The 455,398-nt window shown below is 37.5% G+C and overlaps 5 protein-coding genes across 18 annotated transcripts; 3 read left to right on the top strand and 2 right to left on the bottom strand.

Moving 5' to 3' along the window:
• Positions 1-721: 721 nt before the first annotated feature.
• Positions 722-18,405, top strand: CHDH (choline dehydrogenase). 3 transcript variants are annotated; one of them, XM_087954778.1, is made up of 9 exons: positions 1,014-1,173; positions 2,523-2,619; positions 3,343-4,138; positions 8,628-8,779; positions 10,843-10,972; positions 11,326-11,460; positions 12,480-12,622; positions 13,135-13,237; positions 17,042-18,405. In XM_087954778.1, exons 3-9 carry the CDS (start codon positions 3,394-3,396, stop codon positions 17,458-17,460), a joined length of 1,827 nt encoding a protein of 608 aa, XP_087810904.1. In that variant the 5' UTR covers positions 1,014-1,173; positions 2,523-2,619; positions 3,343-3,393; the 3' UTR covers positions 17,461-18,405. The 3 variants fall into 3 exon arrangements, with proteins under 3 accessions (XP_026533189.2, XP_087810904.1, XP_087810903.1); XM_026677404.2 differs by lacking the exon at positions 2,523-2,619 and having other exon boundaries at positions 722-1,173; XM_087954777.1 differs by lacking the exons at positions 1,014-1,173; positions 2,523-2,619 and adding an exon at positions 1,579-1,650.
• Positions 18,406-19,845: 1,440 nt separating this feature from the next.
• Positions 19,846-269,118, bottom strand: CACNA1D (calcium voltage-gated channel subunit alpha1 D). 8 transcript variants are annotated; one of them, XM_087954784.1, is made up of 50 exons: positions 268,664-269,118; positions 261,180-261,498; positions 257,287-257,392; positions 169,835-169,974; positions 168,449-168,591; positions 165,949-166,101; positions 164,456-164,652; positions 153,929-154,032; positions 137,886-138,055; positions 129,132-129,216; positions 127,431-127,457; positions 121,176-121,336; positions 118,686-118,911; positions 118,338-118,545; positions 114,978-115,098; positions 112,428-112,542; positions 110,467-110,536; positions 109,816-109,882; positions 108,243-108,390; positions 107,640-107,769; positions 106,022-106,081; positions 104,896-105,002; positions 103,004-103,091; positions 102,053-102,160; positions 101,829-101,881; positions 100,306-100,452; positions 99,662-99,863; positions 99,125-99,283; positions 96,303-96,413; positions 95,167-95,196; positions 93,107-93,190; positions 92,703-92,786; positions 82,270-82,308; positions 81,731-81,859; positions 79,772-79,837; positions 77,057-77,148; positions 68,729-68,888; positions 67,231-67,358; positions 67,022-67,118; positions 65,679-65,781; positions 63,784-63,885; positions 58,949-59,079; positions 42,718-42,831; positions 38,548-38,927; positions 37,212-37,238; positions 35,782-35,931; positions 32,604-32,767; positions 25,508-25,629; positions 23,171-23,479; positions 19,846-22,062 (listed from the first exon to the last, which is right to left on the bottom strand). In XM_087954784.1, exons 1-50 carry the CDS (start codon positions 268,713-268,715, stop codon positions 21,769-21,771), a joined length of 6,582 nt encoding a protein of 2,193 aa, XP_087810910.1. In that variant the 5' UTR covers positions 268,716-269,118; the 3' UTR covers positions 19,846-21,768. The 8 variants fall into 8 exon arrangements, with proteins under 8 accessions (XP_087810910.1, XP_087810909.1, XP_087810907.1 ...); XM_087954783.1 differs by lacking the exon at positions 95,167-95,196 and having other exon boundaries at positions 37,212-37,241; XM_087954781.1 differs by lacking the exons at positions 93,107-93,190; positions 95,167-95,196.
• Positions 269,119-321,939: 52,821 nt separating this feature from the next.
• On the top strand, positions 321,940-366,005 carry DCP1A (decapping mRNA 1A). Of its 2 annotated transcripts, none has more exons than XM_026677394.2 (10): positions 321,940-322,248; positions 329,625-329,665; positions 330,086-330,213; positions 336,818-336,884; positions 341,769-341,892; positions 348,967-349,077; positions 350,823-351,575; positions 351,984-352,049; positions 352,937-353,152; positions 359,214-362,129. In XM_026677394.2, exons 1-10 carry the CDS (start codon positions 322,114-322,116, stop codon positions 359,292-359,294), a joined length of 1,722 nt encoding a protein of 573 aa, XP_026533179.2. In that variant the 5' UTR covers positions 321,940-322,113; the 3' UTR covers positions 359,295-362,129. The 2 variants fall into 2 exon arrangements, with proteins under 2 accessions (XP_026533179.2, XP_026533172.2); XM_026677387.2 differs by lacking the exon at positions 359,214-362,129 and adding an exon at positions 365,370-366,005 and having other exon boundaries at positions 322,041-322,248.
• An 853-nt stretch (positions 366,006-366,858) lies between these two features.
• TKT (transketolase) lies at positions 366,859-400,490 on the top strand. Of its 2 annotated transcripts, none has more exons than XM_026677376.2 (14): positions 366,859-367,092; positions 371,843-371,960; positions 372,589-372,702; positions 375,034-375,131; positions 382,816-383,007; positions 384,089-384,207; positions 386,310-386,503; positions 388,285-388,449; positions 390,614-390,770; positions 392,885-393,015; positions 397,070-397,153; positions 397,540-397,633; positions 399,226-399,348; positions 400,158-400,490. In XM_026677376.2, the coding sequence occupies exons 1-14, from the start codon at positions 366,986-366,988 to the stop codon at positions 400,343-400,345; spliced, it is 1,884 nt and encodes a 627-aa protein (XP_026533161.2). In that variant the 5' UTR covers positions 366,859-366,985; the 3' UTR covers positions 400,346-400,490. The 2 variants fall into 2 exon arrangements, 1 of the variants encoding a protein (XP_026533161.2); XR_015747514.1 differs by having other exon boundaries at positions 366,881-367,092; positions 392,885-393,126; positions 395,478-397,153.
• A 2,430-nt stretch (positions 400,491-402,920) lies between these two features.
• On the bottom strand, positions 402,921-421,295 carry TMEM40 (transmembrane protein 40). Of its 3 annotated transcripts, XM_026677352.2 has the most exons (11): positions 421,125-421,295; positions 413,382-413,434; positions 412,649-412,704; positions 411,169-411,261; positions 408,431-408,466; positions 406,773-406,805; positions 405,879-405,947; positions 404,731-404,802; positions 404,573-404,647; positions 404,328-404,390; positions 402,921-403,247 (listed from the first exon to the last, which is right to left on the bottom strand). In XM_026677352.2, exons 3-11 carry the CDS (start codon positions 412,695-412,697, stop codon positions 403,228-403,230), a joined length of 510 nt encoding a protein of 169 aa, XP_026533137.2. In that variant the 5' UTR covers positions 412,698-412,704; positions 413,382-413,434; positions 421,125-421,295; the 3' UTR covers positions 402,921-403,227. The 3 variants fall into 3 exon arrangements, with proteins under 3 accessions (XP_026533137.2, XP_026533152.1, XP_087810914.1); XM_026677367.2 differs by lacking the exon at positions 412,649-412,704 and having other exon boundaries at positions 421,125-421,289; XM_087954788.1 differs by lacking the exon at positions 406,773-406,805 and having other exon boundaries at positions 421,125-421,262.
• Between the last annotated feature and the right edge of the window lie 34,103 nt (positions 421,296-455,398).

Genomic DNA, 455,398 nt, shown 5'->3' on the forward strand with positions numbered 1-455,398 from the left:
GATGGAAAGTGTAAGCGGGAAAAGCCCAAGATCTTAGGGAAAAGGAATGGTCAATAGGTGCTATACTGTCCTTCTTCCTCTACAATCACCTAAATACACAATAAAACAGCAAAGTGCTTGTTCTTGTTGTAGGTTGTTGCTGGCATAAATGGCAAAACACTATCTTAAAACCTAGGTAGATAAGGATGACTTAAGCCTGGCTCACTCATGGGTGGTACATTGCAGAATAAGGAAGCTGCCTGGGTACATTTGTACCGTGGCTAGATAATAAGTTGGCTTTTTGACAAGATAAAGCAGCAAGAAAAGGATTTTGACAAGCAGTATTTTCACTCTATATTTTCTTAGCTTTCACTCTATTTCCAATTATCAGTTTTATACATGCACTGATTAACTAAGACTAAACTTTTCTGCTAAACATTAAAAAAAAGTATTCTTTTGTGTAGTTAGATGGGGGAGGGAACCTTTGAAGTAGGGAAGGGGTCAGTATCCTTCCACACCAGGATAGATAAGAAACAGATATAAGTTGTCAAAAAACAAATAAGTTTTTTTTAAAAAGTCAAGACACAAAGAATTAAGTTGTATGGAATTACTAAAATTTATTTATTTATTGAACGTATTACTCTTGTAAAAGAGTATGGAGAACTGTAGCATGGAGAGGGGAAGGAGAACAACTTGAAAGAAGCCTTTGCTTTCAGCTGGAAAATCTTTCATTTTGATCCAGGTGAGGAACGACGTGGAGAAAAAAAACCGCTATATATTCAAGCCGCTTCTCTGCAACCGACCTGCTGTCAGACTCGGGAGGCCTTACTGTTGCGAGCGATCACACCCCCTCGGAGGGCTGGCCCGCCTAGGAATGTCACCCCGCACCTTTCTCCGCACACTCCGTCCGGGAACTAAAAAGTGGGAGGAGAGGAACAAGACGCCTCCACCTAACTAATTTGGAGGGTCCTGGCAGTCCAACCCCCGCAGGAGCCCGCCTCCTTCTAGTGCCTGCCCGGTTGCTCTTTGGACTGGGCATATGCCCGACATCAGAGCCGAAAGTCGGCGCTCGAAAGTTTCCGCTCCTCCTCACGGCCGCACGAGGAGCCAGGTTCGTGGGAGTTTTGCGAGAGGAATGAAGCGAAGCTCCAGGACTCCCGGGAGACGCAGCGGCGCGCGCCAAGCTTAGCCCGTGTGAGTGGGTGAAGCAGCACGTGGTGGATGGGCGGGGGACGTTGATTTTATGAGGCAGAGTTGTGATGGGGGGGGGGGGGGGAGAGAGAGAGAGAATGCTCGGCACGACGGAGTGGGTTGGGTTGCCAGAGAAACGCGACCTCTGTTGTCTCCGCCCCCGCCACGCCACGCCTCCCGCTTCAAAGTCAGTAACCCGAGCTGGAGCTTTCCGCGGAATTCAGCCGGCCTTGAAAAAGAAGCCGCTCTTCTTCTTGTGCAACGGGTACAAATCCCTCCCTCCACTGATTGAGGGAAAGGCAGGGCCAGCTTTATAATGGATATATATATGAACTTCTAGTTTGCCCGGTGCCAACAGAAATATCAGAATACGTGGCAAAGCGAATAGTATATATAATGTACGCTATGTTTCTTAGCCCGTGGAAACGGGAGCCTTTTGCCCTAGGGCTGAGCGAAGGAGGGTGGGCGATGTGAAAGAAGGTACCATCCTTTTGATTTCTGTGAAATCTTTAACCACGAATCCAAAGCTGTGTCATATTCGCGCCACCCTCGCCCCTTTTCCTTTCCTTTGTCGAAAATCAATGAAAACTACCGTATTGTTTTGCATGAAATTAATCTCGGTTCTGCATTTCATGAAATGGAACTTTAAGCAGGACTTTAAACGTGCATGGTCAGTGTTTGAAACTTCACTATTTAAAGGGGAGTGAAATCTCAGAAGAAGTGCACCTTACTGTGTTGGATGTTGGACAAGGTATATATAGTGAGAGACAGGTTTAAATTCCCCCTTGATCAAGGAGATCATTCTCACACTATTAATTCACCCCACGGGTTGGCAAGAAGATAACATGAGGGGATACAGCATACCTTCTGCCTTGTGAGCTCAGGGCGGTAAATAAAAAAAAAAAAAAACAGCTTCTGGCTCAAGGTGGAAAACCTACACAAAACCTACTGCTTTGCGTAGCCTGAGGACTAGGATCATTGCGTGGAGTGACCTTTCTCCAAAGTCATATGGACATTTGAATCCATATTGGATTTAATTTGATTTAATGCATGTTTCTGAATACATATCAGGAGGATCAGTGCCCAAAAAGCGGGGGTAGGAGAAGAAAGGGGGCATGCATAAGCGCACCAACGTGCCTACAGTCCCTGTCTTATTGTTTCTTTTATTTTTTTTATTTTTCTTATATGTATCCATGTATTCATAACTATGTTTTTTACTTATACCTATTATCTTGTAAGCAATTGACAAAAATAAATAAATAAATGAAAATAAAAAAGTGGGATGGTTTAAAAGTGGATGGGGAAAAAAACACGAAATACCTAAATCAAACTTAGTTTTGTCTTTTTGGAAGAACTCATACCAACCTACCTTGGACATTTCCATTCCCCTGATACCCCACAGTTCTCCAGAAGGTCTATAAAAAGAGAAAAACAACTATTGAATAAGAGGTAATGTTGAAAGTGGTTTTGCTTTTGAGAAATACAAAGTAATAGATGAGTTTTGTCACAATTTGATGAAATGTGAGTGAGGAACTACAAAGTATTTTGTTTAACAATCCATTAAGTGAGAAAATTTTTCAGTGGCAGTAAAAGTTTCAAAATAACATGTGCACTAACCTAACAGTTTTCCCCCGAAAGCCATCACTTTGGTAAACAAATAATTCCCTCAACCCTGTCCAACTATTACAAAGTCTGCACTACTATTACTTTTAAATTTTCTCATCACTCCTCATCACCCATCCCCTCCCACTTGTGACTGTATGACCGTAACTTTGTCACTTGTATACTTACGATTTATATTGACTGTTTCCGAGTATGACTGATGGCTTATTGTACCCTATGACTATCATTAAGTGTCATACCTTATGATTCTCGAGTCCTGACGAATGTATCTTTTCTTTTATGTATACTGAGAGTATTTACACCAAGACAAATTCCTTGTGTGTCCAATCACATTTGACCAGTAAAGTATTCTATTCTTTTCCAACCATTAAAAGAAATTCAAATTTTATGTCTTTTATCCTGCCTCTCCCAATATTTCAATTTTTGTGGTTAAAATGTATGATTTAAGCCATTTTAAATGATACAGTGACTTAAATACAGTTTTATATCGTACATTACTATATTCTTTTTGTGTTACATTTCATTTTATTAACATTTTTCCCTTTTTAGGTCAGAATATTTGGACCCATATTGACTACATCTGAAATAACATAGGAAATAATGTCTTTCTTAATCAAAGGTGCTCAAAAGCATGGCTTTATTTGTCAAACCCACAAAGAATTATTCAAAAGATGTATATTGAAGAGTTCAAAAGCTTTTAATGGACAAAAGATGAGATCTTCACAACCATCCTCTCCAGTTAATTCTAAAAATATGGACTCTTTCAATTATATAATAGTTGGAGCTGGGTCTGCAGGATGTGTTTTAGCCAACCGATTGACTGAAGATCCTCACAACACTGTGAAGCTACTTGAAGCAGGTCCAAAAGATACTGTTTTAGGTAGCAAACAATTATTGTGGAAGATTCATATGCCTGCTGCTTTAACTTACAATCTCTGTGATGAGAAATATAACTGGTACTACCATACAACACCTCAAAAACACATGGATAATCGGATCCTGTATTGGCCGAGAGGACGAGTCTGGGGTGGTTCCTCATCCCTCAATGCCATGGTGTACATTCGAGGCCATGCAGAAGATTATAACAGGTGGAGCAAAGAAGGGGCTGTTGGATGGGACTATGAGTTCTGTTTGCCGTATTTTAAGAAAGCACAAACTCATGAGTTGGGAGCTGATCTTTATCGAGGAGGGGACGGCCCACTTCATGTGTCAAGGGGAAAAACAAAAAACCCTCTTCATTGTGCATTCCTGGATGCAGCTCAGCAAGCTGGGTACCCTTTCACAGACGATATGAACGGTTTTCAACAAGAAGGCTTTGGCTGGATGGATATGACCATATATAAAGGTTAGCTTTGACATGTTCAATTTAGAAGCCATATTCTGCAGTAGCCATGCACACTAGTCATTGTAAATTCTTACAATGGCTTGGAAACTTTTTCATAATAAAAAAAAGCCCATAATTGCTGATGTTTTCTTTTAAGGGCCTAATAACGTGTGTTGAGAAAGAGTTTGGACTAGACCAGAGGTGTGAAACTTTGGGGGAGGGACAAGGGCTACTCCTGGTATTTGAGTGGAATATTGAGGGCTGTATATCAAACCTAAATTTCATTTAATTTTTAAATTTAAATTACATTAGGTAATTGAACTAACACTCCCAAAATATTTAATAATACAAATAATCCTCAATTTACAATGACAATTGAGACCAGAATTTCTGTTGCTAAGCAAGTTGGTTGTTAAATGAATCACACTCAATTTCACAACCTTTTTTTGTGCTATTGTTGTGAAGTGAATCACTGCCGTTGCATATTTATATATATATCATATTTAGAGATGGCCTATTGCCATCATAGAATGACTCCAAGTCAGGGGTCTTCAAACTTCACAGCTTTAAGGCTGGTGGACTTCAACTCCCAGGATTCCTCCTCCAGTCATGTTAGCTCAGGAATTCTGGGAGTTGAAGTCCACAAGTCTTAAACTTGCCAAGTTTGAAGATCCTTGCTCTAAGTGAGTAGATGGTCATTAAGCAAATACAGCTTCCCCCATTGACTTTGCTTGTGGAAGCCAGCAAGGAAAGTTGCAAATTGCGATTACATGGTTGTGGGACACAGAAATGGTTGTATTAAATATATATATGCCATTTGCCAAGCATCTAATTTTAACCACGTAATTGTGGGGATGCTGAGACGGGGGTGTGAAGACCAGTTGCAAGTCAATCTTTTCAGTGCCATTGTAACTTTGAATGACCCAAAAACAAATATTGTGAATCGAGGACTATCCGTATTAAGATTTTGTAAATAATTTTATTTAACAGAAAAATGAGAAACTTTCTAAATTTAATTATTAGAGTGTGAATTTATCAGTGAAAATTCAACACAGCGACTGATATATTTATTCCTGGTCTGAGGGTTGATAGCATCAGCCACAGTTCCTCCTCAGCATATATTGTTTTGGACTATTAAAGTAGCAGCTTCCAGAGAAATGTGTCAAAACAGGCAACAGGACAGAGGTGATGTTGTGATGCAAGCCTGTCCCTTTATAAACGCATGTGTGACATTGACATATATACAAAAGGAGTACTGTGTGCATCCTAAAGCTATTTCCCCATTTTTGCCTGTTTTGACACTTTCCGCAGAAGCTGCTCTATTCAAGTTAACTCTTCATTTCAAAGTACAACTGTGAATTAAATAAATTAATTATAGCATAAACCTTATACCAAGTAACAATGGATTTTAAATATTCATTATAGAAGAATTGACTTTGTAGGATACATCATAAAATTAATGTTTCTGATAAGTATATCTGTCTTGTAAAATGCTCTGGACAAAAATCAAAGTTGAAGTATTCCTCCTACCAGCATAGTGCCTATACATATGCCTAACAAAATTTCCACAAGGAAATGCTTAATCTTGATAAATCAATATGAACATGGGATTAAATTAACTTATTTATGTTTTCAGTTTATATAGTTTTTATTTTTTATTGTAAGCCGCCCAGAATTAGCCTGAGGTAAGTTGAGTGGCCTATCCATTTTATAAATAAATAAATTATAAATTCATAGCCAGTATTAACTTTATTCATTTGCTGGTTCACTGGAAATGTTTATTTTGGCTGACAGCTCAGTTTCTTTCCACGTTAATTACACAGTAGAGCACAACTGAATGATAGCACATTAACCATCTGGTTTTCGTTTTACTTGTTTCATTTTTAAAGGTTGTGTGGAAAGGTAGATACTTCTTTTGCCAAGGCAAGAGGTTTGGCATACAAATCCAGAACTGTGACTTAAAACTGTTTTTGCTTGATCCTTAGATAATTGTAATTGTCCACAGTGCAGCTGTTAAAATTGAAATAGATGCTAGAATATAGCAACAATGTAGATTTAGGGCCAGTACTGCGGGCCAGACTTAAAGATTTTATAGGCATTTGACACTCATTTTTTATGGGAAAAGTTAAACAAAATTATAACAGTCTGTCACACCTGCCACAAACTTAAACCTCTAAATAGAAACAACCCTTGGCTCAATTTGTTGAGAAAGGTATAGTTTTATTAGAAATCAAGTGCACTGCAATAGTGCATAGCCAGAATTGTGCGAATAGCACGCCAAAATCCCTAAGTTCCACTTTTTCCCACCCGTAGCTATGTCCAGTCACTGCTCCCCCAATGACCAATCAGGCTCAAGCAAGATGTTTTCAGAATGGTCACTTCCAAGGTAGGTTGGTACATAGCTGTGATTTTTTTTCCCAGCCAGGTGACCCTGAAACACTGTTTTGGGGAGATAAAGCAAGCAGTGTTGGAGGAGGAATGCAACAGTTACTCTCACTTTCACCAAGCAGCCTTTACTTTCACTTTCCCCAAACATTCCCCCCCTCCCGCCCCCCATCCATATAGTCATGGCAGACTGTCACCGCATGGTATCGAAGCACAAGAGAGCATGAGGTGGCAGCTGACACAGTCCCTTATGCATTTGGACTGATTTTAAGACCACTGTAATCACTTTGGTAGATTTTTTGCTGAGAGCTGAATGGGTTGAGTGCCCTACTCTCTTGAAACCTCTTGCTGGCATTTAATTCCATGCTATCCTTATGGACTCTCCAATAGAGTTGAACTTTAGTGGCATTATTCAAGGTGATTCCAGACTTTCTCAGTGTAAAAGCCAAAGGGAGATCGTTTAGTACAAGCAATATGGTGTTCTATATGGCTCTGTCTGGGCCTTTTTCATTTATTTAATATTCTGTATGAATTGCTAGGAGGAATTCATCCAGAATTTTAGAAAGAGGCATCATCAGTATCACATCTGATACTGTATAGTAATCTGAGTGCAAGGAACGTCTAGATGTGCTCAAACATCTTCCTCAATATCAAGTTAGAGAAGTAAATGGAATCTAAATCAAGGCAATATTAAACCAGTCAATCAACTGAAGAGGTAGATTGAAATTTGGGGGTTGTATTGGTTTTGTATGCCCTGGTTTGAAGTTCAATGTTACCGGAGAAGAAGCTTCACAAAATTAGGTTAACAACGCTTAATGCCTTTTTGGCAATGTTGTTACAGTGAGCTCTGGGGCTTAGGTCTTTTGAAATGAGTACCCCTAGGTCCTGGACAGAGTGAGGGCTGTCTATGAGGTTGTATCCTCCCAGTTTGTATTTAGTGTTCTGATTTTTGTTGCCAATGTGTAAGACAGAGCATTTGTTGGTTGAGATTTGGAGTTGCCAATTGTTTGACCATTCTGACACATAGTCAAGGTCGCTTTATAGGACAGCAGCATTGTCAGTGATGTTAAATAGTTTTACGTCATCAGCGAAGAGGACACAGTTGCTTTTAATATGATCGCAAAGGTCATTTATGTAAATTAGAAAGGGAGTGGGTTCTAGAACTCTGCCTTGGGGGACACCGCTGTTAACTAGAGCTGGGTTTGATAGGGCATTCCTTATTTTGACTACTTGTTGCCTATTTGACAGGAATGCAGCTATCCATTTGTGTAGTGATCCAGAAATGCCGTAAGAGCAGTTTTAACAGTAGTTTGTCATGTACTACTGAATCAAAGGCTTTGCAGAAGTCTATGTAAATTGTGTCTATTGCTTTACTCTGGTCGAGTTGTGTAGTCCAAATGTTTTTGCAGTGTAGGAGTTGTAGATTACAGGACAAAGTTTTCCTGAAACCAAACTGTTAGAGAGTAGGTTGTTTGTCTCCAAGTGGAGGGTAATGGATTAGTTGATGATTGATTCCATGACTTTGCAGGTGACACAACATAATGAAATTGGTCTGTCATTTTCAACTAGGCTGGGGTCTCCCTTTTTGAAGATAGGAATGACTGTGGCTAATGACCATAGGTCGAACAAAGTGCTAGATCTAAAAGATATCTCGTAGATTGTGCTTAGTAGTTCAGCTATGGCAGTGGAAAGCTTTTTTAAGAAGTAGGCACATAATCCATCAGGGCCAATAGATAGAGACGGTTTTAGTTTGTGTAGTGCCTTTTCAATGTTATCTTCTGTAAAATCGATATGTAGTAGATCATTGCAATTAGCTGTGGTACGATTAGGAAATGTGGGGCATGAGCCATTGCTGTTGACAAAGACTGAAATATTGTTTTAGCATTTTTGTCTTTTTAAAACAAATATGCATTATTGCTCTGCCTTGATGAATGTTGTTGTGGACTACAGTAATTACTTTTAAAAATGTTAATATACAATCACAGTAGAACAGATAAAATTATTTTGGTATTTATTTTATTCATTAAAAATTTAAAACCAGATTTTCCCAGAGCAGTTTACCATACTGAGATATCATACATTATATGTGTTGGTTACTGTTACAATAAAAACATGTATTTTGTAGGCAAAAGATGGAATACAGCTAGTGCGTATCTTCGTCCTGCTTTATCGCGTCCAAACCTGTCTGCAGAAGTCAGTACACTTGTTACAAAAGTTTTATTTAAGGGGACCAAAGCAATTGGTATTGAGTATATTAAAAATGGAGAAAAGAAAAAGGTAAGGATGTACAGTATTCTTTCTTTCATTCTGAAAAGAAAATCAACTGGCAATCAACTTGTACTAACTTTTCATTTCTGGCTCTACAATTGGAGTTGTAGTAAAGCTTCTTTTCTTGTTGAAATAAGAGCAAAATACAACTGACACCTCAAATCCATGTCACATATTAATCTCAATAAAGCACTGCAGTAACCTGATCAAAATATAATGGGTACCACTCCATTCTGCAGATGGGGTTAATTTCAGTTTCCCATTTATGTTGGCTTTTGAGTTAATAGAGTTTCCCCCTCCCCGCCCATAACTTCTAGAAATGAAATCCATACTGGTTTGAAAATAGGTATTTCTTTCATTGAGGGTCCTATCATTCTAATATTTTAGAGAGAGAGAGAGAGAGAAATCTGTATTTACTAAGTTCTAATACTTTCCTTCAAACGTCTGAATAATTTTTTAAATACTTCTTGTGACATGTGAACCAAACTAGAGCATATGAGAAGGAGGAACCAAAAGCAAGGAAAAAATTAAGAATAGAAACAAAAACAATTAGCCATTGTAAGAATCACAACAAAATTTACTGCTATTTAATGGACTCATAAACCAGATGACAAAGAACAAATACTATGGTAACCAGCATAACTCTACCAATAGCACTTAGACTTATATACTGCTTCACAGTGCTTTACAGCCTTCTAACCGGTTTACAGTATCAGGATATTGCCCCCAATAATCTGGGTTCTCATTTTACATTGGAAGGATGGAAGGATGGGTCATCTTTGAGCCCATCAGCATCAAACTCCAGACTGAGGGCAGAGTTTGCATTCTAATCATTGAGCCACCAGGACTCTGTAGCTTAGTAAATGCAATTACATGATCAACAGATTTGACAATTTTAATGAATCTTCAGGGTTTTTTCCTTTGATAATTGACATTTTGCTATCTTGAACTGCCCTACTGTTTTGAATGCCCTTTCACTACATTAAGTTGGAGCTTTCATAGATACTTTATGTTTTGAGTTATTTTATTTAGTGATATCAGCAACTCTGGATGCAATTCTTTCACCTCTGGGTCCAGCTCATTTATTAATAAGTTCAAATGCAACAATTCCAGGCTTAAAATGAGAAAATCTTAATAGTAACTTCTTGTCAATTGTAAACATAGTTTATTCCTGCTCTTTCTTTAAATAAAAAAGGGAGCTCATAAGACAAATTGTTTTCCTATGCTATAATTGCAGTAGTATAAAATGTAGTGTGAAAGTTTTTGAAGAATGCATTACATTGTTAAAATTGTACTATGGAATTAGCCACACTATAAATGGATAAGTCTAGCTAAATCTTTCAGTGCTATATTGTTTTCAGCTGCACTGTTCCTTGTAGACCACTATTGTTATTTCAGTGTTTAGCTAGAACTGTAATAAAATACACTAAAACTTAATTATTGTAAACTTTAAATTAGAAATGATAGCAGATGTCTGAAGGAAAAGCGATCATCTTTTTGGAATAACTCTTTTTCAGAGAAATAAAGGGTATCATTAGTCATTTGCAGATTTGTGCTGCCAGATGACTATTCAATAGAAGAATGCGAGAAGCCAGTATTTTTTTTTTATCTTCAGAATGTTAATTCTTTTGGGTTGATGATATATGATACAATTATTCTTTTGATTGATGATACAAAGCAAACATTTACTTTAATGGGATTATTTGAGTAATGGGGGATACATTTTAGGGGGGAAAGAGGCATTTGAAAGGAGAACAATACATTAGTTGTTTGCACTAATAAAAGCCTTTGATTCAGTATTACATTTTGAAGAATAATTTATGTTAACAAGGAGAAAAATTTAGCAAATAAGTTTGGATGGAGAGGAAATATTAGCATTGCTTAAGAGGAAAGTTTACTTAAAAATATACAATAGAGCATATTTTAATAATTTCAAACTTTTGAAATTACAAAACTTCTAGATATAACACAAAGAGTATGAAAACTGCGGGCTACAAATCAATAACATTATTTTGTATTGACTTTATTCTATCAAAATTTAGTCTGCTTACATTGCTATTATTTTATTTCAGGTTTTTGCTAGTAAGGAAGTTATTTTAAGTGGTGGCGCCATAAATTCTCCACAGTTGCTTATGCTATCTGGAGTTGGGAATGCAGATGATCTTAAAAAATTAGGAATCCCTGTTGTCTGCCATCTTTCAGGTGTGTATGATAGATTCAGTATAGCTCCATGTAAGGTTGTGTTGGATTTGAAAGTAAAAGGTGTTTGTGATGTTCACATAGCCTCTGCCAAGAACTCCTTAAGTCAGCAGTGTCTTGTCTTAGGGTGATATGAATTCCCTTCTTAGTAGTTACATAATCCCAGGAAAGGCCAATTTCATTTACAGAGTTGCAGACAAGTGCTGTGTAGGCACCCGCGGGCATTTGAAAGGCCTTTCTGCTTTTGAAACCAAAAGCTGTGCTGCATTTTCCCAATTCCACATACTGTATTTATAAGTATAGTTGTAAATATTTGTAGTGTATATATATTAGACATTTCTTGTCATTTCTACTAGGAGTTGGCCAGAATCTCCAAGATCATTTGGAAGTGTACATACAGCATATGTGCACTCAACCTGTGACACTGTATAAATCACAAAAGCCTCTTCAGATGATCAAAATTGGTCTTGAATGGTTCTGGAAATCCACAGGTATGATTTAGAATTATATATCTTGTTCTGTTCTCATTTGCTAGACATATAAAATCAGGTTTTAAAATAAAGCTTTAATGAACATGTCCATTCATAATCCTTTTTTCTTGTAGATGATTCATTTGACACATTTTCATTCCAGATAAGGAAATCAAGGGTTTTTCAGAATTTCAGACTCCGTTTACAAGTAGCTTTGTTTCATTGGATTTTGTTAAAAAATGCATAGTTGTTAAATCTCTTGTAACAAACAGGAAGTTCTTGTTTCTAGAAATTCTTTAGAATTCTAAGATTTGTTGCAGCAAGACTAAGAATGGTTAGAATAGAAGCACAAATAGCTATTGTTACTGTTTTATAACAACACTGGTTTTCTTGTGTGCTGATCAATAACTCTTAATACAGTACTGTCGCTATTCCATGTTAATAACTTAACATTTTCAAGTGCAATAATTTTATGACAGCTATGGCAATTTAAAATAAATTAATATGAATGTATTATATATTTTAAAAATATTTTAAAATCATCAAATAATATATAAAAGCAATTATATCTGATTACAAAGTACATTTCATGTTATAAGTTCTAAGGTGAAAAGAAAACCTGTTTGAACTGTGAATGCTTTCATGATAAATGAGACATGCTCTTTATTTCATAAGGTATAATATGATTTGAGTTTGTTTTGAATTAACATATGTGACTCTTAACACTCTTGCTTCGTAAACCATATTTTGTGCTATCATGTTATTTATGACCAAGGCCACTGTGGCTTGTTCAACAAATTATGGCTTACAAGATGCATCATCTAACAAGTAACAGTCCCAAAAGCAGGTGATAACTATGCCCTGTGAACTAGACTCCAACCACAAAGGTGATGAGACTCAGACACAACTTTTACTGTGTATGATGAATGTTTAAAACAGAGTGTAATATAAAATACAGGGAATGTAAAATGATTTTTTGAAATCCTCATGCTTCCATTTTCATTAATTATGTATCTGGTGTTTGGTGTTCCATCTTTCAGGAGAAGGAGCCACTGCCCATTTAGAGACTGGTGGATTTATAAGAAGTCGTCCAGGCATTTTTCACCCAGATATCCAGTTCCACTTCCTCCCTTCTCAAGTGATTGACCATGGGCGAGTTGCTTCACAGTTGGAAGCTTATCAGGTGAGTAGTAATACCAATTACTACATACAATGCCCACTGGATAGAAATATTTTCCTGGAATGTATTTGTTCATTAGTTTGTATAATTAAAGAACCATATTGTACTTTTGGAAATAATTCCCAATCCCTTTGTTGGTGGGACAAAGGCTTAACCAGAGATGACGTAGGTTCTCTTTCAATAAGTATACAATGTAATTCATCCTATAACTCTAAGAAGACATCTTCCCATTGTAAAGGGTTTTGTGAATCTCTTGTGTTTGTTAATCAATATTAAACAAACTACCCTCATTTGAATATAAGAGCTCCAAATTAATACAAGATGTGATTTTGACTTCAAAGCCACTGTGTAATGAAAGACATAGAAACCAAGCTTTGAAACCTGGAATAATTGTCTGAATCAACCATGCAGTGTCTCAATAACCCACGAAACCCCAAATTTCTATGAATCCCATTAGTTATTCTATAATGAACCCCTAAATGCCATATAACACGGATCTTTTTGGATTGTTACAGGTCCATATTGGCCCTATGCGAAGTACCAGTGTAGGAAAGCTGAAGCTGAAGAGTTCAGACCCTACTGAGCATCCAATCCTTGAGCCTAATTATTTGTCAACAGGTAAATGCAGAATTATCTATATTCTAGTCTTAGTTTTTTTCCAGCTTGGAAATTAAGCTCACCTTCTATAGTTACCCCCACAATATAGACAATTACACCTTCTATAGACAATGGCATAGTGCAGTGGTTCCCAAAGTGGGTGGTACCGCCCCCTGGGGGCAGTGGGATGCCTTAGGGGGGTGCTGAGAGGCAAGGGGGCTGGCAGGGGGGTGCTAAGAGGCAGCAGGGGGGCACTGGAGGTGAGCAGCAGAGCACAATTCAGGGGTGAGAAAAAATCCTGCCGCCGCCGCGTTCGAGGCAAGGTCCTGTAGGATCATCCCATTGACTTGCATGCTTTGGTGCAAGGAGCTCTGCCCCGAACGCAGCGTTGGGAATCAGAAAGCAAAGCCAGAGTGGCTTTGGTCTCCTTTTCAAACATCCCGCTGCCACATTCCACCCCATTGAGCCCCTTGCACGGGAGGCACCTGCCCAAGCAAGTCCGAATGGAGCGGTGCACAAAGTCAATGGGGTGAGCCTGAGAGAGGGAGGGAGGGAGGGAGGGAGGGGGAGAGAGAGAGAGAGAGAGAGAGAGAGAGGGAAGAAGAGAAAGAGAAAAGGGAAAGAAAGAAAAAGGGACAAAGAAAGGGGGGATGGAAGGAAGGGACAGAAAGAAAAAGAAATAAAGAAGGAGGGAGGGAGAAGAAAGATAATGAGATATCTATTCTAGTCCATTCACCTGTTTCAGCAGGGTTAGAAGGGAATGTGTGTGTGTGTGTGTTCTCGTAATTTACCAATGCATTTTAGTTTTGCCTTCTTCAGAATTGGCACTGTAATACATTGGGGAAAAGTAATTTTTTAGGGTGGAGATCTGGTCCAGTGGATCCTGTTTAAAGCCTCAACAAAATGTGAGATCTTCCTGATAGTCTTGGCCATGTTTCGTCCATAAAACCTTTAATTAATAGAAGCCAAAGATGTTTCAATGTGCTGGCAAAGATGCTGGCAAAGATGTTTCAATGTGGAAAAGGGCCTCTTAACTAGGCCTCATTTCAATCTGATGCATTAGGTCTCTCTCTTTCTCTCTCTCCCTCTCTCCCCCTCCCCCTTCCATCCCTCCATGCCCCCCCTTTCTTTGTCCTTTTTTCTTTCCCTTTTCTCTTTTCTTCCTTCTCTCTTTCTCTCTCTTCTCTCTCTCTCTTTCCCTCTCCCAGGTTCACCCCATTGATTTGGTGCACCACTCCGCTCGAACTTGCTTGGGCAGGTCCTTCCAGTGCAGCGGGCTCAATGGGGTGGACCTGTGGGACCGGCACCTAGAACGCGGCAGTGCCGGCATGTTTGAAAAGTAGAGCAAAGCCACAGGTTGGTAATTTTTGCTGCAAAGAATCACAAAAGCTTCTGGGTTGTGCACAAGAAGGGACACACATGTCAATGCAATTCAGCAACATAAAATAAAGAAATACAAATAAAACAAATCAAGAAGAATCGGCAAAGCATCTCTGATTAGATTTTATTCACTACTAGAATCTACTCAGAGATGCTTTGTCAATTCTAGTCCAATGACCTGCTCCAGCAGGGTTGGAAGGGAGTATGTGTATATGTGTGTGCATGGCTGTCAAAACTCCAAAAACAGGTCAAGTAGTTCCGGGGAGGCCAGTCAAAAATTAGAACACTTGCTAAGCAACCAGCCATTAAGTGAGGACCACTTGTATTTGGTTTGCCAGTCACCAAACCACGCCCACCCAGTCACGTGACCAGCAAGCCATGCCACCAGTCACATGACCAGCAAGCCACGCCCACCCAATCACGTTACCAGCAAACCACACCCTCAAATTAGGCCACACCCACATAAATTTGAATCACGCCCCTGGGTGGGGGGCATTGAGGATGAGTTTGTAGCACCAAGGGGGCAATGGACTGAAAAAGTTTGGGCATAGTGCACTGGTAGTCTTATTTTGATGGCATTTCCTATTTCTTTGTATCTCCCATCAGTCCCGAACTTTGTCAAACATGTAATAGTGACTGTATTATCTAGTAAAGGTTATCCTTTGCCATGTGTAAAATGAGTCCAAGTACTGTTTTCCCATTATATCTAAGTCTCCTGTTCTCTAAAAGTTTGTCAGGATTGTCAGACACAGTAATTCATCGAATAGTATCCAGAAAGTGAGGCTTGTTTTTTGCTGCACCTGCCCTGGGGCATACAGATAGTCCTTGTTCAGCAACTCATTTAGGGACAGCTTGCAATTACAGCAGTGATGAAAAAGTAACTTCACCTCCAGTCCTCACATTTACAAGCTTTTTATATGATTGTAAAGCAAAGGAAACCTCAAATAAGATCATAAGCACAATCACAGTTTGACTTAACGACCGCTTCGCTTAATGAGTACATTGCTGATACCAATAAAGGAATTTCTCAAGGACTACCTGTAGCATCTCTCCAGAGATTCATACAGCCCTACCATTTTAAGTGCCTTAAAAACGTGACTCTTCCCACCTACTTTGACTTACTATAAGGATCAGACCTCTTTTAAGATGGGGAAGGGGCTCAGGAGCAACCGGGCAGAGTTTCTCCTCTTAACTAGCCAGAACCTGAAGCAAATTTTTATTCTTGGATTCAGATTTTCATTTGTTCGGGGTTGAAATGCCAGTTATCGCAGTTTGGAAAGAAACAAATCAAGGACCAGGGGTTTTTAGCTCTGTTTTCATTAATGAAGAAATATGTTCTCTGTTTAGATCATGATTAATCAGGATTGCTAAGGCAGTGCACTTTGATGTGTTTGTTCAATCTTACTGAGCAATTTGGAAAAATGCTGGCTTATTTAATGTCCAAACAAGGTCAGAGACTTCATTATGCTGGAGTTTTCAGACATTCCAGTTTAACTGGATTTCCTTATGCAAAAAGTTGCATACTTAAGGCCAGCATCTCCTTTGTGCATAGAGGTCTAAGTACACATGTGAGGAACCCCAATTTGTTTCTATGGAAGAAAAAAATGCACATCACAAGGCTGGGCATCTGAAATTGTTATGTTGAGCCATTATGACTTTAAGTCTTGCAGATTTTTTAAAAATAAACATTTTATGGCACATACTTTTGTGGATTGTAATCCATCAAGTTGCATAAAATAAACTCTATCACTGTCTGCATCTTCTTCATTTCATTTCACGTCATGCTTTAAAATTTAATAATTATTTCCTTTAACGGGGATCATTCGCAAAACATTTATTGCAGAAATCCTTGCATAGCTGAGCTAATGAACAAAGATGGGATGATTAAAAGCTGTTGTCTACTCAAGGAAATAGAACTGAACCTTTTAATTATATTACAATAAAGCTATCCTTATAGGCTTTTGTGTAGTTGTTGCCATTCTGAATTTCATTTCTTATTATCCTATTGTTGATACGCCAGTGGTAGGGATGGGGGGATGTACTTGTGTGTGTGTGTTTGTGTGTGTGTAAATTTACATCAGAATGATATACATTTGAAATAATGTTGGTTATTTTTGCTACAACAAATCATTAGGACTTCCTTTTGGGAATAAAGAATTACCTGGATGAAGGATTAAATATCCAAAGAGCTATTTCAAAATTGCTATTCTGCTAAATGTTCTGTACAGGAAACCAATTTTCCTCATTTTATATTCAAAATGTTCTCTTTCTTTTATGGTGAATTGATACTAAAATACAAAAGCAACCTTACCTGCCTTTCCTGTATCTTAGGATGTGTCATTTTTACACTGAATTGTTGTCTGAAAAGAAAAGAAAGTAGCATTAATATTCATGTTGGTTGTACACAGAATCATTGTGACTTTGTTTTCTTTTCTTTTTTAACAGAAATAGATGTCTGGGAGTTTCGCCAGTGTGTGAAATTAGCTAGGGAGATCTTTGCTCAGAAAGCATTTGAAGAATTCCGTGGACCTGAGATTCAACCAGGGGAACATATTCAGTCTGACAAAGAAATAGATGCTTTCATAAGACAAAAATCCGATAGTGCCTATCACCCTTCGTGCACTTGCAAAATGGGACAGAATTCTGATCCTATGGCTGTGGTTAATCCTGAGACCAAAGTTATAGGCACAGAAAATTTAAGAGTAGTTGATGCCTCAATAATGCCCAGTATTGTTAGCGGGAATTTAAATGCCCCAACCATCATGATAGCAGAGAAGGCTGCTGATATTATCTTGGGATTACCACCACTTCAAGACAAAAATGTTCCTGTATATAAACCCAAAACTCTGGAAACTCAGCGTTAACTTTTTGCTATGCCTCCATATGAGAAGTTTGGCCTACTTTTCCTGTAGAAACATGTATAAAGTGTAGCGTCACATGATATGTTTTTTCTATACCATTAAATCAAATCTACTTTCAATGTCAAGAAAAAAGATGTACAATAGAAATGATGCTTTACTTCAGCTAATATTGGTTAATAATAGATGATTGGAAGCATCTGATTAACTTCAGAATTGTTATAAATAAACATTTGATGGTATGCGCAGTAAATTTTTGCCATAGAATGGCAGTCAGATTCTGTACATTAGAACAAAACAGTGGAAGAAAAAATAACAAAAATAGAATGTAGTTTATGGCTTTTGATTTGATGGGCTAATTCATTTCATATTTTGATTGGAAACATCTGATTAACCACAGAATTGTTATAGACATTTGATGGTATGTGCAGTAAATTTTTACCACAGAATTGAAATCAGATTCTGTACATTAGTACAAAACAGTGGAAGGAAAAATAAATTTCATATTTTGCTTATTTTCCACATCCAGTCTAAAGATAAGAGAAAATAGAAATGTATTTTTTTCTAGTATACAAGGCAGCATTTAATCCCAGAATGAAATAAAATTGTCATTCTAAATAGTTGAAGCAGAATTATTTTCAAGTTAGACCTCTTGTGCATTAGGGTCATTTTTTTTTCCAATTGTCAATAAAGAATAGAAAAGGATGGAAGTCATACTAAAGTGTTGCAATGATTTTAGTAGAAATAATCACGATTAAATTATGCTGCTTGTGCTTTGCAAAAATATTTTATTTCTGGAATAAAAAATTCTAATTTAGTTATTATGTTTAGCCTCAGGTTTTTTTATTTTGTTTTGCTCTCTTTTACTATAGGCATTACTATAATTTATTTTGTCTTGTTTAGATACATTAAGAGAGTAATAAATGCCTTGTATTGAATTGATCTCATTAAGCAAGATCGTTTGCATCCTTAATTGAAAACTACGGGAGGTTGACTTTAATCAACAGAACAACTGAGAAATGTTCTGTTAAAACTGGCTAATCAGCTAACCCATAGGAGGATGGATTTAGTAGTGAACTAACTCAGTCACACAGAAGGTTAAACTAATCAATGAGTTGTATTATAGGAACTTCTAAACTACATTTTTGTGTGCATAGGCCTCCAGAAAAAGAGAGAAAGAGCAATAAGATGGAATAAGATGGTTAGGTAGACTGAGACTGAAGGATTCTAATATGCAACTACCTACATGCATCAGGGCAAATATTATTTAAGAAGAGCTCATGGTTGTCCTGATCCAATGGAGGCATGAAAATTGAAATACTCCAGCATAAACAGCTGAGCGGATTCAAAATCCAACTCTGCAATTTCAGGAAGAGATTAGCCACGCAGCCTGGCAAGTGATAAACAAGCATGATTCCCTATTTGTTTCTACAGCCTGATCTCCACACAGATACAGTACCGGGACATATCACCTTCGAGTGTCTTTGATTACCATCAAGGTTTCTATGAGTATCACAACCATCCTCCTCCTTCCCTTTCCTTAGAGTCATGAATAGTGAAGAACTCAGAATCTTGGAGAGCCTGTCTCTAAAAGGTCAGTTCACACAGCCAGGTTTCAGTAATGTGCACCAGCTTAGTTGTCCATCCACTGCCAGAATTTGAATGGCAAGCTCCAAGGACCAAACTGCCTCTCTCCCTTTCCATAATGTATAGCCTCCTTGACTTGACCTGAAACTACTACACTTCTCTTTTTCCTTTCCCCTCCAGTTACCTACATGCCATCCTCCCTGCCTGGGGCAAGCGACTAGGGCAAGTGAGCAACCGGGTAACCGGGTTGGGGGCGTGGCCAGCCAGGGGTCACCACCGGTTCGGTGACCTACACCAAATCACCGCTACCGGTTCGCCCGAGGCGGTGCGAACCAGTTGAATACTACCTCTGCACCACAAGACCTTCACTTAACACACCCACACCTGACCCATCACAAGACCCTGGTCTGATATGACCCTCACCTGATGTGATCACCATCACAGGACCTACTGACTATATAAAGCCCTTATAAACAGAACACTGACATCCCTTAAAGTCTGCTGAAGATGTTACCCAGCCTGATAATGAAAAGTTCAGAAACCAACCCACAAGCTCAGAGAACGAACCTCCACCCTCACCCTATACATTGCCCAGATTCACTAGTGAGATTTTCAGGCCAGCTTTCATTGAGGCATCAAACACTTTTTGGCTGTCAATTCTGGAAAAATGAATTAATGCCTGCAGAATCCCATAGTTCAGACACAGAACAATGGGGCCAAAAGAAATCACCAATCTTTAGAATTGCATATGTTGGTAAAAAGAGACAAAATATAATAACTTTATTACACAATTTTATTCTCAGTAACATTTTGCATTTATTTTCATATAAAATGATGTAGGTCAAGAAATGATGTACAAACCTTTAAATTCTCTCCTGACATTTGAAAGAAGAGGTTTGTAAGGTATTCATAGCAAATTGTCACTGTGTACAAAAATGTTTATATTAATCTTAGCTGTGTATGTCACACTTTTGAAACGTGACAATTGCTACCTATTTTGTTAATACAGATAACCCTGATAAAGTTGCTTGGCAGAACAAGTTCATTTATCCAATGTTAATAAAATAAACTTTTTATATTTATTGATCTCTAAAATCATATTATCTTCAGTATCGGGATTTTACTGCATCACAAACAACATTGAAGCCCTCCTTTGATTGCATAAAAACAAATCCTGAAACATCACATGTAGAACATCAAAAAGTTTGTCAACCATGCCATATTCTCACCAGTTTAGGAATGTTTTGGTTATGTAGATCATCATCACCACCATCATCATCATCATCATCATACATTCCACGTCAAGCCGTGTAATTTGTTAACTATCCATCTTGTAAATTATATCTATGTAGGAAATCTCTACCAAGAAGAATGCTCACGGTAGTTCGATCCTATGCATCTTCATTAAGAAATCGCATTCTATACAATAGGGCTTTCTATCAGGAAAATGTAGGATTGGAACTTCAATCCGTGTTTATTTCAAAGTAATTGAAAGAATTGCCAAACGGATAGAATTTTTGATTATTCTTGTTTCTAGCTGTTATTGCAAGAGTTGTCGTAGAGATAAATAAATCTACAGTTTGTTTTCTGTCAAAAAGACAGCAGATTCCAAATAGCTTTCCAAATACAAGATTGTAATTGCTCATTTTCTATATCTTAACATTGTAAAGTGAATCCAATTGATTGAAAATATTTTATAAAATCTCTGTTGCATCAAGGTTTTTTTTAAATCTTTACTTCAAAAACATTTTATAATGAAGGTGGCTCTATTTAAATATTTAATTCTATAGTGCTATACAGTCCAAGTAAAAATACTTCTATTTAGAATTCAGTGAAGAATTACAATAATGAGGCTCCATAAATATTGCTGCGGTTCAATTACGGTACAATAATTACAAAATATAGAACATCTCTTTACAAATACAAATTATGGTAGATTAGAATTTATTCACAATAATCTCTGCTATATAGTTTTTAACAAACTGTCCTATCTAACTCTACTTTAACCTGGTTGTAAGTGCATTAGTAAAAATGCAAATATTCCAGTGTATTTTGCCCTTGATATGATAGTCATAAAACAGACTATTTTTTAATGATATTTTGCGATGTAAACTGCTGTTACATATGAGAAAAACGCTTTCACCAGCGGATGAAACAATCTCTTGCAAAAAAGAGTTTGATAAAATGTATTAAGGAACTTTTTCAAAAAAATAATAATAAGCAAATTTTAAAATAATATATCTAAGTGGATATGCTGAATGCAGTGGATTTCTGATATGCTTTGTGATCAGAGGTAATGACATCTTTGATTGTCATCACCACAGCCTTCTGAAGACCTTGTGAAAAGTGCCAATCGTTTTTCCACTGAGAATTGTGAACACCCTGGAAGGCAGTAGAACACAATTGGAAGACAACAATCTTTCCACTTTCTCTGTTTTTGTTTTAACACAAACGGGTTAGAATCTTCTTGGTTCTAAAGATCCGCCTTCATTCCCTGATGAGCTCGTGACTCTGTAGCAAAGGCCTTAAAGAAATCATTCGAATCCTGATTCATCATACTGGAAACACGTACTAATAAATAAAAGTATGGCTTCCTCACAACATGACAATATCATCACTCATGCAAAACTTGATTCCTTATTGATTCCAACTAGTGCCTAGCATCATAGAACTATGAGGCACTTCTGTTTGTTTAAAATCAAACTTATTTTCCCTCCTCACTAAATACTATAAGGTTGTAATGCATATCATTTCATCAGATAAGTCCTCTTCATATTTTCCAGTATCCGGCTCTTCATCACTAAAGCCAGGACCAAATTCTTGAAGTTCATAATCTTGTCTATTTAAAATAGGGAACATGTCACCATTAGTTCCATTGCTAATGTCTCCATTGAGAAGGTGGCTCGCAGCACTTTCCATCTCATCAATAGTCATGTCACAAGCATCTGCAATCTCATGTTTTGTTGCAGAAACAAACTTTGGGTCCCTTGCATAGTGTCCTAATCCTTCAGATATAAGCACCTGAAAAGGTAACCACATAAACATTGGATTAGCATTATGTTATCAAAAGCAATGGTGCAGAACAGCAGAAGCTTATAGAGCAAGCCTGGATCTATTGCTGAAGAGATTCTCAAAAGAAGGCAACTAAAGCGGTTATTAGATGAAAGCTTAGAAACCTTCAATATTTTCCAACTCCGTTTTGTTTTTTTATAATCTAGCAAGGAATTTGATACCACTGATCAATATTTGCTAGGCAATCAATTACTTGACATAGATCCAAAGGTTATTGATACATGGAAGTAGGTGTTCATGCATGTGTAGAATGTATCTGAATGCTCTGAACATTTGCTTTGAACCTCCCACATCCATTTTTTTTGGCTACACATTTAGAACACAATGTTTAAAAAAGTATATCTGCTATTTTCAGAGCTAAAATTCAAATGACTGCCGTCAACTAGGGCATACAGAATTGCCAATAGTAGCCATTTGCTTACTAGACAGATTATGTCTTTGTATTTTGAAACTTGAGGACTGGAAAAACTATTATCAAAATGCACAAATGTCATAGGATCATATTTAATGCTTACATATATTATACAGTACAAGCATCTTATGTTCAGTGAAATATTAAAGCATTCTCTTTGGGTTAATAAAAACAAACAAATTCAGATCTAAGGTAACTTGGTAAATGACACTATCTTAACCTCTGTACTTCTGGATAAAAATGAAATAGAAGAATAAATTTTCTTTACTCTGTCTGGAAAAGAATATAAGAAAAACAAATGCATAATTTGAGCTGTGGTGGCACAGTGGTTAGAATGCAGTATTGCAGGCTAATTGTGCTGACTGCCAGCTACAAGCAGTTTGGTAGTTCGATCCTGACTGGCTCAAGGTAAATTCAGACTTCTATCATTCCGAGGTGGGTAAAAAGAGGACTCAGATTGTTGGGGACAATATGCTGACTCTGTAACCCGCTTAGGGCTATAATGCACTGTGAAGCTATATATAAGTCTAAGGGCTATTTTTTACAATGTAATATGAGAAAACAAAATATTTATAAGGTCAGATAATACTCCATTTTCAGAGGTTATTTCATGACCACCTCAGAACAAAGGTCTGAAACACTTACCGCTTCTACCAAACTGTCGGCACTTCTCTGCTTGTCACTATACTTATGCCTAAAATCACTTGGTACAGTCAAATTCGCTGGTGTAAATGTCCGATATGCAATATCAGGGTCATCGGTATACCAGGAGCTCCTATGCAAAGACGGCAAGCTACCATTCATATATTCTGTAGAATCAGGTTGATCAACTTGTATAAGAGGTGTATAATAAAGGATGCGATCCCGGTTAGGTGGTGTAGCCCAGGAACGTGTTGAGCGACTCGGAGAATGCCTATGTACTTTAGTGGCATCCAGACCTGCAACTGCCATGACCTGAGGAAGAGATGAAATGTTCATACCATTCCAAGCTTATAGAGGCAGTGTTTCCTTAAGTATTAGCTGTGAGAAGTCACCAAGCTGCCCCTGCCATTCCAAGTTGCTAGGGTTTTAAAAACTGAAATGAAAGGAGGGCAAGGGATAAAGGGACAACAAAATATCTCCCCTCCTTAATGTATTCATACAGGAAACTTTCATTTATTTCTCTTCTCTGGTTCATAATAAAGCATATTTAAACATGTATTATTAGCAGCTGTTTGTAGATTTGGAAAACTATTTTGGATTTTGGATTAGCATTGGATGTTTCCTGTATTAGGGTACTGGCCTCAAAATCCATTATTTGCTTTTCTGCCCACATGCCCATATGTAACACCATTAATGTGTGCCAGAGACTCTCAAATGAAGTGTCCTAAAATTTTGTTGTTTACCATGGAAGATTAATTGACTTCTCTCTGCTTTCTTGTTTCATGAGAAATAATGGTAAATTATATTCAGAATTGATTAAGGTTTTATATGCACCTTCCATTTAATTATATGAATGTTTATGAATACTGCTTGATGCACACAGAAAGACACAGGTATGTAGATACATAATACATTTCCATCACAATATCTATATGTGAGAATTATTCTATCTTTGTTCTCTGACATCTCCAGGGTGGGGTTTTATGTATAATATTTCAAAATATATTTTTGTAACTCAATTAAACTCATCATAAGCAATTTTTAATATGATGGCTTCTTTCCAGATGTTTTTTTTAATGGATGTTTGATTTAGGAAAGATAAACAGAATCAGACTGTATTTGCTGTTAGTGATTCTGCCCAGATAAAATCTAGCTGGAATACCCAGATTTTTTTCAGTGTTGTTGGTGATGAAATTGTTTTACAACTCAAGTAAAGACCATTTAGTTTCTCAGCTTGTTTCACAGATATCAATACTCAGAACCTGACAAATTTGACAAATAAGGGAAAGTTCTCCTTCTCTTTCTTTGGAGATTTCCCTTATTTTAAAATATGGACAAGGGGTAACCTATCACCTGATTATTTTTAATACTTCTGATGTAGGGAACCTCGGCTGTCAATTCCAGGCAGCCACTATTCTGTGTCCGACATAGAGATGGGGGCAGGGCCATCTGAGAGTTATGTGCTGACTCTGGAGCCTCCAGAATCTGACATCAGTGAGGCAGAGGAACAGGGGGAGCCTCTTCCCAGTGTGTGCGTGGGCAGAGCTGCCAAAAGGCAAGGACAGTTAAGACAAAAGGGGGACTCGGGAGTAAGGCTTGGCCTCTCCCATAAGACATAAAGGAGGAGCAAAGGGACATAAGCCTTTGCAGGAAGCAACTTTGTTCGTTTTGGTTGGTTTAAACTCTGAAGCTCCGTGTTGACTTTGTGCTTCATTTGGACTTGTACAACTAATTGGCAATTTAGTCATTGGCAGCATTTCAAGGGAGATAAAGGTGGGTGCTTATCTTATCTTGAAAGACTGTGGCAGACTTCTGTTGGACTATTCATAAACTGTTTGGGACTCATTACGGACTGTGAATGTATATAATTCACAGCTGTTGATATTTAAAAAAAAGTTTTTGGGGAACAGCGTATGATTGTTACTGTCTCAGGAAGCCTTGGTCAGAACAAAGCAGTCTGGTAAGTCCCGATGGCCTTCCTGCACTCATGCCTTGCCACAGCAGACTTGTGTTTGTGCCATCCCTGGCCTTCTTATGCTCATATGTAGCCTGCTCTGGGTCTTGCGAGCCATTCCCTCCAATAGTATCTCCTTCCTACTGCACTCCCATACTCCTTACCTGGAACTCCTACTGCTTCCCATGCATCTTGCTGTCACAATGACAAGCAGGACTGCCAGTATTACCATCATGAAACAATGCGGTGATTTGACCCTGGACTTTTCAACCACATTGCTTAGTGACACTGGTCCCAATTGTTATCATAAACTTAGGACTAGCTGTATCTGCAAGTTTCAAAACAGAGTTACAAAGCTATGCAGCCAAAGTTAAGCTTTCACTTACCTGCTGTTGCATTAAATGCAGAGGTAAAGCAGTGTGTTGATGAAAGGTAGGGGAAGGTGGCAATTCATCATGACTGCTCTGCCTGCGGAGGCATTCAAAATTAAAGGAAGAGCGGCGATTGGCTGAAATATGAAAAGGTGGAATGGGTTGTTACTGCTTTCTAGAGCTGTCATAGGAGCAGTTGGGTTAATATGTTAAGGTGGAGTTCAAACTGAAGAAGCTTCTTAGATGAGAAGCTAAACTTTTTCAAGGGAAAAAAACCCAAGAAAGTCCAATTGCTTTTTGAAAAGCATATTTGGGACAACCATAACCTTGATGATAAAGACATCCTGACCCACTGCTTTGCTTTACTGGTGACAAGATGACAGTCCAAGAGGAGCAGAGTCTAAGTTTGTTTTGTTAATACTTGTATGGATGTGTGAGAGATTAATTATTGGTACGAATGGAGTTGTTTACCTTCCAGAAGGCTCTTGCTCTGAAGCTCACTCTGAGTTTCCTAGCACTAATTTGTGCTACTGAAATATGGCCATCTTACTACTGTATTTCAGCAGTTTAATTTTGTTCTGGTCGGGGAGCGGCCTTGGAAAGGTTAAGACAAGGGAAGGAAAGAGAATGGTTTGGCTCTCAGAGACATTTTAGAGCATTCCTATTTCCATCCTTAATTTTGTAGATGGGCAGGCAGATAGAAGAAAGCAAGCAAGATCATGCCATCAGCCATCCAGCCACCAACTTCCAATCTGTGAAGTACTGGAGTATTGGGGAGCACAATGAGATGCTATATTAATTATTACATACATCAGAGGTAAAACCTATACAATTATGAAAGCACAAGAAGTAGCTATTTTTTCCTGGGCCTCTTACTTGCCTTCACAGGAACTTCCTTTATCAGGAAGTTTCAACTCTATTTGCCCTCACAACTTAGGTTATGAGGAAGTTTCAATTTTTAATCTCACCTTGTAGAAGACAACATTACTACTTCCAGATCTCTATCTAAGACAAATCAGATCATCTTGCTAAAGAGTGTTAATTTCTAAGAAATGCTTGTGTCTTTACTGAAAATCAAAAGTGATGTAGAAATGAGTGATGTAAGACTGAGTAAAATATGGGTCATGTTAAATCGTGGGAATAAGACTCAGGACACCAGCATAGTAACCAGTTGTCTTTATTTCATTCTAGGACTGAGCGCCAAAGAAACTGCGGCAGCCCTTTTACAGTCGGGCTGCTCATGGCTGTGTCCAGTGACAGCTCTTCAATTTTCCCGCCGCCACGGACCGACCAATTGCAGGTAAGTATGTTAATACATAACACCCCTCCCCACCTGGTCCGGTCCAACCAATCTGGGCCTCGCCTACCGTACGTAATCACATAGGTAGGCGGGGCTTTTATGGTTTCGACTGGACCTGCGCAGCTCAGTCACGGTTTGGCCTCTGGACTGTTCGGATGGATCTGTTGTTCCTCCCGTCCTTCTTCTTGGAACCTCCTGGAAGGTTGAGTCAGTCATTCCGCTCCCGCCAGGAATTTCCTGGCCGGTTGAGTTGGTTTGGCCGCTTCCGCCAGGGGCCACTTTCCCGCTAACCTTCTAGACTTGTTCCTGTCTCCACGATCTGCCTTCTTCCCTGGTCTCAGGTACGTGCTTGCATTTTCCGACCGGGGCTAATGTTAGTGGTGGTTGTTGTGTGTTTGTAGTTGTTAGGGTTTCTTCTGTTGTTCTTCTTGCTCATGGAGGGTCTCTCCCTCCCTCTCTACTTGTGTTTTGTCTGTTTAAGGGGTCTCCCCCCTCCCCTATGGTTATGTTTGAGGGGTCACCCCCCCTTTTCCATGGGTCGGTCTGTGTCTCCCCTCGTAGCTCTAGATCTGAGCTGGTCTATGTGTCTCTTCCAGCTCCTACTGTCCACAGTGTCTACCCTGTACGAACAGGGCCCGGTTGTTTGGGTTACCTTTGCTGGTATCCACAATGGTTTTCCCGTAAGGTTTTTTACGTATACTGGGTCCCCTGTTTGAAATGTGCGGCAGTTACTGGAAGAGTCTGCTGGTTTTTCTGGACTATATGGGGTGCAGTCTGTCTAGGTGTGATCTTAGCTTCCTCCCCATTAGTAACTCTGCTGGACCTTTATTTGTTGCTGCACTGGGTGTTATGTGCTGTATGCTTAGTAGCCTATCTATCTTTTCTTGTGTTTCCCCTGGCCCTAGCTTTTGTAATGTTTCCTTTGTGTAACATACCATGCGTTCATCGCCGGATGTCCCAGTGCTGTCAGTGCATGCCTTATCCCGTGTTGTGCTAAAAATCCCTTGAATGTTGTTGCTGTGAATTGTGGCTCATTGTCGGATACAATTAAATCCGGCAATCCATGTGTTGCAAAAAGTTTCCTGAGCTGTCTAATGACAGCTTCTGTCGTGGTGGAGTGCATGATGTTTACCTCTAGCAATTTGGAGTAAGCATCTACGACTATTAGAAACGTGTATCCTTTGGTTAGGCCTGCAAAATCAATGTGTAATCTTGACCATGGTCCCCTTGGTGTTTCCCATTCATGTTTTGGTGCTATGGGGGGTGTTGGCCTAGATTCCTGGCAGCGCTTACACGTTGCCACCCAGTCCCCTATTTCCTTATCCATCCCTAGCCACCATACATAACTCCTTGCCAGGGATTTCATTTTTATAATACCCGGGTGTCCCTCATGTAGCATTTCTAGTATGCTTTTCCTTAAAACGTCTGGTATGACCACCTGATCCCCCCATAGTACGCACCCCTTCAGCATTGAGAGTTCTGTTTGTTCCGGAACGGTTTGGTGGTCTCATCGATCTCAGTCTCTGGCCATCCTTTTCCTACCCAATTTAAAATTCGCACCAGGGTTTTGTCTCTAGTTGTTTCCCTAGCGATGTCTGCTGCTGTTATGGGTAGGTTTTCTAATGTTTCTAGAGGGTCAATGGAGGGTCAATGTGGTTGGTGCTGGGTTGTCTTCTATGTCAGGTAGAGGGCAATGGCTAAGCGCATCAGCATGATTTATGTCCTTTCCAGGTCGGTATGTTAATTTGTAGTTGTAGGCAGCCAAGAATTTCGACCACCACGTCATTCGGGGTGACAGTATGTTAGGTGTAGCTTTGTTTCCTATGATGATGCCCAGGAGTGGTTTGTGATCTGTGACTAGGGTGACAGTTCTCCCATAGATATATTCGTGGAACCGCTTGATTCCAGTGACAGCAGCCAATGCTTCTTTGTCTAGTTGCCTGTAGTTCCGCTCCGGCTTTGACAGAGTTTTTGAATAGAATGCTATGGGTGCTTCTTTCCCATCTGGTAATATGTGGCTGAGGATAGTGCCGATGCCGAAAGGTGATGCATCGCAGGTTAGGGTTATTGGGAGTGTTTTGCTGTATTGTATTAGTACACGGTCTGATGTGATCAAGTTTTTTATTTACTGGAGTGCCGTTTCTTCCCATTGCCCCCAGGCCCAGGTTGCTTTCTTGTCAAGCAATCTGTGTAGTGGTTCCACAATGGTTGCTTTCTGTGGTAGGAATATATTATAAAAGTTAATGAGTCTTAAGAAAGCTTGCAGATCAGTCTTATTCGCGGGTCTGGGGGCTTCCTTGATTGCTCTGACTTTATTTTCTGTGGGGTGGATTCCTTCGCTGTCTATAAGGTATCCTAGGAATTCAACTTTGCTGGCGGCTAATTGGCACTTCTTCTTTTTTACTTTTAGTCCCGCCTCCTTGAATTTACTTAGGACTTCCTTTAGGCGGTCCCGCATTGTTCTTTGTCCTTGGCTGATACAAGGACATCGTCAAAGTATGGCACCACCCCTTTTATCCCTTGCAATAGACGTTCCATTAAGCTCTGGAACACCCCTGGGGCGACGCTGATGCCAAATTGTAATCTGTTACATTTAAATGCCCCCCTGTGCGTTATGATTGTCTGGGCTTCTGCTGTTTTGGGGTCAACGGGTAATTGTTGGTAGGCCTGTGCGAGGTCTAGTTTCGCAAAGATTTCCCCCCCAAGGGAATGTAATAGATGCTGTACCACTGGGACAGGGTATGCGCTTTGTTGGAGCGTGTGGTTAAGGGTTGCTTTGTAATCTCCGCAGATGCACACAGACCCATCTAGTTTAATTGGCATAACAATTGGGGTTTCCCACTTTGCGTGGTCAATTGGCTCTAGAACCCCTTGTGTGATGAGTTTATCCAATTGCTCATTGATCTTTGGTTTGAGCATGAAAGGAACCCTCCTCGCATATAACCTTATAGGGACTATGGTTGGGTTTAGATTAAAGGAAATTGGGGACCCCTGGTATTTGCCCAGCTCTCCGTCGAACACGTCTCGGAATTCTTCCATCAGGTCTTCTTCCCACTCTGTCTTGGTGATACTGTTTTATCCCTGTGACTTCAATTCCCAATGGTGCAAACCATTCGAGTCCCAGTAAGCTTGGTCGATTCCGGTCGACTATGGTTAATGGGAGGACTGGTGTATTTTTTGAATGTTACCTTGAATTGCCCGGTGCCCACTACGGGTATTTTGTTTCCCTGGTAGTCTTTCAGCATCAGTGTTTGTCTTTCGAGTCCTTCCTGGTTCATATCTGGTATTAGTCTTTTTATAGTGTCCCATGATACCATTGATAAATATGAGTTGGAATCCACTTCCATCCAACAAGGTTGGCCCTCTATGGTGACCTGGACATATACTTTCCTGGCATTTGTCGTGTTTCAGTGTCCGATGGTCACCGTCTGATGTGTTTCATCTCTTCCGTTGCTCATCTCTTTTCCTCGCCTGTTTCGGTTGTCTTGGTTCCTGTTTGTTTCTCTCTCTCTCGGGGAGGAGGGTGTTCCATCTTTGTCTATGGCCGTAGTTTTTTCTGGCTCGGCATGCCCTAGCAATATGTCCCTGCTGTTCACAATGTTTTCAGGTTGTATCTAGAAAACGGCACTCGGAACGTGGATGGTTCCCCTCGCAGTCGGCACAACCAAATTCCTTCCTTTTTCCATTCCGGTCCCTTCTGCCATTTTCTGAATGGAGTTGGTTTACCCCTTCACCTTCCTCTTCATCTTCTGATGTGGACTCGATGTCCTTGTGGTGGGTTATGGTGGTGTTTTTTGGGGTTTCTGGTGGCACTTTATTCATTTTCCGCATGGCGGCCACCGATTTCTGCATTGCTTCTGCTGTGGTAGCCTCTTCTATTGCATCTTTGAGTATTATTTTGGGTTTTGTTAATAATCAGCCTTGTAGTGTAAGATCTCTCAGTCCCAGGACCACTCGGTCTCTCATGGCCTCATCCATGTTTAGGAACTCGCATGACCCAGCGATGTCCCTCAGAATTGCAACAAAATTGCCGATGCTCTCACCTTCTTTTTGGTCATGCCGATAAAATTCGTGTCATTTGATGAGGCAGGAAATGGTTGGTGTGTAGTGAGCCCTCAGTATTCTTTCCAGGTCTGGTCAGGCCATCATTTTCACATCAGTGGGTGCCGCTAACACTTTGGCCATCTTGAATATGGCGGGACTGCAATGTGTAAGGAAGACGGCTTACTTCCTGTGTTCGGATATGTTATTGAGGTCGCTCCCTTTGAGGAACATGAGAAATCAGTCAATGTACAATTCCCAGTCTTCGGTTGCTGGATCGAACAGTGCAGGTGGCGTGTTGTTTCCAGCCATTTCATCTCAACGAGTTGCCGGTGTTCGTTGGTCGCCACATGCTCGCTGGTTCCCTTTGTCTCAAGATCCCACCTTCGTCGCCAGTGTTAAATCGCGGGAATAAGACTCAGGACACCAGCATAGTAACCAGTCGCCTTTACTTCATTCTAGGACTGAGCACCAAAGAGACCACGGCAGCCCTTTTACAGTCGGACTGCTCGTGGCTGTGTCCAGTGATGGCTCTTCAATTTTACTGCCACCACGGACCGACCAATTGCAGGTAAGCATGTTAATACATAACAGGTCAGGCTTCTATGAAAATCAGATTTCTAATCATTATTGTTTTGCAACATTTGTGTTTCATAAGGATCACTTACATACTTTCCTCTCTCCCCTCCTTTTTCTTAATCTGTAAGGGAGAACTAAAAGTTTTCTCTCAAACTTTGAAGAATGAGCTTTGTGCTCATGTGGTCCCGAGGGTTTCTGGCCTAGAAACCAGGAAGTTGTAAATTGTAGACCCTGCTTAGGAATGAAAGCCATCTGAATGACTTTAGGCCAATCTCTCTCTGTCTCTGTCTCATCCCAACCTGCTTCACAGGGTTATTGTTGTGTCTTAAGCATTATTTTATAAATGTCCATTTGAATAGTACATTGGTTAGCAGGCTGTGCAGCAATGTGGTAGCATGCTGACTGGAGAATTCTGGGAATTGAAGTCCACACATCTGAAAGTTGCTGAGGTTGGGAAAACCTGCTATAGAACATGCACGAATGTGAATGTAGCACCTGTATCCAGCACCTTTTTAGCAGCTACAATTTTTTTCCAGATAAGGCTTGGCTCCTTATAGATATTGCAGAGAAGTGCCAGTATCACACCATGGCACAGCCTTATATCTTACAATGTTATTTTGTTATTATGAATATGTATTTTTCCCAAGTTAAAATTAATTTCAATATTTATTGTGGGGGTTGTGCATTTTTAGTTATTAAGTTCTCTAATTTTTCAAAAAGGCTTCTCGGTTGAGATGTGCTATTTTGTTAAACAAAATTAAATATTAAATTGCAGGCATCTGAATTAATTAAAATATGCATCAACTCTAATTTTGGCTGTTGGAGAAAATTAAGGACATATTTCCAGTAGCGTGGGGAACGGCAACTATTGTAAGCAATCCAAATATAAAGATAAAGTAATCCACAATTATTGATCATGTTGTTATTCTGTGAATGAACTCATTCTGCTATTATAGTTGTGTATGAAATCCAACAGTGTTCCTCAGCTATAAAAAGGAGACATGAGAAGCTACAAGAAGCACCCCCCCCCAAAAAAGAAACCCCTCTCCTAGCTTCCTTTCCCTTGGGTCACTGGGATCTCCCCTTTGTATGACACAAATCAAATAAAGTTGAGATCATAGGCAGAGAATACACATGGGTGTAACAGTAAAGCAAACACATCCATGAAGCCAGCTTTTGTAGTGAACTCACATGCAGGTGTTGGAGGTAGCAGCCGTCTCCTAGGAGATCTTTTGGAATCATAATACACGGGTGAGTCATCTTCCTCAAAAAAACCATGTGGGTGATGATAACCCTTTGGCCGTTCAAAATCTAAATCATTACAGTGATATGTGCTATGGTAGTCATGAGAATGCCTAAAGGTAAAGAAACAGATAATTGGTAGTGATCACCATAGAAAACTGAGGGATCCCAAAATTCCTAACTTGCCTAAAATTATAAAGTCTTCCCCCCCGCCCCAAAGAAAAACAAAACACTGAAATAATTTTTAAGAAGGAAAAGAGTAATAGTAAATAGCCTCCTCGGTCAGGTTCCAGAATTGCCCACCAATCTGGGTCAGGAATGCACAAACTGAATTTCTAAATCTTGTACTCCAATATATCTGGACAGCATTAAATTGATTTACAGTAATCAACTCATTCTCCAGCAAATTTATTTTGGAGCTATGTTTATATTTCACAGTCAATTTTCTATTTTTAAATATAAATGAGAGGATCTTAGAGAAGCATAATGGTGGGGGGAATGCACTTTGGTAAATACTTTGGAGTGGTCTTGCTCTTTTTTCCATCCTGCAATTTTGTAACCAGCACTTGTTGCAAGAACTTCCTTCTCTTTACAAGAAACCTCAGTTCCAAGCATCCTATTTTTCTAAAGCAGTGATCCCCAACCTTTTTGACGCCGCGGCCCGGTACCGGCATCAGCTGGGTGCCGCGGCCCGGTACCGGCATCAACTGGGCGGCGCCATCTTTTTTGACGAAAAAGATGGCGCGCCAGTGCTTCCGGTGAGCTTTTTGGGTAGAAATGGCTTTCTACCTGGAAAAGCTCACCGAGCGCTATGCGCGCCATCTTTTTTGATGAAAAAGTGCTTCCGGTGAGCTTTCTACCCAGAAAAGCTCACCGGAAGCACTTTTTACCAAAAAGATGGCGGCGCCCAGCAACCAGCAGCCCGGTAAGACTTGTTCCGCGGACCGGTACCAGTCCGCGGACCGGCGGTTGGGGACCCCTGTTCTAAAGTACAGAACTCATACAACTCACAGGAGATTTGACAGGCCACTTTTTAAAACAGCACACAAATGGGGAAATTGTATTGATCAGTGATTAATAAGGAAAGAGAGAAAATGGCACTGTTAAGTCTGATGAAACAATCTACTGAAGAATATGGATCAGTTAGATCCCAAGCATAACCAAAACATGGGAATTTGGTGGGACATTGATAACTTGGTGGGAATCAAATTACACCATGGTTGCAGCATTTTGTTATTTGAAATGAAAATTATTCTCAACAATTTGTCACTAAAGAGTAAAACCAAGTTAAGACAGAGTTTGATAGCCCAGTATTAAGAGTAGCTTAAACATCTCTAATATTATAGATGTCTAAAATTGTAAAAATAAAAAATCCAGCAACGTCTAGCAACAGTAATTGCATGAATAATCAATTATTTTGTATAATCTACTATGAAATATAAAATTTAGCATAAGATTTCTTTGCTGATCCATTATTTCCATTTTTCCTTTCTCACCCAATTCCTTCCTATTTGATATAGAATTCTTTTATGGTTCATTGCACAATCAACCAGATGTTTAGCCTGGATTTCACCTATTATGCACCTATTAAGTCCTTCCCAAGACTTGGGATAGGTAGGTATTGTTAAAGAATCACAGGATGTAAACTGTTCCAAATAAAGTGCCATTTGCAATTGATTGATGGTGATTTTGTCCTTGCTGATAATGCCTATTACCATTGGTACTACCTTTGCTTACTTTTGAAACAGTTGTTCTATTTCTATTTGCAGAACTTTGTATTTCATTATTTTGTCCGGCTCTTTCTCTTCTATTCTACTGTATCCAGGTATTGCTATGTCCACAATCCAGAATCTTTTTGGTCTTTCTTATCAATAGTTGTTAAGTTGGGGTGTTATGTGGCAAGTGCTTGTCTGCTTGAATTCTAAAGTCCCAGAGCACTTTAGCTTCTTCATTTTGTACTATTATGTCTATTTTATTCCACCGGTTCTTGCTTGCAGGAAAATCGTATTTCTTGAAGATATTCCAAGGAACTATTGTTGCTACCTTGTCATACTATTGTTTGTAGTCAATCTTCATGATCTTCTTGAAGCATCTTACTAGGTGGTCCACAGTTTCTTCAGCTTCTTTGCAGAGGTAGCATTTACTGTCTCTTCTTGTCAATTATAGCTTTGTATGCATTTGTTCTTAAGGCCTGGGCTTGTGAAGCCAAAATTAGCTCCTCTATTTCTTTTGTCAACTTTCCTGCTTTTAGTATTGCTAGGTCTTCTTGTTATCAGCTTTGCTTTTTTTTTTTTTAATGTACTGGACCCGTAATACTCTGTTTTTGTCATGTCCCTTTTCTATTCTTCTATTATCTGTTCACAATGATGTGAAGTCACAGCTGCTAATTATTTTGATGGTGTTTTCCTTCATACACCTCAAGTTCTTCCCAAGAACCTGAGATGTGGTAGTGTATCCAGCATAGTATAAGTATGTGTGGATCCAAGCATTGTGGCCTTTTACAATTGACAGATGGAAATATTATCTAAGGGTGGTTTTTTTTTGTTATTATTATTCACACAAATCTATCACGACTCTGGGCAGCTTACAAAATATAACAGCAAAGGCAATAAAATGCAGCATGGTAAAATTCACACACATTAACTATTGTAAAGCTAAAGCTTATGCTCACATGCATAGAATTTAGTGACACTTCTGAGTAGATTTATAAATGAGAGGAGAAGGACTGAAGTTCCTCCAGGCCCCCAGATGCTATTTGTTTCATCACATGGAGGATAATGGAAACCATTGTTCTTTATATCCTCTTAGAAACAGCAGGTCTTTTAGGGTCCTCCTTTCCCCATCATGCAGAAAGGAACTGTCAGGATCTACTCCTGAATCTTGTCAGTCTTCTGCCTTTCTTTTCAAGGAAGGTAGGTAAAGCATGAAACAAACAACCCTATTGAGGGAGTCCTCTCAGGAGTTCCAGCAGAGGTGAGGAGGAACTGGGGCAGGGGGAGGCGGGAAGAGGTGGGACCCACTCAAGGCATTTACAAACTGAATAAGCTATCCTGAGATGTTACAGAAAGATCTCATCTCTGATGTACAAGAGCTGCTACATTATTTTTTTAATGGAACTGAAACTTACCAGTTTTCTGGCAACATACTGTCTTCTTCATAATACTCATCACCACTAAAATATTCCTGATCATCTAGATAGCAATCATCATTATAATAATCTCTAATTTCATGATCTTGTCGACAAATTGTAGGTAAATGTCTGTCACCCGATTCTGACCTACAGTTAGAACAGAGATATATTTTTATCACTTTTTATATAAAAAACACTTATGTAAATCCTTCCCTCTCTATCTTTTCCCAAATCCAATTAGCAAGAACTGAAACAGTAATAAAATAAAAGGATTTAAAAGAACAAAAGTAAGGTTGAAAAAAATACCAAAAACATACTTAGGTTGTCCTCAACTTACAACCACAATTGGGATCAGGATTTCTACTGCTAAGCAAGGCAGTTGCTAAGTGAGTCATTCCCATTTTATGGCGTTTTTGTCAGGTTATTAAACAAATCACTGCAACTGAATCATGTGTCATTAATCCAATCCAGCTTCCTCCATTGATTTTGCTTGTTGGAAGCTGTCTAGGAAGGTTACAAATGATGATCACGTGATCCTATGAGGCTGCAATTGTTAATACAGGACAGTTACTAAGTGCCCGAATTTTGTCATGTGACTGTGGCAATGCTGTGGCAGTTGTAAGTGTGAGGAATGATTGTGAGTCACTTTTTTTCAGTGTCCTTGTTATTTCAAATGATCACAAAGTGAATGGTTATAAATTGAGACTACCTGTAGTAAAGGTCAACAGAGCATATAATATAATCAAGTAAACTTTACTACACTTCCTATAGACTGAATGCCTTCCTCAAAGAAAATATTCAACCACTGATAAGGAATAATTAATCAGTGGAACGATTTGCCTCCAGAAGTTATGGATGCTCCACACTGGAAGTTTTTAAGAAGAGATGTGATAACCATTTTTCTGAAATGGCCTGAGCAGGGGGTTGGACTAGAAGACCTCCAAGGTCCCTTCCAACTGTTATTCCATAAAATCAGCTTGCATACCTGGCCTCCTCAGGTTGAGGAATTATACCACTGAGACATAAGAGAAACCTGTCACAGTGGTACCACTCCTTTCTAACTGAACACCTCATAAAAATGTGGTTAAATCCAGTTCTGGTATTTTGATAAGGTCAATCGCTAGTCTTGTAATTCTAGTCCTAATATTGTGCATCAGGATACATCCCCAACTACAGCCAAGCCAAGGTGTATATACAGCTGTGCAGGACTGCATGAAAATCTCCATGCATATTGCTCAATGTTCATGCTCAGCATATGGGCCAAAGCTATGTTCATATCATACGCTATGCTGAAGGACATAGACCTCAGTTTCATGCTTCAGCATCATCTGCAAAGATAATGACTGAAAAAGGCTTATATGATTCATTTCAATGAGTTTTATTGAAGCATAAAGTGCTGTTTTCCATATGACCTTATATATACTTACCTAATGTAAGTTTCATAATAACGAGCTCTACTAGAAAAAAAGAATATGGAGAAAAAAATAAAATGAATTTTAATGAAATGATGAGAAAGTAACTGTTATATTGTATTTATCAATGGATACATTTGTATTTACCCAAACTTTCCCACAGGATTTAATTCACAAATTATTTCAAATTTCACTTACTCTCCTGCCTCACTTCAATATGTCTGAGCGACTCCAGATACTGGAAGACTTTTTGAATGAAAGTGTTACCTCCATTTTTTTTTTTTTAAAGAGGGCCACTTGGGGAAAAAGATTCTAAGGAATTCCTTGTTTCTTGATTAAAGAGAAGGCATTGAATATACTGTTCCTTGGCAGCCTTTTCAGTGTCCGGGTTTTTGGTGTGTGTGTGTGTGAGAGAGAGAGAGAGAGAGAGAGAGAGATCAGCTGTATTGAGAAGAGAACGTTTCCTGTGTTCTCATTTTATTTACAACATATTTTACGCTTAATGGTAAGCAATGAAAAATATTTTTAAAACTCATTTCTAAACTCCATAGCTATTTGCATATTCTTGGTTCAAAATTGGATTAGCTCATTTCAAAATTGTCCAAAGCAGAAAAGTGCGTCAAAAAAAAAAAAGTGCAAAAGTGGAAGGTGTGTGGAAGAGGGGTAGTCTTATACGGCAAGTATATAACAAACTCTATATTTTGAGTGGAAATGTTGGGGGTCGCTTATACGCCCAGTCGTCTTATACGCGGCAAATACGGTACTATGATGAAAGAAAGGAGAAACAATTTGTCTTAACTGATTTTGGCGTGTCCTCTTTAGACCACTTTCTACTGTAATTATTCAACTATTAATGTTGTTGAATTTATCTGATTATATTAATTTGATCAATAAAGAGCTAGTTTGGTCTAGTGGTTGAGGCACCAGGCTAGAAACTGGAGGACCAGGCGTTCCAATCCCTCCTTAGCCTGAAAGCCATTGGGTGAATTTGGGCCAACTCACCTCACAGGGTTGTTGTTGAGGTGAAAACAGGAAGGAGGAGTATTAGGTATGTTTGCTGCCTTGTTTATAAAAAATAATAAGGGCAGGATCTCAATAAAATAAATAAGTAAATCACATGGCCCAAAGAATGATAGTAGTTGATTAAAACAAAAAAGCCATACCCTGGTTTGCAAGCTACAACTTAATCACACAGATCAATGGAGTTATGTTAAAATTAAACTAGACAATGAATAAATTAGACAATCAAATATAACAGTTCAAGGTTTTTAAAAAAAGTAACACGAGGATTGGCATTTTCAACCAAATGTAACATTTTAGTTTACATTTATAAAAATATATTGGTATTTACCTCTTTTTGGATGAACATCTACGTTCCCGGTGATCTTTTCTGGAGTATGATTGGCTCCCACTTTCTGACATATGTTCATGACTTCCAGTGCTTGCATGTTTTCTGTTTACCATCTTGGACATGTTGGCATTATTGAGGTTAGCATTTGTGGAGTTGGGAACTTGCTTCCCTACTGAATTGTGGTTGTGATGGCTATGATGATTATGGAATAAAGAGTTTCCTGTTGGTGGATGCACATTTTTCTCAGTCGTGTCCACCATACACGAAACCAGTGGCCTTTGCACATGCAGGGGGCGATGGGTAGTATTGATCTGTTGAAATGAATCCCTTGTATCAGTGCTAACATGATTGATATGGTTTCCAAACAGGGCACCATTTCTCTGAAATATAAAAAGTGATAATTAATAACATAATATTAATTTCACATGCATATCCTGTGTGGGTTCACTTGGCATCCTCAGATCAGTCATGTTGCCATAATACCACAATAACCTCTTCTAAATAGTCTTCACAGCAATTATATCACACTGCAGTTGAAAATGTGCCCAGATTCACATGCCTACAATTAACAGCTAAGCAAACTGTATTACCTACCTCTCCCCAAAAGTGTTTGTAAGCTGTATTTTAAAGACCATGGTGCTTGTTATGATTTGTTGTTACAATTATATGATAGTCATTCCACAACTACAGTGACATGACTGACAATCTTGGGAGTTCTGTGATTTTGTTCTCCAGACAATGAAGAGAAAGTTATCCTTAATTCCATCTTGCAATTGTGTGGCTCTAGCTGACTATCCATGTACAGAGATATGGCTAAGTATAGTATAGGTGGTACCTGGCTCAATAGTAGTAACTGTGAGAGGGATCTTGGAGTCCTAGTGGACAATCATTTAAATATGAGCCAGCAGTGTGCAGCAGCTGCCAAAAATGCCAACACAGTTCTAGACTGCATTAACAGAGAGATAGAATCAAGATCACATGAAATGTTAATACCACTTTTTAATGCCTTGGTAAGGCCACACTTGAAATATTGCATCCAGTTTTGGTTGCCACAACGTAAAAAAAATGTTGAGATTCTAGAAAGAGTGCAGAGAAGAGCAACAAAGATGATTAGGGGACTGGAGGCTAAAACGTATGAAGGATTGCTGGAACTGAGTATGTCTAGGAGTGACATGCTAGTACTGTTCCAATATTTAAGGAGCTGCCACAAAGAAGAGGGAGTCAAGCTATTCTTCAAAGCACCTGAAAGCAGGACAAGATACAATGGATGAAAACCAATCAAAGGTTTTTAAGAAGAGATTGGATAACCATTTGTCTGAAATGGTATAAGATCTCCTCCCTGAGCAGGGGGTTGGCCTAGAACAGTGGTCGCCAACCAGTGGGCCGGGGACCACTCGTGGTCCACAAGAAAATTTTGGTGGTCCTCAGAGAAATGCCACCCCCAAAGCAACCCCCCCAAAGCAATTAATTCAGGCTGCGCGGGAACACAAGGCTGCACCACCCACATGGCCTGTGGGAACACAAGGTTTGCGTCGCTTACATTGTGAACAACATGAGGGAGTGAGGGGAGGGGGGAAAGGGCGGAGGGGGGAACTTCCCCAGCCCCCCCCCCCACCATGCACTTGCTTGGCCACCAGGCTGCTTCTTTCTGCTTCTGTTTTTGGCTGCACACAAGGAAAGCAGCAAAAGTCTTTCTTTCTCTCCCCCAAACTCTGCCAAAAATGAGCTTTTGGGACTCTACAAGGCATCCTGCTCCAAGAGGCTGTGCCATTCTGGTGGAGTTTGGGGGAGAGAAAAACTTCCGCTGCTTCTGCTGCTTTCCTTGCATGAAGCCAAAATTTACTCTCTCTCTCCCTCCCTCCCTCCCTCCCCCTGAGAACAGAGCTGGAGGCAGTATCCTGTGATCCCAAATAAAGAATGATCAATCGGTAGGAAAACAGGGTGGGGAATTTTCCTGCAGACTTTTGGGGGGATTTTCCCAGGGTCTCTGGTTTGCTGGATTTAAAATTATGAGTTTGGTGGTCCCTGAGGTCCAAAAGGTTGGTGACCCCTGACCTAGAAGACCTCCAAGGTCCCTTCCAACTCTGTTATTCTATTATATTCTGTTAAGTATCTGACTTCCCCATTAGAAGAAATTTTATGAGTTTTTACAAGTGGTTTTACACATTACCAAGAAATTAAAAGTGAAATTTCTTGGAATCTAATCTAAAGAAGACAGATACAATGATAACTAGCAGGAGGAAACAACCTTGAAGGTCTTAGTCCTGATTGGTTTTAACAGTCATGCTCTATTCTCAGTTAAATGGCAAGAATAATTTCTGTTCAGTTGTCAGAATAGCCCAGCATTTGCAGCTGACTAATAGTTCTAAGGAAGGACAATTTCCAGTGCCCCCAAATCCACTGATTACAACAACTATGGAGATGCTCAGTCATCCAAGTCATGATTATCCCAAAGGTGCTTTGGGACAACTATGACTGAGAATCTCCATAGACATTTAGTTGTGCACTTTGGGATGAACACTCAAATGGTGCGGGAGTATGAATGGATTTCCAGAAAAAATGCAGACTACAGGAACCATTTGTGCTTCAGATTGAGATACAAGCACTGAGGACACAGATGCAGGCATCCTGAGGACACAGATAAACCTCCAAGTGGCCTCAATGACTCTCTGAAAGAATGCAAATGACTGTCTGCAAGGAATACAAATCCTTCCATTTCCCACCATCCAGTCAGAGCTGAAGGAGCTACCTGGATGAGAAGTGAAACGGCTTCAAATAAAAGCAAGAAAGTCTAGGAAAAAACACCTTTGGGAGATTGATTACAACAGTAGACACACTAGTGATACTGGAAGTTGTTCTTCCCTAGGAATAGAGCAAGGTTATTGGGATGGTCTGCATCTAGCCAAAACTTCTTTCTTGCTATTCTCATACTCACTCAGACACCCTAAGCAAATATTTCATTCTAGGAATAGGTAAATAGAATTTGACAGTAGAAATTTTCATAGGAAAATGTTGTCATATGGGGAAGAAGGGGCTTTTAAGCTGACATCAGAAGTGGAGTCTTTAAAAAAGAGGGAAAGAATTGGAAAAAGGATTTTGACGGAGAGAGGTGTAATGGCTGATAACCAAGATGGAACCAGATAGTGATTGTTGCGGAAAATTGGGCTTGTAAAATTTGTTGAAATATTGGCTTGTGCACCTATATTGCAACTGGTAGTGTTATAGTGCTGAAGTCTTGTTGGGTCAAGGATAAATTTGGAGAAGAAGAAGGTTATTGCAGAGAGTTGTTGGGTGAGATCCAGATGATTCACTGAAGACTAAAAAAGGATAATGTGCAATGAGACTTTTTCTACCTAATACAGATGTAGGGTTGAAGAGAGATGGAAGTGATCAGCAGCCAGAGCTGAAGGAAGAAGAAAGAATGAACGCAGCCCATGTTCAATCTGTCAGTTCAACATTATAGCTTGAAAATATATGCAGATAAGAGCAAATGTAGGCTACAATTTTGAATACAGAAACAGGTTGTAGTCCATCTTTTAAATCTCAAGATGTTGCAGGCTGGCAGAAAGAGAACAGAAATGGCCTTTCTCTTAACTTGATAAGAAATGTGGTTAAATCAAAAGTAGTTTGTTTACTTTGGTGTGCTTTTTGAATAAATGGTAAAACATCCAAAATAATTTGATGTGCCTGTCTCAAGAACTCACAGAAGCCTTGTGACAGTCATTGGCTTATAAACATCATCATCTCTGCATGATGCTCAGTTGCCATGTGGAAGATGTCATAAGCATGGTAATGGATCGATTTAGCTGGCAGCCCTTTGAGCAAAACAGAACAGAGCATATGCCCAATCTTCTGACACATTTGCAAAGGGAACACCAAAAGTTCAGAAGTAGCTTGCCTTCACTAGCTTTGATAGTATGGGGATTACTGCTTCCGTGTTCCATATCTATTTCCTTTGTGACATTATTTCCTACTGGTGACCATGATTGGTAACTAAAGGAATTCTTTTGTCAAAAAATAGAAGACTGTCTCAAACCTGAGCTTATAATGGGATAACTTGGAAATGAATGGAATGCACTGATTACTTTGTGTGGAAAATTCTTGCATTTGCTTAGGAAAGAAAAAAAGTCTATTTTATAAACTGAAGACATCTATCATACAGCCATTTACTTTATATACTTCTTCCTCCTCATGGTGATTTTGTTCTGGTTCATCCTCTTGCAAATCACAGGAGATAGCTCGGCGAATTTCAGGTCCAATATCATGAAGTGTTCTAAGCCCAGCCTAAATATGTAAAATATAACCAACGTGTATTAGAAATGCCAAATATTTTTCTTTTAGATTAACCATTTAAAGGATTTATGCCAAGAGTGTCTTGCAAACAAATGGGACTGGCATGCAACTTAATTGTTTCCATTCCAGTCCAAGAATATGCAAACATTTCCAAATACATATTTCTACTTTTCTGGATTAAAACTCCTTACTTCTAGATTCGTAAACATACCAGAAAAGAGGCAAATCAGAATTTTTCTAGTAAAAAGAGAAGCCTTTTGTTTAGAGCTAGCGTCATATTTTTACTTTAAAAAAAACCTTCAACGAGTAAAAAAAATATGGTCACTGGCGTTCTGGCTTTATTTCTTCCTCTTTGGGGACAGGGGAGTTTTATAATCAAAATGGTTGTATTAGCTTTGCGCATGTATTACCATTGTGATTTTTACAAAAGAAAGACAGTAAGCCTACAAAGATAATGCTGCTGAAATATATCCTGACACCAATTTCTAGTGGTATACTCTTATGTTGGATGATTGCATATCGCCCCCACATGACCATCTCTGCTTTTAATATAGTATAACTAGACTAGCATGGGATCAATCATGGACATTGCATCATGCTAGTAAAATCTAACAACGCAAGCCTTACAAACCAGTATTAAGTTAAATTTTTTTAAAAATTGGAAGACTTCTCAATTTCAGCTAAGAAATAGCATCTCCCACATTAATTTGGAATCCCAAACTGAGAATTTGAGAAAAATATATCAAAGAAGGCAATTTCTGTATTGTACAAGGAAAATTTCATGGATGCAGTCACCATATGTAAATTTCAACTTAAGGGAATCCTCACTTATTTTTTAAACCCACAAATGTATTATACTATGCCTATTCTACTATATGTTTTATTAGGCATTCCAAAACAAAATGTGAAAATGACAGGATGCACGTGCTTCTCAATTCTACTCTCACTAGCCACATATGTTATGTGTTAGCTGGTACCATCTACAAGACAAGTATAACCCTGTTTGATTCTACTTGATTACACTATTTCATAGGGTTGTCAGAATCTAGGTTTCCTACCAGTTGAAGCATCAAAAACATGATTGTAAACACATTTACAGTCCTCATGGAATTCTTTCTTATAACAGCTCATACATACATGTTCATACCTACTCATCCTGCAAAAGAAATTGCTTAGAACTTATGTGATTGCTTAAAAAGTAAATTTCACCCAATTGCTGAATTTTTAGAGGAATTATAAAATATTTTTATAACAGGTTTATCAATAACAGTAAGAAGCAATGATCATAAATGTTTCTTGCATAATAAAATATGATCAAGTAATCATACAGCATCAGACCATGCTTCTTATTACAGAGGAAGTCTACAATATAGGAAATGTATTTAAATTTCTGTACTCAATATTTCAGCTTCATGCATAACTTCAAAAATATATCCATCACTTCAAGTTTAACTCTGATTCAATTCTCCCCAGATACATGGGATTTGGCCTTCAACTCCAAATTCATTCTACAAAGGGGCAGGGAAGACTGGAAATAAACGAATAAACCAATTCTAAAGCAAGAGTCAAAGGTTGGAGAAAAACGATCCAAGCTAAATGAGTTGTAGATTATGCATCCAAAATAGAACCATTTTCAACTTTCAAAGAGTTCATCTTAATTTGATAGCCATAAATACTTTATCAGATCAGGAATATCTTTCTGGTAGGTTGTTCTGCGACACACAAGATTATAACTTAAAAGTGACATGATAATTCAGTGCAGCTGTGCTTTGGAAATATATTGATACCAACTATTTATGATGACATTAATCATTAATACAGCCACATTCCCACAGCAAAACTTCTGAAACACAACTATTGTTTTCCTTTTGAAAAAATAAAATACAAAAATAAATACATTTGTCCTTTTAAATTTCTACAGAGAACTAAATAGCTTTCATAGATAAAATGCATTTCATTATTACCAAGTGCCATGTTTATGTGATATATTGATAATAAGAAACCATATCACACATACAGCTTTACAAGAATTATATTTAAACCCTAATGCAAACAAAGTTATTAGAATGATAAAATCTAAATTTAAGATGTCTGAAATCAGGTTTAATTACTGCCAACTCATTTCCTCCTCTTTCTGTATAAACATTTACATCTAGATAGGTGATACTCGTTAAGGTACCTACAATAAAAGCTAATTAACTCTCATATTTTTACATACAAATATAGATGACTGAACTTATCTCTACAATAAATTCTAAATAACAGAAAGGATCTACATTGGAAATTGTACTTAATGAATAACAATGAAATTTGAGCTGTCAGGTGTCATGGCTCAACTCAAACAATAATCACAGGGGAAATGCAACTTTCAAAATTTAAATAATAAACCTCATCAAAACATTAATAATCAATAACTGGAGGAAATGCACGTAATATTTAATCCCAATGTCAGTGAATATTCAGGATTCTTCCACTTTTTCATTAAAATAAATGTTGCTTGGTTGACTTTAAAAAAATACTATTGTTTGTAAATTTTGTGAAAACAAACTAGAAACCAATCAACCAACTGCTGATATAAGACCTTACAACAAATAGAAATACCTTAAATAAGAGAATGCTATCCTAATACTTTTGATTTCACTTACCTGGTTTGGTTTATACCATTAAAAAGTTTCTTTACAAAAAATCGCTACTAATAAAATACTGCATAATGCAGTATTAAACCAGTTAAGACACCCGCAATTCTGGACCACACACACAATCAAAACATTAAAACGTGGGGCACCTACACTATAGCAGTGGGTGTAAGAGACGTAGTAGTCAAGTCCAGACTCCACTGTAGCATTCGATTTCACAGAGTCCATCCTATCTCAGTGCCCAGAAGCTGTGTTCCCTTCACATTCCTTACACAAAGAGATCTGTGTTCTATTATTAAACCCTGTTATGCTGAGCTTGATGTGAGCCCAGTATGAACATTGCAGGCCAATGAAGTAAAAGCACAATGACGTACAACCCCATTTGCTTTTAATAACCATTGAAAACCTCTTTGGAATGTCATCATTATATGTTATTACTCTTATGGTAGCTAATTGAAGGTCATAGATACTGCACAAAAATAGCAAAGCTTTGTTAAATAGAATTGCACTCGATATTTTACAAACTGTGATGTCTTTATCATTTATTTTAGTCTGCAATCAGCCAGGTGTATTAATTTGTATGCATTTTCTATGGCAGGGTCTATTAATGTACACCTGTCACAAGCACTGCCCATTCATTTATGCACTGCTAAATGCTAATTTGGAAAATGCTATTATGAATGTTTATTACACCAGCTTGCTTTTTAAATAAGATAAGGAACGGAAACAGCTGAGAAAAAATTAATGAGGATAGATAACACTGCAAGCCTAATTTACATCTTTGAAAATATTTTTCCCAACTCAAACATTGGACCACAATTTCCTTTTACCCAGGAAATGGCCTAATTGATTGGGATTGACAGGAACAACATGGCTGATGGCTACCAGGTTACGAAAACAAATAAATCTATCATTAAATTAAAGCAAAAGATTGTCAAACTTCTTAGCTACAGGATAATTAATTTTGATGTGAAGTTGTGGGTGGTATCACAAAGTGGCTTTATGGCAAATACAGAACTCCCTCTTTAGGAAAACATGCTGGTGAGAGATCTTTTGTCTCTCCCTCAAATGGGGTTTCTTATCTCCAATTTATCATTGCCCTTTCCTAACCAATTCTTCCAAGCAACATCCTGCATTTTGGAAAGTAAAGGGAGGTTACTTGGTAAGTCTTGAGATGTTGCTTGCAACTTTCATTTGGACAATGATTAATAGTTTTTTTTTTATTTAATGCACTTCCTGTATGCTCTTTAGATTACAGGTTTTTGTAAATCAGTGGTTTGGAGAGAATCTTGAACAATATATCAAAGATCAAAGATCCTATCAATGTTATTTTTACATTAATTTCTTCTGTATTTTCCTGGCTTCTGTTGAAATGCAGTAATATTTTAAGATGAGTTTCTTCAAAAATACCTTTTCACACTATATACCATTAGGCATCATGAGTATACTGAAGGATATGTTATTAAATAAATCATAATAATTCAAGAACACCTCCCCGTATTTCTGGGAATTTCCCCAATTTCTCTCAAGTGCTTTCTTGAGAAAATCTACTTCCTACTAGATTAGATCTCTCTGTGTAGATCTGAGTGCTTCTCTTTTCACAGTGGCTGTATTTTTTTTTTGATGGTTCTGTAGTTTTAAAATACAAAACAGACAAAACCTAATATAATCTACAAAAAACAAAAGAATTAAACAATAAAAAGTAGAAAGTGCAGAAAAAATAGAAAAAATATAGCAAAGAAAAAGGATGACTTCTCTCTTCATCACAAGTTTAAGCAATTTTAACAACTAATCACTTCTCTTAAAGTACAACAATTTCTTCATCCCTTATTTCATCTCTTACCTAGTCATTCAGTTCTAATCAGGATTACAAGAAGTAACATCTATTTCAATTAAATAAACCCATTTTGATTAAATAAACCATTTTATATTCCTCCCTTTTACTTTTAGCAATCTTGATCCCTTCAAATGATTTCCTAGAGCTTTTTTTTTTACTATTTTTGTTGCTTTTCACAAAATCTTTCAGATTTTCAAATCTTTCCTTTATAAATCCAATTTAAGTGAATTATCCAAGTCATTCTTTCTGTTGCTATTTGTATATCCCTGTTAATTATTACATCAGCCAGTTTCACTTGTATGTAGCACCTTTTTCTACATCTTTCTCATAGCCTGTCATTTTAAAATCCATTTTCAGATCAGTCTGTCTTATTTAGTAACTTGTTCCTGTTCTTTAGAACATAGTGTATTTATAAGAGTGCACACTTTTAAGTTTTACTTCTGAGTCCATTGTTCAAAAATATCCTTTATCACATTTTATGTTAAGGTATTTTGCTCCATTCTATGTTAATAAGTTAAGTGTAAATGTTTTTCTCCTTTAATTGTAATCTTTATTTCCTTCTAGCACCCTCTAATGTCCAATATTCAAATTCCCATCTTATCATGTTTTCTTTTAGAATTCAAAACAACATCATTTTCCCTTGGGAACAATTCTTATAGTTATTTTCCAAATCTTCTTTGAAATCCACCTGGACCCTTAGACCATTTATAAATTTCCAAAATCATGTTCTAATTACCCTTTTGTTTTTTATTCCAAAAATATTTTTTTTAAATATGAAGCTTACCCAGGGGTGGGATTCAACCTGTGTTACTACCGGCTCGGTGACTATGTTTTGCACTGCGCGTGCATGTAATAAACATTAAGCTGTGCCACCCAAACAGCTGATAAGCGCTGCGCGCAAGTGCGTTGCATTTGAAACACCACTTTACTGCTTTTTCAAGCTCAGCTGTGCCACGCAAAGCAGCTGAGGTTGAAACAGCAGGAAATAAAGGACAGGTAAGAGCCCAGGCAGGCAGGTGGACCAAACAGCAGCAGACACAGAACCGGTTTGGTGTCTGCTACTCTTCAGAGCTTACCGGTTCTATAGAGCCAGGCAGAACCAATAGCATCCCACCCCTGAGCTTACCTAAGTTATTTTACTGATTAAAAGAAACTCACCCAGTGCATATTAATGCTTTCTGATCGAAAGGTTCTTAATAGTTGAAAAATAGTTAAAAAGCAAGAGAGCATTGAAATATATAATCCATATACAAATCATTTCAGCAGAAAAATCACATTCAATCCTAAAAAGTATAAACAGGACGATCTTTTCCACAATATGCAGGAATGTTTTAGATTAAAAAATAACTGTAACCTTTTCCAGGCTCATGCAATTGCTTTCTCATCCTTGCATATATTTAGAACCACAATCCTGGAAGATGTGGCTACTTTGATGAGGTCTTTGAAAACATTTTCACATATATGAAACATACTTTTGAACGACATGCCCTAATCAACAGTTGTCAGAGTATATTCATGAACGGGAATAGAGCTTGTAACAAGGTCAGCCAATGAATAGGCATAGCAACTAAGTCAGCCAATGAGGACTGTTTTGGAAACTGGAACTAGAAGTAGCCTAGGCTGGAAACTGAAACTAAAAGTAGTTTAAGCTCTGCAACTTTGTTGAGCTCTGAGTCTGTCTATTGAAGATGAAACTAACTTGCTTACTTGCTAAAAACTGGAGCTCTGCTCTGAACTTGCAACATGTTTTTGTTTGAGTTTGCTCCATGTTGGAGAAATGTACAACTGGTTTGTAAAATCTACTTATGTTTATAAAGTTGTAAAATGAAGCATCAGCCATCTCTGTTTATTTTTCTGGCGCAGAATTATCGCTGCAAAACTCTCAATAACAATGTAGTTCTAACTATCTAAATATGTCAAAACATGCTAATCCTACTGAGCAGCAGGAAAATTCTTCCTCCTCCTCTTCTTTTTCCAAAGTGTCTGCTGAGAATTTTGCTTTTTGTTTTGTACAATGAAATATTTATAATTGTAAATATGCATATAAAGAATACAGTGCATGTATGTGGGATATTCCTCAAAATCAATCCCCATAGGCCAATTACACTATTTTAATTTTTTTATAGAGAAAATGTTACTCTACTTAAGAATGTTTGAAGATCATGCCTCAAAAAGTACATTAGTATATTGGTGTAGTATCTTTCACGGCAGTATCTGTTAGGCCGAGTGGGGCTTCAGGATTTAATGATGGTGACCTAGACGAGATTCCCTGTGGCTGGTATCTTCAGAGGCAAAGTAGTCTGCTTTGTAGATCACAAATAACTGAACAAGGGCTGACGGGGGAGAGGGCTCCTGGCTTTATATTCAGGTGTCTTGATTGTGATTGGTCTTTAGACAAGATATTTCAAATTGGTGCAGGTTGGTGAGGTTGCTGATCTTTTGTTTCTGATCCTAATTAGTTGTTTTGGTGTTGGTTCCTAATTGATCAGGCATGATCAAGGTATTTCTATGAAGATGCTTTAAAACACTAGATTCAATTCAGGTCCAAGCCTGCAGGCCTGTGTAGCTGAAGTTTAGGAGAGCTCCCAGAATTAGCAACCAATCATTTTTGGCTCTGAAAGAGGTAGTCCTTCCCCAGGCAAAGCTAGTATGCAAATTGGCATTTCTCTAAAATCTTAGCCATAGCTGGAAGCCATAGCCGGAAGGATCCTTGCACAACTTAATTTTGTACACAATTGTGTCCATGGATAGACTGGAAGGTACATTCACTCATGCTTTGGCCATTTCTCATTTGGACTATTGTAATATGCGCTGCCTTAAAGACTATTCAGAAGTTGCAGATGGCTCAGAAGGTAGTTATGGGGGTGCCTCAATTCATCCATGTAACCTCTATATTTTGTTGCATTAGATTTAAGTGTTGGAAAGGATCTTAACAATTGCCTAGTATTATATCCCACCTGATGCTGTAATCCATACTACAATAGTACCTTGAAAGTTGATTATCCAGCATCTAAACACCACCAGCAAAGGAGAATTTGCTATCTATTGAAGCAGTCTATTCAACTATTCCACTCCTCTTAACATTAAGACATTGTTCCTGATGTCTATTGAAAAATTAATTCTTTGTAATTGAAACACTTTTTCTCATCTTCTGGAAAACTGAAGAACTCTGCTACATTTTCTACAGACATTCTTTCAGAGTACTTGAATACAAGTACATTGTTTTTCCACATTCTTCTCTTCTGCAGGCTAAAGATCGCCAGTGCCTCTAATTTTTCCTCATATGTTTTTTCTTACAGGTTCCTTATCTCTGTTGTTCTCTGTTCCAATTTAGCAATGTGTTTTCAAAAATGAGATATCAACAACTAGACACATATTCTAAGATAAGAGCTGATCATGACAGTGAAAGAATGACTTCTCTTGATCCTGATACCATACTTTTGTTGATGCAAAACTGCATGTGCTTTTGTAGCTCATATTCAACTTGTGATCCAGCAAGAAACTTAAATTCTTTGTGCAGTCTGGTTCCCTAATCCTCCAAAATTCTACATACATGCATTTCTACTTTTGTATCATTGTATAAATTAATCTTGTTGGTTTCTGCCTATTATTTCAGTTTGTCAAAATCTGCCTCAATGTGGACATTGCCTAAAGGTCAGTGGTGGGATGCTACTGGTTCTGCCCGGCTCTATAGAACCAGTTCTGTGTCTGCTGCTGTTTGGTCCCCCCACCCACCCGGGCTGTTACCTGACCTTTATTTCCTGCTTTTTCAACCTCAGCTACCGTATTTGCCGGCGTATAAGGCGACTTTTTGCCCTAAAAACATGCCTCCAAGTGGGGGTCGTCTTATACGCCGGCTCATCATTGTCACTCGGTGCAAGAAGCGACGGGCGGAGCTCCGCAACTTGCGAAGCCCCTTCAAGCCCAGCAAGTCTCTTCCTCCTCCTCCTCCCACCCACCCACCCACCCTCCGCCCGGCTCGGGCGCTGCGAGGCCAATCTGGAGGTGGGGTGGGGGTGGAGCGGGAGGGTCTCTGGCGGGCCGCCGCCCAGCCAGCCCCGAGCCGCGTAATGGCCCGGGGAGTGGGGGGGAGAAGGTGGTGGGGGTGGACTGTGGCGCCCCTCCTTCTGGGCAGCGGGGCGGGGCGGCAATTTGCTCCTCCGCTTCTCCCTCCCTCTTTGAAAGACCGGGAGGGCTGTGCTTGGGGCGGGGGGTGTCCTCAGGAAGTTCCTGATGGGACCCCGCTGGGCAGGGCCACCCGGCTCCCGAGCTGCTTTCCAGGGTCCCCTTGGGAAGAAAAGGGTCCGGTGGGCGGTGGAAGAAGGCGGCGCCCTCCTCCCGCCCCCTGTCCCGTCCCGTCCCTCCTCTTGTCCCCTCCTCCCCTCCCCGCTTAAGAGAAAAGATCTGCCTCCCCTGCACCGAGCTTCCACCCGGCGCCGCGTCTCCCGGCCAGCGCGCTGCGACTTGGGAACCGGCCAAGCGACTTTAAAACCGAGCGGAGGCCAGAGATAGCCGAATTACCCTCCACACCACACACACACACACACACAGAGAGAGAGAGAGAGAGAGAGAGAGAGTTGGCAGCTGTCCATCCCCACCCTTGGAGTCCCGATGGCACGCACGCGGGGCTGTCACAAAGAAAGGGAGAGGAATTGAGTGCCAGCCTGAGAAAGGCGAAGCTGCCTCTCTAAAGCATTTTGGTGGCTTTGTAAGTTTGGGGGAAAGGGGTTGGGGGTGTCAATCAAGAATTATATCCAGAATACCCCAAGTGTTACAACTTACCGTATTTGCCGGCGTATGAGACGACTTTTTGCCTTGAAAAGCATGCCTCCAAGTGGGGGTCGTCTTATACTGCGAGTATATAACAAAAACTATATTTTGAGTGGAAATGTTGGGGCTCGTCTTATACGCCCAGTCGTCTTATACGCCGGCAAATACGGTACTTTGTGCGGGACAGCTGAGGTTGAAAAAGCAGTAAAAAAGCAGTTTTTCAAACGCTGCACAGCCACGCGCAGCGCTTATCAGCTGTCCGGGCGGCACAGCTTAAGGTGTATTACACACTCGCGCAAAACGTAATCACTGGACTGGTAGTAACACCAGCTGAATCCCACCCCTGCTAAAGGTGTTTGCTATATTCTCAACTGCAACATTTTTAATCATATTCTTGGTATGTCCCCCCAATATGGGGCCATTGAGATCCATTCACTGGGCATAACTTTTAAACCAACTTCTATCCATCAAATGGCAGCATAACTCAACTCACTTATTGTCATCTTGTATACTAGAACCTCCTAACAGACTTTGTCTCAAATTATCATACCCTAGACATATGTATTTCTTTTACATATAATATTACTTCTCTCGTTTTGTCTGGGCTATTTCTTTTCATCAAGTTATCATAGATAACAACCAGGTTTCACCAATAACTATAAATGATATTTTCTTTCCAGCCTTAGATTTCTCATTCTGCCTGTTTCTTCTCCATATTTTGTGCTTTTGTAGACACAGGAATATTTAGAATCTGAACTATTCCTTGCTATATTTGTCTTCATGTTCTACTTGCCCGCCCACCCTTGGATGATTTCCATTTCTTATACTTGGCATTATGCTATTTTCCAAGTTTTCTTTTCCTTCTGCTATAGAATTCAGTTTAAATCCCTCTGAATCCATTTTGCAAAAAGCTTCCAAATGCATTGTTTTCAGTTCTCTTGAAGTATCTCCCATTGCATTGCTTACCAGAATTATTTCATCTTGAGAACAATTATAATCAAAGATTCTATGTTCTGAGAGATTAGATGGTATTATTTCTCAGTGAGTTCTCCCTGTGAATTTGTAGCATGCAAAGATGTTATCTTCAGGGGACAAAAAACTAAACATGGCACAATTCCCTTCATCTCTAGGTTCCATTCTTGCATCAAATCATAAAGCATCTTCCAAGCCTTTCTATCTTTTATATTAAACAGTTTATATTAAAACTTTCTTCATCATAATCCATTAATTTTTGATACTGTGTTATAACTTCACTGAATTGGTCCAAATAAATCCATCACTTGTTTTAATGTTATCTCTGAGGATATTCAATTAAATCTAACTGATAAGTACAATGTAGAAATTAGACAAAATATTATCTTAACTTTGGCCTTCTTATAATCAGCTTTAGTTTGAAAAGAGAATTTGTGATTCATAATTATCCTTCCAAATTGAGCAACTGACTTTGATTCACATAAAGTAATTAATCTTCAAAAATTCTCTGAACCATTGATTAAATATTATGGCACAAAGCTGAAGGATAGTTTGCAGCCTGATAACATTACAATATAAAAACAAATCTGACATAAGTAAAGGAGTAGAGAAGAAATGTATGACAGAAATAGTGAAGAATTTGCACTAATGATGTTACCAAGGTTGGATAATGAAACATCTGCAAGAAAACAAACAAGCTCAGAGATCACCAAGGACCCCTCAGAAACAATGAAAGCAGAAAAGGAAAAAAGAGTAAACGATTCAATTCAAATGTATTTCATACTACCTGAACCAACCACCCAGATAAATCAACTGATTTTTACAAATCATATTAAATGAAATTGATAAAGAAAAATTAGGTTCTTGCTAGGCTTCTTTGTGTTTTCACTGGTTTCATATATGATAGTAATCTGGAAGAAGTTATTTGTGCTATAAGGGAATGCAACAAAAATTATGATTTTTTAAAAATACCAATGTTTCCTTCAGTATTACTTTAGATTAGAATCTTTTTAAAAATAATCTCAGTTTTGCGCTTTTAAAGGTGATGCCTGATGTTTACAATAAACTATTTTGACAAGGTTTCAGACAGGATGCTGTGGTCAAAGAATATTCAGCAAGCTCCTGAACAAAGTGCAGTTGTATATCACAAAGAAAACTCAGACAGTTTCAGCAACCTTACTTCCTTCTCCCTTCAATGTTGTTATGAAATGTTTGATCAGTAGTCAAGGCAATGAACAACATAGAAGTGGATGAAATATCAACTAGCTTATGATTCACCTTCAGAAAAAACAAATATACATAAAAAATGAAATATTTGTTCATTGTATGTCATGCGATACTGGTGTTTTTTTAAAAATCACACCCAGTGCCAACTTTTAGTACAAATCAACAAATATTTGTTTCTGAAACATAACGAATCTCTATACTGCAACCAAAAAAAATCTGAATGTTTTCTTTCTTTGTGACCTAAACATCCAAGCAATGTACAATCCAGCTAAAATATTATAATGTCATAAAAGCAGTCTTTGTTTTAAATGAAAAACAAAACTCTAATACCACAAGGAAAAATAGTCATTTTATCTAGAAAAAAAAAATAGCTACCTAGAAAAGATGGCTAATAGAAAAAAAAAAGCACCACTTTAGCACATGCTAGAGATATTGATTAATCACTGGTACCACTGTCCAAGACTCAACTATAGATTTTTCAATATGATCTGCTGAAGAAGCCTTGTTCACTATTATGTGACTAATAGAATAGAATTCTTTATTGGCCAAGTGTGATTGGACACACAAGGAATTTCTTTTGGTGCAAATGTTTTCAGTGTTCATAAAAAGAAAAAAATACATTCGTCAAGAATTATAGGTATAACACTTTATAGTAGTTGAAGATTACAAATAAGCAGTCAAATACTAGGAAACATAATAAGCAATCAAATCAAATCAAATTATACTTTCCTCAGTTGGACTCAGCTGATGTACACTCGGTACCCTTTGGCCTCATAGGGGTATTTCTATATATTCTACTGCACTGAGAATTTTGTCTTTTAAACTGCCATCACCAGAACATCTTGCAATTGTTGTGGTTATCAAGTAAAGAAATTTCAGTATCAACAACTATTTGTTCTGAGATCCAATGTTCTATTTGGATTAGGATGCCATTTATAAATACTAGTTGTTAGGAAATGACAGCAGAAAATTTCTCTCATCTTTCCATTTTTTTTTTTTGAGCACCCAGAAACAATTAGTTGGCCACTGAGTCATGGCTTGATCTAGCAGGGAGCTGTTCTTAAGCTCTTAACTGCTACCACCTGTTATTCTAGCCAATAGAAGATTTAAAACGGAAAATATCCAATATTAACTTTTACAATTTGGCAATTAGCCATACAGTCAGAATAGGAAAGTAAGACTTAATACCACTTCACCTGTCCAGATGGTCTTCAATTCAAGAGCTATTATGAAGGAAGAAATACAGGTCCTATTTTAATGAATATCCATTTCTAGAGCATTATGTACAAATAATTATGTAATAAGCGAGGGATCCTTCAGGTCCAACAAAATCTTTTCACATCCTAGCAATGCTGCTTCAGAAAAGAAAATTCAGTCTTTATCATGCCAAAATTCTTTAAATAACTCATAGTTCAGCTAATTAAATATATATATATAATCCCCTAAATGACTGAATATTCTTTAGAAAAATATTTATCAAAGAAAAAGCAGGGGATAGTTGAATCATCAGATCTCCAGTTCTGAAGCATATGTCCCGGCTGTGCTATTTTCATCACACCAATTGGCTCATATAATTTAGACCCATCTCCAGAATGATACATTTAATAAAAGAAATAGATTGATACAACAAAAATAGTCCCTGACAAAAATTGCATCCGAACATATCAACATGTGTGCAGGCCTGCCCTTTATTGAACTTACATTCCTGATCTTTCTGCAGTATGCAAAAATATCAGAAAGAGACTTAGTCATCTGAATGGTTATGACCATTTCAACAAATGTTATAGTGGAAGGAGATAGTGAATCTGCACTAAATAGTGCAAATGTGGCTTTATGTATTACATATGGGTAGGGTCACAGTTTCAGTTTTTTAGATTTTTAGTTAAGAGGTTTTTTTAAAAAAAAAAACATCTAAACCTACTTAGGGCTTCTATAATTCACAAGTGTTTATTGCCTCAAAATAGAGGGAAAATAATATTAATCTTCATCAATAATAATCAGGAGGTACAGGAACCACAAAAATAGGGTTACATTTAATTTGGAATTGTAGGTTCCCATGCCACAAAATCAGAGTTAATTGAAAATGTGGCTTTGAACAACCATCTTTAAACCTGTATTATGTCCAACCCAATATTCTCTAGGTTACTAGATACTGGCCACTATAAGTCTAATTCACGCTACCAACATTTGATTGCCTGATGTACCTTACAGATTCAGTGGTTTCCAGCAGGCATTGGGGAGTTTCCCAGAAACTTGATGAACAGTTCTGCTGGGCATCTAATGAAACTCTGGAATTTGTAGACAACAAAAGTGTTTGACAAGATCACCTCTGAATGGCCTATCACTAAATAATGAACTGGGGAAGGGGGAGGAAAGGGGAAGGTTTCCTTGGTTTACTGAGAAGCTCCAGGAGATGAAATATCAGAAGAGCCACCTGGAGCAATACTGTCAAAAAGACAAAGAATGAATATGATTCATTGCTTGCCAGTGACAAACAATGAATATGATTAAGCACAGATGCAAATAAAGTTTTTTTTTTTTGTCAATCCAGCAGTGGTAATATGAAGGTATCCCCCTTTTGGGGGATAGTGAGTGAGAACTTCCCCTGGGCCATTGCAACTTTTTGTGATGAACTATGTAGGGGGAAAAAAATGTATCTTTGTTTGTTCAATTACAGGCCAGCTGGGCAGAACTATTGGGATGATAGAAGTGAGATCTTCCAAAAAAATGGGATTTATTGTGAAATTAGTTCTACAGCCATCTACTTGCTGATCAATGGAAACATGCTGTATGTTGTACGAGGCACATTAGCATTTGGTAGTGTTCCAGTTCTGGACTTTGCCAGTGTGGGATATTAAAGAAGCAGGAACCCAGAAGCAGCTTTTTGTGATTATAGAGATATCTTGAGAGTATATAATTTGAAGAAGAAGGGAGCTGAATCTTTTTGCTTGCTCAATTCTCTTCAACTTCAACCATAAAAAGTTGCCCCCCTCCCCCAATTCTGCATTTGCTTTTGAGACCACAAAACTGAAGAGTTGCATGTGGACTGCAGTTCATATACCTATGACACTCATAGATGTTCTCTGTATTCCTACTAACAGTTTTGCCTCATGCTTCCATCTTTGGCTACTGGCTGGACTGGTAGTTCATCCCTTAACAATGAACTAGTATCTGCCAACTTCTTTAAGGATTGCAAGCTATCTTATGAACTTCAGGGCAAGCTTCCTAACACAATCTGATATTTCACTGTTAGCTCCTGGGATTTGCTTCTTGAGGAGGTGTGATGACCCAGGGTGGGATACAAAACAAATACAGTCACAGAAAACAGGTGAAGCCCCTTTTATTCCTTCACTTTGCTTCCAAGCTCCGAATATCCTTGATGGAAGACAAAAAACTCCCACACAAACAGTTACAAGAAAGAAGAAAAAAGCAACACAAACCAGGCAAGATAAGGGCTGGAGGACGTGCACAGATAATAGAACACACACTGGGAAGGATGCTAAACTCAGAGAGGAACCATAAACTCGGGATATTTCCACACTTTGTTTCCAGCGCTCGCCTGTACGCATGTCCATTCTCTTATTCAGTTGTCACAGCTGCAGCCCATGAAGAGGATCAAGGCTCTCTCCTCCCGAGTAGACCACATGTCTCCCTTATCCTCTCCTCTCTGCGTGCCCTAGGATGGAGAGGGGATGGGCCTGGGTCCTCCTCTGACTGCTCAGATGGCCTCTGTCCTTCCCAGCCTCCTCCACAACCTCCAGAGCCACACTTCCACTCCCTGTCGGCTGTTCCTCCTCTCCCTCAGAGTCAGACTCCACCAGGGGCATGACAGGAGGCTTCCTCATTTTGCCCAAGGATAGGGCCATCTCTGCTTCTGCACCTTGAACCAAAGCTTTACCTCCTTTGCCAAACAATGCTTCACAAGGACCTCTCTTTATGTCCTTATCTTTCAGCAAATGGGAATGGGATAAGTGCAGGCCAGCTTTTTCAACTGGATGATCATGCCCATAGACTTCACATGTTGGTGAAGAGATATGTGTAAACAGAAAACCCCTTGCTCAGATTTATTAATGCTTCTATACAACCATACTCATCTGTTCTTAGAACATACAGCATTATTATGTCCATGTGGATTTGATTAGTAGGATGCTTTCTTTCAACATCTTATAGTGTAGCGATTATATTGCTGTTTAGGAAGGAGTGCAGATGAAAACAAGAAGCATGGTAATACCATAAACATTCACAGTATTTGGAAGTGTCTGTTTTCTCTTAAGGGACACTTCAAACTTCTTTATTCCTTTTGTCAATTTAGATTTCTGGTTCTTCTGAGATCTTCATGTATGCAGAAGAAAGTTAATATAAAAAGGTTACTTATATACCACTTAAATTCATGTGGAACCTGACTCTCATACATGATGTTGTGGAGATTGGCATCTTAAAAATGTAAAACCTACCTTCATCCTATCTGCTGCGGCTTCTATAAATATTCTTCACTTACCTTTCAACCCACAGAAAAATAAGATTATTCCTCTTAATGTTGAAAGGCCCCAGGCATCATTACAAAGAACAGTCCTTGTAGCATTGCTGACTGCATCTACAGCCATTTACCTGTGGTTATTAATAAACTTTCAAGATGGTTAGTTAAAGTGAAGGAAAACAAAGTCACCTGTAATGCAACGGTGGTGTTCTTTGCAGGGTATTTTCCCACCAGTCCTTGTTCTTTCCGTTTCTTGAATTTCCTAAAGTAGTCCTGTATCAGAAAGGTGGCATAGAACTTCCCCACGGTTACCTCATCATCTAAATGAACAGACCAGAGAGATGTCTCCCACCTCAGCGCATTTCATTAAAAGCCAATATATACTCTATCCAAGTGAGAAAAAAATGTGATTGGTGCTCTGTGCGTTAGGATTCTGGCTTATAACAAGGCAACCTGAATCTAGCATAAAGCAATGTTTAACAGGTAAACTAGGCTAAGCAGTAGAAGCAGATAAGTGAACTATGTCTTATGAAAGGAAAATAAATTATTTTATTAGAATTCAAAGAGGAAGCAGTTCTTTCAAGAGGCTGATAGTCATGGACCGGAAATACTTTCATCTGTTTGAACCAAATTACTACAATAAGAGCATCCTGGGAAATTCACAGGTTTATTTGGACTTGGTCCTTTTAAAGGAGGGATGTGCAACTTTTTAGGCAACAGCTACATGCTGGAGATGGTAAAATTTAAATTTAATTAAATAGCTAAATTGACAATTTCCCCTCCATGTCAAAAAATTGTAATTTCACTATCAAAATTTTATGGGGATTACATGTAGCTCTGACATTATTGATAAAAGGAACTTATTTTTATAACAAATTCAAATATGTCCAGTTATTGTTATTCACCTAACTTTCTAAACTATTGAGGTGCTAGGTAGGTTTTCTCTTAGTGAAAATACTCAGCCGATTATACTCATAGAAAATAAAGTGACAGGTATCAGAAATCAGGCTTTGAAGCAAATGCTACTATCTTAAATTAATGTCCTTAGACTGGAAGCTTTGCTTCATGGGGTCTTTAGGAAGATTTGACAATGGAATACGAAATAATTTTGGCAGATGTTATTTTCCAATAACTGGTTATGGTGAATAGCATTATGACCATTAAAAGATATTACTTATGAGCGCTCATTTCAGGAACAAGTTAACTTTTACACTTGGCTCACAGTGAGATTCCCATTGCTGTACTCTTATTTCTCTCTGATAAGTTCCAAATCTCCTTTGATGGACTTCCACACTTGGTGGTGATTTGAAGATACAAAAGGGGCAGTTTTTCTGAAAACTGTGAAGAGTTTCTTTGGGTTACTAATGTTATAATTTAATATTTTGTTTTGCTACCATATCTGATTCTGATTTCAGAAAATAGATATTTTAAAAAATTCATCCATGTTACTTTTTACGTATGAACAATTACAAAGAATTTCACTGCAAAATGGTCTTAAATGCCTTCCCAAAATAATGTTATTATTCTGGTTAGATTAACAGTAATACTTATAGAGCAAGTCCATATCTGATAACATATTTTATATTATACTCCATTAGAAGAATGAGAAGAACAAAATTTAAGATTTAAAGTTGCTTGGTTGGGAGTCCAGTCTGTTCCATGCTGTCTCTTAAATAGCATTGTTGAGCTTGATATTATTATGTGAAAAAAATGTCTTTTGAAAAGGTCCTCATCAACCTCCATTTGTGACAGTGGAAGCTTAGAAGTCCTAGCAATTCAAAGTCAGGTAATTTTTTTCTTTAAATCATCATGGTTATTTAACTATATTTGAAAAGGATAAGAGCACTTAATGTGTAATCTATCTTGGAAACTATTTTCTTAAAATGAATCTCATTGAAACTACACCTGAATTCACTTCTGCTTTGAACCACTAAAATGTCCACAAAATGGTTGCACTGAATGTTCCCCTGTCCATATAAACAGAATCCTTCTGAATTTAGTGCAGTGGAATATCATGCAATAGTGACATGCATTTTGAGCCTACAGAAAAAGGAAAATGGAATGATAAGAATTTGATTCTTTGATTAGGCCAACTGCCTGTTTGCTCTGTCTTGATCGGAGATGCCTATATTAATCTAATATGTCGAAGGAGACATCAACTGACAAAGAACACACCTTAAGGACTACCTCTGAATAAAAGACAGTGCTAAAACTTGGATGCCATAAAAGTAATAAAAGAAATGAAATCTGCACACAGATCTGATATTTGTAGTGTTTAAGGTACCAGATTAGAAAGCAGGAGACTGTGAATTTAAGTCTCACCTTAGCCATGAAAGTGACTTTGGGCCAGTCATTCTCTGCCCAACCAATCTGACAGGGTTGCTCTTGTGGGGAAAATGGAAAGAAGGCATGTTGGTTATGTTTGCTGCTTTGAGTTATTAGTAGAAATAATAAAGGTGAGATAAAATTAAAAATATTTATTAATTAAGATAATTATGAGCTTATTATAAAGCTCAAAAGTTCTCAAACTATTAATTTTAATAAGAGAATGCTATTTAAAATGGATTTCAGAAGACTAAGAAATAAACTAAATGGGACAAAATACTTTGTATGCTATAATAGACAAACATGGCTTAAGCTGGCCTATGAGAATACACAAATGTTTTTTTCTGATGTATAAGCATGTTTGAAAGTGGATATTCACAAATCCATATGTCCACATTCACCTGCCTTTGCTTGCAATTTCTTGCTTGTAGTAGAACAGCAGAATATGCAAAGGGGAGAGACGTAGGGCCTATTTCATAGACCAAACATGGACCCTTTCTTAGTTTCTTAATTTGGGCACAGTATACACTGCTAGGTATCTGAAGGGGAACAGCTAGGAAGAAGTGGGCATAGAAGAAACAGAGCTGAATTAGGGAATGAATTTCAACAAAACAAGTATGGAAGAAAAAAGAGAATATTAGATAGGTGTCAGTGTGCTTGGAAAAGAGTTAAGAATAGGGGCATTAAAAGAAACCTTGGAATAAAACAGACAAATTCTAGTGGGATTTTTTCCTATTATCGTTCATTTTGAATCACATTTTTTGCAATGTAACTTGACATTTGATATTCCAATCACTTTTCGTCTCTTTCACGATATTAATACATTAAGAAAATTAGTGGATTTAATGCTAATAGTGTCTAAAAATATCTAATACCTTCTTATATTAATATTTCTTATTCTGTAAACTCTGCTTATTGAGAGATGGTGAAATGCTGTAACATTTAGTCTGTTTAGGTCTTGTCTGAGAGAGGTAATGCATATTGAAACTAATGAAATAATGTGACCTAACTTAACATAGATTAAAAGCTTTGGCCTGTCCAACGTACAGTATATCCTACATTCATCTATTTTCTTGATCTGATCTGAAATATAAACCAATATAATTCAGAAAGTTTTCTTCAAATTATGATGTTGCTTAAACTGAAGCTATATAATCTTGAACTTATTTCAGGCTTGTGAGAATCTGCAGGCTTACTTTTCTATAGGTTTGTTTTTATTTCATATTCCCGGATTATTATGATGCCCTTTCCTTTTTCATGTTGCCTATACTCTATAAAGATTTCCTTCTGCTTGTGAATTGAGTGTTGCATCAAAATTTGGCGGTCTTCCGTTTCCTGCATTTTAATGACAACTTTTGTGCCTTTGCTTTAGGCAGGTTCTTGTCACAATACACTGAGATTATCATTTTGTACAGAGTGATGCAATTGTGCTGAACTCTCCAACTCCACTTTAAAGGCGGCCTACATGTTGTGTTAGGTCTGAATCGCATACTCGGTAAAAGGCTCTTCATGCTCAGTTTAGACAGCCAGGGCTTACTATTCTGAAGCATGTCTCTGCCTTTCAATAAAAAGAGGGGAATGAAGCTGGCCAGAGGCAACACTGATTCCATGCCACCGCCCTAAAACAGAATTGCTTCAGAATATTCTGAAAAGACTGATAGTTGAAAGGAATAGAGGCTGCAGAAAAAGCTCAAGCACATTGTTACAACAAAAGCAAACTCATCTAGGCCATGCAAGAAATCAGCTGTGCATCTAGAAAAAAGCAGAAGGGGACAGAGAAATGTCATTTTAAATGTGCAGTATCTGTTCTCTGGACAGTTGGCATTGTCCCATCCCATCCTGAATCTGAGTTGTCAGTTGCCAGGGGCTTCTTCTGGGCTGGCTGAAAAGTAGGACAGCTAAACATACTCTCTCTCTCTCTCTCTCAATACTAAGGAGGTCATCTTTGGAGAGAGGACAGAATTTAGTACCTTCAGCAGTAAGTCATTTTTTAAACCTAAATCAGAGTGATCTTGAACGGCACAATAATACTAAAGAAGTATAGTAAAGTATAAACATTTTAGAAGATGAACTCCAATAGCTGCAGTCTCTTGGATGTCTGACAGCAGCCTCAGATGTTTTCTAACTATGCAAGAGATCCTGCACTTTTAAAATGAAAACAGCAAATCAGAACATCAACACTTTATCACTGTTTCTATCAACAAATATATTACATCCGTATATAATTAATATATACATTTTCATTTAACTTAGATGCATAATTTCATTTAAATCAATCATAACTTTCCTAGTTACTAACAGCGGATTTTTTTACTCTGTATTTCTTAATAAAATTACTCTTGATTAACTATTTTGTTAAATATTGGAGGCAATTTACCTTACATAATCATTTTGTGTTGAAGGAAAATAAATGAAAAAATGGCTCACAAATTTTAGACTAAATTCCAAATTTAAATGCATTAATGAATATAATAAAGGCTTCTTGATTATTATTCTGAAGCCTATAAATTGAAAGGTTTATGTATAAAGGAAGTTTAAATTCTTTATTTCAGAATGCTATTTTATATATTTTACTGTAAATTAGTATCTAAAACTTTACTATCTTGTCATTTATGGTAGTTAATATTAGCATTCTGTTATAGTATTTTTCTGTGTTTTGTATTTAGAATATAGAAGCTATGGGAAGTCATGTTACTAACCACCAGCAGGAGGAACAACTTGGTCCAGGAGCTTCATACTAGTTTTCTTCCAGATTTTCTTTATGACTGCCCTGAGTTCTTCGTTTGCTTGCTCTAGATTTCCTGAGGAGAGTGGGAAGGAAGGAAGGAAGGAAGGAAGGAAGGAAGGAAGGAAGGAAGGAAGGAAGGAAGGAAGGAAGGAAGGAAGGAAGGAAGGAAGGAAGGAAGGAAGGAAGGAAGGAAGGAAGGAAGGAAGGAAGGAAGGAAGGAAGGACATATATTATTAACCTGTAACTAAAGAGCAAAATATCAGTATCTCTGCACATGGTTTGGATCTCTACAACTAAGCCAAAGTTAAATGAAGTTTCCACAAAAGGTCAATAACTTTGACACTAGCTTTCTCTGCTTTGCCTTAGGGACAACATCACATAGTCAAATATGACTGCCTTAAGATTCAAGAGGCAGAGATTCAAGAGAAGCTCTATCATTTCCAGTAGCTTTGTAATATTCTCCTGCAGCAAGTCTGGCCAATTGGATTAATAGATTTTGAAGTGGCTCCTATTTGGCTTGGACTGTTTCAGGAACACCTCCTCATAGCTGCTGTTTTTTCAGCAAGGGAAGAGAATGACTAGAGCAGGGGTCTTCAAACTTGACAGCTTTAAGACTTGTGGACTTCAACTCCCAGAATTCCTCCTCCGGTTATGTTAGCTCAGGAATTCTGGGAATTTAAATCCATAAGTCATAAGTTTGAAGACCCTTGGACTAGAGAAACAAACACAGTGGCCACCAGGATACATTTGAGAAGCTCACAAGCCTGAATTGGAGGGTGATAGCTGGCTTCACAGATCCTTCAGCAATCAGCACAGAAGGAATAGTGGCTAAGATCCAGAAGGAAACTGACAGACACCAACATTAGTACTGCTGACAGCCATTTCAATGAACAAGTATCATAAACAAGGAAGACTTTACATTAAATGCCACCATTGTAAAACACATTTATACAGTGGTGGGATTCAAATATTGTTGCCATCGGTTCGGTGGGTGTGGTTTGGTGGGCATGCTTTGCGCGCATGCATACACTTTGCGTGCATGCACATGCCAAACACACACTTTGCATAGGCGCATTCTACCTCGCTTCCTGCAAGCCTACATGATCTCCCGGTCACTTCAGCAGCTGCTGCGTGGCACTATTCTGTGCCGCGCAAAGCAGCTGCGCTTCAAATTCAGCAGGTAAAGGTGAGTATGTAAGTCTGGGCAGGCGGGCAGGCCCAACAGCAGAGCCATTAGAGCAGGGGAGATAACTGGTTCGGTCTCCGCTGCTCATCGCTCCTACCAGCTCTTCAGAACTGGGCAGAACCGGTCAAATACCACCACTGCATTTATATCTTATCGGAATTCAAAAAAAAATCATCTGATGTATTGGCCATACACAAAATTTTATCTCCTGATAGTAAATTCCCTGAATGTTCTGAAACAGCTGTCAAAAGGAAAACAATGGTTATGAATAATTGGTCCTCTAGTCTGCAGACACCAAATTGAAGCAAATGTGCAAAATAAAGAAGCTACTGATAGTGATGAATTTCATATTTGATAAAATATATTTTCTGACTGCATGTTACTTTGTCAGCAACAATGAGTTCCTTTCTACTATATACAATTTTTGAGCAAGGCCAAGTTCAAATTGCAACTGATTCCTACCACCTATCCTATTTCTCAGTAAAGGAAGCTATTGTCCCACAAAAAACTGAGATTTTGGGCTACAAACATAGCTACAATACTTTTACAGAGAACCATTACGTTCAACCTTTTAAATTTACAAAATCTCCAGGGTGGCCACCACATATATCAAAGATCAGTACTAATTATTTGATAAGGAGAAATAAAGAATGATTAAAATATTTATTGTAGGTTCCTACCTTCAGTTTTGATCTTCAAGGCTGTTCTTACTAAAGCAAATAGAGTAGCATTAAACATAACTGTTCCATCACTGTTTAGGGGCATGTTCATGGCTACCAACCGCTGCAAATATTTAAAAAGGAAATAGACACAAAGAAGGTTTAGAATGTGTTTATCAAATGTTTAAAGTATATGTCCAGGAAATTAATCTAAAATGCATTGGAGGACATATCATAGTCAAGAGTTTATTATTATTCATAGATGTCATGAGCTAAATACTACAGGGATGTCTTACAAAATAGAGGAAATTCTGCCTGACACAAGAGTTCCATAAGTAAGCGTGTTTGTAATTAACACATAAAAACAATTCATACCAAACATACTTTATACATTAATGGAAGAAGATAAATATTTGGGATGAGCATACCATAATTACTATAAAGATTCATTTCTTTTTATTTGATAGTTTCATAGTTGTTTAGTTCTCTCATAAAATCAGTGGAAAATATTTATAGCTGAGGAAGAATAAAAAGTAATTTCTGTAGATATTGATTCTAGATATCTTTGAAATTTTCATTGTTCTGAAATGAGACCTTTTTTTTAAATAGCTTATAAGTATTTTATTTACCAAAGAAAATAAGATGATTCTTTCCATCATGCTCTCATGGGTAATTCAAAGGCATTTGCTAATCTCAATTAATAGTAGAATGCTAGTTTCACGCTATGATTCAATTGCTTGCTACTTCTTTAGTATAAATGTTAAGCTATGTCTAGGCATTACCACAACACTACTGATCTGCTGAAGATAGTATGATGTTTGTATATACAACTTCACTATAAATTTGGAAATGTCCGCACAACCAGAAGCTACTGTGCTTTTCCTGCTTATATTCTACATTGATAGGCAACAGTTTTTGATCAAAGGACCTCAGCTGGCCTTTTAGTTCTAGTTGGAAGTTACATGAGTCATATGAGCCAGCAATCTCAAGAGCAAAATCCATTTTATGTATTTTTTTAAAAACTAAGAACCACCTATTTTCTTGCTTTAATTAGGGGGAGCTTTTTATGTATATGGGACTTCTTTACCTCCTTTCATAACTCTGAATTTAGGCAATTTATAAAAATCTTGACTATTGAATGAATTCTCCAAAACTTTCTTTTATTACCAGCCAAATACTACTCCGTATCAATGTACCAAAACTAAGGAAAGATGTGGCATTATTTTTGTAATAATATCCAACAGAGCTAGTGAAAAAGCTAATAATTAACACTGGAGAATTAGGTGCAGTAAATATACAGACATCTCTTCTCTAGAAAAGTGCATTACGTAGAGGTTTTCAAAGAATCAATGACCTTAGCCTACCTTGCATGCTACCCTGTGAGGACATAACTTCCCAAAACCAAGGGGAGGCTGGATGCGTCGCAATAAAGTAACAACATCAAGGTGTTTTATTCTTCCTCTATAAAAAAGATTTTTTAAAAATTAAATAGCTCCAGCTGACTTAAATTAGGCATTGTTTTGCTTTTAACCTCCTTTAATGGCGATATATTGTAGTCATGAGTGTAACTTACTTTGCTTCAGGATCGTATTCTGACCATATTCTTTTAAATTCATCCAGATGATGTGGACCAAGGATAGACCAATCACGCGTCAGATAATCAAAATTGTCCATGATGACAGCCACAAAAAGATTGATAATCTTAAAAACAATAGAAGACAATATTACCATATAGCTCAGGTAGCAATCAGAAAGAACACTTTGAAAGTTTTGTTTATTTGTTTATTAAATTAAATTGTTTATGAAACAATGAAATAAATATATCTTTTTAAAAAAATTGTGCCAGTGAATCAATCTTGACTCCTGGTGACTGCCTGGAACAAGCCCTTATAGCTTTATTGGCAAGAGTTTGGAAGTGGTTTGCCATTGTCTGCTTCCTATCTTCATCCTAGGGATGAGAAAGAGCAATTGGCCAAAGGTCATCCAACTGGTTTGTGCCTATGGAGGACTAGAACTTACAGTCCTGGTTTCTATCCTGAAGTCCTAACCACTACACCAAATTGGCTCTCCATATTTTACTTATGCCTTAGATCAGGGGTGTCACTGGATTTCTTCAAGGGCCAGATCAGCATTGTAGTTCTCGTCTACGGGCTGGTGGAGTGTGTGTGTGTCAGTCAACAGAATGATGTCAGTCAATAGAAGGAGGTCAATGCTCCATTATGGATTGCTACAAGACTTGATCTTCTTGCCACTACCATGCAAAGCCACTAAGCTAGATCATCTGCTGGCATGAGTTGAGGTTTCAATGTGCTGATGGTATCCAATCCAATTATATCTCTACCATGTAAGTGATATGATGGAAGTCCTATTCAGTGTCTGGAAGCTATGTTGGTCCAGAAATGGGATTTCACTAAAATCTATCAAGACAGAATTCTGAGTCCAAAAATAGTTCATATTTGATTCTGGATAAGATGCTGTTTCTACAAATAGAGCTGTCCCACAACTTGGGAATCCTCTTGCACTCATGATTCTTGACTGAATAACAAGAATAGACTATAGGCATGAATGCCTTTCTATAACCATCATTATATTGATTATTTTGCTTCAGTTGTTATCTTTTCTGGATAAGAGGCTTTCCTCTTAGTCATTCATAACCTTAGCACCCTGCAGATGGATTACTGAAGGGTTCTACATGAGACTGTTCCCTCCTTTGGAACACACATCTTACCCTTCAAATATTTATAACCCCCTCTTCTTCCTATGTTTTTGGAAAGCCATAAAATCCATGCCCTTCAGAAAGCCTTTTGAGGAAAAATAAGAGCATGTTATCTTGAATAGGGATACACTGTACTGATGGATAATTGAATTAGCTCAATTTTGGTTTTCATCTGATATTAATACTGCAGGCATACAAAGCCTTTGAAAGGAGAGCACCACATAAGTAACAGCAAATAAGGAAAGTATAAACTAAACTAAACATAACATATACTTTGTGAATTAATAGAATTAATCTTCAGTACATTTGACTGTTCAAATTTTAGCCATTCAAAAATTTTACTTTCTAGACTCACCAAAAAAGCACATAACATATAGAAACTGATGAAATAAATAATAGCAAAATTGCTTCCACATGTGTATTCTTCTCCAGGGTTATAATCAGACTCTGGATCACAACGTTTTCCTGGCATGCAAGCTAGCATGATGTCTTGCCAAGCCTCTCCTGTAGCACACCTTTAATATGGAACAAAGGAAGATAAAATAAGACAAATAATATTGTTTCTTCTAGCATAACATTACTATTATTGTTTCCTAATAATGGTCCCAGACAATGTGAGTGCGGGCACAGTAAAGAGATATCATGCTATGTTGTTTATTTAAAATATATATTAAATCTTTATGTCTGTTCCCATTAAAATCTTGAAAGTATAAGAACATTGATTTTTTCAGTATTAATGTACTATCCTGGTTTTTTTTTTTAGTAATTATTCTCAATGGTTGCCTTATGACGTAGTGTAATAGGAGTTCTATATGTTTTTGTATTCCTGAGCAGCTTGTTTATGTAGTGTCTAGAGCCCACATGAATTTAGGGGTTAAATGAATAAGCAGCCCAGAAACACAAAAATATACAGAACTCCTATTACTATATATCATTAGGCAACCATTGAGAATGGCACAATTAACGCAGGAGGTATCCTAGTTCTCCTTTCCTCTTATACTTCAGAGAGTCAGGGTGGAACCAAGTTGCATCTCTTCCTAATCCTTCCTTTTTTCACAAGCTTAAAACATGTTTTTTCACATGATGTAGCCACCTCTGAACAGTTTCTCCAAGATCATTTCTGTTGCTCCCCACTAAATTTGTTCCATCCCTTCTATTAAATAATGCCATCTTGTTAGACCAAGGACCAACTGTGCCTTTCGGTTATGGCACCTAACCTATGAAGCAGGCTTCCTCATGCATCCTGCTCACCCTCCTGGTCTGTGAAGTCTTGATTTCACAAGACTGTGAAGTCTTGATTTCCACCCTCCCCAGATATTGACGAAAAAACATAACTTTCCAGGCAGTTAGATAAACCCAATGTAAGTGTGGTTTGTGTTGTTGAGTCTGATACTTTAGTATATATACCACTTGACTATATGAATGTTGTTTTTTATTTGATCTATAGATGTTTTATTCTATTGCTTTTGTTGATTCTTACACAAGGCAGACAGCCATTTTTAAAATAAAAAAAAATAGACAAAACCAATTTTAAGAGAGTATTATCTATGGGCATCTGGGACAAACCATGTTGTTGAAAAAAATGATGAAACGTGAATATTTGTATCCCAACATTGAGCGCAGATAACGTAAGTCACATGGTTTTGTTGTGTTGTAAAAATACAGGTTTCATCATTTGCTTTCCTGTACCACTGCAGCCAGTCCCCCACAATCTACATACCTTGGTAGACAAATTCTCCTCCATGCTGCATCGAGAGCCCAGGATGGATTGACTCCTTCCTATGACGTCATTTAGCTGAGTCTGTACTAAGATATAAAAGCCAGCCCCCCCCCCGGGAGAGACCCCAGCATTTGACTCAGCTCCTTTCAGTCAGTAGCTGTGTCTCTGAAAGCGTTCTGTTAGATAGCACTCACCAGCGATCTTCAGTACTTTTTTTCCTCGCTTCAAGCAGCTCCCAGGGATCTGGGCAGCTGCTCTTCCAGGAGAGCAGGGCTCTCTCTCCTGCAACGTTGGGAGCAGCGTTACCAGAGCTCTGTGCAGGCAAGCTGGGCAGCGTCTGTAGACCTCCCCCACGCCTGCAGTTTGGAGCGATCATATAAACGATCAGCAAACTGATAAGAGCACAAGCCAGCTGATCGTGTGGCTGGATGCTGCATTTTTCCCTTGCTGACTTCGCTCGGGGCTCTGTATAGCCTAAGGAGCGATTCTTTGATCTTGGAGCCTGTTTCCTCTCGTCAGCGGCCATCTTGGATTGAAGCCTTCCACCATGAGGTAAGTGGCCATTTTGTAAGCCCGGGAGCCATTTATACCCTAAGGGACTTAATAGAAAAAATTCTAAACAGCTTCTTTCCAACGGAAGAGCCTTTATTCTACAAATGGAGCAATATATGGCTCAGGCAGAGCTTTCCCCCCAGTGGAACAGTCTCTTAAGCCCAATAAGAGAAAAAGATGTAGGCAACGCACCCAATCAGTCCAGAGGGAGGTGGCTGCTAAAATCAAAGCTAAGGCTCTAGCCCCTAAGAAGGCAACTCAGGCTGAATTGAGGGCAGAGAAGCGCAGACATGCAGCTCTAGAGAGGCAGTTCAACAGAACTATTCAACAGAAGGGAGTGCAACTACAGCATGTTTCAGGTGACACTCGTGGGCCCCAGCCAAGCCCTCCCAGGGGAGGAGAAATTATCTATGAGCCTTTCCATCCTCCATCCTGGTCTCCTGAGGCTCTTGCAGTACAATCAGATGCTCAGGATCTAAGCAGATCTGGGCCTTATTTCCAACAGGCTTCTGGGCCCTATGCTCCTCCCCCTCCCTCCAGGCCTGTAGCCACCTTCACTCCCACAGCAGCAGGCCTTCAGCCTTCTGCCTCTACCTTTGAGCATAGACCAGGGGATATCCAAGATGTTGTCTCATTGGCCATTAGGCAGGGATTGGCTGAAGGCTTCAAGCCAATTCTTCAACCTCTGGAAAGGGTTCAGGCCCTTTTCCTTTCTCAATCTATAAGTTCCTTGCCTCGTTGCCCTGATTTACACAGGCCTTAGGACCTCAGGGTCCATTCTTCTCTACCAGAATGGGAGGAGGTTGATGAGGAAGGACGGCCTTCACCATCTGAACACAGTTACTCTTCTCATTAAGAGTGTGAAGAGGGCGAGATTTTTGACCAAAATCTTTCAGAGGAAGAGGATTCTCGCCCAGAGCAGACATCCTCTGCATTGGTCTTCAAACCTACTCTCTTCAGGCCATTACTCAGCAAGGCCTTAGTCACTGCCAAGCTGTCGCCAGAGGAAGTGGCTCCAGAGCCACAAGGAAATCCCTCTAGCCAAGGGGATTCGCTCTTCTCCAAGCCTGTAGTGCATGCAGAGATTTTGCCTTCTCCCACTTTGTTCCTGGACATGGTCAAAGAACAGTGTGCTTCTCCTTCGGTAGGTCCTCGCCCATCTTCTCTGGATAAGCATTTCTACAATGTCAGCACAGCTCTGGACAATGCCCTGGCAGTGCCTTCTGTTGACATTCCGGTTCTGGCCTCATTCTCATCTTCTGGCACTCCCATGGAGCCAGAAGATATCCTGAAACTGGATGATAAACGCTCTGAACAGACCCTCAAGCACAATCACCAGGCCGCTGCTTGGGCTGTTAAGGCTTCAACAGCAGCATCTTTTTTCACAAGGGCATCCATATGGTGGCTGCGCCAACTCCAGAATAGATTGCCTGCTTCTTACCTTCGGTCTCACCAAGACCTTAATAAGCGGCGGAATTCACTGCGGATGCCACTCTCAATTCCGCCAAATTTGCATCCAAGGCCATGGCATCTTCTGTAGCAGCAAGAAGACTTTTATGGCTCCGAAATTGGCAGGCGGAGTCACGCCGAAAATGGAAGCTGGCTTCAGTTCCATTCACAGGTGATAAGCTTTTTGGTGATGCTCTGGAACCTTATCTCATTGAAACCAGAGATAAATGTAAAATTCTCTCTTCCTCTGGGAAGAAAGCCGACTATTGCCCTGCTCCTTATCGCCCTCCTGCCTTCCGAGTAGAGACCTCATCTCGCTTCCCCTGCTCTCAGAGGCTGTACTCCCAATGCCAAGACCAACGGGTGGAAGCATCTGGCAGGCAACAACCTTCTACTGGTAAACGACCCTTTCGGGGGGGAGGGGGCATTCCTTCCGTCGTTCTAAGTAATCCCTTGTTCTCCCCACCCATTGGAGGTCGCCTAGCCTTCTTTGCCTCCAAATGGGAGGAGTCAACGATGGACGCCTGGGTGCTCAGCACTATTAGGCCAGGTTTACAATTGGACTTCCTAACGCCACCCCTTAAATTTTTTTTGATCTGCCCTGTCTCTCGGGACATTTCAAGGCAAGCTCTCATGAATCAAGCCATTCAGCACCTTCTTGAAATCAGGTCTATTCAACCTGTTCCCCCCTCTCAACAGGGATGTGGGCTTGACTCTCGCCTTTTCATCGTTCCCAAAGCCTCACGGGGGTGGCAAGCCATCCTTGATCTTAAATTTCTCAACCAATTTGTAAAATACAGGCGATTTAAAATGCAGGCTCTGCATTCTATTTTAGAGAGCGTTCGGGAGGGCAACCTCCTCTCTTCCATTGATCTCACTGAGGCTTACCTCCACATCCCAATTTGGCCTCATCATCACCAATTTCTCCGTTTCTGTTATCAGAATACCCATTACCATTATCGAGCATTTCCCTTCGGCCTCTCATCGGCTCCAAGGGTCTTCACAAAGGTTCTGGAAGCATTGATGGCATCTCTGCGTTCTATTCCAGTGAGGATCCAATGCTACTTGGACGACATTTTGATTCTGTCCTCTTCCATCCATGCGGCCCATCGGGATCTGCAAATTACCCTGTCAGATCTCCAGAGCCACGGATTTTCCATCAACACCAAAAAGAGCCAGCTCTCTCCCACAACCAAATTGCAACACGTGGGAGCAGTCATCGATACCATGTCATGCCAGGTTTTCCTGTCCGTGGAAAGAGCTCGTGGAAAGAGCCTTGCAGAGATCATCAGCCAGATCCAGCAACATCAAATTGTCCCCCTGTCGCTGCTGTCCAAACTTCTGGGGAAGATGGTCTCCTGTATTGGCATTGTCCCATGGGCTCGGCTCCACTCCCGACCCCTCCGATGGTTCCTGCTTCCCTACCAATGAGCAGGAACCAGCCACTCATCCATCAAGGTCCCACTCCTACCACAAATCTGGAGATCTCTCAATTGGTGGCATTCCCCGTCAATCTGGAGTGGACTCCTGTTCAGGGACCCAGACAAGCTAGTGATAACCACCGATGCCAGCCTCCTGGGTTGGGGCTTCCATATGTAGGATCAGATAGCTCAGGGTGTTTGGTCCAGATCAGAGCAGAACCTTCCCATAAATTGGCTAGAGCTCAGAACCATTTTTCTGGCTCTCAAGCATTTCAGGCAATCAGTGACCGGCTCTCATGTTCTAGTCCTTATGGACAACATGGCTGCAAAGGCTCATGTCAACTGGCAAGGGAAGACGAGGTCCAAAGCCCTCATGAGATTGGCTCTACGGTTGGGGTTATGGGCAGAGAAACACCTGTTGTCGATCTAGGCGGACCACATCTCTGGGGTCGACAAATCCCAGGCTGACTGGCTCAGCAGGAGCCTAGTCGACCAGGCAGAATGGTCCATTCCTCCATCTCTATTCAGGGACCTTTCCTTCAGATTCGGAACACCGGAGGTGGATCTTTTCTCCACTCCTCAAAACGCCCAAGTCACCAGATTCTTCACCAGGTTTCCTTGCCAGGGAGCGGAGGGGACCAATGCTCTTCGGTGCAGATGGCCCAAGGGTCTCCTCTACGCCTTTCCCCCGCTTCCCATCATTCCGGCAGTAATTCAGAAGATGTTGGAGGAATGTGCGGAGCTCCTCCTCCTGGCACCCTATTGGCCAAGGAGGCCCTGGTTTGTGGACTTGGTCAACCTATTGGTGGCTTTTCCTTGGAGGATCCCAGCCCATCTAATCTCCCTTCACCAGGGGGCCCTGCTCCACCCAGAGCCCCAGTGGTTCAAGCTGACCATGTGGCATTTGAGCGGCAGCGGCTAGAGGAGGCTGATCTTCCAGAAAGGGTCATCCTCACTATCCTGGCATCTCACAAACCTTCTACAAGGTGCATCTATGATGCCACCTGGAAGGCTTTTTCCTGATGGTGCCTCAGGGAGAGTCTTTCTCCTGCTTCAGCCCAGTTGGTAGAAGTTCTTAGCTTCCTTCAGCATGGGCTGGAGAAAGGTTTGGCCTCCAACACCTTATGCAGGCAGGTTGTGGCCCTCTCCTTGGTCCTTTCATGAGGTTCGCTTCCTTCCTTATCTCATCACCCTTCAGTCAGGAGGTTTTTGAAAGGGGCTTCCAACCTGCACCCTCTGGTGGTTCACAGGATCCTTCCTGGGACCTTCATATGGTCCTTAATGCCCTTACAAAGCCCCCCTTTGAACCCCTTAGAACAGTGTGTCTCTGTTTCCTGACTCTGAAGGTAGTGTTCCTTGTTGCCATCACTTCTGCCAGGAGGGTTTCCGAGCTTGCTGCTCTTTCCATCAGACAGGACCTTTGTTCCTTTCACAATGATAGGGTTGTTCTTCGTCTGGACCCCTCATTTATTCTGAAGGTTAACACCTGGTTTCACAGGTCCCAGGACATTGTTTTGCCTGACTTCTGTCCTTTCCCGCACCATGACTTAGAGCGGCAGTGCCACACGTTAGACGTAAGAAGGGCTCTTAGAATATACATTAAGCGCACTTCCTCCTTCAGGAAGTCGGAAGCCATATTTGTTTCCTTTTTCCCTTCTCACTTGGGGCACAAGGCCTCTTCTCCTACTATTACCAGGTGTTTCAGGTCTTGCATTGAGCAGGCCTACAAAGTTGCGGCCCTTCCGGTTCCCCGAGGTCTGATGGCGCACTCTACCAGAAGCGCGGCCACTTCTCCTGCCTGGGCAACCCAAGAATTCTTTGAGGAGATTTGTCATGCGGCCATGTGGACATCCCCATCTCCTTTCTTCAGACACTACCATCTGGATGCCTTTGCCTCAGCAACTGCAGCCTTCGGCAGACGGGTGCTTCAACAAGTGGTTCCACAGTCGCTGTGATGAGCCAGACGAGGACCCACCCGTGGACAGGCAAGCTTTGGTATGTCCCATCCTGGGCTCTTGATGCAGCATGGAGGAGAATGGGCATTGGTAGAAGTTACCATGAATGCCCTTTCTATCTATGCTGCAAGAGAACCCAGCCCCTCCCTTGATTTGTCTGGAGAGGGTAAGACATATTTCTGTGTTTATTTTGGGCTTTCAGAGACACCTTTCAGTCTGTCAAGTATCATCAAAGCTGGGGTCTCTCCTGGGGGCTGGCTTTTATATCTTAGTACAGACTCAGCTAAATGACGTCATAGGAAGGAGTCAACCCATCCTGGGCTCTCTTGCAGCATAGATAGAAAGGGCGTTCATGGTAACTTCCACCAATGCCCACTGTCACCAAATTTTCTTAGTCTGAACTTTAGTCTGCTGCTTAACTAGCTTATACTATATATTTTCTAATTGTATGGTGCTACCTCGGCACTTTCTGTTCCCTGGATGGGGCTTTCCTTCTGCTTTTCCTATGAATTTCCCATTTTTTAATTTATTGTTGATACTTCTTGTAACCCCATTGGACAGGACAGGGAGACAGCAGCTATTGAATGTATACTTTTAACACAGACTTACCTAACTGTACTGTAGTGTTATTTGGGGCAGTCACTGAGGACAATATATGTAGACAGTACATGATTAGGCGACCTAAATTGCCTTTTATTTTTCATATGTAATGTCTACTCATGTTCAATTACACATTCTCGTATCAGTCTTTGGCAATCAACATTTTAATTGGAAGTCACTGCAGGTTATCTCCTGCAGTCCTTTCTCTTTTTCTGTTAGCTACTGATGACCACAGAAAGCATATCTACTCATGAAGTGGCTCTTTCTGCATTCTGAAAAGTATTGAATGGGACAGCTGTTTCAGGCTGTTTACAATATGGTAGAAGTTAAAGTGAATATTTTCATTTCTTTTTAAGTAAAACATCGAAGGTCTGAAAAATGGTAAAAATCATTTTTTTAAAAAATCACCAAATAATAGAGAACAAGCAAGAAGCTGCATTTCCTGCATTCTAGCTTCTTCACTGTCATTTTTAATTCATTGGCAGGCTAAATATATGTGGAATACTCAGAAATTCCTGCAAAAGTATCATAATGATTCACCTGATGTCCCATTAGATTAGATTAAGGTACGTTAAATATTTTACTTGTTTTTGACCTATATATTATATGTACTGTTGAAGGAACAGAAGATTAATTTCGTATGCTAACAAAGAGTTTTTTCACAACCTACCACAAAATCTTTCCACATATTTTTGAACTCTTTTTTTTCTTCCTAGAGTTTTCCCACAAATTCAGGGTATCCTTTTTTCAGGTCAACCAAGGACTGATCCATTTGATTGCAACAGGAATTGGTCAACTGGTTTATTGCCCTAGCCTGATGTTGTGGGCTGAGAAAGAAAATGACTGGCCCAAAATCACCTAGCCAGCTTTCATGCCTAAAGTGGGACTAGAACACACAATCTCCTGGTTTCTAACCTAGTGTCTTAACCACCAGACCAAAATGGATTCTTATGAACTTTATGCCAGTAAGAACAAATAAATTCTACCGGAAGAGAAGAAGCACCGCTTGGGGGAAGGTTTGAAAGTTGTTGTTCCTGTTAATTTGATTGCCATCTTTCAGAGCAACTTTGCCAAATACCTGAAAGAGAAGTAACAGTTCATTCATGGTAACCTTTTGCAATTTTAATAAACCCCACAGTTGGGTTTCTGCAGTATTGAATCAGATGCTTGTAATACGAAACCTTTTTTTTATTTTTGAACTCCAATAATTATTATTATTATTTACTGGCACATTGTTCCTTAGCCATAATTGTCAGATTTACAAAACAGGTTGGTAGTAAACTTCAGCTCTCCTGGTGTTTAATCTCTTATTCTGGATTATTTTACCTGATAAAATAATTAGGTAAAATAGTTATCGGTTTGGATAACTTAGAACTCCGTCATTTGTGGTCAAACCTAGATATTGCATACAAAATTATATGTAGTAATGTTTTACCCGTAAATGACTTTTTCTGTTTTAATCACAATAATATGTGCACGAACAACCGCTTTAAACTCAATGTAAGTTTCAAACTTGACTGTAAAAAATATGATTTCTGTAATAGAGTTGTCAAAGTCTGGAATGCCCTGCCTGATTCAGTTGTCTCAGCTACAAATTTTCAGAGTTTCAGTCACAAATTGACAAGTGGACCTTACTTCATACTTAAGTGGTCCATTAGAGGGGGGCCTGCATAAGTGCACTAACGAACCTATCATTCCTGTCATTGTATTTTTATTCTCTTATTATTCTCATTTTTGTTTGACAAATTCCAATAAATAAATAAACAAATAAATGACTTTTAGATATGAATCAATTGGATGAAATTCTATTACAGACAAAAATGCCTTTATATAGATCAGTATTCCAGTTAAAACTAGTTTTTTTTTCTTCCCGTCTTTCTTAGTTAACTGATGTTTGGGCAGCTTAAACATATTTATCTAATTCTCTAACATCCAGAACACTGTTTGCCATTTTGCCATATTTGGCCCTTGCATCATCTCCATCTCTATTGTCTTGTCCTCATCTATGTCATTCATTTCTTCTTCTGGTTGTGGGTGGCTGGAGGGTCTTTGCTTGTATTTCAGTTTAGATGAGGCAGTCAGGGAACAGCTTAAGGTGTTATACTCAGAATGTGGTTGCTTCTCTAATATGATGATTCTTGACTCTTTACAAATGTATCTTTTCTTTTATGTACACTGAAAGCATTTGCACCAAGACAAATTCCTTGTGTGTCCAATCACACTTGGCCAATAAAGAATTCTATTCTATTCTATGTTGTTCCTCAAGATGCTGAGTTTGGACACTATAGGGCTGGTTTTGTTTCTTTCATCCTTCTGTCAACCAATTGGCTTATTAGCAAGAAGCTAAAAATTAAACTTTAATTGTTTGCTGCTAACCGTGTAAATGAATAACTTGAAAATTAATTATTCAATTGATGAGAGCATGAAGCGCATGGAGTAGTCACCAGACAATTGACGGAGGCTTTTCACTGGATTGAGTATGTTCCTTTGGGTTGGAATTTCAATCTTCACATGGGATTTTGCATATTAACAACATAGATAGCAGCACAACACAGACCTATTCTGGTGCACAGTATCAGGGTCATTAGGTAGACCAGACCATAAAATCAGCTTCACATAATAACTACTTATATTTAGATTGACTTATAAAAGAATCATGAAAGTCTGATTGGGCTGTATCTCCACCTCCTTATAGTTTATAGAGAATTAAGAAGGAATCTGCTTGAACCAATTTTAAATGTTATTTGGACATTCTAAACTTAAATCTTTGGCCAAATTCATGCAGATCTTTATCAAGGGTTATCTTTCTGACTCTCTACGTTGGTGGGCATGCATTGTGTATGCAACAAGATTTTAGAATGGCATGATTTTCTGATGGTAGCAAAACAGATATTGAGTTGTGGCATATACTTGGAAGAAATATCCCTAAAAATGATTGGTGGAGCATCTTTGTGCTATGACAAACAGGCCCAGAGCAAGACTGAGTGAAAGAAAGTAGTACAGTTGTAAGAAGTGGAAAAGGAAACTGAAAGAAACTGGAGAAAAAGTAATGGAAAATAAAACAGTGGGCAGAAATTTGCAACCCGCCAAGCAGCCTTTGGGATTGAATTTACAGCTTTTATACATTCTCATGTGCTTTGTTTTCCCCAACCGCGAATTAAAAGGGCCAAATACTTTAGCACTTTGTTAAGGAGCAGCTAGTTTAACCCTTCAAAATGTTTATTATATTTATCGGCAACTTTTCTAATTCTATAATATTTAAAGAAAGATCCTGTTTATATTTAGTTCTGCTGTTTTCAATCCTAATTCCTAATATGTATTTTTTCTGTTGCACTGCTACCATGCTAATGATCACTAACTATTTCATTGGTTTATCTATCACTATATCAATTGCCATGTTATGGCTTCTTTGCAAGCTTTTACTATATAGAATAAGGTGTTGCAATACACAAACCTCATTTCCCATCTGTGAATGAGTTAAATAGCATTGACTGCAGTTCAGTCCAGGGATTAAAAAAAAAATCCTTTAACTGCTAAGTTTGGCCAAGAGTCTTAATGAAAGTGTTGGCAGCAAATTAGCACATTCTCTATATACAGTAGGTACTCTAACACAGTTTGACAAGAGACTGTCAATATGCCATCCCTTAATAACTGGCTTACATCATGTACTTCCTCATCAGGAAATAATTTGTTTTTATTACCTGCATTCCAATAACTGCATAGATGAAAAACAACATAGCTATCAGAAGGGCAACATATGGTAGAGCCTAAAATGAAAAGAAGTTTAAAAATAATAACTTGCACCTATTTTTGAAGCTATTATGCATGGACTATACATTTTTCTGTTTTTAATTTCTACTCATCAGAAATAAATAAAAATTGGCAGGATTGGCAGAGAAATACAGTTAATTAAAATGCTATCTACACATGAAAGTATGTTGTACTAAATTACGCTAATGTGTTGACTTCAATGTTGCTTGCTGTTTCAGGGTGGTGACTCTACATAAAGGTGAGTCTTATTTTATTTTATTTTAAATGTTATTTTAAAATAACGTATACAGGTAATCCTTGACTTACAACAGTTCATTTAGTGACCATTCATAGTTATTACAGTACTGAAAAAAGTGGCTTATGACTGTTTTTCACAGTTACAACCTTTGCAGCATCCCCATGGTCATGTGATCAAAATTCAAGTGCTTGGCAACTGGTTCATAGTTATGACCGTTGCTGTGTCCCAGGGTCATATGATCATTTTTTGCAAACTTCTGACAAGCAAAGTCAATGGGGAAGCCAAATTCACTTAACAACCATATTGCTAACCTAACTGCAGCGATTTACTTAATTGTGACAAGAAATGTCATAAAATGGAGTAAAACTCCCTTAACAAATCCTCACTTAACAACATAACTTTTAGGCTCAATTGTGGTTGTAAGTCAAGGACTATCTGTACAGGATTAGACTTTATGATTAATAAATGCTTTTGAAACTAGTACACCACAATTTCTAATAATTTCAATTAGTAATTTCCATCCTGTTGAACAATTAAGAAATATGATGGCATATTTCTGAATCAAGAATTAGCATGGTTGGAGTAACGGTAATGGTTACGAACCAGGTTATTATCCTTGTAATCATGGGCACACAGAAAATATGCTTCACCAATTTCTTGTAAAAATATTTAATCAGAACTGCAAAGAATTGGGCACAATTTAAGTGCTATGCAGATTATTATATTATTCAGATCAGAGGTGGTATTCAGCAGGTTCTGACCAGTTCTGGAGAACCGGTAGCGGAAATTTTGAGTAGTTCGGAGACCCGGCAAACACCAACTCTGACTGGAGATTTTACAGTATCCTTTCCCCTGCCACACCCACCAAGCCACGCCCACAGAACTGTGAGTAAAAAAATATGAATCTCACCACTGATTCAGATCTATACTCATTATCATATCTTTGTTGGTATGGGGCCAAATACCTATGGAACTGTCTTCATCCCATCACCTCAGCTCATCCCACCCAACCAGGCAGGAAGGGTGTGTTACAGATCCCATCATTTAAAGAATTCTTATTGGTGGATTCTAGCTGTTGCCCCCACCCTGTGGAATATTATTCTGCAGAGGTGAGACTTACCCCAACTTTCCTAGTATGCCAAACAGGAGTTAAGACATGGCTCTGCAGCCTTACATGATGAGCCCAGGGGAATATGCAGTCATGGGGTCAGCCAATTATCCCCTGAAAGCCCTCTCTTCCCCTTTTAACTAATTTTAATATCTTGTCTCCTCTTAAATATTTAAAATGTTTTTAACTTTTATATATACTGTTTTATATTTTAACATTTTATTGTATACCACCACCCTGTATACCACCATCCTCAGACACACAAGGGAGCTGGGCAGTACATAAATGTAAAAAATAACTAAAAATAAATAAAATAATGTAAATATATATTCCAATCAATATGTATGCATACTCATGCGGACATACACACAAAAATACACACATACAAATGTATACACACAACAGAGAGACACAGAGATATTGAACATCCTGATAATACACATCACCATTGTTTATACTGAATTTCACTCTGGCTCACCGTGCAATACCTAATACATTGCATTTTGGCTCGAAAAAAGCAATTATTTTAAATGTTACACATACCTGAAATGACTTAATAAATGTCCACAATAAAGTTCGGATTCCTTCTCCCCTGCTGAGGAGCTTCACTAATCGCATAACTCGGAACAGACGGAAAAATGTGATGGAGATTCTAGCACTGTCTTCACTGTTCTATAGGGTATTATACAGAAATCAAATCATGTTAAAAAGCAGAATACAGAACAATTCAGGAAAAAGAAAAACAATAACAAATGCAAAGGTGAAAGAAGTAAGGTTGGAATATGTGTCTTTAGGTCCTTTTCCATTTTATAATTATGAGGTGACAGGAAAAAAATTACATGCTGGTACACAAAATCTGTACAAATGCTTCACTCATCACATGCATTTCCATGCTTTCCACATTGTTAATAGGGTCAAGTTGAATTTGCCTGTGGTACTCTTTGATAGGTACATTGACAACAAAATCAATCACTGCATACATTTTTATAGGACAAATACAGAAAAACCAGTGGAGGAAAGAATAATAAAAAGAATAAACTTGAAGTAGAGGTACAATCACTGGGGTTAGTTTGCTATCTTACCCCAGATTCATCAGTTGTGACAGTTTCACTTGGCTTTGGCTTTAAAAAATTAAGAACATTATATATTAAAATCAAAGTAAAGATGCTGAAAAATAATTCTACTTGATGATACTGTGAAGAGGGGAAAAAAGAATTCAAATTAAAGTTTCATAATATGATGCTGATTAAGAAAAAAAATCCTTTTGACCAATGCCTTCATTAGTCATTTACGTTACTAACAGAACTGTGCAAAATGTTATGTTCCACACTGTAGTAAAATACACTTTGTTATTATTAAATTATCTGACCATAGTTGACTATTATGATAGGCTTTCCTTTAAATCATCCTTCCCCCAAATGATGTCTTCCATATCTGTTGGAACACAGCCTCTCAATTTCTTATCACATTTGTGTAATTTGCAGAATCCCAACACATCTGCAAACCATCAGGTAAGGGAAAGCTCTACTGATCCACTAGTCTTCAATTTGTGGGTAGTTATCCTAACTGAGTTGGGAGCTGATGGTATAGAAGTAACAATATCACAATTTTTAAGGTGAGAAATTGTAAAGAGAGAAACAGAGAAAGTGAAACAGAAAAGAATGGTGCCTCTCTATATAAATTATTGTCCTTTTTACTATAAAACTCAGAGGTATTTGAAACTTGTTTTGTGTTGTTTTGGTTATCATAATGCTTCATAACAGCATAGGATTTGACGAAGGGCTATTATTCACTGGTGGAGATTCCATAGAATGGTGAACTTACAAGTAAGGGATATGGTCTAAGATGAATACTTGGCATTCTGTAAAGTTATCAACACTGTGTTGGTAACTTTAAAGGCACATCTGAATTTAGATGGATAATAATTCATGATTTATAAAAAATTGTCCTTCAGTTTCATCATTATTCTAATTTTCTCATAGTACAGAGATCTAAATTCTTATCAACTTCAGAGAAGTCCCTGTTTTACAGTCTATCACTGCCTTTCCTGCCTTTGCACTCTCTAGATATGATGGAACTGCAAACCTTCAAATTTAGTCCAGGTAAATTCTGAAGATGGAGAAAGTTAATCTATACTATCCTACAAGAACATTTTTCGAGTGCAGTATAAGTTGTTCTATGTTCACCAGCAAATTAAATGAAGAAAATAAAAACTGAATGGAAAGTTCCAGTGACAATCTGTTAATAACTTTGTTTCTTAAGAAACAATATGGAACTGAGAAATTTTGAAAAGTCTCAGATTTTAATAATTTGGTGATTGTATTTTTAAAGGGAAGAGAAACCACAAATGCAACAACAAGGGAGCAAGAAATACAGCTCCTGTAAGAATGTTTGCATGTATTATTAAATGAGTATTGGTCAAGAAATCATTATGAAGTATAGGCAGCATATTGCCATAGTACGTGCAGATGTACTGCTGGCAGTAACATTCTGTGATGATAAGGCTAATAGCATTTACTATCCATGGGGGCTTTCCACTCTCTGTGGAATTCAAATTACCACCTGATTGGGAACAACTGAGATAAAAGGTTGCTTTAACATCCTGAACATTTGATTGGTTCCTGGGGACAGCAGAAGAGTACTGGGTTATTGATGTCATTGACTTGATTTTAAAAAAAGCTTTTCTCACATTCTTAGGATAAAGAGTGCATTGTTGCTTTACCATTACTTGAGTGCAAATGTGATTTTCTTGCTCTGAGAGACATAAATACATACAGAGCACAGATCGAGTTAATTGCAATGGTAATAAAGATAAAAGTCAAGAGATAGTGAGAGAAATTCCCAAATCCTTGCTTCATATGGCCAGTCATCTGAATATAAACTGTAATAGCAATTAAGTTACAACTGGGTCTACTCATATTAGAAAATACCCCCAAATATTTTCTGACATTTAACAATATAATATTTGATGTATGTTCTTTGCTCAAATAAGAGGCAATACTCTCATACCCAGGAGAATATGCTAATTAATACTGGCTAATGTGCATAAGGTACAGATTCCTAATATTTAGAATTGCTAAGAAAATGGACTATTTGGTCCTTACTTTATTAAAACATTTTACCAAAAGCAGTTAGATCACTTTGTAATCTGGCTATCATGTCCCCTCCAGGGAACCACAGACCACAAGTTGAGAACTGCTCCTTTAAAGGACTAAATGTGCCTGAAGTATGAGGACAAAAGAAGAGCTCTAACCTGGATTTTATTTGAATGTCTAAATATGTCTCCCAGGATTCTTTCACAACATTTTTTTCATTTTCATTTTGCATTATATTATGTATATTAACATCTCAGTCTACAGTTTTGGAAGTCAATATGCTGAATATGCTGAAAAGTCCTTTTATGTGGATTTTAAGAATCTTTGTAAACCTATCTTTAGAAATGAAACAAATATGACACATCTCTTATCTTGTCTAGGCAAAAGTCACAAGAAATAAAATAAGGAGGAATGACTTGTGATTACAAGTAATGATTACTTACTTGCTATGTATCATTCATTTCTTCCCCTTTAAACTATAGTCTGTTACTATTACCAAGCATCAACCATCTCCGGCGATGAAATACTTGACATTTCCCGCATTGACCGAGAGCTTAAAAATAGAGACGGCTCTGTGGCCCCACGCTTGTGCAGGATCATTTGCAAAAATGAATCAAGCAAACGTAAACTCATTTACACTATAAACTCACTCGCCAAAACCAACACCAACCACAAAAACCTCCGTTGCCGCCCTGACTTAACCATACAGCAACGTGCCCGCTCCCGTGCACTCCGCATCGAACTCAAAACCCGTCTAGACAATGGAGAGAAGGACCTGTACATTGACTACCATGCTGACTGCATCAAAAGTAAGACACGCAACCCAATACCCAACTTTTACCCTCAACCACTACCCTACCTCAACCACCTACCACCACCCACCATCACCCAAAACTACCCACCACCCACCATCACCCAAGACTAGGCACGCACGCCCCAACTACCTCAATCCCAACTGCTGCCGGACTTAAATGCAAACTACTCAATGCAAGAAGCCTCGTGAATAAAATACCTGAATTTCTCATCCTCTTAAATATGGCTAACTTCGACATTATATTTGTCTGTGAAACATGGCTCAATGCATCTCTCCCCGACTCCATTACCACAGTAAGAGACTATCATGTTTACCGATCAGATCGTGAAAATCGTCGAGGAGGTGGTGTTGCTATATTCTATAAAAATCCTTACATCTAAAAATATCCAAGTTACCCAGGAGCTTGCCCTTCCTGAAACCATCATCTGTGAACTATCCTTAAATATCACAATTCGATTCTTACTATGTTACAGAGCACCTGATTATGACATCGAACATATAAACAAGCTAAATACACTACTAACATGGGCTACATCCTGCCCATACCCTTTTATCTTTCTTGGAGATTTCAATCTACCTCATATTGACTGGACCCTAAATAATTGTACAACTGAAATCATACACACAACCTTCTTCAATGCTATTACAAATCTAGGTCTTGAACAACTAGTAACCAACAACACTAGACTGAACAACTGCCTCGATCTCATCTTCTGCAATAGTTTGAATTTAATTTACCGAATACAAACCAAAGAACCCTTTTCCAGTAGTGATCACAATATGATTGACTTTTGCCTCAACATACGTCACGCAAAAATCACCACAACGATGTCATCCCTAGTTGTAACTTCAAAAAGGCAATTATGATCTTATAGATAACGATCTCTCATCCCTCGATTGGCAATCTCTATTCACTGGATGCAATACTGTTGAAGATCATTACAACATATTTTTACTTGAAGTCAAAAGAGTCATCAAACTATATGTTCCAACAACAACTCCAAAAAAAAAAAAAAAAAAGCAGATTACCCATATCAATAAGGAAACTTCAATCCAAAAAGAGATCACTCTGGCGGAAAAACAAATCTGGTCACGTTGCTAATTTCAAAAACCGATATAAAAATTTATGCCACCAGATAAAGACCGAATGCACCAATTACCACATTAAACAAGAGGAAAACCTTCTAAGCACCAATTCCACCCGTGCTTTTTACAATTTTGTAAACAACAAACTAAAAGACTCAAGGTCCATCCCTCCCTTGATAGGACCTGATGGTAAAGACTGCAGCGACGACACCATTAAAGCCAACATCTTTAACACATTCTTCGGCTCAGTGTTTGTAAACAGTAATGGATCATGCCCAATGTTTCCTAGCCGTACCACAGACAACAATAATGATCTAATACATATCGATTTTACAGTAGACAATGTTGAAAAAGCACTACGCAACCTAAAACCATCTCTATCTATTGGACCGGATGGAATATGTGCCTACTTCTTAAGAAAACTATCCGCTGCCATAGCCAAACCTCTAAGCATAATCTTTGAAAGATCTTTCAGAACCAGCTCCTTGCCCAACCTATGGTTACAAGCCACAGTCATTCCCATCTTCAAAAAGGGAGACCCAAGCCTAGTTGAAAATTACAGACCAATCTCCTTATGCTGCGTCACCTGTAAAGTCATGGAATCAATTATTAACCAATCCATCATCCTCCATTTAGAGACAAACAACCTACTCTCCAATAAACAATTTGGTTTCAGAAAAAAACTATCCTGTAATCTGCAACTCTTACACTGCAAAAACATATGGACTACTCAACTCGATCAGGGCAAAGCAATAGACGCAATCTACATAGACTTCTGCAAAGCCTTTGATTCAGTGGTACATGACAAACTACTCCTAAAAATAAAATCTGATGGTATCTCTGGACAACTGAATAACTGGATAGAAGCATTCCTGTCAAACAGACAACAAATGGTCAAAATTGGGAACGCCCTATCAAATCCAGTACCTGTCAATAGTGGTGTTCCCCAAGGCAGTGTTCTAGGACCAACTCTCTTCATAATCTACATAAACGACCTTTGTGATCATATCAAGAGCAATTGCGTTCTCTTCGCTGATGATGTAAAGCTGTTCAATACCACAGACAATACTACTACCCTTCAAAAAGATCTAGACTATGTATCTGAATGGTCTAACATATGGCAACTCCAAATCTCAACAAATAAATGCTCTGTCTTACATATTGGTAAAAAAAATCAGAAAATAAAATACAAACTGAATAGTCAAGATCTTGTTGATGACCCAAGCTCTGTAAAGGACCTGGGAATACTCACCTCTAATGATCTAAGTGCTAGAGCTCACTGCAACTACATAGCCAAAAAGGCATTAAGAGTTGTTAACCTAATCCTACGTTGCTTTTTCTCTGGTAATATCTCACTACTAACCAGAGCATACAAAACATTTGCTAGACCAATACTCGAATACAGTTCATCAGTCTGGAATCCTTATCACGTATGTGATATTAACACAATTGAGAAAGTCCAGAAGTATTTCACAAGAAGAGTTCTCCACTCTTCTACCCGTTATAGAATACCTTACGCCACCAGACTCGAAATTCTAAAACTAGAAAACCTCGAATTACGCCGTCTTCGGTCCGACTTAAGCATGGTATATAAAATCATACATTGCAATGTCCTACCTGTCAATGAATACTTCAGCTTTAACCATAACAACACAAGAGCACACAACAGATACAAACTCAAAGTAAACCGCACCAAACTTGATTGCAGGAAATACGACTTCAGCAATAGAGTGGTCAATGTCTGGAATACTCTACCCGACTCTGTAGTCTCTTCCCCAAACCCCAAAAACTTTAACCTTAGACTGTCTACTATTGACCTCACCCCTTTCCTAAGAGGTCTGTAGGGGGCGTGCATAAGCACACCAACGTGCCTACCGTCCCTGTCCTATTGTTTCTCTTATTCTTTTATTTTTCTTATATGTACCCATTTCATATATTCACAACTATGTATACACTTGTACTTATTATCTTGTAAACAATTGACAAATCAAATAAATAAATAAATAAATAAATATTGGGGAGAGTAGTGTGATATCACAAATACGTTATTTATTTATCAGGGGTATAAGTGCTATTATCTAATCTCCACATTTGGCTTTACAGATAACTGATATCAGTTTGAGTTCTAATGAAATGGCTTATATCTGTTGACACTGCTAATGCTGCATCCTGTTTTCACAAGATAGCTATAGCTGCCAAAAGGTAATGAGTTTACTAAAAATAATTTTAGAATTTTTTAAGCTGCTAGATTTATAGATGACATTTTTAACACCACTGGATTACAAGGTATATACTTTTATTTGGGTGGGTGGACGGACGGAAAAACAGACAATGATAGATAGATAGATGATAGATAAAAGATAGATGATATGCATATAGGTAAACATTCATCTTTTAAAAAATCAAAATATATAAAAATCCTCTTCTCCAATCTTGTGTCTTATTTTACTTTTGATTGCATGTATCTATTTGTAGCTTCTGTTTTCCGTTTCATACCTGGTTTAATTTAAAGTTTTTGTAGTTTCTTTGAATACATCATTTATTTTTCTGAGCTCATAGCCATCTTTGGAATAAGGAGTGCAGGCACATATGAAAAATATGAAGAAGGCAGTTCAAGCATGTAACCAAAACACTCTTCTTTATTCTGTAAGTTGTGAATGCAATGCATGTTTTACAGGGGACAAGATTTCCTGCCATTTTAAAACCCTGCCTGAATGCACTCGGGGGAGAAAGTTGGGATATAAATTAAATACATAATCACAAAATAATTTTGAAAAGTGGCACAAAATAGTTAAAAGCTAAATAAATCTAGTGTAGAACTGTCTCAAAATATAGCTGATATACTTGAAAGGCCTCAACAGAGAATGGCACACCTAGTGGAATCACTGATTCCAGAATTTAACTTCTTTAACTCCTAAATTTCAGATGAAATCTACCTTCCTGTAATTGTGGCCCATGAGATCTCTCGTCATGTGCTCAACGCAGAAGACAACATTGGGAACAAATATAAAGCTTTAGTTTTTTAAAGATATCATTATTCCTTGATGTTCCACATTGTTCAGACTGCATGCTGAATAAAGTTTTTATCATTACATTTTAGGAACGACACACGTAAAGTGGAAGATGTCCAAAAGAAAGAAATCAAGGATGGTAAGGAACCTAGGAGGAAATATAATCAAAGGGTTGCCATATAGAAAACAGGTCTATGCTTTTTTGGAACAACAGTCATGCACCCTGAAATACCATCACCCAACGGTAACCAAGGAAGAAAGAGAAATAAGATACAGTAGAAGAGGATGCTTCTGGATCCTGATCACATGATATGCATACTTTGGGACTGTGGTTACTTGCGATCCCATGTAAGGGAAAAGACTGATTTTATTAGCAATGAAGAGCTTTCCTTTTGTTCTTACTTGACAAGAATCATATCTCACAGCAAACATCCTTCCATGCTTCATGAAGGGTTGATAATCCATCATTCAAAGTAAATACCATTGAATACATAAATATGAATCTACTTTCTTCCATATCACCTTGATTTTAAAGTTTGTTTTGTTGAAGCAGACAGTGCAGACAACTCATGAACATGCTCTTAAAATAACCATCCAAACTATTTCTTAGCCTGACATGTTAATATTACCATAAGTTCTTATAAAAATAAGTATGTCCATAGTGAATTTTCCAAAACACTTGACTTCTTTTTCCCAAGTGGGAAGGCTAGCTAATTGCTAATACTAGTTTTGGAAATCTGGCACAAAAACCACAGCTATTTGACTGTCTAATAATAAAACAGAGACAATATAAAATATATTTTCTAATTGTTTATTATACTTTTCAACTTCGGAACATAAATTTCACAAAAAAACTCACCACAGTAAGCCTGTAGTATATAATCCAGCATGAATCATTTAGATCAGTGTTTCTCAACCTTGACACTTTAAATCTTGTGAATGTCAACTTCCAGAATACCCCAGTCAGCTATGCTATGAATTCTGGGAGTTGAAGTCCACAGGTATTAAAGTCACCAAGGTTGAGAAACACCGATTTAGATAACTAGAGCTAGCTCTTAAAAATAAAACGAATATGAAAACTAGTGTCAGAGCCATTAGCTAGACCAGAGCAGGAAATCAACTCCACAAGAAGGCTAAAAATACTTTTAGTGAGATTGGCTATAATAATCAAATCTTGCAAATCTGATTGTGCTGTACCTTCTCTTCTTCTTTATCATTTAATAAGTTAGGGAGGCTTCTATCTGAGAGGCTTCTGAATCTTATTTGGCTGTTGTGGACTTTTAAAAAGTTTCAGCTCTTTCTGCCTATGTACCCTTTTCACACATCTCAGGCAAAGTCATTTCTTTATAGCCAGTCAACAAAAGCTCATTATTGCTTGATAAATTAAATCAAAGAAGCAATTGCCCCAAATAAACATGAGGCATATGTCCTTAATAGATCAATGACACAAAACCACTTTGCTTAGCAACCATAATTAAACCGGAAACTATGATCACTTAACGGCCACCATCACTAAGTGGAAAATCATGTGTTTGTGACTGGCTTAAGGCCTTCCCATTTGTAAACCACCATGATCATTAAGCAAAATATCACATGACTTCCTCCTTATCTAGTAACTCTTTTGTTGTAAACCAGTTGCAAAGAGCCCAAGTGACAGTCACATAGCTATGGGACGCAGCAATGCTCATAAATGTGAGGAATGGTCACTAAGCAATTTTTTTCATCAATGTGACTTTGAACATTTGCTAAATAAGGCAGTCAGTGAATGAGGGCTACCTGTACTTTTTCCCCATCTTATGTTCCAATGAAATCAGGGAAGAACCTGCCTGAATTATTTTGAATAATACCTTGCTTCCCAGAACTTGAGGAAATTTTCAGCCCTCTTTGTTTATACAATGGTTCTTGCCCATTTCCTTCAAGGTCATCATTAGGTCAGTATATTTTAGAGAAGCTATAATAAGGTGAAATAAAAACCTCTTTGTTTGCCAGCTTTTGTACAGACACAGTTTTTTTTTAAATGTAAGCATACTTCTTAAGGACAATTGAGAGTAATATTTGAAGGATTTATATCAATGGTCTGCATGCCAAATCACAATAACTCTTCAATATATTCCATCAGTTCTGCACCAAAACCTGAATCTCTTGTCTGACTATCTCTTTTAAGAGCAGGATACAAAACTTCAGGAATTTTGAGTTTAATATTGGATTAATTTGAACCAATCACAATATTTCAGTAACATTTCTATTTACAGTATGACAATAAAATAATGAAAGAAAGGCTATTCCCACAATTCTGATTTTTTTGAGAAAAAACATTGTGATAAAAATATAATACATAAATTGTAGAAACAGACTATGAAATACAGACATGTACAACACTAAGTTCAGAAACAAATGGCAAATCTTCTTGTGTCAAGAAGCAAGCAGAAGAAGAAGAAAAAAAGAAATCAAACTTCACAAGATGATCTATTATTGTTCAACAAACCAGCTAGTTTATTTGTACAAATCAGATGCCATATTAGCATGTCTCCAAATCCAGATATAGTCAAGTGCTCTGAATTCACTAAAGGAAATTTCAGGTACTATTGGATTAAGGATGAAGCAAGATGAAAGTAAATAGCTTATCCAAAATTGTATCTATACCAAGACCATTCCTGGTACACAAACTTAATATTGTGAATTTCTCAATTCACAGTTATATTTTACAATTAGATCAAAAAGGTATTATAACAGAGTAGTTAAGAAAGGTGTGTGTGTGTGTGTGTGTGTGTGTGTGTGTGTGTACTCCAATACATACGTTATAAGTAATTTGGAGCTTGCTGAATATTCCCTTCCCCTGGAGAAATGTTATTGAGAGATTATAAATAATTAGATATAATTTATAACATAAAAACAATCTATCCTGAAAAGCTTACAACTGAGCTCTACACTCTAATTGTAAGCAAGGTCTCCTATATCAATAAAATGTATTATTCTAATTATAAAATGTTTTCACTGAATTGGTAAGGCCATTTATAAAATATGATTATTAAAATTTGGATAATATATACTTTATCAATTTTTTTCTGTTTGCAATACAACCTAATTTTCTTCGCTTTCTTCCACCTTTATCCCCAGTCCCAAATATAGCTCTCTGCTAATGATGCAGATATCTCATGGATAGCAAAGTGAATCAGGCCTATGCAGCTTGTGAGGTCACTCATTGTGCTTGAGGAAACTCATGTTGTGCAGTTGTGACCATGTGGTCTTTTGAATGTGATATCTCAATTTCTATTAGAAATCTTTGTCATAGGAACGTGTGACTAGAATTCATGATTCCTCTTTTACTTTTGGGGACACAGTCTACAGACATTATTGTACGAATAATAGAACTCCAGTTTCCATACAAGGTATAAAAATCCATCTCTTAATAGAAGGCGAAAGGATGTATGACTCTTCCAACTACTCTTTTCTACCCTGATGCTAAATGATCAGCCATTACTTTGTATGGGGAGAATAGGGTTACTTACATTAACTTCGGTTATAGCAATATCAACGACGCTACCAACAACAATTAAGGCATCAAAAGTGTTCCATGCATCAGTGAAATAGTGCTGTTAGGACAAGCATTCAGTAGCACGAGAAAACAGAAACAGAAAAGAAAGAGAAGAAAAGGACAGTGTTATAACACAGAAACACAATGTACCAGTACTGCATCTTTCCATCTCAAATCTGAGAAAACGGGAAGCAAACTAGGAATTATGTCTGTCCTGCATTTGGAGTTAAGAAAATATCCAAAGTTCTGTGACTTGTCCAAATAACACAATAAAAGGGGGGAAGGGAAAACAGAGATAAAGAAAGACCAGGGGGAAGGAGAAAGAGAGAGAAAAAAACAGCACAGTGGGATTGCGGGTGTTTGCTGGGAAATACTCACATCGGCTTCACTGAGAACGATGTCTACTATGCTGCCAAGAACGACGAGGGAGTCAAACGAGTTCCAGGCATCACTAAAATAGCCCTGAACAGAGCAGGCAGGGTGCAAATGTTTGTAATTACATATAAAATGTCAGAATATTTGCATACTTCTGTTTAACTTTTTCATAAACAGAAATTACATCAAACAAAAAATTTGTGGCCTCATGAGAAGAGAATAAACAATATTGCCTACTGAAGGAAAGGCTTATATGTGACATGACACCACTGCCATATGCCGACAGAGTTCTGCAGCAGATGGTTTATGTTGTAAATATGGACATAGGGTACTGGCAGCATGAGCAAAGAATATCTGCGCTCCACACTGTTCCAAGGACAATTCAGAGGAGAATATTAAAATCTAAATATGATTTCATGCTTCTATTTGGTTTACTTCTGCAAACTAATATGTTGCAACACCAAACATAAAGAAGTGTCCCTTAACCTGTGTGTAGAGTTATGTTTTAAGCAGAATCACTCCAAATCTCACCATGTAGATAGGAAAACAAGAAAATGGTTTACACAGTGCCAGACTATTTCCCATCAGAGTGTATTTTTTTAAAAACTTGGCTGTGTTCGCATAGCATGCTTAACTCATCAATGGTAGGGTTAATGATTAGTATGTTGTGAGAACACCTATACTCAGCCTTAAGATAGAAAGGGGTAGTTTTAACATAAAATAGAGCTAGAATAGTTGGAGTTTGCCAACAGTTTCAAAGACAATTTTTTGGTAGGTGAGCTTCCTACAAAGATGGCTGCATTTTGGGTAGAAATGGTTTAAGTCAGTTATGTGATATGAACTAATACCTTGACTAATAGTTTTGAAAGGTTTCAAAACAATGGTGGGATTCAAAAAGTTTTACCACCAGTTCGGTTGGCGTGGCTTGGTGAATGTGCGCACGAAATGTGCACTTTGCGCAGGCGCAGAGGCATTGTGCAGGCACAGAGGCGTTCCAACTCACCTCCTGCAAGCCTGCACTTCAGTTGCTTCAGCAGCTGCCATGCAGAACTCTGCTGTGCCAGGCAAAGCAGCTGCACTTCAAAAGCAGAGGATAAAGGTGAGTACGGGAGCCCAGGTGGGCAGGTGAGTCCAACAGCAGAACCAGCAGAGAGAACCAGTTCAATCTCTGCTGCTCATCGCTGCTACCAGCTCAGCAGAACTGGGCTGAACCAGTAGAATACCACCACTGTTTCAAAAGGAAAATTCTCCAGATCTATTCAAAAGGGCTAAGGATTAAACCACAGATCTTCTGCCTAAAAGCAAGTATTCTAGCACTAAACTATGATCCTTCTGATGTTGTGTATGATTAATAATGCCCAAAATGAATTAAAAATTGAACAAAGTCAGTTTGACATACAATATCAGAAATTTTGAGAATAACTGTGATACTAATGGGCAACACACAGATCCAGTGGCTGTTTTAATCAGCTAATATGACTCTTTTTAAAAATAAAATTATCTCTCCAATTCCAACATGCAGTTAGTGCTCTTTGAGTCCTGAACATAGGAAATAAATAAAAAATAAGCCAGCAGAACTGATATTTCCAAATAAGAAATAAACCAAATCTTTGCTGTCTCAATAACAGGTGCTTCACGACTGTATTGTTTGATCAGCACATTTCAGGAGAAAAGCCAGATGGATGTAAACAAAGTTGGGTCATGAGAAGGTTGGAGTCACAAATGAGGAGTACCTCAGACAAAGTATGGGCACTCCAAAATGCTTGCCAATCCTTAACCAGAGAATGCTTGAATGAGCCCGTCTTACTAAGTCACTATAAGATTATTGGAATTTTAAACTGCATGTCACATATTAAACACTTAAAGTACACCTTTCCCATGCTCAATATTGTTTTCAGCAATGTGTAGGGGCAAAGCAAGCAAATACAAATAAGAACACAACTGAAAGAAATCGAGATGATTCCGGAAAAAGGAAAAATGCAATATATGGACAAGTCACAGCAAATAAACTCACACATCTCATAACCTTCATCACTCCAATAACTGAAGATGAAATTACTTACTAGGTTTCTTTTCTTTTTTGGCACACAAATCTGATATAAAATAGCAAGGGAAAATAATTCCATATTTGGTTACAGAATGCTTGGTTTTCATGACCTCATGAACTTTGCAAATTTATGATATTCAGGTTTTTTTTTAAATTGGAAAACAAGTAGTGGGATGGCTTGTAGCATAAAGCATGATATTGTCCCCCACTCCCTCATTGGTAAGTTGCAGGGCTAAACCCCCCTAGACTTCTGTGAACTGAGTATGCCCATCTGGAAAAGAATTCCTAAGTTAAAGCAGCTACTGACAAAGTTGAGATTCTTGGCTCAACAGACATTCTGATTCCAAAGGTGGCCTTATATGGAAGAGACTGTCTTCTAATGGAGGTTCATCTCCATTCAGCATGTTGATATTGGAGGACCAGATTTTCATCAGTTTTTAGAGATGACATGGTTTCACTCCTAGTTCAAAGTATAATTGACTACATGATGAATAATTGACATGATTTATGCATCTACAAAGCCTGGGATTATATTGGATCCATAACCAAAATAAAAATCTGATAATGGCTTATATCCAAATTGTTATATGAATAACAACTGAGAATGTTAAACTACTGATTTAATAAGTCATATTAAATTTCTGGAGTCCTTTGCTTTTTTGCAAACTGTTCATAAGCTAACAGTGCTTCCAAATGTGTCAGTGCCCACCTACAAACATATGCCTGTTCTATTTGCCCAAATTATATATTAAAAAATCTCTAAAATATTTGTGGGATAAGGACACTATTTTGTGTTATGCTACTACAATGGTTAAACATGCCTTGACATTGACATTCAATATGTTTGGGAGTGTAATATATGTTCAGAATTATCAGAAAAAAAGTGGATTTATAACATTAATATATTACTTATTTATATATTATCAGCAACACATTTTTTAAAAAAAATGTTTCTTCATTTTATTTCCTGCAGTTGCATAAACACTGTTATCAGATTTAAGATTTCTGGTGAAGATACTGTTTTTCTCATGATTAACCATGAAAAACTCACATTTACCTACTTATGTGTGCTGATCTAAGCAAAAAACACTTGTAAATTAAAAAGAAGCAACTAAAACAGAGATGCTAATTAAACCCTACATAATCTCTTACCTTCGGTTTAAATGCAATGAGTTTCAAAACCATTTCAACAGTAAACACTGCAGTAAACACCATATTCAGAATATCCATTGCATCATTAAAAAGTTTAGACTGTCCATAGTGCTATGAATAAAACAGATGAGAAAAATATTAATATAACTAAATATTTTTTCAGGCAATCAAAATAAACACATCTCTAACACTCTAACACAAATCTTATACTAAAAAGATTAAATATGTTATTCTGTGTTGTTAATATTTCACAAGGACAAGTTTGGAAAGTGCAGCAGAAAGGCTAAAAACCAGGAGATCGTGAGTTGCAGTCCTTCCTTAGGCACATTAGCCAGCTGTGTTACTTTGGACCAGTTATTCTCTCTCAGCCCAATCCACCTCACAGGGTTGTTGTTGTAGGAAAAATAGGAGGAGGTAATTGTATTAGCTATGTTTGCCACCTTGAATTATTTATAAAAATAATAAAAGTGGGATTAAATATAAATAAATAATTAAAAACAAACATATGCTAGTCTCTTATTGCCCAGCTACAAATAGCATTCATTTGTTGGCGCTTTCTAAATTTACTATGAAATTTATTATGATACTGATATCGAAAAAAAATATTGTTCCCTATAACAAGACATTATTTCTCCCAATATTAGGAAATAATTGGTCTCAACATTTATTAAGTCACCCTTATCTTTATCTTAAAATATCATTTTTTCCTAAACCCAATTGTTCTTTACCTCCAGCTCCTTTAAGAAAATCAATCACTACTGATATTAAATATGATAATCCAATTAAGTTTGCTCTTAAACAAGATTTGTAAGCAATTCTCGAAAGCTAGCTTAATAGTAAATCATGATTTCTTTTAATCAAATCATGTTATTTGTTAAAGAAACCACAATGCCTAGATTTACATCTCAATTGTTTAAAAATCATAACGACTACCTTTGCAAAAAAGCACCAAACGAAAAAACTAAATGAATAACATCATGACTTGGCATAGCATGTAAATTCAGGTAAAACCAGTAAAAAGGAACTGACTAGCTTTGACCAGAATTAAACTGGAAGCTGGCAATTCAGCAATTGGCTGAATTCATATATTGTGCTAAAATGCAATTTCTTTTCATTTTGGCTTGCAGAATAAGCCGGTGTGGCTTGATCCATAAGCAATGGTTCACAAACCACAGTGGGTGGGTTCATTGATGCCCGTAGCAAGCCAAGATGAGACAAAATTGCTAAAGTGTGCATTGTGACATCACAATGTAAGCACTACCTTTTCATACGATTGTAAGAATCGTAAGATTGTAGACAAGTGCAAGTAGTCTTTGACTTACAATCACTATTGTGCCCAACATTTCTGTTGCTAAATGAGACAGCTGCTAAGTGAGTTTTGCCCCATTTTATGACCTTTCTTGCCACAGTTGTTAAGTGAATCATTGCAGTTGTTTAGTTAGTAACATACTTGTTAAGTAAATTTGGCTTCCCTACTTGTCAGAAGGTTGTAAAAGGGGATCATGTGAGCCCATGACACTGTTGCTGTCATGAGTCAACTAGCCAAGTGTCTGAATTTTGATCATGTGACCATGGAGATGCTGTAATAGTCATAAGTGTGAAAATGGCCATAAGTCACCTTTTCAGTGGTGTTATAACATTGAGCAGTCACTAAATGAAATATTGTAAGTCGAGGATTACCGGTATACAAAAGTATGGATTTGGGATTATGTCACTGTGATATTCGTTTCAGTGCTCTGTCCCCTTGTTCACTGATAGATAAGTTCACAGAACATTCTAACACTAAAGCAAATATGATGGCTTAATATGAAATATGAACCCGGACAGAGAATCTCACTGTAATGGTTAAGCATTTTTTCAAGGACTGGTTGAAGGGAAAAAGCACACAACTAAATGCCTGCTTCAAATACAAGGATTAAATATATACAACTACTGTTACATAGGGAAATTTAGAAAGTCCTCATTACTCAGGCTTGTAATTTTGTTACCATATTTTTTGTGAAAATAGCTTCAGTTAAATGTCCAATCCTGAATTCTAGTGAATGAAAGCAAGAAAGTTTTATTGGAAGTATTTTTGTTTTTTAAATCCCTTATAGAACAGACTTTTTGAACAATTATAGGGAGACCTGGAGAATTTGATGACAATTATAAATGTGGCCAAAAGTATTGGTGCTTCTCCCTTTTTCCAATTTGCTGTGAAACAAGTTGAAGCTGATACAAGTAAATGATATACACCTCTTTTTATTCCACAGTCCGTAGCTGTGCTTTTGATGAGTGACTTAAAATATTCTTGTAGCAATAGCAATAGCACTTAGACTTATATATCGCTCCATTACAGCCCTCTCTAAGCAGTTTTACAGTGTCAGCATATTGTCCCCAACAAACTGGATCCTCATTTTAACGATCTCGGAAGGGTGGAAGGCTGAGTCAACCTTGAGCCAGTGAGAATCAAACTGCCGAACTGTTGGCAGCTAGCAGTCAGCAGAAGTAGCCTGCAGTACTGCATTCTAACCACTGCACCACTCTTGTAAATAATAAACTAGAATTAAAAATAATTTTCTTAAGATTTTAATAAAAAAGTAATAATTCCAAAACTACAGATGAAATCCACTGTTGCATGTGAGGGTACTTTCTGATCCTTTTGTCTGTGCCATCTTGCAGAATTCCTAAATCTGTAGGAAATGCTAACCACATGCAGGATAATTCTAAATAAACAGGTATAGATGATGATTCTAAACAAAGTGAGAGAAACAAACTAATTGTAAAATAAAATGGCCATACCCAATTTTCTTAGGTAAAGTGGCACCTTGTTTCATTCCTACCTGCATAGCCAAGCAAAGGGTGTTGAGCATGATGAGGACAAACATGATATATTCAAAGACAGTAGAGTTCACCATATACCAGAATTTGTACTGGTAGGGATTTTTTGGAATGTATCGACGCAGCGGCCGGGCTTTCAAAGCATATTCTACACACTGACGCTGAAAATAGTAGAAATACCAACATCATAAACAGGAATCTTAGTCCAGAACTATCTGTCTGTGATTGAAGTTTTTATTTCAGAAACAAATCCATTAGAGTTCCATTGTAAAACAGTTCCATTGTATCAATGGTTACATCCCATAGGCAGAGCCAGAAGGAAAGATCTATTCCAAACATATAGTAGAACTAGATTGTGGTCACAATGTACCGTAATTGTTAAATTCAATGCTTAAAACTAGCTCTTGGATCTGTAGCTCAAAATTTGCTTTGTGATGGCAAGGAAGGAAACATCAGAATTCTGAAAATCATTATGTATTAGATTATAATATTAAAATAGATTATTAGATTTTAATATTAAAATAAAATAGCTTTATTACCTGATTTTTATCAAGTTCACAGTTTTTGTATTCTTGTTCTCCCTGTTCTTGGAATGTGACAATGACGAAGCCAACAAATATGTTCATCATGAAGAAAGCAATAATAATGATATAGATGATGAAAAAAATAGAGATTTCCACTCTGTAATTGTAGATCGGTCCTACATTCTCTCCATTTGAATCTATGGCTTTATAAAGAAGCCTGCATATTAAAGACAAATGAACAATGGATTCTAGCTTCATGAAAAAAAGGCAATTTCTAATTCTGGTTTAAATTTTCAAAGGAATCTTTTGAAAGGAAGGCCCTTTTCTAGTCAAGGGACAAGAGAGCAAGAGGCCTCTTGCTAAAGGTCCCCTTGTACGATTCAAAGCATATTATTTGCAAGGTAAACTGTCGTCCTGGTGGTAGTATCAACAATGGAAATGTGAAGGACTAGTAAATCTTGTAATAATATTTACAGTCTGTTTAAAATGTAGAAGATGTTCATATCCCCTGCTCCATTAGCTCTGTAACATATTGTACCTATAAAATGGTACGTGTTCATTACATCATTATTTCTAAAAGTCCCAGTCATAGTCTTCCCCAAAAGAAAAGGCCAGTCAAAACAAAACAAAACAAACTCTTTTGTAAATGGTACACTTACGCAGGCCAGCCCTCAAAAGTAGAAACAGTAAAAAGAGCCATCATAGCAGTAAGGACATTATCAAAGTTGAAATCGCTGTTCTGCCATTGTCTCTCTCTCACCATTGGACTGTCCATATCTCCATCTTTATAAACAATAAATATTCCCCTATTGATATGAATTGAAAAAAAAAATCAAATAGTTACTACTGACAATTATTTTAAAATTTCTTTCTATGTTTCTTGAAGGGCACATACGGCAATCCTTTGCAAGTTTTAGTAACCCTAATTAACAATGGGGAATCTTATAGCTCACTGAAATATTTCTACCTTTGTTGGTATTTCTATTGTATTTATATGACTAGCACTGATGATGTTACCTAGTTTGGGTAATGAAATGTCTGCAAGAAAACAAGAAAGCTCAGAGAGCAGCAAGGACCTCCTCATTTCAACCTTGAGTTACAAACATTCTCCTTTCTTGGTATTGTATTTACAGTCCAGTTTTCTTCCAAAAACACACTTGGATATCTCTCCTGATTTTATCAACAAGTGTCTGGAGTAGACCATAGAATTATAGGGCTGGAAGGGAGTGATACATCTCTGGTGACAAGCTTTTCCATTGACTGTTCTCACTGTAAGAAAATTTCTCTTTATTTCTAGGTTGGATGTCTCTTTAATAAGCTTTCACCCAGTACTTCTTGTCCTGTTTGCTGATGCTTTGGAGAATGAGGCAATCCCCCTTTTTTGTGATAGCCCCTGAAATATTGGAAGACTGTTATCATGTCCCTCCTAATCCTTCTCTTTGATAGGCTGAACTCTTTCAACTGTTCATCATATAATTTAGCCTCCAGACCCTTTACATCTTTGTTGCTCTTTTCTGCACATATTCCAAGACCTTTTTGTATCATGGTGACCAGAAATGTATACAGTAGTACAAGTGTGGACTTACTAAAGAAGTATAAAGCAGTATTATCACTTCCTGTGATCTTGCTGCTATCCTCTACTGATGCAGCCCAGGACTGCATTGGCTGTTTTGGTGGTTGCAGCTCAAGTAGTGGTCCATTAGGACACCTAGATCTCACAGTTACTACTATTGAACCAGGAACCACCTATTATGTACCTATGCATTTGGTTTTTCTTGCCTAAATGCAGGATCTTTCTCATCACTGAACTATATCTTGTTGGATAGGGCACAATGCACAAGTCTATCAAGATCTTTTTGAATCTAGAATCTATCTTCCAATAGTTAGATTCAGTCCGGCTTGTTGTTATCTGCAAATTTGATGACTTCCCCTTCTATCCCCTCATCTAGATCATTTATGAAGATGTTGAAGAATACTGAGCTCAAGAAGAGAACCTTGGGATACTGCACTGCATGTACATGTAATTCAGTTACCTCTGGGGTCTACCAGGTACTTGAAGCTTTATATTCCATCCAAAGTCTGAACCTTAGGAACTATATTGCTTCTCAGCAACATTTGGAGACCCAAAAGCTTCCCATTTTTTTTGTTATTCTAAAAAATGCAGATAGGAAAATATTCTTACTGGCAGTCCACAGGATTTTGCTTTGCTTCATCTGTGCATCGATAGAATTTTCCCTGTGTATAAAAAAAGCATAGCAATAGAATCTAGAGTAACATTCCTATTTCAAAAATGTTGAAGTATCTCCACAGAACTTCACCAAGCCTGATGAGGAATGATTTACAAGACCAATTTTTATCTATTATTTGGTTTTACTAAGCTCTGGATTTTTTATCCCTTGTTCTTACCTTAAAGAGCTGGACACCAATACATGCAAACATGAACTGGAGTAGAGTTGTAACGATCATTATATTACCGATAGTTCGAATGGCAACAAAGACACATTGAACAACATGCTGTAGAGAAAGAAAGAAAGAAAGAAAGAAAGAAAGAAAGAAAGAAAGAAAGAAAGAAAGAAAGAAAGAAAGAAAGAAAGAAAGAAAGAAAGAAAGAAAGAAAGAAAGAAAGAAAGAAAGAAAGTCAGTTCAATTTTCATTTGGTATGTGATCACTATGGTTAATAAAGTAGTACTTCATTTTTAAGATATCAATAAAAGGTTTCATCTGATATTTTAAATTATATCTTACTATTTCTATACTCAGAATGGGGACACAATAGAAAAAAGACATCTTACATTCCACAAATTCATTCTCACTATTAAGCAATCATAAATAGCATATAACAAAGCTAATCGTGAAATATTAAATATATCTAAAACAAACTCTATTGAACTTGAACTCAACAAGGCTTATTTATTCCCAAGGAATATGATTAGGACCTCAAACTTTCATTTCTAGAAGATAGGAAAGAAAGCTTCATTCCCAGGTAGTCTCAACATGTCTTTTAGATAAGCTAGGATCGTGAATTAAAGATCAAGAAACGGGATGAGGTAATGGGTGTACAATCAAACCACTATTGGAATTCAGAAATGAGAGTTACAAAGCAATCTAGATGAAAGAGAAAATACAGGAATACACCCCAAAGCCTATTGGTTAAAAATATTTGGAAAAAAAGAGCAAGGCATCATTAAAACCAATTGAGAAATATGAAGCTCAAAATGATACAGACAGAACATGATCTAAAAGTCCTCAAAACATTCTTAAGGTAATCTCTGTTGAGGCAATTGACATATTAGGCTATTATTATAGTTTTATTTATAAACAGCATATAAACTTTTCAAAGAAAATTCAGATGGAAACCTTAAGTCCTTTTGCTCTGTTAATAGCCCGTAATGGTCTTAAGACTCTTAAAACTCTCAGAATCTTCACAACTGATATAGCACTTGATCTAGATGAAAAGTACAACAAATAATACATTAGCTTGACATGACTTAATGCTACTCAATTAATATGATACAGTTAAGTAATACTCATGCATATAGCAGCCCTTTAATTCTAAAATTATTTGTTTCCAGGAAAAAATACTGATAGGGTCGTCCCCCCGTTGTTTTACATCTCTTTGATGCAAAAGAATCTCTTGGAATGGATAACACCTTAATAAACCATTCCTTAATGCTTAATTCCTAAATAAAATGAATAAAATAAGGCATAGGCAGCATACAATTGGTCCCACCCAGTTTTTAATAGCTATACAATTTGTTTTTTCTTCCAAACTTAAAAAAACAACACCAAAATTTTCCCCCATTTTTGCTATTTACTGTATTTAGGTAATATATATATAGAAAATAATAAAATTATTTGCATTTTTATCTCTGAGTCTAGATGACTTACAATAATAATAAAAAAAACACAACAATACAGGTAGTCCTTGACTTAACAACCACAATGGTGTACAAAATTTCCACTGCTAAGCGAGACAATTGTTAAAGGAAATTTGCCCAATTTCATGACCTTTCTTGCCAAAGTTGTTAAGTGAATCACTGCAGCTGATAATAATATGGTTTTTAACTGAATCTGGCTTCTCACTGACTTTGCTTGTCAGAAGGTCGCAAAAGGTGCTTGCATGACCCTGGGACACTGCATCCATCATAAACAATAACCAGTTGCCAAGCATCTGAATTTTGATCACATGGCCACAGCATCGCAAGTATGAAAAACAGCCATAAGTGTTTTGAATAATCACTAAACCAACTGTTGTAAGTTGAGGACTACCTGTATTAATCCCTTTTTGGTCTGTTCTTTTACAGTTGTAATCATCCCTTCTATTAGTCTCTCCTGTTTGTCTCTCTCAAAGGAGTTCCACAATAAAACTTTAATTAAAATGTTAATAATAAAATAAATATAACCCCTAAATGACAACACATTGTGAAATATAATACAGGCAATATATCCAGTATAATTGAATATATGTGATCCGATATAGAAAACCTGGTTGAACCAGCCTAAGCATCACATGCTAACATGGGATGGTGATAGAAAATACACAGAAGCTTAGTTAATCCCATCCTTACTTTCAAAATACCACAAACATATTTGCATTAGAACTGAGAATTGGGTGCCCTTGTGGCATCCCAGCCAAAATCTGTCCTACTGATCAGTTCTGCCCATAACAATACAAAGGAATGCTGTGATGTCTATGTTTTCTCTGTCTTATTAAAAAAATATTATTGGAAACTCTGGCTTAACCAAACCCATCCCGGGTGGTGGAAATTAGGATCTAGTATCAATAGGCCCATGAACTAATGACCATACCAAAGACAATATTGTAATTTGAAATATCAAATGGGGAAATAGTAAAGAACATCAATTAATGAATGACATGAAAGAAGAATATGTTGTCTGTTTGTGACATTAAGAATAGGGAATCATGTAACAGGATTTAATGCAAGTGATGAATACATGCATGAAATTGAAGCTGTAGGTTTGATTATAGAAAGGTAGGCTAAAATATTGGTCAGAAAATCTGGATTCATCTAGATTGTAATAATTTGTAAGTTATTGAAATAGAATTCTAGGTATTGCAAAATACCTATTACTTCTTCTTCTCAAAATACAGAGAAAGGGAAGCCATCAAGGTTGATACAGGATACTAAGCCCACAAGATATGACCATTTCCGTACAACGGAGAAATAGTACTGTTTATATTCAAGTCATAAATGAATACAGTAAAAAACAAAATGAGTAATACTTACTGAATGCCAAATGACACAAGGGAAACACCTACTACCAACAAATCTAGCAAGTTAAAATAATTCCGGCAGAAAGACCCTTTATGAAGGAAGGCTCCAAACACGGTCAGCTGAAAACATAACAGTTACAGTCTGAATCATTTTACAAGATTTCTGCAGGTGATGTATACTACTTTCTATATTATTCAGAAAAAAGGGCTCCCTCTGTTAAGATTAGAAATCTTGATCTAATACTACATCACAGCATTTTCACTCAAACTTTACTCAATTACTCAATAAAATTAAATACTAACGTCTTAAAAACAATCATATGTTCGCTATCAACAGCTTTCATGCTTACATAATGCACCTGCTAAGCATTTTAGTGTTAGGTGTATATATCGAACGGGTTTCTTAGAACACGGTAACACAACTTGTATTTCACCCCAGAAAAAGTTATAGTTTTAAACTATATTATATTGTAACTATGATAATCTTAATAGAAGAGAAAACTGAAAATGTATCATGAATAATCATATCATAGCTATTTTTTTTCTTTTGGTCCTATCCATGTTTTTTGCAGAGATATTCCTCAAAGGCCAACTGTGCCCTCAAAGGCCAACTGCAAAAAGGAGATATTCCTCAAAGGCCAACTGCAAAAAGGTTATACATTTCTGTAGTAAAATATGGAAAAACACTGTTATACTTTGGAAAAATATAGTGATATATGTTCTTGCAAAGCATAATAATGCTTTGGAAGAACATAGTGATATACTCTTTTAGCTCTATGTAAATCTAATTCACAAAAAGTATTGAAAAATAGCATGTTCCTCCTCTGAAAATTTAAGTTCTTTTATGATCTTTCTTTTTTTAAAAAAAGAGAGAGAAAAGGAAGGAGGGAAATCCATCACAGAATGAGATGTTTTCCTTCTTCTACCAGATTTTAAAAACAAAAGGGTTAAAATAAACTGCCAAATTGATGCGATGATAAAAAGGAACTTCTACATGCACCAAAGGTTTGAAAAGTATATTAAAACATTAGTAAAAAGTATCCTACCTACATAAGTATATGGAAGGTAAACAAAAAGTAACAGACTTTATTGCTAAAGTTGTGTTTGAGTTAACAAGGATCAATTAATAATTTAAATACCTTTAAAAGGATTTCCACAGTAAAGATGGCTGTGAAAGCATAGTCAAAGTAACCAAGTATCTGCAAAGCATAACATGCCACAGTGAGACATTTAATTATAAGTGCTCATGTTAAAATTTACAATTTTGGATATATATTCCTGTATACAACTTTCAAGTCTACTATATGCCTGGGATTTCCTTATGGTGTCTAAGTTAATGTCCAACTTCCAAATGCTATTCAAAATCAAGCCTACTTAACTTGTTTTTAAAGATCAGTCACATTCACACACACACAACATGAAGAAAACTACTTTTACTTCCTAGGATCAAAATGTATACAACTACCGTAGATATCTTCATGATTACTTGAAATAAAATTATATAATTTTACATGGATGGAATTATTTTCATTTTTTCAATGTTGAGGATGCTTTCCGTTCTCCTTGGTATACATATCTAGTATTGCTATGGTGACTTTTTTAAAGAAAGTGTTTTTGAAATCATACCATAGGAAAGATCTTACCATTTGTGGGCATGCTTAAAGTGAAAGTGGGTAACTGTAGTGATATTGTGACATTGCCAAACAATTATTAAATGATTTTAAGAAACTGGAGAAATAAGCACCTTCAGTTACTACTTAAATCTCCCTTGAGTGGAATTCAAATCTGTTGAATACATAGATACATCCTTTTTATTTTCCAGGCAGATATAGTTTGTCATGATATTTTGTAAGTTCCTAGCCTAGTACATACAGTCCAAGAACTAATGAGGTTGACTCTTTTTTCAATATTCCATAATTGCTTATTCTACAAATATAGAAAAGATAAACTTTATCCATGTAAATTTCTTGCCTCTGCCTTTAAGGTAGAAACAATCATTGAAACAATACAGTGTCAACTTGGAAACGAATTGGTCCTGTCGCAGCCGTTTTCTCAGTTTCTCAGCTTGACACACTTTTTTTTTGGGGAGAGATCTTGGAATGTCAGACCAGACATCAACAACTTACTGTCTTGTGGGAACCAAGGTCGTCCCAACAGGTGCTGGCCAGAGACTGCAAGGAGATGCCAGAACACTTAATTGGACAATGCGACTTGTGACAAGGAGGGAGGGACCCATCTATTCTTTAATTATACTGAAAGCATGGGAATTAGCCAGGGCTGGTTTTGTTTGTCAACTGTGCTGAAATGATGTACTCAATAAAGCAGTTAGCTTCTTTGAGAAGCTAAAAGTCTCAAGAGTTGCTGGATTGGTTGGATTCGTTATTCAGAGTCTTGAGATACAGTCTCAGTAAATCTAAATGTAATTTGAAACATACACACACACACACACACACACAAAACACTCACCAAGAAGGCACAGCTAATTCACAAATGATAGACGGGCTATATATTGGATTATATATGCCATCATACCGTGGGAGATGGAAAGAATATTAATTTAAATAATGTAAACCTACATTTCTGGAAATTTCAACTTCTTAAAACAATAACCAGAACTGATCCTGCATAACTCACAGGATCAACTAAGTTCAGCTAGATGGTGCCATCTCCTGAGATGTTCATGGACTAGTCTACTTTGAAAGACACAATTATAAAGATCATACATACAGATAGTTTGTAAAATCTAATTTTTCTTACATTATTTCGAAAAGAATGACTGCGAATAGGGTCTTCAGCTGCAAGGGAAGCACTGCTGAGCATGATGAAGACAAGAATGAGGTTGGTAAAAATATGGTGATTGATTAATCTATGACAGCCCACTCGAATCCTGAAAAACAAGAAAAGAAAATGGAATATTATGTTACGACCAACAGGTTAATTACTCATAAATTATAAACAAAGGCAAAAAATGCTCATCTGAATATCACTAAAATGGAAATCGGTTACTTTATTAACTGTGTTGATAATTCAGCAAAACTTTAAATGTATTAGAATACTGCATATATTCTATTGAAAAGCTATTATACGTTGGATAGTACAGTATTAAAACACAATTTGCAACATTCTCCATTTAAAGTATTCTTGTTAGACAATGTATCATTTGGCATATTTAAAAAACAAATGTTTCCCAACACTGGTAGGAGTTTGATTTGAAAACAAATTCCATGTTTAAAAAAATATTTAATTATATGTTCAATCTTGCGCTAGATAAATCAGCAGAAGCTTTAGTTGTCATATGTCCTTATCATTTTATTTGGGGAAAAAATAGTTTCAAGGGATATGTTTTAAAAGATTATTTACGGGTTTGTACTGCTGAAAATAAAGAAGGAGCTGCCTTCAGGAATTGGTGTCATCTTCTCCTTCATATTAAGTTCAGATATTCTTCGGGGTCGGGGACCTGCAGGTACTTCAGGCTCTTCTTCTTCCTCCTCTTCTTCCTCTTCACCTACTTTATAGTGAAACTTTATTTATTACAAAGTAAGTTAAAACATAATTCTGAGAAAATTCCATACTCAAAATAGCCAGCAAGATAAATTAAATATAAATATATATGTAAATATTAAATGAAAGAACATTTCTGAACTTCTCAACAGTATAATACCATTTACACTGTCATGCTGAAAAAAAATGTGAGATTAGCTCTATAGCTTCTCTATAGTTTCTGGCTGACAGCAGTGCTTTTAGGCTACCTGTTTCTTTCTTGTTCTGAGTTTAAAATTAGTTAATTCTTTATTATAGTAACTGAACAGGGTTCAACAGGTTAAGAAAGAAATTAAACAATTTCTATTTCAAGTAAGATGAAAAACAAACATAAAATTCCACCTATATCATCAAAGTCATGAAAACAATGTATAAACAATTTCAGAATTTTTTTTCACATTGGGGTAATTGAGTCATATTGGTCTGACAGGAGTAGATGTGCCTGAAATCAATCATAACTGATTGGGAACTTCACCAAATATAGTGTTAAGAAACAGTGGTGAATGGAGAAACAGAAGTATAATAGATTCAGTGGGTCCTTTTCCACAAGGGCACAATCTTAGCTCATCAGGAACTTTTTTATTTGCTCTTAAAATAGCTGTTGGAAAGGCACTAAAACATGCTAATATCAGCACTCTTTGAAGTTTAGGGATGGTAATGTATTTAAACATCTTGTTGGGTCTGAATGACAATTTGCAATCTATTCATTGGTAAAACCATTAAGTTGTAAAAAGGTAAAAAAATGCCTCCTAATCATTGGTAAATTCTCAGCAGATGCCATTGCAACTCTAGCCCTTATATTATATTTTTCTTCTTTAATTAAAATGTGCCAGAAGTATATTTTAGTTGTTTAGCCTTTTGTTTCTGAATCCAACAAGAGGAAAGGTCTTGCTGTGGGGAAGAAGAAATTATTTCAGGAATAACTTTGAGGGTGTTTGTGACTGTATATTTTTTCATCCAATTTAAAGGTATGCAGAAGACATTAGATTGATTATAAAGATTATGTAAACCAAGGATTATTAGTGTTAGAATATCTTTAGTCCCTTTTTCATTTCCCCAGCCCCCAAAAAGCCATTTTGAAAAGTCAAGGACTCTTCAGAATAGTATGGGACCATAATGGAGAAGGGAAATAATTGCACCATTCGAATGGACACAGTTTGCATTTCATAGAGTGAAAATGCATAGCCTCAGGATAATATTTATATGTATGTGGGTGTAGATGTGTTTATACATACATTAGATTTACAATTCAAATTACACAATCTTGCAATTCAGCACTGTTATATACTTTATGAAAATGGTTTTATTAATTGTGTTAATGAATTTAGAGTTTTTTGCATCATGGCACATTTGACACAAGTCTTTCTGCCAATGTACAGAAGTGAGCTGGTACCTGGGATATCACAAGGTGGATATGGATCTTTGTCTTCTTCTTCTTCTCCATATTCATTGATTGTAACCTCAAGTAACAGAAAAGTAAACATTTCAAAAAGACGAAAGTAGCAGAGTAAACTGGTATAACTTGCTAATTTCAGCCCATTTCTTCATCTGTTTCTTTCATTTGGAAATGCCCAATGTTACAATTTTTTAAATCAAGAATTCTGGCTGAATAAGTAAATTAATGAAATTAATATTAAGCCAGAATATCTGGCAGAATCCATACTATGTCAAATAGATAATCTAATATCTCTTATCATTAACTCAAGCAGTTGGTTGTTTTTTTCCAAACCAAACCCTTTCACTTAATTATTGTTAAGACAGATGGCATCTTGTGAATATCTGGCAGACTATTACTATAAAGCTCAGAGGACACCAAGGACTTTGATTACTATAAAGTCAGGATGTAAATGGGAATCAAATCTTCATCTAGATATGCATTAAGAAGAAATTAGGGGCAGCTATTACATATATCCATTCTACTCTCTAGACTTATTACAAGGAGATCCAATAAAAATGAGTCAATGCAGAGGACAAGTATTAGCTGGGTATCTGTGTATTTCTGAGTTGAAGATTTCCCTATAAAGGGGGAGCAGATCTTAAGTACCTTAGTATCCTTGGCCTTCTTTGGTTCACCCTCTGATTTGTCACCCTTTTTAGCATCCAAACTCTCTTTTCTACAAGGACCATAAAAACAAAACCATGGGGAAATTTATAAAAGATCCAGAGTCATTGTCAATTAATGATTGCAATAAAACTGGAAACATATTATTTACAGAAGTAAAATAGAGACAGAATAAATTTTTTTCTATAACCTTATTTTATTTTGCATTATGTTAAATAATATTGCACAATTTATTATTTGCTAGGAGGGTGTTCAATAAAACATTCAGAGATGTATTCATAACTTAAATATTATAATGTGTAAAATAATGCTTGTTCCTATTTTACTATGTGTATACAGTTCATAATAACAATTATACCATTAATATGTTGCACCAAAAGATATAGAGAGTGAAGGCAAATGCAAACCTTATTGTCATGCATAGAAGATTACACTTTCTCCTTTATTTATTTTATTTATATCCCACCTTTATTATTTTTATAAACAACTCAAGATGGCAAACACATCTAATATTAATCAGCATCTTTTAATGATCCCATGATCCCTTGTGGGGTGGAGTCTGGGCAACTGAATGGAGCTGAGTGATTACTGGCCAGATGCCTTTCCTGTTGCCAATGTGGAGTTATATTCAGCAGATATATTCTCATCATGGTCAGAGAGAGAAATATCTGCCTCTACCTAGGATTGAACAGCCTCCTGATTATGAAGCGAGAGCTCCACCTCTAGGCCATCGCACCACTCAAACCAGGCGTAGGATTCAACCGGTGTTGCTACCAGTTCAGTGACGTTTTGCGCATGTGTATAAAACAACCTTAAGCTGTGCTACCCAGACAGCTGAAAAGCGCTGCGCACAGGTGCGCAGCATTTGAAAAGCCTCTTTTCCCCTGCTTTCCCTGTGCCACGCAAAGCAGCTGAGGTTGAAAAAGCAGGAAATAAAGGACAGGTAAGCGCCCGGGCGGGCAGGTGGGTCAAACAGCAGCAAACACAGAACCGGTTCGGTGTCTACTGCTCTTCAGAGCTACCGGCTCTATAGATCCGGGCAGAAATGGTAGCATCCCATCCCTGACTCAAACATATCTAATACTAATAAAGGAGAATATTTGTAGCTCAGGATTGAAATTGCAGGGGGTGGGTGGGTTCCCTTGATGTTTCCTGAGCTTGATTGTTTTATGTATTAGGTATTATCATTAGTGCTAGCACCTCTAGCACTGATTATGTTACTTAGTTTGGGTAATGAAATGCCTGAAAGAAAGCAACCAAGGTCAAAAAGCACCAAGGACCTCTTATATCTAATATTTCTTCTTCCTCCTATTTTCCCCAGAACAACCCTGTGAGATGAGTTGGGCTGAGAAAGAGTGGCTGGCCCAAGGTCACCAACCAGCGTTCATGGTTAAGGCAGGACTAGACCTCCCACTTTCTAGACTGGTGCCTTAACCACTAGACCAAACTGGCTCTTAATACTCTTGATGGGAAAGCATAATGATCCAGGTGGCTAGCACCTCTTTCAAACTACATAACAGACTACACCCACCCTGATTCTAAATTGCTGAGCAGCTTCCCCTTTTTGTTCTTAAAATCCCATTCTTCTTCCAGATGGATGGATAAATGGATGCATGGACGATGAGGCAATCTCTGAACACAAAATTGTAGCAACATTATTTGTAGTTTGTGCCTCATTTTTAAAGCCATTCACACCTTGAAGATTTGCACATATGGATGAATTTGGGTAGAGATTATTTGATAGAAAGCATGGAGCAAGACCTTTTCTATGCCTATATGTTTTGCAAATAACATAATAATAATAATAAATTCCTTGCATATACAGTGTACTTTGCACCAGTTTTCTACCGTACTTATACTATCCAAATCTTCTCTTTCAAAAGAATGAAAAGAGAAAATGAAAACTACAAAAATGTGCGTATCTTGTGTGATTTTCTCTGTACCTGGCACTCTTTTTTCTCTCCTTTTCTTCTGCTTCTTCTTTCTGAGCTGTGTTCAGACTTTCAGCATCTGCCAGGTTATCAACCGCAATAGCCAAGAATACATTTAACAGGATATCTAATTGAAATCATTTTAAGGATACTAAATAGTCAATGCAAGTTCTCCCATTGACTTGAAAGTTCCTTGCACAAACCAGAATAAAAGGACATTTCTGTTTTATTTTTATTTATTCCCCTTAGTCAAGTTTTTGTTAACCAATTGTTCATGATTAATTTTCCCATGTTCTTCTTTTGTTGTATTTGTGTTTTGGTCTGTGACCGCAAATAAAGTATTATTATTATTTATTATGATAGAAGAGACGTACAAATATAAAACTCTACAAAATTCAGAAAACAGTTGTTGATTTTGATCCCAATTTGTTGTTCTGATACATTCTTTTTTTCCCCCAGTAGCTTTTCTTCCCTGACATGGAAACATCCCATCAAATTCACAAAATACCGCTTACGGTGCCTTTTGTTCTTCAGCCTTTTCATCTTCTATTTTGAATGATGTCATCAACAACATCCAAATATCAGTTTCTTGCATTTCTTGGACCCTTAATCTATTTACTCTACCTTCATACATTTATTCTGAAATTTTTACATTTGTTTCACATTTTTTTTCTATTCCTCTGAATTTACTTATCCTCTGAATGGGCTGAACTGTAGTGTAGCTTTCCAATTTTGAGCCCTGAATAAGCAGAGCAGGGACACTCATGGAGATTAGTACTCAGTGGGATCTAAAAGGATCTTGCTGAGAGCACAGGGTTAAAATCAGACTTTACTCCCACAGGTGAGTCCTGGGCAGGGTAAGCTTGGGAACATAAGCTTTGTATGGGGAGGAAATAGGAGCAGTAGAGATAGGCATGTGCTTTGAAGTCCACTAGCAGTTTCAGTAGTATTTCATCTTAATTCATATTATTGCTGTTAAAATTGTTTTAAGTTGTATATTTATTCATTGCTTGAACAAAAGATAGTAATTTACTGCAGAGACTTATCTATCTGATTGCTTGCCTACATATGGCTCAGTGGACTAATTACAATAATACTAGAACATGGCTTTACCTAGACAAGAATATAAAATACATGGTTTTAGCTGCACTGGCAGAAGAATAAAGAACAACCACTGTATTAACTGAATGATTTACTAGAAACAATCAACAATTTATTCCTCTATTGTTGCAAACCCAGTAGAGGTGGAACTAATGAACAAGCCACTTCCTCTCAGTTACTGAATTGAGTACCATTACTGTGTGTGAAGCAACACTGTGAGTAACATCCTATACTTTAGGAACAAAAGGGAAAAAGAGGTGATTTTTCATTCATTTCTGATAATCTCAAAATCTAAAGCATATCTGATGATCTCAGCTGGTGGTGTGTGATTTTTCCTCCATTAAGAAAAATGTGGGTATAAGGGTTCCTTTCCTTTCTGTCCACTGGCCCATGAGGGAGAGTTTTAAGTTTCACTCCCTCTCCCTACCTATCTCTCTCTCTCTCTCTCTCTCTCTCTAACACAATGTCCTACCTGTCAATGAATACTTCACCTTCAACCATAACAATACAAGAGCACACAATAGATACAAACTCAAGGTAAACCACACCAAACTTGATTGCAGGAAATATTACTTCAGCAACAGAGTGGTCAATGTCTGGAATACTCCACCTGACTCTGGTTTCTTCCCCAAACCTCAAAAACTTTAACTGTCTACTATTGACCTCACCCCTTTCCTAAGAGGTCTGTAGGGGGCGTGCATAAGCGCACCAACATGCCTACCTGTCCTAGTGTTTCTTTTTATTTTTCTTATATGTATCTATTTCATGTATTCATAACTATGTTTATACTTATACCTGTTATCTTGTAATTGCTTGACTAAATAAAAAAAAAAAACAAGGGTCTTCAAACTGGACAGCTTTAAGACTTGTGGACTTCAGCTCCCCGAATTCCTCCTCCAGTCATGTTAGCTCAGGAATTCGGGGAGTTGAAGTCCACAAGCCTTAAACTTGCCAAGTTTGAAGACCCTTCCTCTAACATATTTCACTTAATTAGGCCTAAGTTATGGCCATTATATAGCCAAAACAGAAATATTCATTTGCTTTTTTCATGTTGCAGAATTTATTTTTTTAATAAAATGTGAAAAGCATGCTTGGGAGCTATGGCTTTAGCTTATTTCTTCTTCCTGGATCTACAATTCATAAGAAGGGAAATACAATACTGTATTGTAAGAGAAAAACTGTTGTTGATCCATTTGGAATATAGCACACTGGGACTTTTTAAAAAATTCCCATGTTCCTTCTTCTAAACCTTTAAGAACTTTAACCAGTGCTTAATTATAAATGACTGATAAGAAGACAAGAATGTCTTCTTCACATGTTAATTTGAGAAGGAAGGATGAGAAGACATCTGGAATTAGAACATGGAAGACAGACTGGCAGACCGACAGGCACATTCATGCCCTTTCAATGTCCCTTCCATGACTTGGGAGGATGGCTGCAGTTTTTAGAGTGAAAGGATACAGTTACCACAGATGAAGAGGATGATGAAATAAATACAGACTACCATTCCTGATGAAGATGGGCCTCCATATGCCATAATGCCATCATACATAACAGCATTCCAGTCTTCACCTGTTAGAATCTAAAAAATGAATTCTTTATTACTGAATTAGTACATATCATTAAAAAAAAATTAATAGCTCCTTTCACACCAGAGGAAGACAAATCAGTAAAACCCTTATATAATTACATTTTAATTATTTTATAAGATTGATGACTAGTTATTTCTGAATGCATTATTTCATTCTTCTGCAAAATAAGGCATACTTTTGTTTGATTACCATTAAATACTCTGGAATACTCCAAGAAAAATGACTTTGTTAATGGAGGTAAATATTTCAAATGGTTTATCTCAGATTAATATTGACAGCAGTAGGTGAACATCCAACTGAGTTTATGGGGAAGAATAAATGTTAAACTGGAGTTACAGACTGTAACTCCAAGATTGCTAAATATTCTTAAATATACATATTTTCTATATATTGCTATACATTACAACTGTGAGAATTTCAATTTTCCACTATTGGTCTTTAATTTTGACTTCTTATTCTTTGTGGACTTTTAAGTGATCATCTCAAAAACCACAAAGAAATATTACAAAATTATTACATCCAGTTATATCCTGACTGGGATTTGGTCCTATTTTTCTTATAGATTGATTAGGTGTTTTTTTTTAAATTAAACCTTGCAAAACATACCATGTGTGATGTTGGAAGGAAACATTAATTTCAAGTCATTGTTTTCAGAAGGTTGACAAAATGCTCTAGCAATATCTGAAATATTTAAAATTATTATTATTTATAAATTCAGATATCCTAGAAATAGAGGTTGTATTTACTAAATGTTACTTAACTTTTTTTTTGCATAGCTTCTTAAAAAAATATGGACATTTGGGGCTATTTCTATGACACTGTATTTCCTACCATGATGAATTCCAACAGTTATATATATATTCACTTTCTTGTACAAATGGGAGACATCAACCTAGCGTTTCTGACATTTATTTAATTCAGTCTTTTCCAAGTCTTCTGTCATCCAGGCATAGAGAGCTTCAATTCATATAATTCCTAATCTACATTTTGAAATAGCAAAGTAGATAATTATAGAAATTGATCCAAAATAAATCCAACCTAAAATAGAAAACCAACGTAACAAATCTTAAGCCTTTAAAACTCCCTGCATAAATTATCTCAGCAGTTTTTACAGCAAGCCTGGAAATTGGGTTTATTTTGCTAATAATTGTTCCATAATAGTAAAGTTATTAAACCAGGATATTCCACAGGACCTGGCCACAGCCAGAACCCCAAGAAACATTCCCAGATCCCTTTTCCTTATTTTTTAAAAAAAGTTATTTGTGAGATTTTGAAATCCTGAAATATTTTGTCATTGTCTTTGTGTAAGATCACTCAAGATCACTCAAAGCCAACCTAGGCTAAGATTAGTGTGTGATGGATTAAGTGAATGAGGACCAGAAAAACCTAAGTGCAACTACATTCTCTACTATGAAACTTACAAGATCCTTTTGGGTCAGTCACAGTCTCAGTGTACCCTTCCCAGAGAGTTACTATGGTAAAAAATGATGGAGGGAATGCTGTGTGCATTGCATGGAAGAAAGCAGACTTTTAAAGGAGGGGGGGCTTTGAATAGCTCTGGCTGGTATGCCGATTGTGATATAACCTTGACCAGGATGCTTTGGCAACATTTACACTGGTTAGATTAATGTAATGTGCTCTACGTGGATCTGCTTTTGGAGATGACCTGGAATCTGCAAACTAATATAAATGCCGAAGCAAGATTGCTGAGGAGCTATCCTGTAGTCCTGTATAGAATAGTATCTATTTTGACGTTAATGCATTGGTTACCCTTAGGCTTCTGTGACCAATTCAAACGTTGGTCATTACTGTTAAGACTTTTCATAGTGCAGCACTGAGTTGCAAAAGTCAAGTTGAATCTTGAATTGTGGCTGATTTTAACTACAGTGTGGTTTCTTTAAGTAAGTCATCTAATTAAATTACAGTTTGGAGTTATCTTGCTCCAGTGACTAACAGACTAACAAGACTAACAATTATATATCTGGCTAAATATAATGAAGTTTTTAATCCTTTCATTGTGAAGAGCTGAAATATGAGAGTCTCCATTATCATTATGTCCCAAAGCAATTGCCCTTGGCAAGAAAGCTAATTTTTAAATTGGATTAAAATAATGGCACATTAAATTTGATTATGTGCTATCAAATTGTTTTCAATTCATATCAACCATCTAGGTAGATTTTCCATTCCTAACTTGTTCTTTCATACACCCATCAACACTATAACTGAGTCCATTAAATAAAACTGTGAATGTGCTGATTAAACTGAGCATATTAGGAACCTTTATACAATATTTCTATTGTAATAAGTAGCCTACTAAAAGAGCTCACGATCCTGAATTCTAAAGAATTGGTCCTTCAAGATTGATTAGGAAAATTAACACTATATTGTTTTCAAATGTTTCATTTAGGTTCAGTATGATAATTTTTACTTGTTTTCTCCAATAATTCATAGCATTTTTTCCTGTTATGGTTTGTTTTGTCTGTGGAAGCTAAAGTAATAAGCATGGGTGTTTCCACTGATTTTATCTATGTGGTGACAATCCTTTGAAATACATTAGGCTAAGAATTACTGGCCTGAAGTTATCTAATGAACTTTGGGATCAAATAAGGTCTGAAACTCCTTAAACCTGGTCCAGTTCCTTATCTATAATACTAAACAGGTTGTCAATGTAGATACTAATGTACATATGTGAATTTAGGGGAGAAAACAAGAAGTGAGGGAACATGCTTGTGGAACATTGAAGGCAAAAATGGACAGGCCTAGATTTTACTCAAAGTAAACAAATTAAGCAACCTTTTTTCATATGAAAAAAAAGAAAAGAATGTTTAAGCTCAAGCTCTGGATCATAAATAAGAGTAACTTACCAAAGTACAGATTTAAAATGTGCACAATATAAACAATTGTAAAAAGCAATTAACCATAACAGAAGAATTTTGCAATAACTGTTTTGTTAGCTGTATTTGGATGAACGAAGACAACTTAATATTAATGATGTTAACATAAAAGCTATGCTGCATAGAGAGATTGAATACGTGATATGAACAAATGGTACAAAATGATGCAAAAATTACCAAAGATTGACTTTTAATGAGCAAAATGCTATTTAACATAAACCAAAGGAACTATTGTTGTGATATGTGACTTTTATTTTTAGGAGACAGGATTACTTAAACAGTGTTGTTGTTCACAGATTTTAAAAAAATGTTTTATAGTGGGTGAATAAAGTTACCTGGAATACAGTTAAAAGGGCTTGTGGGAAATTATCGAAGGTGCTCCGTTTTGTTTGAGTTTCATCAAAATTAAATTTGCCTCCAAACAGCTGCATTCCAAGCAATGAGAAGATTATGATGAAGAGGAAAAGCAGAAGCAACAGTGAAGCAATGGACTTCATTGAGTTTAACAAGGATGCTACCAAGTTGCTCAGGGATGTCCAGTGCCTACAAATTAAAATGTGTGTGTTAACAGAAAAAAAACCCGTAAAAGAACAGTGCATGATGAAATATTACAAAAGAGCAGCGGGTCATACAAGGGTCAGTAAAACTCAGCACTAAGAAAAGTAAGAATAAGTTTCTCTTACCTGGTGACTTTAAAAATACGGAGGAGACGGACACAGCGGAACACTGAAATTCCAAGAGGCGACATAATTTGCAGCTCTACCAGGATGGTTTCAACAATGCCGCCACAGACCACAAAGCAGTCAAAACGATTAAAAAGGGACACAAAGTAAGACTGCAGCCCAAGACTGTACATTTTTACTAACATTTCGCAGGTGAATAAAGCCAGAAGGACTTTGTTTGCAATATCTGGGGGTGGAAATATGCAAGAAATTAAATCAATTGATGAGTTTCAGGTTCAGTTTTATGTCTTATATCTAATACGAGCAATGAATTTTTTCCTATTTCACCCTCTTTGGACAAAGATTCCAAATTAAGATGAATAACCAATACATGAAATAATAATGGAGGCATTTGGGCCATTATATGGTATAGTTATGTTTTCTTCTTACAATGCATTGAATATTAACTTTCAATATGGACATGATTTTAGCAACCAAAGATTAGATAGCAATATGTACAATTCCTAAAATTACAGCCTACTTGGGCAACAACGATCTAAACAGACCCAAAGGACAGAACTGATCAGGATGGTTCATAAAGAAGAGCTCTGCAAATTGACTGGAACTGCTCCTTGTAAACCAGAATCTCGCTCATGATTATAAGAAAGTATTTACCCTGGTTCAGACTCTGACTCAGTACTAGACCAAAGAAATCTTTTTGACACTCATAACAAATGTCAACCATCAAACTACTTGACTAGACTAGACTAGACCACTAGACCAGTAGTCACCAATCTACAGCTTTTGGCCCAAATCTGCCACACTGCCTGCTTTTGTACAAATTAAGAGTGGGAAGAGTAGATTGCCCATTCTCTGCCAGACCAAGCCTCAGCAGAGCTCCTAGTCAGAAGGTATTGTGGCAGAAGCATTCTGGATGGCAGTAGCAGGAGATCAGTAGTCTCCTTGCTGGCACACCAACACCGTCCAAGGCCATTGCACTCTTTGGCCTGCAGTCTGCCTCCATGGCTATAGAGGCAGAGATGGAGCACAATTTTTCCCTTTATGGAAGAAAAGTTTGCCTACTCATGTATTAGACTATGATTAAATTGGTATTAATCTACAGTAAAATCTCAGTAGAATTTGGCTAAGTTCAGCTATGGAAGTGGACAACCATTTGCCCACTTCCATAGCTGGGAAGTGATGCTGTTGAAAATGATGCTGTTGAAAATGATACTGTTGAAAAAAAACCTCAAAATTGATGTGGTCTAATTTCTTAGGATTTTAAGGAGAAAACAAGCTTAATACAAATTATTAACAAAAAGGAAGTTGTCCCACTATCTCTAACTTTTGGCTCCTCAGTACAAAATGGTGTAAATCTCTTTACTATATTAGTACTAATACATATTATTGTTATTGTTGATTGCACAGTCGGCCATATGTTTAGACTGGATTTGGCACTTTTATCCAATTATCTTGGTTGATTATATACTCAATTAGATGTTTACACTGGGTTTGGCATTTTTATTGACCTATCAAGTCCTTCCCATGGACATGAGTTAAGCAGATGGTGTTGTTTGTTGGTGTTAAAGGTATTGTCACAGGATTATGCTGTTTCAAGTAAAGCTGCCTTGTTGTTAAATCTTGGATGTTAAGTGACACACACTTGCTTGTTTGAATTCTAAAGTCCCAGAGGGATTTAGCTTCTTTATTTTCTATTACTGTGCTTATTTTGTGATCCCACCAGTTCTTTCTTGCAGACGATCCAATAAAATATTGTTGCTATCTTTCATGCTGTTGTTTGTAATATATCTGTGTGATCTCCTTGCATTCGCTAACTAGGTGGGCCACTGTTTCTTCGGCTTCATTGAAGAGGCAGCATTTGCTATCTTCTCGATTCTGGCTTTGTATGCATTTGTTCTTAAGCTTAGACTTAATCAGTCAGATTAGCTCATCTCTTTCTTCTACTTTGGTGCTCTTAGCAATTGCCAGGTCTTGTTATCTGCTTTTCCTGATAGTTTTTATATGTCCTATGCCATGTATTACTTTGTCTTGCCATGTCTTGTTTCTACTCTTTATTTGGTCTTTCTTATAGGCCAATTTGGTCTCTCTAGTATTCAGTAAGTCTTCAGTGCATCTTCTTCACTATCTTTCATATAGTCTTCCAAAGCCTTTTTTTCTTTTATTATTAGATTTATATCATATCTTTTTACAACTCATTATTAAGTATAGAGTGCTGTCATCCCCCATTTTCCCACAACATCTGTTAAGGCTGAGAGAGTTTCTGGCCCAAGATTACCCAAATAGTTTTCATGTCTCAGGGAAGACTAGAACTTACAGTCTCCCAGTTCCCATTCGAGCATCTTACCCACTACACCACATTGGCTCATGTCATCTCACTGGTATTTATCGTAATATCGAACAACATAGACTAAATGCAAGATATAGAAAGAGAAGAGTGAAAATGTTTTTCATTGATTATAATAAGAAACAAGAAAAATAGTTTCATTTTACCTTGTATTTCTGTTAGCCAGTCAGGCTGATTATAATGCTCAGATGAGATAGTTAATGTGTTTAGGAAGACCAGGACAATGACTAACCAATAAAAAGAAACAGATTTTACAGCAGCTCTGCATCGTCTTCGACTGAAACGGTTCCATCGACGCCAGCGTCGGCTAAAATGACAGCATTATAGTGCAGAAACATTAAAATATAGAATAAAATTAGATGATGAATTCCAAATTTTAAACATAGTCCCATTATTTTGATGCTATTATGACACCTACTTTCATTCACAGTAGATGACGGAAAAGGTAGGTTTGTAAACTGAGAAGGATCTATAAGTTCTTAATACAAGTCAGGAGTCAGCACCGTGATTTGGTTGGATTTTTGTCCCCATAAGCAGTACATCCTGGCTGGACCAAAGAATCCTCTAAGTATTAAAGCAGCAACAGTAGCAGCAATTGAAAGGGTTACCTGAAGGCTGAAAAGACTGATCTTGGCTGTCTGTGTACTAAAGTAGATGCCAACTACTTCACTTGATTGGTGATCCCAGAGAAAGTGCTGTCCATACATGAACATTGACATGCAAACCAGTGACAAACTTTGAGGGAACTGCACAAGTCTTCTTGTGAACATGACTGCTGTAATGCCTTGATGGCAAGGCTTTGCTTCTGGCAACAGGTTTTATGTACCCCCTTTGAATGCTAGGCAGGGGAACAAACACTAAAGTCTCTGAGCTTATATTTGCTTAAAGTCAGAACTATGTTGCAAACTGCCTCTAAAAATGAATGGCCAGTTAATGCAGATTATAACATTGCAGTTTAATATCTGGCAGTTTCAGACACATACACAACCTGTGTATGTATACACAATCTGACAGTTTCATTCAGGAAATTTCTAAATGGTTTTCAGAGATAACTTACATAAAGCCTATTGAAATAATCCATGAGCAACTGTTGACCAATCAGCATAGGGCAGTTTTGCACTCCTTTATTGTGCCAGCTCCATAAAATGTTTGGAGAAGAGGAACATTTTTTAAAATATACATCTTTTCCACATCCTCAACTAGAAATCCTATCATCTATTATGTTTGGGATCCTGCATATGCCACAGTAGGGATGAATTCCACTATCAACCAGAGATATTTTTGGGGCAGAAGATACACTATATCTGAGTGTGTCTATTGATATTTTTTCTCATAAAAATTATGTAAGCGAGAATGAATTTTAAAGTAGTTTGATTACATTTATGAACTGATTCATGCGTGGTTGAACTAAGGAAGACTAACCCAATTGACACTGTCAAATATTCTAAACAGGTTTTACCTGCTTCTCTGACATCATAATTCTCTATAGTTTTTCAATGTATTTTATGCATTTGTTTTTTAATTAGCTACATATATATTGATTCAATTACAAGACAGCCAGTACAGACAGTGTGAGACCTGAGTAGCAGCAACAATATTGACCTTCAAGCTTCATATAAATTTCTTTTATTTATAGCATTTTATTTCATTTTTCTATTTTAAAAATATCAAACTGATTTGATAATTATAGCAAATGTAGTTTGACATAGAATAAACACAGGAGAATCAATAATACAACCTTGAATTTAAAAATAATCTTTCAGGCAGCTGATGAAATCAAGGGAAATCCTATGTTTTGAAATTTCTGGCAGACGTCCTCCCAGGAGACGCCTACCTCACCCCTATTCTATCCAGTATTTATTACCCAAATACTGGGTAGAATAAAGGTAACCCTATCCCATGCCTATACCACACCTACCTTATTGAGGTAACCCTATAGAGCAGTGGTCGCCAGCCACTGGGCCAGGGACCACTGGTGGTCTGTGAGAAAATTTTGGTGGTCCGCAGAGAAATGTCACTCCCAAAGCACCCCCAAAGCAATTAATCCAGGCTGCGCGGGAACACAAGGCTGCTCCGCCCACATGGCTCACGGGAACACAAGGCTTGCATCGCTTGCATTGGATTTCCTACACCCATTCATATTCCAAATTAAAAAACTAACGATTCAAGATAGCTAAACATAAGAGACTGTTGACCTAGTTCAGCTGTAGTTAACTAAGCAGTCACATTTACTTAAAAGGGGATTAAGTTGTTCATATGAATCAGGACACTAGAATATCAGTGACAGAAACATTTGTGAATGGATCTCGTTCATAAGAGCAGAACGAGAACCCAGAAGCAGAAGAGATGAATTGGAACTACAGGAATAGAATGTTAGCAAACTTAGATAAAAAAAGAAAGAAGCTCTAACAAATGTAAAGGCAAGTAGGCCAGGCCTTAAGAATTAAGAAGGAATTGGGATTTTCAGAAAAGATTATTCAGTTCTGAGAAAGAGAAGCATGAGAAACAAACTCAAATTAGCCCCATCTTGAAGATGGAACAGAGAGAATCTCTAACAGGCTTTCAAGATTCAGCAACAAACAGCATTCATAGAGCCCCTGCTGGTTCTTTGAGGTGGAGCTGGCCTACACAGATTCACTGATTTGCAAAGCAAGAGGCCTAATCCTCTCTTGAAGAGCAGCTGCAATCAGGGGGTGAGAGGAAAAACAAATGAAGAATCATGGAAGGGCATCTTTTTGGCACAAGTTTCATCATGCAAGATGAAACATGTCTCCATTTACTGCCCCCTTTATCCAAACATAGAGCATTTCTTTCTCTCTGGAAGAATATTTGCTTTAAATTGGGTGAGAATAACTCTTGTCACAAAGCAAAAACACCCTCATTATGTATTAAGGCCATGAGTGAAATCAACAGAATAAAAGCAACAGTTTGCGCAAATCAAGTACATGAAGTACTCCTGACACATATTTCTATGGTCTTTTTAGAGTTGCCACTCTGACCATGAACAAAACCATGGAGGACTTTGAATTAAGCATAATTCTTGGAAATCAGTAAAGGCTGAAAGTCTGCAGAGAACTAACTGATCAAATTTCAGAGCGAGCATTGGATATATGGAGAGATCTGTTGCTTACATCCAGAAAATATCACATCTTGTGACTACAGCCAGGGGTAAACAACTTTGTGTTCTTCAGTTACTTAGGATTGCAAGTCTCATAATCACAGGCTACTGAGCATAATGGCTGGGGCTTGTAGGATCTGTGGTCAAAAATATAAGGACACTTGGTTTGCTCTTTTGAATACCAGTCTCAAACTGAAAGTGAAATGTATCTGGTTATCAGTGTAGCTTTAGCCATAGTTTAACTACTTCTGTTATCAATATATCCATTTCTGAGTCCAGGGAGGGAAATAAAAAATCCTATCAGGGCAAATTCGAAGCCCAATTAAAGTAGTATTGAGAGTTTGAATTTTAAGATCAAGTTTTAAAGTTTAACTTGGACAAAGTAATTAATGCAGAATTTTGGGAAGATTTAAGAAAAGAATTATATCTATGTCAATGCATATTGTATGTATGCTTGCGTGTATTGGGAAAAATACTAGTGCTTGTTTTAGAATTTTTCAGGTTTTAATGTGAATAAAGACAAAGTTAAGAAATAAAGCAAGATGTACAGTATTGTAAATATGACTGATATTTTATTGTGCTTGTAAATATTTGCTCAAAGAAAAGGAGAAAATAACTTTACTAATGACAGAAGTCATCAATAAAACATGGAATAATACTTGAATGCATCTTTTAAGAAAATCAAACTATTTGGCTCTTGTTTCTGACCTATTATTGCAAAGCTGCCTCTTTGAAATGGTATACAATGTTCATTTTATATTTATAAAATATAGTATTATTAATTCCACTTATCAACTGCCATACACAAACGTCTTCATAAATCATTATTTTAGCAAAAAAAATTGTATATAAGTTGAGTGAAAAGGCTAAATCATGTGTGTCAAACATTCAGTTGTCTTCTGGTAGAAAATAAAATAAAAATGTCCAGCAAAGGCTTCTTTCAAGAATTTTTCATGAAGGATATTGAAAAATATAGCCATTCCCACTAAAACACAAGAATTCTGGATGCAAATCTTCCATATGTTATGTTTCTACTGTATGTCAATCAGTGCCTACAGAGATGAGATCTGTATTTTTGGTAAGAAGAATGAATATTCATCCAGATTTTGAAAACAACTACCAAATTACATTTGGAAACAATGGCAGAAAAACTACAAGCCACTATTGAAAAGGAACAGATCAGTGGTGGGATTCAAATTTTTTTACTACCGGTTCTGTGGGTGTGGCTTGGTGGGCATGGCATAGCTTGGTGGGCACGGCATGGCTTGGTGGGCGTAGCTTGGTGGGCATGGCAGGGGAAGGATACTGTAAAATCTCCATTCCCAACCCACTCCAGGGGAAGGATACTGTAAAATCTCCATTCTCTTCCCCCTCACTAACTGTTTTCTAGCTCCTTTCTCCTGTGCAGGGCAACAAAAGAAGACCCAGCCAATCAGCTGGGACTTGGGGGGCAGAGAATAGATGGGAGCAGGACCAGTCAGAGGTGGTATTTGCCGGTTCTTCAAACTACTCAAAATTTCTGCTACCGGTTCTCCAGAACTGGTCAGAACCTGCTGAATACCACCTCTGGAACAGATGATATAAGTAAGGGATCAAGAGAGGAACAGTTGTTTCCAATCAAGGAAAGACACCTCATTTAAAATATGCCATTGTTTTTATCTTCAGCTTTTCACCAAGGTTGATTGGATGATATTCCAACATAAATTCTTGTCATATCAACATGAAGATACATTCTGCAGGAATTTCATTACTCTTTTCCTCATTGCATAAGCTTAGATGTCAGAATCCACTAAACTTTTAGTACTTCTAATTAAACCAAAGTTTTCTTTCCATCTCCCAGCCCTTTTTCTTTCTCTTTGTCAGCAGATAGTTTGAATATTTGTAGTTTGCCAGTTTAAGAGAGTAAATATTTTTGGAGGTAATTCCCTTCCTATGAAATTAATGAGGATATATTTATTTTATTTATTAATTTTGTCTGTTATGTTTAATTTCCATTATTGCAGATCCCTTGTTTTATCTGTCCTTTTGTGATAAGAAATGAGACATTCTGATATAAACAACTATTGGCAAAATAATAGAATTAAGCAATCCTTAAGACAATCCAGTAAGCTGCCAAGGGTTGAAGTCAAAGTAAGATTTTTAAAAAAGCAGGCTCAAAAAAAATCTCTACAGCCATCATATCAAATTCTTCAGCAAATATATCTAAACTAAAAAAAGATGTTTATGGATTAGGCATTCCAGAGACAATCAGAATTCCCTTCTCCAAACAGTGTGATTATTTCTTGATAGAATCTATTTTTATATAGAGCTTTTATGAACAGTGTACAGCTTAGTAAGCTAATTAGCAAGAGTTCTTGCCTCTTAAGATGCATTATACACATCATGATATTAATCATCTGCCATCCTAAAACTTAAAGAAACACAGAACAGCAGGATTTGTGAGAGACACATAAATTGTCTTCTACCACTGCCATTGTCAATGAAATAACCAGCACAGCACTTTCAAGTTAAGGCTTATGTTGGCATCTTAAGAGGATATTGTTAATCACTTATGCAATTAGGGCATGGCGCTGAGGTTCCCCAGTTCCTATCTCCTCTGGATACTCACACGCCCCTGCCCCATGTATAACATCATTCGATTCTTGTTCTGGGTGGCATTTTTCTGCCCGAAGGAAACCCTCATTATCTGTTGGATGATGGCTTTGATCCAAGCTACACCTTAAATGTAATCTGATGTAACAATAAACTGCTGGAACTCTCCCTTTTAAGAAAAGCAACACTGTCAAGAACAAGCAGGGAATTTGAAGATGTATAATCTTTTTCCTGCATGCCAATTCCTCTGCAAATGGCTCTGCTACCTCTCTGCTACCTTTTTGTGCCCCCCGGTGCATTTCAAATGCACAGATGTCTTCAGAAAATCATATTGTCAATCATGTGATAAGCAAAACTGAGAAATTAATTTGGAATAGAAAAATCACTGAGTAAGAAAACAATTACTCTCCTTCATTTGTTTATTTTTTTTCCCCAGAAAAGAGGGTTACATGGAATAGTTACCGTATTTTGCAGTTCAGTCTTTCTTTAAAAAGAAAGAAGCATATTCTATAGCTATTATAACAGCACAGTTGAAAGAGTAAAATATGATGATGTGGGTAGTCCTTTTATATTTACTGACACAATCTTAAAAATCAGTCATATTCACCTATAATATTTACAGATAATCAGCACAGAATTATGATGTATAGCAGGAAATATAGCAGAAAAGTGAGAGAGAAAGAATACTGACCTGAACTTGGATTTTGAGATAATTTGACTAAAAGGAAAGGAAAACACATTTTAAAGAAAATATAAAACAAGAGTGTACACATCTCATTTCACCTTGAAATCTGAATTGGAATTATTTAAATATTGGATGTCTGTTAGATATGGACATGTATATACAATGACACAATAACTGTTAATGGAAATTAGATTTTTGTATTTTTTGTTTTTAAATATATTTTTTTTAAAAAAAAAGATATGGACATATTCAACCAGTGTAAACTGTATAACAAGGGCCTTTCTTAACTGCTCTTAATAAACCACTTATAATTAACTATGTTTTACAGTTATACCCAATCTAGAAAGAGATTTTAATTAAACTACTGGAATAGAAATAACTTCATAATCCTAATCTGGCACTCTTTCAAAAAGAATTGAAAAACTGCTTCTTTGCAATAAGCCTACAGTATAGGCCACAGAAGAGAATTTTATCAACCCTGTCTAATGGATCTAGAGAGCTGAGTGTGGATTTTAAATAGTAATTTTAACATGAACTTCCAAAGTTTAAATCACACAAACTTGCCAACCTATCATAGTTGCGGAGTTGTAATGTACTTATTGGGAGCTTATTACAGGGCTGAATTTGGAGTAGGTCTAATCAATAGGTACCAATTCATGGTAATAATATTCATATTTCTGTGCAATTTCTATCAGCTTAGACAGAGTTCCCCAGGCTTTCTAGCTTTGTGGACCAGTGGGGTGGGGAGAAGGGATGATTCTGCGTGAGGGGTGGGCATATGCGCCCACCACTCATGCAAATGGAGTGCACATGCTCACCCACTGCTCGTGCAAGTGGGGATGCATGCACACTTGTTGCTGTTCCATGGCCCAATTCTGAATGGTTCGTGGCCTGGTAGTGGAACATGGCTGGGGGTTAGGGACCCCTGAGCTAGGACACTCTACAAATTGTTATATATAAATTAAATACAGTAGGATACAAATGCTAGCCTTTAAAACTCTAGTCTGTTATATGATGTATGTATGCAGGGGTGGGATTCTTCAGGTTCGCACCTATTCTCTAGAACCGGTTATTAACATTCTAAGCAGGTCGGAGAACCGGTTGTTGGAAGAAACTACTGGCCTAATCCTGTAAGGAAGGCAGGAAGGAAACATTCTGGTGTTGCTTACAGAAACTGCCTTTCCATTAACCCTTATTACATTCTTGGCAGGACTAGACTTCCTGTCTCAGGAACTTCTCTGGAGTTTTTTTCCCCTCCTTTGCTGGTACTTTGCTTGTATGGAGTGACCATTCAAAGTTACAATGGCACTGAAAAAAGTGACTTATAACCATTTTTCACACTTACGACTGTTGCAGAATCCCCACAGTCATGAGAGGCCAGGCGAGGAGATGTGTGCTCAATGTGAGTGATGCTGAGTTGGCCACACCCAGCCAGTCACATGACCACCAAGCCACGCCCACCAACTAAGCCACATCCACAGAACCAGTTGTTAAAAAATTTAAATCCCACCCCTGTATGTATGTATGTTTCAGAGAACTCTTTCTTACAATTTGCAATAAATAAAGCAGTAATCATGATTAATGTAATCATCTACGTTAAGACTTACAATCAAATAAAAGTGAAACTTTCTTTCAGAAAACTTGGTCCAGTCCAGTCCTCCAGTGAGTGTAAGCTAAAAGCTTTCAAGAGTTCCATCATATACTCACCACAAATTTCCACAGCATGTGTTCTCTCCTTCAGCAGCCACATTTTCAGTATTTACTGACTCAGTCTCGCTTGCTTGCATGCTTGCTGTTGCAAAATAATGAAAATATAACTAGATTTGTTATTGAAAAACAACATATGAAAGTGTCTCAAATGTCTCTAAAATATTATTTTTATTTTACAAATGGTCTCTCCTTTAACAATCTGTAGTGGAATCAATGCAAAGAATGAATGGATCTCACCTAAAAGATACATAGTTCAGGATTCTAAGCCAAGAAAATCCTAGCGTACGAGCAGAAAAGCACAAATACAACACAGAATTTTATTATCCTAGGCACTATCAATAGTGCAAAATTATTCTTCTGCAAGGTATATATACAGTCTTCTGCAAAATAACATTTTCCCCAATGCTTGCATTAATATGATGAGAGCTATGAGTCTTCAAATATGGTTGCAACACTTGGAACAACTTCTTATTGACCTCTTCTCAGTTACTTACTTCTGGGTTATAAGAAGTTAGTCCTGCCTCTGCTTTCAGCTCACAGAGCATTCTGTCTCTTCATTTTAGCAATGTGGGATCAATGACACTGGTCTACCCTACAGATATGTTGTTGTTCCTCAAGTATAAACTCCAGTTAATTAATCCATGGATAGATGGACCATGGCATATAATCTGAATCTATCCTGAATGTACTGCCTTTAACCATCTTAAAATATGTGGGCTGACACAAGCAAAAATATTTTCAATTGCTAGCACAAATATACTAATACAGCTCTTGAAAGTCAACTCATAACTATGTTTGGTGCACATGTCAATCCAGATAAAAGGATTTATCTTTGCATCAAGAATATAAATGCACTTTCTTGCCTGTCCACAAAGATAGGCTGTCATCTAAAGGAGAGCAAGCAGTAAATTAACTTTTAAATTACAGCAAAAAGTGCCATTTGGATTTCTACTTTATGCCTTAGCAAATTTTGCCAAGCTTTTATTATCTTGGTCCTTGTTTAAAGTAAACCATCTCCTCACATGTCATTGTTTCTGGAAGATTTGCCCTTGTGGGATACTTTGAAGAACAGCTAGATTAAAAACGCATCATTCACAGTTTGGTCCAAGCTGCAAAATTTATGAATCACTAAATTGAAGGCTGCCAGCCAGCTACACAGTGATCTGCCAAGTTTAGGACTCCTTCCTTTTTTCGAAAATCAAACAGAATAGGAAGGTCAAGAGATTACTGAAGTTTTTCTGGGACATATTTTATAACCAGGCATGGTTCAAAAATTATATACCGGTATGTGGACCAAAATCTCATGAGTTAGGACTCATGAGACTTGAAGGAGAAAACTCAGTGCTCCATACCACTTCTACCTATCCAATATCCATTTCTTTCATTTCTGATGGAAATTTCTCTGGTTCATTTCATGTTACAATTGTCTTCTGAAATATTACCACAATCGTACATGCAAGATTAATAAGGAGCTTGTGCAAGAACACTAGAGGAAACCTCTAAATCTCACAGTCAATTGGGGAAGATATAATCTGACTGTGATGTAGCCCTTTGAAAACCTTGTGAACACTTCAAAAACAAGTAATCCTTCATTCCCAATTTTTTTTGGGGGAGGGGGGCAGGAGATTCCTCCATTAAAGCAAACATTTGTCCCAAATTGTAACAAAATTGTAACCTTCCAATTTACTTTTGCAATAAAGTTATCTTCCCATCTGCTATGTGGAATAATATAATATGCTTTTCAATAGATTCAGCGTTAGGGTTAGTGAAGAATGTTGCTAAGAGGGGTAAGAAAGTAATTATCATCCACAAAGGGCCTTGGATTTAATTGCAAGGGAAATCATCTGAACCTGGCATATGTAGATTTTTCTGGTTGCTACAGCTGCCAGACTCTGATACTTTCTCAAGAAATTAATTATACCATTCAAATATCCTCTGATTTATGTGATTTCCCTTTATTCTGGAATGGGAACATAACTCCTTCATGGAACAAGGAGAGCTTCTGTTAATTATTTTAGAGACAAAATATAGCATAAATTTAACTTTGGAGGGACCAATACACTTCTAGCTTTACAATAAATTATTCTTATTAGAATTTAGATTTATATCCTGCCTTTAACTTTATGTGTTCAAAGCATTGTGCTTATTACTGTTTCCTCCAAATTCCCTAAATAAGGAAACCTAGACAGTGAGATAAGGACTGGTTCAAAGGCACCCAATGACTTTTGTGAATTGGAACTTGAATTGGAGTCTTTCTGGATAAAGCTCAGGATTGCAACTACTAGATCATGTCGGCTTTCAGCAGTTGTGCTAAACTTTTCATCCACACACAGGATGAATGTGGGAATGGGCAGTATTAATAGAGAATCCTGTAAGTTGAACATCCCATAAAGACAAGTAACCAGGATAAGCTGCTTGGGGTTTGCAGGGGTTCGGGAGAGTCCCTAGCTAAGATTCTGTGCAGTTTGGAGAACCCCCAAATCCCACTCCTGGCTGGCCTCGCCCACCCCTCCCCTCCCAGGAGTCCCCACACTGCCCATTTTGGGTGCAGGAAAGTGAAGGGCGTGCATGGAGGCTCGGGGTGGGTGAAAAACAGGCCTCTCAGAAGTTTAGGATGGCTGGAAATGGGCTTCCAGAGCTTGGGGAGGACAAAAACATCCCCCACTGCCATGGTACAGGAGGCCTACTAGACCATGACTACCATGGCCACGCCCACCCAGCAACCGGGAAGAGAACCCTTTGCTAAATATTTTGAAGCCTAGCCATGGAAGTAACTACTGCACAACTACTTATTGTTTGTCTGATACAAATGGAAAGGGCAATATCTAGGTGGAAGAATATAGGTATTATAAAAGTTCTAATTAGAACATGGCATTTTCTGGTTTCAAATGTTCAAGCAGTAAACATATATGGCTGCGTGTATCTGCAATAACTGAATTATTAAACCAGTGTTTTTCAACTTTGGCAACTTTAAGATGTATAGACTTAATTCCCAGAGTTTTTCAGGCAGCATTTAAAGCATTAATAAAATAAATAATATGCACTGAACAGTTCTCAGCCTATAATTCATTATACAATGAGAGTTTTTCTAAAGGTTCATAGTTTTATCACTTTGAAATTAAAATAAGGTACTTATATTTTGCTCATTTGCTTTTTCAGCTTGATTGGGTGTATATATTTCCTAAGAACAACAACAAAATTTCAATATTCTAAGCTTCTGCAGAACATTCTCTCAAAAACATGCAGTCAAGCAGCAAATCATGCCCATGCAAAACACGTGTGTTCATGCCTAGGTCTTTTTCTAAATGTGTGTATGGATTTTGAAAAGTAGCATTCAAAGTTCATCATTTCAAATGAAATGTTCCACTGCAAACACACACACACACATTTACCATGTTTGTTGGCCCCACGACAACAGCTAAATCTGCTTTTCTTGTTTTTTTCTAATAAATCAGCCAGCGTAACCCCTTCATATTAAGTACATGCAATCCCATCCATAATACAGCAGATGGCAGCAGCAGAAGTGCAGAAGACAATAAATTAGCCATATCATTCATTCAGTCAGTGCCAACAGACTAAGAACTAATACAAAAGTTAAACTTGGTTGAATTATCAATAATACTTGAAAACATATGTTTGTATAGTGGTGTTAGTCAGGATCGTTATTAATGGACTTCTATCTCTCTTCATAGTTTGACCACTTGTATAATGTCCAAAGCCTAATTATATGTGATCATTGATAGCTGGGATTTAACAAGGTCAGATATTTGGTTGCTGAAAAGACTTCTCAGAGATTTAAGGTGAAATTTCAGTGCATTCTTTCCTAACTCCCATTCAAGTAAACTATGTTAGTACCTCTCTGTAATTGATATGGGATAAAAGTAGCTATAGCTTAATGGTGGAATATGTTTTCTCCATGAGAAATGTCCTAGATTCAGCCATATGCATTTCTAATAAATAATTTTGCTGGAATCTGAAAAGCTTCTGGAACTCAGTCTTTCAAACTAAATGATCCAATAAGGCACCTTTTTGCAACCCCAAAATGTAACGAATTCTACATTAGTGTAATATGTTAACTAATACTTTACTTGTGGATATTGATGAGGATTAATACAGATTTCTCTAAATTAAATTAGAAATAAAATAACAAGAGTTGGAAGGGACCTTGGAGGTCTTCTAGTCCAACCTCTGCTCAGGCATGAAACCCTATACCATTCCAGACAAATGATTGTCCAATCTCTTCTTAAAAACTTCCAGTGTTGGAGCATCCACAACTTCTGGAGGCAAGTTGTTCCACTGATTAATTGCTCTAACTGTCAGGAAAAATTGTTGTAACCGTCAGGAAACTATTCTATAATCTATCATTCTTAGCCAAGATTGGACTGAAGTAACTGAGAAAACAGAGATGAATCACTTCTAACAGTTACGCAGATCATTAAGTGCTGAATAATGAGCATCCAAATAATTTCACAAGAGTATCGCGTGGAGTAAATAAAGATAAAAGTTGAATTACAGAATCACAAATTGAGCTTGTCTTTCGGTTTTTGCTAACTGTTTTTCCTACCTGGTTGAAAGTGTTAATTCCTGCAAGCATCAATTGCATATGTATATCAGCACTCAGCCTCATGATAGGCAGTAAATCCAGAAAGCTCTATTTGTGATCACTGTCGGCCAAAAAACATTCCTACCAGGCTTACAAACCCTTAGCACATACTGTGAAATCTTCCTTATTTGTATGTCTCTGTGAAGTTTTTCTAAAGAATGGTGGACTTTGATCTCTGTCTGAGCCTGCAATTCTAAGCATATTTATCAGGAAACAAGCCTGACTAAACATAGTGTAACTTTCTACCAACTAAGATCCAATAGGGAGGCTTACTCATACAGTAAATAAATCATTTTCTCCACAGATTCTCAGCAGAGAGCTAGAAGAGTCCAAGCCAGCCCATACCCAATTCTAATTCATCCACATATTCCAAATCAAAACAAAAAAAGAAAATAATGATGACTGTAAAACTTTATTGCTAAACACTAAGACTATACAAATCCTGAAATAGAGTATTATCAATAATAGAAGATTAACTTTAGTGGAATTTGTATAATAAAACTGGCCCATCTCAGGACACAGCATTCGGCAATGCCGAAAATAACAATACTGCTGTAGCAAATGTGTAAAAACATTTTGTCATGTAGAACAACCTGTGTCACAAGTTGTACTCATCAGTTGACAAACAGTGGGCCGTTTTCACAAAAGATAGCAAGTGCTTAATTTTCTCTTACTTATCAATGGTTATCACACAATGGTATTTTAAGTGGCAGTGTTTGTGAGAATTAAAAGAGATATCTGCACAATTTCACAGGCACTCTAGATTGTGTTTTGGGAAACATGGATTAGCAGAGGCAAAAATGAAAAAGAAAACCCAATCAAGCAAGGCAGTAAATAACCTTATGAAACATTAAGGTTTTAATTTAGATTGATGTTAAGGTATTCTAAGATATCATATCTAGTCTACAAGCTACTCCACAACATATCCCATTAATATTAACATCTTGCTTGGTTATAGGATGCTATTTGATATGCATCACAAAGTACTGCTTTAAGATGTCATTAACAATAAGTCATAAGGACAGTAGATACTTAATCAGGAAGAAAGAACATCTCTGCAGACCAAGTTTCTAGTGTGAACATTCTGACAGCTTGACATGTTTGCCTCTAAAATTAACTGAGGAAGTATATGAAATCATTCTTTCCTTTTTGCAACCTCTATGTAATCTATCTCCAGAAAGTCATTTTTTCCTACTTCCACAAAATGTCATTATCCTATTTCAATTGTTATATAGCTATCATTTATTTCTAAAGGAAGATTGAAAATGTAAAGGATTTTCCAGTAGCCCAATTCTGCTTTATTTTATTATATAGAATAGAATAGAATAGAATAGAATAGAATAGAATAGAATAGAATAGAATAGAATAGAATAACAGAGTTGGAAGGGACCTTGGAGGTCTTTTAGTCCAACCTCCTGCTAGGCAGGAAACTCTACATCACTTCAGACAAATGGTTATCCAACATCTTTTTAAAAACTTCCAGTGTTGGAGCATTCACAGCTTCTGGAGGCAAGTTGTTCCACTGATTAATTGTTCTGTCAGGAAATTTCTTCTTAGTTCTAAGTTGTTTCTCTCCTTGATTAGTTTCCACCCAAGGCTTCTTGTTCTGCCCTCAGGTGCTTTGGAGAATAGGTTGACCCCCTCTTCTCTGTGGCAGCTCCTGAGATATTGGAACACTGCCATCATGTCCCCCCTAGTTCCTGCAACTGTTCTTTATATGTTTTAGCCCCCAGTCCCCTAATCATCTTTGTTGCTCTTCTCTGCACTCTTTCTAGAGTCTCAACATCTTTTTTTACATCTATGGTAATTGCTCAAAAGTGTCAGTGAAGATACAGAAAGTCCCAAAAGAAGAATTCTGGAGTGATGCAAGAATAAGATGGCATGTTAAAGATGTCTAATTTGATATAATGCTTTCCTGTCTAGAAATTTAAAGAGATTACTATTGCATTGTACATTTCTACACAGTACTTACAGGTAGCTGTAAGAACTAACAACAAAAATCCAGCCTAATATTTTGAATTGTAATAAGCACATACAATGATACAATATACGTTTCAATTCTGCATGGATCTACATAGATGTGCATCTTTCCTTAACACGAGGAGTTAAATTGGGATCTGCTGCTACAAATAAGATAAAGAAATTGTTCTCAGTCATGCAAAGTGACTCTGGAGCTCCCTAGATGAATCTCAAAAGACACAGGCCTGTGAAAGCTCAAACCAATCTTCTTTTCTATACCTTTGGAATGTCTAAAATGTATGGCAGGAGATAAAGTGTGGATAGCAAAAGGTTATATTCCTTCTGTCAAGAAAACTTAAGCTTCTACTTTATGTTACATAATATATTCCATACCGTAAACATGCTATAAATAAAATAATAAGACATAACTGTCATAAACAGAGTAATTCTCTATTCCTAGCCATTGTTTTGTGGCTTACTCCCACTGACTTTTAGAAATAAAAATTAAAAAGGAAACAGTTGGTCTGACATTTAAACACCAATATGAGTTAATAAATATATCCAAATTACAAACTTTATCTCTTGAATGAATGTCAATGCTATATATACTGCATGCCTCTCCTAATTAGTGGAATATGGACAACAGTATTTTGGCTTGCAAGATATTATTTAGATTAAAGATTTGGGTTTGCACAAAAGAGTATTAACATGCTTGAGTAAAACTGGACTTTGGTTGTGCTTGTGGCCTATTGGTCAAAATCAACCAACAGAGTCCGACTGTAAGCAGAGAATGTAACCATGTGGCATGAATGCAGCTAAGGCCGGCATTCTAGTCTACACTATACATTTGTATTTTACAAATAAATGTGAAAGCTTTCATAAACCTACTCTAGGATAATAGTGGAGGTCAACATCTGGGGGCCATCTGGCGACAGTGATAGCATATGAGAAATTGCAGGTTGAATGTAAAAGGAATAAATAAGAAGGGGCATGAGTTTAGAAGTGGAATAAAGAAAAAGACAGATTTTGTATCTTTAAGCATAAGAAAAAAGGAAGGTTGCAACAGATCTAAAAGGAAGAAGGTAATTGGGGAGATGAGTTGATGAATCCATGCAGGGAAAGGAAAGTTTAGGTTTAATATGGTGGAACTGGAATCGTGTAGGCTCTTCTCTTGCACACAAAAGCAAGAATCAACAGGTTGATGACTGAAAGAAAGAGAAAATGCAGGCTAATTTTGGTAGAAATAAATAATGGCTGTGGAAGTGCATGAAAAGGGGTAGACAAGGAGTTTTCACCAGAGGGAATAAAATTAAAAACAAATGTAATAAAACCAAAGTGAGGGAATGTGGGAGACTTCAGAGATTTGTATAATAAGGTTAATATCTGAGAAAAAAACTGATGGAAAGAAAATAATAAATATAAGAACTCTGAAGAAATGGTCTGCATTGTTCTTGCTAGAACTGGAGAAGTGTTAATATACAAATTGGATTTGCTAATGGAATGGCTATACTACTTAACATATGTATAAAGAGGGTATTTGTACCTACCTGATGATTAGGAGAATACTGTCATTATTTCCTTATACAAAGGGAAATATAGCAAGAGAGAATGCAAAAACTACAGGAGTATTCATATGTTACAGGGGGCTAGGAAATAATTTGGCAAAATTTTGGTGGATTGAGAAATCAGCAAAATTTGGGAAATGCAATAGGCATTATGCTAGACAGGGAGTGTGCTCATTTGGGAAGAACATATGATTCTGAGAAAGTTCATTGTATGTAATCACCTTCTGCCTTCTCCAACCTGATATTCTCCAAACTTCTAAAATTCTCAACAAGTTTATTCAATAACTACTCCCCAAAGTGTCTGTGGAAGTTCTCAGTTATCCAGGTCATGGTTGTCTTAAAGGTGCTTTTTCAAGAGGCAGTTGGACTTTCTTTTCAACTCTGAAGAAAGCTGAAGAAACTTCTTGGATGAGAAGTAAAAGGGCTTCAAAGAAAAATAAGCAAGTCCAGTTGCCTCTTGAAAAAGCGCCTTTGGTACTCTGCAAAGCCATGATGATTAAGTATTCTGGAATTGCTGTCCCAACATATTTGGAGTAAGTCAATTAGAGAGGGCTACTGTAAATCATTTGTAGAACACAGAATCTTCTTTTATCAATGATCTTTAATTGAGGAGCTTTGACATACTATTTCGTTTGCCTTCTCCATCACCTTCCTCTTCATTCTCTGGGTCAATATCTTCTGCTTGGGTAATCCAATCCAAATAACCTTTGAGATCTTCTTCTAGCTGTTGTTTTTCACGTAGCTTTTGAAAATCTCCCCTGGCCTTGGCCTTTTCTCTTTCCTTGGAAAATTCTCTATGGATGCAGATAAAACATGAGATATACTGATTTACGAAGCTACATAGCCTTTCAACAACAACAACAAAATTCAAACCTCTGTGTTTTTTCTTTATTTTTCCTTGACAGGATTATACATATAAAATGCAAACATTTTCCACATATTACATAGCAATTCAAATCACTTATCATGCTACATTCCTTATGCCTTATACTTTTACGGATTCATAGCAATATGCATTCCAAACCTTCATCTGCCAGACCTGCTCTGGCATCATTCTGGATCTCCTCTGAAGTAGACTGGACATAATACTTTCTTTCATCTTCTTAAAATATAATTAGGGTCTCAGGTGGCCCTGCCAGCTATTTTATTTATTTGTTTTGTCTAATTTATGTAGCCTCCCATCTCACATGAAGTGTCTCTGGGGAGCATACACTATAACATACTATTAAAACATACTGCAAAACAAATTAAAAACAAAACAATAAACATAGATAAAAACAAAACCACAAGCAGGAGAATATTACATATAGTGCAGCCAACATGCAGGTCCCCTAACACTAGAGGGTTAACACAAGAACAAGAAGCTCTTGTTTTAAGAGCTTCTTGGAAAGTAATGACGATTGAGGCTACCCTTACCTTACCTTTTTTGGAAAGTAATGAGGATTGGGGCTACCCGCACCTTAACAGAGTAGGGTGTTCCAGGTGATGGGTGCCACAGCAGAAAAGACTTGCCCTTGGGTCCCATCAGATGAAGCTCATTGCAGACGGGACCCACAGCATGCCTCTCCTGCCAGACCTAGTGAGACAGGTAAATGTAATTGGGAAAAGGCAGTTCCTCTGATACCTGGCCACATGCCATATAGAGCAGGGGTCCTCAACCACTGGGCCGCGGACCGGTACTGGTCCATGGAGCACTCTGTACCGGGCCGCAAATAAAAAAAAATAAAAAAAATGGCAGTTTTCTTCGCCTTCGGTGAATGCTGCTGGGATCGGGGATCAAGGACACAAATGAAAGAAGGGGAGGGAGGAAGCAACCGAAGCCTGTCCTGCTCTCTGGCTCAGCAGCTTCGGTTTCCTCCCGCCTCGTTCCTCTCAGTCGCTCTCTCGCTGCTCCACCAGCCCAGGAAGAAACTGCTTCAAAGAAGCCGGGGTGGTGGTGGCTTTTCCTGTCGCCGCAGCTCCTCCGAAGCGCCCGTTTACCCCCACCCCGCCCGCCCGCGCGCGGTTCAACCCAGTGCTCCATTCTGCCTGCCTGCCTTCGTTTCTGGTGAGAATAATAACTATTCGCCTCTTTTTATCAGCCGAAGCTGCTCCGAAATGAAGGCAGGCAGGCAGGCAGAACGGAGCACTGGGCTGAACTGCGCGCGGGCGGGCGGGTGGGGTAAACGGGCGCTCGGAGGAGCTGCGGCGACAGGAAAAGCCACCACCACCCCGGCTTCTTTGAAGCAGTTTCTTCCTGGGCTGGTGGAGCAGCGAGAGAGCGACTGAGAGAGGAACGAGGCAGACACCTGAGGGAGGGAGGGAGACACCTGAGGGATGGGGCTGAGGGAGGCAGGGCCGAGGCGCTCCCTGAACTTGGTGGTTTGCTGGCAGACGTTTTATTACCCGACAAGGTAACAACATTAGATGTTACCTAGTCAGGTAATGAAACATCTGCAAGCAAACCACCAAACTCAGATTCTTCCCCCACCCCCACCCCCTGGTCCTTGAAAAAGTGTTTGTGCTTGAAACTGGTCCCTGGTACAAAAAAGGTTGAGGACCACTGATATAGAGCTTTAAAGGTCAAAACCAGCACCTTGAATTGTACCCAGAAGCAAACTGGTAACCCATGCAGCTCACGAAGCAGAGATGTACATAATATACATAACTGCCTGCGCTCTTGCATTTTATACCAGATAAAGCTTCCCAAATACACTCCAGGGCCAGCCCCATGTAGAGTATAGCACCACTGTTTGCTAAGTCAGATTTCAAAGGTTTCTAGTTTCTAATCTAAATAAATACCTTCCAGGCACAAAACTGCTGTACCTGTCTGAATTTGGCAGGTGTTTTTATTTATTGCCCAGAGAACATCAGATTAATAATATAATGAATATATTAAAATGTCCTCAAATGGCACACTGAGATGGTAATATTTGGTCACTAATACCTTTATTGGTTGTGCAACACCAAAGATCAATGTTGTTGGACTCAGAATCGTATCTTCTCAGTAGCCACCCCTGCCCTGACCTCACCCACCCCAAGATACAGATGGCTCCAACTCTGTTAGTCTTTTCACAAGATACTATTGAAGACTTGGCTGTTTTCCCAGGGATTTGGGTCGGATAGTTAGATGACCTCTGTTAGGTATAACATTGATACCAAATATGGTTTGGGTGAATAAATATATAAAACTTAGATATCATGGTTTAAGTGCTTATCACTTTAAGCACAATGCAGCAGGCAATTAGCCGATTAAGGGTGCGGTTAGAAGTTACAATATAAGGAAGCATTAGAAGCTGGAAAGCTTACTGTCTGTAACTGTAACTGTCTGTCTGTAACTGTGTGCTGCTACGACTAACTGAGATTACTGACTGTGAGTGCCTGTGACTGAACTGTTATCGTTTGCTACTGTTTGCTGATTACTGCGTAATTCTACTGAATATCCAGCGTTTGTTTCTCTGGAGAGTGAAACCGGAGGAGGAGAAGATATCTTTATCGGCTGATAAAGATATTGCAAGGACTCTTGACTTGGACTATACTAGTGAGTCTTACTGGATGGAAATACTGTGAATGACTTAATGGACTGAATGACAATGCTTAAAACTCTAACTGGATTAAAAACTATTTAAACTACAAACAGTGTTTGTGTTCAGTGTGTGTATACTCTGGGGCCCTTCCACTCTCGTTTGGCTTCCTGGCTTGACTACTGCTGCAATACTCTGCTAGGGGTTAATCCCAAAACCCTAACATTGGTTATGGGCCCAGCAGCATAGTCTAACTAACCAGGATATAGCAGAAAGAGTTGGTGTGAGTTGCACATTACTGTAAAAACAAACTGTTTTAATTAGTTTAAAATAGTCAAAATATCTGAAGAGTAATGGCACAAGTAAATTTGTCACAACTGTCCATGATATCCAGGCTGGATGGAACAAACTATGTTTCATGGTCAATGAAATGTAGTTTACTTCTACGCAGAGAAGGTTTGTGGGACATTATAGCAAACCCACCAGATGTGAGTAGCTGGGATCCTGCTAATGATGATGATAACGAAAAGTTACAAGACTTTAAACTGAAGAATGAGCAGGCTTTATGCATCATAGGACTGACTCTCTGTGATCAGCAGCTTGTCCATATTCGTGGAGAAGAAAATGCTGCAAACTGCTGGGAGAACCTCAGGAAGATTTATGTTCGGGACAGTGTAGGAGCACATATAAATCTTACACGGAAGCTTTTTCAAACGCATCTTCAGAGGAATGGAGATATGTTAGTTCATTTAAACTGTATGAAGAGCATTTTTCAAGAATTGCAAGAAAAAGAGCTTATATTTAATGAACTGCAACAAGTCTACATAATATTATCTTCATTAGATCAAAGCTATGATGACTATGTGACTTCGTTAGAGGTATTGCCAAAAGAAAGCCTCTCATTAACCGAGATTACAGGCAGGCTACTAGAAGAAGCCAGAAGAAGGCGTGAGCGTGACGAGCTGAGAGAAGATAAGAAAGAAGAGAAATTATCTTCAAAGCTTGAAAGAAACCAGATTAGCAAAGTAAAGCACCTGGAAGAAGGGAATTTATCTTCAACGGCATACACAATTAAAAAATGTTTTAATTGTGGAGGCAGAGGACATTTGGCAAGATTCTGCAAAAGAGAAAAAGCCAGAATGTAAAAAAGCCAAAGAAAGCATTTGAACTAGCCACGTTTAACAACTCTGAAGTGAAGAATAATTTATGGGTGGTTGACAGTGGCGCATCCCACTGCATCACAAGAGATAAGACAAAATTTATAAAAATGTCTACAAGTTCTCAACATATATCTCTTGCAAATGGCTGGAACCTGAAAGCGAAAGGTCAAGGTTTTGCACGTTGTCCGTACATAAACCAGGATATAAAAATGTTGTATGTACCGCAACTAAAGTTTAATTTGCTTTCAGTAAGGGTATTAGATAAATTAGGTTATGTAATTACTTTTAAGGATAATAATTGCATAATTGAAAAGATAACAAAAGGGTAACTGCAGCTTTAAATGGAACATTATATGTATTAGATAATAGTAAGAAAGGGGAGGCACAAACTGTATTTAATAATATTAAGCCTCATGAAGAATGTATCCATTTATTGCATAGGCGTTTGGGGCATGTAAATTTTAAAATGCTAAAACGTACAGTTGAGTTATCTGAAGGAATAAGGTTAAAACCTTGTGATAAATATTTGCGTTGTAATGTTTGCTGTGAAGATAAGAGCAAAGTATTGCCTGCAAATAGGCTAAATGGTTTCAAAACAAAAGAACCTTTAGAAGTAGTATTTGCAGACAATAATAGGTCCAAAGAAACCCAGTATGGGGGTGCTAGATATATACTGAGCATTATGGACCATTATTCTAGATATGGGTTTTGCTATTTAATGAAAAGCAAAACTGAAACATATCAACATTTTTCAATTGGCTTAGGTTTGCTGAAAGAAAGTCTAAACGGCAACTGATAACCCTGGTGACAGATAATGGTACGAATTTGTTAATAACAAATTCCAGAACAGACTTAAGGTAGCTGGAATAGAGCATAAGAAGTCTGCTCCATACAGGCCAGAACATAACGCTTTTATTGAAAGAAGAGGCCAAACACTACAGGCAATGGTTAGAACAATGTTAAATGATTCTGGGTTACCTGATTCTTTGTGGGGAGGCTACAATGTGTGCTAATAACATATTGAACAACGTTGTTAATACAACAACAGGTGAAATTCCATTCACCAGGTGGCATGGCAGGAAACCTGATCTAAGTTACCTGCACACATTTGGTGCACCAGCATGGGTGCATATTCCTGCACAAATCAGAAAAAAGGGCAACATAGAGCTAAAAGATTTTCTTCGTTGGTTATCAGGCAAACCATAGGGCATATAGATTTTGGGAGAAAGGCACATCTAAAGTGTTATGTAGTGCTAGTGCCCAATTTCTAGAACATGAAGGATGGGAGAAATTAGAACAGGATGCCAATAAAGATGTAATTATTGAATCCTATAGAAATCCCATTAGTTATCCCTGTAACTTTAAAAATAAAGTAAAGAGACAAATACAGGATGAAATAGTGCCCATAAAGGAAGAAACAGATTCAATAGCTGAACAGGATGAGGAAGATGAACAGGTAGTAGTTCAACAAAGTCCTCCTGTAAGCCCTGTAATTCCCAGAAGAACTACACGTATATCTAGACCGCCTGATAGGTACCAGGCTAACACAGTGTGCCAGATTAGTCAAGTTCCTAATTCTGTAGAAGAAATTAAAAAGTATCCTACTAAGGAAAAAGAAAGTTGGTATGCAGCAATGAATAAGGAACTGAATTCATTAAGTGATATGAAGGTGTATGAAAATGCTAAATTACCTGTAGGAAAGAAATCCATTGGCTGCAAATGGATATTTAAGGTAAAAACAGATAAGGATGGTAATTTAATCCATAAGGCAAGGTTAGTAGCCCAAGGTTTTAGGCAGAATGCTAATGACTATGATGAGGTGTTTGCACCTAGTCTTAAGGCAGCAACCTTGAGGGCAGCTTTAGTATGGGCAGCTAGTAAAAACTATATAGTTAACCATCTAGATGTGGAAACTGCTTACTTGCACGCCCCATTAAAACATATTATTTATATGAAAAAACCTGTTGGTATTGAAAGTGAAAATAAGGATAATAATGATTGTTGGTTGTTAAAGAAAAGCCTATATGGTCTAAAACAATCAGGCTATGAATGGAACCAGTATATTGTAAAGGAACTAGACAATATAGGATTTAAAGCTGGTTTAGCTGATCCATGTCTGTTTAAGAGGGAGACAAATGGGAAAGTATCATTATTATTACTATTCACAGATGACATTGCATTGATAACTGAAACTAATGATGAAGCAAATAAAATAATAGCATCATTAGGAAAGAGAATAAAGATCAAGCAATTAGGGGAGATAAAGAAGTATCTCGGTTTGAATATAAAGAAAACACGAAAAGGTTTTAAGATATCTCAGGAAGATAAGATAAGCAAATTACTAAAAGATTACAAGATGGAGCTTTGTAAGCCAGCTAAGACTCCAATGAGTCAGGAGTTTAGCAACACTGATGAACAAAGCCCTGAGTTTGATAAGGTGATTTATCAATCTTTAATTGGTAGTTTGAGTTATATTAGTAATTGGTCTAGACCAGATATATCGTACTGCGTGAATCAGTTGGCTAGATTCAATTCTGCACCATGTGAAAGACACTGGATTGCAGCTAAGAGGATATTAAGATATCTTAAAAAGACAATGAATTATTCATTGTATTTAGAACCAAAGGGTGATTTAATTTTGAGTGCTTATGCAGATGCTAGTTTTGCATCAGAAAGAGACACTAGAAAGTCGACTTCAGGAACAGCCATAATGCTGGGTAATACATTAATAGGCTGGAAGTTCATCAGGCAGCAATTCAAATGGCCACAAATATTGGAGTAAAAACAAGGAGCAAGCATACAGATCTAAGATACCTAAACGTGAGACAATCTGTAAAAAGTAAGATGATTCAGCTAGAGTACTGTATGTCGGAGGACAATTTAGCTGATAATTTTACTAAAGCCCAAGGTGCCAGTAAGCACCAGGAGAGTTGTGAAAAATATGGGATAAGATTGTAAAGGTATTATATATTTATTTCACCCAAAAGGGGAGTATGTTAGGTATAACATTGATACCAAATATGGTTTGGGTGAATAAATATATAAAACTTAGATATCATGGTTTAAGTGCTTATCACTTTAAGCACAATGCAGCAGGCAATTAGCCGATTAAGGGTGCGGTTAGAAGTTACAATATAAGGAAGCATTAGAAGCTGGAAAGCTTACTGTCTGTAACTGTAACTGTCTGTCTGTAACTGTGTGCTGCTACGACTAACTGAGATTACTGACTGTGAGTGCCTGTGACTGAACTGTTATCGTTTGCTACTGTTTGCTGATTACTGCGTAATTCTACTGAATATCCAGCGTTTGTTTCTCTGGAGAGTGAAACCGGAGGAGGAGAAGATATCTTTATCGGCTGATAAAGATATTGCAAGGACTCTTGACTTGGACTATACTAGTGAGTCTTACTGGATGGAAATACTGTGAATGACTTAATGGACTGAATGACAATGCTTAAAACTCTAACTGGATTAAAAACTATTTAAACTACAAACAGTGTTTGTGTTCAGTGTGTGTATACTCTGGGGCCCTTCCACTCTCGTTTGGCTTCCTGGCTTGACTACTGCTGCAATACTCTGCTAGGGGTTAATCCCAAAACCCTAACAACCTCTGTTATTTATTTATTTTTATTTGTATATGTGTGAATGGTGGTATTTGTTTTTGAGCACCTGGGGTTATAGGTTGGTGGGCTTTTCTGTGTTTCTAATCCTTGTTAGTTTCAGAGAGTCAACTGCATAAAATGGGTAGCTATAAAAAACATACAAATGAATGAATGAATACATAAAATGTTGGTTTTATTTTTATTTTTGTTAGACTCCTTGTGTTGGAGAATGGAAAGCTCTTATGTTTTCTTCCTACTTATCCTTAACTCTGTTGAGAAAAGGAATGCTGTCAAAGTGACTTCATTTGCTTTTGCCCGGAAACTGAAACTGACAGTTCATTGCCATTTTCTATTTAGTGCATCATTATTTAAATGCCTTTTTCTCTTAATCCTGTGTGTGCTACACTGCAGCTGTTTTTAGGGATGTATCCACATAATTAGCTGAGCATTTTCTTAATAGAGGAATCCAAGGGCACCCACTGTAAGAACAACATGGCTGTAGGAATTGCCAAGAATATATATCCCTAGAAACCCGTTACTTTCCCATATAGAAAGGTCATTCAGGGACATGCCAGAACATTAGTTTCTTGCTGTCCTCAAGCAGGACAATAAATTCAGGTTATAGATATAAATGTATGTTTAAAAAGTGTGTTCCCATGACTACCCAGAGAAATAGCAGTGCTTCCAATAGAATCTGTCTTCACAGAAAGCATCCTCTGGTGGTTAGCACCATTCCCAAGGAGCAGATTATCCCACCTCATTAAAAAAAAGGTCTTCCATTTGTAAATAAAAAATGATTCTCTTACTGCTTTAGATATTTTATGTTAACAATATAATAACCCCTGAATGGTTGACATTTTAAATGTGCCATTTTAAAAATGAACCTGTATAACAAAAACAAATGGCTATATAATTCATTCCAGCTCTACAAGGGGGCGGATTTTATAATATGAACACAACAAATCCACTGGATTATAAGTCACATTTTGAGCAGCTGTCTTAGATGTGCCCAGAATCAAGGTTATGGTCTTGACTAAACTAAAAATTCAACAGGAAAGCAATAAATAAAACAACTCTGAAAATCAAATCAAGAGTGATGAAAAATATTAGTTTCCCATTGCTTGTTTCCAGAGAGAAATATTCTGTTTTAATGTTGAGAATGAATTTTTAGTTGAGAACTCTGGGTATTTTTTCATATTTTTGCAAACAGAATAAATAACCTCCAATGAGTTAGCTTTGTGGTTTGCTTAACTTTAGTTTTGTAGGTTGTATGGACCTAACCATTGTGTTTTATAAATTAGCATCATCGGTCATTTTAACCATTGTTTATCCACTGCAGGATGAAGGCCTCTTCCACATATTTCCAACCAATACAGTCCTGAGCTCTCTTTTGTCAATTGGGCCCGTCTTATAAACTATATAACATAGTTTAGGATGTTATATGAATCACACCAATTATGGTTTTGTTGTGGAATATAGGCTAGTAGATTTTCAGGAGCAAAAGACCTCTCATTTATTAATTTATTAATTTATTATTTATGTGCTTTGCTGAAGCAGCTTTGCACTAGCTATACAAGAATTGCTCTCTTGGTCAGTGGCCTTGTGTGATTCACAGCCAGCCAGCTTGCTGTGATGCATTACATAGATTTGCATAGACAAGGAGCTCCTGAAAACAGGGCAAAGCCCAAATTTTCTGTAAAGAAACAATACTAAACTATAACGGAGAAAGAGGAAGAAAAAAGAAGCAGTGCTTCAATTTAGTGTTCAAGGAGAATTTCAATCACATTTGCTTTATACTGTTCTTGAATGCAAATATTTTAAACCTCTTTGTACAAGAGAAGAAAATATTGTTTCTCCAGAGTTCTGAGCTTCATTCAAACAAAGTTACTTGTCAAATTACTGTGAAATACAACAAGTGATACTCTGCTCAGCAGCTCCCCTCTTAAATTCTCTTTTCCCCATCAACAGATGGATGAAATAGATGCACTTAAAGTGAGTAAGATGGTGGAGAGATTAAATGTTTTCACAGCTTGTTCAATAAACCATGATTAAGAAAACTATAATTTTGCACAACATGCAGACTCTGATTTTTAAAAAGCTGTCTGAATTAGTGGCAATCAATACATGATGCCAAAGTTCATGCAACAATTATAATTAGAAGCTTATGTGTTCAATTATAGAAACCATCCCATTAGATTAACACCTGAGGCCTAAAACAGCTTTAAATATAGATACATTTAATTACTTCTTTAAAACTTTGCAATTACAAATAGTGTGAATTCTATTCTGAAAATATTATATAAATTACAGTGGTTAAAATATTTTTTACTGTCAATTATTCAATTTCAACAAACTGCACCGATTAATTAACTACCTGGTTTAATATGCAAACTTCAAGGTTCCTTTTTTAATGAGCTTCGTAATCAGCCAGGACCTCTTCTCATGCTGACAATTGTATAAAATGTTTTCCTTTCCTTTACTGGCTGCATTTGTGTTATGGTTGGCTAAGTGTTAAATTGTAAACTGGCATATCTAAGTTCACAACTTATCCTAATTGCAAACACTCTGGATAGTTTTGAGGAAATGATTCACTTCATTCTGTAAACTGTTCCTGATAAGGGCATTTTGAAAGTAAGAGAGAGAGAATTCCAAAATATTCCCCCCCACTTATTTGGAATGTTAAATAAGAGCAAATGTCCTGATACTCTCCTATGTGGTCGTTGTTATTCAGAAGACTGTGTCTGGAGCATGTACTGATAACTATGACTTAAATTGAAGCATGCACACATATAATATTTTGGACAATACAAATATATTAGATACATTTGCATCAAGATTATGTTCTTAAACTGAAATAGAAATTTGAATGATATAAGGTTTGAGGCAAATCAAATAATATAAATGAGAACAGATGCAGGCAAATTTTAATCTGAAATACAATTGAGTGATACCTGATGGACAGCAGTGACTGAAGTAAAGTGTTCTAGTTCCTTAAATCAAAGTTGATGTCTTCAAGTGTTTTGGGTTGTAACTCTCACTTGACTAGCCAGCAAAACTAATGGCCAGATTTAGTATGAGTTAACATTCAAAATAGGTAAGCATCAATTGCCCACATTTAACTTAATCTTATGAGTTAACTAGAAGTTAAATAAGATAGTCTTATTCACTAAGAGATCTATCAACTGCCACCATAATTTAAAAAATCAATGGCATCCAAGAATCTCTATTAATGCATGGACCAAATAAAGTTATGATAGAGGTCAGACAGCGAGCCCTTCACTAGGACCTGTAGAATGGCCAATCCAAAGTTTTAAATTATTTTAGCGGAAGTAACTGTCATAAACTTTTCACAGTTCCTATTTTCTTAACATATCTTCTAGAACTTTATATTAGTAAAGTTTAATGCTGAAAAGGGTTGGACAGCAAGTTCAGAAACATCCCATATTTGGAGCCTACGCTTAGACACAGCTACAAAGAGAGCCTGGCATGTTTTACTTAGTGCTTTGGATTAATATTCTCCATCTTTGCTAAATATACGAGTTGTCTTTAAGTAGAGGTTTGCAGTTTTTACTAACAGATCCATCTGCTGAAATGTCTATGAAAGTTGCTAAATGCTGCTCCAACCGAGCAGCATATAGCAACTTTCATAAACATTAACTGCCATCAGAAGCTGCAGGGTTTGTATCATAATTAGGCATGCTTGCTTTGCCTATTTATTGCGAGCTTAGAAATAGAAAGATTACAATATATACTACCCGCTCTATCTTCCTAGCATGCTAATGTCCTATTTTGTTTATGATTTCATACCGTATCTGTGTGTACTTTTGGTCCACGAGTATAAAATTAATTCTACATGCAGCTGTCCTTGAAGAGCATTCTGAAGCCTCAAAAAGCTTCTTCTCACCGGGAATGTAGAGCCCATTTAATGTCACTGCTAAGTGAACCATATTGGCTCTTTATGAGTTCTGAGTATAATTCAAGATCTGCTTGTGTTTACTTGCAGGACAATCTCTCTACAATAGTTTCTGACTATCCCACCAGATCTGGCAGAGAGAGAACACTCTAGATTCCCTCACTGAGACAGCATCTTCTGGTAAGTCCTAGAAGCATTTCTTCTGTCATAGCATTTGTCTTACAGAATAGCCTCCCTCCAGAGATATGGATGGCCTCGACCTTACAGGCTTTTCAGAAGGCTGTGAAGAGGTGGCTGGCCCCCAGGTAGTGGGGGCTAGGTCATTAGTTCTGAAAATCTGGCAGGGATGTATGCTATGATGCCTATTGAGATTTTTATTGCACAGAAGGGGGGTAATCGGTTTTCCTTGAATTTTTAAGATTGATGTATTTTGTTTTGTTTGCTGCACAAAGTTTCACTAAATCGAAGGATGGACATTATATGTTTGTTTGATGAATAAATACTATTTACATCAGAAAAGGAACAGTTTTCCTCCATCTCCCTCAGTCAGCTTGTGCCATGCCTTCTGTCTATTTATAAATATAACCTTTCATATTATTTTGTGCAACAGGAACCACTGGGAACATAGAGAATGTGACCAATGCAGACTAGAGGAGATTAGCATTGTGTCCCAGTGTCTATTTCAGTGTATGGTCACCTGAGTGCCTACGTAGGTTAATGAAATTTCCATCTGTCCTACAGAAAAACTTATTACTGTTGGAAAATTATAATAATAAATGGAATGTGATTCTTACCTCCCATAACATTCAGGATAATTAGACAAAATATATTTTGTATTAAAACTGATCCATTGGCTATGATTCTACTTATGAACATTTTTCCTTTTCTGATGCTTATAATACACGAAACCCTAGAGGACTTGGGGCTTTTTTCTCTGAAAAAGAGCAAATTCTTCTCTCTGAGCCTATTGTTAATTTTTTTAATTGGTGGTGCTTGAGGCTGAAATATTAAGGAAAGTTTATCTGATCAATCACATAATGCTCTCTGTGTTAGTCATTCACTAAGAGTCAAACTGAGTTACATTCATGTTGGCTGTGTAAGTTGGTTATATATAATTGACTGGATAGTATATTTTAATGGGATTCTTATGTTATTCAACTTAAAGTTAACTAATATGCTGAAAGGTACAGAACAGTTTCTTTAAACATATTCTCTAAGATTAGGAATGAAGTAGGTGATAAGACTAATCTTCAACTAATTCAATCCTTTTGGCCAAGATTGTTAGGAATGTAAGTCACCTAACAGGTATTTGGGTTGGAAATATATAAACCAGGATAGACATTTTAATACTGTCTCTTTAAGAGAATCCTAAAAGTGTAATTGGGTATGGTTTCTCAAACGGCAATAAGATGGAGCCAGAAACCTGGGTTGTCTTAGTCTTAGTCTCAGAAGAGAGTGTGAGTGAGCCTCTGTTTTCCTTCTGTTGGAGAGTTTTGCCGTTCCTTCTAATTGACTGATATTCTTGGATTTGATGTAAGTCTGTTACTGAACTGTTTTTGAAACTGGACTTTGTTATTGGATTATCCCTGGACTAAAAACTGACTGCCTAACCTGTGAATGACTTTGGACTGCTTGTTTTGAACTTTGCTTAACGTTTCTGAAAGTAAAAACCTACATTTACTATACAGTGTATCTGTGTGCTGTGTGTGTATTATTCAACACTTCTCTCAAATACGTCTCCCTGTATCCGCTCATTCTCCTAACGGGGAATTACCTCAACACTGGTTATGGGCCCAGGCCATACCAGGCTCAGATAACTGAGAGTTGGTGTGAATGCACAGTACTGTATACAGACAGCTGTTTACTGTTTAATTGTGGGTTACTATCCTGGTAAAGATGGCACAAGACACTTCAACAAGTCTATCACTGCTAACCCGGTTGGATGGAACAAACTATGTTTCGTGGTCTATGAAGTGCAGTCTACTTCTGCGTAGAGAAGGTTTATGGACTGTAGTTCAAGATCTACCGGATGTAAATGCTTGGGATCCAGCTAATGAGGACGATGCCAAGAAGCTTGCTGATTTTAAACAGAACAATGAATGAGCTCTTTGTATAATTGGACTAACACTGAGTGACCAGCAGCTAGTCCATATTTGTGGAGAAGAGTCTGCTGCTAAGTGTTGGGAGAATTTGAAGAGGATTTATGTTCGTGACAATGTAGGTACACACATACATCTTACACGTAAACTGTTTAGAGCACATCTTCTGAAAGGTGGAGATATGTTAGCTCATTTGAACTTCATGAAAAGAACTTTCAAGAGCTACATGAAAAGGAACTGATATTTTCAGAGCTGCATCAAGTTTACATCATTCTTTCCTCATTGGATGAAAGTTATGATGATTATGTATCTTCACTTGAAGTCCTACTCAGAGATAAACTGACATTGACTGACATAACCGGAAGGTTGTTAGAAGAAGCAAGAAGACGGCTGGATAGAGATCAACTGAGGAAGGAACAACCACAAGAAGAAGTTTTGTGTTCAACTGCCTATACTGTTAGGAAATGTTTTTCTTGTGGGGCTAGGGGACATATACCTAGATTCTGTAAGAAGGGCAAATGACAGAATACTGGTAATCACCAGAAGGCTAAGAAGAATGTTAATTTAGCTATGTCTAGCAATTCAACTGTAAACCTTGATTTGTGGGTAGTTGATAGTGGAGCATCAACAAAGATCAATGAGTTTTAACCTTCTAGGTTACACGAATACTGTCCTGACTCACAGTGGGGTAGCTATTTTATAAAACAATCAATTAATTATATCTACATTTGTTACTGCATTCTTAAAGGATGATTTTCCATTTCCTAGTCTATAGCCTGATTATTTCCCAATAGTCTTCCATCCATGTATTATTCAAGCTCAATCTTGCTTAGCTTCCAAAATCAGGCAAAGTCAGCCAAATATCTGGTCTAATTGCTCACAAATGCTAATAAAAATAATGGGTGACATTCAGTTTAACCGTGAATGTCTGTTTTCCAGTTGTGATTCAGGTGTAGTTGCAGGATAAGGCAGAGAAAGAAGAGTATGTGCTTTATGGTACATGGCATAACCACTATTTTTTGTTTTTTATGATTTTATACTACAAGCAATTTTCCATATACAAGCACTACCTTCAGCCAGTTTCTCTCAGCCCTAGGAAAGAGAATGCAAAGGCAAACCATTTCTGAAATTACTGACAACAAAACTGCAAGACTTGCACAGGGATTTGCTAAAAGTCAAGATGATATGGAAGCACCTCCACTAAATCACAGGCCCAGTGGATGTGAAAAACTCACTGATTTGGAAACATAATATTTTAAAGAACTCCAAAATGGTCTGTTCCCCTCTTGGACTCTAGAATGATATGGTGTCTTCCAAAGGCAAATCCCCAAATTAGAAGGCATTTGAGGTCTCTTAGGTTCTACCTCTAAAATAGATATTTTTGGTCTAACATAAAGGGAAAAAAATTGCCAGTTACCTTAAACCAATTCGACTTTGGAGAAATTATTTCTGGAAATTGTTAAATGGCTTCTAGAAAACCTGCTCTAGAGGAGATTCAACATGGACTGGAAGGAAAATGAAATGTTCAGAGCTTTTCTAAAATGTTCTATTTCCAAATTGTTAAGTTTTGCACCTAATAGGCAGTCTGCCAGTATTCCAGGTTATTTTTCAGTAGAGGAAAGAAACCTTCTGAAATACATGATGGTGAGATGACATCCTTTCCCTTTAGCAATGATGAAATGGCTTGCACTGATAAATTGTTGTGTTTTTTACAACTGACAGCAAAGCAAGCTATTTATACTATTCCCTAGATTAAATTTCATGTCTTTAGACAAGATGTTTCCCTCAATGTTGCGGGAGCAGCAAACACTTAGAAAAACCAAACAATAGGTACAAATAGAAAGAAAAATGAAGTGCCTGCTAAACGATGTCTTACAAATGATTTACATCATGGGTGTCAAACTCGTGGCATCATGTTGCCATCCCATGATGTTTCCTGATGTTTTTCCCTTTCATGGAGCTGGGGTGGGTGTGGCCTACACGTGATGCATCCAGCCCGTGGGCCACCAGTTTGACACCCCTGATTTACATGAAAAGCCTCTGTGCTAATGTGAATGTTGCATTGGTGTAGGTAACAAGGAACAACAGCATTATCCATATTTAAAAATACTACTTACACAGGTGGTTTAGAGTACTCATATCTACAAGGAGTGCAGTAGTGTAATACTGGCAATGTTAGTTCTACACTGAATTGAAGGAGCTGGCAAGCACTGTAAATGTGTTGCAGGCAAGTACAATGATAAAATTCAGGCAGTCGGAAAAGCAAACATCATAAAATGGCATACCAATCCAAGGCACATGCAGAAAAGCCAGCAGTGTGAAAAGTAGAACAAATGCACAGACCATTTTACACACTGTGGTGTGAAATGCAAATTTAATTTAATGGCTTACCCACTAAGTACACCAAGTACCAGGTTAAGTACGAAAAATGAGCCCAGAATGATAAGACTAACAAAATAGATCCATGGCCACTCACATCCTATTGCATCATTTACCTGTAAAATGTAAGGAAATACATTATGATTCAGCCGTTCACTATATAGCAGAGTCCTTTTCACAATTGACAGATCACATAGGTATTCAGTGTATTAGCACCATCTGCTCTTTTTAGCAGCACACTTCTTCAGCATTTACCAGATTTACCAGCACTCTAGCACTTACTCATGATGTGTACAATTTCACTCATTTAGTCATGAAAATTACATAACTTTTTGTATCTTTATACCATGGGAAAGTATACAATTCTAAAAGGGTTGAGAGCTTGTTTTATTTGTACTGACCTTTAAGTCACCAATTAATTTCTATTTAACTGTATTTTTCATAACTAATGCTATACTTATATTTAAATTGATTTACTGGGATTTTCTTTGTTTTTAAAAAATGGATTTGGTCTTAAGGAAGTTCTGGTCCTCTGCCATGTTTTAATTTGGAAATCTTATTCCAAATTCTTCTGATTTAATCTCCATACTCTACCTATGTGTTCATGGCAACTGAAATATGGACTCTGCTTCAAGGATGAAAAAGGTGTGTGCTTACCCGCTCAATACACCGAGAACAAGATTTAGAACGAAAAATGACCCAAAGATGACGAGACTGACAAAATACACCCATGGCAATTCAAATCCCATAGCATCATTCATCTGTAAAAAATAAGATGACCTTGTAGAAACATTTGCTTCCATTTGCAATAGTGATCAGCTGGTGACCAAAACACATGTGAAATAAGTACAGTCAGTACCAGACATAAAAGGAAAAGAAGATTAAAACAACCATCATTTTCTTGTCACTTCAGATGTACATTTAGAAACATCAGGGAAAAATACAAAAGCACCAGAGCTCCATACTTCTTATATAATAAATTTTTACCTGCAAAAATGACTAGACAGAACTGAATAGTGAATATATAGTAAAAGGAAATAGTTGTTGCCAGAGAGAAACAGTTAATTGTAGCTCTTGTAAAGCCAAAAAATGTACAATAGAATTGTGTTATTAAAATTAAAGGCTGGCATGGAAAAAAAATCTGAACATGGGTAATATCCAACATCTAAGCACGTGCACTTCCATTTATGCGATCGGACAGCGTGAGCCCTGCATTGGTACCAAGAGATTCTCAATTCTCACAAGCAGGATAATAGGAACATTTATTGTGAATTAGTACATTCCATCAGTGCAATGACACCACTGAATCCAGTTCCAGTTATTTAAATATGTAGTCTCAGTGTTCCAGGCCTTTCTGTTTTTTTGTGCATCAATTCAAAACCAGGAATTTCTCTATCTGTCGCTCTGTCTCTGTCCCTCTCTCTCTCAAAGACACACACACACACACACACAAACACACACAAACACTGACTGTCCAAAGGAGAGATCAGAAGATAATGTGAACAGTTTTGCTGTTAAATCAAAATGTTATCATTCTACCACCAATTCTCTTTTAATTTGCAAAGATGTATTGTGAAAAACCAAGCACAGAAATTTAAAGATTACCAAATGCAGTTTTATAAATAACTCCTCAAAAACTTTACTGTATGCTCAGATAAATGAGTACAGTATTTAAATTTAATAGTCAGAAATGAATGCATTTGTGAAAAGTAAACTGTATGAAATAGATAATTCATCAGGATTGTGAATTGTTGATGTTATGGCAACCATTTCGTATTTTTATTTATTTATTTATTTATTTATTTATTTGATTTGCCAATTGTTTACAAGATAATAAGTATAAGTGTATACATGGTTGTGAATACATGAAATGGGTACATATAAGAAAAAATAAAAGAATAAGAGAAACAATAGGACAGGGATGGTAGGCACGTTGGTGCGCTTATGCACGCCCCCTACAGACCTCTTAGGAAAGGGGTGAGGTCAATAGTAGACAGTCTAAGGTTAAAGTTTTTGGGGTTTGGGGAAGAGACTACAGAGTCGGGTAGAGTATTCCAGACATTGACCACTCTATTGCTGAAGTCGTATTTCCTGCAATCAAGTTTGGTGCGGTTTACTTTGAGTTTGTATCTATTGTGTGCTCTTGTGTTGTTATGGTTGAAGCTGAAGTATTCATTGACAGGTAGGACATTGCAATGTATGATTTTATATAATTTTATATAAATATAAAATTTATATAAAGTATATAAGTATAATTGAGGTTTAGATGATAATAACAGAAAGTTACATTTTTAGAAAATGTTCATAGATGTTTAATAGTTCTAAGACAGTTCTTGCTATTACAATAGCAAGGAAAGAAAGAAAATTATATACATTAGGATAGGACACTGAAAGTAATGTTAATTTAGTTTTAGCACTAAGTCCAAAATCAGATCAGTTCCCCAATCCCAACTGTTTTTAAAAAGCATGCATGCATGCATACATACACAGCAGAGGTGGTATTCAGCCGGTTCTGGAGAACCGGTAGTGGAAATTTTGAGTAGTTCGGAGAACTGGCAAATGCCGCCTCTGACTGGCCCCGCCCCATCTATTCTCTGCCTCCCATTGAGTCCCAGCTGATCGGCTGAGTCCTCTTTTGTTGCCCTGCACAGGAGAACGTAGCTGGAAAGCAGGTTAGTGGGGTGGGGAGGGAATGGGAATTTTGCAGTATCCTTCCACTGCCACACCCACCAAGCCACGGCCACCAAGCCACGCCCACAGAACTGGTAGTAAAAAAATTTGAATCCCACCACACATACATACATACATACATACATACATACATACATACAGTATAAATGCATATATAAACACATACATGCTAGGAAGAAAATACATTTGGGGGGATGGGGTGGTCCATATGAAAGAGCACTTTGTTTTGTGTGTGTGTGCTTAATGATGAACTGAGGAAAGGGGGAAAAAAGTTCAGAAGTACAATAACTCAAGATTCCAAAAAGCAGAAAGATAGATGGAAACATTGCATGGGTAAGAGAAAGCTTTAGTTAATATCCTAAAATGTGTTAATTCAGAACAGCATTTCTGAGTTCATTCTAAATTCTAAATTTTGAATTCATTCATTACATTTGTAGCCTTTAATTCAGCAGTTCAAAGCAGCATGCCTAGCACCATGTCCTTCTGTTTTCAACACAATATCAACTCTGTGAGGTAGACTGGACTGAGAGAGATGGACTAGCCCAAAGTCACGCTGTGAACTTCCACGAGGCGATGATGGCTTAGACCCCGGGTGTTACTCCTCCTAATTCAACACCTCAACTGCTACACCACACTCCCTCTTTTAGACCTTAAAAATGGAGCCATTTTGCACAACATGCTAACAAAAAGATTTGAATATTTTGTGAAAATCCCACTATCATGTTAAGCTGTAATATATTTATTTTGGCCACAACATGTTATAAAAGTACCTCAATGGTGTTTTCTTAACCCAGATTTAATATTTAGTTAATTATATGAAATGAGTGATTTACTGTCAAAAAATATACTGCCTTTCACTCTATAATCATCCCTTTGGGCTCCCAGGCTTTGATTAAATCCCAAAGGAAAACATCAGGAAGGAACTCTACCAGCTGAGAATTTTCATTAGCCCTTGGTGTTATCATCAGCACTGTGGTGTCCTTCCTTAAAAATTAGAAATTCTCCAATTTCTCTGGTGAATTTGGTGAATACAGAAAGGCCACTTATAACCAGCTTTACTTCATATATCATACTAACCTACAGATAGATTGCTTGGTTTTGAGTTTATATGTTGTGAGTTAATGCCATGAATATAACAAGCATGTTCATTTTATCATTTAAGATGGTGAAGCTTTCTCATCTTATGCTTTATTTGCCCTCATTCCATCACCCAAATCTCTCTTATCCCAGTCTGGATCTAGTAGTAAATGTAATCTAGGCTACAAGTAGTAACGCTACTAGGTGGGGAAGAAGACAAGAAGACTGAGATCTTATTTGCAGCTCTAACTTCTGATAACAGAAGAAAGAAGAAAGAGGGAGAAAGATGCATATTCACTTCCTTGGAAGAAGTAACTTTTATAGACTGGACATTAAATAAATGAACCCTTCCCTTTTGCTTTTAAAAAGAGACAAAATATTTTTCACTTGCCTTTAATTCTAGGGAATACAGTATCTCATTACTTCATATGCAGTAGTGGACTAAATCAAATTGATTAAGATCAACCAATAATCATTGTGTTCAGGTTGCCTCGTGTCTACCTTCTGTCTCTTACCAGACAAATTACCTGAAATTATTTGGAATAAGATCAATTTATGTCCAAGGCTATCCCAGTATTGTGATATTTATCTTATTATATCACTAATATTTGAGATCTATCAAGATTTTAAGAATTGTAGACTGTGTGGCAAGAGAGCCAGCTGAAAATATTGTTTTTCAACACTAGAAAATGAAATCTACAGCTGATTTGCAGAAAAGGAGTATTAACATGTGCTGCTGTGAGTAAATCCCACTATATTTCTGACTAAACATTAATCTTCAACAATTCTCTTGGAACTAACTGCTCTTTCCTGATTCTTTCTGTCAGCAGGAGCAGATACAAATCCAGAAAAGCTTATTCAATCTTATGCTCCTGGTTTGCTAAGAAAGGATCAAGTCAGAGATCCTGGTTAGCTTTTCCCACAGTAGAAGGAGGCAGTGTGTGCTATTCACACAACTATATGCCAAACTTAATTCATTTCAACTATTGCTTCTTATATCTAGATGTTTTAAGTTAAATTGGCTTTAACAATAATTTTCATTGTTATAAAGACAATGATATTTCATAGCAATTGAAATAAAGAGGAATAAAATAAGTATTTTTTAGTTACTTTGTTTCTTGGGAAATACATTCAATCTTTGTTAGCTTTCTGGAAGGTTTTTAAAACATGTTTTTTTGTCACCCGCTTTGCAGATCCCAAGGAGAGTCTGCAAGATGACAATATGAGATTAAGTGGGGTTTGTTGTCCCACAATCTGGGGCTTTATCTGTTTACTTTTTTGTTTTACTTATTTTTGATCGTTTGTGTATTGTTATATAATGTTTACCTATTGTGCTGCATGCCCCCAGTGTCACATGTCACAGCTGTATAAATAAATGAATAATTCTAAATGAATAAATAATCACTAGATTAATACATCAATTTTATCAATTAATACAGTACAGTACATGTCTACTGAGAAGTAAATAAGTTTACTTCTATGGATCCTTCTCTTATACATAGAAATACACCCTAAGTATCTCTCCATTTTAGTCCTTTTAAATATTGTCTTGAAATTTTGTATGTAGTGTGCATGTGTGTCACATAATATTTTAATTGGCCTTTAATATACTGGAGCTTTTATCAGCATCTAGAATAGCCTTGAGAACCAGGATTTTCTGAAACAGTGCAAGCTGTTCTAATAGGCTTTGATGTCTGAATAATAGGTCAACCAACCCTTGAACGCAGACTTCTAAGTGCCTGGCCAGAATGACATACAGTTTCTCAAAACCTTGCTGATTTCAAAGGCTCTGCTCTAAGGTCTTAGAGGCTCATATATCAAAACAGGCTTAAAAGGGAATGCTTTTCAAATCTAACAGCTTACCCACAGCTTATCTGTCAGAAAAAACTACCCTACATTCTTCACTGTGTTCTCTGGATTTCAAAACACAAACACACCACAATCTGTCTCTTATCTACATCCTATATGTCAAGTGCATTGAGGTAGGATATAATTGCTATGAGAATCACAGAATTGCATGCTTTTCATTTGGAATTTAATATAATACAAAAAAAAAACACCCAAGAGTTCTTAGAATAATTGTTATGCCTCTATGTGCAGCCCATTTACTCCTAAAATAATATGTAAGCATAAAATAATTTGTCAAGTGTATAAAATGGGCCTTTGGCCTTATTGCTTTCCTTAGAAGTCAGGATCATAAAATAGGCATTCTGGCTGAAGTGAACATTAAGGTAGGAGTTGAAGCTCAAACTAGACATTAAAAAGGACCTTCCTGCTTAGTGGTAGTCTCGAGTACATTTGTATGTGTATGGTAATTTGTTAAGTGCCTCAAGCCAAGTGGACCATCAGCAGTTTGCGGGTATTAATAATGCATAAATCCCCATATTAGTGGGGATTGAGTTCAAGTTCTGCATGACCATAGAGCTCACTAGAAGATGAAGACTTGCATTTTCATCCAAGCTAGTTTTTAATGAGAACACAGTCCAAGGATTCCCAGGTTTCTTATCTTGAGCTCCTTAAGGGAAAATTTCGATATAAATAAAATAAATGACTAAAGAACTAGGACTCAATGAAATGAACATACACCAGTATTTATGTCATTTATATTATACTAAGATTCTTTAGACTTTTGTTTTCTTGTTCTCCACAAATATCTAACATATTCCCTATGTCTTCTTATCCATACTTCCAAGCACCAATAGCATAAGTGGTATTAGTTGGGTTCATTATATATGGTAGTTGCCAGAAATTGGGGGACTTTAAGCACAGGGTTGTTTGACCAAAACCATTACAATTATGTCACATCACAGCTGATTTTATATTTCACATTTTTGGGAAAAATAAGATAAGAATTATTTTGGGGTTTTGTCAAACATTCAATTAATTATTGCCTAATATACATAGTATTTCAATTATGAAGGATCAGGATGTAGAAAAGCATGTACTTCTACAGAACCAAAACACTAACCATTACAAATTGGGAAAATATTAACATAGAGCTAGATTTGAAACTAGACACCTTCGAAAGAAATCACATTGATTTTTATACTCCTAATCAATTATGATAATCCATGTCATCCGCTGCTTATAGGTATTATGTTTATTGTGTGACCTACATAGGGTTAAATATGTAATTATAAATAATTTAAAGAAAGTTTTAAATAATTAAGAGACAGATTTGTTTATAAATATTACATAAAGACACAATGACAGGTTGTTACAGACAACACTCAGATCAAATTATCTAGTTATCTATTGAACTCTGAAACCAGTCTCTAAAAATCAGACATGACTGAACAGATTTAAAAAAAAAAACACTGATTAAACCATATCCAGGGCTTTTTACACAATGCAAACAACTGTTGTAGCTAGAATAAACAAAGACTCATCTTCTCACATAGACTCAGCAATAATATGTGCCCTTCAACTACTGCTAAAAATTATTGATTAAAAGCAGTGCGTATAAATTTAAAAGAGAAATTCTACCCTCTGATACAAGATGATCGCACCATAAAACATGAGTCTATGATATCTCAGAGCAGTCTGGATGACCACGAAGTGGCAGCAAATGGCTAGAGTTTTCTGTATTATTTTTGTTGCCATCTAGTAATTGGCTGGATTTCTTTTTTTTTTTTTTTTGCAGCCTAGATATAGTAGCTGTAATCATGGTGTAAATGAACGTAGTCATTTGTGATAGGTTCTACAATCAAAATCAGATTAGCTACAAAATTCCTGAAGTCTTTAAAATAATCAAAGTTTACAGTGCTAAATCCATACAAATAAAGATGGTTCAAAAATATTAAATCAAAAATATACATTTATTTATTTGACAGATTTATACCCCGCCTTTCTTCCAGGAGTTCAAGGTGACACATAACGTTCTTTCCTCCATCTTTTTCCATGCAAGCACATCCTCGCTAAGAGATCCTTTGACCAGTGATTGGTCAAAAGTTTCTATAGCTGCTGGTGGACAAGAATCTGCTCTCTCTGCTCTTTCTGATTCAAGTTCAACTGCTTAAGCACTACATCTCACTAGTTCTTTTATAGTGAGTAAAGTATCTTTCAAACCATCTTCTGGAGGTATGTAGAAAATTCGTACAAGGAAATACTATTATGCTTTTCTTAGACTCTCTGTTAGACACCGTACATCATAAAACCCAAAACACAAAGAACTGTGGCATATTAAATTTTGTTTTGTTGGGATAGGTATTCCATGTAAAGCAGATTCAGATAATTTGTCTCTATGTGAGATCCTCATGGGACACGGTTCATTTAAAACTCTTGACATTTAACCAGCATGCTTCAAAGTTCTTTTCTAAGAGTGGCACTTATTAATGGATTCTCCTTCTCTTGATGTGATCAAGTGGAAACCAGACAGCCATGTGCTAGACATGAAATTTATATTAAATTTAAACAGATGGTTGGACTCAGTGGCCTAAATGGCTTCTTCCAGCTTTAGCAGTCTAATAGTTTCATCTGGTAATGTTCTCCACAAATCTGAACCTTATTAATATAAACTTCACTTATTTTGCTCTCTATTCTTTACCACTCCAGTTTTATTTTTGATTCTGTTTATAATGAGATGGTTGAACATTTTTCTTGGATGGAATATTAGATAGGAATCCATCTAGAAAATTCTGCCTTAATTAGCAAAGGAAGAATTTGCAAAGGAGTTCTCAGTCCTTTCTGAAATGCATTCTCAATTATTCCTTTTTCATGTATTACAATGGTTTCCATAAGAGAACTTCTCATTGGTCAGGTGCCATCTTGTGTTTTGCATCACACTTTAAGAAAGATTCTGATTAACTAAAAAGAACTCAGAGAATGACAGAAAAATGTTCAGGGAGTAGAAATTAAGCCCTATATAAGGAAAGTGAAGGAACCTGAAATGCTTAGCCTTGAAAAGAGAAGGAGGATATGAGTAGAAGGTCATTTCAAATGCCTGAAAAGATGGCACCTCTACTGACCTCTACAGATCCAAGTGCAGGACACAGAATGATGGTTTTAAATTGCGGGAAGGATGCTCAGTTTTGATTGAATGTTAGAACAAAATCTCCTAACAATTATTGTAGCATGGTAGGGGAAACAACTCAATGTTCCTGGTTTATTGGCAAGAGTTACCACTAAATATTATGAAGAGTTGGCCATCCTAGCCATTTATTTCTTCTCATATAAATCAATGAGGGCCCTTTCCCTGATATGGCAAATAGTACTGCATTGTGGTGATTTCAAGGGGGCATTGTAATTGTACAGTATACACAAATAGAGTGGTACCACCCATATAGTAATATGAGATATTTAAAAAGCTTATAATTAAATGGCAGCAACAGACAAGAATAGCATCTTTGTCAATTGTTTTTGCTGCTGAATATGTAAACACAGAATAGTTATTTTCTGTTTCCATGGGTGGCAGAAGCTACTTTAGGAATTAGTCCCACATGGGAGATATTAATTAAATCCCTACTGGTTGTAGACACACCTAATATTAATGGAGTTCTTCTGCCACCTTCAGTAGGAAACAGCCTTTAGTTGAGAAAATAGCTCCCTGTCCATCACAGTGGTTAAAATCATTACAATGTTTGACATTGCAAACATTTAAAAAGTTGCCTTAGGGAGGAATATGGTATATATTCCAAGTATTTGTTAGCTTTCTAAAGCATGGCATTATATTCAGATAATTTTCAACATGATTTTCAAAATCATACAACAAAGCATAACATGAAATAAGACAGTTTTATAAAGAAAATAGATCTGGAACCGCAGATAGGTTAGCAAAATTTTTTTTTTACAAACCCCTCCCTTTTTAAAAAAATGACAACAAAAAAATTATGCTGCTAAAATAAACAAAATTGAACTAACCACTTTTGTGCAAGCGCTATTGAATTTTGATATTCACATAGAAATTCCAGGGTCCAGAATATTTTCAATCACCTGAACCAGTTTTCAGATTAGGTAGAATACATATCTGTCTATAACATTTGGACCTCAAATCTTTGCCTGCTATCTGATAAAAATGGCTACAGCTTGCATCTAGTTCTATTTCAGATTATAAAATGACATTAATATTACGTCCCATGTATTTTCCAATTTCATCAAAACAAATATTTTACAATTTGGTAGCATTTTAGAGAAGTATCAGGTCAGCTGTGTATCCCTATTGTAAAAGATTGGAATAACTCTGAATATTTAGATCTAAGGTGCAACCCTTAAACACATTTACTGTATAGGAAAATGGGAATACATCTGCGTAAAAAGACATAGAATAGTGCTACTGATATTTTTATTACTTCGATACATAATTTAAAAAGTATTTGTAGCCAACCAGATGTTGTGGAGCTACAACTCTCATTAGGAATGACAGGAAATGTAATGTTTGATTATCAATAGTATAAGGAAATTGAAGAAGGAGATAATTTAGTCACTGCTTTTTGTTATATTTTATGTGCTCAATACTTGCCAAATAGAATGCTTTAAAAAAGTTATTTTTGAAAACATGTTGACATGGAATTGTAAATATTTTTAATACAAAAATCTCAAAGTGCTTAAAAATCATCAGATACAAAGAGTTTCACAAAACTGGACATCTTGATGAAACATACTGCTGGAAAACCTAGAAACACAAGATTTTTAAAATTGTCCATACTGTTTAGCCCAAGTAATCTAAGAAAAGTGAGCTGCAGCTACTTACCAGAGTGGTTTAGAATTACAAAATAATCCCAGAACTCTTTTTTTAGATGAAATGTTTTCAAATACACAAAAAACACCACTTACCCAATATAACACATCTGTCCATCCTTCCATGGTTATACACTGGAATACCGTTAACATTGCATAACCAAAATTATCAAAGTTTGTTATGCCTCCATTTGGTCCAGGCCAGCCGCCCTTACATTCAGTGCCATTTTGAGGACACTGACGTCCACTCCCTGAGAATGCACAAGGTGCAGGTTCATCTTCAGCTAATATTTCTAAAAATGAATTAAAAATATTTCAGTTGAGCAGTCTTCAGCCTCTGGCTCAAAAAAAAAAAAAAATCGCAGCAGTCAAAAGGATCATGAATCTGAATGGATATTAAAAGCTTGATCTCATTAGACCTTGAATACTGGTTTACCTAAATCATTCTTCAAACAAGCTTACTCATCTACATGCTGTCACCTATCTGGGGAAGTTTCTTTGTGAACTAAACTATACAAAAAGATACATACTGCAATTCCACAGTGTGTGTGTGTGTGTGTGTGTGAGAGAGAGAGAGAGAGAGAGAGAGAGAGACTCTGTGTTTGTGTGCACATTCCTATCATGGCATTATATACTAATGTATAGTATATAATGCTAATATATACTAATATGCACTTGCCAGACTTTACTCTCTAATAAAAATCAGACTGAATGGTACTTTACCAAAAACAGTGTTATGTATTAATTAATATGAAATATCCCATCTTTCTAATGAGGTTGTGCTTTTTTAGATTTATATTTTATACACATAAATATATATTTTATATTACATGCCAATAGAAATCATATAGGGATTAATAATTACAGATTTTCTTCAAAAAAAGTTTTCATCCATTTAAGAATAGTAAAACTGTGCCTGATCACAGAATCATATTTCCTATAGTATTTTCTTATTTAACATTATATTGCTATATATTAATAATACCCAAATCTACACGAGCAGATTTCTATTTTGAACTTTGAACCATTTCTTTGTGAAATTGTCAGAACTAATTAATCATTAAGAATGAATGTTAAGCAGTTATATCTTTGAAAACCTAGATATAGAGCCAGTGTCCGAGAGAATATCCTTTTTCTCATTATTGGGAAACCCTTTATAATATCACCAGACTTCCCATCATCATTAATCATCTAGTACTAATTTTTAGTTTTAGGTAGCAGGATTCAGCATCAATCCTATGGTAGCATTTACTGTACCCTAGCTGGCTGCAGATCTGAAAACCAATTACCAGTTACCAATGGTTTTAACATTTTCTCACAATTCTGTTCTGATGTACTGTAGAGAACTTTAACTTAATTTAACATAATTTTTACTGCAAATGTCATATTAAGTGATGCAGAAAGCCGTAGATATCTCCCATGCAGAGGGAGACAGGAAGGATATAATTATGACCCCCATTAAATCTACTTTTTCAGAAAAAAGCAATATGCAAGCTGTATTTATTTGGTGAGAACTATTACAGCTTTCAACCAATGGTTTCTGATGCCACTGTTCAATTCCAGTTACAAGTAACAATTGCTTTACTCACCTGAATCTTCAATATAACATGATTTGTGCATTTTTCCAATAAAAAGTTCCAATCCTATAATAGCATAGATTATGATTACAAATAATACCAAAAGGGCAATATGGAGCAAGGGAACCATGGCTTTTATAATTGAATTCAGGACAACTTGTAAACCTGTAAGATAAAGAGCACTGGTTATACTGTTTTGTTTTTTTGTAGTTACAAAGAACAAATGCAAGTAGGCATCAGGACTAAAACTGCTGCCACCCCCTCCTATTTTTAGTACAGCCTTTACAACCTGGGGCACTGCAGAAATATTGGACTACATTTCTGACTCTTGCAATCAGCATGGTTGTACTGGGGGTGGAAGAGAGCATACATAAAATAAAATCACCATGCAGATACACAATACTTTAAGGTGAATTTGAGCATAATACAAGCTCTCACTTTGTTAAGGGAAGGAAAAAGAACTAACTCTTATTTGAACTGAAATTTGTATACATAACAAAATTAGAGATATCAATCTGCTGCCAATGAGAATTTTACATCTTACTAAAAGGCTTTTTGTTCATTTATGGGCGATCTCTGACAATTGCTTGATCCTCCATTGAAGTGATTTTCCTGAACCACATCAATTGCCATCATTTCCATGGCAACAGATTATAGTGTGATAAACATAGCATTATGACCTTGTGTATGGATGAAATATTAAAAGCAAAGAGATTAAAAGAACAGATGCTTCATTCAACCAGAAATATTCTCAGAGAGAAAGAAAAGAAAAGAAAAGAAAACCAATGAATGCTTGTGAAATGTTATATAAAGGATTACATGTACAGTAAATCAACTTGTTATTTTGTTGAACTAAATGTTCCAGTAGCCTTCCTGCATTTAATAGACCCACTCTCATAGTTAGGGTCACAGTTTAATAGGCTACAAATTGTTGGTTTTTTAAAAAAAAACTATTAGTATCTTAGAAACTTTTTGGAAATTCTAAAAAAAGGTCATGAAAGTAGATAAGTGATTTTGTATGGCCAACATGTTGGGCACAGCCTCAAGTGTAACTCCTCTGAAGCATAACAATTACTTCGCTGATCTGCATACATTGGCTGTGTTCACAATCATACTCAGCATTTGCAGGCCTTTTTTGGACTTTCACCTGAAACATTAGGTGAACCCAGTCACTGCCAACTGCAAGATATATTGCATTACTTTATCTCTATGCTAACACAGCCATGATTGCCGCAACCAGTTAACTATGTTTTAAGTAGATCGTGGCTTATCAGAACATATTGACACCGACAGGAGTATGTGCCATGTAATCTTGGCCAGAGCTGTTATACAGAGCAGATGAATTATTTCTATAATGCAGAATGTTTAAAAACTGTTGCTCAGAAGAATGACATTGTATATTAGTCACATTATATGAAAGTGGAAAACAAAGCAAAGTAATTGCTATAATTACCTTATTGGTTTAATTTCTTGATACAAATAGTATTACCTTCTAGAAGGCATTACCATACTGTATAGAAGTAAGTTACATAGGTAAGAGCCACCAAAGCTGGCAGCTGTGCATTCGGTTCTCTTTAAAATTTACTTGAATTTATCTATATTCTAATTTCATATGCAGCAATGTGAGTGAATGATGTCATATAATATAATATTCTGACATTAGGTCACTGGGTGAGTTCTGATAAGACTCTTCTGAAGCAAACCGTACATGCATCAACCAAATCTATAATACTGGCAAATATCTATAGCTCAGGTGTAGGATGAGGGTGAAAGTTCATTCTCCAAGCTGGTGGGTTGGTTTCTGAACATTTCATTATCAGACTAGGTAACATCTTCTGTGGAGTTTAGGGGATATCAGTATCAGTGTTCTGTTTATAAGGGCTTTGTGTGGTAAGTCTTGTGAGGTCACATCAGGAGGACAGGGTCCCATCAGGTAAGGATATTGTGATGGGTCAGGTGTGGGTGTTTCAAGTGAGGGTCTAATCCCCTAAACTCCAGTGAAGATGTTACCTAGTCTGGTAATGAAACAGTCAGAAACCAACCCGCAAGGTCAGAGAATGAACCTTCACCCTTAAATCTGTACTATTCCAGCTGTTTTTCCACTTCAAAGTATTCAATTTTATTTTAGATTGCCTTGAGTGCTATAGGCAGAAAGGTATCAACTACCACAGAAGTACTAGTAATAATGCATTTTTAGGGGCAGACCAATATATTTGTAATATAACTGTTATTTTACTACCTAATGTGTAAATTATGGCCTAAACCATGAAACATAATAATCTAAATTCCTTTGCTTTCTTTATGAACTTGAAAAAGATCCATATTGAATTTGAAAACTCAGTTTGGACTGTACCTAAGTAAACTTATACCATGTCATCACATTTTATGGTACTATACTCTGCAGACTGCAGGGGAAGAGGAGGATATACTTCAGCCTCCAGAAAAGTTTATCAAAGTAGCCTAGGGATGCTTTTGTTTGAATTCCCAAATAATTAATGAAGCGGTGACTTACTGGGCACTCCTGATACAAGCCGGAGGGGTCTCAGGACACGAAAGGCCCTTAGAGCTTTTACATCAAAACCACCTGGTTTGCCACCGGAATGGCTACCCCCTTCTGCTTCTTTGGTTATTTGTTCCAAAATTACACTAAACAATCTGGAGAACAAGAAATAAAAGATTCCATATTGATGTTACTATAACATAAGATAATAAGCTTTTTTCATAAAGGAGGTTTAAATTTGGTATAATTCAGAAGAACCTTTAATGACTTATGCTTACCATACGTGTATTATGTAAAACCTAAAAGATCACCATTACAACATTAGAAAAGCAGGCTTCATGCTATTGAGCTATTTAAAAAATAGCTCAGAGTAATTCAGATGCTTTATCCTTGGAACCTCAGGGAGAAGGTTTCTTTCAGGAGTCAGACATAAAACATCAAATTCAAACCCAGGCTCACTACCACTATCTAATTCATATTTCTTCATATTCAGACAGAAATGTGTTCATATCCAGATGTTGCAGTCAGTTTTATGCACACTTTTATATTTAACTATTGCTCACCTCTTGTGATAACCAGTGGCCAGGAGAGACTACTAGAGATGCTGTTCAGTCATTACATTGGAATAGATTTATTTTGTCAAACGATAGTTCAAGTGATGTTTATCTTTTGGACTAGTTTCCACACAAAACAAATAATTCAAGCAATATTACTCAGAATGCTGCACAATATTTTGAATGTTTGCAAAATATTCATTGGTAAGATATTTGTTTCTTAATATCTCCTCCTTTTTGCCACTTTCATTTAAACAATCTACATTAGTTGTCTGAAAACAAAAAAACTTACTAATTATTCTGATACGGTATCCCAAGATAAGGTTATTGGAATTATTTCTACCAAACAGAACTCCCATTATACTTTTCCTGAGTCTTCCCCTTATATCTTTAAATTCTCAGTTTTAATAATTATGGAAAAGTGTACATAAGAACCCCACATTCCTCTCATGCACTGTGTGATTTCTTTAGCGTGAAGGAATCTGTCTTGTGCTACATTTCACACCTCAGAATACACATATACGGCTTGCTATGCAGATATTTCTGTAAAAGAAAAACATTATACAGAACAATTCTAAGTATGTGTTTATATAAACCTTACTAAAGGATGTTGTTATATAAAATTCAGTGGTGTCCTCTTAAAGAGCAAGGGGAATATATTCAAGGATTAGATTTCCTATTTGGGAAATCATTGCAAAGCAATTAAGTATTTGACAACACTGCAATCTCATAAAGCTGAAGAGAAGGATAATTACAGATTCCTTGTTTGAATGTTATAGCAAATACATAAAGTAAAAACATTTTTAGATGTTAATTTCTTAGAAAAATTAAAAATTGGACTTACCCTACTATAACTATTACAAAATCCAACAAATTCCATCCATTTCTAACATATGCATTGGGATGTAATAATAATCCATATGCTACAATCTTCAAAAATGTTTCAATTGTAAAAATAATCAAGAAGGCATATTCTACTTTTTCCTGCAATACACACATTAAAAAATGAACAAACCAATCATTAATAAATTAAGCATTAAATTATATAATACATTTATTATTGTCTCTTCTAATGCTCGAGTATCAAGCAATCTTTAAAAATTCTAGTATGTTCTTTCTTAGCATTCAGAGAACCAAACGCATGCACAGTGTCAGAGTAAACTTCAAGTAAATGCTTAATCCCTTTTAAACTACTGAAATTGTTAACAGATTTCAATGATTGATTTCAGACTAATGATTCCTTAAATCATAATATAATTATATCATGCAGCTTATTTATTTATCAATTTATATAGTTGCCCATCTCAAATCTGTGACTGGGCAGCAATGTTATTTCATCTTTATTCCATCTTTGTGTTCCTCAACAGTAAATCGTTGTAAACTGTTCCTTTATAAGTATAAAATAATCTAAAATGAGTTAAAGCATATTAAAGATTTTAATTATAAGCACTCTGCTACTGTAACACTATTAATGCAAATTGTTTCCCCTATAAACTAATAACATATTGAATGATCAATTGTATATTGCCGTCTTCTCCGACCAGATGCTCAGTAAAGTTGTAGGACATTTACATTCTCTGTAAGTACTGGTAGGTAATCAGAAAGACATCAATCAGAGACCTTCAGAATGACATTACATTGCGTTAAACTTTCTCCAGCTCATCATCCTGGAGCCAGAAAAGCCATCACCTAATATTAAAGCATAATTGGCTGATTGCAAATAATACATTCAGCATAATCTTGCAAAATGACATCACACCAGCATTGCACCATTCTCATGAAAGCTCCACAAACTGGTATTCACAGTTATCTAGAATTTATGTAAGGTTTCTTTTATTTCATTTAAAAAGTTCTGAGAATAGGAATTGGGAAAAATCCATTCATTTTTATTTTTTTTAAATAAATTTTATTAAGTTTCCAAATTTTAAATACATAAAATAAAACTTTATACATTATTATCAACATCAAGACATCTTTTGCATCTCCTCACATTTTTCAGTATATGTATTTACTTATTCCTGTACCATTACATCTTACTCTTACTATAAATCAATATCTTTTATCCTTACATCTCAATCTTCTCCATGGTATATTTAGATATTTACATATTCCCTCATTCTTTCCCTAATTGCCAATTTCTAAACCACTCATACCAGGCATACCAGGCCCTATAATAAATTGAATCTTCTCTGTCTTTTATTTTCATCGTTAGCCTGTCTATCTCTATACAATCTAATTTTTTTTTTTATAACCATGCCTTCCGGTGGAACCTTTTTTTCCTTCCAGAGTTGTGCGTACGAAATCCTTGCAGCTGTTTATATATGTAACATAATATATCTATCTGCTTTATTGCATTTTTGTGTTATTATACCTAATAAAAAAGTTTCCAGATTAAATTCAATTTTCTGATTCGTGATTTCTTCTATCCATTGTCTAATTGTATTCCAATATTTTTTTCACTTCCTGGCATGTCCATCAGGCATGAAAGTAAGTGCCTTTTTCTTTTCCACATTTCCAACAATTTGGGTCTGAGTTAAACATTTTTGCCAATGTAGCAGGAGGAAGGTGCCATCTGTAGAACATTTTGTATTGACTTTCCATGTATACTGTTGATGTAATTAGTTTGTAATTTGATCCCCATATTCTCTCCCAATTTTCCAGGTCTATATTGTGGCCAACATTTTTCGCCCATACCACCATTGTCTCTTTGACCACCTCCTCTTCCATTTTAAAATCTAGTAGAAAGTTATATATTCTTGAAATCATTTTCTTTTCCATCTCTTGTAAAATTTTATCTAATTGATGCTTTTCCATGCAGAAACCAAATTGTTCTTTGTCCTTCTGATATCTTGCCTGAATTTGCATGTATGGCCACCAATCTATCTTTATATTTTGTTGCTGTAATTCTTGTCTCGTTTTTAATCTTCCTTGTATGTCTAATAGGTCTTTGTAATTCCTCTTTTTTCCCAGATCCATTGCATTTGGGTAGATTTGTGCTTCCATAGTTGACAACCAATTTGGTATTTTAGTATAATATTCTTTTTAATCTTGCTCCATGTCCAAATTAATGAATCTCTAATCATGTGTCTCTGAAAATATGCATGCTGTTTACATTTCCCATCCCATAAGAAACTATGTCACCCTCTCTGCAAGTCGTGACCCTCTATCGACAGTACTCTTCTATTTTCCAGGTTGATCCAATCTTTAATCCATACCATAGCCACAGCCTGATAATACATTTCCCAGTCAGGGAGTCCAAAGCCACCCCTTTCTCTTTTGTCCTGTAAAAATTTCATTTTTATCCTAGCTATTTTCCCATCCCAAACAAATTTACTTATTATTCGATCTAATTCTCTAAAAAAGGTTTTATCCAATCTTATTGGTACAGTTTGAAAAAGATATAGCATTTTTGGTAGGGTAGACATTTTAATTGCTGCAATTTTCCCCAGTAGTGACAGCTGTAACTTCCCCCACATTTCCAATTCTTTTTTTATTTGTATTATTAATTTGTCATAGTTATCTTTTTTGATTGAAGAGCATCTTGCTGTTAACCAAATGCCTAAATATTTTACCTTTTTCACACTTTGCATTCCCAATTTTCCTTCTAATTCTTTTTTTTTTTTTTGCTTATCTTTTAAATTTTTAGTCAATAATTTTGTTTTGTTTTTATTAATCTTAAGGCCTGCAACCTTGCCAAATTCCTCTATTTCCTTTATTAATTTTACTCCAGTATCCTCTGGATCTTCCAAAAAAACCAAAAAAACTATATCATCGGAAAATGCCTGTACCTTATAATGCTTTTTAATTAAAGCCCCTTTGATTTCTACATTTTTCCTAACGTTTCCAATAAGTTTTCTAAGGTAAGAATAATTAGAAGGGGTGACAGTGGGTATCCCTGCCTTACACCCTTGTTCATCTTGAATGTTTCCATTCTGTCACCATTCATTATTACACTGGCCGTCTGTGTCATATAAATTGTCGAAATCAATTTAATAAATTTATTGCCAAATTGCATGCTTTTTAATTGTTGTATTATGAACTGCCAATTAACATTGTCAAATGCCTTTTGCACATCGAGAAAGACCATTGCCAATTGTTTTCCTGGGTTTGCTTCATTAATATTCTATTATATTCAATACCATTCTGATATTATTTTTAATTTGTCTATTCGGTAAGAATCTGTTTTGGTCACTATGAATGATCTGATTAAGGGTTTTTTCAATCTTTCTGCCATTATGGACATAAATATTTTATAGTCAACATTTAAAAGGGATATGGGCCTATAATTTTGAATTAATTGATAGTCCGAATCTTCTTTTGGGATCAATGTTATGTATGTCTCCCCCCATGACTTAGGTAATTTTGCTGTCGTCAATACCTCATTATAGAGTTCTAATAATTGCATTTCTAATTTTTCTTGGAGTGTTTTATACAGTTCCCCTGGGAGACCATCCAGTCCAGGTGTCTTATTGTTTTTCTGTTTCAGGATTGTCTCTTGCAGTTCTCTTAATGTTATTTCCCTGTTTATCTCTTCTTTATCCTCTTCCGGGATCACAGGTAGCCCTTTTCCTTCTAAGTAATGTTGGATATTTCCCTCTGGTACGTCTTCCCTACTATATAATTCCTCAAAAAAACTTTTAACAATATGTTTTTTCTTTTCAGATTGATGTTGTGGCGTACCATCAGTGTCTTTCAATTGTTGGATTGCTCTTTTTTTTCTTTTTCTTTCTTAAAGTCTATAGGCTAGCCACCTTCCCGGCTTATTCATGTGTTAAAAATAATTCTGTTTTATCTTTTTCATGGCCTGTAACCATTCATCTTGTGCTAATATATTCAATTTATGTCTAATCATTATCCTCTTCGTATTTGCTGTCTTATTATATGGTGTTTTTTCTAGTGTTTTTTCTAACTCCTTAAGAGTATCTAGTAGTTGAGATTGTTCTCTTTTTTTCCCTTATATCTACGTGTATTATATGAAATTGCTAGGCCCCTGATATATGCTTTAGTTGTGTCCCATAGGTTTGGAATTGAAGTTTGTTGTTTGTTGTTTTCCTTCAGAAAGAACTCCAATTCTTTTTCCATCACCTTAACACATTCTTTTTCTTTTAGGATCTCCTTGTTTAGCATCCATCTTCTGTTTTTTTTCAATCCTTTCTAAATTATTTTAATGGGATTATGGTCCACCCATGTGTTAGATTCAATTTCTATTTCTTTTATATTATGTTCCATTTCTCCATTTGTCCATAGCATATCCAATCTTGACCATGATGTGTGCGGTGCTGAATAGTAAAGCATACTGTTTTTTGTCTGGATTTCTTTCTCTCCATATATTGTAATCTTTTCCTAAATTTGCTATTGCATTGAAGTCACCTAACAGGCATATTTTCTCATATTCTTATTCTACTAATTTTCTGTATAGTTTGGTATAAAAATTTTCTTGTTTCTCATTCGGCACATATATCACTGTCAATAACATTTTCTTATAATTTGTATAAACTTCTAACATCAAAATCCTACCTTCCTCATCTGCATATACCTGTTTTGCTTGTAAATGTTTCCTAATATATATTGCTATCCCCCTCTTTTTTTGTTGGGCTAGAGATACGTATAAATCTGCTAACTTTGGTGCTTCTAACAGTTTACTTTGATGTTTCTGGATATGTGTTTCTTGAAGGCATATAATATCTAAGTTCAATTTCTGTAGTTTAGTTATCCTTTTTTTCCTCTTAATTTGTGAATTTAAACAGTTGATGTTAATGGAAATCAATTTGATTTCTTCCGCCATCTTACTCTGTAGTTGTTTCTTGTTGAAGCTTATTTGCTCTTGTTTGGTGTCTCAATCTTAAGCCTTCTCTTTCCACTTCTTCCTGCTCTCTTTCCTCTTGTTCTGTTTCTCTTTCCTCCACCGATCTTCTTCTTGGCTCCTACTTTCCACTTCCTCTTTGCTGTTTTGGTCTTCTCCTGATACCACATACAGTTCAAAGAATTCCCTCGCTTTTTCTATACTGTCTATTTAAAAATTTTTATCCTGCCATGATATTAGCATTCCCTCTGGGATGAGCCATTTGAACAGGATGTTATTCTTATTCAGTTGGGCGGCCAGGAATCTGTATTTCTTTCTATGTTCCCTTATTCTTCTTGGAATTTGTTTCAATGTTACAATTTCTGTTCCCTTAAATATCAGTGGTTCATCTCTTGTCACTTTGTATATCTCATCTCTCAGTTGTTTCTTTGAGAATCGTATATGAACCTCTCTTGGAAGTCTAAAACATCTTGTATAGTTGGTATATATTCTATATACCTCGTCGATTTCCCTTTGAACCTCTTGGCCCTCTTTTTGTAACGCTTCTGCTATGAGATTTGCCATTAATTTGGGCAAGTCCTCCCCCCTTTCTTCTGTTACATTCTGAAATCAGAGAAAGAAATCAGCCTTTTCCATCTCCAAATATGCAATTGCCTCTTCTAATTTCCTGTTCTCTCCCATTAATTTCTGTTCTATTGATTCTACTTTCTTGATGTGATGCCTGTGTAGTATCTTACTGATTTTGTCTGTAGTACCTCTTATGTAGGGCAGGACAGCTGTTCCATAGGTCTGTTCATCTTCTAGGTCTCCATTATGTCTCAGTGTGTTTTTGTGGATCAAGCCAGTGATTTTGCTTTTGTGGAAGCTCTTGGCTGTCAGTACTTTAGTCAGGATGCATAGTTCAGTCTTTATGTGTGTCTTGTCTGCCAGGCGTTTGGTTCTGGCAATTAGTGTTTTGGCCACGGAGTTTATCTGTGCTGGGTGGTGGTGGGATTGGGCGTTGAGGTAGCGGTTGGTGTGTGTTTTCTTCTAGTATATGGTGTGTCCTAGTGTGCCATCTATTTTTTCGTAGATTAGTACATCTAGGAATGGTAGTTGTTTGTTTGTTTCCGTTTCCATGGTGAATTTGATTTTGGGGTGTGTGCTGTTTAGGTGTGTTAGGAAATTGTTTAGGTTTTCTTTTCCATGGGGCCTAATAACAAATGTGTCATCGATGTACCTTAGCCATAGTTTGGGTTTGTGTGTGGCATTGGCTAGGGCTCTAGATTCAAATTCTTCCATGAACAGGTTTGCAATGACGGGTGACAGTGATGATCCCATAGGGGCTCCTTCAGTTTGCTTGTATCTTTGTCCTTTGTATATGAAATATGTGTTGGTTAAGCAGTGTTCTGTTAGTTCCATGAGGTGTTTGGGTGGTTGGTATTTATTTTTGATGATTTTGAGAGTTTCTTTTATCGGGACTTGAGTGAATGGTGAAACCACATTGAAACTTACAAGCAGATCTTTTTGTTCCACGTGTAGATCTTTGATCATTTCCAAGAGGTGGTATGAGTTTTGTACATGTGAAGCTGCAGCCCCATGCTGTAGCTGCTTTGCTAGGTATTTGGCTAGGTTTTGTAGTGGTGCTCCTCTGGAGCTGACTATGGGTCTCAGAGGTATGCCTTCTTTATGTATTTTTGGGAGGCCGTATAGTTTGGGGCATCTGGAAGATTTTTCTCTTGGGATGATTGTCTGTTGGATCTCTTTGCTCATGTGGCTGGTTATAATTTTCTTCTTGGTTTTTTTTTCCAGGTATGTGGTTGGGTCCATGTTTATGGGTTTGTATGTGGAGTCTTGGAGTAGGTCTGTCAATTTTGTTTCGTAGTCTTTTCTATCCATTACTACTACAGCTGTTCTCTTCTACGAATCATCCTGTGCTCATGCACATTTGGCACAGCCTCCTCGGGAACCTCCTCATCACTGTTGCCAGCACCCACAATCCCTGAAGGAAGCAGTCCATTCCCTGATGGTCCTGGCCCCTCATCAGAGTCATCGCCCTCCTCAGCCATCTGCACCTGCTGCCGGCTAACCACAACAGTAGCCATCTTACTGATAAGATGACTCTGGGTGACTTACAAAGTGTGTGTGCGTGTGTGTAGCAATTAAAATCTTAAAAAGCTATATTAAAAAGTTACTACTAAGAAGATAGATGGCACAGGGTACGATCTTCTTTTTATCCCATCAACCACCTGCAGTAGTGAGCACCCTTCTCAGGGCTTCAAGATCAACCACAAAAACCAGGTTTTAATAACCTTCCAGAAGGCCAAAAGAGTGGAAGCATTTCTCACTTCCAGTGATAGAATGTTCCAAACGGATAGAGCCACAGAAGAAAAAGCTTGCACTATAAAATCTCTCCATAATTTCTCTCAACTGAATTTGGAACAAACATAATGTTCTGAGTTTTTGTTCAGGAAAATCACAACCTACTCAAAACAGTTCAAGCAAACTTCTAAGGCACAATTTATTTATTTATTTATTTTTTTAAGGTATGAAACAAAACATATTTTCTATTGCAGGCATATCTCTATTGTCAGCCCTGAAGCAGACCTGGCTGAGACCATCTTTGTGGCTTCAGGGTTGCCACAAGGCAGAAGAGGGGACAGGGAGGGGGGAATAGTTAGCTGTGGTTCTGCAGTCAAAACAAAAGTTTTCCTATGGGAACCAAGGTCATTCCAACAGGGAGAATGGGAGAGGAGGAGCGAAGTAACCAAGCAACCGGCCAGCACCTCCATTGGACAATGTGACTGATGATTTGGGGAAAGGGGAAAACTTTCACTTTTGATCAGGTGAAAACTGCAGGAACTTTCAGAGTTGGTTTTCACCAGTTCTGCCAATATGATGTATCCAAATAAATTGTTCCTCAAAAGGAATCTAAGTGCCTCAGAGTTCTGACTTCAATGGGTGCATTACTTGGAACCCTGAATCTATTTCATACCAAAATGGCTTTCTGCACTCTTATAGTGAGTTGGACTATTAAAATTGGCTCTTTCCATGCTTCAGAATCAGTATCATACTTCTTACATTGTTATTTGTTTGGCAATTTCAGACCCACTACAAGCTGAAAAAAGCAGTATTTCTGTTTGCAGCAGTAATGCTTGGTAGAATTTATGACTGGTGTATTTTCCAATTATAGGTAGTCCTCTATTTACAACCATTCATTTTGCAACGGTTGCAAAAAAAAGGCACTGAAAAAAGTGACTTGCAACTGGTCTTTGCACTTATGGCACTTGCAGCTTCCCCATGGTCACATGATAAAAATTGAGGCACTTGGCAACTGGCATGTATTTATGACAGTTGCAGGGTCCCAGAGTCACTTAATCAGCATTTGCGATCTTCCCAGAGGGCCTTTGACAGGCAGACTCAGTAGTGGATGTTTGATTCACTTAATGATCATATAATTCACCTACTAATCATAGTAAAAAAAAAAAAAAGGTCTTAAGATCAGATGAGACTCTCTTAACAACCCCCCTGTGTAGCAATGGAAATTCTTACCATCAGCAGTTGTGATTGTAAATGGGGGACTACCTGTATCAGGAATTTACCTTCCCCCACTTTCAATTCTCAGACTTCAACTGACCATATATTTACTTCTCAGATCCTTGGGAAATGGAAAATATAATATGGAAGTGTATTTAGTTTGGTTACTCAATCAGTTACAGTGTTTAAAAGGCCATGAGTTAACCGAATAAAAGTAGAGGTACTCATATTATGACAGTGGTGAAAAGCTTACAAGAAATAATCATCTGGTTTGCTTGCTTTGACTTCACATCCTGTAAACTGACATCAAATGGGTGTGTAGATATCAAGCTTTAAATAGTTGCTGTGTTTAAACAACATGTCAAACATGGCTATTGAATTAATCTTTTTTCTTGGTTCTCACATCATTTCACTAAGGTGGTTTCACTCATATAATACAGAGATTCCCAATTCCGGGCTGTAGATTGGCACCGGTCCACAGCCCACCAGGAATCAGGCCATGCAAGCAATAAAGCCCTATTTGCACACCTGTGAGATATAGGCAGTGCATGAAACCACACATACCCCTGTCCGTGGAAAAACTTCCCTCCACAGGACTCATCCCTGGGGAACCACTGATACAATGCATTAAATAACTAAAAAGAAGCAAGATTAAAACTATATTGGACATGTCCTGTGAATGTGAATTGTATATTTTTACTGTCTGAATTGTGTGTAATCCAGTCCATAAATCATTGGTTCAAAAAAAAAGACACTTAATCACATCCCATTTTAAAAAATTAAGTCTTATTAGTACTTAAATTATATGTGTCACTTTCTCTTTTTTTAAAAAACCAACATTTTCCTAATATTTTTAGTAATACAAAAATCAGTGAAGAAATTATTTGTTCCATGTATTAAAAGCCCTGGGAATATTAGACCAGATTAGGGCCCATGGTTATGCTGTCATTTATTTTGATTTGGGGGTTACTCTTGCTTTGTTATTTTGTTCTTGTTTATTTTGTCCTTCTCTAGAGATATGAATGAGAAGAAATCCTTAGAGGACAGCCTCTACAAAGTCAATGGGTAGAAGTAGAATGGTGGAAGCAGATAAAGTATTACGGAGAAGACAATGCTCCCTTTCCCTACTGCTGATTCTATAGCTGTTGATGGCAATCCTTCACTGCAGATTAAAGAGACAAGATCTCAAGTTAAACTTGATTCCTGATGACTTCATTGTCACCTATTCATGTTGTTTTCTAGGATGAGAACAGAAGTGATTTATTACAGACTTCTGAGGTTGTTGTTTTTAAAAAAAAACTCAGTTTATTACCCCCATCAAAGGATTAATTAGACCCAACCTTGACATGGCTCCAGAAAAGCCCAGAAGGATGGCTTATTTCTTATTGGTCAAAACAAAACAAAGGTTATGTTAGCATATTACCTATCTTGCTGCTCAGATAGATTTTTTGTGCCCCAGCAAGACTTAATGGCTGTCCCAAGAATATCAGGTTCCACAACTTAGTAATTTTATTCTTTTCTTAATACACTTTTGAACATCATTGTTGACATGACTCAGAGGACTCACTAGCTCTTTAATCTGGCACTATGAAGCAAGTAAGTAAAGAATGATGGAAGAAATTTGAGAAATTGTCTATCGGATAGTGATTAGACCAGTGGATTTGATAATCATAAACGAAGTGTTCTTTTATAATTCCATTGGCATACAGCAATCTAACAGAACTATTTCCTGATCTAAAATATTCATTACAAGAAGAATCAGTGAAAATTGAGGAAGTTAGCTTGCTTATCTGTTATGAAATTCTTACGAGATGTTTTATAGATGAAGTTGCATGTATGTATGTATGTATGTATGTTTCACATTATTCAGACTTAGAAGCATGAAATAAATCATGTGTACAATTGTTTTTTGACAAAGTAATCCATCCTTAGACTGAAGCATATGATTGCAGCTAGAATTCCCAATTTGTACCTTGCTTACTAAAGCTTGTGGAGTTGAATGCAAAGCATGTAATGATAGCTAGATCCATAGATTAGTAGAAAGAAGACCAAAAGAACACCATATAGGGACAAAAACTGAGGCAAGAAAGCAGAATCCTGTTAAATCTTTAAGGACTGTTGTTGTGTGTCACCACTAGCTGCAGAACAGCTAATTGATACACTAAGCATGGAAGCTCACCTCTGCTGTCAAGCGGCTCACAAAATTCTGGAAAATTTAATGAGTGAGCCAGTTTCAGTATACCACTACATGCAAGTGAATTGCCAGAATGTGAATTCAGAGAAAAGGGTTATGAGAATGGTGATGTTTCAAATAAGCAATTATTGGAACTCTCGGTTGTCTGATATAACAAACACATTGCATTTAAAAGTACAAAATGAAGCATAAAAAGATAAGCAAAACAAAGGAGATTTGTTGTTTGGCTCCATCAAACACTAACACAAATTCTATCTATTGGTCATGTTTCAGTAGGATCCTTATAGTTGAGAAAGCAACTAATTATAAGGCATGCATCCACTCTTAATCACTTTTCAGACAAAATTTAAATATCGGTGAAAACTTTTAAAGCCTTAAAAGAACTAGGTCCAATGAATTTCCTAGTTCATTAATATTTTGTTGGCCTATTATATTTTCTTTCTGCCATATTCTTTCACTAATGTGAACAATATATATTGTTACAAATGTTTTGAACACTTGTGTATGTGGTACCTTCAAACAGTACTTTTTGCATCTTCTCTGAAGATGCAACTACAATAAATGACAAAAATATGCATGGACACAACTACACCAACCAGTTTCTTGCAAAAAGCAACATTTAATTAAAATATAAAGTATTTTCTGAGGTTACCAAAAATAATCTATAGTGTGCACAACAGGAGCAAATGGTATCCTAAGAGATCCTGAGCAAATATCTAAATTTGCCACAGAAGACCATGAAAAAAACAACCAGCACTATTTTTTTTAAAATCCCCATAGTCAATTTCTTGTATCAATCCAATCCATTAACCTAACCTAACCTAACCTAATCAAATGAAATCTTTATTTTGGTCAAAGACCAATATACATTACTAACCTAATTCCATAGAGAAACTGTTGTAATGCCAATGTCAAAAAACTGTCAAAAGATATTAGAACTTCATTTTCATAGTAGAGGAATGGGTTTGGTTCCTTCTTACAAGCAAATCAGCTTAGCAGAAATGAAATTCTCAGAAATCTTTGTTTCCCAGGCAGATGGCATATATTAATCATCATTTATCTATGTATTTCCAAAATTGTCAGTGAAAATATGCAAAGCTGTTACTACATGAAATAAGCACTGAAAGTATGTTAAGATGTCTTTACAAAAATGGTTTTGAAATAAAATATGCATAGCTTGCAAGTCTTTCCTATCCTACGTATATATACTGTATAGACATCTTAGAGCAGTTCTAATTTGTCTTTTTAAAAAATATCAATCAGTTGTATACACAGAATACTAATTTTGAAAATCCATAAATGAAGATCGGAAAATCTTCTGAGATATGAAGCATCTTTAGGAGACAAATCAAGACTATAATGAAGGAAGTAGCTAACAAAACTTTCTCATGCTACAAAACAAATTACAAATGAAATAACTCAGAGGAAGGTTTTACAATTAAGATTTCTTTTAAAAATATGCTTTCTAAATCAGAACACTGTGTTTTGGGCATTTCATAATCCATCTTGTCCATCTGCAGGTTCATCATTCTATTCTATGGGAATATTGTGCTTCTTCCTTTAGAAAATACTTTTTTCTTGTTTTTGATAATTTTATTGCTATATGTTACTATGTAAATTGCAAACTGATTTTACACATTATACAGCAAAAGCAATTTCATTGGAACCAATAACCCAGAGAGATAAAAAAAACCTAATTATTTAATTCAATTTATCTTGATATGCTTTACATATCAAAGACTAGAAAACAACACAAGGGAGGGTACAGGTCAGGAAGAATGTGATAAAGTATATATTAGCTTATTTATTTATTTATTCCCATTTTAATTGTTTTATTAATAACTCAAGGCAGTCAACCTATCTAGTACTCCTTCCTTCTCCTATTTTCCTCACAACAACAACCCTGTGAGATGAGTTGGACTGAGAGAAACTGACTGATCCAAAGTCACCCAACTGGCTTTCGTGCCTAAGAAGGGACTAGAACTCATAGTCTCCTGGTTTCTAGCCTGGTGCCTTAACCACTAGACCAAATGGCTCTCCTTCAAGCTCCTAGATCCTGATGAAATACACTCCAGAATCCTGAAGGAATGGTGAAAGAGCCCTCAGGAGCTTACTTAGTTCCATCAGATGAGACTTGGAGAGCTGAGATACCAGAAGACTAGAGAAGAGAAAATGTCAAGAAAGGAAAATAATTAGAATTTCAGTAGTTATTGCCCAGTGATCTTAATATCAACACCTTGAAAGATGTTGTGGCAAGAAACATCTTAAAGCTTTTTGTGAGCTTTTTGAAGACAATGCTCCAATTGCTCAGCATAGCTTTTTCAAAAATAGGTCATATGAAACAAACCTCATTTCCTTCTTTGACAAAATAACTACTTTAGCAGACAAGGGAAATGCTGCGGACACAATTTACCTCAATTTTAACAAAACCTTTAACAAGACATTCTCCCTGAAAAACTGTTAAAATGTCTGTGAAGAATAAGGAAGATGACCTTGAGATATACAGGAACTGTTGCCTAGGAAAAAAGGGGTTGAAGCATTTTTCAAGTGAAACATTATGGGATAACATTTGGAAGTGACTTGGGCAGATGCCTTCCTAATTCACTGAACTATAAAAAGGAGGGAAATGTACAGCATAATGATTCTGTTATTTATTTATTTTTATTTATTTTATTTGGTTTGTCAATTGCTTACATGATAATAGGTATAAGTAAAAACATAGTTATGATAATCAAGTCAGAAAGAAATAGATGAAATAATATAGAAATGTATTGTATAAGATAAGGTTTTATCTGACTTGTTAAATCTATAATGGAAAAAGGTTCAAATATGTAATGGTTGATGATGATTTGTTTGTTTTTTGAAATTAATAAAACTTGCTTAAAAAAAAAACATAGTTATGAATACATGGATACATATGAGAAAAATTAAAAAAATAAAAGAAACAATAGGACAGGGACAGTAGGCATGTTGGTGCACTTATGCACACTCCCTACAGACCTCTTAGGAAAGGGGTGAGGTCAATAGTAGACAGTGTAAGGTTAAAGTTTTTGGGGTTTGGGGAAGAAACCACAGAGTCAGGTAGAGTATTCCAGACATTGACCACTCTGTTGCTGAAGTCGTATTTCCTGCAATCAAGTTTGGTGCGATTAACCTTGAGTTTGTATCTATTGTTTGCTCTTGTATTGTTATGGTTGAAGCTGAAGTATTCATTGACAGGTAGGACATTGCAATGTATGATTTTATATACTATACTTAGATCGGACCGAAGGCAGAGTAGTTCTCGGTTTTTTAGATCTAGAATTTCAAGTCTGGTGGCATAAGGTATTCTGCAACGAGTAGAGGAGTGGAGAACTCTTCTTGTGAAATATTTCTGGACTTTCTCAACTGTGTTAATATCAGATACGTAATGTGGGTTCCAGACTGATGAGCTGTATTCGAGTATTGGTCTAGCAAATGTTTGTATGCTCTAGTTAGTAGTGTAATATTACCAGAGAAAAAGTTACGTAAGATTAGGTTAACAACTCTTAATGCCTTTTTGGCTATGTAGTTACAGTGGGCTCTAGCACTTAGATCATTAGAGATGAGTACTCCAAAGTCCTTGACAGAGTTTGGATCATCAACAAGGTTTTGACTATTCAACCTGTGTTTTATTTTCTGAAGAGAGTTGGTCCTAGAACACTGCCTTGGGCGACACCACTGTTGACAGGTACAGAATTTGATAGGACACTCCCAATTTTGACCATTTGTTGTCTGTTTGACAGGAATGCTTCTATCCAGTTATGCAGTTGTCCAGAGATACCATAAGATTTTAGTTTTAGGAGTAGTTTGTCATGTACCACTGAATCAAAGGCTTTACAGAAGTCTATGTAGATTGTGTCTATTGCTTTGCCCTGATCGAGTTGTGTAGTCCATATGTTTTTGCAGTGTAAGAGTTGCAGATTGCAGGATAGTTTTTTTCTGAAACCAAATTGTTTATTAGAGAGTAAGTTGTTTGTCTCTAAGTGGAGGATAATGGATTGGTTAATAATTGATTCCATTACTTTACAGGTGATGCAACATAAAGAGATTGGTCTGTAATTTTCAACTATGCTGGGGTATCCCTTTTTGAAGATGGGGATGACAGTGACTTGTGACCATAGTTTTGGCAAGGAGCTGGTCCTGAAAGATTTTTTGAAGATTATGCTTAGAGGTTTGGCTATGGCAGTAGATAGCTTTTTTAAGAAGTAGGCACATATTCTGTTCGGTCCAATAGATAGAGATGGTTTTAGATTGTGTCGTGCTTTTTCAACATTGTCTACTGTAAAATCGATATGTATTAGATCATTGTAGTTGTCTGTGGTTCGACTACGAAATACTGGGCATGATCCATTGCTGTTTACAAATACTGAGCCAAAAAATGTGTTAAAGAGGTTGGCTTTAATAGTGTCGTCATTGCAGTCTTTACCATTAGATCCTTTCAGGGGTGGGATGAACCTTGAGTCTTTTAGTTTGTTGTTTACAAAATTGTAGAAAGCGTGGGTGGAATCGGTGCGTAGAAGGTTTTCCTCTTGTTTAATGTGATAATTGGTGCATTCAGTCTTTATCTGGTAGCATAAATTTTTGAATCGGCTTTTGAAGTTGGCAACGTGATCAGATTTGTTTTTCCGCCAAAGTGATCTCTTTTTGGATTGAAGCTTCCTTATTGTTATGGGTAATCTGTTTTTTTCCTGATTTTTGGAGTTGTTATTGGTACATATAGTTTGATTACTCTTTTGACTTCAAGTAAAAATATGTTGTAATGGTCTTCTACAGTATTGCATCTAGTGAACAGAAATTGCCAATCAAGGGATGAGAGATCAGTGTCTATAAGATCATAGTTGCCTTTTTTGAAGTTATAATTGGGGATCACATCATTGTGTTGGTTTTTGTGTGGACATATGTTGAGACAAAAGTCAATCATGCTGTGGTCACTGTTGGAAAAGGGTTCTTTAATTTGTACTCCGTAAATTGAATTCAAACTATTGCAGAGGATGAAATCGAGGCAGTTGTTAAGTCTAGTATTGTTGGTTACTAGTTGTTCAAGTCCCAGGTTTGTTACAGCATTGTAGAAGGTTGCATGCATGGGTTCAGTTTTACATTCGTTTAGAGTCCAGTTAATGTGAGGTAGATTGAAGTCACCAAGAAAGATAAAAGTGTGTGGGCAGGAAGTTGCCCATGTTAGTAGTAAATTTAGCATGTTCGATGTCATAATCAGGGGCTCTGTAACATAGTAAGAATCAAAATGTGATATTTAAGGACAGTTCACAGACGATGGTCTCAGGAAGAGCAAGCTCTTGGGTAATTTGGATGTTTTTTTAGATGTAAGGACTTTTTATAGATAGCAACACCACTTCCTCTACGGATTTCACGATCTGATCGGTAAACATGTCTCTTACTGTGGTAATGGAGTCAGGGAGAGATGCCTTGAGCCATGTTTCACAGACAAATATGATGTGGAATTTAGACATATTTAGTATTTAGTAGTTAGTATAATTAGTCTCAATAAAAGTACCTTTAGCTTTGTGGTGTCACTGATTTCCTTGTCTGGCCTACCTAGTTTTGGAAGAGCACCATATTTAAGTGGCCCAGAACTGGCTGACTAACTGCATTCACAGAGTGAGCAGTAATGAGTCTAGTTTAATCAATAACCAGTGGAATCCTGCAGGAATTTGTCTTGGGGTCAGTATTATTCACATTTTTATCAAGTTCTGGATAATGTGAGGCAAGGTCCTTATTAAATTTGCAGATTAAATAAAATTGGAAGGGTTGAACAACACCCAGGATGACAGTATGAGACTGTAATTTAATCTGGACAGGTTAGAAGATGAGGCTGAATGGACCAAAATGTCCCTCTGCAAATGTAATATACTACATCTAGGGAGGAAAAATATAAGGCAGATATACAAGATGTGGGCTTCATGGCGTGAAAGTCCTTTACTGAAAAATGACTAGGGTATAAACACTGACAACAAGCAAATATGTGAGCAGTGTAAGTCAGATGCCCCCTTTGGGCTGCATTATAGGAAACGGTGCATCAAAGACATGTGAAGTCCTTATTCCGCTCTACTCTGCACTGGTGAGACCATACATGTGAAAAGTTTGGACAAATTTGCAGCTACCTAAACTTTATTTTAAAATGTATTTTTTTCTGATAGCAAGATCTTTACAACAGTGAAAAAGCCTATCTTTGGGGATTGTGGGTTCTCCATCTCTGAAGGTTTTTAACAAAAGATTGCACAGTCAATTCCTATGGATGGTTTAATTGAACTTCTTGTACACTGCAGGCAGAGATGGTATTCAGCAGATTCTGACCAGTTCTGGAGAACTGGTAGTTGAAATTTTGAGTAGTTCAGAGAACCAGCAAATACCACCTCTGACTGGCCCCATCCCCATCTATTCTCTGCCTCCCAAGTCCCAGCTGATTGGCTGGGTCTCCTTTTGTTGCCCTGCACAGGAGAACAGAGCTGGAAAACAGGTTAATGGGGTGGGGAGGGAATGGGGTTTTGCAGAAACCTTCCCCCAAGAGTGGGGAGGGAATGGGGATTTTGCAGTATCCTTCCCCTGCAGTGGGGTGGGAATGGAGATTTTACAGCATCCTTCCCCCTGCCATGCCCACCAAGCCACGCCCACCAAGCCATGCCCACCAAGCCACGCCCACCAAGCCAAGCTATGCCCAACAAGCCAAGCCCACAGAACTGGTAGTAAAAAAAATTGAATCCCATCAATGACTGCAGGGATGGGAGATAATCCTTTGGTAGGGCGTGTTAAATTTTTTCAACTTTCAATTTCCAAACATTAGGGGTACTCAAAAGTTGTGACATGCCTTGGAGATTGTAATGATATTTTGCTTACTTTAATAGAATTTAGAGGTGCTTGGTAAGTAACGACAAAAATATCATAACTTTTTAACATTTTGTTTCATTCCAGCTTCACAATTCTACGATTTTAGAAATGTGCTGTACTGTAAGTAGTAGTAGTACATTTTACAGATAAAATAATTTACTGGATTATACTTTTTTAAACAAGATTTTAAACATAGAGTATTATTATGTCACTTGGCCAAATCCCTCCTCTTATCTTTTATGCTACAGGACAGTGAAGCTGTGACACAATCAAATTAAGCGAGTCTCTTTAGACCAAAATTTAGCCATAAATAATGTAGTTCAAAGTACAGAGTTTGGTATCTACCTCTGCCTAAAGTCTCTAAGGGATGGCACTTAGGGAATTAATCATGCAACACCAGATATGCCACCAGGCTTACTCTCACAGGATTTGATTTACTTGATTGTTTGTAAAAGATGTGAAGTAACGAAATGAAAACAATGTTGAGGTTTGCCTAGATGATTTGAGACCTGCTTATCTGGCCCATTTAGTGTATGGGCAACAATTTCAGAGAGTTATAGTCATGCCCTAGTTTGGGACATTCACAGCTGTCTATCTTTGCCTTGGACCTACAGCTCCCATGCCTATACGAGATAATAAATTTGTTGCTGTTCATGTTGTGATATATACAACAAGACATACACACAAAGCTAGCAGGTGCTTCTGCATTCTCATTTTGGGCAGCCTTGTTTGAGCAGGCCTGTTTTATGTCTCCAAATGATGGAACTGCTATCTCGCCTCTCTTAATTTCTTATAGATATTTGTCAGTTAATTCAAATACACCTAATATATTAATTATAATTGTTTCATTCCTATTGCATTTCAAAATGAAAATTCTTCAAGGCAGTGGTTGCCAACCAGTGGGCCACTGGTGGTCTGCAAGAAAATTTTGGTGGTCCTCAGAGAAATGTCACCCCCAAAGCACTCCCCCAAAGCAATTAATCTAGGTTGTGTGGGAACACAAGACTGTGTCACCCACATGGCCCGCGGGAACACAAGGCTTGCATTGCTTTTGCATTGTGAACAACACAAGGAAGTAAGGGGAGGGGGAAAGGGCGAAGTGGGGAACTTGCCCTACTCACCCCAAGCTATTTGCCTGGCCACTGGGCTGCTTCTTTCTTCTTCTGCTTTTGGCTGCATGCAAAGAAAGCAGCAAAAGTCTTTCTTTCTCTTCCCCAAACTCCACCAGAAATGAGTCTTTGGGACCCTGCAAGGCATCCTGCTCCAAGAGACTGCGCTGGTGCGACAAGTCTCACAAAGACTCATTTCTGGTGGAGTTTGGGGGAGAAAAAGAAAGACTTCTGCTGCTTCTGCTGCTTTCCTTGCATGAAGCCAAAAGTCTCTCTCTCCCCCACCCCGAGAACAGAGCTGGAGATGGTATCCTTCAATCCCAAATAAAGAATGATTAATCAGTAGGAAAATGGGGTGGGGAATTTTCCTGCAGACTTTTGGGGGGATTTTCCCAGGGTCTCTGGTCTACGGGATTTAAAATTATGAGTTTGGTGGTCCCTGAGGTCCAAAAGGTTGGCGACCCCTGCTCCAAGGTTTTTTGGTTTTATTTGAAAGATCAGTGTAACAAAATATTCAAAATAAGAAAAAGAGAGAGAGATTTTAAAAACAAAGATTTGAATTACATGAAGAAAAAGAATGGCATGAAGGCCCTATATAAGACTGGTGACCCAAACTGTGTTATAATACAAGCCACATTTAAGGCCTAGAAAGAAATTCATTCTCGTGCCATGGCCAAACCACAATCACTATGGCATATAATTAGTTTAACATTTTAAAAATTGAAAACATGCTTCTTTATTTTAATCTGTATTTTATACATACCATGTGCTTAGTTCCTATTTTAAAATGCTTGGGGTATAATATACATAGCATTCAGAATTTACTAGGATGTTTAACATTTTAAGCTTCATTCATTTTTAGCTTCATTCTTGACAAAACAGAATAATGGGTAGAGGATTATTATACTACCAGATGGAATGACAATTGGTTAGACAATTCAACTAGCCCATAATTAAATCTATAGACAGATGTATAATAGTACAAAGATCACAAGGAATTATAGTTCTGCCTATATTAATCAGATTGCACCTGCAGTACCATATCAGGTCTGACTGGACTTTTTGTTTAGTTGTATTAGCCAAAGTAATCAATAATATAAAGGTTTTTTCTTCTTCTTCTTCTTGGAATAAATGAAACTTTGGAACAGCATCTTTAGCATCTTTAAGAAGTGTGAACTTCAACTCTCAGGGTTCTCTGGTTATCATGCTTCCTCAGGAATTCTGGGAGTTGGTTCATAGATTTTAAAGTTTCCAAGATTGAGATAATCTAGGATAAACTATCAAAATTTAATACAAACATTTTAACTTATAAATATGTTTAAACAAAGAATTTTGATTTATATTGTATATTGTGTACTTTAAACTGCTATTAATCCACATAAATATATCTGCTATATGTTAGGATTGTCAGAATTCCCCTAAAGGGTTAGTTAAATGTTATCCAGAGTGAATTTAAACAATACTGTACATTGCGATTGTGTTTGCCTTTTTCTCAATTAAGCTTTCTTTTTGCAATCAGTAGTATCTTCTGACAGCATTTTGCTGCTTTGTTTCTCTTTGCTTATTTTTTTAAATGAATATATAAAGATAAGTTGAATGGTGAATTTTTCTTGTATTTTAAATATTTATCACAGTATGAAAGAGATGGCATCATAACAGAAATGAAAGGTTGACTTTTGCATTGAGTATCTTTTATTCTTCACTGAAAAGCTTCCAGCTGGAAGAAGCATAACAATTGAAAAGTAGTGACATTCTAACAACTGTTCCGTCAAGTAGTAAATGCTGTGATGAAAGCTATTTAGAATTAAATGGCTATGCAATTAATAGACAAATTAAGGGACGAACTGACTTTGAATAAAGTACAGGAAGTAATCCACACTAAATGGCATGGTTTGACTTTTACGAAAGCTTCAGAACGACTTCTCTGGTTTATACTGATAGTGAAAGGGATAGCTTTTGGAAACATTAATTATAAACCTGCTCTTTTACCCAGATCAGCAGGGAAGACCCTCTTGAAAAAAAAGTGTCAGTTTGGACTGAAGGAAAGGACTACTCTGCTTAAGGAGATTACAATTAGTTCTGCCCTCCTAGTTTTTAAGTGGTTGGTGACAACACATATTTGATTTTCCAACTTTCTGTAAAATTCTCTGCTCTCAGTTACAGACTTTTTCCTGTTGAGCTAGTACTGTGGACAAAGGACTGAAGAGTATCAGTTCAGAAAGATAATGTACATGATTGTAATGTGAAATACATTATATATTACAAAAGAACAAGCACAAATAAAACAAAACATGGCTTCAGACACATACTTTCACATAAAAATTCCTTTTATGACCCTGTAATCCCATAATTCAGGATAGAGTTAGGGCAGCTGGATGGAGCTGAGCATTTACTGGCTAGATAACTTTCCTGACACCAGACAGAATTTGCAGTATGTATGCCTCCCCTCAAAAAATGAGAGAAGATAATTTTTAATTATTATCTATATATTACAGAAAAATTATTATGGTTGGTACACAGTCAGTCAGATGTTTAGCCTAGTTTTGGCATTTTTGTCCATCTACTGAATTCTTCCCAGGACATGGGATGGGCAGATGTTGTTGTTTAATAATATTAAAGATATGATTGCAGGATGTAAACTGTTCCAAGTAAAGATGATTTTTGCAATTGACTGGTGGTAACTTTGTCATTGCCAATGGTGTTCAATCTTCCAGATATTTTGGAAGTGCACTGAAGGCTCCTCTTACTATTGGTATTATCTTTGCTTTCTTTTGTCACAATCATTCTATTTCTGTTTGCAGGTCTTTGTGTTTTGTGATTTTTCTCCAGTTATTTCTCTTCTATTTTGCTGCCTCTAGACATTGTAATTTCCACTGTCTAGGCTTTTTTGTCTATTACTATTATTATTATCCAGAATACCAGCAGTTAAAACTTTTGTATTTTAAAATGGCTAATTTTTGAGCCATCAAATACCTGACTGCAAAGGACATATTTTTCCAAAGTATTTGCAAAATAAACCTCAGACCCACAGAAAAAAAAAATAGAGCTTACTATATTATTTATGGTGCAGGGGTACTTATAGACTTAAAAGAACACCACAGATGCAACTTGCTTGTTGAAAAGACAGGTGTGGATCAAACTCCAGCTATGAATGACTGAAAACAAGCACTTTATTTGTACTTTCTCACATATTTATGCTTGAATCTGTTCAGTAATCTTATACATTTGGTGGCAATCTCCATTGCCACTGGTGAACTTCTAAATCAAAAAGCAGATTCAGAAGGATAATTTGTATTATGATTTCGAGTTAGGATTGGCCTTCCCATGCATCCCAGATCTGCCACTTTATAATGATTCTATGCACTATTAAATTATATAATTGAATATCACAAGAAATTCAACTGATACTTTTCAGATCTATGAGTTTTTCTTCCCATAATTCTTGGACTTATAGATCCCTTTTACATCACCTTTATCTTTACCCTTCAAGACTTCAGGAACAGCTTAAAGTTGACATGCATTTGTCCGCACTGTAGCCAGCTAACCATGAAAAGCTCAGAACTCTGCAAACCAAGTGGTGCATCTGCCAACTGATGAATTGCAGAATTAAAAATGGTACCAAATCACTAATCTGTAACTTTTTGTATTGCGTTTATTTATGAAAAGTCATCTTAGACTGAAAAAGGGCTGAAAAACCACTACAGCCATATCATTTTGCAACAGAAAAATACAGTACTCAAAAACAAGTGAAAGTCTGGAGCTCTGTAGAACATTTTTTTCCCACCTCCATTTGAGAATGGAGGTATGGTGGCTTCCTTGTACGAGAAAGTAGATGTTTTCAGCATCCAAGAGAAAGGAATTTTTGCCAGTGGGAAAAAATGTTCCACAGAGCTCCAGACTTTTAAATGAAAACCCAAATTCACAACAACTTCCAAAGCAGAAATAAATTAGCAGAAATATCACTGAGTACCAGTACAAATGCCACCTATGAGAATAGCCAAGTCCCAACAAATCACATGAGCACCACCCTTGAGATAAGCTTTGTTAGATCAAAATAATTGAGACTCCCTGAAATCAGCATATACATTTTTAGGTCAATTTGAGTAAGCATATTATAGCTTATTTTATACATTATAGATTACTTGCTCTCCTTAGCAGTACAACACAATAGAACATTTATAAAAGGAAATGTTTCACTGTGCACAGAATTGTAAATGCATAACTTCAGTTCCTTCTTGTTTTTCTAAATACGCAACATATGCAAGATTTAATAATCTCTTATTAAAAATGTCAGGGAAAATGAGACCACACATGTTGCTAAAACACGCAATGAAAAATTTCATGCTTTGATGGAAAAAATATTTTGCTGGCAATGTAGGCTTTTTTCCTCAATTTCTGAGATCATAAATCACCATGACCACTATTATTGTCATTTTATTTTTTTTCTTTATCAAAGCTATAAGAACCAAGTGAGGTATTCTGTAAGTACAGCAGCAAAAAGAAGTGCTCATAACTAAAAATAATTAATGTCATAACAAGATGTCATTTATCATATCTCTGAGGGCTACTAATAGTAATTGTGCCTGATACTTATACCTTCCCTAAGAACATAAGCAATGCCCTGCTGAATTGAATCCTTGGCCCACCTAATCCAACAGTCTATTCTCGCATTGGCCAACTGCTGCACAAGAAAACCTATTAGATTCCCAGCAGACACTCTTCTGTCATACTATCATCAAGGTTAATAGCTATTGATCCCGTGATTTCTATAAATTGGTCCAACCCTTTTTGAAGCCAGCCAAGCTGACAGCCAACACCATATCTCATTGTAGCAAATTCCAAAATGTAATTAGGTGTTGTCTAGGGAAAAAAACCACATTTGTTTGTCCTCATTCTTTCAAGATTCAATTTCATTGGGGGGCCTTTGGTATTGTGGGAACAGGAAAATGATTTCTCCTTTTTTACGTTTTACACATCACAAGTTTCAACTATTCCATATCACTATCTTCCCGTGTTTTATAACTACCTGAAAAAATAGAAAGGTACAGAAAAAAAGGCCTAAAATATCAGTGCCAATGTTATCTTACTTATTTACTTTAAAAGTTATCCACTTTTAATTAAAAGGACATGCAACCTTTGAAAAGCCAGGAACCAAAACTCACCCCTTCACAATAATATTGTGATACTCTCAGCTCTGCAAGATGGGAACTGGTGTTTTTTTTCCTTCCTTTGGAGGTTATTATAGTGGGAATGGGAACAGCGAGCTTCTGAAAGACACATTACTTCCATTTCGACCCTACTTCCCTAAAGTTTCCTAATCAGACATAATTCTTCACTTAAATCTTGTTATAAAATTATGGGTGTTCAGTATGCTATTTGGAAATTTTGGTGACACGATTAAGGAACTAAATGAAGGTAACCTGCCTCTTGGAGGCATCTTCTCCTCCTCAAACATTGGCTGCCTCACAGCAAAATTTGTGTGGTTATGAAGGAATTGAGACAGCATAGATGTAGAGCCTTGAGAAAGGAATTACACAGCCCAGGCATAGCTAGAAACAGGAGGAAAAAACTCGAAGTAATCCTGTCTGGGTTTTGTATAAATGAGACAGGGAGAAATTTGGGCAGGCATATTTTGTTATTCCATCTTACTACAATAAACAGCATTCTTGAAATCCCTGCCATGCTTGTTTCTTTATCTGGCCTACCTCAAATGCATTTGGCTGGCAAGGAATATGCAGTACATGGATTGTCCACCCTTGATTAAAAACAATTCCAAAGCAGGATTATTTTTATAACATGGTACTCCTTGACATCTGTATCTACAAATACTAATAAGTACTGCTTTAAAAATGTGTTTCCTATCATTGAAGGTCTCAAACAAAGACTAGCTTTAACTGGAAAGCTGTTGGGAATGTAGCCATTTCCACTTCATGTAGAACAGATACGCCGTTTCCACAAGGATTGGCACTGCAGTGGCAGTTCAAGGATTAAGATCTACAGTTCAAGGATTAAGACTATATATACTCTGTATAGTCCTTTCCCAGTTCTTTGAAAGATGGAAGCAACATTAACATATCAAAAACACTCCTGAAACAAATAGATGTTGCCCCAAACCCATTGGTAATGAGTTCCTTTGTTCAGCTGCAGCATTTTTAAATAAAAGAAAAAATAGTGTGGCGTCAAAAGTATTCTTCTGAAAATACACAGCCTTGTGAAGGAGTCCTGTCATGTTCTCCAGCTTTCTTTGGGGAAGTAAGGAGGAACATAAGCTGCTGAGGTCACAATCAGCAGCTGAACTACAGCTGCTGAGGTCACAATCCCAAAGGCAAAAGAGATTGACAAATGAAAGACAACACTGTAGATCATACAAAGTAGTTTGGATAGAAATAAACCCTATTTTCTTTTACTGAATCTTGAGTCACCTATCCTAAGAGAAAATGCTGCAATAAAGTTCAGAACAAAAAGGAAGTTAGACATCTGGTATTCTGACAAATTTTGTACATTTATTTGGGTGGTGGAGGGATAGAACTGGAAATATTTGTAAAACTCCAAACTCTAAACTACAAAAAATTGTTCCCAGGTTAAGAGCATTACCAATTTGATAATCTTGCTGAAGGAACTGTGAAGTTCTTAATGTTGAGTTTACTTTGCAAAACTGATTTATTAACTTATGTCTATTACATTTAATAGACAATGTTCTGGACATTACACACTACAGTATATAAAAAGTTACATTAGTTTACATTAGTGAAAGGAGACATTGTTAACTAAATATATGCTGGAACGTTTTTAAAATCAATAATTTATGTTGCTTTTAAAATAAAGCAAAGAAATAAACTCCAATTGGCCTCTCTAGAACAGGGGTTGCCAACTTTTTGGACATCAGGGACTACCAAACTCATAATTTTAAATCCCGCAGACCACTAATATGAATTTTGACTGACGGTGGCTTGCTGACATTTTCCCAGAGTCTCTGCAGAAAGCAGCAGAGACCCTGGGAAAATCCCTAAAAAAGTTTGCAGGAAAATTCCCCACCCTGTTTTCCTACCGATTGATCATTCTTTATTTGGGATCGCAGGATACCATCTCCAGTTCTGTTCTCAGGGAAAGAGAGGGAATGAGAGAGACTTTTGGCTTCATGCAAGGAAAGCAGCAAAAGCAGCAGAAGTCTTTCTTTCTCCCCCCAAACTCCGCCAGAAATGAGTCTTTGTGAGACTTGTCGCACCGGCACAGCCTCTTGGAGCAGGATGCCTTGCAGGGTCCCAAAGACTCATTTCTGGTGGAGTTTGGGGAAGAGAAAGAAAGACTTTTGCTGCTTTCCTTGCGTGCAGCCAAAAGCAGAAAAAGAAAGAAGCGGAAAGAAGCCAGGTGAGGCACATGGGGCGAGTGGGGCAAGTTCCCCCTCTGCCCTTTCCCCCCTCCCCTCACTACCCCTTGTTGTTCGCAATGCAAACCACGCAAGCCTTGTATTCCCATGGGCCATGTGGGCAGCACAGCCTTGGGTTCCTGCGCAGCCTGGATTCATTGCTTTGGGGGTGACATTTCTCTGCAGACCACCAAAATTTTATCATGGAGCACCAGTGGTCCCCAACCCTCTGGTTGGCAACTACTGCTCTAGAACATTCAATCTTTCACAGTTTATTGTTCAAAAGAAAACTTCCCTTTTCTTCTTCTTTCCTTATTAATAAAATGGCTGCAGAAAAGACTACATTCATTTCTAAAATGGAAATATTTCAAAACAAGGCCTAAAATTTATCCTTACTACTAAAATATTGTGCCTCTTGTTTTGTAAGTTTAGGTTGCTTATCTGTCAGTTGTTACTCTCTGGATGCCGGTTAGCTTAATGGCACATCATATGTATATTCCTCATAAAATGTAATATCAGGGGGAAATTTCATAAAGATACAAAACAGCTGAGTTATGAAAAGACATATGCATAACTGGATAGAAGCATTCCTGTCAAACAGACAACAAATGGTCAAAATTGGGAGCGTCCTATCAAATTCTGTACCTGTCAACAGTGGTGTCCCCCAAGGCAGTGTTCTAGGACCAACTCTCTTCATACTCCACATAAATGACCTCTGTGATCATATTAAGAGCAACTGTGTTCTCTTCGCTGATGATGTAAAGCTATTCAACACCACAGAAAATACTGCTACCCTTCAAAAAGACCTCGACTATGTATCAGAATAGTCAAACAAATGGCAACTTCAAATCTCAACAAATAAATGCTCTGTCCTACATATTGGCAAAAAAATCAGAAAATAGAATACAGGTTGAATAGTCAAGACCTTGTTGATGATCCAAACTCTGTCAAGGATCTTGGAGTATTCATCTCTAATGATCTAAGTGCTAGAGCCCATTGTAACTACATAGCCAAAAAGTCGTTAAGAGTTGTTAACCTAATCTTATGTAGCTTTTATTCTGGTAATATTACACTACTAACTAGAGCATACAAAACATTTGCTAGACCAATACTCGAATACAGCTCATCAGTCTGGAACCCGCATTACGTATCTGATATTAACACAGTTGAGAAAGTCCAGAAATATTTCACAAGAAGAGTTCTCCACTCCTCTACTCGTTGCAGAATACCTTATGCCACCAGCCTTGAAATTCTAGACCTAAAAAACTACAACTATGCCGCCTTTGGTCCGATCTAAGTATAGTATATAAAATCATACATTGCAATGTCCTACTTGTCAATGAATACTTCAGCTTCAACCATAACAATACAAGAGTAAACAATAGATACAAACTCAAGGTTAATCGCACCAAACTTGATTGCAGGAAATACGACTTCAGCAACAGAATGGTCAATGTCTGGAATACTCTACCTGACTCTGGTTTCTTCCCCAAACCCCAAAAACTTTAACCTTAGACTGTCTACTATTGACCTTACCCCTTTCCTAAGAGGTCTATAGGGGGCGTGCATAAGCGCAACAACGTGCCTACCCTCCCTGTCCTATTGTTTCTTTTTTTTATTATTATTATATGTATCCATGTATTCATAACTATGTTTTTACTTATACCTATTATCTTGTAATTAATTGACAAAAATAAATAAATAAATAAATAAAAAAAGATATGCTATTCCTAAAGAACAGATTTGGCCTTAATAAGATGAAGATACCTGGATGAATTATTATTACATGGTACTAACAAAAGTTTATAAAATTCTATTAGGTGGGAAGGAGAGGAAGAGAGAAGAGGTAACTACAGAACCATTATTTACTGTGCGGTCAGATGGGAAGGGGTAAAAATATTATCTACTAAATGCTTGCAATTGTGGGTTACTGACTGATCCTTAGTGAGTGAGCAGGGGTTACTGCAAAGAGTTCAAAAATATATAAGTCTGTTTCTAGAGCATAAGAGAAGTGGAAAAGCTATTAAGTGTTTGGCACAACAATTCAACGGGAGCAGGAGAAGAGAGTTACTGGAAAATACGTATTGAGAAGAATAGTATACTCAGCTATAAAAGATGAAAAGGGTAGATGATCCCAATGGGGAGATTACTAATATATATGTTTTTTCTACTGCTGATGCCTAAGGAAAGATAATGAAAATATATGGGCAGACCTCTTCAATCAAAGCTTACAATGCTTATGGCATATTTGTACTTCTATCTAAAAACAACCTAGAATATGTTTGCAGCAAATGCGTTCTTATATGATGCTTGGGAAAAAAGAGTCAGAAGGTTCAAACAACAACAACATGGTCACACTTTCATTAATAAGACAGAATGGAGATTTATGAGATCAAACCAGGGAGGCGTCAGGACAGGACCTGACAAGGAAGCAAGATTACATAAGGAAGAGAAACTAAGAAGCCTAGTGAATATCACTAAAAACCAGAGTTGAAAAAGCTACACTATGTTACTTGTAGTCAAAATAATTATAACATAGCGGAGACTGTTTCAAAGCTCCAAAATTCATATTTCTTTTTGCCTTTTTATTATTATGAAAACAACTCAGTGTACTTCGCTTGGTACCTTTTATTACTGTTATATTGAATATCAATTGTACACTTGTAATAACTATCTGTCCATATTTAGACATTATCATTAAAATGTGAAAAAAATATACATTCGGCATTAAAAACTGCATAATACGTGCTATAGTAAACCTTAGCACCCTGATGGCGAACCTATGCCATGCATGCCAAAAGTGGCACGCAGAGCCATTTCCCCCGGCATGCGAGAGCCGCCCAACACCTGATTGTTGGGTATCTGGTATCGCCGCCCGACACCTGATTGTCGGTTATCTGGTGTGCATGCACGGGGGCTGCGGGGGCTGCATGGGAGACATGTGCGCATGCACAGAGATGTGCAGTGCATGCTGGGGGTTCGCAGGCACATGCGCAGAGACGCGCGGCACACGGAGGGATCACACACATGCATAAATGGATGGCGCACGAGAGTGTTTGCGCATGCATGCGCAGAGCCTTGTGGCACGTGAGTGATTGTGCGTGCATGCATAGAGGTGTGCAGCATGGCGGGGTGATCGTGCATGCATGCGCAGATGTGCGGTGCACAGCAAGGGGAATTGCACACAGATGCACAGGTGCATGGCAAGAGGAATCACGTGCGCATGCGTGACGCACAGTGCCATGAGGGGATCACATGCGCATGTGCGGGGGGGGTGGGGGGGTCAGCATGCATTGCCTTCTGGGTGCTGGCACATGAGAGCACGCGCAATTATCAGCACGGGAGCCGAAAAAAGTTTGCCACTACTGCCTTAGCATATGCAAACAGTGCATGCATACTCCTATGAAGAATAGAACATAATCATTGTACTATGCTGATGCTTCTGGATACCAGATACTGACTGAATACTTTTCTTGTGCGTACTTATTAATTCTGCCCATTCTTCTGTTGAAAAAGAGGAGACATAATTAAAGGGGGCTATTGTTTACTTGTATCTTGCTCTAGTTGAGGTTCTACTTAATGTTTGAAACACTTAATTCTACTTAATGTTTGAAACAACGCAAAAACTTGAACTTCCAATAGCTACAAACCACATCTCTACCCAACAACCACAACCCAATCCAAAACCCAATCCACAAATAAACACAACCCAGACAAATATTGATATCCCAATCCTCATCAGAGAAGCTGTTGAGCGTGAACGGAAACGTCCAAACGCCATCTTATTTGGTCTAGAGGTCACCAATAACAATGATGACATCACAACTGTCCGAAACATCATCAGGGATTATCAAGCATCAACCATCTCCGCTGATGAAATACTTGACATTTCACGCATTGGCGAGAGCTCAATAACAGTGACGGCTCTGTAGCCCCACGCCTGTGCAGAGTCATTTGCAAAAATGAAACAAGCAAACGTAAATTCATTTATACTATAAACTCACTCGCCAAAACCAACACCAACCATAAGAACCTCCGTTGCCGCCCTGACCTAACCATACAGCAACGTGCCCGCTCCCGTGTACTCCGCATTGAACTCAAAAACCGTCTAGACAATGGAGAGAAGGACCTGTACATTGACTACCATGCTGACTGTATCAAAAGTAAGCCACGCAACCCAATACTCAGCTTTTACCCTCAACCACAACCCTACCTCAACCGATCCACCATCACCCAAGACTAGGCACGCACGCCCCAACTACCTCAATTCCAACTACTGCCGGCCTTAAATGCAAACTACTCAATGCAAGAAGCCTCGTGAATAAAATACCTGAATTTCTCATCCTCCTAAATATGGCTAACTTTGACATTATATTTGTCTGTGAAACATGGCTCAATGCATCTCTCCCCGACTCCATTACCACAGTAAGAGACTATCATGTTTACCGATCAGATCGTGAAAATCGTCGAGGAGGTGGTGTTGCTATCTTCTATAAAAATCCTTACATCTAAAAATATCCAAGTTACCCAGGAGCTTGCTCTTCCTGAGACCATCATCTGTGAACTATCCTTAAATATCACAATTCGATTCTTACTATGTTACAGAGCACCTGATTATGACATCGAACATGTAAACAAGCTAAATACATTACTAACATGGGCTGCATCCTGCCCATACCCTTTTATCTTTCTTGGTGATTTCAATCTACCTCATATTGACTGGACCTAAATGATTGTACAACTGAAATCATACACACAACCTTCTACAATGCTACTACAAATCTGGGACTGGAACAACTAGTAACCAACAACACTAGACTAAACAACTGCCTCGATCTCATCTTCTGCAATAGTTTGAATTTAATTTACGAATACAAACTAAAGAACCCTTTTCAGTAGCGACCACAATATGATTGACTTTTGTCTCAACATGCGTCCACACAAAAATCACCACAATGATGTAATTCCCAATTGTAACTTCAAAAAGGCAACTATGATCTTATACTAACGATCTCTCATCCCTTGATTGGCAATCTCTATTCACTGGATGCAATACTGTTGAAGACCATTACAACATATTTTTACTTGAAGTCAAAAGAGTCATCAAACTATATGTACCAACAACAACTCCCAAAACAAAACAAAAAGCAGATTACCCATATCAATAAGGAAACTTCAATCCAAAAAGAGATCACTCTGGCGGAAAAACAAATCTGGTCACGTTGCCAATTTCAAAAGCCGATACAAAAATTTATGCCACCAGATAAAGACCGAATGCACCAATTATCACATTAAACAAGAGGAAAACCTTCTAAGCACCAATTCCACCCGTGCTTTTTACAATTTTGTAAACAACAAACTAAAAGACTCAAGGTCCATCCCTCCCTTGATAGGACCTGATGGTAAAGACTGCAACGACGACACCATTAAAGCCAACATCTTTAACACATTCTTCGGCTCAGTATTTGTAAACAGCAATGGATCATGCCCAGTATTTCCTAGCCGTACCACAGATAACAACAATGATCTAATACATATCGATTTCACAGAAGACAATGTTGAAAAAGCACTACGCAACCTAAAACCATCTCTATCTATTGGACCGGATGGAATATGTGCCTACTTCTTAAGAAAGCTATCCACTGCCATAGCCAAACCTGTAAGCATAATCTTTGAAAAATCTTTCAGAACCAGCTCCTTGCCTAACCTATGGTCACAAGCCACAGTCATCCCCATCTTCAAAAAGGAGACCCAAGCCTAGTTGAAAATTACAGGCCAATCTCCTTATGCTGCGTCACCTGTAAAGTCATGGAATCAATTATTAACCAATCCATCATCCTTCACTTAGAGACAAATAACCTACTCTCCAATAAACAATTTGGTTTCAGAAAAAAACTATCCTGTAATCTGCAACTCTTACACTGCAAAAACATATGGACGACACAACTCGACCAGGGCAAAGCAATAGATGCAATCTACATAGACTTCTGTAAAGCCTTTGATTCAGTGGTACCGACAAACTACTCCTAAAAATAAAATCCTATGGTATCTCTGGACAACTGAATAACTGGATAGAAGCATTCCTGTCAAACAGACAACAAATGGTCAAAATCGGGAGCGTACTATCAAATCCAGTACCTGTCAATAGTGGTGTTCCCCAAGGCAGTGTTCTAGGACCAACTCTCTTCATACTCTACATAAACGACCTCTGTGATCATATTAAAAGCAATTGCGTTCTCTTCGCTGATGATGTAAAGCTGTTCAATACCACAGACAATACTGCTACCCTACAAAAGATCTTGACTATGTATCAGAGTGGTCAAACAAATGGCAACTTCAAATCTCAACAAATAAATGCTCTGTCTTACATATTGGCAAAAAAATCAGAAAATAAAATACAAGCTGAATAGTCAAGATCTTGTTGATGACTCAAGCTCTGTAAAGGACCTTGGAATACTCACCTCTAATGATCTAAGTGCTAGAGCCCACTGCAACTACATAGCCAAAAAGGCATTAAGAGTTGTTAACCTAATCCTCGTAGCTTTTTCTCTGGTAATATCACACTACTAACCAGAGCATACAAAACATTTGCTAGACCAATACTCGAATACAGTTCATCAGTCTGGAACCCACACTACGTATCTGATATTAGCACAATTGAGAAAGTCCAGAAATATTTCACAAGAAGAGTTCTCCACTCCTCTACTCGTTGTAGAATACCTTATGCCACCAGACTTGAAATTCTAGAACTTGAAAACCTTGAATTATGCCGTCTTCGGTCTGACTTAAGCATGGTATATAAAATCATACATTGCAATGTCCTACCTGTCAATGAATACTTCAGCTTCAACCATAACAACACAAGAGCACACAATAGATACAAACTCAAAGTAAACCGCACCAAACTTGATTGCAGGAAATACGACTTCAGCAATAGAGTGGTCAATGTCTGGAATACTCTACCCGACTCTGTAGTTTCTTCCCCAAACCCCAAAAACTTTAACCTTAGACTGTCTACTATTGACCTCACCCCTTTCCTAAGAGGTCTGTAGGGGCGTGCATAAGCGCACCAACGTGCCTACCGTCCCTGTCCTATTGTTTCTCTTATTCTTTTATTTTTCTTATATGTACCCATTTCATGTATTCACAACTATGTATACATTTATACTTATTATCTTGTAAACAATTGGCAAATCAAATAAATAAATAAATAAATAAATAAATAAATAAATAATGAAAGTGAATAAATCTTCTATCTGACAGTCTTCTTCATCTTTCCCCTTAAGCTTCTCTCTTCCAGTAAACACATTCAGTTATTTTAAATATTCTTCATAAGCCTCTTCTCTGTTTTCAAACCCATAGACAGGGAACAACAGAAGTAGGGAGGAGTTCAACGTTTTTAGGTGGGACATTCTTTCTCTGGAGGTGCAGCAGGAGTTGTTCACCAATGCAGAAAACTCCAGTACTTCCAATCAAAAGACAGCAGACTTTTCATTAGGACTTGCCTTACTGGAGGGCTTCCTGATGCTGGATTTGAAAGGTCAATTTACATTTTAAATAAATTTAACATCATATAAATGTCTCTGCTTGCATTCTTTAAATAATCATCTAATTTTAATATAAATTGCCTGAGTGAAAATTAGTACCCACAAGAACAAATTAAATATGGGAAAAGAACTCTGATCCAAACTACCTTGGGGGTGGGGGAGGGCAGGGAGCAACTGGGAATTGAATTTAATAACTATCAAATGTTAGACTGTGTAATGTGATAAGGAGCATGAATATTATGTCTATATTATCTGTGCTTGACAGGGAAGGTAGAATAAATAATTGACAATAAAAACCACAAAGGACCGAATCAAACAAATTTGTATGTCTTGGTAAAATGTTTACACTAAATGGGAAAATGGGAATAGAAAACATGAAAAGGATACATTTTATATTGCCAATCGCTTAAAACACAGATTTGAAAGGAAAGAAAGAGGCCAAGGGAAGAGGATCTTGCATTACCAACATCCGTCCTTCCCAGCAATTAAAGCCAATCTTAATCTATTAATGCCAAGCGGCTCAGTCTTTCTGCTTTAGAAAACGAAGATGATTGTGCAAAAGTAAGAAGTTAAATACGCTTTCCCACCAAGAATCAGAAGAAACCAATTTCAATCCATAGACCAGGAAGTGAAAAACCACAACAGTAAAATATTTAGCACTGATGTTATTACCATTAATAATACATAAGAAATTTCATTATTAAATGAATGTTCTCCAATGATCACTTGAGGTTATATAATAAAATCTGTGGATGAATAAACCCCTAAGTGATTTATTCAGTTTTGGCTTAGCACGTTAAGTGCAACTTGCCACGGTGGTTTATAAAAATGTTATAGCTTAGCATAATGTGTGAACAAGACCAAAAATCAGTTATGCTCAACAAATTATAACTAAAACAAACCATAGTTTAACATGATATGTGAATCCACATTCTATTACTTGTTAGTCTTTTAGAATCTCTTTATATTATAATCGAACCAAAAGAAATTAAGTTTTCACATATTTAATTAGACAAGAAAGTAGTATTCATGCCAGAGGTGGCCTGCTACCAGTTCTCACTGGTTCAGGTGAACCAGTATTTAAGATTCTGTGCAGCTTGGCAAACTGGCAAATCCCACCACTGGCTGGCCCTGCTCTGCTCATTTTGGGGTTGGGCTGTTTTTGGGCCATTTTTCAGGCATTTTCAGGCCGTTTTTTGTGTCAAAAAGGGCCTGAAAAATGGCCCAAAATGGTCTGAAAATGGCCTATAAATGGCCTGAAAATGGCCAGGAAAACAGCCTGAAAATGGCCCAAAAATAGCCTGAAAACGGCCTGAAAACGGCCTGGAAAATGGTCTGAAAATGGCCCAAAAACCGGCCTGAAAACAGCCAAAAAACAGGCTGAAAATGGATGGTGGGGCGGGTCCACCCAGCAATGAGATTAATCATCTGATTCCTACCTCTGCCTTTGAGGCAAGTGGCTGGGAGGCGGGGCTGGATGTGATGAGTGATGTCACCTACCCAGTCACATGACCAACTGGCCACACCTACCCAGCCAGAGAACCAGTTGTTAAAATATTTGCAGCCCACCACTGATTCATGCCAAACAAACATATATAGAATTGATCTGCAGTGGAACCTCAGGTCGCAACCGTAATCCATTCCAGTACTTCAGTCGCAGCCCAATTTGGTTGTGACCGGAAGCATGATTGACTGCGCATGTATGGACAAAAAAATTGGCACCAAAGGGGAAATCGCTGTGGCAGGGAAAATCGCCTCAGTTGTGTTTGGTCGCCATCCAAAGATGTGTTCACAACCAGAAGCAAATTTTTTCCGAAAATTTGGCTTATCACCCGATTTGGTCATGGACAGAAGTGTTCATGACTCGAGGTTTCACTGTATTCCATTCCTTGACAACAACCTCATAGACATCCCTATAATTCTGTATATTATATTTAATTCTACATTAAAATTTCCATACAATTCTTAAAATAAAAAAAAATGTTTATATTAGAAATTATCATTAGCTCTATTCAAAAACTAGGCTTCTGAAGTCAATGAAGATCCATGCTATTGCCCCAGCTCCACCATCCTCAATCACTCTATTTTGACAGGAAGGCCAACAAGGGAAAAATAATTATATTCAGTTTTTATATTTGCTGTCATTTATGCATGCATAAAATGCATGTTCCCTGAAATGATACATTTTGAACACCTGACAAGGATATACTGTATTATTGTTTTGAATGGCTGCCCAATTTCACAGAAGAATTGGTTGCTCTTAATGCATCTGCTGTGACTGGGTAATGGGCAGAACCTCAGATAGGGAAGGAATGAAATCAGGAGAGCAACCCTTAAGTAAGCAGTTGCAGATAAACATTCACAGCAGCAGCAAAGAGAATATTTAAACCGGCTCCCATGCTTCTGCCTTGCCCTGCCGCTATCACCTATGACTCCCAACGGCCTACTAATCTGCCCCCCAAAAAATCTCTGCCCTTTTGGCCTCCTTGCACTCTCCCACAGCCACCTATCCCTGATGCCCTTACCTGACCCTTTGACCTTCTTCCCCTTGTTGCTGATAAGGCATGCCTGCCTTAGGCAGCTGCTGGCCTGAGGAGGGGAGGGAGAGAAAGATGGGCAGGTGGAATTGAAGCATATACTACAACTGCGATTTTGAAGCTACTGTTTGTTCAGTGGCAATTCTAACTCTAAACAGTTACTAAACAAACAGTCACTAAAAAGAATTATCTGTAACAGAAACCCTTAATTCTTAAGAATGCAATAATTTTTTAGTACAGTATCACCTCTGGTCATGAATGCTTCTGGCCATTACCAAATCGAGTTCTGACCAAAAACTTCACAATTTTTTTTTCCCGCGGCCGATTTCCCCTTTTGCACTAATTTTTTTTAAGTGCCAAATTTCCAAAATCAGATTTGGGTCACAACCAAATTGGGTTGCGACCAAAGTTATGGAATGAATTATGGTCGTGACCAGAGGTTCTACTGTACATGTAGAAATTCAATCCTTTGGCAAGTTCAACTGCTATTTAAGAAAGTGGTTGTTATGGACACTGTCCTATTTATCCCAAAAGAAAGGAAAATTACCTGACTTTTTCACACCAATAGGACCAAGGGAGGTACTTAAAAACTGGATCGAACTATCCTAGGTAATCCCCATTATCATTTTTATATATTATAATACTAAGCAAGCATAAGTTTTATTGGCAATGTATATCTTAATTTACCTATTGTGTTCTCCAAAACCCTAAAAAACTCATTCACAGAGTTGGACATTTCTCATTATTTTCTTTATTGTACTGTCTTATCTATGATTAAATCAGAGGAAAAACACCAATGATAAATAAACATAAGGGCTCAGATGGCAAAAAAGTGAACATTTAAAATCTCAGTTGTACCAATGGTTCCATAAAATTCCCTTGTAGGTTTCTCCCCCATGGAGGAGGAGGAGGAAGAGGAGATGATTCTACTATTGATTTTATTTCTTTTCTTTTTATGCTATGTAATATTATAACCTGTGGACACCAGAAGTAACTTGATTGATTGATTGACTGGTGTTCATTCATAGAGCCTATAGTCCTTTCATGGAGATTTAACAAAAGCATGTATTGTATCCTAATGGTCAGGGTCAAAGTTCTCTTCCTGACCACTTTACTTTTCTAGCACTCAAAAAGTTTATCCCTTTCCTTTCCTAAACATTTTTCAACAATATTCATATGAAGAATTGGGCATTCCCCCTTTTTAATTAGGTAAACTTATTTTAATTGCTATTGAAAAAAACTAAATAAATGTGTTTTTAGGAATTTAATCAGATAAGGATAATTCTTACTTTGGCAATAGACTTATATATTGCTTCGCAGTGCTTTACAGCCCTCGCTAAGCATCAGCATATTGCCCCCAACAATCTGGGTCCCCATTTTACCCACCTCAGAAGGACAGAAAGCTGAGTCAACCTTGAGCCTGGTGAGATTGGATCTGCCAAATTGCAGGCAGCTGGCTGCAGCAGAAGTAGCTTGCAGTACTGCACTCTAACCACAGCGCCACCCAGACTCTTAAAGCTACACTTCCCATTATATTTTAGGTTATTTTACTAACTAGATTAATAAAATGCATATGGAGATTCTCAGTCATCCTGGTCATTGAATTGTCCCTAAGTTGCTTTTTCAAGAGGCAACTGGACTGTCTGATTTTTCTTTGAAGCCGTTTCGCTTCTCATCCAAAACTAAAGAAGCTTCTTGGATGAGAAGCAAACCATCTTCAAAGAAAAACCAGAAAGTCTAGTTGCCTCTTGAAAAAGCACCTTTGGGTTAAATTAATAAAAGAACATAAAAGTGCCAGTACATAATATTAAAACAAGACATACTTCTTGGAAAAAGTTAAAAATAAATATTTAAAATCACTGTGAACTATTCTTTCTGTAAAACCCAGACTTGAGAGCTTTCTTAGGACTAATATACTATAACCTATGCTCCATGATAGATCAAGCCTTAGGAATTCCATGTCTTTCACAGAATCTTACAAAACCTTCAGATTATTACTCTATTAAGTTTTCAGGTACCCTGTCTCTATGTCGTTTTGTCTTTAAATCTGGCCTACCAAGAACTTTTTCCACATTCATTTAGAGCTGTTCAAAGCTACAATGGCACTGAAATAAGTATGATAATTTTTCACACTTAAAACCACTGCAGCATCCCCATGGTCACATGATCAAAATTCAGTTACTTGGCAATTGGCAAGCATTTATGACAGTTGCACTGTCCTGGGTTCATGTGGTGATCATGTGTAACTTTCCCAGAAAGCTTCCAGCAAGTGAAGTCAATGAGGGAAGCCAGATGTGCTTAACAATTGCATGATTCACCTAACAACCATAGCAATCCACTTAACAACTAGGACAAGAAAGTCATAAAATGTAGTGCAACTCATTTAATAACTGCCTTGCTTAGCAACAGAAATTTGGGTTCAATTTTGGTCATAAATTGAGGACTATCTATGCAAACAAGACAGAGAAGGATCAAGTAAGCTACTGAAAATGCCACCGAGTTAGAGCAGCCCTCTAATATTCCCAATAACATGTTGTTGTTCAGTTTACAGCAGCCTTGGTTTAAATTATGATGACATTATTAGTTTTAATTAAGTTACTTGAAACACCATCCACAAAATATACTATTTAAAATAGCAAACCATTTTATTTTGCTGAACTGTGCTAGAATGCAGTAACAGCTGCTATTGTATGTATTAAACTGCTCAATTACCTTGAAGAGATGCTGAAAAGGCAGTAATAAAAAGACAGAAAAAAACCCTTTCAATTAGGTCTTCAGTTCTGTTGATATCTGAATGAATGCTATGGAGGAAATTAAGAAATATCAAAAAAAGTAAATGTAAATAATAAATTAGATGGAATTATACATACCACCTCATTCTTACTCTTTTATATTCAATGCATACTTGTATATTATATAGAACGCTAACATTAGGGGCTTTTATTATTTCCCATATGTCATGAATTTTTCAATCTAAGAAGGGTTGGGAGGATTCTCTCTGTGTGTGTGTGTGTGTGTGTGTCTGTGTCTGTGTGTGTGTATACAAACATACATACATACATACACACACATAGAAAATTATTTTGCTAATCTGGGGATTATGCACACACCTAATATAGCCACACATACAGGCAATCCCGGGTCACAAGTGTTCCCTTAGCGAATGTTCGGAGTTATGTAATCATTGCCCCCTAGTGTTTAAGAACAAGTCCTGAAACTAAGAATCTTAAACTTAATGAGCTTCGCATTCAGAAGTGGTATTCAGCAGATTCTGACTAGTTCTGGAGAACCGGTAGTGGAAATTTTGAGTAGTTCAGAGAACTGGCAAATACCACCTCTGACTGGCCCTGTCCCCATCTATTCTCTGCCTCCAGAGTCCCAGCTGATCAGCTGGGTCTTCTTTTGTTGCCCTGCCCAGGAGAATGGAGCTGGAAAGCAGGCTAATGGGGTGGGGAGGGGATGGGGATTTTGCAGTATCCTTCCCCTGCCACACCCACAAAGCTACACCACATCCACCAAGCCATGCCCACAGAACCGGTAGTAAAAAAAATTTGAATCCCACCACTGCTCACATTTGATTAGCGAATGTGTCAGCGAAAGGAGGGAGTGATCCCATTCAAGGTATGAGATTCACTCCCACAAATCCTTGGTTACGAATGGAATGGACAAGTTCCATTACATATGTAACTCGAGGGCTATCTGTACATCCTATCCTTCTTATTGTTGTAAGTCACCTAGGGTAGCCCTATGGCAAAATAGATGGCAAATAAATTTAACAAATAAATAAATAAGCACTGATATGTGATGGCCTGATACATTTCTACTCATTTGGGAAATCAGATTTTCATCTCATTATCACCTTTAAATGAAATGTATAGTTGATTAAGAAAGGGAATGTGCAGGAAGCTTCTATCTAGTCAAAGTCTGTTAAATCAGATGTGTGTTGAATTTGGTACATTTTTAGCAAGGTGTGAAAAATCTCCAATATGTTTTTCTTCTAGCATTTCTCCTGGAATTAGTAAGATTTTTGAGAACACTTTTAGCACTTACAGCTGAAGCTATGTATGATGAAAGGTGAAGACGTCTACATTGCTTTAAAATATGATATAAATCTTCTTGCTCTACCTCTGAAAGAATGCAAAAGGAAGAACAGCTTGGAGATCTGAATACAAAGAGGGAAAGAATAGTAATGCTTAATCATAAAATTTGCTCCAGGCCCTCAATCACATTGGCTGCCCTTTTCAGCATCATTTCTGGCTTTAACACAATCTTTTCTGACATGTGTAAAGAACTGAAATTAGGGTTTGCTTTGGTGAGGAGAAGAGTATCCCATGGTCACCAATTATTAGTTAAGTGCAAAACAAAGCAATTGCCTGCTTTGTTTTCCTTCTGACTTAAAAACCCATAGATTTCGTGTGTGAGTGTGTGTGTATAGAGAGACAGGCAGGTAGGCAAGCAGGCAGGAAGGCAGGCTACATTTTATACAATACATTTACATTTTTTTCAGTTTTCTATCAATGTAGGTATTTCTTGAAATATGCACTATACATGTCCATCTGACACCAAACTGAGCAAAATTAAAATCTACAGGAGTTTTTTTTAAAATAAGAAAGTCATCTTCCACACAAGAAAGTCCTTTTATTTGTGAGACAGATTAGTCAAGTACACATCAGAGGAAACTCAATATCTGCAAACATGTATTAATTTTTTAATAATAACTACGTAAAACATTTAATACAACAAAAATGATCGATCCAGAAGGATACTTTTAACATATTAGTTCTGAAAATCTTTATTATTATTATTATTATTAGGGCATGCATCAGATAATAGTGGCTGGGGATTAAAATTGAATTGTATGCCACTTATGTCATATATACTAGTCATTCATACATTAGAACTTTGCTAGTTGGGGGGGGTTTTTTTTGTTTTTTTTTTTTTTATTGGGGGGGGGTTTTTAGGGGGGGGGGGTTAGGTAGGGGGGGGGGGGGGGATGTATTTTTTAAAACCTTGACAATAAGAATTTACTCTCTTTTCAATTTTGAATCAGATTTATGCTAGAGTAGATTAGTTTTTGAAATCTCAAATTGAGTTGAATTTTTCAATAAGTTGTATATTAGTATTACTCTACTGTTTTATGAGAAAAATAGTTTTAAAATGTAAAATAATGATCAAGCTATTTATTCATCCCTCTCTGGGTGGCTAAAAACAGTTACTAAAAACACGACCAATAAAACCAAAAGAAAAAAGAAAAAATCAAGAAAAACCAGACATCAACCTATAATGATATCCATTCATCAATTCAATCCAGAGCTCCAACCTTAAAGTCCAGTGCCTGGAGTAAAAGCCATCTCTTCACCAATTTATGGAGGCTGAGAGGGTGAAAGAGGTATACCAAATCTCAAGGGGAAAGGTCCTGCCAGGCAAGAGCTGCTACAGAAAAGGCAGCAAGATGACAACTTGTAAGGGAAGGGATCTATCCAATCTACTGGAATGGGCAGATGCCCTCATGGAGACGGTATCTCACTCATTGTTGTCTGAATTGTTTTAGATATTTGTGAACAGTTATACAGAAACAAAAATCTTGTGATTTTAAATATGTGGGTTTTTTTTAGTACAGAGAAAAAATTATGTCAATAGATTAATATATTCCATTTATCTTATAGAAAAGATAAGTATAAGAAAAATAATAATATTTACCTAGAGGCATTCTACATTAGTATCTTTACACTTTCTGGCAATTCAATTTTATTTAAACCACCAAAAGTCACAATTTGTGAGCCGGGCAACCATATAAATCAAAGAAGTAAATAAATATGTGTGTGTCATTGAAATTTGGATTATGTATATATAAAAACAAACGTAGAGGATTTTAAAAAGAAACAATTGAAGGTTGTCACTACTGTATAACAGATATTATTTGTAACAATTCTGGAATAAGGAATTTGAGTAATTACATTTGCAAATCGATGGCAATGGATCTCGAAAAAATTAAGTATACATCTGCTATGATCATAAAATTAATAAAATCAAATATTCTTTTTAAATTTTATTGAACTCCACAGAAAATCTTTAGAAAAGATTTATACTGCACTAGAAGTATAAAATGGATGATGGGATGTATATTCTGTGATAAAAACTTGTTCTATCAGTGCTCCATTGTTGTTTAATATCTATTAGATTAACAACATGGTGACCCAAAGGTCATTATAATTTAATTATGATTGTACTTTTGAAATTATCAAATAAATCATAACTCATAACTCATCACTATATGGAGAACTGTGGATTTCTCGAGCATAGAGAACAGTAAAGAGCATCATTCTTCAGTGTCAGAACCTGGATAAAAGATATGTTACTAATTGTTTATAAGCTGACTTACATTTATTGACTTTTTATTGTTTATTTATATTACTTATTGACTTGTATATAAATTATTGATTGAATGGAAGGATGGTATTTATGTGGTAAAGTTTAATGATATAATGACTAGGATGTCATTATTCACTACAAGAGTATTACACTCCTCTGCTCACAACAGAATATATTACCAGGCTTGAGATTTTGGGCTTGGACAACCTAGAACTACGCCACCTACGATTAGACTTAAGCATAGCACACAAAATTATCTGCTACAATGTCCTACAACTCAATGACTACTTCAGCTTCAACCACAACAATACAAGAGCACGCAACAGATACAAACTCAATGTAAACTGCTTCAAATTTGATTGCACAAAGTACAACTTCAGCAACAGAGTGGTCAATGCCTGGAATGCACTACCTGACTCTGTTGTTACATCATCTAACCCCCACTCCTTTAACCTCACACTATCCACTATTGACCTCACCCCATTCCTAAGAGGTCTGTAAGGGGCATGCATAAGTGCACCATTGTGCCTACTGTCCCTGTCCTATTGTCCCTATTTATTCATACCTATTTCCTGTATTCTTACTCATGTTTATACTTATACCTATTATTTTGTAAGCGATTGACAAATAAAATAAAATAAATAAATAAAAATAAATACATTTTGCATAATGATGGAGTGTTACACACTTTAAAAATGCTATTCATAAAATACAAAGATGCATAAAAATATGCATAGCTTGATGCTTTAGAGACCAAATTTTAAAACTATAAAATTTTAAATATATTGTAAAACAGTGTCTCCAACCATTTTCACACCAAGGACTCATTTTGTGGAATACAATTTTTTCATGGATGGAGGTGGGGGTGGGATGGAGGATGAACATACAACTTAGTTCCCTCACATGCACAATTACAGTAGGGGTCATGTTCCTATGAGAATCTAATGCTTCATGATCTGAGGTGAAGCTGAGGCAGTGATGCTAGCACTAGGGCTGCAAATATAGGTGAAATTTTGCTCTCTTGCCCACTGCTCATCTCCAGTCCAGTGCAGCCCGGTACCTAACAGGCCATGGACTGGTACTATAATTGCATTTTTTGCCAAAACTATGCAAAGGTCTTGGAGTCACCAAGGCTGTTGGTAGCAGTGGCCTCTATACAAATCTTTATACTGTACAGGTAGTCCTGAAATTATGACCACAATTGTCCTGTCCCAGTTCACACACACACACACACACACACACACACACACACACACACACACACACACACACACTAATGCATTTTAACATTTGTCATTTCTCAAGTCCCACAGGCAAGAAGTTTGCCAGAAAATTACCAGTCCCAATAAACCAGAGCCCACAAAATCCAGGCATGAAATCAGCTGACAAGGCACAAAGTCCAAAATCCAGGCACAAAACTGGCAGGAATAGCCAATACACCAGAAAATAGGCTCAAGATACAGAAGGATCTTGACAGACTTGGACACTGAGGCCTATCTAAAACAATGAAATTCAGTGATGAGAAAAGTAAGGTTCTACATTTAGGGAACTAAAGCCAAATGCAGAGGTATACAATAGGTGAAACCTGGCTCAATATTAGTAACTGCGAGAGTAATCTTGGACCCTTATTGGACAATCACTTAAATATGAGCTAGAAGTGCTGCAGCTTCCAAAAAAGCCAACACAATCCTAAGCTGCATTAATAGAAGTATAGAATCAAGGTTACACAAAATGATAATACCACTTTATAATACCTTGATAAGACCACAGTTGAAATATTACATCCAGTTTTGGTCTCCACAATATAAAAAAGATGTTGAGACTCTAGAAAGAATACCGAGAAGAACAACAAAGATGATTAAGGGACTTGGGGCTAAAACACACAAAGAATGGTTTCTGGAATTGGGTATGTCTAGTTTAATGAAAAGAAGGCCTAGGGTGATATAATAGCAGTGTTCCAATATCTAAGGGGCAGCCACAGAGCAGAAGGGGTCAACGTATTCTCCAAAGCACCTGAAGGCAGGACAAAAAGCAACGGGTGGAAACTAATCAAAGAGACAAGTAATCTAGAAATAAAGATAAATTTCTTTATTTAGAACAATTAGTTAAGACAGTTAGAACTATTAATCAGTGGAACAACTTGCCTCCAGAAGTTGTGGATGCTCAAAAACTGGAGTTTGATAACCATTGGTCTGAAATGGTATAGGGTGCCTTGCCTGAACAGAGGGTTGGACCAAAGAGCCCCAAAGTCCCTTCCAACTCTGCTATTCCATTCCATTCCATTCTGTTCTAAAAGCCATGGCAATACAGTTGTTTCAAGTTTCCTTTCTGAACAAATTTTCTCTGGTATTAAGCAAGCAAATACACTAATTTATTCTGTGGGTGTTTTTGTTTTTTACATTATTTAATTTTTTAAAATAATTTTAAAATTGTAAGCTGCCCAGTTTCACTTGGTTGAGTTGAGCAGCTAAGGAAATTGAACAAACACACAAATGGTGACCATGGTAATTTTGTCAATGCTGATGGTATTCTAGTGGGTGGTCTCTAGTCTGGGGATTGCATCAATTATTATTTGGTATTATCTTTGCTTTCTTTTGCTTCAGTCATTCTATTTCTATTTGCAGGTCTTTGTATTTTTGTGGTTTTTCTCTAGTACTTTCTCTTTTCCAGGCACTGCCACATCCACTATCCAGACTTTTTTGTCTTTCTTATCAACAATTATTAAGTCTGAGATGTTGCATGGAGGTGCTTGAATTCTAAAGTCCCAGAGCACTTTAGCATCCTCACTTTCTGTTACTTTTTCTATGTAGTGGTCTCACCAGTTCTTGCTTGCAGGCAAATGGTACTTCTTACAGATATTCCAATACATCATTGTTGCTACTTTGTCATGCCATTGTTTATAGTCAGCCTATCCAATCTTCTTGCAACAGCTATAGGCAGTGAAGTGTTTCTTCAGCTTCTTGTCATGTCTATTTTCTATTCTTCATTTGCTCTTTCTTGTAGACCAGTTTGATCTGTCCAGTACACAGTAAACTCTCACTTGCCTTCAGAAATTCTTCAGTGTCTTTCACACATTCAATGCCCTTTTTATTTTTTAGCTGCTGGTATACGTGTAACATTTCACACCCACTTATTTTCCTCGGTAAGTGGAGTTTGTCAATATTGCTACATGAAGGGCATGATTCATTGTCACTTTTCTGGTCTTCAGTGCTTTTAATTCTGCGTCAGTCCACTATTCCAGCAGTGTATGTAATGACCAGAATTGTACAGGTGTTTGTTGCCTTATGGTATTTCCACCAGTTTGTACTTTAAGATCTTCATTCTCATGATGTAATCACTTCTAACCTTCTTCTTGACTTTAATGTGCTTGATATTGTTTATTATTATAGTTTGTCACAAAGTCAGACATATTATTATCCATGCTTATATTTAAATCGTTAAGAACTTCACCTACAGCTCAATAAATGGACTAGATTTAGAATGCCAATTTGTTCCCTAAAAGATAACTAGCATGAATATATGAATAAGCAAAACTTGTGATATCCTTTACATATATTTAAGTAATTTTTCCCCTCTAGAATCCACATCTAATTCAGCATTAAACTGTTTATGAATGTTTACTTTGGTTTTCTCAATTTTTTATTGTTGTTGTTAGCCACTCAGAGTTGTTTTAAGAGGAGTAGCAAAATAAGTCTTTAAAATAAATGAATGAATAAATAAATATCCATCTTAATTGAACACAAAAATATGAACCTTAAACTTTAATATGATTATAGCATTCATATGCTTTATAAACAGGCTTATAAATTAATATAGGATACCACAACAATAAATCTCACAAGGTCATCACACAACCCATTACCCAAGCACAGGAGGCTAATGGAAAAGAGATCAAAACACAAACGACCCAGGAGATTACAACGCAGGACCCAGGATACCACAACAAAAGAACTCGGAAGCCCATCACACAACCCATTACCCAAGCCGTTAAAACATGAGAGGCTAATGGAAAAAAGATCACTACAGCATAAGATCCAGGATATCTCCACAACAAAACTCACAAGGCCATCACACAGCCCATTATACCAACATCAACTCCATCAACCAATCAAGAGGCAGCAGCGCAGCCAACCAGCCCAGCACACCAGCTCCCACCACCAGTATTTACAGAGAGACGGCAGCTCCGATCACACACTGCTTGCACTGGCACGAAGCCGAAAGCACCAGCCTGAGGATGGCGAGTGGAACCTTGCTGAAATGTCGCCAAGATACTCTTAATCTTACACGGGAAAAGACCCGAACACATCTAGACCTACATATATATGTATATATATATATGTATGTATGTATGTATGTATGTATGTATGTATGTATGTATGTATGTATGTATATATCTATGTATGGTATTCAGCTTTGTTCGGGTATTTTCCCACGTCTCTCATATATATATATATATATATATATATATATATATATATACACACACACACACACACACACACACACACACACACACACACACATACATATATATATAAAACATAATGTGTATTTTAAGAATGTACCAAGCAGAATTTGATTGGAAATTATGTATTATATTGAATGTTATCATTTTAAAGGCATAGATTGAAGTTTGCATAAGAGTTGAATGGATAAAATTAAAAGTGTCATACTCCAATTAGTAACTACAGGGGAAAATTTGTTTAATGAGAAAAGATAATATGAAATTGAAACAGGACACACAAAAATATAAATATAATGATTGGAAAGACATTGAAACTTAGAAAAAGATACATCACTGAATTTAGATATGAGATGATTAAAAATAAAGTTGAGAAAACCAAGGGAGGGGAAAATTATGGAGAAAATGTTAAAATAGTAATAAGATATGAATAGAACACAAAGATAAATATGAAATTGAGTTTGTGTCTGTATGAAGAAGTGATAACCCAGGATCATGCTATTCTCAAAAAAAGATGTTTTATTTGTATTATGTTTTTGTGAAAACCCAAATAAAATTTATATTAAAAAAAAAGCTGCTGAGAAATCTAACAGGCCAAATCAGATAGTTGCCCAATGCTGTTTCTGCCTCATAAACACAAAAATATCCAAATAATGAAATTCCATTAGGATCCTTTCTGTTCCGAACTAAGCAACTCATTAGTTTGCAATTCTAATAGTTTTCCTTCCATGACAGGCTCGTAAACCTGCACTTCTGATTGGCCCGCTAATGGCGGATCGTGATTGGTCATTTTTGGCTGATCTGATTGGCTGTTGGCAGGTCGCCGCTGATTGGACGCTCCCAGCGCGGCAAACTCAAATCATTGGGTGTTTTGACAGCAGCCAGCTCTATAAAAGGAGCTGCTGCTGCCCAAGTATTCCGCTCTGTTCTGAAGTCACTAATAAAGAGTTGGAGTCACTATTCGATGCCTCGTCTCCGTTCTTCACGCCCACTCTCCCAGATATAACACTGGCGACGAGGGTGGGATACGGAGACGATAGAGCTGACTGAACACTCACTGAACACTAACAGAGCACGTGGCTGATAGCGCACCAATAGCGGCAGAATGACCAGCGGCGCCATACCACCTGCTCCATTTGACCCAGCCAACGAAGACTGGGACTCGTATATGGACAGGTTTCAGATGTTCTTGGAAACCAATAACCTGAAGGATGCTACGCCTGGCAAGAAACAAGCTGTATTCCTGACCCATTGCGGACCCGCCGTTTTCAAGATGGCAAAGGCACTCGCTAAACCAGCAGAAGTCAAGACGATGGACTGGGACAACCTCGCCCCAATCCTCCGGGCCCATTATGCCCCAGCGGTGCCAACACTCATCAGGAGACACGAGTTTTACCAGAGGGACCAACAGGAAAGCGAAAGTGTCGGAGACTTCATCGCGGACCTCAGAAACCTGGGGGGACTCTGTGGCTTCGCAAACCTAGAGGAAGCCATGAGAGATTGAATTGTTCTGGGTCTAAAAGACCCCACAACCCAGAGCAAGATTATGGCAAAGGGGGACATCGGCCTCGCAGATGTCATCGCCGAAGCTACTGCAGCAAGCAACCAGGAAGTCGGCAGCTCGAATGCGCCGAGCGAGCGGACCGCACCGCCAACTCGCTAGTGACACTACGTCCTTTTCTGAGAAGCACACAGCGACCACCCACCATGAAGACCTCGAATCCTCATCAGAAAGCGAGGAAGGAGAGGTCAACAGACTCAGGTCAGAACGCAATCAGCGAGACCAGCGGAACCGCAAACCTTCGTATCAGTGTGCTGGATGCGGGGGAAACTACCCGGGGTCAGACTGCAAATTCCTAGATGCCCTCTGCTGTTCCTGTGGAAAGAGGGGCCATATTGCAAAGGTCTGTAGAAACAAGCGAGGGTCCAGTCCAACCCGAAGAGAAAATAATTTCCGGCAGACAACAGGCACCCCACCAGTAAATCGGGACCGCCCAAGCAACCAATGGAACCACTACTACAGAAATCGAGCACCAGCCACTTCTACCAGATGAGAAGAGGCGCACCAAACCATCACCATCGGCCACGCGTCATCCCTTGATGCAAGAAAAATCCGAGTAAGGGTCACCATTGAGAATCGGCCATACGTTATGGAAGTCGACTCCGGGTCTTCCCTATCAATGGTCTCCTGGAAAACCCTCAAACAGCTGATCCCTGACATCCGTCACCAGGACCTTAGCACACAGAAGATTATATTAAAGGACTACCAAGGAAATAGAATCCCAGTCGCCGGTTCCAGCCACGTCCAAGTCTCCTTCAAAGACCACACCGCAACCCTACCACTTGCCGGGCAAAGACTGGTGGTGCAACGCAAATCAGGTAGACAGGTGAGACGACCTGCCTACCTGCGAGAATACATCACCCCACCCTTGAGACGGAACCTAGGGGGGAAGGGTGTTCCGAACTAAGCAACTCGTTAGTTTGCAATTCTAATAGTTTTCCTTCCACGACAGGCTCGTAAACCTGCACTTCTGATTGGCCCGCTAATGGCGGATCGTGATTGGTCATTTTTGGCTGATCTGATTGGCTGTTGGCGGGTCGCCGCTGATTGGACGCTCCCAGCACGGCAAACTCAAATCATTGGGTGTTTTGACAGCAGCCAGCTCTATAAAAGGAGCTGTTGCTGCCCAAGTATTCCGCTCTGTTCTGAAGTCACTAATAAAGAGTTGGAGTCACTATTCGATGCCTCGTCTCCGTTCTTCGCGCCCACTCTCCCAGATATAACACTTTCTATCTATGGTAGATGATTCTCCAAATCTTCTCAATCTTATCTGAAAAGTCTAGAGGCTGGGCAAAAGTTGTTAAACAGGGTTCATTCCAAGGATGGCTTCTTCCAATGAGGGTGCTATGTTGCTTCCTTTCTTCCCTCATTCCCTCGCCCTTAAGAAAGTGCTGGTTATCTCCCAATGGCAGCCTTTTACAGTCTGCCTAGCCACCTGAAGAAGTAGGAGAAACATGGAGCAAATCTATAAATGACTGAGTTCAAGTTAAGAAAATACTTCCTGCTTTCTGTGGTTGCATGAATTCAAAAGAATCCAGATTACTTAACAAGTAGCCACTTCACGTATCAGTATGGGCTCTGCCCAACTGGCATCCAGAGCTGAAACAAGCAACTTCATCATTTATCATTAACTTTATCATACCTGGTTCTCTTATTCTTTTGTCTGTTAAAGGGCATCCCATCTACTAAGCGGTATAACTCAAAGTTTTAGAAGTATTTCATGAGTTTTTTGTTTGTATGTTTTGAAGAATGAGAGAGCAATATTGAGAGTATGGCAGAGTAATCAAATATACAGATAAAATAAATAGGTATTTGCTCTTAAACAGTTCCTTTAATAGATCAACCTAATGCTTTTTAACTTCTATGCTAAGCCCCATTAGCTCAACAGCACACAAGATGATTGCCTAAGTGCTGTATCTCAAACATTAGGCCTTTAATGCCTTTGAACATCCCTCATGCTATTTAGAGCAATTTCTAATCATGTGGAAAAAAGACATTTGTAATGCAAATATAAGCACTGTGCTCAGCTGAGTTTTACAAGCACATCGCACAGGAACTTGAAATAGTCATCCTCTTTGGGATGCATACCTAGGCAAATGTCTTTCATTTATTCTAATCTTTCCCAATATGGTAGTCCTCAGATATATAGCACTAAAACTGTCAACCTCCCTACACAGTATAGCCAATGATTGTATTGCCTATCAATATTATGGGAGAGCACCAAGTTGGGAAATTACACATATCTAAGAAAAAATGTTTAGTTTTGGACTGAGAAATATTTAAAGCAGTTATATAAGACAAATGAAGTAGTGGAAAACTTCTACATCAGTCAATGGTGGTTTGAGGGTATCCCAAGACCTTAAGTTAAAGTAGAAGCTCAAAAGAAAGTGACAATGGGAAAACACTACCATACTAGAGCCCAAACCCTTCCATGATGGTATCTACATACAGTAGTTGCCAGGAGTTGAGGTCAAGGAAGCTTTGCTTTTTTTTATGGATTTGTCATGCTGTGTATTTTCTTCCAGAAAACTGACTGCTCTCTTAATTAAAGCTAGTTTTTGAGAAAAAGAGCATATCAGTTAAAATACTGTGTTGAGAGTTACAATTAAGATGTAGTATAAACCACAGACCAGAAGGCTGACTATTTCTCTCCCAGCATTTATAAGACATAAGTGTATTACAAATCTGTAGACTCCTAGGGTATGCAGCTTACTAAGACTACTTTTTTTGTGTTTAATGTTATAAATGACAGGTGACAGTAGTTAACAGGATTATAAATTTCTCTTTACCCGGTGTTTTAACTGCTCATTCTTCTTAGCAATAAAGGTGGTAAGTATAGGTAGTCCTCAAGTTATAATGGCAATTGGGATCAAAATTTCCATCATTAAATTGTACAGTTTAAAAGTGTGATGTCATGCAATTAAGGTGGGCGGTGGAATAGAGAGACTTATCCAAACAATTTGTGATCTTTGTTTCTCGCTTCCCCATTAACTTTGCTTGAGAAAAGCTGGCAAGGAAGGTTGCAAATGGAATTCACATGACCACAGGGGTACTGCAACATCTGGAACTTCAAGGATCAGTTGTAAATCCCTTCATTCAGCACCACTATAACTTTGAATGGTCACTGAAAAGAATGGATGTAACCTGAAGACCACTTAATACAGCACCATTCTTTCTCTAGGCCTTTCCTTTAAGGACTGGAATAACCACAGACAGTCCTCAACTTACGACCACAATTGAGCCCAAAATTTATGTTGTTAAGTGAGACATTTGTTTTTTGCCTCATTTTACTACCTTTTTTTGCCACAGTTGTTAAGTGAATCACTGCAGTTGATAAGTTAGTAACCTGGTGGTTAAGTGAATCTGGCTTCCTCATTGCTTGTCAGAAGGTCGCAAAAGAGGATCACATGTCCCTGGGACACAGCAACGGTCATAAGTATGAAACAGTTGAAATTTTGTCACACGATCATGGGGATTCTGCAAAGGTCTTAGCTGTGAGAAACAGTCATAAGTCACTTTTTTAATTGCCGTTGTAACTTTGAACGGTCCCTAAATGAACTGTTATTAAGTCAAGGACTACCTGTTACCTTTCTCCACTCTGCATTCCCTACATCTATAGGTACTGCTAGAGGTTCAAGCAGCTTGGTAACAATTCCTTACTACCAAATTGCTTCTCGGGCTGTCATTCCTTATCAGTTTATAGGTGGGTAGAAAAAGAATTATTTGTTCTTGGCTTGCTCTAACTGGTCTATGACTTTGGAAAGCTAATAGGCTCTGCTACTTCTTTGCCAGCTGTATTAGCTTCAGACTCTTGTTACACACTCCACCAAACTGTTAATGTTCAGTTTTTCCTCCTCCATGCACGACTGCTTTCTCCTTCAGCTTTCTGAGTGATCTTACTTTCTGTCTTCCACCAACACCCATGCCCCTACGCCTTCAGCATTTCTCTTTTTATCTCTCTGCAGCACAGGTGTAGTTCTTCACCCTTTCTTGTTAAGAGTTTTTCCTTCCGAGTGTGTGTGATATGGAGTACTGCAGTAAATTTAATTTTAGCAGCAGCAGCATTATATTTCCAAATATATGATTAAAAACCTTAGAACCCATATCTCAATGGAAAAGTGGCAATCCAAAGAAAGTTGAAGATTAAATGCAAGCATAATACCCATACGGTATACATTAATGGTAAAGGTAAAGGTTCCCCTCGCGCATACGTGCTAGTCGTTTCCAGCTCTAGTATACATTACTCCCTTTCAAATGCCTTCCTCATGAAAACTGGATTTTTTTTTTCTCTTTAGAGTCATTACAATTTTGTAACACATGGTTGCTTAGAAATCAGGTCCCAGTGACTTCAAAAGGGAATGATGTACTTTCCCCTAACTTGGTATTCCCCAGTTAAACAGAGATCTACATTCTTCATAAACTTGCGGGAGCTTGTTTTTTAGTTTTTCTTCTATTAATTGTGTCTGATTCTCAAAGACTGCCTAGATAAGTCCCTACAGTTTTTTTCAGAAGTGATTTGCCATTGCCTCCTTCCTAGGGATGAGAGAAAGTGGATGGCCCAAGCCCACTCTAGCCCAAGGGACTATAGTCTCCCAGTTTCTAACCTGATGCTTTATCTACTACACCAAACTGGTTCTCCATAACCTTGGCATAATTAATAGTTTGCTGAATGAACTCCCTTGTATGCTTTTCTGCAATATTTTAATCTTGTTTTTATATTCATAATTTAAATTAGTCGTTTAAAGGTTTTTTATTTTATATAATAAAAACATTTTTTTACATTAAAAACAGTTTTTACTATGCATGACACCCAGATTGAGAAGGTTTTAGGACTCAAAATCAGTACAGCAGTCTTAGAGCATCCTTTTAACTTTTAAGTGTTTTCATACATTACATGATTAGGAGAGAAAAGGACATGAGCTTCTCTGCCTGACTTCCTGAAACACTGAATGAAAGAGATTATAAAGGTTATAAATTGATGGGAAATTGTCACTGGGGGAAGTTCTAAATACATAACTCTTTCTTACCTCTGGTGATTTGCTGCACGGAGCATTAATGGACTCAAAAAGGGAGAAGCTAAAATAATGAAGACTGCTTTCCAGTGTTCGAAAAGCTTTGCGAAGTGCTTGAGATTTTTAATCAAGTACTGCTTAGGTGGTGCAGTGGCTCAGTGGTTAAGACACTGAAAAGCTGGCAGCCCAGGTTCGAGCCCCGAGCGCCACAGGATGGGGTGAGCTCCCATCCTTGCCTCAGCTCCTAGAAGTTTGAAATCATGGAAATGCAAGTCGATAAATAGGTACCGTTATGGTGGGGAGGTAACAGCACTCGGTGACCTAATGCTGACCTCATGAGCACAGAAATCTCTTTGGAGAGCGCTGGCTCAATGACTTTGAAATAGAGATATGCAATGTCTCCTATAGTCGGAAATGGCTAGCAAAATAAAATCTGCAGGGACTCCTTTACCTTTCCTTTATTGTTTGGGATGGTGGCACAATGGCTCAGCAGTTAAGATGCTGAGCTTGTTGGAAAAGTTAACAGCCCTGGTTTGAGACAGGAACATTGTGCGATTGGGTGAGCTCCCATCATCACCCAAGCTCTTGCCAACCTAGCAGTTTGAAAGCACGCAAATGCGAGTAGATAACTAGGTATTATTTTGGTGGAAAAGTAACAGCGCTGAAGATGAGTGTTGCCCCCTATAGTTAGCAATGACTAGCAGAGTAAAATCCTCAGGGACTCCTTTACGTTTACCTTTACTGTATGGAATTCTAAGAAACATGAGGAGATAGGCATTGGAAATTGGTCAGGCTTGTAAGAAGGGAGAAGAGAATTTCATACTTGTTCTCCTTTCTAATTTAGAATCTATTTTTGATAACTACCAAATGACAATAGCTGAAAAAGGTTTTGTTTCAAAATTTTATCCTAGGGGGAAAAAGTCCCTTCCACATTTCCTGGCCTACAGTATGTGGCTTTAAAGGTATCTGAGAAATCCATGACAAAAGTTAAATCCACGATTTTAAAAAATGACCCAAAGGTTCAGGATTAATATTAAAGTGAGTATAACTGGGATATATGAAGCATGGTCTTTGAACTTTGACTAAGTCCCATAATGGCTTCAAGACCTTCAAAACATTAACATGGTATTCATGAATTTGACACTAAAATTGATTCATCCAAATATTTTATTTCAAGTTTATTGGATTCTCCACAGAATTGTATTAACAAGGATGGACATAAGCTTTTCTTTGCTGGAAATGTAAAAAAATAAATAAAAATGAGGGTTTCTTGACCCATATGATTTGATCTTGTGAACTACCGGCAGTGTTTTGAACAGTATGTCAATGTACATAAGGAGATTTGTAGGGATGTTAAAGATGTTAACATGATGCTGATTTATCTGCCAAAATTCTGGAAGCTGAGTGTCTTTGAGGAATTATGATTGCATTGGAGGTGGGAGGTAGCAAAAAGAATTATACTGAGAAATTGGAAAAAGTGTTACTATTCCAGATGTTAAACTCTGGCTTCTGAAAACGTGTTATAAATCCATCTATAAAATGCAATACTGAAAATCAAAATCATCTAATAATGAAGGGAATATGGTATAAATTTCATTATATTTTACAATGCAGTGGTATTTTAAATGATAATCCCATCTTTTTCTGCATGATAACAATATAAAGTATCTTTTGCAAACCAGTGATATCTATATGTTTACCATATTTTAGGCATTTAGTATTGCGATGTGCTAAGTTTTATTCGGGTCTAAATTTTTTGAGAAAATTGGTTTTTCATTTTATTTCTTGGCTTAGGTTGGTTTTATTTTATTTCTGTTTATTAATTGTATTAAGTTTTGCATGGCCCTTTTCTGTTGGTTGTATTCTGTATTCGGATACTCTATTTTTGTAATGTTCTTTTAATAACACTAAACAACATTTTAAAAACAAAAAAGGATATTTTTGAAGAAACGTTATGCCACTGATGAGTACCTATTAGGCTAAATCCAATCAAACAGGGCCTTTGATAGGGTCTAGTCCAGAGGTTGACAACCTTAAACACTCAAAGAGCCACAAGGGTCCTAACTGGAAGCCCCCCCATTCAATTCTGGAGCTGACTGGAAGTCTGGTTCCCACACCATAGTGTCTCCTCCTAGTGTGGCGACCTTTTTCCTCTTCCTGTCCTAAATGAAAGCCCTATCAATTGTGGAGCCGACTGGCAACAGGGAGCTGTAGCAGAGGAATGAAAGAGCCACATGCGGCTCCAGAGCCACAGGTTGCCAACCCCTGGTCTAGTCCAAAGGAATGAGAGTACTGAAAAAGCCTCTTTCTACCTTAATGTGTCAGCACAATTTTATTAAATATCTACACTTCAGGCAAATAGTATATTGGTAGTTTTCAATCTGCTAAATCTGTTTTTGAAGCAAGCCCTTGCATAATGCCTTAGAGTTATACAGAGCTTCATGGCCACTGGCTCATTCTCAAAGAAACAGGTAACTAATATACACTCTTGATTTTATTACTGTCATATTACATTAGTCTGTACTTAGCTGAGAGTGTTCTACTTTCACTCTGTGAAAAGCTTTCATAGCTACAAACTATAAGATATATTTCCAGATGTATATATTTCTTAATTCTTGATCTCAACCAAGCAAATATTTTTTAAAAGAACATTAACTTCATGTATGTGATTTAGTGTATAATATTCCCCATTTTAAATTAGTGCCTTTTGAATTTTAATGGAGAAAATTGTTGAGAATACCTTAAGCCAGTGATGAATAACCTTTTCATCATCGCATGCCTGCTCCCATAATGCAATGCACATGCAACCCCCCACTCCTGCGCATGCACACATGACCCCCCCGCATGCACCCCACACCTCTGCTCATGCGCACATGTCTCCCACACATACCCCACCCCCATGCATGCACAGCAGATACCCAACAATCAGCTGGCTGGCAGGAGGCGCAGGTGCATGCGCAGTTGACCTGATCCGGGGCGACGGTTCGCATGCCGGCAGAGATGGCTTTGCGTGCCACTTCCAGCACGCATGGTATAGGTTCGTCATTATGGCCTTAGCCCATAGGAAGAACAAATAACCCAAATTCAATGAAGTAGCATTGACCATAACAAAAAATATTTATACCAAAGCTTCACTATTTTGTACATATAATGCAAAGTCAGCAGGAATTGAAGAAGACCTTGATAGCTGGAAAAATCAAAGGCAACTGGAAAAGAGAACCACCAAAGTTAACTAGATATTATCATTCATGACACAAGTACGTATTGTTGCTGTTGGTGATTTCAAACAGAGAGAATTACAGACTTGATTGGGTAGTAATACCAAGGGAAGGGCAGACTATGAGCCTGATTGTCTTTTCACTCAAAAGAAGATTAAGGTTTTCCCATTCAAGAGAGAAGACAGGACTCTGACACTGAATAGGTAGATTTTGATTGGAGAAAAAATCCAAAGGGCTACTCCCCTTTTCACCAGGGCAATTTCTGCAGTTACTTTACTATTCTTTGCCTCCATTTCCTTCAATCAATTGACATGAATTCAGCTCTGGATTGTTATTACCATGGTCTCTTCCAACCCACCTGGCCACTTTCTGACCATAATTGTCCATCTCAAATAACTTTCACGCCAAATATCATTTGGATGCTCCCCTGAATTATGAACTACTTCCTGCTGGCTTATTTTTGGATCTGGATTGTTTTGTGGCATTACTTTACCTTTTAAAAAGCCAGTTATTCACTAAGGACACACAGGAGAACTGATTGCCATCCTATCTCTAAAAAGTACCTACATTTGCTTAATTGCTTATTATGCCATCCTTCACTGGGTAAGGTTAAGATCAGTGTACAAATGTTTTTATCTTCCTCTGCATAAAATTGAAATTTAAGGGTTTTTTCCTCCCCCCCATGTAATAAAGAAGAGTCCGATCTTTTCAAGCTGTCAAAAGGAAGTAGATGTTAACTCTGGCATGGCATCACTGGAATAAAGCTGGAAGCAAATAAAGCCTCTGAGCCTTTAACTCACTCCTTCTGCTGCTTGATCTGCATCTGACTAAACCAGGGGGAATTCAGCTGACTCCGCTGCTAATCTTATTTTGCAAATGTATGTAAAGAAAATGTTGCTTCAGTTATTCCCAATTATATATTCAATACCGTGCACATATATTAGCAAAATGCAAACATGTACTTTTTCCTAGTGTGGCTTATCTTGATAATTAAGATGCCTAATGAGTTTTAAACACAGTTATATAATAAGCGTTCTCATATTACGAAGCAGACATTGTTGTGTACAGCAGACTATCTTTGTAGTCTGCAGACTCAATTTTCTGGAGGGCATATACAGCAGCAGAGTTATAAAAAGCTTGTCAAAAAAAAACCCACTTCCTTTACTTATTACATTCATTGTTTAAATTAAAATAGCCAATCCCAATAACTCCAATGATTTCAGAAAATATTTTGACTCAAGGCAGAAAGAAGCGACTTGGACAGTCTCTCTTTTCAAATAGATTTGGGAAGATTTGCCTGTAGAATATTGAGGAGCCTTGTGAAATTAGACCAAGCATCTATCTTGTTCAGCCTTCCTAAACATAGTGAACTCAAGGCAATGTGAACTTTAACTCTCATAACTTGGATATCCTGGTTAGGCATATAAAAGTTGAAAGATAAAGAGGCTGAATAAGTCCAGCATCTTGTTTCCAACGATGGTCAGCCAGACACTTCTTGGAAGCTGATCAAAAAGGCAAAGTTGTGCATTTATACTTTATATCTGAACATGGCCATGCTGATTGCTTCATCCTTGGGGTGGGGTATGGGAGGCTGAGGAGGCCTAAACATCATTTTAAACTCTTTAAATAATCTACCCTCCTCCCACATGTCAGAATGGGACTTCTTCAAAAGAGTCAGATGAAGAGGTTTGCAGTAGGAAAGATGGTCCCTTAAGAGAGTCAGGCTGTAAATCTTTGGGGCTTTAAAAAAAATAATAGAGCAAATACTTTGGGTCCAGAAAGCAACTGGCATTATCTTCCTTGCTCTAATCCTAAAATGTTAGCAACAAAGCTGCCTTACGTTGTACCAATATAGCTATGTAGAGTACATTCCAATAATCAAACAGGATGTAACAAAGGCTTGAATAACAGTTACTAAATGCAGCTGGCTCACCAAACATAATTGCACCAAAGCACTACTTGCCATAACTACTACTTGTGAATTTAGCGATAGCTGAAGATCATGGACCCGTCCTGAAAGAACACTTGCTCTTTCAGAATGAATGCAACCCACCCAAATCAATTTTCTAAAAGCATGCCAAATTTAACTTCAGCTCTAAATTCAGTTCTACCCCATCCACTCTTCATCACTCTGGGCAACATTTGAGGGTATTAAAATGCTTGGAAGTGCATGGTTAGAAATAACAAGGATGTTACAAGTATCAAGATCTATCAGTGCTATCCTGGCTTCTTATATAATGAAACTGCAACTTTAGGCACATAACAATAGAAATGTTCTACATTTGTTTCATAACTGTTAACTGTGATTACATTGGTCCAGGCACTTTGTGTTTCCGAAGTATGTTTAAAATACATTATTTGTATGTGAATCCGTACATAGGCACACCACACAACAAGGAATATTTTAAGAAAATGCCTCTGCAAGCATAAAGTAGCTAATTTCTCTTTTACAATCAGATTTTCATCCCAATTGGATACTTTGTCATTCAATCCAATACAACCTATAGAAATTAGGAAAAATAATATTGCTTTATCTTTTTAGGAAGCACTAGGTCTAGCATAAAAAGCAAAGTTCAGATTTAAAGAAAAAGATTAGCTTCTCTGTTTCATTCCAGAAAATATTTTCGGTTCAAATATGTATTTGCGGGACACTAAATTTCCTTTATAAACACATTATCAATTTTTTTTCTCACGCCTGAGCAGATTGAACTGTAAAACTAACTTCCTGTCAAGCATTCACCATTTTAAATTCACTGCTCAGCTGGCAGATTGTTAAATTGTCAAAAGCTTCTTTAGGCAAAGTAGCCTCATTTATTGTATGTTCCCACAAAGGAAGCCTCAACCCTTTTCAAAACCTTTTAAGCTTTTTATGTATGCTGCATGACTCACTTAAATCAAGGGACATCCATATCACACCTTTTCCCTTAGAATAGGAATTGATTTCCGTTTAAAACTAATATAATCTCATCATCATTGTTATTCTAGTCATATACTATAAAATATATATAATTACAATTGTTATTCTAGTCATATACTATAAAATATATATAATTACAATCATTCCAGGAAAATGAATTCATAGAATGAGAGTTGAATAAAATATAGGAATTACTAGCATAACATTGTAAAACTTTATCACATTAAGATCTGACTACAGGAATGGTACTTATACTGATGTTAGAACCATGATTATTCAATATTTTTTTACCCAACCATTAAAAAAAATATTAGTCAACCCATGGCAGTGAACATAGCTAATGCTTCTAATTCCAATTTTCCCCCAAACAACCATCTTGTGAGATGGGTTAGGCTGAGTAACTGTCCCAAGTCACCCAGCTGGCTTTTATGCCTAAGGGAGGCCTAGAACTTACATTCTCCTGGTTTCTAGGCCAATAAGTTCACCACTAAGCCACAATGGGTCTCGCCAAACTATATCAAGAATAAAATGTTGCAATACAATGTAGATAGTAAAGCAAGACATATAACATAAAATAAATAGAATAACAATAGCACTTATACCACTCCATAGTGCTTTACAGCACTCTATGAGTGGTTTACAGAGTCAGCAACCCCCCAACAATCTGGGTCCTCATTTTATCAACTTCAGAAGGATGGAAGCCTGAGTCAACTTTGAGTCAGTCAGGATCGAACTCCTGACAGTGAGCAGTGCATTAGCTTGCAATACTGCATTCTAACCATTCTGTCACCATGGCTTTGTTTGAGCAGATCAAACAATCTAGAATATAAGTATAATAAATTTACTATATTTTAATATAAATTTATGTAACATTTATTATAAATTTATACTGTGAATATTATCCTATACATTTTATTCATTTAGTTTTTCCAAGGCCAAAGATCTGGGAAAGAAGCAACAAACAGATAACCAGACACGTAACAAACACTGAAATGGGGAAAAAAATTTCAGACATCAGCTTTATGTTGAATCACTCTGTCACCTCCATCATGCAAAAGAGAAGGTACTAACTAAGAAGCACAATTCATTTAAATCCATCATCAATGTTTAAAGCATTGTCCTGAATTAATTCCACAGATAACAAGTCAAAATACCCTAGAATAAGGAAGCATGAGGCATCTGAAATTACATTTTCAATATTTTTGGGTCTAATTTCTCCCAAGGCATAATCTGTATCTACAAATTCTGTCCATGCACCCTTCACATGAGAAAACCCACCTGGACTTGTATATAACCCACAGAGTACGACTTGTTCAGTAAAGAAGCCGTCATTAAAGCAGATACAAGGTCACAGCATGCTGCTTTTTTCCTAGGGAAGGGACTTCTGTCTTGGTTCTTGAAAATTTGGCACAATGATTTCTTTCCATAGCAGGAAGGACATTCAGATCTTACCACCATATCAGAAAAAAAAATCTAAAAAGATTCTTTGGCCACATTCTAGCAGCATATGCTCTACTTTAATTGTCCCCAAGTGATGCATTTTTAGCCATCTGAAGGAATTCTAAGGCCACGGGTTCCTAAAAGTACCCTGAGACGTTTACTCCATTGATAGCATAGGAAGCACAAAGCAGACTTTAAAAAAAGATTGGCCTCTCTGTTTCGTTGTATAAACTATTATCCATTCAAATATCAATTTGAAGAACACTGCATTTTTCCCCACACCCTTTATCCAATTTTTCTTACATCTGAGCAGACTGAGCTATAAAATTAACCTTCTGATAAGCATTAACATTTCTGTAGATATCTACCCAGGCTTAAATTGCTCTCATTTCAATGGGATTAGTAGGAATTCTATCAGATGTTACTTGTTGATGACCATACATAAGAAAGAATGAGCATGGACACTGTGTAGCTCAGCAAATCCTATTTTCCAAGGAGCACAAAGGATTGAACTTTTTATATATATGGACAGCATCAACTATGTATAACATTTATAGCCTTTCCTCTAGGAAAATTACAACATGCATATATACTGTATATATACAGTATCAGTATATATATATACATGTACATGTACATATACATATACATATATACATATATACATATATACATACATACATACATACATACATACATACATATATATATATATATATATATATATATATATATATATATATATATATATATATATATATATATATATATATATATATATATATGCATGCCATATGAGGTCTACTGTTTTGTTTCAGGCAGGGCACACACAGGCCAGCATGATTTATTATTTACTGGTAAGTAGCAAGAATTCCAATGCAAAGGGAGGCACAGAATTGAGTACAAGTGCTCAGAAGAAGAGTAAGGTCTTCTCAATAACTGGGTGGTTAGAGAGGTCAGTCCAGAGTCAGATGAAGCAGAGGTTCAGAGAAGCAAAGGTCATCCACAAAAGTCCAAGATTAACACCAAGAAGTTTAGTGATCTGGACTGAGTTGAAAAGCCAAAAGGCAGTGAGCAGAGTGGGAAGCAAGGAGATAGGACCCCAGAGCTGAGGTTGGCAAATTGTTGTCAATGAACACCATTTGCTGACAGCTACTCTTAAATAGCCCTGTAGGACAGTATCATTCATATACGATATAACTAGCGGACAAGTTCTATGCCACTACTAGACCACAGACAGAATAACAAGAAAGGCCAGTAGCGCTGGGGCCAGTCTAAGCTTCAGGGGAATAATTTTCCAAATAGCAGCATAAAAGGATCTTCTCTTGGGTCCTGTAAGATGATATATTTTGGTATATGGCACCCACATTATACTTCTCCTGTGGTCCTGATAGGACAGGTAGATGTAAACAGGAAGAAACTATCCATCAAATAACCTGTTCCCATGTCCCATGAGGGTTTATAAGTCATTACCTGTGCCTTGAATTGAACCCAGAAGCAAAGTGGCAACCAGTGCAACTCACTGAACAAAAGTATAAGGTGTGCTGATCGAGAAGAGCACATAACTGTCTTTATCAAACTATGTTACACCAGCTGTAGCTTCTGGATACTCTTCAAGAGAAACCCCATGTACATCATGTTGCAGTAATTCATTCCGGCAATGAAGATCAGTACTTTCTCACTCCTGTTTCATGAACAAATTTATATCACTAGCCCTTTAGCTTTTTTGTTTTAACACAAGCAAGAGAAATTTGTTTTACCTGAAATGCATTTTTTTTTTTTTTTTTGCAAACATTGATGCAGGTAGTATCCAACTTACAACCAATCGCTTAGTGATTTTTCAAAGTTACATCTAAAGATACCTACACCCCAGATTTGAATTTCTGATGGCTATACACCTCCCCAGTCATGTGATCATATTCTGGGTGCTCAACAACCAATCTGAATTTACAACAATTTTCAGTATCCCAGTCATGTAACTGCAATTTATGACTTTTTTTTACTTGAATCTGGTGTTTATTTCTGATTTCTGGCCAAAAACACCCATTGCAGACAATGCATTTAGTTAATGCCATCTGCATTCATTTAACAACTGCTGAAAAAAGAGTTGTAAAATCACATGATGATCTGCTTAACACCTGACACAACTTATGACTGTAATTTCAGGTTCTATTATGGTCATAAATCAAGAACTATCTACTTACCTAGCAGCTTACAGAGATAAAAAAGAGGATACCTTGATAACAACAAACCTGTTGTTATGTATGTTATATACAGCATATAAAAGCAAAAACATAAAATATTTTATTCAGATACTCCCAGATGTTATCCTATTACTGCTGGTATGTTCATATGAACATGAATTTGGATAAACGCTGGCAGACACCGGACATCAGGGGACCATACTATGGTCCATGGGGTCCTGAAGAGTCGGACACAAGTTGTGAAGCAATTGAACAGTAAATGTTGTCTGAATTATAAAAAGAAAGTAAATACGTGATGTTCTAAACCAGCCTTTCTAATTTCCTGGTTTTGGGAAATGCAGTTCTCAGAATTCTGAGGATGCATTGCCCAAATATTTAATTCTAATTCTAATTTTGTATTAATAAAACCACAACCTATCTAGTTGCAAAATATGTTGGTGTTTTGTTCAATCAAAACATCCAAAATTGGATATTTTGACTGGATATCTTAGAATTCTTACAAATAAAAAATGAGAACTGAAAAATACCGTATTGCATTCCCTCCTGGAACAAAATTGGGTGTTGATAAATTATTCAGCAACCCTCCATTGCCCCAGTTATTTAGAAAGTTAAAGCACAGAAGGATCTTTCCCCCAAACATAGGAACTCACTGACAAAATATGAATCTGTGCTTACTCCAAGTAGATATATTTGGATACATGTTATGAAATCAATCACTACATTTTCACAAGAGGTTTATAAGAACAGCTTTGGAACTTCAGCAGTCAGGTCCACCTACATTTTCTGAATAAAAACCCCCAAATCATTTCCTTAACTTTTTCCAGGGCATCCACAGGGATGGTAAGAAAGTTAAGATGGCAGCCACGATGGAGCAGTTGAAACTCTGTCTGTTTAATGACTATCACACATAAAAAAAAAACCAAGCATAACTTCAATAGCACCATTGTGGCTAGCAACTTTTTTGCAGTGTTTTTTTTATATATAGTCTTTTGTTATATATTGCTGTTTTTCCTTTCCTTCCTTTCTATGTCAACATTCTCTTTCTCCCTTATTTTCTTTTTTTTTTCAATATTTTAAATACACATATTTAAATATACATATTTAAAATATTGAAATATAAAGAAAATAAGGAAGAAAGAGAATGTTGAAATAGAAAGGGAGGAAAGGAAAAACAGCAATATATAAAAAAGACTACAGGTAGACCACAATTGAGCCCAACATTTCTGTTGTTAACTGAGTCATTTGTTAAGTGAGCTTTGCCCCATTTTATGACCTTTCTTGCCATAGTTGTTAAGTGAATCACTGCGGTTGATAAGTTAGTAACTCAGTTGTTAAATAAATCTGGCTTCCCTATTGACTTTGCTTGTCAGAAGGTCACAAAAGGTGATCACATGTCCTTGGGACACAGCAAAGGTCATAAATATGAACCAGTTGAATTCAATCAAATATGAATTCAGTTGCCAAGCATCTGAATTTTGATGGTGCAAATATCGTAACTATGAAAAACGGTCATAAGTCAGTTTTTTCCAGTGCCTTTTACTTCTTACTGACAAATCTGCCTATTCAAATCAAATCAATAGGCAAATCAAGCTATTCACAAACACATTCATATTTGCATGCAAATCAGAAAAAAAAGATTTTATACATTTCAATAGCAATTTTTTGAGCAAGAGAACATTTTCCAACCAATAATATTCTAATCAATATAATGTTCCAGAGAGGCAGAAATTATACCTCATCCTCCTCCATCCTCCTGCACAAGTATTTGCATTTTCTCTCTGTCAACTGTTCTCTAATTTTCACATTTCCTCTTCTTTCCTTGCCTGACTTAATATTCTTTTGGATGAGTTTTATTCCTCTTTTTTTTTTTAAATGAATCCAGAGGCCTCACTGTAATTATGTTGTGCAACACATTAGTTAGAAACAAGTATATGTTGTTATACAAATAATTCAAATGAATGCCCTCATTTAGAACTGGCTTCATATGATAACACCTTGTCAATTCAGATTGAGGGCATGTCATATTCTGCTTAAATAGTCCTGATAAATGAACAGCCTCTCAATAATTTTGCTTTTTTTCTTACCATCCTCAGCCCATTAGAAACTGAAATTTTTAATAGAAGAGGAAAATATTTATGAAATGCATTCCAGCCATTTGAGTTTGACTGATTTTAAAGCGCTTGGGTACTTTTTACTTAACCTCAGTAGAAGTCTAGTGGTCTTAAGAACCATTTCAGAAACTCATGTTACGTGTGCTTTTTCTCAACAGGAACTCATATTCTTTCAAACAAAGTGACAGCTCTATATATACTCTTTAAAAGTTCTGTTTATCTTTTACAGCATAAAATTTGAGGGTAAGGGTAGTTGAACATTTTTACCTAGATATGGTTAACCAGTTTAGGCTGTGAAAAATCTTTCCAAAACTGTACATTATATTATATCCAATAACTTACCTCAAGACTTCTAACTAGAACAACAATCAAGAAATAAACAATATCCTAATCAAGGAATTACCAACACAGACAAACAAGCCAATACAGGTAGTCCATCAATTATGAATGGAATGGAGCCTGTCCATTCCATTCGTAACCTGAGGATTCTTGGGAGTGAATCTCGTACCTTGAATGGGATTACTCCCTCCTTTCGCCCATAATAGAATGTGAGGCTTGTTAAGTGCACATGAGGTATTTCAGGGTGGGGAAGGCCATGGGAGGCCTAGTGATGGAACAAGCTACCGGCCTAAGACCACCCTAGGTCTCCCCGACCCACTGAAGTACCACATGCTCCCCACAATTGCTTCTCCCCCACCTAACCTGCTACCCCAGGTCACTTACCTTGTGAAGATCTAGCAAACAGTCTCCTCTCTAGCCTCTCAGCCATGTGCAACCCTCTGCACTTTGTTCGGGCCTCCGCAGGCCTCCCCTGGCCCGTTGCAGACCAAAATGTAGCTTCCAAGGGCTGCATCCATCCCTCAGAAGCTCCATTTTGGTCTGCAACGTGCTGGGGGAGGCCTCTGGAGGTCCAAACGGAGGATCAGAGGGGCATATGCATCCCTCGGAAACTCCATTTTGGTCGGCAACACTCAGGATGAATGTTGCAGAGCCTCTGCTTTTGTTCGTAAGGGTGAACAACAACTGTGGTGCTGCAATATGCAGCATATGGCTGCATGGTATAAATGGTTGGCTGCAGCCAGAGCCGGGCTTGGAGGACAGATTTCAGGGCACACCATCTACCCCTCAAGCTCCCAATGCCCAAACTGAGAAGCTGGAAGAGAGATTCACCATCGTCCTGTTAAGTACAGACCGAGGTGGCTTTTTGCTTTTTTTCCCCCCACCTTCCCATCCCAATCCAGCATAGCGAAGACAGCCCAATGGAAGTGGAAAACAGGGTGTTTCCATCGGCCCTTCTCTTTTTTCTCCTAGCCTCCTTTTGCCAGCATGTGTCAGGCAGGCTCGGTAGGATCTTTAGATGGGCTTTTATTTTGTCAGCCCAAGGAGGGAGAAGGGGCTCAGAATGGTACATAGGAAATTGCCCTGTCTGTGCAGCATTGGCCCACCACCTTGCACCGCACCACCTTGCCCTGAGTGACGTTGAGTAGGCCATGCCCACTCAGTCACATGCCATCCCCATGCCACACCCACCCAACTGGTCACTAGGAAGAACTAGTTGTTAAAATTACCTGAATCCCACCACTGATGAAGTCTTGAGGATCCATGAGCTAGATTTATTTACCCTGTTCCCATCAATACTGACTGGAACCAATCTTGGGCAAAGAAGTAGAACCACCACAGTGCCTTGCTCCTGACTCCTCACTGCCCAGGCCAGTCCAAAAGGATACCACAAACAAAATATTGAAAACCAGGGATAGGTCGGAGAGGGTACCATCCTCATCACACCGCAACCAGAAGTCATCCATAAATATGATTACTACTGCTTTAGCTCCATAACTCAAGCTTGAAACCTGACTGGAAAATATCCAGGTAATTCATTTTCCTCTGGAATTTTCTGAAGCTGCATTATGACCATCTTGTCAAAACTTTTTCCAAAAAAGAAAAAGTTGGAGACAGAATGAAAATTGTGCAGTATATTTGGATATAGACACAATTTGTCTTCCAGAGGGAGAGTCACAGCTCTAATAAGGAAAGATAAAATCCCAAGTAGCTGGTAGCCAGCAGTCAGCAGAATTAGCCTGCAATACTGCATTCTAACCACTGTGCCACCATGGCTCTTCTAGATATCTATATACATACAGACATGCACTGAGTTTGAGGGGAAATGTGGACTTCTGACATTTGGGCAGGAATGGTATTCAATACTTATAATTATGATGTTATAAAAGTTTCTCTATTCTCCCCCAGCTTAGCTTTAAACTTTAAAAATCTGATCCATCACCTGGTTGCCAAAGCTGAAGGCTGTCCATCCACTGTTTTTAAAACCTAGATGGAAAATCTATAGAGAACAAAACTATCAGATTACCTAATGTCATTTCCAAAGGCTCTAGTCTTCAATTCCCAAGAATCCTGATAGCAATTTATCTCTGAACTGAGCTCCCACTTTATACCACCAAAACATCCATTTTTGGAGCTCTTCTTTTGCTGTTTCCAAGGTCACTGAACAAAAAAAAAGGCTAAGTTCTCTTGTGGTACATTTTTTTCTTATACTCCAGTTGCAGTTGCTTCAGGACAAAGATGCAAACTCCTCCTCCTATTTCCAAAGCAATCATGAAAAACGGAAGATTGGATGGAGAGGAAGCCCCAGTGTGCTTAATTTCCCCTAGCAGGATAATTTGCTGTGAGAAAGAGGGGATAAGGGACTAAAAGACTCTTTTTTACTTTTTGTCACTAAACAAATAGCATACAGACTTTCCTCATCCAGAGCTTTGGAAAAGGATCTCAAAGCTAAAGCTCTCAGCACTCAGGAACTCCAATCACACCCTCAAGAATGACAGTGGCTCTTCTTCTGCAGCTTGCACTTTCCAAGTGGGTTGCTCATTCAGCTCTTTCTTCCTCTGCAGGACACAACTCTCTGACTCTCAACCTGCATTTCTGTTGCTCTTACTCTGCTCTTAGGCTTGACATCCAGACTGGTTCATGGAATTCTGTAGCACTAAAACACTGGCCAGTTATGGACAACAAACATATCTCTACCTCTGCATTCCTTCTGTTAAAAGATCACCAATGATTTAAATTTAAGATGTCCTAAGTGCTCTTCAGCTAACCTAGGAAATTTATGAAATGCCAACATAACTTTTGATTTGTGTTTATTTGGTTTTTTTATTTGTTTTGGATGGCAAAAGACAAATTGCCAATTGATTTCATATGTTCTTTCCTGAAACCTAGATAGATAAATAGTAATTCTATTAAGTAGTGACTTACAACCTGAAGTCCATGTAAAATTGTCTGTTTTCAAGCATTACATCCAACTACTCTATTCTCACCTATTATATCTTCCCAATACATTTTATATCTTGAGCCTCTTCATTTACTGGTTTTTAATCTAAACTTACCTTTCTCATTTGGAATTCTCTAGAGGTGTTGAAGGAGCAACTGCAGTTCTGGCATAGCTGGAAGATGCCAGGATGGAGAAAAGCAGCTTAAATAACTGCTGGCCAAACTGGAGGAGGCAAGACATCTGGCCAATAAAATAATATTAGATTGCCAACTTTCAAGTAGAAAACACTGCTACGCTTCTAACAGCAACCTGAAGTACAATAGGCAGAAATCAAATGTTTGATTCTAAATTGAATCAAGCTTGATTCTAAACTGAATCCAATTTTTCCTCTAAATTGTAAAAGGCTTCACCTACCTATTCCTTCAAAACAAGCTGCTATTAGAGAATAAGCCAGACCTCTCAAACATGTATGCACACACTTCAACAAAGGTTTTGTTGGCACCTACTTACCAGCAGCCTAGGATATTTGAAGAACCAGAGGACGATCATGTTAGGTGCTCAGCATGGATTCTCACATGAGATCAAGTCCTTGAGCTAATAGGATTTGGAGGGCCCTTGTGCTATCCCAGCACTGATCTGCTACTCAGAATTTGTGTATGCCTACATAAACTTACACAGTCAAAGAAACCTAACCACAATAATAGAAAGGCATTTGATTTATTATATATACTATTACATTCTCAGGTGCACTAGGTTAGTTATTTGTCATTAGTGAGGAAAAAGGAAGCTTGTATTTTTCTAATCCTACACAGTTAATCCTTCTCCATCCTACACTGTTCAGAGTTATACAAAATAAATGTACACACATATAGGAAACATAAATATATTACACACACGTTTACCTAAAGCACATGATCCCTGCCTTAACCACCAAACCACCAAAGACCAGAAACAAGTCTTGCTCAAATAACATGAAGTTTTGATGTAGCTTTGTATACCCTAGAAACCCAGGGTCATATGCAAATAGACAAGTCAGACACTTTTTTGCTGGTAAAATGTTCTTCCTTTCCAAATTCTCCATGGATTCCTTGGGCAACTACATAAGTACATTTCAGCCGTACTTACTCAGAAGGATGTTGTATAAAGAAAATATTTTGAAATTTTTAATTTTGTAGTTGGAATAATAAATGCATAAGTGAAAAAAAACCCTCTGTGATACACACACACACACACACACACACTTTTTTCACTGTATTAACATTTTGAAGTAGAATAACCTCTTTTAGCATCCAAATGGGCAGCCTTGTGCTGCATATTTTGTTTTTTTCCAAAAGTTTAGGTGTAATTACTAGATGTATCCCATATTATAGACCAGGTGTCTCCAACCTTGGTAACCTTTTAGACTTGATAGTCCTATTATAAGAACTAGAACGTATAGAGGTAACCTACTCCCTTTGAGTTAGTTTGGATTATAATCTGTGCAATCCTTATAACTGTTCAGCAGGGTTAATAATAATGAGAGTTGTACTACAGGTAGTCCTAACAACCACAGCTGAGCCAGAATTTGAGACATAAATCATTGCAGTCTTTAAGCAGGTTACCACATGACTTGATGTTTTTATGGCAGCTGTGAAGTGAGTCATTGTGATTCTTAGGAAAATCAAGTTATTAAGTGAGTCACTGCAGTTGTTAAATTAATCTATTCTCAAATATCTGAAACATCATGTGATTGAGGGATGCAAATACAAGTTGTAAATGTGAGCTGGTTGCCAAGCCTGAAATGTGATTACATGATTGGGGAGGGGGATTTGGGCTGTGGGGATGCAGCTGATGTAACTTCAAGGACAAGTTGTAAGTAAATAGTTGGTTAAGTGACCAGTTGTTAAGTAAGGATTACCTATAATCTAATCTGGATACCTCAGATTTTCTATCTACAGTAGAGGTTCTTAACCTTTTTCTACAATGGACTCCTTTGAGGTTTTAATGAAATCTGCAGACCCCCTTCTCAGAAAAAAAAGTATTTAAATGAATAAAATAAAATTATAGTGCCAATTATACTACAAAGGAAACTAATTCTTCTCAGAGCCAGCCAAATATTGAATATATGCAAATATATGCCTAGCAATATATGCTTTATTTATTAATCCATTAAATCAATAGCAAGCCCTTTTAAGAGTATAATCATTGTTTCCCAAAAATACAACCATCCCAAAAGTCCTAGCTTGATTTTTACACATGCACCTAAATATAAGCCCTATCCCCCAAATAAGCCCTAATTAAGACCCCACCCATTCCAGGGTGCACTGGTAAAAATTAAGCTAGGGTGGGGATGGGTGGTGGTGGAGCTGCCCTACTACTCACCTTCGGACAGTTGCAGACAGGCCTTGCACACCCCGACAACTGCCTTGCCGGTCCATTTCTTCTGCAGCTGACAAGGCCAGCAAGGCTTTCCTGAAGGCCACTGCAGCCGATAACAGAACTCCAGATCAATCTGAAGCTCTGTTATTGGCCTTCAGGAAAGCCTTGCAGGCCTTGCTGGCCGCAGAAGTTCCTGAAGGCCTCTGACAGCGAAAAGGAGGCCAGGGGCAATGCACATAAGTGAGGTGAGTCAGTAGATTACATTTCCGCCTGAAAATAAGACCTGGTGCCTTTTTTTGGTGGCAAAAAAATATAAGACAGAGTCTTATTTTCAGGGAAACATGATATATTTACAAAAATTAACAAACATTTTTGAAGTCCTGAGGCTAGATTTGTTACCTTACATCTATTACTGAATGAAAAACTAAATTGCAGTTTGAGGTTAAAGGAAATAGCAACTTGGAACCTGGACCAGGTTGTATAAAGCTAATCTGAGCTACATGCAATATAACCTCTGCAGAGTTCTGCAGATCTGATACATCTAAACAAGTTAGTGTGCATTCAGTACTGGTATTTCAGCCCTTTGAAGACAAGGATTTATTTGAAACTTTTACACTGGAATTTTTTACACTTAGTATTGGAGTTGATTTATACATTGTAAATTGCCATAATTAAAAGGAAATGAGTTCCGTCTTCTGTAAGTCCTGGAATCTTTTGAGACTTAATTTATTAGCCACTTTAAAAGCAAGTGTTTCCATTTCTTTTAATTTGGAAAATCAAGAGTCTGTATCAGATTCAGAAACCATGCTCAATTTAGCACCTCGATCCAGAAGACCTAGGTTTTGCCCTCAGCTATTTTAGCACTATGTCACAGGGCAATCTCTGCAGGAACTATGCCTCAGTGTAAGCAACTCTTCCAACCCTCTTAGTTACATTTAAGAGACAAAGTGAAAAAACAGTGCAGATAACTGCATTCAGGTGTGATATGACATGCTTTTAGCACAGAAACTTTTATCAAACAAGAAATAATATGCATCACAGATTGAGGTTTCCAAGGAGCTTAGTAGAGCAGCTCACTGTGGAAGCAATTACAAATCAGGTTTCCACCACCCCTGAAATGCTGGGTTATACTGTATATTGTTTGTTCAGCCACCTGCTTATTGGGAAGTAAAGCCTGGAAGGTTGATGCTAATATCAAGTTATTTACTCTCCCTGATAGCTACATTTAGTCAGGTTATATTATGGTTTCCATATGGGTTTATGGAAAATGTGAGAAGGTGGGTGCTATTATATTAAGGAAGAACATTTGTTTTTCTGTATTTTTGTGATTCACGAGAAGCTTAATCTTTTACCCTTAATACTAAATAATCATGTGGTATTTTGATGCAAAGTTAGTAATTTCCTTACAGAACAGAATTCTCCAAAGAATATTAGTTAGAAAGCATGTTGTAAAAGTTTATAAAAACTCATGTGTGACTACAATATATCCATTTTGAACAAAGATATATCCATTTTTATCTGGTCACATAAAACATTAGCATTGAGATTGGGAGAACCGTAGTGCCTTAGTTTAAAATATTGCCAGAAACTATATATCGCCAATTCAGTTACTTTTAAACTGCAAACTTGAACTCAAGAAACATTGGGTTTTTGGTGATGGCTTAGGCTTGTGCAAAAATGTTGTTAGATTTTGTCTGTTCCTGAATCTTCTCTAACCTATCCTACGTTGTGAACCTGTCACTGAAACTGCTTTTCAGATATATCTCCGCTACTAATACAAGCCTGCCAGATGATAGGGGGCAGAACTGACTTTGTAACAGAAAAAGAGCAAGTAATACCAAGTCGTACTGTTCCTAATATCAATATTCTCCCCCTGACATTGAGTTTGGCCAAGTTCAAGATGTTAAAAATTACACACTGAATTCAACAATCAAAAACAGTTACAAATCAAAGCAACTTACAACTGTGATTGGTAGGAGCCTGTGGGATTGCAATAGAGATTGTGATTTGGCTGGTAATTCTATACCAGTATTTTTTCTCTTACTCAACTTCTGTCCTGAGAAGGTTTTAAAAACTGACTGAATTATAAAATCTGAATTAGGCTAAATGGCCCAGCAGTGTGGAATTATCTAACTCCTAAGTTTCATAATTTACTTCCCCATTATCAATGCACAGAAAAGAGACCAGCAGTCTCTCTCTTTCTCTCCAAGTATAGAGAGGCACAATGTTCCTTCATCAAGGAACAAAATGGCGCAAGCTTTGTTAGCCAAGCCATCTGGCCTCACCACCAAGAATATTCTAAAGTTTCTTTCCTTTCAATATGGTAACTAGAAGAAGTCAAGAAGTCAACCCTACAGCCTTAGACGTCATCTTAAAAGATAAAAACATGCGGCACCATTTAAATTATTGGCCAAACTTTAGAGATTATAATTTCCATTTCCAGATTACCACTACATAGCAGGGAAGATGTAAGGTTTTCTGTAACTCTTTACCGCCATCTCTTGACTATCCAGATTTTACCACTGAGATTTAACAGCTTTAATATAGGGGGTTTCAAACTGTATGTGATAATTCTCTAGGGCAGGGCTGTCAAACTCCTGGCCTGCATCATGTGCTGGCCACACCCATGCCTGGTTTAGTGAAGGGGGGAAAGTCCTGATACATCATGTGATGATGCCGTGATGACATGAGTTTGACATATCCATTCTAGGGACTGCAAACTCTTTAGAGGGAGAATCACGATCAGAGTTGTGCAGAGGGAATGGGAAGAAAGCCCAGAGTGAGTTCTGATCAATGGTTGAACCACAGATTTAGCCATCTGTCAAAATCACATTACAGTCAGCAGCACTATGACTGGCAGATGGCTTCCTGTTGGCTGGTGACTTCCATTCTGGTATGTGGTAGAATATCCATCATGTTTGCACCATTGTGGAAGTGTACATTTTAATGAAGTTCAGTATCTCTGTTATTTAAATTTCAGACCTTTCAAACTGAATAGCTTTTGTGGAACGCTCCTAGCTTGTTTATTTGCTTGACAATGTTCTATTATCCAACTAGGTAACATTATCAGTGTAAGTGTCTGTCAGGTTTGCTATCTATTTATATACAATAGCTTACTCTGGATAGCTTTTGTTGTAGTAAGAGATTACCAGTGTAACCCAGTGTTGATGACAGTAAGCCAAAGTCATATAGGTAGTCCTCAATTTACAACAACAATTGAGCACCAAATTTTTGTTCCTTAGCAAGACAGTTAAGTGAATTTTGTCCCATTTACAACCTTTCTTGCCACAGTTAAGTGAATCACTACAGTTAAGTTAGTAACACGGTTGTTAAGTGCATCTGGCTTCCCCATTGACTTTACTTACTAGGAGGTCACAAAATGTGACCCTGGGACACTGCAGCCATCATAAATATGAACCATTTACCAAGCATCTGAATTTTGATCACAGGACCATGGGGATGCTGCAATGGTCATAAGTGTGAAAAACGGTCATCAGTCACACTGTTTTCAGTGCCATTGTAATTTTGAATGGTCACTAAATGACTTGTTGCAAGTTGAGGTTTGCCTGTAGTAATATAACGTCTAAGTCAAGAAATCTGCAATTCTGGAAAAGGTGAAAGGAAAGAGAAGACAATGAATCCCAGCAAGGTAAATGGGTACAGTTAGGGTGAACTCAATCATGGTAGTTATGATGCACTACTGAAAGATCTGATGGACCAAATTGGGGATAAATCCTGCTAGAGAAAATCTATTTATATCATCACTAAGACTCCATCAACTGGAAGGCACATAACCAATCTCAAGAAAGTATGGGGAAATGTATGCATTGCATAGTGTCATATTCCCTTATAATAAAACAATAACTCTTATCAAATCAATAATTTGATTTATGAGAGAGATCCCATAACACAAAACTCATGACATAGCAGAAAATGATGGATAGCAAAAGAAACCAACAATAGACCTTGATGCAGTTGGATGATATAGAAGAAGGATATTTAACATGCCTGATGGAAATAAAAAAATTCTCTTACATTGGTTTCCGGTTTTGCAAGGCTTCGGCGGCGGCAGGAATTCGCGACTCTCCACGATTCCTGCAATGCTCGCTGCTGAGGTGCCTCTGATACAGACGGATCTGGAGGATATGGTTGCCCCGTAGAGGCAACCGAAGAGAGAGGCGATCCGGATTGGGGTTTGGGGGTATCGCAAACCCCCTCCCCAGCCGGCAAAACCCCTTTTTCCCAAGGCGGTGGAGCGGCGGTCAGCAATGGCCGCCACAAAGAAGCCTGCAGCCGGGTAAGATTCGTGCAGGAGGAAGTAGGAGAAAGCGAAAGTTTTGGCTGAACCGGGACAACAAGAAACTTCTAAACACCCTGGAAACTAAGTCGTTTGAAGGATACATTGTCTCCCAAAGAAGATTGTAAAAGCGGTGGAAGAAAACTGGAAAGGGAAAGTTATTTTCTTTCACTCTCCCTTCCCACAGAAACAGCAGATGGAAATCTGGAAAACCTGCTTGGGCATAGAAGGTAATCTAATTTGAAATTTAAAGCCAAGGGGATAAAGGATTTCTGGACATTGGAATTAAAAACCTAAAATTCTTTTTATTTGCTATAAGTGGAAGGGAAGAGGTAAAGACTTATTTTAAGATTGTACTGAAGGAGACTGCTTTGAGTTTATAAGATCAGAAATAAAAGATATTACGACTTCTAGAAGACTACTTTGGAACTGTGTATTTGAATTCTACTCTAGGAAGAGAAAATATAGAAAGAAGAAAGTGCTAAATGAAACTGTTTGCTCTGATTTGGTTTGCTTTGTGACTTTGGGATTTTTGTGAACTATTTCCTGAAAGATTAAAGACATTTGGGTTGTTTGTTTTTTTTATTAAAAAATGGCATTATCTTTTGAAGAATTACAAAGGGAATTTCAAAAATTGAAAGAAGAGGAACAAGGCAAGGGCTCTTCTGGATCTATTTTCCACTTTTTAGAAATGGCGATTTCTACCTATCAAGAAATGCAACAACGACAGGAAGGCTGGGATGAAGAAGAAGAAGCCATCTTTAATGGACAAATACTCTTAGTGGAGGAAGAAAAGCGAAAGGGGGGCAAGGAAATGGTGAACTCAGGACTTAAAAAAGCAACCAAGAAAAAGAAAAATAAGAGGAAAAATCGATATGATGTCAGAAAGCAACAGAAAAGAGAAATACAACAGAGAGGGAAGACTAAGAGAGTGAAATTTGAGAGATGGGGGGTCAAAAAGCTAGAATTGATAAGAAAGGAAGGGAAAAAGGAAAGAGAAGTCATAAAGGTTTTAAACAAAATGTTAAAAAAGAGGTTTTTTTCAGAGATAAGGGGTAAGATATAATTTTATAAAAATGATTCTGCAAAAGTACATAAGATTGTATTGTAGATATTAGTATTTGAAACTGAGTTAGAAAATTAAATTACATGAGTTAATAATGCATTAAAGGGAAGCTATGAAAATGTTTAAGATTTAATAATAGAGTTTAATTTCCTATGAAACATTGTTCTTACTATATTATAAACTCAATATTCCTTTTTTTTTGGTTTTATTACTACTTATTAAATTTAATATTATTTGCTTGTTTTATTATTTTGAAAGGTAGCACTTAGAATGTACGAAGCAGAATCAGTATGGAAAGTATGTATTATTTTAAGTGTTAAATTTAGGGGAAAGATAAAAAGTTGTCATACTTCAACCAGTGTTTACAGGAGAAATATTGTATTAGAAAGAAAGGATAAATAGATGATTGAAAGAGAACGGACAAAAGATGCAAGTATAATTATTTAAATTGAGATGAAATAAATAAAATAGAATTAAAAGAGTGAATAGGAGAGAGAAAATATATAGAAAATATAGAATGTTAAATAAGATATGAAATAGTATATTAAGTGAGCACGAATTTGATTTATGTCTGTACAAAAAGATCTAACCCGGGGTAAGCCGCTTTCCAAAAAGAAGTTTTATGTATTTATGTTTTGTGTAATGTTTGTCTATGTTTGAAAGGATGTTGGAAGAGAACTAATGAAACTATATACAATGAATATATATAATTTAAGGCAAAAGAAATACAATTAAATAGAAGGAAAGGGAGCAATAAAGAGAAGTTGGGAAAAGATATGAAGTTGAACAGATAAGATAAATATACATATTAAATTCTGTTTGTATAGAAATGTGTTAATTTGGAATTATCTTGTTTTTAAATAAGATGTTTTATTTGTTTTTTAGAAAAGATATTTTACGTTACTACATCCTATGTTTTGTTTGTTTGTGTATTGTTTTTAAAAAAATAATAAAATTTGTTAAAAAAAATTCTCTTACATTTATTTTTCTCTGATACAGTGAAACCAATATTTAAATAAGCTGGATGAAGATGCATTTCAATTATGTTCAATTATTTTGGAGAAGCAATCAGCGGTTTTCAATACTTAGGATAACTTGAAGAATCAGTTTAGACCTATTTGCCATTCTGATTAACAGTGTTGTCTTATTGTACACAGAAAGGGAGCTCCTTCAGGTTTTATTTTATAATTTTATGGGATATATGCATAGCTAAACATTGAAACAAGTACAATGTATAATGTATTTGGAACTTGGTCAAAAAGTGTCAAGAAATGAATGTTTTGATATAGCACAGAAGTTATAACCAAGACAACTGCTGTTCAAATCTTTGTTTGGACTGAAATAATAACATGAAGAATGTATGAAATGTATATGCTTTCTAACTCCTAGTGACTGAGACTGGTGATTATTCTTTAGTAAATTATTATCTCTTTGATGGAGTGCTTCTTTCCTACAATCAAAGCTGCTCTATATGAAAAGCACTGAGATAATATAAAAAAATATGCATGTGTTTAAATCACCTTTTGTGCTACCCAATTCCAGAATGACTCTGGAATATAATATAAATACAGTATATAGTAATGCTAAATGCAGTTATGAGGTTCATTGTGCAATATAGGTATAACAATTTTACCTTAATAAGAGTAAAAATCCTACTTTATTTATTTATTGACTGTCATAAAACAATAAACTGTAACATACATAATTCCTAGGTTGGCATTTAATCTGTATTACTGGGAAGCAAACCTTGTTAAACTTGACAGAATTTAGTTTTTAGGCATGTACAGAACTGCATTTTAACTCACATTATTATCAAGGGTATTTCCAGATACATGATCTTTTACTATGGAATCACTCTGCCTCTTCTATGAGCTTCAGAAAGGCCAGAGCCAGATGATAGTATCTCCATTTATAATTTTCCTGTTTGCATACCATTTCTTCTTTTTCTTAACATAGTAGATACCGAAACAACCCAAGGAGATAGAAACTACAACAAAAAAGTGTTCATGATCATTAACATATTTCACATTAATATAATGCGCACAGAATTTCTTTGCAAGTGGTCTCAGCAGAAGTTGATCAACATAGCAATACTCTAAAGTTAATTAGGGTGAGATTTGCCTAAACTCATCTAGGATTTTATGAGTAGGGATTTGAACTTCTGTTTCTTGTTCCAGGATCTCAAGTGAATGCTGTACTTACAGACAATGTATGATGCTTAGGTACTGCAGGACTATAGCTTTCATCATCTGTAAAGATTGGCCACGTCAAGGATGGAAGTTGAAATTCAAGATTGCCTGTCCTCACTAATATCAGCATCAAATCCCCAATGTCCTGAAATGAATGGTTTCTTAAATTGATTTTCTTTGAAAAATAATACCTCCATCAAATAATGAAAAAAGATCATTCTATATATAATGAAACGGATTATTCTGTATATCATTGAACCAAGACACTGATTCAAAAATTTATTTTGCTATACTCAGCATATACCTCAACACCATAAGGCAGCAGCAATTATACCTATAATCCCTACTGAAGAGCCAAAATTCATACTCCCTATCATTGTAGATACCAAGAAACAAAGCTATCACTTCAAAGCAGAACAGAAGGGAGAAATAATAAGTCTTAACAGAAGTCAAGAAAGAACCCAGAATGAGAGGCACAAAGAAAGATAAGAAGAGGCATTCACTAAAATAATAGAGCTAAACAATATCTGGAAAGAAAGCCAAAGGATATAAAAACAGAAAGGAAAATACCATCAACAATGTTCATAAATTAAGAAGCAGCAGTCTTTAGATTCATTGGATTCTTATCTGGATGTACAAAGGAAGAGAGAAAAGAACAATTCTCAACAGAGCTGTGACATGGCATTGTTCCAAAATTCAGACAGGTGTGGGATCGAATGCTAACTTTCTGATATTAATAAAAACCAAGATGATGATGATGATGACATAATTCATATTCAGTCATAGAAAGATTACTCAAATTTAAAGAGTACTGATTTTCAAATTACATTGTAATAAAAGATTACTAATAGTAGGTCTGACGCAGGGCAAAGAGGGAGGAAAAAACTCACCCAAAATATTTTGTTTCCCTGACTGGCACAAGCAAAAATCTCATGAACTAAAATCTTTACTAAAACGGATTTTAAAATTGCAATACTTTTACAGTATTGCAAATCAGATTTTTAGTTTTTATATTTTCTAATTATATTGGAGACCAGAGAAAACCCAGATCTATTCAGTGATGGGATTCAAAGAGTTTTACCACTGGTTTGATGGGCGTGGCTTGTTGGGCATACTTTGCATGTGTGCACACACTTTGTGTGCGTGTGCCAAATGCACACTTTGCGCAGGCGCAGAGGTGTTTGCGTAGGTGCAGAGGCGTTCCAACTCACCTCCTGCAAGCCTACAGGAGCTTCACTTCAGCAGCTGCCTTGCGCAGCACTCTGCTGTGCCGCACAAAGCAGCTGCGGTTCAAAAGCAGAGAATAAAGGTGACTATGGTAGCCCAGCAGGCAGGTAGGCCCAACAGCAGATCGGCGGAGAGAATCGGTTTGATCTCCGCTGCTCATCGGCCTACCGGTTAGGCAGAACCGGGCCAAACCAGTAGAATACTGGATCTATTTATTAAGTACTTCTGGAAAACACAAAATTTCACAAACTGTTATTTTGAAAAGGGGGCTACAGATTCCTAACAAAATATCCAGCATTTTTGCACAGCAATCCTTCTTCTAGTTGGTTTGTTGGTTAATTGGTTAGTTACCTATTATAATTGGTTAGTTACCTATTTATTTATTACAATTATCCCAGTTTTCAAGGTGATTTAGAAGAAATATACCAAAATACTTTATATTTATGTATTAGGTGTATTTATTTATGTATTAATTTTTTATCCTCCTTTACTTCTGTTTTATTCCCATTAAACATATTTGTTAAGTAACAGTAATGCTTATTCACTTAATGACCAGCAAAATGCAGCATGAAACAAAAATCCAATGAGAGAAAATACAAAGATGACAGTCTCCATAATACTCTACTATAACAGTACATTAACTAACTATGCAAGTATAAATCTAAAATATTACAATCTACGAAATAAAATATGTATCACCTAAAACAAGGTAGCTAATATATAATAATATATTATTATGTATAATAAGACTGAAGAAAACCCATAAGAAGTGGTTATTCCTATGACTTGGAATAACTGCACAAGTAATGAAGGGTTGGAATTTCCTACATTTATTAGATTTGTTATTGGTTTTCTCCATGAATTTAAGATGGTTGACATAGAAATCTCCCTTCCTTTTATCCCCACAATATCCCTAAAGCTGAAAGAAAGAAATTGACTCTGAGTAATCCCATGAGTTTTTCTAGCTGAAAGTGAATAGGAGCCTGCTCTTCATCCAGTACCTGAACTTCTACACCAAACTGGGTTGGAGAATCTTTCTTACATACTGGTGGCTAGAAATGGCTTGGTTGGAAAAGAGAGAAGAATTCCTCCAAGGTGGTCTTTGTGGCCTGCCGGTCTGCCTTCTTCTCCTTTCTTCTATTCCTACAGAGAATGTATGAGTTTTCTTTCTTTTTTTTTTTTAAAAAGGAGATCTCTTTTTTTAAAAAATCATCACCTTGAAACTGTCAATATTACAGGCTGACTTTTTTTCTTCCAGCAATGTCACAATTGCACGAGCTGGGTTTTATTTACAACATCACTACAGCCTTCTTACACAGTTCACATGCTTTTTATTAATTTTATGGAATGGAATGTCTGACAAACAACTATAGAAGAAAACAGGCACTCAGACTGCTCCTCCTGAAAAATCTATCAGCAAATAACTAACATGACTCACTAGAAAGAACAAGTGACCTTCACTATTATTAGATAAAAAGGGTGTTGGTACTTACCTGATACTCCTGTTCTCGGTGAGCTGCGACGAGCATCCAGAGAGTGGGAGGTGCTTAGTCTCTGCTCGGATAGGCTGGGCTTAATTGTTAGGACGCTCTTACTCCTCCCTGGCTCCTCCCTAGTGTCCCCCAGTTTTGGCGAAGATGAGGTGATACCACCCCCGCCCTCTTGACTCTCTTGCTTATTTGTGGTTATTATTATTATTATTATTATTATTATTATTATTATTATTATTATTATTATTATTATTATTATTATTATTTACATATTTCTAGATTAGTCGTTGGCTGGAACAGGATCCCCACAGACAGATATTGGGTGGGACTGGATGCTCATCACAGCTCACCGAGAACGGGTGCACCAAGTAAGTACCAACGCCCTTTCTCCATTGAGCTACTCTGAGCATCCAGAGAGTGGGACATACCAAAGCTTGGCTTGTCCTACGGGAAGGTCTCTGTCTGGTCTGGAGCCCCCCCATTGTCCGAGTGGACTGGTTGTAACACTCTCCTTCCAAAGGAGGCCTCAGCAGAAGCGAATACATCAATTTTGTAATGCCTAATGAAAGGAGATGGGGAAACCCATGTTGCCGCCCTACATATTTCTGCTATAGGGGCTTGCATGGCCCAGGCTGCTGAAGTTGCCGCGCTCCTTGTAGAATGCGCCGTGATGCCCCTAGGCACGGGTAATGATTGACTCTCATATGCCTTGGCTATTGTGGCTTTCAGCTACCTGCCTATAGTGGAGGGTGAGACCTTATGGCCCTGAATGGATGGCTGAAAAGATACAAAGAGGGCTTAGTTTTTCTGAAGGGAGCCATTCGATGTAAGTACATACAAAAAGCTCTGCAGACATCCAGTCAGTGCCATTGATGTTCTAGGCCCTGAGAAGGCCTGGGGCAAAAATTTGGGAGAACAAGTTCTTGTGCCCTGTGGAAAGCAGAATTGACTTTTGGTATGAACGTGGGGTCTGGATGGAGAACTACTCTGTCTGTATGAAAAATACAGAGGTCCTTCCGGGCCAATAGAGCTGCTATTTCTGAGATACGTTGTGCTGATGTTATAGCTACGAGGAAAACTACCTTGTATGTGAGAAAATGGAGTACCGATTCACTACACACACACACACACACACACCCCACACAGGAAGGATCAGTTGCTGCACCCTTTTTTCTAACAAGAAATTGCAGAAAACAATTTTTAACCATTTTTTCCTCAATTACATTGTACAAATCCTTAGTATCTGTATCTTCCACGAACAGTGCTTCCCACATCTTCATTTGCAGTCAATCAAGTATGCAGTAAAATACACAATGCTGCAGATGGAATCGATTATATAGTTTTTAAAAGCATCTTATTTATGTTAATAAGTGTTTTGAAAAGACAATTAAAATGCAAATTGTTCAAATTAGCTTAATGTTCAAAATAATCACTGGAAAAAAACCACAATGGCCATGAGAGACATCAAAATAGGCAAAACAATGGACACAACATTGTGATTCAAGCTCTGCCTGTTTGGTTGATGTGTTGATGTCCCATAAATACAAAAAAAGGTTTTGATTCATTACATCACACTTGCTACCTTGTTGATACCCATGATAATAATGTATGTGTACAGCTAAGATACAATATGAAACATATCTCTGCATCTGCCAGCCCCACCCCCACTCAGTTTAGAGAAGGAGAAAAAACTCCCAATATGTCACGTTGCCATCGTGACAACGAGTTTGACACCCCAATATACAGCATTCATAACTGTGTTAAAGATGTATATGTACAAACCAAAAAGAACTCACATTCGCAACTTGTAGGAAAACAGTGTAACTCTGAATTTATTTAAACAAAAGATTCTAAAGGCTGAAAGCATGTTTGAAAGAAATAAACTCTCAGATAAGAAAAAAAAAACTTACTCTTTGCTTAGAAGACATACATATGAAATCTAAATGTTCTATAAAATGACCTATCCTACTCACACCAACAGCAATATTTGTTATTCTAAATGGACTGAGAGCAAAGTAGAGTTCTGAGTCTTAAAAGTTTTAAAAACAAAATAATCCTTTGGGTAAAATAATTGATCCAACACAATGTTTTTCTACAAGTTTGTATCTTTGGACATTTGTATTATCCTGAAGAAATAAACCTATGTAAAACATACCAATTACTATATGCAGCATATTCTAATAAAACAGGTAACAGTTTTAAATGGTTTTTCAACGGTGATTCTTTGTGCAAAAATATACACGGACAATTTTTCAATAAATAAAACATAAACTATTTTGTACTGGCCAGCTTTAAAGCATTTCCTATATACCTCTCAGATTATGTTATGAGAATGAAACACTACCTATCAGAAATTCCTTCTTTGTTTAAATGCTTCTTGCAAGTATTTAACATCCATAGAGATCTGCACTTGTCCACATTGCAAATAATAGAATCTCCCTGCTCCATGAATGTATTACTGCTTAAGATGTGTGAACATAATGAATCATTTCACTATACTCATCATTTACATGCATATGATTTTATGCATCCCAAGAAAATCTGGTAGTTCTCAAACACGCCATAATAAAATATGAATAATATGAAACAGTTGTCACACAAAGTTACAGTTAAATGATGTAGGAATCAGGTGTATAAAAGCTACATTGTAGCTAGGTAGTTAGATAAATAGACAGACTCTTCAGAAAGCAGCAATACAATCAATAAAACATGACTATCAACTTGTTAAGGATTATTCAAATGTCTATATTTAAAATAGCAATGATGTGCCTCTTTCTCCAACTCGTGAGCTCTCAAACCTGGATGACCATTGTATGGCATCAAGCAGACCATTAAATGGCTAGTTTGATCATTTGAACTGCTGCAGCTTTACTTTAGATCCTCCCAGTTTTCAACTATCTTCTACATAAAAGTTACCACACTACATAGAAGGCATTCAGAAGTGAAGGCTTCTCCTCTTAGGTTTTCAGAAACGATTCACAGTATAATAGATATAGTCATGTCACACGCCTCTAGAACAAGTCTTGCAAGTATTTAACATTCATAGAGAATTAGAGCTACATCACAGATTTCTGACCACTGAATATTCATGGTTACTTCCATTGTCTCAAGATCATGACTGAACTGAAAGCAAGAGAAGTATGAAATAACTCTATAGCATTAGAATTCTCTGTATGACTACTACACACAAGTGGAATACTACTTATAGAGTATTACCATAGTCATAATATGGTAATATTGTATTTTTCCTTTTGTTCAGTTGTGTCCAGTTCTGGGACACTGACTTCAATTTTTCTTGGCAAGGCTGAGAGAAAATTACTGGTCCAAGGTTTCTAGCCTGACATCTTAGCCACTACACTAAATAAAACGGTAACACGGTACTGTACAGTATGGTATGGTATAGGTATAGGTATAAAGAGGGGAAGGTCATCATAATACATCAGCAGTTTGAATTATGGTGGGAAAAGCCACAGAAGTATGCGGAGGGGGCAAGAGGAGTCAAATAATGAAAGCAGTGTCACAATATTACATACACATACAAAAGGGATACAGCAGTGCAAAATGGCTTTTAATATTTTAATTAACACCTTAATCCTGCAGCTTTGAAATAGAGCATAGAGATAAAAATTTCCAATACCAATAGATATCTTCATTTAATTATTACAGGATATAAAAAACTGCATATGTCATAAAACCATAAATTTCAAAAGTTGGGTATCTTTTGCACATACATGACAAATAACAATGCAAATCTAATTTAAAACATCATATAAAATTCAGTGGAGATTACGACCACCTATGTAGGCATAGTTTATCCATTTTGGTTGAAAGGCATGGCCATTTTGTTCTTAGTTGTGCATAGTAGTTATCGCACATAATTAGTTTGCTTTTCCTATTGCCATGATTACCTGCCGAAAATGACCCAATGGTTCCTTCACAATGGACTAAGCCACAAAAGGGAACATAAAACCAGCCATATGTTTCTTTTCTGGCACACTGCATCCAAAATAAACATTCATTTTCCACCTGGAAGGTCCAGCAACCTAAAAGCAAGCCATGATACTTCACAACTGTACCCTTGAGCGGAGAAGGGACTAAGCAAAATTTCAATGAAACCATAGTTAGCTGCAAGCATATTATATGAATGTTCTGAAAGAATGACTTTCTCTTTCAAGACAAGTACAAAAACATTCAATAATTCAATACTTTATCTAATTATGTCAACCAAAAATCTCTTCATCCCATATCTCATGTTTTATCTATTGGTAAATAAAGCCACATATTTCAATCTGAATCAGCAAAACTCCATTAAGAGCTACCAGAAATAACGATATACATATATTAACTTCAAACCAGTAAACCAGTTTCATATTTCTTTTTCTTTACACAATACCATGTCATTTTATCTAAAAACACAAAGAAGAAAAACCTTCCTATGTCTTATACCTATAAAGAAAATTTTAAAAATTCATCATTCAATCTTAACAAAAAAAACCTTTAAGAGCTACTAGAAACAACAGATTAAATATTAATATTTAATCCAGTGGTGGGATTCAATTTTTTTTACTACCGGTTCTGTGGGCGTGGCTTGGTGGGCGTGGCAGGGGAAGGATACTGTAAAATCTCCAGTCAGAGGTGGGATTTGCCTGTTCTCCGAACTACTCAAAATTTCCGCTACCAGTTCTCCAGAACTGGTCAGAACCTGTTGAATACCACCTCTGATTTAATCCCTTCAAATGATATCCCACAAATTAATGTATCATCTTTTTATCTGTCCCTCAATTTTGATATTATTTTCTTTAAAAATACAACAAAATTATGTTCTTTCCATTTCATATCTACTAACAAATCTTAAGAGTCTTCTTACGATTGAGTCCTAGTAAAAAAAAAACCTATAAACAGCTCTTAGAAAAAAAGGATCATAGACAGTTTAAGCTTCACAGAATAAATCAACTTTAATAACTTTTGTTTTCAAGGTCTTGATTATTCCTTTTAGTAACATCCCAAAACTAATTTCTTCTCTCTTTTCCTTTCCTCAAGAATTCCTTCATAAGCATAACATATCTCTTTTGTAAATCCAAAGTAAGAATATTGTCCAAGTCACTTTTCTAAGTTAAAATCCATGTATCCAAGTCACTCTTCTGATTTATTATTTGTGTATCCCTTTTAACTATTAAAATTTCATCCTGTTTCATTTGTAAGTCCTGTTCTATATAATCTGTTGTCAATATCATCCTTGTATCCTGTCAATTTTAAATCTGTCTAAAACAACCTTTGTCAGTTACATTGTCTTCTATCTCTTCTTTTTAAGCCAGTTTTTATTGCCTCAGACTGTATGCTCAATGTACATTGTTCCCAAATATACTTAAATTCTTCTAGAGTGAATGTATATGTGTCCTGTTGTTTGTCTTCTATTTATTTTCCTTTTTTCCTTTTCCTTTAGCCTTTTTTCTTTCTTTCTTTTTTTGCACTTATTTCTTCTATTTTTAATATTTTCCTTAGTTTATCTTAATTTTATTTCAATAAAAATATTATGAATGCACACAAAATTGATGCAATTTCTGGAGGGGGGGGGAAATTCCTTCAAACCTTCTCTGTTAAATGAGAAACCATCCTCCCATGCTTGGAAAACACTTTCTGCTAACAGAAGCCAAGTCTATAATTTTAACATCATCTACTTATACGAATACCTTCATGCTAACACACTTCCTTTAAAGGAACAACATTCTTCCAAATGTAACCAACATCTGATTAGAAAGGCGATTATTTATGTAAGTTATTTTCTGCAATATTATTCCTGCCTTGAAAATATATTCAATATTTTCTACTGATAGCAAGGAAGCAATCAAAACCAGGTGAACAGAGAAATAAAAGTTCATGTGACAGCCAGATGTAAAAGAACAGCACTGACACAGCAAACAACATGTAAGATTAAACAGCAGCTACCTATAAATCCAGTTATCATTTTCCTCGTAATGCATCTTATTGTTTCAGAAACCAGAATATGCCTATCAGACCTTACAAAGTAATACATTTAATGTTTAAATGTTGGTTCACTTTTTTCACCTGACAAAATAAGGGGCAACTGAGCAAATTCAAAAAACACTATAAAAATTTAAAAGACAGTTTAAAGATGAAGGTAAAAATGCTACTTACCAAATCATGGTTTGTTGAATTAGAATCATCTTCTGGAAATGGGATGTAAACAGCTAAGGCCACGCAATTGGCAAAAATAGCCAGTAATATAAATATGTCAAACGGTCTTAAACATCTTGTTAAGGAACACTCAGTTGTAAGACATAGAAATATTTGTCATAGTACTATTTTGTGTTAATTTTTGCACTATATATTAGAAATATCTTTCTGAAGTTAAATTGGCATACTCCTGTCATTTGGTTTGGTTTTATGATTGATGAAAGTGACAGCTAGCTACCTTCCACAGACAATTATGTTGGATTGTCTTTGAACGCTTAGGGCCTTTCAGTGTCTTATTACTTCACATTACATTTTTCATAGTAGAGTTTTTAAAAAATAATCTAAGTTGTATACATATATATAAAATCAGTAATGCTTAACCATTATAAATGTTTTCAAATAATTTTGCTACCCTGTGTCCATCCATTCTTACTACTTGTACTAAAGGAACTCGAATACAAGTAACACTATTATAACACACCAGAGTTGTCTATATTCCTACCCAGTTATCTACACATTTATTGGACTTGAGTGTCCATAGTTCCCATCAAAGAAGAAGCAGAAAAGAGGTACTACAAAGCAAGAATCTCTCTTGCTCATTTCAAGCTACCAAAGATTCAGTCAACAGGATAATGCTTAAGAATCATCAGACATCAGGTTGTTTCCAGTAATAGTGAAATTGTCTTCTATTCTTTCATTAGCTGTTCTCTCAACAGCTAATCTATGAGGTAGATTTGGCTGAGAAAGAATGAAGCACCCAAAGCACACTCATCAGGGTAGACTTGGATCTCTTTGGCCCTAGTTTAACAATTTAATCACTACCCCATACTTACATTTGACCAAATACTAAATCAAACTGTGCACCTTTTCCATTATTGAGAATGAGCATAGTAGATGCAAAGGTACATCAGTTACTATCAGAGGCACCTGCAGGATTCAGCATTTTTATCAATAACCAAAAAGGCCTCATGCAAACATGATGCAAACTCAGACCCCATCATACACTATAACACAATTTACAAAATGATTAGAGTGATCCTCATGATGTAATTGATATGTAGTTGGTCTTTTGCATCCTTTTTCACACACTTCCTTGAAAACACTTCTGGTTACTACTGTATCCCAAGAAATCACACCAAACTAACTAGAGGCCGACTGTAATCCATTATGAATATTGTTAGCTGACTTCAAATTCTTAAAATTGGACCTTCAAATATTTTGAAAATTGCAAAGAGAATGGACAAGTAAATGATGTCATGTGCATTGTGACATCATCATGGAACTGACCCAGTTTGTGATTATGATGTAAAACCAATATGAGTTCTACAAACTGGATCATTTCTATAACGATGTCACAATGCAATGACATTGTTTGCTCTTCCCTATATTCAATCTCTAGTTAAATATTGAGTGAATTTTGGGGCCATTTGTTCAATAAAACCACTTAGATTTAAGAGGACATGGACTCCATCTAGATAATGACAATAGAAATGACTGAGTTTTCATCCTGGGAAGCCATTTGGAATTATTTGAGCCTGCCAATCCTGAGGAAGCAGAAAGGGCTTTCTGTAGTATTAATACCATCAATTCTCATTTGGATTACTGTTCTTCATGGTTGGTTAATATCTCCCATGAAATGGCAGGAAGTTGGATTTGAGCAGTAATCAATACTTCGAGTGAGGTGTTCCTATCAGTCTAAGAAATTTTCATGCAATCTGGCATAATCTTGGTAGCTATTCACTGGTGGCCTTGCAATTTAGAGAGCATAAATGTAGCAAGTTATATGGATTTTCTGATTTTCATTCTAATTTCATTCTAAGTATTGAGAAGTATAGTTTGGGTGAGGGAGGGTTTCATTTGGGAAAATGATTCATTTTATTATCAAATTATTAGCCTCCAAGAATCCATGGGATTGGGCACCATACAATGACATAAATAAATAAATGTTGATTGCCCCCAAAATATGCCCAGTAAATGCTGTCTCAGTAGAAACAATATCCAACTATAATATAAAGTACATTGGGTTAAATCCAAAAGTTGCATTCCACTGATGGAAATGCTCCTTCTTCTATGGAATTTTTGTATTGAATCCAATTTGTGTACATCAATTTTACATATGCACAAAGTGATGAGTTTTGGGGGGAGAACAATCTAAGAAAAAGCTATGTCACTTAAATAAGAAAAAGTTATCAATATTTTATGAAAGATGCAATTCATGCAAAGGTTCCACTGAAAACTCAACACTGACTAAATGTATGCATTAATTTAAATGAAATTAGAAGCATAAATTGTATTATTTACACTTCTTCTAAGAAGTAATTACCACTTATTTAATGGGAGTTACTGCCAGTTCATTGGACATAAGAAACATTAGCTTGGAAAGGCTCATACTGAGCTAAACTTAATTAAGAAGGGAAGGGTAATTTATCATATTTATAACTCACACATTCCAGCAAGTCTACTATGACAGCAAACAATAAAGATAGAAACAATACTTAAGAAATCCAAAATTAATTATTTTCAAAAGCTTCACAATAACTACAAAAGCTATATTCTAATTCTAATAACTACAAGCTTCACAATAACTACAAAAGCTATATTCTAATTCTAATAACTACAAAAGCTATATTCTAATTTCATTCTAAGTATTGAGAAGTATAGTTTGGGTGAGGGAGGGTTTCATTTGGGAAACACCCAACAAATCATAATGTTTAATGTAAAATGTAAAAATATAATATATTTATATATCAGCTGTATTAAAAAAAAACTACTAGAAAAGGAAGAATGAGTGAGAGTAAGTTTTTAGACTCTTAAAAGAAAGCAGATATGGAGGAATCTAGACTTCATTCAGTCATGAACTCCGTATGTATGGTTTCATTACTGAGAAAGCCCTTTTCCCAGTCAAGGCTGACCAGTCAGTACCAGCAATAAACCCTTTAAGGTCAATATAATTTCAGTCTGGCAAAAGATGCTGTCATACTGTGCCAAGGAAATTCAGCATTTCCAATAGCATATTATTTTCTTCAAGGAGAAGAAACACCATCTAGTGCAGCTAAGATATCAGTCATACCATAAAAAAAGGAAAAATGGAAACAGGTATCCTGCATGGCACCCAGCCCTACACTTTCTTGCAATCAGTCCTAGAAGTATGTTAAAAAGCATGAGGAACACAATAAAAACTGTACAATAATATATTCGCTTCCCAAAACAGTCAAGGATACCACAGTCAACAGTATGAAAATCTGCCAAAGCATTCAAGATCAGAAGAAAAGACATATTACCCTTGTCACACTCTCTCAACACATTGTCCATAAATGTGACTACACTGTCCATGTGCTCTACTTGGGCCTGAAAGCCAACTAAAATGGATCTAATGAATCAGCTTTAATCAGATGTGGCTGAAGCTACCTAGCTACCATTTGTCCAGTCCCGCTGACCAGAAGTGACACATTCAAAAATGTCCTGTATTGTCAAAAAGCAATGGTTCTTTCAATAGGAAATATATTCATAGCTATAGCACTAGCCCATCTTCATAGCTATAGCACTACCTCCTCATTGAAATCAAGCATATTATCTCCCTTAAAAGATCCCAGAGCCAGTCTCAGCCAAGAGAGAGAAATATCTAAAGTATATGAACTCATCAGTATCCTGCCCATGTGTTCAAGATGGAAGGAAAACACAGACTTTCTTTCGACCACAATTTATTCATGATAACTTGTACTTTGCTCAGGTTGACATTGGTCTAAACAACCACTTCCCTCTGTTCTAGAGAGTGAGTCCACGTGTGTCTTACTGATATGATGTTCCAGTCCTCAGGGAACTGGAGATAAAACAAAATTCCAGTGAAAGGATACTTCCATTCTACTATACTAATGCAGGCTCTTCGGAGTGGGTTATTGAGGGATAGACAGAAAAGAGCACGGGCTGGCCGACTATTAGATGTATTACCCTGTTTTTTGCTCTTGGCATATTGCTGACGCTTTCTTTGGGACAGAGATCCTACAGGTTGAGCTGGGGTAGTGCTCATGCCTTGGGCAGCCTTAGCTTGTCTAGCAGCATCAATTGCAGCTTGCCAAGATAGCACCGTTTGCTTGGTAGGTGCTGAATTGTTCGGCTGGAATGCTGGGCTGTCACCAGGAAGAGGAATTCTGGTGCTATTTGCATAGCTTGCTTCTGTGGAAAAACAAAAGGGAAGAAGAAAATTAATTTGAACTTTTTCTGCAATAATCCAGTTCTTTCAAACTTCTTGAAAAGACTTAGGGTTTTGGTGAAATTTGAGGCCTTTACTTTTAAAAAAAGAACAAAAATCAACAGACCCTTTCTACATAAATTAAAAGATTCAGGAAAAAGTACCACAGGCATCTATATGCAATGCTTTGCAAAGCTAAGAAATTTCCCATGTAGATACATCTTTAAGAAGCTGAACACCGTCTACTTTAAAAGCAAGAGGGAAAACATTCCAATTTCTTTCTTCCTTGGAATGTTAAGTATTCATTGTCTTAGAATCAAAAAGTCAATCCAACCCACCCTGCTCAGAACAGGGACTCAAATAAAAGCATCTCATTAAAGGGATCTTCTCTTGCTCTGAATATATGAGCACGCATTAGATATTCACCGATGTGTAATATTTCTATTTCTATGGAAACTCAAATGAAATAGCCAACAAGAAATATTCTGCTAGAAACATGATTTGCAATATTCTTTAATATATTTGATTATTAAATGGTACTTCCATAGAAACTAAGAAATTTAATAGTGAACAACTTGTTCCACTGATTTCAATGAGGCCACTCCTGCCACCATTGAAATCTGGATTCACTAATCTTGCTTACCCACTACATATATCAAATATGAGAATTATGAATCCATGTACTTTGGTTGACATTATTTCTGGTTGCTTGTTCTTTTTTCAAGTGGCAATGTCTTTTCTTTGGCTTCCAAAACACAATGTGAATTCAGAATCTGACAGTCTCTCTACCACATCTCAACTTTAGGAAAGGGATAGGAGCTTGTCTCTTCAAATTGCATTTTGAAGTTTGGCTTTAGGAAGGGTAAACTCAAAACCAAGTGAAAGAAGAATCAACAACATAGGGAAACAATAATTGAGGTGACTAAGTTTGTAAATCTGTGGCCATAAGTTGCAAAATGCCAATTATTAAGACAGATGGGGGATATTGGAAAATATAACTATGGGACGGAATATAGATTTTATCCACACTGCAATACTGTCCTGCGTACAATATTTCACTTTCCTGCCCTACTTAGAACAAAATGGCAACCACAGGGCAGAAAACAAAGGCTCCTTCAAAGAATTATGAGATCATAAAGGAGATCCCACTTGGCTGTTCCTGATAGTTAAGCAACTAAAGATACCAAAGAAGTTATTTCTGCACTTTGTTAGCAGTGTGTTACATGATCCAGAAATTGCCTCACTTCCCTTCTAACAAATCGAATTTAGAAGCCAAAAACAAAACACAGGTAGTCCTCAACTTATGACCACAATTGAGCCCAAAATTTCTGTTGCTAAGTGAGACAGTTGTTAAGTGAATTTTGCCTTGTTTTATGACCTTTCTTGCTTCAGTTGTCAAGTGGATGACTGCAGTTGTTAAATTAATAACAGGATTGTTAAATGAGTACGATTTCCCCATTTTCTTGTCAGAAGATTGCAAAAGATGATCACATGACCCCTGGACAGTGCTACCATTATAAATATGAATCAGCTGTCAAGCATCTGAATTTTGATCACATGACCACAAGGTTGCTGCAACAGTCATAAGTGTGAAAAATGGTCCTGAGTCACTTTTTTTCAGTGCCATTGTAACTTTGAACAGTCACTAAATGAACTGTTATAAGTCGAGGACTATCTGTATGGCTTGGAGCTGTCAAAATTCCTGGATCACAGTTTACACTAACAAATGCAAGTCAGCAGGAAAATCTTGACAGCAATGATAGAGTGGTGGACTTCACTGCAATGCTTACGTATGATCTTCCAGGATTCTTCTGAAGTCTATTGTTCATGTAACGTGACATGCAAAAAAAGGAAGGAAGGAAGGAAGGGAGGGAGGGAGGGAGGGAGGGAAGGAAGGAAGGAAGGAAGGAAGGAAGGAAGGAAGGAAGGGAAAAGGAAGGAAGGAAAGAAGGAAGGAAGGAAGGAAGGAAGGAAGGAAGGAAGGAAGGAAGGAAGGAAGGAAGGAAGGAAGGAAGGAAGGAAGGAAGGAAGGAAGGAAGATCACTGAAATCTGTTTCTTTCTCTTCCCTTCCTCCTTAGTGATACTTGATTTTTAAGATTAATACTCTGAATGTAGCCGAGTCTGGAAAAGGATTCAATCCAAACATGATCTAACAGTGAATGAAAAACCAAAGTTAAAAACATTATTTTTGGAGAGTGGGGAGGTAGTTATCCAATATGAAGTTTTAAAACTCTCATTTTGAACAACCCTGTATCTAAGAACAAATTATTTTTATTCACTACATTGTTATCTTATCCTTCTGCAGAAGTGTAAAACATCCTGTATTACTGAATCTCTAGGCAATTGGCTGGTCCTAAAGATAAAATTAATAAATCAAGTTATTTTCCTGCTCTATTTTATATCCATAAAAATATTGGAAGGCAATGAATATGTGCAGATCTGAGCCTGTGTCAGTCTGTTTGTAGTTCCACACTCAAACCATTATCCTACAACAGAGGTTCTCGTTGGTGGCACCTCTCCCCATTTTAATGACTAATGCCAGATTGAGTATTTTCAGCTGAGAGATGGATAGAAAGACAGATGGGAAAAGAGCTGTTCTTCCACGTGTGTGCAGTGAGGATGTTTGGTATTGCTGTGTAAATAAGGTTGCTGCTTATTTGAAAGTACGTCAATCTCTGGACAAATCCATATGTCCAGTTCACTCCAATGTGAGCACAACTCACCCACCATTTCCAGAGGGTATGTCATCCTCAACCCACCCCTATGCAATGCAACCTCCAGCCATGTTTTCTGGATTTGTGTCAAAAACTATTTTTCATCTGCATTGCTTCAGTCCCTGCTACCTGGTTTGCATGCTTTAAAAAGCAAGACCCTTCTTCTCCAACCAGCTGTTGTGGCCCCTGGTGAGAATGTACTCTCAGTCACTGTTTTTGCTGCTCACGTTATCATTTTCGTTATCAAGGTTACAGGTGAAAGGCTGAAAAGCTGGACTTGCTTCTCCCTTCCTCCCTCCCTTCCATTTATCAATGAAATTGAGCAAGTTTAAACTACTTTGTTTTTGTTTGGTGAATTTCTGTCACTTTCCCCTTCTATCCAAGTAGTGACAAGAAAATGGTAACACTGATTTTTTACATGATAGTGGTGGGGTTGGCCAAGGGCAAAAGGGGACCTATCAATCAGAGGTTGTGGTAACAACAGTCCAGGTCAAATATTTAGCCATCAGCCAAAGCAGTGCATGGGTTAAGACAGGGTTGTCCTAATTCACATTCATTTCTACCTAAATTACAAGCAAGATACATGCAGTTAAAAGCTGCTGAAGTAAAAAAAATAAAGGAAGAAAAAAGCATCCTGAGTCTTGTGAATAAAATCTGTAAATGTTTTCTACGTGATTAATTCTTTGAATATGTAATCCATATTATGACTCCACTTGTGGCCTGTGGTTTGGCATACATCCAACAAACACTTTTCTGTGTTTTGAATTCTTATTCATATTTTCTAGATTTACAGTCTGCAATAGTAATTGTGGAGAACTTTATTGCTGTGAGTTGATCTAAAGTAAATTATTGAACTGTTAGATACATTTTGAAGTTAGTAATACAAAACCAGGGATATACAAACCCTGAGCTACAAAATGTAGAAGGAAGCCTTTCAAAGCGTTAATACAGAGTATAGAACCATAAAGAAGCTTATAGCTAGTTTCATGTAGCAACAACATTTGGAACCAACAACTCAGTCATTAATTTATTAAGTGAAGTCTCTAGTAGAACTGTGACTGTGCTTATGCTCTTCAACTTTTCTTTGCTTTGCAGAAATGCAAAGGTCATAAATGTGAGGACTGGTCATAAGGTTATTTTTTCATCACTGTTAATAGTTGTAAATGAGTAGTACCTGTACTACAATTAAGGGCCATGTTGAAAGTGTTTTTGTTCATCTCATCTCTAATAGTTTACTAATATCACCTTTTAAATACTTTTTTTACCAATTATTTATATGCTGCCTCTCACCCAAAGCATTTCCAGGTATTTACAAAATTAAAAATACATTTAAACATAATAAATGAATATAGAGATACACAGACTAAAATAGAATAACAAACACATCATACAAAAACTGTCACAGCTGAACCATAATGTCTTGAGTCACTGTTTTAATTTGGCTTTTCTGTGACATTTCACTTAAATACTTCTACAAGTGGCCTGCCACTTAACTTAAAACAAATCCTACATAAAATGCTAAAAACAATCATAATGAGACGAGTGATGAAACTGACATAATTATAAATGCAGAAGGATTCTCAGTTACAAAGGAGAAATGACAAACTATGTAAGGGAGCTTTAGTAATATGTATGTATGTATGTATGTATGTATGTATGTATGTATGTATATATGTATGTATGTATGTATGGTATTCAGCTTTGTTCGGGTATTTTCCCACGTCATTATAGTTGTGCTTTTAAAGTTGTAGCAACGTTTCAGCAGAATCTCATCTGCCATCATCAGGCTTCTGTATTGTGTTCGTCTGTGAGTCAGACTTTTACAGTTGTTTCAGTTTTAAATTTGGGGCTAGCCTACCCCTGTGCCAGAATGGTTTTTTCTTCATCCGGATTGGTTGGAAGTCTTGGTCTGTGTTTATTGGTCTTGGAGTTAGCTGTGTTCTGCTTGATTGGTGTTTCTAATATCTTCTGTCTGTTTTGTAGCATTTTTTGATTGGCTGGCAACATTTGATTGGCTGGCAACAGCCAACATTGGCTGTTTCCTGTATTGGGGGCTTTTAGTGCAGCTTGGTTTGATTACTCCACCAGACTGTCAATTATCTGGAAGCCTGCACTCACAAACAAACAAATCTTCACACCACAAGCCAAGCAAACATCTGGACACAAACAGACCCCCCCCCCGATACCTCCAGCTCAAACACACCCCAACTAGGCACCCAGATGAAACCTAGCTTCCTAATAAATGATAGCCATCCGTTTACTCGAAGCCAAGCAGCACTAAAAGCCTCCAATACAGGAAACACAATGTTGCCAGCCAATCAAGAGAAAAAAATGCTACAAAACAGACAGAAGATATTAGAAACACCAATCAAGCAGAACACAGCAAACTCCAAGACCAATAAACACAGACCAAGACTCCCAACCAATCAGGATGAAGAAAAAAAAACATTCTAACACAGCAGTAGGCTAGCCCCAAATATAAAACAGAAACGGCTGTGAAAGTCTGACTCACAGACGAACACAATACAGAAGCCTGGTGATGGCAGATGAGATTCTGCCGAAACGTCCCTACAACTTTAAAAGCACAACTATAATGACATGCGAAAATACCCAAACAAAGCTGAATACCATACATATATACAATATATATATATGTGTGTGTGTGTATGTATGAAGTATGTGTGTATGTGTGTGTGTGTGTGTGTGTGTGTGTGTATATATATATATATATATATATATATATATATATATATATATATATATATATATATATATATATATACATACATGTGTGTGTGTGTGTGTGTGTGTGTTTTCTTAAGTTTTCGCGGGTACTTACATGAAGTATATATATATATGTATATATGTATGTGTGTATATATGTGTGTGTGTGTGTGTGTGTGTGTGTATAGCCACCAAGTGGACAAGAAGACCTGATAAACAAGCTCTAAATTTCAGGTTTCATGTGGAGAAAACTGATGGAAAGGCATACAACAAATTAGAGCCTCTGTCAGAAAATATGTCCAAATTGTGATCAATGAAGATTAGACACCATACAGTAATAGAAAGGCTTTCCTTTATCAATATCACTTCCCTTTCTATCAGTGCAATAATAAAAAAAAGAGGGGGAGTATGTGCTGCACTCCTTTCCATATTATAGTGATAAGAACCAAGTATTATCTTTTGGTGATGTTCCTCCCCTTTTCACCCCTCCAGACCTACATGCAAGTATACACACATCCAGAGAGAGGTGAAGAACACAGACTGGGAGGGTGGAGAGGGAGAATGTTTAAGATGGCTCCCTTAATGTGCAACTGAGTAAAGGTAGCTCTCGGAAGTAGAGGGCATCTTTTACTGACTGACTAGAATGAATCTCACTCAGGGAATCTCTTGAGAGCGATCCAGGGGGTGGAGAGCAGACAGGGCTTCTCAAGACCAGGTTATTCAAGGAGCAGTGCGCCCTCCTGGCCTGTAATCACTTCATAGGGGAGAGCAAACGCGGTCTGATCCACCCGACAATGGTTTCTCCTGAAATCATTTCATCATTTCTTCCGCCCTGCCACCCCCACTTTCCATTTATGTATTTTGTTTGTTTATTTGGCTACTTCTGGACCAGGGTGCCAGGGAAGAAGGCAGCGGGGACACACACCCCACTTCTCCTTTGCAAGGCACCTCCGAAAGTGAAGCAGGTGGGCTCCCGAGGGAGTCGCTCATTTTTTGCCCTCTGGCCACACGCGCACGCACACACTTTCTCAAAGAGCTTGTCAATTCAAGCAGGATGAATCATTTCCACGCAGCTCCGGGAAGCCGAGAAGGGAGGCGAGGCAGCAGCAGCAGCAGGAGCAGCGGCGTCTCTCCGAGTCTATTTGCCAAGGAGAGGAATACACACGAGCTCCGTGCGTCTCCTTTCCCTTGATGCTTGGCAAGCGGGAGAGGAGGCAGGAGGAAGGACAGCGCTGGCTTCCCTAAAGATCACCTTGCCGAGCCCCTCCGGTTATCCCGAGCGCTATATATATATATAACCCTATATATAGCGTGACCCGGGGGCCACTTCGCCACCAAACGCCCAGGGAGATCGTCCTCCCTCGCGCTCCCATCCTCAACGCAGCCTTGAGGCAAAAAAGGCAGACGTGCCAAATCAGTGCAAGGCGCTCTGAGGCGAAGGCGGCGGGTTGTGAGGGCAGCGTCGCTTGTGGCGCGCCCAGCTTCGCCTCGGAAGCTTGCCATAACCCCTGACCTCCTCCCTCGATCCCTTGGCTTCCTTCCTCCGCTTTTAATCCTCCTCCCCCCCCCGCGACCCCCTTCTTTAATCCACTGCACTCCCGGTTTTCCCCAATCCGCCGCCACTTAATCCCGCACGGCAACGGCGGCAGCGGCGTTTGTTGCTTTCCCGCGGAGGGAGCGAGGGAGCGCTCGGTCCGGCAGCTCTCTTACCTTCAGGGAATTGCTGCTGCTGCTGCTGTTGCAGCAGCTGTTGGGGCAGCATGGTCCCTTTCTCGGGGAGCCCCGAGTCGCGGGGCGCGTTCCTTCCTCTGCTGTTCCGAAGCGGGTGGGCGAGGATGGTCCCCCTCTCTCCCCAGCCTTTTCCCTGACCTGGGTCGCCCGCTATCCGGCGGTCCTCATGATGGTGCTGCCGGCTGGCAAGAGGCGAGGGCTGGGGATCGCTGGGTCTACCGCCGCCGCCGCCGCCGCTGGGTCTTCCCCTCTGCCGCCGCCGCCGCCGCCGCCGCCTGCGAACCTCTTCGAGTTGGGGCCAACATGACACTCACATCCGGGTGACACGGGCGCCCTCCATCCCTAGCAACCCACCGCCCGCCGCCGCCACCACAACTTGCACTCTCCGTCCCCGGCTGCCGCCTCTCTTCTCCCGCAGCCTCTGCCTAGCTGCTTCCCGCACAGTCGCGGCCACGGGGTTAACTCTCCTGCGCCTGCCGCTGCCGTCGCTGCTGCGCTGCCGCCGCCGCCACCTGCTGCTCGGGGAAGAGGAGGAGGAGGAGCGCGAGGAGGCTGGCCAGGCGAGCACGACCGAGGAGAAAGACTGCGTACGACGGGCAGCCTCGCCGCGAACTCCCAACCCGACCTCGCAAATAGAAAAGTGCGCGTCGCGGCCTTAACCCCTTCCTTCCCGACGCCGCTAAAATGCATCGGAAGAAGAGACTTCAAGGCTGGCGTGAAGCCCCGCCCACGGACATGCAAATTACTTCGACATGCAAATTGACCTGACCCTGCCTGCTCTTTTACCAAAAAGTTAAATTAATGAGCCTCGGGATTCAGAGATCGGCTATCACCAGATGCTTGGAAAATATACCAAAAACTTAGTCTCGTTCCTGCGTGTGAATTTCCAGAATTATAACTTCTATGTGACACAGTGTGGGAATTCTTCGCCTTAGGAATAAGAGCACTTTTCCCACAGAAAAAAAGGAGCCGAAGAAGCTTCTTGGATGAGAAGAGAAAGGTCTTCAAACAAAAACCAAAAAGTCCAGTTGTCTCTTGAGAAAATAAATAAATAAAAGCACCTTTGGGTTTTCCCACAGGAGATCCATTATATCCTACAGTAATGTATCTTTTTGCACACCAGTTGCACAGCCCTCAAGTGTTAACAATGCAGGCCTGTAGCATCTGCACTGATGTTTCTTGCATTTCTTAGCCACTTTTTTGTTGTTGTTTCTGGTCACAATTCCTACTCTGTGGCAATTTAACGACTATTTTAATAATGCATTCAAGTAACTAAATAATCTCATTGTGGTAGAATAGATTGGAATTTGAAAGGTCACATAAACAGAAGCCATGAATCACAATGCAGACCTTCTGCTGTTTTAAATTATTTTAAAACGGGTACATTTTTATAACTATGCAGATATTTATGGTTAACAATAACCATGATGTAGTTACAACTATGGAAGGCTACAGTAAAAGATACCCTGGAGTAATCTTGGCTTGCATACACAGACACACACACACAGACACACACACACGTACACAACGTGAAAAAAAAATATAAAATTGCTCTCACTCATAAACATTGCATTTTTTGTTGGATTGGGATATATAATTTAATTTAATAATGAAACAGAATATGGGGGGGGGGATGGGAAAAAAACATTTGGGGTACTCGTTGAAAGATACATCCTTTGCCACATAAGTGAGCCATAATCAGAAATGTTGAGAACCAGTTTTGACATGGATGCAAGCAAATCATCTGATACCAGAGCAGCTCATTCCCTGAAGGTGATTGAGTGTTTGCACGTAGCCATGTTGGAATCACTGGCTTCTTGTCTCCTCTTTCTGCTTAACATAAGCCACTCTTGATCTTCTTCACTCATATCTTTCCAGCTGCTTTGCCTAAAATGTTTCTTCTTCCTGTACAGCACACTTTCAGATGACCCTGAAACTAAGTTTCCCACATCTAGGATGACTATGTTTCATTCCTGGATTGAGAGCATCATACAGACCCTCATTTGCCAAACCAAGAAGGGCAAGCACAGCTGCTGGGGCCAAGTTTTTTAATCCTCTGCCACCTCCACGTACCCAGAAAACATTTTCAATAATTTAGTGCTTTTTTTGTAAATTTCTATAGGGTCCTTCAATTCTAAAGACATCTCTGAAAAAGATACAGATGTCAATTAAAGATGGGGTTCTGGTTTTCCAAACATTGAATTGCACCATATACTTTTTGACCAGCACCAAATTCTGGAAGTCTTCACTCTCCTTTCTGAGACCTCTTGGAAATCTGTATATAGAACCTTTAATTAATTGGATTTCCTGTTACTATTATGGCAGGTTGAAAATGGTGGAATATTCCTTCTGGAAAAAAAATGTGTTTTGATTGTTTTTCTCATGCTTTATAGATGCTGTGGGATAATCTAAACTTCAAAACTGATTTAAACAACTGGCTTTAGGAAGTGATGGCTGAATGCTATATTTGTATATTAGATCAACTAGTGGATGATAATAATGATTGTTATTATTTCCTATGTTAAAAGATAAATACCATTTGTCAATTGCCACCCACTGGCAGTATTTACAATTACATTTATTTATATCTCAATAAATGTACCAGTGGTGTTTATAGCCTCAGGGACACTTAAAGGTATTAAAAAATATTATTATATCCTATGAAATCAAATGCCTATAATCATTCTTCATAAATATCTGTTATCAATACATCAATTTAATATGCAAATTTTAAAGACTGAATGGAATAAGGAACTGGAAACCTCCATTTTGTGTAAACAATAGGAAAACATTGCAACCTCAAAGTCAAAACCCTTATTAGATCTCAGATTATGGCTTCCACAAAAAAAGGTGGGGTATCCATTATTTTTATACAGAAAAGGAATTAATAAACCATCATGTTATTAAAAATGCAACCAGTATAACACTTTTTTAATATATATTTTTATACATTCATGAAGTTATTGTATTCTGAGAAGTAATTATATATATTAATTTGACTTTGAAAACAAGTTTAATATTTTCAGAGCCATTCATTATTTTGAGCTATGTTCCTATTACATGGAAATCGACAGCTGGACAATGGAAATGTGTTCTTCATAACCCGATTATTCCTGCCATGACAATAGTGTCTGTCTGTCTGTCTATCTATCTATCTAGTGGTTGCTCAGTAGTTAGAATGCAGTACTACAGGCTACTACTGCTGACTGCCAACTGCCAGCAATTTGGCAATTTGATTCTCAACGGCTGAAGGTTGATTCAACCTTCCATCTTTCCAAAATCAGTAAAATGAGGACACAGATTGTTGGGGACAATATGCTGACTCTGTAAACTGCTTAGAAGCACTATGAAGTAGTATATAAGCTATTGCTATTCCAACCATCTCACCAAAGGCAACTCTAGGTGACTTTCAACAGGAAAGACAAATTTATGAAACAGACCCAGTGGATTAAAGATCTGATCTTTTTAAACATATCAACATGTTGCTCATAGATATAAATTATACAAATTATCTGTGGATAATTACTAAATTATTTTGTAGGTAAAATTTAATTGCATATACATTGAATTTATATACGACTTGATTTTTTTCTCTCCTCTTTTTGTGTTGTTTTATATTTTTACTTTTTTTCTCTCCTTGGTTTTTTAAAATAGACTTCTTCTGCTGTGGCTGAGATGGCACAAGTGTGACACCAAATGGGAACATGCATCAAAGGAAAGTTCTGCATTGGATTTCTCAGGGCAAAGAGAGATGTGGGATGGGGAAGTATAGCATGGAAGCAAAAATGTGGATCAGAATAGGATACTCCCTGAGAAAAGCCATAGCAGTGTTGGAAACACAAGGTTTTCCAGACAATGGGATGAGCCGTGGTGGTGCAGTGGTTAGAACACAGTACTGCAGGCTGCTTCTGTTGAACACTGGCTGCCAGCAATTTGGCAGTTCGAGTCTCACCAGCTCAAGGTTGACTCAGCCTTCCATCCTTCTGAGGTCGGTAAAATGAGGAGTCAGATTGTTGGGCCAATATGCTGACTGTATAAACTGCTTAGAGGGGGCTGTAAAGTACTGTGAAGTGGTATATAAGTCTAAGTGCTATTGCTATTGCCATAGCTTTGGAGAAAAGGAATTCCTGCACTGAGTACTAAAGGTGCTTTTTCAAGAGGCAACTGGACTTTCTTGTTTTTCTTTGAAGATGTTTTGCTTCTCATCTAAGAAGCTTCTTCAATGAGAAGCCAACTGTCTTCAAAGAAAAACAAGAAAATCCAATTGCTTCTTGAAAAAGCAGTTTTGGGACAACTAGGACCTGTTGACTGAGAATCTCCATAGACAACTACACTAAGTACAAACTACCACTTATTGGCCATTATCACAACTTATCTTCTCTTCTATCCCCTCCTTAGTTTCCTAATTTTGGTTGGAAGAGTAGCCAATGAAACATGGTACTGCTTCAGAAGGCTTGGTCTGTGTGTTTTGGGTTGCCTTAAGCATTCCTTTCATCCACAGTGTAGCCCTCTCTTCTCCATGAGTCTTAAATGGCTTAGAATGAGCTTAGTTATGCCACTATCCTATCCAGTCAACAAGATGGCGGGGGGACACCCAACCTTTTCTTCACATAGGTGAAGCTCATTATTATCAGTGATGTGGACTCTTTAACTCTTATGTGCAAAATATGCAGAATATTAAGTGGTCTTTTCCTCTCTAAAATTGAGTAGTTCTGCCTTATCACTGAAAAATGCACAAACGAATTGCCTCTTTCATTCCCTGTATAATGAGATCTGAATCCACAATGCCTTCTACAGTCTATACTTCTGAATCCCTGCTGTTTCCATCACTAGTCCTTTCTGCTTTCTTCTGAAGGGCACACTAATTTTATCTAGGTAAATACGGCATGCACAACCACAATGCTGATAGCTCCCATTATGATAGCTCCCATCCTGCATTTTTCTTCTCTTCATTTATGCAAGGACATTTTGTAATAGTTCCCCCTTGCATTACTAGCCCTTTCCCTGTAATCTACACCAATGTTTCCCAAACTTGGCAATTTTAAGATGTTTGGGCTTTAACTCCCAGAATTCCCCAGCCAGCCATGCTCAAAGTTGACAAGCTTGAACAACGCTAAAGGTTCTTAAAAATTGTTACACTGTATTACACTTACAATTCAAGCAAATAGAGTTTGCATCCAGAAACAAAATGTATTTGTCTCCTGTTTCCTGTGACATTGCAAAAATCATCATGATCATGGTCATAGTAATAGTACTAATACAATTATTTCATTTGTAATTCAGTGCTGTAACTTACTTTGTCAAATTTAGGAAATATTAATTAAACTGTTCTAACAAACATAGTTTAACACACCAATTCATCCTGAAAAACTAGTCTGGCAGACAATGATACCCACTTACTTTGCTAATATTGTTCTCCTTCAACAACCATCCTAAATTGTGTTGGAGGTTAGGCTGAGTTAGACTGACCCTTGTTATCCAGTGAGCTGTATGACTGAAGCTAGACTTGAACCTGGATCTCTCTGGTTCTAGTCTAACACAGTAACAATATTGTTCTGTATATATGGTTTGACTATTTTTAGTAGCCACTGAGGTGAATAACAAGCTTTGCAGGATACACAGAGCTAACAAAGGAACAGTCCTTTTGTTTGCTAAGTTCCACATCTAATGTGATTTCATACCCAATGAAACAATTCATTTATGTATTTATATTAAAGCATGGTAGATTAAAGATTCTATACCAGTGCCATAAATAACAATAAATCAAACATGTAAGTGATAATTACATTAAACCAAACATTTAATGAAAGGATGCCATGTGTTGCCTCATTTAAAGGAGAAGTAATTTTAAGTTTGACTTGTTAACATCGGATGGAGCAAAATACTTTAATGGTGGAATTTTTATGAATATTTTTGAAGATTGGTCTTCAAAATCATCTGATATGATAGACAGATGGTGTGTCAATGAAATTATTGAAAAACAACTTACCCAGGCTAAGTCTGAAATTAATTTGAATGTGGATTTTAAATGTGACAAATAATTCAAAGGATATGGGAAAAATGTACTGGACATAACAGTGAAACCAGTTGATGCTTCATTGCTTGAAAGAAATATACAGCTATTAAAGCAAAAGATATGATTTAGATAACTTTTTCTTACTGGATATGAAGGGTTTTTGAAGCAACTGAAAAAAGTTCCAGCTTCTTTCATTGGTTATATGAATGAGGTCTATTAAAGTTTTGAAAGATTCTTTGAGTAGACATAAATAAGAGATCTTCAACTTTATTTGAAGGGATTAAAAGATTGTTAAACATATGGAAAAAGAATACAGGGTTAGCTCTTGGGGGCAAGGTTAAAATAATTAGTTTTTATCCAGTAACCTTGCTGGATTTTTTTTTCTGATTAGGAACTAAATGCTGAGGCTTTTGGATGTTGTTTTTAGTTAATGAATGATATGGAGCGAAGAAAGCTTATTTATATTTTAAAAGATGGTGATAAATTACTAAAATTATTTATACATGTTTTTTCTTTTAGATACATTTTTCTTTTTTATATTTCTGTCTTCTGTATTAGCTTTTATTCTTTTTGTTTGTAATGTTTAATAAATTTATTTTTAAAAAATTAAGTATGGGAGAATATTCAGAGCCAATTATGACCCAGCTAATGGCCAGAAAGTTACTATAGTGAATGTGGATAGTATTAATGTAGTTCTTTTTTGCTTTTTTTTTTTAAATTGTTGGGCCAATTTCAGTACAAGAGACAACTTTAAATTTTGGGTTAGATATATTAATACTCATCAATTTCAGGATATATTAATACTCATCAATAAACAATTTAAAGCTATCTGTCTTGATAAGGTATATCCCAAATGTTGGGAGAAGCCTTTTGTGGATGTAATTATGCCAATAGTTCCTTCATCTACAAACCCAATATAATAGATTGATTCCATTTACTTCTAACTTAGAATATACAGTTGGGTTAAGTGACTAAAGCCTTGCTAGTACTGATTTGAGGGCTTCTTTTGTTAGACAATTAATTGAACCTGTTCCCTGGACAAACTGTTCTGATTTTTGCAATGTTTGAGGAAAGAGAAATAAGACTGTCAGTCAAATGATTGCAGCCCCATAAATAAGAAAGTTGAAATGCTAAGACTGTGAATTGACACTTATAATAATGTGAGAAAGAGTTGTGTTAGGTATCTAGTCCTTTTACTATGCTAACGCAGAGGATTTGGTGACCTCTATCAGAGAACATATATTATGTCCTAGAGCAATGACAAATTGGATATTATAAAAAGCTGAAACATATCAAATCAAAGTATCAAATTAACCTTTCTGGAATAACAAGCAAATCATTGAGGTATCTTCTGACTTCCTACAAGTTGCCCTTGAACATAATAGAAGTTATTTGAGAACAACCACATCTCTATAGTGCATAATCACTGATCTTTGGAAAGTACCAAATCATTACAATTCGAAAATGGTTTGGAGCCAAAGGTACAGTCTTGTTTTGCAGAACATGGAAAATTTAGCTTGCGATACAAGATTTTGTTTTCCCAAAAAGTTTGCATGTCCAAATGAATAAATGTTGGCAGATCTATCATCAGAGTATAATAAGGTTGCTAAGTAAAACAGGCTCAGGTTGACTATGTCTTGAGGTCTTTCCAGTTTGCTGTTCTGAAATGTTTTTCTAAGCCAAGTCTGTGCATATATCTACTCTGGATATTAATCTTTTCAGTCATTTAATTTGCATGTTGCGCTTTATTGTCCTCAAGTCGTTTCTTCTCATTAACCATAGGCATAATGCTTCAAAAATGATTCTTAGTCAATATGACATTTCAAAACATATTCTTACTGTATTCTTATTAAATTAATTGCAGAAGGAGAAAGGTCTGATTTCAGAAATGACATCCAATGAAATTGCTGTGAAAATATGCCAATAGATGGGGGAGGGTGTGAAAAATGTGCCGGTGACAGTTTTGAGGAAGAAAGACTGCAAATACAGATTTTAAAGTTGGGCTTTGAAATGTCATTTTTATTTGGGAAGCACATCTTTCTTTAAGACACTTTCAACTTTTTATTAACAGTTCCCTTCTGTCTTTATTCTCCCAGCAATAAGTGTTGATCATGTGCTGCCTTGAGGGAAAAAATCCTGCATGTGTTTACTTCAAAGTAAGCTCACAAGCAAAATTCATATGCTGTGCTAAAAAAAATTTGGTGCTTTATTTTGTTATGACTTACCATGGTGTGCAATAATGCATGTTATTAATAAGCATGATTGATGGCCTAAAGTTATGTATAAAGTCAGCCCACCAAGGCTTATTTAAAACACTTAACTGCAGCTCAGCAGGATATGCCAACAAAACAAACATGTTATAACCTTATTCTATCAGTTATCCTGGAATAAAAAAAAATGGCTCTTGACAAAAAAAAAGGTTTGTAATCCATCTGATGATATGAAGTAGGGAAATTCTTTATAGGCAATGGGCACCTTTATTGGCACTACCTTTTGGGCCAGTAATTTATTTTATTTGAATGATGAAGCAATAATTCATTGTTTCACTATAGGTGTATGAGGTGGGGGAGTCTACATCTACATGGTTTTTATCCCTGACTTTTCATTAGAGTTGGGAAAAGTATATCCATTAATCCTGAAGAAAGCATAGTTGTCCAAAGAACCAGCATCATAACAATAACTGGGAGACACACACTTTCTTTTATCTTGGATTTTAGAAAGTTTTTTATAAAACTTTCTTTTATCTTGGATTTTTGAATTCAAGAGGCAGACATTCTTGTATGCTTCTAGTGCAGTATCCTCAATACTGGAGGGTTATAATTCCCATTGATTCTAGCCTACTTGATCAATGACTAGAAATGAGGGGAACTGTGAGGTAACTTTTGTCACCTTGCTGTTTTTCATTACTGTTGCATTAATACGTTCAGTTTACAGAAAAGTTGATTAAAGGGAGAACATCTACATATACTCTTTAAGTATCTGAAGGGTTGCCACCCAGGAGAGGAAATGGATTTGGCTTTGAATATCCCAGAGGGCAGAATCAGAACTATGGGGTTAAAAATGTATGAAAGGTGTTGTGAATCAATAAAAGTTGATATTCTAAATGCAAATCAGGGGTTGAAAACCTGCAGACTTGATTGGTCCTTGTACAACAACTTGGGATTGGGCCAGAACTAGACCCTGATTGGCCACTTTGGGAATACTTCTTATTGGTTAGTAGTTTGAACCTGTTGCAAGTTCATTGGTTAATAAGGTAGCAGCTAACCCTATAAAAGGGTTACTGCTGCCCATAGCTTTGGTCTGTTCCATTCTGATTCCTGTTATTATTAAAGAGTTGAAGTCACTGGTCAGATGTCTGGTCTCCTTATTCTCCAAACTTAACACTGGCGACGAGGATGGGATGCGGAGACTGAAGAGCTGACTAAACCTACAGAGCAACCTACAGAGCACGTGGTCGAACACGCACCATCAACGGCAACATGGCCAGCGGTGCCGTACCACCCGCTCCATTCAACCCAGAAACCGAAGACTGGGAGGCCTACATGGATAGGTTCCAGATGTTTCTGGAAACCAACAATTTGAAAGATGCAACAACCGGCAAAAAAAGAGCTATCTTTCTAACTCATTGTGGACCAACCGTGTTTAAAATGGCAAAGTCGCTTGCCAAGCCAGCAGAGGTAAAAGAAATGGACTGGGACGTCCTCGAGCCGTTACTACGGGCTCACTACGCGCCCACCGTACCAACCCTAGTAAGAAGACACGAATATTACCAGAGGGACCAACGGAAGGGCGAAAGCCTTGCCAATTACATCGCGGACCTCCGGAACCTAGGAGGCCTCTGCGGGTTCGCAGACTTAGAAGAAGCCCTCCGGGACCGCCTGGTTCTGGGCCTAGAAGACAGCGCTATCCAGAGCAAAATTATGGCTAAGGGGGACATCAGCCTCACCGATGCCCTTAAAGAAGCCTCGGCAGCGGAGGCGACAAAGAAGTCGGCAGCCCAAATGCGCCGCACCAACGCACCGCTACGTAAACTCGCCACTGATACCTCGCCTCGCTCAGAGAGACACCCGGTATCAACTCACCACGAAGACCTAGAGTCCCTGTCCGACAGCGATGAGGAAGAGGTCAACCGACTTGAACGGAGAGAGACCAGTCCACACAACACTCATTTCGACCGTGTGCCGGCTGTGGAGCAAATCACCCACGATCCGGCGGCAAATTCCTTGGCGCACTTTGCCGCCATTGCGGAGACGCGGTCACATCGCAAAGGTTTGCAGAAGCAAACAGAACTCCAAACCCCGACAGGCCGAATTCCAGTCTTCAGGATTCTTCGGCACACACCGAGAAAAATTGAACCACTCCTACAGAAACAAGCCGTCCACCACTTCCACCAGGCGTGAAGAAACCAGGCGGGAAGAGACCCACCAAACAATCACCATAGGCCATGCTACATCCCTTGATGCCGGGAAAATCCGAGTAAAAGTCGCCATCGAAAACAAACCTTGCGTGATGGAGGTAGACTCGGGATCTTCCCTCTCGATGGTGTCGTGGAAAACGCTCCAACAGCTTATTCCAACGATTCACCGCCAAGACCTTAACCCTCAAAGGGTTATACTCAAAGACTATCAGGGCAACCGAATCCCCGTCGTCCGGGTCCCGCAGATTCCAGGTCTCATTCAAGGACCGCACCGTCGCACTACCACTAACGGTCGTGGATCGAGACAGGCCTAGTCTTCTAGGCCTTCAATGGTTCCGGCCGCTCGGAATCACTGTAGCCGGAGTCCACAAGGCCGAAAGCGTCGATTGGGAGGAAGCACTCGTGCAAGAATTCCAAGACGTTTTCGCGAACGGACTAGGCAAGTATAAGGGGACCCCAATCTCGTTTAACTTGAACCCTGAAATAGCACCCATCCGCCTTAAGCCGCGTCGGGTGCCGTTGCCTTAAAGCCTAAAATCGACGAACAACTCGATAAGCTGATAGCGCAGGGCGTACTGGAACCCACCGACCACGCCCGTTGGGAAACCCCGATAGTGACGCCTATCAAGCCTGATGAGTCCCTAAGAATTTGCGGAGACTACCGGGCCACATTAAACCACGCACTGCAGCAAAGTGCTTATCCAGTACCGGTAGTGCAACATTTACTCCATTCCCTGGGCGGCGGGAAAGTTTTCACCAAACTAGATTTAGCCCAGGCGTATCAACAATTGCCTGTAGACCCAACCACAGCCGAGGCGCAAACGATCGTAACACATAGGGGCGCATTTAAATGCAACCGGCTCCAATTCGGGGTAAGCGTCGCCCCTGGAATCTTCCAGAGTTTAATGGAAAGGTTGTTACAAGGGATAAGAGGCGTTGTCCCATATTTCGACGATGTACTCATCGCCGCACCTAACAAAGACATCCTAGAAAAACGACTCAGAGAGGTTTTACGAAGATTCCAAAATGCAGGCCTCAGAGTAAAAAAAGATAAATGCCATTTATGTACCGAAAAAGTAGAATTTTTGGGATATCTCCTGGACAGCCAAGGAATTCATCCCACCGAAGACAAATTACGAGCAATTAAAAAGGCACCCACTCCAAGGAACAAGGCAGACCTACAGGCGTTCCTTGGACTTATCAATTTCTATAATGTGTTTTTACCCCACAAAGCAACAGTAGCTGAACCATTGCATAGACTATTAGACAAAAAAGCAACGTGGGTTTGGGGACAATGGGAACAACATGCTTTCCAACAAGTAAAGAAATTGCTAACTTCGGATTCAGTACTTATGCAGTACAACGAGACTCTGCCGCTCACTATCACGTGTGACGCGTCGCCTTTTGGGGTTGGGGCAATCCTGGCCCACGTGTTACCAAACGGAGCGGAAGCCCCCATCGCGTTTTTTTCACGAACCTTAGCTAAAGCTGAACGAAATTATAGTCAGCTGGACAAAGAAGCTTTAGCTATTGTTGCTGCAGTTAAAAGATTTCATGAATATGTTTATGGCCGTGCATTTACAATAATCACTGATTATAAACCGCTACTGGGGATCATTGCGGGTAATAAACCAACCCCGTATATATTGTCCCCCAGAATGACCCGATGGTCCGAATTCTTGGCAGCCTACAACTACACCTTGCAACACCGCCCAGGGAAATCGATTCTCCACGCTGATGCATTGAGCAGAACACCGCTTCCAGACTCTGTTGTGGATCCAGCCCCAACCATCTCAACGCTCCAGATCGAAGCTCTACAGGCACCACCCTTGACGGCTAGAGACATTGCTTTTGAAACGAAACGCGACCCAGTTCTGCGACACATACTCCGCTGGTTTGAATGGGGGTGGCCGACGGACCAAATAGCACCTGAATGTGCGCCTTTCAAAGCCCGCCAAACCGAGCTGTTTTCCCAAAAAGGCTGTATCTTGTGGGGCGATCGAGTCGTAATCCCTGACAAATTGCAACAGACTGTTTTGGCGGTATTGCATGAGGGACATCCGGGTATTGTGCGGATGAAATCACTCGCACGCAGCTACGCTTGGTGGCCGGGAATCGACAAAAGAATCGAGGCCTGGGTCGCTACTTGCCAACGTTGCCAGGACGTCAGCAACGCCCCACCTAAAGCAAGCCCAACCGAATGGGAAACGCCGAGGGACCGTGGTCCCGTATTCATATTGACTTTGCGGGGCCTACCAAAGGGCACACTTTCCTGATTACTGTCGACGCCTATTCTAACTGGCTCGAGATTCATCGAATGCACACAACTACAACAGACTCAGTTATTAATAAATTAAACAGACTATTTGCCACACACGGTTTCCGGACGTGTTGGTCTCGGACAACGGCCCTCAGTTCACTGCATTGCCCTTTGAGCAATATCTTGCCGATCGGGGCATCCGCCATGCGTTAACCTCGCCCGCGCACCCTGCGGCGAATGGACGTGCAGAATGCATGGTACAATTCGTAAAAAGACCCTTCACAAAATGGAATTTGGCAACATCGACGAGAAAATCAATCGAATTCTCTTGTTGCAACACATCACGCCTCACAGCGTGACCAACAAAACGCCCGCTGAACTTCTTATGGGGCGGAAACTCCGATCGCACCTTGACCGGCTCCACCCCGCTTTCGCACCAGAAAAGCCCTTCGGTTCCAGCAGCAAATGCCGGGAATTTAAGGTAGGCGATTTAATCTTTGCCAAAAACTTTTCCGGCGACCCGCTATGGATACCCGCAACCGTTACCCACCTCACCGGGCCTAGATCTTACCGCCTGCTTACAGACGATGGGAGGGTGTGGAAACGCCACATAGACCAGCTCCAGTCGAGATTACCACCCAGCGGTCATGGCCCCCCGGTTTCTCCAACTCAAGGGGGAGGAAGCATCGAGGAGGGTGACTTTGATACAATTAATAGCGGGCCAACGGAGGCCCTACAGCCCAGCGAAACACCGGAGCGTGAAGCGGGAAGGGAGTTGACTTTTCCAGGGAACTTTAATACGGGGGAAACTGAACTGCTAAACCCCGAAGAAACACGGAGTAGCAGAGACAACCACAGCGAATGCAGCACGGAATCGCCGTGCAGCGAAATAGAATTTAATAAAGGTCATCCAAACGCTCCACCGGAACCGGACATTAGACAAAACCCGGTGGAGCCTCGGAAATCATCCAGGCAGACCAAACGGCCTGCCTATCTTGAGGATTTTATTACAGCTCCCCTCAAACGGAACCCAAGGGGGAGGGGTGTTGTGAATCAATAAAAGTTGATATTCTAAATGCAAATCAGTTGAAAACCTGCAGGTTGAAAACCTGCAGACTTGATTGGTCCTTATACAACAACTTGGGATTGGGCCAGAACTAGACCCTGATTGGCCACTTTGGGAATACTTCTTATTGGTTAGTAGTTTGAACCTGTTGCAAGTTCATTGGTTAATAAGGTAGCAGCTAACCCTATAAAAGGGTTACTGCTGCCCATAGCTTTGGTCTGTTCCATTCTGATTCCTGTTATTATTAAAGAGTTGAAGTCACTGGTCAGATGTCTGGTCTCCTTATTCTCCAAACTTAACAAAAGGAGATGCAGGGTAGATGACAGGAGGAATTTCGTGGCTGTGCAAGTTATGATCTTGGAGGAGGAGAAAGAGAATGTAACAAATGATCCCCTAATCAAAATAAAAATTAAATTGATCACTAAAATGCATACCAGCTAAGTTTCCGCTGTTTTTAATTTTAGCATTATAGCCACTAAGACTTGGACAGAGGATTCCTATATTTAGCTTTCAGTGTATTTACTTTAAGAGAGGGGGGAGGGGGGACAGAGAGGGAGAAAGAGAGAGAGAGAGATCTGTCTCATCTGTTCAACAAATTTCTAAGTTAGGTATTCCTTACTCACTATAGCTTATTTCCTACAATTAACTATTAATGTTGTTCTGTACTCCATTCTTCATATATAGTGTATGATTTTATCATATATCTTTTACTGTATCACCTGTTTCTGGTAGTAATCTAGTTTTTCATAGTCTTTCCAACTAACCTAGTCCACCAAAACCCATGTTGGGTGGTACAGATTCTGGCTGGTTCCTTTTGGTCCTTGCAACTACTCTGGGCTGGTCTCTGGGTCCTCAAGCCCAGTTTTTAAAGCTGCCAGGAATCATGGTGGCAGCTTATGCCTTAACTTTTCATCTGAATGCCAGCATTCTTTGTCTGCTCAGTAAGTGTCCATGTCTAGACCACTCAATCTTGCTAGCAGTGAAGATGCTTGCAATGTGCTACCACTTAGCACCACTTGTAATTTGCCAAAGTCTAGACCAGTCAATCAGGTCTGGCATCTTTGAGCCACAGTCAACTTGCTTGCCCTGCCTTTGATACTATTCTAGTACTTTCTCAGGGGGGTTGTTTTTTTCCTTCCTCCATTCTTCTTACTTCTTTTGCTGTTTCACTTGGATTTCATTTTCTTCTTTCTTGATACCACCCAGCTTTGGCCAGCTCAACCATTTTGTAAGGGCAGGGCCCTTAAAAAGATCAGGAAGGAGACAAGGAGCCATTTCAGCCACCTTACTTTATTTCTCATTGTATCATTTCTTCTAGACTCACTGCATTTTGCAATTAAATACAAAACCATTACCTGGAGTTTTACTCAGCATTTTCTCCCTCCTAGAATTTTCCTTCTGTTTTTCTCTAAGCCATTGTCGGTCTTCTTTAAATTGAAGACTCGTATCTTGAAAACTCCACAAAATAACAACAGTTTTCTTCAGTATATTTGGCTAGTTCATATTCAGTGCGACTAATGAATATATGAGTATTTGTGTATGGAAAGCAAATTCTATTAAATAAAGCACCGAAAATGTATTGCTTTCTGAGCATTTCAAAGAATCTCAGTTGGTGTATATGAACATTTTTTTAATCTGTGCCTTAAAAAAAATTAGAAAAATGCTATATCTGGAAACTTTCTTAAAATAATCACATGGTGATAAAGTATTGCAATAATCAGAACTGGCAACATTACAACTCTGTCCTTCTGACAGCAACCAGGCACTCCCTGCTGATGGTTCCCTGTAATTATCTGCTGTTCAAGAATTCTGTTCATAATTTGCCAACTCCAAAAAAGATTTCAGAATAAAATTTAAAATCCAGGCAACGGTAATTGATATGGCACCGATTTACAATGCTAGCCACAATACATAGCAGTCTCACAAAAGGTGGTCACACAACAACCTCACAGAAAAGTTTTGATGATTTCCCTCCTTTCAGTATATTTACCAAGATCAACACTATTTATAAAGCATAAATCTGTGCTTCCTATACAGTGTTTTATAGAGATCCAAACACCAGTACAAGCCCACTACTATTATCTGAGTGCAGTAGCTGATCTCCTCCTCCTCCCACTCCTCCTCCTCGTGTTTTCCAACTTCAATTCAAAATTCTGTAGCTGTTATTTGACCCAACCCATCTTAGTCCTTCATAGAAGTTGGTTCTCAGCACTTGGTTTCAAGCAATAGCCCCAGCTCTGACTGGCTGCAATGCCTGGCAAACCCCTTCCACGCTAATATCTACTCACTTCCTATGCAGCCATCTTGTTCTGGGATGCTATGTTCTCCACATTTTTAAAAATAATATTGTGGTTAATAATAGCTAATGTCAATAAAATATCTTCAGCTCTAGCAGCTCCTTCTCTATTTAAGTGTTATATCTCCCAGTGCTACGGCCCACCTCAATTTCTGCCCAGGATTGGTTAGCATGTTCTCTTTGTTTTCCCAACTGCTGCCCGCAGTATTGCAAAGTTTCCCTTTCCCCTTTTCCCCATTTAATTAAAAATAATCAAGCACTAACAGGAATATTGTTATTTTGTTTCTGTGAATCTGCATTGTCAAGACTCCCTTCTTGCAAAGATGCTGTGGGTCTTCAGAGAAAGATAAAAAGGAAAGAACAGCTTGTTCTCCTGGAGCTTTGATTATTGTAACATCAATGCAAGGAAGGTGTTGCGAAGCGAGGGGAAAAAAAGAAAAAGGGTCTACTTTAATGTCAAAGGAGGTAATGTGGGAAAGGCATGTGAACGCATTCATGCATTCAAGGATCTGGAGAAGCAAATGAAAGGCACAGAAACAAGACAGGAGACCAAGGAGAAGAAACAACACTAAAAAGAAAAGTCAGTTACTGATGGAACAGTCCACACAAGGACCAGCCAACAAACCTTGCATTCCTACACAAAAGGAAAGGCAAAAAAACCACGGAAACCAGCCATCAAGTGTTGAGATGTCCAGGGTTTGGATTGAGCTCAATTTTATTGCTGGTTTACTGCAAGGCTAGACTGGAATTTCTGAAATTGGCTTAGAAACAGCACAGAGCAACATGGAAGATAAGCAGTTTAAGATGTAGCGTGGAATTGCTTTGGAGTCAGCTTTTATCAATAGTTTTACAGTCAGACATTTTCTGTGCCTGCAAATCATTCCTGGTTAATTAAAAAAAAAGAACAGTTTGATATGTTTACGACACCACCATGCAGATTCAGGGCTGTACTCATTCCCAAATAAGATTCCACATGATTACAATTTTATTTATTGAAACAAACAGTCAGCCAAAACCACCAGCTCTTACGGCAAATGAATTATGCTTGCTTTTTTTTCACACTCCTGTGAAACGTCTATGGAATCTGTTCATAAGAACTGTGTCTAACATATAGTAACTGGATGGGATGATCAGAGTAAGTGAGATGTTGTGTGGCAAAATAATATATAGGAACAAAATAGGTTCTGGAAGGAAAAGTCTGAAGGGAAAGCTACATTATCTGATGACACTACAGGTAGTTCTCAACTTATGACCACAATTGAGCTCAAAATTTTAGTTGCTAAGTGAGACAGTTAAGTGAATTTTGCCCTATTTTACAACCTTTCTGGGCACAATTGTTAAGTGAAACACTGAAGTTGTTAAGTTAGAAACACAGTTGTTAAGCGACTCTGGCTTCCTCTTTGATTTTGCTTGTCAGAAGGTTGTAAAAGATGATCACATGACACAGTAATTGTCATAAATATGAGTCAGTTCCTAAGCGTCCGAGTTTTGATCACTTTACTGTGTCGATGCTATAACAGTCACAAGTGTGAAAAATGGTCATGAATCACTTTTTTCCAGTGCCATTGTAGCTTTAAACAATCATTAAACAAACTGCTATAAGTCAAGCACTGCCTGTATAGTGTAGATTCAAAACTGTATGAGTTGGAAGGTGGCTTATAGATCATCTAATCCAATCTCCTGCTCAGTGCAGAAATCTTATATAATGCATCCAGGTGTTGGGATTCTACCAGTTTGCACCTATTCGCTAGAACCGATTGTTAACATTCTAAGCAGTTCGGAGAACCGGTTGTTAGAAGAAATTACTGGCCTAATCCTGTAAGGAAGGCAGGAATGAAACATTCTGGTGTTGCTTACAGAAACTGCCTCTCCCTTAACCCTTATTACATTCTTGGCAGGACTAGACTTCCTGTCTCAGGAACTTCTCTGGAGTTTTTTTCCCCTCCTTTGCTGGTACTTTGCTTGTGTGGAGTGACCATTCAAAGTTACAATAGCACTGAAAAAAAGTGACTTATGACCCTTTTTCACACTTACGACTGTTGCAGTATCCCCACAGTCATGAGAGGCCAGGCGAGGAGATGCATGCCTCAATGTAAGTGATATTGAGTTGGCCACGCCCAGCCAATAACATGACCATCAAGCCATGTCCACCCAGTCACATGACCACCAAGCCACGGCCACCAACTAAGCCACACCCACAGAACCGGTTGTTAAAAATTTTGAATTCCACCCCTGAACGCATCCCTAGCTACCCAGATCTGTTTGAAAACCTCCAGCAAGGCGTTTTTACAACACTGTGCTAAACAGGTTGTTCCAATGCTTAACAGTTCTTATCATCAGGAAATGCTTTCTAATAAGACATGAATTTCTTTTCTTTTAATTTCAGTCCATTCTGGTCCTTGTCCTATTCCTGGCCTCAACAGAGAACACATCTGCCTTCTCTCATTCAGGAACATCTTTTAAGCATTTTTTGGGGCATTGTGATCTATTTTATCTTTTTTTTCCTTTTGCAAGTTAAATATGCCCAGCTCATTAATAGTTATTAATTACACTTCGCTTTCAGTACTTATCATCCTAATAGCTCTTTCTGAACTCAATCCAGTTTCTCCATGACCTTTTAAAAATATGGTGCCCAAAACTGAACATAGTATTCCAAGTACAGGCTAACTAGCACAGGCAACACTAAAACTATTACTGTATCTTCTGTAATCGGATATTTCTGTTAATGCAGTCCAAGATTCTGAGCCTGTATAGCTTCTGCATCACACATCTTGCTCAGGGTTAGTTAATGGTCATTAGCAATTCCACCATAGCGTCTCTCCATTCTTGTACTTATGCACTTAGTTTTACTATTCAGCTGCAGGACCTTATACCTATCACATTTGAACATCATCTTGTTAGCCATATCCTATGTCAGGGTTCCAAGTAATACACCCATAGCAAATAAAACTCCGAGGCAGGTAGATTCCTCAAAGAATAGTTTTATTGGATATATTATATAGGCACAGTTCTAGTGGAAACTGTCTCTGAAGGTTCCCGTGGTTTTCAATGCTTTATTTCATGGCAATGCAGAAGCATTTATAAGCAGCTTTGGATACAGTTATTCAACCATCCACTGGACTAACTACCATTTGTCCTTCTAGATCCCAAAACCTTCCTAATTATATCCGTACCATTTCCTTGAATTTTGAATCATTCTACCATAGAAAAAGCAAAAAGCAAAATAGTTAATCCCATCTTAATTCTTGATAAGCATAGCATTCTTAAATGCTCCCAGATATGCTTTTTAACAATCTAATCTAGTACTCTGCCTGGTTCACATATAAATCATTGATCTGTAGTTTCCCAGAGCTTCCATCTTTCTTTTGTGATGATTGGCTTCATGTATTTTTTCCATTTTTCTTGTGCCTAGATCAGAGTATGACTAAGGCAAAATTCACTACCTTTGTTAGATCTGGAGGAATGGGCGCAAGGAACAGAGACGAGGCATCGAATAGTGACTCAACTCTTTATTGGTGACTTCAGAAAGAGAACGAACGCTTGGGCAGCAGCAGCTCCTTTTATAGAGCTGGCTGCTGTCACAGTGTCCAATGATTCAAGTTTGCCGCGCTGGAAGCTTCCAATCGGCGGCAACCCGCTATCAGCCAATCAGATTAGCCAGAGACGACCAATCATGATCTGCTAACTGCGGGCCAATGAGAAGTGCAGGATTATGAGCCTGCTGTGGAAGTAAAACTATTAGGATTCAAAACCAATGCGTTTGCTTAGTTCGTAACAACCTCCCTGCTTGATTAGCAAGGAAAATCACCTGATCCCCTCCTAGCAGCTGATAATTCAAATCAACTTTTAGTTGGGAAATGAGGATAGACTGTGTTTCTAATTCATATATGTTAGAGCTGAGAACTCCAATGTAGTTTGAAGGCCACAGGTTGTCTCTCTACTCTACAGAAGCTGAAGAAGAGATTCAGAAAATTTCAAGAGTCCCAGTCACCTCCCTTGGACTTTTGTAGCTTTGTGATAAAGAGAGTGGCTTCCTTCTTTCTTTCTGGAAAATATCACTCTATTCTTATTTTTATTCAGGTGGACCTGAACTATTGTTTGTTCTAGCTTTAGATATACAGTACATGTGAAGTACTGTACATTTCAGTACAACATGTCTTAACATGTTCCACTTCAGTTTGATAAAATACCAATTACAATTGCAAATTGAAACTCAACACCAGATATTGAAGGGGATGCTGAACTGTAATTAGGCTAGTTTCATGACTGAAACTGATTGAAAAAGGAAAGAGATGGAAAGAGCTAGTTCATTCATACTGTACAATATCTTGCTATACCTTTGTCCTAACAATGCCACTCATGCTTAGTTGTTTCTAAATGTTGGTTTAGAAACCGTTGTTGGTTCTAAAAGATTCTGACAAAACCTTCCCCCCCCCCCTTATTTAAATGTCAATCATTCTGTAGGGAAGATGCTCTTGGGTGTATTTATGTTAACTTCAGGATCAGTAGAAACAAACAATAGCATAATTCTGGGCTCAGGAAAAATGGTGTTAATAGAGAAGAGGCTGATTTGCAAAATTGGTCCCCATGACTGTGCACAAACACAACCATGCAGCGTCTGACTAGGTTCATGCTTGGTTGGAAGACACTGAGAAATCCCTAGATTGTACTCTGGAAAATTAAAGCAGCAGCAAAGTAGCATAGGTATGATCTTCCAGAATCTTAAGAGAACAGTTACTTTTAAAGGAGGCATTTTGTATTTCTTTCTTCAGCTATTTTCTTTTCCAAATCTGGATAAGGATATTTATCCAAAATTATTTATGGAAACAGTTGGGCATTGTCTTTTGGAAGATCTATTCTACCACCGTGCATATTTTCAATCACACAGTTCCCTTTTTGGGGTAAGCAAAACTATGTAGAGCAAGGGTGTCAAACTTTTGTCATCATGGTGGCATCACATGACATATCAGGACTGTTTTCCCTTCACTAAAGCAGTGCATGACGCATCTGGCCCGTGAGCCGGGAGTTTGACAGCCCTGATGTGAAGTGTCAAAGAATCCTAAGGAATAAGTAAGTCCAGAAAATCCATGAGACAAAGAAAGGAAATACAGCTAAATTAAATTTATGCCAACATCATTCAGTCTCTCAGTGCCCTTCTATCCTTGCAAACTGGCTTAGGTCCCATCAGGTTCATTCACTTATTCAAACACTGCATTTTCATCTTATTTCTTTCTGAAGATCTCATCAGTTCCATTTAAGTATGACTTTGTCAGTCTTTCCCTTCCTTACATTCCATTTGTTTGCAATTCAAGCCTCTTTCATTCTATGTGACTAAACTATTCAACCCACTTGTTTTGTCCTTGCTACCTTCCTTTACGTACAATCCACATTCATTCAGTGGCCATTCATTCTGGACCTTCTTCTCTTACAGTTTATAATTTATTTATTTATTTATTTATTTATTTATTTATTTATTTATTTATTTATTTATTTATTTGATTTGTCAATTGTTTACAAGATAATAAGTATAAGTGTATACATAGTTGTGAATACATGAGATGGGTACATATAAGAAAAATAAAAGAATAGAGAAACAATAGGACAGGGACGGTAGGCACGTTGGTGCGCTTATGCACGCCCCCTACAGACCTCTTAGGAAAGGGGTGAGGTCAATGGTAGACAGTCTAAGGTTAAAGTTTTTGGGGTTTGGGGAAGAGACTACAGAGTCGGGTAGAGTATTCCAGACATTGACTACTCTATTGCTGAAGTCGTATTTCCTGCAATCAAGTTTGGTGCGGTTTACTTTGAGTTTGTATCTATTGTGTGCTCTTGTGTTGTTATGGTTGAAGCTGAAGTATTCATAGACAGGTAGGACATTGCAATGTATGATTTTATATACCATGCTTAAGTCAGACCGAAGACGGCGTAATTCAAGGTTTTCTAGTTCTAGAATTTCAAGTCTGGTGGCATAAGGTATTCTACAACGAGTAGAAGAGTGGAGAACTCTTCTTGTGAAATATTTCTGGACTTTCTCAATTGTGCTAATATCAGATACGTAATGAGGGTTCCAGACTGATGAACTGTATTCGAGTATTGGTCTAGCAAATGTTTTGTATGCTCTGGTTAGTAGTGTGATATTGCCAGAGAAAAAGCTACGTAGGATTAGGTATCTTAGGTATCCCATTCCTAAATATTCTATACGCTTTTATGTTAGTTTTGATATACCCAGTTCTTACTTCCATATAATAAAGTTAACAAAAGCACTCTTATACAAGCCTTCTTTTGGCAAACATTCATTCGAACAATAAATATTTGTGAAAATATTTAGAGACTCCTCACATCCTGGACATAAACTGTTTCAACTCCTTCCCTCAAAACAACGCTATATGTTGTCCACTAAAAAAAGATTTTTGTTTTTAATGTGAAAAACTGAATAAAGTTTGTTAAAAACAACAACAACGCTATAGAGCACTGCACATCAGAACAACTAGACACAAGGACAGTTTTTTTGCACATGCCATCACTCTGCTAAACAAATAATTCCCTCAACACTGTCCAACTATTTACAAAATCTGCACTACTATTACTATTAATCTTCTCATCACTCCTTATCACCCATCCCCTCCCACTTGTGACTGTATGAGTGTAACTTTGTTGCTTGTATCCTTACGATCTATATTGACTGTTTCCTAGTATGATTTGATTGCTGATGACTATTATTAACTGTTGTATCTTATGATTCTTGACTCTTGACGAATGTATCTTTTCTTTTACGTATACTGAGAGCATTTGCACCAAGTCAAATTCCTTGTGTGTCCAATCACATTTGGCCAATAAAGAATTCTCCTTTATTCTATTCTAAACCATAAACTGCTTGCTCTTAATATGTTACAGCTTAAAAGTCTTCAATTCATTTCATATTTTTTTTTTATAAAACAAGTTTTATTGGTTTTAAAGACAAACAAAACATAAGACATCAAAGTATAAAACCTCCTTTCTCAAAAATTATTTATAAGTTTTAACAAGGCAAATAAAGCCTTATTTTTAAGGCATAGTTCCACATTATCACATTTCCATGTAAACACGTATATATCTTTTCCAAATTTCTCATTGTTTCTCCCTTCACTTTATTCAATTATATTTCTTTCTATCAAGGTTTTGTTAATTCTCAATCAAGCATAAACACAAGCGTAAACATTCTACCAAAACACACAGATTCATGTGCTTCTTTTTTTTTACTATTTATGTATTCTTTGCAATGATTCTTGCTCTTTTCCCTGACAAACATATACTTTATCCAACAGATTAATTTTCAGAACTGTATTTCTCATTGCATCAGAAGAAGTATCTAACATTCACTGCAAGTCATTTAACTTGTCAGCCAACAACATAGTATCATCTGCACACAAAAGTAATATACCTATGATGGATTGTACACCTGCAGCAGCAGGGGGAGTATTTTGGCAACTCAGATCCTTCTCAGAAAGAAGCCCAGATTAAGAGACTGCACTGTTCCAAGCTGGATGGGGGACAGATTTAGGATAGCCATGTCCTGTAATCTCTCAAGATATATCTAATAGGTTAGAACAGGGATGTCCAACCTTGGCAACTTTAAGACTTGTGGACTTCAACTCCCAGAATTCCTCAGCCAGCTATGCTGGCTGAGGAATTCTGGGAGTTGAAGTCCACAAGTCTTAAAGTTGCCAAGGTTAGACATCCCTGGGTTAGAATGTTATCGCTTTACTTTGGTAAGATTCTTTTTATTCTCTTTATTACGCATAAAGGATTGAACTTGATTGGATCCCACTGTCTTATCTCTGGACTTGGGCCTGACATCAATCTTGCCAAATACACAACCTAAGTAAACCATTTCATATTTTCTGGCTTGCATTTTAGCCCAATTATCCATGACTGAATATAAGCTTACATTTTCCTGCATGAATCGAAGATCTTCATTCAGCTCTATTATAACATCCTCTTTTGCTTCCTTTTACCGAGATACATGTCTACTTTTTTTTCTCATATTTTATCAATTTATAGTCGTTATTGACTCTTCTTAAAAGTCTCAATCTTCTATATGCTATTGTTATCCCAGATGGGTTCCTGGATACAAACTTTTGCCATGCTTCATCACTTTGGTCAATTGAGGCTTTCACATAAAACTTATTACTAGGTTTTATTTACTGATTGATTTATTCATTTATTCAAATAACATCTAATCATATCCATTCACAATATTCTAGTAAGGAAGGATTTCTAATCTAGAGACTATAATATAAGACAGCATACTATGCCAGCATTCCACTAAAACATACTTGTGATATTAATAGAAAATATAAACAGAAAATGGTGGTTGGGAGACAAAACAAGGAAGAAATATAAGTTAAAAACAATATAAATGAAAAGACTGGAATAGATGAATGGGAGAAGGAAATATGGAAGAAGAAAGCACGTGATAGCTATTTACTGATTTATTGACATGGAAAATCCCATATGTAGCAACAAACATAACTAAAAATAGAACTGAAGAATAAATTATCAAATGTCTTTAAGAACTCATGAAAATAGTTTTATAGTAAACTTTTTTATATAGGCAAATGAAAGACCCATTTTAAAAAATGAGATTTGGCAGATAGAAGTTTATGCTTCTTTTTAATGCAATAATGTGGCAGGTTTCTATATAGAGAGACATATGGAATGGATATTGCCAACTACTAATATATAATTAATGTACCAGAATGAGGTGGTGTTGAAATGCTGATACAGTGAATTAGAATGAAGAGTGCCATTTCAAAGTACTAGTTCTAAGTCTTTTTTTCAATAGAGATCCATATAAAGATTCCTTTCAAGTAGAAAACACCCAGATCAGAGGATCACATTCTTACATATCTCTGTTCTCTCTTTGCATACTAAGTATTTATTTACAGAAGAAAGCTTTTTAGAAACAAGATCTCCCCCAACTTCAACACCATTGCTCCTCATTTTAGAACTTACCCTCCCCTCACTTTGATACATGAACGGATCGATTCAATTATCCTGACAAAACCTGGATCACCTAGAAGATTACAATTACTGTCTCTTTCAAATTTTCTTGTATTTAATGATAAAACAAAATACTATGGGAAAATCTGATTAATTCTTTATTGAGATAATGAAAAAAATAGTTATAAAGTAATTATATCACTGCTAGTATAACTAGAGTTTTTGGTAATTTTTGATTTTAAAGCATTTCATTGAAATGTGTATGTATGTATGTATTTCACCAGCTACTTTCCATCTTTGGGTCCAGGTAGTTATTACATTCAAAGGAAGAGCAAAAAGGAAAAGCAATAGAAAGAATATGCATTTCAGCCAATTGCTGTTCACTGATAATTCTTTCATTAACTATTAGTTCATTGATATCTCATAAGTAAACTGCTCATATCTATGACTAGATTTTCCAATATATTTTCATTTTGTAAACAGCTGCTGTGAGGCGGCTGAATTTAGACCTCTTGGGGCAAGAGAGGGAAACTGTGTTTCCTTCCAGGACATTTTCCCACAGGGGAGTACGTATGAGTGGCTGCAAAGCAAATAGTTAGATGTGGAGACTTCCTTTTTTGCTGTTATAATTCTCTCTCTCTCTCTCTCTCTCTCTCTCTCTCTCTCTCTCTCTCTCTCTCTCTCTCTCTCTCTCTCTCTCTCTCAAATTCTAGAATGCATTTGATTAACAAAAACAAAAAAGTATTTTACCCAAGAAATTACAACTCACACTGCCTTGTAAAGATATATAAATTGTCCAATTTTGTGGACTCCCCACTTGCTCCAAGCTGATACATGTCTCATAAAAATTCTTAAATAGCCTTCCACAAAAACGTCCATGTATTTTTGTTTAGAGTTTTATCCCATCTTTATATATGGCGAACACAAAGTGTTGAATGTATTTAATACTCCTGCCTCCTATTTTCCCTTACAACAACAATAATCTTGTGAGGAGGTTGGGCTGAGAGAGACTCACTGGCCTGAGGTTACACAGCTAGCTTTCATGCCTGAGAGAAGCCTAGAACTCACAGCCTCCTGGTTTGTAGGCCAAAACCAAACTGACTTTGTAGAATTTCATGTTGTATGTGTTTCTTCTATGTAAAAAAAATTAAGAGATTCCTACAAGAACACAAAAAGCATCAAGTCATCTTTTTCTTAAAAGACCTGACCCCCAAGACCCATGAGCCATGATGCAAAAGAACAAGGTAATTTTACTGTGTTTTTGTATACATTGCAAATGAACTAGAAATATATTGTTGTTGATTTTAATTATAGCCAACATTGCAAGAATGTAGAATTACTTCTGAACTTGCACAGAGTCCTTGTATCATTGCTAGTATAACCAGAGTTTTTGGTAATTTTTTATTTTAAAGCACTTTGTGGAAATATTTACATTATATATGTAGACATATGCATTTCACCTGCTACTCTCCATCTTTGGGTCCAGGTAGATATTACATTCAAAGGAAGAGCAAACAGGAAAAGCAATAGAAAGAATATGCATTTCAGCCAATTGTAGAAGTTCTCAGCGTATGGATGTACGCAACTGTTGGAAACTTTTACCATGTAACTGAAATGCTCTGAAGCCTGTGACAGAATTTCTCATTCTTCAAGAAGCTAACCCAGACTTTACTTTTAATTGATTGACTATATATTTTTATTGACTATATACTTTTTACTCTTTTGGAGTTTATAATAGCAATAGCATTAGCACTTAAACTTATATACTGCTTCACAGCCCTCTCTAAGCAGTTTACAGAGTCAGCCAGAGGTGGTATTCAGAAGGTTCTGACCAGTTCTGGAGAACCAGTAGTGGAAATTTTGAGTAGTTTGGAGAACTGGTAGCAGAAATTTTGAGTAGTTCGGAATGCCACCTCTGACTGCCCCTGCCCCTATCTATTCTCTGCCTCCCGAGTCCCAGCTGATCGGCCGGGGCTTCTTTTGTTGCCCTGCACAGGAGAACGGAGCTGGAAAGCAGGTTAGTGGGGTGGGGAAGGAATGGCGATTTGGCAGTATCCTTCCCCTGCCACACCCACCAAGCCACACCCACCAAGCCACACCCACAGAACCGGTAGTAAAAAAAATTGAATCCCACCACTGGAGTTAGCCTATTTCCCCCAACAATCTGGGTCTTCAGTTTACTGACCTTGGAAGGATGGAAGACTGAGTCAACTTTGAGCTGGTGAAAATTGAACTGCTGAACTGCTGCAAGCAGGCAGCAGAAGTAGCCTGTAGTACAGCATTCTAACCACTGTGCTACCACAGCTCATGTCATTATTCAACAATTTATTTGTTTAATCCTAATTTAATTTTAATTTTATGTTGTTTTATTTATCAATTACATTATATGCTGCTCAGGGCCCCTCTTTGGGGAAGATGGGTGATTTAGAAATAAAATAAATAAAATGTCCTTCAGATTTTCCAAATCGTGCACCTATTGCTGCTGTAAAACTGAGTCCATCTACCTTGTTGCTGATCCTCCCGTTTTCTCTTTCCTTACGTTTTAATTTCTTCCACATAACACCACAAAAAAAGACCATTGTCTCTGGACTAGAGGGCAATAATCTTTTGTGTTCATTTCCTTTTGACCAGCAAAGAGACTTGATATACCTATGAGGCTATTGTCTTGCAAAGTGACCTTTAAAGAGTATCTGTCACTTCTCACTGTTTTCATGCATCTCTGCTGGCTGGATATGCAAAACTATGACACTCCTATATTAATCATATAAATAAGTTTGGTATATTGGGTCATGGAAAGATTTAGTTAGATGGATATTGCTCACATTCAGTTAGCAACAAGAAACATGGCAAATCTAAGGGTAAATTTAGTTGTCTCCAGAAGCCTACAAGCGAAGATCATAAATCTTATCTTCCATGTACAGTGTACTGGTTTCAGCTTTAATGTAGTTTAAACACTGAAATCATCTTTCAATTAATATTTATCTGACTACATGACCCTGGTCTTCATTAAAAATTGCAGCATGAGTTAACACACTGATTGTTCAGTTACCCATCTAGCTTCATATGTTATCAGTATGGACAACTGGAGTGGTAGAATGGGATTAAATGATAAGATTTAACATGAAAAATAGTAAAGCAATATTAGTAAAGTAATATTGTATGTCTGTTAAAGTCTGATAAAGACAGAAAGGTAGCATAATAATAATGATAATATATAGACATCTGCATGCAAATATGCTTCCCCCAAACCAAGGCGGGGAAGGATTCCTTACTTTTGTGTATTTTCAAGGATGCTAAATGCAATTTACCAAGCTTTAAACTGGCCCAGATGGCTAATCTGCTGGTTCTATTTATTCTAAATAGCACAATAGTGGGTGATAAGCCACAAGGCTTTACCTTCAGGATGCAAAATGTCAACCCCCCACTATGTTAATAGCATACTGCAGTCTAGTAACTTATGCCTGCCACTTACAGGTTGATCCCCATCTAAACAGCAATCATCTGTCATTTTTTTCCTAAATGTTAAGTTCCCTAATGGGGCTTTTTGTGCAGAGACTGTATTTAATTTCAACACTAAGGCAGATTCTGGATTTGCTCAGATCAAGTGGAACGAGCATATCAGCAGAGCTCCAGGCAATCTGCAATTCTGTTTTGTAGATTAGGAAATGTTATTCTTGACCATTATGGTACAATCATCTCGAGGCTAGTGGAGTATCTAATCAATCAAATAAAATATATTCGAGGCTTTAGCAAAGACAGATCTAAAATGAGGATATTATCAAGGATAGTATCTGGAGGAAAAGTAATAATAGTTAAGTTCTATAAATTCAACCCATTGATAACTTTTTTGCATTTATTGGAAACCTATCAACCTCCCCATATTTATTAGAAAGGAAAAGGTATTATAAAGCCCTTTTGAAAATCGATCAAAGGAAAGCTTTAAAAGCTACTTAGAACCAGTTTGTGTGTGTGTGTGTGTGTGTCCGTCCATACATAAAGTACATACATACATACATACATACATACATACATACATACATACACATCAGTGGTGGGATTAAAAAATTTTTACTGGTACTGTGGACGTGGCTTGGTGGGCGTGGCAGGGGAAGGATGCAAGCTATTCAAGAACTGACAGATCAACTCTTTCTGGACTCTCACCTTCTTAAAAGAGCTGGGAAAAGTTACCCATAGTAGTTTATGCTGATAACATTATGATTTATTCACAAACTCTAGACAGCAGTAAGCCTCAGTAGAGTATTGAGACCAGAGGTGCTATTCAGCAGGTTCTGACCAGTTCGGGAGAACCGGTAGTGGAAATTTTGAGTCGTTTGTAGAACTGGCAAATACCACCTCTGACTGGAGATTTTCCAGTATCCTTCCCCTACCATGCCCATCAAGCCACGCCCACAGAACTGGTAGTTACAAAATTTGAATCCCACCACTGATTGAGGACCTTTCTCAGTAGTGTGCTGATAACCATCCACCGATTAATTGAAAGGCAAGCCACAAGATGAATATTTGGAACTTCCATAGCAACCTTACTGCACTGAGCAGATTAAATAGGGGATGGGCATTTCATGACTCCTAAAAGAGGATGGCCCAAACTGAAAACAAGGCACTAACAGCAGAAGGAGTAACTTCAGCTGTTGTATGCTTTTGTTTTGTTGTTATTTGCTTAAAATAAGCCAGGTTTACGACTGCAGCCATCAAATTGTTTGAAGCTAATTTCTCCTTCTTACCACCCTCTAACCACGGCACCAAGATGCTTCTCTAATCATTTTTCAAGGACATGGTCTCACAAAATTGCCATTATCCCATCCCCAGCCCTACATCTTTAGTGGTTCCTATTTAGAAGAAATGTTCCTCTTCTCCCTCTACATCAATGCCTCCTCAATAACAGCGAGGGCTAGGATTTACCTGCTCCAATAGACATTTTAGGCTGATGTAGATACATCTTTTACAGGGGCTCAGCTACAGGAAAAGACCAGCCCCCCTGCCTTATGGAGTGGCAGTGGGAGGAAAGGGGGAGATAACAAAAATATATATTCCTTGAGCTTAGTTCACTGCTAAGTAGCCATGCACAGCAAGCATTGCACGATTACACATGAGAAGCAAAATTTGCCTGCCTGTGTTATAATCTTCTAGCCAAGAACCTTCTTTTGAAGCCAATCTTTCATGGAAATCAATGGAGCTTAGTCCCAAGTAAATTCTGATTTGAATGGCACAGTTATGTGTTGAATGCCCAATAGCATTTAACATTAAAAATAAACAGCTTGGTTCCAATTGGTGTTTATTGTTTTGATAAATGAATGAATCGATCAAGTTCCTGATAACTACAACCTTTTGAGTAAGTGACTTCTCCTTTGCAGAGGAAGGCAATTTTCAAAAAGAGGAATATCCACCACCTGCCACTAATCGTAACATAGCTGGTGCATGGAGGGGCCTAGAGAATAATAAGTTAAACAAGTAATTCAGCTTCCTTGCCAGCCATAGTGCTTTAGCCTCTGATGCCTCTATGATACTGTCTGTTTCAATTATGCACTGCATTGCTGTTTGGCCTTTGGGGTTTCTGCAGGATATTTTTAGTTGCTGGTCTTTGGCCATAATAAGGATATCTATCTATCTGTCTGTCTGTCTATCTATCTATCTATCTATCTATCTATCTATCTATCTATCTATCTATCTCTATCTATCTATCTATCTATCTATCTATTGATGCACATACACACAGCATTAATTTACAAACCATAAATCTAGAGACTGGGGGTAGACGTCACTCACAGTGCCCTAGAAAAGCTTGTGGCAAGTATGGCAGCTCTGATTTCTTACTCTTGGCTGGAATAATAATTTTAAATATAAAAGCTACCTGAATAATTGCACCCTTTGATCATGCCAAAAGTTCACTTTTGCATCTATATTTTATATCCCGGTGAGACATCATTTCTAAGTGATCTGAAACAAAGCTTGATCTCAAAAAAATGTCAAACATGCTAGAAGAGAGCAAGAGAGAGTTGGAGACTGCAATCTTTGTAGTTCCCACTCTCAAAGGCTCTGCAGTTTCTTTTAACTCCATTAATTAAAGCTGACTTAGAAAATCAAGTTACAGCTTTTGTGTTGCACCCAACTGTACCACTGCTGCGTGTTCCTTTAGAATAATATATCTTGAAGAACATGCTGTCGTAGCATATGTTGCCAGGGGCCCAGCTGATCTCTATCCTCTGAATTTTATGAGCACTTATCTGAAGCTATGAACTGGCAGTACAACTCCTACCCACCACCATAGCAGCCTGGATTCCAGCCAAGATCCTGCAATTCCCCACAGCAGTTTTTCCCCAAAGAAAGGCAACGTTCCCGGCCTGAATCAAGTGACAGTTCCAATGGAGGCAATGGAGAGTCAGAAGAAAATGGCTTTTTAAAGTGGGCTTCCCTTTTGAACACAAATTCTTATTGATAAATGAGCCTCTTGTTGTATTGCCTTTGTTACCTATACCTCAGTTTCTCCAAAAAATGTGTGTGTGAACATAGATGCAGATGTATTGAATTGAGTCTTGCAATAGTGAGCATGTGAAACGAAAAGGAAGCAAGCAAGCAAGAAGGGAAGTCATGGAGAACAGCTACTTTGCCATTTGATTATTTTTATTGCATTTATTTGTACCTCACCTTTGTTATTTTTACAAATAACTCAAGGTGGCAAACATATCCACCACACCTTCCTCTTCCTATTTTCCCCACAGCAGCAACTCTGTGAGCTGGGTTGGGCTGAGAGAGAGGGACTGGCCCAAAGTCACCCAGCTGTCTTTAATATCCTTTCTTAGGAATTAAATAGCTATATCAGTAAAGTAAAAAATAGAGAACACATCTTTGGAAAATAATGATGCGTTTGGTGAAGAGAGATTGCGTGGCTTAGGTGGACATGACTATCATATAACTATATATTCTATGAAGTACCCCATACACTCCTTACTAGCACTGATGATGTTACCTAGTTTGGGCAATGAAACGTCTGTAAGAAAACAAGCAAGCTCAGAGAGCACCAAGGACCCCTCATTTCAACCCTGAGCTACAAATCATTATCTTTTATTGGTATGAAATATCCCATTCTCACAATCAGGACAAATCAAGTTATCACTGTGATTTCCCCAATCTTGAAATGCTTGTTAGAGAAGTACTGCTGGATAATGAGCTTAGTAACAGTTACATGACAGAGCCACTATAATTTTGAAGAGCTACAGTCACACCAGATAGCAAATTACCCTGTGCCTTTCAAGTGAAATTTGAATTCTGCTAATTGGACAGAAAGAGAGCAGAGTACAGTGCTCAAGTTGTCAGAGCTTGCCTCAGATCCTTAGAATTGAGGCATTTGATTTGATTAAGGGACGTCTAGGTAGGTGTATACATGAAATACAACTATGCAGTTCCCTTGGCCTATAGTTTACACAACAAAAGCATGTATCTAGCCAAATCTGTCCAGGAGATCTAATCAGATTTAACCAGTCCTGCTGCTACTTAAGTGCTCTCTTATAATACAAAATTATAGGACAGTTACAGTTTTGGGCATATTTTTTCAAGACAATATGATTACCCACAGTTTATTTATTATTAAAACATAGAAGACAGACTAGGAATACAAATCAAAATAGGCAAGAAACTGGGAAGAGAACACCTATGCTAGATTAGTTCAAATTGCCAGGACCAGATGGATTACATCCCAGGGTTCTGAAGGAGCTGGCAGACATGATCTCAGAATTACTGAACACATTTTTTTCAAAGATCCAGGAGTTCAGGGAAACTGTTTCCAATCTTCAAAAAGGAGGGGAAATGGATCCTGGTAATTAAAGACCAATCAGTCTGACATTAATACCCGGGAAAATCCTGGAAAAGATACTCAAATAGAGGTTTTGTGAGGACCTAGAAATGAACAAAGCTATTACTGGAAGTCAATAAGGCTTTGTTAAAACAGATCATGTCAGACAAACTTTATTGCCTTCTTTGACAAAGTGATTAAATTAGTGGATCAGGTAAACACTGTGAACATAGTTTACTTAAGACTTCAGTAAGGCATTTGACAAAGAAGATCACAACCTACTCCTTGGTAAGATAGAAAAATAAAGGATAGACAGATGAATTTTCAATGGGCTGACCAACCATCTCAACCTGAGGTCCTCAATGGAACTATATCAAATGGAAGGAAGCATGCAATTGGGTACCTCAGTATGCTTCAACATCTTCAAAAATTATTTGGAAGAAGGGATAGAAGGGAACTCATCAAATTTGCATACAACACCAAGCTGGGGAGAATAGCCAACCTTTAGAAGATACACTCAAGATACAGAAAGATCTTGGAAGACTTGAATATTTGGGCCCTATCCCAGTTCAGTGGTTAGAAAAGTAAGGTCCTGCACTTAGGCAGGAAAAACCAAAAGCATAGGTACAGCATAGGTGGTACCTGGCTCAACACTAGTAACTGTGAGAAAGATCTAGGGGTCCTACAGATAGCTACTTAAGTATGAGCCAGCGGTGTGCTGCAGCTATCAAAAAAGCCAATGTAGTCCTAGGCTGCATCAAAGAGGGATGCTATCAACATTCACAAGAAGTAGTATTACCACTTTATACTGCACTAGTAAGACCACACTTGGGATACTGCATCCAGTTCTGATCACCACAATACAAAAAAAGGTGTTGGACTCGAAAGAGTGCAGAGAAGAGTAACAAAGATAAAGGATCTGTAGGCTAAACCATACAATGAAGGGTTGCAGGAACTGAATAGTCTAATGAAGAGATTAAAGGTGACCTGATAGCAGTCTTTCAATATCTGAGAGACTGTCACAAAGAAAAGGGAGACAACCTAAGTTCCAAGAGCAAGACAAGTAGTAACAGATGGGAAATTATCACCTTAGAACTAGAGAGAAATTTCCTGACAATAAGAACAATTAACCAGTGGAATGGTTTGCTTCCAAAGTTGTGGGCGTTCCTCCACTGGAGATTTTCAAGACGAGACTGAGCAGCCATTTGTCTGGAATGGGGCAGAGTCTCCTGCTCAAGCAGCGAGTCGGACTATAAGACCTTCAAGGTGCCTTCCAACTCTTTTATTCTATGTTCTATAGCTAATACTTTCTCATCTGTGTTAATCAAAAATGTTGGTGTGTATGGCAGAGCTTCCTCTCCACTCCATCCCACTATTTGTTCACCAGAGGATATATGTCGTTGCTGAAAGTGTTTTGTTGCAACTTGTTTCCTTTGTTAGGAGAAACATTCTGTTATGCGATTTAAAGATTTATTTAAAAAATTTAAAAAATAAATGAGGAGGCCTGCCTCAGAAACCTATACGGACTTGTTCTTTCAGTTAATAAATGTCTGCACTGTGTAACAGATGGGAAAGAGTTTTCAGCAATATGTAACCACTGGTGGGTGGTGAACTGTTACAAGTGTAGAAAAGTACCCAGGTCTTTTTATTAGTGAAATGTTGGCTGTTCGTTAAATCGCTGGGGATCCAAATTAGGTGAAAAAAGGCCCACAAAACTAAAGCTCAGCAACAATGACATCCAGCATTTAGAAACCATGGGAACCAGCCATGGGAGGGAAAGCCCTGCAATTAGACTTAAGTTTGATACACTCTGTAGAATCATATCAATATGGACACCAGGTTAACCAAAGCAAGTTTAGATGAAAATGAATTGGGAAAAGAAATGGCTGAATCACAAGCTTTTGTAGCTCTAAACAGTAGAGTATTAGAAACCATTTGGGATCAAACCAAAAGCCACAACGTGCTATAACCCCCACTGAGTTTCTATTTGTTCTAGAAACAATTGTTTTCAGAGCTCATAAACAGCCCTCAGAACAATAATAATAGCTTGTTTTAGTATTTGTTAAAAGCAGGGTAACAGTTTCACTTGCAGGGTGGAGGAAGAAAGATACTTTGAGACCTAAAAAGCCCAAATGATCTCTCAGGGATGATCGTGTAAAATTCCTCTGTGGCCTAGAAGTGGAGCTCTCGCCTCACAATCAGGAGGCTATGAGTTTGATCTTAGGTAGAGGCTAATATTTGGAATAGATTCTCCTGCTCGAGCAGGGGGTCAGACTCGATGACCTCCGAGGTCCCTTCCAACTCTGTTATTCTATGTATATGAAGTAAGGTAAACTCCTACAATTCCAGGTCCACTAACTTCCCATTCTGATTATAGGACGAAATCAAGAGTATTTTGTGTGTTCTTTGAAAGAGATCTAATTCACCTGGTTGCCATTGCGGCCATTGTTCCAAGTGAAGTTTTGAAACTTTTAGAATCAGACTGTGATGGAATATAGCAAGGAGGTGAATTCCCAGGCGGGAGGGATGCATTCCAGAGGAGGAAGAGGCACCTCAGCCCAGATATTATATGTGAGAGAAAGAGGATGTAGACAGATCCTCCCTAATAACTTACATTGTAGATGCAGATAGCGGAGTATTCAATCTAGCAAGATTTTGTCTGTAGGTGAGAAACAATAAAAGCTCAGCATGGAAGAATCGCCACACATCTTTCTTTGCTTTGGACCTGATACAGACAAAAATTCCATAGAATAAATTTGATGGAAGCAAAATGGCTTCCACCACCACATTCTAAAGACAATTACATATTATCCCACTTCTATTATGCACTAGTTCTCAAAAATACTTTGAAATGACTAGCAATTGTCTTCAAATCTAATCTGCTTATTTCACAACACTGAGCCAAAAGGAGGAAGAAATACTGAGATAACCTGCTGCAGATTCTGCAACAACAACAATGAAATATCTCTACCCACTAAATAGTTCTAACAAATGAGAAAGAAATTGCTCTCACGTTTCCCACCCCACAATCCATGTCTTGACTCCTTTGCCCCAAAGGAGGGGGAAAAATAAAGCTAGAAAAGCATCTGGTCATCCTTTCTCTTGAAAGACCTGAAGCCCAAAAGTCAGAAAATCTGGTCAGGCAAATCTTCATGCAAATGGAGAAATGGGTCACAGAACCAGTGCCCAAAAAGTGGAAAAGTTTCTTAGTGGTTTCAAACACACTGCAATGGAGTAAGTGGATCTTCAGTAGACCTTCTGTAACACAGCCATAATTGTGGACAATCAGACTTGCTTTTGAATGGTGCAGAATCATAATGTTGAAGCGCCCTACACATCTCTTTGCATGTATATGCACCAACTTAGTATTTTCTTTCCCAAAGAGCAACATTTTAAGTCAATGTCAAAAGACGTTTAAATCACACTTTTTATAGTCAAGCAAATGGATGGAGATGAGAAGGAACAGCAACAAACCTGATCTTAACGCAAGTTCTCTGACCATCTGAATTTTTTTTCTGATGAACTGGGAAGAAAAAGCTGTAAGATAGTTAAATTTGGTTTTCCTGGTGGCTATTTGGTCTTTACTGCAGAACTCTAAATGACCAGGTAATGGCATTAAAGTAAGAGTTCTCTGTGTCTCTTCATTGCCATCTAGTGGCTCTCTGGATTTTTGTGGCCCAGATCTGACAGCCCCTTCTCCAGCCCCATTCATTCAGTTAATTCCAAAAGGTGTACAGTAAATACCTTGAGATGTGATTGTATCAGGTCTGGGGATCACAAGGAATCAGGGACATGCTCATATAGCTGCATAACAGAGGTAAATTCATAATCTCTCTCTCCCTGCCTCAGGTGTGTATATTTACGTTTAATGTAATGATATTAATTTTTAGCCTTGATTTTTAATATATTTATATTATTGTTTTTTTATGTATGGATTGTTTTTTTAGATTATTCTCTGCTACCCAGTGTCACCTTTGGTGGGATGGGATGTTAGGAATGATAGTCACCTAACAGTTGGGTTGGCAATATATAAACCAGGGTAGTCATTTAATACTGTTGTATCTTTAAGAGAATGCTGTAATTGTGATTGGCTGAGGTTCCTTCAATGGCCATAAGATGGAGCCAGAAACATGGTTTGTTCCTTTTTGCATTTCCTTTGATTCCCTTTTGCCTTTTGCCTGATCGTCATTCTGCTTGAATTGCTGTGAGTCTTGCAACTGTTTGCAACTTCGTTTACTGAACTTTGTTTATGATACTGGTAAAGAAAAGGACTTCGTTTTTGGATTATCCCTGGACTGATTGTTTTGAATACTAACTGCTTTAACCGTGTATGATTTGGACTGTTTGCTGGACTTTGTTTACTCATTTACTGGAAGTAAAACTTACATTTTACTATTCAGTGTATCTGTGTGCTGGCTGTGTGTTATTCATCACCACTCTCACTATGTTTCCCTGAGTGCACTCATTCTCCTAACAGGGAATACCTCAACATGGACACTGTATAAATTGAGTGAATGAATAAATAAAATAAATAAAAATAGTCCCAGAATATTTTACTTTTTGTTTTATCAGAATCAGTACCAACTTGCCAAGAGTGATTAATTGAATTATCGCTCCGTGTAGATTGAACTGCAAAGGGAATCACACATCAAATCCATTAAGATAATGCAGCTTTGTAAATGGTATTGACTCAGAGAGAAATCAATATACCCAAGAAATGCAGAGATGGAACTCAAAATACTTTAAAATTGAAGGCATTTCACCCAGCCCAAGCCAAAATGTGTTGAAAGAGAAATCAGAAGTTTTGTTTTGTAGCCTTTCCTGAAGAGAAAAAAACAAAAGGTACTGAAGCCTGCACTTCTTCCTTTGTCTTTTCAAAAAATTAACAATTGACTTCACTGCACAGAAAAAGATGGATAGGAACTAGATTTTCCTTTTTCATTCCAGGTGTTTAGAGAATACGACATGTTAAAATCCAAACTTTCTGCCTCAGATTACAGATACTGCTGGCCGTTCTTATTGACTTTCTTCAAAAATATGTTGCCAATTTATATTGCTAAGCTGCGAGAACAAGGCATGAAGAAGATAGAGTCATTACCATCCTGATGTAATCCCCAGCTCTGTTGTCAGTGTGAGATACTGAATACATTTTAGGAAAATCAATTATATAATAACTACAAGTTCTTCTCACTTACACCCACACAGTTCCAATGACGTCAATGTGGGCTGGAGAATTCAGCCTTCCTTGTTCACAAATTCACTGCAAGACCACATATCTTAGAAATCCACACTGATTGCTGGAATAATTTAAATGTGGACACATGTGTAATGAAATTAATGATCAAGCAGCAATAGACTAAGTATTGTATACTTTGAATTGCTTGTTACTTATCATCAGCTTAATAAATAAATGGACAGATTAATAATACTGTGCAGGCACCTTGACTACAGGGCAGAGAAGCATTTAGAAAGTAAAAGAAACGAACAGAAATATCTGCTCTCAATGATTTGCTTGGTGAAAAAAAATCTACATTTTTTATAAGCACACAGAGATAATCAGTGATGATAAAGTACTGGCTGTTTAAAGTACTGTCTTTGTTTTTATAGAGCAGGGCTGTCAAACTTCTGGCCGGTGGGCCAGATGCGTCATGTGCTGGCCACGCCCACTCCTGGTTTAGTGAAGGGGAAAAAGTCCCAATATGTCATGTGAGTTTGACACCCCTGTTATAGAGCTACATTCTTTAAGCTGCAGATGATAACTTATCAATTGCTGTTACAATCCTGTTATTTGGAACTACAGTGCCTTTACAGCAAATGCGTATGTGTTTGGCCCCTTGAAAAAACTGGGAGGAGGGGGCATTTGGACTAGAACAACTGAAGCAAATGTTTTAGACAAAGAACGACTGCATTTATATTTATCAATTATGACTCTAATGAACAATTTGCAGTCAGAATCTCTTTCTTTTTCTATTGGGAGTTTGTAATATACTTGGATTCATAAAAATAAAAATGTCATTTTCTTAGCATGTCCAAACAGCCAACATTTAACAAACAACCAATAATTTATAGAAATTAGGGAGAATTAATTATTAAACAAAACTACCTAAAATGCAGCAAAATATGATGCCAAATAAAATTATTATTTTTAAAAAAGGAATAAAGCTTCTGAAATTTAGCAGTTGTGACACTACAATTGCCATTTAAGAGACAAATCTGTTGAAATAAGTGTAATTTTATCTATGTTGTTTTGCTATAGTTGGAATATTAATTGAGTAAACCAATTATTATAAGAGGCAATTTATAATAAGAAAAAAAACTAAAAAACTGAGCAGGTATAAGATCATTTGACATGCTGAGGCATATCTGTAGTACTGCTAATACTACACTATAATTCTGTAATTGGATAACAGATTAATAATACACCAATACTTGTAGGGAATCTATCTGAAGATTCAAATCAGGATTTGATATAGACTTTAAGGTCAGTATTAAAAAGATCAAATATTTGGAAATTTAGTTTGCTACTTAATAGATTAAAAATAAACTATATGTTACCATGTGCCAAAAAAAGTTGATCTCTATAGGGCAACATGAGGCTACAGTTAGATGTTGTTCAAATTGGTGAAGTGTTTTAATTAATTTCCAATTTAGTTTGCACCCAGAACACTCCCAGTCAGTCCCTATATCCGGATTAGAACCAATACATACACTACTCATTTCAGTTAGCAAAAATTGGCTTGAAGCTTATTTATTAAACATTATCAAACACCAAACCAATTAATTGGCAAAAAAGAGAGATAAATGAACAACTGGTAACTTAACTGGTGACTTTATATTATCCATATTTCAAAAGACTCAAAACTTTCTAGAGACATTTAAAACAACACTGAAAGTGAGGCAGCACATTAAGATAGAAAACCAATGAGCCCTTCTTTATTTTGGTCCATGAAGGATACATTTAGTGATACACCCAATAGCTCAGTTGCTTCTGACAGACCCTTGGTGAAATAATTTCCACAAGTTTATGAAGAGTTGGAAATATAATAGCTTCATTTTTTTGTAAATTCACAATTGTGTCATTATTGATAGTATTGAGTCATCTGGTCTTTTGTTGGACATTTTACTGACTTTCACTTTTCCAAACTTCACAGTTTTCTCCAATAACTCTGCCTTCACATTACATGTCCATATTTTTTAAGCCTTAGTTTCACCGCTAGTGTTTCCAGTGAACAGTCTGGTTTTAGTTCATCTAAAATTGAATAGTTTGCTGTTTTTGCAATCCAAGTAATTCAGAATAATTTCGCCAGCATAGCACCTTAAAAGTATACTTTCTTTATTCAGCCTTTCTGATGAATCAGTTTTCACAGCCATATGTTACCATGAGGAAAACAATAACTTTGACAATCTATATCTTTGTATTAGTTTAGTGTGTCTGTACTTTAATATTTAATCTAGCTCTGTTATAATCTTTCTCCTTAGTATCATATTTAAACTTGGTTGAAATACCAAGAAACAAGATTTGGAGCTTATGAAGTTAAAGTTTGCTGGTACCTCAGATTTTCTGCCTTGCTGCACTAGATTGATATTGCCTGTTAACATTGTTTTATATTTGTTTAATCTAAATTTTGTTTTATTTTTAGTGCTGAATAAAAAAATTGACTTTCACCTTCTATAAGAGATTCTCTAAGTCTTTCTCATTTTAGCCACAACATATATGTTTGTTAATGTTTCTCAGTTTTAATTTCAATGTCTATTTCTTACAGATCAGCATTTGTTATTGTATATTATATTTTATACCTAAGTCAAATGAATAAGGTGAGAGTGTACAATCCTTCCCAATTTTGAACAATTTGGTTGTGCCATATTCCTTTCTTAGTTTCACTTTCTGGTCCTCATATATTTTTTTTCCTTGAGCAAATGAGGTAACCTGGAATTAAATCTCATATTTTTACAGAATACACATAATTTATGGGTTTATTCACATAATACACATAATAATTATCCAGTTGAAAGTCTTTATTTAATCAATAATGTCTCATTATTTCTACACTAAACAGCTTTTTAATCAGTGGTGGGAATCAATTTTTTTTATTACCGGTTCTATGGGCATGGCTTGGTGGGCGTTGCAGGGGAAGGACACTGTAAAATCTCCAGTCAGAGGTGGTATTTGCCGGTACTCCGAACTACTCAAAATTTCTGCTACCAGTTCTCCAGAACTGGTCAGAACCTGCTGAATACCACCTCTGTTTTTAACCATAGGCCAACATGCTGATATTATTGTAGGCTACATCTAGCTTGTATTGTATTCCTTTCATTTTTAATTACAGGTGGGAATTATCGAGATCACCCATCCCCTCTGACCAATACCACATACAACTGTTACTTCTACATTGATACTATTTCTAGGCTACTCTGTCTATAGTCATCCAGAATGTGAATATAGCACTAGCACTTAGATTTACATACCACCTCATAATGCTTTATAGCCCTCTCTAAGCAGTTTAAAACATCAGCATATTGCCCCCAACAATCTAGATCCTTATTTTACTGACTTCAGAAGGATGGAAGGCTCAGTCAGCCTTGAGCTGGCCAGGATCGAACTCCTGGCAGTGGGCAGAGTTAGCCTGCAATACTGCATTGTAACCACTGCACCACCACAACTCTTATATAAATAGCCTCTGAGCTATAAATACAGTTTAATGTGATTTTTTAAAAATAACAGAATGAGTCCTAATCAGAATTAGCATCAGAACACCCACAAATCCTGGCAGAGATTATGATTCCATGGGATTGTGGTCTAAGAATTCCAATGATCTAGTGCCTGTTAATATATTTTCATATATTTGTGTTGAGTTCTACATTCCAGCCTTCTTTGTTGCCTGATTAATCTTCTACTGAGACAAAACTCTGCCCCTCAACAAATGGACATAACTTTTTGAAAGAGATTTATGTAGCATCCTGGGTGTGCCAGACAATCTGAAGCCCACTGCAGTTGGCCTGAGCCAAGAATCAGTGAAAGCTTAAGAAAGGATTTCAGCAAGGAGAATAATACACAGTTAATTCTGACTTCTTAAACACAGGTTGTCACGTCTTAAGAATGTTGGCACCTTGCACTTGAACAAATTGTTCTGAGGCAAGTTTATTTTTGCTAAGACAATGTTCTTAAATGTTCATGTTAGGCATATTAGTAGAATTACAATAGTAAGTAATGTACTGCATCTTTCCCTGAACATATGACTTTCAGATATATTGGACTACAGCTTCTATAATCTTGCAAACTGCATGAGATATTTATCTAGCAGCAAAGCCGCCAGGAAGTCTTCCCACTTTGCTATAACTTGGCAAATAGAGGAAATAAAAATCCCAATTGACCTCAAATAGCACTGTATAATTATTGAGCGTTATTAAATATTAGAAGTATCCAGAATCAGATTTGAACATTTTGGATCAGTCCCAGATTCTTTGTGCTACATATATCACTATTAATAACAGAAAGCCTGATTTTGAACAGATTTATTAAATCACTCATCCACACCCTCTCAAGCAGGGTATGCAGCCTCAGCCTAGCAACATCAGTAAATTTGGCAAGTAGACCTAGGAGTTCTGTAAGTGGACTATAGGATGCTTTGCTAATAAAGAGCCTGTTTGGTGTGGTTACTAAGAGACCAGGCTAGAAACTGGGAGACCATGAGTTCTAGTCTTGTCTTAGACACAAAGCCAGCTGGATATCTATGGACCAGTCATTCTTTCTCTGTCCTAGGAAGAAGGCAGTGGCAAACCACTTCTGAAATCTTGTGAAGAAAACTGCAGTCAACCGCAGATATGCCTTCAAATCACATGCTTTGTTAATGTACAGTATTGTTGTAGACACATGGAGACATTAATGTACAGTATTGTTGGAGACACTCATGCTTTCTTGAGAAATATGCTAAAAAAACAAGCTACTTTTCTGAAAGTTGTTTCCCCCCCACCCAAATTATTTCAATTGCAATTATTAAAAAAGATAGCTATATAATCATGCAACTGAAAGAAAGAATTGATCTATCATGAAGGATTTGAAAGAACTAACATGTAAAATGATGCCAGTGTTAAAATTGCTTTTTTGGTATTTTAATAATCATTCACCTAGCAGAGGGTACCTCCCTAAGAAAAAGTCCCTAGAATGCATTAATATTGATATAGTAAGGATAATGTCACTTCATTATCTGTTTTGAGAAGCATAAGTATATGCCACATTGGACTATTAGAATTATATAGTAATGTGTAAAATATTTGCTTATTGCTGCTTTTAAATTTAAGGATACCCCTCCCAATAAATATAAAATGAATGATATTTTGCAATAAAATGATTTGGCAATATTTGTATATGTTATACATAGGCATATGGTAGTGTGAAAGTGTAGTTCAGTACATATAGTTCAATCTTCAGATCAAGGACAAGATAAATACTATTATATTGTAATAGACTAACTAAAAAACAAAGTAACTAGAGTAAATATTTCATCTAGCAATTATCTGACTAATGATCCATAATAAGGTAAACAGAGGTTACTGTATATATAGGAACCTTTTCTATTGTATATAGCCATGTACATTAAAAAAAACAATAGCAAGAAAATCCCATCAAAAATGTTCTAAACATATGCAATAGGTGGGAAGAGAAAGTTAAATAGACAAAACTTTAACAATGACAAAAGAAGCATCATTCCAGGAATATCAATATTCTGATTCAACAAAGATATTTCTCCTGTCTTTAATCAGAAAAAATGGACTTGCCCAGAAAATATAGGATAGTATCAACTCTGCACCTTGAAACTTCCTACTACCAATATACTGTATAGCATAAAAGTCATGAGATTCAGAGCTCAATTAACAGGTTTTTGTATTTCCAAGCCTTGAATATTTTGATACAACATAAGTAAAAGTTTGAACATGATTATACTTAGTGGCTGGCAACCTGCAGTTAACTCTCAAAATTAAAACCACCAGCTAGCCAATTTAGGATGCTCCTTCAACAAGGATGACAGCTCTCTGTAATGCAGAGCATATGGCCACCTTGTTTTGAGAATGCATGTCAAATGTCAATCCTCATAACCAAATGTAATAAGCAAGATTGCATCAGATTCTGAAATACTCCAGACCCATCAGTTGAGATTAAGTAAAAGACTATTATGAAATACTATTTGGCAAACTGGAGACTTAATGTTACTCCACAAGGTTTATATCTTCACGACAATCCATTATGAAAATAAGTTAAACAACTATACAACTCTTTGCTAGGTAGTCTGAGTGAATCTGCCTATTTTTAAAGGATGCCTATTTGTTAGAATGCAAGTACAATCAAAAATAGATGAAAAACTCCAAATACTGGAGCATAATTCTCCATACAGGATTTTAAAAATAATTACACTTTAAAATGTAATTATCCTAAAAGATGTCTTTAATTCAGCATGTTTTGTTACACTAAGAATTTTGAAATCTTAGACTGGAACTAATAAGTATTATCTGTAGGCTTTTATGAGCATCATGCAACCTCAAAATTTATGCTTGTGCCATTGATTAAGGGACTAGCAGCCAAAGAATGCATTATGCTAATTACATTTTTTTCTGTATGTTGTTTAATACTGCCATTTTATCCCGAAGACAAAGTGGCAGCTATGGCCTCAATCCAGCATTGTGCTTTCAATATGGAGCTAAACCAGACACTAGTTTATGGTCAAACAGTGCTATTAACCGGAAGGTGCCACTTGTTATAAACAGTCTAGGAATGAACAAAAGTGAACAGTTCATTAGGGTATATATGCCATTAATTTAAATAAATGTTTCTTTTAAGTAAGTACATAGAGTTGTCATGAAATCTGAAGTGAACCCCTTAAAAGTTCCGAAACGGCTGCTCTCAACAAGCAAACATCACGTGTGAGGTGATATTTGATAATTTTCTATAGATAAAAATGTATGTTTACCCATATGCATAGTATCTAATACACAATCGTGGCAATCCTATTTTACAGCAGTGGAATTGCTATCAGTTACATTACTTGTATCAGAACACTGGCAAAATCCAAGGAAGTTTTTTTTTAAATCTCCTTGCGTGCTAATGATATCTGTCACTTAATAGATAGCAGAGAAACATATCAAGAAAATACCAGTGCATGCTCTTAATATAAGTGTAAAAGTAAAAAAAAAAAAAGCATAAGTTCAAATTGCACATCCAATTGCTCATTTTCTTTAATGATTCTGAAAGAGATCATTTGAAGATAAAATGGTTTTCCACCAGTGAACCACCCATTGGTGGACAACAAACCCTTTACCTGTGCTATGATACCACTTGCTGTCCTCAAATAAAAGATGTCACTCTGATGAAGCCAGTTCCTGCCATTTGTCCATCTCCAGCTGGCAGGCTGCTACTGTCTTTCCAGTAAAGTTGCCACCCTTGCACAGTCCCCAGATGAAATGGCATCCCTCTTCAGAAGGATACAGGGGATTGGATTACCTGTCTGTACCAGATCATTGTTTTGAGGAGGTAATCCTTCAATTATTAATCTCCTAATGTTCTTCAGCAAAGTAAGGAAGGCTGCCTCTGACCTATTTCAACCTTTCCTACAGTTATTATAGGAACAGCCTTGTCATAGCAAAACAATTGGATAACCCCAGCTCTGCTCTCATTGGACAATTGCCTTAGTGTGCAGCCATTTTCTTTTGGCAATGGCCATTTCATACCCATGATGGTAATTTAAATTCACAACTGGGAGGAACACACGAGAGAAAATTAAATGGTTCCTTTATGCAATTTGACTAGTACTTTATTACATTACACACTTTCAATTATTAATGATTTTTGTAATGCTTTCTACTTTACATTGTTTTTTAAAAGATTCCCTCAGTTTCACAGGACCGAACAAACAGCATATAGTTTCATACTGACTTTCCCACACTTTATATTTCCCAAGAGGCCTGGAAGTATGTGAAAGATGAAATAGAAAGAAAAAAGGACAGCTTATATTAGATAATTAAATTGCATGGCTAATATCAGAAAGCTATAGCCATGGTTTTCTCCCTTTAATATTGGAAGCATATTTATTGTGGAAACTGCAAATAAATACTGATTTATATTAATCCTCAGCAAAACAACAACAACACAGCATTAGCTTAAAAAAAAAAAAAGATGGCTCAACATCAAAAGATGGCACTTTCACATAACCAACATTTTCAACAACCGATCTGTTCTAAAACATTTTGAAACTGAGGTGTGGTTGTCTTGTCTTCTGCAGATCCTGAAACATAGAGGACACATAGCAAGTACTCAGAATTAATCTGTGTTCATTCTTTAGTTGACTAACAAAAAAAAGCAAAAAAAAACCAAAATCCAATCACTGTCCCATCTCCTGAATTACCGCTAATCATGGAATAACAAAAACCTCCACAAATTACATATCTCACCTGCATACTTCACCCAAAATTGATATAAAACTACTACCACTCACTGTGAGATCCATATTTTTCTATGAAGATGACTGTGCAAGGAAGCTGGCTGCTGGAAAATGGATTTAAATAGTAAGAGGTTTTATTTATTTCAAAAATTAGATTATGCAAAGAAATCAAATTTAAAAACAAAAAGTTTGAAAAAAAGTAAATGAAAGAACTTCATGCATCAATAAACACTAATATAGGCTAGATTTAATAGCTTCTAAATCAATGCAGTGCAAATAGATTAAAACCTTGGGATTCTACTGGAGATCTTAGGTTGTTTGTATTAAAGCAAGAGGTTGCTAAAATCCTCATCTATTAAGTATGAGGGAAAATATGTTTTAGAGCATATATCCTATAGGGAGAGCAACACAAAAGTTCAGGATCTGAAACACAGTTTCTTGACCTTCACTGGGAGTACATTTGCCCTGAGATGAGAATGCTTTCACCTCTGAAGTAGCTTTAAACATATAATATTAGATACTTTACCAGGGAGCAGGTTGCTATTAATTCCCAACCTGCAAAGGCTACAGGTTTGTTGATTCTTCTGGAAGGCTCTACCTAGGGCATGTTTTTAAAATGTCAGTTTGGGGCCTATTGAACCTCAGTACTCTCAAAAATTGGCTTGAAAATCATTTTAGTAAGCATCTTTTTTTGGAGCAGCATCTTCCAGGTCAAACAGAAATAATCAGGAAGAAACAAAGCAGATAATCTAAGAGCCCTGGTGGTGCATTAATTAAAGTTTACACTGCAGGCAAACTCTGTCCACAGTCTGGAATTTGATCCTGATGGGGTTCAGGTTGCCTCAGCCTTCCATCTTTCCGAGGTCACTAAAATGAGGGTCCAGAGAGCAATATGCAAATAATGCTTCAACATCATAAACCACCCAGAGAGTGCTGCAAAAGTACTATGGGATGATATAGAAGTCTAAATGCTATCGCTATTATAAAACCACCCCTAGTAAATTTTAGTTGAAGCCAATAATTAAGTTGACACATACAATTCTTCATCAGTTCAGCTTCAAGTTGAGTAAACACAGTAGCAAGGAAAAAAAGGGTTTAAAAATTTGGATTGGATGTTTTTCACTGGATCCAACTTTTTGTAGATGTTCACCTGGAAAACACTGAGCATCTGGGAAAATGTTTTTGCTCTGAAACTTAGTAGTGTTCTCATGAATAAACCCAAAAATAGCCACTCATGTTGGCTACTCAGTGGTTTGAACTTATTTGTTCCCTTTACATTCCAAAGGAATAGACAAATGTTCAAGGTGTTTCAAAGAACTGTCTGGCTTTATTAAATTTCCGCTTATTTACAGGAAAGACAATCAAAGACGTCCAAAGGATTCCTACCATTCCTTACTTACATATTAAAGTACCTATGTGTTGCAAAGGTAAAAGAAAGCATATTGGCAATTTTGGAACTAGGTGCTTTTTCCAATAGCTCTTTCCATGATATGTACTATTTAAGGAAGTACATTGAGGAAGTAGGGAACAAGAAATCAACAGTGTATTCTTTTTTTTAAAAAAGGATGTTGAACTGCCATGGATACATCTGTAGAGAATAATGGTTGATTTGAATCCAGAAATTAGCAAAACTATAGAATTCAAAAGAAAATATTAGCTTTGTCACACTGTACAATCTATCAGAGTCAGAAATAAATGGGCTCACTGTCTCGAAACAACTCTCACTGTGAGATCCATTAGGGCCCTGGCTCATCTTGAAGCAATGCAAAATACTGCAAGTGGAAATGTTCTCAGCGTTTGAATCTAGACATTGCTCTCACTTCTTAAAATAGCATAAAGCTGGCAAAACAAAGTGTAAGTTAAAACACTCCTATTTCCACTCAGTGCAAAATGGATTTTTAAGTAAAATGTAAAAACCTACTTGTATGGCTACACTGCCACCATAGAAGAAAGGATTTAAGACTTTTAAATTCCGTTGTATTGTTTGCCTTGGTATAGAATAGATAGTATAAAAATATTTCAAATAAGAAGCAAATACATTTGCAATCAATAGCAATGCACCAGTAAGAGATGATCCCTGCCAAGGAATCCATAAAACAAATCATCCTGGCATAAAGTCTTGATACACATTAGTAGGGTGAGAGTTGTGCTGAAAGAGGACGTTGTTAGCAGGAAGTGCTTTATACAAAGAGGACATGCCAACCTTTGGTATGACACGCTCAAAAAGAGGACATACCAATCTTTGTCTTCTCAGATCTCCAGTGTGAAGTTTATTTCAGGACTACACCCAGCAAATGCAAGTCTAAACTTCATTATTTTTGTTTTGATACAAGAAACCACACTGGGAAGTTGGAAACAAAGTAAATGAAGAACAGGATGCTGAGCCAATATAGAGAGGTCTGTGGAGAGTAATAGCTCTTTAAATGATATGGTTAGGTTAGGTTATTAAGTTAAGTTAAGTTAAATTCGGCTAGGCTGGGCTAGGCTAGGGTAGGTATGCTAATTATTCCAGTAATTCATGTTGCACACATATATTCCTCATGGAAATACTGAAAACTGCGTAGTGCATAAGCAATTCTTTTTATCTCAGAAGACTCTGCTTGTCACTCTTGGCTAGGATACAGACAAAATAAAATTTGTGAAAGGGAAGCAGAGGAATGGTAGTTCTGGATTCAGACATGCAGATAAGTTTGGTTTTGGTGGCAGCCCTGACTACAATAAGCTTGTGTCACTTTTGCTTTGAGCAAGTAAAACGGTGACAACCAGAACAGAAACAAACTAAAGAGAGAGTTTCACTGCTGACTTATAACATAGTCTGAACGAGATGAATCTCCAAATGTGAATAGAAAGCAAGATGGCATTCTTTACTTTTCCTCATTTGTTCATTTCCACTTAAAGATTTGATTAGAGTGTAAGCAGTTGGCAATCTTTTGGGAGGTGAAGGTTATACTCAACATTTCAAAGAGTAAGTGACAAAATTATGCAAAGCATTTAAAATATGTCAGACATATAGATGGGAGCAGTATTCTCTTTTTTGTTTGACTATCCCCTTCTGGGCTTTTGGCAGGAAAGATTTGGGGTTTAAAAGCCCATTTAATGACTACATTATGTTTTTGAGTATTTTCCATTTCCTAATTTATTTTGAACAGTTCTTACCATTAGAAATTCCTGGTTTCTAACTGAAACTTAATTCCTTGTAATTCTACCCTTTCTCTTGCGTTAAGAGATCTTCAGATATTTGAAAACATCTATCATGTCTTTGGAATCTTTTCTTCTTCAGCTAAATACCGGTATCTAGTCTCCAACTGTTCTTTATACATTTTCCCTCTTCCTGATCTTGATTCCTGGATATTCTCCAGTTTATCAGCATCCTTCCTAAAATGCATTAGCCAGAGGTGGAGACATCATTCTAGGTATGAACTGACCAAAATAGAACAGAGAGGAACTATAGCTTTCCTTGTTTTTGTTACTATGTTCACACACTGCAGTGGTCTGCAAATTGAAGTTCTGAAAGGGAGATTCTGGAGAATCACATAAAATGAATGACTTTGTCACTTTAAATCAGGAGTCATTGAAGCAACAGTCCACTATCTTCTCTACTGTCAATCCTGCCAAGATTTGCAACACAAATTTATCACACCACCATTAAATCAGCATCAAGCTGTAAAGACTATTTTTTATTTCAATTATCTTTTCGCTGACCAGAGTGATGCACTCTAATAACGTTGCCAAGTTTTCATTAGATTCAACATGACTTCACTAAGAACAGTTTGTCTTGATTAAACCTGTTCCAAGTTTAGTAATAACAATAACCTTGAACTTTGTTTATCCATTTCTAGTTATAATAAGGGTCTTTTGACTAAACCCTTAGCTTGAGGTTCAAGAAAATTTTATCTATGCTGGCTGTATGCAATTTATTTTTTATTCCATTTTATTATCATATTTTATTTTATTGGTTTATGTTGTGTAAGATTTGGCAGCGACCAAAATAAGGTATTTTTTGTTCTTGACTCCTTCCTCTGTTGATACAGCCCAGGCCTACAGTAGGAATCTTGGTGCCATATGGAACATTGAGGATTCCATTTGTGTGCTGCATTCAAATTCCGCTGCCCCCCTCATCTCTGATGATCTTTAAAAAAATCTTACACTTTCTTGCAGCCATTGTATTTTTGTGAATGTGGGAGTGTCTGCGCCTCTGATTCCACTTCTTTTTCACTTCAGAAGTTTTGCTGTTAGCTCAGTACTTGCAATTTCTTCAACTCTTACAGCATCTGTCATAATCTTTGTCTCCACAGTTATTAAAAAAGATGTCAGATAATTTTTACAACCCTTCCCTATTTTTAAAATAAGTAATATATGCTTTGTAGAAATAATGATTTTAAAAAAGCTCAAGGCAATATAGCATAGAGGACTATTCCCAACAAGTAAATGAAAATGGCCATTAGTAGCAGGCACATGCCAGCTCCTAACGATTTGGTCATCAACCAAACCCTTAATGAAGTATGCTAGATTGTATCCCTAAGAAAAACTGGGCTGAGAAGAGGAAAATTACTATTTCAAACTGGAACAAAGCTTCCTCAGCTGTGGGAAGAGGAAAAATGTAACATGCTGAGGACATGTCATATAAACACAATTACCATAGCTTGTCCATGCCCAGATAGATGAATATTGGGATGACTCTATGCTGACCCAGAAATTAGTTTTATTCAGTGTAAGTCAGTTCCTGTTGTTGCTACATTTGCACATCATACTATTACAAAATATAATGTATTTGTTTGGGGCCAGTATGTTGGATTAATTCCATCATTATGGCTTATTCTGTAAGTCATAGTTAAATATATAAATATAATTCAGTGTACTGTTGAAAGGCTGTCAAAATGCCTTTCTTCTGAGGATTCGATTTTCCCGCTGGGAGAGCTCCGGCGCAAGGATACGGACAACTGCTTGAAAGCTGGATCTTTTTATTTTTCAGGAAGGTGAAAGATAGCAAGAAGTCTGCATTCCTGGGCTAGCTACCTTTGTATGATAAGTCCCTGATTTTTATACCTTTTTTCTCCTTTTGTGTGTGAGTGCTTGTTTGTATTTCTTAATGTTTTAAATCCTGTCAGGGGTTGTCTTCATTTCTGCCGGAGGGTAAACTCCGCAGGGTGCAGAATGCAAACTTTGCAGGGTGGTTTGATTGGATTATCAGTTTTGTCCTAATCTTTTTTAGCTTAATGGTTTCTTGTATTTGTTTTGTGGCAATCTCCTGTCTGTCTCCTTTGCAATATATTTTGTGTCTTTTGTCTGTTTGTTTTGCTCATTTGGCATGTCTTGTGTTTGTAAGGGTTTTCTTTTCTTGTTTCCCTAGTTTTCCTAATTATTTGGGCTTTTGTCTTTAATACCTTTTATTTGATTTCTTTTCCTATGCAAGTTTGTTTTATGGCTGGCTTCATGTTCCCTTTGGGCTTTTCCTGCTTGGGTGACACCACTGTCCTTGTGAAGTTCCCTTTCCACAGTACTATATGAACCCAGTTTTTATGTAGTTTGTAGTCCTTCTAAATTTAGTACCTGGAAATGTCTTAAAATCTGACTAAGCAATATTGTCACACCAGACTAAACAGGATAATCCTGGATCCATTGTATTATCAGGGTCAGGAAACCAAATTTCCAGCTTCTGTGTTCCTTTACTCAATTTAATGGAATCAATGGTTCTGAAATGTTTTAAATACATAATAAGTTTATGGCAGCCTTTTACAACTTGATGCTTCTAGAAATGTTGGAACTTCACTTGTCAGAATTCCAATAATGGCAGCTTGAGTGGATAACATCCAGTCTTCCCCAATCTTAGTGGAAATTTTAGCTATTGTCATTGTCTATGTATTTCTACAGCACATAAAAATATAAACCATTGAAATGGACAGGAAAGAAGGATAAGTTTTCTACTACAATTTATAGGAAGAAAATATATTAACAAAACTAAATGAGTTTGTTATTGACCAATTTTTCAACTTCAGTAGCAAATGTACTGTCTTTCAAGGTCATACTATTTCCAGTACAACACCTTCAGAATGACCTGCTTTGAGATCTGGATAGTTCTGATGACAGACTGACACCTTCCAAGGTAACAACTGACGTCAGACAATTTGCACATCTTTATTGGTGTGTGTTCAGAATGTTAACTTTTCAAGTCTTCCTTGGTATATATGTAAGTTGCCAAGTAATAAAAGTACCATCCCACTCCAATTTAGATAAATTTGTAAACTCTCACTTAAGACTTTTAATTGGATATAAGTTAAAAAATGAAGAATATAGTCCCTTTTGATAGGAGTAATACATTAACTCAGAGAATGTCCTAAAAACCATTCTTGTCACACTGGAGTGTCTAGTATCTACAGACTTCTTCTTTTCCTCTTATTGCCTATTAAAAGCATTTGGTTACACTTCCAAAATATTAATTGCTGATTAAGATCCATTGATGCTCTGTATCTGTAAGTTTTTCTAATTGTATTTAGTACAATACTGAATATTGTACTTATTTCCACCTTCCTTTTAAATATTTGTAAGCCAACAAAAACAACGCGTGTTAAAAACAAACTATATTAAAACTATCTTAAGAATTAAAAGTTAATTAAATTAGAATTAAAAGTCGAATTAAAAGTCGACTTTTGAAGAAAATGTGACAGTATCTTTAACTGTAGCACCAGATGTCTATGGAGATTCTCAGTCATCCAGGTTATGGTTGTCCCACAAAGGGGCTTTTTTTCAAAGAGGCAACTGGACTTCGTTTTACATTGAAGACTTTCGCTTTTCATCCATGAAGCTTTTTCAGCTCTTCTTTAGACCGAAGTTCAGAACATGTTCTGGTTATAAAGTAGCCAGTAGCAAGTAAACAGTCTTCCAAACTTTTTTTTAAAAAACGTCAATTCCAATTTGCTGCTGAGAAAAGATCGCGAACGATAAAACGAGGAGAGACGAAAACACGGCAGCGACTTCTCCGACACTCCAAGCCCCTCCCCAAAGGCGGAACGGAAAGTCCGGGGTAGAAATTCCCGGTCGGCGGAGGAGGAAGATTGCACGCAGAGCGGAATATCACTGCGTTCCCCTCGGTTTCCGCTCCCCTGTTCTTTTTCTCTTCCTTCCTTTCTCCGCTGTTGCCGAGATCCCGGATCCAAAATGGAGTCTCTGAATAAAGCGGGGCAAGAGATGAGCCTAGCGGCCTTAAAGCAGCACGATCCCTACATCACCAGCATCGCCGACGTGACCGGCCAGGTGGCCCTTTATCGCTTCAGTCCAAAGGCCAACGAATGGGTGAGTGGCCTCCAGGCCGAGCGGGGCGGAGGGTCTTGATGAATATTTGCGTGGCTTCCGACACCGCTTCCCACGGTGCGCCTTAGTGGTTCGTGGGGCGCCTCCGCTTTCTTGCCCTTCCTCGACGGAGCGAGCGTCTTGCTGGGTTGGCCGAAGGGAAGGAGGGCGACTCTTTCTCGCCCCGTCCCTGCGGCACCGAGCTCTCCGAAACACACCCACTTTCTTGAGGCAACTGGTCGCCTCCGTTTGTTGTTCCGCCCCTTCCTCGCCCCTTCCTCGCAGGACGGTGGGCTCCCTACTCAGGTAATTTGGGGTCCTGCGTAACAGCCACCGCTGCCTTTCAGGTACTCCACGGGTTCAGATGAGATTAAATCTGAGCTGCGGTGGTGTAGCAACTAACAGCAATCATGTCTTGACTACCTCAGGAGTGATGGGTGTAGTTGGCCTGTTCGCAGATAAACGAAATGGCTGCTCCTGGGCTTTCGATCTTGTAGTCGTCCAGGTCATGGTTGTCCCAAAGGTGCTTTTATTCAAGGGGCAATTGGACTTTCTGGTTTTTCTTAGAAGACCTTTCGCTTCTCATCCAAGAAGCTTCTTCAGCTCCACCATTCAGTCATAGCTGAAGAAGCTTCTTGCGTGAGAAGCCAAAGGTCTTCAAAGAAAAAACAAAGGCCAGTTGCCTCTTGGAAAAAGCACCTTTGGGATTTCGACCTATGGATTATTCAATCTGTACATTATTCAGTATGGATGCCAAATGTGAAAATCTTTCAAAATGTAAGCTGTGTGCAAATACCGTGGCTAAAAGTGTGGAATTTTGATATGTACTTCGTCTGCTTATTTATGGCATACAGAAATGTTAAAAATATCTCAAATGTAACTTTACAATAAAAGTAGGCCTGACCTATATGGTATAGGTTTCTTAATCTGGTCTACCTGATATTGCTCTATATAGGGTGAAAAGTTGATAAACCTCTCAGAAAGCTGCTGAAATCTACACCTCCTAACTACTCTCCCTGACTTAGTACAGTAGTTTGGTAAGCCAGTTGCCACCACCTATCTTTCAGGGAAGCACTTCCCCTAGTGCAGGGGTGGGCAAACTACGGCCCGCGGGACACATCTGGTCATTTTAATACGGCCCGCCTCTGAAGAAAAAAAATTCCCCTCTGAAAAAAAAATTGGGGCCGGCCAAAAGAGACCCCGTGCCGCGCGCCAAAAAATTGCACACACAACACGGAGCTGGGCAGCCGCTTCCCTGGTAGCGGGGCCAAGGCCACCGCCCGGGGAACGCCCACTGCTTTCCCTCACCAGGGCTGGGCGGTGGCGTGTTGCCCTGCGCCACGTGGCCCCCGCCTAGCAGCGTGCTTCTCAGCTGGTCTCCTCCTCCTCAGCCATACAGAACAAACAGGCAGAGAAGGAGGAGACCAGCCGGCTGGTTGGGGAAGCTTTCTGCGCCGAAAGAGGCAGCTACTAATCTCCGGCTTTGCTCCGCTTCTCCAATGGTCCGGCACCACCCTGTTCTTCTTGTGCTGCGAAAGAGGCGGCTAATGATCTCTGGCTCCGCTCTGCTTCTCCAACATCCGGCGCCGCCCTGTTCTGTGTCAGGCCCAGCAAGTCCGAGCAGCCGGCGCACAGAACAGGGCGGTGCCGGATGTTGGAGAAGCAGAGCGAGCCGAGATCGTTAGCCGCCTCTTTCGCAGCACAAGAAGCCTCCCCAACTGACCAGCTGCTCTCCTCCTTCTCTGCCTGTTTGTTCTGTATGGCCGAGGAGGAGGAGACCAGCCGCTGGTTGGGGAAGCTTTCTGCGCCCGAAAGAGGCAGCTACTAATCTCCGGCTTTGCTCCGCTTCTCCAATGGTCCGGCACCACCCTGTTCTTCTTGTGCTGCGAAAGAGGCGGCTAATGATCTCCGGCTCCACTCTGCTTCTCCAACATCCGGCGCCACCCTGTTCTGTGTCAGGCCCAGCAAGTCCGAGCAGCCGGCGCACAGAACAGGGCAGCCGGATGTTGGAGAAGCAGAGTGGCCGGAGATCATTAGCCGCCTCTTCGCAGCACAAGAAGCCTCCCCAACTGGCCAGGTGCTCTCCTCCTTCTCTGCCTCCTTCTCTGCCTCTCCCCTCTTGCTCCTCACAGTTGCCCTGAGCTGGTGCGGTTCTTTACTTGGGCAGCCAGACGCCCGCAGCAGCGCCGCAGCAGCAACAGGCAGTTCTGCCCGGGCTCTGCTCAGGTGTCCGGCTGGGGCTGTCAGGAGTTGCTACCGCCGGCGCAGCTCGCGCGGCTCCAGTCCCGCGTTGCCTTGGGAAGGAAAGGCAAAACCAGGAGCCGCTGAGCCTGAACCTCCGGTGCCACTGCTGCCGTTGCAAAGCACCGCCGCGGCTCTTCCTTTTTGCCTTTCCCTTCCCGAGGCAACGTGGGACTGGAGCCGCGTGGAGCCGTGCCGGCAGCAGTAACTCCTGACTCAGGGGCCTCCGAGGGAGGGGAAGGAGGAGGGGAAGGGGGCGATTCCCAAAAATCTTGTGCTGACCCGGCCCGTCTGTCAAATTTTAAAAGTGAATGTGGCCCCGAGCCAAAAGTTTGCCCACCCTGCCCTAGTGTTCTCTCTGTAATCGTGTTTTGTGGTGTTCCTACAATTTGATTTTGTTTTGTGGCAAATTAAATGGGGCAGGGAATGAAATAAATTGTATAGTGCCCCATAGCATTGAGATACATAGCTGGGGAAATCACTTCCTTCCCCAGTCCTTTGTAGGAAGATGACCTGATCTTTTATGAGGTAAATAAAAATAAAATCAAATTTAACTTAAAAGAAAGAAACAGAGGTAATATAAGAAGTCTTTTTAAAAACTTTAAATTTACTTATGTAGAATAGAGTATTATATAGAGCAGGGGTGTAAAGCTCACATCGTCACGACGGCATCACGTTATGTATCTGGACTTTTTCCGGGAACTTCCGGTTGCAAGGCTTCGGCGGCGGCAGGAATCCGCTTCTCTGCGGGTCCCTGCTGCGCTCACCGCTGAGGTACCCCCGATCCAACTGGATTTGGGGGTTCTCGCTGCCCCGAAGAGGCAGCGGAAGACAGAGGAGATCCGGGCAGGAGTCTGGGGATATCGCACCCCCTTTCCCCATCTGGCTAGACTCCTTTTTCCTGAGGTGGTGGAGCGGCTGTCAGAAATGGCAGCCACAAAGGAATCTTCAACCGGATAAGACTGTGCAGGAGGAAGACAGAAGGAGAAGTTTTCTTGGCTGAACCGGGACATTAAGTTACTTTTAAAACACCCTGGAAGCCTGACTGTCGGATTGATACATTTGTTTCCGAAAGAAGTTTGTTACGGGTGGCGAAAGTGCTGAAGGAAAGTTCACTCCCCTTCCTTACGGAGAAAGCAAATGAGCACAGAAAAACCTGCTGCTTTGAGGTAAAAACAAGCTCTTTGTTATAAGTGGGAAGGAGAGGACTAAAAAAATCTTTAAAAACTTGTTGGAGGAGACGCTTTGAAGATTATAAGACCAACAACTAATTGTAATACGGCTTTAAAATATATTTGGGATTTTGCCCCAGGAGGAAAAGTTGCAAAGAGAAGAAGGAAATAATTTCTGTCTGTTTGGATTGTTTGATAACTTTGACATTTGCAAATTACTTTAAGATTAAAAACATCTGGGTTCTTAAAAATTTACAATGGCACCATCTGTGGATCAACTAAAAATGGAATATGAAAAATTAAAAGAAAGAGAACAAAATGGCAAGAATTCATTGGGAGCTGTCTTCCACTTTTTAGAAATGGCAGTTTCTACGTACCAGCAAATACTTGAGGAAGAAGGAGAACGAGAAGAAGAAGAAGAAAAGGAAGCCATTTTTAATGGACAAAAAAGTTCGATTAAGAAAGAAAATAGGAAGAGAGGAAGGAAAAATGAGAATTTAAGATTCAATAAAACAACCAAGAAAAAGAAAAATAAGGTGAAAAAAAAGGTATAATGTTAGAAAGCAATTGAAAGAATTACAACAGAGAGGGGAAGCTAAAAGGTGGAGGTTAGGAGGGGGGGCAAAAGATCAGACTGGAGAAGAAAGGGAGGGAAAAAGGGAAAAAAAGCCACGGTCTGAAACAAGATATCTTTTTAGAGATAAAGGATAAAGGACAGTGTATAATTTAAGAAAGATTCTGCAAGAGTACATAAGATAGTATTGTAGTATTTGCATTTGAAATAGTCTATTGGAATATTATAAGATTTAACAAAATATTAAAATATTAAAATGTTTTATAATGATAGATTTCAATATTTAATAAAATATTAAAGAGAATGTGTAAAATGATTAATGCTTAGTTATACTATTAATTAGAATTAGAATGGAAATTACATACTTAACTATATTATAAGTTTATTATTCTTTTTTTTCAAAATACAATATGTAGAATGTACTAAGCAGAATCAGGATAGAAATTATGTATTATTTTAAGTGTTACTTTAGGGAAAGGCATCACACCTTAAAAGTGATTACAGGGGAAATTCTTTGCTAAAGAGAAGAGATAAATAGATGATTGGAAAACAACGGACAAAAGATACAAACATAATGATTTTGAAATAAGATGAAATAAATAAAATATAATTAGGACTTTTTCCCCCTTCGCTAAACTTGGTGTGGGTGTAGCCAGTGCATGATGCATCCAGTGGTGGTATTCAAATAAAGTTGCCACCGGTTCAGTGGGCGTGGCTTGGTGGCCGCACTTTGCGCGCATGCACACTTTGCGCAGACGCAGAGGCGTTCTAACTTGCCTCCTGCAAGCCTGCATGATGTTGGTCGCTGCAGCAGCTGCCGCGGCGCTATTCTGCGCCGTGCAAAGCAGCTGCGCTTTGAATTCTGGCCATAAAAGTGAGTATGGGAGCCCGGGCGGGCAGGTGGGCCAAACAGAGAGCAGCGAAGAGAACCGGTTCGGTCTCCACTGCTCATCGCCGCTACTGGTTCTCCAAAACCGGGCAGAACCGGTCGAATACCACCACTGGATGCATCCGAGCCTCAGGTTTGACAGCCCTGATACAGAGCTTTCAGATTACAAACAAGTTAAAAGATATAAAGTAGGGGATAAAAATCAGAAGTCTCTGACACATCAAAAGACGATACTGTTTTGTTTCTAATTTGAATAATTTCTAGTCTAAAGAAATTTTCAATGAAATAAAATAAACATAGAGAAACTTAACATCAGAGAAAAAAAATTAAACTTAAATAGCATATACTGAAAAAGGAATACATTGAGCTCAAATATAGCACATGCTGAAAAAGGAATACAGGTAGTCCTCAACTTATGACTACAATTGAGCCCAAATTTTTTGTTGCTAAGTGAGGCATTTGTTAAGTGAATTTTGTTCCATGTTATGACCTTTCCTGCCACAGTTGCTAAATGAATCACTGCAGTTGTTTAATTGGTGACACGATTGTTACATGAACCTGGCTTTCCTATTTACTTTGCTTGTAAGAAGATTGCAAAAGGTGATCACATAACCCCAGGACACTGCAACCTTCATAAATATGAGTCAGTTGCCAAATGTCTGAATTTTGATCACATGACCATGGGGTTGCTGTAATGGTTGTAAGTGTGAAAAATATCATAACTCACTTTTCCGTTGCTGTTGTAATTTTGAACTGTCACTAAATGAAATGTAAGTTGAGGACTACCTGTACATTGAATTTAAATAGCTCACACTGAAAAAATGAATTAAATTTAGTGCAATTTATTAGCTAACTTTTTCTTATTCATCTAGAGTAGTGTTTCTTAAAATGTAGTTTCAGGATTCCTACAGGGTCTCCCAAGGCACTCTCAGGAGTTGTCCAAATCAAAATTATTTGCCAAAATTATTGAAACGTAATTATTAAAATCCCATAATTGATAGTGTTGTAAATCAGTTTGGTGTAGCTGGTTTGGCAAACTTAAATGCTGCAGGTTTGTTTCCTTTTCTATACTGTTGCTCTGAACAAAGTATGTTTATATGGAAATAATGTCAATATGTAAATATTTTATTTTAAAAATGGAATGTTTGTCTTCATTTAGTTGTATGAATAGAACATTTTTATTTATCAAATCTGTATGCAGTCTAGTTCCCAATTATTTTAAATTATGCCATTAAAATCTCTGCTTTATCTCTATCAAGACTGCCTTATTTGAACAAGAATAGCCTCATTAAAACTGATCTGGGACTAAAGGTTATTTGAAGGGTTATCAACTGAGGTGTTTTTGTACTGCAACTTCTTGATGTTGGAAATCACGAACTTTTACTGTAATAGTGGAAATATTTTAGTTCTGGATTCTTAGAGATTCTTCTTCTTCAATTTTCCTGCTGACTAATTTCAATTTGAATCCTACCTAGCAGACTTTGGCTAGCCCAGTCTCAGAAGTGCTAAGCAAGATGAGATCTGTTTAGTGCTTAAATGGGAGAATAGGACATATAGGTTATCAAATTTTTAATCAAATTTTTTTAAAAATGGGAGAATACAATGACAAATGTCTTTCATAGTGTTTGTTGCCAAGAAAATAAACAAACTATGTTGACATCATTACCAGAAGCTGATAGTGACTTGATAGAATTATTGCTTTCTTTGAAGTTGCTTTTGATGCTCATAAAAAGCAGAAAATCATCTAACATACAAACAATAAAATATTGTTGATGGTCTCTTAGTTGTACACCTACATTTTTCAGACCCTTGACTTCTTAATTTTTGTACCTTCATCATTTCTACCTATACACCTTGTCCCTGCAGTGAATAAAATTAGAGCAATATAGTGTGGTCACTCACATTTGAACTGAAGTCTTGATGTTGAAAGCATATATTCTTTTTCATGTGTCAGATTTTAGTATGAAAATTTAATGCTCTGTGATACAACATTGTATAATAGAAACCTTTAAATTTGTAATCCATCATTGTTAGCATTTTATGGTGACTTTACTTGGAAACAAACAAAAAAGTTTACATATTTAACTTTGTTATTGGTGGTATGATTAATATTAGAAAATAACCCAGTTTCTTTTACGAATATGCTTGAAGAAATTGCTAGACCAATAAATGATGTAGTTTTATTTATTTTTAAAAAGTCTTACTGTTGCAAAATCGATGTCTTTATATCATTAATTTGAAGACTGTAATTATAAACTTTTAAATGATATATTTTCAGAGGAGTCTACTATTATGCAGTCAATATTTTTGAAATTATTTCTAATGAAGGTATGAATGAATTGTTATCAGTGTGAACTTTTGGACTAAGGGATAACAGTTCTATCCTCTACTGTTGAATTTGATCAATCCCATTCATTATGTCATACTTATAATTTCTTATTTAATGTAGGAATGCATCAATGACCTTGAATTAATTTGTTGTTATTGTTTCTCTTTGTTATAGGAGAAGACTGACATAGAAGGTACCTTATTTGTGTATAAAAGGTAATGAAATAACTTTCAGGAATAATTGGATTAACAGTATAGTAGAACATTCTGTGACATTTGTCTCTTGCTGATCTAATATTGTATTTACTTAGAGCAATTAAACAATATTGCATTATTCTTAATCAATGCTGTGGTTTGTATAATGTGTTGAAATGATGCTGTGTCTGTATTTGTTCTGTTTGGTAATAGGCATTTTTAAAATTTTGTGTAGAAACTTTGAAATGTGCTTCTGTTTGCACAAAGCACTCCATAGTCTCCTGCAGAAAGTCTCAAGGATTGTGCTAATGCAGAGTATTGCTAATTATCTTGCTCTCTGTCTTTTCCTCATTTTTCAACTTACTCTTCAATGGCACTGTAAAGCTTTCTTCTGCTTTTGCAGATCAGTTAATCCATAGTTTGTTTCCCTTGAAATAATAGGTCTGCTTCACCTTACCATGGTTTTACGATTGTAAATCGATTGAACATGCACAACTTGGTTGAGCCCGTAAACAAAGACTTGGAGTTTCAACTTCATGAACCTTTTCTTCTCTACAGAAATGCCAACCGTAAGTATGCCCTTGACTATATTATTTAGGAAATACTATTTTCAGAAGTTTAGAAATTTTTTCCTATTTAAGCATAGTAAAATCTCAGTTTAACAACCTTTATTTAAAGGATTTTGGATTTAGATGCACAAAGTTTGACTTCACAAATGCCGCTAAGTATGAAATGTGCCCAAACAATTGATGTAATCTATGTAATTACAGTGATAATTGTGATGCAAATTTATGCAAATGACATTAATTAATGTTAAACAAACATTTATATTTATGAACTGTCTTTCTTCCAAAAGATATGCTGAATCAGGATTTTATTGTTCATGTGTGACATGATTTTGGAGAGCGATTATCCCTGTTGGGAGGAGGATTCAAACAGGAAATTAGTCAGAACTCATCACTAGTCTAACACAAGAGGGCAAGGTCTAATTCCCCCCCTCCTCACTTCCCCTAATGCCTTTGAGCCTTATCTAGTCTTTCCCAGGCAAAAGCTGCCAGTCTGGGGAGATTCCTGTGAAATAGTTCTAGAATAATAAAATAGCTAATTTGAACTTATATGTGTGGGTCTGGTTATTCATGCCTGACATACAATGAGAACTAGTTAACATTCAGTTTGGGTTGAATGGATGCAATTAGTTAAGGAAAATACAACGAAAAATTAAGAGCTTTGAAAGTATTACAATGGAAAGCCTTTACTTTGGCTCAATGTCATGCCCTTCCCTCAGCTGTCCTTGGAGGCCAACAGGAAAAAAGAGAGAATGCCCCTGTGACTCTGGATATATAGAAACAACAGAGTATGTACTGATGTAACAAAAACAGCATCATTTTAAATGTAGGAAAAACTAGAGTTCGTTGTTGATTTCGGAAAAGGCAGCCACAGCCACACATCTCTATGTATTAATGATTCACCTGTGGACGTGATTAGCAGCATCAGGTTTCTGGGTATGCAGTTAACAGGTAAGCTAGCTTGGTCACTCAACAGTGAGATGCTGGTGAAGTTGCACAGCAGCGCCTGCATTTTCTGCATCACATGAGAAAAGTTCATCTTCCTTCCGCTGTCCTTACCACTTTCTATAGAAGGATGATCGAGAACATTAGTGCTTCAGACAGGAAGGCGGTGCAGAGAGTGGTGAGGATGGCAGAAAAGATAATTTTCTTCCTTCTATCCAGGACAAAGCGCATAAGCGATGCTTGAGCAGAGTTGCAGCATTGTTTGGGATAGTACACATCCTTTTCATGACTTGTTTTCCTTGTTACCTTCTGGGAAGGGGCTTCGTGGTATCCGAAGCAGAACATCTAGATTCAGTCACAGTTTTGTTCCATGTAGCACTAACTTTGTGAACTCTCAAGTTTCCTCTTTCCAGTACATATTCAAAAGTTCCACTATTGTGATTTTTATTTTTATTTATACACACACACACACACACACACATATACATACATACATGTATATGTATATTGTGTGTGTGTATGAGTGCAGGTATATATTTATGTATATAGCATGTGTATATGTGTGATATGTAGGTGTTCTCTTGAGAGCAAGCAACAGAATTTCATTTTTAATGTGGGCCAGTGTGCTCACAAGAAAAAAAAGACAATAAAGTGATCTTATCAGGAGATTGTCAATGTTGGTAGGACATCATATGTTTCATTGCAGAAGACAAATGAATTGGTAGCTATCTTAAGCATTTTCAGCCAAGATAAGGAGTGGGACTGCTTTGCTATTTCTGTGGACAGAAACAATGGAATTGCATTAGCATTTTTATAATGGAGTTTAAATTGAGAGCAGTCAAATATGTACAATCGTGTAATGCACTTTACTAATGTGTCAGCAGCCGTCACTGCAATCTAATGCAAAGTATTTATCTCTTGTCTTTTTTTGATAACTATGTTCAGGACAAACCCATTAGCTCTTGGCTTTGATATCCAGTTTAGACATACGTATGCTTTATTTCATCATGCTTATACCTCTAGATTAAGTATTCTTCATACTGAAATGCTTGAAATGGCATCTAGAGAATTTGGGGTTCCATATTCTGATACCTTTACCTTCCAGTCAGTACATTCATTTCTGCTTCAAAAGAAGATATTTGTAAGAGAGCAAAAATATTATGGTTCTGGTGGCCAAAATCAGACTAAAAAGGTTTTTCCTTATTGTCTGCTCTTGCCCATTGGTCAGTAGAATCCTACTGAAACGCGCAGGGATTTTATAAACTCCAGATTAGCCTTTGTTCAGCTTCTGATTGAAGTTGGATTAGTTAAACCAGATAGTTCTAGTCTTCTTAAGAGTTGAGCCAGATGAGCTTTTCTGTTAGGTGTCCTTGAATAGGTGGCTTCACATATTGAAGTTGCATCTCTTTCAGGTGGTGGATTTACCAACACATTTTCATCTTTGTAGATCATTATTCTACAGTCCTAGGAAGAGATAGTCTAAGGTGTTAGTTGTTGCACTTGGATATATATTGCTTTTTCATATCACAGGAATTACAAGATTAAGCATCATCCCCCAAATGATCTGAATTAACTCCAAACTGGCAAGCAAGAAAAGATAGCCATGGATAAATTAAAAGTAATCCCAAGTATGAAGAAACATTGTATTTCAGGAATCTTACAGAATCCCAATTTAACTAATACCTCCAAATCCATAAGAAAGACAACTTTCTGCAACTAATGGGTTATGGTGGCGCAGTGGTTAGAGTGCAGTACTGCAGGCTACTTCTGCTGACTGCTGGCTGCCTGCAATTTGGCAGTTCAAATCTCATCAGGCTCTAGATTGACTCAGCCTTCCATACTTCCGAGGTGAGTAAAATGAGGACCCAGATTGTTGGGGGCAATATGCACTATTGCTCTTACAGGATTTTCAAAGAACTCTCAGGATTTTAAGCAGATCCTATACTGACTTCATATATTGCATGGCAATCCCCTCTTCTGAACCATTGCACCTAGGAAGGCTTTCTGGGATGCAGGGGGAAACTAGCTGTAGGAACCCTGATCAATACCATAATATTGCTGTCCCAAAGCCCAGACAATCAGACTATTAAATAATACACTGCTCAAAAAAATAAAGGGAACACTTAAACAACACAATGTAACTCCAAGTCAATCACACTTCTGTGAAATCAAACTGTCCACTTAGGTAGCAACACTGATTGACAATCAATTTCACATGCTGTTGTGCAAATGGAATAGACAACAGGTGGAAAGCATAGGCAGTTAGCAAGACATCCCCAATAAAGGAGTGGTTCTGCAGGTGGTGACCACAGACCACTTCTCAGTTCCTATGCTTTCTGGCTGATGGTTTGGTCACTTTTGAATGCTGACGGTGCTTTCACTCTAGTGGTAGCATGAGACGGAGTCTACAACCCACACAAGTGCCTCAGGTAGTGCAGCTCATCCAGGATGGCACATCAATGTGAGTTGTGGCAAGGTTTGCTGTGTTTGTCAGCGCATAGAGCATGGAGGCGCTACCAGGAGACAGGCCAGTACATCAGGAGACGTGGAGAAGGCCATAGGAGGGCAACAACCCAGCATCAGGACCGTTACCTCCGCCTTTGTGTAAGGAGGGACAGGAGGAGCACTGCCAAAGCCCTGCAAAATGACCTCCAGCGGGCCACAAATGTGCATGTGGTTGCTCAAACAGTCAGAAACCGACTCCATGAGGGTGGTATGAGGGCCCGACGTCCACAGGTGGGGGTTGTGCTTACAGCCCAACACCGTGCAGGACGTTTGGCATTTGCCAGAGAACACCAAGATTGGTAAATTCGCCACTGGCGCCCTGTGCTCTTCACAGATGAAAGCAGGTTCACACTGAGCACATGTGACAGACGTGACAGGGTCTGGAGACGCCGTGGAGAACGTTCTGCTGCCTGCAACATTCTCCAGCATGACCGGTTTGGCAGTGGGTCAGTAATGGTGTGGGGTGGCATTTCTTTAGGGGGCTGCACAGCCCCTCCATGTGCTCGCCAGAGGTAGCCTGACTGCCTTTAGGTACCGAGATGAGATCCTCAGACCCCTTGTGAGACCATATGCTGGTGCGGTTGGCCCTAGGTTCCTCCTAATGCAAGACAATGGTAGACCTCATGTGGCTGGATTGTGTCAGCAGTTCCTGCAAGACGAAGGCATTGATGCTATGGACTGGCCCGCCCGTTCTCCAGACCTGAATCCAATTGAGCACATCTAGGACATCATGTTTCGCTCCATCCACCAATGCCACATTGCACCACAGACTGTCCAGGAGTTGGGGGATGCTTTAGTCCAGGTGTGGGAGGAGATCCCTCAGGAGACCATCCGCCACCTTATCAGGAGCATGCCCAGGCGTTGTAGGGAGGTCATACAGGCATGTGGATGCCACACACACTACTGAGCCTCATTTTGACTGGTTTTCAGGACATTACATCAAAGTTGGATCAGCCTGTAGTGTTTTTTTCCACTTTAATTTTGAGTGTAATTCCAAATCCAGACCTCCATGGGTTGCTAAATTTGATTTCCATTGATAATTTTTGTGTGATTTTGCTGTCAGCACATTCAACTATGTAATGAACAAAGTATTTAATAAGAATATTTCATTCATTCAGATCTAGGATGTCTTATTTTTGTGTTCCCTTAATTTTTTTAAGCAGTGTATATAGTTTTTTGTATGCTTAGTTGGAAGTATAGCTCATGGTTCAGTGGGATAAGTTGTCTTCTCTAAAAAAGTGATTGAAACTAGGGTTATGACCCAGATATTGCAGTGTGATAATTATATATATTTGGTGAGCTTTATTTTATTTATTAGGTATACTTTGGGTTTTTTAAAAATATATTTGGCTTGGCCACCATATTTTTATGCCTCTCTGGTTTTGCATCTGAATCACCTGTCCCTCCCAAGTTATGTTTTTCTTCCTGCCCTTTGTTTCATTCATCCTTTTTCTTCAGTCCCTACATTTTTTTTAACCCATCTTCATTTACCGGTTATGCTTTATATTTTTCTCTTTTTATTGTTTGACAATAGGTAGAATGAATGACAGTTTTTAAACTTTAGGGAAACTATTCTTTTGAGTTCATAATATTAATCATGTTTGGGAGTTAATTTTTGTAGTACTGTGTATGTTTACTTGGAAGTAAATCCAACTAAACTTTCTGAAAATTTATCAGATAAGGGTGAGAAGAATTACAGAATTTAAGGGTGAGAAGAATTACAGAAGAATTACAGAATTTCATTTAAATTGTTAATTGGCTTCTAAACAGCAATGCATAGTTACATCCATAGTGTAATTACAGCACTATATTTTGGATTCTTTACCAATTCAAGTGTTTATTTCTTCTGATATATTGCTAACTTGTCACATTTTGGAGATAACAGTCTTTTTGTAATTCAAGAATAAGGATTTTTCTTGGTTGTAATAATTGTTAAAAGTGGTGTGTAAGCATTTTGAATGTGAACCATTTTGCATTTGAAATACTCCATTCTGAGTTTAAAAACAACTGTTCAAGCTTTACCAGAAATATTGCAACACTGTTCTGGCTTTCCCATAATTTTTTTTTGCTCATAATGATCTGCTTTGAATTTAAAATTCTTCAGGAATTATGAAAATAGTGCTAAAAGTTAAACATCTTCATAATGGGATAGAACATCTTGAGGAGTTGCCTGGACGGTTTGGAGATGTTTAAATAGATTGCATACTGGTTTGGCTAGAATTAAAGGCCACATGGAATAATAGGGGTTTCTCCCAGAGGACAAGGATATTTACTGTAAATGTGGCAATATTCAAATAACTGTCCATCTTTTGCAATGGGGCCCTGGGACTGACATTCACAAAGAACATTAGTTGGAAATATCCATGTCATCAGTATGGCCCTTATTGAGCTAGAATGATATAAATTTATTTTTTATTAAAAGATTTTAATCTTTTTAAATTTAAATTTTTCCTTTTTTAATTCCTGCATTTTTGACATAAAACAAGCATCAGAATTTTTCTGGGAAAGTTTGAATAATCTGTGTCAAACAACAAAACTGGAATTGAATAATTTGAGCTTGAAATGCTTTATACAACTTTAGCTTGTAATGAATGTCATATAAATATTAATCCTGTATTATGATACAGATAGTCCTTGCTTACGAACTGCTCATTTAGCAATGTTAAAAATTACGATGATGTAAAAAAAAAAACAAGCTATGCAATCAAACCTCACATTTACACTAATTGCAGCGTCCTGCAGTCATATTATTGCCATTTGAGTGCTTTGCAACTGGCCTGCAACCAGCAGAATTAATGGAGAACACAGAAGTAAAATTGTAAGCTCTGGTCATTTGGTGTTTTGCTTAACAACCATGGTGGCTCCTTTAAGGACCAAATGGGAAGTGATATCATAGGTTTGTCACATGATTTTTTGCTTTATATTGAATGCAGCACATGGTGATGGAGTTGCAGATCCCAATTTTGGTTGTTAAGCAAGAGTTACCTGTATTATGTTATGGTATTGATTCTTAACATTGAAAACTACATATAGCAGTACTTAGTTTTGCATAATGATTTTAAGTAAATTGCAATCTATTCATTCTGCTGCTTTACATTTTTATTTGCATGTCCTCTGTAATTAAAAAAAATAACCACTTCTTTAAAATATCTTCCAGTGTTAATTTACAGTATCTGGTTTTATGATAAGAATGACTGTCATCGAATAGCAAAACTCATGTCTAAGTAAGTACCTAATTTTTTAATATATAGATTGAAGGAATAAACATGCTCAGGTTATTTTTAGCTTTATAGCATCTCACTGCAAAATTGATTTTTGCATGATTTTTTTTCTTCTCGCCTACCTTCTAAAGGCACATTATGACTTAATATAATACATTATGACAAAAATATATTGTGACTTAATGTTTGGAAGACATAATCAATTTGTAATTTTGATTCCACATTTGGAATTAAGGTATGGTTTTATATCTGCTGGAGATAATTTAAAATCACAATGAGGGGTAGCACTGATTGAGTGTTTACAATTATATTGATGTTTTTAAGCTTAATGTAATTTTACTGTAACTCTCATAGACTCTGGAAATGGAGTGGTATATAAATTATAACTTGAAACATCTTAGTCTTAAAAATGCCAGATACAAAAATGCACTTTCCTGCATTGTCACGAGGCTTTGAATTCTCAGGAAACATTCAGGCATTCAGCATTATGTGATCATGTGATTTTTAAAAAAAATATCTTTTTTTTTTTTTAAGCAAGTTTTATTAATTTCAAAAACAAACAAATCATCATCAACCATTACATATTTGAACCTTTTTCCATTATAAATTTAACAAGTCAGATAAAACCTTATCTTATACAATACATTTCTATATTATTTCATCTATTTCTTTCTGACTTGATTATCGTCACTCTCTTTCTATGTTTCTACAAGGTTTCACCAATACTCTCAAAGACATAAACAGACACAAACATACATATAATAAATCTTTTAGTAAAGTAACTTGGCCCCAGGTACCTCTCTTTATATGGGCTTTAATTATATTCATGCTCATCTTACAGATCATTACCTATTTTGTTTACCATTCTGTATCTTCTATATAAACTTCTCCACACATTTCACTCTTCATAATTCTATCTTATTCAATCCATCTTAATTTAAATCATTATATTTGTATCTTTTGCCCATCCTTTATTATCCCTCTATCTCATTCCTTATAATGAAAAAAAAAAAAAAAGAATTTCTCCTGAAATCACTAATCAGAGTATGATGCCTTTCTATCCTCTCCCTAAATTAATTAGATTAACATTTAAAATAACACCTAATACCCAGTTTGATTCTGCTTGGTACATTCTATCTACTAATTTTTACTTTTAGTAACAATAAAAACAGTAAAAAATCAAAAATGTTTAAATACATAATATCCTCCTAAATACGTAGTTAAATAATAAATCTAAATAATAAATCTTATAGCATTCTCATTGCCTTTCCCTTCAATATTTTATTACATTTTAAAAATCAATCCTTATTAAACATTTCAACATTTTAATTTCTTATTAACTCTTAAGCCATTCTAATTTTCTATTTCTAATACAAATGTTGCAATACCATCTTATGTACCTTGCAAAATCTTTTTTAAGAAAATTTATGCTTTACCCATTATCCCTAAAAAAGATTCCTCTTTTCCCATCTAATTTTAAAACTTTGTGGCTTTTCTCTGCCTTTCCCCTTTCTTTCTTCCCCCACCAAATCTTCCTACCCCCCTTCTTCTAACCTCTGTCTTGCTGGCATCCCTTCTCTGTTGTATTCCCATTTTCTCTTGTTTGCTATCATTGTATTTATTTTGCATCATATTTTTCTCTTTCTTAAATGTTTTTTTAGATCTTAAGTCCTTCATTTTCCTCGCTTTCTTCCTTCCTTCTTTCTTAGATGAATTTTGGGATTCATTAAAGATGGCGTCTTCATCTTCTTCTTGTTGTTCTTCTACTTCCATCTGTATTGTCTGTTCATAGTTAACCAATGCCATTTCTAAAAATAGAAAAGCTTTTTCCATACCATCTTTACAGGCTGCTTTTGTTTGCTCATATTCATCCCTCAGTTCCTCAAAGGAAAAAGCCATTATAGATCTTTTCTTTTCTTTTTTCCCTCTTTCTTCTCACACCAACCAAAATATTCCAAAAGAAAAATAAGACAATCCCAAAGTCCACAATCCTCAATCAATCCAAGCCAAGCCAAAATTCCCCCTTTCTCTTCCAGGGGTAGTATCAGACAAAGGAAAAAAGAAAATTCAAAAATTCAAATCTGTGTTTTGAAGCCTTATTAAGATTTTATTTCTGTTTTCAAATCCTTAAGGCATCTCCTTCAACAAAATCCAACCAGATAAATATATTTTTTGTCCTCTCCCTTCCGACTTATCCCAAAAAGCTAGTTTTACCTGAAAAAAAAACAGGTTTCTCAATATCCATTTATTAATTCCGTCGGGAGGGAGAGTAAACTTTCCTTTCAGCACCTCAAAATTGCCGCTTATTTTCTCTTGTGGAAAGAATCATCCAAAAAACCATCATTTTCAGGAATTAAATTAAATATATCTTAGAGTCCTGGATCGACCAAGAAGACTTTCACTTTTAAAAACTTTCTCCTCTTCCTCCTGCGCATACTTGCCCAGCTGCCGGTATACTGTGGTATATAAATTATAACTTGAAACATCTTAGTCTTAAAAATGCCAGATACAAAAATGCACTTTCCTGCATTGTCACGAGGCTTTGAATTCTCAGGAAACATTCAGGCATTCAGCATTATGTGATCATGTGATTTTTAAAAAAAATATCTTAAGGAATAAAAATTTATTTTCAATCAAAAATAATTTAAACAACTGTCCATGGAGATTCTCATTCACCCAGGTAATGTTTGCTCCAAAGGTGTTTTTATTTTAAAGGCAACTGGACTTTCTGATTTTTCTTTAAGATGTTTCACTTGTCATTCAAAAAGCTTTAGTTCCAACTAATTGGTGGAAAAGAAGGGATTTATACTCTCTGCAGTCAGCCAGTCCCTAACATTCTGAGGGTTTTGAAACAACCTAGGGATTAAGCTATGTCATGTAAATCAGGGTCACCTAAATCAGAATGCAAAGAAGAGCAGAACCCTGTTGGGACTGGGCTGCATTGTAAATGAGATGATAGAGTGGCTAAGATGAGATGAATGGTGTCCCTCTCTGTTGAGAGAGAACAGTTGAGTTTTAACATAAATATATTTAAACAACTGTTTTTGTCAGTTTCTCTTTCATTTTTCCTCCTAACAACTTTTACAATAAGTGTATAGTAAAATAGTGATTTGATCTGTGTGTACCTAATCAAGCATTGCTAATAGTTATTGTTATTAGATTTAATTTGGAAAGTTCATTCCAAGTAACATTTTCCTTGCTTGTAATATAAATAATTTAAGCTTTTAGTTATATATGCCTGTATATTTGGTCACTATTTCGAACTCACTCACTATGCTACCGTGTTTCTCCAACAATACACCACCCCGCAATAGGAAGACCCAGCATGTTTTCTAGGCATAAAATGAAGTTAAGCCCCTCCCCTCAAATTTAGGCCTATTTTAAAACATGCAAAATTGGGGAGGGAAGGTGGGGGGAAGCACCCTGCGGGCAGCTACGCCTCGCCATCAGTCTCTCCTAACAGCCAATCATGGCGGAGCGCTCCCTACCCCCACCAAGGGCCTTTGCTGCAGACCCAGGTCAGCAGGCGGGCGGCGTTGGCATGGATGGCCGCCGGCTGCGTTTCAGCTGCTTCTCAGGCCTCCGTAGCTTCTACGATTCCCACCGGTGCTGGTGCCTCTCTCGCCAGCGCTGTCTCCAACAACAGCATCTGAGTCGCTCCCGCTCCCCCCCCGTCCCCGTAATAACAGGAAAAAAACATTTTGAGGTACCTAGGAGCGCCGTGCGCTGCGTTTTGGTTTAATCCCGAGCAGCTGGGTGGGCGTGAGAAGAGCTGAGTGAGCGTCTCTGCTGCTGCTACCCTTGGTGCTTCAGTCTCGGGCTCTGCAAGTTTCCAAAAGTCCCGGTGTGCAGCACGTTCCTGCATTCCAAGTGCGCCCAGGCTGAGCTGCAGCTGTCCATCTCTCGCCAGCGCCATCTCCAACAACTGTGGCAGCAGCGGCGGGAACCGTGGAAGTTACGGAGGCGGCTCCCCCACCTGAGAAGCGGCTGAAACACTTCCACGGTTCCCGTCGCTGCTGCCGCTGTTGTTGGAGACGGTGCTGGCGAGAGAGGGACAGCTGCAGCTCGGCCTGGGTGCGCTTGGAATGCAGGAACGGGCTGCGCACCGGGACTTTTGGAAACTTGCAGAGCCTGAGGCTGGAGCACCAAGGGTAGCAGCAGCAGAGATGCTCGCTCGGCTCTTCTCACGCTCATCCAGCCGTTCGGGATTAAACCAAAACGCAGCGCGCAGCGCTCCCAGGTATCTCAAAATATTTTTTTTCCTGTTGTTATGGGGACGGGGGAAAAGCGAGAGCGACTCAGATGCTGTTGTTGGAGACGGCGCTGGCGAGAGAAGTGCCAGCACCGGTGGGAACCGTAGAAGCTATGGAGGCCTGAGAAGCAGCTGAAACGCTGCTGGCGTACATCCCCGCCGCCCGCCCACTGACCCGGGTCTGCAACAAACGTGCTTGGGGGGTAGGGAGCCCTCCATGCTCCGCCACAATTGGCCATTAGGAGTAGCTGGTGGCGAGGCGCAGCTGCCCGTGGGGTGCCCTAGATGAGGGTGCGCGGGGGGGGAAGAAATTAATTCACCCCCGAAAAGACGTCCTAGCCATTTTTTCGGGGCTCAAAAAAAATAAGACCTGGCCTTATTATATGAGAAACACGGTATCTGCTATTGTATTTTAGATTTATCTTTATATCCAAGATGGAGTTGGCCTTTTTCAAAATAACCACAAATATTTTGTCAAGCTTTCTATCATAATCTATTTTTTATAAAGACACTATGAGCTGAGATTCTTACCCAAGCATATTCCATTTATGTCCCACTGCAATCCAAAATGATTCTCAGTGGGTTATAAGGCCATTTTGTATTTATAAGAAGTTTTTTCTTCTCTTTTGTGATAGGGTGGTACAGGAAGAAACTCAGAGATCGCAGCAACAATTTCAGGATAGAAAACATGTCAGTCGGGTTAATGGCTGCACCGATATCCTAGAGTTGCTTAGTAAAGCAAAGGTTGAATATGAACGGGTAAGAAAATTTTGCATGTTATAATTTTAAGACCAGATTCTGATTTTAGGATTTTATGTATTTAAAAGCAAAATAATTACCCACAAATATGCTTGAAAGGGTCCTTGAATTATGACCATTCATTCAGTAACTGTTTGAAGTTGCAATGCTACTGAAATACTTACAATCAGTATTTGAAGTTCCAGCGCTATCCTCCCGGTCATGTGAACAAAATTTTAACCCTAACCCCCCCACACACACACCCATGCCTTCTTTCATTCTCCTCCCTGTACACACACAGGTACATACACACAGTCTCCCTGCAATTGCACACATGCACCCCAGGCATCATTCCCCCGGCCCTTTTGAGCTCACACCACACAAGGATTTCACCTATTCAACTATAGCATCCCTGCACTCCTGACCTGGAATTTCCTCAACTTGCCACTTAATGAGCCAATGAATCGGGAGTTATGATTGTTAGGGATAACATTGTTTTACCCTAACTGTTTTGGGTAAAGATAATAAAATGATGAATCATGGTTTGTCAGATAAAGTGTATGTGACTTTAAGCTAAAGGAATGTAATTAAGGGTGCAGCTGTAAAAGTACTATATAAGCAGCAAGGCACTCTCTGGCTCTTACTGGCTGGCTTATTGAAGACTGCATTCTTGCTGGATCGGGGAGGAGAAGAAGTGTTGGATTACTTTGAAGATATTTCTCAACGGAGAGAAGATAGGTTTTGGACAGATTTATTATATGTGTACTGACACTGGCTATTCCACACGGACTTTGCAATTGGAGTATCCTCGACAAGACTTGACTGAATTTGGTATTTGACTAATGGACTGTTTATAATGACTATGCTATAATTCTTAAATGGAATAAATTATAATTTTTGATAGCACAAGCGTATCTGTATTTTTACTGCGTGTTAACTAGAAAACTTATCTCATACATTTACCTGTCTTCCTATCTGACTTCGCTGCACGTTCTGTTTAGTTTGTTTTCCTTAACACCCGTTGGGGAATCCAGGCTTAACACTGGTTATGGGCCCAGAGAGACTGCAAAGTCAGTTTAACTAGGATAAAAACAGGTTTATGTAAAAAGTGAGATTTTGTGTTGTTACACGTTACAGTAAACAGACAGCTGTGTTTTATCAATTATAGTTTTATATCCATATAGTGGAACATGGCACAAGTCAGTCTACAGAGTTTGTCCCTTATATCCAAGCTGGATGGAACAAACTATGTTTCATGGTCTATGAAATGTAGTCTACTTCTACGAAGAGAAGGTCTGTGGAACATAATTGAAAATCCACCAAACGTAGAAGAATGGGATCCTGAAGATGAGGAAGATAGTAAAAAGATAGAAGAATTTAAACAGAAAAATGAACAAGCACTTTGCATCATAGGATTAACATTAACTGATCAACAGCTTGTTCATATACACAGAGAGCAAACTGCTGTTGGGTGTTGGCAAAAACTGAGGAGGATTTATGTCCGAGATAACGTTGGTGCTCACATAAATCTAACACGGAAGCTTTTCTGGACGTATCTCCAAAAGAATGGTGATATGCTGAGTCATTTGAATACTATGAAAGGCATTTTCCAAGAACTTCATGAGAAGGAGTTAATTTTCTCTGAACTACACCAGGTCTACATAATTCTATCTTCATTAGACGAAAGTTTTGATGACTACGTAACTTCCCTTGAAATATTGCCTAAAGAAAGCCTAACTTTAACTGATATCACTGGCAGATTGATTGAAGAGGCCAGAAGAAGGCTTGAAAGAGATCAGTTAAGGAGGGAGCAACCTCAAAAGGAAAATAATGAATCTCCTACTGCATTCGCAATTAAAAAGTGTTTTAATTGTGGGGGGAGAGGACATTTTGCAAGATTTTGCAAGAAACCAAAGCGCAAGAATGCAAGCCAGAATGCTGTAAGCCATCAAAGAAGAAATAAGAATTATGAGTTAGCAATGTATAGTAATGGAGTTGTAAAAAATAATTTATGGGTGGTTGACAGTGGTGCGTCCCACTGTATTACAAATGATAACAAAAAATTAGTAAAAATGTCCATGAGTTCACAACATATCTCATTGGCAAACGGATGGAAAATGAAGGCAAAAGGTGAAGGTATTGCACATTGTTCTTATATAAATGAGAACGTAAAAATGTTATATGTACCTCAACTTAAATTTAATTTGCTTTCAGTTAGAATGTTGGTTAGATTAGGATACATAATTACCTTTAAGGGAGATACTTGTTTAATTGAAAAAGAAGGTAAGAAAATTACTGCAACGTTAAGAGGTGACTTATATGTGTTAAATGATAATGGTTTAGAGGTGGCTAACACAGTTTATGAAAATAAAAAACCTCATAATGAATGTATTCACTTGTTACACCGAAGGTTAGGTCATTTAAATTTTAAAATGATTAAGAGAACTGTTCAACTATCTAAAGGAATAAGTTTGAAACCTTGTAATAAGTATTTGCAATGTTCTGCTTGTAATCAAAACAAAAGCAAAGTTATACCGGCAAATAGATTTGATGGATTTACTACCAAAGAGCCTTTAGAGGTAGTATTTGCCGATATAATAGGTCCTAAAAAGCCAAGTGTAGGTGGTGCTAGATACATATTAAGCATAATGGACCACTATTCTAGGTATGGTTTCTGTTTTTTAATGAAGAGAAAAACTGAAACGTATACAAATTTCTTTAATTGGTTAAAATTTGCAGAGGAAAACTAAAAAGAAATTAGTAACTCTTATATAATGGTGCGGAATTTACAAATAATAAATTCCAGAATAGACTTAGAATGGCAGGTATTCAACATAAAAAGTCTGCACCATATAGGCCTCAACATAATGCATTTATAGAGAGAAGAGGCCAAACACTGCAATCAATGGGAAGGACAATGTTATCTGATTCTGGATTACCTGACAATTTGTGGGGAGAAGCTATAATGTGTGGTAATCACATATTAAACAATGTTGTTAATTCAACAACAGGTGAATTACCATTCACTCTTTGGCATGGTAGGAAACCTGATTTGAGTTATATTCACACATTTGGTGCACCAGCATGGGTGCATATCCCTACACAACTCAGGCACAAAGGACAACGTAGAGCTAAAAAATTAATTGTTGTTGGATATCAAGCAAACCATAGATCTTATAGATTCTGGGAACCAGGTACATCTAGAGTATACTGCAGTGCTAGTGCACAATTCCTAGAACATATAGGATGGAATAGATTAGAGCAGGATTCAGATAATGATGTTATTATAGAACCCTACAAGAGGCAGAAAGAAAAGACTAGTTATAAGAAAAGTCCAATTAAAGAAGAAATCCATGAAGAGCAAATAGAACCAGATCAAGAGGAAATAATTGATCAAGAAGAGATAGATAGTGAAGAACAGGAAATAAAGGAAAGTCCACCCGTAAGTCCTGTTATACCTAGACGCACAACGCGTATAACCAGACCTCCTGATAGGTATCAGGCAAGTATTGTTTGCCAAGTGAATAAAGTTCCTACTAGCATAGATGAACTTAAGATGTATCCTGCTAAGGATCAGGTGAATTGGCAAAAGGCAATGGAAAAGGAGTTAAATTCATTAAAGGAAATGAAGGTTTATGAAGAAACCAAATTACCTCCAGGAGAAAAATCCATTGGGTGCAAATGGATATTTAAAGTAAAGATTGGAAATAATGGGAAAGTAACTTATAAAGCTAGGTTAGTAGCACAAGGATTTAACCAAAATGTATTTGATTATGATGAGGTATTTGCACCAAATCTTAAGGCTACAACTTTAAGAGCAGCTCTAGTATGGGCAGCTAAGAATAATTATATTGTTAACCATTTAGACGTAGAAACTGCATATCTGCATGCACCATTGCAGCATACAATATATTTGAAAAAACCAGTTGGTATAAATGATAATAAAGTAAATAGCAATGATTGTTGGAAACTCAAGAAAAGTTTATATGGATTGAAACAATCTGGCTATGAATGGAACCAATATATTGTGAAAGAATTAAACAATATAGGGTTTAAATCTGGTTTAGCAGATCCATGTATGTTTAAAAGAGAAAATAATGGAACGGTGTCATTGTTATTATTTACAGATGATATTGCTTTGATTACTAAGACCAATAATGAAGCTACTGAGATTATTTCATTATTAGCCAAAAGGATAAAATTAAAGCATTTAGGTGAAATTAAAAAGTATCTAGGATTGACAATTAATAAAACCACAAAAGGATTTAAGATATCTCAAGAGGATAAAATTTGGCAATTAATTAAATTATATAAAATGGAACTTTGTAAGCCTGCAAAGACTCCAATGAGTCAGGAAATTTGCAAAACTGATGCTCAAAGTCCCAAATTTGATAAGACCATATATCAATCTTTGATTGGTAGCTTATCATATATAAGCAATTGGTCTAGGCCAGATATAGCTTATAGTATTAATCAGCTGGCACGATTTAATAATGATCCACATCAATGTCATTGGCAAGCATTAAAGAGAATTTTAAGATATCTTAAAGGAACAATGCACCATGCATTATATCTAGAGCCAAAGGGTGATTTGAATCTTAGTGCCTATGCAGATGCAAGTTTTGCAACTGACATAAACACTAGAAAATCAACATCTGGGATGGCTATATTATTTGGTAAGACTTTAATAGGATGGAGGTCAATCAGACAACAGCATATTAGCTTGTCAACGATGGAAGCAGAATTTTCATTTCTGTCATTACTATGCACTGACTTAATTCTGTACAAACAGTTATTATTAGACATGGGTATAACTGTTAAAGATTCTATTATTGTATACGAGGACAACCAGGCAGCTATACAATTAGCTACTAATATTGCTGTAAAGACTAGATCAAAGCATACCGATTTAAGATACTTAAATGTTAGAGAATCTGTTAAAAATGGTCTAATTAAACTTGAGTACTGCATGACGGAAGAAAATATTGCAGACCAGTTTACAAAAGCACAAGGTGTTGTAAAATTTAAAGAGAGTTGTGACAATTATGATTTGAAAGTGTAAATGGATATATTATTGTAATATTTATTATTATTACCCAAAAGGGAGAATGTTAGGGATAACATTGTTTTACCCTAACTGTTTTGGGTAAAGATAATAAAATGATGAATCATGGTTTGTCAGATAAAGTGTATGTGACTTTAAGCTAAAGGAATGTAATTAAGGGTGCAGCTGTAAAAGTACTATATAAGCAGCAAGGCACTCTCTGGCTCTTACTGGCTGGCTTATTGAAGACTGCATTCTTGCTGGATCGGGAGGAGAAGAAGTGTTGGATTACTTTGAAGATATTTCTCAACGGAGAGAAGATAGGTTTTGGACAGATTTATTATATGTGTACTGACACTGGCTATTCCACACGGACTTTGCAATTGGAGTATCCTCGACAAGACTTGACTGAATTTGGTATTTGACTAATGGACTGTTTATAATGACTATGCTATAATTCTTAAATGGAATAAATTATAATTTTTGATAGCACAAGCGTATCTGTATTTTTACTGCGTGTTAACTAGAAAACTTATCTCATACATTTACCTGTCTTCCTATCTGACTTCGCTGCACGTTCTGTTTAGTTTGTTTTCCTTAACACCCGTTGGGGAATCCAGGCTTAACAATGATGACAAGTGGAACTGCCTGGGTTATCGCTAAGTGGTGTCCTGTGATGTCATGCTTTTTGACCACATCCCTAGCAAATGGAAGTCCTGGTCTCAATTGCAAGTTCCTGGTCCCTACTAATTCATATTAGTATTTCATGCTGTCTGTGAAAGTTTTGTTTTGTTTATAGATCCCTATATTATGTTGTCTATAGTGAAATTCATATTCGGTAATTGATTTCAATCCTTTTGTAACATCTTGTTCATCACAGCTTTCTACATTTACATCTAAATTTCCCTAAGCCTTTTTTAACCCTGCATATGTAGCACTGAACTACAGTTACCTTGGTTCTAAAACTGTGTGGCAACCTGCCAGCTGAAAAACCTATAGACAAGAAATATCCAATCTATAATGCTCATTTAATGGTCTGCTCTCTGTGTTAAACAAGTAGTTTATAAAAATGGAAATGACATAGTACAGTCCCATTTGCTGTTAAACTTAACCACTGTAATTGGGTTTACTTCCCTACATTTGTTATTCACTTTTTCTATTTCTCCCATCTTCATAAAGTGATGTAAAAATGAAGTTTTTCTCTATGATTTTGTCAGTTCACTTCTTGTCAGTTCACTTCTTCTGAAATAAATGTGTTCAGTTTTCAAATCATTTCAGCCATAAAACTTACTCATTTCTTTATTTTAATACCATATTAATGTGTTTGCATAATGTGTGAAAACACATTGGGCACATACTGAGGTAATTTTATAATGGTTTTGCAGTCGGCATGTTTTTTTGGAAACTTCTTTCTTAAGTTTAGAGCAGTTAGAATTAATTTTTTATTTAGTTTTAGTTTTTGAAAATTCACACAAAAGCTTTCATTAATTCACACAAAAGCTTTCATTAACTTGGGCAACAAAATAATTTGTTTGACACACCATCATAATAGAACAACATAGTTAATTGATATTTTGTATGAGTATGTTGTGTGAAGCCAGATGTAGCACATTAATTCATCACAGCATGATTAAACAAACCATGTGATGTGTGAATTATGTCAAAGAGTTAGGGATCTCTAACAACAGCTAACAATTGGCTAAATACATCCAGAATACACAGTGGCAGGACCATTACTCATCAGGCAAGAGTGTTATTAAAAAAGAGGTAAGAAGGGAAAAATGGATGAGTCTTGAAATTGTGTCTGTATATAAATGGTCATCGACTTAATGACTGTTTAGTAACATTTGAAATTACAACAATACTAAAAAAATGAGTTACAAATGATTTTCACACTTAATGACCATTGCAGTGTCCCCACGGTCACATGATCACAAATCAAGGGAGAAAGCTTGCTGAGCTCTCCTAAAGGTATTACATAAATTGTAATTATTTCATTCAGTCCAAACTGGAATTTAAAAATAATATTTCTTCTCTTTTTATTCTTTTAGAATCAGAAGAGTGACTTAATTTCAGGAACAAAAGACAGTGGAAATCTTACAAAGACTGAAAATACAGAGGCATCTGAATATGAAATACCAATGTTACAAGTCCAAGATAATGTATGTTAAAATCAGAACCTATGAGATCTGCCTTTTTATCTTTATAAAATGCTATTTTAAATGGAAGTACAGGTAGCCCTCAAATTACAACAGTTCATTTAGTGACGTTCAAAGTTACAACAGCACTGAAAAAAGTGATTTATGACTGTTTTTCACACTTAAAGTGTTGCAGCATTCCCGTGGTCATGTGATCAAAATTCGGACACTTGGCATCTAACTCATATTTATGACAATTGCTGTTTCATAGGGTCATGTGACCCCTTTTGCAATCTTCTTACAAGCAAAGTCAATGGCGAAGGCAGATTCACTTAACAACTATAGCACCAATTTAACAACTGCAGTGATTCACTTAACAGCTGTAGCAAGAAAGCTCATAAAATGGGGAAAAATTCATTTAATTTTTTTTATTAGCAACAGAAATTTTGGGCTCAATAGTGGTCATAAGGACTGCCTTATTACTTTTGTCTTCATTCTAAATGTGTATATCATCTATATTGGGGGTACCCAACCCCAGGCCATGGCCCAGTACTGGCGGCTCAAATGGAGTATGTTTTGGCAGCAATAGGAGGACAATGGAGAAGGTCAGCCATAGGTGGCAGGGCCTGTGGAGTGTGGGCATTGGAGGCCACTAGGGCTTTCTGCGGTGATGCTGGGGTAGGTGGTTGCAGTATATGGTTTGAAACACTATTTTTCAATGGTGGCAGTGGTAGTATTGGGTCTGAAGTTGAGATCTGAGGTGATAGTAGCTGGCTGAGACGCCTTCCACCCAGGGGTGGGCTTCAAAAATTTTAGCAAAGGATTCTCTGCCCGGTCACTGGGTGGCCGTGGCCATGGTGGGTGTGGCCTAGTCAGCCTCCTGCATCACAGTGGGGGGCATTTTTGCCCTCCCCGGGCGCTGGAGGCTTTCCTCGAGCCTCTGGGAGGGTGAAAACAGCCTCCTGGGACTTCGCAGGATCTCTGGAAGCTGGAAATGGGCCCATTTCCGGCCATCCTGAACTTCCAGGAGGCCTGTTTTTTGCCCTCCCCAAGCCTCCACGAGTGTCCTGCACTTAACTGCATCCAGAACAGGCCGTGTGAGGACTCCTGGGAGGAGAGGGACAGGGTGGGCGGGGCCAGCCACGATTTGGAGGTTCTCCGAACTGCACAGAATCTTAGCTAGGGGCTCTCCCAAATCCCTGCGAACCCCCAGCAGCCCGCCCCAGCTTCCACCCCAGCCCCAGTGCTGCTTCCATCAAGTGCTGCTGTGCAGGAAAGCCAAAGGGGCATAGATCAGAGGCGGCTGGAGAGATTGACAGGTGGGGACAAACTGAAGCATTTCTGTGCTTGTAAATAGCTTGAATTGTGCTCACGTGACTGTGGGCATGCTGCAGTGGTTGTAACTTCAGTCACTGAACAAGTGGACACGGATCAAGGATTGCTTGTATATTTTTATATTGCACTCTTTTTGTCGTGATGAGTTTTCGACAAATAGGTTCCCTGTTACTATGCATTTTTATTATTGTTTCCCTTAAATGGATTACATCTATATTTGTGGTTATAGTAAAGTATATGTGTAAATCTTTGTGTGTGAGATAGATTGAATGGAGGCAAGACTAGGTTACAAGAATTGTTGATATTGGGGAAATGTGCTTCATTGGAATACAGTAATACTTTTGCTGTAGCACTTTGACATTCATTTGTATAAAAGGAAGTGTGTGTGTGTGTGCATTCTTTATTAAACTAAACTTATAAACTTTTTTTCCTAGTCATGTCAGTCCATCCCTAAACATCTAACAGTGGAAGAATTATTTGGAACTTCATTACCAAAGGAAAACTCCACAGCTCCCATGTCCAATCCAGAGAGGATAGAGAAAACTGATACCTCATGCAGAGAACACAATTTGCTTTTACCCTTTTCATTTGAACAATCAACAGTGATCCATCAGCCTCTGGGGAAGCTGGATGCTCCAAGCCTCAAGCATAACTCTTTGACTTTATTATCACAGGAATGTGTACCATCTGTACTAACTTCATCACCTTCAGTTTTACAACCTGAAGTAAATAAAGTTTCAAACTATAATGTGCATTTAAGTCCTATCCTTAATTCGACTTTGGCAACAGAAGCACCTTGTGGTCCAGTGCTGCAGAACATCAATGCAAACAATAATGTAACGCAAGTCATGCAGCAGACTACCAAGCCAATACCTTCACTTGTGAATCAGCCGTTGTGTGATATGAATCACGGTACACAAAATGTAAGTTCTGGTCAAAACCAATTCCTCGGATCGATGACTTTGCCAAATACAGGAGATGTTTCAAACACATCACTTCCTAGTGTAGATCTTCTTCAAAAACTCAGGTTGACACCACAACATGACCAAATGCAGCAATCTCTTATTAAACCCCCAGTAGCACCAAATGCTGCTTCTGCTATTAGCCAACTGGCAACACCAGATTGTTTCAAAGAATCCCACAACAAGCAACAGACTTTGACTGGTAAAGTCATTCATCCCTATCAGGTAGGTTGTTTGTAGGTGAATAAATTTCTTGTGAAGTCATTTGTAAGTTATTACTAAAAATGGCTCCCATGTCATGCCATGGTCTGTCTTGAGTTTTCTCTGCCATCATAATTTCTTCATTTTGAATGAGAGGTGGCCTTCTCTTGATCTTCTGTATCAGCCACAAGTTCAATTAATTAACATGCTATTTTGAGCTACAGCACTGTATGTATGTATGTATGTATGTATGTATGTATGTATGTATGTATAATGTTATTGGTAATACAACAAAATCAGTGTTGATGACAGATAAATACATTTATGTGTTTATGTGTGTGTTTCCATGGTGAGATTGGCTATTTCAGAACAGTATTATATCTGCAAGAAAGAAATTGTACATGAAATTTTATTTTTGTTTTAAATTTGTAGGTTACACAGCAAAATAAAGAGCCTGAAACATTTCCAAGTCCTAAAGTGTTGTCAAAAGCAAACCAGGTACATATTAAAAACCAGGCATTGTAACATTGTCTTCATGATAAAACTTCCCTCTTCAACCTCTCTCTTAATTAACTAATCAGTTGAAGCTGAATATACAAACAAACCTATTTGTCAGCTTGTGTTTTGCTGTTCTAAAGAATATCTGCTTTCATCAGATATATAACAAATATTGTTACAACTTTAATATATTCTGTTGGAATATTAATATACTTTTCCTGGAAAGAGTTTTATATCTTGCTAGAATCAAAGAATGCTCTTTGTGTGCAGCTCATAAAATATTGCAGCTAGCTATATTCATATATTTTTCTTCCTTAATGCTTTCTATTGTTGTCTGAGCATATACTAGTGCCTTTTGTAAGATTGAGTCTGTACTTTTTTTAAATAAACTCAAGAAACTATAATAAATCCATATTATAAATGTCTTTTTCTTTCAGCTAAAGCAGGGATTCCCAACCCAGGGTGCTTGCACCCCCTGGGGGTGTGAGACAATATTCCAGGGGGTGTGAAAACTAGGGTTTAGAAGTTTCAAAATTATAGTGTATATGCATAATTCAAACCAGGTATTTGCTTTTGTACGGGGTGAGAGATTATATCAGAAGCATAGAAAAGGTTGGGAACCCCTGAACTAAAGTGTGAGTATATAAGAATAAATTTTGCATAATTTGAATTCCTTTAATTATATCCTCAAAAATGTTCTTTTAACTTTGATATATTTAATTTTTGTTATGCACTTTCACTTGACATTTTTCATTTTAATTGGGAATCTCTGCAAACTCTTTCTGTTCTGATAATAATGGAAGTAATTGACTTAACATTATGGAAACTGGATTTATACAGTGTTCTTTGAAATAATAAGAATTCTCAAAATTGATTTTTTTTTTTAGGTTGCATCTACACAGTTTGCTACCACTGCAACTACAATTGCACCTTCTGTCCTCCTCTCACCTAGTGTGTTTCAACAGTCCACTATGAAATCCTCTGAAATTGAAAACAAAGTTGGCTCACTTTCTCCTGTTACACTTGGTACAGATGTTCAGATGTTATCTCCAGCGGTACTCAGTAGATCTCAACTTCAGCAAACTTTGATACATCTAATAAAGGTAGAGTTACTATCTTAAGATGACAATCATTATGTAGAACCCATTGTTGATAGAGCTGGTTCCATAAATAGAAGTAGGAGGAGCTGGTTCCCCTTGACTCCCAGAAATATCGATTATTGGAACTCCATAGAGCAGGGAAAATTACTTGCTTTCGGAAGCAGTCATAATATTTATTTATTATTAAATTTATTTTCAGAGTGACTCTGGGTAGCTTAAGCATAATGCTAATGGTTTCTTAGTGTCATTGCAATATTAATGGACCATGTGAAAATTATTTTAAAATATAAACTTCAACCGAAAAACGAATACAATTATTTTCAATACAGATAGTCCTTGACTTACATCCCAATACTTAGCAACCATTTCAAGTTCCAACAGACCTACCTGGAAAGTACTTACGACCCAGATTCAAAGTGACCCATATTCTGACAGTAAAACCCCTCCCCCATGGTCACATGACCATAATTCAGGCACTCGACAACTGGACCACATTTAACAAAATAATAGAGTTGGAAGGGACATTGAAGGTCTTCTTATTTTTAATTTTTAAAAAACTTTATTAAATACAAAAAATTAAAATACACAAATAGAAAGGTAAAAAATACAAAATTGTACAAATAAACATCACAACAAATTCTATAGTGCAACCAATCATGTTTTCCTCTACTACAGTTTGATAGTGATTTAAATATTCCATCTAGATTATTGAGTGGCGGTTACTTTCTATCCCTTGTAAAATACCTATGTTAATAATATATATTATGTATTAATCTATTCTTACTCCCGGATTACAACTATATAATTTTATAAATAAATCATATATTTGGCTTAATCAAAATGAGAGAGGAATAAAAGCTCGTACTCTATGATTTCCTGTCCTTTAACCTATATATAGTAGTATATTTTTTAAAGTCCTTATTTCTTTTTATTTTATACATTGTTTTTCTTTACGATCTATCCACTCATACCATTTATCCCAGATCCGATAATATTCCATATCATCTTTCCTGTTTAATTTAAATGTAAGCCTTTCCATTTTGGTGCATTCATATATTTTCTGAATAACAAAATATATAGGTGGTAAATTAGGCGTTTTCCAGTAGTATGCCAGTGAGATTTGTGTTGCTGTTAAGATGTGAATGACCGGATACCTTACTTTAAGTGAATAATCCCCTTTAATTATATCCAGGAGAAACAATTCAGGTTTCCACTCCAATCCATCCTGGATTGTTTCTTCTATCCATGACTTAATCCTGATCCAGAATTTTTTAACTTCTGGACATTTCCACCAGAGATGGAAGAAGGTACCATGGTTTCCCTTACATTTCCAGCAGGTTGGGTTTGCTGATGGATACATTTTTGCCAATCTCGAGGGTGCCAGATGCCATCTATATAACATTTTGTATAAATTTTCTTTATAGGATATACTGATTTTGTTAATATGAGGTTCCTTTTCCAAATCTCTTCCCAATCATCTATATTATGGTCAAAAATTTTTGCCCATGCTATCGTTAGTCCTTTCACAATTTCCTCGGCTAGGTCATATTCTAATAGATAATTGTATAATTTAGATATCATGTTTTTTTCTGGATCCAGGAGTATTTTATCCAATTGTGTATTTTTTATTTCTAATCCAAATTCTTTTGAATCCCTGTCATATCTCATTGCTACTTGAAGATCGGACCAACGTATTAGGATGAAACATTGCCTCCATTGTTGATAACCATGTCGGGATTTTAATATAATGATTTCTCCTAATACCTGATCAAGTTTTTATCAAAGATTTATGCAGGGTGTGTCTATGAGAATATGTGTGACTTTTAGTGTTCGGATTCCACAAGAAGGCATGCCACCCTATTTGTAAATCGTGACCTAAAGTTATTTTATTTTCCAATTTAATCCAATCCTGAAGGTCTTCTAATCCAACTCCCTTCTCCAGTAGGAGACCCTATGCCATTCTAGACAAATGGTTGTCTGTTCTTAAAAACCTCCATTGATGGAACACCCACAGCTTCTGGGGGCAAACTGATTAATTGTTCTCACCAACAAGTAATTTGTCCTTAATTCCAGATTGTATCTCTTTGATAAGCTTCCATCTGTTACTTCTCGTCCTTCAGGTGCTTTGGAGAATAGGTCGACCTCTGTGATTGCCCCTCAAATATTGGAAGATTGCTATCCTGGCCATTTTCATAATTCCACAGTCATGTGACCACATTTTAAAATGATTTTACCAAAAACTATCATTTACTATCAAATTTTCAGCAAAACCAGCTAAACAACCTTGGATTTGCTTAATAACCACTGCATACATCAGCTCAATAATATGACCAACCTGATTTACATGAATTGTGACCATGATGGGCAGATTTCATTATGGTCATAACTTGAGGAGTGCTTGTACTAAAGTATAACTATATACTGTATGATTCTTGCTAGATCAGACCTAGGCAGCATTTTTGCCTATAATATAACCACTCTAGTTTCTGTTCTCTAGTAAACAGTAATAAAATGCGCAGTGCCTACAATTTTAGAAATAATATATGGTTTTCATGCCTGGTAGATAGTGATAACTTATTTCTGAAAAATATATCTTACTCTCTTTTAATGGCAAGAACCACTGAATTAAATTCTGAGGTAAGTATACACTATTGAAACAAGTTGTTATCTGTTCTTCATCTTTTATGATTCTGAATATGATTTCACCGATTATGAGACAAGGCAAAAAATTAATCCATATTATATCTTTACCTTTTGGAATTTTGCACAAGTCAGTCATATCCCTCATTTTGTTATATGTAAAATGATATGTCCTTAATTAGTTGTGTTAATGTTCTGTATTTCTTGGCAATTTTTTGTTTACATGCAAATTAAATTTGAAGGCAGTGTGGTCACTGCTTCCTATCAGTTTAACAGTGCTTTCTTTTCAGATTTGAGACTGGATATCCCTAATTATTTAAGTATTAAATATCTTTTCTCTCTATCTGATTTCAGAACCAAGTGGTTTGAGACAAATTGTTGTATTTTGTATCTAAAAGTATCTAAAACATTTTATCTTTTTCATAACAGTAGAATATGCATTTAACCAACATATATGAAGACATTTGAATATTTCTCAGATTTTATTTTAGGGAACTATACAAAATTACCTTGGCAAATTGATCTATTCCAATAGCTTCAATAAATGCTAAACAGGAGTGAGGAGAAATTCCTGAGTCATCCTACACAAGAGGCCTGTGAGGTAGACTTTTCCTCCCCATCAACACTGACTGAAATTGATTTTAGAGGAAGGAGGAGAACCAGAATAATGCTGGCTCCAACTACTAAGAGCCAGTTGTCTATGGAGATTCTCAGTCATCCAGGTCATGGTTGTCCCAAAGGTGCTTTTTCAAGAGGCAACTAGACTTTCTTATGTTTCTTTGAAGATTTTCGCTTCTCATCCAAGGTGCTTCTTCAGCTCTGACTGGATAGTGGGGAATGGAAGGATTTATATTCCTTGCAAACAGCTGGTCATTTGCATTCTTTTAGAGAGACCACTTGGAGGTTTATCTGTGTCCTCAAGGTCACCTGAATAGTACAAATGGGTCTGGAGCCTTCTTGGAACTGCAGACCAGCTGTCTCCAAGGAATATAAATCCTTCCATTCCCCACTATCCAGTCAGAGCTAAAGAAGCATCTTGGATGAGAAGAGAAAATCTTGATTCTTAATGAATGTATCTTTTCTTATACTGAGAGTATTTATATCAAGACAAATTCCTTGTGTGTCCAATCACACTTGGCCAATAAAAAGCTATTCTATTCTATTCTATTCTATTCTATTCTATTCTATTCTATTCTATTCTATTCTATTCTATTTTCTATTTCTATTCCTATTCTATTTTCTATTTTCTATTTTCTATTTCTATTCCTATTCTATTCTATTCTATTCTATTCTATTCTATTCTATTCTATTCTATTCTATTCTATTCTATTCTATTCTATTCTATTCTATTCTATTCTAAATAAATCCTTCCATGCCCTACCATCCAGAACAAGGATGTATGCACTATGCCCATCCCATTCCCACCAGAATTCATCTTTAAATGTAACTCATGCTGTTTTGGTCATATGCCCATCTTGAAGCTAACTGGATGGGAACCAAATGATCCAAAATTGTATTTTCCTCTTTGTCATCAACCAAGATACCAATGTTTAGTGCTATATTAGTACATTTTAGTTCTTTTTACACTGATGTTGGTAAACGTTGAATACAGATATAAAAATAGCAATTCACTGAAATACTGTACAATAATTCAGTAATAACATTGAAATGATTCCATATTAGCTCATATAATCAATTTTGCTGCCAGTACTTTGTTTTATGCATAGCCTGCTGTTTCTTTTTTTCTTCAGATCACTGTTAAAACAAAAATCTTGCTGACTTTAAAGGGAGAAACATTTTCTGAACACAGGCTGAACTGTCAGCAAATTTACATTGTAATAAAAGATGTCATTTTTTCTGATTCCTGTCCATTGTTTTGGGGATATATTTTGCATTGCATTAATTGAGATTTAGACTGCTTGTCTTGTGTGTTGTGTGCTTTTTTGTTCATCAAAACCCTACTCCTTTTGACAATCAAGGTCCATGCAACAAAAAGAAATTTTCTGTTTTGGCTTAAAACTGTCAGTCTAGGATATGCAAGGTTTATTGTTTCCAAAAGCTCATTATGAATAGGAATAGGAATAATTGAGGAAATGTTTATTGTTGAAGCTTAATTATAATGCAGCAAAAATAGCAGGGTACAAAAAAATACTAGGCTGAATAGACGGTTTTACTGGATGTAACTGAATTCAGTGTTCTTTCAATTTTAATTACAAAGCATCTAAAGATTACTGGGTTAAACATACCATCAAAATATCGATAGTCTTTAAAAAGTCAGCCTGTGTGAATGCACAATAATCCGTGTACAAATAATGTACGTGTACAGTAATCTGTGGTCCAGAATATTTGTTAAAATCTTAGTATCCAATATTTATAAAGGAAATTGTTTTAATTATTTAATTATATATAGGGTTTTCATTCATAATCCTTCATTTTGGGAAGGATTAACAGAATTCAGATTTCTTTAAATTTTGCAAAATATCATTAATCCAAGAATATAATTTTGGATGATGAGTTAATATGATATAAAATTGGATCTAAATCTTGATTTTGATCTACGATAGTCTTCTGATCAGATATGCAGGATACTGAAAACAATAATGCATTTGCTTTAGATAATCACTGATTAAGCAATATTGATTCAGAAATCCTAATTAACTGTTCTTTTTCTGATATTTCTTTTTCAATCATAATCTTAGAAAATTTACCAATCCAAATAAAATCACACAATGTCTTGAATACTTACTATTCACCGCTTGCATAGACCTTTCCCACTCACGTTCTCTATAAAAGCTGTTTATCATACGTATAAAAATTTTCAGGGGGGGTTAATATTTGACTGATAACTGGAGATCCCAACTTTTAACATTCCATGTTGCAAAGGAGATTGCTATTAAATATATTTAATAGTAGAAACATAACAGAAAGAAGGTATATTATATATTCTACTATATTTTGTAGTATACACAGCCATCAATATTGATTTCATTTTTGAATTTCACATCTTAATATAATGTTAAAATTGATCATTCTGTGACTGGGAAGAAAAGAGATATTGAACAAATAAATATATTTTGATAGGCAAATCTTTTATTGCTGGAAATGTATTGAATTTAATATTCTGCATGTGATTACATAATTGATGCCAGTTTCACTCATTAGATTTTGTTTATTTCTTGTACAAACTATTGTCTAAATGCTAGTCAAACATCAGCATTTCTTGTACTTTTATGACTAGTGTAACACTGATACAATTCAAAATGATTGAATGTATGGTTTCAAAACATGTAATCTATTTGTGCTGAATTTGCAAAACATAATCTATTTGTGCTGAATTTGTGCTGCTCATTTAGCCGTCTCAAAATCTAGTCTTGACAGCATTGTATATCTCATTGGCCTGATTATATTCTTTTTTTTCTCTCAGAATGATGCAAATTTTCTTAATACTCTACATGAAGTCTATTTACAAGTCTTGACCAAGGACACTGATAGCATCAAGCTATAACTGCAATGAATTGAATCCTACTGACCACTTATCTGCTTCAGAAACATTATGCCTCTTCTGTACAACTCGTATATTTTAAAGACATTTTTGAGTTCCTGAAGTCTTTTTACGCCTCCAAGGAATACTGTTCCTTAGAAATATTGTAGAAATAATGTTCTAAGAAATGGTGTGGTTTCACTGTGACCAGTTACCAGCAGGATTTTATTTCTGTATGGGAAATATGGTCTTACGTTTAACAGCACATTTTTCTTATTGTTTTAAGCAGTGGCAAATATTTGATATAATTCTTTACCATATACACCCTGAATGTTCAGGAAAACTAGATTAAGAACATCAACAGTTGTGAAATCAGCTTCAAATTTAAGGAGCCATGGAAGAGTTTAAGAGGATACTTCTAAGGCTTTCGAAGGAATGGACATGCAGTATAAAATTTCTGCTTTTAGCCTTAACATAGCAACAGGATGACCTCTGGGTCATATAAACCACAAATTGGCTCTTCTTTATGCAGAATATGCATTCACTTTTACTAGGAATATATGAAATATTATTTCCTTTGAACAACATGTTCAGTGTGTTTTAGATATATATATATTTTTAAAAAACATTTTTTAAAATTATTTCAGTGGAATATCATTTTTCCCCTATCCAGGTCAAATGCCAATTGTGGTATAGATTTCCTGTAGAAAGGTTAAAGTGTTTCTAGATAAGCTGTTGTTCAGTTACTGTTTGTAATAGTATTAAGAACTCTACCTAAACTTGCATTATATACTGCTGTAAAGATCAAACTTCTTCCCAAAATAAGTCAGAATCTGATCTGTTTTATATGCTGCTATTGGTCTTTTGTGATTTCTATTTATTTCATTCTAGCATGTTACAGTAGCTAGCAATACTTAAGTGATAACATATACTCAATTTATTCAAGCAATAGCAATATAAAGATTAGCATTTTTAAAATTATGTCTTTGTTTTATATTGTGAAATGTAATTTTGTAGTCAGTTTAGCCATTCAAGTTGCACTGCTTATTTTTCAAAGCATGGTTAAAATGGAGGAGGAGCAGTCTTCGCTCTATATATTATGATATATTTCTGTGAAGCCATTAAAAAAATAGGGCTGGCAAAAATAATATAGCTTACTATATATGCCGATTGTTTCAATATAATCTGTAACAAAGTTCTGGAGTAAATCTTATTGGTCACTGTCAGTGATAATGAAGATGGCATCATTATCCAGTTGATATTTCTAATTCATCAATGAAGTTTTGATTATTGTGACTCCATCACAAATCAGTGTTTTTGATATAAACTGTGTTATTTTTTTTAACTAATCAGTATGTCTACTTAGATTTTGAGTGATTTTAGGTAGAAGTTTTTATGTTTAGCAAACTCTGCCTTCTGAAAGAACCTCTTCAGCCTTTGAAAGTGTTTCTAATAACATAGTATTTTATATTGGTTATATGTACAAAATTCAGGGAAATGTGTGTATAGTGACACATATTTAACAGGCTTTAATAGTGAAAGTCAAAAAAGTATCTTTTCAGGCTTCGTAGACTTTTTATAGAAAACCAGACAGCTCCCTGCTTGTACACTGGATTTGTTGTAGCACACCCATGTACGTATACCAACAACAAGTTTACTGAGTGCAGCATTCTTTCATGTATAATTACAAGCTATTGTCAGACTATTAAAACTGAATTTTGTTGCCATGTTTTGTTTATGGACAAGAAAGAAATACACAGTCATAAATTATTGTAGAAAAAAAACCTCAGCCATAAATGTGAGATTTGCAGTGATGAAACATATGAAGTATGATAACAGTGAATGCAAGTATTATATTAAATATAGAGAGAAAAGGTTTCCTTGACATTGAATGTACTGTTAAGTTCCTTGGTTTCCAAGCATTAATGAGAAAGGGAATATTATTAAACAGCAAGGATATATCTAAGTATGTTTGATCCAATAAAACTTTTTTATTCTCATTTACCGTTTTGTGTTGAAAAGCAGTGTGAAAGTTAGTTCATGGCAATTCTCAATTCTTTAGGACATATATAAGGATCACAAAATAAGTCTCTATTTTCCAGAGAATGTCCTTAATTAGAAGGTAGTTTGAAAGCTTAGTGATTTTTTTAACATTTTTCATTGATACTGAGTCCTACGCACGTTAACTTTGCAATATGCAGCTTAAGCTAGGAGAAGAGAGGTATACAATGTAGTACAAAGCACTGTTGGCAGCATTCACTGTTATCACACTAGTGCTCTTATTGCTTATGGTCGTTGACAAAATGAAATTCTTTTTAAGAATTGCTTTGACAAACTAAACCGCAGAGTAAAATCACAGATGTTTACAAAATGTGAAATCACTGGACAGCTTTAGCCTGATTACCTAAATTTTTAGTAAAGGTTTCACTTTTATAATCTCTCATTGTTCTCTGCATGCACCAATAACAAATGCTTAAATAACCAATTTAGGCTATTAACTTTAATTTTTCTCCTGGCAAAGTATCCCTTGAAAGTAGCTCATATTTTAGACTAGATTCTAAAATGAATATATACTATCTAAGCATGTATTTTTACACTGCCTATATGCAGCTTCTAAAAAAGTTTAATATTTGTCTAAAGTGGCTTTCAAACATGCAGCTTATTGAAGATCTGACTGTTGTTTTGTAGGTAAAAGATATTGTCTTTGAACTGTGCCTAATTATACATTTGTGACACATTTTACAGCATCTAAATATTTTGCAAAGGCCTAAGGCACAATGTGACACAGAAAAGCAATTTGTATTTTCAGTCTTGAAATGGAACTTATATTTCAAACTGATTAAATTTTAATTTTTCCTATGTTTGTTTGCTTGGGTCTATTGCATTCCCAGAACTTTCTAATATTATGTGTTAGCAGGGGTATAATTATTAAGGGACTTTCAATTAAAGTATTTAATATCAAGTGTTTGGCACAAATAACAAGAAACCAAAAAAACCCCCACAAAAAACCCCCTAGCAATCTCTTCTTGGCTATTTAGTTGCTCTTTTAGCATCTCTTAAAGAGGAAAGTGTGCAATATATATATATAAATATATACGTATATATTTCACCTCACTTTTTGACATTTGCAAAAATGTTAAGATGCAATATCTTCACCTTCTGTGGGGAAAAATTGCAATAATCTTCCCCTTGTAGTTGGCTTTTGTAACACTAGCATGTCTTTGTTTGAAATCCATACTATATTCAGTATGTTGATTTACTACTTTAGTTTGCACTCCCATACTGATTGTGAGTTTGAGGAGCTTCAGATCTTTATTATCTTAATAACTTTGGAGATTATTGGGCATAATTATATCTCAGTGGTGCAGCACCTATATCTGAAGAATTGCAATAAACAAAATATGACCTCAGTTTCCTAGGTCTATGGACATAATAGAAACACTAAAGGCCATTAAGGAAGAAATACTTGTGTATATTCTCTTCCCAATCTCCTTGACTGTAATATAACTTGTTTATGACCCTGTGCACAGTTATTGGTGAATCAGCTTGTTGGAATACATGTGTTGGAATCCTTGATCTGTTGATGCTCCTAGGATAGACTGAATTGTGCCTACTGGTTTTCAAGCAGTTTTTAAATTGTCATCACAATGCATCAACAGTTCAGTATATGGGTATGTAATTTGTGCCATCATATGTTGGCAAATATTAAGTTATTGCATAAATGTTTAAAAATGAACATTTTCAGTGGAAATTTTGTATGTTTTCAAATATATTTTTGTAATAAAACTCAAAAAGACAAAAGTTTCAATCTGTCCTGAAACTTTATTGGTAATAGTTTAACTTTGTGAGAAAAAGCTTAGGCAGGCAGCATATTGAAATCTATCAACTAGCTTTATAAACAGAACGATCTGGAAGCTGAAGAAAGCATTTCTCTTTAAACCCCCCCCCCCCCATTTTTTAGTATTGTTTCCATGTCTTTTATGGCATTTGCCATAAATCTTGTAAAATTTGTTAGTCAAAAATATAATTTAACTTCGTTATACTTAATGTGCTGAGTTATGCTAGGTTTTATTGATAGGTCATTATCCACATCACTACAATTACTCATAATTAATAGCTGAACTGTGGGGGTCATTTTCCTTCCTTCAGCATTAAAATGACAAGCAACACTGACAAAGGATAAAGATTTATGAATGAAATGCCAATTAAATGCTAATGAATGAACCATTGTGATTTCATGATGGATTGTATCCAACTGCATTCTTCTGCCCTTAATTAAGAAACTTTAATTAAAATGCCTTTCTTCTGTAATTTCCTATACCTCCTAGATTTCCAGGTAATCCTCCAGTCCACTCCATTCCACATACAATCAGCAACCATTCAAAATTACAACTGTGTTGATGTACCTGTACTTGAAGTTATGACTATTGCAGCATACACACACAGTGGTCACATCATTAAAAAAAAATGGCACTTAGCAGTTTGTCCATCCTTGCAACTGACCGCAGGGATGCTGCTATTGCCCCACTAGCCTGCCTTTCCCACATCTCAGCTGCCTACCCAGCCCACCAATGCAAGCAAAGTTGCTGCAGCCCCAGGGCCCTGCTTCCTGCCCTGCCAGTTTCCCCAAAGGCCTTTGGCTTCCTCCCAGGTCAGATTTGTGGGAGGTATAAATTGCTCCACTTCCTTTTCTGCAGCTCCTGACAGGAGTACCCAGCCAATGCAACATGGCCTTCCTGCAGAGGCCACCTTGCACCATTCTGTGAAACAACATATTGTGATCTCTAAGAAGGATACTTTTCTTAAGTTGCTTCCAAAATGGCATAAAGAGCAGCCTCTGTAGGAAGACCACTCTTCGCATCAGCTGAGTTATCTTTAGGAAAGGCAACTTCTGATACATACTTATATATTTTCCATCATGATCACACAGTGCATTGCATTTTTAAATTGTAAAAAATGAGCTATTTGGAGCTGGCAGAAAAAGATTGAGAGTATAACTACTGTTAGAAAGGAGAACTTTTAAGACTTCATTAGCTAAATCGTGTGATCATAAGGGGGGTTGCTACTAATGGAAATGGGGAGGTTTATTTTGAGGACAAATAAGGAATTTTGTCAATGCTAATTACTTACCCATTGATACCTATGCAGAGATCTCAATTCTTTATATGTGTTTGATTAAAAGTTTTAGAAAACATTACAGAACAATGAAGAAAATTAAGAAAGGCAAATGTGTAGAAATGTGGAAATAGCAGCTTTTCATGTTTACAAAGCTCTCTATAGTTCTCAGTTCTCTACATAGGAACATGAATCCAGCTTAATATAAAATGGGAAATGACCGATCCAGACAACATGGTGGATTTCTTTTATTTCCATTTTTAAAGTATCCTAATTCCAAACAGCTTGTTAATTGCCTACCATTTCAAAATTATAATGTGGAATTAGTAGGGGGAATAGATCATGAGGTTAACAAGCCTACCAAACTGAACCTTGTGTCAGAAGTTTGTTATAATAAATACTTAAATCTTTGAAGTAGGAACACACAACTATTAACTTAAGACATTGCATGTTAAGCCAAGGATTGTACTACATTTCAACGGGCAAGTCAAAAACTACATTCCAAAAATAGGTATGAGCAAACATGGATAGAAGTTATTCTTTTTAACTTATTCATACTATACAGTACTTGCTAATTCCTCTTTTCTCTCATAAAAATGGGTACAGCTTTTTTTGCATTTGTAAAGGACTGTGACCAACTTGGCATTATAGCTGCTCTTTTTATAAAACACTGGATTTGATTAGAGGCAGCAAGCTACAGAATTGATAAAACCCCAAGCATTTTGTGTTTATTTTGTATGGTTTTAGGGGACAAAATGGTTAGCCTTGTGCATGAAATATCAGCTGGGTGACTGGGCCAGTCAATCACTCTCTCAATGCAACTAGTCTCACAGGGTTGTTGTGGGGAAAAATGCTGCATCAATATTTTTTTTTTAAAAAAAGAAAATCCTTTCAACACTTTTTTTAAAAACCCAGTCTATAAATAAAGGTATTTGGATATGTCATCAAATCTCAAAACGTATCTAAAATATTACACCCATTCAGTTTCAGGAGTTGCCTAAACTGGTGGTTCGGTCTTGCTGAATCAAATCGGACAAGAAAGTGCATGGCATGTGGCTCGTTTTTAAGTGACTACTTTCGTTTCCGTGGTTAGAGAAAATGAAGAATACAACAGCACCAGCAGCACCTCAGTCCTTGAAACGTTTGCACAAGCCAGCCACTTCCGAGAACTACATTTCCCAAGATTCTTCGAGGAAAAAAAAATGGCAATCTCAGTAATCCGTACGAAGGGTCAGAGGCGCAACTTTCATCCGCTACACAAGGAAATGGCAGATTACATAATTACCCGTTGAAACATGTATTTTAATCTAGGCAAAACAGCAAGCGCCAACCTGTATCCCTGAGCAGGGCTACCACCCGCGCATCTGCCTGCCTAAGCTAAGATCACCGTAAGCAACGAAGCATAAACGCGCTGCATCGCTCTGCAGCGACAACATTAAAGGGCGCGGAAATGGAGAAGACGACGTTGCAGAATAAAGGGCGTGCATAAGTGCACCATCGTGCCTTCCCGTCCCTGTCCTATTGTCTCCATTTAATCGTACCTATTTTCTGTATTCTTCCTGTTTATACTTATACCTATTATTTTGTAAGCGATTGACAAATCAAATAAATAAATACCAGTTAAAAGGGACCTTGGAGGTCTTCTAGTCCAACCCCCTCTTCAAGCAGGAAAATGTAGCGTTCCAGACAAATGGCCTGTCCAACCTCTTCCTTGGATTTTGTTTCAGAAACCAGAGGGAAAGAAGCACCGTGTTTTAAACTGATCAGAACGCCTGGGCATCTAATCGGGATTGCCACAGCTTGGTCTCCAAAGTCGTCTTTACTTGCTGCTGACTTGTTGGAAGAACTGCTAACTTCCTACACTGTGTAAAAACATTTCTAAGTGTCTTGTGTCCTCGCGGGTTTAAAAATTACGTACCCCCCCAAAAAAAAACCCACCAGGGAAAAAGAAAGTTTAGTTTACTTTATTGTCATTGCACCTCGTACAACGAAATCAAACACCATCTTCAGTGCACATCATGACTATGAAAATAAACACAAACACGCATCCTTCACACTCCACACATTGAATTGAAAACCCCTGATATTGCATTAATATTGCGCTATACAGTAGAATTCAAAAGAGCTACTGCCCTGGGATAGAAGCTGTTTTTCAGCCTGTCATTATTTTTATTATTCTGTACCGTTTCCAAGCAAGAGGCGCTTGGAAAGCACGCCAGCCAGAAAAGAGGCGATTAGTCTCTCTCTGTCTCTGGCAGCGGCTATGGCCAAAGTGCCCGCCAGTCTGAGGAAATTTTGCAGGGCGCCCGGGGAAGCGAGTCCCTCTGCGCTCGCGCCGTCGGCATTGAAACCCTGGCCACGAGACCTCGCGCCATCCAGCCAGCCAGCCTCCGAAAGGGAGGCCGCGCTCCACGGCCCACTTTCCCGCCAGGCAGGCCCCGCCCAATTCCAGAGGCCGGCCGCGCTCTGTGGCTCTTCCCGCCCTCCTTTGGCAGGACTTGGCTGAGCTGCTCCGCCTTCCCTTCGCCAGTCGCAGAGCCTCCCTCTCCAGCTGTCTGTCTGTAAGCCGAGCTCGCTGCCTGCCGCGTTCCTGTTTCTCCATGGAGGATTATCATAAGCCCGATCAGCAGACTCTGCTGGCCCTGAAAGACACGGCTAATCGCCTTCGCATCAACTCCATCAAGGCCACCTCGGCGGCCGGCTCCGGGTGAGCCAAAGGGGGCTTGGGAGGGAGAGGCAAGGCTGCAAAAGCGCAGGAGTGGGGCGACGCGCACGCCGACCCTCCAAGGAGGCCTGGCATCGCAGATGCTGGAAGCGGGGGGAGGGGGAGGGGGGCGATCTGGTACAGCGGGGAAACCTTGCAGACGTCGGTCGCACTCCCGTGGCCATCTCTTCCTCTCTTCCCACGTGCTGTGGAGAGGAGGCTTGCCCAGCTCTTGCACAAGAGCGTGAAGAGTTGGGAGCACCGCTCAAATTACAGGAAGAGGCGGGCGGGAGAAAAGGTGGCGGTGAAGAAAGCCTATTTTACCTTTCGATCATCCTCCAGGTCCTCACCGGAGTACCACTCTGTGGCAACATCTTGCTGTCAAACAGATGTTCAGCGCAGAGTGGCTCTTTTCCTTCCTTCCTTCCTTCCTTTCCACCGGTCCCATTCCCAACACGTCAAACAAATCTAACTTCTGAAACCAGTAACATTAAGATTTTGTCTCTGACAAAAGTGCCATTATGCAAACAATTGTCTCACGACTTCTGCAAAACCTTCCCTTCCCCCTTACATCTAGATTGTTGAGTGTTGATGTATGAAAGAAGGGTTCTCATCTTTTGAATTCATCTGCCGCGATGTTACTTCATTTAGTTGACCCAGAAATGGATAAATATTAATGCAAAATCCACTCGATGGTTCAGCTGTGCCTTTGCCCTTAAAATGAACATCTCTGGATTGTAATCTGACAATCCTGTCTGTTGTTGTGGGATATTTCTCCCAAGAAATTAATCTCTTTGCAGCCTGACCAAGTTACAATGACTAGTTTTTACATATGTCACTACTTCTACCTTAAAAGCAAGTGAACAAAATAAGATGATAATTTAGGAGATTTTGGATTGCACAAAGGTTTCAAGGCTGCCTGTGGGGTAAATTTGTATTTTGAAATATTAGTGTTGAAACAGACTTTTAAGTGTTGCTTATGTTTCATAATAGCTGCAATGAAGAAATGTTGTTTGAGAACCCTATACTGTCAGTTTCAACTGTCACTTGCTACAGTAGATGGTTTATTTGATCGTAAAAGCAGACGAGAAAGGTATATAAACCAGAGTTGCAGATAAAATATCTCTTTAATTGTTTTATTTGTGTTTGCTTGTGTGATACAATGTCAGCGGGAATGTAGAACTTTTATCCCTCCTCCCCATGGCATCTCACTCCTGGAAAAGTAAAAAGCATGAGAAAGAAGCTTAAAAAAAACCCTTTACTTTGATTAGGTATAAGTTTGAAACAAACTGCTTGACACTTTGAGGATTCTGTTAAAATGTCTTCATAAACTCCTGATGACTCCTAGCAATGCTTATAAAGTTCTGTATAAATATTACTGTTTTAAAATGAAAATCTTGTTCTGCTTTAGAATTTTTGTATTTTGTTATGCGATTATTTTTCATGTGGAAAAGTGGGAAGTATATTTTACAAATAAGAATAAATAAGCAATTTTAAATTTTAATCACTTTGCATTTTATAAAGAAATAGCTACAAAGAGATTGATTGTTACCTCTTCATTCTTTCTGTCACAAATATGCATGCTGTATTAAATACAGTATTGGATACTGTCCCATTTATTTTGTAGAAGGTATTACTTAATTTGTGAGAAGTAAGGTCAGTTACAGTGGAAAAATGAAGAAATAGGAAATTGCTTCCTCATGGTGAAGCAGAATTATGGTGCTCTTTTGGAGGAAGTTGTACTGTACTTCATACTGTTGATGTGTTGTTGCAATAGCTGTATCAAAATAGTATCCATTTTATTTTCTAGACTTCCACAATCATTAATAGGCTACGACAGGCTTGTAGTTTTTGTGTGATATAGCTGGACTGAAGAGAGAAGGCTTTGGAAAAAGTTAAGAACTCCCTAGCTACCTAGATGCAGGAGTTTCAGGAAATTCCATGTGGTTAGCAGCACTTACTTTAACTGGAAAAAAAGCCATAGAAAAGGCATTAGCAAAGCCTCCTTTTGTCAAGCCCTTGTTGGTGTGGCATCATAGGCTGCCTCAGTTGTTGCTTTCTTTGTCAGTGTCTGAAATGATGTCCAATTGTTGCTTATCATAGGTGTGCATCTTTAATCCAATTTTGTGATGCATACTTGTATATAGTAAATACAAACTCTTATAAAAGTTCTGGCTACCTACTGTATGCTTTCAGGTTATTTTTTCATTTCCTTTGGCTATTTTTGTCTTGCCATAATTTCTCCTGCCTCTCGTGGATTTTTGCTTAGTCAACTGTGCGTGTTAAACAGGAATTTTAGTATGCAGCTCTGTTTGATTTGGGTGTGTTGAAAGTGCTTTTGTGTTAATGCAAACAGTTTGGGTGTCCTAGAGCTAACAGAATTTGATCTTTGAATGACTTGTTATTTCAGAGGGTAAAAAGCACAATTAATTGATGGAGCACTTTAAAGGAAATTTTTATAAGATAATTTGAAAAAAAAAACTATCTCTTTAACATTTATGTTGCATATATAAATTGAACATACATAAATCAGTTTTCATAAGAACTTGTGATTTATTAAATTTAAAAGCTTAGGTCATACTTTATAATTTAAATTCCAATGCTAGGTGGGGTTTGAAATAAAATTCATTTATTCTGAGACACAGATTTTAAATGCTTCAATTCATTTGGAAAACCTTGTACAAAATAATAAAAATTGTAAGTCTTTTTTTTTGTAACATCAGTTTTCCTGCAGTCAAATTCTAAACGGATATTTTAGTCCATTGCACTTAATGAGACTTGCATTTCTAGTGATTAGAACTGTAAATGCAAACATTTATTTCCTAATGAGTGAATTAATTAGTTTTCAATATTTTTTTATTAATTCAGCTTTATGGTGCTATCATTTAAAGTGTTAACAATATTATAGGTCCTCTACCAATGTAAATTAAAAATGTATTGATCTAAATATAAATGACCAGAGCTATATTAGTTACAACAGTGCAAAAGTGAGCTCTGCTATACAAAAGCTTGTGCCAGAATAAATATATTATTTTGTAAGACTTGATTCTGGCCTTGGGTAGTGTCTGTTGCTGATTTTTTTTCCTGTAAACTGTTTTAATCTGTGTTTCTTTCCTTCTACTTGTTCACCAATAGGTTTGTAAAAATCTTTTCCCCAAAGCAGCAATTCTTTAGAGAGATGGTTAAGTATAAAATTTATAAGATCTAAGAAATGGGCATTAAGCAAGCATGTTAGGAGTATTTATTAACTGCCATGTATAAATACACATACTAATTTGTGATGATTTCTGTCTAAAATTGAATTTCTATTGTGCAAATACTTACCAAGAGGTGGACACTAACCTTTATTTACTTCATGTGTTTTAAAAATGTTTGCATGTGTTTTTAAAATTAGTAGCATGTGTAGTGCTTATAAGTGGATTAGTCTTAAGATACAATATATAATTGATACAATGATCACAAACTTATTTTACAGAGTTATATTAATATCATGTAACTTATTTAAGATGAGTTAAATTTTTATAGTGTTAAAATGCTAACAAATAAAAAACAAATCAAAATATATAATATAGTTATTCTATAAATAGGGTATTTTATCAAGGTAATATAGGTTAAGTCCACCAGCTTATCTGCAGTTACACTAAATCATTACCGAAATATATTGGCTTATTATATATGGAAACAAATACATCTGCAACCTGCAGCATATCTTTCTAGAATTTTTTTTTGGAGAGGTAGATTTTACCTGGAGCAGACAGTTCTGAAGGTAATGAAGATCCAAGGGATAAAAGACTTCATATTAAAAAAACGAATCTAGTTTGTGAATTGAACATAGAAGCCAACTGGCAACCAGTGCAGGTTCTGCAAAATTGGCATTTGCTGTATTTATTCTGTTTCTTCCCAGTCAGCATGTGCATTTTTGTGCACATGCATTCCACTGCATTTTTGTGTCAGCTGCAGTTTCCAAAATACCTTCAGGGGCTGCCCCATATAAATTAAATTGAGGTAATCCAAGTGAAAGATGATAAGAAAAGGCATTACTGTTGGCCAGTGGATGCAATGTCTGGCAACATTTATGGGGTTCACCTAAAACTATAAATGTAGAGCAATAAATATGTGAATGGTAATATTGTTTAAAATGAAGATAGTGTGTACAAAGTGAGAGAACATATTCTTACTGGATGTATTTTTGCAAGTTTCTTTCTGCATGTTTTTCTTGGAAAGAAGCTTGAAAATTAAAAAATTAATAATACACACATTGTATATATACCAGTAGTGAGGGATTGTTATGTTCTTGGTAAGAGAACGGATTGCCCCTAGTTAAAAAAAAATACAGAAAACAGGATTTATTGATATGATTTTATTTTATTTTTATCCTGCCTTTATTACTTTATAAGAAACTCAATGCAGTGAACAGAAAATATACTCCTTCCTCCTCTTATTTTCCTACCACAACAACCCTGTTTAACTAGGTTTCAACTATTTATTAAGTAGACTTCATTAACACAGCAATTGCTGATTTTGATGACACTTTAAAAAAGAATGATGCTACTGTCTCTCCTGTTAGTAAGGGAAATAATTAAATAACCATTTTAGGTAAAATAAGACAAGAATCTGCATTCGCTTAAGATAGCACCATTACATACATATTTTCCAGTAGAAGATTAGAAAATGGGCATGCTAGTGTTTCAACTACGGAATGTTTCTTGACAAGAAATTGCTGCTGTAAAATTTCATGTATTTTGACTTCCAGACACCCCACATCATGTTGCAGTGCTGCCGAAATTATGTCTGTGCTGTTTTTTCACACTATGAGATATAAACCACAGGACCCCAGACATCCCAGCAATGACCGATTTATTCTCTCCAAGGTAAGAGCTAGAACTTTTTAGGCAGTATTTCCCCATTTTTCTAAAGGCCAGTTTTGAATGAATATTCAATTTCTTAACATTAGTGGGGGAGAATAAATTCCTCTGCAGAATTGTTATATAATGGTATAAAAATGTGGGGGGAAAATCTGTACTGACTTCTGGATTTTTGACTGCAACTCGCTATTGATCTGTTGGGACGTTAATTTAAATCCAGAAAAATTAGCCAAATTTAATCCAGTTCAGACAGATGGGTTAGCTTTCCATTTCTTTGGCAATTCACTGTGGCTGAAAAAAAAATAGGAATAGTCTTAGTCTGTTGGAGAGAAATGAATAAGCAAATCAGAAAGTTTCATGGATTTTATATGAAGAGTTATTTGGGATTCTTTACATAAATAAAATAAATAATTGTTATAATCATAATCTTCTCCTTAGCTTCTTTAGAGTCAGCCATCTTTGAAGTTGTAGATGTAACTTCACTGTTAACTTCTTTTATTGTTCATTAACTCTAGCTAGAGTTTTTTTGTATGTTTTGCAGATTATTCTAAGCATTAATGTGATACAGTTGTTTCATGGTTCTGAGTTTTCCTAAGATGTTTTGTAAATCCTAGACTTTCATTTTTTCTTGTAGGGTCATGCAGCACCAATCTTGTACGCTGTTTGGGCTGAGGCAGGCTTCATTCAGGAACCAGAGTTGCTGAAACTGAGAAAAATTGATTCCATTTTAGAAGGGCATCCTGTCCCTGTAAGTATTTTAGAAAACACAGTCTCCTTTTAATCTGAAGTTTCAGTGACTCTTGCAGAACTATGCAACATGTTGTGGTTATTTTAGCCAATAAAAATTAATTCACAAATGCAAATAAAGAAAATTAAGGAATTTTCAATGAATTAAAACAAGCAAAAAAATATATTCTGCAAAACCTTGTTTTAATTGATTAAGGAAAGGAAGTGCTTGTTATATACAAACATATGCTAAATAAGGTATATAGTGGCAGGTTACATAATTGATGACATCATGAAATACATGACATCATTTCCATCAATTTAATACTAATGTCAATAGGCAAATTATTGAATTGCCACAATGCCAAATTTTGGGTTTGGGCTCAATTAGGGTTTTTTGTATTACATTTTTACCACTGCATGGTTTTGCAATCCAGGTATGGATATCCTACTGCATGATTTCTGATGTTTTTATTACCTCCATATATTGTGATTGTGTATCTTGGATTCAAGAATCTAATTTGATCTTTGGGACACATGTAGTCCTTGATCTACAATGGCAACTGGGACAAAAATTTCTATTGCTTAGTGATGCAGTCGTAAAATGAAACCATATCAGTTAGGTGTTGGAAATGCAAACAAGCCTAAGGTACTTTTTTCCATGTCTGGTGGTTATGCCCGGAAATCAAAAATTATTGGATCAAAATACAAAAAATGGCTAAATGAAATCACCCACTGTTGAATAGAGTTGAAGCCTGAATTGCTTCTTCTGGGAATTATTAAGGGTAAATACCCCAAAAATATTAAATATTTGATTATACATATTATTATGGCAGCAAGAATTGCACTAGCACAAGCTTGGAAAATGTCTACCATACTGTCAGACTGTTTAATAATCCAAAAAAAATTTGAATATGCAGAAATGGATAGATTCACCATAGAACTGAATAACAAGGAAGACTCAGATTACTATTTAACTTGGAACAATTGGTATAAATGGATAGACAGTAGAAATATGAAAGGTATGGGTTAAAAATAAACTACAAGCTTTGTATACCCATATGATTAATGAGAACCTGTTGAAATGTATGAATATTTGGAATGTATGAATATATCCAACATTTTTTATACTGTTAGAGAACAATGGTGAATTGTATCAACCTATTTTTCTTTTTATAGACATATTTGTATTTTAATATTCTAATTTCAATAAAGGCTTTTTGAAAATTGAAAAGAAATCACATCAGTTAGGGCTGGCAATCACTACGGTTCCAGTTGCCGTTGGCAATTGAATCCCATAATCATTAGGTGATTCCAACTTGCCACAACCAAAGTCAGCAGGAAAGCTGGCAGAAAGTACCGGGCTTGTGGGCAGGTAAATGGTGGTGTGCAGCAGGCGTAGAAAGGCTAGGGAGGTTGCAAAGAGATGTGAATGAGATTGTGTGGGTCAGGAAGGGTATGTTGAGTAGCCAATGTGTTTGGAGTGCAGAGGGGATGGGTGTGCAGATGGAGGAGATTTATCTTAGTGATTTGCAACCTTCCTACCAGCTTTTTCTTTGACTTTCTGGGGAAGTTGGCAAGGATGATTGCAAATGATGATCACATGATCACAGTGCACTGCAACCACAGTGCAACTTATGCAACCATAAGTGCAAACAAAATGCCTGAAACTCAGATCACAATCACAAGACCAAAGGGCTGCTGGAACAGTTGGATCTCCATGGACTGGCTGTAACCCCTATTTGTTCAGTGCTATCATATCTTTGAAAAGTCACTGAATGAATGGTTGTAAGTTGAGGATTGCCTGTATTCCTGTGTCCATATAGAACAACAAACACAAAGAGATGTGCCCCAACTTTGTTCTGCTTTACCCAGCATCATCTGCAAAACAGCATTGTGAAATTGCAGTACAAGCTCTGTCCCTTTTTAGTATGTGTGCAAAGCTGCAATATATACAGAAAAGACATAATGCTTGTGTTGCTATTCCAACACTGCTATTTTCAACAGTCTTAACTCTTCTGGTTACTCCTATCCCTCACCCCAACTGATGTAAAAGAAAAAAAAATTGCTTGACAAAATCACTGCTATGTTGTCCCAGGAATACCTAATGAAAATAAAATATTTCTTTCCTCTAATTCTTATTCTTGGTACAATCTTTATTCATGATAACATAGTAATATGACCCGTGCAACTGGCTTGCTTTTGTTATATTTATTAATAAATATATTCCGTTAATGTTGGCAGATGCTAGAACTATAAATATTTTTTGGGTATTCGTGGCAAAGGATCAGAATCTTAATATTTGTAAATTGGAGGTTCTGTTTGTTGGATTGTTGCTTTCTTGTTTTTCTAGAAACAAGCTTTCACTGATGTAGCTACTGGATCACTTGGCCAAGGATTGGGTGCTGCCTGCGGCATGGCTTATACTGGGAAATACTTTGACAAAGCCAGGTAATTTTATTTCCAACTTCACTAAATTATATAAAATTGAATGAATGAAGTTCTACTTATTATCGATAATGATGTTTCCTTTCTTAGTTTACTACTTTTAGATTTATTTCTAAAATCGCAGATAATGGTAGTCTATATAATAGAAATATGAATGAGCCTTTTATTTCTGTATGCAGGTCCTTTTCAGTTAAATGAACAAACTTCAAAGTCTTCCATTAACACTTGTTATTTGAATTTGCAAACTATGATTAATAGATACCAGTCTTCTTAACTTATATCTTGGAATAGCTTTGCTCTTAATTTGATTACAGTACACAGAAATGCTAAAGCCAGCATATTGTCTTCAGATTCAATAATAATTGTTCCTGTCGCCATCCAGATATGCTTTATTTAGGCAAAAGCAGTTCGTAATCTTTAGTTTGCATGATGGGAATTTTGTACAAAAGATGTTAAGGAAACATGACAATGTAGAACAAAAGTGGGTGTAGAGAAATAACAGAGTTATTGTATTATGCAATCCTTGGATTGCTCAAGGGAAGGAATGTTTGGCAATAAATCATTACTGACATGAAATTCTTCACATGTTATTCAAAAATGGATATTGTAAAGTCATGTCTGCACTGGAAAATTAATACATCTTACAGAAGAAAAAATGTAATTTCAATCTGTACATTTAACTAGCTTGAAAGCATTTCTTTGAAAAAGATTGACTGCTCTTATATAATCTCACTGGTGTTGTTTTTATGCTTTTATGCTTAACCTTGTTTGTTTGCTATTTCTAAACAGTGCGGAAAATAGCTAGCATTTGATAAGACTTTAACTTAACTGAGCTTAGATTGCAAATATTTTTTAATTTCTGCTGCTATTTTAGTACATTCATGTTACACACACACACACACACACACACACACACACACACACCTGTATATAATTTGTACAGTATTTATGATGTTTGAGGAGAATGACAAATCTTGGAAAAAGCAATGCAATCTTCTAAAAACAATTGAAAAAATATGCATGAATCCAGACCATAATTTGTATTTTTTGTATTTTTTTTAAATTCATGAAATACTAACACTGTGAGAAGATCATTTGAGGTTTCCAGCTATTTTACTTTCTATGCCTCCTGAATCTTTTAACAGTGTGTGGTAGATTAAAATTGATGATGCCTTTCCCACAAGAGTGATAGGACTTTTGAATTTCAATCAGTTTAGTGTAGAAGTTTTGCCAGAAAAAGCTCAGTGTTCTTCCAAAGAATACTTAAAATAGCAATAGCCGTATTAAGTAATGCCAAATTCACATTACCTGTCTAACCTTTGCTGTACCTCCCAGTAGTTGACACAATATGTAGGAATGTGCAGATTATCAGAGGATACTTGCTTTGCCAAGATATTGAGCAAATAATTCCCTTTTAAGTTATTTATGAAGCACTATGATCTCATTACTTCTAAAATGAAATAAAGCAAACATATAGGGGCTGTGGAGTAACCCTTTTCCATACTATTGGCCAAAGTGCCCTCAGGCTGAGATGCTTCAGCGTTGCTGTGGGAGTTTCTGTAGGGTCCACCAAAGCCACCAGCCTGATGCTGCCTCCAGTGGTCTTTCAGACTGGGCAATTTGGCACATGCTGACCAAAGCTGTTTAGTCTGAAAATACTTTGGCTTGCCTAAAATCCGCCTTCTTCCAAAGGGCTGACCCACGTGGTTTGGGGATCATGAATTGCCTTGTCAAGTTGAATCTTGTAACAGCTTTGATCAAGAGAATCCTGTTATGTCCACAGCACAAAGTTCTTCATGAAAGTGAAGCTCAGTCACTACAACAGGCCTAATAATCTTTATTATTTTGTGATAAAGATGGAGAGAAAATAATGTATGCTTCCTTTGAACATTATCTCCAGATGATTCATGCTAAGTAAACTAAACCCTTTGCAGTGTTAAAAGACAAACCTGGAGGGAGTATTTCTTCCCAACCCAAAATATTACAGGCTATTACCTTCAAAGCTTTTGGAAAAACATGTCCTTTTTCCTTTGAAGTCAGGCTGATAATTGCTTTATTGTACATGAATACTATTTATTAATAAAACAAATGAATTAAAACACAACATTTTGCACACATTGTTGGAATTCAGAGTCATCCTATACAGTATTTGTTTATGTTACCCAACAGAATAATCAATACATTATATTGTAATAAAATGTGTACAATTATATTTATAATAGCATAATAATATATTGTAGTCAATTGTATGGTTTCTATTCTCCAGATTCTAGGCAGCTTGCAATTATAAAAAAAGTTCTACCACTGCTAGTCACCTAAGTGGAATGTTCCACACAATGATCCAGCAAAAAAAAAAAAACAATGCTCTTGCAAACATCCTACTTTTTTAACATGGTGGAAGCCATCCATAAACTGGGAGGCAAGTTGTTCCAAAGTAAGAGGAGGGCTACGTAGGTGATTCTCTAAGGCTCCTACAGTGCTACCTCTTCTCTGCTATGTACTGTCTGGGTGGATTGTTTCTAGAGAAGATAGTTTAAACAAGTAGGTTTTGTAAATACCAATTAGACTTGAAAGTCTACTTGCAACTAATAATGTATCCAAAGTGTAGGTGTTACTCTAATAAAGTGGTTTGCAGCAGCCAGCAAGTAGGCCAACAATAGCATTTTGTGCCAGCCCTAGTTCCCAGGTCACCTTTAAGGACAGATGCTTGGCAGAACAAATTGCAGAGGTCTAATTCCTCCAGATGACAAGCACATGAATCACTGTTGTGACTACTTCCTGGTCCAGGAAAAGTTGCAACTGGCAAGCCGGTCAAGATGCCTGAAGGTTTTCTTTTTCTTTTTTTTAATAAAGTTTTATTTGGGTTTTCACACACAAAATACAAGTAAAACATCTTTTTTGAAAATAGCATGGTCCTGAGTTGAATTTCTTTATACAGACACAAAACTCAATTTCATGCTCCTTTTTGTATTCTATTCCATATCTTATACTATTTTACATTTTCTATATAGTTTTTCCCCTCTTTTAATTTTCTCAATTTTATTTTGATTATCTCATCTCAATTCAAATCATTATATTTATACTTTTGTCTGTTCTGTTTCAATTTCATATTATCTTTTCTCATTAAACAAATTTTCTCCTGTAGTTACTAATTGGAGTATGACACCTTTATATCTTTTAATTACATCCATTCAACTCTTATTTAAACTTCAATATATACCTTAAGTTTATGACCTTCAATATAATACATAATACATAACTTCTAATCGAATTCTGCTTGGTACATTCTTATAATACACGCTATATTCTTTAAAAAAAGAAAGAAAGATTGTAAATATATGTAATTATAAACATCATTCCATTCCAGTTCAGTTCTATCGTTAATAATCATTAAAATCTTAACATCTTTAACACTTTTTTTTCAATTAAATATCATACTTCCTTAAAAACACATATAATCTCCATAATTAATTTTTCCCTTATTTCTCTTCACATATGTTTTATAAATCATTAAATATACCTTTTGTTACATTTATTTATTGACAAGCATTCCACTGAATTACAATAGCTATTTTATCAGACATTTTAATCATACATTGTTTCATATTTTCTAAAATTATTTCTGCTTCTAATATAATTATACTATCATATGTACCTTTGCAGAATCCCTTTTTCCATTAAGTTTTCACCCATTATCTCTAAATAGGCCCTGTTTCTCTATATTTTGCTTTTGTTCTTTATAACTTCTTTTCCTTTCTTCCCTCTCATCTTCTCCCTCCCCTTTTTACCCCCTTGTCTCTCTAGTTCTAATTCTCTCTTCTGCATTTCCCTCTTCTGTTGCTTTCTGATTTGATACTTATTTTTCACTCTATTTTTTTTTTTTTTTGGAGTTGTTTTTCCAAATCTTAAACTTTCCATTCTCTTTCTCCCCTTTCCTTTTTTCCCCCCATCTAAGATTACTTGTTCATTAAAGGTGGCTTCTTCTTTGTCGCAATCTTCTTGTTCTGCAGGCATTTCTTGTTGTTTCTCATAGTTCCAAATCTCCATTTCTAAGAACTGAAATATGAAGCCAAAAGAACCTCTCCCTTCTTGTGCATCTTCTTTGTACTTTTTAAGTTCCATTTTCAGTTCTTCTAAAAGTGGAGCCATTTTAAAAAGTTTTAAACAACCACCCGATTGATTTTAGTCATTCAAAACAATAACCAAGAATCCAGAAATCATCAAGTAATCCAGATAGTCCCAAGTTATATCTTCTTATTTCTTTTTCGACTTTCTCTTTCTGGGGTTTTTGTTGCGATATTTCAGTTAGAATGTATCTTTTGGAAGTCTTGTTGAGATTTTGCTGTAAGTTCTTTTTTAATTCCAGGCAGTCTCCTCCCTTCCAGATCCTACCCTTTTATTCTTTTTCTCTCCTTTCCTGTTTTCAAAAGCTTTTAATTATCCAAAAATCTTTATTATCCCTTTGACTTTTTATTTTCAGCATTAAATGCCTATTGATGTCAAAGTGGATTTTTTTCCAATTTCTTGCTTAAGTCTCTTAGCTGTCAGTATAGGAAAAGGAGAAAACCAAATCTTTTCCCTTTTATCTCTCCTTCGCAGCTTAAAAATCTTGTTATTGTTTTTTAACAGTTTCAATTCCAGGGTACCTTATTTGTTGCTTTTTCTGTTTGACACGGTCAACCAAAACTTTCTCTTCTTATCTTCCTCCTGCACATTCTTTTCCAGTCGAGTTCTTCTTTGTGGTGGCCATTTCTGACCACCGCTGCAACCGCCTTCAGGAAAGGGAGTAATGGCCAGCTGGGGAGGAGAGATGCGGCTCTCCTCAACCCTGCTGGCAGTCTCCCCCTCTTCACCACCTCTTCACGGGTGGCTTAGCCCAAAACCAGCCAGCTCGGGGCGCTCCAGTGGCGCTCACGGATCGAAACCTCGCAGAGACGAGGTCTTGGTCTGTCGCTGAAGAAGCTCAAACCGGAAGTCCGATCAAGATGCCTGTAGGTTTTCTTGATCATGGTGTCCACCTGCTGCCTTAGCAGGAGCCAAGTAAAAGCTCCAGATAGTGCATCTGCTTATTCAGGGAATGTGTAACCCCAATCATAACAATAGATGGAATCCAGGTTTCTCTACAAAGATAATTCTATCTTCAACCTAAAGCTTTCACTGAAACTGCATCTAGAACCTGGGCTGAGACTGGGAAGCCAGGAAAGAGGATTGAAACTAAATTTCCTATAACTTCCACTGTAATGGCCACCTCACTTCTAATATTTCCTGTAGCTGCTGCTACTTAATCCTTCTACTCTCTAACCCCCTCAATCCCTCTAGCTTTTCTCAACTTTCATCCCTGACATAGTTTCTAATGGCATTCCCCAAGTGGTCACACTAAGAAGCTATGTGGACATCCTGTCACTATCTGTGCCCTCTACCTGCTCTTCCCTCTTCTGACTGCTGGATTTCCTGCTCTGGATTCTCTCTAGGGCAGGGGTGTCTAACTTGTGTCTACCTTGTTGGCACATGACGTATCACGACTTTCCCCCCCTTTGCTAAAATGGGGTGGGCGTGGCCAGCTCGTGACACATCCGGCCTGCAAGCCACAAGTTTGACATCTCTAATCTAGGGCCCCCCACTACCTTCCCTGCCTCTGACCCGAGTTGTGATCTTCCTTCATTCCTAATTTTTGGAACTGTACCTAAGCTCAAGTCCAGTCAGTGGCTTAGAGGTGGAGCTCTCGCCTCACAGTCAGGAGGCTGTGAGTTTGATCCTAGGTAGAGGCTAATATTTGGAATAGACTCTCCTGCTCAAGCAGTGGGTTGGACTATATGACCTCCAAGGCCCCTTCCAACTCTGTTATTCTATAACTGTTGCTGCTGTAAGTTGCCAGAGCTATTTACCATTTAATGATACTATTGAGTGGAGTCTTGTGATTTCTTTTTGCTTTGCTTTTTAGAGAGGAGCTGTCCCAGAAGAGAGCAGTTTTAGCTGATAATCAAGAAGGGTGGTGCTTCTTCCCATAACCCAGAGGGATTTTCATTTGAATGATAATAATAAGGAGGGAAAGATCAAACCATTCTTTGAATGGAAAGAATGTTCATGGGAAGCTGTTACTTGTTAAAATCAACTACAAGCAATTAGCATTGTATTTGTTTTGGAGGGAGTGAAATTAAAGGTGTCGTTTCCTTGATATGTGGAAATACCATACAAATACAATTTGTCAATTTTGAAATGAGGAAGTAAGCTGTACTTGTTCTGCATGGAAGAGCTGCAGTTTTTCAATAGTTTTGCTGAGTCACAGTGATGATGCTTTAAAAGGCAGCCGAGGTTTAGAATCATTGTTAGAACCCATATTTCCTAAGATTTTTTTCACTATTTGATCTTAATATATCATAACATTTCTTTAAATATCTACAGGTGTAATTTCAAGATGGGGTTGTAAATGAGAAATAATTCAGTGATTATTTTTTCATGAGTGTTAAAATGGGGGTTGTAAGTGAGAAATAATTCATATTTCTGATTATTTCTTGGTGCTCTTACTTGATTTCTTCACAAATGCTCAGGACTGTTTAGCTGCAGCACTGCAAGGAGAGAAAGAAAAGAAAGAAAAATATTAATGTTAGTTACTTTAGGAGGGCTTGAATTTAGTTCTCAATAATCCTTGGGCAGAACTGAATTCAAATAAATGACTTCAACTTCTTTGAGTCATTCCTCATTAGGGATCCTTAATCTAATTGAGCATTTGCTATATAAATGCAATGTACTGTTTGCTTCCTTACTTTCTTTGTTTTATTTATATCCTGCCTTTCATATTGCAATTCATGAAGAAAAGATCCTCCCATTTTCTCCTGGAACAACAACCCTGCGAAGTAGATTGGGCTGAGAGTGACTGGCAGGAAAAGTGGAATAAAGTTTACATAGTTTGCCTTAGATGGATTAAGCACTAAAAAAACATTTTCTGTGCTATAAACTATCGAGTTATGTTACAGATTTAAAACTAATTGTAAGATGGGTGAGTTCCATAATGCCCTTGCATAATAATACTAGAGACCGAGACTAGTTTTTAAGTAATTAAACAAGTTTACTGCAAGTTTACATGCAGTCAGAGCAAGTGTTCTTTTATTTGTAGCAGACAAGCACGATTTTGTGATTTAACCAAACCATTGAATTTACTCCTTGTATTTTTTCCTTTTTTGGAAAAGTGGTATCTATCAATACCTCCTAAGAAAGAACAGGTATTCCGGCTTCATAACACTAAACTACCTTGCATTATAAAAGCAACTGTCACACAAACCAGGGCTGAGGCGGGATATCAGCTGAGTTGTTCCTGGATGACAGGTGATGGCAGCAAGAACTACGTAGGTCTTACCCCACAGCAGGAGAAGAATAACAGTAACAGTATAACAGAGCTGAAAATGATGTTGAAGGTCTTCTAGTCTAAGACCTGCTCAAGCAGGTGATTCTGTAGCATTCCAGAAAAGTGGCTGTCCAATCTCTTATAAACCACCAGTGATGGAGAACCCACATCTTCTAGAGGCAAGCTGTTCTACTGACTAATTTTTTTCTCACTGTCAGGAAATTTCTCCTTAGTTCTAGTTTAAGACTTCTAGCTTTCTAACCTGGTAACTGAATGCTTCCATTCCCTCTTTCAGGAATTTTAGGTGGCTAAATATCACCATTCGGCCTTTTCTTTTATATACAGCTATCGAGTATATTGTATGCTTGGAGACGGAGAGCTATCTGAAGGCTCAGTTTGGGAAGCAATGGCCTTTGCTGGATTCTACAAACTGGATAATTTGACTGCTATTCTTGATATTAACCGGTTGGGACAAAGTGATCCTGCTCCGTTGCAGCATAATGTAGAAACCTACCAGAAACGTTGTGAATCCTTTGGGTACGTGTTCTTATAATATTTTAATGCACTGTATTTGTTTTAAATCTGTATTTGGGCTGATAATTAAATGGAGATTAATGAATAAGAGAATGATCTTGGAAATAAAATGAAATAAATGCTGATAAAATTCTTAAATATTAGTCTTTTATGTTGAATCTGAAAGGTATGGTAAGGATGGTATTTGACCTGACTGTCTCAATTGTTGACAGTCATGTCTTCCTGTTGCGTTTTACAATATTGGCACATTTAGAAAACAAAATTTATTTTTGTGTGCTGGGTCATGTGCACCCAGAACAGCTCCATTGCTCCTGCTTTGTTTTGTATCCTCTAGATCAGGGATCCCCAACCTTTTCGACGCCACGGCCCGGTTCCGACATCAGCTGGGCGCCGCGCCCGGTATCATCAACTGGGCGCCGCCATCTTTTATGACGAAAAGGCGCTTCGTGACGCCACCGAAGCGCGTTCATCCATAAAAGATGAGCGGCGCCATGCTTCTGGTGAGCTTTTTCGGTAGAAATGGCTTTCTACCGGAAAAGCTCACGGCAGGCTGGCGCCGCCATCTTTTATGACGAACAGCGCTCCGGTGAGCTTTCTACCCGGAAAAGCTCACCAGAAGCGCTTTTTACCAAAAAGATGGCGGCGCCCAGCAACCAGCGGCCCGGTAAGGCTTGTTCCGCGTCCCGCACCGGTCCGCGGCCCGGCGGTTGGGGACCCTGCTCTAGATACTTTATAAGTGAAGGAATTGAAAAAAAGATTGGTTTTTCTCTATCCAATGTACAATGACTTTGTTTGTTGATTGTTATGTAACAAGACAACAACAAATCAATACCCTTCATCCATGAATGCCAAGGTAATCTAAGGCCTTTGATATGTCTCAAACGATTCTTTGGAATTTGATTATTTTGAATATCTCACAACAATCCCATCAAAGAGAAATCCTTATATATGTTCCATATGGATAAATATGTATATTTACATCTTTATACTTCATAGACCATGTGTATTGGTGTCATACTTCAAAGTGTTTCTTTGGCTAGCTGGCATTATTTCTGGAAAGCTAATTGATTTGTTTGCCTTCTAGCTGGCACGCAATCATTGTTGATGGGCACAGTGTGGAGGAACTGTGCAAAGCTTTTGGTCAGACAAAACACCAGCCAACTGCAATTATTGCCAAGACCTTCAAAGGCAAAGGAATAACAGGTAATTCCAAGCCCCAGGCTCCTCAGAACAGCTACAACCACTATTTAAGGATTACATTTTTGTTTGATTTAATAAGTTAATTATAAGTAATTCCATAAATTCTTGTGTGTTTAGAGCACTTTGTAAATCTTATGTTGTAATATTTAACATTTTTTTGTGGATTACAATTTTCCCCATAGGGCAGATAAGGGCCTTAAGCAGTATATTTAGGTTCAAGGTAAATGTGGGATTTAAATCAGGAATTTATATTTTTTAACTTAGTTTTAAATTGGTCTAAGTTGTTTCTCTCCAATGAAAAGAGTTCAATCAACCAAACAAGAAAGAGGCAGTTTCCTTCTTTAATTCCTACAAGTATGAGGGTTTGCCTATAGTATATCTGTACAGGTAGACCTCACTTTATGGCCGTTCGCTTAACAATACTTTGAATTAACGGTGACCTTCAAAAAAATGTTATGACTTAAATTTGAACTTATGATCATCACCCCACCACCATGGTCATGTGATTGTAATTTGGGTGCTTGGCAGCCAGCTTGTATTTACCACTGGTTTAATGTCCTGCAGTCACATGATCACAAATTGTTACTTTTTTACAGTATTTTGGGGGGAAAGCGGTAAAAACTGCCACTTGATTAAACTGAATTTGCACTTAGAATCAACTTACAACCAGGGTGACTTGACTTATTACTATAGTAAACATTTTCATCAAATTGGGTCTAGTCACTGATTTAACTTATGATGGCAACGACTTAGAATGGAAATTATGATCCCAATTGTGATCATAAGTCAATGACTAACTCTAGTAACCAAAATTTGATTGAGATGATCTTATTATACAATTTTAAAACTAAATATTAATACATGAATCATCTTTTGGACTGGGTTATTTTAATGAAGCTAAAGTGCCAGAGTTTTTTGCTTTGATTCTGGAGTTTTTTTTCTATTCAAATCTTTGTTGCAGCTGCATATTGTAAGGACAGTAAAAATGTATAGGTTGGTATTGGAACATTTTAACTTTTTATTTTCCATTGAACCTTAGCTGTAGTTGAACCTGTACATTGATGCCTTTTATTGCAGCTATTGTGCTAGCAACATGAAATCGCCACAATGCTTGAATATCAATCTTTCTCACCCATTTCTTGGAGTAAGCAAAAGTAGAGTAAATATTATTGGACAATATTTTCATTAGAAATGCTAAAATATGCTGCAAAATTACAAGAATTTTACTATTACTATACTATATTATGTATTGTTATTTATTTAAAAGATGAATAAAATTACAATTTAGAATCAATCAAAGGATGAGGAAAAGAGAACAATTAACTAGTATATGGAAATGTTGACTTCCATATTCCCATGCACCAGGAGAATGATTGAAAAAACTCTATCTATCTATCTATCTATCTATCTATCTATCTATCTATCTATCTATCTATCTATCTATCTTAGGGATTGCTTAACTTTCACAATTTGTACCATAACGAAAAGACAGAAAGCAAGCAAGAGACGGTTGCTGGTGAGAGCTGTCTGCTCATATCTTACTTGTGAGCTTCCTTGCTGAAACTGGTTGGTCTTTTGGTGTTCTTCAATAGTCTTAGGTCCTCTCAAAAATATGCAAATAAAGCTTAAGATGTTTGTCATTTTTCAGGAACAAACGTGCGCACTTTTTCACGCTTCTGAAAGGAGAAAAACATTCCAGTATTTAGATCCTTTTACAGTGAGAACTCAACCTGCCTTAAAAGAAATATTTCCTGCTTGCACATGAATTTGATTGAAGAATTTGAAGAATTCTTGCCTGCCTATTCAATTCTTTACGTACCAAATTTCTGGAATGTCATTTGTTCTGTTAAGATTATGGATATGTTGACTAAATTGATTACTATAGCCCACCCATGTTCATGGAGTCAAGACTTGCAGGAAATAAAAATGATGGGATGAGCTGCAGTAACCCATTACATAAAGAATATACTTTGAGGTATAGGAGAATGAGAAAGTGAATTTGGGATTGGAGAATGAATGGTTTATCTGGCAGCAAAGCATTTCAATTACAAGAATGAAGTGGCTATGGCACAAAATGGCTCAAAATATGTATAATAATTCTACAGGGGTTGAAGATAAGGAAAACTGGCATGGCAAACCTCTTCCGAAAGACATGGCTGAGCAAATCATTGAGGAGATCATTGGCAAAATCCAGAACAAGAAAAAGCTTTCTCCAATGCTTCCACAAGACGATGCACCAGTTGTTAATATTAAAAATATCAAGATGCCGTCTCCACCAAACTACAAGATAGGAAATAAGGTACTATGATTTTTTTTCAATTATTAATAATAATAATACATATTCAGGAGAGTAAAAAGGGCTTTTTGTTCCAGTGACTGCATGGTTTATGGAGGTAGATTATGAGAATAAATGGTGTTCATTCAGTAGTTTATAATCTTTTAAAATAGTCTGGAGTGGTTTTAGAAGCCAATCCCCAGGAGTTGCCATTGTAACTGATTTTTTTTTATAGTAGTATTACCTATCCAGAATAGTGAGAGCTACTCTGATGGGCCCAAGTAAGATTTTAAAAAAACCACAGAATGTTCTTTATAATTACTCTCTTATTAAATGGCCAGTCCAGAATTCAAGAAGACGGCCCTTGCAAGATAACCCAAATGGAAAACTCATAGATTTCAGAAACAATGAGTTGCAGAGTATGCTTAGGATAATGAAGTGAGGTCTTCTCTGGGCAATACTTCTGTAAAAGCTTCTGAAAAATGTCCAAATCATCCATGAATAAATTTAATGAGAACTTCATACAAGAGGTTGCCGAAATACCATCCCAAATGTTAATCAAAGTGGAGACGTGTAAAGATTGGGAAGGCCGTATCCTACTAAAATTCAAATGCTAAGCAGTAATCTAAGCGGTAGTCAAAACCTTAGGAGTCTTATTGTGGTTGATAAAATAATACGTGCCCCAATAGTTTCCATCACTTGTTAGTGTTGAGTTGAGATCTCCAGCATGATGTGTTCAAGAGCTCTCTGGCTCCTCACATAGGGCTCATAGACATCCTTTGAATATCAGCATGAAGGTGGCTGCAATCCATTGCTTTGTTTGGATATGTGCCAGCTGTCCACAAAAGAATAAAGGTTAGAAATAATAGAAAATCTCTGCAGGAGAGAGAGTTTACTAGATGGGCGGCTGCAACATTGATATAAATTGGTACTTTATAATTGAGTGTGTCTCCTTTCTGTATTATATCAGTGACATGGATCAGCCACTTAAAGCAGATTAGACCTGCTTCAATTTTTTTATCAGTGCTTTCATGAAATAGTGTGCTGCCTAAAAGCAGAATAACATGCCTCATTGAGTCATGCATCTAATTAGAGGCATAGAAATAATTTTATGAGAATAATATCAAAAGGATATGAAATTTAAAAAAAAATGTAGATATTGCCTAGATATGCTACCGTGTTTCTCCACATAATAAGGCCGGGCCTTATTTTTTTGACCCCGAAAACGGCTAGGACGTCTTTTCGGGGGTGACTCTAATTCTCCCCTTGCATCCTCGGGTGGGTGGGCGGGCGGCGACAGCTTGGATATTCGGGAGACCTTCGGGTTGGGCCACCGTTGCTTTCCCTTCTCCCTTGCTGCCGGGCGTTGGCGCAGCCACATGCGGCCAGTCAGGCGCCTCCCTGCAACCGGAGCCCTGAGGACACTTCAGGCTTCAGGCGCTCCCTCTTCCCTTGCTGAAGGTAACGGATTATTTTACAAAGCCTCCCTGCCCGAGAGGGTAGCCCATTGATATTATGCCAATAAAACATGGTGGGGCTTCCTATTGGTGGAGGCCGTATTGTTGGAGAAACACGGTAGAATAAATTTGGGATCATCAAACACTAAATGTTTGAAATGTTGCTAAGTTTAGTGCTTCAGAAACCTGTCGTAGACCTTTCTATTCTATAACATTAAAAAAATTACTAAGAGATATTTCTAAACTGTTCAGGGGAATAGTGATTGTTTAAATTTTTTAACGCTAAAATATTTTATTTCCAAGAATTATGGAGTATTTTTAAATGATGCATCTTGGTTCACTTCACAGTTTGCAACCCGCAAAGCTTATGGTGTGGCTCTTGCAAAACTAGGCCAAGCCTGTAACCGTGTGGTTGCTTTGGATGGAGACACCAAGAATTCTACTTTCTCTGAGCTGTTCAAAAAGGAACATCCCAGCCGTTTCATTGAATGTTACATTGCTGAACAAAACATGGTATGTTCTTGTTGTGCATACAGTTTGTGATATGTACAAAATAAATTGATTTGTTAGTGCTGACCACCATTATTACTATATCCTTGTCATGATATGGGGAGGGGCTATTGTTTTTACTTTTATATTGGGTTTTAATTGTTTGTAAGCAACTTAGAGTCATTGAAAGTGAGTGGGCAGCCATATAAAATCTTTAAATATTTTTTTTTAATTATGCCCTTTCAAAAAAAACCTGGAATTCAGAGGTTCAGTATAGCAAAAAGTAATGAACTTGATTTAAAGTCCGAATAGATGGGTCACATATTTCCTAATACTACAATTCTCACATTCTCCCCGTCATATCTTCTGTTTCCCTTCCATCCTTTTTTATAGCATGTTTCCCTTCCCTCAAGCCTTGTTTACTTCTTTAGCGATACCCAGATTGCATGGAACTTGAGCTGGTGTTTGTTGTTCAGCAGCCACATTTATTTCAACAAACAAAGTGAGCATCTTACAATCTTACGTAAACAAGATTAAAATAGGAAAAACAGCTTTGGTTGTATACACAACAAGCATGGACATGGGCATGAAGTTTCCCTTCTCCAAACTTTGACAATGTCTGATAGTGATGAGAAGGAAATGAAATATGGAAGGGGAAGATCATAGCTAAGCTGGGTTCTGCAAGTTATAGCTGCTGAATAGCAATAGCTAGCAACAGCCTTTGAACAGATATTTCAGTTTAATTTAATCTAAACCCCCTTTTCCTCCAGAAGCTCAAGGCAATGTATAGAGAACCCTCTCCTTCATTTTTTCCTCACAGCAACAACAATTCTGAGACATCAATCAGAGCAGGAACACCTCTTTTGTAGTCCAGAATAATGAAATATTACTTTCTATTAATTCATTGTATAGGTCACTGAATATTGTGCTAGAGATTGATGAATTTCTCAAAGCCAAAGGATCCATCATTTCCTTCTGCTCCTCTGTTGCACACCAATTTCATTATTCAAAAGTGTTTGTAGTTAAATTGTTTCCATTACATTTACCATACTTATTTTTGAAATGTTAGGCTATCTTTCAGGGTCAGAATCATTCCCAAGTGGCTTAAGCAAGGATTTCAGTCTTTCTTAGGCCACAGAACCTGTTAGTTCTGATATAGAAGCAAAGCACTGATGACAGAAAATTGGCAATAAAACAAATTTTTTGCAATAAATGCAAAATTAGCACCTTCATTGTACCAGAATTGAATCTTAAATTTCATAATTACTTAGGAGGTTAAGACTTTAATCAAACAAATCAGTGTTCCCTGACGAGGGATGTGATTGCTTTTCCTTGAAAAAAAGTTAATTATTTAGAGCAATTGATGTTCTTAGAAGTGGGGATCATCTTTATTTAGCCTATTTCTACACTAGTTTTTGGTTGCTGCATATAAAGAGAAACTTCTCTCACAGAACTCAGTTTGAAACCTTCTGTTTATAGCTAACTGAAAATGTTTTTATTAGCAGAAAATCCCACCATAATATTAAATGCACGTCTGCTGTTGTTTCTACATTGTTTTCATCCTACATTCTTTTTTCTTCTTTCCCTTTCTTTTTATATTGCGTAGCGGTTGTCAGTTTTTTTCAGTAGGGTACTTCAAAGGTACGATGAAATGGACCACAATAAACAAGTGTGTTTTACAATATGTTTTTCCAAAGCCTCTCCTCCTCCCTTCTCCCAGTTACAAGTGAAAACCCAGAATAGAATAGTATGACAACATTGATAAGTCTTCAGATGGGATCTGACAAAGAATCCGTAGGAATGGACTCACTGTAGAAAAAGCCAGATCTCTCTTGTATTAATTAGTTTTAACAGTCGTGAAAAGCAATATGAAATGGCTCTTCTCTCTTCTTAATTTTAATCATAAAAATGTTAAATTGGTGCAGAAGATACGGCGTTTCAGGGTCAACTCCCCACTCATCCATAAAGCATCTCATCCTGTGCCTCAGCCTAATCTAACCTAAACTATCTAGTGGAGCCTGCAGATTTGCCATAAGAACGACATAGCTAAGGAGAAACAGCCTGCAGACTGGTCCATGTTCGCTAAGGGAAGAGCAGGACATCCACATAACTGTTTTGAAGACTGAGCATTTCTCAAAATATATCAAGTGCCGGGTGAATTTAGTTCTTTTCCTTCCCCATTTTGTAGGTGAGCGTTGCAGTTGGCTGTGCTTCTCGTGACAGAAACATTGTCTTTGCTAGTACCTTTGCCACATTTTTCACCAGGGCTTATGATCAGATACGTATGGCAGCCATTTCTGAGAGCAACATTAATCTTTGTGGATCTCACTGTGGTGTATCCATTGGTAAGTATCTTACTCTCCCCCCTCCCCCAAACTGTTCGTAGTCCTTCAAGGCATTGAGAGTTATTGCACATTTATATACCTATTACTAAAAAGTGAATACACTTGAGGGCATCTTGGTAAACATGCCAAACCCAGCGTGGTGGAATCTGACACTGACTTTCAGGAGGGAGGGACTCTTTCCCAACTTGAGTCCTTGGTATGCAAGAAGAGGCCCAGCAGGGATCCTCCATAAACCTTCACAGGATATATCTAATAGTTGTGTGAGTGTGCCTTAGTCATGGTAACTAGGAAAAGCTGCCTTATATAAAAAGTAAATACCCCAGTCAGTATGATGCCAAAACCCCAAACAAGGATCCATCTCCATTGTCCAAAGGCCAACTCGGCTCAACAGAAGGTTTGTGATTATCACTGTTATTCTTTTGTGCATGTTGCAGGGTCTATTTCTACAGAACATCTATATCTAGCTCTGTGAGATACTCTGGCTTTTACATTAGCCATCCCGAATAACTATCTGGATGCTTGGCTTTTCTTTTGTTTTCTTTCCTTTCCTTTCCTTTCCTTTCCTTTCCTTTCCTTTCCTTTCCTTTCCTTTCCTTTCCTTTCCTTTCCTTCCTTTCCTTCCTTCCTTCCTTCCTTTCCTTCCTTCCTTCCTTCCTTCCTTTCCTTCCTTCCTTCCTTTCATTCCTTTCATTCCTTCCTTCCTTCCTTCCTTTCTCCCCCCTTAATTTAGGGACAGTGCAAAGTAGCAGCACACTGAGTGCTTCCACTCCTTCTGCTGCATCTTAAGATTATATATGTATATGAAGGGCTTCTACTTTTTGGAAGAAAGACTTGCAGAATTGACTGAAGTTCTTTTAAATGACACTTTTTAGACCTTCTTCCCCATAAGCCATCCATGCATCAATTATGAACCGTATGCTGGAGTTTGTAATTGTACTGAAAAATGTTCCAGCTAGTGCTGATACTGCTGCTTAGTTTCTGACAGTTTTACCATTGCTTTAATATGTGGGAGAAATTGGCTGTATCCAACAAAAGTGAAACGGCAAAATGAAATTTTAAAAACACCTTTGCCTTTTATGGTTGTTTAGGTAATATCATTTTGTTGTATTTGACAAAGTCAGTCAGCCAACCAGTTTCAGCCTCATCTCCAAATAATTTTGAATAGCACAGCTCCTCCTTAGCTTATGCAAAGTATTGAGTACTGTAATGGTTTCAACATTAACCGCTAGTTATATTTTTCTGCATAGAAAACCATATTTATTTCAGAAAGGCAATCTCAAACTTCAAAGCTAAGAAAAACCTGTCTTTTCCATATTAAACTCTGCAGATGCAGAAGAATTGTAGAGTTTTCTGCAGTAGACAGCTTTGACTTTCCATTTCACTGAACCATTCATTTTTCATATCAATTTTTACTGAATATAGAAGGTGGCACTTGCTTTAAACTTCTATGGCACCTTAAAGAAGCAAGTAATGTTAATAAGTAGTTTAGTCAAGCGGAAATTGGAAAAATACATTGCCAAGATTTATTCTTAATTTCTTCAACAGCAACCAAATCAGAGAGTAATTTTTGAAAATGGTCTTCCTGGAGGAAGTTGGCATATGAAGAGACTGTATCATCTCTTGCTATGTATATAACAGTACATCCCTGTTGATTTTAATTTTTGTTGATTTGAGAGCCAGTTTTGTTTAAAATATAGGCTATGTCAATTTTGCTTTGATTTTGTTGCTCCCTATAAATGATCTCTGGGATGCTATGATAGACTTCTAAATTCTTCATTCCAATTATGTTTATTTTATTCTGTGCGTGTGTGCATGATGTTTATATACACCCTAGTTCTTATTTCCTTTTTTTTCACCACTGTGCTTGCTTTATTACTGCTACCTTATCCTTGATTTTTTCTTTTTTAACCCAGGTTTTCTTTCTTTTTAGTTTACCTCTATCTTCTTTCTTTGCTATTTAGAGGGGTCCAAGTTTAAGGACAAGATGAAAGGTAGTCCGTGAGTGTGTTATATTTATTTTGGATAATTTTGTTTTTGTTTTGTTTTAAGAAGTACACAGAAAAGGCATTTGTTCAATGTTATGGTTACATCTTCTTCGACCTTTCTCTTTCTAGGTGAAGATGGGCCTTCACAGATGGGACTGGAAGATCTATCCCTCTTCCGAGCCATTCCTAATTCCACTGTATTTTATCCTAGTGATGCTGTAGCCACTGAAAAGGCAGTAGAATTGGCTGCAAACAGAAAGGTCAGGAACTCTTCTTTTCTTTTCTTTTTCTTTAAGGAAGATGTGAGCAACCTTTTGTTAAATTTCATTTCCAGCCAGTATTGCCAAAACTGGAGATTGCTGGGAGTTGTAGTCAGCAACTTTTTTAAAAAAAAAACAAAAAACAAGTTTTTTTAATTTTTAAAAACAAACAAATCATCATTAACCATTACATACTTAAACCTTTTTCCATTATAAATTTTACAAGTCAAATAAAACCTTATTTTATACAATATAATTCTATTTTAAACCATTTCCATATGAGCATACAAATACCTCTTATCCAGTTTCTCTTTACTTCTCTTTACTCTTATTCAATTTCACTATTATTATTTCATCTATTTCTTTCTGACTTGGTTACCATTATTCTCATTCTATGTTTCTACAAGGTTTTATTAATTGTCCCAGAAACATAAACACACAACACACAAAACATAAAAAAAATCTTTTAGGAAAGTAACTTGGCCCCAGGTATCTCTCTCTTCATGGACTTCAATTATATTCATGCTCATCTTACATGTCATTACTTATTTTATTTACCATTCTATGTCTTCTATATTAGCTTCTCCACACATTTCACTCTTCTTAATTCTATCTTAATTAATCCATCTTAATTTGAGTCATTATGTTTGTAACTTTTGTCCATTCTTTATTATCCCTTTGTCTCGTTCCTTATAATAATAATAAAAAAAGAATTTCTCCTGAAATCACTAATCAGAGTATGATGCCTTTCTATCTTCCCCCTAAATTAATCAAATTAACATTTAAAATAACACCTAATACCCAATCTGATTCTGCTTGGTACATTCTATCTACTAATTTTTTTTTTAAATAAACAAAAAATAATAAATCCAAAATGATTAAATACATAGTTAAGCAGTAGATCTAAATATTAAATCTTATAACATTCCCATTGCCTTTTCCAAAGACAAATGCTACAATAAAATTTTTATAATAACATCAATACCATAGTCTTATTAAACTCTTTAATTAAAACTCAATATTCTAAACATTCCTTTTAATATTTTATTAAATTTTAAAATCAATCATTACTAAACATTTCAACATTTTAATCTTCCGGTTTGTCGGCTTCGCAAGCGGCAGGGATTCGCGATACTGCGCGATCCCTGCTGCGCTAGCCGTTTTTGGTGCTCCGATCCGGACGGGTTTGGAGCTAAGGCTGCCCTGCAGGGGTGGCTGAAGATAGGCGGGATCCGGAGAGGGGTTTGGGGGTGTTGCAGACCCCCTTCCCGGCCGGCAGAACCCCCTTTTCCCAAGACGGTGCAGCGGCGGTCTGCAATGGCCGCCACAAAGAAGCTGGCAGCCGGGTAAGAATGCGCAGGAGGAAGAAGAGAAAGCCTTTGAAAAGAGAAAGTTTTTCTTGGTTCCCAGGACTCTAAGACATATTTAACAAAATTCCTGGAAATTATGGCTTTTTGAATGATACCTTCCAGAAGAGAAAATAAGCGGCAATTTGGAGGTGCTGAAAGGAAAGTTTACTCTCCTTCCCTACGGAATTAACAAGTGGATATTAAGAAACCTGTCTTTTTCAGGTAAAAACTGGCTTTAAGTGATAAGTGGGAAGGGAGAGGACTAAAAAAATATTTATATGTTAAGATTTTGTTGGAGGAGATGCCTTAAGGATTTGAAGACTGAAATATATTGCAATAAGGCTTTAAGATACAGATTTGGACTTTCTTTTTTTTTTATTAATACTACCCCTGGAAGAGAAAGTGAGAACTTTGCCTTGGCTTGGATTGATTGATGACTTTGGGACTGTTCTATTTTTTTTTTATTTTTTTTTGAAATATCTTGGTTGTTGCAAGAAGAAAGAAGGGAAAAGAAAAAGAAAAGAAAAGATTTATAATGGCTTTTTCTGCTGAGGAACTGAGAAAAGAATATGAGCAAACAAAAAAAAATGGCAAAGATGGTGTGAAAGCCTTCCTTTTTTTAGAAATGGCGCTTGCTAACTATCAACAAAATTACAACAGATGGAGGCAGCAGAAGAAGAAGAAGGAGAAGAAGAAGAAGCCATCTTTAATGAATTTCAGAATTTAACTAAGAAAGAAGGAAGAGGGAAAGGAAGGAAAATGAAGGACTTAAGATTTAAAAAAACATTCAAGAAAGGGAAAAATAAGGTGCAAAATCAATATAATGATAGTAAACAAAAGGAAAAAGGAACACAACAGAGAAGGGAAGCCAGTAAGGCAGAGGCTAGAAGAAGGGAGGGGTAGAAAGGTCTGGTGGGGGAAGAAAGGAAGGGAAAAGGTGGAGAAAAGCCACAAAGTTTTGAAATTAAGATGGGAAAAAAGGAATCTTTTTTTAGGGACAAAGGGTAAAGTATAATTTCTTTAAAAAAGATTTTGCAAGGTACATAAGATGGTATTGTAGCATTGTATTAGAAATAGAAAATTAGAATGGTTTAAGAGTTAATAAGAGTGTAGTCAGCAACTTTTGGAGGGGCCCTAGTTTCCCTACCCTTTTTAGCATCTTGCTTAAAATTCTTTAAGCATAAATTCTTTATGTAAAAGGTATTGAGTTTACATTTTAATTGGATTGAAAAGAAAGCTAACTCTGACAAAATATCAGTTGAACATCTTCTTGAAGGTTAAAAGAGTTCAGCCTACTAGGTGCCAATTACTGGGAATCAATCACAATTTAATTGGGAAACATTTGCTACTATTGTTTTCATTTCCTGGAAACGCCCCTATTCACAAATTTGAGCCTGTGTACATTAACCACAGAGAGAGTAGCACAGAGTCATGCCTTTGGCTCACTCATGCAAGAACAACCAGGATCTAATAAAAAATTATGCAGTTCCTCTGTATAAGCTTAACTTCATATTTCCTCCTTCTCCTCTTTCTAATGCAGCTTGTGTTCCTTTGGAAGCAATCCATTTCCTCTTCTTGATTCATTGTAATTAACCTGGAAGTTTTCTGTTAAACAGAGAAATTATTTTATGATATGTCATACTTAGCACTAGACAATTTAAAGTTTCTTCAAGAACTTGGGCGGTTCCACGTTTTGGCATCGAGAGCAACTGATCAACTGAAAAAAGTCCTCTACTTGTTGTAGTGTGTAAAAAGAGAAGTTGGTGAAAGGATGGAGGAGGCAAAGAGCTTATTCTCTTCTATCTGCTTAAGCTGAGATGGGATCCCCTGAATGTAATTCTTGGGTGAATAAAGCTATGGTCCATTGTGCTCATGCCCTTAATGAAATAAACAAGGTATTTTGAAAAGGATAGCATAAAAACCTAAGATTTTCCCTTTTTTTCGTTTATATCTCCTCATTTGGGGACAGCTCTTTTAAGTAATAGTAGCTGTTTTTCTGCCATAGCAACGGTTAACCCCACCTTGATACGTTTTTTGTAAATTATGTAAGATCTGTTGAAGTGGCTGCCCAGATTTCCTTGAAGAGTGTACTCAGGGTAGTGAGTGTTTATGTTTGAGTTCAGTATGATAAGCCTGGAGATCGTCCGAATTTAAATTCTCTATCTGTATTTGAAGAGTTCAGATAGTCCTCGACTTACAACAGGTCATTTAGTGACCAAAGTTGTAACGGCACTGAAAAAAGTGCCGTATGACTGTTTTTCACACTTACGACCATTGCAGCAACATCCGTTGTCACGTGATCAAAATTCAGGTGCTTGGCAAGTGGTTCATGTTGATGACCGTTGTAGTGTCCCGAGGTCACGTGATCCCCTTCTGCGACCTTCTGACAAGCAAAGTCAATGGGGAAACCAGATTCAGTTAACAACCATGTAACTGAACTAATTGAACAACTGCAAATCTTTTATTATAGCAACATAAATTTTGGGCTCAATTTGGGGTCGTAAGTTGAGGACTTCCTGTACATGAGTCTTTTCTGAAAATGAATTTTCCTATGGATTGAGAGAAGAGTATTACAACTAAGAAACAGACAATGAAAAATCATGAATGTATCCCCATTTTAATTAGCTTGTATTTTTAATTTTGAGGTTTACATTTGTAGCTTGAAATTGGCTTTAAAGTTCACACTGTGTTCTTTTTAAAAACAGGGCATATGCTTCATAAGAACTAGTCGCCCTGAAAATTCTGTAATTTATGACAGTGGTGAAGACTTCCAAGTTGGACATGCCAAGGTGAGTGATTTCAAAAGTCGCCGAAATATGTGAACTACAGGAATATCATTATTGTGTCTTTCATTGCAGCACTAACAATCTCTGCAACCAATTAGCTAAACATAAAGTACATGAGCCATGGTGGCGCAGTGATTAGAGTGCAGTACTGCAGGCTACTTCTGCTGACTGTCGGCTGCCTGAAATTTGGTAGTTCAAATCTCACCAGGCTCAAGGTTGACTCAGCCTTCCATCCTTCCAAGGTGGGTAAAAGAGGACCCAAAATTGTTGGGGGCAATAGGCTGACTCTGTAAACCCCTTAGAGAGGGCTGGAATGCACTGGAAAGCAGTATATAAGTCTTAAGTGCTATTGCTATATCTGATTTCAGTTGAAATGTTGTTCTTGCCAGGTGGTGTTCAAGAGTAAGGAGGACCAGGTTACTGTCATTGGGGCAGGAGTGACTCTGCATGAAGCGATAGCTGCAGCTGAACAACTTAAAAAAGGTGACTATAGCAAACTATCTTGGAAAATTTTGAATTTTCAGGCATCATATAGAAAACAACGAGTTATAAAATATGACTGCTATATGGACTGAATGCCAGAGGATAGCAAGGAGTTAGACTTTTTATGATTTTGCTCCTACCTAATGGTTATCAAAATTTTTGCAGCCAGATATGATATCTCTAAAAGCAAAAAAAGGGAAACAGGAAGTTGTCCCACTGTAATGCATTTATTAGCATTTATCTTGGAATCTGGATAACGACTACAGATCCAGGTTCCTCCTTGTTCCTCCTGTAGACCTTGTGTAGCATTAAAAGTCCCCAAGTCTTAACTATTAGTAGCAGAATGGATTTGTGTAATGTTATTCTTTCCCTTCTATTTTTTGAAAGTTTGTTTTACAGCATACTATGATAGAACTAATATCAATAAGTATATTTCCTTTTAACATCAATTTGTAAATTGTAAAAGATTTGTTTCAAATTTAGGCCATCATGCTTAGCATGGTAACAGACTGTATTAATGCTTCATGCACCATTTTATTTGTGATTAAAAACATGAAAAAGGGTACTGGGGAAGAAGGATACAAACCTGTAAAAACACATGATCTGCAGTCACAGATCAGAATTGTTTGAACCTGTATGATATCATACTGGGAAGTATGAATGAGCCAGTCCTCATTATTCCATTTATATGTAACGACAATACTCTCAGTATATACCATTAACAAAAATTTTGAAGCATGGAACAGGTACTATTATACCTTTCTTGCAGACAGCTTGTTTAAGAGCAGGATATTGGGCTCACGGTAGAAGAAAGGGGCAAAATTTTAAACATTTTAACATTTGCCAATATTGAAAATTCTATGTCGCTATCCAAATTAAATGTGTTTAGAAAAGCAAAAACCAAGTCAGGACAGGAATCCATAATACACAACACTAATAAAGTTGGTGAGTTGTCATCCCCCAAATGCTGTGTAGAAAAGCCTTGTTTTTACTACCTGTGAAAGATCATTAGGATTGGTAGAAGTCTGACCAGGAAGAAGCTGTTCTATAACACGGAGGCTCCAATAGAAAACCTCTCTTGTCAGGCACAGTGCTCGAAGTGGCCGATTAAATTGGGACTTTCTCATCTCTGATTTTATGTCGTACAATCCCCAGACAAAGTGGTAACATGAAAGTTAGAGAGATGTGACAATTGGGAGATACAAATATCCTCTTTCAAAAGGCTGGAAAAACACAGATCTGATTTATATATTTGAAATAAAATAGAAATATAAGTACATTTAAGATTATTCCGGGTATTCAACACTTTCCTCAGATCTCATAATTAATGCAGTGAAGTGGGGTGGGTGGGTTTCAAACTGGCAAGCCGCGGGCTGGATATGTCACACGCAGGCCACGACCATCCAGTTCCGCAAAGGAGAACAACTTCATGGTATGTCACGTGATGGCAACGTGATCTCGCGAGTTTGACACCCATGCACTAAAGCCATTTGTGGTTGAATGTTTGCATTTTTGAAAAAAATAAGTTTCTTGATGCTGTTTGTGAGGCACATGTTGTATTACAAGGCTGTGTTTTTATTCCTCACTTACAGATAAAATTTTTATCAGAATCATCGACCCATTCACTATAAAACCTCTGGATTCGGAAACTATACTTAAAAATACAAAAGAGACAAAAGGCAGACTTATCACAGTGGAGGACCATTACCCTGAAGGTAGGCTGGAATATTAAAAAAGGAGCATCTTCACCATTCGAATGCATTGTATAATGAATGTCCAGTCCCTCTTCTACCACTCTTTATCAAGGCTGGTTTGTTTGTTTTTAATTTGCCTGAGACAGAAGGTTGCTGCTTTCCTTAAAGGAAAGACCACAGAATACAGGTAGTCCTCGACTTACGACAGTTGAACCCAAAATTTCTGTTGCTAACTGAAACATTTGTGAAGTGGGTTTTGCCCTATTTTACAACCTTTCTTGCCACCATTGTTAAGTGAATCGCCCACAGTTGTTAAGTTAGTTAAGTAATAGCCCACAGTTGTTAAGTAAATCTGGCTTCCCCATTGACTTTGCTTGTCGGAAGGTCGCAGAAGGTGATCGTGTGGCCCCAGGACTCTACAACCGTCATAAATATGAGTCAGTTGCCAAACGTCTGAATTTTGACCATGTAACTCTGGGGATGATGCTGCAACAGTGGCACGTGTGAAAAGTCATCAGTCACTTTTTTTTCAGTGCCATTGTAACTTTGTATGGTCACTAAACAAACTGTTATAAATTTAGGACTACCTGTACTTGTCCACGTGCGTGGCTCTTGCTTCAAGCTTAGTTCCACTATCCAACCGTTCTCTTCAGATTCAAACCACCATCTTGTTTTAAAAACAGAAAGGCCTCTTATGGAAGCAGTAACCCTATAACTGCCCGACCCCTCTAAATGACTCGTTTTTTTCCCTTCAATTTCTAATAACTATTTATTTGCTTACTAAACATAAGCGTTTCACTTACCCTCTTCTCTACATCCTACTTCTTTAGGTGGCATTGGAGAAGCTGTATGTGCTGCTCTGATTGGCGAACCAGGGATTGTGGTCCGTCGCTTGGCTGTCTCTCATGTGCCAAGAAGCGGGAAGCCGATTGAACTGCTCAAGTTGTTTGGCATCGATAAGGACGCTATCATCCAGGCAGTGAAGGCCATGGTCTCCAAATCAAGGAATGCTGAGTAATTTCAACCTGTAACGTGCTGCTGTATCATGATTGGATCTTTATTTGGCAGAATTTTTTTTTTTATATAGAATACTGTAACATTTGAGTACATGTTTAAAACTGTATGCAAAGAGTTCTAATAAAAGTAAACGTTTCCGGGAAAAAGTCGTCTGATTGTCTCATCAAAAAATACTTGGCATTAGAATGCTGGAATTGTTTGGAAACCAGCAGGTCTAGCATAAAATGTGAAACACGGACTTCTATCTTCATCCTCCTAGACAGGGGTCTTCAAACTTGACAGCTTTAAGACTTGTGGACTTCAACTCCCAGAATTCCTGAGCTAACATGGAATTGTTTTGTAAATCCCCTCACATTTAGAGATGGTGATTCTTGGAACTCTATTTAATGAGTTTCATAAAAAAAAGAACTAAAAAGATGATTTTCTAGCTGATCACTATTTTTAAACTGCTGCTCTTTCCAGTCTTATGGTGAAGGTGGCCTGTTTCCATATCTATCCGTATGAATTACTTCTTGCAATCGTTTGCAGGTTCCTTTCTTAGTCTTGCCTGCTTGACAGCAAGGTTGTCTAAATTGTAAAAAATGTGGACATAGTTTTTCTTTTGTCAAACTTTTTTGTGTTTGCTTGTGTTTTAGAGAATCTGAACGAAAGCCAAGAGATACTTCCTTTTGACACAATGATTGTACTAGTAAAGTAGAGAAATGTGGGAGCTACAATACACTTCCTCCTTAAAATGAGTAAATAGAAAAGTATTAATTTACATATAATTGGCATATGTCTTTTACTCATTCTGGTAATTTGTAGAACCAGGATTGTGCAAAGCTATTTCACAAACCATATTAGTGTACACAAAACACCCTTTCTCTAAGGCTTTAAGGGAGCCATTTTCTCTGGAGAGCGTGTCCAACTGCTTCAAGAGTTTTCTGCCAGACAACACTGCATCTGGACAGGGAAATGAAGTGGTTGTGCATGCATATAGAGAGGCAGGTAGCCTGTGAGAGGTACAAGCAGCCTCACGTGCTACGAAGAACACAGCTACTTTAATGCTTGGGAAGGTGCTTGGGAATTGCAAAGCATCTCTTTCAAATGCTAGAAGAGCCCTATTGTGCTGAAGAAACTCATAATAAAAGTGAAGTGTTACTGCATTCATTCACCATCACCACATAGCTGAATTGGATTTATAATCCTGGCATGAGATGGGACAACTTCAAAAGCTTCAGAAAAAAATTATCTTAAGAATTATCTTAAAGTGAAAACTGCACTTTCTAGTTGGATTTACAGTTGTGGAGGGGGTTAGATAAATAGAAAGGGACTTCAGGAGAACTCCAAAACTTCTATAAACATCCATAAGTGAAAATTGTGGTGATACTTTTGTTTCCTGTGATTTAATTCTAATTTATGCATAATATATAACTTTTACATTAAGTGTTAAATAAGAACAAGATCTAGATGGGTTAAATAGGAACAAGATCTAGAAGTTAGACATAGATTGTAAAGCATTTTCACAGAAAGACCTGTGGTTAAAGGAATCTGCACTGATTACACTGACGCTTTTTGAAGAGTGAACAAATTGTCATATTATTGAAATACTTCAGAACACTGTAATTGTTGCAGGAGTTACAGAAGCCACAAGAGGGAGCCAAAGTCAATATTATATTTACAAGGTTAGCCTTTGAAAAACTCTTCTCTTTTTTATTTAAAAAGAGAGGAGTCTGTGATTTCTAAGTAAATGTATACATAAAAGATTATAACTTATACGGAGACCAGGTAAAGGTAAAAAAATAAATTAATATCTCCTGAACATAGGAAGAGGGATAGGGACTCAAAACGTTCTGGACAATCTAAGGCCCAGGTATCAAACTCGCCGGGATGTGATGTGATGTTTCGCGATATTTTTCCCCTTCACAGAGCTGGAGTGGGCATTGCCTGCATGTGACGCATCCGGTCTGTGGGCTGCCAGTTTGACACCCCTGATCTAGGGCAGCTTTGCTGGCTGAGGAATTCTGGGAGTTGAAGTCCACAAGTCTTAACGTTGCCAAGGTTGGAGACCCCTGATCTAGGGTAAACCTGATCACGCAACCACAGGACACTTCAACTGTCATAAATATGGAACAGTTGCCAAGCATCTGAATTTTGATCATGTGACCAGGGGGGATGCTGCAATGGTCGTTAAGTGTGAAAAACAGCCACAAGTCACTTTTTTCCAGTGCCATTGTAACTTTGGTCACTAAATGAAATGTTGTAAGTCGAGGACTATATCTGTAATTTGAATGGTTGCTAAACAGGGGAGTTCTTAAGGAAGGACTACCTGTACTACTAATACTAATGAAGAGTTATCATTATTAGATAAATGCCTCTTGTCTGCTATCACTCTCTGGCAGGATTGCCTTGTCCCAAGCCTCGTCAAGGGAAGAGAATAGACACCAGAACTCTGATGGATCTGCACCACAATAAATCTCTCTCTGGTAACATAGACACGAAGTCACAAACTAGGCAGAAAATTCAAGGACAAGCCTTGGAGGTGGATGAGTAACTTTATTGCAGTACCAGCATCTCTAATAGTGACCAAAACAGCTTTTAAAGAGTCTGAAAGTCTAGCTATATTATACGCATGTGCCAAGGTTTAAATGCTGAGTCAATTTCTCCAGCCCTTTCCTTGTAAAGGACTGCTTGAAGGCCGTTTACCTTCGGGCTGTTGTGGAGCTGTTGATGGCATCTGTGCTGTGTTTTGGATGGCCCAAGCTCTTCATCCCATCTTACAAGCTCCAGTCTTAGGATCTCAATTCTTTAGCCCAGACATGTATATTGTTTGCACATTGTTACAGTTGTCATTGCAGTCATGAAACCAAACAGGATTTTTGCAGAGCTCTTGAGATTTCTGGCTTAGTTAAGTTTTTTGAACCCTACATAACAAAAACAAAGAAAAAGATATCACAAAGATTAGTTTTTAATTACTTATTGATGTGTGTTTGCAGAAATGCAGCAAAGATGAACGTTTAGATATACATTTAATAATCATTTCATTTAGGTGGGGTTGTGCTGCTCTAAACTGAGATTTGTGTAGCCAGAGATTATGAAATAAATCTTGTTGGATTCAGTTCTAGTCACAATGATATAAAAAGAACCGAGGCCTTGGAAAGAGTACAGAGAAGAGCCACAAATCTAGTAAAGGGTCTGGAAGAGAAATCCTATGATGGTTAGGTATGTCTAGCGTATTGAAGAGAAGGATTATGGGGGACGTGATAACAGTCTCCCAGTTCTTGAGGGGCTGTCACAAAGGAAAAGGGGTCGATCTATTTTCCAAAACATTCGAGAGCAGGGCAAGAAGTAATGGGTAGAAGACCATTAAAAAGAGGCCCAACTTAGAAAGAACTAAGGAGAAATTTCTTGACAGTGAGAGCAATCAACCAATGGAACAGCTTGCCTTCAGAAGTTATGGGTGCTCCATCACTGGAGGTTTTCAAGAAGAGACTGAACAACCAATTTGTCTGGAATGTTATAGGGTTTCCTGCAGGGGGTTGGACCAGGAACAGTGGTCCCCAACCTTTATGGCTCCACAGACCGGTGGCAGTGGCAGTGAGCAAGGGGGAGGGGATGGTTCCTGTGCATGTGCAATGAAGTTTCACATGCTCACCCGCCACTTGTGCAGCCCAGTTCCCAACAGTCTGTGGACCAGTCCTGGTCTATAGACCTGGGGTTAGGGACCCCTGGACTAGAAGACTTCCAAGATCCCTTCCCATTCTATTAATCTATGTTTTATGATTTGCACCAGCAGCTAAGCATAAATGAGGGTTTATAAACTAGTTTATAAAGAGTGGCAAATGAGGTAAATTTACCTCTTTGCAAATGAGGTAAATCCAATCCAAACAAGTCATATTTGGCTTAGACAAAATGGGGATCCCTGACAGTGGAGATTTTTTTTGTATAATGACCTTGAAAGTTTCATAGGGTTTCAAAAAGAAACAATAAAAAAATAGAATTACCAGGCATTCTGACTCTTTGAATAAGGGGGGTGAAAGATTCGAGGATACTTCGAATGCGTTGCCCTAATAGAAAAGAAACAAGAAATTTGCTGTCAGAAAAGCAACCAAGTAGGTAATTAATATATCTGACCATTACAGTTTGAGTTATTGAAGAATTGGTATTTCCGTCATAGTGACATCTTAAATTATGAATATAAGGCAGCTTGATATACTAGTGCACAAATCAATACAGATGAAACACTCACAAAGGCCAAAATATATTCCTGTTGTTTCTAGAGTTGCAAAGGTCATCAAGCCAATTCCAGTGGAAATAGTCCAGTCTACGGAAAGAAAGAAAGAAAGGAGATTATATTTTGCTCTCTCTTTCTCCATGTAAAATCGATAGATTGTAATGTTCACTTACTGTTATATTTATAATAGCAGACTAATAACATTCCAACAGCAAAACAAATAATGACAAAATGGAAGAATTCATCTGAAAAAAAAAGAAAGAAGAAAATATTCAAGGCTATAATTTAATAGCTGCAATTTCATATATGTTCATGAAAATAAAGATCTACTATTGGAAGTTGTTTGCAAACATACAGTGGGTGCATTTGTGTGTGTATACATATGCATACACATACATGCATATACAGACACACACACACTCATGCACACATCTAAATATATATGCATAATATTAATATTTTTATCACTTAAACAGCAGTTAAATAGGTTAATTAACTTCTTCCAGAGTCAGTAAGCAAAATATTTCCCCATGTATATTAAGCAAAAAAAGAACTTGAGTCAAGTTCTCAAGATTACAAGTTATGGGAGAAGGGAGCATATTCTGTTTACACACTGGTAGGTAGCCTGACCTGTACACGTATTAAAAATAAGATATTTGCTGATCAATTTGAGGGACTGCCTCTCCCTGGTTATATCAACCTGCTCCATTAAATCTGGCAGGGTGAGCATGTTGTGTGTTCCACTGGCAAGAGATTAAACATTTGAAGGATCACAGGGGATGTGCCTTCTCTGCTGTGTTGTCTGCCCTATGGAATATCCTTCCCACCCACCCACCCCAAATTAGATTGGCCCCAATCCTTGTTGACATTCTGAACGGTCAGATTTGGTTTCTATTGTTGAGGTAGCCATTTTTATTCCTCTGGTTGTCTAGGATTTGTATGTCTGGTTTTCTATGATGTTTATTGATATGGATTTTTACATCTGTGGTTTTTAACATTGTTCTTTTATCTCATTGCTTCATGCTGCCCAGTATTATTTTTAGTGAGATGGGCACCGATATAAAATTGTATTAATAAAATAAATAAATAAAATTACTGAAAGTTTTCAGGTTAAAAACCTAACTATGGTTATTTAGTTAGAGAAAAAGCATCTTTATATGGATCTGATTTGCACCTTATCTATGTTAATGTTGTGTGTGTGGAAAATGTTCTTTTTTTTTAGTTATGCCAGTCTAGGATAGAAATCTAAACATTTGGCTTAAGATTTGCCTCACAGAGAGAAGAATTTGTGATTTAAGTTTGTGATCAGTTATATTCTTACCATCTTTCCGAATCCTTGGAACCCACCATCTTGAGTTTTGGGTAGGGTGACAGACTCTATCATCACACACTGTGGAAAATGAAATTTGATTTAAAATGTATGGTTTGGCAAAAAAAAAAAAAACCTCCAAAAAAAACTCAATGAAGGCATTGAAGCTGACAAACATCACATTAAAGGTGCTGCTTTTATCAAGTAGGCTCAACTCCTTGGACTTTCTAATATGAGGAGAAGAACTATTGTTAGGAACTGTTTTAGAATTTCAGATACCAGTAAAGTATCACAAGGACAAATAGGCTGAAAAACAGCTTCTATCCCAGGGCAGTAGCTCTTTTGAATTCTGCTGTATAGTGCAGTGTTGGTGTGGTGTCGGGGGTTTCCGGTTCAATGTGTGAAGGGTGAAGGATGTGTGTTTATTTTCATGATCATGGTCATGATGTGCACTGAAGATGGTGTCTGATTTCATTGTACGAGGTGCAATGACAATAAAGTAAACTAAAGTGCACCAGTAATGGAAGCCACTGAACCTTTCTACTGGTCTCTATCAATTACTGTACAGACTCTTTCTCTTCCTATAAATCAGGACGATGCATAGTGTACTCTGACTAACTGGATGAACAGCATTAAGAACAAACTTCTATATTTCCTATCCCTGCACAAAGAAGGTAAATCAGAGAATTTGTCCCATCAACTGTTCGTTTGAAAGAAGCAGTATTTGAGCTATATACAATTTTTTTTTTCCAAAAATGATGTCCCTACTGATGAGAAACCACCAGCCAAGGATGCTTAGGTTTTCATATCTTAGACAAATAACTAACATACGATACAAATGAAACACACATGTTATTCAGAAGAAAACAAGTTATATACAAGAAGATTTTAAACAGTTATATTTACCAACTGCAGGTATTCCTTCTGTCCTTGATTTTTCTGGTAAATAACAAATTTGCATTTTAAAAAGATATTTCTTTGTTCAAAAAGGAATTTATTTATATCATGTTTGTTACAATGGAGCTGAGAAGTGGAAAATGGTAGTTCTCCCAGCTGACTTGAGTTATTTGAAGTAAGACCATGTGCATTTTTGTTTGCGTAAGTAAGAAATAAAGATTTTGAGAAATTGCTGATGGTCTGCAACAGATGAAGAAAGATTCCTATTATTGTTGGAGACCATATTGGAGTTTGTGATATTCAGTTGTGTTCTATTTGCTGTTTTTTAAAAAAATAAAACATATTTAATATTCACTGTAATGAATGAATTCCAAATATCATTATAATATTAAACAAAAACCTTAAGCTAGCCAGAATTCTTGTGCTGGATTGTCATAAACTTTCTTTAGCTCTGAAACACACATCTTAAGATCAGAACCTTTAGTTTTAAATGTATGACTATTTAGAGTTCAATAATCTAGGCTTTTCTTTTTAAAAAGCTGTTTAGAGCCCACAAACTGATTTGTTTAGAATATGTGTGTGCCAAGAAAGTGTGGGTTATATACAGTAGAAATTTTTTTTTCAACTACAAAGATTTTTATAATTGTGATATTATCACTTTTGTATCACTTTTCACTCTCATATCACTTTTCTTGTTTATCCTGTTGTGATTGTAATTCATTGACTCAAACAATTACATTATCTTTTAAAAGATGCAAAAAATAAAAAAATGAAACCTTTGTTGCAGTAGCAGACCAGACCAACAATAAAGCAGAAAACAATACACAAATCAAGAAATTACCAAGGAGAAAACCACACACCAACCAACACTGGAAGGGCAAGCTATAAACAGAAAGCAAACCCCACCCTCATTAACACTGATGATGTTATCTAATCTGATAATGAAATGTCTGCAACCAAACAACTAACCTCACAATACACTAAGAAGTCCACCACAAGGAGCAACGACAGACTTGAAAAAAATTATTAAAATGTTTAAACAAAATTAATGAACTTAATTTAATTAATAATTGTAGTCCAGTACTTCTAGGAGGGTTGGGGCAAAGTTGCACTGATCACTTTTCCAGAGCCGCATCCCTGTAGGAGATTCAGTGTTGAACCTTTTGAGCTTCCAGGCTGTTCTTTCAGCTTATTTTGCTACTTGCTTAGTACACAGGCAGATGGAGCAGGAAACCAGGGAAGCCAAGATAATTCACTTCCAAATGCCTCCATTTGTTCTCTTGGTCTCTCAACTTATCAGCTAGATCAGGAGGAGGCAGGAGACCCATGAAAATTGGCAATGCCAAGGGGGCGGAGAGGAGGAAAAAGGATTGGGCTTACTTTTTTTCTTCCATTCAATCATGTCTGATTCTCAGGGTTTCTGCAGTTTTCTTGGCAAGGTTTTTCAGAATTGGTTTGTCATCGCCTCCTTCTTAGGGCTGACCAAAGTGACTGGCTCAAGGTCACTCAGCTGGCTCTGTGCCCAAGGTGGGACCAGAACTCATGGCCTGGTGCTTTAACCACTACACCATTGATTCTGAACTTAGAAGCCTTCAGATTCTATAATTCTATAACTTAGAAGCCCTCAGATTCTATAAAAAGCAGAGCTTCCGGTGTGAGTCTCATACCTGTTTCAGAGTATGGAATAATTTCACTGGACAGATCTAAAATGACAAAAATATACAAAATTGACAAATTAATTCATGTTTGTTCAAAATTGTCCCAATTCATGCTGGTATTAAAACATGGAGATTTTTCAAACAAGAAAAATTCGAGAAGTAGCAGAAAGATTTGCATATAAATGAATCTAATCTAAACTGTGTTATTCCAATCACCATTATTACTGTTTTACTCTTCACTTTTCATGAATCTTCAAAAGTGAGTCCTCATGATGACAAAAAAAAATCTGGCCTGTTTTCAGAGAAATGCAGCCCATTTGAGGAATTACTTGCTAGGAAAAGACTGATTTGAAAACAAAGAGAAATGATTTATTGAGGGCAGCAGCCATCTGGATTTGCAAAAAAGATTTATCCCTCAGAAGGGCTACTGAGGGCCAAATTCTGGGAAGGGAAAGAGGGAATAGGGGTCTGGGACATGCAGAAAGAGATGGAAATTCTGAGACTTGATGAGCTTATGTGGATGTTAGACTTTTCTGCCATTTTCAGAAATTGGGTGTGGGTGTGTTGTGGTTCGCCGGCAGCAGGTGTGGACGGCTGAGGTCTCGGAGAACGAGGACTCAGATGAGGGGCCTACATGTGATGCAGGGATGGGGCCAGGACTATCAGGGAGTGGAATGCTGTCTTTGGAGATTGTGGAGGCTGGCAGCAGTGATGAAGAGGTCCCTGAGGAGCCTGTGCCCAGTGCACGTGCTCAAAGGGCTGCTCGAAGGAAAGAGCAACTGCAGCAGCACGGGCAACTCGGGAATAAGGCTGCAAGGTAATGGCCCCTCCCTTAAGAGATAAAAGCCAGCTGAAAAACCAGAGTTCTTTGCAGGAAGGAAAGAAGTTTTTGCACTCAAGCCTTGTGGACGTTCGGAATATCTTGGTTGGTGCTTGGAGACTCTTTGTGTTTGAAATATTTCTTAATAACTTTATCTAGTGTTCTTGGCAGCCTTGCACAACCTTGGCAAGGCTCGTTCTTATCAGAAACAATTAGTTTGAAACAGCCTTTTAACTGTGACGAACGGAATTCGTAAAGAATCATTAAAAGGTTTTGCTGTTACCTCTGTTTCATGTTTGTTTCCTTGGAACAAGGTTTGGATCAGAGCAGGGTATGTGTGTAAACATGTATGTATATACAGGTAGACCTCGACTTACAACCATTCATTTAGTGACCGTTCAGTTATACACTGAAAAAGTGACATATGACTATTTTTCACACACATGACCGTTATAATATCCCCAAGGTAACCTGATCAGGCACTTGACAACTGGCATGAACTTATGACAGTTGTACTGTCCTGGGATCATGTGATCACCATTTGTATTTGCTTCCAACAAACAAAGTCAATGGGGGAAGCCAGATTTGTTTAACAATCACATGATTCACTCAACACTTGAAGTGATTTACTTAACAAATGGTTAAAGGCAAATGGTTGTAAAATAAGCACAACTCAATTAACAACTGTCTCACATAGCAATGGAGATTTTGGGCTCAACTGTGGTTGTGAGTCAAAGGATTACCTGTATGTTCACACACACATTCTCTTTGCAGAAATGATGGGCACCTTGTTTTCAACACAAGCAATTGCCTGAAAAGGAACGGACTGTTTTTTCTGTGGTTAATCACAGCAGGAAACCAGCAGTCTGCAATATATTGCTCAAAAGGGGAGAGTCCACTGTTGCTTATTCCATCTTCCCAGTCTTATTGCACATGACTTTTGAGTTGGAGGTGGAAGGACTTTAGGCTGAGACTTAGATTTTAACTTAGACTCCAAGTGATACTACCGAAAAATTGCTATGTTCCAACTGCAAAGGAATACAGATCAAATCACTGTTTGATGATTTGATACTATGAGGAAGGATGTTTGTGTCACTTTTCTCTGTCCTGGTACAACCCTGACCTCTGGGAAAGGCAGAAAGAGAGGTGAACATGAGCAGGGGTGGGCTTCAAAAATTTCAGCAATAGGTTTTCTGCCCGGTTGCTGGCTGCACATGGCCATGGTGGGCATGGCCTAGTCAGCCTCCTGCACCATGGCAGGGGGGCCGTTTTCCCCTTCCCCACTCTCCCAGTCTCTCGAGCCTCTGGGAGGGCAAAAACTGCCTCCCCCAGGCTCCGGAGGCCCTACAGAGGCTGGAAATGGGCCCATTTTTGGACTTCTGGAACTTCCAGGCCCATTTTTTCGCCTTCCCCAGGCTTCAGAGGCTTTCCTTGAGGTCTGGGAAGGCAAAAATGGCCTCCCCCCTGGCTCCAGAGCCTGGAACTTCCAGAACTTCCAGGAGGCCTATTTTTCTCCCTCCCCAAGCCTCCGTGCGGGCCCTGCACTTACCTCGCATCCAAAACGGGCTGCGTGGAGACCCCTGGGAGGGGTGGGGTGGGAGGGGCCAGCCAGGGTTGGGATTTGGCAGTTTGCCGAACTAGCCATAATGAACATGAGTTTGAATGAGTCTATTTCCTTGTACCTTCCCCCCCACCCCACCACAAAATCTGTTCCACAGTCTGTGAACTAAGAATGCCCATTAGGTCTCTGAGGCCTCGCTCCTGGTAAGAGAAGCATATGGAGTAGTTAATTTTATCACTGGAGGTTTTTAAGAGGAGTCATTTGGACAGTCATTTGTCTGGAATAGTATAAGATCTTCTGCCTGAGCAAGGAGTTGGGCTAGAAGATCTTTAAAGTCCCTTCCAACTCTGTTATTCTGTATTTTACCTTGTTGGGGACTCTCTGTTAACTCTCCCAAAGAACTTGCATCCTCACTTTCTTCTTGCATTTTTCCTTTTTTATTATGTTCTTGTTTCTTCCCTTTGAAATGATGATAAGAAAAAAAATATATTTAAAAATGTACTTATCATGAAGGGTGTAGTTTTACATATCTGCAACAGCTGATAGTAACAGGCTTGACCAAATATTAACATTGGTCTGATTTCTTGCTAAGATTGCCTGTTTTTTCAGGCCTTTACATTTTGAATGACATATGATATCCCTAAGCAGTAGTTGCACAACCTTCCTCAGACCGTAGATGAGGAAAGCAATTTTTAAATTTTAATAAGGAAATGCAATTCATTTGAATGTATTTTACCATTTTCTTCCTTTTGTTACATTAAAATTACACTTTTGGAAGGGTTCTGGGTCAGTGGTGGGATTCAAAAAAATTAACTACTGGTTCTGTGGGCGTGGCTTGGTGGGCATGGCATGACTTGGTGGGTGTGGCTTGGTGGGCGTGGCAGGGGAAGAATATTGTAAAATCTCCCTTCTCACCCCACTCCAGGGGAAGGATACTGTAAAGTCTCCATTCCCTCCCCACTCCTTCCTGGGGGAAGGTTACTGCAAAATCCCATTCCCTCCCCACCCCACTAACCTGCTTTCCAGCTCCGTTCTCCTGTGCAGGGCAAGATCCAGCCAATCAGCTGGGACTCAGGAGGCAGAGAATACATGGGGGCGGGGCCAATCAGAGGTGGTATTTGTCAGCTCTCTGAACTACTCAAAATTTCCGCTACCAGTTCTCCAGAACTGGTCAAAACCTGCTGAATACCACCTCTGTTCTGGGTATTGGACTCAAGGCTTTGGGCCTTAGGTTGTTCTTTTTTTCCCCCCTGAAGCTGACTGCAAAAATCAGAAGCCTCTCTTTAATGTTTAGAGTCTACAAAATGGAGATCAGTGTAATAAAACAACAGGAAACACAGCCGTTAGTTTCGCTCATGTACTGTGCAAAATCCACGGATGACTGAACTCGCTTCGCCTTAGATTGGACCTGCAGATTTGTAATACTGCTGACATCCCTAATTACAAAAGTAATTTTTTGTGTGACTGTTTCATTCATGTAAACACTGACCTATCCAGAGAGTGATTTACATCCAAATATTTACATCCAAATCAGGAATGTCTAGAGTTCCAATGGGGTGTCAAGCTATTATTATAGCAACCTGACTCAAACTATGCTTTAAAATAGCCTCCCCCTCCAAACACTTGTGGAAGATAATGCCAAAACTAAGTGGGTGGGTGCTTTTTGGAAGTGTTCATTTTAGCAAAACTCAGTATATACTGTAAAATCTGCCTACTATCTGGCCTGTCTATCTTTGTACAAATATTTAAGGAATGTCTATAATTGTATTGGTGGATGGTTAATTCACAAACAAACAGTTCTATTGTTCCCAAACCAGTTTCTAATAATGTATACTGCTTGTGTTACCTTTCTGTTTTGGTTTTTGAGACAAAGCCACAGAATCTGAAGTATCCATTGTAGGGCTATAAAAACAGAAAGAGAAGCTACTCTGAAACATTGATTAGGGATTTGGATTACGGGATTTGGATTTGGATCACTCAAACTGTGAGCATGAAGCAAAAACTTTAGAAAGAAAATCTGCAATAGCTGAATAAGTAAATTAACCAGTAATGCTATTGTGTAAATTTTCTTATGTTAGGGGAATAATCTGTTGGCTTTGCTGTTTAAAGGCAAACTCTTTAAAACTCTAAAAACTCTTAAACTCTATATGAAAGACATATAGAGAGCTAGTGAATAATCCTTGCTGGAGATATAAGAGGTGGGTGTGTATCTTTCTGTGTCAGAGTATCAATCATAGAGTAAATATGGGGTGGGGTGGGTGGGGTGCAGCAAGTCACAACCAAGTTATGGAGGTTGTGAGAGGTGTTGTTCAAGGCCACCTGACTCCTAACTATGAGTCCCAATGCATGACCTCTGACGCAGGCCAAAATGGAAGTGCCTGTGGATTGAGGTTGAAAGGAAAACAATAGTTACACTTTCACCTCCCTGTCAAGAGAAATGGTGGTCTTTTAAAATATAGTTTTCAGTTATAGTTAGCTGGGATCTATTCACTTATATTCTGTTCTTTGAAGGTAGTTGTTCCTCATTAAGAAAAACAAATTTTCAGAACCAGGTCTTACTTAATAGTGTCAATGCTCACCTTTGACCAGAGGATCTTAGACACCTTTCCAGGGTGTATGAAGATGCTAATTCCTAAGGAAAGAACCAGAAACAAATTTGTAACAAGCTGAGATCATTTTCACCTTTTAAAATTTTTATAGCACATTTGATTATTTTTTAGTAGCATTCTCTCTACTCCTGTGTTAGGGACTATCATAAAAATATCAGAAATCACTTGGAACAGCCGTTGCAAACTTGTCATTCTCCAGATGTGCCGGAATTCAACTCTTCTGTAGTGGAATAGGGCTGGGCGGACAGACTTTAACAGACCAATTGTAGGAAAGAAAGGTATGGTTGAAATTCCCTGCTGTTATTTACCAGTTACAATTCAGAACTGAGAACAAGCACACAATTAAATACACAAGGCAATTTCTCTTCACATTTATATTGGTATGATTTATAAAAACAATAAAAGTGGGATGAAAGAAGGAAGGAAGGAAGGAAGGAAGGAAGGAAGGAAGGAAGGAAGGAAGGAAGGAAGGAAAGAAAGAAAGAAAGAAAGAAAGAAAGAAAGAAAGAAAGAAAGAAAGAAAGAAAGAAAGAAAGAAAGAAAGAAAGAAAGAAAGAAAGAAAGAAAGAAAGAAAGAAAGAAAGAAAAGAAAAGAAAAAAGAAAGTTGGAGTCTCTAGAGGTCTGATTACATAGTCAACCGTCTGTTGGGTCCATCATGGTGATAACAGAGATTTAGTGTGAAGTGAAAAAGTTCTGTCTCAGAGTCTATTTTCCCACAAGTGTCTTCAGATGCCTTGTAGCAACAAGCAGTCATTAGTGATACAACATGAAATCTACCCCTATTTAGAGTTGCTTTGACTCTAGAAGATTCTTTATACTACTACTGGGGAAAATGCTGAAAGTGGTTCTTTTAGTTTGTTGAAGATACCTGTAGTGGAATCTGGATTGCAGTGCATGCACTATACCACCAGTTCTTCCAAAGATGCTATCTATCAACAATACCACTGTCTCCTATGCACTAAAATAAGAATCACTTTAAGCTGAACATGATCCTGGATGACTGTATCTATACATTGTTCTTGGCACTGTTACTTTATGCCTTATTCTTTGGTGTTTTTGCAACTTTTCTTTTCCTTCCTTCCTTCCTTCCTTCCTTCCTTCCTTCCTTCCTTCCTTCCTTCCTTTCTTTCTTTCTTTCTTTCTTTCTTTCTTTCTTTCTTTCTTTCTTTCTTTCTTTCTTTCTTTCTTTCTTTCTTTCTTTCTTTCTTTCTTTCCTTTCTTTCCTTTCTTTCTTTCTTTCTTTCTTTCTTTCTTATCTATCTGATAAGGTAATTCTGGACAGTACACATTCTTGTTTCATTTCTGAGATCAGCAACATCATCTATTCTAGGCCTTCTCTGAATTTTACTCAATTAATCTTGATTGAACCCATGAATCCAAATCTTTCATTTGATATGGTACATCTTCTATCTCGTGTACTTTAGAGGAAGAAGACAAATAGTGTTGGCTGTTGTGAGCAAGCCTGAATACACAGATCAACACATTCATGTGTTTCATATAATATTGTTCACTGTGTCTGGCTGAAGCTAAATATTGCCTTGCATCTAAACAGGTCTCTAGCACAATTATCATATGGCAAATCAGGAAACATCTTTTAAAAATAATTAATCTGTCCACATTTTAAAAAGGATAACTCTTTCAAAAATGATAAATCTAATCATCTTTTAAATAATAAACCTGATCACCTTTTTAAAATGATAACTCTTTTTAAAAATGATTAATCTATCCTTAGGATCAGTGACAGGTAATAAATCTTGTTGTTGATTTACTGACCCTTTTCCTAAGACATTGATGCAACATAGTACATTGACTTAAATTTGTTGATAACTGCTAAATATGTTGTTGCAATTCATCAGGAAAGAGCAGTGCATACAGTACATTTCTGGACCAGTGATATTTAAAAATGTGGGAAAACTTTGCCTGAAAAATTAACACAACTAGCTTTAAAAACTAAATATAGTTTTATTCAAAGTAGGTTACTAAATGTATGAAATATTAACAAACTTTTTATAATGTATTACAGTTGATTTTTCTCTTTTTGAAAGTACTTTTCCAAATAAAAATATTGAATAAAGATTTTTAATTTTTGTAGTTTCCTTGAGAGAAGATGTATATACAATCCTTCCAAATTTTGGGTTGTTTCTTTTTATGTTCTTTGTCCAGTTTTTATGATTTTCTCTTTGAAATGCTATTGGTTTTTTTAAAAAGCAATTATCTTATTGAAGGACTGACATGCAGAATCAAATAATGGTATTGTGTTTATAATGAAGGAAACTCATTCTCATCATCCATAGAGCATATGGAGATTTCATATACGGTAACATCTAAGGTCGATATGATATGAAAAGCACTGTAGTTCCATTTTTTTCCACTATGAATTATGTTTCTAATTAATAGCAATAGCACTTAGCCTTATATACTGCTTCACAGCCCTCTCTAAGTGGTTTACAGAGTCAGCATATTGTCCCCAACAATCTGGGTCCTCATGTTACCAACCTCGGAAGAATGAAAGGCTGAGTCAACCACTGCACCACTGCAGCTCCAAATAATAATGCTATATATGTCAGTGTTTTAAATCTAATGTGGTAAACGGTTCTGAATTTATTTATGAAAAGTAGGGGCCTCACTATTCCAGACAATGGGGGGGGGGGGTTAATCCTAAAAAAAAAAAAAAACAATAACAAGAAATTTCCATGCATCTGGATAAACACACTGCCATACAGAATCACAACGGATAAGGAATCCATAAACACCCTAACCCACAATGTGGGAAAACAGCCAAGTTTTCTAAGACTTCTGTAGCATCATCATCATGGGAACAAATGGATCTCTGAGGAGATTTTATTCCAGATGACAAGCACCATGACAGAGAAAGCAAAGACCTCTTCACTCCAGGAGGCCATAGAACCATGGCAGCTAAATACTCCTTTCAGGTTATAAGGGTATCAATAGCAGACTAATAAAACTCCATTACCACAGTAAGAGACTATCATGTTTACAGATCAGATCGTGAAAATCGTCGAGGAGGTGGAGTTGCTATATTCTATAAAAAATCCTTACATCTAAAAAATATCCAAGTTACCCAGGAGTTTGCCCTTCCTGAAACCATCATCTGTGAACTATCCTCAAATATCACAATTCGATTCTTACTATGTTACAGAGCACCTGATTATGACATCGAACATGTAAACAAGCTAAATACATTACTAACATGGGCTGCATCCTGCCCATACCCTTTTATCCTTCTTGGTGATTTCAATCTACCTCATATTAACTGGACCCTAAATGATTGTACAACTGAAATCATACACACAACCTTCTACAATGCTATTACAAATCTGGGACTGGAACAACTAGTAACCAACAACACTAGACTAAACAACTGCCTCGATCTCATCTTCTGCAACAGTTTGAACCTAATCTACGGAATACAATCTAAAGAACCCTTTTCCAGTAGTGACCACAATATGATCGACTTTTGTCTCAACATACATCCACACAAAAATCACCACAATGATGTAATCCCCTATTGTAACTTCAAAAAAGGCAACTACGATCTTATAGACAACGATCTCTCATCCCTTGATTGGCAATCTCTATTCACTGGATGCAATACCATTGAAGACCATTATAACATATTTTTACTTGAAGTCAAAAGAGTCATCAAACTATATGTACCAACAACAACTCCCAAAACAAAACAAAAAAGCAGATTACCCATATCAATAAGGAAACTTCAATCCAAAAAGAGATCACTCTGGCGGAAAAACAAATCTGGTCACGTTGCCAATTTCAAAAACCGATACAAAAATCTATGCCACCAGATAAAGACCGAATGCACCAATTATCACATTAAACAAGAGGAAAACCTTCTAAGCACCAATTCCACCCGTGCTTTTTACAATTTTGTAAACAACAAACTAAAAGACTCAAGGTCCATCCCTCCCTTGATAGGACCTGATGGTAAAGACTGCAACGACGACACCATTAAAGCTAACATCTTTAACACATTCTTCGGCTCAGTATTTGTAAACAGCAATGGATCATGCCCAATATTTCCTAGCCGTACCACAGATAACAACAATGATCTAATACATATCGATTTCACAGAAGACAATGTTGAAAAAGCAATACGCAACCTAAAACCATCTCTATCTATTGGACCGGATGGAATATGTGCCTACTTCTTAAGAAAGCTATCCACTGCCATAGCCAAACCTCTAAGCATAATCTTTGAAAAATCTTTCAGAACCAGCTCCTTGCCTAACCTATGGTCACAAGCCACAGTCATCCCCATCTTCAAAAAGGAGACCCAAGCCTAGTTGAAAATTACAGGCCAATCTCCTTATGCTGCGTCACCTGTAAAGTCATGGAATCAATTATTAACCAATCCATCATCCTTCACTTAGAGACAAATAACCTACCCTCCAATAAACAATTTGGTTTCAGAAAAAAACTATCCTGTAATCTGCAACTCTTACACTGCAAAAACATATGGACGACACAACTCGACCAGGGCAAAACAATAGACGCAATCTACATAGACTTCTGTAAAGCCTTTGATTCAGTGGTACACGACAAACTACTCCTAAAAATAAAATCCTATGGTATCTCTGGACAACTGAATAACTGGATAGAAGCATTCCTGTCAAACAGACAACAAATGGTCAAAATCGGGAGCGTCCTATCAAATCCAGTACCTGTCAATAGTGGTGTTCCCCAAGGCAGTGTTCTAGGACCAACTCTCTTCATACTCTACATAAACGACCTCTGTGATCATATTAAGAGCAATTGCGTTCTCTTCGCTGATGATGTAAAGCTGTTCAATACCACAGACAATACTGCTACCCTACAAAAAGATCTTGACTATGTATCCGAATGGTCAAACAAATGGCAACTTCAAATCTCAACAAATAAATGCTCTGTCTTACATATTGGCAAAAAAAATCAGAAAATAAAATACAAGCTGAATAGTCAAGATCTTGTTGATGACCCAAGCTCTGTAAAGGACCTTGGAATACTCACCTCTAATGATCTAAGTGCTAGAGCACACTGCAACTACATAGCCAAAAAGGCATTAAGAGTTGTTAACCTAATCCTACGTAGCTTTTTCTCTGGTAATATCACACTACTAACCAGAGCATACAAAACATTTGCTAGACCAATACTCGAATACAGTTCATCAGTCTGGAACCCACACTACGTATCTGATATTAGCACAATTGAGAAAGTCCAGAAATATTTCACAAGAAGAGTTCTCCACTCCTCTACTCGCTGTAGAATACCTTATGCCACCAGACTTGAAATTCTAGAACTAGAAAACCTTGAATTACGCCGTCTTCGGTCTGACTTAAGCATGGTATACAAAATCATACATTGCAATGTCCTACCTGTCAATGAATACTTCAGCTTCAACCATAACAACACAAGAGCACACAATAGATACAAACTCAAAGTAAACCGCACCAAACTTGATTGCAGGAAATACGACTTCAGCAATAGAGTGGTCAATGTCTGGAATACTCTACCCGACTCTGTTGTTTCTTCCCCAAACCCCAAAAACTTTAACCTTAGACTGTCTACTATTGACCTCACCCCTTTCCTAAGAGGTCTGTAGGGGGGCGTGCATAAGCGCACCAACGTGCCTACCGTCCCTGTCCTATTGTTCCTCTTATTCTTTTATTTTTCTTATATGTAACCATTTCATGTATTCACAACTATGTATACATTTATACTTATTATCTTGTAAACAATTGGCAAATCAAATAAATAAATAAATAAATAAATAAATAAATAAATAAATAAATAAATAAATAAATAAAATAGTTCAGAGTTGAACTGAGAAGTCCTTGGTGCTCTCTGAACTTGGTGGTTTGCTTATAGACATTTTGCCACCAAATTAATTAGCAATGAAGATGTTACCAAGCCTGGTAACAAAATGTCTGCAAGCAAACATTCATGGTTAAGGTACTAGCTGCTGAGCTGATCCCACTGTGGATAGACCCTAGACTGCTCACTCAGCTGCCTGTTTACTCCCTAGCAGCTAATTGAGATAAGCTGAGTGCTATTGCCGCCCCTTATAGGTAACAAGTGCTTAATTTGATGATTTACACATCAGGATTCCAAGGCTACAAAATCCTTTATCAGCTAGTGATTTATTTATTTATTTGCAGGGCAGGGGTTATTCTCACCCGGAGACTCTGAGTTCTAGTTCTGTCTTAGACAAAGCTGTCTGGGCGACTTTGAACCAGACAGTCTCTCTCCATCCTGGGAAGAAGGCCAAGGGCAAACCACTTCCATACAATCTTGCCATGAAAACTGAAAGGGCTTGTCTATAGTGATTGTAAGGCATGACCACACATGCACACACAACAAAAAACCTCCAATAAATGTATTTTTCCTACTTCCTCTCATTGTCAGTTTAATTTAATTGATTTGGCTTTAAATTTTGGCTATAACCCAGTTTGGTTGACCAGAAAATATATAATAAGGAAATAGAAATGAGAAATCATAAGTTTTATGGGCAATGCTATGAAGTGTATCAGAACGGGGATCAAACTACCTGATGATGTCTGATGTGAGGGGTTCTAGAATGCCACCTTCACTTTTGCTTTGAAATGGTTACTATCCCCTAAAGAGTTGAGGCTCATCTACCTTGCAGATTTATACCACTTTGGCTTTGACTGGCTGCGTTTGCATTTTAATAAATAATAGTTTGCTTCCCCCCCGGCGGGGGGGGGGGGGGGGGGGGGGGGGGGGGGGGGGGGGGGAGGAAAACGGGGGGGGGGGGGCGGGGGGGGGGGGGGGGGGGGAGTTTTTTTTTTTAAAAAAAAAAAAAAAAAAAAAAAAAAAAAAAAAAAAAAAAAAAAAAAAAAATCATGGGTAACAGTAAGACATTCTTTACTTAAATATGATACACTGAATGACATTCAAGTTAGCTGGATTTAGACACAGTAAATATGCTACATCATTTTAGCTATGATTTATATTATGCAATGGCTAGGTTCACACAACATACTAAACCAAAAGCAAATAAATAGAATAACAGAGTTGGAAGGGACTTTGGAGGTCTTCTAGTTCAACCCCCTGCCTAGGCAGGAGACCCTACCCCACTTCAGACAAATGATTATCCAACATCTTTTTAAAAACTTCCAGTGTTGGAGCATTCACAACTTCTAGAGGCAAGTTGTCCCACTGATTAATCGCTCTGTCAGGAAATTTCTCCTTAGTTCTAAGTTGCTTCTCTCCTTGATTATTTTCATTCTTGATTTAGTGGCACATGAATCTGGCCACTGCCTTTGATTATTGCTGGAATCCTTGAAAATTTATCTTTGTATGGGGGTGGGGGTGAAAATGAGACATTAAAAAGCTTAATTTATTTCCTTCCAGAACTACAAGTCCTATTGATTCAAAACAATTAACTTTAAATAGCTTTAAATCTTGATAAAACATGAAAACCTGCCAGATATGCTGTTGCCCCTTACATAGACTGTGAAAAATCGGCACAACATATTTCCTTTATACCTTAGTTTCCTTCCCTGAGGTCAAAGCAGATGAATTTGGAATTTTTCTTAATTTAACAGGAGTCACATAACAGAAGAAGACACTAACCAGATCACCTTTACTGAAGACAAAGATAGATAGCACACTATTTAACAAGGAGAACCAAAAGCTTTCATCAGGTTAGATATATCTCAAAAGAAATCACTTACCAATAAAAAGCTTAGGCTTGCATCAGGGAGTCATTCAAATACCCAGAGCCCAATAAAAGTTTGTTTAAAATAGTAACACAGAGAGCTAATAAACTCTCAGAAGAAACATCCCTTAAAAGAAATCTTTCTGGTCTGATTAGTTATACTCCTCTTCCTGCTACAGTCTATTTGACCGGATTGAGTTATTACTCATAGGTTTTGTTACGAATTGCAAAAGCTGTATGCTAATAGGCTCATGTTAATTTTATTTAAATTTAACTGTTGCATAATAATGTGGTGTTACAGTGATGTAATGTAATTCTTTCCTGCTTATGTCGTTCCAGAAGAGAATAGTTTGTTACCGAGTAGATGAAATTCTGGAAATTTAAAAAACATCTTCTGATTGAGAACCTCAATTTTTCTGACTCTTCTAATGTCCAAAATTTCAGATACCAAGAAAATGTTTGCCATCTCCTTAAAATTATCCTTAGATCAAATGACTATAGAACAGGGTGGGAAATTGTGGCCCTTTTATGACTTGTGGAGTTCAACTCCTAGTATTCCTGAGCCAGCCATGCTGGTTCAGGAATTCTGGGAGCTGAAGTCCACAAGTCATAAAGGGCCATAGTTCCCTATCTCTGCTATAGAACATTTAAAAGTGTATTTATTTGAGAATATAGATACCATGTTTGTGAGCAGGTAGAAGATGACCACCCTAAATTTAGAGCTTTAAACTGTCCTATAATAAAACTTGGGAATTCATATTTCATAACAGGCATTATTCCTCAAGATTCTCATGAACATCTAGTGCTATGAAATAAAGATTGCATTCTATTCTAATTAACTCATTGACCCATACACGTCTTCATCAGGTGTGACACACATAATTACTTCTAATGCTTTGGCATTCACAGAATGCAGTTCTTTGCAACTTTAAAGCAAGGAACCATACCTGCATCTAAGTATACGTATGTAATAGATATGCCTTGGGCAGAGCAGCCTTTCAACAGAGCAGAAAGGACTATAGATAGCAGGCATACACATTTTAAGGCATCTTCCAAGTTTTCTCTATGCAGGTTATAAGGAAGTGGCTTGTTCCTAAACACTCATATTATTGTTTGATTTGTCCTCTACTTGCAAATAAGTAAATATGGGTTTCCCTATCTAACATTTCAATAGGAGAAGATTCTTCTTGCTAGCTGTGGGAGATGCAACGCTAGTATGCAGGAGTGGGCTTCAAAAATTTTAGCAATTAGTTCTCTGCCCAGTTGCTGGGTGGGCGTGGCCATGATGGGTGTGGCCTATTGGCCTCCTGAATCACAGCGGTGGGGGCATTTTCACCCACCCTGGGTATGGTTCCTTGCTTCCTTGCTCCAGGCTTTCCTCAAGCCTCCAGGAAGGTGAAAACAACCTCCCCGGGCTCCGGATGACCTCTGAAGCCCCAGAGGCCCATTTTTTTTGCCCTCCCTGAGCCTCTGCACAGGCTCTGCATTTACTTGGTATCCCAAATGGGCCATGTGGAGACTCCTGGGAGGGGCAGGGTGGGGTGGGTGGGGCCAGTCAGAGGTCGGATTGCTGGTTCACCGAACCAGTAATTAAAAATGATAAAATTAGCTACCAGTTCACTTGAACCGGGGTGAACCGGTAGCAGCCCACCCCTGCTAGTATGACAATGTCAGCAGAGCCAACTAGGCAGAAGGCAAGAGAGCATCATTCCACAAACAGCAGCCATGTGATCCAAGTCTCAAGAATCATGTGAGCTTTCTGTCTGTTTACAGATTTGTCGCAAGTAATAGTAGTTTTACTATGATTGCAAGAGGTGCTAAGTATTCCATATAGTTTGACTGTCCAGACTCTAATCCTCTCATCTACTATGGCTCATTTTTTTGATACTTCGATTGGCCAGTTGTAGAATTGGCTTTTTTGCTTTTCCTATCTTGCCAACTTTGGTATGTTGCTTCAATCCATTCAAGACGCCATTTTGCTTTATAATCAGAGTGTTTGTAGCATCACAATTCAAAAACTAAACTAGTTATCTAATGACCTCTGCTGATTCTAAGGACTCTTGATCCTAGTGATTCTTGCCATCTTTTGACAAGGTAAAGGTTTCCCCTGACCAATTGTTTCTGACTCTAGATCAGCGGTTATGAAACTGGCGACCCGTGGGATGCCGGATGCATCACATACAGGCCATGCCCACCCCAGTTCCGCAAAGGGGGAAACATCACCTTAATTATAACTTGTAATTGTCTCCAATTTGATTAATCTCTTGTAATTGTCTCCAATTAATCTCCAATTAATCCAATTAATCTCTTGGATCTCTATTGGATGCTTCCCACTCCTGTTCTATAGTCATTTAGTCTAAGGATAATTTTAAGGAGATGACAAATGTGGGCTGGACTGTGCTCTTCATTAGATGGACACAAAACTTGTCGAACTATTACACACGCATCAGCTCTGTATTGAGCTGGGGAAAGCATTATATGGTAACTTACACTGAAAAGTTACTATCAGCAGTAGATATGAAAAGATCCAGTAAACTTGGTGAATAATAAGCTGATTATGAACCAACAGCGTGGTATTGTTACAAACAGAAAAAAAGAGCAAATACAATTCTAGAATGTATTAACTGAAATACAGTATCAAGAACAAGAGGAAACATTCTCTCTATCTAATTCGTATCATTTTATTGAACATTTTTTTGCATCCAGTTCTGGGCAATTCATTTTAAGAAGCATTTTGACAGACCAGAGCATGTCCAAAGGAAAGCAAACACAATGATAAAAGAAAAACTTATAAGGTATATTTGGAGATATTGGGCATATTCAGTCTGGGGAAGAAGAAAAATCTATGGCTAGATATGATAGCTTTCTTCAATTATCCGAAGGATTGTCCTGTAGAAGGCAAGATTATGCAGTGTTGTTCCAGAAGACAACTGTACAAGAAACAACGGATATAAATGACAAGGCAATAGTAGATTTCAGCTGGAAAATTTTCCTCGCTGTAAATGTTGTTCAACAAAGGAACGGAGGTGACAGATTCTTCTGTGCTGAAGGTTTTTCAGCAGAGGTGGGATAGCCAGCCTATTAAATATTCCATTTAGCTCACTACAGGCAGTCACTCAAACCAAACCCATCATATTCTTGCCTGTGATATTTCATGATGTGATTCCAATCAATCTACTTCAGTAGAGAATCTTCACTCTTTCACATCAGGGAGTCATTCATCACTTGCTGAACCTCCAATTATTAAAGAGGTAGGAAGAGGGTTCCTGAGCTATTACAGAATAAGCCTACTATTCTACAAGATGCCCATGTCTAGCAGCAGATGGATATTTTTTCTTAATGGTTGGGTTTATACATTGTGCAGAGCAAAGCTGTAGTCTGGTTACTCTGCCTTAGTATGGGAAAGTAAGTATGGGATGAGAAATCTGCTTGGTATGGGATGAGAAATCTGCCATTGCACGTTGTAAACCATGTCTTAAGATGAATCAAGTAAATACCATGATGCCCTACTCAGTAAATTATTCGTTTATCAAATAAACTATAAACAAACTAAGGTTTAGCATGATATGCAATGTCTGATTTTCTTCAGAACAATACATTCATCTGAAAAAGTAGTAGAGACAGTAGAGAGTAATGAAGGTGAGCTTGGCAAACATATGCATGAACTGCTACCTAGGCAAAGGATCATTTTAGATTTAACTTTTGGAGTGAGTGGTGCCTTGTAACTCAAAATAACCCTAAAGAAATTGGATTATTTGAATCCACAGTAGGTTTCAGGCCTCTATGTAGTATAGAAACTGCATTGGTTACATTTGTGGATCACCTATATCAGCAGCAGAATTAAGACAATGCAATCCCCTTGGTCCTTCTTGATCTCTCAACAATTTTCAGTACAACCAATTGTGGTGTCCTTCTGGACCATCTTTCTAATCATCTTAGGCAGTGGCATCACTCTGCAGTAATTTTTCTTTTTTCTGAAGTGGCAATTATCAGTTGGGGGAAGGTGGTTCCCTCCAGAGACTTCTACTCTTTCTTTTTCCCACTTCTCTTTAATTAAAAAGGCTGGGGAGAGGACTCATCCATTGGCACAAGGTCCTGTATCATGAGCAGATGATGTGAATGCTCAGCTACCATGGTTCCTCGAAAATACAATCTATCCCGAAAATAAGCCCTAGCTTGATTTTTATGTGTATGCCTAACATAAGCTCTACCACAAAAATAAGCCCGAGTTAAGACCCTGCCCACTCCATCCCACTGTCTAGTTGTATAGGGGGGGGGGGGGGGGGGGGGGGGGGGGGGGGGGGGGGGGGGGGGGGGGGGGGGGGGGGGGGGGGGGGGGGGGGGGGGGGGGGGGGGGGGGGGGGGGGGGGGGGGGGGGGGGGGGGGGGGGGGGGGGGGGGGGGGGGGGGGGGGGGGGGGGGGGGGGGGGGGGGGGGGGGGGGGGGGGGGGGGGGTAATTTTTTTTTTTTTTTTTTTTTTTTTTTTTTTTTTTTTTTTTTTTTTTTTTTTTTTTCCAGGGCTACCACATATTTTTCAGGGTTTATTTGCATTCAATGTCAATAGTCCAGAGCATAAAATACACTTGTGTTTAACAAGAGTTGAAAGGGACCTTGGAGGTCTTCTAGTCCAACCCCCAGCTCAGACAAGAAAACTGAGGATGCCAAACTCTGAGTAGAAATCCTGGGAAAGGTGTCAGAATAATACTTAGAAGGGACTTTGGGGGGAACCCTATACCATTTCAGAGAAACGGCTGTCCGGTCTTTTCTGAAAAACTTCCAGTCATTGAGCACCCAGAACTTCTGGAGGCAGGCAGTTCCACTGGTTAATTGTTCTCACTGTCAGGAAGTTTCTCCTTAGTTTTGGGTTGCTTCTCTCTGTTCAGTTTCCATCCATTGCTTTTTGTTTGCCTTCTGCTTCTTTGGAAAATACATTGTCCCCCTTTCTTTGTGGCAGCCCCTTAAAAGTTTGTTGCCTATAACACTCTGGAGTAAAGCAGGTGAGCCATTTCCTCCTTTCAGTGGTCCATGAAAGTACATCTATAGTATGCAGATAATAAAGTCAAAAAAGGTCAACAACATTTTTACAGAACTATAGATAAGTTGAGGCTGGGTGACAAGGAATGGCTGGGAGGGGAGGGGCCAGGTGAGGCACCCCTTGATGTGAGTGACATTGAGTTGGCCACGCCCACCCAGTCACATGACTCAGTCACATGCCCACCCAGTCACATGATCACAAGCCACGCCCACCAAATAAGCTACGCCCACAGAACCGGTAGTAAAAAAATTTGAATTCCACCACTGGGTGAGGTGCATACATAAAAATCAAGATAGGGCAGGGGTGGGGGATACAAGTCACGCAGAGTCTGGCTGCAAGTGGCCACAGAAGTCAAGCAGTGGTGTGACAGGTGTTGGGACATGGGAGGCTGGGCTGCAGTGATCCTAAGGTAAGTGGGTAAGACATTCCCCCCCAAGTATAATGCCAAGTACTTATTTTGGGGACTGGGACTTATTTTTGGAGAAACATATATCTCAGTTCCAGTTCAAACTGATTGGAAAATGGCCAACATCTGGACTCTGTCAAGTACTAGATGTGGAGGCATAGATTCAAACATATAGCACTTAGCATTAGACTTATATGTCACTTCACAGTATTTTGCAGCCCACTCTAAGCGGTTTACAGCACATTGCTTCCAACAATCTGGGTCCTCATTTTACTGATTTCAGAAGGATGGAAGGCTGAGTCAACCTTGAGCTGATGAGATCCAAACTGCCAAACTGCTGGCAGTCGGTAATCAGCAGAAGTAGCCTGCAGTACTGCATTCTAACCACTGTGCCACCATGACTCTTATCCTTCCAAGAGGCCTTGGATTTGTGGGCTTAATAATTCCAAAGAAATACCATTTGTGGGTCTGAATGGAGTTATACTTCACATTTAGATGTGATTCACAATCTGATGTTTCTCCTAAAGTCACACATCTTGCTTAATGAGTGGGAGGTAGCTATTGCCTGGAGTACATTCACACAGTTACAGCTTGTGCATTAAATGCAGCCATTACTGCCTTGGGAAGCCCTGTTCAGAGTCATTCGTGTCTTAATTATCTCCTTTTTGGATTATTTAATGCATTTTAAAGGTAAAGGTTCCCCTCGCACATACGTGCTAGTCGTTTCTCTAGGGGGCGGTGCTCATCTCTGTGATGATCCGGGGCATGGCACAAAGGCAACACAGTCACATAAGTAGGAAAAGTCCCTTTAATACCTCCAACTTTGTCCCCAATGTCCAGTTACCTTTGGCTGGAGAAAAAACTCTCCCAAGAACAGTCTTTAAGTAGAAGAAATTCAGCCCGAAAACAAAGTACATATAAACTGTAAATAAAAATCCACACAAATCACGCTACAGCAATTAACTAGACAGGGCAGGATAAGGAATTGCAGACTTCAAAGGCCAACAAAACACACACAGTTGGGAGGACCCCAGGAACCCAGATAAGCCTCGACAAAACAAGATAGTACACAATTTGTTTGTAACAAGTTGCTGTGTGCAAACTCCCCTTTTAAACTTTGTGTTTCCAGCTGCAACTAATGAAGGGAATCAGGGTCTTTTCCTCCCCCATAAGCCACGCAACTCACGTTGCTCCCTTCTCCATTCCTGCATGCCCTAGGGTGAAGAGGGGGTGGGCCTGGATCTTCCTCTGAATTCGCTCTGCCTTGCTCTACCTCTCCCCTGCTCTGCCCAGCCGAACTGTGCCCTTCCCCAGTTTCTTCCACAGCCAATGGAGCCACACTCCCACTTCCTGTCATCTGCTCAGCCTCCCCCTCAGAATCAGATTCTGACAGGGGCATGACAATCTCCATTACAAAGCCGAAGAGCCAGTGCTGTCCGAAGACGGCTCTGTGGTCATGTGGCCAGCATGACTAAATGCCGCAGGAGCATGGAACGTTTTTACCTTCCCACCAAAGTGGTTCCTATTTTTCTACTTGCATTTTTACATGCTTTCAAACAGCTATGTTGGCAGAAGCTGGGACAAGTAACGGGAGCTCACTCCATTACGCAGCAATAGGGATTCGAATTGCCAAACTGCCAACCTTTCTGATCGACAAGCTCAGCATCTTAGCCACTGAGCCACCACATCCCCTATATATGGGACTATCCTTGAATAAAACAAAGGACCAATATAGCTTGATCTAGACCGAAGTGCCTTCTTATACTGTGTTGGTAGTAGTTGGCAGAAACTGGCTCAGGGCAGAAGTTTCTTCAGCCATTAATCCATTTCTGATTCTAACATGGTTATTTATGGGATTTATTTAAATTGCATGCAGATCTAATTTTAAACATGAGATGAATAGACCACTGGTGATACCTATGTGACCTATTCAGAAGGATGTAAGGATGTCATGAAAATGCACACTTTGTCCCCAGGCTTAATGAATGTAACTGCCTGTCTCACATCCTGTTTTCTCAATATCAGTCATGCTTCAACATTTGCTTGGGTTCTAGGTTTCAAAGGATGATGATTTCCCAAAACATGTCATTATGACCTTAATTATCCATTTTAATTATCCATCTTAATTATCGCATACCAAGGAAACAAATTGGGACCCATGGAAAGGCTCAAAATACATAACCCCAAGATTATTCTGCCGTGAGCAGAAAACCTTACTCAGTCATTACTCACCACACAGCCTAACATGTAGAGTCAGTTGTTACAATACATGCATGAACAATATAGTGTGTAATGCCAAGCTAGAATAAACCTCTACTGGAAGAGTCTATACACCAGGGGGGAAATCTTTGTGTACTTTACTTGTAAATTATTACTCATATTTTAATAGTATCTTAAATGTATCTTTATTATTTAGACACAGTTGTGGAACAGCTCTTCATTCACTCATTCAGTGTTTTCTATGTTACTTTTTGATGAAAAAACAAAACAAAACAGGATAATAGAGCTTCAGGTACACTGTGGGTCAGGCAACATATAAATGTTATTCTTATTACTGTGTCACAAACATTTGGTGTACTCCACACATAAGAAAAGAGTAAAACTTTGCACTTTTATGGCTGCCTTTTTAAATTTTAGACTAACCTGCAGATACCCCTGTTTCAAAAGCAAAATACAGTGAAGTAAGTAAATAAATAAATATTTTTAAAGATGGGAGGGAGGGAGGGAAGGAGGGAGAAAGGAAGGAAGGAAGGAAGGAAGGAAGGACGGAAGGAAGGAAGGAAGGAAGGAAGGAAGGAAGGGAGGGAGGGAGGAAGGGAGGGAAGAAGGAAGGAAGGAAGGAAGGAAGGAAGGAAGGAAGGAAGGAAGGAAGGAAGGAAGGAAGGAAGGAAGGAAGGAAAGAGTTTTAGTGATCTTCAGTATCAATTTTCTGGACTTATAGCTTTAATCAGACTTAGTAGTTTGCAATTATTTCTGGAAAACGTTAGAAAAAGACAATCCAGTAGCTAATCCACAGAAGGAGGTTTCAAAGTCTTGATCTGGAAAAAAAAAAAGCCAGCCTTCATAAAGCTAATAACCATGCTCCAGATGGCCAAATGGAACCAACATTTGTTTGGGGCACATTTTAATCAATCATCTAATCTATTTATTAGAATTCTAGTTTCCCGTCTGCAAGGATGTTTAAGATAAATTACAAAATATTAAACTAAAGTAAAAAGAAAATTAAATACCATTCAGACATCATGTCAAATGCACATTAGGCTGTACAAACATTGAAAACATGGTGCTTTGCAGAGCATGTAAGCAAAAGCAAAACATCTCTTTTGGAAAGTGCAACAGCTCTTCTCTTCCCATGGCTCTCACAGCTGCTTTGCAAACTCCTCCATTTATCTTCAGAGATGTGTCAGATTTGTACAACAGGAGAAGCCATAAACCAAACAAACCACACAGAGAATTAGTGTGACATACAAATCCTACCCATATATTGCAGCCATCTAAATAGACGATATTCAAGGAAGATGCAATTCTGGCTAAATCTGGAGGCATCTTCTTAAATTTAACTTTTGAGGCACTGGGCTTTGGTAGCTTAGTAGTTCTCCATGAAGTTAGTTTCTCTCAGAAAAAGAAAAGAAAGCAAAAATAAAAATTATTGGGGGAGGGGGGGACAATATCAGCTAATATTATTCTGCCAAACAGAAGCTCATTCCCTTTATGTTATGTTAAAACTGCAATCTGCTTTCAACATTCCTTAGACTTCCCAGTTCACAAACTGTTAGCCATGTCATTCTTTGGATCAAAAGGATGGTTCTAGACTCCTTCTCCTCAGCTAATGGGGTAGAACCATGATTACAGACCAGCAACAGGTAAGGTTCAAACTAGAGGTGGAAACAAGCATAATTACGGTAATCACTTTTAGGTTTAGTGCTGTATGTGAACCTTCACAAAAGTGTCCTTATGGACAAATAGTATTATATTGTTTTTCTTGTAGGCTGGGGGAATAGAGTGGTTTAGCTTCAGCCTTGAATATTAAATAATATAGCTTGCCTTGGCATGCAAGGGAGGGCGCATGTGCCTTGTTGCTTCAGGGAGCAAGATTGTTTTTTTTTAGCTTATCTTGATAAATAGAGCCAAAATGACAGTTCAAGCCCTGCCACAGTTTTAAGAAAATCATGCTCAAAACATTATTAGGAAGAAGGAAAAAAACCAGAGATACTATTTCTTAAGTCACCTTTTTAATGTTTGGAAAACCTCAGTGTATAGAAGGTCACACAATTTTTTTAAAAAATATATTTTTAATCGTTTACAACTCTAAATATCAAACACAGGGTGACTGTTCTAGCATCACTCTGCCATACATACAAAGATATTACTAAACCATTAACATTCATATTATTAGTTATTCACAATCTAGGTCTATTTGTCCTAACTATTTGTCCTAAACTATGTCCTAAACTAGGTCTATTTGTCCTAAACTATTTTTGTTCCGACCTTCCCCTCTCTTTTGCAACCATTGATAAAACTTATTCCAGGTATCATAATATTCTGATTCCCTCTTATTTTTCAGTTCTAGAGTTAGTCTGTCGAGTTCTGCACAAGCCAATATTTTTCTTATTATCTCTCTTGTGTATTTTCAGTCTTCCAATATTGTTAACACCATGTAGAATTTTGCAGAATTTTACCCTGAAAATACAGCCTTGAAACATGACGACCACAAAAAACTGTCAAAAAAAAAACAAACTCACAAGGAAACTGTATCTGCTGGAGTACATTCATTTCCTCACTTTGTCACAGAAATATATATGATTTCGGATTTTTTTTAATGCTCCTAAAGCATCGTACAATAGGTTTACAAAAAGGACAATGATTTTTCAGTAAGATTTTGATTGTCAAGTTAAGTTAATCTTGCCTTCCAAAGAGCAGAAATGAATATCAAGAGGTTCTTCTGTTGCACCATCAGATTGTGCACATTAGATATTGGAATTTCTTCACTTCTTCCCAGGTAATATTCAAACAAATATTTTCATCAGCCCAATGTCCATCTCAACCTTCCTCACCTTGCTCTCATTCAACATTGTTCAAGAATATCTCACTGTCACTAGGTAACACAAATGTCACAACTCAGGGGTGCGAGAGGGGCTAAAGGGTTGCAAAAGGGTTGGGAAGCATGTGGGCACCTCATCCTTGCGAAGCCAGACTAAGCAGCTCATGCTGTGCAGTTCTTTTTAGAAGAACTAATCAGAGTTTCAGCAGGGGGCAGCATCAGATTGACCTTGTGTGAATTTAGAAGCTATGCTGGGTGGGGCCAGAAAAGGATTTGGATGGAATTGCCAGGAAAGAACAGGGCTGCAGGATAGACTTTGAAATAGAAGGGGGAAAAAACATGCACAAGGAGGCAGTGGTGAGCTACTTTTATGTCCTTTGCACGACAGCTCCACAAAGTTACCAGGACTGAACCTTATCTCAAAGGAGACTTTACATCCTAACTTTAAAAAAAGTACCACATTGTAATAGCTTCATGTACTTTCTGCAATGATTAAGACGTTTTCTCTCAGAAGGACAAAAAGATGCAAAAGGAAATCAGAACCAGAAAACATGTCTTACTGTTGCCCGCTGTTGGCTACTTCTGCTTCTTGCTCTGTGACTCACTGATTCAATTGACTATATCTAGAAATCTTTCCTAGCTTTTATTCCATTGCAAAGATGTTTCTTGATTGCATAGTAAACTCAAAGGAAGAGATTATCCCCCTTTCTCATGGTCTCAGAGGCAGAGAAAGACCAGACAGGTGGAAAGAAGGTCTTTTAAAACCTTCCAGGGAGCCATCAATTCTCAAATTACTTACTTACTTACTTACTTACTTACTTACTTACTTACTTACTTACTTACTTACTATGCTGATCTCACTGATAAGGAAACTTTGGGAAGCTTACATAAAGGGTAAATGTAGAAACAATTACAAATACAACACTATATAAAAACTAGAACTGAGGAAATAGAAGGCATGGGAGGGGGGGATAAGATTTTCTTAGCCCATCAACTGCTTCCTGTGATGAGTATCCCCTTCAGAGGTTCAAGCCAACTGGTAAAAACCAGGTTTTGATACCCTTTTGGAAGGTTGGAGGGGCAACAGCAGTTCTCGCTTCTGCTTATACCAGCTTATACTTGATTCCTGCATTGTTCTCTTTTAAAACCATTTTTAAATATAAGGGAAAATCAGGAGTTGTGCAGCATCTTAATGTCTCAGAAGTTTCCATGGATGATAGTCTACTTTATCAGATTTGTAGCAGAGGACCTCTTCTATGACCTTCTACAACAGGGGTCCCCAAACTTGGCAACTTTAAGGTGCCAAGTTTGGAGACCTCTGTTTTTCTATACAACCCGTTGTTCCCTGGGAAGGAGGAAGAGGGGAAAAGGCCAAGGGCAGGGAGGTCAAGCACCATGAGATGGAATGACAGTGAGAGCTGAGGCACATAATTGGTTATTAATCATAATGAAGTAGCAATCAACAACAAAATTCTTGCTTCCTGTAATCATGTCAGGGAAAAGTCAGCAACACCTGTGGCAAAATGCAAGGTTGTCAAAATAATGGCAAAATAATTGCATCCTGAGATCTGATGCAAATATATAAGTTGGGGCATTTGCATGAAGATTTTGCACCTGGGAGGATCATATGAAAAATAGAGCATTATAACTTTCGTTAAAAAAGCATGCCTATTTTGTAGAAACTCATACAATCCAAGTTCATAAATAATGGCAACTTCAATCCCTATGATTTTCGAAGATATTTGCTTTATTTTTTAGGTTGCAATTCTCAAAGGACTCTGATTCTTTGCATGTTTACCTGATCCTGATCGTAGAAGGACTTCAGTTAACATAAAGTGGTTTCATATACATGAAACATTTGAGTTTCATAATAAAGACATTATTAAAATTAGTCAAGGAATATTCTTTTCTTCCCAGGCAAAAAGTATCTGTAGGAGATGACCAGGCAAAACCCGAGGTAGGGGTCAAGTGCGTTATCAGTCTGGAGTCCTTTCATGCTCACAAGAGATCTAAGTCCAGCCCATCTTGAATTCTATAGACTCTTTTCTACCACCAATTTTCTTTGACTGTTAGTAGTTCAGATTCTTGTGGAAAACATTAGCCTGTAGTCATTTCAACCACCTTGCTTCCTGATTTATTGCACCTGACAGTAGCACAGCAAGAAACCTCAAACAGGAAGTCCTCAACTTATGATGATAATATAGCCTGCCCATCATGATTGTAATGTGTGATGGGCATAAAACATTAATATGACCAACCTGATTTTACAACCTTTTTTTAACAGTGGTCATTAAGCAAACCTTTGGTTTGCTATCAGTGCAGTTTTGCTGAAAACTGGAAGTAACTGCCAGTTTTCAGCAAAACTGTCACAATACATGGTCACTTGACTGTGGGACAGGGCAAATAGCTGCAAAGGCAGCCATGTTGCCAAATGCCCAAAGTTTGGTCACGTGACCACAGGGGGATGAACCATTGGAACTTCAAAGGTGGGTCATAAGTAGCTCTAAGGTAGGTCTGTTGTAACTTTGATGGTCATAAATCAAGGACAACATGGATACAGTGCTTAACCAACAGCAGTAATGCTAATGATATAAAATGAAGTACTACGGGTTTTTGTTTCAATGGAAAAAAAAATCCGGGATAAAAAAAAGAAGCAGGCATCATCTTGCGCTCTTTATAGGCAAGAGTAGTCAAGTCAACACACACAAAATATTTCCACAAACCCTGTAAAGGATAAAAACAAGAACACAGTAGAGTGATTAAAGAAAAGAATATAGGCACTTTTGTTTCCCCATGGAGACTGCTTCTGAGCTCTGTGCTTGAAGTGGAAAAGATTGAAACTTTGATTTTGGGTTTTACCGATTAGACTGATAGATCTTTATAGAAATGGCTTGTTCATATTATTATGAAAAAAACAAAAAGTTGTGATTCGATGTTAATGCCTTATTTTACTGCAACGGAGAGAGTCAGAAGTCAATGTTTCTTTTTCTTTTTTTCGTATCCTTCCTCACTTCTCTTCCCCCTCTTCCTCCCCACCGCTTTCCTATTTACTTTTGATCTTATAACTCAATCAAAATGTTAAACCTGAAAGAACACAGTAGAGCATTTATATGAGCAGATGCCAAAAACCTGGATTATCTATTAGCAAAAATGATTTCGAAGGGGACCTCTGAGATTTTGAGAGAAGGTCAAGGATGATAAGAGCTGATTTAAAACTTACTTACTAAAGGGAAATCATCTTTTGGGTAGGTAAAGAGAAACTGTCTTGGCCAAAAAGGTTTCTTTTTCTATTATTTAGCGATGTTTCGGACACATCCAAGATAGCAGGGGTAGAAAGAGAACACATATGTTTAATCAATTTAATCCTCCCCATGCATCACTCACATAAAACCATTCAATTGGTGCTAATTGTCTTAGCCTAAACAATGGTTTCCTGGGGGGCCTTTTTGTTTTTTTTTTTTTGGTTTTTGGGGGGGTGGCTTCTGGCCGGGCGGGGCGGGGCGCACGCCCCCCTCCTCATTTTTTTTTTTTTAATTTACTTTTCTCTTTTTTTTTTTTTTTTTTTTTTTTTTTTGGGATTTGGGGGGGGGGGGGTTTTTTTTTTTTTTTTTTTTTTTTTTTTTTTTTTTTTTTTTTTTTTTGTTTGGGGGGGGTTGGTTGGGGGTGGTGGTGTTTTTTTTTTTTTTGTTTTTTTTTTTTTTTTTTTTTTTTTGGGGGGGGTTTTGGGGGGGGTTTTTTGGGGTTTTTTTTTTTTTTTGGGGTTTTAAAAAAAAATTTTTTTTTTTTTTTTTTTTTTTTTTATTTATAATACAAAAAAGAGCTGGAATTAATTTACTTTCTTTTTTTTTTTTTTTTTCTCCCCCCCGTTAATCTCTGCAGTTTGTTTAGATAGCATACAAACCTTAATATAAGAACAACGACCCATATTCTTTGCATGAGAGCACTTGCAGGTCAAGCCAATCTCCTGGGAATTGATTCAGTGTTACAAATACACACACCCACCCCTAAAGCCACAAGATCTCCACTTTCCATTCTCCTAAAGGCCTGGTTTCTGTTACCTGTGCACCCTCCAGGAAAACACCAGGTCTTCCAATCAAAGCCTCTATCTTGCAGTCTCTTATTCTGCAGATTTCTGGGTCAAGTTTATTTAAAGAAAAGGATATGTTTTGGAGCTTGAGCATTAAAGAGATTTCTGTTTTAAATTCAATAAAAAATGGGACAGACTTTAAATTTCTTCTGGGCTTCTGCATCAGTGTGTGTGTGGGAGGGGTGGGGGGAGAGATTCTATTTAAGAGGTTGCTCGGTAAGGAGGAGAAGGCTGCTTTAGCTTCTTCCAGTGTGCTGCAATTTGGGTCAGAGAGTGAAAAATAAAAGCTCTTTATTCATTCAGCTGCAAATGTTCCTTGTGCTTTTGAGACTGTTTCTCCCCCGCAAGGAAGAAAATTGCACTCCACAGTATAATGTACAGAATTAAGCAGAATTAAAATGTAGTGGGCTGATTTGAAGCAGAGAGAACTGGAAGAAAAGGGACGTTTTAGGGAAAAAAGCACAGTAACATGTGTAATTTTTTCTTTCTTTTTTTAGTAAACCGCAGGGAATGTTTGCCTGTGACATTCAGAAGCATTGTCTCTGAGATCAGGGGGGCTGTTTCTTCTGATGGCTGAGCACAACACCACTAAAGATGGCTGCAAAAGAGCATCTAGCATCTGGAGTGACTTACAGGTGAATGGAACCGTTTTGTTCCAGCTCATTCTGGTGGAAATATTGGGGCCTGGCTGCCACCAAAAATTCGACTCTTCCCTGTTGCACTGTTTTACTGTCATCCTTCCCAACACCATCTAAAGCCCACTGATTATTGCCTTTAAGATCTGTGGACCTTAAAACTCTGAAGACACACAAGAGTAACATGAGTCGATCACATTCCCGCCAGCTAAACAGAAGGAGCATGAATCATTCTCATTCCTGGTTTCTGCAGCTGGTGAAGTTTCACTCCCTCTCTTTGCAAAAAAAAAAAAAAAAAAAAAGCGCAAGTGCATAGATAGCTCTAATTCAGGGATCTTCAAACTTGACAGCTTTCAGACTTGTGAACTTCAGCTCCCAAAATTCCTCCTCCAGTCATGTTAGCTCAGGAATTCTGGGAGTTGAAGTCCACAAGTCTTAAACTTGCCAAGTTCAAAGACCCTTGCCCATCCTTCATCCATATTTATTAAAAAATAAAATGGAAATATCCAAGCTAACTTACCCCTCTTTCTCTTTCACTAGCATAACCATAGAGTTGCAATCAGAAGGATCGGCAAAAGGAGAAAACATATATCCCCAAAATGCAGAAAGTCACCACAAACAGGACAGCCTGAGTTACCAGGAAGCAGGGATTCTTGCTGGTGTTGGAACTGGATGGTCACTGGTTCCAGAGAACTGCAACATTTCAAGGAAAATACTGGCTTTGCTCTGATGAGAGTTGGCGGTGGGGTGTTCATTCATGCAGCACCCATTCATTCTTATAATGCTGTCCCAATTTCCTTTCAAGTTCCTCCTGACAAAGCCAATTCTCACTGACCTGTTAACAAAGAGGGCAAAGCACACTCTTATGCACATCTATTTTTACTCCAATAAATAGACCACATAGTAGACTACCTTGCTAATTTACTTGCCTTAAAATTTCTCCATCATATTTAATGAATATTTATCCATTTGATTATTTTAGCTTACTCCACTGTTTTTGTAAGACATTTAGTCTTCCTTTTTAGATTCATATTTCTTGTTCTGTCATACCATCCATCTAGAATTTTATTTATGTTCACTATGCCTAGAACAATACGGTTGGAATGGATTTTTGAGGTCTTCTAGTCTAACCCCCTGCTTCATCATTTAGTTCTTAGCCAATAACACTACAACATCTGTATATAATACTTCACGTGTATATACATCCCTAACCAACACACTTCTAATCCCACCATAAGCATTCCTTATACATTTATCTAGAATACTTTAAATAACCAAGGACACAATGTATAACCCAATTTTATTCCCTCTTCAGTGTTAAGCTCTTTGCAGAACATTTCATTTATTCTTGTGAATTATTTACAGTGTTCCTATCATGTAGGTCAGGCCACAGAGCCTATTAGTTGTTTGTTTGTTTTTTAAATCCCAGAATCCCTGATCAAGAAGCAAAGCTCTAGTGATAGAAAATTGGCTACTGAAAATCCTTACGTAGACGATGGTGCAATTCCATATTATATTATGCTTTTATACTTCAGTGATATTGCCAATATTATTTCACATGGTTAGCATGTCATTACCTGCTTTTGCTAAATTCTATCATAATTAATGAACTGTATGTCAGTGAAATCAAAGCTCATCAGATTACTATATACACATATTATTTAAGGCATATTATTTGGATTAACATGAAGCAAAAATAATGTTTATAGTAAAATTAAGAGACTGATTACTCATTCTCCATTGAACTTTTTAAAGAATCATGAATTTTAAAGAAGGCATTACTTTGAAGAAAACCCTTGCTTCAAAGCTCTGACAGAATCTTAGACTTAATTACCGTATATGCCGGCGTATAAGGCGACCCGGCGTATAAGACGACCCCCCCAACATTTCCACTCAAAATATAGTTTGTTATATACTCGCCCCTCTTCCGCACGCCTTCCACTTTTGCACTTTTTTTTTTTTTTGAGGCACTTTTGTGCACCGTGGAAGCGAATCCCGTGAAGCCGAAAGGAGCAGCCAGCCTTCTCCCAGCTCCCAAGGAACGAGGCTCGCACCGCCCGAGCTCCGCTGAGGTATCCGGCTGGGGCTGTCAGGAGTTGTTACCGCTGGCGCAGCTCGCGCGGCTCCAGTCCCGCGTTGCCTCGGGAAGGAAAGGCAAAAGGAAGAGCGCGGCGGCGCTTTGCAATGGCAGCAGCGGCTCCTGGTTTTGCCTTTCCCTTCCCGAGGCAATGCGGGACTGGAGCTGCGCGGAGCCGCGCCAGCGGTAACAACTCCTGACAGCCCCAGCCGGATACCTCAGCGGAGCTCGGGCGTGCGAGCCTCGCTTCCTTGGGAGCTGGGAGAAGGCTGGCTGCTCCTTTCAGCTTCATGGGATTCGCTTTCCACGGTGCGCAAAATGCCTCAGCCGCGGGCAGCCGCAGTGCTTCCCAATTACTATTTGCCGGCGTATAAGATGACCCGGCGTATAAGACGACCCCCCCCCCAATTGGAGGCATGTTTTTCAGGGCAAAAAAGTCATCTTATATGCCGGCAAATACGGTATATGGTGGTTAATAACAGAATAACAAAGTTGGAAGGGAACTTTGGAAGTCTTCTAGTCCAGGGATCCCCAATCCACGGTTTATGGACTGATACCAGTCTGCAGCATGTCAGCAACCAGGCTGTACAAACAAGTGAAGTCTCATCTGTGGGATTAGGCAATATGTGAATCATGAACCATGCTCCCTTCCATCTGTGGAAAAACCTCTCTCCATGAACCTGGTTCTTGGTGCCCAAAAGGTTGGGGGCCATTGTTCTAGTCCAACCCTTGGCTCAAGCAGGAGACTGTATACCATTTCAAACCCCAAAAACTTTAACCTTAGACTGTCTACTATTGACCTCACCCCTTTCCTAAGAGGTCTGTAGCGGGCGTGCATAAGCGCACCAACGTGCCTACCGTCCCTGTCCTATTGTTTCTCTTATTCTTCTTTTATTTTTCTTATATGTATCCATTTCATGTATTCACAACTATGTATACACTTATACTTATTATCTTGTAAACAATTGGCAAATCAAATAAATAAAAAAAATAAAAAAATAGTTGTTCAATCTCTTTTAAAAAACTTTAGTGTTGGAGCACCCACAACTTCTGGAGACAAGCCATTCCACTGATCAATTTTCTCATCCTCAAGAAATTTCTCCTCAGTACTAGGTTGGATTTCTCCGTGATAATTTTCTATCCATTACTTCTTGTGCTGTCTTCAAGGTGCTTTAGATAACAGGTTGACCCTCTCTTCTTTGTGGCAACCCTTGGATATTGGAAGACTGCTATCATATCACCCCTGGTCCTACTCTTTGTTAGACTAGATATACCCAGTTCCTGCATCTATTCACTCTAGAATCCTTATCATGCATGCAAAAATATTACTGGACTGGTAATGTCCAGAAAGGACTACACATTACTGCTAAAGCTTATACAAGTATTTTTTTAAACTTTCTGTGTACCCACTTTCTGTGCTTCCTGCAATACAAGAAATATACCGAAAGCCCCCTGCTCTTATGAATCAATGATGTATAGGGTAAATCACCAGTGCTTTCAATATATTGAATTGTTGCGTGGCAGATGAAGCCTTCTAAAGTGACATATTGATTGATTGTTTAAAATTCTACTTGTATTTTTCTTGGTAGGTGTGTCTTCTCTGTTTTTATCTGATCTTTCTCACAAGCTTCCTTTGGGGCATTTTGAAACTGCTCTGTATCACTACCTGCTTGTGTCATTTTGGCTTGTTTGGAGAAGTAAATTGGCTTTGGCTCTATGCCTGCTTATTTGAAAACAGAGCTAAAAGGGAGTCTTTCGTTTACTCCTTGGAGAAAAAGAGCTTGTGGGCAGTTTGTGTTCTCATTGGCAGAAACTTACTATAGGGGTAAGGTCTGCCTTACCCCCATAGTATGCATAATGCATTCCTCTCTCTCACTTCAACTACCTGTACACATAAAGTAGATAGAGGTAATTGGCTACGTCCTCAGCTCTGAAGTGAATGAGCTCTGCTCTTAACTCCAAATACGGGTAGTCCTCAACTTACAACTACAATTGAGCTCAAGATTTCTGTTGTTAAGTAAGAATGTGTTAATTGAGTTTTGTCCTGTTTATGACTTTTCTAGCTTCAGTTGTTAACTGAATCATTGCAGCTGATAAGTTAGAAGTAGCCTGGTTGTAAAGTGAATCTGGCTTCCCCATTGACTTTGTCAGAAGATCGCAAAGGGGGATCCCATGAGCTTAGGACACAGCAGTGGTCATAAATACGAACCAGTTGCCAAGCGTCTGGATTTTGATCACCTGATCATGGGGATCCTGCAAAGGTTGTAACTGTGAAAACGGGCATAAGTCACTTTTTCAGTAAATAAATTGGTGTAAGTCGAGGACTACCTCTACGACAAAGGAAAGATCTTTGAGTATTTCCATTTTACTAAACTCTACCCAGTGCCTCCTATCACAGTGATGTGGATGCAGGGAAGAAGGGAAGAGCAGCATTATTTTTTTTTTACATTGAGGAAGGATTTACTCTAGTTTAATAACTTAACCATCACTTTTATACACTGTCATTGGGCAGCTGGAGGAAATCCTAATTAGCTCATAATCTCTACCTTCTCTCAGTATCCCAAGGGTGTGAAGAAATGAAGAGATTCAGCATGGTGGTGGGATTCAATTTTTTTTTTTACTACCGGTTCTGTGGGTGTGGCTTGGTGGGCGTGGCAGGGGAAGGATACTGTAAAATCTCCAGTCAGAGGTGGTATTTGCCGGTTCTCTGAACTACTCAAAATTTCCGCTACTGGTTCTCCAGAACTGGTCAGAACCTGCTGAATACCACCTCTGATTGAACAGTAGAAACAGTGCCGTGTGGACATGCCACCTGCATTACGAGGCCACACCCTCTTTTTTCTCTTATTGGGAGCCATGTTTTCCATGGTGACTTTGGAGATTAATTTTCACTATTATTATGAATCAGGTGGGTCAATGATTTAACTTCATATAAGGTTTCTCCTTGGCTTCAAATATATTCAGTGTATCTCTGTATTTACAGCCATGGTACACAAAAGGTATATTTTGTGTTCAGACAATACAAGAAAAGGCCTTATTTCTATGCAGCCCATCCATATTGCTTGCTGACAGTGCTGCTAATAGTTAATACCATAAGAGGAGTTGAAAGTCTGATTGATTTTTAGAAAGCATTCGATCATAATATATGCTGAATTTCCATTAATGCTAACATTCAGAAAAGTTTTCCCATCACTTTGAAATTGGAAGATGAGACTACATAAATTTGAAAAGATTCTTATGAAAATTAGCTGAGATAGAGCTATTAACCAGACTAATTGAATTATTTTGGCACCAGAGGTTGTAGATCTCACAAGCACATCTCCTTTAATAAAAATATTGCAGAAGCCATTTACATTTCTAGGGGTTTTTTAGTGACAGCCCAGCCTAAAATAGCTGTCTCTTGTTTAGATCGCCTAGGGATGAATCTTGAGCCAGTTCTAGTAGCATAATAGTACTGCAATAATAAATCAATAAAAGCAGTGTTCAGTCCATCTGTGACTCTGTGACCATATTGCATATATCATCTTGGATTTCAATTGTAAAAATATAACTTAAAACTGTATTGCCCCAGAATAAATTCAGGCACACAAAGATGCTTTTGTTTTGTGTTTCAAAGCAAAGAAAGTACACACTGGTATCACTATGTTGTTTCCATCAATTCAGTATTTATAGTTAATATCACTTCAAGCTTTTTTTCCCTATGATAATAATGGGCCAAAATTTCCATACAGTTTTCAATCAATAGCACAAATGCATCTCAGCCCCTTCAGTCAAAAAAAGCTTTTAATATCTCTTTCCTGGAATGACATATATTTGAAGAACATTCTGATGAGATCACACACAGTCTGAATAAACTGCAGAATAATTTTATGTATTTATGGCTTTGTTTAAACACATATCTTAACTCTTATTCTTGGTGCTTTTGATGAGTTCTACTTACCTTCTATGAGGAAAACAAATCATTTGTATTGGGTATGAGACTTATCTATGAATATTTGCTGTTTGCTTCTGTGTATATACATATGCATGCATTTATATCTCCACAATAGATTGCAACTAATCATACTCATTTTTTTCTTGGAAATGTTGGGTTCCAATCATAGTTTTTCCATTGAAACTCTTTCTTTGTCAGAAATCTTACCTTGCCTGATGCCCATAGAAACAAAATCTGCATTGTTTTGCATTTGAGGGGGGCGGGGAAGAGACAATATGGTTGGAATCTTTCAAACACCAGGGTTCAAATTCAGCAGTGCATATACGGGAGTGGATCAAATCCATTAAAAGTATGTAGAGACAGATGCTTAAGGTCTGAAAGGGTGAGTAAGGTTTATTGAGGAAACAACATGCTTTTTTGTGGGGGAGAGAAGGGGAGGAAGGGGGAGGCGATTGGGGCTGCCAAATCCAGATGGTCACAAGATGACAGCAAAGATTGAAATTCTCATTGTCTCCACTGGAGATCTGGATTTTTGCAATCCAAATCTCCAGTTTTTTACAATCCAGATCTGGTGGTCCAAATGTTAAAAATGTTTTTTTTAAAAAAAGTAGTAATCCATTTTTGCAACTCAGATCTGGTAGTTGGAAAAAGAAGAACAATTTATCTCTCTTTTTCTTTTTTATTTTGGCCTTCTCTCTGTCTCTCTCTGTCTCTCTCATATAAAAGCAATACAATTGTTTAAAAGGTAAAGGGAAAAAAATCAGCAGAAGTCTAGTAGCACTTTTTCAACTAACACATTTTACCAAAAGGGCATCCATTGTTGTGAACTGCACTCACTTCATGTGTTGTCTTAGGATGAGAGCCATGTTAATCCATTTGCAAAAAGGCACAGCAAAATAGGTGCTCATTGGCTAAGTTCCTCCCACTCCTAGCCAAAATCATAGGCCCATCTGTTCCAGGGATGCCATGAGCTCACAAAGAAGATAGTAAAGCTTGCTACATCAAATGAGAGGGAGTCAGTTTTCACATCTGACTAAAGGGAGTCAGTTCTTATGACTAAAAATAAGAATCCTCCTTCTGCTTCATCAGACCTAAAGCCAGATGGCTCCCCATCTTATTTCTATACTGGGCCAACAGATGCCTCTAAGACCACAGGAGGAAATGATTGTTATAGTTCTTCCTAATCATACTCTACCCAGTAGAATTGAGATAGCCACTGTCCATATGACATCTTTTTCACTGAGATTGGAGAGGATATCCACAGAAAACCTTGAAACAGCCATTTTGAAGTTCATCACTAGAAAGAGTGTGATACTGGGGGCAAAAGAAGTCATCAAAGAAAAATGAAAGTGTGCATTCATTATATATGCACATTGAGATAAGAAGGTGAAAAATTAGATTTAACTCCACTGTTAACATTCTCTCCCCTTTCATTTCTCTTCTCTACTTTTATGTACTGCCAATCAAAGTGTTTTCAATAGCATATTTTTTGACTAAAATGGAACTCCTGAAAGCTACAAAATGAAAACAGGCTGTTGTTCTTTGAGCTAGCAATGCCATAAAAATTACTATGGAAAAGGTGTCAATCAGCTGTCAGGAGTACAATTTTCAAATGAAAATGCATCCTTCTTTTGTTAATTTCTCCTGTCAGATGTCTTAAAGCTGTGAGATTTTAGCTGCAAATTCTTCCTCCAGATCAGGGCTTCTAAGAAATGTAGTATTTATTTTAAAAAACATTTTGCTTTTGCCCCCTTTCTGGGCTTTTCCTTCTTCTCTTGTGCTCTCTAGTTTTCATCAATTTTTTATTGGGAATCTCTGGACAAGAACAGATTTTGTCAGGGATTTCCAAGGAAAAGGGTCAAATGAGAATGGTGGCCACAACCAGGTGATCAAAGGACCGCCCATTTCTTTGTAAATGGTTTGCAATTGCCTTATTTCTAAGGCCGAGAGAAAGCAGGACTAGAATTCCACCTTCCCGGCTCTTTGTTTGCTAGAGTGGGAAAATTATATTTTATAAGGGACTGTATGGATTATCCCATATAATCTTGTATATACTATAAGCTACTAATTCTAGGTAAGAAGGATGGCTGGCTTAATTAATAAAATATTTTATATTCTGTAACATGTTCTTAACTTCTTAATATTTTTTCTTAACATGATCAAGAAAGCTAGCTGTAAGAAAATATTTATCTTTAAACAGCAAAGTACAAATTGCAAGAAGGATCCATTTCACAACTTTTCAAAGAAGCTATCAGGTTCATAGAGGCTGGGGAACATTTAACAGGGAATTAATTTATGGTGCAAAGTTTCTGTCTTAGAACAAATGCTTGTTACAAGAGCTTGGCTAAACTATTGATAGTTAAACTATTTAATCTATGCCAGGTTTCTGAGTAATTTCAAAAAGTAACCAAATGATGAGATACGTATTTACTAGAACAGCTGTAGCAGTTTCATCTTCTCTCTCTCTCTCTCTCTCTCTCTCTCACACACACACACACACACACACCACCACCACCACCACCACCAGGGATGTTACAAAGTCTGATACCCAGAAGAACCATCAGAACTTCACATACTTCAAATACTAGCTGCCCAGAGAGTTGTTTATGATGTGGAATATTCACATCATTTGAATTTGGATTCTTCTTAAAGAGCTAGAACTTGCCAAAAAAGTATTGTCATCTAATTTATCACCTCAGCATGCTCAGAGACAATGAGAATAAATGCACAGCAAGCCAATATATGCTTAGAGATTCAGAATGGGGGTTCAAAGGAGATATAGTTACCAGTTTTTGAGCGGTGCCTTATTTAGCTGGCTTATGCAGAAAGGCTGTTTGCAACACAAGGTGAACAGCTGAAGATTAATTTTCCTCCCTATCTCCTCTATACAACCATTCCACCCTAGCCCTGGCAGGTCCGGCCTTTCGTGTTGAGCATGCACACCAAATCCACTTTGCAATATGTGCTAACAGATGGCATGCCAGACATACTGGAATATGGGCTTCCCAATCATTCCCTCCAGGCAATGAGCCAAGATCCTGCTGTGACATTGAAGGGAGAGGCAGGCCCTTTTCTACTCCCTGTTTCATTCTACTTTCTTGAAATTCAATAAAACCAGCCTGTCCAGATTTGGGGCTAAAATAACAGATTTGGACATGATGCTCTCTCAGTTTCTAGTTACAAACACAACCTCATTATTAGAATATATAGAGTGGAGCGGACATCATTCTGAGCTAGATCTTGTTTTTACTTTGATGTTTGGTAAATGCCGCAAAGACAGAAAAAGAATTCCAGAATTAATAGGTGAGATTGTGCACTGTGAGTGCATAGTTTATTTTCCAAATGCAGCTCCACGTCTGAACAAGTAAAGGATAGAAGCCATGGAACTTCTTATGTGGAAAAGTGGGCACTTCTTCTTTGCATTTCTAGAAAGCTATGATTATTGTCTTGGTAAGTCAGACAGTCACACTTGCAAAAGCAAATCCAGCTTCTCTCTTTGCTATGTCTAAATAGCAGTGGCTCATGGTGCAGAAAACATAACGGAAACTGGACTGCATCACTATCTCTATTAAATAAAAGCAGAAAACAGTAACATGAAACTCATTACTCAGTCTAAATTAACTACGTGCAGAGCCATCTAATGACTAAACCATTTAAAGACACAATCCATGTAATTAACAGACCTGGAACACAGGGGTAACTTTTATTCTCTGTCTAGCTACCTTAATGCTATTATCAGATCCAGCTCTGCTGTAGGTTAAAATGAATTACAAAAATTAAAAAAAAGGATTAGAATGATTAATGGGTGAAGAAATGGCGGACAATAGCAAATGGAATCCAAAAATAAAAATGGATGACTATGCAGGCATGAAATCAGAGCAAAGGAAGGACAATGAGAAACAAGTAACAGTCTTCAACTGTAACTTTATGCATTTTCTATGTTTTCACTAGTAACATTATTTTAAGCAGTTAATTAATTAAAGGCAATTAAATAAAGGCAAATCCTACTCAACATGTAGTCCTCAATGGAACTACATCCACATGGAGGGAAGTAAGCAGTGAGGTGCCCCAAGGTTCCAGTTAGATCCAGTTATTCTTCAATATCTTCATAAATGATTTTGACGAGGGAACTGAAGGGGAACTCATCAAATTTGCAGATGATACTAAGCTGACAGGAATAGCCAGCACCCCAGAAGACAAGCTCAGGATCCAAAAAGATCTTGACAGACTTGAACACTGGGTCCTATCTAACAAAATGAAATTCAACATAAATAAAAAATAGGTAAGAAAAACCAATTGTTCAGGTATAGACTAGGTGAAACTTGGCTTAATGCCAGCAACTGCAATTAACCAATGAAATAACTTGCCTTCAGAAGTTGTGGGTGCTCCATCACTGGAAGCTTTCAGAAAGAGATTGGACAAGCATTTGTGTGAAATGATATAGGTTCCCCTGCTCCTGCTCAAGGAGGGGGTTGAACTAGAAGACCTCTGAAGTTCCTTCCAATTCTATTACTCTATGTTCTATGTTCTAAGATGACTAACAACAATTCTTAAAACAATAAAATTTTTGAATTAATTTAATAATATACAAACATAAACAGGCGTCAAACACAGTTGTTGAGATTTGTTAGCAGTTGGCTAATCTTCTCTGACCTTAGAAGCTAAGCAATGTTGGTCCTCTTAGAAAATGGGGTAAAATCCTACAAGTGATTTCTTGGGCTGAACAAATCCTAGAAGACTGCAATAGCCAATCACTTCAAAATGTGCATTAATGTGTCCATCAGGAGTCAACATAAACTGAAGGTGTCTTTATTCCTTTAATTCTAACTTAGCAAGCAACTGAATACAATCATTCAACTCACAAATTTATTTGTTTTCAATTGCCCCTTACATTCACTCTGTGAATCAGGGGTGGGTTTCTACCGGTTCTGTTCACCTCTGTAGAACCGGTAGCTCTGAAGAGCAGCAGACATTGAACCGGTTCTATGTCTGATGATGTTTTTGCCCACCTGCCCACCCGGGCTCTTACCTGATCTTTATTTCCTGATTTTTCAACTTCAGCTGCAGTGCGAGGCACAGCTGCAATTAAAAAAGCAGAAAAAGAGGGCTGTTTCAAAGGCTGCTTCTCTGCACACAGTGTGCTGATGATGACTTAAAGGCGCGTGCGCGCAGCATGCAGGGAAGCACATCATAAATCACCGAACCTCGTAAATGACCGAACTGGTAGTTAACCCTGTCGTATCCCACCCCTGCTGTGAATCAAAAATAGCCCTATTCATTTCTTTTTAATTTTGTTAATTCCACCCCTTTCTTTAAAGGTGATCTAGAATAGAATAACAGAGTAGGAAGGGACCTTGGAGGTCTTCTAGTGAGTCCAACCCACTGCCTAGGCAGGAAACCCTACATCACTTAAGACAAATGGTTATCCAACATCTTTTAAAAAACTTCCAGTGTTGGAGTATTCAAAACTTTTGGAGGCAAGTTGTTCCACTGATTAATTGTTCTGTCAGGAAATTTCTTCTTAGTTCTAAGTTGCTTCTCTCCTTGATTAGTTTCCATCCATTGCTTCTTGTCCTGCCTTCAGGTGCTTTGGAGAATAGATTGACCCCCTCTTCTTTGGGGTAACCCCTGAGATATTGGAACACTGCTATCATGTCTCCCCTAGTCCTTCTTTTCATTAGACCAGACATACCCAATTCCAGCAACCATTCTTCATGTTTTAGCCTCTAGTCCCCTAATCAATTAAGTTGAAATGGTGAACTTAAAACTGCAAAATGCAATTGCAAACATAAATATGTGAATTAAAAAACAAGCACTAAAGGCATTAAGAATGCCAGTATAAAAGCTTGTAAGAACTGCTGAAATAATGTGTGCTGCCTCTGAGTATTCAGATTGCGTGCTATAAATGCTCAGCATTATGATGGCTCATGTTATCATTAACACGCTGCTAACAGAAGGTTAAAAGGCAAAAGTGGGAGGATTGAACAGACTCATCACTTCCTGCTTTGCTGAGATAGAAATCCCAACAGAAATGTTGGATAATTATGGTTTGATGCAGCTGTGGTAATTCTGGACTCCTGCCAGGCTGGACATAAGTAATTACAAGCTTTTATTATGCTAATCACAGTCCTCTTCCTCTCACATGAATTCTGTCATTGGCAATTTGCCAATTTTTTTCAATCCCACCAGATGTTCCTGTAGAATAGCAGTTGCTGCCCTGCTGATGACCGGCCTTCATATTTTTGGCAAGTGTGCTATAAAAATAGATTAGGAAGGTAAAAGCACATCTGAAAATGCAATATCATAACAATTCACGTCAAGCTTCAGTTTGTTCAGCTTTGTAAATGCAATTTATTTGTTTCTTGATCACTTTGGATTCGTCTACTGCCTTTTAAAGTGCATACATATATACATGCTGATATACATCTATGATGATGGGGATTTAGTTTCAGACTGCTGCCTGGAGAATTTTAAAGCCTGAATTTATAGCACTTCTATTTTTAAAAACCATTTTGCTTCTGAAATATATATAAAAAATGTAGATTATATTATGCATTTTAAGTTCCAAAGTTTAAGAACAACTAAATAATGATCTTAGCATTCGGCTCGCCTTGCACAGAGCAATATGTGATATAACTGAACGTTTTGTATCCTGACGTACATCTTCACACGCAGGAGATCAACTGAAAATCTTGCTTAATGAGACAGTTTACATAATGTGGAATATAGTGAATAAGAATGAAGCTGTAATCGTGAAATTGCTTTGTAAATTGGAATACATGCTATTTGATGGAAGGGCATGATTGTGCCCTGCATGATTGTAGGCACAGGATTAAGGCTGAGTTATATTTTGGCTCACTGAAGCTAGTTTTAAAGATTTGATTAAGATCTTTTCTATTTTATTTCACAGTCAAGTATCTACACAAAAAGATGTATCCTCTGAAAGTTTTTTGATCTTCTATTTTAGTAACAAATAGAACAAAAATTGAGTGATTCTTCCCAACCCACAGGTACCTCTTTAAAGGGTTTTCTTTAGAATAACATTGACAGGATATTGAGATCTGCTTGTTTGGCAATAAAACACAAATCATCTGTAGAACTGATCAAGAGCTTCTTGATTATCTGGTTTTCAACTTCTGAAAACATTTTAGATTACTTACGTGCTTATACAGAATGTTGCGTATGCAACATTTTCTCTGTGATGTTTTTTGGTTAAGCAGTTTACTTAACATTTAGAACTTTGCTGGAAGTTTAAACTTCAAAAGATGGTAACTCTTACAGAATTTTTGTTTGGATGAAGTCCAAGAAGAGACTTGAGATGCAACATGCTGCTTCATGAATGGATAGGTAAGAATTCAGAATGGCACATGTGTTGCTGTGCCAATGCAACAGAGAAACACTTGTGTATAGCAAGTCTTGCAAGAATACCTACCACAAATATTTTAATAATGTTGAGGTAATTCCCCATTAGGAGAATGAGCGCATACAGGGAGACGTATTTGAGAGAAGTGTTTGAATAATACACACACAGCACACAGATACACTGTACAGTAAATGTAGGTTTTTACTTCAAGAAAGGTTTAAGCAAAGTCCAAAATAAGCAATCCAAAAGTCATTCACAGGTAAAATCAGTCAGTTTTCATCCAGGAATAATCCAAATATCAAATTCCAGTGTCAAAAACAGTTCAGTATCAGACTTACATTAAATCCAGTAATATCAGTCAATTAGAAGAAATGGAGCAAGGCAATACTTTCCAACAGAAGGAAACAAAGATACACTCACACTCTCTTCTGAGACTCAGACTAAGCAAACCAGGTTTCTGGCTCCATCTTATGGCCGTTTGAGAAACCACACCTAATTACAGTTTTGCATTTTCTTAAAGATACATTTTTAAAATGTTTATCCTGGTTTATATATTTCTAACCCAAATAGCTGTTAGGTGACTCATATTCCTAATAATCACACTCTATTTTGTGTCTTATTGGAACTACTATACTTTGAGTGGCAAGTTCTATATATAACAAAACAGGTCTTGGATTCTATCATCAAGGAGCTAAACTCAAAACAGGTTCAGAATTTGAGCTGATTCAAAATACACTGGTCACGTTACTAACCAGAACAAGGGAAAGGGCATCACACAATGACTGTACTGAAAAATCACCAAACCTACCAATTGTCTTCTGGGTGTTGCTGTTAACCTGTAAGATCCAGAGATCATGATAGAACATGATTATCTGAGGGACCTCTTCTCCTGGTATGAACTTGCACTTTCCAAATATTTAGGACACATTTTTTTTAACTCCTAAAGAAAAAAAAATAGAGCAGAATTTGTAGATAATGGGAGTTGAGAAGCCTGATTATATTTTCATGATGATCCCATCAAGGCTAGATGTATCATAATATGCAAACACAGAACTAAATAGTATTCACTCTCTCTTTTCTCTCTCACATGATCAAAACAGTATGGCTTTTTTTCTAATTAATGGTAGAGTCCATGTGGAAAGCTTGCACTGAAGATAGAAATGTGGCTTTTAATTACCTTGAATCCCAACCTCTCTTTAAAATTAACCATTGACTTCAGATCATGCAACAGAAGTGCCTTTCATATTTAATATAATCTGAAAATTCTATATGAGAATCTGGATTATTCTTTCTAGAATCAGAATTTTTTCTGTCTTAATAGGATATTTGATGGTATCATTATTTTATTTTTTACAAAACAAGACAGGAATGCTAAAATGTCAATCTTTTAAACGCTGCCTTATAAATCCCATAATACATGAGCTTTCTACAATTTTTAATACATATTGTTAATCTATTGTGATTTGAGACACTAAATTAAGAATCATATCCACTAAGCAAACCATGCGGATGTAACTTCACCTCTGGGTATAAAAGCATTGCGGTTATTATATATAAACTTCTACTGTAATAAAAATAACTTTAAGGTATAATATTACAGCTGTATTTTCTGTATTCTATTTACTAATGAAAAAAATCATCCAGATTGTTTATCATACCTGAAAGTATCAATTCTTGATAATTTTACATTCTTGGTCTTTTAGTACAGTCTGTGCTATATGGGAAACAACGTTGTTGGTGAGTTTGGCTTACCAAATTACAGTACAACTGGGTCATCAGATAAGCATGATAACTAATTGATATTGGGAAAGGAAGACATGGAAGAGGGCTTATAATAGGCTAAAATGACCTCTTTCTGATCATGCAAGAGAACAAAGCAGGAATTAATCAATGAAGAGCTTTTGAAATGACTCCCCTGCCTGGAAACATGTAATTTGGCTTTATTTCCGACATGAGCCCAGGGAAAGAAAATCTTAGGGGAAAAGGGCCTTTGGAAGTTATTCTTCCTGTTCTACATTTTTAGCTGCTGTGTAGCCAGGGAACCATAGCAGGAGCTTTTCTCTGCACCACACAGGATTAGCCCAATGTGGCTGTTGTACCTAAGGAAGAACCAGCCTTTATGGTGCACAGCATGGCCAGTGATTTAGGCGCCCGACTGAAAATAAAAATCTTAAGGCAGTCTTTTCTTGAGAATCAAACCTCTGACAAATGAAGTAACTTGGTGTCTGCTTTACAAACTCAACTGCTAGAGGCTGTCTTCTCACGCTGCTTAAGGAGATGGTTGGTCACTAAGCCAAAATAATGATCGTACAAATGATCGTACAGTTTCACTGGACAGTACAAAATATCTTGCACCGTGTGGGGAAGCTTCAGTGTCTGGAGGATGATGAAAGTGGACAATGATAAAAACAGCAAAGCTCCACCTCTTTGTACATATATTGTGACATCATATTCATAGAAAAGCGGGCAGGACTTGCACTATGACAGCACAGTCTTGACTACCTGTACGGGGAGGGCTTATAAATTCATGCACCTGCTAAGTTTCATGTACAGTAACTGATAAGGGGAAACTCTGCAAAGTCATTGAACTGCTCTATAGGGAAGCTGGATGCTGAAGATGCAAAGATAAGGAATAAGGTAAAGGAAACTTCTTAACATTCAGGGTATTTGTTAAAACAAATGCTCTTTAAAACTTAATGCTGTGAAGTTTACTCTATACACAGAACTTCTAGAGAAGGAATCAGACTTGTAGTAACAATGGGATAAAGAGCAGTTTTCTTAGTTATAAAACAACACAAATGTTTGCTGCATTTCTATGGCACATTGGATCAAAATGAGTCAGTTGTAATATAGCATATTTGGCTTATAGTTCAGGTCAGTCGAATAAACTGCTGTTCAATTAGACATAGAGATACATGTTGTGAGAATGCAGATTTGTAATCAACTGCAGGGGTTAAATCACAGAGTATTTGCTTCTGAGTTATAAATCACCCTTGCTAGGAATGAGCAAGCTTACTGCATTTTTCCATAGTTCTAAAGACATTGTGCCCACTGAATACTAAGCCTTTCCCCTCTAATTTCCCTGATGGTTTGAGATGCAGTATGTTTTTTGCATGGAGAAAAAAAGATCCAGTCAACAGAGATGCCTATAAAGTTTTTGCTTCATGTCTTCTCCCCTCAAGTTACTCAGCTTGCCCTGTTTACTGCATTATGAGTTGAGGGAGCAAACAATAACTTCAAAGTGGAATAAAAATGAAATGAGTCATAAAAGATCACCTAGAATATTAGAGCATGACCAAAACCTAAGGTTTCATCCAATCCTGCGGCTTTGGCATTGCAGCTCCATTACAAAGGCTTCAGTTAGGATGCTTCTATGTGTGGCAAGATTAATTCGTCTCAGATGCTGTGCTACACCAAAACAAAACAATGCTGTGATTTAACAAGACATGTCAATCTAGCTACCTTCTGGTCAGTATACCCCCCCTCTGCCAAATGCCTGATATTGCTTCTACTTGGCAAACATGATTGCAAAGGAGGCCTGTAAGAATAGCACTGATCACAACAATTTAATGCTTTTTCCCTTAATGGGTGCCAGTGTACAGAACAATGAAAACCATCAACAAGTAACCAGTGCTAAAAGACAATAAAATAACTAACATTAAAACAATGTTCATATTTTAAAAAGTTCTGGAGCAATTGCTGTTGTTCTGGAGCAATCATCCCCAAAAATATCTGGGTAAAGCTTTTATACCGATAGGTTGCTTTCAGTAGAACAAAAGAACTTTGCTGCTGGAGTTAAAGCAGCAACTCTGCCATCTCCTTCCATCACACAAGGAGTGCAGAAAACACAAAAAGTTATGTTATTTTAGGTCCTGACCAAAAAAATGGAATTTAAACTAGAACAATGAAATCTGAAGTTATCTTGTCTACATTCTGCATACAAGTAATGCTGGACCAACAAAGATCAGCCTATAACTGGAAGCCACATTCCTGTAAAATGCTGGGCAAGACTCAGTAATCAATCATATATTTAAAAGTGACAAAATATACTAAGAAATCCCTTCACTGAGGAAGAAGATACTAGCAAGCCATTTCTAAAGATGTTGCAAGAAAATGGTAGGACTTAACCAAGACTGGTGCAGACTGTTGACTAAACAGATTATAACAAAAGGAACGTGTTGTTGGCAAGACAATCTTTTCCAGTCCCTGCCCAATTCAGATTATTTTTTTTTCAAAGAATAGCCTCATGAAGAAGCACTGTTTGTACAATACACTTGCCCTTGAACTCTAGAATTTCCTGAATTTTCCGGTCACGCTTTGGGGATTCAGTACCATATGAATTCAAGCTTAGGATATCGAAAACAAGATGCTAACTTGCAAATGCAGCCTTTTGGTTAAAATGGAAAACCTCTGCTTGCTGATATATTTCTGGACTCTTATAAAAGGTAGAAATAGTTGGTTGAATACTAAATTAAATAAACAAATATTCCAGGTGAAGGGATTTTTATCTAATAATCAGATTGACCCATCATAATATAGACAAATATTTATTTAATATAGTATTCTTGTTAAATAGAGATGGGAAAGTTTACAATTATTTGTAGATCTGCTACATAAAGAAGAGGAGAATTTAATCTGTTTTCTTTCCAACATCCAACCTGGGTGGATTCCATATGTTTAAAGTTAAATTTATTTGATACCTAGGTCATTTTTTTCTTTTTTGGATGTATGGATTTTTTTTCTGCTTTGTATTTCATTTTTGTTGATAAAACAAATATGTAATCAAAAAAAGAAATAGTTGAAATCTGGATGCAAAAGCAGCTGCTGAAATTTACCTTAGGAGTTTTCTGAATGGCTTTTGTTGGACTCTCAACTTTTCCCTACAAGGTTTACCTTCAACCTACTTATTTTCAATTCCCACGAATGGAGGTCTCATAAATTTTATGTAAGATATTGGAACCTCCTCAGATCTTGAATTAAATCCAGGCAGGTGGGCCTGACATGAGTAAGTGAGAAATTAACTAAATACCTGTTAAGATGTTAAAGGACATGTGAACCAACTCCACAGGTATGCTCAGAAAAGATCAGAAAACAATGTTAATTAAATACATGGGGTGGAATTAAATCAAACTTCTTAATATTTTGGTTTCAGGCGAGTTTAAGAACAAATGAGAGTGTTATACATTCACATGATAAATCTCATCATAGGCTAAGAAAATCCAGTAAGCCAGAACAGCTGCTGGCTCTGAAGCTACAACTTGCAGACTACATTATTAAAAGGAATGTTTTAAATATTTAGATCAGTTTGGATCAAAATGATTGAAAGGAAGAAGATTAAAGTGTTTTCCAAAGGCCTTGGGCAGGGGCAGGGCACAACAAATGTCACCTAATGTAATCTTCAGGTGTGCTTCTTTTGATTTAGTAGAGCTCCATCTTTTCAGATCCTGCCACTTCTGAGTATAAAAAAGGGATTATGCTGAATCAGATAAAAAGACTGATTCCAGGTCCACATTCTGCCTCTTCATGACAATATCCATTTTGCTCTCAGAATTCAAGGCCTAAGCCTAAAGCTTCAGTAGATTTGACCCCAAATTGGATTTTCCCATGTATTTAACAAGGAAAGGAAAATAAAGGCAGGATCAAAAAGTTAGCACCCTGCTGAAAATACCAATGTCCTATGAATCCATTATTAATGTCCATTTTACTCACTGAA

The sequence above is a fragment of the Notechis scutatus genome, chromosome 2 (genome assembly GCF_049901735.1).
Source record: "Notechis scutatus isolate UNSWTSFEM ecotype Mainland chromosome 2, rNotScu1.2, whole genome shotgun sequence".
Lineage (NCBI taxonomy): Eukaryota > Metazoa > Chordata > Lepidosauria > Squamata > Elapidae > Notechis > Notechis scutatus.

Coding starts and splice junctions, on each gene's coding strand:
- CHDH (XM_026677404.2), top strand. CDS start 3,394: ATGTCTTTCTTAATCAAAGGTGCTCAAAAGCATGGCTTTATTTGTCAA. Junction 4,139..8,627: donor GGATATGACCATATATAAAG/GTTAGCTTTGAC, acceptor TGTATTTTGTAG/GCAAAAGATGGAATACAGCT. Junction 8,780..10,842: donor AAAATGGAGAAAAGAAAAAG/GTAAGGATGTAC, acceptor ATTTTATTTCAG/GTTTTTGCTAGTAAGGAAGT.
- CACNA1D (XM_087954784.1), bottom strand. CDS start 268,715: ATGCTGCCCCAACAGCTGCTGCAACAGCAGCAGCAGCAGCAATTCCCT. Junction 109,883..110,466: donor AGAAGGCCAAGGATACTAAG/GTACTTAAGATC, acceptor CTGTTACTTGAG/GTTACAATCAATGAATATGG. Junction 103,092..104,895: donor CTTGTGTCATTTGGCATTCA/GTAAGTATTACT, acceptor CTTTTCATCTAG/ATCAAGTGCTATATCAGTTG.
- DCP1A (XM_026677394.2), top strand. CDS start 322,114: ATGGAGTCTCTGAATAAAGCGGGGCAAGAGATGAGCCTAGCGGCCTTA. Junction 336,885..341,768: donor ATAGCAAAACTCATGTCTAA/GTAAGTACCTAA, acceptor CTTTTGTGATAG/GGTGGTACAGGAAGAAACTC. Junction 341,893..348,966: donor CAAAGGTTGAATATGAACGG/GTAAGAAAATTT, acceptor TTATTCTTTTAG/AATCAGAAGAGTGACTTAAT.
- TKT (XM_026677376.2), top strand. CDS start 366,986: ATGGAGGATTATCATAAGCCCGATCAGCAGACTCTGCTGGCCCTGAAA. Junction 390,771..392,884: donor TCACTGTGGTGTATCCATTG/GTAAGTATCTTA, acceptor TTCTCTTTCTAG/GTGAAGATGGGCCTTCACAG. Junction 397,634..399,225: donor AGCTGAACAACTTAAAAAAG/GTGACTATAGCA, acceptor CCTCACTTACAG/ATAAAATTTTTATCAGAATC.
- TMEM40 (XM_026677352.2), bottom strand. CDS start 412,697: ATGGATACTTCAGATTCTGTGGCTTTGTCTCAAAAACCAAAACAGAAA. Junction 411,262..412,648: donor TCAAAAACCAAAACAGAAAG/GTAACACAAGCA, acceptor ATCATTTCAAAG/GGAAGAAACAAGAACATAAT. Junction 403,248..404,327: donor TCAAAGAGTCAGAATGCCTG/GTAATTCTATTT, acceptor TTTGTTATGTAG/GGTTCAAAAAACTTAACTAA.